Here is a 576,716-nt window from a genome sequence, read left to right on the forward strand (position 1 = left end):
CTCACTCCCAGTGAGACAAATTACTCTGTCCTGGAAAAGGAACTGTTAACCATCCGTCAAGCCTTCACCGAATGGCGACACCTACTCCGGGGAGCGAGACATTCAGTCCAGTTCCGCACAGACCATCGGAATCTTCAAGTTCTACAATCCTTGGAGTGTAGGAACAGTCGTCGGGCCCGTTGGGCCTTCTTCTTTGCCCAGTACCAGTTCCACAACCAACATGTCCCCGGATCACAAAACATAATTGCTGATGCCTTATCCCGACGCCTGACTACGAAACAATTGAAGACCGGACCTATCCCAAGATATTTCCCCACACGATTTTTGTAGCCCAAGCAGTCAGTCTCCTCGAAGAAATTCGGATACAAACCCAATGCTCTGAACTCTGGAAGGATATTTCAAGGAAGAATCAATGGAATCTAAGAATCAAGGAAGGATACTTGTTCAAGGATAATGCTCTAGTCATCCCGACACAGAAATGACAACAAAGGGTAATCAACCTCTGCCACAATACCCTTCATTCTGGACATTGTGGCATCACCAACACCCTCCGTCTTATACAAAGACAATTTTGGTGGCCTAGAATGAAGCCAGACGTACAACTGTACATCCAAGCCTGTTCTATTTGTAGTCAGAACAAACACGATAACAAGAGACCAGCAGGTCTCCTACTGCAACCTACTCTACCAACAAGACCATGGGAATTCATCGCACTTGCCACCAGCTGGCCCTTTTATTTATTATTTATTATTTATTATTTTATTACGCTACTTACCTTGTACTGCACTTTCCCCCCCACCTCCTCCCCCTGCACTTTCTCCTTTTTCCCCTTACCTCTGCACTTGCACGATCTGAATGACACCTGGCCTAGTAGGATCGTTTGTCTGTCTTCCCCTTGTTTCCCTCCCTCCCTGCCTCGTCGCGCCTTGAAACACTTGTGTATAGGCGCGACAAATACCATATCATATCATATCATATCATATCGCTACAGACTTCATTGTGGAATTGCCACCTTCCAGGGGATACACGACTATCATGGTTACCATTGACTTGTTCACTCACATGGCTCACTTTACACCCCTGCATAAACTACCATTCTCATCAGAGCTAGCTGGAATCTTCCTGGAACGCATTTTCCGCCTATATGGACTTCCTTCCAAGATCATATCAGACTGAGCACCTCAATACGTCTCACAATTCTGGAAACATCTCTGTCGCATTCTGGGAATCCAACGCGCTCTCTCATCAGGTTATCATCCACAAACCAATGGAGCTACGGAACGTGTAAACCAGACCCTGGAACAATACCTTCGCTGTTTCGCCACTAAGGTTCAGGACGACTGGTCGCTCCTAATACCCGTGGCTGAGTTTGTGTACAACAATTCCGATCATTCAGCAATCAACACCAGCCCCTTTTATTGCAGTCAAGGATTCCATCCATCAGTGTTACCCTCTGTTCTTCCACATCCCACACCTGTTCCTACCGTTGACTCCTGGATGGAAACACTCATCAATGTACACAAGGAAGCCAAGGAACACTTAGAGAAGGCCAGAATACGAACTAAACAAAATGCTGATTCTAAAAGAAGACCAGGGCCTTCATATGCAGTTGGTGATCAAGTCTGGTTGTCCTCAAAGCTACTACCCCGACACTTACGGCCAAACAAACTGGCCCCCCGGTACTATGGTCCATTTCCCGTCAAGGAAATCATAAATCCTGTCTCATACCGACTCAAGCTACCCAACTCCTGGAAGAAGATTCACCCAGTTTTTCACACTTCTTTATTAAAACCCTACATCCGATCTTCCCGGAAATCTTGCAGACCCCCTCCGGTGGTGGTGAACGACCAAGTGGAATATGAAGTGTCCCGAATATGCGATTCCAGGTATAAACGGGGTCAGCTTCAATACCTGGTTGAATGGAAAGGATATCCTCCAAGTGAAAAAACCTGGGAACCAGCTTCTAACCTGAATACCCCTCGATTGCTCAGAAGATACCATCTCATACACCTGGGCAAACCCGGTGGAACGAGTCTTCGGAGGGGGCATGCTGTCATGATCCGCAGAACACGCCCCTTTTGGACCTCATGGTCCTTGTCACAACAGGGCTTGCACACCTTGATACTCCCAAAATGGCCGTCTAACGTGCAACATCTTCCTTGTCCTTACGTCAGACGTAGCGTATTTACAAATAGGCAGCGCCCCCGCGGGCCCGCGCGTCTCAATGCTACTGCAAGCAGCGACTAGACGTGTGCTCCGTAGTTCGCTACACTGTTGTCCTTGTTCCTGGACCTCCTAATTCCATTCCCATCACCCTCTTCCTTCTTCCTTGTTTCCCGGACTCGTGTGCTGTGTGCTTAACTTCTTGGTTCCTGGATCCCAGAGTGTCTGAATCCTGGAGCTTTGAACGCACGCTGGAGCCAAAAGAGGCTCGCGCAGGCTTATACAAGACCAGGTCCGTGCGTAAGAAGACACCGCCCAAGAAATCCTACAAGGATCGCTCCCAGGTGAGAAAGGGGGAATTCCGTGACAATGGTGCAGGAGGAATGTCCAAAGGTTTCAGAAGGCCAGATGGTTTTGTTTTTGCAACTTGTTTTGTGTGCAGACTCCACAAGACTGAATGTATTGGATGACATCTCTACGCCAGGTAAGCCACCAGAAGTTCTGCTTTACCTTGGCTAAGGTCTTGGTAATTCCAGGGTGTCCTTCGATCAAATAATTGTGATAACCTGAAATGATTTGTTGTTGTAAGTCTTTGTTGGGTATGTACAGAAGACCCTTAAAAAAGGATAAGTGATCTTTGATGGAATATTGTTCCCCCTGCGCTTGCCATGTAAGGAGGGTATCCGGATTCATGGTTTGTTGAATTTCTTTTCCTAGTTCCATTTGGGTTAAGGCCGTAGTGAGGCTTAAGAGTTTGTCTTCGGTATGATGGGGACTGGGTATGGAGCCGTATAAACTATGTCATTAGTGCCAGTACGAGAGAGTGGTCGAAATGTAATGACATAATCATATTCGGCGAAGAAAAGAGCCTACCTCAACAGGCGTGAAGACTGGGCTTTAGCTGTTTTAAGATATGGCAGGTTTTGGTGGTCCGTGATAACTGTAATGGTGTGTCTGGCCCCCAGAAGGTAGTGTCGCCAAGCTTTAAAGGCAGATTTGATTGCCAAGAGTTCTTTGTCCGTGATGGCGTAATTTCCTTCTGGAGGTGAGAACTTCTTCGACCAGAAGGCCACTGGATGTAGCTGGCCGGTTTCGGGATCTCTTTGTGAGAGGACCGCTCCCATTGCTATACTGGAAGCGTCCGTTTCCACGATATAAGGAAGATCTGGACATGGATGTCGCAGGATTGGCACTGAGGCGAACCTTTTCTTAAGTTCCTGAAAAGCTTTTTCTGCTTCTTCGGTCCAGGCACATATTTTGTTATTTTTTCATAGCAATACGGTGATCGGGTGTACAACTTGGGAGAAGTCTGGTATGAACCGGCGATAGAAATTCGCAAAGCCCAACATACTTTGCACTCCTTTTACTGACGTTGGTGATGGCCACTTCAGAACGGCGTCAACTTTGTGCAGGTCCATCCTGATGCCTCCGAGAGTAAGGATAAAGCCTAGAAACTCTACTTTGGTTACGTGAAAGAAACACTTTTCAAGCTTTGCATATAAACGATGTTCACGGAGCTTGGCTAGGACTGAACGGACGTGCTTGATTTGATCCTGTTTTGAGGTTCAGTACACTAGGATATCATCTTTGTACACTAGGGCGCAGGCATCAATTAACTCTCTCAAGACGTCATTCATGAAATATTGGAATGGTGCCGGAACGTTGCATAACCCAAAGGGCATGACTTGATATTCGAATAAACCCTATTTGGTACAGAAAGCAGTTTTCTATTCGTCTCAGCTTCTGACCCGGACCAGGTTGTACGCTCCCCGAAGATCCAATTTGGTGTAAATCTGAGCATCGTTGACCTGGTCCAGCATTTCTGGGATAAGTGGCAAAGGATAACATTCTTTACAGTGATCTGGTTTAATGCGCGGTAGTCAATACAGGTCCTTAAGTCCCCTTTTTTTTTCGGCACGAAGAACAAAGGACTGGATGCAGGGGACTTCGATGGACGGATGAATCCGTTTGCAAGGTATTGGTCTAAGTAAGACTTCAGATGAAGATTTTCAGGTCCCGTAAGAGCATAGATTCTACCACAAGGGACTTGAGCACCAGGAATAAGGTCGATTTGACAGTCATAAGGCCTGTGCGGCGGCAGTGTGTTTGCTTGGTCCTTCTGGAATACATCCTGTAAATCGCGGTATTCCTCTGGAAAGGTATTAGTTACACCCAGGGTTGATGTTGTCGCTCTGGAAGTTGTAGAAATACTGGAAGCTGGTTTCTGTTCTTGATAATAACAGGCTGGATAGCAGTAACTGGGGAAGGTTAATTTCCTGGCCCGCCAGTCGATCAAAGGGTTGTGAGCGACTAACCATGGCATCCCTAGTATAAGCCGGAATTGAGGTGCCTTGATGAGATCGAACGAAATGAGTTCCCGATGCCCGTCCTGGCACAGCAAGGTTATCTCGGCTGTGCATTGGGTTACGGGTCCGGAAACGATTTCTGTCCCATCTACCGTAGTCACCTTGTCTGTAATCGGCTTAGAACATAAGGGAAGCCCCATCGCTGCAGCCAGGTCTTGATCTATATAATTTCCGACTGCCCCGCTGTCGATGTATGCCTCAATGGCATGCATTCTTGATGACCGTTGGTTATTGATTAAGATCACTGGTATTGCAAAGTGTGAGGTCGGTGGCTCTTTTCTCTCACTCGACAAACTGACCTCTACGTTTGCCGAGCTGGGTAGTTTTCCGATTTAGATTCCTTCTCTTCATCTTTTTCCGTGGCCCCGACGATCTTCCTTGGAGGTTTCACCTGGCAGTCCTTCAGGAAATGCCCAGGTTTTCCGCAATACAGACATAACTGTTGCTGCCTTCTTTTATCTCGCTCTTGTTTTGTTAATGGAGGTCACATCCCCCCAATTTGCATGGGCTCCACAGGGCTTTCTTCTGCTCGAGTTACAATGTCTCTAGACTGAACATACACAGCCAGAGGATCCATTTTGGAACAATCTGCTTTTCAGTCTTGCAACCGGTGGTCTAGTTGTACGACCAGATTTATGAACTCAGAACAGTCTCGAGGAGGATCAACTACTTGAGCTAGAACGTCTTTTAATTCGCCTCATAAGCCCCGATGAAACAACATGGTTCTTTTGTTTTCAGGTCACCTGGCTTCAGCAACCAATCTGTTGAAAGTAGCAATGTACGTTAACAAGTCCTGATTCCCCTGTCGGAGGGAAAGAAGTTCATTGTCCACTGCTTGTTCTCGGGTATGGCAGGCAAAAAGTTTCTCCATTTCCCTCTGAAATCCCCCAAAGTCATGTAATAAAGGATCATCATGGGTCACCAATGGTACAGACCAATCTGCTGTGCTACCGCTTAGGTATGATAAAACAAAGGCTACCCGAGCTTGGTCGTTTGGGAATGCTCCTGGCCTGCAAAGAAAGTGAAGGTGACACTGATTCAAGAAAGCTGCGTATTTCAGTGGATCACCTGTAAACCGCTCCGGCGGTGCCAAAGGAACTGTTCCTGGTAGCATAATTTGTACCGGAGTAGAGGAAGTGGATGGCAGGGTAGGAGTCTGCATCGTTGGGTTGCTTCCAGGCAGAGGTGTCTGCCCTGCTTGTGATTGGAAGTATTGTCTGCTAATGTCTTCAGTGCGCTCCTTAGTCACTATTAAATCTCTTCGGAGAGCGTTAGTCTCCTGTCGGGCAGAATGAACCTCGGCGCGCAGTTCTCCTATTAATTGGGCCAATTGGTCTAATTCCGAGGTCTCCATGGCGCCTAGGTGGATTTGTTTGGCAGGCTTCGCGTTCTGTTATGCTCACCTGTTTCCACGGGGACGCCACCCAGCAGTTGGGACTCAGGTATCCTTCTCTGCGGTTCCCAGGTGTGACCAGCGGGAGGGTTCTGCCTGGAATACAGGTGGGCAATGTTCAAGACTGGGCAACTGGGGTAAAAAGCCCCCCACCACCCTGTATACCCGTGGCCTCTCTGGACCTCTCCTCACCTTGTTTTTAATGCAGGTGTGTTCTCTGTCCTGCCTTCTGGGCAGGGGCGCGTTGTGCTTAGTGGGCGATTGTGATCGAGTTACTTCACTGATGCCGGCCTGCTTTGAGTCTTTCAGGTAGGTCTCATTGCTGTGGTATATTGTTGTCCTTGCATACCTTTTTGGTTTAACTAATGTCTTTTCTCTTCCTTACGTGTGCGGAAGTCCAATATGTGGCATAGGCTGAATTGGGTCTTGCCGGTAAGTAATGGCGTTTTAGAGCGCCTTGATGCGGTGAGTAGGCGCTAAGCGTAGCACTATGATGCCTTGCCTTTTGCTAACCCGTTGTCTTGTCTTCCCACAGGTCGCGGTGCTCACCCGGTGCATGGAATTCCTGAGGCGATGCTGGTCGAGGAGCGGCTTGCGAGGTAAGCTTTTCGGCACCCTTCATTAAATTGTAAAAATGTCTAATGCCTTATTTCTTCCTTTTTTGCAGATCCGTCGGTTCGGGAGGAGCGCTGGTTCCGGGATGCTGATCGCAAGAGCTGTGGACGGCTAACGATGAAATTACAGGTAAGCTGCTGCTGCTAACAATGTCCTTTTCCTCCTTAACAGATGCTGTTCTTCCGAGGTTCGCGGGTGCAGCTGAACACAGTGAGCGTCACGTTGCAGAATTGCAAAGTAACGCGAAGCGTGTTATCTCAGTCGGGTGTGGTTTAAATAGCTTCAAGAAAGTAGTCCAGGTAAAATAGTTCCTATGGTACCACACCCAAAAACACTATACCGCATGGCTTGGTTCCAAGGAGCCAAGCTATGTGGATGCCTCCATGTTGATTGGCACTGAAATAAAGTAGTTCCCGATACAAGCAGGGGTGGACTGGGAATCAAAAGAGGCCCTGGAAATAATTTTCAAAGTGGCCCCATATTACACATTTTCAGCAAGCCCAACCCTTTTCCTATGGGAGAATTCGAAAATGCCACACAAAAGAGGCCCAGGGTGCAGAGGCCAATGGGAAATCTCCAGAGTTCCCTATAGGCCAGTCCAGCCTTGTACTGTGCAACTCCATGCTGAGATTTTATTTGTCACCCGTTTTGGGTAACTGCCTGGCTCTCTGCCCCGTATAAAGTAAAGTTGGCCTAGGAAGGCCCAGAAAATTATTTGTGGTCAATGACAGTTTGTATTTTTATACTTATTAGCTGGCATAGGTGTTTGTAGCAGTTCTGAGCTGCATACCTTACTCAAAAACCCTTGTCCGCCCCTGACATGTGAGTTACTAATATCCTTACTGGTGTGATACTTGTGGGGCTTCAAGCATTTGTCTTTAGTTCATTCAAAATTGTATCGTATCATGCACAAATACATTGTATAATTAACAGTTTGCCTTGTAAGGTTGTTTATAGAATTTGCGGTATAAGCAGTTGGATTTAAACACCTGCAACATTAGCTAGCAGCAGGCGTTCGCGCAAGTTCTGCGGTTTGTACCATATTAACTATTATTTGCCCTTGCCATGCATATGCCTACCGTCCCCAGTGATGTGGGACTCTTAGATCTGCAATTATTTGTCATTTGCATTCGACATTACATTCCAACTATGCACGAGATGTCATTAGGACAAAACATGATTGCAAACGCGGTTTGTTAGCACAACGTTGTGTTTTAAAAGAAAGAACCCCGCGTTTGTTAACCTAGCAAATACATAAACTCTGCATGATATGTCTTTGTGTTGCCAAAAATGGGCTAAACATATTCCCAAATGCAGTGTGTTTTAAGGATGAAAAAGCTCGGGTTGGCCCTGCTGGGATTCGAACCTGCATTGGCAGGCTCCACGCAGATGTCAAACGCAAGTACTCTAATTGCTGTGCTATCCTATTAGCCCTGCCATTTAATGGCTTGTTAACTTTATTTGGCCAACCTGCCCGCATCGTGATATCACTGTGGCTTTCAATGACACGTGAGGCTGTGATGTGGTGCCTTCTTTCCCCGTTTCCTTGTCGCGGTATGCTGTGACCCATTTACTTATACTTATAAACACAAATGTCAAAGAGGGCTATCTATGTAGCCTTAACAACAGAGGGACTTATGCGTCGCTTAGGTTCTTTACGGAGTGTGCTGTAACCTTTCTCCCTTTGGGCTGTGCATGCCCGGCGCCGCGGCAGAAACTTACTTGAATGTAGTAAAATCGCTGCGGCGCCAGGTTTCTTCCTCCGAGTGCTGCTGGACTCCCCGGGGGCCTTCACACCTCCTCCCGCCAGCACACGCGCTCGTATGTCCTGTGAACCTCGGAAGGCAACGAAAACCCAAGCTTGTCCATGTCGAGATTCGAACCTGCGTCGGCAGGCCCTGTACAGATGTCAAAACGGGGCGGCTGTAGCCACTGTGCTACCTATGCCGCCTTACAAAATCAAGGGATTTACGCTTTGCTTCCCACCTTATGTTCTTCATAAAAGGACGTTCGTAGTGACTCTCAGTAATGAGTCAGAACACTGCTCAACTGTGCGAGCGAAACTGGCTCATGCAGTTCTGTACCCCTCTGCCGTGCACTATGCTGGCATCGCTATGGGGCCTGGGAAACATTGACACCGCTTCATAATAAATTGTAATCCCTGACGCGTCAATATCAGTTCGCGCTGAGGCTGCTTCATGGTTGTATGTGTATTTCAACCGAGTCAGTTTCATTGCCGGAAGCCCTTCTCTTGCAGAGCTTCGGGCTGTGCATGCCCGGTGCGCGGCAGACACACACTTGAAAAGCATGTAGCGAGTTGCTGCGGTGCTGGGTTTCTTCCTTAGAGCGCTGGACTCCCTGGGGGCCTTCACACCTCCTCCGGCCAGCACACGAAGCAGAGGGGGGCTGCAGTCCGCGCTCCCAAAGTCCTCAGCTGCTCGTTTCATACCGAGTTCCAGCTGTGACGCCCCGTACCAGGCGAACACTTTCCATGCCCAGCCCTGCTGAGAAGGAAAAAAAAATATGAAGCGCCTGCATCGGTTTGTGTTGGCAGCCGGCATTGCAGGCAGCCAATTCCGAGCAAACCACCCAGGCAGATGTGGCGCTCACGCAATGTGTGTCCTTCCGCTCCAAAGAGGCCCTACGGCCAGAGGCCCACCGGGGGATGTCCCGGTGGGACAGTCCAGCCCTGGATACAAGTCCTTTATCAAGTATGAGCCTGGCGCCAAAGGCGCCAGGACTGGCCCCAAGAAGGCCTAGGCCAAGGATGCCTGGGTTTAGTGGAGACTCGAGTCAAGACCCTTCCTGGCCCATGGGCTTGCCAGGGGGTCTTCTGGATGTGGGTTGTGACAGGCGCCTGGACCCGACGGCATCACCAACCTTGACCTGAAGTCCCATCCAGAGGAATGGGCAACATTCATAAGAGCGGTGTTTATCAGATGTGCAGTGTCCAAATCTATTCCAGCTTTGTGGACTTCGGCCATTGTAGTTACGATTTTTAAAATGGTGACCACAACGATCCAGTTAACCATCATCCAATTGCGTTGTTGGACCCATCGGGAAGATATTTGGTTCCCTTCTTTTGAAGAAATTTCAAACATGGGAATCGCACACACCCTGCAATGACCACTTCCAATCGGGACTCAAAAAGAACACAGGAACAGCTGTAAACATCCTCTTATTAAGCATCTTGAAGAGCAAAGTGATGGAAGGTGGTCCAAGACTGTTTGCAGCTTTCGTCGACCTTTCTCAGGCCTTTGACCGGGTTGACAGGGCTCACCTTTGGAAAAGGTTTCAGCAATGGGATTGTCCCGAAACAATTCTTGAGCCTATAAAAGCGCTCCACACAAATGCAACTATGTGGGTCTGCCTGAGCCAACAAGGCATTCTATCTACAGCCATCCCCACTCTAAGGGAAGTAAAGCAAGGGTGTCCCCTTGCACCAGCCCTATTCTTGGCTTATATAGGCGATTATAAGTCATCAGAGGAAGGGTTAGATCATTCCCGCCGAATCTGGCCCAGGTAAAAATCAGTAGATTGTTATATGCTGACGACCTGATTTTACTTGACCGGACTCCTGTTGGACTGCGGCAGCAGCTAGACAACCTTTTCAAGTACAAAACTACCAATAACCTAGTCATTAACATCGAAAAGACGAAAATCATGACAGTCGAGAAGTTTGTCAAGAAGGCAGAGAAACCAAAATGGACCCTTGACAAAAGGGCCATAGCCAAAGTCAAAAGCTTCAAATATTTTGGCATAATACTGGACAGCTCAAGAAGAGAAGCAGCAATGCAAGACAGCCTCCTACTCAAGATCAGAACCCTAGCCACTCAGAGCAAGGCCATCGTTAGGAAATTCGGCAAATTTTCCACCTTTAAAATTTTACAAAATGAAGGTTGTTCCTACAATCACCTACGGAGCCGCGGCAATGCCGACAATATGGGCAGCCATATGGGCCAGACTTGAAGCATACTATTGGTGGACAATGTTGTGTCTTCCTAAATCCACTCCGATAGCTGTAATCGGGCGTGAACTCAGCTTACTTTCATTGAAAGGCACCCTAAATTGTAACTCACTGATGCTTTATAGGAAATGTGTGATGCCTAACACCACCTTCTTATAGAGTTTAATCAACAAAGAAATAAGCAAATCAAACTGAGCAATGCTAAAAACCTGGAGAGCAAACAATATCGCACTCCTGGATACAACAGCGTGTGGTGAGGAGGAACTGATCAACAACCCAGGAAAAGTAGTAAAAAGACTAAAGGAACTTTATTTTATTAATTTCAACAATATAAAAAAAAGCCCTTATTTTTAGGGTGGGTCAATTCTGGGATAATGTAATGGGGTCTAGGCCAGAAAGGAGGCCAAGAGAAAAAGAAATTAGCTGCTAAAAAACATGGACTAGAAGGACACGTAAGAAATGAAAGGAAGGCTGTGAGGGTATTTTATTTTGATGAGGATTTCACAGCTTTGAGCTTGTTTTGAATAAGAAAAAGAGAAATGTAAAGTTTGAATGTGGATGTAATTATTAATCAGTATGTAAAATATTAGATGACCAATAATGGAAAAGTTTGTAATTAAACTTCGTTTGGTCTTGTGGAACACAAGATCCTCACATCTCATCTCATCCACGCAGCACAATTCTACAATGAGGCCTCCTTATAGATCACTTCTTTCCTAAATGGAAGAGACATGTAAGTCTTCTCCAACCAGGCAAATGCGGCTCCCACTACCATACACTGTGGAGTCCCACAGGGCTCTTGCACAGCCCCACACTGTACAATCTGTTCACCAAACCTCTCTTTGACAAACTGGACTCCCTCGGCATATCTTACACGAATTAAGCCAATGATATGCAGGTACTCCTGCCTCTCTCAGGTTCCTATGACCAAGACGCTGCAGCCCTCCATCTAATCTATAGTACCATCCAAGCTTGGGTGGCATCAAATGGACTATGTCTCAATGGCGACAAAACCGAGATCATCATCATCGGTCTCAAAGAGACACTAGCTAAACTTGATCATAAATACTGTAGTTTCACCATAGACAATTCGCTCATCCCTGTCTCTTCATCAGTTAAGACATTGGGTGTCTACCTAGATTCCACTCTATCCATGACACAACAGGTTAGCGCCATTGCTTCTGCCCATACCACTAAGCTTATCAAAGAAGTAAAACCTTTCCTTTCCAAGCCAAACCGCCTTCTATAGCCAGAGCTACCAATGGAGCCAAATTAGATTATTGTAACATCCTCTTAGTAGGGACCTCTGCAAAAAATCTAAACAAACTCCAGGTCATATAGAATAATGCCCTTAGAGCAGCCCTAGATATACCGAAAAGAGACCACATCACTCAAGCTAGGCGAGACGCACACTGACTCCTAGTGAAGGACCGGATCACATTTAAGACCCTCACCCTTACACACAATTGTCTTTCACTCGACGCTCCACCCTACCTCTCCGATACCATTGTTAAAGATATTTCCACACGCCCAAAAAGAACTTGACATGCCAACAAACTACGCATCCCCTCTATCAAAAGGGCCAAAGTACGGGGTAAGGTGGTATTGGTTTCCCTCACTTAGCACCAAAACTTTGGAACGCACTACCCAATAAACTTAGAGAAGAGCCCTTCCTCTCAGCGTACAGGAAAGCTCTAAAAACGACTCTATTCAACTAACTCCCTCCCCCTCTTGTCTCCCCGTCTCATCCTGAGTCAATCATTCAATGTGTATGTTGTAACTAAGAATGTATTTTTCCTGTCTATTGCTAAGACTGTACTATGTAACTAAGCCCACTGTCTTGAAACAGCGCCACGATGCCCACGGGCTGCTGTGCGCTTTACAAATGTACATAAATAACTATATCATTAAAAAAAAAAAATAAGTACTGCGACAAGGTGGAGGGTTGCGCCAGAGAGCCCGACCGTGATGGTGGCTCTTCTGTGAGCTCCGCATAGAGCTCCCTAAAAATCCTGAAAAACAACGCCTGCAGGTGTAGAAATGGCGCACTGAAGGTGCAGAAAGACTCCTGAAGTGCCCCAGACTCTCGGATGTCAAGTGGACCATTTGAGGGGCCTTCCTGACGCGGCAGAAGAAACGGCAGCGGCAACAACTGGTGGGAGAACAGCCGAGCCCATAGCAGGGAGCCAATGATCGGCATACGACAGATGGTGGCACAGGGGGCTCACACGTGGTTGATGAGGCGACCCCGACCCGGGATGGAACTGATGGAGTGAGGGGTTGATGAACCCGCCTGAACTCTGCGCAACCACTCGGCCCATGTGTGATCCGCTGGCGTGGCGTCCACAGCTCTGCCGCGGGACCGCAACAGAGACACCGAGACTCCGGTCTTTGATAGAGAGGCAGCCCAGAGGTGATCCGCGCAAAAAAGAGACGACAGCCCTCCAGACAGGACCAAAGCAGCGCTCACACTGCAGGCTGAAAGGAATGTCGCCAGCCGGAGCTCTTGGACCAAGGCAGACGGGTGGTAGGAGGAAGACCAGGACCGAGGAGACCTGACAGCAACACGCAGCTGGTGGTGGCCAGAGCTCTCATCAACAGCCTCCCGTGGGAGCTGGGGCCGGCGGGGCAACCGAGGGTGAGACTACACCCTCAGGGTGAGCTGCACAGCAAAAGGCACAAATAATGCACAATGGGCCCGACGGAGAACCCGAGCAGCCCGAGGTGTAGCAGAGTGTCCCCTCCCCCGCACCGTAACACCCAATTATAGATTATACCAGCAGCCAGGGAGGAGAGGGCTAAGCAACATCACTCCTGCAGAGGACCGAGCGGTGGCCTGTCCTTACAGGAGGACCACAGTCAACCATCCATAGCAGGAGCCCACAGGGAGAATTGGCGAGCAGGTGTAACCGGTGCCCCAAGGCAGCCCGCTACCTCTATAATACTAGACCTGGGATTGGAGGCAGTTTGGAGCCCAGACCCCTCCCCCCGTCCCCGTCCCCGTCTGAGGTCGGCAATCGGCCTCTCTACAAAAACAACCAGGCAGGGGAAGTAGTGCGCCCATCACCCACAACAAGGATGCAGCAGAGAACCAGAAAGGTTGACACAATGACACATACATATGAAATGCGGTCAGAAAATAGTGGTAGTCCGGTACACGCTCCCTTACTAAAGGTCTTAGCACCGTCCACCCAACGCACTACACGAGCGGCGAGAGAGCGGCCCAGTGTAAACCCCCACACACCTGCAAGGTGAGCCAGCTTATCACGGAGTAGGACAAGAGGGGAAAGCCAACAACCCAGCTATCCTGTCCAGCGGAAGTGCGCACTGGCTCTGTAACACACAGGGGCAACAGCAAGTCAGCGCAACCCAACCCCTGCACAAAACAATCTTCAAAAGGCCAACCGCTTGGTATCGACCAATGCTGCAGGGAGCGCGGGGAGTGGAGAATCCGGCATGAGGCAGTGACCCCCCGGGTTCATCCCCCTGGAGTGGAGACGGAGGGCCGCCCGGGCTGGGCCCAGGAGAAGGGAGTCAGAACACTGCCAACACTGCATCCCCATCAGTAGTGTATCCTGAGAGAGGGCCATAGATCTGCATTCAACACAAATCAACAAAAGAGGAGACATGCAACCGGACCCTTCAGTGGCAACCTACACCAGTTTAGACCGGCCAACAGTTAGGAGGCCCCAACAGGGGTCATTGTCAACCCCCAAGCTCCCCAAAAGAAGGCGCAGGACCACACGGGTGACTGCCCCAGCCGAAAACCGACAATGGGCAAGAATAAAGTGCTACTTCAGCGCTCATAGCGGGGAGATCCCCACTGGACACCCCCACCTCCTTTGGTCAGAATAATAGCACATTGAAATGAATACACAGACAACTTTTTAAAGTTCTTTGGAAAAACACAAGGTCACAGTTTATTTGGAGCAAGACAACTTGGGACGGTCCCAGCCACATCACAAAAAACAGTCAGATACGGGTGAACCATGTCACCTCTTTAGCCACTGGCCAAACTGACAAAAACTGCTGGTTATTTTCCAGCTACACTGGTACTACCAGCAGGACAATCGGGGGCACTGACCAGGAAGATTGTTGGCCTAAAGGCCTAAGTAAGGGAGTCAGTGCCCGTCGAGGGATCGGCTCGAGCCCCTGGCCAATCCCGAGCCGCTGCAGCTGCAGCGTGAAGTCCCTCATTGGCTAGGACCGCCCCGATACTCTGCCACGCTTTGATGGTGGCTCACGCTGCCATCAATGCCCCCAAACCCTAGGACCTTACTTCTCTTTAAAACTTTCCTAAACATCTACATTGTTACCATACTGACCATTGGTTTATCTGCAACCAGCTCTCCTTAGCTCACCCAGGCGGTTACTACCAGGTGAACACTGGATACTACCAGTAGGACACTGTCCCATATATGCCACTGGCACAAGCTGACACCGCTTCTGGTTACTACCAGGAGAACACTGGTTACTACCAGTAGGACACTGTCCCATATATGCCACTGGCACAACAACGCTTCTGGTTACTACCAGGATAACACTGGATACAACCAGTAGGACACTGTCCCATATATGCCACTGGCACAAGGTTACACTCAAAATCTTACCGACCTTCGACTTGTATGCCCCAAGACTTTACTTATCAGGCGTGGGTGGTTGGGGGTTCACACCAGGTAACTCGTGCGCCATGATGCGCAACGTCACCTGTATTTGTGCGGGAGCGTCCGCGACCTAGCTTGGCTAGATCGTTGACCCCCACATGAATCAATAACCGCCTTGATGCCCGCCTCCCCTGGAGTTGCCAGTGAATGGCAGGCAGCAAGGAATGCCACCCATTTCCAGGAGTGGCCGATCAACCACCCTTCATTGTCGGTAACGGGCCGACTCCCACCTCCCCACCTTCATGATCGCCCGGGGAGACATGCCCCGCTGAAAGGCTGTGGTCTAACCTAAAACTATGCATGGACCGTCCTTCACCCTGGATGCCCACGGCCCTCAAAGCCATTGCCAGCACTTTGCAGAATTGGAATCCAGAAAAAGGGGTTTGAATTGTCAGGTAACCCACACCACCATCAATCTTACATGGCATGTGCCTTGTGGGAGTGCCCCGCTGCTTACCAAGCCGCAGTCTCATTGTGTGGCGCTCCTGGCCCTCTTCGAGGGACCAGACATGGCGGTCCTTGACTTCCTCTATTATCTCAAATACCTGTATTAATACTCAAAACCTCGTACATGAAGGTCAAATGTTACACCAACCTCCCTAAATGCTGGGCTGGGACTCCGTGACCCCCCCCCCGTAACATAAATTAAGCAAATTACAACGCGGAAGTCCATTATCAGTGGCGCGTCGGCCGCGCAACTGTTTGAAATCTACCAAACCATCCGATAAACTGACAATATTAGCATATTATCGCAGAAGTCAAATGCCGGACCCGCTCATGAATCAAGGTATCAAATTAGCCTTACATCAACCTCTGAAAAATTCATCTTGCGTTAAGTTAGAAACAACGTTGCGACCCAAAGGCCCAATATACCGCATCGGCAGCGACCGAAGAGAAACGTTGCTTTCCAAGAAAGATCGTCTTCATGTAAAAACATGCATAATCAACTGCAGCGGCACGGCGGCCGTTTGACCTGGGGTCGTCCCAATTCTGGGACGCTGCGTGCCTAGTCACGGGTCACGGTACATTCTATGAACGCGACGGCATGGCGCCCCTCAAAAAATGCACACCACATGTGCAACAGTAATACTGTCGGCCGTCACCCGGGGGTAGGGACATTCTAAGCGCGTTCACAACATTGCGAACCTAAACCTTGCACCCCTCGCAATCCATATAAAACCAGGGGGGGGGCTGTTGCCGCAATTAACGACAGGACATCAACTGCACGTGTAAGCCATAAACTAACCCGACAATCAGTGTGAACCTGTGCTGCCGCTGAAACCAACTCGTGGTAAACCCAACTCGCGGCATTGCTGCACTACTGTTATTGCGGCCAGACAACCCGCATTACAGATGGCGCGGCGGCCCGGAAACCAATGTTAACATGTGCCGACGTAAGGGCAGCAATATATTTACTGGCTAGGCAACGAGGTCACTCCCATCAAACGGATTCTATGACAAGACAGGAGGCTCATATTATGCATTACAATCTTTACTCTGAAACCACAGCAGCAAAGAAAATACTTTTACAAACAAAAAAGTTTTCACAACAGAACTAGATAGAGTTCAATGTCAATGTATGGGGAACTCCCCAAACCATCATGGAGGACAGGTCATGCCCTGCAGGGGACCAATGAGCAGGGACCCTCCTCTACATATGTCCATTACTCTAACCCCAACCCCTCTTTCTTTGCTGCTGAAATCCACAAGCTAAGTCACTCCTCCTAGTTCTTGACTTCGTGTTGAATTTATGGAGTTTAGAGTGTTATTTTCTGTTATTTATGTATATTGAAAGTGATTTATTGCACTGTACCAGTGAAAGAGTGTTGTATTTTCTTGTACTATGAGTAATTGGCTGAGTGCAGTCAGCAGCGTTTTCGCCGTGTTCAGTGTAATCACAGTCACCTGCCTCATAAATCTCAGGCGGCGACACGTGGGATTCTTTTCCTTCAGGGGAGGTTTGTTTATTTTAGCACGGCTGCCTCCAGTCTCCGAAGCCAGCGCGCCCTGCCCACGTGTGTTTTAACATTCTTTCCCCTCAGGGGAAGTGTGGGTTCTCTCGCATAGCTCACTGCACTAGGATCCAGCTTGGGGTAATAACATGGCCTGTTACACAGGTTCGTATCCTACCTTCGGTGTTTAACTTGTGTGTAATAATAACATGGCAAGTCCAGTGCGCATTGCCCAGCATTGCCCATATGTTTGTCACGGTGGCAATACAGCTCCGTGTAGTTTCATTTCTCTTCACACGCGTCGCGTGTGTGTGTGTTTGTGTGTGGTTTTCTTTTATACGCTGCTCGCGTTTGAAACCAAATGCACACAGGTCAGGTATATTCTTAGGTTGCCGGTTTACCATACTGAGGGAGCTGGGTTCGCTGCCCGCCATTGCAAGTGTACACATATGGATGTGTATTTATATGTATATGTAGTTACATGTGTTTATATATATATATATATATATATATATTTAAAAGTGGATATTTTATGTCATGTTTTAATTTGATATTTTCAGTTTATATTTACACCAGTTCGCCTACGGAAGAGCCTCATACGCTGCCATTCTGCTGGTTTTATTTATTTATTTATTTAAGTGCGGCTCACGGCATGGGTGATTTGCCTTCACTGTAGGTGCCATACCCTGTTTCGGTTTCAGGTTCTGCCCGAGTTCTATTGCGAGGTTAACCCCTCGTCTGCTGCTGATTTCCACACCCTGCTGGGGTGAGCAGTTTCAGGTAAATTGGCTCAGTGTATTCCTCCCTTAAACTTGGCAGTTTTGTTTAAGGGCAGCTGGTGGCAGATGTCTTTTTCTCCCAGGTTAAGTACCGTCACCTGCTCGGGGGCGGGTCTTGCCTGTGTTTTTTGCTGCGAGGTGGCCCCTAGTATACGCCTGGTTCCACACCCTGCTAGGGTGAGCAGTTTGCGGTACACTTCTCAGTGTTTCCTCCCTTAAAGTTGGCAACTTTGATGATTACAGTAACTGGTATGTGCCATACCCTGCTCGAGTTCAGGTTTTGCCTGAGTTCTAATGCGAGGTTACCCCTCGTGTACTGCTGGTTATCACGCCCTGCTCGGGCGAGCAGTTGGAGGTGCACTTGTTCAGTGTTTTTCCTCCCTTAAGGTTGGCAACTTTGTTTAAGTGCTGCATATGGCGGATGTCATTGTTTTTTCTGTAAACATACCATAACCTGCTCGGTTTCAGGTTTTGCCTGAGTTTTACTGCGAGGTGCCCCCTTGTGTACTGCTCGTTGCCACACCCTGCTAGGGTGAGCAGTTGAGATGCACTAACTCAGTGTACTTTGATAATCAATATGTTTAAGTGATGACTGGAACACATTGGCATCTTCAGAAAGGTCTGTAGCCTGCATAGCTATAAAGGCCGGGGGTCTGGACCCCTGTGAGGGCATAACCCCTCTTCTTTGGATATCTTATATATATATTTTATATTATTTATTGAGTACTTTAAAGAAAAGAGTGTATAAAGGTTGTTGTACACAGACCCATAATGGGGGGTCTTACCTTCCTCTCTAGCCATCACTCTGGTGTTAACCTTCGTCTTTTAGTTAAAATTCTGTCGCCCTTTACCTTAGTTAGTTGCAGGACAACTCAGTCCTTTCCTTAGGTTTGCTTTCCCCGATATCAATTGCTCCACCCAATACCGGGGCTGGTTAAGCTGCAGTATTTTTCGCCCAACATAAGGATGAAAAGATGATGCGATTTGCCTCTATTGAGGTCTGCAGGGCTCGAGGCTCTCTTTAGTGGGGACGTGTTTCCCTTACTATGTGTCCCATGGACATTCATTATTCTATTGGACTATTGGTGGAGACAGGGTCAGCTCGAGGGTAACTGTTCAGTTTGTTGCATGGCAACTTGAGCAACCATGTTCTACTTGGAGGAAGTGTTTGGAAACACTTGATGGTTTTGGATAGCCGAATGGCCAAATAATAACTTTATGGCACCTGCCCATGTTTCCTCCCAAAGCTTGGCCTATGGTTCAGCTAACCGTCTAACAGTGTGTTGCAATTTCTCCTCTGCTCGAGGAGTTTAAGCAGGTTTCTGTACCCTCTAGAGCGTTGCTTGACCTCTTTCGGTGTATATATATATATATTTATATATATATAATTTTCTACAGTGCAGCGAATAGAGTGCTGTTTTTCATATTAGTGCTGACCCTACTGATACAGATTCCTAATTTTGGAAAGGTTTGAATAAGTCTTTATCCTGCTGAGATCGATAAGTGAACACCTCTCTCCACACCGTTCATAGTAGTGATAAGCACCACTCGTATACCTGTGGGTTCGTAGTACTATATATGTACTGTTTTGCTATGGACAATGTGTTTAATTTTTTCCTTCACCTGATTCCCTTAGTGGCCAGTCACCCTCACACGAATACAGCAACTCAGACCTCAGGGTTTGTGGGGACAGTGTCCCTGATTTTCTTTCACAGCCCTACATTTGCGGGGCATTAATAATTATACAGGAGTCTTTTTCCCCCTCATTCCCCTTCTCGCCATCCCTGGGGGAGATTGCATCATGATATACACCTCTTGATGCTCCCGATGGTTTCTGTTTCCTTTTTACAGGAGTTCTGGCTCGTGACCTGTGCAAACTCGCACTGTGCATTTCCCTCTCGCCAGTTCTTTTCCTTTGCGCAAATTCCTGGTATTTCAATAAGTTAAGCGGAGCCTGTCCACGGTCAGGGGATTGGTTAGAGGGGTTAGAATGTATTTATTTCTCTTAAGGATGTAAAGTGGGGCCTTAATGGTCCTCAGGATAGCCTTCTTCTAGGTTGCAAGGTTTTCCCTTGGATAGGTGAGTGGAGGGTTCTCCTCATTTGTGAAGGCTTAATATCCCTTGGTGGGATAGAGGGGTCTGGGAGTGATACTCATCTCCCATCCAAGTTATTAAGACCCTCTATCACGATGCGTTCCAGCGTCTCTACATTAACTATCAGAAGGTGTCTGCCAGTACGATTCTCAAAGGGCTGGGATATGTATGTTTACTTAGTGACTTGGTTCTCCTAGTCACCTGCTTTTTTCACAAGAGTTTGTTTTTGTAATAAGGTGCCAGCTCAGGGTGCTGTGAGCTTCATGGATCTTCAAAATTGGCTGATATAGAGGTTAGACTTCTTCTGGTGGGCAACTTCAGTTTAACTGTTTAGTGCTCAGAGCTTTACAGTTTAGAGTCTGGCTAAGACTTCGGCATTTAGGTATCCTCCTTCGGTTAGTTTTTGATCCTATGGGGATTTTTTCACCCAGGGAGGGAGAACAAGGTTCAAGCACCGGGTATATCTACAAAGGGGTTTAGATATCACTATAATGGTGGCGATTGGATGTAAGATACATTTTTTTTCTCCTTGCCAAGTTTGGCCTCTTAAGTATCAGGTTTGTAAATATTTGCCTTTTGTCATGCTAGCTAGGTCCTCCTTCAAGAGTTCGGGAGGTCGGTAGGTCTCCGTGTTGGCGTTTTGACAGCTTTAGCTTCCCAGGTGGGCCCCTCTCTTCCATTCTGCTCCAGGAGTCATCCCTCCTTAGTATACACATATGTCTGAAGACAATTGTGGGTTAAGTCTATTGCTTTTCAGCTCCGCTCAGGATGGGTTGACCTATTACAAGTTAACAAAATGTCTTTTTATTCTCATTTTACCTTTTGAAGATTTGTCTTTCCCACTTGGTTCCCCAGTGTAAGTGATGTGACATGCCCTGTTTCCAATGCGATATCTTCCTTTAATGCATGGGATGGATCCTACAAGTCTTTCACCCCTATGGGGTACTTTTCTTTATCTCTAGAAGTGTTAGGTGCTTATTATTTTTTCTTCGGTACACTATCCAGGTTCCCAAAGATGGTATGAATTTAAGTGTTTAAAATGTTTGACTGGACAAAGGAGGCGTTTATTTCAGATGAGTTTTGTCCTAACCTATTAGTATAGGAGAACTTTGTTCAATGTTTTTTTCCCCTCTTTTAACCAGTTGGTTTTGGTGCCCTGTAAGGAACGCTGGAATTGGCACTTTTCTTGTTTTCTTGCAGGATTTGACTGCCTTATAAGACAGTTTTTCGGGCAGCCTAGTCTTAGGCAATCCTCTTGCGGTCAGCTGATTAATTTAATAAAGGCTTTTCCTATTAGTTATTTTATTTATTATTGGCTCTATTGTATGGATCATGTTGTACTAATGAGATGCAAGGGCTTTGAACTTGCATAATATGAGCCTCCTGTCTTGTCATAGAATAACTAATCCCCCACACTAACGTGAGATGGGGGTTTAGATTCTATTAAAGACAAGGAGGCGATTATTATCCCACCCTGTATATGATATGATATATGTCAATTGTGATAGCATATACACAGGTGGTTCAAGTAAGAACATTCATTGGTTTGTTGTTCTTCCCAACCACCCACCCTTCTTGCTTGTTCTTACAGCTACGAGTTGAGGTTCTGATCAGCAGTGTGGCTCGCAGTTACAAGTTGTGGAGTGCGTGATTAAGTCCTCTCCAGAAGAACTTCGGCATAGATTCAGGCTGCGGGAAGGTGGAGATCTCCAGTTTCGATGGATCCTTTCTCCGCGCTATGCAGTTCAACCGTTTCATTGGACTTCTGGTGCAAGACAGCTGAAGAAAGAGGGGTTGGGGTTAGAGTAATGGACATATGTAGAGGAGGGTCCCTGCTCATTGGTCCCCTGCAGGGCATGACCTGTCCTCCATGATGGTTTGGGGAGTTCCCCATACATTGACATTGAACTCTATTTAGTTCTGTTGTGGAAACTTTTTTGTTTGTAAAAGTATTTTCTTTGCTGCTGTGGTTTCAGAGTAAAGATTGTAATGCATAATAATCGCCTCCTTGTCTTTAATAGAATCTAAACCCCCATCTCACGTTAGTGTGGGGGATTAGTTATTCTATAAGCCAATGGAAAGGCTCGCGGGATTTGTAAAGAACCCCATCATGGCGAAAACATTGGACCAGCACGGTCCGTCAACAAGGAAACGGTTGCAGGATTTGCCCCACCAGTGCACCTGCGGCGTGGCGGCAGTACCTGGAGCAATGTGAAACAAAGCGAGGGCACACCGTGGAAACCGCCCTTGCCCTACACAAGCCCTATCCCACTGCAGTATTGATGGGACTACCAGCTATAACGTTCATGACTTTAAAGGCACCCCCGTGGCAGACCCAGTAAGAGGAACAGTGTCACTAGCTGTGTGGCTCAAAGAACACAAATCCACCCATATACCTTAATTGCGCGACGAGCTTACCAACTTTTGTTAATAGTGAGGGCCTGTTCAACGGCCTGCCTTCTTTGGGGTACACAAATACCTGGTCGTAAACATAACAACTGCAACTTAACCCAGCAAACAGAAAATGTGATGCGCCAAGGGCACGAACGACCTATCCGTGATTCCCAGTATATGCTGAATTGAAGCCTGCGACGCACCTTATGAACATTATGGTTAAAGTGCAAGCGCTGCTGAGATCGAACTCAGGATCTCCTGTTCATTAGACAGGTGCTTTAACTAAGCAACAGCACCCCATAATAGTTCAACAGAAGAACACCTGTTCTGAACACACCGCCCCAAAATATGCACCTAAACCTGCTGGAATGGCCATGTTTCTTGAAAATGGTGCTAGTAATGGACAATAAAGAAAAACGTGAGTGGCAAGGGCCACAAAGCGAGCCCCGTGCAAAGACAATTTACAACCATACAAGTGTAAATCCCACCAACACCTCCCTCACAAGCTGTGGCCCCACACGTACCTCCCAGCTGCGGCACCACAAGCTGCGTGTGCGAGGGGAAAGGAACCCATGGAGCACCAACCAATCCTGACACTGAAAAACAAACGCGCGGGAGAAATTAACTGTGGGATGCCTGCAAGTTTGTTAAATCCAGACCTGATATTGCACTCCCCTTCTGTGGCGCTTGAACGATGTGTCTGTAATGAGCAGCTAAGACACGCTTCTCATGGAACTCAATGCAGGAACAGTGTCATCAGCCGATGTAGCATGTGGGCGAGAAAACAACCCTTCACCCTTATGGAATGGTTGACATATGCTGATGGAGTGCCTTTGCTTAATTCTAAAAATTGTTTCCAAGGAAACAAAACGTGGCGCAAACGTTGCGTGGAGGCCCTTTATCGTACATCATCAAGCACTTCTTACCGCCCAAATGTGTGCCCATCCCAAAACACAAAACCATACAAATCAGTACGTGCAATACTCTTCTAACCCGAACCCCAGCCTGACAAGCATGTTAACATCAGCATCCAAATAAATGTTTTCTTGAAAAGCACCGTGGTCCGGGGAGAATGACAAAGTGGCCAATCCAAGGGTCAAAACCACGACCTTGGTTTAAACAACAAATTCCTCCATCCTTCAGCAGTAATACAATCCTTACTTGCACCTGGACAAACGCCCCCAAATGCGAGTGAAATTAACATAGCGGACCAACCGAGCTGTAACCAGTGGAGCGCACACCTTGCACAAAGCAAAGGACATTGGATGACACTCTGTCCCTCGAAGGCCCCCGTATCGGCACCAAGGTCACCATAGGTATAAATAGTCTCACGCAGCGTCGGTTGCTCAGTTCCGTTTTTCCGCGCTTCGTGAGCCTCGGAGACGCAACACTCGGTTCCATTCTTCGAAAAAATCTTTGAAATTCATCGAAAATCTAAAGTTTCTAATCGAGATTTTCGTACGTACTCGGTACTCATCGACACCACAATCCGGCTTCAAAAAATGTTCAGATTGTGGAAAGAAGATGTCTTTAACGGATCCTCACAGGATCTGTTTGTGGTGCTTGGGATCAGAGCATCAGTGTTCAGAGTGTGAGGACTGCATGTCCATGACAGTGAAAGCCTTGAAGGAGCGAAAGGGGAAGTTCGAAAGAGGTAAGGGTGTTAAAACTTCTACCCCTTTAAAAGTATCCTCGGCTAAGTCGAGACATTCGTCTCTTCGCCGTCAAAAGAAACATTCCAGATCGAGATCTCGAAGCGGTTCCCATCACTCTTTGAGATCGAGACACTCTAAGAAGAGGCGTCATAAATCTCCCTCTTCCTCTTCCTCAAATTCCCCGGAAAGGTTCACCGGCCCCACAAAACACAGCTCTCCGGCTAAGTGGGAGGAATTTCGTAACAAAATGCTTAGGGTCTTCGAGAAAGTGGCCTTGACCCCCTCGGAGATTCCTAGAGGTGATACCGTGGGTGAAAGACCCAAAAAACAAAACCACCACGAGTCATTGAACCCGGCGAGCAAAAATCCTCGAGAGCGTCATGAACCCTCGAGTAAAGGAAAAACATCATCGGATAAGACTGCGTCATCGATGCCACCGTCGAAGGTACCTTCAACGCACAAATCTGTGTCATCGACGCCATCGTCAACGCCGTCGTCGACCCCGATTAAAGATACGCCTAAAACCTCTACTACGCCACGGGCACCAGAGGTGTTGAAAGTTCCGACCAAGGCTTCGAGAGTGGCGTCGAAAACTTCGATGACGCCGAGTAGGATTCCGGTACTCTCGAGTACATCGAGGCCCTTTTCGACATTCTCGACACCTTTTACGGGTTTGTCGAAACCTACAACCTCTACGTCGACAACCACAATGTTTTCACAAGCAGTAATCACCAATTTGGTTCCTTCCTCTCTGGAAATGAGTTTTACTCCCTATCCAAGATCTGATTACTTCAGAGCTTTATCCTCTATATATGAGGAAGGGGAGGACTCTGACAATGAAAGACCCTTTGGATTACAAAGAACAACAGTACCCATTCCAGAGGAACTCATTTCAGAAGAAAATAGATTGAAAGATCTACAAGAGTCTTTACAGTAGGCCAGTGGTATAGATACCTTTCCAGAGGCAGAATTTGCTACACCAGAACCTGGAGAACATGCAGAAATACCTTACAGGGCCCTTATGGCTAGAAATATGCAATTTATACGGTGGACTACACCTGCACCCTCTTTCCAGCAAGATGATCTTACTGATATCTTAGATAAAGGGCCCCAAGAGGATCCTATTGTCCCTTTTCATGCTGCACTGCAAATGAAAATATCTGCAAATAGGGAGACACCTGAAGTTATCCCTCCAGTAAATAAAAAACTCTCTGCTAAATACACAGTGTCAGCTTCAGACCCTGAATATCTAAGCAAGCACCCAACTCCAGAGAGTCTAGTTGTGCAGGCAGTGACGTCATCAAGTAGTAAGTCGACATACCCCACTATACCACAAGACACGGATGATAAAAGATGTGATGCCATGTCAAAAAAAGTATTTTCGGCATGCAGTATGGCGCTTAAATCTATCAACACCACTTGCACGCTAGCGAGATTCAGCCACACCTTTTGGAAGTGTGCTTCATCAGTGGCTGACTGTCTCCCAGAAGGGGAAGAACGAGAAGCATTCTTGAACATCATCAAGGATGGGAAGGATGCGATGTGCGAGTCCCTCCAAACAGGTATCGACTCTGCTGACAGTATCAGCAGCGCCATGGCGGCGAGTACCATAATCTGCAGATTTGCGTGGTTGCGGAATTCTGGTTTTGCTCCTGATGTGCAAGACACCTCTGAATATGCCCTTTGACAGCACTTCTCTATTTGGCAAAAAGGTTGATGACAGCCTGGAGAAATTGCAGACATCCAAAGCAGCAGCAAAATCACTTGGGGCTGCAATCCGGCAAACTCCAAATCGCCCCACAGATAAGGGGTAAGTCCTTTCGTTTTTACTCTGCATTCGGAAAAGACAGAGGACAGCCAGCGCAAAGAGGCCAGAGACGATTCACTGATGGTGGACGGGTCAAAGGTACCAAACCCGCATCAGCAGGTGCTATTTTACCCTCAGCATCTGCGTCAGCTGCTTCTAAACCCCTCTGAGGTCTCCCCTCACAAGACACCAGTAGGAGGCAGGTTAACTCAACATCTGGCAGAATGGCAGGCTATTACGTCAGATGCTTGGGCATTGGAGACAGTTGCCCAAGGTTACTGCCTGCCCTTCCTACAAACTCCTCAGGGCCATCCACCAGGGAACAACTCTTTGAAGTTTCCAGACCCGCTCCTTATGCAGGAGATTTTAGACCTGCTAGCGAAAGGTGTCATAGAACCGGTACCTGTAGTGGAGAGGAACAAGGGTTGGTATTCCTCCTACTTTCTAGTACCAAAGAAGGATGGAGGATTGAGACCCATCTTTGACTTGCGAGAATTGGACAAATTCCTCAGGAAAGACAAGTTCAAGATGGTAACCCTTTCTCAGATCCTTCAGGCCCTCCAGCTTCAGGACTGGTTGGTATCTCTAGACCTTCAGGATGCTTACTTCCATGTGCCAATCCATCTCAAACACAGGAAGTACCTGAGGTTCGCAATTGGCAACTCTCATCAATTTCGAGTTCTGCCATTTGGGCTGACCTATGCCCGAGGGTCTTTACCAAGCTAATGTCGGTTGTGGCTGCAAGTCTAAGGAGGGAAGGGATTCACGTCTACCCCTACCTGGACGACTGGTTGATCAGAGCAGTGTCCCCAGAACAAGCTCAGATTCATCTAGAGTATGTTTGACATTTCCTCCACAAGCTGGGCTTCTACCTCAACTTAAATAAATCACAGATGATACCATCGCAGAGACTCCAGTTCATTGGAGCAGTGCTGGACACATCCCTGGGAAAAGCCTCACCATCAGAGGTGAGGGCTCAAGATATTCTACAGATCTTCACCATGTTTCATGATGCCCAACGTCTACTAGCCTTTGACTTTTTGAGGTTGCTCGGTCTCATGGCATCCTGCATTTTCCTAGTGCCAGAGGCTCGCCTGAGGATGAGATCTCTCCAGTGGGCGTTAAGGACCCAGTGGTCACAATTCTCAGGAAAGATGTCAGATCTCCTACTAATCGCAGACAGAGTAGCTCGAGAGCTTCATTGGTGGGCCTGTCAGGAGAACATCTTGAAAGGAGAACAGTTTTGGCAACCAAGGCCGGAGATAACAGTAGTCACGGATGCCTCACTCACGGGGTGGGGAGCCCATGCCAACGACTTGACCATCAGCGATCGTTGGTCTCCATCGGAGTCCAGACTACACATCAACCTATTAGAGCTGAGAGCGATCAGACTAATGCTGAAGGCTTTCCTGCTATCAGTACAGGGAAAGAATGTCCTGATAATGACGGACAACACAGTGGCCATGCACTACCTCAACAAAAGAGGGGGCGTAGGGTCACTGCCACTGTGCAGAGAGGCAATGCAACTCTGGTTTTTGGCAATTCAAGACGGAATCTCTCTATCGGCAGTTCACCAGCCGGAGAGAAGAACTTGACGGCGGGCGCTCTGAGCAGGCAGAACACAGTATCCCACGAGTGGGAACTAGCTCAGGAAGTCCTTCAAGAGATCTTCGCCCTTTGGGGAACCCTTCAAGTGGATCTGTTCGCCACCATTATCAACCGGAAGTGCGATCAGTATTGCTCAAGGGAATTTCCCTCGAGAGGAGCTCTAGGTGACGTGTTCGTAGTGAATTGGGAGTTTCCACTTCTGTACGCGTTTCCTCCAGTCCCCATCATTCCTCAAATGATCAGGAGGTTGAGAAAATTTTTGGAAACCCATGATCCTAATTGCCCTGGATTGGGCCAGGAGAATGTGGTACCCGGATCTTCTAGACATGTCCATCTGTCCTCCGATTTGTCTTCCTCAAAGAGAGGATCTTCTCTTGCAGAAGGGAGGTAAGGTTCTCCATCTGGATATCAGGATCCTCAACCTTCACGCCTGGTTTCTGAAAGTCTGAGAGACAAGGATTGGGATCTCCCAGATGACGTAATGGAGGTGTTGCTTTCAGCCAGAAGGCCAGCAACAAAATCTTTATATTGCTGCCGTTGGAACAAGTTTTGCAGCTGGTGTAGAAAAAAGAATATTGAACCCTTTTCATGTGGTACACCAATGGTGTTATCTTTTTTGCTTTATTTGGCAAATTCAGGTCTTCAAGTTGGCACAATCAAGGGCTACCTTGCAGTACTGTCAATCTTCAAGCGCACTGCAGAGGAGCCTTCATGCTTCAAATTGCCCTTAGTGATTCAATTTCTGAAAGGGTTAACTAATGTTTTTCCCCCTACTCCTTTTCAAGTTCCAATGTGGGACCTAAACCTAGTCTTGAAATTTCTAATGGGTACTCCATTCAAACCCCTTCATTCCTGTTCATTAAGGTTTCTCACTCTTAAAACGGTCTTTCTAGTGGCTTTAACTTCTGCCAGAAGAGTGAGCGAATTACAAGCTTTATCTTGCAAACCTCTACATACAATCTTTCACAAAGATAAGGTTGTTCTACAAGTGAAGCCGAATGTTCTCCCAAAGGTGGTCCCAGAATTCCACATTACACAAAAAAAATAACCTTACCTTCGTTCTATCCTCCTCCCCATCCATGGAAAGAGGAAGAGAATTACACAGGCTGGATCCAAGGCATGCCTTAAGTTTTTACATTAGCAGACTAATTGTTTGTGGGATATGCAGGGCACAAATTAGGTTTGCCTATTACAAAACAAACCATTTCAAGATGGATTATATTCACCATTATAGAGTGCTATAAATTGGCAGGAAAAGAGCCCCCTCAACATCTCAGGACTCATTCAACCAGGGGTATCGCAGCCTCTTCAGCTCTCCAAAGAGGAGTTCCAATTAAGGGCATATGTGCGGCTGCCACATGGTCGTCCGCACACACTTTCACTAAATTCTACAATCTTGATTCCTCCTCTAGCCAGGAGACGAAATTTGGAAAAGCTGTGTTGCACTCTGTGCATCTTTAAAGGGAAACATTTCACTTTACTCCCGCCTCCTCTATATACTACTGCTATGGGAGTCTTATCAAAGATAAGGAATACGTCAGAGGCCACAATCCCTTCAAAGAACAAGTTACTTACCAAACTGGTAACATTCTTTCAATGGGATGTACCTTCGACGTATTCCTTATCGACCCTCACATCCTTCCTCGCAGTAAAACTTCCCTTGTATTTGCAGCCTACGCTCCTTCAAGGTTATTAACCAATTCATGCAAAGCAAAACAGCACCTCAAAACGGAACTGAGCAACGGACGCTGCGCGAGACTATTTATGCGCATGGTGACGTCGGCGCCGATACGGAGGCCTTCGAGGGACACTGACTCGAGGGACGTTGACGCGCAGCGCCCTCTACTGTGGACACATTTTTCCGAGGCCAGCAAGCTGGAAGTGGATATATCAAGGATAAGGAATACGTCGGAGGAACATCCCATCGAAAGAACATTACCAGTTTGGTAAGTAACTTGTTCATCTCTTTGCAAACGTTCCTCTGCTGTTGTCGGGACATTTTCTTCGACGCCTCCAGGGTGTTATCCTGGGTCTATTATGGGCTGGGAAACCAGCTAGGGTAGCCTACACATACACTCATACAACCTACGACAAAGGGAGGCCTGGCCCTACCAGACTTCTAATGCTACTACTGTGCAGCACAAGCACAATACCTGGGGCACTGGTACGCCACACACTTTGTCCGCCCACATGTCCAGATTGAACGAGCCCTGATGATCCCCAATCTGCTATGAGCGGTGATTATTGGGGAACTCCGAACTCCACCGCACACACAAAATGTGGTCCTGATCACGCACACAATATGGCAAAGAATGGCAGCGAAAGCTGTTATTTCCAGCCTATAATCACCTCTTCTACCAGCAAGACATATCCCTGGGCTGCCCATAACAGGTGAGAGGGTGTATTTGCAGGGGACGGACAAACTGAATATAAAAACACCACGGGATCTCTTCATGGACGGAGAGTTCATTACGATACAACAAACAAAAGCACGGGGTGCGGACTGTGCCCTAAATATATTCATGCATTTCAGACACCGCCACACCTTAAAGACCTTCTTTCCCTCATTTCCAACACAACCACAAACATGGCAATTGCTACACAGGGTTATACAGTCACAAGGGCAATGCCGGTTGACCTCTCAGATCTACAGAGACCGCCTGGTAGAGGACTTAGGTAGGATGGAAATCCAGAGGAAAAGGTGGGAGGCATCTCTAGGGGCACCAGACAAAGACAAAGACGTGTCATACATATTGAGGCAGACCCAGAAAGTTACTCTCAACTCCAGGTAAAAATGTATTTACTTTAACTTTGTACACCAAGTGTATCACACTCCAGCCAGACTACACAGACATTGCCAATAGCAGCAGCATGCTCCAGATGCGGTTACGCCCCAGCAGGCATCTTCCACCTTGCGTGGGAATGCCAGAGAGTTAACCAGTTCTGGTCAGAAGTGTTGTCCAAAATCTTGTTAATCGTGGGGGAACAGCTGGAATTAAATCCACGCATAGCACTGCTGGGATGCACAAGCCCTTCTGCAACCTGCCGTGAGACGGTTGGCAGGCTTGCTACTAGTTCTGGCACATAGGAGGGTAGCCATAACATGGGGAAGAGGCCACCCACCCAATGTAAGGTTGTGGCTCCAAGATGTTGCATACTGTCACGACATGGAAACAGCGTTCATCAGTTCCATGCCCCTACATGCATGTCCCCCTGAAGCCCTTATATTCACTATCTGATGGCAATTACATTTTGACAAAAGGTTTGTGAACTGATCCAACCAAGTGTCTAATTGCTCGAACTTCTGATTCAAATGTAAAGCTTGTATAAGATGTTCCTTTCTGCAAACACAAGTGGTGGGGGGAGAACCAGATGCCATTTTGTATATTTGAAAATATAAAAATAAAGTACTGCCACAAGGTGGCTCACCGGAGGCATGAGGCATGCCAAAGACACCTTACCTGTAGGTGTTGCAGTTTCTCCGTGGCAGAGTCCCAGAGAAGAAAAAAGAAAGAGAAGAAGGACTAAGAGAAGTCCGATCGTGGGGAAGCGAGAAGCCTGCAGGAGCCCGGGAGTTTCAAACTCTGAATGAGGGCTGGAAGCAAGGCTTTGCAGGGGACGCTGGCGGCAGGCTGTGAGAGTCCATTGTAGGTCTGAGAGGAGTAGGCCAAACTGCGAGACGGAAGGGAAGAACTAGTGGCGTGATCGCAACCACATAGACCGTCAGGTCCCAAAGCGGAGCCAAGACCGCAAGGAGGAGAGGACCGCGAAGGTGCACCGGGACCGCCGAAGCAGGCAAGAAGAGCAATGAAAGCTGCAGACAAGAAACCCCATTCCAGGAAGGACTGGTGATGTTCTGCATCCCACAATAAGGTAATGGTAGGTACAGGAGACCCGATAGGGATACAGGGAGATGGATAGAGGGACACAACGTAATGTTCCTCTCCCCAGTGGCAGCTATAGGGCTATTGGGGAACTGAAATGTGTAGAGTGCATCAGGGAGGATCTCCCTCGTACCAGTAGTAATGAAATAGCTTCTGGACACAGCAACAGTCTACCAGGCATCTGAGGAGAACTTCCTTGTTGTATTGGTAGCACAAAGCCCACTGACCACCAGCAGAGTGTCCGGGACCCTAATCACAGTGAAGCAAGCATCCGAGGAGAGATTCCTCATCGCAGTGACAGCAATAAGCCCACTGACCACCAGAGAAGGGTCTGGGACCCTAGCAACACTGAAGAAAGCATCCATGGAGAACCTCCTCATTGCAGTGGCAACCATAAACCCAATGACCACCTGAAAGGGTTCTGGTACTCCGATACAAAGGATTTTAGAACCAAGGAGAACTTCCTCGGCGGAGTGGCAAAGATAAAGCCATTTACCAGCAGAAAAGTGTTTGGGACTTTGCTGGTACCAAGAGAGTGGCGAAACATACAGCAAGTTGAAAATCAGAAAGAAATAACTTTTCAACTACCAGGAGAAGGGAGTCATTCTCCTGGGGAAGATACAAAAACCCTTGAGACGCATTCCAAAGAAGGCAGCTGAAGGGAGTCATTCCCCCTGCTCTTATTGTGAACTGTACAGACTAGTTCCAGGAGAAGGGAGTCACTCTCCTGGTTTAGAGCGTGGATTTTAGCAAAGATTGTGTGGTACCCCCAAGCCAGGGGAAGATAGTCATTCCCCTGGTTGGACCAGGAGAATGACTCCCTTCTCCTGGGACGGGTCTGTACAGTTCACAATAAACTGTACAGACCCGTCCCAGGAGAAGGGAGTCATTCTCCTGGTCCAGAACGTGGAGCTATGCAAAGACTATGTGGTACCCGAAAATCAGGGCAAGGGAGTTATTCCCCCATGTAACCTTTTTGCAAGAGAACATTCTTTTGACTAACACCCGAATACCAGGAGAATAGAGTCCTTCTCCTGGGGAAGGAACTTTCTGTTGGATTATATTAGGCTTTAGTTGTAGTGTGAGGCATAGAAGTAGGTTGTGACACAGGACGGTGGACTTTGAATTTGATGGACATTCTGACCAATCCTTTACTATTAGTTTGAGGCGGGGAAACCCCTCTTAGTTTACTTTGAAAATGTGTTGATTGGTAAATATGCACAAATCCAACATGAGCAGCATCAACCAATACAGCAACTCAAAAGTAATAATATAAAAAAAGATAACCACACACAGAGAAGCAAAAACAAGGCATCCAGCGTTGCATATCACACCACGTCAAACCAGGAGTCAGCACTAGGGAAACTCCTCTTAGATGCTAGAGATAGTGAGGGTCCTTATTCACAAATAAAAGGCTATAACCACCACCATGCCCTCCTTGTGCCAGCTTCCTCCTTCAACACCCTTTTAGTATCCATTGATAATGTTGCCTGGGAACAGGTGATCAGGAGGCGACATTTCCCCAGATTTGCTCTTCCACAGAAATCAAGCACTTTCCCCAAATATTATAGGACTGGAGTTAGAATAGAACATGTTACCTGTCCTAGAATATTTGGGGGAAGGCTTTTAGGGGTGCAGGGAAAGAAGTTGCCTACCTGGTGACTTTTTCCCAGGAGAAATTATCACATGGAACAGGGGCTTGTCTGTCTGGAACTTGACTCATGTCGTGCGCCACTGCTCACTGAACAGGTTCTTTTTTTTAATAGTTTTACCAAACCTGTGAATAGTAGGGAGTCATTTCACAGTATTATACATCAGTGTACCCCAACCATCCCTTGTCTTGGTGGGGCATTCCAATGACGTAGTAAAATATTTATGTTCTTCCTGTAACTGTTCTCTACCAGCATCAGTTTAGGGACAGCAGAACACACAGATTCCCATCCCACAGTCCTGGGTTTGGTAGAAAACTGTGAATAGTATTTGCCACGGAGATACCCATTTTCCCTAAGAAGGGTGTTTATTTGTAATTCTGAATTACCCTTATGGGTACTCGGCTGCACATAAATGGCTGATGTGTTCCAAGAGTCAGACTCTAATAGTGAATTCACAGAATGGGCGGAGGAAACAGCATCACTGAAGTGTGGGTAGTTCTTTTGTGGTTCTAATAATTGGCACAGGAAATCCTTCTCATCTTAAAGTTCATAGGCAGCCATCGATTGGGGATTGTGACAATCGCGGTATTCTGTCACTTCTCCCAGTGGGGAGCCTTTCCCTCTAGGGCTAGGGAGGTGAGCCTGCTACGCAATACCCTCCCTAGAGTTAGAGGCAAGCGGGACCTCACCGGAAGAGACTCCCCCTCTGGGGACACGGACTCCTGTCATTATGAGGAACTCCCTAAGCAACATATCACTAACCCTCCTTCACTAATATCCTGTGAAGAAAGAGATGAAGAGCAAAGTAGAATCTGTTATTGTCATTCAAATACACTATTAGTACCTGTGACGCAAACGTATATGGTACCGGGATGAAGAAAACCACTGGAAGAATACAGAGTATGAGTCAGACAGAGAAGAAGGACCTTCACAGTATGCAGGGGAATTACGATGGCAGTGTCATAAAACCTGAAGGCGGCGAACTTGAGAATGAGAGAGACCGGGAGTTTCAAATCACCTGACTGAGGTATGCTGAGAGGATCATTATTGGAACACTCATACTCGTCCCAGTCAGGATAAAGTGTTAAGATAGCGTTAAGAATACACAAAGAGAGTGTGAATTAGTATTGGAACGCTCATACTCGCCTCAGTTAGGACAAAGTGTTAAGAATACATGAAGAGAGTGGGAATCATCACTGGAACGTTCATACTCGTCCCAGTCAGGATAAAGTGTTAAGAATACATGAATAGAGTGAGATTTGTTACTGTAACGCTCATAATCGTCCCAGGCAAAACAAAGTATTAAGAGTTTTATGAGAAAAGTGAGAATCATTACTGAAACACTCCTACTCATTCCAGTCAAGATAAAGGCCCTCATTACAAGTTTGCAGCTAAAACGCCAGTAATTTGGCGTGCCGGTATTACCGTCTCTGGCAGGGTGACCACTTGAAATACTGGTGTACTACACGTCCTTGGGCGAACACACAACCCAAGTTGGAAACGGTAATACTGTCAAGCTGGAATTACCAGATTCGGCAGTAATACGCCCGTATTACCAGCAGAAATGTGCTGCTAATAGTGATACCGGCACCCAAACTGCCAGAATTACCGGCGCCAGAATTACCAGCGCCGGAATCAGCATCACCGCTGGAACGGGAAGTTTGCTGGTGGCCCCAACTCAAACCCCTTTAAATTCCCCACTTCCAGCTGCCATCCATTGCAACAGGGGTTTGCCAAAAATGTCTGGCAGCAAAAAGGCAAGAGCCCCTGACGTCCGCCTAAGGAAACCAACATTTTCAGGGGCCGAGCTGGCTGCACTGTCCGACACAGCGGTGCAGCATGCAAGGCCCTCTTTGGGGCTGGCCACAGGAAGATCAGCCAGAGGAGGAAGACGGCCATCTGGCAGGAAGTTGCAGAAAGGGTCACAATCATGAGGACTGTCGCCTGCATGCGGAGCGACTGCCATAAGCGGTGGAACAACTTGCGCCTCAGGGTCCTCAACCTCCTAGCAACACGCTGTCGCAGCAGGAGGGATGGTGGCACCCCTAAACCTCATGCCCTGGGAGGAGAGGTGCAGCTCCTTGATGCACATAGAGGATATAGCGGGAGTCGGGAGAGAAGAGGCAGGAGCTGGGATCCAAGGTGATGGTGTTAAGTACAACAAACCCCATGTAAATGTAAATGTTGAGTCTAAATACATACATCCTCAGAAAGAGAAACACCAAATGGGCAAGGGAACAGGTCCAACACGTGTCAATCACAGCAAATGGCTCATTCACACACACATGCCAAGGGATACGGGTAGACGTAGCTATGCACAAGCAATGTCGCCAAAATATACAGGTACACACATGGACACATGATGAGCACCCATGTGTGCCAACGGAGAACAGGACAGGAATCAAAGGCCCACCGCACACACAAGAAAAAGCCACCTTGCCAGACCAGCAATCACTGTGCACTCCCACCACCCACACAGTAGAAGCACACAACAGAGCAAACAGACCAGAGAAGCTGCATGACAAGAGCAGGACACACACAAACACTGTATAATGAGTGTAATGCAAACCCACAGATATGACTCCCAGAAGACTAACAGCATGCTCATCTCTCCCCAACAGGCACACAATCCTCTAATAGTGACGCGCCTGGACCGTCAACGTCAGGCCCAGCAACTGCAGGCAGACCTGCGAAGGCCACACCACCTCCAGCTGTGGCAGCCCCACCGCCTCCAGTTGTGGCAGCCCCACCACCTTCTGCTGCGGCAGCTACACCACCTCCAGCTGCGGCAGCCCCACCACCATCATCATCACCAACCACCACTGTAAGTGGCACAGCAGCGGTGCATGTGGCTGCTGCCATTACCACACCCTAGGTCAGTGGCCCCACTGTCCCTCCTCTGCCCTCAATGCCACCACGGGCCCAGCAACCACCAGGCCATTGGCTCAGGTATACCACGGATGAGGAGAAGGAGGAGGAGGACAACGACACCCCCGACCCGACACTGTATTTCAGCCCCACAACACCATACAGCCTCCCTCCACTGCCACTGCCCAGCCTCCATTCCCTTGATGCACGCCTGTGTGCAATTGAGCAGCTCCACGCAGAACTTGGACTTGCACGTCAGCAGCTGGACGTCATGCGACTCATGAGTGAATGCCTGCATGTCTCCAGCCACAAGAGTGCCCGGTGTAGAGGCCATGCCACTGCTGCCCTCCTCATCCATGCCCAAAGAGTGCGTGAGGGCAAGGAGATTGCTTTTGCCACAATTGACCATGGGACACATGCAGGGCAAGGGGTGTGACCCACCGTCATCTGGTCACAACCACTGAGAGCTCCCAGCATTGCAGCCCAAGGCGCTGCTTGCAGCAACTCCAGTCCCAATGGAAGTCTGCGAAGGGTCCCATGCCAAAGAGAGGCCACAAGTGAATGTACACTGACTGGGTGCTTCACTTGGTGTGCCTGGTGGGGGCATGGGGGTCTTTGGGGAGGGAGGTGTTTCGGGAGGTGGTTCTTGGAAAGGGGGTGGGGTGTTTAGGGAGTGGGGTGTAGGGCTTGTTTGCATTTACGTTGTTAGTTAATACATAGTTGGTGCCTGCATCATTGACTGGACATTCCTTTTTTTCAAAACAAGTGTTTACTGTGATGGTGCATGATGACTACAAAGGTGCAAGGGGTGTACATAGTGGAGTGGAAACTCAAAAACAATCCTCAGTCAGTTCCTGGTGGCCCATGCACCCATTCCTGGCCTCTATGTGCATGGGCCCGGCTGCCGCTGCATCATCATCATCCTCTGGTGGAGCAATGTCCAGATCTGGGGCAAGGGTATGTTGCGCCTGACGCAGATGTTGTGCAACATTGCACAGGCCAGGCCTATCTGCCCCACCTTCTCTGGCATGTACATGACCGCAACCCCAGAACAGTGTAGGCATCTGAAACGTGCGTTCAAGAGCCCGAAGGCCCGCTGGACGGTCACCCTGGTCCTCACATCGACCCTGTTGTATGCCACTTCCTGCAGTGTCTGGGGATTCCTCAAAGGGGTCATCAGCCACGGAAGCAGCGGGTATCCAGAGTCACCTACACGGGGCAAGGACACAGGTGTGACTAATGATGCTCGGCAGTGGTGTTGCCTGTGACGGCGGAATCTCAATGGTCAGTCTACGCATGCATGTACAATATCTCATTGTGCCACACTGTTTCACGATACAGTCCTTGTATACGTATTGCACTGCTCAGGGGGGTTTTGCATTCTGGTACCTGTAGTGCATTGCTTGGCGATGTCCTGGTGGTTTTGAAATGGCCTGGTCAGTGACTGCTACATCTCCAGTCATGTGATACTCCTGCATTTTGTGGCCTGTGAATTGAGGGGTGCGCTGGTGGGTCCTGCGTGTGACATTGTGTCGACCTCCCCATGTATGTCACTTATGCTATTAGGTAGATCGTAGTGTACATGCACTTACCTAACATCCAGGTCCTTCGACCTCTGTGACCCTCCATGTAGGCCATCAGTGTGCTGTTCTGAAGGACCATTGCGTCGTGAGTTATTCCTAGGAATTGGGCATAGTAGTGCGTGATGGTAAGGATGGTGTCACAGGTGACCTGGTGAACTGCCTACGGTTCCTGTAGACGTTCTCTGGGGGGCCACCAGCTCAATATGCGCGCAGTCCAATTCTGCCACCACATTGGGCATACCCGCAATTGCATAGAAGCAGGCCTTGGTGCTATAGAACTATGACTGGGTGTTGGGAAGGGCGATGTGCTGGCCCACACGGCGCAGGAGGGCCTCAAGCACCTGCCCCAGTACTCTGGAAAAGGCAGACTGCAAAATTCTGTGCAGCTGGCTCACAGAGTGCTGCAGCGGGCCACTGTCCAGGAAGTGCAGGACCGACACCAGCTTTAGCAGCAGTGGTATGGCTGACCTGATGCTGATCCTGCTCTCAATCTCCTGGATGTGGGTCAGGAAGTCAAGTATGGTCTCCCTCCACCTGCATCCACATCATCCTCCTCCTTCTCTTGTTGGACCACTTTTGCCTCTGCTTGTACTCCAGCCTCTGTAGCAGTAGCTTGGCATATAGCACCTCCAGCTCCATGTTTGCAGCAATGAGCGGCAGCATGGTTGTGTTGTGAAGTGTTTTGCGGGTACGTGTGGTCCTTTTGTACTCATCATGTGGATTGGGTATGGCCTTATTTCCTTCACCTGTGTCCATTAACCGGCTGATCTTAGGTGTTATTTCCAAATATCAGCCGGTATTACCAGCACATCCAATTGCGTAACATGCCAGTGATACCACTGTGCCGGTATTACTGGCACAGGTTTCCGGCGTTGCTGGTATTTTTGTTACCTGTATTACTGGCACCAGTAATTCTGGATGAGGTGATATCGGCGCTAGTAATTCCGGCAACTGTGTTCCGGCAAACTCGTACTTTGCAGGACCGGTAAAAGTGATGGTAAACAATATTACCAGTACTTTTACTGTGTACAGGGAAACTTGTAATGAGGGCCAAAGTGTCAAGAATACAGGAAAAGATTGAGAACAAATACTGGAACCCTCAAATTTGTACCAGTGAAGATAAAGGGGAAATTAAATAAAAGGAAGATCTTAAAGTCGAATATAGAGAAAGGAACAAACGTGTGCCATGAAAGGAGAGGAGCCAAGTTAACTAGAACAGAACAAGAAAAGAATAAGAAGGAAAGAAGGATTAATCAACTGAAAGAGTCGGTTGAGACCTTGAATAGCCCAGTATCAGAACTGAATGATATGATAAAATTCATTACGAAGAACTACTTACGAATAATTTATTGAACTGAACTTAGTCGAAATGACCTCACAGGAGAAAGGAGTCATTCTCCTGTACATTTGGTTGTTCTATTTATTGGCATGGTTAGGACTGGTTAGTTTGGACAGGTCTTCATTTTGATTCTCTTGACGACTGATAAGCATTTTAATTTGCTCTGATATGTAGTCCAGACTGCTGTAGCTTGCAGCAGTGGATTGTAATTAAGGACTCTACCTCTCTTGGTAGCCGAGCCTGCAGGAGCTTGTAACAGGTGAATGAAATCAGGGTGTCTCCAGCTTGTTGCAAGTGAATGTATTTAGTATGCCTCCCCAGCCCTCTGCCTCTTGGACAGCATACATCTACCAGAATACATCTGCTGGTTTAACCCAAAACCCGGAATGGATCCTGAAAGTAGTTAGGTCCAGAACTACAGCAATAAAACAGGTAAATGGATGCCACGGCCATTTGTGGATTTTAACATGGTAGCTATTCTAAGAACTAAGTCTATTAATGAGTACAGTGATGAATCTGATGGTGTCATCACTCCTTTCCTGGTGGTGAACTCTCCCCATGTGGTCAGGGGATGGCAGCCGCTACCTGATCCTGACCCTGGGAGTGGCTATATGAGGGAGGATCACATGGGGAGAGACAGCCTCTGGGAGAATATCAAGGCACCATCGGACGAGACATGGTATCCCCCGTCTTCTCTTTAGAATACCCCATCAATACCCAATGCATTAATGCAATATTGTTATACCTTCCCTCAACTTATGTAAACATCTCATAAACTTTGCCAATTTCTCCCCAGAAGCCACGGCCTGGAGCTCTTCATTCCTTAAGGGTAGATTTATGAGGGTCTTCTCGAACCAAGCATGCACAGCACCAACCACCATACACTGTGGTGTCCCAAAAGGATCCTGTACTACACCTACGCTTTACAATACCTTTACCCTTCCTCTTTTCAATGACTTGGATGATCTTGGCATAGCCTACATTAACTATGCCGATGACACCCAAGTCCTACTCCCATTCAACAGTTCTTATGAAAAGGATGCAGCAGCCCTAGCCAACATATACGCAGCCATTCAGACCTGGATGGCAGCGAATGGCTTATGTCTCAATGGAGATAAAACAGAAATACTCTTGGTAGGCTCTAAAGACACCCTCAACAAACCCGACCCTCAATACAAGAGTTTTAACATTGAAAATACACCAATTGCGGTGTCACCAGCAGTAAAAACTCCAGGGGTTTTTATCGACTCCTCTCTGTCCATGACGCGCCAAGTCAGCGCCATTGCCTCCTCTGCAGCGCTCACCACAAAAATCATTAATGCGGTCAAACCTTACCTGTCAACCACAAATTGGCTAGCAATAGCCAGAGCCACAGTTGGGGCTAAACTTAACTATTGTAATGCCCTTTTCCTTGGTACCTCCTCGAAAAACATTGAAAGGTTACAAGTTACTGAAAACAATGCCCTCAGAGCTGCTCTGAGCATCCCTAAAAGGGAACATCTGTCTCAGGCAAGGAGAGATGTACACTGGCTACCAGTGAAAGAGTGCATCCTGTTCAAGACCATGGCCATCACACACAAGTGCCTCTACAGCAAAGCCCCCCCTACCTATCAGAAAAAATCATTCCTGTCACATCTGTCAGACCCAGACACTCACACCACACCAACATGATGTATGTCCCCACTTTCAAAAGAGCTAAATCTGGAGAAGCCAGCTTTCAACATCTAGCACCCAAAAACTGGAACGCTCTGCCCATTGCACTCAGAAACGAAGCATCATACACAGTCTTCCGTAAAGCACTTAAAACCAAACTGTTTAAATAATCTGTAACTGTCATGTGACCATCTACACCGCAACCATGTTCCCCTGTAACCTAGGAACATATTGCCAACCCAACTTTTTAGCTTGTAATTTTACTGTATGTTTGTATCCATTATTGTCTAGTATTGTTCCTCCATGTTCATGTTCATTAATTCTAGCAACTTAGTAAGCCTTCTGTAACAGTGCCACAATGCCTAAGGGCCATTTGTGCGCTTCATAAATGTGATGAAATAAATAAATAAACCACCTAAGAAGGTTACATTAGACCTCATAAGATCTGTATGCGAGCTGTCAAAATCTGACATACCTTTTAAGACTCATGAAACACCTTCTCAGACTCTATCTACATGTCATCTAGAGCTGGCTTGCCCTTAAAGATCACTGAGAACACTTTTACCGAGACTTTACATGCAAATCATCAAGAATGGACTTCCATTCCCATAACTACAAGAATACTGGAATGAGGAAGCTGAGCCGAGTAATGCAGAGCAAAGAAGACCAAGAGCACAGGCTGCACTCTAGTTGTTCCGAGCGCATACCTGTGGCCGGGAAATATAAACAGCAGAAGTAGCTGACTGAGGCAAACTGTTGGAGGGAGAAAGCTGCTCCTCTTGCTACGGACCGAGAGACTGTGGGGCTGCAGAGAGTTCCATGGAGCCAACAGGCTCGAGGAAGAAGAAAAGGAAAGCTGACCGTGAGAGAGAGCACGCTTTAGGAATGCCAGAAGCCGACATAGGTTTCCTGGGCGTTTGCAGGTGTTGAGAGGCCGCGTTTGCTTTACCGAAGCCAAAACAAAGCATAAGTAAAGCTGAGGAACGGGTTGTGACTGTATGCAATAAACATATAAGAAAAGTCCTGGCCGGACATTATATCAGGCACATACAATATAAACAGAAGAAGAGAATATCAATTTTGGAAGTGTGTGAAGAGCCCACATGAGAAACACCAGGCAAATTAAAGCTGTAAGGAAAATGCACATATAAAAAAGCCCTGTCAGGAGAGTATACCAGGCAGTTACAAGTGTGTGCATATAGGAAAGTCCTGGCAGGAGACTATACCAGGCAATTGCAAGTGTGTTCATATAAGAACAGTGTATAAGAACCACATCACCTAAAGAGGTCCTGAGAAAGATATATCAGGACTAGCAAAAGGCTGGGTTGATCAAGAAAAGATGAGTGAAAACCTGTCTGAAGAGTACACCAGGTATCCTAACAAGATAAAGACAAAGAGCCAAGTTGTTCTATTTACTAGTTGTGCTGTTGATCAAGAGAAACTCAAGGAGCTGATATCTTTGAATATACAACAGAGTAAGAGAAATCCAGGGGAAGGGAACCACCTTCTGGAACAAGGAACTCTATCCTTCTGGAACTTTTGTGTTGAAGTTACTCATTTTTCTTTTTGAACATGTATGATATGACATGGTATTTATAACGCACCTATACATAAGTGTTTCAAGGTGCGACTAGGCAAGGGAGGGGAAACAGAGGGAAGACAAAGACAATGATCTGAGATCGCGCAAGTGCAGGGGAGGGGGAGAGGGTATGTGCGGAGGGAAGGCGGGAGGGGGCAGTGCAATACATAGGCTCAACAGTAAGAATAAATAAATAAAACAAATAACACAATAGGTAAAGTTCAGCCAGCTAGTGGCAAGTGTATGGGTAAGTGCAGACAAGTGTTGAGAGCTAGTGTGGGCTGTAGGGGTACAGAAACAGCCCCCACGTTCAGGAGTTGCCTGGAAGGCAGTGCAGGTGTGCAGCTGGTGGGGGTGGGGACCTGGGCCTGAGATCAGAGGGTAGTTTTAGTCAGGAGTTCATCAGGGGAGAGGAGGAGAGAAAGCAAAAGCAAAGAGGAAGGCCTTCAGGTGCTTCCTAAACCAGAGAAGGTTCTCCTCAAGTTTCTCCTCATTGTTATAAACCAAGGTCAAAGACATTACTCTTTTAACCTTAGAGTTTATTTTGTTAGAATGTGAGGGCCAGAATAGTACTTTGGACATGGGACGGTTTTGCTTTGGACATTCTGACATTGACAGACCCTTAGTTTTGGTTTTATGTAGGGAAACACCTCTTAGAGCAGGGACAGAGAGGCATTTCCACATCCCCTTTTATTTTAATAAAAGTCTTTGAGCAAAACCATGACTCCCTTGTGCCCCAGTCTCATTCCTGGCTCCTCACATTACACTGGGACTCGGATGTAAATGATGAATAGACCAAGATGTCATCTAAATGAACTATGACTGAATGAAAAATCAAATCCCTGAATATGTGATCCAAAAACTGCTGAAAAACCGCAGAGACATTTCCAAATCCGAAGGGCATTACCCAGTACTCATAATGTCCGTAAGGGGTCCTGAAGGATGTTTTCCACTTGTCCCTCTCTTTTATACAGAAGAGAGGAGGTGGTATGCTCTAAGTAAGTCGAGTTTGGAAAAAACAGTAACCCTCCCTTAGGGCATCTAGATAACCGGAATCAATGATAACAGGAATTTGCGCTTGATGGTTATATGATTTAGCCTCAGGTAGTCTAAGCATGGCCTGGATTCTGTTGTGTCCTTCTCACTAGTATGGTATGCTGTTGTGGTTCCTGTGTCAGCGTTCGCTTCCTTCAGCCATAGAATCTCTGTAGTTTTTCAGGGCCTCGTCTCCCCTGCCTCCGCTATCCTTCTGTCATGAGCCGAGTGGGTCGGCGCCTGTGGGACCGCTGCCGGACCCGCGGCCATTGAGTGTGCCGTTACGTTTCAGTTCCCCATTGGGCTGCGGTCTAGTGTTTGGCAACATGGCCGCTGCCGGGAGGTACTTGTTTCCCATACTCCCAGCGGTCTGCACGTTGCAACCCTTCTACTACGTGTCACGGCTCGCTCCCTTCGTTCCCGTCCCCGCCACTTGGGGGCATGTTCTGGGGTTTATTCCTTACTGGACATTTCCTTCGAACCCTATGCTACAGTGCTCTGATGAATTGGGAGCGTTTAAACCTGATTTTCCAAGTTACTTCCCTTCCGGATCCATTCCAGGTTTTTGGCAGCCAGCATGCTACTTAAATCAAATGACTATGTTTCCCAGAATGCCTTGGCTCACTGCTTCACCTCCTACTTTCCAGAATGCCTGGCTCACTGCTTCATCTCCTCCCTGGCAGCCAGCATGTTACTCAAATCAAAGGACTACGCTTCCCAGAATGCCTTGGCTCACTGCTTCACCTCTTGCTTCCCAGAATGCCTGGCTCACTGCTTCACCTCTTGCTTCCCAGAATGCCTGGCTCACTGCATCATCTCCTCCCTTGCAGCACAAGGCTGGGAGGAGGATAGGCAACACCTGTGGCTCCAGGTGCAGCAGGCAACACGCCTGGGGGTGTGCTCGTTAAGCAGCTTTAAAAACCTCAGTTTGCTTCAGTCCGGCGCTGGTCATTGTAGCAGTGTTCCTGTTGTGACTAGTCCCTGTTTCCTGTACTTAGTTTCTGTGCCTTGTACCTAGTTCCAGTACCCTGTTCATAGATTTTGAGCCAAGTATCTATTTCCAGTTCCTTGTTCCTAGTTTCTGTGCCTTGTATCTAGTTCCAGTTCCTTGTTCCTAGTTCCATGCCTTGTACCTATTCCTGTTCCTAGCTTTCTGCCCAGTTACTAGTTCCTGTATCTTGTTCCTCTGTCCTGGATTGCGGATTTATGCGCTTATTTGATTTATGCTTTCTGAATTTCCCTTTCTGTCTTTCTCTGTCTGCAGACAGCCTTTCTCTGTACTTTACTAATTGATGCAGCCCAGTTTGCCGGTGTTTTCTGTCCCTTTATGCTGCCCTGGTTACTGAAAAGCATGATGTATTATTATTTACTTTCGTAGAATTAGTTACTGCCTTTTCTCCTTGGATTGGGTGGGAAAGGTTTCCTTTTGTGATATCATTTTCCCTGCTCCTGATCCAATTTATTGAGATTCCACTCCATGTTTTCCATTGCACTTCTACATTCATTTTCCATTGATTATTAGGTGTGGGTTTGTTGTTACAAGTTCTAGAGTGTTCCCCTTTTAGTTTTCCTCACGATTTTTCCATTGCACTTCTGCATTCATTTTCCATTGATTATTAGGTGTGGGTTTGTTGTTACAAGTTCCAGAGTGTTCCCCTTTTAGTTTTCCTCACGATTTATCCCTTGCATTTCTGCATTCATTTTCCATTGATTATTAGGTGTGGGTTTGTTGTTACAAGTTCCAGAGTGTTCCCCTTTTGTTTTCCTCACGATTTATTATCACAATTCAGACTTGCCTTTTACTAGGGTTTATGTATTTTGTTATCTTTAACCCTTTGCTTTTACAGCCTTCTGGGTCCCTGTTTGATCTACAGGGTTCGTGTAATCACTGACATTCAAGTGGTCTTTCCGGTCCTCGTGAGTACTGTTTATAATTGCCTTATTCAGTATTCTACAGATTGTCAGTTCACAGAATCTGTCCTTGCTTGCCCGCTACGTGGGTTTAGCGCTGTCAGTATCTGTAAGAGCATAGTGGGTAAAGAGTTTGCCGACTTTTCCTTTCAACCATAAGGAGGTCCTAAGTGTTTACCCTACATCCCTTTTCCTAGATTGGTAATACTGTTTTACCTTATTGACATTCATGGGTTTACATATATACACAAGACTTGGGTATTATATACACGTTGTTAGATTCAGAGTTGTTCACAGTGCGACTGTGTGCATTTTCCCTTTTGCCATAGTATGCCTTCTTCCTTTCTTAACAGAATGACCAGCCCTTATTCCCGTTTGTATACGGCCAGATTAAGAAAGAAAGGCAGCAAGGCTACTAAAAAATGTGTACATAAAGCTTTGACTACGTTTGCCTGTGATAATCAAATCACTGATCCTGATTTAAAGGAACTCCTCGACACAAATGGGTATTTACGTGCAAAATATTTTTCCCACAGCCTGGCCCATCATACATTGCCTGATCCTAGTTCTGTCTTTAATTTTGATTCAGATATGTCCGCACAAGCCTTAGCAGCGGAAAATAAAACACTGTTAGATTTACTAAATACGAGTACATCTGTTGTTGAACCCCATGATTCCGGTTGTGCTTTACCTCAGATTGAACAGTTTCATGATTCAAACATAAAGAATGAAGGGGTTCATTACATAACTTCTGTTTTCAGCCCTCAGTCAACTGCTTACTCCTCTGCACAAGTACTTACTGTAGTCCCTAATGTCAAGAGGTCTGATGTCAGATTACTTAAGGGTAACACAGACCAAGTCGGTAAGCGAGAGTATAGATCGCAAGACCTGCAAGCAGTAAATGACGATGTACAATCAGTACACGTCCAGATGACTAGGGCAGGTTCCAGCCCCGATGCCACCATGCCTTCCCTTGTGACTACTGATAGGGATGTACAGTTAAGCCTGGGCATGTTAAGAGTTGAACTTGAGGAATTAAGACGAGAATACATCAGTTTACTAGAGGAGAATAAAACTTTACGATTGTTTCTGACTACACCTCAAACTTTATCCGTTGATGAAGTGAATACTGTTCAATCTCTGAGTGAGGAGGTTTTAGTAGGTCATGATACTTGTCAATATGAAAAACCTATTGGGAGTGAGAGTCCTCTTTCTTGCACAGCACTTATTCAGAGCACAGATTCTGACAATTGTTCTACCGTTTGTCAGGAATTGCTGTTAGTAGAAGATTTACAAGTCACTCCTTTGCCCAAGAATTCCTCTGTAGCAGTCAGTCATAATTCAGAGTTTGAACACATACATGCTTCTGTATTCCGAACACAATCCACAATGGATGCGTACACAGAATCAGTCATTACTGTAGGCTTAGGTTCAGCCCTTGATCCAGCTGCTGAGACTGAAGTAAACATTCAAGCTGATGTGGAAAACGATGCTACCTCTGTGTTCACTCCTCCTTCTGCCAAATATTGTCACAATGAACAATCAAAGACAGTACATATTTCTTGTTTTGATGGACTCATTCCACAGTATACTAAAACAAGGACCAGGCAAGCGATTCCTGAACTGTTGATAGATAATCTGCCACCTTCAGAAGTTAAGACAAAGGAATGGACACTTGACGGAATCCTGATTAACAGAGACTTTGGAAATGACTCTATGTCATCCACTAAGGAAAGGTGCGGCATGGGTCCAGCTCAGTCTTTGGTTAATGGTGTCATGGAGTCAACCGCCCTAAAGGTGCTTTCCATTCCTGATTCACAAATATGTCTGTCGACTTCTGGGACTTCAGTCTGTCCTTCTACAACTATTGACTCTTCGACTACCCAGTCCACGGCTCTGCAGTCATCATTGTCAAACGTGTTTTCAATCAATGAACAATTGCTATATCTGCCAGTCACTCAAGAGTCTTCACCATGTACGTGGTCAGAGCCAAAGACCTTGACAAGTTTGTCTTCTGCTAACGAGACGGCTCCAGCTTGCATGCCCTCAGCCTCTGAATCTCCTCTGGCATGCCTGTTTTCAGATACAGTGACTCATCCAGCAGTTTATCCTTCAACCATGAAGCCTCTGGTAGCACATCCTGAGTGCCTGTCTCCGGTCCCAGAGCCTACTGCTAGTTTGGCTTCAGTTCATGAAAGACCTGTATCCTGCTCAGCCTCCCTGCCAATATCGGAGGTGAACCTGTCTGCTCTGTTTGATCATGTTGCAGATTCATCTACTTCAGAGCTACCTCCTAAATCCCAGCCATTTATTACGGATGAACATCCAATCTGCCCATCCTATGCTTCAGGAGGATCACCAGAAGGCCTGCCTTTTACACAAGCTAATTCTCCCAACTGCTTGTCTGTAGAATTAGCACCTCTCGCATATGCTACATCTGAGTCTGAGACTTCTGCCAGCTCTCCCTTCAGAAACATCAAGCCGGCTCACGACTCGGGAGGGCCTTACATGCGAGGCCGCTGGACTTGCCTGGAGTATTACGAGAGAGAAACGGATGCCATCCACCACGGCCCAGTCACCGAACGAGTAGCCGACCAAGATAGCGGGCTGGACGGTCCGCGTTTGGAGTCCGGTTTTGATCAACCGCTTGACAACCCTTTTGTTGCCGGATCCCACATGAGCCTGAGGGAAGGGACGGGCACGGCCCTCCAGCTGCAGCGCCAGTTGGGTGCTAGTAGCCGAAGGAGGGGAAAGTCTGCTGCAGTTCAAGATGTGCCTGTTTTTGCTCCCGCTGCTAGTATGCCTGATGTTCCAAGTACTGTGTCTAACACTCCTATCAGTATGCCAAACGTTCCTGCGGTTGTATCCCACGTGCAACAAGGTGGCTACTTGACTGGCTACATGACTGTCAATGGGAGTGCCAGCCTCGTACAACCCATTGGATCTCCAGACCTCCAAGGCATGGAACTTATGCAGGCGAATCTTTGTCACTTTCAACCACAAACTTTTACCCAGATGGATGACAGAGTATCCGAACCTCTACCTCAGCCGCCAGCTTCCTCTTCCGAACATAAACATTTCCTGAAACCTGCTGTTTCCTCACCTCCTGTGTGTCCACTCTCGGCAGTGAGGCTAACAGAACTTCTACCGTTGTCTAAGGCATGTAGCACCAGCCTGCCTCTCTCCCCAAAGATGTATGCATATCCTCTTCCAGTGACTAAGCTTCCCGGACCTTCCGACTCTGCTTCGGGTCCTGCCAGTCCTTCATGCCTTTCTTCAACCCATGAGTCCTTTCCTTACCGAAAACCTGCCTATGACTCTTATAGACTGCAGCCTGATTCTATTCATTCCAGTCCTTCTGCTTCTGCCCTTGGATCATTGTTTTCGTCTGTGCCACCTCCGAAGACGAAGCGCTCCAGTCATGGAAGGAAGATGTTTTGTGCGAGTAACGGCCGCCTGGAGTCGGCCGTGGAAGGGGGTATAGTGTCACGGCTCGCTCCCTTCGTTCCCGTCCCCGCCACTTGGGGGCATGTTCTGGGGTTTATTCCTTACTGGACATTTCCTTCGAACCCTATGCTACAGTGCTCTGATGAATTGGGAGCGTTTAAACCTGATTTTCCAAGTTACTTCCCTTCCGGATCCATTCCAGGTTTTTGGCAGCCAGCATGCTACTTAAATCAAATGACTATGTTTCCCAGAATGCCTTGGCTCACTGCTTCACCTCCTACTTTCCAGAATGCCTGGCTCACTGCTTCATCTCCTCCCTGGCAGCCAGCATGTTACTCAAATCAAAGGACTACGCTTCCCAGAATGCCTTGGCTCACTGCTTCACCTCTTGCTTCCCAGAATGCCTGGCTCACTGCTTCACCTCTTGCTTCCCAGAATGCCTGGCTCACTGCATCATCTCCTCCCTTGCAGCACAAGGCTGGGAGGAGGATAGGCAACACCTGTGGCTCCAGGTGCAGCAGGCAACACGCCTGGGGGTGTGCTCGTTAAGCAGCTTTAAAAACCTCAGTTTGCTTCAGTCCGGCGCTGGTCATTGTAGCAGTGTTCCTGTTGTGACTAGTCCCTGTTTCCTGTACTTAGTTTCTGTGCCTTGTACCTAGTTCCAGTACCCTGTTCATAGATTTTGAGCCAAGTATCTATTTCCAGTTCCTTGTTCCTAGTTTCTGTGCCTTGTATCTAGTTCCAGTTCCTTGTTCCTAGTTCCATGCCTTGTACCTATTCCTGTTCCTAGCTTTCTGCCCAGTTACTAGTTCCTGTATCTTGTTCCTCTGTCCTGGATTGCGGATTTATGCGCTTATTTGATTTATGCTTTCTGAATTTCCCTTTCTGTCTTTCTCTGTCTGCAGACAGCCTTTCTCTGTACTTTACTAATTGATGCAGCCCAGTTTGCCGGTGTTTTCTGTCCCTTTATGCTGCCCTGGTTACTGAAAAGCATGATGTATTATTATTTACTTTCGTAGAATTAGTTACTGCCTTTTCTCCTTGGATTGGGTGGGAAAGGTTTCCTTTTGTGATATCATTTTCCCTGCTCCTGATCCAATTTATTGAGATTCCACTCCATGTTTTCCATTGCACTTCTACATTCATTTTCCATTGATTATTAGGTGTGGGTTTGTTGTTACAAGTTCTAGAGTGTTCCCCTTTTAGTTTTCCTCACGATTTTTCCATTGCACTTCTGCATTCATTTTCCATTGATTATTAGGTGTGGGTTTGTTGTTACAAGTTCCAGAGTGTTCCCCTTTTAGTTTTCCTCACGATTTATCCCTTGCATTTCTGCATTCATTTTCCATTGATTATTAGGTGTGGGTTTGTTGTTACAAGTTCCAGAGTGTTCCCCTTTTGTTTTCCTCACGATTTATTATCACAATTCAGACTTGCCTTTTACTAGGGTTTATGTATTTTGTTATCTTTAACCCTTTGCTTTTACAGCCTTCTGGGTCCCTGTTTGATCTACAGGGTTCGTGTAATCACTGACATTCAAGTGGTCTTTCCGGTCCTCGTGAGTACTGTTTATAATTGCCTTATTCAGTATTCTACAGATTGTCAGTTCACAGAATCTGTCCTTGCTTGCCCGCTACGTGGGTTTAGCGCTGTCAGTATCTGTAAGATCATAGTGGGTAAAGAGTTTGCCGACTTTTCCTTTCAACCATAAGGAGGTCCTAAGTGTTTACCCTACATCCCTTTTCCTAGATTGGTAATACTGTTTTACCTTATTGACATTCATGGGTTTACATATATACACAAGACTTGGGTATTATATACACGTTGTTAGATTCAGAGTTGTTCACAGTGCGACTGTGTGCATTTTCCCTTTTGCCATAGTATGCCTTCTTCCTTTCTTAACACTACGGTAGTGAGCTTTGGGTTTCTGCACTAGTATTCTTTCCTTTCATGCACACGGCACGGCGTTCGCCCTTGCTTACTCCTCTGGTTGCGTCTCGCTGCGGCTCTCCCTCCTCTTTTGGCCGTGACTTTCTGTGGCTTTCCTTCTGCTTCACCCCGCGTCTCGTGCGGTTCTCCCTGTTCTCCTGCCGCTCATCTCCTTACCTTTCTGGTCTGCTCTCGTTGTTCATTCCGCTCTCCCTGGTCCCACTTTCTACCTGTCTTCCTTCTTCTCTCTAGCTTCTCCTGTGGTACACTTCTTTCTCCCCTGAAATGCTGTTTTTGCCTCATTTTGCGGTGCTGTCCCTGGTCCTACTTCACAGTCTCCTCGGGACAGGCAGCCACTGCTGCACTCCGCCTGAGCCTGGTTTCTTCTAGGTATCCTAAGTCATTCTGTTCGCCTCCTTTACACCTAATACTTCTGTATGGAACGCCCAGAACGGAACCCATATCCCACCAGACCAGCCCTGCAGACAACCTGCTGGATACCTACAACCCATCTTCCATCTGAGGAGATTGGCTTCCAGCTTTTTCTCTTTGCTGGGCCGTCCCAGGAGGGGGCCAGCTGACTGCAACGTTCCTAGGTGGTCACGGAGGCTTCCTCTTGTGGCAGGTCATACTTACACAAAAAAAAGGAAGCTTGTGGAAGAAAAAGAAGAAGCAGCCAGAAGAAGACATCAGCTCAGTTGAGGAGGAGGGGGCTCTTGGGGAATCGGAGGAGAAAGACTACCCAAGTGACAGCTTTGTTCACTGTTCCTGCACCTGCAACTCTCCTCTCAGGGTCTGTATGCCGTTATTTTGCTGCAGGTGAACGTTTACCGCTCACTCTGTGGTTCCTCCCCTCTGGACTGCCTCTGCTCCCGCTTCCCGCAGCCTCTCGACTTGCATCATTCTTGCTCCCTCAGCTGCAAGCAACATTTGGTTTTAAATGGCCCACGCAGCTAATCTAGCATTGAACAACTAGACTGCACTTTACGTTCCAGGTCACATTTCTTCCACACTAACTCTCTGTTCTTCTTCTCCGTCTCAGTACCCCAGTGGTTATGCGACTTGGAGTCCATGTATTTTCTAGGCTTCTCCGGGTAATGTGGTTTTAAATATTTGTTGGAAGAGTGATTGGTAGAGTTAGGAGAAGTTATGTGAACATTATGTGTAGTAATGTTTGGTGCAGAACCCCTATTCCGATATAACTCTTTATAATCAAGGGATGTTGAATGAGACTTATGCATACCTGAGGGGTAACTGTTATTCTGCTGGGGAGGTTTTCTGTACAGAAGTGTTTGGGTTTTAACATGGGAAGGACTGGCAAAATGACAACATGCCATCAGGTATTTAGGGATTATGGGATCTTCCTCTTCACATAGAGAAGAATGCTGTGTCTCTCCTACAGAGGTCATCACATCTCCCCGACAGCTATCTCCTCCCATATGATCCTCCCTCATAACACTGCCCCCAGGATCAGGTAGCTTCTGCCTTCCCCTGGCCACATGGTAGAAGACTTAAGGCTGGGATCAGTGATGAATCCGTAGGATGGGCCGGGAGGATAGCTCAGGGGCAACAAGCTCGCCTTGAAAGCAAGACGACTTGAAGCAACACAGGTCCGATCCCCAGGTCCGTGCTTAGAAACCTCTGGGTATTAGGCACGTTAAAAATACCCAATTACAAATTACAAATAACAAATTCATCACAGTAGTGTCCAATAACCAGGATTTATTTGTTACCTAATTTTGAGAGTTCAAACAGTCTGACTGCATCCATGCCGATTTGGTGAAAGGGTACCTCTTTTATGGGTAGGGGCTGTAGAGGTCCCCCAGGTACATTATCCGGCAATGTCTTCTGGCAGATGGAGTGATAGGTACATACATGTTTTATTTCAGGGTACTTGACTGGCCAAAAACAACAACTGAGCAGGGTTATTTGTGTTCTTTTTAGGCCAAGGGTGTTGTGATGAATCAGAGCTGATCATCCCAGAAACCCTGATCTAGACCCCTTCTCATGTGGCCAGCAAAAGGCAGCAGCTACCTCACCCTGGGGGAGGTATTAGCTGGGAGGAACACATGGGAGGCGGTTCAGATCAGGAAGAATGGGAGAACACTCTGAATAATTTCCCTAATGATCATATTGTTTTGCTGGGTTATTGTGGAGTTGAAGATTCTGAGATTGAAACAACTAAGAACATTATGGACTTCAAGTCCCATAATGCTCTTAGTACTGAGACGAGGAAGAGGGATGCAGAGTTTCTAGACCGTAGTGAGCAGTCCAGTTGTTGTAACTACCCAAACCTGAGGGGACCTTTAAACATTTAAAGGCCCTTGATGTGCAGGTAAATAAGAAGAAGGGGAAGCAGTTGAAGCAGTGGGAGCAGGAGCTGTGTGAGCAGCATGAGCGAAAGAAGAAAGTAGAAGCTGGGACCAACACGTTACTAATAGCGGAACGCCACGCAGAGCCGTCAAAGTCGGTATCTCAGACTGATACAGAGGCTGTGCAGCAGGAGGCGGTGTGGAGGCCGGCTACTCCAGAGGAGAGAGAGGCTTTCTGGGTCCTGCATCTTGCTTCGGTGACAGCAAGCGTGAGCAGAGGAAGGTGAGCTAGAGCTGTCAAATCTCAGTGAGGGCACGATGTGCAAGGACACAGAAGCAGCAAGTCCACTGGAGCCGCCACGACAAACCAGTGAGTTGGTCTATGAGAGATAACCCCGGGTGCTCCAAATTAGACAGCTGTAAAATATTGATAGTACAAATGCAAATTTTGAATACCGAACTATTAAAGTGAAGCGAGCAGGAGAATATTATAACCAGTATTGCCAAGAGGGGGAAACAACTAAGCAAGTAAATGTGATTTTCCAAAGGGAGATGGCGAATGCGAGAACACTATAACCAATATTGCAAAAGCAAAAAGGGCATAATAAAGGGGCAACAGGGATATCACTTGAAACTGCAGGACAAAGGCCCTCCTTGTATAAAGGATCAAGGGGGAGAGGAGTACAACCTGCATTCCCCAAGGCAAACTGATGGATATGAGAACCATTGTCCTTTTGTTCTAGATAATGATAAAAGAAGTTGTGATCCAAGTGTGCTTAAAGTCAAGCGATTGAATCAAGAAGCAGTTTGAAGTTGTGAATCAAATGTGTTGAAAGCTAAGCAATTGAATCAAGCAGTAGTTGTTGAATTTTCTTTCCCCATTGAGGATTCCAATGTGGAAAGACTAGAACAGACCTCACCACAAAGTACAAATAGTAGTGGTAGGAGTTTTATACTGACAGGAGAGAACACCAGGAAAGGGACAATTAGAGTTAGTCCTGTCATACGAGTGGACCAGGAATAAGATGATTTAAACTATTATAATGTAGTAGAAGGGTGTGGTGGAAAAGTGACAATTTCACCAATGTGGTCTTGATGAACTGTTATGTACACCATCCTGGCAAAACGACTTTGCACAGGGAGAAATGTGAAATGATAATAAATGACTTGCTTTCAAAGTGGAGAATATTTACATTGACAATTGGTTTGACATCGGAAGAGAATCCTTTTTGGTTTACCAAGCAAGGATTGTGGAAGTTATGATAATTGTTTTCTAGATAAAACTTTGTTGGACCTGAATTCGTAAACCTAGCCGAGACAAAATAACTTTTGGAACTGTGCATTTTTACTTGGCTAATGAAACTGAACTTTGGGTTTGAAACATCCCGTATTAATCCAGGTAAAGGGGATCCAACCCGGATCACAATGATCCTTGTTTATTGTGTTTCTAAATTTATATTTATGAGTTATTGTGTAAAGACCACATTGCCAGAAATGTCCTGTTTGTTGTGTTGTGTGTGTATATTAGTGTGAGGGACAGATATTTTTGGACATTAGGTCATTTTTGTTTAGCCTTAGTTTGTTAGGTAGAGAAATCCTTATTAGGCTAGGGAAAGAGAGGCGTTCATCTCAACTTTTATTATTTAATAAAATGGCTTTCTGAAAACTCTACTTGTCTGTCTCGCATTTCTGACCCCTCACAGTATCCAGCTGTTAGATTCAAATGTGCTAATTCTAGCCCAGCATTCCCGAAAAGGCTTTGGCACCAACAGTTGGTGATAATTGATGCTGCCCCTCTGGGATTCAAACTTCTTGGGTACAGGGTCTCTCCTTTTTCAACAAAATCTGGGGCCTTCCAAGAGCGCCTCTCAGCCTCTGCAACAAGTTTCTTGGCCCTTTGTCCAGGATAGAATCTGCTCTCTGCACCTCCACAAATTCTACAAAAGATGAACCTGGTAGGTTCCCTGCTACTTGTGTCTCAGTCATTTCTCTGATCCCACTTCTGCTTGGCCAGTAGTATCCAATGCCTCTACCTCTTCCATAGTCAGAAGTATTTATTCAGATATGAGCTGAGCCACAGGTTGTCCTTACTACCGGATGAATGTTCTCTATGTTCAACAGGCGCCCCTGTCCTTTGTAATCTCAGTCAATCACTCCTGCTCCTACCTCTAAGGAATGTTTAAGGGCCAAACCGTGTTTTGGAACAACTCTCCTATAGGTTCCCACCAGTATCTCCATCTTCAGGCTGGTGCAAATAATGACTTAGCCTCAGAATGGGATTGTTACTTCCTCATCTGCAAAGAGGTCACATCCATCAGCTCATGGGGTGACCATGGTGGGTAGTCAGGCCACACTTGTCAATCTCACCACTCTTGGCATGTTGGGGGGCATTGGATGACCTCTGTATCAGGGTCTAATGAAATTCCACTTCTGACACCACGTATCACAGATGGCACAGACACTCTGATTTGTACAGAAAGTTCAAGGGTTTTTCTTTTTCTTTGTGGGGTCTAGTGCCATCACTCTCTCAGATACCCAGGCAGCCGCAACCTTTGGTTAGTGCAAGCTAACCCTTGGTTAGTTACAGTGAATGTTTACCCCCTACAGTCAAGAAACTCTCTTATTCTACAGATGTTATTCCTATTTATTTATTTAAGTTTAATGTGGTATAGTCCATCAGAACCTTTCACATATATAAAAGAAAAACATTATATTCATAACATATACAATTTCATTCAATGACGATGTTATTCTAAGCTGTTGGGTGTCTAATCTCCCTAAGGGATTTCCTTACTGTCCATACTCTATACAAAGGTTATCGTTGTAATGGGAATTTGGATACTCTGGTTTGGTCAGGTTGTCCTCGCATGCCCATTCTCACCCCTCCCTCTCCAATCTGAATACTTCCCAATTACTCCTCCCTGTTTTTTTCTGTTCCTTCAAGGATTCCTCTCCTCCTCCTACTACTCTCATCCTCCCACTATGACTCTCCTCACCGAGTAATCAACATCTTTTCACCCTGTATCATTCAATTCACAATCACTCCTTAACATCATCCTCTTTACTCACTCATCACACAAACATGCACACTTGCACAGCAGAACCACTTCCACTACTAAGCCAATATCTCACCTGATCCATGAATCTCCCCCACTAGCTGCTGCTCCCTCCTTCTGGTCTCTTGGTTGTCCTCCTCCGACCTTACCTAAAAAAATCCCCACTTCCTGTTTCCTGTTGTTCTTTTTATTGTCCCTCCTTTGTGGGGAGGGGACTCCCTTCCTTGCTCATTCCTGTCCTGTCTCCCCCGCCTGGGGCGTGTATGTGCATTGTAAGAGCATGGCTTCCTGTGCCCTCTTAACAAGGCCAGATTACTGGCCCAGTCACAACAGCCACAAGGATACAACACAACTAGGATTTAGACCAGGGCGCTTTGTTGAAATAGTTACCACACTATTTATGATCACTTGAGGGAGAGCCTGTTGGCTCTATCAGAAGCATTCATCACTGTTTACTACTCAGTCCTTCGAACGTCGAATGATGTTCAATATTATCTGTAAAGGCAATGAGGGGAAATTCTGGGATGTGGTCAACCAGAAGGTTGGAAATAGACATGCCCTGAAGGATGCCCCTATTCTGGAGTCAGAATGGGTGGATTTCTATGTAAACAAATATGCCCATAAGGCTCCCTTTAGTGATTTGATTGATCCAACCCTAGGGCCTATATGTGAGGGAGTCTGTCCATGGACAGATGAGGATATAGTGTGGGTCATTGAGAAATTAAAACCCTCCAGGGCTGCTGGCCCAGATGGAATTCCTCCTGTGGTCATAAAAAAAGATCCTCAACTTTGGGCTTGGGTATGAAAACCTCTGTTTGACTATATCTTCAAGAAGCATTTAATTCCCTGTACTTGGACTGAATCCATAACAATACCAATTTTCAAAAGGGCGATGTGCGCGATGCTAAAAATGATACACCAATTGCACTGACTGACGCCACAAGTAAGGTGTTTGTGCTTCTACTATTAAGAGATCAGAATCAGTGTCTGAATCGCACTAATGCCCTTTCCAAATTCCAGGTTGGGTTCAGGAAAGGAATGGGTACCACTCTTAATGCGACTCAAATTGCCCACCTACTTTATGGTACTAAATGCAAAAACAAGGCTAATGTATACATGGCTTCGTTGGACATGACAAGCGCATTTGATTGTGTGTTAAGATCTATCCTGTGGACAAAACTGTTAAAGCTGAATGTACCAATGAAATTGGTACAGCTGGTGATACTATTGCACAGAAATACCTCAGCCCAGATATGTCTAACTAGTGAGGGAGCACTGTTTAGAAAGATAACAACAAAAATAGGACTAAAACAGGGCTGTATTCTAGCTCCGATCCTATTTAATATATGTCAATGATGTAGAATTATTGTGGAATGTGTCTAATACATTTGCAGCCAGGCTAGGCCAACTGGGAAAACATTTGTCTACAAGAAAATTTAAATTTTTTGATTATTATGCAAGGGCAAACAAACTACATCCAAATGGATCCAAATCAAACATAGTTATTTTTACTAATTTGCCTAGGCCAAAGATCATGAGTTGGACATTGAACAATGAACAATTGGAACGAGTAGCTGCCATAAAATATTTGAGATATAATCTTTCTAATACAACATTAAGCGAGATGTGGAAGAAGACACTAGATGGAAAACTATGCATATTGTCTTTACAAATTAAATATCTTTTTAATCATATCTGTACATTTTCCATTTGACCTGTTCTCAAATTTTACTCTATGAAAATTGAACTGGTTCTTCTGTATGGCTTAGACATGTGTCTGATGGATTTGGGTACGCTGCTGAATACCATACATGGGAAACTCTGGAAAGAGTTGCTTGGTCTTTCATTGAGTATTCCGAATGCAATTATTTGTCATGAACTGTGTGTGGTATCTCTCGGAATTTGTTTTCTATGGAGACAACTGACAAACTATGCTAAGATCATCTCACCAATGGTAAATTCTCTGTATTGGGATATGAGCATAATTATGAGAGAGGGCACTTTGGAATCGGTTAAATCCTTTAAAGCTAGTATGCTGGATCTTCTGATGGCAACTGGAGCGTCAGAAGTAGAGCTTGTGCACCATCCAGGGTGTGTTAAGCGGAATCTTCTTAATTATGATTGGTCGATTACTATTGATAAGATTAGCACCTATTCCACTTATGTAGTGTATGCTAGTTTTCCCCAATAAAGGAACTCACTTCCGATGTATTTGAAACAATGCCCATGTAATAAGGTGCAGGCTTTATATATGCGCTTTAGATTAAACCAGGTACATATGGTTGAAAGAAAGAAACATTGTAAATCCCAACAGGCACTATGCACCCTTACACTATGCACCCTTACATGTAGATTTTGCACAATTAACATGCCACAAGAAACGTTAAAGCACTGGGTCACCATCTGCCCGTATTTTGATCTATCGAGATTATGATTTTTTAGAGTTCCTATTGAAGTAAAATCAGAGTAGGGGATTAATTTATTCTGGTCGAAATTAATGTGGGGTGAAAATGTGTCATTAATAATCGCACTGTATAATTTGATTAATGTAATAATGGATCAATTGTTATGAACTGTCAGAATGAAGGGTTTGGGCATGCAAAGGCGTGGAGCAGGCAGTAGGAGGCTGAAAACTACATTTCCCAGGAGACATGGGAACAGATAGTAGTTCAGCTTCCACGCCACACAGCTGTAAGTAATCTGGGCTCAGGCTTATAGCCGCCAACCGCCAGCGCTCCGGTGCAGTTTATTGCGGTAATGGAGCACGGGCAGAGGCGACGGCAGCGGCAGGTTCTCTAAATGTATGCAGCGAGAGCAAGGCGCAGTAAGAACGTCGCGGGTTCCACGGAGCTGATCGTAAGCCGTGCTTGAATTGCCTGGGCCGCGGCGGTGACACAGGGCGGTCAGGCAGCATCCCGCATTATTTCATCTGGCTCGGACTGCCTTCAGAGGCATCCGAGCATTAAGCTAAGTACACCACCCCGACTCCTTATGTACTGTTAAGTGTGGGGGTCTTCTATGGGCCGCGGCGGTGAACAAAGGACAGCAGGCGAATTCAGCCGTACACTTCAGGCTCGGACGTCCTCAGGAGGCATCCGAGCATTCAGTTAAGTGGGGGCTCTCCTATAACAGTGTGGCAAAACAAATGCTCTTGTTGGCTTTAGTGTAATTTAACTCAGCCTGTATAAAATAACATATGTTGATGTTACATGTGAATTAGGAGATATTTGTCATGACAGTATGTTCAAAGATTATTGTTCCCTCATCAGAATACACGAATGATGTACATTTAATTGGTTGCTGGAAAACTCAGAGGACCAATTATGGTCTGTAAGTCACGGGCAGTTTAGTGGAATTTCCTTATGTTCCCTATGCATATGTTGTTGTGCTTTCGCTTGCCCATACGGGCCATGTGTCTGTCTACTTCATAACAGGGAATTCCCTTGTGTGTGCAATCCTGCTAACGCCATGTTATGTTATGTGTAGGTCACGTGAGTCATTTTGTGTTCAGGGTATTAGTATGATCTTCCAGAAGCCCTCAGTAGGAATTTATGACATGTAGGATTTAGGAGCATACATCAGGGTGTTAGGATCGATGTTATTAGTTGCTATGTTATGTGTGCATGTCTCTTTTACCTACCTTTCCTTTGTCAATCCATCCCCTTTCCCTAACTCCTTCTTCCCCCCATTGGCTGCCACATGGTTTTCCTGTATTCATTGATATTCAGGTACCCGTGCCAACCACGGTGGGAGGGTCGATCCATTCGGGTTCTGTGGTTCGGGAGAGGGGATTGATCCCCTTGTCCCTTATGAGATTTTGACAGAATCAACTGCCCCTGATTTCGGGAATAGTGAACCACCCAGGCCAAATGGAGAACCCTCCCTCATTAGCGGATGTGGTCAAAGCTTTACAAGACATTCAGGTCGATTTAGTACAGGTTAGGCAGGAATCGGTTACTCTGAAGACACAAGTGCAGGGGTTAGTAGCGCAGGGGACCCCTTGGAGGAAGCAGGATCCTCTTCTGGAAGGGTGGTGGGTAGATCGCCAACAGTGATTGTCCAGCCTCCAAGTGGTGTGCCTCTAGCAGCACCTGAGAGATTTTCAGGGGACCCCAATAAGTTTATGATGTTTCTGACACAGTGTAGATTGCATTTTTTGTGCAACCCTACTGCGTTTGAGACCATTCAGGTTAGGACAGCATTTGTTATATCAGATTTAACAGGAGGTGCCGCAGCTTGGGCTATGCCATTGGTGCAGAAAGACGACCCGTTATTATATAATTCGGACACCTTTTTGGCTGACTTTGGTCGTTTGTTCGACCGTCGGGAAGTTTCATTAGCCCAAGATAAAGAATTATTGCCATTAAAACAGGGAACTCGTGATTTGGTGGCATATGTAACCCATTTTAATAGATTGGTTATTGAAACCGACTGGCCAGAAAATAAACAGACGGTGCTGTTTTATCAAGGATTAAGAGAAGAGTTAAAGGATGCCATGGCCCAGGTAGAGCCACAGCCTACTACTTGTACGGCCATGATTGACTTAGCATTAAGGTTGGACCATCGCATGAATGAACGCAAGGGAGACAGAAAGAGATCGGAGGTGGTACCATTTGTAAGATTGGATAGGGGAAAGCTAAACAGAAATATAGAAGGTGAACCCATGCAGATTGGATGAGTTAGAGGTCCTTTATCAGCAGCTGAGAAAGAGCAACAGAAAGCTAATAATTTGTGTCTATACTGTGGACAACCGGACATTATATTCGGACTTGTCTGAATACTCCATGAAAGGTTGCAGGTGGAGATAGGAGTAAAGGAGAGTCGGGAAAAGGATTGGGTCGGCCCTAGGGAGAACTCAGGTGTCAGACCTAGTGGAAGGAAGGTTCCCCACTTGGGTAGCAAATACTACACGCAAGGGTAATGCCCATTTGTACATTTTGGTGACACTATTCTTTGCCTGTGTTAAACAGATGGTGTCGGCTATGGTGGACTCAGGAGCAACGGGACATTTTATTGATATTGATTTGGCCAAACGATTAGGATTACCAGTGAGAGAGAAGAAACAGGTGGAAGGGGTTCAGTCGGTGGATGGTTCACCCTTGATTTCGGGTCCCATTTGTCAGCAAACCCAGCCAATAAGAATGAAGTGTGGACTAGGACATGTGGAAGAGATTGTACTAGATTTGATAGCAGCACCACAATTTGGGCTCATTTTAGGCATTCCTTGGTTAACGCAGCATAATCCGCGAATTAACTGGGTGTCGAGAGAAGTTTTCTTTGAAAGTAAAGAATGAATGGGTCATATGGAAGAAGAGTCGGCCCTGCGGGTTTTCTGGCGGATCAGACAGTCACATCTCAAGTAGTGGGGGCGGTGGGATTACAAGTTCCTGACCAGTATCATGATTTTGCGAGTGTATTTGATAAAGGAGGAGCAGACAGGTTGCCGCCCCACAGACCATATTATTGTATCATTGATTTGGAACCAGGGGCCAAGTTGCCTTGTAGCAGGATATATGCCTTGACAGAAGCTGAAAATACACATTTGCAAGAGTACTTAGATGACATGTTGAAAAAAGGTTTTATTAGACATTCCACGTCCCCAGTCTCATCTCCTTTATTTTTTGTTCCGAAGAAAGAAGGAACACTTAGAACATGCATTGATTATCGGGCCTTGAATAAGGTGACTGTAAAAAACAGATACCCATTGCCTTTAATTTCAGGACTATTGGATCAGGTAAAAACAGCAGTGGTGTACACCAAACTTGATTTACGTGGAGCATATCATTTGATTCGGGTAAAAGAAGGGGATGGGTGGAAGACTGCATTCCGGACTAAGTTTGGGTTGTTTGAGTATTTGGTTATGCCTTTTGGTTTGTGTAATGCTCCTGCGGCATTTCAGTATTTTATGCAGGAAGTTTTGAGTGAATTTTTGGATATTTTTGTTATTGTATATATTGATGACATTTTGATTTATTCCAATTCAGTGGACCAACATGTAGGCCATGTGCGAGCTGTGCTGAACAAATTACAACATTATCAGTTATATGTGAAAGTAGAAAAATGTGCCTTTCACGCAACTCAGGTAGAGTTTTTGGGGTTTATTCTGACTCCTAAAGGAATAATAATGGACAAAAGTAAAATACAAGCATTTCTGGATTGGCCCACACCCCAATGTGTTAAAGACATACAATCTTTTCTGGGTTTTGCGAACTTTTATAGGAGGTTTATTTCCAATTTTTCACAGACTGTTGCCCCTATAACTAAACTATTGGGAAAAGCCACATGTTCCTGTTGGAATCCTGAGGCGGAAAGAGCATTCCAGGAGTTAAAGAGGGCCTTTACATCAGCCCCAGTCTTAAAACACCCAGATCCAGAAAAAATGTTTCAATTAGAAACTGATGCATCCAATGTGGCGGTGGGGGCGATGTTGTCTCAGAAAGATGAGAATGAGGTGTGGCATCCTGTGGCTTACTATTCCTGGAAACTCACTAACTGTGAACAAAACTGTTCAATCACAGATAAAGAACTGTTAGCCATTCGGGTGGCCTTTCTGGAGTGTAGGCACTATTTATTGGGAGCCAAACACCAAGTAATGGTAATTACTGATCATAAGAACTTACAGTACTTCAAAACCGCCCATACATTAAGCCCCAGACAATTGCGTTGGTCACAATACTTCAATGAATTTAACTTTTTGGTGACGTTCAGGCCGGGGAAAAGAAATGGGAAGGCCGATGCTCTACCCCGTCAGCAAAATTTAGAGAATGTGATAACAGAAGTAAAGCCTATAATGCCAGCAGAAAAAATGGTGGGAGCTGTGGTGACCAAATTATTGGATCAAGTGAAACAAGAAATGAGAAAGCACAGAAATCGGGATTGGGGAGTGAATGACCCATTAGAAACTTTCAGAGATAAACTTCCTTATTATGATGGACGATTACATTTGCCCACATGTAAGTAACAAAGGAAAGCAATACATTGGTGTCATAACTCGCCCTTGGCAGGTCATGCGGGTAGTAAGAAGACACAGGAGATGCTAGAAAGGTATTTTTGGTGCCCGGCTCTGAAACAGGATGCCATTAAGTATGTACAGAGGTGTGAAACCTGTGTAAGAAGTAAAACTGATCCTACTAAGAAAGCAGGTTTGCTAAAACCGTTGCCTACTCCTGAGATGGTGTGGACACATTTATCTATGGACTTTATTACCGATTTACTGCCGGATGAACAGTAGGATACCATATGGGTGGTGGTAGACTACGTATCCAAACAAGCCCATTTTGTGCCTTGTAGAGGCATTCCAGGAGTTGGGAAGTTGGCAGAATTGTTCCTGCAACATGTGGTTAGGCTACATGGACTACCTCGCAGTATTGTCTCAGATAGAGGCCCTCAATTTACGCCCAAATTTTGGCGTGCCTTCTGTCAGATGTTAGGAATTAATTGTGACTTGTCCACAAGTTATCATCCTCAGACGGATGGACAAACAGAAAGACTCAATCAGACGCTTGAACAATACTTGCACTGTTACTTACATGATTGTATGGATTCGTGGGTACAGGCTTTATGGCTAGCCGAGTTCACTTATAACAATACGGAGCATGCATCTCTGGGTATGGCTCCAAATGAGTGTTATATGGACAAGTGCAAGAAATGTTGCCTGAACAGTTACCCGAGGTGGCCAATCTTCCAGTGCTTCAGGAAAGGAAACAATTACTCCTAAACATCAGACAGAAGGCTCGTGTCAAACTTATATGGAGTAGGGATCTCGATCCCCTCCTCCGAACCACAGAAGCCAAATAGATTGACCCCTCCCACCGTGGTTGGCACGGGCGCCTGAACGTATATCACAGGGAGCCACGTGGCAGCCAATGGGGGGAAGATGGAGTTAGGGAAAGGGGATGGAGTCACAAAGGAAAGGAGGGGAACATAACAAACCAATACATACAACAGCAAATCCTCCTGTACCTGAAACCGTAATTCTAAATCACCTAGCCTAATCTCTTATTCCTGAAGTAAACATGCTACATTATAATCATGGTGGCTTTACAAGTCTTCCTAGAACACAGACCTTGAACATAACATGGTTTAGACACAAATGGCACAAACATGGCCCGTTGGGCACAATGAACCACAAACAGAGTCTTGGGACCAAACATAACACATAACAGGCCCTTGTGATAAGTGAACTCCAAAGACTTATTCCAATTACATACACATTATGATAATCATGGTTTTATCAGTCCTGAGTTCTTATAACATGTTTCCTCTCACATGGCGTGTATCAAGTGGGACGTGTATCCTAGAGCGTGTTACCTCACACACTCACTGCGTATTGGATAATAAATCACTACATGAACATCAACATATTATAACCCCAGTATGTGAGCACCGAGGTCCAAAAACACTTAACTGATGGCCCGGATGCCTCACGAGGACATCCGGACCCTGAAGAGCGATGCCCAACACCAGGTAGTAAGAACAGCTTCACCGCCGCAGCACGCGACAGACTTTCTGGTGTTCTTCAGCGTTACCGTCGAGGCCCGGGGAGAAGGGAAGCTCAATAAGTCCTTCGGCGTCGGATATGCTCCCACATGCCTGCTCCTACACTGCTGCCGCCTATGCTGATAATCAGTAATTACCTGCACCGAGGCACGGGCGGCGGCGGGTTTTAACAGTTGCTGCTAATGAGCAGCTGGTGCCGCGCGCGATAGAGGAGAACTACACTCTTCCTAAAGCCTAATGGGAAATGTAGTTTATCTCCTCCTGCCAAGCACCAAGCGCCGTCCTCGGCCTTTCCACAGATTCCTGACAGTACCTCCTCTCTCAGGGCCTCTCCCAAGTTTTGTTTTCTTTGCCTGCTGCAAATGAAACTGTCGAACCAATCTAGGTGCATGCACCGCACTGGCCGGTTCCAATGAACAATCCTCAGGTCCATATCCTACCCACTGTATGAGATACCATAACTGCTTCTGTCTCCATCTTGAGTCCAGTATCTTCTTGACTTCATATTCTGTCTGCCCATCCTTAATAATTGCTGGTGGTCTCTGTACTCGTGTTCCCGGAGCTGCGGGTTTAAGCAGAGACACATGGAACACTGGATGTATCTTTAACATGTGAGGCAACTTTAGTTTACATGCCACTATAGAAATACATTTCACAATTTCGTAGGGGCCAATAAACCTGGGGGCAAATTTCCGGGGTCCCTTTAAAGGCAGATTGTGTGTCGAAAGTCATACCTTATCCCCCACTTTATACTGAGGAGCCTCCCGCCTTTTTCTGTCGCCATATTTCTTATACTGTTTCTTAGCCTGATCTAAATTGGCTCGTGCTTTCTGTCTGAGTTGTAATAGTAACTCTTTTCTATCCTGAAGCATAGGGATATTCTCCATGTCAGGTAGATGTTCTGGTAACATATTCTGTGTCTGACCATACAAACATACATGTGGAGACATTCCCAACGAGGCATGTTCAGTGTTATTATAAGTGAACTCAGCCAACCATAAAGATTGTACCCACGATTCACGACCATCACTTAAATAACATCGTAAATATTGTTCAAGCGTCTGATTGACTCTCTCAGTTTGTCTGTCTGTCTGTGGGTGATAACTGGTGGACAAAGCACACTCCATGCCTAACATTTTACAAAAAGCACGCCAAAATTTGGAAGTAAATTGTGGTCTTCTATCAGATACAATACTTTGAGGCAGACCATGTAATCTGACCACATGTTGTAAAAACAATTCTGCCAATCTGCCTGCTCCAGGAATACCTTTACAAGGTACGAAATGGGCTTGTTTAGAGAGATAATCCACCACCACCCAGATTGTGTCATACTGATTATCCGGAGGCAAATCAGTGATGAAATCCATGGATATATGTGTCCAAACCTTCTCCGGAGTGGGTAGCGGCTGAAGTAACCCTGATTTCTTTTGGTGATCTGACTTACTGCGTACACAGGTTTCGCATTCTTGAATATATTTAATAGAATCTTGTCTTAACTCTGGCCACCAGAAATATTTCTCCAGCAACCCTTGTGTCTTTTTGCTTCCTGAATGTCCTGCTAAAGGTGAATTATGACACCAATGCATCGCCTTCCTTTGTAAAGCGAGCGTCGGTAAAAACAATTTCCCTGCATAATATGGAAGTCCCTTGTGGAATTTTTCCGCGGGATTTTCTCCCCATTTCAATTTGACCTTTCCTTTAATTTCCTGTTTAACCTGTCTTAGTAACTGAGTCATTATTGCTCCTACTACCTTTTCCGCAGGAATGATAGTTTTAACTTCGGTTATCATGCTTTCCATATGTTGCTGCCGAGATAGAGCGTCAGCTTTTCCATTTTTTCTTCCTGGTCTAAACGTGACTAAAAAAGTACTGTGACCATCTTAACTGCCTTGGACTTAATGTATGCGCTGTCTTGAAATATTGCAAGTTCTTATGATCAGTGACCACTGTAACCTGATATTTGGCCCCCAGCAAATAATGTCGCCACTCCAAAAAAGCTGCTCTAATTGCCAATAACTCTTTATCGGTGATTGAATAATTTTGTTCACAGCTAGTGAGCTTGCGAGAGTAGATAGCTACAGGATGCCATACTCCTTCTTCATCCTTTTGAGACAATATAGCTCCCACAGCCACATTGGAAGCATCCGTTTCTACTTGGAAAGGTTTTTCCGGATTAGGGTGTCTCAATACCGGAGCTGATGTAAATGCTTTCTTTAACTCTTGAAAAGCTACTTCTGCCTCATAATTCCAATCAAATGTAGTGGCCTTCCTTAATAATTTGGTAATAGGTGTAACGATCTGTGAAAAGTTTGAAATAAAGCGCCTATAAAAATTTGCAAAACCCAAAAAGGATTGGATATCTTTGATGCATTGAGGCGCTGGCCATTCCGTAACTGCTTGTACTTTCCTTTTGTCCATCACAATACCAGAGGGAGTCAAAATAAAACCAAGGAATTCCACTTGAGTGGTATGAAAAGCACATTTTTCCAGTTTTACATACAACTGATGTCCTTGTAATCTTTTTAACACTGCTCTTACATGATCTCGATGCTGCTCTTCCGAAGATGAATAAATCAAAATGTCATCAATATAAACTATAACAAACTGATCTAGAAACTCACTCAACACTTCCTGCATAAAGTATTGAAATGCTGCAGGAGCATTACATAAACCAAAAGGCATCACAAGGTATTCAAACAAACAAAACTTAGTCCTGAAAGCTGTCTTCCACTCATCCCCTGCTTTCACACGGATCAAATGGTAAGCCCCTCTTAAATCCAATTTGGTGTAAACCACTGCTGTCTTTACTTGATCTAATAACACTGAAATCAAAGGCAAGGGGTACCTATTTTTCACTGTCACCTTATTCAATGCTCTATAGTCAATGCATGTCCTAAGTGTTCCTTCTTTCTTTGGAACAAAAAATAAGGGTGACGACACCGGTGAGGTAGAATGTCTAATAAATCCCTTATTTAACATGTCATCCAGATAGTCACGTAAATGCTGGTTTTCTTTTTCAGTCAACGCATAGATTCTACTGCAAGGTAACTTAGCCCCTGGTTCCAAATCAATTACACAATCATAAGATCTATGGGGTGGTAACTTGTCTGCTCCCCCTTTGTCGAATACCTTAGCTAAATCTTGGTACTGATTTGGGATACTCACGGCCATTGCTCCCACCCTCTGTGGTTCTGCCACTTGATCTGCTAAATACAATGCGGGTCTCACCTCTTCCTCAAGGTGACTCTCGCATTCCACTCCTGCAAAAACCACCTCCCGCTTAATCCAATCAATCCTGGGATTGTGCTTAAGCAACCATGGCATGCCCAAAATGAGCTCAAATTGAGGTGCCGCAATTAAATCAAAGACAATTTCCTCTGTATGTCCCGACTCACACCTCATTATAAGTGGCTCAGTTTGTTGACAAATAGGTCCTGACACCAGTGGTGAACCATCCACTGATTGTACTCCCTCAACCTGAGATTTTTCCTTCAATGGTAAACCCAATCTTTTCGCCAAACCAATGTCAATAAAATTACCAGTGGCGCCTGAATCCACCATTGCAGACACTAGCTGCTTAGTACAGGCAAACAGTAAAGTCACCAGTATGTACAAATGTGAATTTCTTTTCCCTGTCGTATTTGCACTCCAATTGGGGAACCTAGTTGTGTCTGGGCCTGTCGCCTGAGTTCCCCCTAAGGCCGGCCCAATCCTTTTCCCGACTCAACCTTGTTTCTATCCACCCCTGCTCCTTTCTTGGGAGTATTCGGGCAAGTTCTAATAAAATGTCCTGGTTGTCCACAATAGAGGCACAAATGATTAGCCCTTCGTTGCTCCTTCTCAGCAACAGACAAAGGCCCCCTTATTCCACCAATTTGCATGGGTTCTCCTTCTGTATTCCTGTTTCCCTTCCCCCGATCCAATCTAGCAAAAGGCAACACTTCTGGTCTCTTCTTCTCACCCCTGCGCTCTCCAATACGATGATCCAATCTTAGAGCTAAATCAATCATGGCGGTACATGTCATGGGCTGGGGTTCTACTTGAGCGATAGCATCCTTCAATTCCTCTTTGAGCCCTTGATAAAACAACACAGTCTGTTTCTTTTCAGGCCAATCTGTCTCAATAACCAACCTGTTAAATTGTGTAACATACGAAACCAAGTCGCGGGTTCCTTGTCTTAAAGCTAACAATTCTTTGTCTTGAGCCAAAGAAACCTCCCGGCGGTCAAATAACCTTCCAAATTCCCCTAGAAACCCATCCCAATCATATAATAAAGGATCATCCTTTTGCACCAAAGGCATTGCCCATGCTGCCGCATCTCCCGTTAAATAGGAAATAACAAATGCCGTTCTAGCTTGTACTGTCTCAAACGCCTTAGGTTTACACAAAAAATGAAGTCGGCACTGCGTTAAAAAGGTCATATATTTCTTAGGGTCTCCTGTGAATCTTTCAGGTGTGGCCAAGGGCACACTACTAGAGGGCTGCACAATCACAGTAGACGTGGCTCTACCAGTTTGCCCTCCAGTAGAGGTTCCAGCCCCATCAAGCGGGGTGCCTTGTGCGACCAAACCCTGTACCTGAGCTTTCAATATACTCGAATCCTGTCTAGTCTGTACCAATTCTACTTGTATGTCCTGTAGTGCCTTGAGCACATCCGCTAAAGAGGGAGGGTTTGTATCCATTTGGCCTGGGTGGTTCAATTACCCCGAAATCGGGGGCAGGTAATTCTGTCAAACTTATATGGAGTAGGGATCTCGATCCCCTCCTCCGAACCACAGAAGCCAAATAGATTGACCCCTCCCACCGTGGTTGGCACGGGCGCCTGAACGTATATCACAGGGAGCCACATGGCAGCCAATGGGGGGAAGATGGAGTTAGGGAAAGGGGATAGAGTCACAAAGGAAAGGAGGGGAACATAACAAACCAATACATACAACAGCAAATCCTCCTGTACCTGAAACCGTAATTCTAAATCACCTAGCCTAATCTCTTATTCCTGAAGTAAACATGCTACATTATAATCATGGTGGCTTTACAAGTCTTCCTAGAACACAGACCTTGAACATAACATGGTTTAGACACAAATGGCACAAACATGGCCCGTTGGGCACAATGAACCACAAACAGAGTCTTGGGACCAAACATAACACATAACAGGCCCTTGTGATAAGTGAACTCCAAAGACTTATTCCAATTACATACACATTAGGATAATCACGGTTTTATCAGTCCTGAGTTCTTATAACATGTTTCCTCTCACATGGCGTGTATCAAGTGGGACGTGTATCCTAGAGCGTGTTACCTCACACACTCACTGCATATTGGATAATAAATCACTACATGAACATCAACATATTATAACCCCAGTATGTGAGCACCGAGGTCCAAAAACACTTAACTGATGGCCCGGATGCCTCACGAGGACATCCGGACCCTGAAGAGCGATGCCCAACACCAGGTAGTAAGAACAGCTTCACCGCCGCAGCACGCGACAGACTTTCTGGTGTTCTTCAGCGTTACCGTCGAGGCCCGGGTAGAAGGGAAGCTCAATAAGTCCTTCGGCGTCGGATATGCTCCCACATGCCTGCTCCTACACTGCTGCCGCCTATGCTGATAATCAGTAATTACCTGCACCGAGGCACGGGCGGCGGCGGGTTTTAACAGTTGCTGCTAATGAGCAGCTGGTGCCGTGCGCGATAGAGGAGAACTACACTCTTCCTAAAGCCTAATGGGAAATGTAGTTTATCTCCTCCTGCCAAGCACCAAGCGCCGTCCTCGGCCTTTCCACAGATTCCTGACAGCTCGAGCTAATTTAGATCAGGCAAAGGCACAATACAAGGTTTATGCAGATAAGAAAAGACGGCAAGCCCCGCAATATCAGGTAGGGGATAACGTTTGGCTGTCTACACAAAATGTGCCTTTAGTGGGACCTCGCAAATTTGCACCTAAATTCATTGGACCGTATGAAGTGGTGAAATGTGTATCAGAAGTAGCTGTAAAATTAAAATTGCCTGCAACTTTACGGATACACCCAGTGTGCCGGGAGCACGTGTGCGGAGACCACCAGCTATTCACAAGGAAGGTCAAGTAGAATATGAGGTGAAGAAGATATTGGACTCAAGGAGAAGACGGCAAGGTTTGTGGTATCTGATTCAATGGGCTGGATATGGCCTTGAAGACTGCTCTTGGGAACCCGCCAGTTCAGTGAATGCTCCACGCCTGGTAAGACTGTTTCATTTACGCAATCCTGAAAAAGCAGGCCCTGGGAAGAGCCCTGGGAGAGGAGGTACTGTCAGAATGAAGGGTTTGGGCATGCAAAGGCATGTAGCAGGCAGTAGGAGGCTGAAAACTACATTTCCCAGGAGACATGGGAACAGATAGTAGTTCAGCTTCCACGCCACGCAGCTGTAAGTAATCTGGGCTCAGGCTTATAGCCGCCAACCGCCAGCGCTCCGGTGCAGTTGATTGCAGTAATGGAGCATGGATGGAGGCGGCGTCGTCAGGTTCTCTAAATGTATGCAGCGAGAGCAAGGCACGGTAAGAACGTTGCGGGTTCCACGGAGCTGATCGGAAGCCGTGCTTGAATTGCCTGGGCCGCGGCGGTGACACAGGGCGGTCAGGCAGCATCCCGCATTATTTCATCTGGCTCGGACTGCCTTCAGAGGCATCCGAGCATTAAGCTAAGTACACCACCCCGACTCCTTATGTACTGTTAAGTGTGGGGGTCTTCTATGGGCCGCGGCGGTGAACAAAGGACGGCAGGCGAATTCAGCCGTACACTTCAGGCTCGGACGTCGTCAGGAGGCATCCGAGCATTCAGTTAAGTGGGGGCTCTCCTATAACAGTGTGGCAAAACAAATGCTCTTGTTGGCTTTAGTGTAATTTAACTCAGCCTGTTTAAAATAACATATGTTGATGTTACATGTGAATTAGGAGATATTTGTCATGACAGTATGTTCAAAGATTATTGTTCCCTCATCAGAATACACGAATGATGTACATTTAATTGGTTGCTGGAAAACTCAGAGGACCAATTATGGTCTGTAAGTCGCGGGCAGTTTAGTGGAATTTCCTTATGTTCCCTATGCATATGTTGTTGTGCTTTCGCTTGCCCATTCGGGCCATGTGTCTGTCTACTTCATAACAGGGAATTCCCTTGTGTGTGCAATCCTGCTAACGCCATGTTATGTTATGTGTAGGTCACGTGAGTCATTTTGTGTTCAGGGTATTAGTATGATCTTCCAGAAGCCCTCAGTAGGAATTTATGAAATGTAGGATTTAGGAGCATACATCAGGGTGTTAGGATCGATGTTATTAGTTGCTATGTTATGTGTGCATGTCTCTTTTACCTACCTTTCCTTTGTCAATCCATCCCTTTCCCTAACTCCTTCTTCCCCCCATTGGCTGACACATGGTTTTCCTGTATTCATTGATATTCAGGTACCCGTGCCAACCACGGTGGGAGGGTCGATCCATTCGGCTTCTGTGGTTCGGGAGAGGGGATTGATCCCCTTGTCCCTTATGAGATTTTGACAGAATCAACTGCCCCTGATTTCGGGAATAGTGAACTACCCAGGCCAAATGAAGAACCCTCCCTCATTAGCGGATGTGGTCAAAGCTTTACAAGACATTCAGGTCGATTTAGTACAGGTTAGGCAGGAATCGGTTACTCTGAAGACACAAGTGCAGGGGTTAGTAGTGCAGGGGACCCCTTTGGAGGAAGCAGGATCATCTTCTGGAAGGGCGGTGGGTAGATCGCCAACAGTGATTGTCCAGCCTCCAAGTGGTGTGCCTCTAGCAGCACCTGAGACATTTTCAGGGGACCCCAATAAGTTTATGATGTTTTTGACACAGTGTAGATTGCATTTTTTGTGCAAACCTACTGCGTTTGAGACCATTCAGGCTAGGACAGCATTTGTTATATCAGATTTAACAGGAGGTGCCGCAGCTTGGGCTATGCCATTGGTGCAGAAAGACGACCCTGTATTATATAATTCAGACACCTTTTTGGCTGACTTTGGTCGTTTGTTCGACCGTCGGGAAGTTTCATTAGCCAAAGATAAAGAATTATTGCCATTAAAACAGGGAACTCGTGATTTGGTGGCATATGTAACCCATTTTAATAGATCGGTTATTGAAACCGACTGGCCATAAAATAAACAGACGGTGCTGTTTTATCAAGGATTAAGAGAAGAGTTAAAGGATGCCTTGGCCCAGGTAGAGCCACAGCCTACTACTTGTACGGCCATGATTGACTTAGCATTAAGGTTGGACCATCGCATGAATGAACGCAAGGGAGACAGAAAGAGATCGGAGGTGGTACCATTTGTAAGATTGGATAGGGGAAAGCTAAACAGAAATATAGAAGGTGAACCCATGCAGATTGGATGAGTTAGAGGTCCTTTATCAGCAGCTGAGAAAGAGCAACAGAAAGCTAATAATTTGTGTCTATACTGTGGACAACCGGGACATTATATTCGGACTTGTCTGAATACTCCATGAAAGGTTGCAGGTGGCGATAGGAGTAAAGGAGAGTCGGGAAAAGGATTGGGTCGGCCCTAGGGAGAACTCAGGTGTCAGACCTAGTGGAAGGAAGGTTCCCCACTTGGGTAGCAAATACTACACGCAAGGGTAATGCCCATTTGTACATTTTGGTGACACTATTCTTTGCCTGTGTTAAACAGATGGTGTCGGCTATGGTGGACTCAGGAGCAACAGGACATTTTATTGATATTGATTTGGCCAAACGATTAGGATTACCAGTGAGAGAGAAGAAACAGGTGGAAGGGGTTCAGTCGGTGGATGGTTCACCCTTGATTTCGGGTCCCATTTGTCAGCAAACCCAGCCGATAAGAATGAAGTGTGGACTAGGACATGTGGAAGAGATTGTACTAGATTTGATAGCAGCACCACAATTTGGGCTCATTTTAGGCATTCCTTGGTTAACGCAGCATAATCCGCGAATTAACTGGGTGTCGAGAGAAGTTTTCTTTGAAAGTAAAGAATGAATGGGTCATATGGAAGAAGAGTCGGCCCTGCGGGTTTTCTGGCGGATCAGACAGTCACATCTCAAGTAGTGGGGGCGGTGGGATTACAAGTTCCTGACCAGTATCATGATTTTGCGAGTGTATTTGATAAAGGAGGAGCAGACAGGTTGCCGCCCCACAGACCATATTATTGTATCATTGATTTGGAACCAGGGGCCAAGTTGCCTTGTAGCAGGATATATGCCTTGACAGAAGCTGAAAATACACATTTGCGAGAGTACTTAGATGACATGTTGAAAAAAGGTTTTATTAGACATTCCACGTCCCCAGTCTCATCTCCTTTATTTTTTGTTCCGAAGAAAGAAGGAACACTTAGAACATGCATTGATTATCGGGCCTTGAATAAGGTGACAGTAAAAAACAGATACCCATTGCCTTTAATTTCAGGACTATTGGATCAGGTAAAAACAGCAGTGGTGTACACCAAACTTGATTTACGTGGAGCATATCATTTGATGCGGGTAAAAGAAGGGGATGGGTGGAAGACTGCATTCCGGACTAAGTTTGGGTTGTTTGAGTATTTGGTTATGCCTTTTGGTTTGTGTAATGCTCCTGCGGCATTTCAGTATTTTATGCAGGAAGTTTTGAGTGAATTTTTGGATATTTTTGTTATTGTATATATTGATGACATTTTGATTTATTCCAATTCAGTGGATCAACATGTAGGCCATGTGCGAGCTGTGCTGAACAAATTACAACATTATCAGTTATATGTGAAAGTAGAAAAATGTGCCTTTCACGCAACTCAGGTAGAGTTTTTGGGGTTTATTCTGACTCCTAAAGGAATAATAATGGACAAAAGTAAAATACAAGCATTTCTGGATTGGCCCACACCCCAATGTGTTAAAGACATACAATCTTTTCTGGGTTTTGCGAACTTTTATAGGAGGTTTATTTCCAATTTTTCACAGACTGTTGCCCCTATAACTAAACTATTGGGAAAAGCCACATGTTCCTGTTGGAATCCTGAGGCGGAAAGAGCATTCCAGGAGTTAAAGAGGGCCTTTACATCAGCCCCAGTCTTAAGACACCCAGATCCAGAAAAAATGTTTCAAGTATAAACTGATGCATCCAATGTGGCGGTGGGAGCGATGTTGTCTCAGAAAGATGAGAATGAGGTGTGGCATCCTGTGGCTTACTATTCCTGGAAACTCACTAACTGTGAACAAAACTGTTCAATCACAGATAAAGAACTGTTAGCCATCCGGGTGGCCTTTCTGGAGTGTAGGCACTATTTATTGGGAGCCAAACACCAAGTAATGGTAATTACTGATCATAAGAACTTACAGTACTTCAAAACCGCCCATACATTAAGCCCCAGACAATTGCGTTGGTCACAATACTTCAATGAATTTAACTTTTTGGTGACGTTCAGGCCGGGGAAAAGAAATGGGAAGGCCGATGCTCTACCCCGTCAGCAAAATTTAGAGAATGTGATAACAGAAGTAAAGCCTATAATGCCAGCAGAAAAAATGGTGGGAGCTGTGGTGACCAAATTATTGGATCAAGTGAAACAAGAAATGAGAAAGCACAGAAATCGGGATTGGGGAGTGAATGACCCATTAGAAACTTTCAGAGATAAACTTCCTTATTATGATGGACGATTACATTTGCCCACATGTAAGTTACAAAGGAAAGCAATACATTGGTGTCATAACTCGCCCTTGGCAGGTCATGCGGGTAGTAAGAAGACACAGGAGATGCTAGAAAGGTATTTTTGGTGCCCGGCTCTGAAACAGGATGTCATTAAGTATGTACAGAGGTGTGAAACCTGTGTAAGAAGTAAAACTGATCCTACTAAGAAAGCAGGTTTGCTAAAACCGTTGCCTACTCCTGAGATGGTGTGGACACATTTATCTATGGACTTTATTACCGATTTACTGCCGGATGAACAGTAGGATACCATATGGGTGTTGGTAGACTACGTATCCAAACAAGCCCATTTTGTGCCTTGTAGAGGCATTCCAGGAGTTGGGAAGTTGGCAGAATTGTTCCTGCAACATGTGGTTAGGCTACATGGACTACCTCGCAGTATTGTCTCAGATAGAGGCCCTCAATTTACGCCCAAATTTTGGCGTGCCTTCTGTCAGATGTTAGGAATTAATTGTGACTTGTCCACAAGTTATCATCCTCAGACGGATGGACAAACAGAAAGACTCAATCAGACGCTTGAACAATACTTGCACTGTTACTTACATGATTGTATGGATTCGTGGGTACAGGCTTTATGGCTAGCCGAGTTCACTTATAACAATACGGAGCATGCATCTCTGGGTATGGCTCCAAATGAGTGTTATATGGACAAGTGCAAGAAATGTTGCCTGAACAGTTACCCGAGGTGGCCAATCTTCCAGTGCTTCAGGAAAGGAAACAATTACTCCTAAACATCAGACAGAAGGCTCGAGCTAATTTAGATCAGGCAAAGGCACAATACAAGGTTTATGCAGATAAGAAAAGACGGCAAGCCCCGCAATATCAGGTAGGGGATAACGTTTGGCTGTCTACACAAAATGTGCCTTTAGTGGGACCTTGCAAATTTGCACCTAAATTCATTGGACCGTATGAAGTGGTGAAATGTGTATCAGAAGTAGCTGTAAAATTAAAATTGCCTGCAACTTTACGGATACACCCAGTGTGCCGGGAGCACGTGTGCGGAGACCACCAGCTATTCACAAGGAAGGTCAAGTAGAATATGAGGTGAAGAAGATATTGGACTCAAGGAGAAGACGGCAAGGTTTGTGGTATCTGATTCAATGGGCTGGATATGGCCTTGAAGACTGCTCTTGGGAACCCGCCAGTTCAGTGAATGCTCCACGCCTGGTAAGACTGTTTCATTTACGCAATCCTGAAAAAGCAGGCCCTGGGAAGAGCCCTGGGAGAGGAGGTACTGTCAGAATGAAGGGTTTGGGCATGCAAAGGCATGGAGCAGGCAGTAGGAAGCTGAAAACTACATTTCCCAGGAGACATGGGAACAGATAGTAGTTCAGCTTCCACGCCACGCAGCTGTAAGTAATCTGGGCTCAGGCTTATAGCCGCCAACCGCCAGCGCTCCGGTGCAGTTGATTGCGGTAATGGAGCATGGATGGAGGCGGCGGCGTCAGGTTCTCTAAATGTATGCAGCGAGAGCAAGGCGCGGTAAGAACGTTGCGGGTTCCACGGAGCTGATCGGAAGCCGTGCTTGAATTGCCTGGGCCGCGGCGGTGACACAGGGCGGTCAGGCAGCATCCCGCATTATTTCATCTGGCTCGGACTGCCTTGAGAGGCATCCGAGCATTAAGCTAAGTACACCACCCCGACTCCTTATGTACTGTTAAGTGTGGGGGTCTTCTATGGGCCGCGGCGGTGAACAAAGGACGGCAGGCGAATTCAGCCGTACACTTCAAGCTCGGACGTCGTCAGGAGGCATCCGAGCATTCAGTTAAGTGGGGGCTCTCCTATAACAGTGTGGCAAAACAAATGCTCTTGTTGGCTTTAGTGTAATTTAACTCAGCCTGTATAAAATAACATATGTTGATGTTACATGTGAATTAGGAGATATTTGTCATGACAGTATGTTCAAAGATTATTGTTCCCTCATCAGAATACACGAATGATGTACATTTAATTGGTTGCTGGAAAACTCAGAGGACCAATTATGGTCTGTAAGTCACGGGCAGTTTAGTGGAATTTCCTTATGTTCCCTATGCATATGTTGTTGTGCTTTCGCTTGCCCATTCGGGCCATGTGTCTGTCTACTTCATAACAGGGAATTCCCTTGTGTGTGCAATCCTGCTAACGCCATGTTATGTTATGTGTAGGTCACGTGAGTCATTTTGTGTTCAGGGTATTAGTATGATCTTCCAGAAGCCCTCAGTAGGAATTTATGACATGTAGGATTTAGGAGCATACATCAGGGTGTTAGGAACGATGTTATTAGTTGCTATGTTATGTGTGCATGTCTCTTTTACCTACCTTTCCTTTGTCAATCCATCCCCTTTCCCTAACTCCTTCTTCCCCCCATTGGCTGCCACATGGTTTTCCTATATTCATTGATATTCAGGTACCCGTGCCATCCACGGTGGGAGGGTCGATCCATTCGGTTTCTGTGGTTCGGGAGAGGGGATTGATCCCCTTGTCCCTTATGAGATTTTGACAGAATCAACTGCCCCTGATTTCGGGAATAGTGAACCACCCAGGCCAAATGAAGAACCCTCCCTCATTAGCGGATGTGGTCAAAGCTTTACAAGACATTCAGGTCGATTTAGTACAGGTTAGGCAGGAATCGGTTACTCTGAAGACACAAGTGCAGGGGTTAGTAGCGCAGGGGACCCCTTTGGAGGAAGCAGGATCCTCTTCTGGAAGGGCGGTGGGTAGATCGCCAACAGTGATTGTCCAGCCTCCAAGTGGTGTGCCTCTAGCAGCACCTGAGAGATTTTCAGGGGACCCCAATAAGTTTATGATGTTTCTGACACAGTGTAGATTGCATTTTTTGTGCAAACCTACTGCGTTTGAGACCATTCAGGCTAGGACAGCATTTGTTATATCAGATTTAACAGGAGGTGCCGCAGCTTGGGCTATGCCATTGGTGCAGAAAGACGACACTGTATTATATAATTCGGACACCTTTTTGGCTGACTTTGGTCGCTTGTTCGACCGTCGGGAAGTTTCATTAGCCCAAGATAAAGAATTATTGCCATTAAAACAGGGAACTCGTGATTTGGTGGCATATGTAACCCATTTTAATAGATTGGTTATTGAAACCGACTGGCCAGAAAATAAACAGACGGTGCTGTTTTATCAAGGATTAAGAGAAGAGTTAAAGGATGCCATGGCCCAGGTAGAGCCACAGCCTACTACTTGTACGGCCATGATTGACTTAGCATTAAGGTTGGACCATCGCATGAATGAACGCAAGGGAGACAGAAAGAGATCGGAGGTGGTACCATTTGTAAGATTGGATAGGGGAAAGCTAAACAGAAATATAGAAGGTGAACCCATGCAGATTGGATGAGTTAGAGGTCCTTTATCAGCAGCTGAGAAAGAGCAACAGAAAGCTAATGATTTGTGTCTATACTGTGGACAACCGGGACATTATATTCGGACTTGTCTGAATACTCCATGAAAGGTTGCAGGTGGAGATAGGAGTAAAGGAGAGTCGGAAAAGGATTGGGTCGGCCCTAGGGAGAACTCAGGTGTCAGACCTAGTGGAAGGAAGGTTCCCCACTTGGGTAGCAAATACTACACGCAAGGGTAATGCCCATTTGTACATTTTGGTGACACTATTCTTTGCCTGTGTTAAACAGATGGTGTCGGCTATGGTGGACTCAGGAGCAACAGGACATTTTATTGATATTGATTTGGCCAAACAATTAGGATTACCAGTGAGAGAGAAGAAACAGGTGGAAGGGGTTCAGTCGGTGGATGGTTCACCCTTGATTTCGGGTCCCATTTGTCAGCAAACCCAGCCGATAAGAATGAAGTGTGGACTAGGACATGTGGAAGAGATTGTACTAGATTTGATAGCAGCACCACAATTTGGGCTCATTTTAGGCATTCCTTGGTTAACGCAGCATAATCCGCGAATTAACTGGGTGTCGAGAGAAGTTTTCTTTGAAAGTAAAGAATGAATGGGTCATATGGAAGAAGAGTCGGCCCTGCGGGTTTTCTGGCGGATCAGACAGTCACATCTCAAGTAGTGGGGGCGGTGGGATTACAAGTTCCTGACCAGTATCATGATTTTGCGAGTGTATTTGATAAAGGAGGAGCAGACAGGTTGCCGCCCCACAGACCATATGATTGTGTCATTGATTTGGAACCAGGGGCCAAGTTGCCTTGTAGCAGGATATATGCCTTGACAGAAGCTGAAAATACACATTTGCGAGAGTACTTAGATGACATGTTGAAAAAAGGTTTTATTAGACATTCCACGTCCCCAGTCTCATCTCCTTTATTTTTTGTTCCGAAGAAAGAAGGAACACTTAGAACATGCATTGATTATCGGGCCTTGAATAAGGTGACAGTAAAAAACAGATACCCATTGCCTTTAATTTCAGGACTATTGGATCAGGTAAAAACAGCAGTGGTGTACACCAAACTTGATTTACGTGGAGCATATCATTTGATTCGGGTAAAAGAAGGGGATGGGTGGAAGACTGCATTCCGGACTAAGTTTGGGTTGTTTGAGTATTTGGTTATGCCTTTTGGTTTGTGTAATGCTCCTGCGGCATTTCAGTTTTTTATGCAGGAAGTTTTGACTGAATTTTTGGATATTTTTGTTATTGTATATATTGATGACATTTTGATTTATTCCAATTCAGTGGATCAACATGTAGGCCATGTGCGAGCTGTGCTGAACAAATTACAACATTATCAGTTATATGTGAAATTAGAAAAATGTGCCTTTCACGCAACTCAGGTAGAGTTTTTGGTGTTTATTCTGACTCCTAAAGGAATAATAATGGACAAAAGTAAAATACAAGCATTTCTGGATTGGCCCACACCCCAATGTGTTAAAGACATACAATCTTTTCTGGGTTTTGCGAACTTTTATAGGAGGTTTATTTCCAATTTTTCACAGACTGTTGCCCCTATAACTAAACTATTGGGAAAAGCCACATGTTCCTGTTGGAATCCTGAGGTGGAAAGAGCATTCCAGGAGTTAAAGAGGGCCTTTACATCAGCCCCAGTCTTAAAACACCCAGATCCAGAAAAAATGTTTCAATTAGAAACTGATGCATCCAATGTGGCGGTGGGGGCGATGTTGTCTCAGAAAGATGAGAATGAGGTGTGGCATCCTGTGGCTTACTATTCCTGGAAACTCACTAACTGTGAACAAAACTGTTCAATCACAGATAAAGAACTGTTAGCCATTCGGGTGGCCTTTCTGGAGTGTAGGCACTATTTATTGGGAGCCAAACACCAAGTAATGGTAATTACTGATCATAAGAACTTACAGTACTTCAAAACCGCCCATACATTAAGCCCCAGACAATTGCGTTGGTCACAATACTTCAATGAATTTAACTTTTTGGTGACGTTCAGGCCGGGGAAAAGAAATGGGAAGGCCGATGCTCTACCCCGTCAGCAAAATTTAGAGAATGTGATAACAGAAGTAAAGCCTATAATGCCAGCAGAAAAAATGGTGGGAGCTGTGGTGACCAAATTATTGGATCAAGTGAAACAAGAAATGAGAAAGCACAGAAATCGGGATTGGGGAGTGAATGACCCATTAGAAACTTTCAGAGATAAACTTCCTTATTATGATGGACGATTACATTTGCCCACATGTAAGTTACAAAGGAAAGCAATACATTGGTGTCATAACTCGCCCTTGGCAGGTCATGCGGGTAGTAAGAAGACACAGGAGATGCTAGAAAGGTATTTTTGGTGCCCGGCTCTGAAACAGGATGTCATTAAGTATGTACAGAGGTGTGAAACCTGTGTAAGAAGTAAAACTGATCCTACTAAGAAAGCAGGTTTGCTAAAACCGTTGCCTACTCCTGAGATGGTGTGGACATATTTATCTATGAACTTTATTACCGATTTACTGCCGGATGAACAGTAGGATACCATATGGGTGGCGGTAGACTACGTATCCAAACAAGCCCATTTTGTGCCTTGTAGAGGCATTCCAGGAGTTGGGAAGTTGGCAGAATTGTTCCTGCAACATGTGGTTAGGCTACATGGACTACCTCGCAGTATTGTCTCAGATAGAGGCCCTCAATTTACGCCCAAATTTTGGCGTGCCTTCTGTCAGATGTTAGGAATTAATTGTGACTTGTCCACAAGTTATCATCCTCAGACGGATGGACAAACAGAAAGACTCAATCAGACGCTTGAACAATACTTGCACTGTTACTTACATGATTGTATGGATTCGTGGGTACAGGCTTTATGGCTAGCCGAGTTCACTTATAACAATACGGAGCATGCATCTCTGGGTATGGCTCCAAATGAGTGTTATATGGACAAGTGCAAGAAATGTTGCCTGAACAGTTACCCGAGGTGGCCAATCTTCCAGTGCTTCAGGAAAGGAAACAATTACTCCTAAACATCAGACAGAAGGCTCGAGCTAATTTAGATCAGGCAAAGGCACAATACAAGGTTTATGCAGATAAGAAAAGACGGCAAGCCCCGCAATATCAGGTAGGGGATAACGTTTGGCTGTCTACACAAAATGTGCCTTTAGTGGGACCTCGCAAATTTGCACCTAAATTCATTGGACCGTATGAAGTGGTGAAATGTGTATCAGAAGTAGCTGTAAAATTAAAATTGCCTGCAACTTTACGGATACACCCAGTGTGCCGGGAGCACGTGTGCGGAGACCACCAGCTATTCACAAGGAAGGTCAAGTAGAATATGAGGTGAAGAAGATATTGGACTCAAGGAGAAGACGGCAAGGTTTGTGGTATCTGATTCAATGGGCTGGATATGGCCTTGAAGACTGCTCTTGGGAACCCGCCAGTTCAGTGAATGCTCCACGCCTGGTAAGACTGTTTCATTTACGCAATCCTGAAAAAGCAGGCCCTCGGAAGAGCCCTGGGAGAGGAGGTACTGTCAGAATGAAGGGTTTGGGCATGCAAAGGCATGGAGCAGGCAGTAGGAGGCTGAAAACTACATTTCCCAGGAGACATGGGAACAGATAGTAGTTCAGCTTCCACGCCACGCAGCTGTAAGTAATCTGGGCTCAGGCTTATAGCCGCCAACCGCCAGCGCTCCGGTGCAGTTGATTGCGGTAATGGAGCATGGATGGAGGCGGCGGCGTCAGGTTCTCTAAATGTATGCAGCGAGAGCAAGGCGCGGTAAGAACGTTGCGGGTTCCACGGAGCTGATCGGAAGCCGTGCTTGAATTGCCTGGGCCGCGGCGGTGACACAGGGCGGTCAGGCAACATCCCGCATTATTTCATCTGGCTCGGACTGCCTTCGGAGGCGTCCGAGCATTAAGCTAAGTACATCCCCCCGACTCCCTATGTGCTGTTAAGCGTGGGGGACTTCTATGGGCCGCGGCGGTGAACAAAGGCCGGCAGGCGAATTTAGCCGTACACTTCAGGCTCGGACGTCCTCAGGAGGCGTCCGAGCATTCAGTTAAGTGGGGGCTCTCCTATAACAGTGTGGCAAGACAAATGCTCTTTGGCTTTAGTGTAATTTAACTCGGCCTGCATAAAATAACATATGTTGATGTTACATGTGAATTGGGAGATATTTGTCATGACAGTATGTTCAAAGATTATTGATCCCTCATCAGAATACACGAATGATGTACATTTAATTGGTTGCTGGAAAACTCAGAGGACCAATTATGGTCTGTAAGTCGCGGGCAGTTTAGTGGAATTTCCTTATGTTCCCTATGCATATGTTGTTGTGCTTTCGCTTGCCCATACGGGCCATGTGTCTGTCTACTTCATAACAGGGAATTCCCTTGTGTGTGCAATCCTGCTAACGCCATGTTATGTTATGTGTAGGTCACGTGAGTCATTTTGTGTTCAGGGTATTAGTATGATCTTCCACAAGCCCTCAGTAGGAATTTATGACATGTAGGATTTAGGAGGACACATCAGGGTGTTAGGATCGATGTTATTAGTTGCTATGTTATGTGTGTATGTCTCTTTTACCTACCTTTCCTTTGTCAATCCATCCCCTTTCCCTAACTCCTTCATCCCCCCATTGCTGCCACATGGTTTTCCTGTATTCATTGATATTCAGGTACCCGTGCCAACCACGGTGGGAGGGTCGATCCATTCGGCTTCTGTGGTTCAGGAGAGGGGATTGATACCCTCGTCCCTTATGAGATTTTGACATGAACATAAAAGGAATAATATGAATGAGACTGTTTTATGAGGGAGAGGTTGATGTAAGATTGATTTTTATCAATATTTGATGAATTAATTTTTGGAATGTATATTGTAAATACTGCTGTGAATATTTAGCATGTTTCATATTTTTCTAAATGTTAGTTCTGTGTATATGTGTAAAGGTTTAATTGAAACCAGCACACCATAAAAAAATACTCAGTCCTTCTGGACAGTTTGGAGACCATTTGAGTAGTTAGCATGGTGTTGGTTTAGATACATTATTTTCGGTCAAATAGATTGCAAACAGTGGAGCTGTGTCCCTTTCTTGCTATCATTACTGCTATATGTTGAGTGCCACTGGGATCAGTGCTGTCCCACACCATCTTTAGTTTATTTTTCTGTCCCCTATCTAGACTGAATCGGGAGAAACATGTTTTCTTCATGAACTACACTGATGACACACATTTTCATGAAACTGACAGGTAAGAGAGATGTCACATCAAGTCAACTGAGGGGCTGCCTCATGTCAATAGAATCTTGGATGGCCGACCATTGTTTATAGATTAATCCCAGTAAAACTGATGTTCCCACAGTTTTTTTTTTTTTTACATTTTTCATTTTATTCAAACAAAACAACAATACAACAAAACATAAATAAAAACTTTTAACAACATAACCACTGCACTCCCCCACCTTATGAGCCTATTTGTTCCTCGCCCTCTGTATCTGTTCCGTGTGTCAGGGCTTCGCTGCTTCCGGATTCTGCTGGGGCCAATACTGCTCCAAACATTTCAGCTATCAGCAGTTTCCATGCCGTGAGGGAGCCCATTTCCTCATCCCCCACCGTGCTACTAGCCTCTTGCCACACAACTGTTTCAGCCTTTGTAGGTCCTTCCACCACACCTCCACCCGCGGCCTGTGACACTCCTTCCATCCCATGGCGATCCTACGTTTCGCGAGAACGTATGCCAGATCTTTCAATTTCTCAACATGTTTGCGTTTCCGCGCTCTGGGATACCCCCCCCAGTGGGCAAGCCCAGGCCGAGTCTATTATGAGCGTGACCCCCTTCTCCGCTAGCTTCTGTGCAACCTCCCCCCAATAGACTTCAATTACCGGGCACGCCCAGAACATGTGTATCATGTCTGCGTTCTCTTCGTCACACTTGGGGCAAGCCTGGCGCCCAACATTTCTGAACCTTGATATTCTCCTAGGGGTCATGTACGCCCTGTGCGTTATGTACAGCTGCAGTTGTTTAAACCTGGCATTTCTCGACACCTTCTTGTGATATCCCAAAGCCCGTTCCCACATCCCATCCTCCATCGGGGCTCCCATCTCTGTTTCCCATTCTGATAGTCATCAACATCTCGTACAACCTGGACACCTCATGCCCACCCTCTGATGTATCGTATATCACCTCGACGGCAGTGTCTGGCTCCTCCGCCAAAATGGCTTCAGGCCACCTACTCAGAATCTCCTCTACTAGCCTGTGATAAGTGACATATTGGCCACTGTGCAGTCCTGACGTTGTCCCAAGTTCCCCAAACTCCACAATAGCCCCTTCCTTCCAGATGTCTCCCAAGGTGACTAGACCCACCGACTCCCAATGAGTCCTAATGATTACACTCAGTTGCCTGTCCCCCTTCGTCAGCGCGACCAGCGGTATCTGCGGGACACACGGGAAAGGGTCCCCCATCATGCGCAGGCTCGGCGCCACATGTTCCATCCCAACAACAGCATCTTAGGGCGCTCCCTCATATCCGAGCTAGCCACCCAGATCATTTCCCGCAAGTAAAAAGTCCCTCCCGAACAATCTGTGTTCAGGGGTCTCCTCATCAGAGAGCCACCTAGCCACATACTGCAGTTGTGCCGATACATAATACGACTCGAAATTAAGCAGTTTAATACCGCCTTTCTCATAGAAGTTCTGCAGCTTCCATAATGCAACTCTGTGTCGGGTACCATGCCACAAAAAGTCTCTGCACATACTGTGCAGCTTAACAAAAAACTTCCTAGGGATCATATAAGGGATATTGTTGAAATAATGCAAAAGTCGGGACAGGGCCACCATTTTAAGCATAGCCCCTCGACCCATCATCGCTAGGGGCAACCTTTCCCAAAACCTCATGCATTTCCCAATTTTTCGTATAGCGATTCCAGTGTTGTGCTTGTGTTCTTCTTCAATAGAGTGATACACGTCTATCCCCAAGTAGTGGAAGGAACCCGTCGCCCACGGAATCTGCAACACAGGTAACCTCTCTACAGGCTTTCCCACGTACCTCGGGAATAGACAAGATTTTTGAGGGTTCATCGCTATACCGGACAGCCTGGCATACCGCTCCATCACCTCCAACACATACTGAAGATTCTCTTCCGGGTACATTAGATTCAATAACAGATCATCTGCGTACCAGGATATGAGGTGCCTTTCCCCTCCTACCTTGATGCCGATCGGCTCATATTGTTGTCTGAGGTATATTGCTAGGGGCTCCAGGGCCAGAATATATAACATCGGGGACCATGGGCACCCCTGTCTAGTGCCTCTGCCCAGCTGCCATCTCTCCGACACCACTGCACCCGTACGGACCCTGGCTAGCGGTTCGCTATATAGCATTCCAGCCCATTTAACATAGCCTGGCCCTATGCCATACCCACGCAGGGCCGCCAGCAACCACGGCCATTTAACAGAATCAAACGCTTTGACTGCATCCAATGCCACAATCGCCATTTCACTGTCCTGACTACACCCCCATTCAACCACTCGGTGGAGTCGTCTATGGTTGTGAGTGATGTTCCTACTCGGGACATAGCCCGTCTGGTCTGCGTAAATCAGCTTACCTATCACTCTCCGCATTCTGTTGGCCAAAACAGCTGTCAGGATCTTACTGTCCTGATTCAACATTGACAGGGGCCTGTAGGAGCCACAGCTATGTCCCGGTTTATTGGGTTTGGGGAGCGGTATAATAATCGCCTCCCTAAGCGACTCCGGCAACCGTCCTACTTCAAACGCCTCGTTGAGCATTTCTAGCATGGGTGGGAGCACCTCCTCCTCATACATTTTATAGAATTCGCTAGAGAACCCATCCGCCCCCGGAGCCTTGCTGGTGGGAAACTGCCGCACCGTCTCTTTCAGTTCCTCAAGCGTGATCGGTGCATCAAGCTCCTCCCTCTCCTTGTCACTCACCTTGGGCAGGCCTATGTCCTCCAGTACCTCATCAATCTCCTCTTGGCTGCTCCCCCCATCATCCTCATATAAAGCAGTATAATATTCCGCAAATGCTCTGTTTACTCCTTCTTGAGTGTCCACCGTCTCGCCCTCCTCACTGGTTACAGTCCGAATCGGGGACCTAGGGGCTTCACTCTTGTATAGCCACGCTAGGAGCCGGCCTGTTTTATCTCCTCCCGCATGTTGCCTTTCTATGTATTTTTTGTAGTTTAAGTTACAGAGCCTGTCCCAGTGTTCCGCGCACTTCCGCTGTAATCTGAATGTCTCCTCCGTATCTGCCCCACCTCCCTCCAGCTCTTTCTCCAGTTCAATCTCAGCCGCCTGTAGTTCAGCCAGAACCCCACCCAGCAACCCCTTTGACTTCGCAATGGCAACCCCCCGCATCACCACCTTAAAGGCCTCCCATAAAGTGCCTGCCGACTGCACACTGCCAGTATTCACTTCGAAGTAAGCAATGATCTCATCACTTAGATCCTCCCTGAAAACGGGGTCTTTGAGCGCCTCTGCCCGGAGGCGCCACGTCGGTATTCACGCCCTGGGGGGCAATACTGCCACCCCAGGGGTGAGTGATCGAGAGAACCCTCGCTTTGTATTCTATATGAGTACTCTCAGCAACCACGTCCGGGGTGGCAACGATATAATCAAGCCTCGTGTGTAGCTTATGCGGGGCCGAGTAGTGCGAGTACTGCCTCCCCTCAGGGTGGTTCACTCTCCACACATCTGCCAAGCCAAAGTCTGCTAGCAACCTCTGCAACACCTTGGCTGCTGGGCTGGGCCTGGCCGCCCCCCCATCCGAACTGTCTACTCCTGGATTCAAGACACAATTAAAGTCCCCTCCCCAAATCACCCCAGCCCCCACACCCACACTCAGCTTGGTACACAGTGTCCTAAAGTATGCCACCGTGTTTTGGTTAGGAGCGTAGGTATTTACTATGCATACTTCTTTGTTCTCTAACAGCCCCCTAATTATCGCCAACCTCCCATCTGCATCCACAATTTCTTCTGTAAACTTAAATGGGACATGCGGCGCCACCCACATAAGCACTCCCCCTGCATAGGCAGAGTACGACAAACCCACCGCTATCCCTTTCCATTTCCTCCCCACCATCTCCATCCTCTCCCTCGTCAGATGTGTCTCCTGCAACAAGGCGATGTCTATCTTCTGTCGCCTCAAGTACAACATAACCTTATTACGCTTCAGGTAACTGTTGAGCCCTCTAACATTCCATGTTAATATCTTAAGGTCCCCCATGGTCTATCGATGGTTCCCCTCCCCACGCAGCCCTCCTCCCCACACCAAACAGACTCTCAATAATAGAACTTCCATAAAGGCTCATATATAAACTTAAACACCCCTACACCCCAACCCAACTAACTGCCCAGCTCCATCCCTGGATCTCAGGCATCCCCGCGTTTCGCTCTCTCTTGGCGACCCCAATTGAGAACCCGGCAGGGTGTCACCGCACTAACAGTGACCTAACTAAACTCTAAATGAGGGTATAAAGCTCGGCCCCGGGAGGCTCCTACCTCACGCAGCAATCTCCGTGCTCACAGCTCATGTTTCCCACCAGCCAGGGCGTTCCAGCCGTCTAGCTGCATCAATGACTATGATCAAGTCCCACATTCCTCAATCCCACCAGTTAACCATTTACTTGTCTTGTCCAGCTCCATCTTCCTTCTGAACATCTAGCTCTTGGGGGCAGCTCTGCATGTCTAGCCACCCCATGGAGTCTTCTGGAGTTTCGAAGAACAGCGTCTTGTTTTTATAAAACACCTTTAGCTTGGCCGGATAGAGCAGCATATATTTGTGGCCAGCTTCCCGCAATCTCCTCCTGACCGATCCAAAGTTCATGCGGCTTCGCTGTACCTGCAGGGTATAGTCCGGGTAGGCAGTTATATTCGTCGCGCCACGTTGTATAGTTCCTCCCTTACGGAAGTGTTCAAGAATTCGCTCGCAATCCCGATAATTGAGAATCTTGGTAATCATTGGCCTGGGCGGGTTACCTGGTGGTGGCTTCCTTGTCAAGGCTCTGTGCGCCCTTTCCACAGCAAATCCCTGAGAGAGGTTCCCCCCGGTGATTTCCTGCAGCAGCAGTTTTTCCACGTACTCTGTCGGGTTGTGGCCCTCAGCCCCTTCCGGCAGTCCGACGATACGAATGTTATTTTTTCGAGCGCGCCCTTCTGCCTCCTCCGCCCTACTCTCCAGATTTCCCACTCGTTGCACCAGGGCATGTAGCTCCCGTTTGTGTGCAGCACAGTCCGCAGCAGTTGGGCTCATCTCCTTCTCCAGGGTCTCCGTGCGCTCCGCCAAAGTCTTAACATCCTGCTGAGGAGGTTCACATCTTCCTGTACCGCCCCCACTTGAAGCTCCATCGCCGTTTTCAATTCCGTCACAGCCAATTGAAGCTTGGACTCCCAGGCCGCCTTAAAATCCGCGATTGCCTCCAAGACTTCCTGGTTAGTACTCACAGCGGCCATTCCCCCTGCTGAGGTCTTATCCTTGCTCCTGGCTCCCTCGGGGCTAGTCGGCGTTCTGGTATATTCGTCTAGCGTAGGCTGCTTAGCCTTCGCTCTCAGGGGCTTGCTGGACATTCCTTCTGTTAGGAAAAGCTTGTCGTCCACACTTGTAACTCCAGGGGCGGTCTGCCTTATGCGACCCGAGAGGACTGTGCACCACACCCCCGACAGCGCTGTTTCCCAGTGATGTGCCCAAGCGTGTCCCCGCTCACCGTGACCTGTTATCTTCTGTGGAGCTTGGCTCTTAACTGACCACACCGCAGTCCACTTCTGTGGTCTTCTCGGGCCGTGGCTTCCACTGCCTTCTTTCAACCCTCCTGGGGCGAGTGTCTTCCAGTGCCAACAGTTACCTCTCTTGATGGGTGCTATTATTCTGAGTTATTGCCCTGCTGCAGCTGCTTTAGGAGATGTGTCTCTGGGGGTGGCATGGCCCACTATGTTGTGGCATCTGCATGGCCTATCCTCTGGGCCCCTTTGCCTGTCCAAATGCGGCTATTCCTGTTGGGGGAACATAGGATTGTCAGCAGGCCAGTGCCCGATGTTTCAGATGGGCTCCGGTGTGGGGCCCCCGCTTTGGTGGCTTCAGGCAGATGGCTCAGAAGGGGCACAGGGCATCCCTCTGCTGTCACCTCTCTCAGTTCTCTGTTCACACGGCCCCCCCGCCTCTGCCACAACAGTGTTTCCCACCGTAGTGCGGGTGCACACAAAAGTCGTGTGTGCCCCGCTGAAAACCCTTCAGAACTCCTGGGGCACGGCCTCACCCCGCACTTCCTCGTTAGCTCGTGGCCACAATGTTGCTGCTCCCCGTAGATCTGGACGCGTAATGTGTCCTCCGGCTGAGACCCGCCGGCGCTTGCAAAAGTGTACCTATTTCAGCATACGCGATCTTCCTCGCGCCTTTCATTCAGGGCACCGGCAGTTCCACATGTACATAGCCCGCACCCGCTGCAAGCCGTCTTCACCCAGGGGGCACTTTTCGTTTGCGCGCGGCACTCCGTAGCAGGTCCCTTTGTTTGATCCTGGGTCCGCTCAGCATACCTTACGTGCCGGTCCTCTCGTCCATCTGCGCATCTATCCCTCAGCTTGTCAGGTCCTACTCAGCTGACGGCGTCGGCATCCGCATCAGTGGCGAGCGGGCAGCAGACCTCCGCGACGCCTACCCGTTCCTTTGTTCTGGGCGGACCGCCATGTTGATTCCCAATTCGGCGAGACACGGGCTGACGTTTTCCGCCCTTAACTCCTGCATGCCAGCTTCATTCCGTACGATTCGTTCCGTGTGTGTGCGGTGGGTCTTCACACAACTGCTCCTACTTTTCAAGCACCGTTTGCGGCATTTCTTGCCCGTAGGTCTACGTGGCATTCAGGATCATCAGGAGCTCTCTCGAAGACACGTCCCTTCACATGGCTCTGTAGCCACGCCCCCCCCCTGATGTTCCTACAGTTAACACCACAAAGAGCCTGTGGGATGGACTTTTCTGGCCTGCCTTTTTTGGCCCCTGTCCAACTCAAGTATCAGTGATTTGTAACTTGGGTATTCTAATGGATATCGATCTAACCTTAGGGGCTCATGTCTCATTGATGGTCAAATCCTTGGCCTCTTTACTAAGCTGATGTGCTGCCTGCATTGGGTCCAGAATGTGGTGGGCACACTTTTGCTGGGGCTTTTGAGATTCAAGCATTTTTCCCCCGGCTTCCCTACACTGGCTCGCTATCTCGTATATGTTATTAAAAAAAAATCTTTTATGCCTGGTACATAAATCTTCAGGTCGCGGTATACCATCTTCTCTCAGATGAAGGCTAAAACGCTATAGGGCATACAGACAACTCAGATGACCTCATCCTTCTCCATGGTCATGCTAAAGTTCAGGAATGGTAAACTGGGGGTGGGGGTATGTTTTGGTGTTGGCAGCCAAAAGGTGGAAGCAACTGCCAGAATCATTAAGATATTAAAGTTATCTATGCTTTGGGGGGAAACTTAAAACATGTCCTTTTCAAGAAATGTGAGCTCAACTCTGTTAGTTTCTATCTCTGAGGTACTGTTTTCTTCTCTCGCGCACCTTGATACCTTCAGGTGAAGTGTATGCACTTTTGAAACAAAATTAAACATGACAGAATTTTTATTGTCTCCAATATTGCATACCATGTGGGCTCTGCCACAACTCTTTAGGAGATGCTTTCCTGATAAATTGGTCAAACAAGGCCCTGTATGGCTTCCCTCTGGCTCCCCTGATTTGGAGAAGGTTTTGGACGTTCAGGTTCTCAGTCAACTGTTCTAAGAATCTGGTATTCTCATCCTGGCCTTGCTAGGTTTGGTATTCAGATCTCAGCCAGCATCAAAAAATCAGATTGCTGGAAAGCCCAGTGGGACTATCTCTTTTTTCAACACAAGGGGTGCATTTCCTCCTGCTCTGTACAGTAGCTGCACTTGAGATCCTACTATTGCAGTACTTGACAAGTTACCCTACTATCTGCCTGAGAATCTCTCAAGAGAACCTGCCTGTTATGATAGCGAGGAAGGAGTCCACTCGAACAGTACTTGACAAGTTACCCTACTCTCTGCCTGAGAATCTCTCGAGAGAACCTGCCTGTTATGATAGCGAGGAAGGAGTACAAAGGCAAGTGGCTTTGCTTTGGCTATTCTTCATATGAAAGCTAGTCTTTTTCTTGACCTATTTAGCTGGCATGTGAATTCTCATTGATTTCTGCCAACATTTACCTTTTTGTCCATTGCTGACTACTTCAACTCACTCAAGCATTCATTTTCGTTCCTGAATGATGCCCTGAAGTGCCACTTTGTTGGCCTTCTTCATCTTTACCCACCAATGAGAAAACAAACTCCTGAATGGAATTCACATTTTGTTCTAGAGTCACTATTTCACAAGCCATTTGAGCCTATGGTTTCCGGTGATCGGGTTATACTGTAGTGGAATACTGCCTTTCTTGTGACAATAAAACCTTTCAGACAAATGACCGAACTGTGTGCCTTTCTTCAAAGGAGCCCTACATTGTTTTCCACAGGAAGAGTGTACTGCATACAATCCCCTCTTTCATTCATAAAATCCAGTCTGACTTTCATCTCAACCAAGTGATCAGCCTTCCAGCCGAGACACCAAGCTTTGTCTGCCAAGGAGATACTGCACAACCTGGTGTGACAAATCCAGGCAGTTTGTCCCTTTTCCCCAAGGGGAGCCACCCTTTTGGTACTACGGCGGTGAGCAATATTCACCCCAGGGAAACAGGATCCCATTGGGGTGACCCTCTCTGGAGACAAGGAATGTCTGAGTCAGGATTCCATCCCACCTGCCCTTTCATATAAATACTCTATGTTTGTTGGTTACATGTGGGTTGAACAGGATAATCATATGGGCCACTTTAAAGTAGATGGCAGTTTCTGACATGTGTTCACCACCTCCATCTTGCAAAGACCTGGACCAATGGCATCCTCTCTGGTGGGAGCCCCTCCCTCACAGAGAGAAGGAGAATGAAGAGCCAAGTCACTAGCATGGTGAGCAGAGAGCCCAGGAAGCTTGCAGAATGTTGCTGCTTACTGTAAGGCAGAGAAACCGGAGAGCCTGGTCCCGCCGACATGGAAAACAGTAAAGCAGAGCCAGGAGCAGTTGGTCAGCATTCCGCCAAAACAGCAGCAATAGGAGAGCCCATCCACCCCACAAAGAAGAAGCCAGGTCTGAGATGAAGATCCATGCTTACCAGAGAAGCCGAAGCTGTGGAGAAGCACAAGAGGTACACAACCTCATAACAAAGCGGAGGAGGGAGGAAGGGCCACAGAAAAGCCCAAACTGGGCTAGGAATCTACATAACCCATGATGGGGAAGCCAGGCTAAACAAACTACACGCCTGCATAGGACTTTAAGTGCCAACCCAAGTCAAGCTGAGCACACGAGAACCGCAGTAGGGGTTGAGAGAAGTAAGAAAACCAACCAGGGTGATCGAGCCCATTGTCTTTGTTGGGCTGAGCAGACGAGAACCCCAAGAAGGGTTTAGAAAAGCCAGATACCAAACTGGGATGAGCAGGCCCATAGTCCTCATTGGGCTGAGCACTCAAATTACCCTGGGAGGGGTTGAGAGAAGCAAGAAAATCAATCAGGTTGATTGGACCCATTGCCCTTGTCAGGCTGAGCAGATGAGTACCCCAACAAGGGTTGAGAAAAGCCAAATATCAAACCCGGCTGAGGAGGCTATTAGCCCTCATCGGGCTGAGCACACAAGTACCCCAGGACAGGGTGAGAGATGCAAGATAACCAACCAGAATTACCAGGCCCACAGACCTTGTTGGGCTGAGCACATAAGTACCCCAGGAGAGGTTGAGTAAAGCCAGTTATCAAACCAGGCTGGACAGGCCAAAAGCCCACATCGGGCTGAACATATGAGTACCCCAGGAGAGGTTAAGGAAAGCAAGCTACTAAGTCGGGCTGAACAGACCCGTAACCCACCTGGGGATGAGAAACTTGTTATCCCACAACAGAGTATACCTTCCAGGACTGACCAAGTCCACAGCTTGCACAAGGCTGAGAAGGTGAACCATTTGAGAAGGACTAAGTGTGAACTTTGTTACCACAGTGAATACTTTCCTGGTTCATAGGAAATTTCCTAGGAGAAGGAATAACGCTAAAACTTTGTTGTTTTGAACACTTGACCAGGACTTTGTGGCAAATCTAAAAGGAAGACTAATAGGCATTTTGTGTTTTTGAAAGTTAGACAATCCATACATGATTGGTGGATATCAGGAGAACTCTTTAGTGGGGGCCAGAAAACCAGCCTCCACTAAGTTAACAAAAAGGGGTGGTAACCCTATCCTAAGCTCAAGCTTAGATTCTCTTTTCTTTCTTTTATAGTGGTAGGACAGAAATTAGGTTAGAGTAGATTTGGACCGATTTGGTTGTTTTGTGAGACGTCCTGATGAGCACCCGATGGCTGTTTTCTAAAATGCAGACACTTGCAGAGAAATAGGACTTAGAGAAGGTTTTCCTTTATTTCTGGAAAAAAAGAACATTGTAGAACTTCCTATGTCTGACTTACCACAAGTGGTGTTAGAGTGGGGTACGACTGACCCAAGATATAATCACGCCTACTAGATACTAACAGGTCTAAGTTTATAGACAATCTCATCCCATAGGCCAATTAGGGATTAACCCCTTGCTACGTACAGTCCAGAAACACTCTGTACTAGTAGAGGTTAGTCCATCACTGACCCACTTAGCCTCTCAGCTGACTATCCAACTCACTAGTTGCCCTGAAGAGGATGAGGAGTTTATCGCTGTAGGCCTCTACATTTTTTCAAATACCCAAATTAGTGATACTTGGGATATTGCTCCCTGGATCTCAGGTCCGAACATGGCATCTCCACCCTCTGTAGAGACTCTCCTAGAGAGGAGTATTGACAACCAGGCCAGGGCAGACCAGCAGGATCAAGAGAGCCTTGACTGGCAAAAAATAAGGTGTACCTGTAATAAATCCCTGGCCCTTCAGGTAATAACACAGAGAAATACCGAACAAAATGAACCAGTGAATGGAATGGAGGATGACAACACACTTTCAATTCTTAATTTTGTTCAAAACATTGTTTTTATCATATTTATTAGACAAATTCATATATATAAAATTACAATTAACTGTACAATTAACAACAATACAATTGTTACACAGTTATGCTCACACTTTTTTCTCGCACTCCTTCTCATTCATACTTTCCTTACAAAGCAATATGTCTTAGTTTTATACACTGAACGACGGTGAATCATCCGTCATATTTCTTTCTTATACATTAGCATAGTCTTTGGGTCCCTTTCCTCATTCTGGGTAACACAGTCTGTATAAGATTATTCCAACAGCTCTTTAAGTCGACATGTGTTTTCGGTTGTCAGAATAGAACATCAACAATAGTGTCCTCTTATTGTTGCAACCTTCTTTATGACAATAAACAAAATACCACATTTGTTTTGCTTCATATGTGCAGAGGTGAGCCACACCATCTAAAAAATGAATAACACTTGCGTCAAAACTAACGCTCCATGACATCCTCCCATTATTTCAAATCACATTTAATGTGTCTCAAAAACAAGCAATTCAATAATAATTGCCCCATTTGACTCACCTCTGTGTTTAGTTTATGGGGGAGATCCAGATGTGGTGGTCTAGTCACACTTTTGACTCTTCTAATTGCTTTGAGTCTTACCTAAAGAGCATGAAAGCTCAGTTAGCTAGTGCCCTGGGGATCAAGTTTATCAATCTCGATGACAATACATCCACTTTTGGTTATATAGCTTGCATACTTACTCCAAATTAAATTACGGTCATATACACTCCAGGTATACTTCTTGCTATGTGTTATAGTCTTAAGAGTCTTCCGTATGATACGGTACCAGTCACTTCCTTCACCTGTAGATGTAAATTACCACACCTTCCTATTTACTTTGTGCTTTTTTTGATACAGAGAGAATTCAACTTTAATTGCTTCATTTGGTTTTATGGCATTATATACTTACTGATGTTCATCAGTAGTAGCCCGTCATTGATTCTCAGTGTCTCGTCTTTTAAGTTTCTCGCCAGCATCATGGGTAATCTCCCAAAGTCAGAAAAGATCCTAGAAATGGCATCATCGATATCCACCCCTCCTGGTAAAGGGTCGAGACATTCCACCTCCCCTTATACAAAAAAACAAACAAGAGGCAGTCTGACGACCGCTGTACTTGCTCTCCGCGAAACCCTGTGTGCTCACCAAGGAAACTGTTAGCCGGGCAAGACCCATCTTTCCTACCATCCCCACCTGTTTTTCACTGCACATAATTACGCGCACTAAGCTAAGTTTTGTCACTACAATTCTTGCAAAAATATTATTGCATTTTGTCACAATTGTATGTTGATGTCTTGTCACAATTACTTATTTAGATATTCATTTATTACTCTCTGAAGAACAGAATAAACACATGTTTAAGAGCACCCGGAGTTGATTCCTGCCTCTGTCATTCCTATGCAGGCCCACTCCTCTTTCAAATGCCTTGTCTGCAGGCTCTCTCTCTCCTGGCCACTCTCTTATTACCGTGGCTACTATCTATCGGCCACCTGGTCATATCAACTCCTTCCTCTCTGAGTGGGCGGTCCTCTCCTCCTCCCTCCTTGCCTCGACCACTCAACTCCTCCTTCTTGGAGACTTTAACATCCAACTGGATGCTTCCTGTCCCACCTCTGGACTCTTTCGCGACCTCAGCGATTCTCTCTCTCTTGCTATTCTCGTCTCTGGCCCGACTCACTCTGCAGGGCACACTCTGGATGTTCTGATCTCCTCAGACCACCCGCTCTCTATCCCCATCACCACTCCTCTCTCCTGGAGTGATCACTTTCTCCTTTCCTCCCATCTCTCCCTCTCTACCCCTCAGGCCAAGCCAACTCCAGAACTGCCACCTACCTTTTCGGTTATTACCCATGAAGCGTGTGTCAGTTGAGGCTTTCGCGCCACTTTCTCTCCCCCTCCTCCTCCTTTGGCTGACTCATATCCTGACACAGCCCTTTCCATACTCCACTCTTCTATCTCTGATACTCTTAATGTTCTTGCCCCTGTCATGAGGATCTGCTAGAAGCCCAAAGCCATGTGCAACTCCTGGTATGACTCTGACCTCGTCACCCTTAAACGCAAGTGCAGGGTGGCTGAGAGGAAATGGCTAGCTTCTTGTGCATCCTCTGACAAACTGGCCTGCCGCCTGCTCAGAAGGAAATACCTGCTCACTGTCCACACTAAGAAGAGAGCCCCCATCCAAGCCTGCGTCTCTGCGGCATCTAACAACTCGACTGAACTCTTTAACATCGGCAAGGAGCTAGCCAATCCTGCTGCAGTCTCTACATCTCCTGTCCCCTCCCAGGCCCTCTGCACGGCTCTGGATTCTCATTTCATCTCTAAAACCCAGGACATCCTGTCTTCTCTCTCCTCTTCCTCCGGCCCCCCTGTGGCCACCTCTCCTCCCTCTTTCTCTTCCTTTCCTCTGTTCTCCCCGGATGAAGTTTCTAGACAAGTCTGATCTATGAAAGTCTCATCAAAACAGGTTCTTCCCTGTTCTTCCAAAACCATCAGGGACCATATTGACATCCTTGCTCCTGCCCTGGCTGACATGTGAAACCACTCCTACACCACTGGAGCCTAATCTACCCCCCTGAAATACTCTCTTGTGCACTCTCTTCTCAAGAAACCCTCAGCCAACCCCTCCTGCCCGGCTAACTATCGCCGATCTCTTCACTCCTTTCCTGGGCAAACTCCTGGAAAAGCTGGCCATCTCCCAGCTTAATCGTCACACTGAATCTGTTGGTTGTCTCCATGACCATCAGTCTGGCTTCAGAGCAGCAAGAAGCACGGAAACTGCTCTACTGAACATCCGTGAAGACCTGCTCTCTAACCTTGATTCTAATCTCCCCTCTGTCCTCATCTTACTCGATCTCTCTTCTGCCTTTGACACGGTCAACCATGCCATCCTGCTCAATTGTCTCAGTGATAACCTGGGTATCACCGATCAGGCACTGGCCTGGCTGACCTCGCTCCTCTCTGATCGATCCTCCCAGGTCCCAGAAGCCTACTGTCTCTAGAGCTCTGGTTAAGCTGGACTACTGCAACAGCCTCATCACGAACAGGATTGCGAGACTTGTCCTTGGCCTCAAGCCGAGGGATCATATCTCTCCTGCACTGAAATCTCTGCATTGGCTCCCAGTGGCTGCAAGGATTAAGTTCAAGACCCTCTGCATTGTCCACAAGGCCTTCTGGGGCCTGGGTCCTCAATACCTCCAACTCTCTCTTCCCAAATACCTTCCTACTCGAGCTCTTCACTCCTCCACCTCAAACTCTCTCAGGGTCTGTCGCTTCTCCAAGCAACAAGTTGGTGGTAGATCTCTTTCTTCAGCTGGGGCATCCCCCTGGAACAGCCTCCCTGAAACCTGAGGAGAACCATCTCCGGTTCCAGATGCACCTCAAGACCTTCCCCTTTGCTTCTGCCTTCTCTCTTCCTCTCCCCTGCTGATTTCTGATACTTACTGGTCACCTGGCTACCCTCTGATTCGGACCCAGTTCCCTGCCCGCACAGTTGCACACCCGCACTGCCTCCCGGCAACCCTTGCACTTGGGTCTGTATCTGAACCCTACAGTACCCCTACCTGTACCTTTGGACACCTGCTGTGTACACTTACCCTTGCACCTGCCGCCTGTTGGGCGCACTTCTCATTATCTTTTTGATCCCATGTACAGCACTTCCCCATCCCCTTTGCCCCAGCACTTTTCCCCTCCCCTGCACTTGCGCGATCTCAATTTCACTTGGCCTAGTAAGATTGTTGTCTCTGTCCTCCCTCTGTTCCCCCATTTCTTACCTTGTCATGCCTTGAAACACTTGTGTATAGACGCGTTACAAATTACATATATCATATGAACAGGCAAGGCACTCTTGAAAGGAAACTCAAGTAATAGGGCCTCCCTTCCCTTCTGTCCACTGTGACAGATGCCCTCAAGCACACACCAACTTGCAAGTATAGTTCAAGGGTTTTTATTAGGAATTTCAAGGGGGTAAAAGGAAGGGCCACCCCTCTCTCTCTTGTCTCCTTGTTGTCTCCCTCCACCCTAGCCCAGACTTCCCTATTCCACATGATGGTCACCATAGAGCGGTAACCTCTACTATATAAAATCTGACTGACTATAACTGACCATCTTATCTATCTTACTCTTTCTGCGGTCTTCTAGGTGGATCCTAGCCTGAGGTCCAACAGGAAGCATGACAGTTTTTGATACAGGAAAATGTGTTATTCGAACCACCCAGGTCTCACTTGCTCTTGCACCTCTCATGCTTTTATTCCTTACCTTGATGTTTTTCCTTCCTTTCACTTCCTTCTACTCTCTCCCCATCTCTGCACCTCCCTCTCTCTATTGTATCTCACTCTTGTCTGTCCTTCCTGTTATTCTTTCCCATGTCTACTCCTACTCTCCGCTCCCACTACTCTCCACTTCTACTACTCTCCACTCTTACTTCTTTCTTACTCACCCTCATTTTACTCTCCCAGCCACACTTCCCACTCAGTCCCACTAACTCTGCTACTCTTACTTAGTATCACTTATTGCCCTTACAATACACACCTTCTCACCCCCAAGTACTAGTTTGTCTCACCAACCAATACCTCACCTTGTGCATGCTTTCCATCAAGTCTCTTCCATGCTCAGCTCCACTGTCCTTCCTGGACCTGATCTCTTGGTCTGCCTTCTCCCTTGACCACAACCAAACAACCCACTTTTTCCTGTTCTGTTCATCCTGTTTTATCCTCCTCCATTGGCTCTCATGCATACCTGGTTCCTTTGGCCAATCCTTGCCTTCCACTGCACCAGGGGTCGGGTTACACAGGTTGGAGACCATAAAGCACCCTTTATGCCCTCTCCCTTTTCAGACATTGGTCATCTGGTACTTCGTGGTGGTGGCATGTGTCCGTTCCAGTTTTAATTTCCCATGGTATGGGAACAACCTGAACTCATGTCTGCAATGGATAATGCTTTGCCAGCTGTGTTTGTCGCTGTTTCTTTTGCCAGTGGGTTCAATACTCTCTTCTAAACTGCAAAGACCTCTGGGTTTGGAAGTTCTAAAATGGAACAGAAAGACTACTGGCCAGCATTGGATAGGTTAGTATGGGGTGCTTGTCAGTTGTTCTTTGCAATTGTAACCAGGGGGGAATAGAGACTGGTAGCCTCCAAGCTCCCTCACCCTTCCTCTGAGGCAAGAATGTCTCTGGAAAACACCCGGGTAGGCCTCCTTCCCCAGGATGAGTGGTCCCTACCCCTGTTGAACTTGTCAGGCCCCTGAACCTGTCACACTACGTTTACCAGAAAAGAAAACATTGATCCATAATCCTACAGCAAAGGGCGCAGAAGCGGTTAAGGAAATTCCTGTCGCTGTCATCATGCCTGCCGCCTGTTTCCAAGATGGTGCTTAACCGGCCAAACAGAAGCAAACCTGGAAGTAGATGTAACTCCTTTCAGGTCCGCAGATATTTAATGAACTGAGGCGCACAGCTAGACCAATCGATTCTGAACTAAGCCAGTTAGGAATAATCGGATTCGTAGTTGTTAATTTGTTGCAACCTGACCTCACTTATGAACACCCCTTAAGTGCACCAGTAATACCTATTGAGAAAGAGAATCCTTCCTGTGAATGAGCCTCGTGAGAGGTAGCCCAGCCCATTTATGTAGGGAGGACTAGAAGGCTACATCGGCAGAAAACCTCCTGGTTTGCTCTTGCCTGGTAAGATTTCCCTTCTTTACATTTGGGATACACAAAATGGGGGTTCAAACCTGTATGCATTGTTCGTCCCTCTCCAGCATGGTGCCCTGTATCCGGGCATCCTCCTGTGATAAGCCTCCTCTTGTACATTCATCAGCCTGAAGAGCCACTAACACCCTTTCACCAAGAACTGCACATCGATTCCGTTAAACAGCCCAGGGAAGAATCTCTCAACTTGCCCTGCCTTTATCGTTCAGGGTAAGTTCTGGGGTTTCCCAGGGCGGTTGACCACTCTCATCTGGCTGCGACCTGGAATCTTCTGTCTTCAGGCTTGACAGATCTCTAGATAGGAACTGACAGCTGCTTTGTAACTGGGAATTGGAAGTTATCACTACCCAACCCTGAACTGTAATCAAGCCTCTACCTCTTTTGGCAAACTCTTCCAAAAGGTTTCGAAGACTATATAAGGCTGAAAAGGCACTGGCCAGTGTTACCAGAAACCTGCAAAACATTCTTCTGTAGCACCCTAAGAACTACAATCCCCAGAGGCTACGTATTCCTACTCTCCAAGCTTTCCAAAATTAGAAGATGGAACACGGATGATCATTAACAGCTGGGAAACTTAAGGTTGAACCTCTGACCAAGGGAAGAATATAGTTTAGAAGGTCCTTGCTCTTGCATTGACCCTCCTACTGTGAACCACCTTTGCCTGCTAAGCTGTACCTCTCCTCTTCCAGGGATTTGCTTCCTGTCTTCGGTACCTCTTCTGCTGTATCCATTGTCCTGTGCTCCTGCATTCATGGTGCTGCTACTCTAACTCTATGGTGCTTGGGCCCCTGGTGTCCACTAGCTCTGTTCCTGCTTACAGTCTCCCATGCCCTGCTCCTAGACTTTGCTGTCCATGGTGCTGCGGCTTTCTCTCTGTGGTGCTTGGGGCCCTGTTGTCCACAAGCTCTGTTCTTGCTTCCAGTCTCCTATGCCCTGCTCCTATACTCTCTTATCCACAGTGCTGCTTTCTGTGCCTGTGGTGCTTGGGTCCCTGATGTCCACTAGCCCTGTTGCTACCTTTAATGCCCTGTGCTCCTGCTCCTAGACTATGCTGTCCATGGTGCTGCGGCTTTCTCTCTGTGGTGCTTGGGACCCTGGTTTCCACTAGCCCTGCTCCTGCTTCCAGTCTTCCGTGCCCTGCTCCTAGACTCTGTTATCCACAGTGCTGCTCCTCTATGTCTGTGGTGCTTGGGTGCCTGGTGTCCACTAGCCCTGTTGCTGCTTCCACCCTCCTGCTCCTAGACTCTGCTGTCCATGGTGCTGCTCCTCTATATCTGTGGTGCTTGGGTCCCCGGTTTCCACTAGCCATGTTGCTGCCTCTAGTCTCCTGGGCTGCTGCTGCTCCTAGACTCCATTACCCACAGTGCAGCTCCTCTATGCCTCTGGTGCTTAGGTGTGTGGTGTCCACTAGCCCCGTTCCTGCTTCCACCCTCCTGCTCCTAGTGTAGAGAAGGAGCTACGTACCCCCACCTCAATCACTTCGCACATGTTGGCCATCTGCTGGAAACCAGAATATGACATACATACAAGCCATTTGAATTACAGATACCAAGGAGAATCTTGTAAGCAAGGTTGCCATTGAGGCAACCATACCCACATATGAGACTGGCTGTCCGAGTGATACTCCGGAAGAAAACAGGACAATCGAATAAACAAAGAGAAATAATGGTGTCATACAATGCAAAACTGACGTATATAGAGAAGAGATGCAGAGACCAGAGAATGCAGGCAATTCTATAAGGCATCAAGAAAGTATTGAGATACATGACATCTTGGGATCAAGATGAAGAAAGTTATGCTACAGAAATAATGAAGATATCAAGTTATTTCACATGTGTAAATAAGCAAAGAAACACAAGCAGATGAAGTATTCTTAAGGCTAGCTTTATAGTGAATAGAGTGCGGCATTCGCCAACATGTACATATATATATATATATATTACATGGCCTGCGGTAGTGGCCATGTAGTTATGGTTAAGTTGCTAAACTCATAGGAAGAGCACTTTTTGAGTAGCTTATAACTTCGCTGTCCCTGGACAAATCCTGCCCAAACTTTGCAAAAGAAGTATATGGTCCACGCTGAATTGCAAAGTTTGGTGAGGTTTCATCAGTGGGGGGCAAGGTTATAGGGGGGGGCTCCCAAAATGTCTTTTTTTCCCATAGACATAATAGGAAAGAAATTCTGTTGTGCCTACATCCCAAACCGCTGGATGGATTTTCACCAAATTTGCGGCAGGAGAGGCAGCTTGGTCCCGAAAGCGTGCTTTTGTTAATTTGGTGTAAATCCATGCAGTAGTTTTTTTTAAACGAACAAAACATAAGACAACATAATTAGTGATATCTATGTCCGCTTCGCAGACACACTTCCCTGTTCGCTCCGCGGACATGTCAATGATTGGATAATTGGCTTGCGTCATGTCCGCGGATAGCGTAGCATAAATCCAATTTTGGGGAGCGTGTTGGTGTGTATGAGTGCTTGGAGAGGGTGGGAGAGTAAGAGATGGGTCAAATGCTGTATTTGTTTAGGTGGGAGAAGGCGGTGATGTGTTCGCGATGTTCATGGTCTCCGTGGTTGTCCGCGGACATACCAGACACTGGGCGCACTACTGGCTATTTTAGTTCAGTGTGATGTTGGTTTTGGGTCGTTAGAAGAGCAGAGCATTACAGAGAAGAGCATTGGGTGAAGAGGGTATGTATTGAAGAGTTTGTACGTTGGTTGTAATTATTTTTTAGAATGTTCATTGAAGTGTATAGTTTTGAGGTGGATGTATTATGTTTTTCGGTTCTGGTCATTTGGTAAGTGTTTGTTTCTATGGGTGTGTTATGCTGCTGTGGTTGTGGCCAGGGCCTAGAGTCTTGGGTACAATGCTACCAAATATTTTGATTGTTCTATGTGGGCTGCTTAGGGGATATGTTTTCAAAAATGTGAGTACTGATATTGGTAGTAGTGTAATAGTGTTTATAGGATAGTGAGATGATGTGTGTTTGTTTGTTTGTTAGATTGTGTTCAGATTGTTGGTATTGAAGGTGTCTTGATATTGGGCAAAATCTTCCTCGGGGCCAGCCCTTTGAGAGCAAAAATACCCAATTCAGCCCAAAATACAGGTTCTATTGTGCTGAGCAGTGATCTCATGCTAGTGACAAATGACACCCTCAAAGTTTTAGCATATTTATTCTAAGCAGTGAATTTCATATACATTTGGGATTCAAGTTAGAGAATATTACAAAGCATAAAACAAAGAGCAATGCAAAATATAGTGAAACATGGAACTTAGATAAACATAGAGAAACATAGAGAAATATAGAGAAACATAGAGAAACACAGTCTTACGTCCCTTAATCAGCCCTGGGAGACCTGGGTTTTTCATAAGCTAGCTGTAAAACAAGCCCCGCTCATAGAAAAACAAGGCTGGAGGACACCGTGAGAGCCAATTCCGGGCACCTGACTGTACACGAATCAAGTCCACAGGCGATCTCCCCCTGATCCCATGTGTGCATGGATATTTTATAATCTCTTGCTGTCAGTCACCATGACGCATAGTTCCAGAACTTTCCCTGTGAGGCTGGTTCATGGAAAAAACCCAGCTCTCTCTGAGATGCTCCCTGCTCGCTCCTACCCCCTCCCTTGGTTCCCATCTGCGCTGGCTGAGGAATGTCTTATCAGTACCTTCCCAGAGAAAAGGAAGATTAGCTTGGAGCCAGGGCTACCGTTAGTGAGGCTGAATATTCTAAAGGAAGCAGGGATGTATTAACCCCATCTGCAAGCTCTAAAAGGCATGCACTCATAGCTTAGTGTTTATAGCGCTTAAGACTGGCTATCTAAGCGCTATATAGGTGCCATGATGTTCCAAACACTCCAAAAACCTATTAGCTACATAGCTGGGGGCCCTCCCTGCCTGTCTATCAACAATGCTTAATGTGACCTATTTCATACTAGGCCTGCATATCCCTTGTAGCTCACTACTGCATAATGGAAGTGCTACAACAGACTACTGTCAGCATTTTTAGCACATACTTTGAATACACTATTGGCTTTCAGCGGCTAATGCTGTCATCTAAAGCCCTGATTGGCAAGGTTGCAATTTCGTGTATCACTACATTCCACCCCTATTCAACGTGTGTGCGACAAAATGCTGACTAATACCTATCAATATAGTATTTAGTGCAGTGATAAAGACCTTGGGGCTTTGCAAGAGGTTTAAGCAAACTATCTTCTAGCGGTTAGTTAGCGTGGCATGCAAGGTAAAACACTACCTAAACAAAAATGTACACAAAGTGAACAGTGACATATACCCTTGCCAAAACCTGGCCTACACAAAAATACCTACGCCAAGTGAACATGGACATTTACTCTAGCCAAAACCTGGCCTACACAAAAATACCTAAATCAATTTTGTATAACTGATTGTCAGTTAAAAAGCAGCATGCAGTTAAAATGTCAAGGCAATCCAGTGTAGTCTAATCTACAATGCACTATTGCATTTATGTATGGTTACCAATTCTAAAACCTGGCAGCCTTTCACCCTAAGGGCCTACCCTCCCCCTGATCCCAGGGCATTCAAGCGTGACTATGGGCTGTGTGACTAGACACTTCCCCCAGGTAGGTGGAACCCAACCAGAAACCATCTAATTTCGTGAACAAGGTGAACCCATGGGCACCAGGTTGTCTAAATAAAAACAATTCTACTAATTTACATCAAAGCATGGCATGTGTTATTCATGCAATCAAAAAGCAAGCAATTCAATCCATATGTATGCTGGTAACTGTAGCTCTGCGTGCCAGTGTGTGTGGAGGATGGTCGCCCCCACCCAGTAAAAAGCCAACACCTGCTGATCAAACAATGTTTGCCATACAATGCATTGTGTGTATTTAGCAGTCTTGTTGACCTGCCCTATGGCAGACAAAAATGTCTTCATGTCTAAAATTCTGTCATCTTCAATTGGCTGTCAATACTTGTAGCAGTGCTGGGCATATCAATGGGCCCCACTAGGCCAGAAGTTCTATAGCAGAGCTGGCATCAGAACCCATAGTGGCTAGCTTATTGTGCACAGTTTCTATGTCACAAGCATATAAAGCTCCTGCAATTAATGAATCTAGCTCCCTAGCTACGCGCACTCTAGTAATGGGCCATAGAAATGGACTCCATTTGTAGCAGCTTGGTAGTACTAAGGAAACATTGCCTCATGATAAATCTATGTCTAAGTGTAGCACTGTAATAATGAAGGTGTGCATTACCAGTCTACAATTTACATGTTGTCTTACTACTGGAAAATCTAACAGGTTCACAGTGTCTACCTTCTGTGACTTGGAGAATACCCTTCTTCAAGTGGGATATCTACCATATACAATATTAACTTTAGCCACAAACACCATACTACTATCCGGCAGTGGCTGTTTCATCACACCATGGAAAAAATTCATTTAGTCAAGTTATAGTTCATAAAATCTTGGCGAGAACACTCGCTGCAGTTCTTGGTCAGAAAAACATCACATTAGACAAATTAAACAAATGGTATCCATTCAGTGACAAAAGATGCCCGACAATGTGCCTGGCCAGTACACTAGCAATTCCATGTGGATACTCATTTGTAGCGCTTTTCCAAAGAATTATTCCAAATGTCTACAATCAAAAGGTGACTCTTTGCATTAGTGTGCTGGAGACAGCTGTCCCCACAAAAACTGGTTGGTTTAACAAAAACCGTGTCACACTCTGTGTCATAAAATCAAACATCAAGTCAGTCATGGTTTCATTTACCTGCCTTAAGCTGGCTGTAAAAGTATCCAGTGTTTCAAAGATTACCATTTCAAATTATAGCTCATACACTTGGCAGCATTACTTCAATTAAGAATCTTAACCTACGCACAGGTGACTTTGATGTGCGCACTCATCTTATCTCAAAATAAATTACGCTCCTGCTTGCATAATTCTGCTGCCCCAACAGTTCATAAATCATTCTCCTGCCTACGTGCAATGTAGAATATTTTTTTTTTCTTCAAAAAACAAAACATCTCTGGTTAAAGCCATTCAGTTGGAAGAGTAAAACCATTTGGTTTTTTCAGATTCATCTCAACAGTGCATTTAAAAACCATTTTTCAATGTGTTAGCATTCAATTGCTGTGTCACACAGCTGTATGTGGTGCCTGATGTTACAGTCCACAATTCATTGTCCATAGTCCTTTAAACAAGAAAGGGCAAAACATGTCATTTAAATGTGTAGCATCAAATACTTGATAATTAGCCAAGTCTGCATCGTGCCAGTTCAGCAAAAGTTATTACTCTGTTGGACACTATTCGCAGGTTACAGCATTGAGTGCGGTGCAGGGCACGTTAAAGTTGAAATAGCATGTCGCAGTGGCTCGCTTTCTCTGAGAATGCGTCTGACCCTTCTTTGATCAGTGTCACCCACAAACTGCATATTAATTTTTTGATATTGTAAAATGTCTTGTCGTGCTTTGCCTAGGCAAAATACAAACAGAAATGTTAGGATGTCATCAAAACTTCAATATCAGCGTTATCCACCCCTTCCCATAATACCACCCCCATCTTCAAAAAGTCTCATCAGGTAACTACACACTTTGTCATTGCTACTGCAATTATTTATCACCTTTCTGCATGTTTCTGGGGGCTTATTTACACTCAACCATACGGGGTGTAACTGCCTAATCACAAACTCATTTGTGCAATGCAATCATAGCTGGTCAATGGTACCTCAGACTGATCTGTGCTTTTACAAAGCCATATAGTAAGTACCCAGGTCGCACAATGCTTTTCTTTTTCACCAAAGCGATCACAAATGCCAGGCGCCAACTTGCTTCCAGTGTCTCATGATCTTGATTCAGTTTGCCCTGCTGGCATCACTCCATTTTTCAAAGGTCAAGTGGCACAGCGAGTAGAGCGCCCGCTTTGACACCCGTGCAGAGCCTGTTAACGCAGGTTCGAATCCCGGCGGGGCCAAACTCAGCCTTTCATCCTTCCGAGGTCGATAAATGAGCACCACACACCGTGGGTAATAATAAGCAGCGCTCAGATACCTGAGGGTTTGTAGCGCTATATAAAAGCCTAATTATTATTATTATTATTATTAAAGTCTTTCAGTCCAATACCGCTTACAGTTGTACAAGCAGCTTTGTTTATTTATCTTTCTTTTCTTAGCAGTGTCTTTTCAAGCCTCTGGTTTTTTCACTTGTCATTTTTTCAAAGGGCGTTTGCTGTTTTTGAACCACCCCTTTGAGTGCGATAGTCTAAGCCAGTTTCTTTTGTTGCTTCAACAAATCATTCATTCTTGCACTAAGCCGTGTGGCTTCTGGATCATGGCTAATGTGCAGTGTTCATGTTGTACTTCAAAGCCCCGCTCTGCATGTTGTCTCTTGCAAAACGGCTAAGCACTTTTTGTCAGTTTTGCTTCCATCTGGAATGCCATAATGTCTTTGTCAGTTACTCCATCCCCTGGCAATGTAGCTTGCAGTTTGCCAGATGTGTATTTTCTCTTCTCAAAGCGCCTAGAGGTTTCTTCTCCAGTGCACAGCGCTTTACTTCAATTCACATCACATGGAGCATTGGAATGCAGCTTGCACAGCAATAGCGTTTCACTTCACTTCACATCACATCACATGGGAATGCAGTTTGCACAGTAATGTCTGTTGGAATGGGCAGCTGTCTTTTCTTGGCCCATTCACAGATGCATAGGTAAATGTTCAGATGTGATGTGCCCGTCTGCCATCCTGCATGAAGCCTTTGCTCCGTACCACAGTTTACTGGGCAAATTCTTTACTTTTTGAACAGCTCTCTCTTTTTGCTCCCCCTTCCTCAGGAATGCAGGCATGTTTATCTTTCGTGTGCACCTGGCAGCGCCATGAGCACGCAGCTTATCTCTTTTGCCTATAACTCTTATACTGTGGCGGCTTCACTCGTTTCAGACAGTTCACCCAGATTAACTCTTTCTTGTACTGTTTCTGCTTTTGTTTGCCTTCCTGCACCTCGCCCAAGACAGCTTCAAGGCACAAGCTCTGCACACACAGCAAGACTCTTGTTTTCAAAAGCGGCACTTTTCTTGTCATTTTTCTACTCCATGTAATTTTGCAAAATGTCAAAGCGTCTTTTTTTTCTTGTAATGTGCGATCTTTCAAGAGAACTCACAACCCATTAAATCTTTGTGCTATCTTATCACACACAGATGTTTCATTCTGTTGTACCATTGCCAAACTATAACCACTCATTTCAGTGCATTTAAAAAATAAAAAATGCCATATTTAGTGCAGCTCCCTGCACGTTTTTTTTTCTGCAAGAACAACCCACACTCTATTGCTTGTGGGCTGTTTAATGTGTCAACAACATTTTTCCCCATGTATCACAGTCAACAGGTCACTATTTCCAAATCATACATCACTTATAAGGCAACAGCACAAATCCATGGCATAGCATGGGGACAGTCAAAAATACTCCAGGGGCAATTTAGAAAAATATAAATTGTTTTTCCCCCCAACCATTGCAAGCTGATTCTGCAATTTCAAATCAGTACACAAAAATCGAAAATCCAAATAACATTCACTCACTTTCCTTTTTAAGTGAGTCTCTCACCCAATATAAGCATGGCACAGCCTAAAATGCAATATAACCATTTTAGTGTGTTTCCTTTAAACAGAATTTGCCACCATTAGCACATGGAATTTTACAGTTGCCAAAAGAAAGAAAAAACTCTTTAGGCTCTCAGCACAGATGTTACTCATTCTCCTAAGCATGGCTCATTCCCCTTCAGGAATGCCAACACTCAAAAGCATACATCAAAAAAAACGAACCTTCGCCTCCGAACATTACAGCCCCCACTCGCTAGCACACTGGGGCTGAGTCAATGGTTAAATCACTATTCACAATTTGCATGTCAAATCCCTGCAATTATTTTTTTTTCCTGCCCTCATGACAGAATAGAGATGAGAACTCTGTCTCATTATGCATTCCAAATTACAACTTTAAACTTGGGAAACCACATGATAAAATTCTTTTTCTAATTGAGCATACATCTTTCTTAACCATTCATCGGAGTGCTTTAAACAAAGCCATTTCCCGCTCGTTTATTGCCTTGTACTCCCTGGCACCAATCCCATGCAATAAGTCAGTCACGACTGATTTACTGAAGGGAGTCTTAACCACACAAGCTATCGGCCACGGCAAGCCGACACAACATTGCTGCCTTTTGAAGTCTCAGAGCTGCAGTGAGACCATCAAGGAAATGCGACAGCCTGCTCCCCACTCTACACTGTGTTCTCTCACACCATTTGTCATGTCAGCATGGCACTGCTCTTCACAAATCCCACAAAGCTGCCACCAAATGTCTTGATATTGGGCAAAATCTTCCTCGGGGCCAGCCCTTTGAGAGCAAAAATACCCAATTCAGCCCAAAATACAGGTTCTATTGTGCTGAGCAGTGATCTCATGCTAGTGACAAATGACACCCTCAAAGTTTTAGCATATTTATTCTAAGCAGTGAATTTCATATACATTTGGGATTCAAGTTAGAGAATATTACAAAGCATAAAACAAAGAGCAATGCAAAATATAGTGAAACATGGAACTTAGATAAACATAGAGAAACATAGAGAAATATAGAGAAACATAGAGAAACACAGTCTTACGTCCCTTAATCAGCCCTGGGAGACCTGGGTTTTTCATAAGCTAGCTGTAAAACAAGCCCCGCTCATAGAAAAACAAGGCTGGAGGACACCGTGAGAGCCAATTCCGGGCACCTGACTGTACACGAATCAAGTCCACAGGCGATCTCCCCCTGATCCCATGTGTGCATGGATATTTTATAATCTCTTGCTGTCAGTCACCATGACGCATAGTTCCAGAACTTTCCCTGTGAGGCTGGTTCATGGAAAAAACCCAGCTCTCTCTGAGATGCTCCCTGCTCGCTCCTACCCCCTCCCTTGGTTCCCATCTGCGCTGGCTGAGGAATGTCTTATCAGTACCTTCCCAGAGAAAAGGAAGATTAGCTTGGAGCCAGGGCTACCGTTAGTGAGGCTGAATATTCTAAAGGAAGCAGGGATGTATTAACCCCATCTGCAAGCTCTAAAAGGCATGCACTCATAGCTTAGTGTTTATAGCGCTTAAGACTGGCTATCTAAGCGCTATATAGGTGCCATGATGTTCCAAACACTCCAAAAACCTATTAGCTACATAGCTGGGGGCCCTCCCTGCCTGTCTATCAACAATGCTTAATGTGACCTATTTCATACTAGGCCTGCATATCCCTTGTAGCTCACTACTGCATAATGGAAGTGCTACAACAGACTACTGTCAGCATTTTTAGCACATACTTTGAATACACTATTGGCTTTCAGCGGCTAATGCTGTCATCTAAAGCCCTGATTGGCAAGGTTGCAATTTCGTGTATCACTACAGAAGGCTCTAGACATTTTGGGTTGTATTTATTGGTGAGGTGTTCGTTTACATGGCTGTGTTATGTTGCAGTGTTTGTGAGTTTAATTATTATATACTTACTGTTTCCTTTGTTGAGGCTGTATGAAGAGTTTTGGCCAGGCCATGCAGTCAAGATTGTAGTGTTTGGCAACAAGCACTGCAGCTTAAGATACCCACGGAAGCAAACATTTTGGATTGTGGTTTATGGTCGGGTGTTTGCTTGTATGGGTGTGTTATGCTGCTGTGTTTGTGAGTTCAATCCTTATATACTTACTGTTTGACTTACTGTGGTTGTATGCAGTTTTTTCATGACATGGGTAGTTGGAGCACACATTATTTTTCAATACCTGTGATAAAAGAAAAAATCACATGTTAGTGTAGATAGTTTATAATGAGTATTGCATTGCATAGTAGACATTTCTGTATTTTGTTGACCCTCATAGTTCGTATTTTAGAAGTACTATAGTTCAAACCAGTTTACTGTGCAATTTGATCAGTTCCTGTGTTTGTTGATTAAATCATTGGGTCTGTGGGAAACAAATCCATGCTGGATTTAAAAAAAAAAACTTTCTACGTTATGGTACAATATATTTCGATCATTGATTTCAATAGGAGGAATTGAATAGGGTCTGTTTCATTTGGAAGTGGTGGTAGTATTGTTGCAATTAGATAGCAGTTGGTGTATTCTATTTGTTTATTTCTTTTTCCATTTTAGTGGTATTCATCTATCTGTTGGCTTGTTGCAGATTTTTGGGTCCGTTAGATACCTGTTGGCGTATTCTAACTGTTTATTTCTTGTTTAATTTTAGTGGTATTCATTTATCTTGTTTCTTTGTTGCAGATTCTTGGGGCAGTTAAATACCTGTTGGCGTATTCTAACTGGTATAGTTTTGAAGTTCAAGTTTTGTTTATGTTCATACACAGATTAGTTATTAAATTTTGGTTTTAAGAATATTAAGTAAGTGTTTACAAGATTTGCTGGTAATCTCTGCTTTAGAGTAATGGTACTATCATTACATTTGAACCATCCACAAATCTTTTTCATATATGCAGTGTAGTGACCTGCATTGGTTGTGGCTCCTGCGTGGTAGATTATACCTATTGTTGTGAAGGTTTTCTTACCAAGTGATACTTGACCATGTGTGAATCCAGTCAGCTTGCAGTTGTTTTTGGTACCATCTGCATTATAACATAAAAACATTACTATTACGTATTTAGTATGTGTCTGTATTTGTAAGGTGGAATGATTATCGGAATCGCAGGTAGTACATAATCTGCCATGGTTTGCATTTTGTACAAGTTGCTGAAATGGAATGGATTCACAGTTAGGTATGGATATGTACACGAAGCGTTCATTAGGAACCTCTTCTTGTATTACATGCCTGCAAAGAGTGCATGTATGTTTTCACATGTATGAAATCTGGAAGATTTCATTTATAGGTATTTTTTGTTTTCTAGTACTTGTAGCAAGTACATTAGAAATTCTTGTGGATCTTCTTGTGAGTTTATAGTGAATTTGACCATTCCAGCACAGTAGTCCAATTCCTGCCTTATTCCATGAACACTGTAAATGTTGTCAGGATTGTTGGTTGCATTTCTATGAAGGACGAACATTTGCAAACACAGTTGGTCTGTACCGTGTAAGTAAATGTTGTCAATAATTGGTGGCAATTGTAATAGAATATTTATTGCTACATTTGCATAGCAATTTACACCAGTTGTATTAGAAAATGTGAATGGACCTGACAGTTCTGTGTCCAGGTCATTTGTTGGGAGTGTGCGTTGCTTCTTTGAAGAGGTGCTTGAGTTACTTTGAGCAGTAGATTCTTCTTTGGTTGTGGTCCTTGATGAGGTATTACCTTCTTTTACTTTCTTTGTAGGAATTGCTGTGAGATCCTGCATAGATTGAGTCTGAAGTAGCTTTATTTTACAACATTTTGCTTTTTGTGGAACAGGATAGGTTTTTAGATGGGGTGTAGAGTCAACACAGTCTTTTGAATTCTAGAATGCAAGACATATCAGCATTTACTTTACTTGCATCAAAGTTGATTAGAAATTGTTCGTCAAGTGTAGGTAAGCGTGATAGTGCTACATAGCTCATGCCTTCTTTAAAGACTGTTCTACCAATATCTATCAATGCTTTATCTAGGGTAAGACCTTGTGATTTGTGAATGGTGACTGCGTATACTAGAGTTAGAGAAAATTGTTCTCTGCGTACATACATGTCTTTGAAAAGAAGGAAGCGGGCAGCTGAGCCTCCTATCCTTTTAACTTCGGATAGTTTGTCAAAGAGAATATTGACAAATTGAATATTGTTGTCACGTGGGTATGTCTGAAAGCCAACAACTGTACCAAGTGCTCCATTAACTAGTCTTTGGTCCACGTCAAGGTTACATTTAAGCATTACTCTACAGTTTAAAGATAATTTTCATATTTTCTCCAAACCAGCTGTGTTAGAGATAGAGTTTGACAAGGTGTTTAGCCTTGTTGTGGCTTGTTGATACATGGGTAGTGTCATACCATGTACGTCCAGTTTGTCTGTGGAGGCAATTTGAACTATTGGTTGCATTTCTTTTTTTAACATTGTTTCATTAAATTTAGAACAGCTTGCAAGTGTTGGCATCAAGGACAAACAATTGACATTTTTGTGTGCTAATTGTTCCATGACATCAGTAGCACATGAGTTATGGCCATAGAGTGCATGGATGTGCCTGGTTTTTAATATAGTTTGTGCTTCTTGAGATAGTACACCAACTCTAATACTTTTAAAAATGTTGGCTTATGTCAGGTCTGCAGACTGCCGCATATTTTCAGTTAATTATCTGTATTGGAAATGTTGCCAAAGGTTGACATGGCTATGGCTGTTGGGATAATTTTTAGCTATTGTTTCTATGTCCTCATATGATTTGAGAACTCTTTTTCTAGATTTAGCAGGACCAAGACTTAGGCATACTATAGTGTCAGATTTTCCATACAAGGCAGTACAGGTTAAACGGTATGTAGCTTCATAGCAGCCACATTCTCTATGAGAGAGCATTTTTATGCCAAAGCTGTACAATTTCTGTGATAGTGTTTTGTCAGATGATATATCATCCCAGAGGTCCTGAAGCTCTGTTTTCTCTTCTTTGCTTAAGTAGGCTGTGACATATCGTGCAACTGCAGTGGAATGGTCTGCAATGTACTGCACATCTATGTTTGCATTCCATAGGAGGGCAATGATTGCATTGTAATCATTGATGTATTTTGATACTTCTCTTCATTTTATGTAACATGTGTTATTAGGTGATTTACCTTTGACACTATGTCTAACTGAAGACATGAAGTTGTTTACTTGACCTGTTGTTGAAACTGGTTTAGGGAAACCAACGCGGCATTTGGTGTAGTATTTCCCTTTGTTTTTATATTTGCGACGACAATAGTTCCCACATTTGTGTCTTTGAAATTGAAATATTTGTGGATGAAGGTTACTATGTGTTGTTTGTGAAGGGATTTCACAAGTGACATATTTTTGGATGAACTGCAAAACAGTGGCATCACTAGCCTGACCAAATTTAGGAGCATCTTTAATCCACAAAAGCATGTGGATGTGTGGTGCTCCTCTGGCTTGGTATTCTTTTCTCCAAAAGAAATGCTGCACTTCTCCTAGGGGAGGAACAGTTTTATTACAAATGAAGTGTAGCATAGCAATGAAGCGATGGTGGAAATATCTTGATACATTCACAGGATCTAGAGAGCAGAGTTCTCCTGGTGTTTTTATATCTATGTTTTTTTCTTTTTTGCTATGCGTAGAAAATCGTGTAAATCTTTCCATGCATATTCTGCACAACTTAATGTCACAAACCAAGTGGGTGGGGCAAGGTTTCTTATCATACAGCTTACATCTCCGTGACGTCGCAACCAGTATTCTTTTGTACCATGCATGTTTGCTAAAAGATTTGTAATGCTTGACTGTAAAATCTCATCTTTTTCTTGCACTTTTTGTAGTAATTCCGTAGCTGACATATTTTGAAAATGGGTACCTGATTTCAATGTGTGTGCAACTCTGAAGCATAGAGTTGCTAGTTCACTTTTTGTACCTGATTTCAATGTGTGTGCAACTCTGAAGCATAGAGTTGCTAGTTCACTTTCAAAGAGAAGGTGGAATATGTATTCCACGTTTTGTCAGAATCTGGGATCTTCAGAATACATTCGTAAAGAGCGGTATTCGGATGCTGTTATTTGTGTGGGTCTATCATCGTACCTTCCTCCTCTTCCAGTAGGAAAGAGTAGAGGAAAGGCACGTGCTTCTATACTTTTTTCCCATATGCTGACTGATTGGAGATCCTTTGGCTTGTCGCATTTGGTACGCTTCCAGTGCCTCAGCTATGGTGTCTTTAGAATGTAATGGGTGAATTGTATAATGGTTTAAAATATTGGCTTCTGTAGCAGGATCTAGAAGTTGAAACCTAGGGTGACCAACCCCAAGTTCCTTTCAAAAATACAAAAAAGGTAGCAGGCGCCCCTCTCTCGAAAGAACACGGCATGATAACCTGTTCAGTGGTTATTAACCATATTGAGAGTTCGCAGCCATTGCTTTTTGCTCACTGTACCTTCACAGATGGGAAATATCCATTTGCATATCAGTCTTTGTCCCGCCCACAAGGGCAGTCCAGCACCGAAATGCTATGGCAATTCCTCTCTGAACAAGAGTACCATCAGCAACCCCATACACGTGTTTCAGCCTTGTTGGGCATCATCAGTGAGGTGAAGCTGAGCCTTTCTAAGCACAGTGAGCAGGGAGTCCACGTCTGGTTGCCCCAGGTAACCTAGGGTGACCAACCCCAAGTTCCTTTCAACAATACAAAAAAGGTGGCAGGCGCCCCGCTCTCGAAAGAACACGGCATGATAACCTGTTCAGTGGTTATTAACCACATTGAGAGTTCGCAGCCATTGCTTTTTGCTCACTGTACCTTCACAGATGGGAAATATCCATTTGCATATCAGTCTTTGTCCCGCCCACAAGGGCAGTCCAGCACCGAAATGCTATGGCAATTCCTCTCTGAACAAGAGTACCATCAGCAACCCCATACACGTGTTTCAGCCTTGTTGGGCATCATCAGTGAGGTGAAGCTGAGCCTTTCTAAGTACAGTGAGCAGGGAGTCCACGTCTGGTTGCCCCCAGGTAACCTAGGGTGACCAACCCCAAGTTCCTTTCAAAAATACAAAAAAGGTAGCAGGCGCCCCTCTCTCTTAAGAACACGGCATGATAACCTGTTCAGTGGTTATTAACCACATTGAGAGTTTGCAGCCATTGCTTTTTGCTCACTGTACCTTCACAGATGGGAAATATCCATTTGCATATCAGTCTGTGTCCCGCCCGCAAGGGCAGTCTAGCACCGAAATGCTATGGCAATTCCTCTCTGAACAAGAGTACCATCAGCAACCCCATACACGTGTTTCAGCCTTGTTGGGCATCATCAGTGAGGTGAAGCTGAGCCTTTCTAAGCACAGTGAGCAGGGAGTCCACGTCTGGTTGCCCCCAGGTAACCTAGGGTGACCAACCCCAAGTTCCTTTCAAAAATACAAAAAAGGTAGCAGGCGCCCCTCTCTCGAAAGAACACGGCATGATAACCTGTTCAGTGGTTATTAACCACATTGAGAGTTCGCAGCCATTGCTTTTTGCTCACTGTACCTTCACAGATGGGAAATATCCATTTGCATATCAGTCTTTGTCCCGCCCACAAGGGCAGTCCAGCACCGAAATGCTATGGCAATTCCTCTCTGAACAAGAGTACCATCAGCAACCCCATACACGTGTTTCAGCCTTGTTGGGCATCATCAGTGAGGTGAAGCTGAGCCTTTCTAAGCACAGTGAGCAGGGAGTCCACGTCTGGTTGCCCCCAGGTAACCTAGGGTGACCAACCCCAAGTTCCTTTCAAAAATACAAAAAAGGTAGCCGGCGCCCCTCTCTCGAAAGAACACGGCATGATAACCTGTTCAGTGGTTATTAACCACATTGAGAGTTCGCAGCCATTGCTTTTTGCTCACTGTACCTTCACAGATGGGAAATATCCATTTGCATATCAGTCTTTGTCCCGCCCACAAGGGCAGTCCAGCACCGAAATGCTATGGCAATTCCTCTCTGAACAAGAGTACCATCAGCAACCATAGCATTTCGGTGCTGGACTGCCCTTGTGGGCGGGACAAAGACTGATATGCAAATGGATATTTCCCATCTGTGAAGGTACGGTGAGCAAAAAGCAATGGCTGCGAACTCTCAATGTGGTTAATGACCACTGAACAGGTTATCATGCCTTGTTCTTTCGAGAGAGGGGCGCCTGCTACCTTTTTTGTATTTTTGAAAGGAACCTGGGGTTGGTCACCCTAGGTTACCTGGGGGCAACCAGACGTGGACTCCCTGCTCACTGTGCTTAGAGAGGCTCAGCTTCACCTCACTGATGATGCCCAACAAGGCTGAAACACGTGTATGGGGTTGCTGATGGTACTCTTGTTCTGAGAGGAATTGCCATAGCATTTCGGTGCTGGACTGCCCTTGTGGGCGGGACAAAGACTGATATGCAAATGGATATTTCCCATCTGTGAAGGTACGGTGAGCAAAAAGCAATGGCTGCGAACTCTCAATGTGGTTAATGACCACTGAACAGGTTATCATGCCTTGTTCTTTCGAGAGAGGGGCGCCTGCTACCTTTTTTGTATTTTTGAAAGGAACCTGGGGTTGGTCACCCTAGGTTACCTGGGGGCAACCAGACGTGGACTCCCTGCTCACTGTGCTTAGAGAGGCTCAGCTTCACCTCACTGATGATGCCCAACAAGGCTGAAACACGTGTATGGGGTTGCTGATGGTACTCTTGTTCAGAGAGGAATTGCCATAGCATTTCGGTGCTGGACTGCCCTTGTGGGCGGGACAAAGAGTGATATGCAAATGGATATTTCCCATCTGTGAAGGTACGGTGAGCAAAAAGCAATGGCTGCGAACTCTCAATGTGGTTAATGACCACTGAACAGGTTATCATGCCTTGTTCTTTCGAGAGAGGGGCGCCTGCTACCTTTTTTGTACTTTGTCCCAAATGCCTTTCACTAATTCAGAGGGAGGTAGTTTTGCTGTTTTTGGATGGAGGCGTATTATTGCTTGAAATGGGTGCACTGTTTGAATTATGATGCTCTCATATAAATTGAGTTGTGCAGGGGTTTTGGTAATGGGAATAATTCCAGGTTATGTGTGATAGCACATGAAGGTGTTTGGTTGTTGTCAGGTTTTGCAATGCAGTAATTGCAAAGTATTAAGGGGTCAGTCATTTCATATTTGTTTTCTGCTATAAGATAGAGAGCTAATTGGAACCATTTGGAATCTTCGTTGTCTTCTATTTTGTATGTTATGTCTACAGTTTTTGTGCTATTTTTATAAAAAGTCCTGCGGCAACACACACACAAATGGTTTGGTACTTCAGCAGATGTACTTTTCAACTTTAGTATTTCTTTTTTGTATGTGTGTAATATAAGGTTTCCATCTGTACAGTTGCTGGTAGTCTGTTGTAAATCTATTACATTTTGCAAGTGGCTTTCAATTCCAAAATATGTTCTCTGGATATGCTCTATTTCATTGAATAGTTGTTTGGCTGTACCATTTAGAAGATTGTTATTTAAGTTGGCTAGTGCTAAAGCAGGACTTTTGGCATAGTACAGTTTATGGACCCGATTTCTTATAGTTGAATGATATGTTGATATCATTTTGATATGATGGAAGGTTCTTTTGCAAGTAGGTCCAGAAATGCAGGCTAATGAATGTCTTTGTAGTCCTGTGTATTTGCGCACTGGACAGGGGTCCATATTTTGTAGTAGTTTAATTTTGAATTTGTCTTTGCCTTTCACATACTGATTGAGGAAGTGGCGTAAAGATTTGAAAGATTTTTTGGCAATGTTACACATTGATGTACAAAGCCATTTGCAGACTGGACGTATTGGTTGAGTGGAATGGACAGGTGATACTGAGTTTTCTGGGGATATTTTTGTGAGGAGCGTTTCTTGTTCCATAATGGTATTATTACGTTTTTCATACCCTAGTCCACTGGTATGTATGGAAATTGGGTTTATTTGCTTTTGTTTGCATGCTTCTTCATTGAAATATGGTTCTGTGCTCTTGGTGTGACTCCATTCACCTCCACAGATGTTTGTGAAGTTATCTTTGCTGATATTTCGTTTATTGAGAAGTCTTTTTTGTAGTTTGGTACTTAGTTTTGTTAGTGGTTTTATTCTGTTTAAAACTAAAATAAATAATGTCCATTTGAGAACGATTGCACTGTCTATGAGAGCTTATAGGATTAATTTTCTACGGTAGGTTTTAAGGGTTGTGCGGGATTTCTCGCCTGTTTTTACAAGGTTCTGAAGGACTCTGTGGCGGAACATTTTTTGTAAAAAATGTTTTTAGTATGCTTACTTGCTGCTACATCAAGATTTATAGGTGCAGTTTTAGCACTAGTGGTAGCTGTAGTTTTGTTAATTACTTTGTTTCGTTTTACATTTTAAAAGAGGCAAAGTTTATATACTGGAAGCTTGTTTTGTTTTGGTTAATCACTGTTTTGGCTGTTTTGTTTGAACTTTTTGTACAAATTCTGCTAGAGGTGGATGCTTATTTTAGAGAGTTTTAGTTTGATTTTTTTTACTTTTGCGTTGCTTTCTACAGAGTTGCTTTTTGGTAGGCATTCTTTGGGGTCTGTCGGAGAAAAAAGAAAGTGTGGGTTGGGATCTTGTGCAGTGTATGTGTGCTTTGTGCATGAGTGTCTGAGTATGATGGTAAGGATGTATGTAGAGGTGTGTGATTGTGCAATGGGCTGCTACATCAGGTTGGGAAGGCTATTCTTGTATTTGTGTGTCACTATACTGGTGTTGAGATTGCAATACAAAGTATGGAGCTGGTGAGGGGAAGCACTAATACTGAATCTAATGTTGCAGGGTAAATACAATTGTTTGTTCTAGAATACTAGAATTCTACAGTGTTTGAGTAACAGTTAGAACATTATGGCAGTATTGCACTTACTTTTTTGGATGGAAAGAGTAGCTTTCTTCTGAGTTCGTGTTCATACTTCAGACGCTGCTGCTTTTCAGGAGAGTGGTCTTCACTGCTATTGTGAAAGAAAGAAGTTAGTAAATATGTGTGTTAATAGCACTGTTGTTAATGTAGACATGGATTTGTTTGTTTTTTCAGTAGTAGTGCTATCTGATAACTGTGCATATCAGTGTATATGCACTTTTCTTTGCCTATGTGCATTCTGTATATTTTATTTAGAATCTGTTAGTTGAATGTGCTTTAGAAATGAGTACAATAGTAAGTGCACAGAGCACACTTGGCTTCGTAAGGCGGTGTTATTGGATGTTAGGAGATAGAAGAAATAATGGTATGCTTTGTTTGCTATTTTACAGGGTAAATGGCAGGAACTGTATGGAAAAGTATGCAATGTATGTGTTTGTGAAGGTCTGGGAAATAAATAAGAAGGATTTTATGGGGTCAGCAGGTTATTACTCAGTAGGTGATTAGTAAAGTACTGGGTGATTTTGTGGTGTTTGGAGATGGGAGGGTCTGAAATAAAGTAAAGGTTGCAAGGAAGGATCTGGTAAATTGTGTTGCAGACTGAAGGGAAGGGGGGATGTTGTATGTCTTGCTTTACAACACTGTACATAGTTGTAGATGATGTGATAGATATGACTGTACCTGTGGATAGTTGAATGCTATTGTGAAATCTAGAACGTAATGGGCAACCAGCTGGAATGAGAGAGCTGTCTAGATTGGAAGAGCAGTTGTATGGTTTCATCTGGGAGCCTTTCGAATGATGTTGACTATCTGTGTGCATAAATAAAGATGCATGTACACATCCAGGCTGCGTGTAATTTTATAACACACTAGAAAGCCTTTTTCCATAATTATACTTTTATTTCTCCCATCTTTTAACATGAAATGACACTTTGTTAGTGTCAGGACGAAGCCTGCCCTCCCCATCCTGCTCCTCACCTTGGCCTTCAGAATCACTGTCCTTGGTGTTGGATGATAACCTCTTCTGGGGTCTTTGAGTTTCCCTTATTTGTTTTTCTTTGGACCTTGTGTCGTGTAAATAGGGTCTGGCTCCCTCAGAGGCCACCTTGACAGGGATTGGGACCTGTCCCGGGGGACTCCGAGGAGCCAAACCCCAATAACCAAGGAAAAAGCCGAATTGTCACAAAAAACCCTGGTGTTCGATATTCCTGCTGATGTTAGAGGTCCGTGAAGAAATACACCCCAAAGGAGGAATATGCCAGAAGAAGAGCACAGTATTGGCTGTAGAACCTTGAGAGAATTCCAGATGTGAATTGGTGAAGTATCACAGAGGTGAAAGTCTTGCAAGATACTGACGAAGAAGGTACGGATCCGAAGATTGGATGGAGTAGACAACTGCAGCACTGGAGTCTGAAGTGCACGGTCTTTGGGGCAGAAAGACTGCCAGCCGACAGCTCAGAAGTCAGAATAGGCACTGAAGGAGAAGGCAAGAAAGCAAGGAAAAGTATAGTTACCACTTACCAAGAAAAGTCGATACCACGAAGAAAACAAGGAGGATCACGTGAGACCGTGAAGAGGAGCCGGTCCGGAAGAGCTGAACCAGGAAGCCAGAACGGCAGAAGGCGCCGATAGAGTTTAAGCAAAACTATAGAAAGAGTTGTGGCGAGCTGCCGAAAGGAGCGAGGGAGTACCGAAACTGAAGGGGAACGGCAGAGTAATGCCGACCGGGAGGGAGAGAGAGTCCACAGAAGAAAGCACAAAGGGTTCGGATAATACACAAGAAGGAATCTGCTCAGCGAGGTAAGCAACGGAGCGTAGGGTATCGAAAGACAGATTCAACACGCTGAGCAGTGGGCGGGGCTTGGTTTTAAACACACGGCGGCCATGTTACATGAGGACTAGACCGTCCACTGTTTCTATTGACAGCGCTAACATTTCCAGTAATGCCATAACTTCCAAGGGCGTGTTCTGACAGTTAGATAGCTGTGTGTGTTGTGTCTGATTACTAATATAGTCATTTGTAAAGGAAGTTGAAATGATAGAATGTATGTGAAACATGCAGCATGTATAGGAAGGAAATTGTATGTACATCTGATGAACTATAATGCATTAAATGCTATCATGGTTGAAATGTTGTTAAATACGTGGCAGTGGTTACATAAATGATAGAATGAATGAAGAAAATAACAGTTTGCACATTGCAGTGTAATATGGGTAAATAAAACTTTGGAGAGCAGACAACTTTGCAAGTGAGACTTGTTGATAGCAGATGGGAGAAATGACAGTACGCTTGTTTTACAGGTTGCACAGGGTAAGTGGCAGTTACTCTGTTTATATGCGTTTAAACAAGAGATGTACATGTACCATACATGCCAATCCTCCCGATTTCGGCAGGAGATTCCCGATTTTTCTGTGAATTTTTTTTTTCACGTTCTCCCACCGAAAATACATCTTTGCCCAATGCATTCTTATGACACAAATGTTGTCTCCCGATTTTTCGGAGGAAAGGTCCCTCCCAGGTGGGTCGGAATGTTGGAATGTATGATGTACTGTGCAAAAAATATTCATACTTGTACTTTGTGTTCATTCATGTGGATGTGCATGAATCTGGAAGTAGAAATGTTGGAGAGTTTAGTAGTAGTTGCTATAGGTGCTTTGCAGTCACAGCGCGATTGTACTCGGAGTGATCAACAGTACATCTAAAGTGCTGTATTTTAATGATGGAGTTAGATGTAGAGGTCTTGCATGTGATTGGTGGATGGTTGTGTGACTGCTTAACAGTATCCAATGAGGGAATGGTGTAGAGAGTGAAGTGGAAAGCGTAGAAGGGTTGCCCCAGTGTTTTTCATGCGCTCCGCAGACAGCGCGGCTGTTCGCAGACAGAATATGCCACATTCGGGGCTTCCCAGCTTGCAATGGGAGTGTATTTTGAGGATTAGCCAATCAGGTGTTGAGGTTATGCTTTGTATTGAGAGAGGCTGTGTGTAGTGAAGATGGCGGAGGTGGAGAAAGTCAGGGTGGTGGTGCTTGGAGATATGTTTGTGAATGGTTTGGAGCAGTATGCAAAATGTAGGAATGTGGGAAAGAATTTTGATGTAAAAGGAGTGGAGGTGGTGTGGAGCACTGTGCCTGGTTTCAATTTGCAGGCAATAGTAGAAGTTTGCCAAGATATGGCTAGGGTGAACAGTCCACATGTGGCTGTCCTGCACTGTGGTGCTTTGTATTTGGGCTATGTCAGTGCCCCTACTTTGTTAAAAGATCTAGAAAACTGGGTTCAGGCAGTAATGAAACTACTTCCAAATGCCAAGGTTCCAAATGCCAAGGTAATTTTTTCTGGTTTGGTACCTAGGGCAATGTGGGACAATAGTTCTGTTTTTTGTCCTCAGCAAAATATTGCTAGGTGTTTAATTAACCGAGGCATGTTAGCTTTTATGCTTAGAGCTGGTATGTTCTTTTGCAACAATGACAACATTGACTCTGGTATTCATGTTGATTACTTTAAAGAAGATGGCATGTCTTTACCTTTTATGGGCAATGCCATGCTGTTTTGGAACATAAGGGTTGCTTTGGAGAAGCTAATGTGAAGATATTTGGAGGCAAATATGAGAAACCCCCCCAAAAAATACAAAATAAAAGGTGTTTCTGAAGCATCTGCAAAAAACCATAAAAAAAGGCTCTTTTCAGAGCCAACTTCAAAGGGAAAATGGGGCACACTATTTCAATTTTAATTCCCCACGTTCAGATTTTACAATATGTCAGCGGAGACTGCGGTTGTCCACGGACTTCTAAGAATGCACAGGGCCCTGCGCATTTCATTGACACTCCTCTTTTTGAACTGTGAAAGGCGGCCCTGAAAAGAGCCTTTTTTAAATATATATATATTTTTAAACATGACACACAAGGGAAAGGAGGGTAAGGAAGGGACACCAACCTCAGGGATAAGAAAGGGCAGGTGGAGAGAGGAAGATGTAGGGTGTGCCTTATTCAGGTAGGTAGCAGTACTTCTCATGCTCCTTGACTCGAAAGCACTTTGAAGGTTCTCACCCCTGTCGAGTACTGCATCACAGTACATGCACAATACTGTGACCCTCGAAAGGTAAGGATCAACAGCATCATGTATGGCCTGCGAGGCAGCTGGAGGGATGTGCCGCCCCACAGGAATGTCTCTTGTGGTGGCAGGAGCAGAAGTGGAGGATGCTACAGGGGAATTCAACCTACTACGTTTATCGCAAGGTACAACCTTAAGAATGGCCCCACCGTGGGTGTCGCTTCATTGAGGGAGTACCATAGCTGTACAAACCTGGTTTCCCATGACTCAGCACCATCTTGTACTGTTTGCAGGTCACCTTGTGTGCACATTCTTTTGGTACTCCATCAATGGTGGTAAATAACTTCCACACCCAAGATTCACGGTGAGAAATAGTAGTAGGGACTTCCACTACCTCATCCTCTTCATCACTCTCCTCTGTATCCTGATGCCTGTTTCCCTCTGCAGGTCCTCGGGGAGGTGTTGGTGGTGGAGGGGATGGGGGTGCTGCTGAGACAGCAGTAGCACCAACAGCAGCCTCGGATGCAATCAGGACAGCTGTTTAACGAGCAAGAGCAATCCAATGGAACAAGGAGCAGCTCTGGGGTGTGGTCTTTTATAGGGGTGCTAGGGCGCGCTTCACGGACACCCATGCTGTTCTTGAACATTTCGAACACCAAGAAAGGGCTAAAAAAATTCTAAAAAGTATGTAGATCACCAGGGACATAGTGTGGGACATGTGCAAGGGTGCACTTTCGCAGGAAAATACTTTGGATTGCTGAAAGAAACACTTTTCATGTGTCCGCAGACCCAGACAGTGTTCGTTATGCTTAGCGCGGGTGCGGTCACATGATGACGTCGAGGACACATTGGCGAATGGGACGGCTGTCCGTAGGACACCAAATGCGCGGGATCGGGTCTATGCATGCGTGCGGTTGTTCTACGGACAGTGTTCTAGTCCTCGAACTAATTAAAAGTGCGACACACATGCAGCAGACAGTTGCGGACAGGCACAATGTCCGTAGGGGCAATGGTGTGGTACGCATGCGCGCAGGTGTATTACGGACAGTATTCAGGTCCGTGAACAAAACAAATGTGCGTCACAACTTTGCAGACAGGCGGACGGGCTATGTGTTCTACTGACATATTCTTTCTGGTTACGGACAATGCGAACAGGGGGAATGTTCTTAGGACACTTTATTTTGCATAGCTGCGAAAATGCGGACGTCTTTAGTGTTCTGCGGACACCCACATTTTGACTACGGGCAATTGGAACAGGTATAGTGTCCTTAGGACACCCCCATTTTGGTTAATTATGGACAGGCAGACATCTTGTGTGTCCTAAGGACACTTCCATCTTGATTGAGGACAGTGCGAACAGTTATAGTGTCCGTAGGACACCCCCATTTTGGTTTATTGCGGACAGGCGGAAATCTTGTGTGTCCTCAGGACACCTCCATTTTGATTGTCAACAATACGAACAGGCATAGTGTCCTTAGGACACCCCCGTTTTGGTTAATTGAGGATATCTCGGACAGCCGCGGACACACTAACTGCCTTTAAAAAATAAAATAAGACACAGAGGAATATACTAACAACACACTTAATATTTTATTATTGTATAACAGTATAAAAATTACGAAAGAGGGGGAAGCAGAAGGTGAAACAAATACATGGGAATTAGGGGTTTGGACATGATGGATGGAAGGGGAGGAAGGGATGGAAGTCTCATTGTAACGTTTTTCTTGCTGGGGAGGGTTTGGGGATAGTTGGCTGGGACAGTGATATTTAATGTTTTCTTTTATATGGTCCTCTACAGAGTGTTTTAAAAGAATTACATTTTTCATTAACAGATCCATTTTTAGCTCCATTCGCTGCAGAGAATTTTCTAATATCTCTCTTGGTATATTATTTTGAACATTTGTGATGTCATCTTTGATGTCCTGGGTGTTAATTTAGCAGTGCACGGTGGTGGCGCGAGTTATGGTTGCTTAGCTTATCATAACTGTCGAATTTCAGGGGTTTTCTGGTTTTACGTGTAACTATAACGTCCCTTTAACAAAGTTTTTTCACTGAATTTCATAGGTTTTTAGTAGCGCAACTTAACCATAACGTCCCTTTAACAACGTTTTTTTCACTGAATATATAAGTCAGTAAAAAAGATGGATGTTCCCACTACGTACAATAGCAGTGCTGAACAAAAGAGGAAGGCCACTTTTTCATTTTGTCACAGTCAGAAAATAAGTGAATTACAGGCGAAACTCAGAAAGACGAGGTTGGCTGAGCCAAGGCTATATCAGATTGGGGTGAGCTGACATTAGATACAAATCGTGTGAAAGAACGAAGTCCCTATTCAGAAGGCAAAATGGAGGATATTACTCCGCTTATACACCTTTGCAAGTAATTGCCAAAACGCGCACCCAAGCTTAGACAGTATAGTGCGGAATGAGTTAAAGGAACCGCGGACAAGATGTGCATGCCAGGGGGATCGCTATCGAAGGCAGTCCTGCAGCACATGACGACCTATTTGCATGCAGCATATACAGGGAAAAAGTTAGACAAACGACTAGCAATCTTAGAGCTCTGCAAAATGTACCAGGAGGAGAGAGAAGATCTGCCTCCTGTAGATTGGATACTTAATGTATGCACAGAGGGGGGTGAAGAGCCTTCTGCTCCACCCGCCGCTCCTGAAGCAGACAGCGATAGTAAGAAAGATGATGGGCTGTACTCACTAAGGGAGCTCAAGGCAACAACAGGGTGTAGCAATCCGGCATATGAGTCGCCTGTGCAAAGCAGCGACGAGGGCCCGGAGAAAAAATACTGAGAGTGATGTAATCTCTAATGTCCTGAGGGACAAGGAGAGATGCGATAAGGAGAAAAGTGATCGACCAAGTATATCTATAGATATAGGATGAGAAATAAAAAGATGGAAAGGAGAAAAGGATAAAACTGATGAGTTAGCGCTTATACAGAACGGATGGGTGGTCAGATTTTGCTCATACTTGATGGTAAGAGCATCGAGGACGTACGGCAAAGGGAAGATCAAGATGATCAGGACAAAAAGGATAAAGAAAGAGAGGAGAGATTGAACAAAAAGAAAGGATAGACAGAGACCGGAAGAGTTGTACCAAGAGGAGCAACTGAGAAAACAGGAAAGAGCAGAGGAGCAGAGAAAGTATGATAACAGGCAGAAGGTGATCGAAGAACAAGAAAAACTAGAAAGGAAAAAAAGAGAAGAGGAAGAACAGAAATTAAGGGATAAAAGAATGCGAAGACACAGAGATGAAGAAATACAAAGGGCAAATGAGAGAAAGGACATGAAAAGAAAAGAAGAAGACAGGGTAAGGGAGGAAGCAAGGAAGCGAAGAGAATTTGACGATGAAATGGAACGAAAGAGAAGGCAGAGAGCACACGATCTTGATCGCATGGAAAAGGAGGTAATGGATCCTAATCCAGTAGTGTCGTGGAAAGATTTAGAATAATTCTTCCCAACACATGAGCCGATAGCAGGGCCGTCCAGAGCAAATCTGGAGGATGAGTTTGACTCTAGAAGCACTGGAGATGCAATCAATAAAGTCTACCATGACATGAAGTCCAAGAAAGTATTGCAGGGGAAAGGTAAAAATGATCTACTTGAGAGTACGAAGCTGTACGATGTAGTTTTGAACCAAAGGATCTATCTTTAGATAGACTGACACCGAGCAAAGATGAAGAGCGAGGTCACACAAGCTGGGGACAAGAGATATCAGATGAAGACAGAGAACCCGCTTATGGGGAAGAAGGCAATATATGTGGGCCTGAAGGGGTATTGTCAATGAACAAGGAAGTAAGATGGTCAGATTTGGACCTCCTTATATCTCAGGCGTCAGATTCTGTAACGCGGCTAAATCGACCTAAAGAGAGATCCGATGGTCAGAGGGGGTACTCGCCACCATATGTGAACAGGCTAAGGCGGTGTGGAACTATTGTCCTGGCTATGGATAGGCAAACGATGGGTGACAAATGCAAGTTTGGGATTTCACAGTTTCCTTGTTGCAGAAGGGAGGAACGAGACCACAGCATTTACCTTGGCCGCAAATGGATAAAGATAATTTAAGGTGCAAACTCCTGAGTTTAACTTCCTGTGCTGGGAAATAGATACATGAGCTAGAGAAAATGACAGGAGGAAATACATTAGCTATAGGGGACATTAAGGGTCTCCTGATTGTCATTCTTGGGGTAAGTGCTGATGATGTCTGGTCATGAGCAGGATATTCTAGTGAGACCACGGTTAACACTGCTCATGATGGAGTACCATTCAGTAATTGCAGAGTGGCTGTTTGGAAAGCGCTTAGAGTGATATATCCGGATACATCAGATATGGGAGCTATAATGACATAAAGATGCAAGAAGGGGATGATCCGCTTGTTTTTATTCAGAATATTCAAGAGCAGTGGGCTTTGGAGAAACTCGAGGCTTGGGGGAAATATATACCTGTGTTCTATCACATATCATGCCAAGGGCTGCCAGACCCGGTACAAAAGCAGCTCAAGAAGTTGGTCGGCATGGAAGCAAGGCCATGATCAGAGATTCAGCTGACCATCGCGCATTATTGCAAGGCTTTTGTAAGAAAAGAATCGAAAGAAAGATGATACTAGGAAAGGCGAAGAGGCAAAGTTAGTGCAGAAAAATCTTTACAAATACGCCATTGGGGCAATGTTGACTAGTGGAGACAGATCTGGTTCACAGCAATCAGCAAACATGCTACAAGGGAATATTCAGACAGTTTGACCAAGGTAATAATGGGTTTATACCACGGGTAAGGGGAGGTTTTCGAGAAAGAGGCTTTCAGAATAATTAGGGAAGCTTCCAGCATAATCAGAGTGAGTTCCAGAACATGCAGAATGATAACCAAGGCATTCAATGAGGACAGACTAGGAGACCTCCTGTATGTTGGAAATGTGGAATGACACGGCATGTTGCACGTATGTGTGGAAGTCACGGATTCGTACAGAATAATCCATTTTTGAGAGGGGGGATGCCAAAGCCACCTGCATATTTGCAGCAGAATGGAGATGGGTTTGCTCAAAATCAGACAGTGCAGCAGACACAAGTACCGAGAGTACAGCAAGACTTTCAAGCACAGCAGTCACCAATGAATCCGCCACAAGGGCAGTCGCAGCAGTCACCTTTGCAGATACAGCAAAGCACGAGCACAGGACAGTTAATGACTCTTAGAACAGAGGGTGTCACTGTCGATGGAGGGAATCCTGTCACAGGTCAGGGAATGAGAATGTACCCTCAATAGGACAGCTCACTGGGAGACTTGATGTGTTCTATACTATCAATAACGTCTAATCCTCAAGAGGAACCGAGGGTTAATGTTGATATAGGAGGCACATCTTTTTTGTTTATGGTAGACACGGGTGCAACACGCTCATGTATACGAGAGGGGAAAGTTTTGATGTCTGGAAATGCCATGAATACTCAAGGTTTCACAGGAGCTACAAGTAGAGTTCCTTTTACTGACACACTACCAGTCTCTATAGGAGAGTGTGACATGTTTGTACCGTTACTATGTTCAAGACAGACACCTGTCAATATATTGGGTTGAGACTTAATGACCAAATTGAATATGACAATTTCATTTACTGATGAAGGCATAGTGTGTTCAACACCAGGAATGTATCATTTAAACGTAAGCGAGTTTGTTATGGCATTTGCAGAAAAGGTAGCCGTCCCATTAGAACCAGAGGTTTTTCATTATGGTCTGCACATTCTGTTGACATGGCTACCAGGCTTAGTGGGTTGTACTATGAGAATATCTGATGAATTTATATTTAGAACAAAGATACCTATGGAGGAAGAGGAAGTGCGAATCTTTCCTTTAGAATTACAAGCAGCCATATTGCGAGGAGATATGGCTTTGCTTGATGGGAATGACCATGAAGGTAGACGATGGAGAACAGTGATTGCCATTGGAGAGGGTTATAGATTGACTGACGTCACTGATGAGGAGATGTTTGGAGATTATCTATCTGATGATCTAGTGATTTTTGAGATGAGCATTACTTATTGGGTAAATAAGAGGTTCCTCAGAAAATTATGTTAGCACTAAAACTCCCAGAGTATTACGAGGAAGACATGGCGAAGATAGCAGTTTCCTTATGGACAAAAGGTCTATAAAAGGGGACTGAGGAAGTAAAGATTAAATTGAAACTAGGAGCAATTTTACCTCGAGCACAACAGTATCCCATGTCTCGAGAGGCAGATGAAGGTATTTTTAAGACAATATCTGCCATGATTGAACTTGGTATTTTTGTGCTGTCAGAATCACTGTGCAATATCACAATCTATCCGATCAAGAAAGGGAAAGGGAGTTTGTGGCATTTAAGACCGATTAACCAGATTGTAAAGGCTGAGTTTCCTCTAGTTCCTAATCCGGTGACAATGTTATGTAACATACCTGTTGAGGTATGATATTTCACTGTGATTGATTTGAAAAATGTGTTTTTCTCAATCCCATTGCACAAAGACTCACAAGATCTGACATCTTTACGTTCAGACAAACCCGCCAGAAAAGTACTTGATTACCACAGGGCTACTGTGAGTCCTCATCTATTTTCAATATGGCCCTTTAGATGAACTTAAGCAATATTGATTTGGAAAGTATTGTATTACAATATGTGGATGCCATATTGGTCTGTAGCACTACAGAGGAGAAGCGCAGATGCGATTCAGTTCAGCTGATGATTATTCTTGCAGATAAAGGATATAAAGTAGACAAGGAGAAGTTACAGTACTGTCAGGAAGAAGTGCTCTACACAGGACAGTTAATCTCACATGAAGAGGTTACTTCTAAAAGGACTGAGGCTATATTAAAGACAGTAAAGCCAGTCACGATAAAACACATGCAGAGATTTTTAGGACTATGTAATTATGTGAGAGCATGGGTCTTTGACTACACTTCATACTTAAGGCACTTGTGAAAGCTCTGAAAAAAGCACAGGTAAATCAGGAAAAAACTGTATGGAAGAAGGGTTTGATGAATTGAAGAAAGCGATTTGTACAGCTCCAGTTCTAGGGATTCCTAATTATGCAGAGGAATTTTTCCTGTTTTTACACACAAATGGCACTGTTATGACAGCTGTACTCATGCAGAGAACTACATTGGGGTACATGCCCCTTGCATATTACAGTGGGATTTTAGACCCAATAATGAGGGGTCACTTCCTGTGCGAACAATCTTTGGCAGCCGCCGCCTCTGACATTGAGAAGGCTGCCAGCATAGTGATGGGATGTTCTATGATGTTATTTGTTGAGCATGCATTGTTTGCCATTTTGGAAAAACCTAAAGGTACATTGACATCTCAAAGAGCTTCTGCCTACTAGGTGGTCATATCGAATCGGCGATCAAAATAGTTTGATGCAGAATAGTGAATCCTGCCATATTTGTAGTGGAACCACTGGCAGGGGGTGAGCTTGCGCATGATCGTTCGAACTATGAAGAGTTCTATGACGAGCTCCCAAGGGTGAAGGAAAATGCATTGGCCGCTGGGGAGATTCTCTTTATTGACGGTTCGTCTGGAATCGATCAAAATGATGGACAAAGATATACAGGTGCCACTGTCATAAAGCACATAGCCAATGGAGAGTTTGAAGTAGTGTCAAGTGCACGACTACTGCCTCACTTTTTGGCACAAGCTGCAGAATTAGTAGCGCTGATTGTCGCGCTTAAGAATCATGCAGACCAGGAAGTAACAGTGTACAGCGACTCCATCTATGTGACATCAATGGTGCATGCAAGATTGGCACGTTGGAAAGGGGGGGGCTACCTCAGAGCAGACTGCACTTTGGTGCAGCACAAAGCCTTATTGGACAGACGTATTAGAGCACTACAACTCCCAGTAGCCATTGCAGTCGTAAAATGCGCAGCTCACACTAAACGGGCAGATTTTATTTCATGTAGGAATCACAAAGCAGATGTGGATGCCAAACGCATTGCATGTACAGAAGTAATCATCTCTTTTGATACACCTGATGTGAAGGAAAGCATGGTGGTGTTGATGAGTGTGCCAAACTGTTATAACAACCTGTCTAGAACTCAATTGGGAGAAATCCAAGGTGAAGCACCCCAAGACGAAAAAGACTTGTGGACGAAGAGAGGGTGTTCTTTAAACCCCTCTGAGGCATTGTGGCAACATGACAGCACTGGTAAACTGGTGATGCCTGTAGCCTTATTTAGGGTGGCATTGGAACAGCTACACTACCCTGCACACGTTACTAGAGAGAGCCTTGCTGCAACAATAGCGGAGGATTGGTTTGTTCCAAATATAGTAGAACACGTTGCATTTTATGTAGTAAATTGTATCCTATGTCCAAAGTTTACTGCTGGGCACACATTGCACACAATTAGATGAGTAATTCTGAGACCTAATGGTCCCTTTCAGCATTTACACATTGACTATGTTGATATGCTGCAAGTCTGTAATGGATACAGATATATGATTGTAGTAGTATGTCCCTTTTCAAGGTGGATCGAAGCTGGTCCTTGTACACACCCAGACGCCACCTGTGCAGCTAAATTTTTAGTACCAGACGTTTTTCCTAGATGGGGAATATGTGAAGTATTGAGATCAGATAATGGCCATCATTTTGTCAATGAAGTCTTTCAACAAATAAGCTTGTTGCTTAGTATAAAGAACAAGTTTTCATCGGTGTATCAACCGCAAACAAATGGTGTCTGTGGGAGACTCAACTGCCTGCTTAAAGAGAGAATAGATAAATTGAAATTGACCCCGAGAAAAGGGTGGGTGCATTGTCTACCACTGGCATTGTATGCGTTGAGAAATTAGCCAGGTTCAGACCACCATCTTACCCCTCACGAGCTAGTGACAGGGAGGCAGATGAGGACACTCCTCACACCTCCATCTAGAACTAGAAGTGATGCCCAGTCAACAGCAGAATTGTTACGAAAGGAGATATGTGACTACCTTACATGCATGACTTCAAGTATCTCTGTCATTTCAGCTCAGCTCAAAACAAAGGGGTATAGGGCAACGCAGAACACAGAAGGAGATGCTACAGCAACAGGAGCTGATCAATTATGTCTTCCTAAACTGTTTCCTGGAGATGCAGTTCTAATTCGCAATTTCACTCGGAAGTGACATGAACCACGTTTCAACGGCCCTTTCATTGTGGAAGATGTCACGCCGTCTGCAGTCAAAGTGCAAGGCAGACGTGCATGGATTTTCCTTGGCGATGTAAAGATCTACACTGGAGAGCCCGCATCACCCTCACCCCCATCCGAAGAGAGCATCGGGGAAGAACCACAGCACGTGCAGAATAGGTCTATGATGAGAAAGAAGAACGCAGAAGCTGTTGCCGAATAAAACAAAGAGTTTTTATTGGACCATGGCTTATTTTGAGACACTCCTTTAAGTCGCTAAAAAGGTGTTAAGGGAAAATAATTGTTCTTGAGCCACAGAAACTTGTTGACATTGGACTGAGGCACACTTAAGCCTTGATTGAAATGAAGGATACGTCAAATTCTGAGTTCCTTTTTCATCATCGGGAAGAGGGAAAAGGTCCCCTATTCCTGTCGTATTGAATGTCCTTTTTAGGGTGCCTGTGGTGGTGCCTAACGACAACACTTTCTGGATCATTCTTGCAATCTTTGTGTTCATCTTACGAGCTTACCCTGAACTGGTAGGGAAAACTACTAATGTTCACTTGTTCTTGCAAGAGCCAACAAATTGCCCAATTGTGATAAGATTGCTCATAGCTATAAATGACCAGATCCTTCAGCTTCCTGAGTTCAGAGTGAAGAACACAAATGCCCCTGTCGTCGGATAATGCTCATAGACTGGCCAGCACAGTGTTTCTTTATCTGATAGAGGAATGCCCACATCTTGTTGGGAGACAAACCGACCCCCGCACTTTCCTGAGAGATCCAAGAAACGATGTAGCACTCAATGAAATATTGAGAGACATCATCAACAAAGTGAATGGATATTCCGAGAGAAACTTAAGGACGGAGTGAAACCTCCAAGGAAGAAGATCCAAAAAAAAAGGGTTTACCGAGTGAGGAACTTTTGTTTCATGCTGAAAGAAAATCTTCATTTTATCCGGTCGTAGGCCAATTCGTGGCATTCATTGGGATTTTGAGTACATTATTGTATAGTCAGCCTGCTAAAGCTGATCGAGGAACTTTTTGAGCCGATTCCACAGATTACAGAAAAGTGAATGATGTTGCCCCATTAAAAATACTTTTTCTTTCCTTAAATGTAATATGGTCAGCATCAGTAGCAACTTCATCATGGAAGATCATGACAGATGTCCACGATGTATTAAATGTTATTGCTTTAAGTGGTCATGTTTATGCACAATTTACACCTGTATTTTGTTCATAGTAATACTGCATTCACTCACAGTACGAACGTCTTATTATGTAGACATAAGTAAATTGAAAATTCCTGTGTAAGAAAAGAACGATACAGACGTGGCAACTAATAGGCAGCTGAGACCTTATGCGATTGTTCCTACTTTAGAGACACACACGAAAGCACCTGGTCCTGCGATAAATTAACCAAGGTTAGTTTCTAAAAAGAAGTCACACATGAAGATTTTGAAAGACACTTTTATGTCTAAAGATTATGTTGAGAGGATGAGACTCCTAGAACCTTCTCCTACTCAAGTAGCACATATAAATGCACCTAGTTCACTGACAAATGGTTCTATGATTGGTCCAGTAAGAACACACTATGCTGATGTATGTCTTAAAGGAAGAACGAGATCCAAGAGAAATGCTAGGGAGGATGATCATGAGCTAAATGATTACCTGCACAGTACAGCACACTTGGGGAACAACATTTGGTATCAGCATATGAAAGAAGTGGGCAGGAGCACCTCAAAGGAGGAGTGCTTTGTATGCATACTTCTGCCTTATAGCATGGGAAAGTCTAAAATCTCATAGCTATCGAAATAGACGTCCAGACAGCATATTGTCTATCACATATAACACTCTGCAGAACAAGAGGCCAGTTCATGGGTCGAGATGCCTATCTCAAATGGGCAACTGAAAAGACAGATCTAGATGAAGATGACTATGTACAAGATACAAAGACAAGAAACAGAGCTCACACCAAGAATCACGTGATCAGATATGAAAAACCTGGAGTGAAAGGAGCTGGAATCAGATGGGAAGTAAACTAACGACTTGAGAGTCCAGGAGAAACTGAAGAAAACATCTGACACTGGAAAAACAGAGGCCAGATGCAGATTTGGGGATCAGTGTTATCACCAGATGGATGGGAAGGAGTGGTTATCTGCACAGCATGGATGATATAGGATCACCCTGAATCAACTATTTGGCATGCCCAGATGGGGTACAAACTGTTGTGGCTGAAGCTTGCTAAACTATTGACCTGGGATGAAGACACGGGAGGACCCTTACAGATGATACCGTTGGAAAAATTGAAGTTGTGCTTCAGAAATAATGGCACAAGAAAAGTAGGAGAGAATGAGAACTAAGTCGAATCTTTGATGCACCAAAGATGAATCTTGGGACAGCAGTGATCATGGATCATTATTGGGCTTGTGGATCAGAAGCATATATGAGATTACCCAAAGATTGAGGAGGAATATGCACCTTGGAGAATGTTCATGTTCCTGTGTTGGTGATTCCTAAAAGTGGCCTGAATATTGACCGTTTCCTGCAAACAGATGCTCATCTGAGGAAGAAGAGATCTGTGGAGCTGGTTCATTGAATGAAGAACGAGAACTACTTTTCTACTGAATCGATAGAAGCTTTTGACTCTATCCTCTATGAACACAGACTGTTTAGCCAGACTTTGTCCGTATTTATATTAACCTTCATGCCGAGAATCCAGGTTGGAACAAATACTAAATGGTTGCAAATAACCAGATGGGAATTACTGCAGACGATCAATACAACCATAAAGGGATTCAATGCAATCAAGGAGGAGCTGAGAGCCATACGACTGATGACTCTTCAGAACAGATACGTGTTGGACATGATCACAGCTATGGATGGAGGTGTTTGTGCAAAAATCTGAGAATCATGTTGCACATTCATACCTTCTCACGATGACAAGAATGGCACCTTGACGGATGCCATAGAAATGCTAACAAAGCTACACGTCCAGATGACAGACGAAGTAGAAGACATTGTCGATGACAGCTGGTTTGGAGCATTTTTTTCTTGGGTTCCACAATGGATGGCAGTCATGTTCAAGCTCCTTGGAGCCCTGATCGTGCTAGTGTTGCTGGGATTCTGTGTGATCAAGATAATAATTACACACTGCAAGAAGACAGCAAAGAAAGCCATAAGGATGAAGATCATGATTGATGTTGAATCAGGATGCAAGGCCAGAGACTTAACAGATGATGAGATCAAAGACTTTGTGAAGGTCAGTATCCATGCACCTGAGGGAATGAAGTTCCTGTATCCAAAGAACCATAAGGAGTATGTGGGAAGATGGATCTATTGTAGTCCAAGTGGGCAGTGCATGCTCATGACTTGTAACAAGGATGAGCATGTCAAATCAGCTGGATGCCTAAAAGGAGTCAAAGATATGGATCCCAAAGAAACATTTCTTCAGGCAAGGATGTCTAGATGTCAAGGATGATGGGAGAGTGGTAGATGAATCGCCCAGAGGGGGGAGTGTAGAGAAGGAGGTAAGTACCCCCACCTCAATCACTTTGCCCATATTGCCTATCGGCTGGAAACCAGAATATGACACACATACAAAGCCATTTGAATTACAGATACCAAGGAGATTTTGGAGGGTGGAATCTTCAAGACCTGATAGGGTGCTGAACCGGGGTGACATATGCCCTGCTTTGGAGTGCCTCACTGCAGGCTACTCCCCCCCTTTCTCCACTGTGGGATTGGGCGTGAGCTTTTTCCTTGTTAAACCTGATGACTACATCTAACAGAAGCCCTTGCAGCAGAAATCATCATTGATTATCATCACCTGCACTTGCTGTGAGCTGCAAGTTAAGACTGGCCCCCTGATGACGTGTAAGAGCACAGAAACCGGTTGAGGAGTACACTAATGGCTGAGAAGTTTGTGCAGGGAACTGGAGTGCGCCCCTCTCCTTGTTTTACCATATGTATATATATATATATATAGGAGTCAGTAAAAAAGATGGATGTTCCCACTATGTACGGTAGCAGTGCTGAACAAAAGGGGGAAGGCCGCTTTTTCATTTTGTCGCAGTCAGCAGTCAGAAAATAAGTGAATTACAGGCGAAACTCAGAAAGGCGAGGTTGGATGAGCCAAGGTCATATCAGACTGGTTCCATGTCATTTCATCGAGGGATGTTTTTTGACTGGGTTTTTATCGCAATTTTTTTTTGTTGAAAAAATCCATCGAGTTTCCCCCCATTTTCTCCCAAAAATGAATGGGTTTTTTCGAAAAAAAAAAATTGGAGCAAAAAACCCAGTGAAAAAACATCCCGCGACGAAAGGACGTCGTACCATCAGACTGGGGTGAGCTGACATTAGATACAAATCGTGTGAAAGAACGAAGCTCCTGTTCATAAGGTATGGACAAAAACAAGAAGACATCAGAGATCTATTAGAAAATAGCATTTTAATACACTGAAAGCTCAATTTCGTGGTCTTTAGTCACGTGGGGAGAAGAAGCTGGACAAGCATGATGTTCACACCTGCGCACGAGGGCCGAGTGTGCCTTCACTCCCCTGAATTCTTCAGTAGCAAGGAACATTTCCAAGGACGAGTTCAAAGCTCTAATTGACGGCAGACAACTGAGGTGATGATGGATGGTCATAACTATTGGAAGGAAGCTAAGGTTAAGACGAGCTCTCCAGCACCTGGACGCTCATCCTGCGTGCTGTTTACATAGGTTGTGAAGGCACTGACAGAGGTTAAAAAGTAACCAATGATAGAGGACAGCATGATCAAGGATCCTATAGTTGTGTAGCCAATTAGACATTGTATATTTAGTGACGTTCATATTGACACATTTTTAGGGAAGGGCTTAGTTGCCCCACCTGATGTTGAGAAGCAAATCACTTTAGTTCACTGTCCAAACGAGTATGGATTGTATACCTAGATTATCCGTTTATACCCTATCACATTCCCTTGTAGGTTTTGAAGTTTTGCCACTTAGGATGACGTTAGTGATACGCAGGTTAACGTCATTAATGACGAATATGTACTATAAAAATGTAATTTTTTATTAAATGCTTTGGGAAGTCTCGAGAGAGTCATTACGCTGAGACGTCTGTTGATGTCCCTTTGTACTCCCTGTTTTAGATAATTGATATTAAAACAGTTATCCTTTTGCCAACTACCTGAATTGTTTCGATTATTGATGCGTGAATAATTTCTGCATCTGCATCCATCTCAAGGGTACTGCTATCTCATCTTAAAGGGCAGGTAGATCCAGTTCACTAGACTCTGCTGTCAATGGTGCTGCAGCTCTATTTCTGTGGTGCTTGGGTCCCTGGTGTCCACTAGCCCTGTTGCTGCCTTTAATCCCCTGTGCTCCTGGTCCTAGACTCTATTGTCCATGGTGCTGCGGCTCTATGTCTCCTGTGCGTGGGTCCCTATTGCCCACTAGTTCTGTTGCTGCCTCTAGTCTACTGTGCTGCTGCTGCTCCTAGACTCCATTACCCACAGTGCTGCTCCTCTAGGTCTGTGGTGCTTGGGCCGCTGGTATCCACTAGCTCTGTTGCTGCCTATAATTGTCTGTGCTCCTACTCCTAGACTCTGCTGTCCATGGTGCTGCTACTTTCTCTCTCTGTGGCATTTGGGTCCCTGGTGTCCAGTATAGTTGAGGGGCATTTGAAATTCGGCGGGATTCTGAATGAAGGGAAGTTATGAATACCGGGGGTGCATTGCAAATGAAGCATATAATCATGTATTACCAGGTGTTTTGTCTGGATTTGTGGCAGAGGGCCTGTGTGACATTCTTAATCCAAGATGACAACCACTACAATTTATGAATCTGAATTTGATCTACAACTCCTTTCAGAGTGATCCTATCAAATATTTTCTATGGACCCTTTGTATTCAACATAAAAACTGAATAAAGAAGGTCCTTAAAAGAATTTGATATCTCTTATTGTTTAGAAGTTTCTGTTCGCAGTTCGTTTTCCATTATTTCTAAAAAAAATGAATCCTGTTATGTCACAGGTTGTGGCAATTGGCAAGACAATTAGAACATTATTTAAGAGCAGTTGAAGTGTGAAATCTGATACTATCTTCCCGTAAAATAATTGTTTTCAAAATGTTGTTAGCTCCAGATATTGAAAGTCATTTAAAAGTAGAACTTCCACCATCAGCCCAAAAACGGATAACAGATTTTTCCTTGTGTATCTTATGTCAAGAAAGAAATCTCCCCTGATTAATCCAAAATGTTATGAAAAGGTTTTAGAGAGATGAATGGCACAATAACGAATTCTTGAGTCTTCGATCAGGCAACTTAACACCTGAAAAAGCATCATGGCATTTGGAATGCTACAAGCAATGTACTCATAAGGCAAACATGAATCGAAGCAAAAGATAGTATGAAGAGCACTGATGTGAGCCAAAGCCATCTTTCGCCAGCCAAGAAGCTGTGAACAAAGCTACACTACAAGTTCAAAAATACCTATGTACGACAGAAATAAATCCTTTTTTTGCAATTAAGAAGGAAAAAGATATCAATTATATTTGATAGCAACTGATTCAGTAGGTATCCGTTTGAAGAGAGCAGTAGAACTGTCTATTAATGACGCATTGAAGATTGGTATTTACAATTGTACAGATCCTGAAGACCCTCACGCAAGGAAACTGCATGTGTGAGTTGGTCAGAGGCAGATTTGTCTATTGTGCTGTAGACAACATTGACTTCCTTGAGGATACTCTGTATGGTAAAGGAACGTTGCAGAGTACTGTTATGGTGGTCTATCAGGAGAAGGAGGAGTCAGATGGCTTAAGCCCAATTGAAATATCAGTAACATCATCACTTTGATTGATCACTGAAGAATCCTCAGTCCCTGTCTGAGGTCATGTCTTGCAACATTCCCAAAGGGCGTAGACCACAGAATCCTGTAAGCAGACAAATCACTGATTACACAGAGAGGAATTAGGTTATTTTAGATTCCAACAGGCATGCAGACCTACTTTGGATGATGGCGGAAGTCTTGCCGTTGAGTGATTTTCAATAATGTTTCGACGAAGGGTTGCTGGATGCACATTGTAATCTCACTGAAGAAACTGAGACTGACGAATGTGAGACACAGTCAGAACCACTCAGTAAAGTTCGGACTTGGTCATCTTACAATTCCATTATAAGTGATCCTCCAGCCAAAGAAACTAGAGTCTGTGTACTGCCACTCATAGATACCAGCCCAACAAGCACACAAACGCAGCTCACATCCATGAAGAAATTGGAGAAAATAACATCTGTTGTCCCCCCAGAATCAAAAACAGTTGTAAGATTGGAAATTGGCCTTTACATGTCAGTTTTAAAATTAGTTCTGGCTAAAAAAGACTTGTAAAAGAACTGGATGATTAGACCAGATGAGCTACATATAATAATGGTGATGCTTCGAGTAATTGGTTCTTTCTTGAGTGGTACAAGCATTGAGGCCACCTTAACTATATTTTATGATGCAAATGTTGTGTCTGAGATTATATCAGGGAAATGCGTAAGGAGAGCAGTTGAAGCACACACGTCACTAAGGCTTCCACTTTTCGAATTCATAAGAGATTAATTCTCCAAAGAGCATGTTGAAATCAAGGAAAGGATGGAACCTGAGCTTAAGAATTTACTTAAAAGATTACAAGTGGATGATTCCTAAGTATCAAATTCAGTCCATAATTAATGTTCTGACAGTTCTGACATATTTGAATGTGATGGAAATCGGAATGGGATGGCCAAAAAGGAAGCATTTCAGGCTAAAGAATCTCAAGAAACACTCAGAGTTGCTTTTCAGTACATGGTGGACACAATGCTTTTATTTATCAGATCCGTCCAAACTGCAAACTGGGAGTTACACCTTGCATCACTTGAAGAGTTTGTTAGGCACTTATTCGCTCACAGTTTGATAAACTACGGAAGTATGATAGCATGGTAATTAGCAGAAATTAAATAGCTTGAAAGCAAACACCCGGACTTGTGGAGTGAGTTTAAGAGAGGCAATTGGGTAGTAAGCAAAATTACCCTTTTCTGCTCTCAGATGAAGCTCTGGAACATCAAAACAGAAGGTCTGAACCATCTAAACAGGGCAATGGAAGTACTTTCTGGTGTGGTTAATATTACTAAAAAGAAACAGGGTCTAGCACAATTCTTTTTAGCCTCTCCTGAGCTGTCAAGGCTGACTATAGAGGCAAAACAAATTGTAGGCACCACAGATTACGAATGGTCAAAACATCACCACCTAACAGCATCCAAAGCAACATGGCAAAAGAAAGATGTTCAACAGATCTCCAACTCGATCATGACATTGACTAATCCTGTGAATTATGATGGAAAAGAACACGTCAACATCTCGACAAAGGCAGTGTTTGATCAAAAATATCAGAGGGACACATCAAGAATGACAGGAAAGGGATGCCAAATGTACAACAGCATTACAGAAGACCGGATTGAATCAGACAGTTGTAGCCTGTGGGCACCAATGAAGAAAGAGAAACTTCAGATGTGTACAAGTACACGCAAAGTTGGCAAGACAAAAGTATCAGACACCATAGTGCAGTTGAAGGCAGATTGGCTTTTTTTCACACGTTTGCCGATTGCTTCATGAATTCGAACTGACATTGATATACAGGAATGTTTGAGTAAATATGAATTCTCTGCAGTACCTCTTGCAATGTTCAACTTAGATGGCACAATTATTTTGGCTGCAAACAAAAGCAGGCTGATGAAGATATTGGAAGAGGAACAACATACAGAGGTATCTTCATTTGTTACCAAGGACAGATTATCTCTACCAGAGAAAACATATTCAGCAGCTGTCTTTGACGGAATGGCAGAATTGCAAGCACCACAGAAGCGGTCATATGTGAAGACATGCTACAGTCTTGCAATTGAATTCAACAAGAAAATAGAAACATATCTGCTCAAGTATGATTAAACTCATTCAGTATTTGATACCAACCTAGTAAATTCACTCAAGAACTACATCCAAAGGAAAAGAGCAGGAAAAGCAACACCCGTTGAGTACAAAATCATGTATTCTACAAATATTGAATTTTTTTCCATGAGAACCCTCCTATTGCATACTAAAACTGTAGATGAGTTAACAGATTTCCTCTCAAATAAAGCAATTCTGCGCACACAGAGGATAAAAAGAAGCTTGGTAGCCAAGTGGAGAAATGAAGCCAAGTCATCATATTGAAATGATGTTGGAGAAATTGAAAGCACACACAAGGAGGCAGACATAAATATAATTCTTCGCTTCCTTTATGTATCATGTCGTTTTGCTACTACCCCCAAATGTTTTCACCTGATTCAGATGTTTTTGTCCTTTCGCTGTGGTGGTCACTGTTTTTCCCATCTGACAGCATGTTTGTTACAGGAGTTGGAACTAATAAAATATTGTTAGATCTCAAACGTGTGTGCTCCTGCTTAGGGGCTACAAAAGTGCTGGCATTACTAGGCCTTCATGCCCCTTCAGGGTATGATGTTACCGCTGCTTTATGAAGAAAGGAAAACTATCTTTCTGGAAAGTTTTCAAGACTTTAGAAAAAGAAATCCTCGAAGCTTTGGGAAGACTCGGATGTCTAGAAGAATTTAAGAAGGAAGATGAATGATTGATAGAACAATTCATTTGTCAGGTCTATTCGACATGAACAAACATTTCGGACATTGGCCAACTACGTTGGTGGATGCAAAGTGAAAATCTGCCATCATCAAGGTCCTCTCTAATACCAAACATCTTAAGCACTCATTACCAGGTGATGGAGTGGTGACACGTTGATCAACAATTCCTGAATCTCCCAGAGCCATCACAATTCGGGGGGGGGAGAAGGCAGATAATCATTATTGTCCTACTATGTGTACACTTCCATGTACACCACAATCAATCATACAGCGTGTACGGTGTGCATGCGTCAAGGGATGGTGTGCTGTGCATTGCAACAGCTGAGCTCAGTCACTAAGGTGCACAAAACTGTGTAAGTGTGGTGGCGATGAAGCGTTCTGTGATAATGATTTTGCAAATGATGAAAATGAACTCTGGGGCTCAGAAAATGACTACTAAATCCACAATATTTCTCTTCAAATGTAAATAGCTATTGTAATCTTAATAAATATATTTCAACAAGAAAGTTGGAAATTATTTCAAACTTTCTAATTTAATGAGCATACAGTCGATGATTTGCGATGAAGTATCAATCATTTACGAGGCTATATCTTGGAAATGGTAAAAGGTATAAAAAAAATCCTTATGACCTTTTCTATTCCTTTGATCATGTCTAACAAAAAACCTACGTAGCGCATTCTTCACCAGTCTGAAAGCAGTTATGCTCACAAACAATATTAGTATCCGTAACAGCAGGCATCTTGCATTACTGACATCACACAGGCAAAACACCTGCTAGAACATGATTGTATGTTTTATTATCAATGCATCACCCGTAGGCATACCTTCTCTTCATTCACAATCCCATGGATTAGGTTATTTGAACAGATGCCCCTCAACTACTAGGCCTGTTCCTGCTTCTAGCCTCCTGTGCTCCTGCTCCTAGAGTCTGCTGTCCACGCTGCTGCTACTCTGTGATGCTTGTGTCCCCACCGAACACTAGCCCTGTTCCTGCTCCTAGACTCCATTATCCACAGTGCTGCTACTCGTTCTCTGTGGTGCTTGGGTCCTTGGTGTCCACTAGCCCTTTTCTGCTTCTACCCTAGACTCTGTCCACGGTGCTTATACCCTGTGGTGCTTGTGTCCCCACTGTCCACTAGCCCTGTTCTGCTTATACCCTGCTGCTCCTAGACTCTGCTGTCCATGGTGCTGTGGCTCTATGTCCGTGGTTCTTGGATCCCTGGTGTCCACAAGCTCTGTTGCGGCCTCTAGCCCACAGTGGCAATGCTCTATGTCTGTGGTGCATGCATCCCCAGTGCCCACCAACCCTGCTGCTGATTCCAGCCTCTGCTCAAAGTCCCCACTGCTTCTGTTTCCAGCTACAATGCTTTGACTGTTGCTTCTTGTATACTTGTGTGCCTGCTTTTCCAGATTTGTAAATCTGGAGCTTGTTGCTGCTGCACATTGTGGCCTTTATTGCTTGTCCCATCTCTTTCAGTCACATATTGCCTTACTGATTCCATTTATACCAAAGCTCATTGTACACCAGCTGGTGCAATACTCTCCAATAGTAGTCCTCTTTGCTTTTTTCTACAATACTCTCTGTTTCATTTCTGTTCCTTCTAGTGTGTTTTTATTTATTTAAGCTCTTGCACTTGTTCTCTTCACATCAGCCATTTCTCCACCAAGCGGTGTTGCAGCTGGCCATCTTCGTTCTGTTGCATTTGCTTGAGAATTATCGTTTATATCAAGGTCTCACTCATGCTGATGTAAATCCTTTTATTCCCAAGCAAGCAGTGTCTGCACCTTTCCTGTCCCGTCCCTATGCATTGTCTTTTGTGCCATATTTCACAGTGGGCTTATTGTTGCATCAGGAAGCAGCCACTGTTCTAATCTGGTTGGATCCACTCAGGTCGGTGCCCCCTTAATATTGTTTTCCTTGTATTATTATTATAGTTAGTTATTTATATCAAGCATAATACCAAAGAGGTTTCTAAGCGCGGACCCGGGAGTCGAACCTGTGTTGCCCTGCGTCGTCTTGCTTCCAAGACGAGCAGGTTGCCAATTCAGCTATACTACCTGTGTATGTGCCTTCCAGTTCAAATGTTGTCTTTTTCTGAGAGCTGGCAGAGCAAGTCAGTCACAGAAAGCTGCTCCGAAGGCAGAAGATGTGTCCTTGGACCATTCTGTGTATGAATCTAGTGGACCTCTACATGCCTCATCTTTTTCTCTTCACTGCCTCTGTGACATGTACTCAGAACTTATCTGCTATCCTCCAGTGCAGGGTGTTATAATGGTTCTTGGGTGGAATTCGTAGAATTCCACCCATGCTATGATGTCATGTGGTTGGTGTTTACAGATGCTTATTGTTCTATATTCCAGGAATACAGTTGGAAGTCATCTGAATAACTGTACTGTAGGCTCAGCCCTGCTGGGCTGAGGCTGGTTGCCAATAAAGAAGTTCACTTACCTACTGTGTTGCATCTTTACTACACTGGCGACGAGGGCAACCAGCCTCTCAACCCACGGAGCCATATCTAGCTCAGTAGTAGTCAAGAATCCTAGGTTTGTGGCCAAAGGTCGCAGCTTGTCTGTGGGTCCATGGGGTGTGAGTGAGTACCTGGGGGGTGGTTGTTTTTGGGAATAAAGGGGGGAGAAGTGTTATAATGGTTCTTGGGTGGAATTCTACCTCGTAGAATTCCACCCATGCTATGATGTCATGTGGTTGGTGTTTAGAGATGCTTATTGTTCTACATTCCAGGAATACAGTTGGAAGTCATCTGAATAACTGTACTGTAGGCTCAGCCCTGCTGGGCTGAGGCTGGTTGCCAATAAAGAAGTTCACTTACCTACTGTGTTGCATCTTTACTACACTGGCAACGAGGGTAACCAGCCTCTCAACCCACGGAGCCATATCTAGCCCAGTAGTAGTCAAGAATCCTAGGTTTGTGGCCAAAGGTCGCAGCTTGTCTGTGGGTCCATGGGGTGTGAGTACCTGGGGGGTGGTTGTTTTTGGGAATAAAGGGGGGAGAAGTGTTATAATGGTTCTTGGATGGAATTCTACCTCGTAGAATTCCACCCATGCTATGATGTCATGTGGTTGGTGTTTACATATGCTTATTGTTCTACATTCCAGGAATACAGTTGGAAGTCATCTGAATAACTGTACTGTAGGCTCAGCCCTGCTGGGCTGAGGCTGGTTGCCAATAAAGAAGTTCACTTACCTACTGTGTTGCTTCTTTACTACACAGGGGTCTTCTCTTTTGCTCCCCAGAATTTTGGACTCCCAACTCCCATCAGCCCTGGCCAGCACAGTCAATGGTGGGGATCATGCAAGTCATATTTCAAAGCATCGGAAAAGTCAACGGTCACAGCCCCATGTATGAACATTTGACACCCCCTTCCAGTTCCATATTTCCACACCAAAAAAGGCGAAAACAAAAGCAAGCCTTCATATACACCATAAACCCTCCTTCTCTCCTCAAAGGACTAAAATTATTCTTCTTGAAGCCTCTTCTCTCCAAAAAGTCCCCAGAGGCACCAGCTCAGTAGTGCCCACTCAGTGCTACGCTCCATTCTCCACCTCTACTCTCCCAGATTTGCTGTAATGATGAAACATGCAAACAACAACTCACTCCTTGGCTTTGTCAATTAGAACAACAGCTGCACAATCATTAATCACATTTTATGTTTATGTTAGAAGGTTTTCGGTATAAAAAATGCTGCAGCACATAGAAATGTATACATTACATATGTAATGTAGAACAAACAATGTAGACAACACATCAGTAACTGTAGGAAACAACAGTCACATGAAAATGAGCACTTCACAGGTCAATTGTAAAGGTCTTCTGAAGAGAGCGGGCTGCTGTTGTAGCAATGGGCTGTGATCCGTGGAACATTGCCCCAGCTTTCCCAAGGAAGATCCACCGGAGGCCAGTAGACCAACACATGAGGGGTGCTAGAAGCTGGCTAACACCTCTTCCATGGATGTGGTCAGCTCGTAGTATGCAGCTGTGCTAGCAGCCCGTTAGGTCCAGGTGTGTCCTGGCACGCAGCACTCGCTTATCTTCACCTTTTCTTACACTCCGATATTGCACATCAAGCTGTCAGAGGTTTTGCAGATGCCCGTCTCTGTACAAGACATACATAAATACAAAGTCCATGCTTGCCGTTGCTATAGAAAGAAAACAGAACGTTTGGACCTGCAGAGGGACAGAATCCAAGAGAAACCAATTCCAAGATTAAAAGGATCCTGGATCATTTACATACATGTTGCTCCACAAGTTTAGTTTACTTTTAAGACATTTTCTAGAGTTAAACTCTATGGGCCTCATTACACGCTATGCAGTAAGGGATTACTGGCACTGGTAATCCCTTACCGCCCTACTACGAGGTCCCTCAGCGGGTCCCGTCCTTAACTTGTGGTCAGACCACACGTTAAGGACGGGACCCGCTGAGGGACTTCAGAGCAAATAACGGTACCGCTATTTGCTCCTTCCCCATTCCCATTGAGCCCTATGGGTGCTCAAATGGGAATGGGGAATGGTAATTGGCATGGGGACTTACCGGGTCCTCCAGGGTCGGAATGACCCGGTAAGTCCCCATGCCGCCTACCCGGAACCAGAATGCGGTAGGGGGTAGCCATGGCGCTAATAGCGCCATGGTTACCTCCTACCTTGTAATGAGGCCCTATGTGTATTACTTTTGGATTTGATTTGGACAACTCCTAATCCAAACCTCCAGTACAGCCCATTCAGTGAAAAGCAGTGAAAGTTCCACACCAATGAATCTTTAACCTCCTCCTTCCATCACCCCTCCGCCATGACCCTGTCCTTCAGGTGTACTCGCCATTGGTGACAAAGACAGCCAGTAACTCGTCTTCTGCAAAACCCTCAGGAGAAACCCAGAAACACATTCAATACACACAAAGAAGTCCTCCTTCAATTGCATTTGCAATTTCGTGGTTTTTGCGCATGTGCTATGTGTTAATCTAAGATTGGCCTTTCTCTTAATGCAGCTGTACTATTGCTGGGACAATGGCCACCCAGCCTTCAATAATACTGGAAACGATCGTCCGGGTCACAATACAAGGCCTCCAGGTGTCATTAGACAGTGAGTGCCTACACTTTTCTCTTAGTTTCAAAGACTAACTGCACTTACTGCACAGATGAGATACAGGCATAGTAAAACTCATAATAGAAATCCCTACTAATTTCAAATTTGAACAAGTATGTGTTAAAAGCCTTTTCAAAGCCGAATGGGAGATCAGAGGCGGCAGAGAGGGGGATCGGAGGCAGGAGAGAGGGAGATCAGAGGCGGGAGAGAGGGGGATCAGAGGCGGGAGAGAGTACTATTACGTGAGGCTAAAAATACAATCTTCTAAACATTTGGTTCTCTGGGATTTCAGTTGTAAACGTGGACCGTTTTCGTGGCAATTTTACTGTTGCCATGTAATCGTTTTCTTTCTTCTTATAAAGGGGGTGAGCCTTACACCCTTACCTGCTGAGCCCTTCAAGTCTTTGCCTCACTTTTGTAAAGCCTCTCGTCCTTATCTATATACCTGCTATGTTGTTGCGATCAAAAATCCCACGAGAAACATTTCACTATCAGAATTGCAGAGTGAGACCACTGGAGACTGTTGAGTGCAACAGAAAAGCTCCCATTAATGATATCAGATGGATCCTATGATTTCAAAAAGTGCTTGCTTAGTTTACCCTGCAAAGAACATTACGAATAGAAGTGTTTTGTACATTTAAGATCAGTTGTTCAAATGTTTAGTAAGAATTCTTTCATTTCAATTCTGCATAACTCTTGTAGATGTTCTACTATGTGCAGCACGGAAAGACTTTTGTTCTACCATACTTTTGAACCGTCGGGCGTGCCTCGTGTGTACTGAATGTGCTTCCTCGGACAGTGGCAGGACAAAGACTGATATGAAATGGAAATTTCTCTTCTGCGAAAGAATGGTGAGCTAAAGAATCTGGTTGAGATAGGCCAGTGGATAGAGAAACTCCCAGGTGGGATTTCCACATCATACATACCTTCATTATTCCCCCTCTTCTGAATTGCGTTGCCACGTTCCACGTGCGGTGGAAAGGATCCCAGCTACATCATGCATCTACACTGAGACTTGGACATCTTCAAAGGGGCTGCATGACTGGAATTCTGGACAACTAGTTGTTGGATCTGTATGTACATTGTTAAAATTGTGCAAGTAACCAACGCAAAATGGTCTCATCACAAAAGGTGTTTCAAGTTATACAAGCGCTGCGTAAAGTGACTGGCCATGCTCCCTGCTAGATCTTCCATATTTACTTGTATTGGCAGAAACGGCTTATTCCCACCTTAGCTTCAAATTCAACTATTGCCAGTATCTTACAGATTTAAAATCATCTGGATTAAAAAAGTGGGAAATCACATATACAAAAAGGTTTGTGGTCAAATACTCCTTTCCTGGGAAAGTAACATTTTACAGGGTTCAAAATAAAAACATTCCATCATTTACAAACCATGCGTGGTGCTGTTAGGACCTTTGAAATACACAGAGGGCCCATTCATAATAGTATTCATTTTTAGTCGAGATGGTAGTCTAAAAAATTGAAACTGGCTAAAAAAGTAAAGTTTCTTTCTCAGAGTATGCCAAATGGCTGGGCAAAAAGATAGGCTATGAAAAGGGAATGGAAATAAATAAAGGAATAAAGTGCTTACAGTTCTCTAAAATATATGTCGGGCATAAAGCCATAGCAGTAGAGTTTGGCGGTTTGAAAGTGGAGAAAAGAATGTGATTGTCAGCTCTCCTCTTCTTAGATTCTTAGTCCAACTTCTAAATGAGTCACAGACAGACCTTCACTTTAGAAACCTAGCCCTTTGTGTAGGCGTAAAATGGCCTACTGGTGTTTGATGAATGAGTCTGATCCCGGGCAAAATCATTCCACTACACTAGCCAGCACCAAGTCCCTGGGTTTACCCAGTGCCCTCTGGCAGACGTTAGTTCAAATTGACTTTTCTCTTTCTACTGATAAAGGAACAGGACTTTACAATTTAAATTATTGCAAGGTAACGCGTGAGCCCTGTGTCTACTGCACAAGTGTCAACTTCCTTCAGGGGTGCAAATATAATGTCAAAATATTTCCGGCAAAGAAATACCCCAAGAGTAGGCTTCAGGAGAAGGGCAGAAGCTCAAGAGGCCTTCCATGCTTGTCACCGCCAACCAGACTGAATTCCATTGGTGATTGTGCCACTGTGGGCAAAAGTGATAAACACCTCTATTTATAAATGGAAAATATTCTGATAACAAAGAGAGTGAATTTCTAATTTTACATCAACCCAGAACAGGGGCAAGGCAACCCAAAGTTCAAGGAGTTATTGTGCGGCAGAATACACTGCACTAAATTAGTAGGATGCAGGCCAGCCAGTGAATACATTCTTTAGATCAGCAGTTTGTCATCCTGCAATTTAAATTATGAAAGCATGCCATATTTCCCACCACCACCAGACCCTTCCTTCATTTGCTTTTCTTTTATGGGTTTTCTTGGTGGTCATAGCCTTATTTTCCCACTTATTTGTTTTCTTCAGCTTAGGGTCCATTGATCTCTTTGCATTCTGTGGCATAGGGACACAACCCCCCGCAAACCTAAAATGCCCTCAATCCCCACACCTACCCACGAATAATCATTGGCTGAGCACCCCTACTCTGGATCATTTATATAGTTGTTTTGTTGAGTAAAACAAAAGAGGTGACGGCTGGAAGGTTAAGAATTAATCTTCACCTCTGGCATAGCTGTGGACAACGCTCCAGGCTGTTGTTCTTCGCCTTCCAAGCCATTCCAGAAAATGGAAAAGACCATATGCAAATCAGGCCTGGTCCCACCCTGAAAGGGGCAGTACAGCCCGAAATGCTAGGCGTTTTGTTTAGCACCAATGGCCCTCTTGCAGTGCTCACAGCATTCGTCCACCTGGCAGAGGCACATGTTTGTTCTCTGGGGAATGTATATTGGATGGCGTTGCGTAGAAGTGTCATTCTTTTATGTTCTTATCTTGTGTTCGCAAGAGGAAGGAATACATAGAGTTTGGAGGGATCTTGAACGTCTCAAACCGACATCTAAGTTTACAGGGATAATCTGGAATGTAGACACGACAAACACTACTGTGGCAACTATCCCCTAACTACTCAACCGTCTCTGTTGGTCCAAATGAGAGAAAAAACAGAGTTGGAGCACATTTCTGTACAATGTGAGATCATACCACGAAATGTGACATGTTTAGGCTTGCCTGCACCAATGTCACTTGGTCACGTCCTCTCCTACTTAACGTCCAGGGATTTTCTTGCAACCTCACTACCACGTCTGGCAATGATTAAAGAAGGGCAGCACTCTTGTGTTTGGAAGTAAAATGTAGAGAACATTAGGGACTCAGTGACTGTAAACAGCCGTGAAATGTTCTTGTCCAGGGGCACGTAGGACAAGTCAACATGAAAAACACCATTGACCAAAATTCAGCTCTCGTTTCTGTACGTTGCGGGTCCCACAATATATCCTCTGTTGCTGCTCCCGGGTCTACATTAAGCAATATGAATTCTGAGGGATACAAAACAAGAATCAAAGATACACATTTGTACTAAAGGTTCGACATTTGCTCATTGCAGACGCCATCTTGTAATCTGCTGGACTAGATAGCCGTGTCACAGGGCTCCAGCTGAGGTCTCATTAGGAATCGTGCTTCAAAAAGAAAACAGGAAATAAACAACTGCCTCATTCAATCCATGTTTGTAGAGAGTGGAGATTCACTGAGCACCACAGGCACATAACCTCTTCTCCCCCAAGAGGAGCCACACTCTCCAACTCAGGCTAAAAGTGTGTTGAAGTTAGTAGACATTCAGTATTCATGCCAGCAGTCTTCAGAGTGATATGCAAGTCCTCTTTCACAATCTTCTCCCTTACTGGGCTTGGACCAGTGACGGGATGAGCTACTTGTACCCAACCATAAGAAAAACAAGCAAACATGACTACAGTGGTAGCATAGGAATAACACAATCCAAGTCTTCCTGATACTTACTGCCACAAAGGTGCCAATGGAAACAGAAGTACAGCAACAGACCACATGAGGACAGCTATGCAACTTGTAGCTGCAACTGGCAATCACTGGACAGATTAAGAACTGTGTCAGTCTTGCATTTTTTGTTTGACTAAATGAGTGTTTCTCTGTCAGACCCGACCTGGTGGATCTCTGGTTTGTCATCAGAATCATCTTCAATGGGATCATTGTCATCTTCGTCATCACCAGACTCCACGTAGATCGGCCAGTCATTGTCCATCTCCTCCTTATCTTGGCCCTCTGAGTTGGTCTCCATCTGGCTTAGATTTATTGGCATGGAATCGTCCTGTGTGGTCGTCACGCAGGTGCAACTGTCACACAGGCCGAATCGCCGCAGTCCTTGCGATAGGCTGCTGGTAAATGTTCTTCTGCACCCCTTGCAAATAATTGGCCGATTCGAGCGATGAACCTACAATGAGATTGGCAACTGATTAATAAAATGCTTTGTCTTTTGGTGCCTCAAACAATGCTCAATCATAAACAAGCTCCCTGCCCTTGGCATACAAATGAAAGGACACGCGTGATTTTCACCAGCCACTCTGGCCTGGAAGATTCTTACCCTGTCAAGCCTTATGCCTGATTCTACTTTTGGAGCCCAGCCACTGGCTCTCACCTTGCTAACACCGGTGCATCTCCAAGTTCAATCCCGCAATTGCCAATTTAGCCCCCATCTAATATTAAAATAAGTTCATGCAAGAAAGGGAAACACTATCCAGTATGAAGCACTTCCAATATTCAAAATGTAGCCAGTCGCCTCAGGGAAAGGGCAGTCGCTGACTGAGTTTAAGCAAAGGCGCTCCAAGCACACAGCCAGGGCATCAGCCAAGGGTCTGCCAAGCAATGACACAGCAATGACAGCTACAGCAGATGTCTCTTTTCCTCCAAATGTTTTGATTTTTATTTATTGCTGATTTATAATGTGCCAGCTGCAACACAAATGGGGGGAGGGGCAGGACGGTAGATTGAACAATGGGGGAAGGGGCACAGATCATTCACAGCCTTGGAACATTCACATCAGTAAGTGTGCTGCGGGAAAGAGGGGAACAGCTAAGGACACTCAGCTATGGAATGGAAGAACACATTACTCACCTCTAGGTGATGTTCTTTCTGATGGACGTTCCTCCCACGGGTTCCTCATCTTTGATATCCATCTCCCAGCGCAGATGCTCTTCGGAAACGTTTATGCTGCTAGGATGCAGCGCAGCCCCCGTGTCGGCTCAGCCTGTCACCTCTATGCGCCAGCGCTGGGCATGATGTTGGGGCAATATATATAGAGACGTCGTGCCTGTGACCTTAGTTCCACCCTTTTTCCCCTAGCACACTCACGCTGAGGGACCGCAGAACCAAGGTGTACTAGCTATACGCCAAGAAAGGCAGGTAAGGAGGGCGAGGGGGAAACTGTGGGAGGAGCGTCCATCAGAAAGAACATTACCGATAGGTAAGTCATTTGTTCTTCTAATGGACTCCTTCCTCCCACTGTTTCCTCATCTTTGATATACTCCCAGAGCAGTACAATGACCTGGAAGAGGGAGGACCGCAAGGACACTACCTTAACCAGAAAACTCTGAAGGACAGCTCTCTCCAAAACAAGCGTCCTGACCAGATATAGAATCCAAGCAGTAATGCTTAGCGCACATGGGCAATGAAGCTGCTTGGAAAATATCCAGAACAGGGACTCCTGCTACAGAGCCGAGGAGGTGCCAACCCTCTGGTTGAGTGGTCCGTGCCCCCTCAGACCCCTCCTTGCCAACCAAATCATAGCAGTCCAAGATGCAGAGAATGATCTGCCTTGACAGCGTCTGGTCAAAGCTCTGCCAGCCCGGGCACCAGCATAATCAATGAAAAGCTGGTCTTCATTCCTGGCCTCCTTTGGCTGAGAGACCTGGAACTTCAGGGGCTGCATCAGATCCAGCCGATGGAAACGCTCTTCTCCCTCGGATAGATGAGGCGGAGGATAAAATGACAGGAAGATCGATCTTTTGAGAGAGATGGAAGTCTGAGATCAGCTTCGGAAGGAAGGACAGCCTAAGTCTCAAAGTCGCCTTTTCCTTGTAGAAAACCAATTAGGGAGGCTCAACTGACAATGCCTGGAGCTCACTCACCCGTCTAGCGGAAGTGATAGCAACAAGGAAAATCACCTTAACAGTGAGCAATCTTAACGAACGAGAATAAAGAGGCTCAAACGGAACGCCCATTAAAAACATTAACACTAAATTTAAATCCCATGCCGGGATAGCAAACTGACTTTGGTCATGGGTGGGGGCATTAGAAAGACCCCTCAAGAACTGCATGACCGTGGAGATTATAAAAAAGGGCCTTGCTCCAGGGTCCTCTTGAAGACCGAAATGGCTGCAAAATACGCCTTTACTGTACTGCTCTGCAGGCCCGTCTGGGCCAAAGACAGGACAAAATCCAACAGAGAGGATGTGGAACTAGTAAAAGGACCCAGATTCCTTTTGGCACCAGGCCGAAAACCCATGCCATTTGCAGATATAGATGGAGTTGGTGGCTGGTCTTTTAGCAGAGTGGAGTATGTCCAGAACTTCCTCTGACAATCCCACTCCTTATACCTCAGCCTTTCAGCAGCCAGGAACGAAAGGTCAGGGTGTGGGCGCAGGGCCCTTCGCTCTTAGTGCGAGATAAAGCCCATCCTCTGCGGTAGGAAGGGCAGATGGCCAAGTCCAGCCTTTTCGGGTCCCACGTTCCTCGGGCCCAATCCAGAGCAATCAAGATCATACTGGACCCTAACGTGCATAGTCTCCTGAGATCTAGAGGTATGACAGGGATCGGGGAGAACGCATAGAGCAGGTCGAAGCCCACTCTGTCAAGGGTTCCCCCAGAACTCCCTGACGAGGAAATTCCCTGGGGCAGAAACACTTGCACTTCCTGTTCACACTGGAAGCAAAGAGATCAACTGGAGGATTACCCCAACTAGAGAAAACCTTCTCCAGAACCTCTTGGCTCATGGGAGGTTGAAGACTGCATGCTCAGTGCATCCGCCAGCACATTCTACTTGCCAGCCAGATTGGCCACAGTCAGAGACATGTTGTTATCCAGAGCCCACATCCACAATCACATTGCTTTTCTGCACAGAGGCAAGGAGCCCACACCAGCCCACCTCTTGAGGTAATGTATGGGTACAGTGTTGTCCGTCAAGGCCAACACTGTCTTGCCCTTCACAGCGGAGAGAAACGTGCCAGCCTGATTATTTGAATCTCCAGCTGGCTGATGTGCTCCTGGCACTCTGATGCACTCTGACACATGCAGCTCATCATAAAGCCTTGGAGGGGAGTGCACCAGCCCTTCAGGCACGCACTGTGCCCAAAGTCCCTTCTGCCAAGGTTGATGAAACAACAACCCTTCAGGAGGTTGTCCTTCACAGACCACGAAGTTGTTAGAAATGAATACAAGGTTTGATGTTCATCCTTGAAACTGAAGCGACCTCATTAGTAGCCAGGCCTTGGGCACTACAAGGATGCACAAGGCCATAAGACCCAGCAGGCACAAAAAAGCTGAGGCTGGAACTCTTGGCTGTGATTGGAAAACTGGGAAATGTTGGAGATGTTCACCACTCTGTCCTCGGCAGAAGCCCCGGCCCAGGACAGTGTGCAAAGTCTGCCCCAATAAATCGAAGGGACTGGAACAGCGAAATTATAGACATCTTGAAGTTCAGGGAGAAGCCTAAGCTGTTTAACAGGCTGCACGTCTGGCACAGATGTGCTGTCACTATGACTTGGGAGCGGGCTCAGACGAGCCAGTGATCCAGATAAGGAAAGACATGAATGCATTCCCATCTGAGGTAAGTCACCACTACTGCCAGCTGCTTTGTGAAGATCCTGGGTGTGGAAGAATGTCTGAATGGTAGGACCTTGAACTGGTAGTGGCCGTTCCCCAACATGAATCTCAGTTACGTCCTGTGCTTCCTGTGGTTGGCCACATGGAAGTAAGCATCCTGGATATCCAGAGAGACCAGCCAGTCGGTCATGTCCAGGGCCTGGAGGATCTGGGCCAGAGTGACCATCTTGAAATTGTCCTTGCATGAGCACAAGTTCAGAAGCCACAGATCCATGATGGGTCTTAGACCTCTGCCCTTTCTTTCAGCACCTGACAATATGTTGAATACTAACCTCTGCCTCGTTCCCAGAAGGGTATGGGTTCACTAGCACATTTTGCCAGAAGCTGACGAATCTCCTCTAGCAGGAGAGGTCCTGGAGGCAAGGATTGGTGGCTCAGGGGGTTGTGGGGATGCAAAAGGGCAAAAGGGAGACCTGTAAGGCGCAGGCATTGCAAGTTGTATTTTCCCATTCTTCGCCAAACAGGGATATTATGCCCCCCAATATGGACTGATGGCAGAGGTCAACTTCAGAGAGGCTTCTCACCAGTGGCTGCGGAGAGCAAATTGGAGGTGGAAGCCCACTCGCCCCTACGCCTGTAGGGACACCGCTGCCCTTCTTTGTTCTTTGGGGCTTGGCCTCTACCTCTATGGGCATAAGTAGCAATGGAGAGAAAACCCCTCCTCCTGCTCACCTGGCTAGCTAGCCCTAGCGATTTAGGGGTAACTTTGGAGGCTTGAAACTTCTGCATGGACTTATCGACCATGCCATCGAAGGCATGCCCAGCAGTTTCTCTTGGACATCTGCAGTAAACCCTGATGTCTGTGCAAGACCATGCTGGTGGCTATTGTCATTGCCACACAGTCTGCAGTTGTAGACCAGACTGCAGAATCTGTCGGCAGGCCTCCTTACCGTCCGTGATCAGAGCCTCAAAGCTGTCATGCATCTCCCCTTCAAGGATGTACTCCGACGCCTCCGCAATGAGCGACCACAGACCAAAGGAGAACTTGGCCAGAGCACAGGGGGAGTTTACAGACTGGAGACCCAGGCTTGAAGAGCCAGAAATCTTCACCCCACATGCATCAAGTCTCTTGCTTTCCCTGTAAGGGGGAAAAGACAGAAATTAAGTGGTCTAAAGGTTCGTCGTAGCGGCCTGGACCACCAGACTCTCTGGTGAAGCATGGGTGGAAAGGAACATGGGCTTCGAAGGTGCTGTCCTGTGCTTTTTTGCTCCACAGTGAGGACTCACGCCGGTTTTCCCAGAGTTTGATCATTAGCCCCTCTAGCACCTGATTGAAAGGCAATCGTGTCTCCTTCTTTGGACCCCCGTCAGGGATGTCAGCAAGCTTGCACTGAATCTGACAGACAGCCCCAGGGTGCCAACCACCTTCCTCATCAGATGCTGAAAAGCAGCCACTGGCTAGCCCGGGATGGCAGCAGGGAGCATGTTCATCTCCGGCGAGGTGTACAGGCCACTTGCAAGTCAGATGCAAGATCCATCGGATCCCTCTGTTCTCCATAAAAGTCCTCCTGAAAGTCTTTGACTTCCCTTGGAGGGAGGAGTCCAGTCCGAAAGGTACAGGGTCCTGCTCCCTCCTCATAAATGTCCTCCTAATGGGACAGGCTTGCTCTTATGAGGAGCGGGGCAAATTTCCTCATAACTCTGGTGTCATTGTTAGCACTGCAAGAGAGGGGCCTGGGGTTAGAGGAACAACATCTGAAGATGGAACGGTGTGACCCTTAGACGTGATCTTGTCGTGTCTAGTTACGTAATCACTGCCGGCTTGTCCGAGTGCAGTGGAATCCGTCGGCTTGGCCAAAGCTATTGGTGCCAAAGCAGAGGCCGCCAGCATCGGGGCTAAAGCTGACGGCGCCTTGTCGAACACGTCAGCCACCTTCTGCCGAAAGGTCTGCCATTCCTTTGAGGTAGAGGATTTTGTTAGGAAATGCATCTTTTGATCCTCCCCCTCCGCGGCTTCCCTGTAGTGGTGGCTTCTCCAATTTTATGAAGAAGAATGGTGCCCTGAAGAACTGCCTGGGCTCTCGACGTCTTGCAGTTTTTTCTTCTTTTTCTTGTCCTTCCAGACAGGAGAGTGTTCCATTGTGCTGCAGACCACGCCTAACAACCTCGAACAGGTCTGTTTGTCACCCCTCTCTATGGGAGGAAGGGGAACAACTTCACCTTACATTCACGAAGCAAGCGCCTTCGGGTGCATTGATTGACACGATGCGCAGTCCTGCGTGTTGTGGTCTTCACCAAGACAGTAAAAGGCAGATGCAGTGCAGGTCTGCAACAGACATTTGATGCTTCGTTGGATTCGGCATGTTGTTGAATAACAAAATGAGAAGCAAAAGATTTTAGAGCAAAATTGGAAAGAATTTAAAAGAACGGTGTTCCTAGTAGCGAGCAGAGTGCGAGGAAAAAAGGAACTAAGGTCACGGGGCACAGTGCCTCTACATATACTGGACATGGCATGATGTCCTGCGTGAGGTGCATAGATGCATGCGTAGAGGCATAGAGGCGGAGCTGATGCAGAGCCACTCTGAGCCCCCCGACGGCGAAAATGCTTCTGAAGAGCAGCTGCACTGGGAAATATGCATCAAAGATGAGGAATCCGTTGGAGGAAGCAGCCCATTTAAAACGCATCTACTTATATGTGCTACAGATTGTCAAACATGAGTATACACACGTTGTCCAGGATGTGGCGGCGAGTTAACATAGGTGAGTGCAGCATATATTCACAAGGTTCAAAATGTTCATATATGAGGTGAATCCCAACGGAGTCATGAAACCCTAACGTCACCATCCGGTGCATTGGCCTTGGATCAAAAAGCCATATGGGGAACCTCTTGTGGGGTGTCATGGATACACGTGCTAAAAATCCGGTATCAAAGCCTTTCTTGAAAAGCAAGGTTTTTAGCCGTCGCTGAAATTTCGGGCGAGACTCTTCCTTTCCTAGGCTAACACAACAAGGTAGAGCCATCTGCAGCAAATGATTTGCCTCTGTGCCTCTTTTTTCTTAGTTGTGACCAGCTTTAGAGTTATGGAGAAGCTGGAAGATCTGAGTACTATGGTGGGGGGTGGAGGGGACAGTATTTTTGTATTTGGTTTTGAACATAAGGCATATCTGTCCCCTGCAGGCGGGATCAGAGCATTGTGTGGAAATAAATATGATTGGTGAAGGTGGATTGCACACATTTGGCTACACCGACCTACGCTCTACCCCTTGTGCTTTTGGTGACTTCACTCCCCAATCATCATCTTCGCTTGGAGGGTGTCAGATATGTAGTGAAGAGTCTGCAAAGTCTCTATATATCTATTTAATTTTGCTGGTCATTTAGCCTTCTATATCCTGACTCTAATCCTTAGTCTCTTTGCATTCTGCAGCGTTGCGATGCACTTACTTTCAGCTATGCAAGCCAGGCTCAAGAGTTGGGAGAAATGTTTCCAGTAAACAAGACAACAGACATGGTAAACCCTCTTCTTTTCAGCCCAATACGTTTGCACACAAAACGTTTAATCTTTGGCCTATGCCTTCCTTCAGTGACCCGCTCCCGTCTCTCTCCAGTGCCGGTAGCCATTGTCATCCGAAATGTGCTTTGTCGCCAGGCTTAAGCGTCCTGAGGTCACTAAACAACTTAAGGCAATTTAATCCACCGTGCGTGTCACGTGGGGGGCATCCTCAGCCTCTTCTGGGTGTTTTCCAAAGTTTGGTGGTCTAAGGAACCTGGGTCACTGGTTATTGCTCATAGGGCTATACAAAGTCCACTGGACTTTGGCTCAAGACGTTTCACTCTCTGGTCACCACGATTTCACCTAAGGACAAAAGCTATCCTAGTCCATTAGCGGGCGCCAGGAGCATCACTGATCACCTGACTTTCCCACTCAAAACCACAGGCACGTAGCCCTTCTCAGAATGGCAGCCTCCATATGTTGTGAAGACCAGGGAATCTCAGGATGTGTGCCTTTGCACTGTATGCCACTGTTTCCGGTGAGCCTGATGACAAGCGTGAGGAACATTTGGATACATGATAGCTCTGGAGATTGTGAGTCCTCTTTCAGCACCTAGCAGAGAGAAGGAGGGTGCTCAATTATTGCACTGGATTACAAACAGACGCTCCAGGTGGGAAGGGAAGATTTAGGTGTTTCCCCTCCCAACTGTAAGAAGCCTTACGCCCTTGAACTAAGGCTTGATATTCAATGGGGCCTTCTCCAAACACCCAATCCCCTTTTAGTCTGGAGCATGGTGGCTTCCACCCAGACAGGGCTGGGTGGCGCACAGATTGGGACCAGCCACTCAAGAAAGTGCTCTACATTTGTAGGTTCTGTAACAAAGTCACTGTCACTGGTTATAGGTCAGCTCGATGAGTATACGTGGTGGTGCCGTTTGATATCTGGCGAAAAGTCCCGATGGGCGGTAGTCACGGCTAAAATATTGGAAGCAGCCTTCCTCAAACTTGGTGGCGTAACTTAAAGCGACCGGCCGGTCTTGGATGTTCAATGGCCATTTTTGTGAACATCTTTGAATTTGATACTTTGAGATTTTTCCTTGTGTACTCTTCTTTTTGATGTACATTAACTGCTATTAACAACTTCTTGTAAAAATCATTTTAATATTGATTATACACAAGTAAAAAAAAAAAAATAAAAAAAAAATAGGTCAGCATTGCCAGTTGGCCCTACAGCAAGTACATAAAGCTCCTTTTTGGTGAGTACACCGTAAATCAAGGGCCGAATATCAACTATTGATTATGTGAACGTGTTTGTCCTTTCTGCAATAGGACACATGAATAGATAACTGAGTGGCAAGTTGATAGTATCCTTCAGTAAAATAACAACACATCTTATTCGCTATCTGCATCAGACAATTTCAAATGTGTTTTAGAAAAGACATTAAGCACAAGTGCAACACTTTCCTTATTGTAAAATATTACACACCAGTTCATGTAGTTTCCTGAACATTGTGCTTGCAGCACATAAAAATAAACAATACAATCTAAAAGGTGTTTGTGTGTTTATATAAGGGGGCACAATTGCCAGCCCGGTCCCAGACCCAGTTTCTGAAACCACTTCACATGCCTTGAAGGTTAATGTGGGTACCACCCTCTGTCACATTATACCTTCGAGTATTTTTCTAGCCAGAGTTCTCTTTTGTCCCTTTCCCGACAGCAACTCCCAGAATGCACCTGGGCAGAACCAAGACAATCTGGAATGGAACAATGGGAATGGATTCAATGCCCTGGCTGCACGCCGACTCTGATGCAGTCCTGCGCATCCAGAGATCGCTGCAACATCCTCCCGACCCTCCGCACACTAGCTAAGCCCTGCTGGGCTCTAATGCAAATTTGTCCTGTATACGAAATTTAAAAAGGAGCGCTATGATATGGGGCACACCAAAACGCACCTAATTTGACCTGGGTTCTGCAGTGTTAATTTTGCCCTGTGTGCCTTTGCCTGTGATGTAGTGCTACATTTAAAGTTGGGCCTTTACCCAGTTGGGCTGTTTGTTCTTTGTTCTGGGCCCCATTCCATCATGGCCGTCGCCATGTTCAGCATCGTAATGCCTTGCCTGGCTCCACCAATGCTGCTCTGATTGGTTGTCCCTGTACATGAAAGCCAATCAGGAGAGCTGGGAGGCGGAGCCAGCCTCCCCACAAATGCCCACTACTAAAATCCCTGTCTGAGCCTGCCCGGGCCGTGGGGGCCTCGGAGGCCTCCGACCCTCATCTCTCTCCAGCGCAGCACATCGTGCTCCACCACCTACCAGGCTCACGAACAGCTGTTCAGCATGCCACCAGCTACCCCACAAACTTGTGCCTCTGGAGTTTTGTACTTCAAACAAGAATACCTGTGAGTCATGTCCTAGATATGGTATGCCTTTTTTAGTTACTCACACAACTATTGAACCAAGGTCTGCCTTTGCCATTCTGCCTTCTGTGCCCTACTGTTTCCCTTCTTCTTAATGCATTCTGTGCTTTATCATGGTGTGTTTTTAATAACTCTTCAATGCCATTGTTTGGGAAGTGTCTCTATGGCATCTATTTTCTAGCTTGTTTTGGCTACCAGACCGCCTGGTGAGTTTGTGTTCATGCTGTGTAGTCCCTCCTCCATCTTCCATGTTTAACTCGCCACCAACCCTTTGGGAGTCACCATCTTCCCTATGTACTCCAACTGCTATACTATCACCCATCCTCCTCCCTCCCTCTCTCTCTCAAGAAGTCTGGAAGGAAAGAGCATAAAAAAGATATCCTGACCACTAGCCCCGGTCTCCCCATTGCAGACACCTACGTCAGCGCAACCCCCAGACAGATTGCCACCGACATTCTCTTTTCTGTCCCCTCTCCAGATCCTCAGACTCCTCATCTTATCTCTACTCTCTCCATTCATAGTGGATAGGCAAGTTAAATATGTCATAAACAGCAAGGGGCAATGTTCCCGGTGGAGAGGCATAAGACATTCTTTTCCTCCTTTCTTTCTTCTTCTCATTTTTCCTTCCCCGTTTTCTTTTCTTTTTCCTTCCTTCCGTCATTACCAGCATGTCATATATCCCGGCGTACACTCACATAACCACATTTCATACATTCTTTCCTCATTCATTATATTTGAAACGTAATTCTACAAAAAGAGGCCCACTCAAACCATGAGGCAAGTGGAAATACGTATATTCCACTACCAAGGCCAAGCACAATTACTAATGCAGGTTTTCAGGTACTCTTTACCAGTGCATGTCATATAGGGACCCGAGCCAACAAGAGGAAAGGCTATTCTTCACGCCTCTGAGTCATATAACTGCCTCGCCCAAAAATAAACAATAAATAAAAAGGAAAAGAGAAGAAAAGTACATTAAATGCACAAGCAGCGTCATGCAGGAGAAGGACACAACACGCATTTAAAATGTGCACCTTAGTATCATTTGTGTTCAATTATTACGTGGCTGTAGTGCGCATTGCATACAATATGATAAGGCTCCTCACACATTAAAATCCCATGAGCCATCCTATTAAGTCTGGGATGTGCAGGCCTCGTTCTCTCGCTATTCCTCTGTTCCATGTATCTTTCCTTTCTCCCCCCTCCCCCTCCCCTTTATTCTACCCTTTCCCCCTCAAAACTCTCAATGGGTTGCATCTGCAAGCCGACCATGTGGGCGCAGACAATGAGGGGTGCCGAGTTGAGAACAGAGAGTGTCAGAAGTGGGCGCCATCCACGCCCACCGATCCGCCAGCCGTATACATGATCACAGTCTGGAACAGCATGTTAATATGAAACTTGAATCTCTGTGTGTGGTACGATAGCAGCCACTATCCCTTCAGCCCCCATAATGTCTGCGAGATATTTGATACACAATTGTGTCTAAGCATTGCATCAGGTCGCCAAACCGTGGTCAAGACATTTCTCTTGCCCAGATGATACTGACCAAAGCTTAGAGCCCAGGAATGGTCATGAAGGTTGGCCTTTATCTTCTTATGGACAGTTCCATCTTATTGTTTTTTGTACTGTTCAATGATGTTCTGTGCTCTTCTGCCCCCGGGCGAGGGCTGCTCATTATTAAATGCTTAAAATACAAATAAAAAGACCCTAATCTGCTATAGTGTGACGAAGAGATGTTAAGGACAGCAACTCTCCTACCACTGAAAGTGAGTGCAGGCGAGTGACAATGTGTTGACTGCGCTGAGCATTGCTCATTTCATTCTAGAAAAACCAATGTCGGATGGAAAAAATGAATCAAGCACAACAAGAATCACGCACCATTACCAATAAACCAATAAACCATCATGAACTGAGTGCCGGATGCACGTGCCAGGCCTGCAGACTTACACTCAGCGCGTGACTGCGAAGGTGCTCCTGCCGTGTAAACCTCTTGCCACATGTGTCACATGGGTATGGCCTCTCGCCCGTGTGGGAGCGGATGTGGCGCTTCAGGATGCCCTTCTGCTTGGCGGTGTATGGGCAGAACGGACACTTGTGCAGCTTTATAGGAACCACAAGAACTTCCCCTGTACAAATAAGAAAGAGATCAACACAAAGCGTTAAGATAATGTACTGGGAGAAGGACAAAGCATACAAAAGGAAAGCACCATCAGTAAATCCATAGCTGACAGTGGAGGAGTGGGGGAGGGAAAAGGGGTGAAGACAAGTGGCAGTGTTTCTGTCAAACCACAAAGACACAGGGTGGCCGCAGGAGCTCAGACTGCAGATCAAGCAGACCAAAAGTGAATTATTAGTATTTTCCCCTTCTGCCCCCTTATACATACTGAGGTGAAGTCGCAGCTAGCACAAGTCCTGACCAAGCCATCAATGATTTGTGGGAAGTGTTGCAGGTTGCCTGTCTATGTACTTTTTCAGAGGTAGAGTGGTTGCAGCAACAGGGAACTGAAAGCCAAATCTGGCCAACCTAAGAGCAAATCCTTACAGGGCCACCTTCCTGTGTGTGCACGCAGACACAGAGGCAACCCAAAGCCACATCTGGCAAGCATAAGAGCAAATCCTTATAGGGCCAGCTTCCTGTGCGTGCGCCCAGACTTAGAGGGAACCCAAAGCCAGATCTGGTCAACCCAAGAGCAAATCCTTACAGGGTCACCTTCCTGTGCCTGCACCCAGGCTCAGAGGCAACCCAAAGCCAGATCTGATCAACCCAAGAGCAAATCCTTACAGGGTCACCTTCCTGTGCATGCGCCCAGACGCAGAGGGAACCCAAAGCCAGATCTGGTCAACCCAAGAGCAAATCCTTACAGGGTCACCTTCCTGTGCCTGCACCCAGACGCAGAGGGAACCCAAAGCCAGATCTGGTCAACCTAAGAGCAAATCCTTATAGGGCCACCTTCCTGTGCGTGCGCCCAGATGCAGAGGGAACCCAAAGCCAGATCTGGTCAACCCAAGAACAAATACTTACAGGGCCACCTTCCTGTGCGTGCACCCAGACGCAGAGGCAACCCAAAGCCAGATCTGGTCAACCCAAGAGCAAATCCTTACAGGGTCACCTTCCTGAGCGTGCACCCAGACGCAGAGGCAACCCAAAGCCAGATCTGGCAAGCCTAAGAGCAAATCCTTACAGGGCCACCTTCCTGTGCATGCACCCAGACGCAGAGGGAACCCAAAGCCAGATCTGGTCAACCCCAGAGCAAATCCTTACAGGGCAATCTTCCTGTGCATGCACCCAGACACAGAGGCAACCCAAAGCCAGATCTGGCAAGCCTAAGAGCAAATCCTTACAGGGCCACCTTCCTGTGCGTGCACCCAGGCGCAGAGGCAACCCGAAGCCAGATCTGGTCAACCAAAGAGCAAATCCTTACAGGGCCACCTTCCTGTGCGTGCACCCAGATAAAGAGGGAGCCCAGAGAAGTACCCTTCCTGTTTCTGAACCAATTGTGATGAATCCTATGGATCCCTCCCAGAAACCCTGCCTAAAGTATCCTCGTGGGTGTTCAGGGAAAGGCAGATGCTTCCTGATCCTGACCTTAGGGGTGGTATAATGCAGGAGGATCACCGGGGAGGAGAAAAGGGTTAGGGGAGTGAGGGATGCTTGTGAGATGAGACACAGTATTTAACTTCTTGTAAAGAGGACATCCTACAAATACCACAGTATGTGATGGCTTGTTGCCATCATGACTCCATGGGTCCACAAGTGGACCATCTGAAAGTAACCAACAGGGAGCTGATTCCAGTCGCAAAGGAACTGTCCACCCCAGTGCAACATTTGCTTAAGACCTTACAGACACAAGCTCATTGCAACCACATTGCCTCTTTCTTTAGGGACAAAATCTGCAATATCCGGGATCTAATAGGCACAGGTAGGTCGGATCTTGTAGACCCTGATCCTTTAACTTTCGAAGTTGAGAAGACACTAGCTAGCACTTTTCAATTCAGCACAGTGACAGATAGTATTGTCTCTTCGTCATTGCTAAAACTCAGATCTGCTTCCCCTACTGACCCGATGCCCCTTTGTATCATTCAGGCAGCCTTAGGCCAGTCCATTTCTCTGTTCACTGCTGCGTTATAACACTCTTTCTCGACAGGGTTTATTGCAGAGCCCCTCAAGCACCCAGTGATTTCGCCACTACTAAATAAGGCACAAATAGACACACTGAGGGACAAAGGTAAGACAGCACTCCTACTACTCCTTGACCTTTCTGCCGCGTTCGATTTGGTAGACCACACTATACTTTGCAACCACCTGGCCTCCGGTGCCTGCCTCTCCCAGGAGGCAGTCGCCTGAATCCAGTCCTTCCTTGGTAACAGGACAATGCGAGTCTTCTCGCCCCTAGCAGCTGCGGACCCTGCACCTATATCATGCGGTGTACCCCACGGCTCCTGCGTATCACCCACTCTGTACAACATCTTCACAAAGCCCCTTTTCGATGATCTAGATGGTCCGGGTATCACCTACACTAATTATGCGGATGATACACAGATCCTCATCCCGTTGACGGGAGATTATGACAAGGATTTGGCCTTTGTGAATAGTGTGTACCTCATCATCCAGGCATGGATGGCCTCTCACGGTCTATGCCTGAATGATGACAAAACAGAACTACACATTCTAGGCACACCTTCCAACATCAAAAAACAAGGTCCTAAGTATGCATCCCTCACAATCGATAACAACAACATTACTGTAGCCAAGTTAGTTACAACACTTGGATTCTACATAGACTCCACGCTCACCTTCAGTAAACAAGTTAATGCTATGGCCTCAGCCACATCCTATACCTGCAAGCTAATCAGAGCAGCCAAGCCCTTCATCTCCCCAAACAACTGCATCACATTAGCACGAGCCCTAATATTATCCAAATTGGATTACTGTAACGCCTTATACCTAGGCAGTAACGAATACATCATATCCAAAATTCAGACTCTTCAGAACAATGCCTTGAAAGCTGCCTTAAGTTTCCCTAAAACTGCCCATATATCTGACCTTAGGAGATCCGGCAATTGGCTTTCCACAAAAGATAAAATTCTCCTTAAAACTGCATCCTTGACGCATAAATGCCTCAACCACGCAGCCCCACAATACCTCACAGATAGATTTACTAGACAAACAGCTTCTCGCCCACTAAGAAAAGCCAACTCTAACCTCCTTCTAGTACAGAGATTCAAGCTGACTAAGTCCGGTGGGAGCAGCTTCCCTGTTAAAGCAGCACAATATTGGAACTCCCTCCCTCCCTGCCTTAAGGGAAGACCTACCTTACCCACAATTTAGATCCACTCTCATCCATTGGCTAAAGGAACATGATGCCTGACCCCACCTTACCTGCATCCGCCCGCATACCTAGTGTATATATGAGCCCTCAATGCTTTGTTATTTTTATGCGCTCCACTTCTATATTCAAGGGATTTACTGTATATATTTATTTGCCTTACTGTTGTTTCATGCATACAGCATTGTAACCCCAGCTGTATTTATTTCTGTCCACTGTGTAACTAAGCTTAACAACCCTCTTAATGCTTTCGCGCCCGAATACCTCTGGGTCTGGTGCGCAATACAAATAAATAAACAAACAAATCTTGATCCAGCTGCAGTGGAGAACTACTGTCCTATGGAGTCAATTGTGACCCCTCAATTGTCAAACTTCCTGGAATCTAACCAACTACTTCATCCTTTTCAATCAGACTTCCGCCCCTGCATGCGCACAGAATCTGTGATGGTTGCTCTTATGGATGACATTGCTTTGCTTCAAGACTGCGTAGAGGTGGGAGCTGTGATTCTACTTGACCTCTTAGCGGCTTTCGACACTACTGACCATCAGAACTTGCTTCTATGTCTTCAGAAGGTGTAAATATCGGGGACCCTGCTCCAGTGGATTGCCTCCTTTTGGGCAGACCGGGAACAGGCGGTTTCACTTCCTCCTTTTACATCCTTTCCCACAGCAGTGAAGTGCGGGTTTCCCCAGTGCTCTGCCCCGCCTCCCCCTTTGTTCAACTTATATATGCAGGTCTCGGTCTACTTGATTACTGACCATGGGGTACACTTTTTCTCATATGCTGACGATACACAGATTCTTTTCTGTCTTAATGCCCCATCCTCTGACCTGCCTTCTAAACTGAAAGACTGCCTCTCTGCGGTCGCAGAGTGGATGGCCAAAATTGGCTTAAACGTAACAGATACAAACCAGAGGTCCTTCCGGTGGGATCAAACTCCATAGAAAACTCATGGACCTCTGACCACTGGCCTGCTTCCCTAGGCACCTGTCTTGAGCCGACCCTTACAGTGAAAAGTCTAGGTATTTAACTAATGGCCAGCAGCTCCAGAGAGGCTCATATCTCAGCTGTCTGCCAATCTGGCTACACTAAATTGAAGTTTTGAAAACCTTTCCTCCCATCTGATTTTAGTATTAAGATTGTTACTGCATTCATAATGGTCTCCGTAGACTACTGCAACAGCCTCTATCTTGGCCAACCTGAGGCTCTGCTTCAAAGCCTGCAGACTCTTCAGAATGCAGCTGCTCGTCTTGCATTGGGAGCCCCCAGACTGTCACATTTGTGGGACCTACTTCATGAATTGCACTGGCTTCCCTTTAGGAGCTGGGTCAAGTTTAAAATCCTAAGTCTTGTACACTGAGACACTCACAATGCTGGTGCAGAATTCCTACAGTCTAGGCTCATGCCCTACATCCCTGTTAGACTTCTTTGTTCCACCACTCAAGCTCTGCCGTGTATCCCTAGATTCTGCCGTGCCCAGGCTGGAGGAAGATCTTTTATGGTGCTGGTCTCTATACTTTGGAATGCTCTACCACCTGACCTCTGCAAGATTACTAAATATCTCTATTTCCGGAAGGCCTTAAAATCTCATATGTTCTAAAACTGTCCTCATCTGCTCCTCACTAGAGCCTTGATGCCTTTATGGTCTTTGTCTGCGCTCTATGAATCGTCATACAATACAATACAATATGAATAAAATACACTATAAGGTGGCAAACAGGTTGCCCTTCTGGAAGAAGCTAACCAGAGGGAGATGAGCATTGTTTGTGGAAAGGTCTTAGTATGGGCCAATGTGAATGTTCTATTCCCTGAATGCTGCTAACATATTGATACCAAAGAAGACTATTGAAGTTCATGTCATTCTAATCTGAAAGTTAACATTAAAGCACTGTTCTCTTTTGGAGTTGAAGTATACGGGCAGGCGAGTGCACCCGTAGGGCAAGAAGCGATTGCTCAGAAGAAACCTGGTGAAAGGATAAATCAGGTAGTAGAAGGTGCAAGTACTACACAGTGGCACTAACAAGAACAACATGTTGAGTGGTGACATTTGGGGAAGAATTGGGAAAGCCGGTTGAAGAAGAGTTACAATTCTTTCTGCATTTAAAATTGTGGTGAACCACCTGACCAAACTATTTGTTGTTGGCAAAATTGTGAACATTCTTATTCCAGGAGGAGTGAGAATGTATGACTTCTCTTTCAAGAGACTTTATTGAAGCAGCAGAACTTCGTATCTTTAAGTACAAAATCTTAAAACTTATACTGGAACTTTGTGTTAAACTGGATTTCCTTGTGTTTTTTTTTAACTGTGGAGAAAACCCTTGTTTGGTCTGGGAAAGGGAGTTTGCCGTGACCACGACAAGAGACATTTATCACTTTGTGAAGCAGGTCATATCTTATATATATATCTATATATATATACACATTTAACGATGAACTTTGACTATTTCGAGATTGAATGTTTTCGGTAAAGCAAATGTTGGTTCTACAGCGTGCGGAAGGGAGTGGTTGTGGACTCGCTGCATGTGGGGGACAAATACAACGTTGGTATTATCACTGATTCGCTTATTAAATACAATTCATGAGGAGATCTAGTCTAAATCCATGCTAGTCCACTAATGATACTGCCTGCTATCCAACAGCTTATTTGCCCATGACACTGATTAGGCTGGGCAGGCCTTAACAGCAAATTGATTTGTATCCTAAATTTGAACTTCTTGCCTTGAACATGTATCAATGTGGTTTAGGAACGTCCTCGACTATATATCCATCTTTGTACTCACATGGCAGATTATTTGTAGGAAGCATGGATTGTACTTGGAATCGAGATTTGGGCACTTCAAGTCCCTTATTATTATACAAAAATATTGTACATGAACCGACATGAGTATATATATTTATTATATATCTATGCGCTAGAAATAGTGATGCCTGTTTACCATATAAACTTACCAACATGGAATAGATTATAAGGAGAGAGCTTTGGATTTGCGGAGATCCACAGTTAGTAGAAGGGTAGATGTTATATGTGCTTCCTACAGGAATATTACGGTTTATGTTTGAAAAAGGAAAGTTCCTTACGTGGACTCAATGCATTGAAGTACCAACACATGACTAGAAAGAACTATTTTATTTATATTTTGTATACCACAGTTGCCTGCACAAAAAATTGCTTTAAGCAATAATTAGGGGAAAATGGAAAAAACAACTTGAACCCATAATGAATCCCCTCCTCTTTCCTTTAAACTCCAACTTCTGTGTTACGTAGCAATTTATTTTGATATATTGTATATGTGGAAGATTGTAATTTGGTTGTCTTTTGTCTGGTTTGATCTGTTTTGAATCCTTTTTGTAACCAATATGACTAAAAGTAATGTTGTAAAAGTTTGTTAATCGAACTAAAAACAACAATAATAAAAAAATATATATACATATATACACATATATTAGGTATGTTTCCATACTCAGCTGATGCAATTTATCAGTGTTAGGTTGCCCTCTGCTGTCCAAATGGAAAAGTGCACCCACTTCAACAACTGCTACCATTTCAACAAACAGAATGAGCACTGCTCTATACAGTCACCTTCACTTTTCACTATCTCAAACATTCGGAAGTTACTTCTTTCCACCCCCACTCCTCTTCACACAGGGCACGGCGGTTCCCGTGTCAATGAGCAGTTAATCACTGGCTCAACGTTTCAGTCTCTAAAGAGCAGAGCGCTGTAGCATGAATGCCTCCTCACGAGCTAAAACTGAAAGTAGGTGCTGTAATTATGCTACTAAGCAATCCTATGCCATCACTGGTACTGTGCAATGGAACAAGGTTGACAATTACGCGTCTACAAAGACACATCATACAGGCCTGTGTGATCGATGGAACTTAGATACTGTTCTTATTACCACTGATCGCTTCCAGGTCCATGTGACTTATCAATGGTAATTGAAAAGGCTGAACGTATCAGATGGAATGAAAGGTATACGCATACCTTTCATTCCATCTGATACGTTCAGCCTTTTCAATTACCATTGATAAGTCACATGGACCTGGAAGCGATCAGTGGTAATTCCGATACTTAAAAAAAGGGACAGAAGTGACCCTATGAATTATCAACCAATATCGATTTTTAAGATATGCTAGAACGGTGTATGTTACGCCGGGAACAGCTAGTTATATATATATATATGTGTTGAATTAAGTTGCCATACAATTCCTTTTTGCTTTGATTGTTGTGTAAGTGGGTTATATATCCCTTGGATAGAGTGTTCCCTTTAGTTTATGTTAGGCAGGGAAGTCCTTGTCAGGATAGGGACAGCAAGGCAGTTATTCAACCTGTTTTGTTTAATAAAATGGCAACAGATGAAAACTCTTTACAAAGTTGTCCGCCCTCACATTTCTGACCACTCACATAATATACAGAACGAAACAAAGGCCATGTTCAGGTTCTACACTATCCAAGAGTAAATACTTACAGGACCACCTTCCTGTGCCCACCCCCAGATACAGAGGGAACCCAGGGACGTCATTTGGGGGTCGCCAGAGGTTGCAACAGTGACCTCTGCTGATTCCCTTGCGACCTCTGTAATCTTTTTGCGACCTCTGATTAAGGCCTTGCTGCATAATTCTTTTTAAAATAATCAGAGGTCGCAAAAAAATTACAGAGGTCATGGAGCTTGCCTTGCAAGTTGCCGTGCACGCGAATCATCCTGCCAGTGCCTTCGACCTCTGATTATTTAAAAAAGAATTATGAGGCAAGTCACTGGCAGGCTGATTCGCGCGCATGCCAACTTGCAAGGCAAGCTCCATGATGCCTGCCTGGGGGCGGGCGCGGCTCCACTAGGTCTGGAGGCTGGCACTCGAGGTCATGGTTGCCAGGCAACCATGAACTTTGTCCGAACTCGCCTCCGCTATGTTTCCTGCATATTCTGTAAGCAGGGCACCCGCACCGGGACACAGAGCATTGCCCGGCTTTTGGTGACTGCAGCTGGCAGCAGAGCTTGAAGGCTGGTCTGCGCTGCTGAGTTCCACCGTCCTCGGGCTGTGTGTGGTGAGTAGCAACATAAATAATATTTATTTTAAAAAAGCAATGTATTCCTATACCTATACTTACAATGTACCCAGCATGCATTGCCTTGAACTTCTTTCTAGCAACTAATTTCCCATTAATAGTTTAAATAAGGAAGCTGCTGGGCCCAGAGGCCATATAACACCAAATATGGAAAGACCAGGGCCGAAAGGAGAACAAGTGTATAGATCGTGAGAAATCCCCAGTATGATATGATATGATATGGCATTTATAACGCGCCTATATACAAGTGTTTCAAGGCGCGAAGTGCACAACTATATACTGTCTGAAAATAAAAGCACACCTGGGGGTTTGTTATAAGTCAATGTGCTAAATGTCAGCACCTCATTGCTGTCCATGTTAAACCACACGTGAATTGTGTCACTGCGAGCCGAGTTTATGCACTGAAACGGTACCGTCTCTGCTCTTCCAGCACTCTAACCTGATGTTTACTTGTCCCTGTGGGTTAAGCGACTGGACTCTGGTTCAACTCAGCCTTTCATCTTGCTTCGGTTGATAAATGAATACCAACACAGGTTGTGTGATATAGTATGTATAGTAGTTTAAATGAAGTGCTTGTGCTTAAGTGCTATATATTAAAACATCATAATTGTTTGGCCTTGGACATCTGCTTGCATTCACGGTGATTTGGTAATATGGGCCAATACGTGCTGATATTAACGATACATAGTGTGATCCATTCTTGTATGAAATGCACATCAATTTACAGGGTTATCGTGACCATATTGTTCGTAGTGTACTTAGAAAGAAAGCTATGTGATGCCACTTCCTGTGATGTCATGCGGGGCATGGTCAAATGACATCACTTCCTGTGATGTTGCGTGGGGGCATTGTCAAATGACATCACTTCCTGTGATGTCGCGTGGGGGTGTGGTCAAATGACATCACTTCCTGTGATGTCACTTTTGGGTGTGTGACATTGTGATGTCACTTCCGCGACCCCTGGCATTTTGGTGAAATGACATCCCTGAGGGAACCCAAAGCCAAATCTGACCAAACCAAAAGTAAATCTTCATAGAGCTACCTTCCTGTCCCCGCATCCAGATGCAGAGGAAATCCAGACCAAGTTCTGACGAACTCAAGAGTAAATCCTTACAGGGCCACCTTCCAGTCCCTGCACCAACATGCAGAGATAACCCAAACCAGATCTGGGCAACCCAAGAGTAAATCCATAGAGGGCCACCTTACCATCCCTGCACCCAGAAACAGACGGGGGCCAGATCTAGCCAGCCTAAGAGTAAATCCTTATAGGGGCACCTTCCTGTGCCTGCACCAAAATGCAGAGATAACCCAAGGCCAGATCTGAGCAACCCAAGAGTAAATCCATAGAGGGTCCCCTTACCATCCCTGCACCCAGAAACAGATGGGGGCCAGATCTAGCCAGCCTAAGAGTAAATCCTTATAGGGGCACCTTCCTGTGCCTGCACCAAAATGCAGAGATAACCCAAGGCCAGATCTGAGCAACCCAAGAGTAAATCCATAGAGGGTCACCTTACCGTCCCTGCACCCAGAAACAGACGGGGGCCAGATCTAGCCAGCCTAAGAGTAAATCCTTATAGGGGCACCTTCCTGTGCCTGCACCAAAATGCAGAGATAACCCAAGGCCAGATCTGAGCAATCCAAGAGTAAATCCATAGAGGGTCACCTTACCATCCCTGCACCCAGAAACAGACGGGGCCAGATCTAGCCAGCCTAAGAGTAAATCCTTATAGGGGCACCTTCCTGTGCCTGCACCAAAATGCAGAGATAACCCAAGGCCAGGTCTGAGCAACCCAAGAGTAAATCCATAGAGGGTCACCTTACCGTCCCTGCACCCAGAAACAGACGGGGGCCAGATCTAGCCAGCCTAAGAGTAAATCCTTATAGGGGCACCTTCCTGTGCCTGCACCAAAATGCAGAGATAACCCAAGGCCAGATCTGAGCAATCCAAGAGTAAATCCATAGAGGGTCACCTTACCGTCCCTGCACCCAGAAACAGACGGGGGCCAGATCTAGCCAGCCTAAGAGTAAATCCTTTTAGGGGCACCTTCCTGTGCCTGAACCCAGATGCAGAGATAACCCAAGGCCAGATCTGAGCAATCCAAGAGTAAATCCATAGAGGGTCACCTTACCGTCCCTGCACCCAGAAACAGACGGGGGCCAGATCTAGCCAGCCTAAGAGTAAATCCTTATAGGGGCACCTTCCTGTGCCTGCACCAAAATGCAGAGATAACCCAAGGCCAGATCTGAGCAATCCAAGAGTAAATCCATAGAGGGTCACCTTACCGTCCCTGCACCCAGAAACAGACGGGGGCCAGATCTAGCCAGCCTAATAGTAAATCCTTATAGGGGCACCTTCCTGTGCCTGCACCAAAATGCAGAGATAACCCAAGGCCAGATCTGAGCAATCCAAGAGTAAATCCATAGAGGGTCACCTTACCGTCCCTGCACCCAGAAACAGACGGGGGCCAGATCTAGCCAGCCTAAGAGTAAATCCTTATAGGGGCACCTTCCTGTGCCTGCACCAAAATGCAGAGATAACCCAAGGCCAGGTCTGAGCAACCCAAGTGTAAATCCATAGAGGGTCACCTTACCATCCCTGCACCCAGAAACAGACGGGGGCCAGATCTAGCCAGCCTAAGAGTAAATCCTTATAGGGGCACCTTCCTGTGCCTGCACCAAAATGCAGAGATAACCCAAGGCCAGGTCTGAGCAACCCAAGAGTAAATCCATAGAGGGTCACCTTACCATCCCTGCACCCAGAAACAGACGGGGGCCAGATCTAGCCAGCCTAAGAGTAAATCCTTATAGGGGCACCTTCCTGTGCCTGCACCCAGATGCAGAGGGTGGCAGTATCTGGGCCTCAGAGCCAGATGTATCAAAAATCGACAAATAATTCTTAAGCGCACTCAATTCAAAGGAGCCCTCTATGGGTAGATATGAAACTCCAGTTGGAAATCGATACGGTATAGACCAATCTCTGTTTGATCAAACAAAATAATGTAGTCAGCATAAGCTAACCACGGTATAGGGAATCCATTGATTCCAGGAGGGAAATTAAGTATTTTCAAGAACTCTTGTTTTAAGTCCGCCGTATACAAATGATACAGTAGTGGAGCCAGTCCACACCCCTGTTTGAGACCCCTATTTGTTTGATAGCATTTAAAATATGTCCACGACATATTTAACCGTATCATAATGAAGGTGTGCATATACAATTGTTGGATAAAATACAATAAAGTCTTATCTATGTACATGGCGACCAGCTTTTTCCAAAGTTTAGGTTGTGAGACTAAATCAAAGGCCTTGCTAAAATATATGTAGCAGCAATATCGTTTTGACCTAAGTTTATGTTTTGTTTGGACAATGAGGTATTGCAAAATAGATATATTAGTAATGGTATTGTATCCTTTCCGGAATCCCATCTGCAGGGGACTCAATAGGTAATTTTCGTTTACCCATCCAGTTAGTTTTTTCAATATGGTCGCTGCAAAGATCATTTGGCTACAATCATTCATAGCCAGAAGCCAGTAATTACTCGGGTTTAACCTAACTCCCTTTTTAAAAATAGGGACCAAGACAGATCGACTCCAGTGGCTGGCAAAATGCCTGTGCTCAGTATTTGTACAAATAAGTTATTAAGTATTTTTGCCCAAAGGTGTTGGTCTGCCTTGAGTACAACATTCAGGATTCCATCGGGGCCTGGTGCTCTTGAGCTCTTCAAATTATATATAGTACTTTTCAAGCTATACACATCAATATCCCATTTAGTTATATCTAAGTCATGCTGTAGTTGGATACCATTTTCTTCCCTCCCCTATTCTTCATAATACACAGTCTCAATTAATTTACACCAATCAGTCTCCATTATAGGATTCATTTCCATTGGGAGTAAGCTTATCTTATATGCATTAAATTGAGACCAAAACTTTCTAGTATTATTTGCAGCAATCCAGTTGAATATTGAATAGGGCCCAATTGATGGTGTTCGTGGTTCTTTTATGACATTTCATACAATTTCTATACTCTGTGTTTGCACTCTTTATGATTGTCACTTTTCCCCCAGGCTTATGTTTTTATCATTCTTTGTTTTACTACAGATTTTACAGTGCAAGCTCTTTCGTTTGGCAATAACTGGATCACACAATATCCCCTTTCTCCTATCATTTCTAAATATCCTGTTTTTATAAGTAATTTTCCTAGGTTTCATTTTATTTTTAATCATAATATCTAGGGCCCAATTTGAGTGTTTCAATACTCCGACAATATAAGAGTTTGGCTGTTTTAGTTGGCCATTTATATCTTGAATGGACCTTTCTGTCCAAATAAGCCGATTACCTTTATTATTTGCTTTAATATAAATTTCATGATGCATGTTTATAAAGATGTCATCACAGTACAATTCCCAACTAAGGATAGCATGGTCACTCAAGGTGTTAAACTCTGTCTTAATGAATGCACACTTAATAGACAAAATCTGGGAACATAGAACATGATCTATGCATGATCTATGTAGTCCATTTGTCCAGCTCACAACATTTAGGCCCTTATTGGTAATGTGGAAATGCATAGCAACCAGATCCTGAGTCATCGCAAAGCTGGGCCAGGGCATGTTTGAGGCTCTTCCGTTGGTAGCCGCATTACTAAGGGTGGCAGTATTAAAATCGCTGGCTATCATTATGGGGCGGTTGTGCCATTTGAGAATCATGTCCTCAATCTCCGTTTGAATTGATTTTGTGAAGCTACCTCCTGTTGGACCATACACATTTATTATAAGGATCTGCGTGCCAGACTTATCTTTACTTCTCAATATTGCTGCAACAACATAAGTGGACAAGTTAATATATCCAAACTGGCATAAATCAAACATCAGTCTCGCCCCACTTACCAAGCCCCCACTAGCCCTCCCCCTAGCAGATGGTAAAGCCAGCTTGTGGATAATATAGAAACCATTGATGTAAAAGGGATCAGTACACCATGTCTCTTGAAGGAAGAAGACGTCCGATCTGTGAATGGATTTAACACCAATATGATGGACCAGAAAAGAACAATATCCTTTAGTAGTCCACGCTATTATATTTATCTTATCCTTTCTGGTCGACCATCAATTTGCTCCCTGTTTGATACATTTTGGTGAGTGGTCATCTTCAGCTTCAATATGTTTATCTTCACGAATGAAGGAGTGTAAAGCCTCTTTAGCAGTATTACAGACCAGGGATGTTACTATCGTCTTGTCGCGTGAGTGGTAAGACCCGAGTTTGTTAACTTTGTGGCATATGCTCAGCAAAAGACCCAGTTCTGGAAGCTTAGCCACGTTTGTCCTGAGTAATGCCACCGACAGAGATTATGAAAGTTCAATCAAGGCCCAGTTTGTCTAGCTTCCAACCCTAGGTAATTCAATACAAAGGATGTCCGAGGAATTTATAAGGCTCATATTCGGTAAAAGTCTTAATATATTCAGTAGATAGGAACAATTTAAGAATGGGCTATTTTCCTGAGGATTAGTTTCTGCCAGTATTACCCATCAACTTAATTAATCAGGGATCTTTTTAGACAAATCCTTGTCTAAAATTGCCCCAGCATTAGGTTGCGGTACATTTTGCTGAGGCTTTTTTTGGCGAGCTTCTCAAAGTGGGTTCCTCAGAATGTTTAGTAGCAATAGTTTTTTTTGCCCAAAAGCAGTCATCAGTATTTAGGCAGCAACCGGCTCTTGTTGAATTTGGCAGTGTACTCACTGTAGTTTGCCCGTTGGGCAGCTTCAATGGAGCTGCCTTATTTTTGTGGTTAATGCTTTGCAGGCCTTTAAGAAAGGCTTGCCGAATAGTCCCATCAGACCAGGGTTTTGTGACCAGTTTAGCTTTTACTCTCCCTTGTCCATTATTGGGAGGCTCCATTAACGATTTTGGCTCAGGCTTTATAGCCCTGTTGGCACACCTCAGGGAGCCTGGCGGCTTTGATCTAAATGGAAGCTGCGTCCTCCATTGCTGGTTCCTTCACGCACGGCGAAGCGCAGAGTACGGGTCTAGTCTTTTCTTCTACGCATTCCGACGCCGGTTCTTTAGCCTCTCACTTCCGGTGTCGGATGCGTTGCATCAAACAGTATCTCTGATCGCCTGCGCCGCCGTACTCCTTGTACTTCGCTCCTCAGAGTTTTTGTCTCCTTACTGTCTCTAGTCTCCCTGTTCTATTTTTCCTCCCTTTCTGATTTCCAGATTATCTTCTCGCCTCCGTATCCTTGCCCTTCTTCCTTCTACTTTTCCGCTCCCGTCTTTCGCCGGTCCCTTCCCCCCATCTTGTGTTGTTTTCCCTCAGGCTTGCCTTCTTTCATTCCTTTCTACTCCGCCCCCCCCTTTTCTTTCAGCCTTGCCATTCTGTGTATCGACCTCCTTCTGTACAACGGACTGCCTTGCCTCTTCCTCAATTGATTTGTTGCTACCGGAACTCTCTACCTGTGTTTCTCAGGCACTCAACTGCAGTTTATACGTCAAAGTTTACTACCCCTGGAGATTCCTGATCTACTCATCTCTTCAGCAGAGGAATACCTTATTGGGGTTTTTTATGCCACTGGCTTTTTCCCCACTGTCCAACGGCTGAGGAGGGTAGCCACAGTTCACCCATTGGGTGTCACTGTGGCGTCCTTTCACGGTCGTCCTTATCTACAAAAAAAAAAAGGTGAAGACTCGAACTCAGGATAACCCGAAGCTTGCATTACACCGGAAAATCAGAGGTGAGGAGGAAGGGGAGGACAGGGAATCAGACTCTTCACAAGTGGAAGAGGATATAACAGACATATCTGACACCTGTTCCCGCTTTCATAACTCTGGTTAGAGATAGCAGGTTTTACTTTTATTTGCTTTGTCCCCATTTTCGTAGGTATTTCCTTATTAATTGATGACAACGGAGGTGGGATAAATTCTTCCTCCTGATCTCATTTTTCTTGGTCAGCGGCTCTTCAGAGGCATGTATATATAAGGAGAGGGGGCCAGTCTAGGCAGATCCCTTTCCGAAATGGTGGGGATTAAAGATATTTTTTTGCCTTTATTAGAGATTATTTTATTTTGGTATCCGTAGCTATTATTTTCATTTCCATCGTCTTTCTTTCAGTGGCTTTCGCAGGCTTATTCAAAGTTGTCTAAATTAGCATTTGTTCCCTGGCTATATTGGCTGACAATAGAGCTAACGCATATATTTTGGCGACAAACCGGTCTAAATCGCTCTTGCTACAGGCTACATTATTTTTCTGTACGATTTCCTCTTTAATATCATCTTCATCCTCATCAGAGGAAGTCGAGATCGAGGTGTAGGGGTCATCAGATATAGAGACCAATGCAGTGAGATCCGGCGAGTAAGATAGGTGTAAATCCAAAATATCCGTGCCTACATCATTCAGCGGCAGCTCCCTCTCACCCCGAATGAAGCTCTCTGCAGTCCGACAACCAGTTTTAACAACAATTATTATTATCTATTGTGTCGGATGAAGAGTGATTCAGTAGTATTTGTTCATTACTCGCAGGTACATTCCGAGTAGGCATTGGTTTATAAAAAAATCTTGTAATGAGTGGTTGAGGCTTGTCACCTGAGTCTTGTGCTTTTGTGTCCTTAATAATGATGACTGCATTTTACAAAGCATCCGATTTATTCCCAGCATTTTCCCTTAAATAACTTTTCGCGCTACGCAGCGATGCTTTCCGTATTATCAAATGGTAGAGCAGTAAAGGCAGGCAATTTAACTATGCACTGTCTTGCCTGAATATCCTGTCCACCGTCACACCAGAGCACCAGACACAAGACACACCCGCACACTCCGGAGCACGGATGCGCGTGCTAACGTACTGTTTCCCGGTTCCTTTAGTTGCCAGGTAACATCAATAGAATGTCGATTCGCTGAGTAAGACCAGGCTTGGCAATCAATCCTATCAGGAGCATAGATCGCAAAGCTTCTGTTTGCCATGAAATCAAAGCCCCACAGGGACTCTGTGGAAGTATATCAGAACACCCGACACACAAGACACTCCCTCACACTCCGGAGCATGGACGCACACATTATATTCAAGTGAATTATACGAATTACATACATATGAGAATTACATTTAGTCTCAAAAAGTACACTTGTACCAGGTTAAATTGGCATGCCTATACTGAAATGAAACTGGGAAAAAAGTCTTGAACGGATATTTATTTTTTTATTTACAGTTGTTTACGTAGTACTGCACTACACTAATCTACCGCAAAGAAACTGTATGCAAGGCGGCTTAGAGGTGGCAATAATCCATAGAAGATCACCTTCCTCAGACCACACTTCGAGCGGGGTTGCTGTAGCAGGGACATCACTCTTTATTTGCAGATGCTGGAGGACAGACAAGTAAACCTGTAACCAACCAAGGTAACCTATTTTCGTAATCTTAGAAATTCCTTACTAAAAGTAGCATGTTATTCCTACATTGTGTCCCCTTTGCACCATACTGATGGGATATTATCCGGGAAAATGACTGAACTAGGGCATGATGCAGAGTGACACCAATTTAGGTACAAAACTGTGCAAAGCATAGCAGCCATGATCTGTACGTAGAACCTCCCTTACCTTGCCAATTCTCCTCCATGTCCATCCTCCCAGTTCATGGCTCTGTGCAGACATGGCTAGAGCAACTGGCAGCATCTGTGCTTTTGCATGCCAGTTTTTCTGTATTTTGATAAAAACCTCCCTGTGTCTATGCCCCGGAGCTTGAGATTCAGCTGCTGCATGTCCTGTGGCAAGCATCGTTCATGTCTGGACATGCATTCATTCTGGAGTGCTTTGTCCCAGACTGTCGTGGGAACTTGTGTGCTGTGTACAATGCTCAGCTCATTCTCTATCATGAGATCTCCATTGATATTCATAACCCTGAATATCACTGCCTGTGTGCAAGCACGCAGGAAAACTTTACAAAGACGTCAGTAAGTTCACTGGGATACTGCCTAACGCAATTAGCATTACCGCAACGTGGTCCGGCGCAGCGGTAAATCCCCATTTTCTCGAGTCCATGAGACTCAATAGGGCCTTTTTGGCACAATTACCACTCAGAGCTGGGGGTGAATCCTCTGAGTCTCCCAAAACTCAGGATTTGGTGGAGCGGTAATGCAGTGGTAATAGCGTTACTGCTGCATTATGACCACTCCGCCCAACCCCTGATGACCTATGCCGCTTACTTTTCACTTTTTCCCCAAACACAATTAAAAAAATTACCATAAGAAAGCAAAATTAATTTGCATTAACTGTCTGATTTCCATTCCATTAATGCAGAAAAAAAGGGAAGCGAAGGAGGCATATGAGCCAACACGAAAAAGAAAAAAAGAAGGCCACCATTTTAAGAAGGCAGCTCTGCCCTGGCATCCTACAATGCCTCACAGTGGCACTTACAATTGTGCGGCACCAGAAAACATTAATAGAGGGCGACCCAAGTGTTCAAGCTGTGTCAGGGTCCAATGGGTCTGCGATTGTTGTAGTTACGAAAGTAATCACAAAAGTAAGAACCCGAAATCAATCGACCTCAAATATAATACCATTAACAAAGAAAGTTAAAACATCTAAACATGCACCAAAGGTGAATTCAGTATAATTTACAGAAAGAAATTATGAGTATTTCATGAACAATTCTAGTGTTAACGAGTATTTTACCGCCATAAACAACGACATACCAAACATCACAAAACCACTTGTGAAACCTTCACCTTTTATACTGTCACATAAAAGCGTAATCCTACATTGGAGGGATTAATCAATAGCCTACATGTATCTGCACCATCAGGTAAAACAGACAACAAGAGTCAATGATTCCAAATGTACTCTCCTACTATAGGTAGATTAAGCAAAGTTAGCGGTCATTCTGGTCGCATGTATTTAAGAATACGGCTTGCTTCATATGCTTTTGTCTGAATATTGCCTACATACGTTTCAGCTGTTCTTGCCTTATAGTTTATGGCTCAGTCCTTCTTCAGGGCTTCTACCATATTATTGCAGGCATTATGTAGACTATCTGGTGGTTGAGGATCTAGAATTTAATTTAAAAGCCATAATATTACAATTTTGGATAGAGTTTTGTGATGAATCCCAGGGTATCGTCACTGCTTCCATGCGGGGAGCCCTTTCCCATGAGGCCAGTGAGGAGAGGCAGCTAGCCGATAGTCCCTTTGGGGGTGGTACTCAGTGGGTGGATCTCATGTGAGGAAGCTCTCCATGGATCAGTGAGGATTATCTTGGGAGAACGCGGTATACACCCCTTCCATTTCTGTCTCCTCTTGCCACCCATCCCACTCAGTCCACTGTGGTCCTGCACATGTCTGTATATCTCTATAGGGTAGAAGACCCCATCCATACAGGCCATACTGGGACAAGGAAGAGTGAGGTCTACCCAGATGGAGCTCATACAACCATTCACACGAAGAACAGGCAAGGAGGCAAAAGCCCAACGCGGAACCAACATATGCGGTTCAGTAAACTAGAGTCACCCCCAGCAATAAAAAGGGAAGAAAGACTGTACCTTGCTAGATCCTCCCTGGAGGAACCAAGAGCCAGCTGGAGGCCCGCGGAGAACAGGAAAGGATGACAGAGCCTCACCATACACACGCTGTGTTCCCTGTTGTCCAGGCTGGAGAATTGGAGGCCTTGGGGGATACCGGGATTTGGATTGCGTCTTTTGGCTGAGAAGGACAGGCTGAGAGGGACCAGACCTGGGAATGCTGCGAGGACAAGCAAAGATCATTGGAAGACGTGCGGAAGCCCGTGGAAGGAAGAAGCAGTTCAGTGAAGCCACCCGAGCAAGCTGATAATGCCACAAAAGGTACTTGGGTTACAGCAGCAGGTGGTGGAGATAGAAGAAAACAAAGGAGGCATTTGGGGAAGGCTGAATACCCCCATTTCCCTCATACCGTAAACTAAGACATTCACATGAAAAACAGTGCTTGGCAGGTTAGTGAACCAGGCAACATGTGATAAACCTGAGAGAGCGGTCTGGGACCCAAATGAAGTCGGGGAAGCCCAGCAAGCACCCCAGAGTCTGGGACCATACAAAGTCAGGCGAGACCTGCACAGGGGTCAAGGGCCCATACAAATCCAAAGAGGCACGCAATCAAGGGGCTTGGGCCCATCGCAAGTCAAGGAGGTCCAGAGAGAACAAAGGACTCTGGGACCCACACAAAAGAGAGACAAGCTACACATCAAGTCTGGGAGATCCCGAGACAACCCAGAGGGGTCTGGGACTCTCATAAGAGATAAAAAGAGATGTGAGAAATGAAGATAAGCGGTTGATTACCCATTGCCAAAATAAGGGCTATTTTTTGGAATACTAAGATCCACGGTCAAGTCTGGCAGGATAGTGGACAAGACTTGGTGCTACATTTGTGAGCTGGGGAAGAAACGCCCCTCGATACTTGGGAACTGTGCGTTTGTGAAATAAGAAGTCCTACAGTCTGAAAGAACAGGGGAAGAGATCCCCCCAGATACGTGGGATCTGTGTTTTTGTATATGTTTGGAAGAGCATCGAACAGCCAGAACTTTTAAGATAAATAACTACTCACTGTGTTTTTTCTTCAAGAACTGAACATTTGAATTTGTATCCAGAATGAGCAAACCCTCCTTCTCGATCAAGACGACACCCAGTTATTACTTAGTTAACCTAGAGTCTAGGGATGGAAATAGGTTTGGACACAGGACAGTGCACATTTCTTTACTTTATTTGACATCCTGACAGAGTCCTTGGTCTTTTTGTTCAGTAGGAAAACACCTTGTAGAAATAGGCCAAGATAGGTTCTCCATTTCTTTACTTATATATTTTAAAAAAGTATTTACCAACAAACATGTCACCACTGTGTCAGACGCGTACTTCTGCACCCTTATAGTGTACGTACATGAATCACTATTCATAAAAGGATATCCTTATTTTGTCATCTTAACACAAGAAAAAGGTATGTTTCAATTTGAAATTAGACACAGTATGGTCATTTTGTACCTACTTCCTTAGAGGTCTATGGAGAGCATGTTGACATCACCAGTTGCACTTGCCAATACATTTACTTTAGAAGTCTAAATGACAACTTTAAGGGAGGCATGGTATCACAAGTATGACACTGACACAAGAGTTGCAAGTTTCAAAACCTTTATTAGATTCTAGGGGTTTGGAGAAACTCTACTTTGCCCTATAGCTATGACGGGAGTAGTCTCTAATAAAGAAAACACAGTCCTAGTCAGTCTTTGTCAAATCAAAATGGCCTATACTAACAAAGCCTAATGTCTGCCCTATCTCTCATACAGGAAGTGTGTAAAGGGGAATATGTATGCAAAGGAAAACCAGTGTTATAACATAAAGGATCAAAGTGGCTGAGTCAGCTCTCCTCCCCACGTTAGACAGCACGGAGTAAGGCGGCCCCCGTAGACAGGATGACACACCATGGCTCAGGTTCTCAAAACAAAAGGCAGTTCAAAGCATGAGGGGCGCCTGGCCTTCCACATTGAAGTCATTTTTTCCAGCATTCCAAATGTTCTTTCACAGTTCAACAAAAAGTTCACGTAGGTCTCCCTCCATCAGGCTCGGACCCCTCAATCACAAAACTTGTAGGGGTTCCCTTCTCCAAGCTTAATTCACATTTGTTAGTGGTTCCCTTCCTCTAACTTATCACACTTCCGGTTTCCCTCAGTCGGGCTCAGACCTTTTTCCGATGGCGAAGACTTTCGAATGTGCGAGGCTTTTACCATAGACCTCCGCAGGACCACTTCGACTTTCTCTTAAGCTCACACTCTTATAATATTTGCCCCAGTGTCTCTTGGTCTTCGTAGTTCAGTACCACAAGCACAAACGTTCAAAGAAATCTTACTCTTCAAGCATTCACCATTTCACTTCCCCTTTTGCAGGGGTTATTCTTGACCATAACACATTTCAGAGTTCGTTCACTTTGCCGCTTTATAACAAAACTGTAAGGATGGATTCCAGCACACATATATCTTGGTTGAAGTGGTTTATTCAAGTTGAGATCAACAGACCCCCAGCACAGTATCCTTCCCTTTCTTCCAGGGACACCGGCCCACTTATATAATCCTTTCAATACATAACACTCCATTACTATTGTTTATTACATCACACTGACCTCACCCACAGTGTTCCTATATACAGTATTTTTATATATCTACACAAACCACATTATAACACACCTCCCGTCTTTATCTAACACAACCCCTCTTCACAATTGCAATCCGGTATTTGTTCCAAACCTGACCACCACTAACTCTCACAGCACCCTTCATAACCGCTATCCCCCGTACAGGATCTGAATACAAAACATCACCCTTCCTCGTCACTACTTCTTTCTTAATCCTCACCCAATCTCTACATTTCACTCTGAGTTCCTTCTTCCCTCTTCTCTTATTTTCTCTCATTATACTCTTCCCTTTCTTTTCTCTCAACATGCTCTTTAATTCATCAATTACACAATCAGATTCTCTTTCTGTTCCCAACCAGGGAGGACTCACTTCTGTATTCACCTTGCTTCCACTCATCAATTCAAATGTTGATACCTCTGTTATAGCATGTGGAGACATTCTCAAGGCGTACACTCTTTCCTAAGTCGCTACCTTTCTATCCACTCCACATGCACCTGGCATTCGTATAGCCTCCATGATACACCTGTTCATTCTTTCAACCATTCCATTCCCTTCTGGATGATATAATGCTGATTGTTTGTGTTTCATCCTGCACTTCTTCACATACTCTTCAAAACATTTACCAGTAAATTGCACCCCGTTGTCAGTCAGAATGCTATTGGGAAATCCTTCCCTTGCAAAAATATCTTGCAAGGACTCGACAATGTTTTCACCACATATTTCCTTGACAATCTTGAACTGGCACCACCTCAATAACAAATCAATCAACACTATAATATATTTTCCCCAGCCACCACCCATCTCCATGGGACCAAGTACATCCATTGCAACATCATCCCGAACTTTACGCAGCACATCAGACTCCATCATGGGTTGTCCTCTCGCCATCACTCCCTCAGCTCCTTTTATACATTGCACACACTCTGCCAATTTTCTTTCAACTTCCCAATCAAAACCTTGCCACCAATACTCACTCCTTAATATAGCCTTGGTCCTATTTACGCCAATGTGACCCTTGTGGGTCAAATCAATTATTCTTCCTTTAAGTGCTTCTGGAACAATCCCACGTTCCCATCGAACTACAATTTTATCCACAACACTTAAATCTTCCTGCACTTCCCAAAACGCTTTCTCACTTTGCAGTAACTCCCCTTTCCTGGGCTGTCCGGATTCAACATACATTCTTATCTTTGACAAAACTCCATCTTTCTCAGTGGCATCCATCCACTCTTCTTTGCTTAAAATGCCTCCATAATTCACAAAAACCAATTCCAAGTTATCCTCCACCTTGCCTTTATCCGTACCTCTACCTAACCTCGACAGACAGTCGGCCAATGCAATGTCCTTCCCAGATATTACACACATGTCAAACCTGTGACATTGCAAACATGTAACCCAACTGGCTTCTCATCTCGAAACCTTATCAAGTCCCTTGCACTCGATTATGGTTTTAACGGCTTATGATCCATCTTTATAATGAAATCTGTGACCCCTACAAAATTCTTACGTTTTTGCACAGCCCAATAACATCCCAAAGCCTCTTTCTCCAACACAAGTATCTCTTTTCTGCACCCCTTAGGTCTCTCAGCGCATGCGCAATTATCTCCTCCGCTCCTTCTTTGTTCACTTGGGATAACACAGCTCCTATGCCCACATCGCTCGTATCCACGATGATCACATTTCTCTTATCAAATTTTCCTGACGGGCATGCCAGATCAATTTCCTCTTTTATCATATCAAATTCCCGATTACACTCTTCATTCCACATAAACTCGTCACCCTTCCTCAACAATGTTCTGATCTCACACACTTTATCTGCATAATTCTTAACACATATTTGGTAGAATTCCAACATTTCTTAAAATGACCTTAGCTCTGGCTTCAATTTAGGTTTCTCGACTTCTTTTATAGCTCTGACCATAGCACTTTTGGGTTTTATCCCTTGCACAGACACTTCATGTCCCAAATACTCTACCTTGTTTACAGGAAAACCGCATTTCTGTTCCCTTAATGTAACTCCCCTTGATCCTAAAACTCTAAGAGATCTGCTGTCAGGCACCTTGTCTAGCTCCATTTCATCATCCCCACACACCGATATGTCGTCCTAAAAAGAGAACACTCCCTTCACTCCATGAAATAGCTTGTCCATCATTTTTTGGAATACAGACGACACCGAAACTAGCCCAAATGGCATCCTCCTAAATTGGAATACGCCTTCATGCGTCACAAATGCGGTCAACTTCCTCCAATTCTCCTCCAATTCCACCTGATGGTACGCAGAGGCCATGTCTAACTCGGAAAACATTCGTCCATGCCCTATTACAGCAAGCATCTCTCCCATATTGGGTAATGGATGGAGGTCTATTAATACCCACCTGTCCAACTCAAGCAAATCCACACATATGCGTAACTCCCCAGATGGCTGGCTACTTTACTACTACCAATAGAGACGCCCATTCCACACCACCCGCTCTCGATGATTCCCATGTATAATAAATCATTACATTCTTTCTTCACACCCTCTCTCAACCCCAATGGTACAGGCTGTAGGAATTCGATGCTGCATACCTTTCACTTTACCCACATTTCTTTCAAACAGATGTCTAGATCTATCCCCGACACTTGAACTAACATGCATTACTTGGCCTTCTTTATTAGGATCTAAACTAACTTTCAGTTTCTCTGATCATGCCATCCCAGGAAGGTCACTCCCTTCTTAGTTATATAGACCTTCCCATGGGCGCTTCTCTCTTTGAAATCAAATTACTCATCAAAATAACCCAGAAATTCTATTTTGTCTTGGTTATAACCTCTTGGATTTATGTCTGGTACCAGTAAATTTCGCACATCCCCCTCCATCTCCTGTTCGGACACCTCCCCTGACATCAAGGATATCTTAGATCCCCAATCAGCCATCATTGAGATCAGTTTTCCATTCACTCATACTTCAGCATATGGGTGTTTGCATTCATCCTCCTTTACATCTTGTACCACATTAACTGTAATGTTCTCAACATTGCACCCTTCCTCTTCTTCAGATGACCTATGACTATCTTCATCATTAACACGTAATACCCTTCTTTGACTGAACTGCGTATCCGTGCAACAGTTTGCATAATGACAGCGTCTATTGCACTTGGCGCATACTACTCTCCTTCCCGGGCACGACAGAGATGTGGCAAAATGTGTACTGCTGGCACATCTAAAACAAAGTCGCTCGCAATCATCTTTCTTTTCTCCCTTCCATTTATTGTTGTTGGATTTGAAGTCATGAAAACATTGATATGATATGATAAGGCATTTATAACGCATCTATACACAAGTGTTTCAAGATGCAACGAGGCAAGGGAGGGGAAACAGAGGGAAGACAGACAGCAATCCTATTAGGCCAGGTGACATTGAGATTGCATAAGTGCAGGGGGGGTAGGAGAAGGTGAAAAGTGCAGGAGGAAAGGGGAGGGGGCAGTGCAGTACATAGGATAACAGTAAAATAAATAAGACAATAAATAAAAGTGTGGCCAGCTGGTGGCAAGTGCAAGGGTAAGTGCAAGGGCCCGGTAATCCAGTCATTGCCATTATGTTGGGGTCACACTTTTTGTTTTGATGCTAGATTGCTAGGGTTGTTTTCCTTGTATCAAGATTGCACATGGTATCCACTATTGAAACAGTTATGCAACTATGTGTCCTGTATTCCGTTTGACAGCGCGTGTAGTTTATTAAAACACTCATTGAGTTATTTCATTTCATGCCCTGTATTCAGTTTATGGGACTAGTTGCTTCTTACCAGCACTCTTCCACTTATTACTGATATTCTACAGTCTTGCGCTCAGTCAGTGGTTGCTGTTTTACCCTTTTTGTTTGATACTATCTTGAATGCCCTTAATTCCGTGCTCGCGCGCATGCGCGATGTCACTTTGTCGACTCTTGGAGGTCAGGCATTTCAGTGCGCATGCGTGATGCTTAAAGTGCTACGATCAATGTATAATTACACCCCTCTCTGAGTTACAGATGCAAACTTTCTCGGGGTGGATCTACACCGTGGTTGAGGCGTTTATACCACGGATTGGGCATAGAAGTACTCCTTACTTACAACGGGCATGGCTAAGGGCTGCTTCCCGATCCGCTGTACCATACAAACTGCTTAATTGCTTTGTCCCACGTTGGCCGATGCCACGCGGGTGAGCGGAGCGGCCTCTCCATTGGCCGCTCCAACACCGGATGGTGGTGTGGCTAGGCCAGTGTGCAATCCAGTCTCAATCCAACACTAGTGGTGTGCCGGGGGTCTGGAGCATCCAGGTATCCTCGTCGCCAATGTAAGGATTGATGCCAGCACACATATATCTTGGTTGAAGGGGTTTATTCAAGTTGAGATTAACAGACCCCCAGAACAGCCTCCCTTATTTTCTTCCAGGAACAACGTCCCTCTGATGGAATCCTTTCAATAAATAACACTCCATTTGGATTGTTTATTACATCACGCTGACTTCACCCACAATGTTCCTAAATACAGTATTTACATATATCTACACAAGCCACATTATAACAAAAACATTTCACATTTCACGGAGACTCACGAGTGGGCTACTTCCTTTCACCGGACCACTCCCTGATACGGTTAGACCTATCAGCGGCCTTCGACACGGTCGACCACTCCATCCTGCTGTCCCGCCTTGCCCAGATGGGAATATCTGGGCAGTTACTAGCCTGGTTCACCTCATTCCTGGCGGATTGTACCCAGACCCTCTCTATGCCCCCTTTTCTTTCTGCTCCATGTCATCTCAATTGCGGAGTGCCGTAAGGCTCCTCCCTGTCTCCAATCTTATTCAATGGGCCTCATTATAACTCAGGCGGTTCAGAAATAACGGTGGCGGTAAACCCGCTGCCACTGTTGTTTCCGGACCGCCTGATCCCGACTCCTGCAGGCGGGAGGTGATGTTCTCGCCAGGTCTGACCTGGCGGGTTTAACACCGCCCGCCTGCAGGCAGACCAGGAAACACCGGCAGCATTACGAGATACTGCCGGTGTTTCCATGATCCCCATTCCCATCGAGTCCCATAGAACTCAATGGGAATGGGGATTAACACCATTCTGCCTCAGTGATTCCCTGAAAACCGGGGTTGTAATGACCCGGTAATTCCGGGAATCACGGAGGCAGAATGGTAAGACGAGTCCGGCGGTAACCAGGCGGTTTTACCGCCGCGGTTACCGCTGGACTCGTAATGAGGCCCAATATCTATATTTGGGCCTGTTGGGCACGACTGTATGCAGTGCCCTTTGGGTGCACTACAACAACCCATACCACCTGGCAATAGGAACCCAACCTTTGGTATGAGTCTGTACTACACAGGTTAGTAGTGTGGACGAGTAGCCAGGCTTATCTCAAGAGGGGTCAATGTAAGCTGTAGGGGAGTTACACAAAGATTCACATTGATTAGTATTCAAATAAACTCTTACACACAAGGTTTCTTGAATAAACAATTATTAATTTATTTATCAGTCAGTTAGAAAAAGCCTTCTTCAGAAGGGAACAACATAAAGCAACACACAAATATACTCCAAAAATACACACTCCTAAGTTTCTAAATCAGTAAGTACCCCTTTGGGGTGGCCCACAGACACAATCTACACCCTCAGTGACTGCAGTAGCTAAGGTCCTGGGGACATTAATATATCACTGTTGCATTTAGAATAGCTTAGGAATAGGTCAAAGGAAAAGGTTATTAGATGATACAAGAGATTGCAAATATTCCCCCAATAAGAGTTTGTTTTGTTTGTTTGTTTGTTTGTTTGTTTGTTTATTTATAGGGCGCCAGAAAACCCTTGGGTAGCGGGGCGCACAGAATAACAAGAATATTCAGAACTTGGTTACAGGTTACAGGTTACAGGTAGTTGGTATCATTTGTTATATACACTAATTACATTATATACATTCTTTACATGTAGGGATAGAGGGTAACATATTATAAACAGTAAATAAATTATGTACATTTACATGTGAGAGAGGAGGGGTACATATGGCAATAGATCACAATGCACATGGTCTCAGATTTCAAAGGTCATTGCGTCGGAGCCAGTTGCGGGTATGGTGCCTGAAGCTGTTGTAAGGCTGGTCCCTTCTTAGTTCAACTGGTAAGGCATTCCAGTACTGGGCTGCTTGCACAGGGAAGCTGTTGCCTCCTGTTTTATTTTGTCAGAATCTCGGGGTTTGGAGGCAGAAGGAGTTGGCTGTTCTGGTTGGTCGTGTAGAGGTTTTTCTTATTATTCCGTTCCTGAGGTATGGGGTGCTGCGTTGTTCAGGCATTTGAATGTTAGTGTGACAATTTTGAAGGTGATCCTATCGCTAATTTTTAGCCAGTTGTGATTTCTACGCACATCCGAGATGTGCTCTCTGACTGGGAGGTTCAGGGCCGTTCTGAGCGCGTTATTTAAGGTTTGAAGTTTATTGGTGATGTATTTGTTAGCGCCTGCATAAAGAGCATTGCAGTAATCTAATTTTGATAGGATCAGTGCATTGGCTAGGATAATGCAGCTAGCTGGTGAAAGGAAGGGTCTGCATGCTTTGATAAGTTTACCAGTATAGGCAGTAGACGAGGCCAGGGAGTTCACTTGTTTCCTTAGGGACAACGTGGAGTCCAAGTAGAAACCAAGGGTCTTCACCTCTTTGGCGACGGTGATTATATTGCCGTCGATAATGAAGGAACTGTAGTTGGTGTCTAGTTTTTTTAAGTTGTTAGGTGAGCCTAGAATAAGGATCTCTGTTTTTTCATCATTCAGGCAGAGGTCATGGGTTGCCATCCATGCCTGAATGAGGGTGTACATTTTGTTTAATAAAGCTGTATCCGTAATGAAATTACCCGAAAGGGGGATGAGTATCTGGGTGTCGTCTGCATAATTTGTGTAGGTGACACCCAGTCTGTCCAATTTGTCGAATAGAGGTTTAGTAAAGATATTGTACATTGTTGGCGAGACACAGGAGCCCTGTGGGACTCCACATGTTGTCTGGATAGGGTCTGCAGAGTCTAAAGTGGAGAAGACTTGCATACTTCTATTGTCGAGAAAGGATTGAACCCAGGCTATAGCTTCACTTGAGAAGTGGGCGGCTGACGCTAGGTGTTTGCAGAGTACTGCATGGTCCACTAGGTCAAAAGCCACCGAGAGATCAAGGAGGAGTAGCATAGCTGTGTTTCCTTTATCGTTGAGCTCGTCAATTTGGGCTTTGAGATCTATAAGGGCGGTCTCAGTGCCGTGTTGCGGTCTGAAGCCCGATTGACGAGTGCCGAGGAGTTGGTTGGTCTCTAGGTATTTTGGGATTTGGAGATAGGCCACTCTGTCAATTATCTTCAGGAGGAAAGGGACAGTAGTGATGGGCCTATAAGTGGTGGGGATGGAGGGGTCTAAGGTTTGTTTTTTTAGCAGGGGGAGAACCCAGGACTCTTTTGAGCTACTTGGGATGGTGCTAGATGAGAAGGAGGCGTTGACAAGTTTGGTGATGAAGGGGGCAAGGTCTCTTGCGGCATTCTTAATTATCTGGGCCGGGCAGTAATGGCCTTTGCAACTGGAAGGTTTTAGTGAGGCAATTATTTTTTCAGTTTCATGGGTGGAAACTTTAGTGAATTTGAAAGGTGTTAGGCTAGGTTTGGGCGTGGGCATACTAGGGGTTTCACTAAGAGGGAGCAAGGCTTTTTTATAGTAATTTTAGATTGGAGTGGTTTCACTTTATTTGCCATGGCATTTTGGATATTGGTACACCATTGCTTGTCTTTGGGTACGTTATCGGGTGGTGGTATGGGAGATTCAAGTTCTCGCAGGATTGCAAATAATTCCTTTGTATTTGAGCATGCGTTGGAGATTCTATCATTATAGACGTCTTTTTTAGCTTGGATGATTGCTTTCTTGTAGTTGGTAGCACATAGTTTGAGTTTAAGTTTGTTTTCAGCTGTAAGGACAGTTATTCAGTGGAACAGGCTAGCCAAAGTCAATGGGCAAAAGTCTATGTGAGCTGAAGCACTTTCTTTGCAGGTAAGGAAGAAAAGTATTTGCACAATGTTTCAGAAGTCTTTGAAGAAAAAGAAGAATCAGAGTAAGGCCACAAGCTGTTAGACTTGTGAGTAGTAGATGATGAAAGCAACTCTACAGTAAGAGGTAGGTTCTCTCAGACTTTATATTGAAGAAAGAATGCAGCAGATGACTCCTGTTCCTGTGCAGCTCTGCAGATCTCACTGTTCCTGGGCCTCGGTCGTGGGGACAAGAGGGAGGACTTCTGGGGACTCCTGCACTGCAATGGGATGGTCACCGCTTGCAACCGGCAATCTTCAAACTAGTGGCTGTTCGGTGTTTCCCCTCCTCGCGTCTACCGCAAATAGCAACACTGCGGGTACTGGCTGTCGAGGAGGACTTTCCTTGCTTCTAGGGTCCCGCACTCTGCTGAGGGGGCTCAGGCTCGGTCAGTCCTGCTTCCTGGGAGTCCAGAGGATCTTCCTGGAGCTCTTGGCCAGCTTAAAAGCAAAGCAAGAGAACTGGCGTTCCTCTCCCTGGCTATTTGGTTTCCAGCAGCAACTCTGTGGAAATTCAACCAGTTCCGAGAGGATGCCCAGTTGGCTTACTTTGGAGTTGATTGGTCCCACCAACTCAAAGGGAGAAGTCGTCCTTGCAGGACCTTCTCTGTCGATACGAAAATGAAGTTTCAGCACATCAGTTGGGCTTCAACGGGCAAATCAACGGTCCAGGAGTTGCAGCAGGCGTCCTCTTCAATTTCTCTTTGGATTCCTTTGTCCAGTGGTCGACTCTGCCTTCCAAGCCAAAAAGCCTTGCCTTTTATGCAGCTTGCTCCCATTCATTCCAGCCTAGCTGTCACTCACCCAGCAGGGTGGCTGTCCTTGCCAGACAGTCAGCCGGCCAATCACTGCAGAGTGCATTCCTGTCTCCTAGGATACTAAGCACATGGCGTTTCGGGTACTTCCCTCACTTCCTGCTCCCGCCAGACATGCTGGAGCCAGAGGCGGGTTTCACTCGTGAAGCCCGCCAAAGGCATAACGAACAAAGGGACCAAACCTGAGTAAATCTCAAGAAGAACCTTTCCACAAAGAAATGGCGAAAAAAGAAGACTGGGGCCATTTGACAAAAATGGCACCCTTGGGTGCTTTACTGCAGCTGCAAACGCAGCCCGCGGTAAATGCACACCACGGTAGTTAAAAGTAAACCACTGCCACCAGCCATTCAGTGAGGAAAGGGTAACATAAAAATGTTACATGAGAAGCTAGACACAGGCGATACTAGGTAACCCCTCCAGCACCTTATTGTAAGATAGTGTGGCGATACTAGGTAACCCCTCCAGCACCTTATTGTAAGATAGTGTGTGCTGGGTCTAGAAAGTAAACAAATGTAAGTAAAGTCAATTTCACTTTACTGCTCTGGAAAACAGTAGTTTATCCCAGAGAAGGTATTTAAACCTTTGGGAAATCTGAAAGACTTCCCTGTGTCACTGCACTAAAGGTGCTGTGTGACACAATGTAAATGATGATGCCTATGGAGTTTTACAGACTCCACAACCAAAAGAAACAGAGTACAAAATCACATCAAAATATATGCGAGAGTGGGAATAAGGGTCTTACTCTCTCCAGGTTAAAAGAATCAAGTTCTCAAATCCAGCAAATTTGATGGGGGTCTCTAAGGTAGAGGGAATTAGCACATTTTTGAGAATTCTCCCTTGTGTGTCTCATCCGCTCCTTTGGCGTCAGTTGCTACTCATATGCCGACGACACCCAGATCCTGATCCGATTAGATCTCGATCAGGCTGAGATGTCGTCATGCCTGCGGGGGTGTCTGGTGGACATTGGGGGTGGATGAACCGCAATTGGCTTAAAGTGAAAGGAGACCAAACTGATGTGCTGGTGGTGGGCTGTCCCCCTGATCCTACACTTTGGGTGTCCTCTTTCTGGCCTTCTTGTCTGGGTCCTCTCCCTGTGCCGGTGGGCAAGGTGAAAAACAAGGTCGTTTTGTCTGTGTCTCCATCTATGGATAAGCAAGTAACAGCTGTTTGTCAATCAGGCCACTTCCAGCTCAAAGTACTAAAGAAAGTGCTTCCCATGATTCCTGCCCCTCTCCATCCTCCAGTGGTGGCAGCCATGGTGTTATCCCAGCTAGATTATTGCAATTCTCTTTACTTGGCCCAACCAAAGGGTCTGATCCAGCGATTGCAGTGACTGCAGAATTTGGCAGCGTGTGTGGTGACGGGCACGCCCTATGGAGCTCACATATCTCCGGTTCTTCGAGCCCTGCATTGGCTCCCGGTGACCCACCGCGTCCAATTTAAAGCATTGTGCATTGTCCATCATGCCCTCCATGATCAGGGTGCAGAATACCTTCAGGCCAAGTTCAGTCGTACCATCCCAGTTGTAGGTTGCGCTCTGCTTCGGCTGACCTGCTGGTGGTTCCCACCCACTACCGGGTACGGACTGGAGAACGTGCCTTCTCATTAGCAGCTGCGGTGTTGTGGAATGAACTCCCACTGACTATTACGAAAATCTCGAACTCTTTGGCTTTTAGAAAAGCTGTCAAACATTCCTATTTTAGGCTGCGTCCTGCTGCGGTCCTGGCTGCTGATCTCTCCTTCCAGCGCCAAGATACCTCAGGGTGATCGTGCGCTCTAGAAATTGGCTTAACATAACATAACACAACACTGCTCCTCTGTATCACTGGCATCACAGTTATCAGCCCCTTAAAAGTTAATCACTGGTTAGCTTTATCTCGCATCTTATCAGCATTGCGCAACCTTCACTTCTGCGATACACTGTTGCGGCTTCAATCTTTCCTAGGCTGGTTTGTGTCATTCATGTCTTTCACTAACTCACTAGTTGTGTGTGTTCCTTTCTTGTCTCTGCGGCTTTGATTCTCGAGTCAAGGTTAATACCACAGGCTTAGCCTCGCCTGCCCAACTCTGTCGTTCACACGGGAGGGTCGCTGGCGTCTTTGAACCACAATGCAGGTTTCCTCTTGTCTGTGATTTGGCTTTCTCTGCATCTCTAACACTACCCTTTGCTCTAGGCCCTGGATCAGTCGTCCTGCTCCAGTAGGTTCTCCTTTGCACCAGAGGTACTGCTCCTTCTTGTGTTCCACCTTGCTCAAGAGTGTGTCTTTATGTTCCTCCTCTTATCCGTGTGGGGAGAGCCAGTGCTTAATTTGTAAAAATATAAGTACCAGGGTCGAAAAAATCTTCGCCCCCTAATGCCGAAGCTGGGACCGGTGGGCGCCGCCCGCTATGCGCGTGCCACGGCCCAGGCCGGTTCAGTGCTAGACCTAGATCGGCCCACCACCAGCCCATCACATTGCTGCTGCTGCTCCATGTCACATCTTTAGCGCTGCAGCAACTGCTGGCACAGGCTAGTAGTGGGATGGATGGAGAAGGAGCACACATGTCTATCTTTGTTTATTTCACAACTTATTTTATTACATGTTTTAATTCACTGAAGGTACTGTGGGATTAACTAGATTTTTCAGGTTGGCATTAACTTGCATTCTGGGAGTTATAGTTTACCATTAAAACCCCAACGATATTCTTTTGGCTTAAGATGTTGTAAGGAATTACATGCTGTCATGTGGCTTTAATTAGAAATGTCGTTTCTTTTGTAAGTAAACCTCTACAAGACATTATAACTGTAGACCTTGAAATCCAACTATTTTAGCCAAGGTTTGTGATCCTGGTCAGACCCCTTCACCCCTTGACATCCCCTGCCATGACCTAGGATATGGCCACTGGCCTCTACATGTATTTTCTATGAAGGTTTCCTATGCATATTGAAGTGGAGGTTATGTTCGGGATAGCCCTCTTATCTTCTGCCTCAGCACCCGTAGTGCTGCCTTACACATAAAAAGCAAGACAGGCACCATGCACACTTCACCGCCTGACGATATAAGTCCCGCTGCAACGCAGAAGTTAAAGGTGGACGTTATAAAGAAACTACAGCATCTGGGCATTTGATTGGCAGCTCCATAAGCAACCCAATGAAATCTATGCCTCCTAATTACCTACAATTATTGTAGCTGCCACAAATGTTGCAGTGTTTCCCCATGCTGACTAGTAGCTTGTGTAACATCTTTCTGCTTTGCACTCAGTTTCCATATGGACCCATCAAGTTACATGTTAGCATTGTCACAGAGAGCCAGTTTAGCTTCACCCTATGGGTAAAAATCATTGGCAACACCATCAGTTTGGGCTTTAGTGTAGGCCTGGGAAAGGCACTTGCCAGGCACTGCCGTAGTGGTATTACCTGGCTATAGATGGTAGCAGGTGAAACATGGTGCAAATACCTGGGCAGGGCATCTAAAAGTAGTGTCTGGCAAATGCCTAATACTTATACAAAAGCCAAAACTATTCGTTTTGCCATTACTTGTTTTTAACAGGACTTTAGTGAAGGGCAATCAAGTGGCTGAAGGCAACCCTGGTTAACACATTTTTATTACACCAGTAGCACTCCTACAGAGCCAATTAAGTCATTAACTCTAAGAAGAACTGGCAGGCGCTTCAAGTACAAAGTTTGATGGTGAGGCTCCATTAAAGCAAGCTCAAAGAGTTCCAATTAGGAGATGTTTTTGGACAGCAGGGGAAGGAACTGGATGGGAATGGCTTTAGGGATTAGAATGGATATCGGCACTGGGCAGTCAATGGGTGGGGAAGTAACAAAACAACACCTACAAGCTGTGTGTGCCTCCTCATATGCCAGTACTCCCTATCTGTACTCTAACACAATGGTTTCGCTTATAGGTGTACTACCTAATAGCCCACCCTAAAAATGGAGCACAATTTCAAACCGTTCATCAGGCAGACCTGTAATAATTCACATGAGTGTTAATGTGTCCTCTGTGGTGAGTCCAAAGGACTTGTGTTTAAAAAGAATGTGCAAATAACATGCGCATACATTGCATTAGGATGTTAAGCTGGGGACGGCCGTCAAATGATGTGCAATGAGCATGTTCTCTGACTGACCTGTGCTGTGCTGCTCGCTTGGCCACCCTCAGCCCCTTTTCAGGGTCTCCTCGCAGGTCACAGATGGCTCTCGTCTGGAGAAGAAATTAAAGGATGCCGGGCCCCTCTCGTTCATTCAGCAGCGGGTGGGGAGGCGGGGGATCTCCCCGGCTACTGCTGTGCTGTGTGTGATTTTTTTAGAGCGGATTCCGACCCAAGGGACGAAGGCAGCCCCGCTGTTACGCTCACCTGGCTCCCACAGAGGCGTCAATCTGAATTGGACAGCTGCGGTCTCCACCAATGTGACGCGTAGGGCCGAGATGGACTGGCCCACCTAGCTTTGTTTGCTTGGCCCGTAGGAATATTCTTCTGCAAATGGAGAAAGGGGATTAACCACCCGTGGAGTTGAGCGTAAATCCCCCACCCCTGCTGTTCTCCCCACAGATCACCTTTGATGTCCCCTCTTATAGTCTCACCTGATGGTTTGAAAAGATGAGCTCTCCATCCTGCATTGAGCGCAGGGGTGCGTTGATAACCAGTTGCTTCACTGGCTCGAAGGAATTGGTGATTTCCACAACAATATTGACTCCGAAAAGTATGTAGTTCATAAGAGTTCACATGTCTGACTTTCACTCTTGTCCGATTCCTTGCAATTTGCAGCTTGACCCCAGCGAAGAGTTCCTCGTGGTAGCTGACGAAGTTCAGGTAAGGATTTGGCTTATCCTACACAGTTCAATAAAATAAGGCAGAATGTAACCTGTTGCTTGTCCCTTATTCAGATGTGGAGAGAAAATATGAAGTTTGGGGAATAATGCCTTCGGCGGTAAAATTAGGTAAGTCTATTGTGGTGAGAAGAATTCCCCTTTTTTGTCCCATTGTCTCACCTTGTTGTCCTTTTGTTCCCCTTAGGGGCCGAGGTACGGCGAGGATGCAATGGAGACTGCGCCGACCCGTGAAGAGGAATAGTACCTCCGGCGGTAATCAGATAAGTCTATGGGGGAAGATACTATTGCCTCAGTTTATTCCCTTGGCTCACCTTTGCTGTTCTTGTGTTCCCCTTAGGTGCCAGAGTGCGGCGGGAACGTGCAGAAGGATGCAATGGATCGTGAGGATGCTGCGAAGGCCGGTGAGTTCAGCGCGGCGCTGCAGCAGGCGAGTTGGCGCGCGTAAAATTCTTCTTTCTTCCAGCTCGAAGGCGCGGTGGATCTGGAATTCAGGTAAGTATCGAAGGTTTTGCTCTTATTCTAACCTCTTCTCCTTCTGTTCCTCCCTTTTTCTAGGAGCTGCAGGCTCGAGGCTGGCGTGGCAGAAGACTGGATGCAGGCTTGCAGACACGGTGAGCATTACGCTGCTGGATGCAGAATAATGCAAAGTGTGTGCTGCTCTTCGGGCGTGGTTTAAATAGCCTCCAAAGTAGTCCCAGGTAAGTATTCCTGCCCAGCCCCACCCGTGTAAAAAATAGTCCCTAGGTAAAATAGTCCCTTCCAAGCCTCATTTGGCTTGGAGCTTGCAGCATGGTCTGCATCAGGTAAGTTCTACTCTATGAGCCTGGCGCCTATGGCGCCAGGACTGACTCTCCATATGAGCCTGGCGCCATAGGCACCAGGACCGCACCCAAACAGCCCCTGCAGGGGTTTTTTGGCTTGCTCAAAATAACTTGATGCCTGCTTCTGGGGTTGTTGGACCTGGTCTGGTTACCTGGGGGTAGGCATCATGACAGCACTCCCCCCAAGGCCCCTCCTAAAGTCGTTCATCCCCGTGGTTTTGGCTTGTCTGGGAAATTTCAGTGGAATCTTTTCACCAATCGAGGTGCATGCACATGGTCACTAGCTTCCCAAGACCTTTCCTGTGGTCCGTAACCTTTCCAGTCGATTAAATAAAAAAGTTTTGACTTCACCATTTTGGAGTCCAGGACGTTCTTAACTTCAAATTCGGGTTCCCTGTCTATAAGGATGGGGTCTGGTGGCTTGGTTAGTCTTGTCCCTGGTTGCACTGGCTTCAAAAGTGACACATGAAAGACGGGGTGAATTCGCATATTAGCAGGTAAATCCAACTTGACGGCCACCGGGTTGATAATGGCCTTAATAGAGTAAGGTCCCAAATATCTAGGGTTAAAGGTCCGCATTCCCTTGAGAGGTATGTGTTTAGTGGCCAACCATACTTGGTCCCCTATCTGGTACTGTGGAGTATCACTTCTATGCCGATCAGCATCTTTCTTATATTTTTCCTTCGCCTCTTTTAAATGTGCAGTTGCCATCTTAAAGGCTTGTGTAATCGTAGCGTGTAGATGGTCCACTGCGGGCATTTCTAAGTGTTGGGGTGAGTCAAGGTCTTAGGTTCGAGGGTGGTGCCCATATAGGGTATAAAAGGGGCTTTGTCCAGTTCCAGAATGTACTGAATTATTGTATGCATATTCGGCGATCCAAAGAATGTCCTTCCAATTACTCTCAGTCTGATGTAACATACAACGCAGGTATTGTTCAAGAGTCTGGTTGGTCCTCTCCGTTTGACCATCGGTCTGAGGGTGGTGACTGGTCGATAATCTCACGTCGATTTGCGCCAATTGACAACATTTCTTCCAAAAATGTGAAATGAATTGACTGCCCCGGTCAGAGACCAACACGGACGGAAATCCATGTATGCGAACAATGTTCTCGAGGAATTCTTTGGCCAGGATTGAGGCCAAAAGGTAGTCCTTTTAAAGGAATAAAGTGGGCCATCTTGGAAAAAAGATCCACAATAACTAGAATGGTGTTAAACCCATTACAAGGAGGTAGATTGGTAATAAAGTCTAACGATAAGGTGTGCCATGGTGTAGGCGGAATGTCTAAAGGTTGTAAGAGTCCAGCTGGTTTTTTCTTTTGACTTTTGTTTTGGGCGCAAATGCCACAAGACATCACAAATGATTTAATATTCTTTCGCCAGGTGGGCCAACAGAATTGTCTTTTAATTTTAGCTTCAGTTTTTGCAATACCTGGGTGCCCCTCCATCAGGGTATCATGATAACGGGAAATGGCTAGCTCTTGTAGTTCCTTGTGTGGCAGAAATAGCCGCCCTTGGTAATAAGGCAGATCATTGGTGACAGAGTAGTCTGGGCTTTCTTTACCCAGTCCTGCAGGGCTGTAGGATCAAAGAGTTGCTGGATCTTTACCTGAATGTCCTCTAGTGTCTGTAGAGTAGTCATGCCAAGAATCCTTTGTTCGGAAATTATAGGTACTGGTTCTGGGTTTACTTCTGCCTCTCCCATCCCTATTCGGGATAAGGCGTCTGCTTTACCATTCTTACAACCTGGTCGATAGGTTATCACGAAATCGAACTCGGCAAAGAACGCCCATCGGAGTTGACGTGACGATTGGGCCTTGGCTGTTTTTAAATACTATAAGTTCCAGTGATCACAGTAATGGTATGCCTGGCACCGAGAAGATAGTGCCGCCAAGCCTTGAAGGCGGATTTAATGGCTAATAACTCCTTGTCGGTAACCGCATAGTTTAACTCGGGTGCCGAGAACTTTCTGGACCAAAATGCTACTGGGTGAAGCTGGCCAGTTTCAGGGTCCTTTTGAGACAGGACAGCTCCCATGGCTAGACTGGATGCATCAGTATCCACTGTGTATGGAAGTTGAGGGCGCGGGTGCTTTAACATAGGTGCAGTCGTGAATTTCGCTTTCAGCTCTTGGAAGGCTTTTTCAGCTTCTTCAGTCCACATAAAGCGTTTATTTTTTCGCAAGAGTGCTGTGATGGGATGTACGACATGTGAAAAATCTGGGATGAATCTGCGGTAGAAATTGGCAAAGCCGAGCATGCTTTGACTCCTTTAACTGAATTTGGTGATGGCCACTTAAGGATTGCGTCCACCTTTCGTGAGTCCATTCGGACTCCCTTTGGGGTCAGGATAAACTCAAGGAATTCAACTTCTGTGGCATGAAAAATGCATTTTTCTAGTTTTGCATATAGTTTGTGCTGGCGCAATTTCTCAAGGGCTGCTCGGACGTGCTTCACATGGTCTGATTCCGAAGAGGAGTATACTAGAATATCATCGATATACACGACAACACAAACGTCAATGAGTTCACGAATGACATCGTTCATGAAGTATTGGAAGGTTGCTGGTGCATTGCACAACCCGAAAGGCATCACCTGGTATTGGAATAACCCATACTTCCATTTGTCGCCCTCTTTTACACATATCAGATGGTATGCCCCCCGGAGATCTAATTTAGTGTATATACAAGCGTCCTTCACTTGGTCTAGTAGTTCAGGGATCAGAGGCATTGGGTATCGGTTCTTAACAGTTATCTGGTTCAATGCACGGTAGTCTATGCACGTTCTGAGGTCACCTTCCTTTTTGGGCACGAAGAACAAAGCTGAAGATGCAGGGGACTTGGATGGGCGAATAAAGCCATTGGCAAGGTACTGGTCTAAGTATTGTCGTAGGTGAAGGTTCGCAGGTTCCGTAAGGGCATAGATCCTGCTACAAGGGGGTTGTGCACCGGGTATGAGGTCGATTTGACAATCGTACGATCTGTGAGGAGGTAAGGTGTTTGCCTGTTCCTTTTGGAAGACATCCTGGAATTCTTGGTATTCTGGAGGTAGTTGCATGACTGCTGTGGTTACTGTGGCCAGGCCTGCGTTCTGATTTTTCTTTGGGTAACAGGTTTGTGCACAATCCGGGAAGGTTATTCTCTTCTCTCGCCAATCAATACAAGGATTATGTGTTTCCAACCAAGGTATCCCCAGTATTATTTGGAACTGTGGGGCTTTGATTAGATCAAACACAATAGTCTCTCGATGCCCATCCTGACCCAATAGTGTAATCTCTGCGGTGGAATGAGTTACAGGCCCAAAGGCAATTTCTGTTCCATCGACTGTGGTGATGACATCTGAGGTGTTTTTTCAGCAGAGAGGTAGATTCATCCTGGAAGCCAATTCATAGTCCACATAGTTTCCTATGGCCCCGCTATCAATGTATGCCCTTACTGCGTGCATACACGATGGCTGGCCTGGATTTACAAGGACCATTGGTATGATGAAATGCGAGGTCTGAGTATCCTTTTTCAAGATTGGCAAGCGGACCTCTACGCTTGTCGGGCGTGGTCGTTTCCCCGAGTCTGACTCCATATGGCTTTTATCAGCAGCTCCTCCCACCTTCTTGGGTAGTTTTACAGGGTAATCCCGTAGAAAATGCCCAGAAGTTCCACAGTATAGAACAATTGCATTTGCCGTCTCCTTTCTCTTTCCTTCTGGGTTAAGGGTCCTTTAACCCCTCCGATTTGCATGGGTTCTGAAGCATCTGCTCCTTTGGGGTTAGCGTGGGTTTTGACCAACACCCGATTCTCAAACTTGGCTCGATCAGCCTTTCTGTTCTGAAGTCTGTGATCTAACTGGACCATTAAGTCTATATATTCAGTGCAGTCTTGAGGCGGGTTCACGACTTGAGCCAAGACATCCTGGAGTTCTCTTCGAAGCCCTCGATGAAATAACGTGATTCGTTTTACCTCAGGCCATCCAGTTTCCACTATCAACCTATTAAAGGTCGCGATGTAGGATAGAAGGTCCTGGTTACCCTGTCGTAGGGACAAAAGTTCGTTATCCAGGGCCTGTCCTGGGGAGTGCCGGGCAAATAGTCTTTCCATGCTAGTTTGAAAGCCCTGGAAATCCGGAAGAATTGGGTCATCCTGAGTAACTAGTGGAATTGACCAATCAGCTGCCCTGCCGCTGAGATATGACAATACAAAGGCTACCTTGGCTTGATCGTTTGGGAAGACTCCAGGTCTGCATAAAAAGTGCAAACGGCATTGGTTCATAAACATGGCGAACCTTTTGGGATCTCCGGCAAAGCGTTCGGGTGGAGCTAATGGAATATGTCCTGGTAGATTTATTTGCACAGGGTTACTCGATAATCTAGGAGCTGGATTTCCCCCGGAACCAGGTAGGAGTGCTTGTCCAGCCTGGCTTTGCAATAGTTGCCTAGCAAGGTCATCACTTCGCTCCTTTGACAAAATCAGTTCTCTCCTAAGAGCATTGGTTTCTTGACAGGCGGAATGCACTTCAGCCCTCAGTTCCCCTAGTAATTGGGCCAATTGGTCAGTCTCTGAGGTATCCATAACGCCCGGGTGGGAATTTGTGGGTAGGCTTCGCGTTCTGTTACGCTCACCTGGCTCCCACAGAGGCGTCGATCTGAACTGGACAGCTACGGTCTCCACCAATGTGATGTGTAAGGCCGAGATGAGGGACTGGACTGGCCCACCTAGCTTCGTTTGCTTGGCCCTGTAGGGGAGGATTGGTCCAAAAGAACCTCCTCGCCTACATCCCCTCCCCTGGTGAGGGTCATGGCTCATCAGGCGTCCCCTCCTTACCACCAGGGCCCAGGTGGTGGATGGCTCACCTGCTGAAGACATTGCCCACACATATTGAATTTAGCTAGGCCTCAGAAACCATTTTGTCTAATAACGATGGTGTGAGCTCGGCGCATTGCAGCGCGACCCCCACCTTTGGAGAGTTTCAATTATCCCTGTGGCCGCAGCTCCCTGGCAGATCCGCTGTGAGCCCGTTCCCACGAACAAGACGGACATGAGTTAGTGTAAGATACCAACACTGTAACATTTCACCTTCCGCAGTGTATCGCTGCTCCCAGCATGACCCGGCCAGCAGAGCCTGGGTAGGAAGAGAACTGTAAAATGGCCCTCAGATAAAAGCAAAAGTTCCCAAATACTAATGACAAAACTACCTGCAATGGGTGCATTTTCTCCACAAACCTCTTTGACTAAAAAACCTGTAAAATGTATAGATATGGCAGAATGCATGTTCATATGGCATTAGCAATGAAGCACCCACACCACGGCAGTTATGTACAAATAGTGAAAGCGTCTCGGGGGATTATTTGTGATGCGTATCATTGAAAAGTTTACACCCCACGGTCCCGCGCCATAACCGAACTAATGCTGCTAGAGTGCAGAGAAAGACAAATGCAACCATATTGAGGGCTCATGTAAAGGGCGCGCGAGAATGCACCCTTCATGTGTGTATGTCCAAGCCCCTTATGTGCCACTACCGTCACGTACGGTGGCGAGTCGTTTTCTATGCGCTCCACCAACCTCACTACTACCTCACTTACTGCAAATGTATATGCATATAACAAAATGTTGTAGTTGTTAAAACATAGTGTACAAATAATGTGCTCGGACTGGCTATATTTGAGAGGCATTAGCAAAGTTAAAATGTAAGCTTTGGAATGATTCAATGAGTATTGTATAGAATTCGAATGTTTATGATGCTTTCACCTAAAATCGGCAACACACGAGGAAGATACCTTTGTGAATATATGCAAGGCCATTCCCCCTCCCTCCCTGCGAAGCCTGCCAGACGAGAGAGCAGAGGCCCGCGCCGCGCTGCTCCACTAGGCTGGAGCCGCTTCAAAGATTTGTAGTTCCCTCTGCAGCACCCAAGGCCACGGCTCGCCACCTGCATTATTTACAGCCCAGCAGTAAACCTCCGCCTGAATACACAAATCCAGAGGTGCCCTCTATTAAACCCCACAACCCACCGGATCACCTTAGGTTAATGGCCCCTGTAAAATTAGGACACCCAATATTATGGCAACATTACAGCAACACATTCATAACGACCTCTAACAAGACAGGAGGACATGTACCGTCTGTCCCATGCCCTGAGACCCAGCCCCACGACCTATGGTACCCGGTCAACAGGACACTGGTAACCATGTACTGATGAATCGCCATCAAACCCCTCTCAAGGTGCATTCCTCCTGTGTTGCATTAACCTGTAGAATAACCTATTGGAAGATTTACTAAAGAAGATAATATTGCAAAAGACTGAATGACTGCGGTGTGCATGGCATAGGGCAGAGAAGTCAGGAAAAGCCATTCATCTCTGACACTGGCCACAGTGGCACAACGACACCGCCCAGATGAACCCAGCTGACCCGCCAGGCCCAGCCCATCCCACGAGGCTGACCAGTGACGTCCTCCAGCCAAGATCAACCACATCACAGCAGTACCTATAGCTAGTCATCGCCACCCAATCCCATTGAACTTGTGCCCCCTATAGTGTGTAGGGTTTTATGACGTTTTTTGCAAATATATACGCCTGTCTTTGCCATTGTCAGACAGAGCGCTCTCGGAGTTTGCAGAGTTCTTTGCATGCCCTATTCTGATTGATAAACTCCCATTTACGCTCACCCGCACTTTGTCTTGGCCTTATTCCCATTCTGGGAGAGTACATCATTGTCTCTCATTGCGGGGAGGATCGTGCTGGTTGGGGACGCTTGCCATCAGCCCGTAGGAATATTCTTCTTCAAATGGAGAAAAGGGATTAACCACCAGTGGAGTTGAGCGTAAATCCCTCCACCCCCGCTGTTCTCCCCACAGATCACCTTTGATGTCCCCTCTTATAGTCTCACCTGATGGTTTGAAAAGATGAGCTCTCCATCCTGCATTGAGCGCAGGGGTGCGTTGATAACCAGTTGCTTCACTGGCTCGAAGGAATTGGTGAGTTCCAGAACAATATTGACTCCGAAAAGTATGTAGTTCGTAAGAGTTCACATGTCTGACTTTCACTCTTGTCCGATTCCTTGCAATTTGCAGCTTGACCCAAGCGAAGAGTTCCTCGTGGTAGCTGATGAAGTTCAGGTAAGGATTTGGCTTATCCTACACAGTTCAATAAAATAAGGCCAGATTGTAACCTGTTGCTTGCTCCCTTATTCAGATGTGGGGAGAAAATATTGCCTTTGTTTATTCCCTTGGCTCAACTTTGCTGTTCTTGTGTTCCCCTTAGGTGCCAGAGTGCGACGGGAACGTGCAGAAGGATGCGGTGGATCGTGAGGATGCTGCGAAGGCCGGTGAGTTCAGCGCAGCGCTGCAGCAGGCGAGGCGGCACGCGTAAAATGCTTCTTTCTTCCAGCTCGAAGGCGTGGTGGATCTGGAATTCAGGTAAGGATCGAAGGTTTTGCTCTTATTCTAACCTCTTCTCCTTCTGTTCCTCCCTTTTTCTAGGAGCTGCAGACTCGAGGCGGGCGTGGCAGAAGACTGGATGCGGGCTTGCAGACACGGTGAGCGTTACGCTGCTGGATGCAGAATAACGCGAAGCGTGTGCTGCTCTTCGGGCGTGGTTTAAATAGCCTGCAAAGTAGTCCCAGGTAAGTATTCCTCCCCAGCCCCACCCGAGTAAAAAATAATCCCTAGGTAAAATAGTCCCTTCCAAGCCTCAATTGGCTTGGAACTTGCAGCATGGTCTGCATCAGGTAAGTTCTACTCTATGAGCTTGGTGTTGGTGCCTATGGCACCAGGACTGACTCTCCATATGAGCCTGGTGCAATAGGCGCCAGGACCGCACCCAAATAGTCCCTAGCAGGGGTTTTTGGGCTTGCTCAAAATAACTTGATGCCTGCTTCCGGGGTTGCTGGACCTGGTCTGGTTCCCCGGGGGTAGGCATCATGACACCTGCCTCCCAAAACATTTACACAAGCTCTATCCACTCACAAGAGTCCACCCACTCCCACCCATACCAATTTGTTATTGGAGCGAGCACGGCTGCCTCCTGGCTGGCGCCACGCTGGTGGGTAGCTGGGCCTCAGCGAGCAATTGCATTCATCAGAGAAAGTTAACCCTTTTGTGTTAACTTTATTTGATGAATGCCTTCATCCACTGGGCAGTATGAGTGCCAGTACTGAAATAACTGTGCTGCTGTTGGCCACCGCCAAACACCGGCACAAATTAAGCACTGGAGAGAGCCAATGGGTATCAGATGCATGTGATTAAAGTCAAGTGCCTGACTTTGCCTGTCTTTGACTGATTAGCGGGACATGTCCAATGAGATATGTAAGTGGTAGCCTTTTTATTTTCAGTCGCCCTCTTCCTCTGTGTTTGTGTAAAAGGGGGCGAGGGGAGTTGGGAAGTTGGAGGATCCTATAAAATAGGATGGGGCATTGGTATGGGAAAGGAGGAATATCGCGTCTTACCATCGATTGTCCCACCCTCACGCCCTGAAGACACCCCCCCCACCCAGGTGATCCTCCCACACTGGTCCACCCCCAGGGTCTGGATCCAAAGGCAATGGAAGTGCCCTGGCCAGCTGAGAGAGAGATCCCTGGGGACTAGAAAGTGAGACACCCTTGCACAACCTATAGGTTCCTCATGTAGCTTCCTAGCATCTCATAAAGAATGGATGTATTAGACACTTTGCAGATAATTCCTGTGAGAATAAACAGTGCTAAATGATAATGGTGCACTGGGGGCACGCAACGCCATTTCTACAGGAGGTCATTCTATATGAATCTGGATAAAGCAAATCCCGTACCGGATTAGAATAGATGTAAGGTAACACAACAGAGAGGGGAAAAACCACCTGCTCCGTATACTGAAAAACCTAGTCTAAATGTCCTTACTAAAGGTACTAACTGTCCCTGTGTGTGTCCATGAGCGGGGAAATACAATATCTTGTGTATATATATCTCCCTAGGCAGAGGTGATGTACGGCCTATCAAAGGAAGGACAGGGAGAACAACTTTAAAAAAAAACTTTTTAAATATTATGTGTGCTAAGAAAATGGTGGTATATACTATAGCTTTATTTCTCCCGCTTGTTACCCACACAAATGTAAAAAGAAAGGAGTGGGATGAGCGTCCAGTTTGCTCCCGTGTATTAAAATATGAAATGGCAAGGAATAATATTTATTTTATTCCTAAGGGCTTTCTCAGGTTATTTTCCACGTGGTTATTTTCCCAGGTCTATAGGGCATTGTTAATACATCAAGTTTAGTTGTCGTCTAGATGTTTCAGTGGAATTTTTCAGTTTTTGTACCACCTCAAGCCTAGGGATTGTATCTCTCCAGGACTGAAATCTCTGCACTGGCTCCCAGTGGCTGCGAGGATTAAGTTCAAAACCCTCTGCATCGTCCACAAGGCCTTCTGGGGCCTCAATACCTTCAACTCTCCTTCCTAAATATCTTCCTTCTCATGTTCTTCGCTCATCCGCCTCCAACTCCCTCAGGGTCAGTCGCTTCTCCAGGCAACGAGTTGGTGGTAGATCTCTTTCCTCGGCTGGTGCATCCCTCTGGAACAGCCTCCCTGCCTCCCTTAAACTTGAGGAGAACCATCTCCGGTTCCGGAAGCACCTCAAAACCTTTGTCTTTGCTTCTGCTTTTTCTCCTCCTCTCCTCTACTGACCTCCTGGCTGTATCCTGAACTGCCCTGGCTACCTGGACACCCTCTGATCTCGGGCCCAGCTAGCGTCTCACACCTGCACTGCCCACCTGGCAATCCCCACACTTGGGGACTGTTTCTGTATCCCTACAGTCCCCCACCAGCCCCCTGATGTCCGCACTTACCCATGCACTTGCCACATGCTGGCCGTCACTTACTTATTGCTATCATCTTGTACTGCACTATCCCTGCCCCCTTCCCAAGCACTTTCGCGATCTGAATGTCACCTGGCCTAGTAGGATCGCTGTCCGTCCTCCCTTTGTTTCCCCTCCCTTGCATCATCGCGCCTTGAAGCACTTGTGCATAGGTGCCTTATAAATGCCATATCATAATATCATATCATATCATATCATATCATATCACCATTTTCAGGACAGAATGTCACTGGTGATTACCGACCACATATAGTTCATCTGCCATTTTTATGACACAACATTAGCTTCATACAACACTGGGTACTAACCAGAGGGAGACATAAAAGTCAGAAAATGTGCTTTCTAAAGCTCTTCAGATACCTGGGGTCTTACAGAACTTCCTGAGTAGGGCTGCCTTCCTGCTCTCATAAATGGGCTATTCCTCAGGGGTTAACTGAAGAATTGCATCAGTGTCCTGGGTTAGTAAACGACTCATCAGGGCTGCACCCCGCAGAAATCCTCCACCTCCTGTACCTGAAAAGCAAGCTTGAGCGCTTCAAACCAATCCAAAGTATTCTTCTCCACTTCATAAGCCTGTACTAAATGTTTAGGGATGTGGCACTGGGGCTTAGTAAAATAGTCCAGGCAGCTTCGATTCTGAACGCATTGGAGTGGGATAGACTGTGCCATAGATCTCCAGGAAGCTAGCCCTCATCAAAGGTACCAAAGGCTCACAATGAATTTGTGTTGCTCGCACAAGTTCCCAAAAGTAATGTTTGCAGTGACAGCCTTACTGTGCCTGGAAAGGTTGAAATATATCCCAGAAAGAGCAGCATAGTCACTGAGATGAACAATGCACGTGTACTCAGCGACGAATCTGAGGAGTTCATCACGTCTCCCCAAAAGGGATCCACCCCCTTTGGGACTAGGGAGGTGAGTCTGCTATGCTTAACACCCCATAGGGTACAGGGTAAGGGGATCCCCCCTGGAAGTGACTCCTCCTTATGAGAAATGGAATGGCCAAAGAGAGACTTATGTCACCATCCCTTTTCGCCAGACACTAACTCTGTTATGGGGTATGCAGGAACTAAGATGAGAGAGAACTTTTTAACAATGGCTGGCTTGGCTTCTGACCCAAACTTGAATTTATCCTCTTTAGGTAAAACATAAAGGAAATAGTGCCCTGAAGTCACGTCAGGCAAGGAACCAATCAGGAAGGTGTTTCCATGCATGCAGCCAGCAGACTTTAATTAGGAATTTACGATTAAACCGAATAAAAAGGTCTGACCGTACAAAAAGCCCGAAAAATGCTACCACCAAAGGTTCGAACACCAAAAGTTCAAAGCTTTGGTGGTAGCGTTGTAGGTAAGTATAACAAAAAAAAGACTGCAGAGGCTGCGGGGGTGTCCCCTGCAACATCCTGCTCACTATACTATGTGGTATAGTGAGTGGGGTTTTAACACCTGAAAAAAAAAGAAAAATAAACAGGGGCTCTGGGAGTGTCCCCCGCAACACCCAGCTCACTATACTTTAGAGTATAGTGAGCTGGGAGTTGCGGGGGAAACCCCTGCAGCTCCTGGAAAAAAAACGAATAAGAAAAGGTCCCTGCGGCGCTGGTTCCCGATCACGGAAGTGAAAGGGAACTGGCGCTGCAGGGACTTGGCATTTGAAAAGGTAAGTAGGGTTTGGGTATTTTGGAGGCGTGGGTGGGTGTGTGTTAAGGGTGTGGGTGGGGGTGTGGGTCAGTGGGGGTTTCAATGCGTGTTCGCATGGGAAATGTGAGAACCTTTTGTGGTTCGCACATTTTTCATGCAAGCTTTTCATTCGCTGACTTTTCTGCGAGGGAAAATTTATGTAAATCTTTTAATTATGCCGCAGCACATATTGAGTGGAGAGACACTCAGAGAGACAGAACGCAGATGTAGATTTGCACCCAAATGTCCTCACTAGGAGAATGCAACGCGGCCCGGCACGTGAGAAACTAGAGCTGTTGGGTGTGGCAACCCAAACGAAAATGGAGTAACTCAGTGGGCATAGGCCGAAGGAGGAACACCCACAAACCCCTGCACAGCGCCAATGGGAACCAGGAGGAGACACCCACTGCCGGTGTCCAGTTGAGGAGCTGCGTAAGCGGCTGCTAGGTGAGAGGCAGCTACACAGAAACAGGTACGCAGTGGCTCCGAGACTCAGAGCGGGGAACAAACATGGATGCCGCAGAGAGAAAGGAACAAGCCCTGAAGTGGAGAGTGAAACAAGAAAGCCCAGAGTGAGGACATAGAAAGAGAGAAGCCCCAGAGTGGGGAGAGAGAAAGAAGCAAGCCCGAGAGCAGAGAGCGAACCAAGAAGCCCCAAAGTGGGGAGAAAGACTGAAAGGACCCTGGTCGGGGAACAAGACAGACGAAAGGAAGAGGACTGATTCTTATTCATTTATATTTTATGACATGCTTAATACCGGAGACCAGTCTCTAAGTGTGGGACTGGGATTCAAACCTGTGTTGCTCCGAGTTGTCCTGCTTCCAAGACAAACACGTTGCCCCTGAGCTATCCTCCTAGCCCTTATAACTGAAAAAAGAAGCAACTATAGATCTGGCTGGGACCCTGGGACGGCACTCCAGCCGTACATTAACTATATACTTGGAACTGTGAACCTAGGCCAAGGCCTATGGTAGACACAAGGAAGGACTTAATTTATGTTGCCAGCCTGGCACCCTTATGAGCACTCTATTGACTTTCTTTTGTGTACAGTAGGGTTTAGGACCATATATTTACGGAAACATTAGGATTTTTTACACTAAAACAAGAATAAAAACGTGTGTGAAATATGCCTCCTTGTCCGTATCCAAATTCTCACCTACCGCAGCTCCTTGGGCTTATCTGTCAAATGAAGGACTGTACCCCAGCAACCACACAGACCTTCAAATACATAGGGCTGGACTCCAGGCAAGGAAGAGCTATTTCCCAGGAAAGGAGGATCCAGAGCAATCTTTCGGCTGACACCCAAATGAACCAGGTCATGCCCTTCTGTTCCAAAAACTATTTGGACTCATGTCCTCCTGCTTGCAGAAGTTCCTATGCAGGTATTCTTATTAGCGACACTGAAAGACATCTGCTGGCAATTCCAGTACCAGATATAGTGAAGAGAGAGTTTCTGGTGGTTACACGTTCATCACTCCCAAAACATTTTTCTGGGATTTCCAATACAGAAGACTGCTCTCCGATGGTGGTCGGAAGATTTCTTTTGGCTGTATTTGTAGGGCACGGTGCTATCACTTTACTTGGTTTGCAGGGTGCATCCTTTGTATCCCTGGCTCCACAAATGGTACAGTGCCCAGAACAGTGAAGGCAACCTCCAAGAAGAAGTAAACCTTTAAAATGGTACATCATTTACTTTTAATTCTTACACAAAAAGGGATGGTCCTCTTGACATATCTAACACTTGTGATGAATCCAGGGATTTCGCCCGGTCTCCCCAAGGGGGAGCCACCCTCTTTGGGACTAGGGAGGTGAGCCGCTAAGCGTAACACCCCCTGGGGGTCAGGGCAAGCAGATTCCCACTGGGGGTGAACCCTCTTTGGGACTAGGGAGGTGAGCCGCTAAGCGTAACACCCACTGGGGGTCAGGGCAAGCAGATTCCCACTGGGGGTGAACCCTCTTTGGGACTAGGGAGGTGAGCCGCTAAGCTTAACACCCCCTGTGGGTCAGGGCAAGCAGATTCCCACTGGGGGTGAACCCTCTTTAGAGGACATGAAATGCCAAGAAATTGAGAGAAGTTATCCCCCCTTATCTCCAAATTTAAACATATATGGCTATATAGGAGGTAAACTGTATGAGAATGTGAAACTTCCTTTGCAAATAGCTGGTATGGTTTCCGACCGTCTGTATTCACTGTCCTTGCCTCAAATAAGAGAACAGTGGATAATCCCACCACTGGAGGAGCTGTAGATAAAGATCCAATCAGAACTGGAAAGGAAGAGAAGAGAGACGTGCAGAGCTGGAGAATTCTGGAGACCTCCCCTGGGAGGCGTGGCAGGACAGAGGGAGCGTTCGCTAAGTGTGGCAGATCCAGGCACAGCTGAGCTCATGGAATGCTCACAATCCGTGCTGGGCCAGGTGTTGGAAGCGCCCGGCTCAGAAGAACACAGAGCAACGAACACCTTCCGAAAAGCTAGTAACCGGCATACATGGAAGAAGTCGCTGAAGTACCACTGGAAGCCAGCCAGAGGAGAGAACAAGCTGCACCCGACATGGAGCACAGTGCAGACGCCAAAGAAGCAGCACTGCATCGGACAAACTCATTGACTCTCCTGAGGAGCACCGTTTGAAAAACAGAGGTATGCAGTGGCTCTGGGAAACCTGGAGGAGGGTGGCAAGACACAAAGAAACAACCAGGCGAGATGAGCGAAACAAGACCCGAAGGCGAGGAAAGAGCAAAGAGACCCCAGGGCAGGGTGACTGTGATGAAACCCCAAGGTGGGTTAAGAGCAGAGAGAGACCCCAAGGCAGGAATGAGATTCAAGAAGCCCCAAGGCGGGGTAAGCCAAAAGGAACGGCAAAGGGGTGTGAGCGGAAGGGGAGAGTAGAGAAACCCCAAGGTGCGTAAAGACTCAGATGTACCAAGTTGGAGAGAACACCATGAAGTCCCTCAGTGGGATGTGAATAATCTGGGCAATTTGTCCCTTCTACCCAGAGGGGAGCTACTCCCCCTTTCAGGTGAAGCCCTCTATGTAAGACCCTCCCTAGGTGTCTGGGGAAGTGGGCCCTCACTGGGAGCGACTCCTCTCTTGGGGACAAGGACTCCCATTACAATTAGGAATGCTCAGTCTGAAACACTACTTTCTGCCTATGTGGGTGTGGGAAAGACTTTTTTTATCTCCTCTTATACTATATTGGCTTAGGTAATGCTGAACATCGTCTGAGCACTATAACCAAAGAAGACAGACACAATTATTTTTGTTTTGAGGACGTGCATAAGAGCAGCGTGAACTGCGAATGGTGGAGCGACTCCTATGGAGGGAGGATATTTATCTCTACGCAGAGCCTCTGAGACGATGTCCTGGAGGGACGGAGCTACGCCAAGCTGCGGAGACAGCAGTGGCATGGGAGACACGAGGCCCGCTAACTGAAGGCTGAGAGGCGGGAACCCTGGCAGAGCAAGAGGCTCCAGTCAGGTGAGGAACAGAGATGGAAATAAAACCACCTTCCTTGGTGGGGCGACCACTGGAGAACAATGATGGGCCTGACGCTCGGCAACCGATGCTGAGACCAGAGAGGAGAAAGGAGTCAAGGTCCCCAAACTCCACACGGGAAATGCCTTTGCCGACGAGACGAATACCGACAGAGAAGCGAACGCTCCAAACACGGGGACGCCAGTGAGGGCTATGAATTTTGTGTCCCAAGATTGCTACAACCGACAAAGGTACGAAGGCCTGAGAAAACAGAGCGGGCACACAATCCAGTTAAAACAAGATTTAAAGAGCTATGAACACTGTATATCAGGGTGGGAGAAGACGGCAACAGTAAGAGAGCCTACGAGAACCGCAAGGGCACAGGCCCTATGTTAAAAAGAGTGAGACGGATACTTGTGCTTTATGTCAAGGCTGGGAATGCCGACGAACATGTGAGGAACTGATAAAGTTGGACGAACATACGTCCCAAGAGGAACAAAAAGAAAGGAATTTAAATACTGTGCAACAAGGCTAGCACAGCGAAGTAGGTAACGGGAACCTTTAATACTCGAGCGAGCATAAGCCCTATGTTTATTAACTGGACTGAGAACCAATACCCCTGCCAAAGAACCACAGTTCTTCGGAGAGTGCCAGTGCTACAAAGGTGGGATACAGAGAAGTGTGTTAAAAAGTGATCCTGGAGGGATTTGGCCACTAATAGAAGTCGGAGGACAAGTAATACAAGAAGAATTTGCCTTTCTTTTCCAAACGGGGGAAGAGAAAGCAATATAGAGGATATTTGTATTTTTAACCAACACTATAAGAAGATTGTGAAATGTGTCAATATATTCCAAAGGAACATTTGAGACTAACAACAACTTATCTACAATTTCGGCCAGGCAGAAGTCCATTTCGAGTCTATTTTGCAAGCCTCCCTTTTTTTCTTTAAGTTAGATTTTCAGAAGTGGTAGAGCCAGTTAGTTACTTAGAATTTGGACTCCAGACTTTTGGACTTCGTCATACACCCTTAGCTTTTGTTTTTGAAGGTAGGGAACTTCCCTCTTAGCAATAGAGCCTGATAGGCATTTTTCTTGCAGTCCTTCTTCTAGTTTGCCACAGTGGATAAAACCATGGGGTTCCCAAGTGGGAAAGAAGACAAGAGACTGAGATAAAAACCCTGGTAGAGAGGTGTAATGCTTATGCGAAATGCAAGCTAAAACAACATGGCGCCGGGGCGCTGCCATCTTGGACACTCATCTCCCATCACTGTAATGAAAGCCTATGTTTTTCGTGGACTCAGCGGAGTAAAAGTGCATCTTGGCAGCGAAAGCAAGGCAAGGTCACATAAATATTTTTGCTGAGTGGACTTACTGTGGAGAATAGTTATTGTATTGTCCGCTGAAGGGCGAGCCAGAGAGGGAGTCGGAGCGCTCTGCAGGTGCAGTGATAAGGGGTTCTGGGAATGAATGCGAGGAGAGGGAAGCTGGATTTTTCCACTTCTGACTGTTTTTTTTCACTCTTTACCCCTTCCACTTGTAATCTGGTCTTCGGCCAATGGCAATCATAACTGAAAAGGGCAGGGACATACCCCCATAAAGAGAGGAGGTTTTTCCTCTGTGGTTATGCAGTTAGAATCTGGACCCCGGGTGATGCAGTCTTGCCAAGAGGAAGGACACCCCGCTTCAGAAACCGTTATTGCGTGTGATCTCTTTGTCTACCTGATCTGGAACTAAGCAGTGTCGTAGTGGCTGAGATGAAGGTGTCTTCTGTCACATTGGTAACGGTGATGCTCTCTTTTTCTATGTTTCTGTATAACTGACTATATGTTTATTCTGTGTATGATGTGTCTATATATATATATATGTATATATATATATATATATATATACATGGAGTGAATAAAAGGCGTAGAACGAGCCATTTACATGTTTTACCACAACTACTGGTCTAAGTGTGATTTTTTCCTGTCTGAGTCCAATAACTTGTTTTGTCAGGGGCAGGGGAAGGGCAAGACTAAGGTTTTCCCGACGTGGCCCTGCACATAGGTCTGCACATAGGGCATGGAAGGCAATTCAGACCCAAATGAGGACCCAAGAAGAATCAGGAAATTGTCAGTCAGGCACAAGAGTTGAACTCGCCAAACCCCTGGACGGGAGCTTGCAGAGGTGTGGGATGATGTCTAAGCAAGGAAGGTTGCGATACAGCTCTGTATGGGCTACCTCAGAATAGGAGACCTAAAGCAACAGACAAACGTAGCCAACCTTCACAGATGATTTGATTACCCCTCCTTGGCCTCCCAGCAGAAGAACCTGAGGATGAAAAGCAGTCAGATGTTCCAGTGAAGAGCCTGGAGAGTAGAACCCTTGGACCAGTAACTGGGATGGTCCCGTCTTAACAGCCATGGAGTCCATCTCTTCAACAGATGATCTCGGAAGAACTGACCTGGATGCCCAACGGAGGTCAATGGGGCCCCTGAAGCAACGAAGGCAGTGAAACTGCTAGGTTGGAGATTCAGCAATAGTATAACATTGGATCAAAGAACACCAGCCGTTGTTCAGAAGAAGTGCAGCAGGCCGTGCCAATGGATGTCTATGGATGTCTCGACAGAAGGGGGCGAGCACCAGGGTCTCTTGACACAGATGTATCATTGAGTAAAAGGTCCAGCAGAGGCAACAGTCACAAAGGGGGAACAGTAGAATGCTATTGACAGTTCTAGAGGTCAAGCAGCACAGGAGATTCTGGAGAGGTGAAAAGCCACAAAAATGCCCCCCCCTCCAAAGAAAGGATTGAGTTGTCCACACTGGATCAGTGGACAGGCTTACTGGACACTGGGGCTCATTATAATTTGTGCGGTGTGGGTAAAATGCATCGTTATTACTGTATACTGCTGCATTACCGCATCGCCTAACTATACCTTTGGCAGAAAGTTGGAGGATTCACGTCCAGCTATGAGCTGGAGACAAATCCAACAGCTTTCCACCAAATCTCGCCAGAATTACTGCAGCAGAATTACAGGCATGGTCATTCTGGCAAAAATGCCCCATTTAGTCCTACTGACTAAAAACAAACTGGGGATTTACACTACCACAGCCACTTGTAATCCGGCGGAAATACCACCGGAACAAGTGGTGTAACGGTAATACAGCTTGGTGGCTTCTGGGTGGATTTACCAAAATGCGTAATAAGCTGCACTGTTCCTTCTGGTCATTAACCAAGCTTACCGTCAGAGTTTGAGTCTCAACAGATGCTAGTGCAGAGCATTGAGGATCATCCTCGGGTCAGGCAACTCTCTTTGATGCTTCAAGATCAAATCCCAGCAGTTGGCAAAGTTCCTCATGCAGAGTGTCAGCTTTTACGCTAAACTGAGGGTAGCAGGTGACCCACCTATAAAGCGTACCCGCATGCGCCATTTAAACTCTGGAGGTCCGCCAATGGCCAACACACACGTATTTGTATGTTAATTTTCTGTAGGGTCTATAAAGGTCCCCAAAGAACACATGCATATAAGAGTTGTTTGACAACAGAATGGGGTCCAATGGGTAAAAAAGTCAGAACACCATTAAAGATTAACAAAAAGTGATCAGAAATGACTTTCTGTGGGATGGGACAGGTCACAAAATGTGCACTCGTTATTAGCCATTAGATAGTGATCATTGCCTCTGGGTCTGTCAAGTTTCCTAAGCAGTGTTATGGGGGCTGCTCCGGGTCACCGGGCAGCCCCAGACACATGTCGGGATCACCCGACGGGTTGCGTTGGGTGGCGATCACGCAGCGGGCAGGGCAGTGGGGATCACCCCACTGCGCTACAGGTCACTGGAGCCCACACTGGGCTGGGGGCACCCAGCACACGTCGGCGCAGGCTCTGGGGGCACCCAGGGCGGGGTCGTCCCTAATTGCCATGATCACATGGCCCGCAGATGGTGGAGGTAGGCGTTGCCCAGGGGTGCCGGCCTCGTGGTGGGCCCGGTCCTTGGGCCTACACCACGCGGTGTTGCGCCAGGCAGGCGCATGAAAAAACCACACCGGAGTCAGAGTATGGTGTGACTGACAAGCCGGAAGCGGCTCGTTACTTTTATTGTGTTGTGTCACGTGGCTATGGCCACGTGATCCATTACAACATCCTGGGAGCTACCATTCTCCCAGGAGGGTTTACCATGCAACAAGCAGCATGGACCCCAGAGTCACATTGTGATTTAGTTTTATTAACATTTTAGTTTTTGCTCTAGGTTGGTTTGGGCCTTGACTAGAATCTTTCAGAATGCGAGGTCTTCCCAGTGCAAAATGGAGAGAAGGAAGTGGACTCCTGACTGGATGAACAAGGAACAAAGGGCAAGGCTGTTCATTCCAACTGCCTTTCATTTAGAATTCTCCATTGAGTTGGTCTTGTTTTGCTCGAGTTCTTAGGCCTAAATAATATTTCATTTGGAAAAGAAGAACTTCATTAGAAGCAAGAAGAAGGAGAACCAGACTTCATACAGAATTTACAGAAATGGCTGAAGACATCCTCTGTACCAAAAGCTAAGTTTGCACAATAGTGTTTTATGAAACCAGCTGCAAATAGAATGTAATGAGTGCAATAATAGTTAGTTTCTAGAGACCTCCCACTGGAGTGTTAATAATAATATTCTTCTGAAGTGCCAGTGGATTCCCGCCGTTGACACGTTCCTTCTGCGCATGCGTCACTTTCATCACGCGCCAGCCTTTGCTTCTACCCGTTATTTATTGAGCGCGAAATGCCTAGTAGGGAGGGACGCGTGGAGTGTCCGTTAGTTGCGCGGCGTTCTTCCCTTCATGCCTACCTGAGTGAGGAGGCTCTGCGGTGAAGCGGGGCTAGTCCAGACGTCGCGACTCGAGACAGGAGAAGGAAGAAGGGCTTCACGGTGAGCCGCCGAGAGGAGGACGGCGAGGCCGTTCAGGCAAATCCCGAACTGAGTGTGAGGTGAGGCGAGGCGAGGCACGCTGAGGCGAGGCACGCTGCGGCGAGGCACGCTGCACAGCCTGCACGGCCACAGCAACGAAGACACAATTACAGACTAGCGCAGATGCGCCGGACTGCTAGAAGTATTTTTTAAAAGGTTAGGTTTTGATTATATATTCTTTGAAATGCAAGTACATGTGAAAAACAGAGCATTGTTTGAAAGTACTAGCGGGTAAACTCTGAGGTAGGAGTTCTGGAAAGTTTTCCAAAGGATATTGTTGTGTCCTATTTCTATGGACGTGCATTGTCAGTATTTGTGTCCTTTCTCTTTGTTGATGCCAGGGTGGCGGGGCGACGCCACGGAAAGGGAAGAGGCGGGGTTACCGCCTCGGACGACAGTTCGGCGCAGATAATAAAGAAGAGTAGATCTCATTTACCCCGGCTCCCGCGTCTCATTTCATACGCCTGACTTATTTGCATGCTTTATCAATCACGGAGTTCCGATCCCGTCGGAACTCAACATTGGCGACGAGGACGACTGACCCAATCACGCAGGCAGCTCCTGGGCCGCGCGCGGATCACGGAGGAACGCCGCGGCCTCAGACACTGCAGTGCTTCACCGTGGCTCCGGTGCGGAGCGGGTCGCGGGGTCGAAGAAAGCCCCGACCCCAGCGTCACACCAAGTCAAAGAGGCGGCGGTGGAAAGGCGCCCGCCAACTCACACACGCTGCAAGAGAAAAGGCTGCCTGCTGTCCAGTGACGCCCCATGCAGACCAGATCACCGCTAGCCCCCACATTCAACCGGCTAGGCCGTGCTGAAGAAGGAAGCGGAGGTGGACCCGCAGTGCACACCAGTCCAGTGAGTAGAGTGCCACAGCAGCGCAGCTCAGACACACCTACTAACATGTCGGCAGACAACACTGACAGTGGCCTACAGAGCCCTCAAGTCAGCTCCACTCCGAGAGCAGCCAGTAACAGTGAGGACAATTCCTCTGAATCTTTGCAGCTACAAGCAGTCCCTCATTTTGATATGACTGATACCAATAGCCTGGCCCCCAGATGGGCTCGCTGGCTGAAAGAACTCCACATTTACATTGATGCATCTGGTGTGAGAGAAGAACGCCGGTTGAGAGGCATCCTGCTTCACTCATTGGGTCCCATGGTGCGGGACATTGTATTCGAAATGCCTGAAGCCAACACCAACTCATTTCAAGGTATAATTGACTCATTAAATGCATACTTCGCACCCCTAAGGAATGTCGACTATGAGAGACATGTCTTCCATACAACTACACAAGACAAAGAAGAGAGCATGGATAACTTCATCATGAGGCTAAGGAAGAGAGCCAAATACTGTGACTTTGACAAATATTCCACTGCAGAGGCCATAAAATCACAAGCCATCGCAGGGTGTGGTTCTCCTGACTTTCGCAAAAAATTACTGCAAAAGAGCAGGACATTGGAAGAGATTCTTCAAATTGGAAGAGCGGACGCTGCATTAACCCTGCAAACCGAGTCTCTGGGTAACATCTCCATCACACAAAATGCCAAGTCAGCGTCGCTCTGCCCCATCCACACACCTGCTGGCCCGTCAGAACAAAAGAAATGCTACCGATGTGGATTCCGCTTTCCCCATGTAGGCCCATGTCCCGCGATTGGACATCAGTGTGATAAATGCGGGGGGGAAAACCACTTCCAATCCGTCTGCAAGAACATTAAATTCCTCCAAGGCACAGGAAGCACGAGAGAAGGCGGGAGACATGAAGGTGGACGCTCCAGGCGGGAAAGCCCGCGCAAATATTCAAGTCGAGGCTCCACGTATGAAAGGAGGCGTTCTCACAGTTCACCCAAGGAACACGCGCCACCCTCGAGGAGGCGAGAAGAAAGGAGAGATACATCCAACCGCCGAGAGAGCAGACACCACTCCCCGCACCGCAGAACAAGACAAAGGATCAGATATTTGATTGATTCGCCTCAGGAGAGACAAACAACCAGGTCATCTTCATCCAGTGGGGAGAGAAAGCGAGCATACGTACACGCCATCGGAAATGCCACTGCGGCTGAATACAGTCTGACCTTGTTACTCCAATTGAATGGGCAAAACCTAGAATTTCTGATCGACACAGGCACCACTGTCAATGTTATAAATGACATGATATGCACATCTCTGCAAAGTAGGAAAGACTTACAGGAAGCTGACACGCTAATATACCCCTACGGGTCCAACAAACCGCTAGACTGTATAGGAATGTTTAATGCACACTGTCAATACAAAGAGCAGAGCCAGAAAATAAAAATATACGTAATTAAAGGAGACGTTCCGGGAGGAAGCATCCTAAGCTTCCGCACAGCCATACAAATGGGTCTAATTAATATCATGTATCAGATCATGTCTGCATACACCTCCAGCGCCAAAGACATGATTCAGAAGTTATTTCCTTCACTTTTCAAGGGACTGGGGCGCCTAAAGGATAGGCAAATCAAATTACACATCAACCAACAGGTGAAACCCATTGCTCAGCACTACCGGGGCATTCCCCTCAATATACAAAGGCAAGTAGAAGACGAGATATACTCACTACTCCAACAGGACATAATTGAACCAGCGTCGGGCCCAACCCCATGGGTGTCACCAATAGTCCCAGTACCCAAGAAAGATAGTACCTCCAAAATACGCATCTGTGTAGACATGCGTGCACCAAATGTAGCCACTGAAAGAGAACGACACTTGGCTCCACGCATGACTGACATGATACACCTTCTCCACGGAGCCACCACTTTCTCGAAACTTGACCTGAACAAAAGGTTATCATCAGCTCGAACTTCACCCTTCATCACGGTATATCACCACATTCTCAACTCATCTGGGACTCTTCAGATATAAAAGACTAAGCTTTGGAGTGTCGTCTGCGGCCGAAATCTTTCAGAATGAAATACATCAAATAATAAAACACATTCCACACTGCTTGAATTACAGTGATGACATTCTCATTTTCGGCAACTCCCAAGAAAGTCATGACGACACTCTAAGAAGGGTTTGCATGGCGTTAGAAAACGCTCATCTCACTCTCAACCCGGAAAAATGTGAGATTAGCAAAACCACGCTCAAATTCTTTGGACACATATTTTCAAACAAAGGCATGCGTCCAGATCCAGAGAAAGTACAAGCACTGGTGGATGCCCCCACTCCCACTTCATCATCGGCCATACGATCCTTTCTGGGCATGGCGAGCTATTGCACGAGATATATTCAAGACTTTGCATCAGTGAGCACCCCGTTAAGGGTCCTCACCGGAAAAGACCAGGAGTTTGAATGGACAACAGAATGCGAAAAAGCCTTCCAGGAAATCAAGCAACGCATATCATCAGCTTCATGTATGGCCTACTATGACCCTGATTACGACACGGAACTCACGGTAGATGCCAGCCCAGTAGGCCTGGGTGCCATTCTAGCTCAATCCAGACCGGGAGCCCCTCCCAATTCACCCAAGCGCATAGTAGCCTATGCCAGTCGGAGCTTGTCAAAGGCAGAATGTGCGTATTCGCAACCCGAAAAGGAAAGCCTCGCAGTTGTATGGGCGTGCGAACACTACCATCTCTTCCTATATGGCCGCCCATTCACTGTTGTTACAGATCACCAGGCGCTGACAACGATATATGGCAAACCCACTGCCAAAATGCCTCCCCAGATTGCCAGATGGGGTCTGCGTCTACAAGAATATTCCTTCAAGATTGTGCATCGACCAGGTAAAGAAAACAATCCCGCTGATTTTCTGTCAAGATACCCGTTACCTGCTCAAGTGGAACGCCAGTTCACAAAAGCAAACCAATACATCAACTTTTTGGTCAACAATGCACTTCCAAAGCATCTCTCCATCGCTCAACTTGTGGAAGCCACATCGGCAGACAAGCTCCTACCAATTGTAAAGGAGTGTCTGCGAACGGGCCGGTGGTACATCAAAGAACTGACGGAAGCAGAGAAAGTGCAACTTCGTGTTTTCAAGCTGATACAACACACATTGTCTGTGTCCCCTGAAGGTTTGCTCCTTAAAGAGAACAGAATTGTAATCCCCACTAGCCTGCAAAAACAAATACTGGACATAGCTCACGCTGGCCACCGTGGCATAGTGTCCACAAAGAGACAACTGAGAACAAAGGTCTGGTTCCCAAAACTGGATGAACAAGTGGAACAAATCCTAGGCAACTGCCTCACATGCCAGGTGGTGGGGCCCCGAACATTCCCAGCACCACTCCAGTCGTCAGAGATGCCTCTGCAAGTGTGGGACAGAGTGGCAGTAGACATGTTTGGACCTTTGGCAAATGGGAAATATGTGCTGGTAATTGTGGACGAAATGTCAAGATTCCCTGAGGTACATCTCATTCACTCAACAAGCGCACAAGCCGTGATACCTGCTCTGGACAAGACTTTTTCTGACTATGGCATACAATCAATAGTAAAGTCAGACAATGGCCCACCATTCAGTGGGCACGACTTCGCAATGTTCGCGGAACATCTCGGCTTTCAACATAGAACAATCACACCACTGTGGCCACAAGCAAATGGAATGGCCGAGAAGTTCATGAGCTCTCTCAAGAGAACCCTCCAAGTATGCTCCATCACAAATCGTTCATTCATGCAGGCCATCTGCACTCTCCTACGAGAATACAGGAATACTTCACATAGCACCACAGGGGTGTGTCCATCCACACTAATGTTTGGCCGTATCATACGAACACAACTGCCTCATAACCCCCGTGCCCTACCATCGCCAACCATAGTTGGTGACGCACTCAATCGCGACAAGCGAAGCAAAGAAAAAGCAAAGGCATACACTGACCAAAAGAGGCAAGCCAAGCCTTGTCACATTCAAGTGGGCGACGTGGTGTTAGTAAGACAAGAACAAAACACCAAGGACACCCCGGCGTTCAGACCTGAACCCTTAGAGGTGACACACGTCAACGGCTCTATGATAACAGCTGCCAGCCCACGGGGAACCATTACGAGAAACTCGTCATTCTTCAAAAACCTTGAGGGAAGCACTGAACAGGCCACTGATCGCTTGAGGATTGACTATGAATCCTCAGATGTGGAGTCCGAATACCGGATGGAAGAACGTGATGCGGATGACAGCGACAGTGACACACCTATGGACTGGGAGAAGACACCACGGAGGGGCCCGTCCAAAAGGAACATACGCCGACCCACTCGGTGGATAGAAGAAATGAAGTAACACGTACTCCTCATTTAAGTGAGGGGGAGATGTTGTGTCCTATTTCTATGGACGTGCATTGTCAGTATTTGTGTCCTTTCTCTTTGTTGATGCCAGGGTGGCGGGGCAACGCCACGGAAAGGGAAGAGGCGGGGTTACCGCCTCGGACGACAGTTCGGCGCAGATAATAAAGAAGAGTAGATCTCATTTACCCCGGCTCCCGCGTCTCATTTCATACGCCTGACTTATTTGCATGCTTTATCAATCACGGACTCAACAGATATGAAGCAATATAAAAGCCACTATAAATGACTATTTTAAAAAAAAGGGTTGATTCCAACTAAGAAGATTTTGCACTAAAGCCTCTGAATGCAGCTAATACCTTGTTAAGCAGAATAGGAAGAAAGGTTTATTAGCTGGAAGTTTGGTACCCAATGAGAAAGCAACTTCAGATCCATCAGCAGAAATCCTCCAGAAAGAAGAAAGGTACAAGATTCAATTTACCCAGTGGTCTAAGTGTAAGAAAAGAAGTAGTGGAACTATGTTCTCTGCTGGTCTGCCCCGCTCCCCACACATCCCATCCCTGCACGACCTCCCACACAGAATACAAACCCCTAAAACACACCTGCTATTTATGGGAATGTGCAGTGCAGTGCACTGAAGTGCACGCTTCAACTTCTTCCTACACTTTTACTTTAAAATGAAACCATCCTGGAACATATAGGAGCACCGCTCCCGCCCACTTCAACCTCTTAATTTACCACTGAAGGTTTCATAGTCACGAAAGAAGAGAGTTCTAGTTAGCTGATTTCGGCACTCTAAGACTTGTTATAAGAAAGACTTCCTCTAGGCAATCAGCAGAGGACCCTCCGGTATAGAGTAGTTTCAGAGGGATCAGGGGGCTAGTGGGCGAGGAAGGTTGACTTGTTTGTGCTTTCTCATCACCCCTTTTAAGTGGAAGATCCAGAATCCAAGATTTTTATTTTATCCACTTTCAATTTACCTCAGAGGTGTTTCGAACTCAGCAGAGTTTTCAGTTAAATTGGGTTCAGCAACTCCAGAGGAATTTCAAGGGCAGGACCGGACAAAGGCAAGAAAGAAATGCGTGCTGTGTGCATGTAGAGAACGAAGGGGCGAGAATAACGTCTCATGCCTGGCTAGTAGCTCGCATATGGACATATTTACCCCTGAGGAGAAACTGCGTACAACTATAAAGCCTGTCTTTGCTTCTAATATGAACATGAAGGCTATCCTTCCGTCACCAAAAGGAGCCATAGTGCTCCTACAAAGCATGACAGCCATGTTCTACCTTAAACAGAGAGGCACCAAATTGACACAGTTGTGGTCTCTGGCACTAGAGCTTTGGGCATAGATGATTCAGAATGGATATTTCTAGTGGCCATACATCGGATAGGCACAATCAATATGAGAGTAGGCACCTTGACACTGCTAGCACAAGATTCTCATGAAATGGAGGTCTCCCATTCAGTAATATCCACAATTTTCTCAGACGGGGCTGCCTTCCTTCCCCATCCTGTAATGGTTCTACACAGAAGAGATCTGCTGATGTCTTGTGGATGGGTCAGATGACAGACTCCCTAGGGCAAGGGACTGCAACTTGCAGCTTGCCACATGTTTTGGACTCCGACTCCCATGATCCCTCACCATTGACTACGCTGGTTCGGTCCAGTAGGAGTTGCATTCCAAAAGATCTAGATAGCCAAAGGCAAAGGATGCAGACCCCTGATCTAGGCAGTGCTTTTTGATCCCTTGGGAGGGTCAATTACTGTGCACGTTCCTTCCTCTACCAGCGACTGGAGATAAACCTCACGGTCCTGTAACTGAAGGAGGAATATAGTGGCTCCAATGTATCCCCAAAGGATAGGGTACTTCGATCTCATGGAACTGTCAAAATATAACTGCAAACTTCTACCTCCCACCAGGGATCCATTTTGAACATGACAGTGGTCTTGTTTATTTTTGACTATCCTGACAAACTCCTTCGAATTTTATTTCAAGGCATCCAACCCCCTTTTGGTATAGGGGCAGGAAGGTGTTTCCTCCACCTTTATATTTTTTCATAAAAGCCTTTGTCAACAATCATCCCACCTGTGTGTCAATCTCTTCCTTCCACCCCCTTATAATAGGCATCCGAGGACATCAAACTAGGGGTGATGCAGGTCTTCCGGCGTCCATAACCAAATGTAAACATTTCATGACACATTAGACCCAAGGGTCACTGCTATAAAATAGGTCAGTTTAGATCCCGAACTCCATCAATAAAACACCCTTCAGGAGGAAGTGATCACAACGCAATTCGCCCTAAGAGGTATCTGCCTGGAGTCAGAACTACCACTGAAGAGTCAACTTTGCCTCTTGTGGAACACATCTTTTCTTACAACTCACAAACTATGACCTGAGGAGTTTGCCCTGATCCTGCGCTGCTGCCTGTAAGGCGGAGCCGGTACAAAGATGCAGATCTGTTCTATGGACCCAAGCAGCCATGTTGGAGCTCAACCTTTTAATCCCTCGGACACTGCTGTGCATTATCTAATAGAGCAAAATTACCAGCAAGAAGTATGCATGGAACTCTTGCGGAAAGAGGCAAAACACCAGAGGAGAAATATGGAAGAAAGGGAAATAAACAATCCCATTCAGGGAAAGCAATAGGTCCCAGGACTAACCAATCGGAGCACTAAAGGAACGATCCGGACAATCAGCAATAGTGTGAAATGGCAGAGGGCACTGTAATAGCTGACAGGGTTGCAGACTTGAATGGAGAGAGACACAAGAAAGAGTCAGACACTAGTAGAAACTGCATTAGGAGAGAAACCTAAGAGCATGCTGAGGGCTATCAGACCCAGTGAGAGACCAGATGAAGAGACTGGTCTGAAGAGTACAAAGGCACCACCTACCACCTCCGGCTGCACGGTTACAATTACACAGCCAGATAAAAACTCTGAGCAAAGGACTAAGGGATGCTTGCTAGCAGAAATGTGGGAGATGTAGTGATCATCACTTGGGGGGAGCGAGGAGCAAGGTTACCAATGTCTATGCCTGACTAGTAGCCTAAACAGGAGGAGGGGACTACCTTTGTTAGTAGGAGATTGAGAAGAGGCGTGCCGGGAACTAGAACCCAGACACTGAGTGCACCAAGAAGCGCGCTGGTTGCTATATTCCTGCTAGATGATGGGACACAAGGACCACAAGTATTCCTATAGAAAGGACCCAGAGACACTGAGTTAACCAAACTGGGCCCTTATATGATACTACGGTTTACTTTTTGTAGTTTGTTGCCCTAGGATGTACAGGCCTCATAGGCACACGAGGGCCTATCTTTGCCAAAGCCAATGTAGTTTCCTTCTAAAAGTTTTTACAAATGAGTTCTTCAATCTTTTTTCTTTCAATACCAAGCCACAAATAACGCAGCTTACCCAAAAGTTGGGACCGCATGAGTCTTGTCTCACAGTTGAATATGCCAACTATATAATTAAGCCTCCTAGTTTTCAGGAATGTTTTTCCGTCAATAAAAACCAGACAGACATAAACCTATTTCCTTTCAGTATTTATTTGAAAAATGGAAAAGCAGACCTGTTGCTTGGGATCTCCCAGGCAGTTTGTTATGGCTTGCAGGCCACTGCTTGTGCATAATGACAGCATGGAAAGGGTGGTGAAAACCCAAAGTGATTTACATTTAAAGATGCTTAAATGCCTGCAATGCTTCGACGCAGGCCATCAGCATTCACAGGAGTAGCGGTTTGCTTTTAAGGGTTCAATAACAGTAGAATGCTTCTTTGGCTTGAATGTGCATTAAAAAGCATTGGACTCGAAGATTTCAATGGTGCCAGAAGGAATGTGGCAATGCAAGCAAGGGACACATGAAACCCATGCCTTTGCTTCCTGTACTAAGGGTGTAGAAAACACTGCAGCGTGGAGTCAAAGCCTAAGCACATGCTACATATTTTAACAAATAGTGATACATTTGTATACGTTTTTTTTTTTTTAAAAGCAGAATTTATCTGGAGCAAACTATGTTGGGTGAAAGATGGATTATTAAAAATCTCTTTCTGTCGACGCATGCAAGCCCGTTTTATGTCTACAGCTACTCCACAATAATGCTGCCTGAACGTCATTAATGCTGGTTCCAAAGCTCTGGATTCTTCCATCTGCAGGACCTTGTGCTGGCTTCCAATAGCAGCGTGCTTTACGTATAAGGCGGTCAGGTCACTCTGGATCAGAAATGCTTTTAGGACAATTGTCAGGAATATCTCAAAAGTCTTTAGCCAGTAATTTAAAATCGCTCCCTAAAGAGTCAAATAGCATCCTACACTGTTATCACCAACTTACCGCCGCCCCAGCAAAGGCATCATAGCACCACGGGCACACAAAGCTACCATCTGGTCACAAATGCCTCACTCTCCTCGACACAGACCACCTGGAAACGGACCCACTTACAGTACCTGGGTACTTCTTAACTACACAAATCAACACAATTATCTTGTGTTTTCCCTCTCTTCACACAAACTCATTTCAGCGCACCTGTACACCAGACAAAAGGCATGCAGTGGCATAGGATAACATCACTACAACTCCGCCCGGGACTCTTCAGTCGTCTACAACTGGTACTAGGACCTAGATGTAAGTTAAACCAGGCAAGTGAAAAAAATTACAGTACAGGGTGCAAATATCTGGTACAAATGCCCCTCACTCCCCCCCCTCCTAACAGTAACCTGGCCCATTTCAATTCAAGGTTTAACTCACTTGTTTCAACTCCTTTTTGGAAATTAACTTTACTGTTCTCTCATCCATTGTTCTATGTGGTAACTTGCTCTACGTTATGCAATAGCACTTGATACCTGTGGGTCCATCACACTAATATATACACCTATCTTGACCAAGTAAAACAATGTGTTGAAGGGTGATCAGTTGAAACTTTGTCACAAAAACTAAGGGCTTCTTCCCCGCCACCGAGGCTCTTCTTATAAGGCAAGGAAATTGACAAGGACAGCATCCAGGGAACATACAACCCTAGATGGGCTATCACTGAAGACCAGATTCGGTCAGTGGCAAGCAAGATATTCACCCTGACAACTTTCATCCAACTTCACCTCAGAAATCAACACGTTACTGCAAACGAGCAGGATTGAGGTAATTCCACTGATGTAGAGGAGGGCAGGTTTCTACTCAAGGAGAACCAGGCAGGTTTCAGCACCAACCTCATTCAAACATAGCACAAAGGACCAGGCAGAGCATGGGCCATGGAGGGTGCAATCTTAGCTCCCAATGAGTGGAGTGTAGCAAGGGCCACGGCTGGGCAAGCTTCCTTCACACTGAACGAGTACAGCCTGTGATCAGCAGGTCAAAGCTTGCTCTACGGCACCTAGACATGCTCACAGAATAGGTACAGCATTGACCACACAGTGTTACACATGGGCCACATAAGGGCAACGTCAGATTCTATCCATGCATCCACGTGTCTCCCCAGCAGATGACATTCTGACCACGTCCGAAGTCCAGAAAAGAGCTGCACTAAAGCTGAACATTCCAACGTGGTCTTCAAGGAAGAAGACGTCAATTCGTTTTTTACTAACTTCAACCAAGGGTGCCTAATAGGCTTCCAATTCCTCTGGTTCCATGCTTACTTGAACCAATGGCTCCGACTCAAGTGGTCTAGGAATACGTATGATAAAAAAAAATACAGGGCTCCAGACTCGGAGCAACTTGGCCTCAACAAGAACCTCCCGGCAGGTGTGCAGGTTGTCTCAGTCACCAGAAAGAAGAGCAGGTCACATAAAGCTGTGGGACTTGAGCCAAAAATGATGTCAGCCTTTATCCCCCTGAACTGTGAGACCCCAGCCCTTTTAAGACTAGGTAGCAATACCGTTGAGATGGATGGGGATTAAGAAGTTACTCAAACATCAATAATTGAAACGACTCAGGTAGTTGGCAAAAAGATAACTGTTTTAATATCAATTATCTAAAATGGGGAGTACAATGGACATAAACGGACGTCCCAACACATGGTCTCTCAATGCATCTTTAAAAAATCATTCTTTTATAGCAATCAATCGTCATTGATGACATCAACCTACGTATTTACTATCGTCATCCTATGTGGCAAACTATAAAAACCTAGTGGCTATTGTGATAGGTTTTAAGAGAACATCTAAGTATACGATCCATACTAGTCTGAGAGAGTGAAGAAAAGTGATCGGTTTCTTAACATCTGGTGGGGCAACGAAGCCCTCCCCTTAAACAGGTCACTATGAACGTCACTAAATACACGACGTCCCATTGGTTACACAAACTATAGGACCCCTAATCACGCGGCCCCCTACAATTGAGTGGCACTCTTACATCCGTCAGTACTTTTCCACCCACGTTAGCAGCACGCAGGCTGGTCTTCCAGGTGCTGGTGAGCTGGTCTAAACCATAGCTTCCCACCAATTAGCATAATCATCTATCATCACCTCAGTGGTCTGCTATCAATTAAGGCTTTGAACTTGTCCTGGGGAGTGTTCTTTTGCTCTGGAGAATTCAGCGAAGTGAAGCCAAGCTCTGCCCTCATGCGTAGGTGTGGTCGTCATGTTCGTCCAACTTCATCTTTTCACGTGACTGAAGACCACGAAATCGAGCTCTAGTGCATTTAAAATACTATTTTCTAATAGACCTATGACCTCTTCCTTGTTTTTGTCCATGTTTTCTGAACAGGAGTTTCATTCTTTCACACAATTTGTATCCAATGTCTGCCCACCCCAGCCTGATACAGCCTTGGCTTCTTGGGGCTTGTCCAGCCTTGCCTTTCTGAGTTTCACGCCTGTTAATTCGTTCACTTGTTTTTAACTGTGACACAATGGAACAGAGGCCTTCCTTTTTTAGTCCAGCTATGCTATAATACGTAGTGGAAACATCCATTCTCTATTCACTTCAATATATGTTTATGTTGGCGCATGCCGCAATCTGTTCACTAAAAAGCTTGCCTCATGAATACTTCGTCTGCTTGCATCTGTACACGTGTAAAATAACTTGATATCTTCATTGTTTCTGTAGCATAGGTTTCTTCATCTTGATCCCAATATGTCACTTATCTTTGATACTTTCTTGATGCCTTATAGACTATCTTCACTTCTCTTGTCTCTGCATCTCTTCTATGTACATCATCTTGCTTCATGTGGTGGTGGTAACGTCACCATTCTTCTCTTCCATTCAGCTGTCATGTTTCTTATGGGATTTCATTCAAATGGCCATCATACTGTCTCGTATGCATGTATGGTTTTCTCAATGGCAACCTTGCTTCCAGGATTCTCCTCGGTATCAGTATTTTCACTGGTACCGCATGTGTCTCACACTCTGGTTCCCAATATATAGACAATATGGCCGAAGTGGTTGAGGTTGGGGAACTTGGCTCCTTCTCTACACCCTGTGACAGGATGGCTTTTATGACATAAATGAGACTCAGAGCCAATACGTAGGTTGTGTGGATTACAACGAGAAACCACTTATTTTATTTTTCTAACAGATATTTTTCTTTTTCTTTCTTTTCTAGTTGTTTGGAAAAGGATACGTCTTTTCTTGAGTGGTTCGAACTTCAGCAGGAAGGCACAGCTTTGGTAAGTTCAGGTAAGAGTCTTTCAGTATTTCTCAAAAGTTTCTCCTTTCTTGTCTCTTTAAAAGATTATCTTTATTGTCTCTCCTTTCTTGTGTTTTCCTTTTTCTCCCTCCTTGTCTATTTCTCTCTCTCTTGCTTATCTTTCTTTTCTTCCTTTATTTCAGAATTCTGGTTTGGTTGTAGCTTTCAGCTAATGGGACGGATATGGTTACTGAACTGTCCTTTCATTTTACTTCTGTAATGGTTGTCAGTTTCCCATCCTCACATAACCAAACAATGCAGCAAGGAAGCAGTTCTCTGGCGCTTCCCGTTTGCTTCAACTCTCTGTTCTGATGAGAACGTTCTCTCACCCTCTCATAGTGATTCACTTCGCCTTTCTGTTACAATAGCATAGGTTTCCTTTCCCCTTTGCATGGCAACTCTTTACACTAACGTTGGAGGGCACAGGTATGTTTCTCAAGCGGTTATACATATATCACTTTCTCTCACGGACAACCTCCAAACAATGATGGCGCAACGGTGCTTAATTATTTAACTTTCATGAACCTTTACAGTTGGTTCATCATACGTGGGACCTTCAACAAAAGCGCAACGGCGCTAACTTCAATAGTCCCTTCAGCGACAACGGTCGCTTGAATTCCTCTCTTCAACCTGCATACGATTAAAGTGGGGCCTTCGCTCTTCCTCCCCGCTTTCACTTTATAGTCGCGTTCGTCGGACGCGGGCCCTTCAACAGAAGCGCAACGGCGCTAACTTCAATAGTCTTTTCCAGCAACAACGGTCGCGTACGATTAAAGCTGAGCCTTCGCTTTCCCTCTTTCACTCACCTCCGGCTTTGCAGCCCCTGCCAGGCTTGGAGGTGGAGGCTGACTGCAGGAAGGCACTTTGTATCAGTTTGGCGAAAATGTTCGCCTTGTCAGTTTCACTCTCTCGGCATCACAAGGGTTTGGGTGCCGGGAAGCAGCGGTTCGGCATCAATATTAACGTTTCACTTCAACACCTTCTCTCCCTCAGTTGTTTACTTCCCTCGTCGTCTTTTTTCTAATACGCCCAGCTGAGTCCGTTGGGCTCGACCTCCTCCTCGTCACACCCTGTTTCCTAGGATACGAAACAGAGAGTTGTTTAGAGGAAAGTCCCTACATAAATCACTTCCTGGTTCAGTATCTATGCCTCAGGACTGCACACAAAGAAAGTGGAGGCAAGAAAAAGACCTACACATTGCCACAGCAACCTTGCTTCCAGGATTCTCCTCGGTATCAGTATTTTCACTGGTACCGCACGTGTCTCACACTCTGGTTCCCAACATATAGACAATATGGCCGAAGTGGTTGAGGTTGGGGAACTTGGCTCGTTCTCTACACCCCCAAAAAGGTAGGCAAGTGGCAACCACCAGTGGCAGTGGTACAATGGCTCCTGCATAGAAAAAGCAACGAAAGCTTGCAGCAAGCCCTACGGGGAGCCACTGGTATGTGAAGAGGGATTCAAAGCCATTCATCGCCCTGGCGAATGACGAAAAGCCACTTGGGTATTCGATATGTTACAGAATGCTCTTCTTCTATAAAGCTTGTAATCTTTCACTTCCTCCAAAGCCACAAGCATCAGCATGTTGCCATGAAGATCCAGGTGAAAAGGTTATTCTTCAAAAAATTGGGAGGGCAGGGAAATTGAAACTGTGCAAAAGACACAAGAGTGAAAAGGGGTCTATTCCTGTTATTTTCTAGTGGAAACAAAAGGCACAAACTGTGATGGGATCAATCATGGATTTGCACATCGCAAACAAAATGTGCCTTGAAAGAGGAATTTGGCATGCTGCACATAGATCACATTTTTCCACATATTAGTAGGGGCAACTGGAAATGTTCTGTATATCTGCATGACACACATTTCCGCATGCCAGTGGCAATGAAACCCCAAAACCTTCATTACCTGCAGGCCTGAAAATGTGCACTAGCCAATGGTTAGCAATAACTGGCGTATGGCAAGTAAGGAATTGTTAGCTGTGTGCATTTGGAGGACTGCCAGGAGGTGAGTGATCTTTTTTGCTTTTTGCTCTGGCTAGTAGCCTTTCTCGCAACACATTTAATAGGAGTTTTTCAATACCTACAAGAATATGCCCCCAATTAACACTATCAGACCACAACCCCATGCAATAAAGAAGCAGAAAACTGTAGGAACACGGTAAATGAACAGCATGTCTGCAAAACAATCGAACGCCAGCTCTTTCTTCGGCGGAGGTCTCTCTCGGGAACAGCCTCCCTGCCTCTCTGAAACTTCAGGAGAACCATCTCCGGTTCCGGGCGCGCCTCAATACTTTCCTCTTTGCTTCTGCCTTCTCTATTCCTCTCCCCTGCTGATCTCTGTCTGTTTCTGCATTGGGCACCTGGCTACCCTCTGATTTCGGGCCCAGATCCTTTGCCTACCCTGTGACTTACCCGCACTGCCTCTGGCAACCTGTGCAATTGGGTCTGTATCTGCAACGCTACAATTCCCTCACCTGCACTTATTTGACACCCGTTGACTGTGCTTAAGTCATGCACTTGCCACCCGATGGCTGCACTACCTATTGTTGTTGATCCTGTGTTGTGCACTTTCCACTCCTCCCCTGCCCCTCGCACTTCCCCCTTCCCTCTCCCCTGCACTTGCACGTTCTCAATGTCACTGGGCCGAGTAAGATCGTTATTTTGTCCTCTCTTGTACCTTCTCCCTTGGCTCGTCGTGCCCTGAAACACTTGTGCATGGGCGCGATATAAATAAAATATATCAAAGGCAACAGGCCATAACACAAATAAATGAGGGTCTAATTCGATCGGCGGCAAGAACAAGGACAAAGGGGCAGGGAGGGACATGGAAACATAATACCAAGCATAGAACATCGATGGCAGCACAACAGCAGCAATAACAGTAACAGTGACAGAAACTTGTTTGGTTAATGGTTTGAGTATAGTGTTATTGCCTGTGGCTGCTCACTTGCCGGATACACATTTATTTCGTCTCCCTCTTTTTGCCTTGCTCTTTACCCTTTGTATATGGTGGGACTGCTATCTTATCCAGGGTTTTCGAATAGACCTGAACAACCCATGGTGGAGAATGAAAACGTACTTATTTGTAATGCTACCTATCCAGTCCTCCCCCTGATCAGGAGGGATGTAACAAGGCTGAGGGACTTGTGCCTCAGCTGTCAGTACAGTTATGTTAAGGGACTCTTGACACTGCACCAAATCCCCACTGTAGCAGTCTCAGAGCTCTCTTATGTGCGACTTTTCCCCGTTTGCAAAGCCTCCTATGTGGCCCTCTGTACTGTGGGGTCACTAATGTGCTTTTCTGAAGAAAGGTCGACAGGAAAAAACAAAGTCTCATAGGGAAAATGCAACTACCTTTTAATTATAATATTGTGCAGCGATTTCTCTCATAATATGTGTTGCGAGACCCTGCACACGGGCGCAGATAGTCAGGCTTTATGATTTCAATAAAGAGGTCTATGGTGGAGCACGAGGATTACACCTTTATGTACATCAGAGGTTACTCTACAAACGTTGTGTGTGCGAATGTTAGGGTTTAACACATTATCAACCACTAAACATTAAATAAAACAATGTTGGACCCATAACTCTGTCTCTTGTTTTGGATTGTTCTTAAGAGCGTTTTATGTTTTGCTGGTATTTTGCTGTTGTATGTGTGGGTTTGGACTTCGACTGTGAAATGTAGTAGGAAGGGAAATAGTCTTGGTGCATAAGTGGTGTATGTTTATCTAATGTTAAGCATAAATTATGCTCATATAAAATAATTTGTAATGTAATTTTTTTTTAGAACTTATTTGCTGGGTACCATAGTATGTTGTCAGAGCAAGGGGTACACAATATAAAAACAAGTTAAGATTCCATCAAGTTGGGTAACATGACACATTACACCTAAAATAATATGTTAACCTTGCTGCTGGCATTTACAACGTTTGTAGACTAACTTTTTATAGGAACCAACATTAAGTATTAAAATAAAAAATCGCTCGTATACTACTGGTTTCTTTGTGTTTAAGGAATTATTGTACGGGAGCTATGCTGACAGATTTGCTTTGGCTGTGTGGTTGGCCATCTTATGTTTTTGCAGAATACATTTTTTCCATTTCGTTTTGTCCCTCCATCCCTATTGCACATGCACAGTGACCCAGCTCCACGTTCGGTGCGGTAGATCACCTTATGGGTTTTGCATATATTTCATATTGTGCAACATATTTTCATTTAGCGTTCTCCCTCGGACCATACTGTGCTCTACACGTGTATTTGTGTACATTTTGCAGTTATTCTGTTTCTCCATACACACTTTGACTGTGCACGGATGGAAAGTTTGAAGCAATATTATTTACTTAATTAAAAGGGTGAATATCTTGAATGGACACAAATATCAAAAATTGAAGCCAGCCAGCTTGAGAGACAATGGCTTGTCTGCCACTTTGGAAAAATCAATGCAAAAAACTGGTTTCTTTTTTCACCAATCATTTTGTGCATAAAAAAGTTGATGAAAGATCTGGGATGAGTGTTTAGATTCGACCAGGTCAGTTTTGTGCCAAATTTGGTGAACTCTAATGGACAATCTGTTAGGGGAAGAACATTCTGGATGTCTACTTTTTTTTAAGTGTGAGGTAACCATTTAAATATCTATCATGATAAAATAAAAGTAGGCTTGGGTTTTCTGACACCTGTGGGATCGGCAAAAGTGAAGTCTTGTTTGTTACCTAGAACTGTCCCCATTGTTTTGTACGTTCCGGCCTCTCTTCCTGTGCAACATTTACAGCCCTCTATGCAGCTTGTGTTGCTCCACCCGAAGTCTTAACTAAGTCTGCTGTGGGAAAGGCAGCAGCAATGCTATGCGACACAAGGCAATCAGAGCTATTCTGTCTCAAATACAAGGTGTGCATACAATGGCTTCCAAACGTGTTGGTAGTGAACGCTAAGGCCCGAAGGGCCAGTGATCATGCGCAAGGACTTACAGGCCTTGCGGTTATATGGGACTGCTTCTCACCTGATTCATCTGCATACCATTCAGTCTGAATATCCATCACTGAACCCATTGGAGCCCCGCCATCATCGGACCGGCTCTCAAAGCCCCGCGAGAAGTGATGTGCATCGTCTTTCCTTTGCGCTGTGCTGTTTCGTAGGAGGGCTGCCAAAAACTGTTTCATGTGATAGTTATTGCAGGCCATGTCCAGAGCTTGGCCGCTGTGTAGTCCCTCCTCCATCTGCTCCAGGGTCAGGGGCATGGTGTACTGATGAAGCCGCTCACCAGCCTCCACATCGTCTGAGTCAAACTCCTCCTTAGGCTCCACCACCTTGGGCAGAGAGGAGTTTACGTCCTCGGTGGAGCTGCTTCTCAAGGATTCTTTCACAACAAGCTCCTCTGCATTGCAGCTGGTGCAATCGCCGCATGGAGGATCCTTCTGGCAGCCCTGGCTCCCTTCCTTCTCCTGTGAAGGGGAAACAGTGGATGCTGAAGAAAGACTCTTTGAACCACTTGAGGTCCCTTCTTGAGCAAAGCAGGAGCTGCCACTGTCCGCCGGGGTCAAAGAGGATTCCCTCTCGATCTTCCTGCAAATATCCAAAGAGGATCGGATGTAGGCTTTACAAAAGTTCACAACATCCGTCATCTGCAGGTAGCTGGCCGCCGACATGACTTCGATCACATTCTCCCCACAGAGCTCCAACTTTCCAGAATACAGAAAGTCCAGGATAGTTGAGAAGGCTTCCGATGTGACAATGTCCAACGAGGCAGTGCTGTGCCGCCCACTGTCCTGAATGTAGTGAATCAGGAGCGCTCGGAAGTAACCACTGTTTGCGAAGAGAACATTCCTGTGGGCCTTGAAGATCCGGCCCTCCACGATGATGCTGCAGTCGCAGAAGAAGTCCCTCTTACGCTGCTCATTCAGCTCCCCCAAAAGCTTGGCGTAGTAAGACGGCATTTCCATGTCTTCTCGTGCTTCGTGCAGAGTCGTCCAGGGTCGCTTAAAGGGGGAGGCATTAAAGAAAAAAAAGTATTATAACACCTACATCCACTGTAAAAGTGAAATTCAGTACCAACCAATCCCACTTCCAATGAAACTCTTGTCTGCGCTTGCAACCTTGCAGATCAAGAGACTTTGCTGGCGACACACTTATGTTAAACTGCACAGTGGACATTAAGGGGGTTTTGTTTCAGAAAAGTCATGGCAGCTTAACATTTGTAGAATGCAGGGAAAATATCAGATGCACGAGAGAGGTTAAGTGCAGAAATTGAGTGGGACACCAATTGTCAGTTTCAGCATTCCCAGCAGCAAATATTGCCAGCGTCCACTCGCTCATTAAGCAGCGTCCCTAGTTACAGGTTTTGCCAGGGGCACGTTGACCATAACAAATACTTACTGTTTCTAAATGCACAATTACAGAGAATTCCACTTTATACCTAGGCGGTAACATAATACAAGTGTTGACATGCTGTGTGTACAAATGTTGCCTGTTGCTAAATTCCATGTAACATTTATTGGCAACAGCTGCCCACAGTTAGGGCATAGGCACGGGGTTCAGGCCTGGCTGTGAATCATCTAACTCCTAGGATGCAGCCCAGCTGTCGAACTTCGCATTAGGGAGTCTCTGCATCCTGTCTGGAAGGGAAAGGGGGCGCTGGTGACCACTGCAAGGCCTGAAATCGGAGTATATTTCTCTCTCTCCTTTTAAAATACTAGAGATGCAAGACTATACCCACCTCCCATTAACAGACAAGGAACCAGTGGGCCAAGCCTAGAGCCAAGATGCCCCTCCATGTGGTCTGGTTATGTGACAGGGACATGACCCCGTCAAATGGGGGCGGGGAAGACAGGGACCCCCTCAATCTGAAGCCAAAGGCTCACTAATACAACAGCCAGAACCAGCCCTGCGCCAGATATGGAAAGTGGGATTTTGGTGGGGAGGTGGGGGGGGGTCGTATCCCCAAAAATCACTAAAGTGCCAACATTGTCAACACTGCTACCACTCTTTGGGACTCTGAATTCAGCAGTGTGGGCAAAAATGGTGGTAACACCAATAGGGGTGGTAATGCAGTGGTAACTACTGCACCGCCAAAGTATGGGTTTGGAGGTAAGGTGGAAGAAAAACCTACAGCAAAATGCTGGAAGTAATTACGCCACCTTACCTTCAAAAATTGCCAGATCTGCAGAATTATCATTAGCAGAATTACTGCTGGTGGGAATTGTGCCAAAATCCCCCATGGGGGACTAACACCACCATACTGCCACTTGTAATCCAGCAGTAATACCGCCATATGAAGTGGCAGTAACGGTTAATTTGTTTGGTGGTATCTCAGCGGGTTTACTGCAGAGATACCACTAAACTCATAATGATGCCCTTTGTCTCTCAATGCCACCCAATATAGTTGCTGGCCACTGTTCTTTGTTTTCTATTTCACAACCTCAACTCCCAGAATCTTCTTGGGAGCAGTTAAGAAAGCCTGGTCTGGATTCTAACAAAAGGGGAAATGGCAACACTGCCCAAAGCCTTCACCAGAACTCCACAGCATCCAGTACTGCAGACAAGCTTGGAAATCACCAAACCAGGAAATTAAACTTCCAAACCCAGAGTACAACAGAGCAGCAACTGGAGAAACATGAGACCTTTTGGAAAACTGTGCTGGAGAAGAGGAGGGGCTAGCAGGTGTTTTTAAATCTTCTCACCTGGGTCCTGGAGGAAAGACAGGCACCCATTGGCACAGTATGTCAGGTAACTGCTGCAGCCAATGGGAAGGGGAGGGAGGCACAGAACCACCAGCCTCGCATGATTAAAGCAGACAGCAGGAGAGGCAGAGTGTGGGTTGTTGGGGGTGAAGTTGTAGGAAGATACGAAGGTGGGCCGAGAGGCCAGGTGAAGGACGGTGGTAGAGCAGAGTGTTGGAAGCAGAGTTTATTAAGATGAGGTCTTTGTGAGAGAGAGTGGTACTAGTTGTGTGTAGGGTTTTGTAGGAAGTGGGGGTCAAGTGTATTGAGGGTGTGAGAAAGAGAGTTAAAGATATGTGAAAGATAGCAGCAGGGGAGTTGGATAGTAGTTAGCAAGGCATAAAATAAGCAGTGTCGCATAGCAATTTGCTATGCAATTCTGTCAGCTTGCTAATCGATTGGACACATGTGTAGCAAAGATAGCTATTTAAGTTGCCCTCGTCAATGAAAGCACAGCTCGCCCTGCATTCCTCTCTTGCCCTCTGTGCTCTCCTCCCCCTCTGTGCTCTCTTCCCCCTCTGTGCTCTCTTCCCCCTCTTTTCTCTGTTCACTTGAAGTCCTTATGGAGAGAAAGTGCAGCAATAATCATCTCCTCCCTTTTTAGTGACAAAGGCATGTGTGGGATTGCCAGGCAAGAATTTATTTTTCAAATAATTGCAAACCAGAAATAATCGGGATGTAATTTTTATTAAGCTTTCTATATATGCTGTCTGGCAAAGACCAGTATGTGTCAACTTTATATTTTATTTAAAAGACAGTCCTGCAATGCCATTCCTAAAATGTAGGTTGTTACATAATGCATGATTAAAGTATTGATACTGTAAAACATTGCATCATCGCCATGCTTTACAGTAAAATATAGGGTAGTGTATCTAAATTTCATTGTCAACTATATTTCATTTTGTTGGGGAAGATGCATCATATTGACAAGGGAACACTTTTGAAAATTTACATGATCACATGATCGAATGCTTTTGGGGGCAAACCTAGTTCTGTTACCTGCAGGTTGCATACATCTTGTAACTGGTGCTCAACCCATGTGTGAACCCATACTCCTTGACATACCGCTTGACATTCTATTTTGTCAAGCAGTTGCTTTATGCCAGGTACCCTGAAATTGAGATGACTACAAACTGCAATATTCGTCTAGTTTGCCCAGTTCTCTGCCTGATACGCAATCCACTCTAAGTCTTTCTTCCTCATACATAAATAAACAAAGCAAACTAAATGCTTACACAAAGTAGTGATCAATAGTCCCATCCAATCTGTGCATCTACAGATATACTGCAATACCAAACACTGTAGTTAGCCTCCAGAGCTCGCTTTGCTTTATGATTATAATTGCATTATATATTATAACCTGCAGGAGACAGCTGGCCAAACTGTTTTCAGAGCCTTTTTATCACACCTGTTTATTTGTGTCCATTCATGCAGCTAACCTTTTACATTTTATCTGTGGCTCACAAAGTCTTTTCACCCACTCGCATAGTAGAGTACATTTACATGACGGGCCAGTAGCATTTGCAAGAGATGTTTGTAACTTTTATTTAACATTTACTTTGTTTGCAGTAAATGTTAAACAAAAGTTTCACTGTGCATGGCTGGCCTATGGGTGGCATCACTGTGCTAAACAAAGTGGGTTTGTAGTGACATGCACCATTGTACACTAATCACATTTTAAATTTGTTGTCCTCCATTGCTATGGGTCAAGTGCATTTCTCTTAGGTTGAATAGGGAAACTAAGTTACCCGACCAGCAGGTCTAGCTGAATTTGAAAGAATTTGCAAGACCTGACACTTCTAGTTTATGTCTTATTTCAGCGGTATGCAAAACTGCTGTATTGTTGATCATTTCATGTCTTGGGTACTAATAGCTTCTGATGACATGAACAATATTAGTACAAAATTGCTAATCAAATGGGTCTGTTTGCTAATCAAAAAAATGTTAATTAGCAAACTCTGCTAATCAATTTTTGAAAACTCATTTATGCCTTGAGTTAGTGTGGGAGTGAGTGTTAGGAGAGAGTGGGGCTAGCAGAGAGGTGTAGATGTGGGGTACGAGGAGAGGAGTGTAGGAGAGAAGTGGGTAGGGGTAAAAGTAGTGAAAGGGTCAGCATGTCACATAGCCTTAGTTTGGACAAGAGAGGGTTGTAGTGCAAAGGAGAGGGTAGTAATGTGAAGAGCAGGAGTAGAGGGGAAGAAGTGGAAGTAGTAGTACAGACATGAGTAACAGGGTGGAGGTGAGGACTAGAAGTGCAGAAGTCATTGGACCGTAGTGCAGTGATATGAGAGTAGAAGCAGTGAGAGGAAGTGTGCTGGGAGAGTAGTAGTAGTAGTGCAGAAAAGGTAGAGTTGTAGTAGAGTGGAGAGGGAAGAGTGGTAGGAAAGAAGGTAGTAACATTAGAGTGCAGAAGTAGGTGGTAGAGCGATAAACATCGAAGAGAAAGAGGAAAGGGATGTCGGGAGGAGAGAAGGTGGGTAGAGGAGAGGAGTAAAGATGTGGACTGAAGATCGAAAGGTACACAACTGCACCACCCTTTTATAACTAACCATTGATAGTGTAGGGCCGAGTTCGAAAGTCCCTGAGGGAGTCTAGATAGCCGACCTATACAGTTACCATATTTAGCCGAAGCCAGCTATTAGGAAGTAGGGCTTACCAGTCGGTAGTACTAACCGTGGGTTATGGACGCCTGGGTTAGGGAGGGAATCCCATGGAGGGAGAGAAGGAGGGGGAGGGGCGAGAGAGAGCTAACGCCACTTTTCAAACACCTTCTCCAGACGGTACATTTTATTGAACCATCTACCTATTCACATACTTATGATCCTCGAAAGATTGCAGGATCTAATATATGTACCAATAGTGGCCAAGGAAAAATTAATCATCGTGGCAGGGGACTTTAACCTCCAGATGGAAGCCATAAGAGAGCTCGCAGGACTTTGGGATGCCCATGTTTTAGCCTGGGATATACCTTCACTGAAGACAGATTTACCCCCCTCCCATCAGAAGATATCATTTTGGTGTTGATTCTGCCTGAATTAGGTTAATGTTTATGTTGAAGGATATTTGTACCGCGCACTATCACCACTGGAGTTGTCCCCTGGTGCTCTGGCGGCTGTGAAAAAGGGAGGGTGGGGTGAGTTGGTGGGAATAAGCTGGAAATGTGCAAGAGAGCAGTGATGTGCTGTTGGCGGCCACAGCCCGGTGGGTCCGTTGGTTGGGCTTGTGGTGTTTTATGGTTGGTAGTCATTGTGTGCTGTTGTGCAAGTCTATGTGTGGTTTGTTTCGTTGTTGCAGTGTAGTGAAGTTAGTGCGGATTGTTGTGTAGTAGGCTTGTGGTTGTGTTTGGTTAGAGTTTGAGAGGTGTATGCAGAGGGGTGAAATGGTTAGTGGAATGGTTAGTTGGCATTGCTGTCAGGAGGTGAGGTGCTGAATTCCTGCATTCTCTCTAGGTGGGGTGCAGGAGCATCTCTGCGCCCCGATTCTGATCTTGGCCATCGCATGCTCAGTCCTTTTCACACATGGCATCTACTCACATTCTTCCCCAAGTTTGGCCTTTTCCATCTATGTGACAGTTGTCTGTATGTGGGGCAGGGAGGCGTTTGTGCGTCCCTTCAAGACTGGTCCAGGGAGCATTTCCAGTTGGTAAGCAGCAGTGACTAGCCAAGGTTACTTTGTCCATATGTGGCGAGTGGTTGGCATTCATCTTATTCAGTTGTTTATGCAGGCTATCGCTCCCCAGCCCCTTTGAAACGTGGTACATGCCAACACTTGCAATTACGTCCGGGGCGGCACCTCCCTTCATTCACAACTCCATACGGTTAATGCCCATGCCAATGTCCACAACTTAGTTCAAGTGTGGCAAGTGCTAACATTTACAACTCTATACACATATGGTACCTGGTAGCAATTATGGGGCGGGTGAGATTGTTGGCTGGAGTTAGCTAAGGATGCTGATTTCTTTCCTCATGGTGTTGCTTGTGTCCTATTGGACATTGTCTTTCTTGTTGCAGTAAGAGTTTCTCTGTTCGGTTCTGGGTGTTGTCAGTGTCATCTTGAATTTAGTCATCCGTTTCTTTGTGTTTCCTGTTCGGTTGTTTCGGTTTTTCAGTTTGAATCTGTGGTGTTGAAGAGCCAGGTTTTTAGTAATTTTCTGAATTGCAGGTGGTCTTTAGTATTTCGTATTTCTTTCGGAATGTAGTTCCATGTTTTTGCAGCTAAGTGGGAGAAGGAGGAGCCCCCAAGTTTTTTCTTAAGGTACGGTTTTTGTTCCAGGCGGATGTCGTTGCTTGATCTGAGGATTCGTGTTGGCTTGTATATAGTCATTTTCTTTTGTAGGAATTCAGCTAATTTGAACTTGAGGATCTGCAATGGGCGGTTCCCAAAAGAGCAGCCTGCAGGTTACACCTTCAATGGACACAGTAGCCGTTCGATCATTGATTATATTTTTATTTCCGCTAGAGATTGGGCCAGAGCCAGACATTTTGGGATAGTCCAGAGACCGGGAAAGTGACCACTTCCCCGTATCTCTCTGTATTTTAATGTTTAATGATCCATGTTTTGGGCCTCTCGCAGTTTCCTGTACCCGGCAGATTGGGGCAAAAGCAACGCAGAAAACCCTTGCAATGGGCTACGTTAATGGATCAAAATGTAAAACCTCAAATTTATGGTATAATCTTTCCTACTATGGAATTAATCATGGTGGTTAACATTGATAATGCAGTACTGGCTAGATTTGAGCTAATTATGGCTAAGATTCGCCCCCTGGTAACTGTTTGCGATTAAAGTGACAGCGAGAGGCTGGGTAGGAAAGATTGGCTGGTATGACGATGCCTGATGCATAGCGAAGAGAGAGATAGCAAAATGTATGGCCCTCTGTGCAGCGGTGGATAGGGATAGGTTACATGTATTAAGGGCTAACTATAAATCCCTGTTTGTGTCAAAAAAGAATTTGTGGCCAACCGCTGGAGGTACTGTACAATGCTTACAAAGCAGGGGATATAGACCGGTTTAAAAATGAAGCCGAATTTTGGGCCCCGGTCCTTTCAAAACTCTTTAATGTCATCTTAACCAGGGGAGACATTCCCGACTCCTGGCGTAAAGCAATAATTGTTGTTGCAAAAAAGGATCCCCGCAAATGATCGACCTCTTTCCCTACTCGATGGTGTGGGAAAGTTATTTAGCAAAGTCATTTTGAAGCACCTCCAGGATTGGGTGGATAGTAACAACATATCTGATTTGCAGGCAGGGTTTAGGAGAAATAGAGGCACCTTGGACCAAGGATTACTTCTATCCCTAGTGATCCAGAAGTATATTTTGAATGGATTGTCCTCCCACGTATTCCTCATCTTATGATAATTATCCTTCCAGCTTTAGCTGCTTCAGAATATTTGTTCGACACAGGGCACTGTGTGCCGTCTTGTCGTGTCGATGGCCCACAAGGACCTCCGTTCGACTGTCGACGTCGTCATCAGTACAAATGGTGCTTGCAGCGCCCGTTGGCTTCAGTTCCGTTTTTCCAAGCTAAGGCTTCAAAGAATTAGGTCTTCGATTCTTCACTGAACTTCATCACTATTTTTGGAAACTAAAATCTCTCCTCTGTTGGCTCCATTAACGCCTAAAACAGGCTTCAAGAAGTGCCAACACTGTGGATCGAAGATGTAGATCACCGACCCCCACTGCATATGTCTGTGGTGTCTTGGTACCAGTCACCGTACCTCCGACTGTAACTCCTATGAGGCGATGACCGAAAAGGCTTGAGGGAGCGTGAAGGTAAATTGGCGGTGGGGAGGTTGCCTTCAAAGTCTCCTTTGAAGAGTTCCAAAAGAAAATCTGATGAGTCGAGAGATTGGGCTCGACAGAAAAGATCTAAGAGATCTCTATCAAAAAGTTGATTGCGCCATTCATCGTCTTCTAAGAAGGCCAAGAAACGGCGTCACAGGTCACCTTCGACCTCTTCCTCAGCCGAGGTAATCCAATGTCCAACTAAGTTAGACTCCCCAGCTAAATGGAATGCATTTCGTGAAGAAATGCTTAAAATCTTTGAGAATGCGACCCGGCAGCCCGAGAGGGACAAGAAGAAAGCCCATGTCCCTGTCGATCGGCATTAAGACAGCAAACGGAAGTCGAAGACAAAACCATTATAATCTTCGAATCCGAACCATAAGCCACAACTACATCGTGAAAAATCTTGCTCCGATGAAAAATCATCGAGGACTTGGACATGCCAGGAATCCAGTCCATTGAGGGTTCCTTCGATAAATCATTAAACATCAGTAACTACGATGGCCTCGCTTACGTCTTCAGCGTCGGAATGGTTGACCCCAGTGTCGAAGTTGACTCCGACAAAATCGACTCCAACTTCGAAGTCGTCTAGAATTTTTTCGAGATGTCGAAACCAATAGTAACTCAGGAAAAGGTTTTCAAACCCATGCCAAAGAAAGACTTAACACTTTAACCTCAATCTATGAAGACAATGAGCCTTCAGACACCGCCTTCTTTCGAGCAGGATGACCTGACAAATATTTTGGATCAGGGTCCCCAAAGAGATCCAATTTTGCCTTATCACATTGCCCTGCAAAAAAAGGATCTCAACAAATTGGTAAATAACAGAGACTGCGGCTGCAGTAAATAAAAATGTTAGGAAAAGATATAGGGCATCCAGTAGGGACCCAGTGTACTTAACAAAGCACCCAACACCAGAAAATGTGGTGGTTCAAGCTGCTACATCTACCAAGCAATCAGCATACCCCTCTATCCCACCCAATAGAGATGATAAGAGAGTGGATGCCTGGGCAAGAAAAATGTTTACTGCTGGTGGTAGGGCTTTAAAATCAAACACAACCTGTGCCTTGTCAAAGTTTAAGTTTCCCCTGTGAGATTGCGTAGCTATGGCGGCTGACCAAATCTCTGAAGGAGAAGAAAGAGACAGCTTTCTGGCTATCATCAAGGATGGTAAGGAGGCAATGTGTGAATGTCAGGTCTGGATACTGGAGATGGCATTAGCAGATCCATGGCAACTAGCACTGTGCTGCGCAGATTTGCATGGTTGATATCCGGATTTGCACCAGATGTGCAATCTAGACTCCTCAATACGCCTTTTGACAGCCCAAGGCTGTTTAGCAGCAAGGCTGATGAAAGTTTGGAAAAGCTGCAGACCTCGTTAGCAACGGCTAAATCTCTCAGCGCCGCTATTAGACAGCCTCAACACTCCTACCCCGGTTCATCATCTCAGAGGGTTAAGTCCTTTCGATTCTACTCCTCAGTTGGAAGAGGAAGAGAACAAGCCAGTCATAGTGGACAGAGAAGATTCCCTCGCTGTGGACGAGGGAGCGGTGCTAACTCAGCCCAAGCAGCTGCAGTTTTACCCTCAGCCACCGCTAAACCACTCTGAGAGAATGGCGGGGCGTTACTTCAGATGCTTGGGCACTGGAAGCCATAGCCCAAAGTTACTGCCTTCCTTTTTTTAAAAAAAGGCCTCGGGATCATACACCGGGAAGCAACTCTTTCAAAGTTCCAGATTGTGCAGGAAATGTTGACCCTGCTAGAGAAAGGTGCTATAGACCCCGGTACCTGTGGGGTAGAGGAACAAGGGTTGGTACTTCCCCTATTTCTTCATTCCCAAAAAGGACGGAGGATTGAGAATCTTGAACAAGTTCCTCAGGAAGGGCAAGTTCAAGATGGTTACCCTTTCTCAGATCCTTCAAGCCCTCCAACTCCAAGATTGGATTGTGTCATTGGACCTTTAGGATCCTTTCATGTGTCTATCCATCAAAAGAACATTAAGTACCTGAGGTTGGCGGTTCTCATTATGGGTTTTGAGTTCTGCCATTCGGGCTGAACTCTGCCCCAAGGGTTTTGACCAAGTTAATGGCGGAGGTGGCAGCAAGTCTCTGGAGAGGGGGGATTCACGCCTACCACTATCTGGACGGTTGGCTAATCGGGCACGTTAATCCGAACAAGCCTGGGATCATCTCAGCGTAACTTTCCACTTTCTCCAGAGAGTGGGCTTCTCCCTCAGTTACAAGAAGTCCCACATGATACCATCTCAAAGGCTTCAATTTATTGGAGCAGTCCTGGATGCTTCCTCTGGGAAAACCTCGCCACCCGAGTTGAGGGCGCAACAAATTCTGCAGATGGTCACCAAATTCCAGAGTGTCCAGTGTCTTCCGGCCTTCGATTATTATTATTTTTTTTTTTAGGTTGCTCGGTCTCATGGCATCCTGCATTTTCCTGGTGTCAGTGGCTTGCCTGAGAATACGATCCCTGCAATGGGTTCTCAGGACCCAGTGGTCCCAATTCTCAGGCAGGATGTCAGACCAACTTCAAGTTCCGAGCAGAGTCGCACAGGGCCTTCTGTGGTGGGCTTGCAAGGACAATATTCTGAAGGGAGAATCTTTTTGGCAGTCTTGGCTGGAGAGAACACTAGTGATGGATCACTCATGGGGTGGGGAGCCCACACCAACGAGCTGACAATCAGTGGCCGTTGGTCTCCATCGGAGTCCAAACTACACATCAACCTTTTTGGAGCTGAGGCCAACCAGGCTAGCTCTGTAGGCCTTTCTGCCTTCTGTATGTGGAAAGAATGCCCTGATAATGACGGACAACACAGTGGCCATGTACTACCTCAACAAGAGAGGTGTAGGGTCACTACCACAGTTCAGAGAAGCAAGGCAGCTCTGGTTCTGGGCAATTCAAGAACGAATCTCTCTATCAGAAATTCACCTAGCCGGAGAGGAGAAAGTGATGGTGGACGCTATGAGCAGGCAGAGCATAGTCTCTCACGAGTGGGAACTAGCTCAGGAAGTCCTTCAAGAGATCCTCACCCTTTGGGGAACCCCTCAAGTAGACCTGTTCGTGATCAGTGTCAACCAGAAGTTCGATCTGTTCTGCTCAAGGGAATTTCCCTCAAGAAGCGCTGTAGGGGACGCGTTCGTAGTGGACTGGGAATTTGCTCATATATGCATTTCCTCCAATCCCTGTCATTCCTCAAAGTGATCAGGAGGTTGAGAACGTTTGGGAAATCCATGATCCCTATTGCCCCGGATTGGGCCAAGGAGGATGTGTCCATCTGCCCTCCAATACATCTTCCACAAAGAGAGGACCTACTGAGATATATATTGGGTTCTCCATCCAGAGGTCAAGACTCTCAACCTTTGTGCATGGTTACTGAGAGGCTGCGATGCCAGATGGGGACCTCTCAGATGATGTAATGCAATTCTTGCTTTCGGCCAGAAGGCTAGCAACAAAATCTTTGTACCGTTGCCGTTCAACAGTTGGTGCAGGGATAAGAACGTGGATCCTTTTCTTTGTGATCCACCTATGGTGCTTTCTTTTTTATTACATCTTGCGAATCTGGGGTTCCAGATTGGAACAATTAAAGGTTACCTGGCGGTGCTGTCTATTTTCAAGCGCTCTTCAGAAGAGGATTCATATTTTAAAATCCCTCTGATTGTTCAATTCCTAAAGGGTCTTACTAACGTATTCCCACCAGTCCCTTTCCAAGTCCCTATATGGGATCTTAACTTGGTGTTAACATTTCTAACATGAATCCCTTTTGAGCCAATACTTTCATGCCCACTAAGACTGTTTTACTAATAGCAATAATGTCAGCTCGCGGGGTAAGCGAGTTGCAGGCTCTTTCCTGTAAACTTCCACATGCTGTTTTCTATAAAAAACAAGGTTGATCTCAGGGTAAAACCTTCTTTTCTACCTAAGGTAGTTTTGGACTTCCATTTGTCGCAAAAGATAATTTTGGCAACTTTCTACCCACCTCCTCATCCTGGAAAGGAGGAGGAAAGATTACATAGGCTGGACTGAAAAAAGGCTCTAAGCTTTTTTATATCAAAAATGGCTGAAATTCGCCAAAATGACCAATTATTTACTGGCTATACAGGCGCTAAATTGGGTTTAGCTGTGACAAAACAGAACCTATCCAGATGGATCTGTCAATCTGGAAAAATGAATACCCTTCATTTGGTTGACGGACTTATCTTGATGGCCGAAGGCCAACCATTTTATGCACCGAATTATAGAAATACAGACTGCCATGCTTGACCAGCAAGCGGCCATTTTAAACGTAGCAAGAATCGCCATTTTGCTCGTTAACCATTGCTCATTGCTTTCTGTCTAAACTGCTTTGCAGCTTGCAATTCTTGCAAATTCTGCTTACTCTGCTCAACTGTTAACATTGTTGTCTGAATATGAAAAGGGCAAGGTCACGGGACTGAGGAGTTCGTTGAAACTCCTCATGAGTAGCCCAGAAAGGAATGCCCACGCTCCCTCTCTGTAGCCTTGAGGGAGAGCTGCAGGGCATTTAATCATTTCACAGCTGCCAGCCAGTCTCGTACTATGGTAGAATATGTTAGAATAAAACAGCTAAAGGCTTGAATTATGCTCTTCTTACGGCCCCCCTTTGCAAAACCCTTTAGAGCGTGTCCGCTCCCAAGACACGAATAGTACCTCATAGATAGCAAAGCTTGGAATGTGGCTCTTCCCCCGTGTGCAGCTTGCTTCCAAGAACAGAACCACCGTGTTCTGTTCAACAACTAAAAGATGCCTCCGCACTTTCTAAATTGCACATTGTTACTAGAATAGACATTGAAAGTGTCATAATTGTCATGCTCGTCGGAAATGTCCATCGTCATCCCGAGTTCAAATAAACTTAATAAAGGGGTGTGTTAAACATGACATAGCTGATTGTATGATATGCATTTTGTATATAAGTAACTGATGTACGTAATTCACTCTCTTGCGTCCCTCGAGGTCTAGAAAATACACGTCGCGGGGTGTGAGACCAGAATTGATCAATTGGGACTATTTTGCTTGCAATAAACCCTAGCATTGGGAATTTGAACCTTGTTCCTGGCGCATCTTTTCGTGTATGGTTATTGCCTTGTTTCCATATCGCGAGGGACCCCTAGGGGCCCCTTTCAAGATGGTGCCCCAATAGGGACCCTCCCCCACCTGCCCCATCGTATACGTTGTAACAGAGTAAAGGCGGAAGAACGGCGAGGACGGGACGATCAAGCCGGGATCAAGAGGTGTACGGGGCGCCCTGTAGATGTGAGGAGAGATTCCTTCCGCAGATCTGCACACATCTGATCCCTGATCGACGTACCGGGCCAGAGGGCAAAGGAGGCGAGGGTCCCGAAGCGAGGCAGAAGCTGGAGAAGCGCAGACACGACGTTGGGAGAGGTTGCGTCAGGACAGGCGACTTGTTTTATCAGGTGAGTCATTTCCCGATTCAAACAAAACCCTGATTCTTGGTAGAGTGTTGATTTTGCAAATTCAAACGTCCAGGTTAAGTATAATAACCAAGGGGAAGGTTAAAAACATGCCTGGAGTACTGTCCACTTTAGCGGGGCTTTTCAGCTGCGGTAGACAGTCCTTGGAAAATGGCCAAAGTGCACCGCCTGGGGGAACGCCGGCTTATGACATGTATGCTAAATATGGTGTGGGTGCGATATTTGTGAAATTTGGCATAGGCAAACTAGAAAGCAACATGACCATCATTGGCCGATTAATGGTAGTTTTGAGATTGCGAGGATAAATAACCTAGAAAGGGTGCTGATTAGGAAAAAAGTGCGACCCTGCAGCTTTTGAGACTGTCAAAGATTGGAGGAGGGAAGCAATGCTCCGACTTAGGAGTAGAGACAAGCATGCGCGTAGGCACAAATCAAAGCTTGAGGTAGCAGAAGAAAAGGAGGAGGAGGAGTGGACGGCAAGTCTAAGACGGGAAGGGAGACGTGACCAAATGAACATAGAAGGAATATACCCGCAGCGGGAACTACACATAGCAGACAAATTAATGGAACATTTGTTAACTAATATGGGGCGAGGCCCAAAACCAGGATCGAAACCAAACACGCCAGTAGTAACTGCGCAGGCCCAACCAATAGCTCTCAGACCCCCTCCCGTAGCCCAAGCACTTCCCCTCACGCAAGCATTAACCCAAGCCCCACCCACAGCTCGAGCCCTCCCTCAAGCACAGACGCACAATTTCCCAGCACCCAGCAAGGCCCTTCACAGATGCCACCTGTGTCACTTGTCCCATCCGCACCTCCCGCTCCAGAGACAGATTCAGCACCATCCGCCCCTCCCGAAGTCGAAATTGAGACCGGGGAGGCGAGAGGCGGGGCTGAAGGAACAGGATTCGGACAAGTAACTCGAAGCGCGATCAGCAAAGAAAGAAAGATTGAATTACAGCAAGAGGCAGAAATGTACATAGAAGGAAATGATGGGACGGCAGCATTGGCCTCATTGTATGGGTACCGAAGAAGCAACGAAAGACAGGTAGTGTTGGAATACATGGGGACATTTTTGGTGGGAGAATGGAAAAAGTTACTTGACAAATTACCGCCAAAACGATTGTTAGATTTGAACCAATTAGCATGTTGTAGAATAAAAGATGAAGAAGTAAAGGAACATGTGAATGGACGTTTTGATCTTAAAAATGAGTTGGATAATGATTATGCTGAAATGTTTGCTGCACCCGGGTACAGGGGTTGGGATATTAGAAGAGATGGGAGAGGGACGGTAGAACCATACATACAGCGGAGACATTCAATGTCATCTGTACAGAGGGGCGACAAGCTGAAAGTATGTATACGGGAAGCGATAAAGTGGGTGTCGAATCCTAGTATCCCAACAATGGTCATACATGACATATTTGACGAATAGTCCATGCAAATGAAAAGAAAGGCATTGCAATCGATGGCTGAACATTTGATAGAGAAGGATGTAAAAAACAATAAGGCTAGCCCAACTGAGATACTAGCGGTATACAAGAGAGCATTCGAGCGAAGTACAGGGGAAACGGGCCTATCACTGGACTTAGGAATACTATTGAACCTAAGAGAAGGGGGAGGGATCGTGAGTGGGGCATTTCCAATGAGAGAGGTTCCGCCCACGTTTGTACCAAAAGTAGAGATCCCTGCGACGGGAACAATAGGAGCGCAGGTAACACCAGCCCATTTCACCGCACAGTATGTGCATGTCCCCTTTTCCAGGCAAGAGGTGAATACTATAAAACAGACGATTCCCGATATAAGAAAGAATCCAGCAGGTTTCTACAAGGAAGTAGAGTCAACCCTGAGATCAGCAGTGCTTACTATGAGCGATATAGATTTGATTTTCCCAGTCATTTTGCCAGCAGATATATGGAAACAGATAAGGACGGTAGATGACGTGGGGGCTTTTGGCGCCACATGGGCGGAATTACTATTGGAGGACAAAAATAAAAAAGTATGGGAAAATCCGGGAACCCGCATGGCAGATCTACCAGAACGGATAATGCGGAGATTGAGGGAAATAATTCCAGAAAAAAGGATTGAGTGGGACAAATTAACTACATGTGTACAGGGCAAGGATGAGCCAGTAACGGATTATTTCAATAGATTTGAAGGTGTATTCATAGACTTCAGTGGGCAGGATGTGAGCACAGAGTCAGGGAAAAGGCTATTTGTTGATAAATATGTGAGGGGATTAATATCACCAATTCAAGATATGTTAATGACGTCGGAAAGTTCCTGGGCACCAAAACCGGTGAGTGAGATATTACACATAGCCCAATATTACGATAACAGGGTAAATGTGGCGAAAAAAGAGAGCTGAAGGATAGAGTAAATTTAAAAACGAGAGTGTTACTGCAGCAGGTAATTGGATACAATAGAGGTAGAGGGAACGCGCAAGGCAGAGGAAATTTGAATAATATGCACGGGGTGTCATTGGGATTAAATCAATGTGCGTACTGTAAGGAGGAAGGACACTGGCAAGCGCAATGCCCGCACCTACAGAATAGAGGTGGGTTTGGCCAGAGAAGGCCTCATAGAGGACATCAGGGGTCAAATGGCCCAAGCAGAAATAGCATGCAGCAGCAGCAGGGATATACCAATGGAGGTAATCAATGGAGGTAATCAAAACCAATCCTATGGTCAAAACCAAGCTCAACAGAACCAGGCATTTAACCAAAGTGTTCCGAACCAAAATCAGGGCGGGCAGGGCCAACAGAGAAATGATCAGAGTGGAGGACACCGAGGGGGAAATGGGAATATTTTTGATACACAGCCAAACACGTATTATAGCAGCAGCGGTGACTACACGTCGGACGATGTGTTATTTTTGCAATAGGACAGCCCACGGCAGGGGTCGGAACCAGTGTCTATTCCCGTGAATCATAGAGGACCCTACGTAGAAATGAGAGTCGGGAATAAGGAGCACCGTTTCCTTGTAGATACAGGGGCACAAAAGTGTTCGATAGACCACCACCTGGTTCCGGAGATCCCACTGTCGGGGCAAAAGAATGTTTCTTTAGGGTTCGCAGGTACACCAGTAATTAACCCCATTTCCGAAGCTGTCCCAATTACAATAGGACCATTTACGGAACAGTGTCCATTTCTTTTGACAGAAAATTGTGGGGAGAACTTGCTAGGATTGAATTTGTTGAGAAAATTGGGGGCAATTATACATTGTACGGCAGACGGGGTGTTCCTCACGATGTGGCCTCACGATGCACCGGTGACCGAATTTATGTCAAAAGCGTTACCAGAAGAGCTAAGTAGAGTACCAACCTGTCTGTGGGCAATGCATGATAACGATGTAGGATGCTTGAAAATAGAGCCAGCAAAAATAACTTTGAAAGAAGGTGTTACATTCCCACGAATTCCCCAGTATAAAATTTCTGTAGAAGGTGAGAAGGGATTAAAGAGTATTGTTACTGACTTGGTGAGATTGGGGGTGATTGAAGAAATTGCAGGTAGCACTTGCAACAGCCCGATTCTTCCAGTTTACAAGAAAGGAGGCAATGAAGTACCCTATCGTTTCATAATTGATCTGCGCGCATTAAACAAGGTGGTAGACCCACAATTCCCTTTGGTCCCAGATGTCACAACAATACTGACAATGATACCGGCCACTGCAGAATACTTTAGTGTAGTTGATTTGAAGAACGCGTTCTTTAGCATTCCAGTGGATAAAAGCAGTAGATATCTGTTCGCGTTCACTCTAGGAGGTCGATCATTCCCATTCACATGCATTTCACAAGGATACACAGAAAGCCTGAGTATTTACAGCAGAGCGCTAAAAGAGCAGCTAGACATGCTAGAATTACCCGAAGGTTGCATACTCTTGCAGTACATAGATGACTTGTTACTAGCTGCTGACACAAAAGAGATCTGCAAGGAAAGTACTATATTACTATTGACACACTTAGCGACCCATGGTCACAAGGCAAGTTTGAAGAAATTCCAGTATAATCAAAAGGAGGTGTCTTATTTGGGTTACCTACTTTCGAAAGAAGGGAGAAGATTAACACCAGGACGCATAGAAAGTATTTCTAGTATGCCTATTCCAAAAACTCAAGGAGTGAGAGCTGTAATAGGCATGGCCTCTTATTGTCGGCAGTGGATCAGTAATTTTGCGTTGATTGTGAAGCCGATGATAAAATTAACTAAAAAGGATGCAGTGATGCCTTTACAGTGGGATGAGGAATGTCAGAAAGCGTTTGAGCAATTGAAAGCTGCATTGTGTGCTGCGCCAGTTTTAGGCACTCCTAACTATAAGAAGATCTTTAGACTATTTCTGAGCGAGAGTGAAGGATGTGCATTGGCGGTTTTGACACAGGAACAAGGTGGAAGAAATAGGCCGTGCGGCTATTATTCTTCCGCGCTGGACCCAGTAGCGCGCGCACTACCACGATGTTTGCGATCCATCGCAGCGGCTGCTGCGTCATTGAAACAAACGGAAGGAATGGTATTGGGGCACACTTTAATTTAACACAGACGCAACACCTCACTTCTGCCAGACTAACAAGATATGAGCTCATCTTGTTTGCACCCCACATCCAAATTATGAGGTGTAGCGCATTGAATCCTGCAGAATTAATGCCACTGCCCATAGCAGAAATTGGTGACAACGAATCACCACCCCATGATTGTTTAATGGTCACTGAAGAAGAAACAAAGGGAAGAATTGACTTGAGCGACATCCCGCAGAAAGAGCCAGATGGGGAGTTGTTTTGTGACGGCTCTTGTTTTAAATTACCTGATGGCACATCAACGGCCGCATATGCAATTACTACCCTAGAGAGTGTTGTAGAAAGCAGAAGAATCCCCTACAATTCGGCACAAGCCGCAGAAATAATAGCACTGACCCGAGCTTGTGAACTCTCTGAGAATTTGAACGTGAATATTTATACTGACAGCCAGTACGCCTTTGGCGTGGTTCATAACTTTGGCCGACTCTGGGCTCAGAGGGGTTTCTTGACATCACATGGGGCCAGGATTCAGCATGGGCCTTTGATTGTGCGATTGCTGTCTGCAGTCACGTTTGCAAAGCGCTTAGCTATAGTGAAATGCGAGGCGCATAAAAAAGTAACATGCAAAGTGGGAGAGGGAAACGCATTTGCAGACAGGATTGCGAAACAAAGAGCTACAGATTTGGGAAATAAAATGATGACAGTACAGACTGAGGAAGTACCTTGTATGATAGAGAATGGAGTTGCCACAGTCAAAGAAATGCAGGCTGAGGCCACGACCGAAGAGATTCAGGGGTGGGCTGAGGGCTCTGCTGAGTTAGATTTGGAAGGATGTTGGGTGGACAAGGAAACAAAGAACTGGATGTTGCCAAACTGTTACGTGATGCAACGGTTACGATGGCGCATAGCCCTACCCACATTTGTGCGAAGAAAATGGTACAGCATTTATCCACAGTATGGAAAAATTAGCACATAAAAAAGAATGCAGAAAGGCTAGTGCAGAATTGTATTACGTGCCTGCAACACAATGTAGGGAAGGGAACCGTGACTCCAGCAGGTAGTTTTGGCCCACCCTCTATGCTATTTGAGGTGATCCATTTTGATTTCATAGAAATGGAAAGGTGCCAGAACTACAAATATGTGTTAGTGGTGATTTGTGCATTTAGCAAGTGGGTGGAAGCATATCCTTTAAAAGGCTGTACTGCCATGTCAACAGCAAAAGTAATGTTGAAGGAGTATTTCTCCCGGTTTGGGTTGCCCCGTGTCCTGTGGTCAGACAACGGCCCACACTTTGTGGGCGCAGTAGTACTACAGATCTGTGCAGGTCTACAGAGAGAGAAACGATTCCACAGTTCCAGGCATCCCAGTTCTGCCGGGCTTGTTGAGAGACATAACGGTATCTTAAAGTCAAAGATAGCTAAAATCTGTGCTGGGAGCAAGTTGAGTTGGGTGGATGCATTACCCCTAGCGCTGTTGTGCAGGCGCACGTCTGTACAGGCTAAAACTGGGCTCTCACCCTATGAAATTATAATGGGGAGACCGGCAAATGTATGGTGCGCACCGCAGCCCAAAAAAATATGTGAGGTCGAGCATCCTGTGTTAAGCACGTACTGTGACCTTTTAATACAGAAGTTGCGTTTGATTCATCAGCAGGTGCAGGAGGCGTTACCAGTGCGATACACTTGACCGGGGCACTCGCTGGAGCCTGGAAGTTGGGTCCCGATCAAGAACTTTGAGCGAAAGACAGCATTAGCACCTAGGTGGCACGGCCCCTACCAAGTACTTTTGGCGACGCAAACGGCTATTCGAGTGGACGGACGGAAGGCATGGATCCATGCTACACATGCCAAAAGATTCTCAGGATTGCTGACAACTTCAGACGACCAGAGAAAGGAGACGGTCTCGAAAACGAAAGAAACTGTTGCCAGTCCACTGCCACAGCATCAGCCTGAGCGAGAAGTGAAACTTGAAACAAAGCCTGAGCAAGAAGTGAAACTCGAAACAGAGCCTGAGGAGGCTGCCAGTGAGGGGAAAGGGCAAAAAGTGCCCAACGTTGCTCAGCAGAAACAACCTCTCTGCCGAGCGACACAAACTCTGTATCTCAAACACGAGCAGAAACAACGCGTGTACCCCTTTGGCGCCCGCCAGTCTCTGCAAACGCACCAGAGCCAAAGAAAGAAACGACATCATTGCCACGGCGCTCATCGCTACCCATCATTGTGCCACAGGCTGACAATGAGCCTGATACTGGAAGTGCAACGGCACTATTCACGGATCATACAATACCAGGAGTGAAACGGTATAATTTGCGGCCTCGACAGGCAAAGTGATCCACAGATCTTTGGTGCTTTTCTTTTGCCTTTGGTTCCACTCACGGACGGAGTAGGAACCAGGGACGCAGAGGAGAGAAGTGTGAGAGTTGTGCAAGTCAGACAATTCAAGACTCACGGCTCCTCGGTGCGCTTATAATAAAGTACATGTGTCCTAAGCCAGAGCAGGACAAGCTGGATGCACATAGTACTCTATCAATAAAGAACTGTTCAGAGATCGTCTGAGCAGTGGGAGAAAGAACTAATCTTGCTCGGAGTGGATAAGTGATCTAGGCTGTGAAAAGGCTGGCAGAATTGAACTGTGACATTTCGTTGAACTTTTCTGGCATCAAGAACGAGAGACATTTGCGACGAACTTTGCCAGCAAGAAGAAGGACGATGAAGAACAAATCAAGACCGGTTTCAGCCTCCTCCTGCACCCCTGCTGAAAAGATGATAGTTTTAGAGACTGTAAATTTAGGGAAAAAGCATGGTAAAAAGTATAAGGTACTGATTTGGACATTGGTCCTGTGTTTTCTAAGTATTGTAGTACCAACAATAACAGCTATTACACTATGGTTCCTGGAGTCCGCGCACCCATTAGAAACACTTTTGCCAAAAGCAGCTACTGAAAGCCCGGTTCATGTAATCACTGGTACTTTGTCCCCAATGGAAGAAAGACATAGAGAAGGATATGGCAACAATACATTGTTGCTCATCATGAACATGAACCATGAGGTTTTAAAGAAAAAAGATTGCTGGGTTTGTGCCCATTTACCACAGCACAGTGGGAAAGGGATAGGCTGGTATGTACAACCGTTACCATTGGTTTATTCATGTGGAGTATCGTTGAGTGCAATGTTCTTTGGGAAATGGAACAAGAGTAATACGGGTCAGCTAGACGAGACCAATATGAATGAATTTGAGGAAGTGATCATGAGACCTGTGGGCTGTTCCATATTCCACAAAGCTTGCGCGTTTTCACCAGATCCCATGAGGAAGAATACACGAAAGACAACAAGACTAGATAGATTACATAGGCAGAATAGACCAACCCCGCCAGCAGAAGAAACATCAGTAATGACATTTCGAATGAGGGATGAATGGAATAAAGATGCTGTGCCCCCTGCCTATACAATGGATCACAGCCCTGAAACTGCTCCCCTATGTTTCCAGAAAAATGGTTCCTATAAAGTAGGAACGTTTAGCAGCTGCCTGAACACAGTGGTTTTAAAGCACGAAATAGAACCCGTGTACGTAGGGGACCCTGTTTACTTTATACGTGGGGAAAAAGCATATCCATGGTTACCTAGGAACTGCGGAGGTACATGCTACCTAGGACCTTCATGCGGTGCTGTATGGGTCATTGCTCTCGGGGCATGCAAAGGTCACCCAACTGAATATAAAACAAAATACTCCCTAGGAGTGCCACTTCTGTATACTATGGGCACTCTGGCTTTGTTTAATCCTGCCCTCTTTTGGATAAGGGTCTGGTTCCAACCGGACCTGGAAAAGTGTAGGGAGGCGCTGGCACACCTCATGTCGCTGAGTGGAGGCAGAAGCCTCAAATGGTTTGTGCATATTAAGATGTTACATTGTGTTGGTGAACTTTGGAGTGACCCAAGAGGTAGTTGTTGCACAGTCCTGAATAAAGCAAAGGCTTTTGTCAAATAGATTGCAAGGGAATTGCTTCTTGTGGATGCCTCCTAGCGCAAGCTTGGTTGTTTCAATATTGCCCATATAACTGAGATAGGCTTTAAGCAGTATTTGGATGAAATTGCGCCTCGCTTGAGATTGGGCATTTTTCCAGTTGCTGTGTGGACACAGGTCTGTTGCATACAATGCCTTCCAATAGTTTGCACTGAGGGATGTACTAAGGGATGTATGCACATGGTGTCGAGAGAAAAACAAACGCATGGCCGAAATAACAGAGACACTGATGAAACAAAAACAGTAAAACAATTCATGGCTATAGACATTAATGATGAAGATGACAATAGCATGAAAGGTTCAGACATAGATACCCCAGACTTATCCTCATCAGAGGAGGATACAATGAATGAATAAGACGTTTGGCATACGGCCAAAAGGAGGGTTTGTCAATCTGGAAAAATGAATACCCTTCATTTGGTTGACGGACGTATCTTGATGGCCGAAGGCCAACCGTTTTATGCACGGAATTATAGAAATACAGACTGCCATGCTTGACCAGCAAGCGGCCATTTTAAACGTAGCAAGAATCGCCATTTTGCTTGTTAACCATTGCTCATTGCTTTCTGTCTAAACTGCTTTGCAACTTGTAATTCTTGCGAATTCTGCTTACTCTGCTCAACTGTTAACATTGTTGACTGAATATGAAAAGGGCAAGGTCGCGGGACTGAGGAGTTCGTTGAAACTCCTAATGAGTAGCCCAGAAAGGAATGCCCACGCTCCCTCTCTGTAGCCTTGAGGGAGAGCTGCAGGGCATTTAATCATTTCACAGCTGCCAGCCAGTCTCGTACTATGGTAGAATATGTTAGAATAAAACAGCTAAAGGCTTGAATTATGCTCTTCTTACGGCCCCCCTTTGCAAAACCCTTTCGAGCGTGTCGGCTCCCAAGACACGAATAGTACCTCATAGATAGCAAAGCTTGGAATGTGGCTCTTCCGCCGTGTGCAGCTTGCTTCCAAGAACAGAACCACCGTGTTCTGTTCAACAACTAAAAGATGCCTCAGCACTTTCTAAATTGCACATTGTTACTAGAATAGACATTGAAAGTGTCATAATTGTCATGCTCGTCGGAAATGTCCATCGTCATCCCGAGTTCAAAGAAACTTAATAAAGGGAGGTGTTAAACATGACATAGCTGATTGTATGATATGCATTTTGTATATATGTAACTGATGTACGTAATTCACTCTCTTGCGTCCCTCGAGGTCTAGAAAATACATGTCGCGGGGCGTGAGACCAGAATTGATCAATTGGGACTATTTTGCTTGCAATAAACCCTAGCATTGGGAATTTTAACCTCGTGTCTGGAGCATCTTTTCGTGTATGGTTATTGCCTTGTTTCCATATCGCGAGGGACCCCTAGGGGCCCCTTTCAGATCATCCTGCTTATTGGGGAATGTTACAGGTTAGCGGGCAAGGACCCGCCGGAAGGCTTGACTGCACATTCCACAAGGGGCATGGCAACCTCTGTTGCTATTCAGAGAGGTGTTCCACTTAAAGACATTTGTGCAGCTGCCACTTGGTTGTCTGTTAACACGTATGTGAAATATGACTGCCTGGATTCGTCTTCCAGTCAAGGAGGACAATTTGGAAAAGCAGTCCTTCGTTCAGTCCATGATAACAGTCAAGACAAAATATAATTCATACTCCCACCACTAAATTTCTACTGCTTTGGGAGGAGTCTATCATAAGATGAGGAATACGTGGGTGGACACAATCCATTTTAAGAACAAGTTACTTATCCCTGGTAACATTCTTTCGACCTGATGTTCCTCCCACGTATTCCTTATCGCCCACCCCAGCCTACCCTGTCGTAGAATTTACGTATCTACACTTTACGCTTTCTTGGAGTCTATGGACTATGGTACGCCTGGTAATTCCTCTAGAGGAGGGGGAAAAACAGAACTGAAACCAATAGGCGTTACGTGCGCTATTTGAACTGATGATGATGTCGACAGTCGAACGGAGGCCCTTGAGGGACATAGGGCCTCATTACGACTTTGGAGGTAGCAATGGCGCTATTGGCGCCATGGCTGCCTCCAAAATCGGGTCTGGGTTCCCTGAATGGGGAATTACTGGGCCATTCTGAGTTTGGAGGGCCCGGTAATTCCTCCTTCAGGGAACCCGGGCCCGGACCTTCCCCATTCCCATTTGAGCCCCCATAGGGTTCAATGGAAATGGGTGTGAGAGCTAACAACGGGCCGATTAGTAAAACCAGACATCCAGAGTGGGTCCCACGAGGGGACCTTGTAATCGTGCGGAGTGGGATTAACAACGTCGGCACCATTACCGGCGTTGTTAAACCCATTCCACACATCTTGTAATGAGGCCCAAAGACTCGACGAGACGGCACACAACAGCACCCCCTGTCGGGGGATGGGGAGAAATCCAAAGCAGCTAAAGCTGGAAGCATAATTATCATAAGATGAGGAACACGTGGGAGGACACAATCCATTCGGTAACTTTCTTTCGACTGGATGTTCCTCCCACTGTGGAATACGTTGGAGGCACATCCAGTTGAAAGAACATTCCCAGGGCTAAGTAACTTTTTCATCTCTTTGGGAAATTCATCTCTATGTTGCATTTCTTGATTTAGTACCGCTGTTGACTCTGTTTCTAGGTGAATGCTGTGGCAAATTCTTTTAACTCAGAGGGGTTCGGCCAAATTTGATTTTTGTGTTAATTCAATTGCACTCAAAAACAAATGCTTGTGTGCGCCATGGCCTGGGGGGGTGAGTCAACTCACCAGTTTGGAGTGTCCATGGGGGTAAGACATGGTTGTTTCCTGGCCCGCTCCTTTTTAACATCTACATACTAATAGACGCATTATTAAGCGGGTGCCAGTACCCTCCAAAACTGGCGTCGTGCAAATATCTGACGGTCTTCTATGCAGATGATACCGTTTTAATTTCAACCACTCCACAGGGTTTAGAAAAATCCTTATCTATCTTCCTGGCCAAGTGTTCCGAGCTCCATTTGAAACTGAATGTGGGCAAAACTAAATCCATGGTGTTTAGCCCCCATCCCTCGAAGCACAGGGTGATCAAACTGAAAGTGGGAGAGGGCCTGATTGAACAAGTGGCGTATTTTGATTATCTTGGTGTGAGGCTCCAAGAGCATCTGGGCTGGATTGCCCAGCTTGACAAAGTGGCGATCACCCTTGACAAATTAAGTGGCACTGTTGGGGAAGTCTTTGTAGCGATGGATGCAGCGCGGTGTCTCCGGCTCTGGACATAGGTAGCAAGCAGGTCCTTCATGCGGTGCTGTATGGGTCATTGCTCTCGGGGCATGCAAAGGTCACCCAACTGAATATAAAAGAAAATACTCCCTAGGAGTGCCACTTCTGTATACTATGGGCACTCTGGCTTTGTTTAATCCTGCCCTCTTTTGGATAAGGGTCTGGTTCCAACCGGACCTGGAAAAGTGTAGGGAGGCGCTGGCACACCTCATGTCGCTGAGTGGAGGCAGAAGCCTCAAATGGTTTGTGCATATTAAGATGTTACATTGTGTTGGTGAACTTTGGAGTGACCCAAGAGGTAGTTGTTGCACAGTCCTGAATAAAGCAAAGGCTTTTGTCAAATAGATTGCAAGGGAATTGCTTCTTGTGGATGCCTCCTAGCGCAAGCTTGGTTGTTTCAATATTGCCCATATAACTGAGATAGGCTTTAAGCAGTATTTGGATGAAATTGCACCTCGCTTGAGATTGGGCATTTTTCCAGTTGCTGTGTGGACACAGGTTTGGTGCTCCACAGCATCTGACATTTGCCTCATTGTGTGACAGCAGAAGAGAAACAGTGTCACACTTCTTCTTGCTCTGAAAAATCAAAGCGGCTGAGAGTTCTGTACCTAAAACCGGTTCTTAAAGACTCCGGAGTTCGCACAGTTAAATCCGGCCATGTTGTTTCTAACCTATTCCTCTTCCCTCACTGTGATATCTGCAACAGCCCGATACAGCCATGCGGTATAGCTTGGACTACTAAGTAGGATGTAGATCCTTTCTTTCCTTTTATTTGCATATATGTCCTAAGGCTCCGATCACTGCTCTCCTTGTTTTAATTTCCAAAAGGTAAGCCTGGACATTTGTAATGAACTGCTTGTAAAAGGTTTGTGTTGTTTTGCTAAATATTTTGTACGTTTTATGATACATGTTAAAACAGATTGTTTCGGGCTTTGAGTAAACGTGACCAGGTTGACAGGAATTGTACCTCCTTGTGTTATATTTGCCATCTCTAGATTTGTGATTTTAATCTTATTAGCTATGTAGGAAAGGTAGAAACTGAATTTATTATAGAAAATTATCAATGCTCAATTGGAATATCCATCGCACTTATCCATTCCTTGAATTAGCATTTCATACTGATATTGTATCTACATTTGTCAATGGTATACAAAATGATAAAAGGAGTTTTTCTTTCCTTAGGAAAGATGATTTCTAGGAAGTAAATTGACTTCTTTAATTGTCTGCATGATATATTGTTATTGATTCTATTTGTTATTGAGATTTTATACTTATTAGCCAATAATAGCCTTCCTTTTTACCATCTTTAAAAGTTTTAGGTACGCATATAAATTTATTTTTATGCTTTTATGGCTAATTTGCCGAATTAAAGCTTGACTTGAACTTATGATTTACACCCTCAGAACCATAAAATGAATACACCCTTTTGTTGAGACCTGAAATAAATTCCTTAAACCTTTCTGAAGACTGCCACAAATTCTTAAGGCAATCTGTGGCATGTGGTTTCCTCGTAGGATCTCCCAGATCCCTGAACAGAGGTTGACCTATGCCAAGAGAACATAGATGGACCTCTGGTAGATCATGACCTAACTCAGCTGAGACCACAGACAGGAAGATGTGGAAGGTAATCTGTACCACCACCACCACATATCTACCCACAAGAGTCAGGCCCAGAGCCGCAGGCTGCTTCCTGTACATAGATGAGGATACAGTGGAGACAAAAAGCGCTGGTTAGAACAGGTCCCATATAGCAGTTCCAAGAGGCCTGTAGAAATGGGTTTCCCTCGAGGCCCGGTCTAACAAAGCCACTACCTAGACGTGGGGTCTGGAATCATGAGTAGAGTTTATTAAAGGGAAGTGACCATTGCCCTCTTCAACGTGGGGAACCACACCCATAAAATCAGAACTGGTCAATCCATTGCGCAACTAGTGTGGAAAAGAATAGGAAGAGTAGGGGTTCGTCAAGGGACACCAGTGCGCTCGCGTTGCCACCTCAGGAAATAATTAGCAATTACTTAAATGAAACGGCCTGCTGCGATGGATACTTCCAGTGGGACACCCCTAACAGGCCAAGATTGATTACTGATTAGAAGTAATTGTTGGAAGTACAAGGCCACGTGCACTGCCTAAGATTATGCTGCGAATCAGTCTGTTTAGGAATTAAGCATACAATAGGATGTGCAAATACGTGATCACATTTAATCAGAAACAAAACAGCTGACACGTGTTTCGGCCAACATATCCACATACCAGACATTGTTCATGGGAAATGCTGCCGGTCAGGGATTGATCCCTTTGCTGTTCCAGCACTAATTCTTATAAGATTCTCCTGCACAATATCACACACCACAGCCAGTGATGTTGTCCCTTACTCATAATCCGTATCAGCAACTGCCCAGTCTGGCATACATTACGGCCAGTACTGAGTCTGGCATTATATTCATGACTGTGCTTTGTTCTTATCCCATATGGGACCACTATGGATTTGCCCATTACATGATGTTTATACCAAGACTTCCATAATCTCTTCAGTTTCTTTGGCATCTATCTAAACACCATCCAGGGTGAGTTTCTTCGTTTATCTGGTCAATTATAGAGTTTTGTATTTTCTAGCTAACTTACAGTCCTTACCAGCCTAGACCCATGCAGTCTATTACTCGTACTGTCTTAATATATATCCCCATTTCTACACAGGGATAATTTGAGAACATATCGGCCAAGCGGCTCATTTTACATTACGAGTGATACTTTGACTGAAACCACTAACCAGCAACCTTATACTTCTATCCGCATTGTTTGTTTATTATTTATTTATTTATTTATTCATTGATTGGTGAGCGATTATACCTCCTATTTTTACCTACACCTCCATGGAACCAATGATGGATGAGGTTGATGAACCCTGTAGTATAATGGTGCACTTCCATAATCCTACTTTCGCTTTTCGCAAGCCCACCTAGTCCAATTGGCATGGACAGACACCGGTTTTAGGATCCAATCAGCAGCTACCACCTTTATGCTGAATCGCTAGGTAGGTTATGGCTTTTCCATACCAAATCTCAGCTTTTAGACCTATTTCTCACTTACTCTATTGGTTTGGTCACTCATATCAGTTTTTGCTTGCATCAGGCACCTTCTGGCATTAATTGTCTCAAACCTTTTACCAACAAGCACGTTTCATATCAATCCCCCTCAACAATAGGTTGAGCACTCTTTTGCACCTCATTTGCTCTTTTCCTTGATGGCCTCCTTTCCTTCTTGGTTCACATCAGTAAGAGATCCTTCTTTACCACATTGAAGTGTTTTCCTTGGGCAAATGACCTTCATTCACGCTATGTATGAATAAATCTAGATTTCAGACAATTGAATACTATGATAACACAAGTTTTTGTTTTCTACATATTTTTCTCTCATGTCCACCTCTGCATACCCTCAATCCAACTCCTGTACTACGGTATGCTTTGACATTTCTTTACCAAATTATGTTTCAATATTATTTTGTAATGCTCATCTCTTGTGAAATCCTTTGGGATGCTGTTGTTGTATTACCATGTGCATTTACGCTATTTATTTTGTCACTTTTTTGTTTATCCTTATAATTTATTGTTTGAATGTGCTATTATAACATTGTTCATATGGATTTATTTTGCATATATATTTTTTGTTTTTTCACTTACTGTGCAGCCTTTTGTGGTCAAAACACGTGTCGGCTGTTTTGTTTCTGATTAAATTTGATCACATATTTGCACATCCTATTGTATGCTAAATTCCTAAACAGACCGATCCGCAGCATAATCTTAGGCAGTGCGTGTGGCCTTGTACCTCCAACAATAACTTCGAATTAGTGTGGAAAAGATTCTGGTCCCAGGGATGGAGGAATTCATGGCTCGAGAGAAGGCGCAGAAGGCCACTGTGAGGCCCAACACGTTGGAGGAGAAATCTAGAGGGAGCCAGAACCCATTGGGTTCCCCAGAACCCTCACTGCTGAAGATTACTTCCAAAATCCAAAGGGAGAGCCAACTCCAGTCGGAGTCTCTGACGCCCGCCACTTTGGAATACACAGAGGCCCAACGGATAGGCCCCTTGCTAAAGCAGACCCATAGACCGTTACCAACAGAGGAAGAGGACTTTCCACCCTGTGCAGGGAAACAAGGGGCCGGGCGATACCAACACCCACGGGTGATCTATAGCGAGCTCTGGTGGAAGGCCAAAGGGCCATAGAAAGTTAACATAGAGAGACCCTGGCCACCTTGAGAGGAAAGGTACCCAAGGCGGGGAGGGGGGCAAGAAGGTGTACTGGACCCAGGCTGACAGACCTTGACCTGGGCCAATGTGAAGCTGGGAGGGCGGACAAAAGGAGAGGATTCCATTCAACAAAGGTCGAGTCACACCAAGCTCAGCTAGTAGGTCAAGGTCCAGTCTCCCCTGACAATGGACCCAATAGACCACAGCCGAATCCAGGTTTGAAGGAGATACATCAGGATTTCAATTATTCGATGGTTGATCAAGGGAGATCCAGGAGCCAATAAAATAATTTCCTGGGAGTGAAAATAAGTTGGATAGAGGAGTCAGAAGAGGGGGACTTGGGAGCAAGGGTGTCGGTATGTGATAGGGTCATGACTGTCAAAGCGGGGGCATGGGGACCCTCCTCAATCTGGGACAGAAGGCTCACTAAGACAAAAAGGCAGAACCATGCCTTGCCCCGGACATGTGAAGTGGGAGTTGGGGGAGGCCCATCCCCAAAAATCCCATGTGCTGAAAATGTCAACCCTGGTACCACTCTTTGTCTCTGGATGTAGTTGCTGACCACCGTTCTTTCTTTTCTATATCAGAACCGCAACTCCCAGAATCTCCTCAGGATCAGCCAATACCACCTGGTCAGGATTCAATCAAAAGAGGAAACTGCAAAGGCGACCTTCGAGTTTAACCTAAACCCCAAATTCTTAGGGCTGTAGACAAGCTCAGAACAGCAATTCAACTTCCAGACGCACAGCATGACAGAGCAACAGCAGGAGAAATGCAGACTGTTTGGAAAACCATACTGGAGAAAGGGTGCAGGGATTGGAGGCTTTTGTAAAGCCTCTCACCTAGGACCTGGGGAAAAGACAGGTATCGATTGGTGCAGGACGTTAGGTGGGCGCTGCAGCCCATGGGAAGAGGCGGGAGGCACAGAACCACCAGTCTCACTGTTATTAGCAGGACGGATGGAGGAGTAACATCAAAGGGTATAGGTATGGTTTAGGTATGGGCTGGAAGTGCGAACGTCAACGGAGGGTAGCGTGGAGAAATGAAAGTAGCAGAAGCAAGAGCAGTGGTAGTGTGTGGAGAGTAGTAGTGTGGAGAATGTAGTGTACAAGCAGTGTGGGGGAGGGTGATAGGAAAGAAGATAGGAACATCAGAAGGTGGAAATAGGTGGGAGAAGACAGGCATTGGAGAGAAAGAGGAAAGAGACGTCTGTAGAAGAGAAGGTGTGTGGAGTTGGATAGAGGAAAGTAGGGGGAGAAGTTGAGTAGTAAAGAGAAGGGAGGCTGAAGATTGAAGGGCTCACACCTGCACCACCCTTTTATAAATAACCATTGCTAGTGTAGAGCCAAGATCGAAGATTCCTGAGGACTCTAGATAGCAGGCTTATTAGGGTACCATTGTTAGACGATGCCAGCTATTGGGCAGTAGGGGTTACCGGCCGGTAGTGCTAACCGAGGGTTATGGATGCCTGGGCTAGGTTATCCCACAGGAGACAAGAGCGAGGGACTGCCCTACTGGCACTTTCCAAACCCCTTCTCCAGCCAGAACATTTTATTTACCCATCTGTCTGTTCATAAACATAATGATCTACACACTCAGAACCAAACACTTTTTTGTTAATAAACTCCTTAAACCTTTCGGAAGACTCACGCAAATAAATTCTTTAAGCCATCTGTGACATCTATTGATGAACAATAAAATGTAAACTCTTCTGAAGGCTCCAGACAAGCATTGCGCAGCTGCACTGTTAAATATACACCTCCCCGCCAAAGCAGGCACAAGCCAACTAAGGAATCAGAATCTGGTCATCCAAAGGGCAATGCTGGTCTCCTCCTGGTGCTGGTTTTGGACAGTTGACTTAGATGATAAGGGTAATCCTTGGTATGCCAATTATATGAGGTCACTGACTCTGGCCCACTTCGATCTGATTTAAGCCTGTGATATCTCTCGCTTAACAATGTAAAACGCTGGTTATCTTACTATTGTATCAATTGGTTTCTTCTGCCATTATTGGCTAGACTACATTCTTGCACTTACCGATAGGCTCTGACAAGTCTCTTTTGGTAAAGTGGGCCATGGGCAGGCTATATTCTTCAGGGGGTGTGCGAGCCGGGACCGAAGCAATCCAAACAATAGTACTGCCGGGCCTAAAGAAAATAATGTCCAACCAGGCCTCTATACAAAAAGGATATTTAAACTAACAAAAATGTACACAACTAATACAAACACTACTGTCCCATCCCTGTATGGGAACGGAGAAATCAGACTTTAAGAATAAAGGGGCACTGTAGGTTTCTAGAGTTCAGCAGCAAAAAGTCAATGTTTAGGAATACGCCTTCCAAAAAGGTAGACAAAAGGGCTAATTGGTCACTAGGGTAATTTAAAATGGACCAGGTACACACGGCCACAACAAATACCATGTAGTTCTGGTCTTCAGGGTTTTTCAGCATTGAGCTATGTTTCTCCGCGCTTTTGGCTCTGAGCTGGCACACGGCTTTGATGGGATCCAACAATGCATTGCGGTTCAGAAACGGCATCACCGCGGTGGACGAGTGAGGACATGCCTTCAGCGGCGAGCAGGCTTGTCTAGCTCAAGATGGTGGCACTTTGGTACTGCAGCAGCGATGGTTTAGAGACTGAAGAAGCTGGCAACCAGGCAGTGGTGTCGGGCTGGCGGCGCTAAAAGACTTTGCAGATCTCAGATGCAGAGACGGCAGAGCTTCGGCATCGAGCAAAACTCTTGAGATGCAGAGGCAGTCGAGGTTAAAGTTCCCTTGTAGCAGTTTGGACTGCATTGATATTGCCCAACCCACTGTCAAGGTGTTTCAGAGATGCAGGAAGAGCCCAGGGTCCCTTCATCGGTCCTTAGGGTGCTAGGAGACCCAGCACAGTGTTTCAGGTGCAAGGTGCATCCTTTATTCTGCCTTTCCCAACCACAAAGGTTTGTAGAGAGCATTTCATTCATTCATTGTGTCATTTGTTAAAGTGCCTTTCACCATAATTATGCTCCCATGCGCTTTTGGTTGAACGCCTTCAGAGGGACCGAAAGTCAAAACATTTGGGAGGTGCTGTTATGTGTGTTTCAGTAGTTAGTTATGCAAGGGAGGCCAAAACCCTGCTAGTCATCCAAGCCTAAGTGGAGTGTGTGTGGGTGCAGCAGAGGTAGACTAAGGACTAAACTAAAGGTGGGGGGGTTGTGTTTAAGGAAATGGAGAGATATGTGGGAAGGATAGCATCTTGGGAGGATAGCTCAGGGCCAACGTGCTCGCCTTGGAAACAAGACGACACAGAGCAACACAGGTTCGATCCCTGGGTCCGCACTTAGAAACCTATGGGTATTAAGCGCGTTATAAATAACATATCATATCATACCAAAGCTACAGTTCAAAATGTATGTCGTTAAAGGTAGCTTCATTCTTATGGCAGATGTGATGTGCAATAGCGTTTGTGTTATATGTGAGTGCAGGGTGTGTGAAGCGAGACTGCGCCTTCAGCTAAATTGTGAAGGTGCAGTGTCCGAGCGGAAAAATTGGTGAGTTGTACTAACAACAACATCTACATTTTGGGTTCCATCTATGCACAAGGAGCATTGCTAGGTTTCACAGGTGATCCAAGTGCTCGATGAATACATATTACTTACCCTCTGAGAGGTTCTCAGAGTGAGAGATTGCCATCCCTAGTTCTCTCTAATGCGTAAACAAGTTCCCCATTTCATGATTGCATGCAGCGGCAAGGCATACCCGGCTGTGCTTTAGAGTTCCATGCAGTGCCAACTACGAGCCAGGGGTCCGAGGTGCTCGATTGTCCTACTACGGGATGATCAGCATGATTTTCCCAAGGTGCATTTTAAGTGCGATGCATTGCCCACCCGCCAAGCCCATATGAGTGCAATGCCTGGCCGACTGTCAGGATTCGTTTTAGGAGCGAGTTGCTGGAGTAACTACCAGAGTCCTGTGTGTCTTTGGCATCCCACAATGAAGGTTGGGTGGCAGAGAAAGAGGTGGAAAGGAAAGAAGAGGCCTATCCTTGGCCTCAAGCCCAGGGACCGCATCTCCCTGGTGCTGAAATCCCTCCACTGGCTCCCTGTGGCTGCTAGGATCAAGTTCAAGACCCTCTGCATAGTCCACAACCCCTTCTGAGGCTGGGGCCCGCACTATCTACAACACTCTCTCTTCCTAAATACTCTCCTTCTCGAGCCCTGCGCTCGTCCACCTCCAACTCTCTGTGGGTGAGTCGTTTTTCCAAGCAGAGATTTGTGGGTAGATCTTAATCCTCTGCAAGTGCCTCCCTCTGGAACAGCCTCCCTGCTTCTCTCCGCCTTGAGCCAGAGCTCCTTAAGTTCCGGAAACTCCTCAAGACCTTCCTCTTCTCTTCCTCTTTCTCTCTCCGTCTCCCCTACTAGCCTCTTCTCTCCTTCTCTCCTTCCTAATCCCTCCATCTCTCCCCTAACCCTGTTCAGCTTTTGCTGACTGGTCGCCTGGCTCACCGCCAGAGCATCACAGGTCGCAGGCTCCCTCACTAGTCTTTGCATTTGCCTCTGAGCCTCTGCCCTATGCTCAGCACCTGTTCCATGAGAGGGGTAACCTCTCTGCACTTAACCCAGGGCCCTGGTGGACGGGGCGCACTTGTTTCCCCCCAACCCCCTCCATAACACTTCCGTCTGTACACTTGCATGACCTGAATTTATGAGGCCTAGTAAGTTCTGTCTTGTCCCCTTTTGTCTCCCCTCCCTATTCTAGTTTAGCTGTAAACACTTCATTCACTTGCACTACGAGAAATGCCGTCAGGCCTAGTACGCTAGTTACTTTTTTGTTAGATCATTCCGAAACCTCAAGGCCTAAGTATGACTGCTGTTTTCCCTTGCTCCCTTCCCGCCTTTAAGCGCTTTGATGCACTTTACTTTTGTATAACCGCTGTACAAATAAACAATGACAATTACAAAATTACACTGCCTCTGCCACCCATGGCTGCCCCCAACCAGCCAACAGCAGGCTTCAGTAAGCCCTCTTGTTTTGAACAGCACAGGTCTGCATTGAGCGAGCACTCAATCACAGATTTATCCAATGGGGAGCCCCCTAAACAGGGATGAGGCGGGTGGTGCGTCTCCCTTTTGTAGCAACCTGATCCACATTGTCTACGTCTCGCCCACTACGGTGTGTGATCCACTTTGAATCGCTGTCAATCACCCTCTTAGCCGAAGTGAATTACCTATGTCGCACAGCGCCCCTATTGCCTGCTCCCAGGAGGTCCCCAGTGTCTCTCGGTTCTCCTTAGATGCCAAATGATGTGCCCTGCCCCCCATGTGCCGCCCCCCTCAATCTGTTGGTGCCTCTTCGCCCCAGGTCTGTACCCAGGTGTCACACTGGGTTTAGGTGACCCTGCCTCTCTTCCCCCTTGGTTCACCATGTGATTTCCCATCCCCAATGAGTTGGTGCCTCTCCATCCTTGAACTCCAGGTGATACCTGCCTGCCCACCCACCCCAGAGATGCCAATAGCTCTGTGCCCTTTTCCCCTGCACCAAATTAAACTCATCTCCCCCGGTTGCCAATGTGTATATCCCTACTGTTAATTAGTTCAGCCCCACTTACCCATCCATTCATCTTCCATGGTCTTTCTGCCACTTGCCCCCGCCCCAAACTCTTCTTCATTGCCTCCACCAACCCCAGGTTAGCTACATGGTCACCATGCACGCTCGCCCACCCACCCCCCTGCAGGTGAGGTGCTCTGTCTCTGTGCCCTTCACCTTCTGCCCCCTGGTGATCCCCTTACTGCCTTTGTGCCCCCCGGGTGATGCTCGTTGCCTCTCTGCTCCTAACCAAGATGACCGCCACCTTGTTGTTTCTTTCTCTGCCCCCAGCAGGTGATGTCTGTGATGCACTCCTGCCCCTCCCCCAAGGTACTTGCCCATTGTCTCTGCTCCCAGGTGATGATGTCCATGGTCTCCCTCTCCCCCTCCAGGCTCTCTGCCCCCCAGGTGATGTCTGTGATGCACTCCTACCCCTTCGCCAGGTACTGCCCCATTGCCACTGCTCCCAGGTGATGATGTCCATTGTCTCCCTCTCCCGCTTCAGGCTCCCTGCCACCCCCCCGCACCACCGCCCCCGTCCAGGTGATGTCTGTGATGCACTCCTGCCTCTTCCACCAGGTACTGCCCCATTGTCTCTGCTCCCAGGTGATGATGTCCATTGTCTCCCTCTCCCCCTCCAGACTCTCTGCCCCCACCCAGGTGATTTTTGTGATGCACTCCTCCCCCCCTCCAGGTACTGCCCCACTGTATCTGCTCCCAGGTGATGATGTTCATTGTCTCCCTCTCCCCCTCCAGGCTCTCTGCCCTGAGCAGGTGATGTCTGTGATGCACTCCTGCCCCTTCCCCAGGTACTGCCCCATTGTCTCTGCTCCCAGGTGATGGTGTCCATTGTCTCCCTAGCCCCCTCCAGGCTCTCTGCCCCCAGCAGGTGATGTCTGTGATGCACCCCTGCCCCTTCCAACAGGTACTGCCCCATTGTCTCTGCTCCCAGGTGATGATGTCCATTGTCTCCCTATCCCCCTCCAGGCTCTCTGCCCCCCAGGTGATGTCTGTGATGCACTCCAGCCCCTTCTCCCAGGTACTGCCCGATTGTCTCTGCTCCCAGGTGATGATGTCCATTGTCTCCCTCTCCAAGCTCTCAGCCCCCCCCCACCAGGTGATGTCTGTGATGCACTCCCCCCCCCCTCCAGGTACTGCCCATTGTCTCTGCTCCCAGGTGATGATGTCCATTGTCTCCCTCTCCCCCTCAAGGCTCTCTGCCCCCCCCCCAGGTGATGTCTGTGATGCACTCCTGCGCCTTCCCCCAGGTACTGCCCCATTGTCTCTGCTCCGAGGTGATGCTGTCCATTGTCTCCCTCTCCCCCTCCAAGCTCTCTGCCCCCCAGGTGATGTCTGTGATGCACTCCTGCCCCTTCTCCCAGGTACTGCCCGATTGTCTCTGCTCCCAGGTGATGATGTCCATTGTCTCCCTCTCCAGGCTCTCAGCCCCCCCCCCCGGGATTGTCTGTGATGCACTCCTGCCCCTTCCCCCAGGTACTGCCCCATTGTCTCTGCTCCCAGGTGATGATGTCCATTGTCTCCCTCTCCCCCTCCAGGCTCTCTGCCCCCCCCCACCAGGTGATGTCTGTGATGCACTCCTGCCCCCTCCAGGTACTTCCCCATTGTCTCTGCTCCCAGGTGATGGTGTCCATTGTCTCCCTCTCCCCCTCCAGGCTCTCTGCCCCCCCAGGTGATGTTTGTGATGCACCCCTCCCCCCCTACAGGTACTGCCCATTGTCTCTGCTCCCAGGTGATGATGTCCATTGTCTCCCTCTCCCCCTCCAGGCTCTCTGCCCCCCCCCCCCCCAGATGATGTCTGTGATGCACTCCTGCCCCTTCCCCCAGGTACTGCCCCATTGTCTCTGCTCCCAGGTGATGGTGTCCATTGTCTCCCTCTCCCGCTCCAGGCTCTCTGCCCCCCCAGGTGATGTTTGTGATGCACTCCTCCCCCCCTCCAGGTACTGCCCATTGTCTCTGCTCCCAGGTGATGATATCCATTGTCTCCCTCTCCCCCTCCAGGCTCTCTGCCCCCCCCAGGTGATGTCTGTGATGCACTCTTGCCCGTTCCCCCAGGTACTGCCCCATTGTCTCTGCTCCCAGGTGATGGTGTCCATTGTCTTCCTCTCCCCCTCCAGGCTCTCTGCCCCCAGCAGGTGATGTCTGTGATGCATTCCTGCCCTTTCCCCCAGGTACTGTTCCATTGTCTCTGCTCCCAGGTGATGATTCCATTGTCTCCCTCTCCCCCTCCAGGCTCTCTCCCCCGCCCCCCAGGTGATGTCTGTGATGCACTCCTGCCCCTTCCCCATGTACTGCCCCATTGTCTCTGCTCCCAGGTGATGCTGTCCATTGTCTCCATCTCCCCCTCCAGGCTCTCTGCCCCCCACCCCCCAGGTGATGTCTGTGATGCACTCCTGCCCCTTCCCCCAGGTACTGCCCCATTGTCTCTGCTCCCAGATGTCCATTGTCTCCCTCTCCCCCTCCAGGCTCTCTGTCCCCGCCTAACCTCCCGGTGATGTCTGTGATGCACTCCTGCCCCTTCCCCCAGGTACTGCCCCATTGTCTCTGCTCCCAGGTGATGGTGTCCATTGTCTCCCTCTCCCCCTCCAGGCTCTCTGCCCCCCCACCCCCAGGTGATGTCTGTGATGCACTCCTGACCCTTCCCCCAGGTACTGCCCCATTGTCTCTGCTCCCAGGTGATGGTGTCCATTGTCTCCCTCTCCAGGCTCTCTGCCCCCCCCCCCAGGTGATGTCTGTGATGCACTCCTGCCCCTTCCCCCAGGTACTGCCCCATTGTCTCTGCTCCCAGGTGATGGTGTCCATTGTCTCCTTTTCCCTCACCAGGCTCTCTGCCCCCCCCCCAGGTGATGTCTGTGATGCACTACTGCCCCTTCCCCCAAGTACTGCCCCATTGTCTCTGCTTCCAGGTGATGGTGTCCATTGTCTTCCTCTCCCCCTCCAGGCTCTCTGCCCCCAGCAGGTGATGTCTGTGATGCACGCCTGCCCTTTCCCCCAGGTACTGTTCCATTGTCTCTGCTCCCAGGTGATGATTCCATTGTCTCCCTCTCCCCTCCAGGCTCTCTCCCCCCGCCCCCCAGGTGATGTCTGTGATGCACTCCTGCCCCTTACCCCAGGTGCTGCCCCATTGTCTCTGCTCCCAGGTGATGATGTCCATTGTCTCCCTCTCCCCCTCCAGGCTCTCTGTCCCCCCCTAACCTCCCGGTGATGTCTGTGATGCACTCCTGCCCCTTCCCCCAGGTACTGCCCCATTGTCTCTGCTCCCAGGTGATGGTGTCCATTGTCTCCCTCTCCCTCACCAGGCTCTCTGCCCCCCCCAGGTGATGTCTGTGATGCACTCCTGCCCCTTCCCCCAGGTACTGCCCCATTGTCTCTGCTCCCAGGTGATGATGTCCATTGTCTCCCTCTCCCCCTCCAGGCTCTCTGCCCCCAGCAGGTGATGTCTGTGATGCACTCCTGCCCCTTCCCCCAGGTACTGTCCCATTGTCTCTGCTCCCAGGAGATGGTGTCCATTGTCTCCCTCTCCCTCACCAGGCTCTCTGCCGCCCCCATGGTGATGTCTGTGATGCACTCCTGCCCCTTCACCCAGGTACTGCCCCATTGTCTCTGCTCCCAGGTGATGGTGTCCATTGTCTCCCTCTCCCCCTCCAGGCTCTCTGCCCCCCCCCAGGTGATGTCTGTGATGCACTCCTGCCCCTTCCCCCAGGTACTGCCCCATTGTCTCTGCTCCCAGGTGATGATGTCCATTGTCTCCCTCTCCCCCTCCAGGCTCTCTGCCCCCCCAGGTGATGTCTGTGATGCACTCCTGCCCCTTCCCCCAGGTACTGCCCCATTGTCTCTGCTCCCAGGTGATGATGCCCATTGTCTCCCTCTCCCCCTCCAGACTCTCTCTGCCCCCCCCCAGGTTATGTCTGTGATGCACCCCTGCCCCTTCCCTCAGGTACTGCCCCATTGTCTCTGCTCCCAGGTGATGGTGTCCATTGTCTCCCTCTCCCCCTCCAGGCTCTCTGCCCCCCCCAGGTTATGTCTGTGATGCACCCCTGCCCCTTCCCTCAGGTACTGCCCCATTGTCTCTGCTCCCAGGTGATGCTGTCCATTGTCTTCCTCTCCCCCTCCAGGCTCTCTGCCCCCCCCCAGGTTATGTCTGTGATGCACCCCTGCCCCTTCCCTCAGGTACTGCCCCATTGTCTCTGCTCCCAGGTGATGCTGTCCATTGTCTCCCTCTCCCCCTCCAGGCTCTCTGCCCCCCCCCCATCCCCCAGGTACTGCCCATTGTCTCTGCTCCCAGGTGATGGTGTCCATTGTCTTCCTCTCCCCCTCCAGGCTCTGTGCCCCCCCAGGTGATGTTTGTGATGCACTCCTGCCCCTTCCCTCAGGTACTGCCCCATTGTCTCTGCTCCCAGGTGATGCTGTCCATTGTCTCCCTCTCCCCCTCCAGGCTCTCTGCCCTGAGCAGGTGATGTCTGTGATGCACTCCTGCCCCTTCCCCCAGGTACTGCCCCATTGTCTCTGCTCCCAGGTGATGCTGTCCATTGTCTCCCTCTCCCCCTCCAGGCTCTGTGCCCCCCCCAGGTGATGTCTGTGATGCACTCGTGCCCCTTCCCTCAGGTACTGCCCCATTGCCTCTGCTCCCAGGTGATGCTGTCCATTGTCTCCCTCTCCAGGCTCTGTGCCCCCCCCAGGTGATGTCTGTGATGCACTCCTGCCCCTTCCCTGAGGTACTGCCCCATTGTCTCTGCTCCCAGGTGATGGTGTCCATTGTCCTCCTCTCCCCCTCCAGGCTCTCTGCCCCCCCACCCCACCAGGTGATGTCTGTGATGCACTCCTGCCCCTTCCCTCAGGTACTGCCCCATTGTCTATGCTCCCAGGTGATGGTGTCCATTGTCTCCCTCTCCCCCTCCAGGCTCTCTGTCCCCCCACCCCCCCAGGTGATGTCTGTGATGCACTCCTGCCCCTTCCCTCAGGTACTGCCCCATTGTCTCTGCTCCCAGGTGATGCTGTCCATTGTCTCCCTCTCCCCCTCCAGGCTCTGTGCCCCCCCAGGTGATGTCTGTGATGCACTCCTGCCCCTTCCCTCAGGTACTGCCCCATTGTCTCTGCTCAAAGGTGATGCTGTCCATTGTCTCCCTCCCCCCTCCAGGCTCTCTGCCCTGAGCAGGTGATGTCTGTGATGCACTCCTGCCCCTTCCCCAGGTACTGCCCCATTGTCTCTGCTCCCAGGTGATGGTGTCCATTGTCTTCCTCTCCCCCTCCATGCTCTCTGCCCTGAGCAGGTGATGTCTGTGATGCACTCCTGCCCCTTCCCCAGGTACTGCCCCATTGTCTCTGCTCCCAGGTGATGCTGTCCATTGTCTCCCTCTCCCCCTCCAGACTCTCTCTGCCCCCCCAGGTGATGTCTGTGATGCACTCCTGCCCCTTCCCCCAGGTACTGCCCCATTGTCTCTGCTCCCAGGTGATGATGTCCATTGTCTCCCTCCCCCCTCCAGGCTCTCTGCCCTGAGCAGGTGATGTCTGTGATGCACTCCTGCCCCTTCCCCAGGTACTGCCCCATTGTCTCTGCTCCCAGGTGATGGTGTCCATTGTCCTCCTCTCCCCCTCCAGGCTCTCTGCCCCCCCCCCAGATGATGTCTGTGATGCACTCCTGCCCCTTCCCCCAGGTACTGCCCCATTGTCTCTGCTCCCAGGTGATGATGTCCATTGTCTCCCTCCCCCCTCCAGGCTCTCTGCCCTGAGCAGGTGATGTCTGTGATGCACTCCTGCCCCTTCCCCAGGTACTGCCCCATTGTCTCTGCTCCCAGGTGATGGTGTCCATTGTCTTCCTCTCCCCCTCCATGCTCTCTGCCCTGAGCAGGTGATGTCTGTGATGCACTCCTGCCCCTTCCCCAGGTACTGCCCCATTGTCTCTGCTCCCAGGTGATGCTGTCCATTGTCTCCCTCTCCCCCTCCATGCTCTCTGCCCTGAGCAGGTGATGTCTGTGATGCACTCCTGCCCCTTCCCCAGGTACTGCCCCATTGTCTCTGCTCCCAGGTGATGCTGTCCATTGTCTCCCTCTCCCCCTCCAGACTCTCTCTGCCCCCCCAGGTGATGTCTGTGATGCACTCCTGCCTCTTCCCCAGGTACTGCCCGATTGTCTCTGCTCCCAGGTGATGCTGTCCATTGTCTCCCTCCCCCCTCCAGACTCTCTCTGCCCCCCCAGGTGATGTCTGTGATGCACTCCTGCCCCTTCCCCCAGGTACTGCCCCATTGTCTCTGCTCCCAGGTGATGATGTCCATTGTCTCCCTCTCCCCCTCCATGCTCTCTGCCCTGAGCAGGTGATGTCTGTGATGCACTCCTGCCCCTTCCCCAGGTACTGCCCCATTGTCTCTGCTCCCAGGTGATGCTGTCCATTGTCTCCCTCTCCCCCTCCATGCTCTCTGCCCTGAGCAGGTGATGTCTGTGATGCACTCCTGCCCCTTCCCCAGGTACTGCCCCATTGTCTCTGCTCCCAGGTGATGCTGTCCATTGTCTCCCTCTCCCCCTCCATGCTCTCTGCCCTGAGCAGGTGATGTCTGTGATGCACTCCTGCCCCTTCCCCAGGTACTGCCCCATTGTCTCTGCTCCCAGGTGATGCTGTCCATTGTCTCCCTCTCCCCCTCCAGACTCTCTCTGCCCCCCCAGGTGATGTCTGTGATGCACTCCTGCCCCTTCCCCCAGGTACTGCCCCATTGTCTCTGCTCCCAGGTGATGATGTCCATTGTCTTCCTCTCCCCCTCCAGGCTCTGTGCCCCCCCCCCAGGTGATGTCTGTGATGCACTCCTGCCCCTTCCCTCAGGTACTGCCCCATTGTCTCTGCTCCCAGGTGATGCTGTCCATTGTCTCCCTCTCCCCCTCCAGACTCTCTCTGCCCCCCCAGGTGATGTCTGTGATGCACTCCTGCCCCTTCCCCCAGGTACTGCCCCATTGTCTCTGCTCCCAGGTGATGATGTCCATTGTCTCCCTCCCCCCCTCCAGGTACTGCCCGTTGTCATCCTGCCTCCAGCCCTTGAGGTCGCAGGCCCCTAGCCCGGAAGGGGGGGCAAAGGCCCCTGCAGACCCCCGCCCCTCCCCCATAAGGAAATAAACGCTTCTCCATCCTCACCTTTTAACTGGACCCTCTCCGCATCTCCACCAAGCCTAGCGCAGGGACGTACGGCCGGCCCCGCCCATGCATGATTGACGGCGTTCTGCCCCAATCGGAGAGGACTGTCTGGCGAGGAAGGCGGTGCACTAACAGCAGGTTTTTCCCTGTCAAGCCTGGAACATGCGCAGTGAGCACACCGCCTGGGGAGTGAGCGTAGACGCGGAACTACAACTCCCAGCATGCAATGGCCCGACTGACGGCGCCTACGGGTAACCCAACCGTATTATTGGTAAGGGGAACATGGGCCCCTGACTAGCAACATTCATCAGGACTCTTTTCTGTCAACGGGACGAATTACAAGAGAGCAGGAGCGACATGGGCAATTCATCCTTCGGGATTAATTATTTGGGAACTCACCTTTGAGAGGTTAAAAAAACGGCCAGCAGGTGGCGCTGTTCTCCTAAATAATGCAACGTTTAAACGTTTCCCGTGAGTGTGTCCATCACAGACCTGCCAACATTTGAAAATCAAAAGCCCCGAGACAGACGCACGCAGAGATAGATGTGTGTGTCGAAATAACCTGTTTTATGGGAGGTTTCCAAACGCAGGAGGCTCTACAACCACTTTTCAGATCACTGACCCTTTTACAGAGGAGAAATACTTTATCTCCCCGGTGGTGGAAATGGACACCTTGTATTGGGGGAACGCTCTCCCCGCCGGGGTAATGTCGGCGTGTCCCAAGGGGCAGAGCTAGGTAAAGCTTCATGGGAAGCGTGTGATGTACTCGGCCAAAAAGATTTGCCATTTTTGTTTTTAAGCAAGGAAATTGTACTACAGATGGTGTGTTAATGTCACCAGACAGCAGGTTATAGTAACACAGCATTATGTAAGAAACACTCACATAGAACTGCTCCAGTTGTGTTTTTGCACATAGATTTAATGTGAAGAAAAAGATCATATGGTTGCCCTTTTTTTTGATGACATGTGTTTCAGCATTGGCCGCCTTTTTCAAATCAGGGCATGTAATATATATGAATACAACACAAAGAAAACATTTGTCTTCTAGTGTTAGTCTAGTTCTGCATATATTTTTCGGGTTAGATCTCGCCTCTGTGCGTGCTGCATTCTCCCGCGTTGGCTGTTTTGTCATAATTAGTGTGGTGTAGCTTGTGTCTGTAGGCACAGCAGGCTCGGGACCCACACCTGGACATACCTGTCTCACTTGGGTTGACATTTGGAAAACAGATGAGGGCTGGAAGGTTGTACAGAGCAGTGCCAGTGCTTAAGATTGATTCATAACCTTCTACCCATCACTTTTTTTGGTTATTGTTTATCTTCAATGAACAAAGGACTCGTCCCCAATAAAATACATTTACTTGCCATTAATAAAGGACTCATCTTCTGACATCACTTGACGCCAGGCAGCTTGCCTCATCACAGCCATACCTGAGCAGGAGCTCAGGTCGCCAACACCGTTTCCAAAGCTGTGTAGAATTCTTTCTGTCAAGTCCCGTGCACGCGCTGCGGACCGGCAAAGGCAAGCTACAATTGTGCTGCCACATCGTTTTCACGCCACATCAGTCCTCCTGGAACTGACCTGCGGCGTACATGTTTCCTGTCTCCTACTGAGCACCGACTGTTACCGTGCTCCCAGTGTTTGACTGACAGAGCAAGCAGAAGCTCAGCAACCTACACCAGCAGTACCAGAGTCCCGACACCCCGGGACAGCAGCTGAACGACATTCCCCTGTCCTTTATAGATTCATAGGGGATTCACTTCTAGACTACATCAACTCTGCCCTGAGGAAGGCTTCTACCACACCAACCTATTTAGGCCCGCCGAAACGTGTTTTTCCCATTGCTGGGTCCCGCTCCCTCCTGGAAGCACCCCCGGAAACTACTCCATGATTTCTCATACACGTTGGCAGTCAATGATATGGCAAATAACTACATGTCATTAGTTGATTATGAATAATTCAATTCTGTACTAACCAGGGTAATTTTTTACACACCCTGGTTAAAACCCAACAGGCACAACTGCCTTTTTGTGGTTTTCTCTGTTCTTTTTACTAATTGTCTTATTGCATTATTTTCTATTCCAATTATTTGTTGAAATCATAATGTACATATGCTTTGTTGTATGTCTCCTTTTCATCTTTTGTTATGTTGTTTTTTTTAAAAACTTGTAAAAAACATTTTTGAAATACGTTAAAGAATATGTTTTTTTGTATAATAAATCTATTTTCATGTACTCCTTAGGTTTTTTTCTTTGGCTCTGTTGTCCCTGTGACTTTCCTTGAAAGCATATGCCTTATAAATAAGATGGAGATTCAACCATAAAATCATTGACATAATTTAGGACTGTCTTGTGCGTGGGTTCCTTTCTGAGGTTCCCTGTATTTAACACCAACACCGTTGCTGCAGGAGCAGCCATATCCACTCCCAGTCCACAAAGTAGGCCCATGGGACATTACCGGAGAGCCTGCATCACTGGACTCAAAGTACAGAAAAATCTGGGATCCCTCCACTTCGCTTGATGACCACTTCCAGCCATACAAGGCACACCTTTGCCGGGCTCACCCTACATCTGCCCCTCATTATTTTTGCGTGCTGTTTTCGATGCTAAATGCGCCTTTCAAAAACGGCAGACTGGCCCAATCTGGCTTTAAAGAGCCAATCCACGATGCCGGCAGGCGGAAGCAGGCCCTGCGTCTCTAAGGCCCGGTATCCATGGCCCCTGTCTGTGCCTGTCAGTGTTGCAAGGGTCTGCCTGCCTAGTCGAGTGTTCCCTGCACCCCTATTCGGCCCATCCACAGTAAGTCATTGCAAATATTATTCTATGCACACCCATTGCTACGCTCTGCTTACATCCTTCCTAACTACTGGCCTTGCACCTACCGGCTGCAAACAAGTACACCAGTGCTAGTTATGCGGTTTGACTTGCCGCGACGCCCTCGCCCCCCACATCTCATACCGACACCTATCTCCCACCCACCACTACTGGTTGCTACCATGTTGGAGCTTGCAGCCATCAAGGCCTCATAGCATAGAGCAACGTACCTGGGCCATTACTCAGGCCGCATACGCAACAACGGCATCTGAACAATCATTATCTGATTATTCACTCTCTAGGCCACTATATGCCCACCAACTACGCCACGCCTTTTGTTGCACCAGTTTACGGAGGAACATAAGTTTCTACTGCCACATGTTGTCAATTGTGCCCTACGCCACAGATATTGACGCACACACACATCAGTATGATATGATATGATATGATATGATATGATATGATTGGTTATTTATAATGCGCTTAATATCCAGAGGTTTCTAAGTGCGGTCCCAGGGATTGAACCTGTGTTGCTCCGTGTTGTCTTGCTTCCAAGGCAAGCACATTGCCCCTGAGCTATCCTCCCGAACTACAGTTTGCCTAACCAGTCCCTCATGCCAGAGTCCCTTTCTGCGCAATATTTCCATGCCTGCATGTCCCTATACTGTGCTAAATGCGCTATGATCTCTCTGCCAATCCTACTGAATTGTAACTTTGCTAGTTTGCTCCTTTATTGTGCTACATTGCGCCATGATATCTCTGATACCGCTCACAGCGAATCGTATACTTGCATGCATACCATTATATTATGTTAAACGTGAGATTACCACTCGCTGCAAAAGCCATCCTTATCTACTTGCCCCTATGATCTGCTATGTGACCCGACCACCACCCTGGTGTTGTTTACTTGTATGCCCTGGGTCTCCTATTAGCCAACTACATTGCATTATACGTATGGGCCTTAGACCCTAACTCTAGCAACTCCCCAGAATCTGTCACAATTGAGAGACCCGAACGCTGCATCAACCCACACACGGCTCCACTAGTGCCCAGTACCTTAGCGAAACCTACACACCACTAGCCAGTAGTACCCAACCCAGCTACACACCATACACACTTGCCTAAACCCTATTTGATACCCACATATATTCCTAACGACTATAGTCAGCAGCTACTAGACCTCACCAATCATTGCTCCCATGAATCGCTGCACATGAAGTATGTCGAGACGTATCAAGAACGACCTAGTCCGCGTGACACCCCTTACGAGCTCAGCCATATCCTGCCACCATAACAACCCCAATCCTACTTACATTATAACCCTATGGATGACACCTAACCTACCTGAATCTGACACCACTCCCCCGACCTCTTCCTACCACCTATACACATGACCATCCCTCCGGGCCTCCTAACTCCCAGCCACCAGAATCACAAACCCTGCCAACTCAAGCCTCTGACCCACCAGTACAGCACACTCAAGCCTTCGTCTAACATCCCAGGCCCTCCAAGCCCACTCCTGACAGGCAAATACAGCCCCCGTTGCACTCAGCTACAACCCCATCACCACCACAAACCACCACGATCCCTTCACTAACATGGAGAAAAACACACCTCAATTCGAGAACACCCCTCCCTACTAGCAGGAGAGCCCACCTACCCCATCCTATAGCTACACGTTGATACACAAAGCTTTCTACCAATGAAGTGATACCCACTACATCTAACCAGACTGACCCCATTCATCACACCATCAGCACCGACATCTCCTGCGCAACGGCCATCACCACAATGGCCACCACCACATAGACGTCAGTTATCCCGACTTGCATGCCTACAGTACCTGTTACTAATAACCCAGCAGATCTTACACTCAAAGGAACCCTCATTAACGCTAGATCACTCCCAGCTCATGCTTTAGACATCGCTGACCTCATCATGACAAACAACCTAGACCTCTTAGGCATAACCGAAACATGGCTCCATGCATCAGTGGGTTCCACACTATCCTTGGCCATCCCTGATAACTACACTATCTTCAGATCAGGCAGGGTGCCAAAGGTGGAGGAGTGGCATTCATTGGCAAAAACCACCTCATCTTAAGAGAAATTCCCTACCAATAGTTTCAGTCAGGTGAATTGCACTCCACTAAACTGTCCCTAACCCACTCCAGCACTGTGACTATCCATCACATACATAGGCCCCCCGCAGCAATCTTCTCATTTGAAGAAGACGTGGCTCAACTTCTCTCAGCAATCACAAAGCCCTCCTCTAAAATCATTCTTATTGACGACTTCAACCTGGGCCTCTATGATCTAAATGACGACACAGTCTCTACCATTGCCAACACCATTGAAGCACCTGGTTTCACCCACCGCATCACTAGCCCCACCCACATTAAAGATCGAACACTCGACTTGCTGCCAGACCATAACTGCCAGACCATCACCACATTATCTTGTTCACCATACCCAAAAACAACACCCAAGACATACCACACTCTCAAGAACCAGCCGCACCGTCCAGAAACTCTTGCAACATAACGTCAGAGAATATTCTACCATTAATGCACCACATCAGTGATTATCACCACCTTTTTAGTTTAAAACTTCTTAAATTAGAAAAGTGGCTGTCTTTTAAGACATGCTCACAATGGCACTGGAGCACATTTCCATCACGAGTGATTTTAGCAGCTTTTGCTGCTGGAAAGTATGACATCTGCCCTCCAGTACTTGCACCCACTTCAGAGGGGTGGTGCTGGAAACGGGAGGGGGGAATGTTGTATTTCCACACTCTTTGGTCATGAGCTCAGAATCGGTTCCAGAGACTTTAATTAAGAGGTGAAAATGGATTTTGACACCATTCTGCAACTTAGGGACTTGACCATGTATTTCCTTGGGACAAGTTGGGAGAGTGATTGCAAGCTGGAAGTGGCAGCTTGCAATCCAAGCACACAATAGTCTGTTGCAAAGAGATTACTTGAAAAGTAAACAAATCATAATAAACCAAACTGACAAATATATAAACATCTATGTTAAGCAAAAATTATAGCTTTCTTTCCTCACAATCTTGATGGGAGACTACATCTGGCAGAATGCAAAATAATATGCTCCAATCGCCCTATCACTGTAACAAAAGCTGCGAGGTCCGTGGACGGCACTGCCGCATTGTGGTGCCCCTTTCACGTCTGTGCACACAATTTCTCTACTTCCCTGAAGGTATATGGCAAGGCTTCAGGTCAGCGGACAAAAACACTGGTGCAACCCTTTACATGCAATGTACCTCAATGAGTTAAATACTCCTGACAACAACCTGCAGGGCACAGGTTCGAATCCTGTTAGGCAATGGAAGTCTCATCTTCAACAACTAGTCAAAGGAGCAACTCACTCAGCAGGGCATACACTTGACGCAATCTTCACGAACAGACAACTCCTTACCACGGCAGCCCCAATTCAAATACTCTGGAGCGACCACCTCATCATCCCCTTTGTAATCAAAATGAACACTCCAATAAACACTCAACCAGACGAAACACCCAACACCATGAAAAAGATACTGGAGAACCATCAAAAAATCCAACCTAATTGAACTCCTGGAGCTCAGCAAACCACACCCAACTTTTATGGAAGAAGATGACCTGGACAAAAAAGTAGCCCTGCTGCATTCCTGGGTTATAAGTACTATAGACAACATCGCCAAAGAAAAGCCTTTCACTCCCTCTCACATACGAGCAATGGCAAAATGGTTCACACCACTACTTAGCACCATGAAAAGGAAAAACCGAAGACTAGAACTTGATTGGAGAAAACAAAACGATGCTGCGAACAAGCTGAAATTCCTACAACACAACCACGCATACAAAAAAGAAATACAAAAAGTGAAGAGGAAACACTACGACAACCGAACCTTTGAAGCACCAAACATCCAAAAAGAGCTCTTCAAAATCATAAATGAAATTAAAAATTCCCCGGGATGTAACAACACACCAACTCCGTCCACGAAACGATGCAATGACCTTGCAGACCACTTCAAAAACAAAATCACCAGCATCCAACAAACGATACAAGGCAGACCTCCCGATCTAACCACGATCCCCCCTACATTCAGGAAGAACACCCAAACAAACTACGAAGCTTTCCAGAAATAACAGTGGAGACATTCGGCAAACTGGTGAATGAAAGCACTAAGTCAGGGTCTCCCGAAGGTATCAGGTAATATTATCCCCATATATATGGTCGCCGTAAATAATATTGCCGGGAAAAGGTTGTGGCAATATTATATGGGTGACCATATATATGGGGACAGGGGCAAAACATTTTTTTTTTAAAAAAAACAAAAAAAATACAAATTTGGGGGTTGCGGGGGTGTCCCCCGCATGTTCCATGCAATAATGTCGCCACAAAAAACGGCCTTTTTTCGGCGATATTTTTGCATGGCGAGATTTTTGTGGCGACATTATTACATGGAACCCTCCCAAAGACCCCTGCCCGCCAGACATATACAAATCAATTCTTAAACAAGGAGCGCCCATGGAATAACCCAGGAATGTCCTTAACCTTTCAATCGCAACTGGGAAAGTGCCACAAGCATTCAAAACTGCACTCATCAGGCCACTATTTAAGGATACAGCGGGAAACGTAGAGGACCTTTCCAACTACAGACCCATCTCCAACATCCCGTATACAGCCAAGCTGCTCGAAACGTACATATACAAAAAGACCCAAGAATTCATAGAAGAGCACTGCCTATTGGACCAGGCACAAGTTGGCTTCAGACCAATGAGAGGAGCAGAATCAGCTTTTCTCTCAATATGGGATGATATGAAAATGAACGCAGACTCGAACAACAGCACTGCCCTGATACTCCTAGACCTGTCAGCAGCATTCGACACAGTTAACCACAACACCCTCATAACAAGATTGGAAGGTCTTGGAATAACAGACACCGCCCTACTATGGATCAAATCTTTCCTAACAAACAGAACAGAAACCATGTGGATGAAACCCTTCAAATCCACCCCGAGAGACTCTCCCTGCGGAGTACCACAAGGATCATTCTTCTCCCCCCTACTATTCAAAATCTACCTATATCTACTTATCAGAATCATCAAAAACCACGTCCTCACCTTCTACAACTACGCCGATGATACACAAATAATCTTCAAAATACAAGACAACCTGGAAATAAACTCAATGCTAGAAAACTGCCTCTGCAATGTATTCCTCTGGATGAAATCCAACAGCCTCAAAATCAACCCAGACAAAACAGAAATAATGATCGCCACAAAAAGGGGAGCAGAAAACAACTTCATCTCTTGGCCAAGGGAACTTGGGACAACCCCAGCACCCTGGCCGATTGAAAAAAACCTGGGGGTCCTGATGGACAATAATCTCACACTAGAGCCACAAGTAAATGCTCTCCTCAAGAAATTCTTCTTCCTCCTGCGAGCGGCAAAGAGGATTTTACTGTTCCTATCGTTTGCCAACAAAACAACCACCATCATCGCCCTCATCATGTCCAGTGTAGACTACGCCAACAGCCTATACCTAGGCATGCCTGAACGACTTTAAACAAAACTACAACACATACAAAATGCAGCAGCCAGACTGCTTCTGAAACTACCCCGAAGAGAACACACTGCACCAGCGCTGAAAACACTACATTGGCTACCAATAAACCAACGAATAAAGTTCAAAACAATGTGCATCACGCATAGAGCAATACACAACCAAGGCGCTGAGTTTCTGAGAGACAAACTGTGTCTACACCAACCAACAAGAACGCTCATATCAAGCATTGACAATTGCCTGGATCCGAAACCCTACAACAAAAGAAAACCTGGAGGATCCTCCTTCTCTCACCAAGCCCCGAAAACCTAGAACGACCTCCCAAAGTACATATGTAACACAAAAAACCACCTACTATTCAGGAAACTACTGAAAACCTGGCTCTTCACGTCATAACTAGAAAGCCCGGCCACAGAGGCACACACACAACTAAAACATCGATGAACGAAGAGACAGGCCCTGATCCACACCAAACAACCAATGGAAAATCCTAAGGAAAATATCCCACGACATACCAAACAACTTACCGGGAGACAGCCGTAATAGGACCAAAAACCGACTACGCAGCAAGACAAAGGACCGAAACACCTGGACGACTCATCAATAGGACCATGACCCTAAACTATAACCACCCACAACAGACCTAATCACGGCAGATAGCAAGGGGACAGGAAACCCTGTAAAATTAGCACCAACCCAGAGGGTGAGAAACAGAATAAGCACCCACACCACATAATGTCCACCAAGATGCAGCGGGAAGCACAATGCGCTATCACACAATAACTACAACTAAATAATAGCCCAAGGAAGTCACCCCACGGAAACCAAAGAACCGACTTAAAGATAGTCATGGCAGGAGGAAACTAGCGACTGAATACACAAGCTGACCTAGACAGATACACTAGGACACCCCATCAACAGCACTCCGACCCTGAACCATTCAAAGCCTCAACCGACCAGGGTCACATTAGACAATAAGAGAATGGATATTACCAACCCAGTACCACACCCGAAGAAAAGGTTCAGACACACCTATCGCTCCATGGTAGGAAATGGTAGGCACTCCATACAATACTCACTACGATAAAGCTGGATCTACGCGCAGCACCACCACAGCGAGACGCCCACAAGGAACCAGAAACTACCCCACCCACAGGGATACAGCCTGAACGGAACCAGAAGTACCTGACAACAAACCCGGCATCAGGATACTGACTCCACTAACCCAACCCTCGACTTTCTGCATACTTAACCCACACAGCAAAAACACATAAACAGCACCCACAGCACGCGAGGTCTCGTCTGATCCGATACTTGCACCAAAGCCCGCCACCCGGTGTATACCGAGCTGAAGCTGCCAACAGCACACCACCTCTCCCACTCTCCTACTCCCCTCCTCCCGACTAACCCTACCCGCCCTCCTTTCTGTTTACAGATCCGCCAGAGCGCCTGGGGACCAATTCCGTTGGTGACGGTGCGCTATATAAGTACCGCTAACATAACATAACATCTTTCCTTCTCGCCCTCTCGGACAGCTGAGGCAACATTTCTGTCCCCCGGAGAAAACGCTTGAAAACCTGGTGCCTGCAGGGAAATCCCAGAGGCTACGCAGATCTGGTCACCCAGTCCTGTTTTTTCTTGGAATTCTGGGATTTGTATTCTTAAATTTATAATGGAAAAGAGAACAATCCAATTTCTAGAATTCGAAGAAAATGCACGGATCTGGACGGTTTTCTCCCGCATGAAGCTGGGAAACTTGAGAACTTTGGGATAACAGCGTATCCTCCCGCGTCCTGTTGGTTTCCTCCATACTTACGGGATGTCCCGTGCTTTAAGTGTGACAATAAGTCAAGCTGGGAGGATGGGGGCTAACGTGTTGCAAAGTCATATTTAGGGTGGGGGCCTAAGAAAGGTCGAGCACAGCCTGAGAATCGCAAGTTATGGAATTTGAGGAGGGGCTTTTTTGTGCTTGGTTGGAAGGGGTCTCACGTGGAACACGATACGTGCACTGAAAAATCAACGAAATAAAGATATCGAAGCATGAAATACAATTTGCTCCATAGATCTAAGCATTTTCAAGTAAAAAATGAAGTCTCTAAAAAAGAAATGTGTAGATATACTGTTGCTTCATCCTATCAGCCCCCTTAAGCCTTCCAGGCCCACCTGGTATTCTACGTATCCTCGCGTGCTTTCATGCCCGAGGCCTGCTCGTGCGGTATGAAAAACCAAAATGAAATCAAACCATGTCGTGCACGTTCCAATCAATGCCTCCCTCCTTTCAAGAACATCCATGTTTATTAGATCACTCCTATCGCTGGACTTCAAGGGACGTTGCAGAAATCACACGGTATTTTATTTATTCTACTTCTGTCCTAGATAATGGCTGATGTGATTGTGACATTGGCTTATAGTGACATCTACTGTGGAAAGGCAGTATTGTCACCTATCATCTTAGAATTTAACTTAGGGAATCGGGTTGGTGAGGTCCATTTGGGGAGCTCTGGCAGAGCCCCAATTTAGGGGCAATTTTCATAGACTTCCTGGACTGAGCCCCGGCTAGACCCAGCCCACTTACAGCCCTGGGGATATCACCTGCGGAAGCGGAAGCGGCACAATAGAAATAGGAAAAAATGAGAATATGCCCCGGCCAAGGACGGCCAACACGCAAGTTCCCAGCCCCAACTGGTAGACCATAGAGACTCCATCTTTGGTGGCCAGGCTCTATTTTTGAAAGAGCCACACAAAGCATATGGTCTCTGGATGCAGCTTGCTTTCTGGCCTACTTCTGCACGCGCTTACTAGAGCTCTATTGCACCCTCTGTTTCTGCATGAAATGCACTGGGTGACCTGGTGGAGATGAGGAACGAAGCACACCAGCAAAAAAGTACCTTTTGCACAGCAGTAATCAGCTCACCCCAAAAGCAAAAGATGTCATGCAGAAAAGAGGTTGCCCTTGAGCTTTTTACTCCAAATAAGCACCACTTCCAGCACGAACCATGTCCTCGGCCAAGGACCATACACTTTGTTTTTCAGAACAGCAAGATGGTTGGGCGGCATTTACAAGAGTACTGGCTTTGCCGCAGTGGTTAGTGTTCTACAGTGATAGGGAATTGTGCCTTTCAGACATCCTGCTTGAGTCAGTCTCCTAACACAATACTGATTTCCTCTCCCTCCTTTTCCCTTTCACTACACTTTCATCCAACTTCACCCACCTTTACTCTCTTCCCTCTCTACCTCCAAAGAGTCTCGCTCCTTCTAGCCCTTGCCTCAACTCCTCCCTCTTATTCACCACTACTCCCTCCTCTTCACTCCCACTCCTTCCTCTGCTCTAGTACTCCCTCCTCCACACCACCACTCCACCATACTCCAACTACTACCACTGCTCCCCTGCTACAGAGTCACACTTCCATTACTAGTGCATGAAACTATCTCACCTGTCACCACTCCTCACGCTATCACGCACACAGTACCAATTGCACTCACTAACCAATACCTCACCTTCTCTAGAGATCGCCTCTACACATCTCCCTCCCTCCCTCCCTTCCTTCCTTCCTTCCTTCCTTCCTCCCTCCCTCCCTCCCTCCCTCCCTCCCTTCCTTCCTTCCTTCCTTCCTTCCTCCCTCCCTCCCTCCCTCCCTCCCTCCCTCCCTCCCTTCCTTCCTTCCTTCCTCCCTCCCTCCCTCCCTCCCTCCCTTCCTTCCTTCCTTCCTTCCTCCCTCCCTCCCTCCCTTCCTTCCTTCCTTCTTTCCCTCCCTCCCTCCCTCCCTTCCTTCCTTCCTTCCTTCCTTCCTTCCTCCCTCCCTCCCTCCCTTCCTCCCTTCCTCCCTTCCTTCCTTCCTTCCTTCCTTCCTCCCTTCCTCCCTCCCTCCCTCCCTTCCTCCCTTCCTCCCTTCCTTCCTTCCTTCTTTCCCTCCCTCCCTCCCTCCCTCCCTTCCTCCCTTCCTTCCTTCCTCCCTCCCTCCCTCCCTCCCTCCCTTCCTTCCTTCTTTCCGTCCTTCCTTCCTTCCTTCCTCCCTTCCTCCCTCCCTCCCTCCCTCCCTTCCTTCCTTCCTTCCTTCCTCCCTCCCTCCCTCCCTCCCTCCCTTCCTCCCTCCCTTCCTTCCTTCCTTCCTTCCTTCCTTCCTTCCTTCCTTCCTTCCTTCCTTCCTTCTTTCCCTCCCTCCCTCCCTCCCTCCCTCCCTTCCTTCCTTCCTTCCTTCCTTCCCTCCCTCCCTCCCTCCCTTCCTTCCTTCCTCCCTCCCTCCCTCCCTCCCTCCCTTCCTTCCTTCCTTCCTATCCCTCCCTCCCTCCCTCCCTCCCTCCCTCCCTTCCTTCCTCCCTCCCTCCCTCCCTCCCTCCCTCCCTTCCTTCCTTCCTTCCTTCCTTCCTATCCCTCCCTCCCTCCCTCCCTCCCTTCCTTCCTTCCTTCCTTCCTCCCTCCCTCCCTCCCTTCCTTCCTTCCTTCCTTCCTTCCTTCCTTCCTTCCTCCCTCCCTTCCTTCCTTCCTTCCTCCCTCCCTCCCTCCCTCCCTCCCTCCCTCCCTCCCTCCCTCCCTCCCTCCCTTCCTTCCTTCCTTCCTATCCCTCCCTCCCTCCCTCCCTCCCTCCCTTCCTTCCTCCCTCCCTCCCTCCCTCCCTCCCTCCCTCCCTTCCTTCCTTCCTATCCCTCCCTCCCTCCCTCCCTCCCTCCCTCCCTTCCTTCCTTCCTTCCTTCCTTCCTTCCTTCCTTCCTTCCTTCCTTCCTTCCTTCCTTCCTTCCTTCCTTCCTTCCTTCCTTCCTTCCTTCCTTCCTTCCTTCCTTCCTTCCTTCCTTCCTTCCTTCCTTCCTTCCTTCCTTCCTTCCTTCCTTCCTTCCTTCCTTCCTTCCTTCCTTCCTTCCTTCCTTCCTTCCTTCCTTCCTCCCTCCCTTCCTTCCTTCCTTCCTTCCTGCCATTTTACCCGTATTCCTCATCAGTTTAGGCCTGCCTTTCCCACCTGGGGTGTGGCAAGATCAGCAAAACTGTGCCACGTGACTTTTTTCCCCAGGGGCATGTCGTTGATTTATGGGGGTGACCCATAGCATTTAGTGTCGGTGTTTGGGGGGCTAGGTGTGGACCCCCCTTTGGTATGTACAATCTCTTTGGGGCTTAAGAACCTATTGTAAAGCCCATGGTGTTCTAGGAAAGGCCTCGCCAGCAGCGATGCCTTGCTGCCAGTGCTAGAGGGTGTTGGGCAGCTTCTCCTGCAGCCAAGGCATGGCTGTTCCACCAGCTCTCTCTCTCTCTCTCTCTCTCGCCGCTGGTCTTCCTCTTGCAGCAGTGGGGTGTCGGCATCACTGCGTAGTGGAGGATTGGCCCAGGCCTCTTAGGATGGCTCACGGACAGCGCGGGGCCTTGGAAGGCTGTTCCCTCTTTGATTCTGTTGGCTTTGTCCCCTCTCTTGTATACTCGCTCTACAAGACATGGAAAGACTCTAGTAAGCATCTTGTATAGGAGCCATGGTGTGAGGCAAATCAATAGTGTATAATAATATGCTGGGGCAAGAGGGGCTTAGAACGGGGACCCTCTCAACTGCCACCACCCTCATTGCTTTGGGGTACAGATCTATGTCGTCATAAACACATATAAACTGAGACAAGGTTCCTGGGTATAGATCTTCCTGGGCGATCATGTCAGCTCGCTCGAGGGTTTTCTTACTCCCTGAGTCCAGGAGGGTCTTAGACGGGAGACCTTGTATTGTAACATGGATATGGAACATCTGGTTGGTCGCACCTGCGGTACACACTGCCCAGGCTCCTGGCTCAGGCCCATCCTCTTCCACAGGGAGTAGATTTGGCAGGTACTCTGGATCGTCTGTCCACACCACACGGCTGATCCTGTCTCATTGGAGAAACGCGGACTTGGGTGACGATATCCAATCTCCATGGATTATTCTTTTGGTTATTCTGGACAAAGTTGGGCCAAGTGTCCCAGCTTCCCACAAACATAACACCGTATGGTCTTGAGATGGTGGGAGATCTGGGAGTCTGCCCACCTGGGGTAGTAGGTGTCCTTGTCTTGTTTTCCTTATGCTCTTTAGATGGTGTGGAGGTCTGGGTCTTCGCCCACCTGGGGTAGTAGGTGTCCTTGTCTTGCTTTCAGAGTCAGTCGGGATTCTGGGGCCCAGCCTCCTAATGGTGGGACTCTTTTCCCTTTCTTGCCCCGTCGGCCTTGAGTCACCTGGCTTCTTCAGTCCCACACTGGTTTCCCGGGCACACATGGCCCTTTGGTTGGCATTAGCAGTTTTTATTTCCTCCTCCGAGGTGGTTTCAGGGAGCTGCGATATGACTTCTGTAGACAGGGAGGCAGAGAGTTTAAACTGCTCCAGAATCAACATGTCTTTCACCTCTTCATAAGTCATGTCTGACAGCAATTGCTGCGCAGGTCCTTCACTCGGTAGGAATTGCACCTTGATGTAGGTGTAAGGGAGTGACAGAGGCGAAATCTGTAATGCTCCCGGTCTTGTCCCAATCGCTCGAGGATGCCTCGAGGAAGCCTCTCTGTAAATCATCATCTGCAGTTCTTACATTGGGATTTAATGTCTGAAATGTTTGTTGGGCCCGCCTATAAAACAATGGAGCTATATGTGTGTCCCAGTGATCACTGGGCCACGCGGCTGTTTCAGCAACTCTCTCAAAATTGATAAGTAAAGCGGAGGGGTCCGGAGGGGTCTTCTCCAGTGCACAGCTTTTGTAGGATCATCATGGGGACTATTGGGTGTTCTCGTCTCTCAGGACTCTTGTAGAGCTGTTCAGGACTCTTGGTTTTGATGGCTGCTGGCAAGTTGGCCATCTACTAGGGCCCGGAGAAGAACCTCCATGTATGTTTAGGAGGGAACAAGGTCACGTTGAAGCGTTTCCTTTCTGGCTACTGGAGACCCTGCTATTTCTTCGTTCTTATCCGAGGAGCAGGGTTTTCTGCCGTGGTGGAACAGGAGGCTACTTCCCAGACTCGTCAATCTGCTGTCGTGAACCTGTTACTTCTTCTGCATAGGAATGTTACGGAGGCAACAGGACGCCTTTCAGGGAGACTTTTCTCCTGAGAGCGTGGTTCTCGTGATATAAGATAAACACAAAGGCCAGGGGCTCAAGTGAAAAGGCAGGCAGGAATCCACTCCCAAGTTAAAAGTGAGAGAACGACAAAACAAAATAGAACAAAGCAGTAGGTATAAGGCCCCGTGAGAAACAATCACCTCCCTCCAAATCCTGCATTGCTCTTCCTAACTTTAGACGGGATCAATAACACAGTTGAACCTAAGAAAAATCGAAGACCCCCTACCAGTGGAAAGATAGTACATAGGCCCGGAAAACCGCCCCTCACCCCTCGCCCCCCGTTAGTAGCCAACTGGCGCAAAAAGTCAAAGTACGTCGTGACCTAAACCCGGGCAGAAACTAAGGAAATAATACAACTTCACTTCAGGAAAAGCACACAAAAAAGTAGAGCCTGGAATCCAAAATCCAAGGAGTAAAAGCCAAACACAGTTCCCAAGAACGGTATCCAAAGGCAATCCAGCAGCAATCTAAATCAAGCAGAGTTAAAAAAAAAACCAAGGCATCCAATGTAGAAGGCAACCATTCCAAGAGGGAAATCCAGTCAGCCATCCAGGGTCCAAAGAAAACAGAGGGTCCAAAAGCCAGCAACAAGAACCAGAGACAAGAAACATCGAGGCTATTCACACAAAGAAAATCCGAACTTGAGGAGCGCTTGCTGGTCGTCGTCCCGTTCTCTTTAAAATGTGTCAGCGTGGGAAAACACTGGTTCCAGGTAGTACGTTGGGCGTCATGGCATAGGAACGTGATGACCTCACCCTGTTGCGTCCGCGGGCTGTTTTCACTTTGATGCTCTTGGCTACATCCCCTCTCTTGTGTGTTCACACTACTAGAAAAGGAAAGGGGCTGTCAAGCATCTTTATAGGAGTCATGGTGTGAGGCAAATCAGTTCTGCATAATAACATGCTGGGGCAAGGGGGGGTTGGGAACAGGGACCCTCTCAAATGCCACTGTCCTCCTCAGGGATAGGACTGGCTCTGGATTACTCCCTAGTAGGCCTTTCACCCCCGACTGAGGTTGGTTCCTATCCCCACTTGAGAAGGCCAGGTCACTTGCCTTGTCACCAAATACATTGCTTTTCCCTGTCACAGGTGCCAATACAACTAGTCTGCAAAAGGAGATGCAGGTTCAATTAATGACTCAAAACATTAGGGGGAGCTTTACGCTGTCGACTATCAATTATTTCCAACACTTTTTGTTTCAAATGAAATTGGTGCGGATCACCAGTCTTCATATACAACATTAAAAGATAAATGGGGGTGCGTTTTTAAATGTGGATTTAAAGTTATAGTTAAATGTAAGAATAAAAGTGGCTTGGAACACAGGTCGGTGCTTGAAAGTTTCTGAAGGATCCTGCCTGATTGTGCATGCTTAAGTCTCTGGGCCTCATTCCGAGGCTGGCGCAAAGGGATTACCGACACCGGTAAGGACTCCGGTTCCGGTAATCCCTTTGCGCCCTATTCCGAGGTCCCTTTGCTGGTCCCGCTAAGGCCGCCTGGTTTTTCCAGGCAGCCTTAGCGGGAGCCGCAAAGGGTCTAGGGAGAAAATAACGGCACCGTTATTAGCACCTTCCCCATTCCCATTGAGCCCTAGGGGGGCTCAAATGGGAATGGGGAATGGTATTTTCAATGGGGACTTACCGGTCCCGCAAAGGTCCGACTAGACCGGTAAGTCCCCATTGAATGAGGTCAGACTCGGTACCGTTATTGGAGGCAGCCATGGCGCCATTAGCGCCATGGCTACCTCCAATCTCGGAATGAGGCCCACTATGTCCCTAACTGTGGTATAACTGAACTTGAACTTTAGAAAGTGTGAATAATACCATCCTGTGGTATAGTTGAACTTGAAACTGTGAACAAAAGCATCCAATGCCAACCATAGAATAGTGCTATCCTAGCCACGCCATGAGTCCACCCGGCCCACCATGGTCCGCTGAAAGAGACACACTCACGCCCGCCTCCCTTCCCCCTCACCCCACTTCCCCTCCCCCTTCCCCAAACCGTCCCGCCCTCCACCACATCCCCAGCCCACTCCCAATCGAACACCCAAGACAGAAGAACCAACCCATCCTAAACCAGCCAACCCGCCACCACATTCTCAGCCCACTCGCTGTCCACCGCACCCCCAACCCCTATCCAAACACCAAGCCAGAGGAGCCCGATGGCAAACCAACCATCCTAAGACCCCTGCTCCTCCCATCCCCTCCAAGACCATGCCCGCACCCCCGGCTCCCCCAACAAACAACCCGCCCTGCCTCCAAAGCACACCCAGCCACGCCACCACCCCCCTCCCGCTTCCTCTCATCAACTCCCCTAAACATCCACCCCACTCCTTCCTCTCTCTAAAAACTGCACGTCTCGCCCTGGCAAGAACAGTAGCCGCATTCCTTTCACCCTCGACCCCCCCCTACCCTCTCTCACACTCCAGCTGCAACAAAAACCCTGAAAGGGAAACGCACCTGGTCTCCCTCAATCTCTCATTACTCCTCGCCACTCCTGTCTCGACCCACCACCTCAATCTCCCATTCTCGATCACCACCACCCTCCCCCTTCCTCACCCTGCATCAAACCCCTCTCCCTTGACTTCTCACCAAGCACAACTGAAACTCCCAAACGCCTACACCCAATTTTTGAATCACTTGACCCAATTCCAACCAACCTCACACACCCGTCCAACCCAACCCCCCCACAACCACCACTTCAACCACCCGCCTACTCTTCCCATCGATCACCGACCATCCCCCCTCTGCCACCCCCCAGTTTCCACCCCCTCCCTACACCCCCCTCCACCCACCACACATCCGGCCCACTCCCCCACCCCTCACAACCTCCACCTCTGCAACCTCCACATCATCCTCCTGTACCGAAGTAAGTTGCATTCTTTTTAATGCCCGATCTGTAGCAAGAAACAAACACAGCATCTTTGACCTCCTCACCTCAGACAAACCAGACCTAGTCTTTATCACAGAAACCTGGTTCTCCAACGACTTTGCCCCTATCTCCAATGAAGCCTTCCCCCAGACTATTCCCTCATACCACTTAACCGACCCTCTAGAGGAGGAGGAGTAGCAACCGCCTTCAAGTCACACTTCTCCGCCTCAATCACCGACAGCCAGCCAACCAGCCCTTCCTGCGAATCGCCTCTCCTCAAACTATCCCTCCCCTCAACGTTCTCCCACAGCTTCCTAATCATCTACAGAGCTCCTGGCTACGACAGACAATTCTCAAGCCATCTATGCGATTCGATAACCACCATCCAATTAAACCATCCCACCCTCACTCTTCTAGGAGATGTCAATATCTAGCTCGACATCCCGACCAACCCAATGACCCACTCTCTGGTCGACTGCCTAGACGCGATTAACCTCCGTACCCACATAAATGGGCCAACTCATTGTAAAGGACACACCCTTGATGCCATCTTCAGCTCCCACGACCAGATACATCTAAACCACCACCCCTGTCATCTGGTCCGATCACTTAATTGTCCCTTTCAGCATTCACCCACCCACCCCGTCCCCGTACCCGAATCAGAACCTCCAAATCTGCGCAAATGCTGAAAGAAACTAAAAATCCTTCACGACCTTGCTGACGCGCTCCTCCTGTCTCCCCCCCTACCCCTGCACGCAATGTAAGGTTAACCCCCGACACCTTTGACACATGGCTCAACATCTCACTAATCCCACTCACGCCCACTTACCAATCATCCGCTCGCCATGGCCCGTTTCCAAGATGGTTTACACCAGAACTGAAGACTGCAAAACAAATATGTACATCCCTCGAACGCAAATTGCGGAAAGATAAAACCACCCTGAGCAGATCCACCTTAGCACAGCACCACCGCTGCTACAAAGCCGAAATCCGGAAAGCAAAAAAAGCCCATTAAAACTCTCGAATCCTCAACTGTAGAAACCCCAGCAAAGAACTCCACAAAATCATCTTTGAATTCACCAAACCATCATGTACCACCACCCAATCAACCCCCTCTCAATCACTCTGCGACTCACTCTCTCTCCACTCCTACACCACTGCTCTTGAAAGAACAAACTCCCTAATCAACAAACTGGCCCTCCTGCCCCCACCGCACAATCCACCCACCCCACCTGCCAACCCTCCGTCTGCAACTACAACCTACCCGACTTTTGACTCGTTCACACCGATATCAACTGACCAATTTACCAAACTTCTTTCTGCCCAGAAACCATCCGGCTCCCCGCTAGACCCCTGCCCAGCCTCAACCCTCAAATATTCACATCCACCTGCGCAGGAGAATACGCAAGAACCATCATAAACGAGTCCCTCTCCTCAGGAATTTTTCCCGACGCGTTCAAAACTGCTAACGTCAAACCCCTCCTAAAAAAAAAAAAAAGTGCCTCGACCCTCTCGACTCCACAAACTACCGTCCCCATCTCAAACACCAGGTTCCTTGCTAAACTCATCGATCGAACTGCTTACTCCCAACTAAACACTTTTGTCGAAGCCAACAATCTCCTAGACCTCGCTCAGTCAGGGTTCAGACCCCGACACGGAACCAAAACCACCCTGACCTCTATTTGGGACCACATCCGACTCACCGAAGACCTCATGTCTTTCCGCAAATTACTGAAAACGTGGCTCTTCGCTTAAAATCGACTCTAAGCACAAACAGAACAAACAACCACAATAAACAGAAATCAAGGTTGTTGAATCAAAAATAACAATCCAGCATAGAGACCGATCGAACAAAAAGAAAACTAAATCAGCCAATGTAATTAAAACAGAGAAACCTAGTAGAACAGATGAAGTGGATGAAACGGATGAAGTGGATGAATCGAACGAAGTGGATGAAACGGATGAAGTGGATGAATCGAACAAAGTGGATGGAACGGGTGAAGTGGATGGAACGGTTAAAGTGGATAGAACGGATTTAGTGGATGGAACGGATGAAGTGGCTGTACGGATGAAGTGGATGAACGGATGAAGTGGATGTAACGGATGAAGTGGATGGAACGGATGAAGTGGATGGAACGTATGAAGTGGATGGAACGGGTGAAGTGGATGGAACGGGTGAAGTGGATGAACAGATGAAGTGGATGAACGGATGAAGTGAATGGAACGGACGAAGTGATGGAACGGACGGAGTGGATGGAACGGAAGGAGTGGTTGGAACGGATGAACTAGATGGAACGGATGAACTAGATGGAACGGATGGAGTGGATGGAACGGAAGGAGTGGTTGGAATGGAAGGAGTGGATAGAACGGAAAGAGTGGATGGAACGGACGAGGTGGATGGAACGGACGAGGTGGATGGAACGGACGGAGTGGATGGAACGGAAGGAGTGGATGGAACAAATGAAGCGGATTGAATGTAGCGGACGGAGCAAGCAGATGGAATGGATGAGGTAGATGGAACGGATGAGGTGGATGGGGCAGATGAAGTGGATGGGGCAGATGAAGTGGATGAACGGGCGAAGTGGATGAACAGATGAAGTGGATGATTGGATGAAGTAGATGAAATGGATGAAGTGGATGGAACGGACGAGGTGGATGGAACGGACAGAGTGGATGGAACGGAAAGAGTGGTTGGAACGGATGAACTTGATGGAACGGATGAACTAGATGGAACAGATGGAGTGGATGGAACAGAAGGAGTGGATGGAACGGAAGGAGTGGATAGAACGGAAAGAGTGGATGGAACGGACGAGGTGGATGGAACAGACGGAGAGGATGGAACGGAAGGAGTGGATATAACGGAAAGAGTGGATGGAACGGACGAGGTGGATGGAACGGACGGAGTGGATGGAACGGAAGGAGGGGATGGAATGAATGAAGCGGATTGAATGAATCGGACGGAACGGATCAAGCAGATGGAACGGATGAGGTGGATGGAACGGATGAGGTGGATGGAACGGATGAGGTGGATGAAACGGATGAAGTGGATGGAAAAGATGAAGTGGACGGAAGGGATGAAATGTATGGAACGGACAAGGTGGACGGAACGGACGAGGTGGATGGAACGGACGAGGTGGATGGAACGGACGAAGTTGATGGAATGGACGGAGTGGTTGAAACAGATGATCTAGATGGAACGGATGAACTGGATGGAAGGAATGGGGTGGATGGAACGGATGGAGTGGATGGAACGGATGAAGTGGAAGGAACGGACAATGTGGATGGAACGGACAATGTCGATGGAACGGACAAGATGGATGGAACGGACGAGGTGGATGAAACAGACGAGGTGGATGGAACCGACGAGGTGGATGGAATGGACGGAATGGATGGAACGGATGAAGTGGATGGAACGGATGGAGTGGATGGAACGGAAGAAGTGGATAGAAGGGAAAGAGTGGATGGAAGGGAAGGATGGATGGAACGGAAGGCGTGGATGGAACAGAAGGAGCGGATGGGAACAGAAGGAACAGATGGGAACGGAACGAGTGGATGGAACGTATGGAACCGATTGAGTGGATGGAGCGCATGGAACAGATGGAACGGATGGAACATATGGAACGGATGGAGTGGATGGAACCCATGGAACGGATGGAGTTGATGGAACGCATGGAGTTGATGGAACGCATGGAGTTGATGGAACTGATGGAGTCGATGGAACGGATATGACAAACTAGTAGAATAAACGAATGAAAAGGATGAGTAGTTTACAGAATGGAACAGATGGATTGAATCAAGTTGATGGAACAGATGCAGCAGATGAAACGGACACAGTAGACTGAACTGAAGGAGTGGATGAAACAAATGGAGTGGATGGAACAAATGAGGTGGATGGAACAGATGGAACAGGCAGAGTGTATGGAACAAGCAGAGTGGATGGAACGGATGGAGTGGACGGAACAGATGGAGTAGATAGAGTGGACGGAACGGATGGAGTGGACGGAACGGATGGAGTGGATGGAACGGATTGAGTGGACAGAACGGTTGGAGTGACGGAACGGATGGAGTGGACGGACCTGATGGACTGGACTGAACAGATGGAGTGTATAGAACAGATGGAGTGGATGGAACAGATCGAGTGGATGTAACTGATAACCACCATATTACACTACCACGCTTACTCTCTCCTATACACCAACACGCAACTAGAACACAGCGATACTATGACACATTCGGTATAGCTGTTCTCATACTAACACCAGCCCCGTACTCCTCATCATCCTAATTAAACATCAGCTAAGCACACCGCTAGCTTAAGCGTCTCCTCAGGCCTAACACAGCCACAAATCAGTCTTGGCGTCATCCCTCCAGAATAAACACATATACCTGACCTTCCAACCGCTACACCTACCGCTAAGAAGCAGCTATCATGCAATTACCACACCGGCTGCACACATATCCGGTGCACACATGCACCTTATGACTCTTTCTCTCTCTACTGACTTGAACTACAGTTCACGAGGGCGTTCAACCTACCAGCGCTTTGAGATCATACCAATTGTACATAACATAACATAACTATGTATCAAAGATTAAATCTTAGGTTTAATTCATTGACCCAGGCCTGAACCACCCAATTGTAACTCAGCAGATACTACTCTCCCTTTCTAGGTATCAGATGGAGGTGGCTTTCCTACAGGAGACGCACTTATGCACTTCACAGGAATCCAATTCTTCCAATTCATCTTATTCTGCTCCATCCATGGGAGTGGCCACATTGATGCACTCCTCTCTCAATTTAAGGCACAGCCAAACCATTGCTGACCTGATGGTTGAAGGCGCCTGGTCCCAACATGATACAAAATAAAACCAAGTAAAGGACGCACCCCAGTAGGGAATGATACCAGGAGTAAGATTGCAAGTTGTACGAAGTTTATATCAATATAGATGTGCACGCAGAGAACTCGGCTGCCCTGCGAGCGCTCTGCCAAACATTACATGAGCAGCACATTATAAAGGGAAAAATCGTCACAGGTGACATCATATTACGAATGCACATTTGAGAGAAACCATTGGGTTGAGTCATCATTACTATATAGATATGTAGGCGCTGACTGGGTAGGATTGGCCGTTGCTTGGGTGTCACTCCCGCAGCACGTGGGTCAGCTGGGCTCATCTTCACCGGGTGATGGTCAAACTTTGTTCACAAGATGTTACACTTCTAACTAATCTAAACTACAGAATGACATTTGACATGCAAAGAATAATGTTAGACATTATTTAATGGAGGAGGCTATAAAATGTGGATCGATATATGTACATTCTAACCCATGCTTTTATGGGGGCATGGGTACCTTTGGCCATCGTCCCAGATATCTTGTCTTTAAGACTTTTATTTGTGATTTGTTCCCCATGGTGCCTCACGATTCAAACGAGTAAATTGACGGGTGTTGGTTTTACAGAAGGATATATGGTCACACTGGATTAAGTATGTGGTGGGCAATTGAGGGAGGTCCAGAGGGGAAGGGTCGTCCAGCAGTTACTTCAAAGGGGGAGAGTGAGGTATGTGGGCAGAGGGTTTGTAAGCTGTAACTCCTGAAGGTGGGGGTCGCGATGGCACAGGCAGGTTTGTGGAGACAGATGGACGCGCAGGCCAGAGCTTGCTCCGGTCACACACAGGGTGATGAGCTCAGAGGAAAAAAGAAGGATACTGAGTATTTGCAACAATACATGGCCAAGCGCTTCCGTGAGAAATGGGTCTGAGCAGAGCTGCAAGGAGGAGGTGGAGGAGGGGGTTGGTGGGGCTCAATGTGCGCGGCGCTGGACAGAGGGAGAGAAGAGAAGGCAAAATCATAACGGGGCCTAGAAAAAGATGGTGTTTCTGGGTCACGCAAAATGGCGTCTGTAGGTCTGACCAAATAGCTTTGTTTATCGTCTTTTCTTTTGTGTGGTTACATTAGAGCCGAATTATTAGAATCGACAAACGTGGGACGTCTCCCTCCATCTGGGCAAACACGAGGTCCATTTCATGTGGGAATGTCAGGGGGGTCTGAACAGACCTTTCCTCCCTTACATGGTCCAGTACTTATTTTTTGTGGGTAGTATAGGCCACTGTAAAGTAACCTTCATTAACACCTACACGCCAAACACAGACACCCCTGAATTCTATGAATGGATATTGTGGTGAGTCAGAAGAAGGACGCAGACTCTGATTATCCATGTCACTGAAAAGTTTGTTAAACAAAAGGGCACATGCTCATCTTTCACTATACTATGGGGTTTCCCTCACTAACCAAATTACCTAAGGTGCTCGTCAGTCGTCAGTGAAAGTCTAAACAGAATCTGTCCGCCGTCTGAACAAACCCTTTCAGACCCTACCACTATTATAATAACTAAAGACTTGAGAATGTCTCCCTTCCCCTGAGGACTTGTTTCTCACAAAGTGCAGTTCAATAAACTATCTTAAGTAGTTCCTGGTATCTGTTTTTATCAACTCGTACAGTTCATTTAAAGGGTTATTTAACTTCTACGTCTTCACTCTTTGATAACAGTTTTCCGTTTCTTTCTTGTTCTTCTCTTGAACTATTTTACTTATAGTTCTTCTCCCCTCTTTCCAAGGGAACTTTGTCCAATACTTAGAACTCTCCCCTCGGACTCTCAGGTCTTTGGTGTGTAGTTCACAGTCTTTGGTTTCTCTCTGAAACTTATCTTTAGGCTCTTCTTTTCTGTTATGTCGCTCCTCTTTAATTAGGCTTTCTTTCTCTGGTCTGATACCAGTATGAACATTCCAGGACTGAGGCTCATTCCCTCCTTTTATTTGCAGGGTGCTACTTTGTTCTTCCTGACTGGGGCGAGAATGGGCACTCCAATAAGTATTTCCTTCAATTCTCCATGAGTCAATATTTTATCTTGACTTGGACAAGTATGAATACCGCAATAATGATTCTCATTCACTTCGCTATGAGTCAATATAACCCTTTAAATGTTAATCTTTTATCGTGACTGAGACAAGCATGAGCATTCCAAATATGATTCTCCACCCCCCTCCGGGTCTCCCATTTTCCCTATTACCTGCATTTGTTAGGGCTAACGTCACTGTGTTTGTTATTCGTGTGAGATCTTCTCTCCGGTTTGTCGGGTTGGCCTCTTGTGATCCTTCTGTTGCTTTTTCTACGTACCATTGCATAAGCTGGCTCTGGGGTACTTCCTCTACTGGTAGGTTCTGCGTTAGCCGTAGCAGAGTGCTATTGCCATTGTTCACACAACAGCTGGTCCACCACAAGTCTGTTGTGGACATGCTACCATTCTGCCTTCTCTCTCTGGGTTGGGATGCCACACGTCCAACTTGGTTTCTCTCCCCTCTTTGGTTTTCGATGTTGCACTTCTACTTCTGCAGTTTACACAGGACTCTGCACTTCCAGTCTCTCCTCCGTCTAAGCGAGCAAGACATTTCTTAACTCGCGGGCTTCCTTTCTCTGTCTCTAGTCTCCTCCCCTCTCATATATTACATAGCCGTGGGACTTCTCAGGTGCAGTTCTGTATTCCTTTCTCTGCGTTTATTTAGTCTTCTCTTCTCCTCCACATGTCATCCTCCTCGTCCCAGTAAAAGGAGATTTATTTTTTCTTCAAATACATTTTATTAGCATTTCTTAAACAACTTCTACTGAAAAAAGTGAACTTCCCCCCAACTCTTCCCCCTCATCCCTCACCCCCCCCTTTCAGAGGTCAGAGTTCTTCCCTTCTGTTTTCTCATACAGGTCGCGTTCGCCGCTGCATTCCCTTCTTGTCTCAAAGCTTCTACTGGTTGACCTCGTTCTGTACACGCGTTGTTTCCTCTCATCCTCACTCCTTGCTGGTGGCTTTGCCCTCTTTCTTTCCTTCTCTTTTTGTTTTTCTTTCATTCTCTCTCTAGCAGGAGCTGCTTCTATATAAGCCCCAGAAGCTTCATCCTCCTTGGGCGCCAGGCTCTTCTGGAGTTCTTTCTTAGAAATTGCAGGACCAAATCCCAGTCCAAGAGGAATTTCTGGTGTTCTCCCCTTATTGAGTATGTCACTTTTTCCATGGCTGCCAAGGTCCATATTTTGCCTACCCATTCGTGTTCCATGGGTGCCTCTTTAGCTTTCCATTTTCAGGCCACCAACAAGGCCCCTGCCATCACTAGGATTACATATAATTTCCGTTGGCCTTTCGTGGGCAATTTTTCTATATTCCCGTCCAGGCCCACTATAAACAGTCCTTTATTTGTCGTCTCTTCCAGTCCCAATATATCCTTCACTGCTTCTTGAATCATCCCCTGAAATAGTTACATTATTGGGCATTGCCAGCAAACATGACCCCAGGGTCCTTCCTCTCCACATCCCATCCAGCAAGCTTTGGATGTTTTCCAATATATTTTAGCCAGCTTATCTGGAGTGAGGTGCCATTGGTACATCATTTTCGTCCAGATTTCTTGAATTTGCAATGAGTTTGTCAGTTTGGGTATGTTCTCCCACAGGTTTTGCCATTGGTCGGTGTTAATCTCTTGGTTAACCTCCCTTTCCCAGTTGCACATGAACTTTCTTTCCCCCGAGTCTTCCCCTTCTTTGAGCAGTCTGTAAATCTCCCCCACAAAGTGTCTGTCCCCTGCGTTGGTGGAAATGTACTTCCCAAATGGGGTCAATTTCCTTGTCGCTGCTTCTGTTATGTTAGGATGCAGGGCCCAGTGTCTCAACTGGGCGTAATGGAATATTTCCCCTTCCCTAACTCCGAAGTCACTTTTACATTGGGGAAAAGATTTTATCTCCTTCCCTTCGTAGAGATCCTTTAGCATCCGACATCCCCCTTGCCATTTGTCGAAATCTGTCAAGGCCCACCCTGGCTTAAATTGTGGGTGCTTGAAAATCAGAGTAAGCGGAGATGGGAAAGTAGTAATTTTGGAACCCTTTACCGCCTCGTCCCATGTTTGCCCTACTAGGGCCTCAATGTCACTGCAGTACATGTTGTGGGGTCTATCTTCTCAGGGATGCCACAATACTTTTTCCAGATCCATATCCACCACCTCTCTGGCCATTTCCCTCAATTTTTCCCCCTGTCCTCCTTCTCCCATTCCCTTAATACCCTATTCTGTGCTGCGCTGTAATATGTCATCGGGTCGGGTTCCCCCATCCCTCCTTTGTTCCTAGGCTGCTGCATCAGCTTGTGTGCTATTCTTTGTTTCTTCTGATCCCAAATATAAACCTGTGTGTATTTGCATAGTTTTTTTAAGAAGAAGGTCGGGGCCTTAGCAGCGAGTGCCATGAACGCATACAGTAGTTTCGGCAAGATTACCATCTTTAAGGCATTAATCCTGCCCATCCATGATATGGTTAGGGGGCCCCAACCGTGAAGCAAGTTCTGAATGACCGCCATCAGAGGGGAATAGTTAGCCCTGAATAGTTGGTTGATGGTTTTTGTTATGTATATTCCCATATTTTAGTCTGGGCCCACAAGTATGCTGAGCCGACTTTCATCTCCCCTTCCTTTTCTGATGATATTTGTAGACTCAACACTTTGGATTTGTTCTTGTTTGTTTTCAGCCCGGCTACCTGCCTAAACTCTGCCATGGCCCTATCTACTGCTCTTAGGCAGTCTTGAGAATTTGTTAGCGTTACAGCATGTCGTCTGCGAATGCAGCCACTTTGTGAACCCTCCCGTCAAATGGGACTCCTTCAATTTCTTGGGTGGTTCTAATCATGCTCAGGAGTGGTTCTAGGTGGATGGCATATAATAACGCAGATAGGGGGCATTCCTGTTTCGTTCCTCTAGATACCTTCACCGGATCAGAGAGTTTCCCATTTATCAGTAGGCATAGAGACGGGTTTTGATAGTTGGCTTCTTCTTTGGATATGAACGCCTCCCTGAATCCCATTTTGTGCATGGTAGTGAAGAGGAACCGCCACTCCACCCTGTCGAAGGCCTTTTCTGCATCCAACGCGACCACTAGGGCCACGGTACGCGTTTTGATAATTTTCTCTGTGATATGGGCAATTGTCCTGGTGTTGTCGTGCGTTTGCCTTCCCTGTATAAATCCTGATTGATCAGTATCCACTAGTCCTGGGAATAGAGGCTCTAATCTGTTTGCTAGGATCTTAGTATACATTTTAGCAACCAGGTTAATAAGTGCGATCGACCTGTACGCGCTGCATGTTGTTAGGTCCTTTCCTGGCTTAGGCAATAGTACTACTGTTGCCTATTCCATCAACTGTCTTATCCCACCCCTTCCCAAGATGTCAATTATCTGGTTGACATGGGTGCCTCTGGGGTAGCCCCTCAGGTATTCCATGTTAACAGGCTCAAGCCTTTCCACAGGCGGGCCGAAGTCTCATGTCTCTTGCTAGCTTCAGTGAGCCCCTTCCTGATTTGCTACACAGCAACCCTCAGGATGGCTCAGTGGAGGGAGTACATCTCTCCCAATCTGACGACAGAGCAGCAGAAGGCCTGCAGGACTTTACTCCGGTAGTATGCCTCTCTGTTCTCGCTGACACCAGGCCTTACACCGTGGTGTAGGCACGAGATTGACACTGGTGACAGTGTGCCTGTCAAAAGTAGGTGCTACCATATGTCAGATACCGTCAAGAACCACATCCAGGCTGAGGTCACCAAGATGTTGGATCTGGGTGTTATTGACCCCTCAACCAGTCCCTGGTCCAGTCCCGTGGTCCTTGTCCCCAAGGCAGGTTCCAAGGCAGGTACCAAGGATTGGAGGTTCTGTGTGGACTACCGAGGAGTCAATGCCGTCACCAAAACTGACGCGCACCTACTACCCCGGGCTGATGAGCTTGTGGACACGATAGGTGCTGCCAAATTTGTGAGCACCTTCGACCTTACCTCAAGCTATTGGCAAATAGCTATGACGGACCATGCCAAGGAAAAGACGGCGTTCTCAACACCAGAGGGACACTATCAGTTTCGAGTCATGCCTTTCGGGTTGAAGAACACCCCTGCCACTTTCCAGAGATTAGTCAACCATGCGCTCAGTGGGCTGCAAGCCTTTTGTGTGGCTTACTTAGACAACATTGCCGTCTACAGTTCCTCCTGGGAAGCGCATTTGACTCATCTGGATAAAGTGTTGCAGGCGTTAAAAAGGGCTAACCTCACTATCAAGACCACCAAGTGCCAGATAGCTCAGGGGAAAGTCACCTATCTTGGTCATGAGGTAGGAGGGGGTCAAATCCAACCTCTCCCCAGTAAAGTACAGGATGTACATGATTGGGAGGACTCCCACTACTCAAACCCAGGTGAGAGCCTTTTTGGGCCACACTGGGTATTATCGCAATTTCATGGCAGACTATGGAACCATAGCTGCACCCCTTACAGCTCTGACTTTGCCCAAACAACTGAGGAAAGTTAATTGGACGGAAGACTGTCAGAGGGCCTTTGATGGCTTGAAAGGAAGTCTGTGTACGGCACCCGTGTTGTGTGCGCCTGATTACAGCAAACCCTTTATCGTTCAAACTGGCGCCTGCGACACCGGAATTGGAGCTGTCTTGTCCCAGTTAGATGACAAAGGAAGAGAACATCCAATCATCTTCATCAGTAGACAACTTAAGGGTAGGGAACTTAGGTGGGCTACTGTTGAAAAGGAATGTTTTAGTATTGTTTGGAGCCTTAGGCGTTTTAGACCCTACCTTACCGGGTCTACCTTGAAGATCCAAACAGATCATAAGCCCCTTAAGGGGCTTATGCAGATGAAGGGTAAAAACACAAAACTGCTCAGGTGGTCCATTAGTCTGCAAGGGCTAGACATTGAGCACAAAACAGGGAAGAGTCACGATAATGCAGATGGCCTTTCTAGAAGGTATGTTGGTTGACCGTCTGGATGAGGGTGTCTATCCCGTGGGATATTAGGCACCCTCCACCTCAGTCTGGGAGGGGGCGACTGTGATGCTGGAAATGCATCGGAGGGACAGGGCCTCCGTATCCTTGTCCTTTACTGCTTTTTATCGTGTGTTCTGTTGTGTTTTACACGCAGGAGTTCCGTGGGACTCCTGGCGGTGCAGCTCTCTCTCTTTTGGTTTGGTGAACCGACCCATGGGATACCCTTATGGCACCCATGGGTAGGGGTACAACCCTGTGCCCCTAGTGTATGTTTTTGGGCACCTGTGTGTGACCCACAGAGCAGGGTATGTGCTGGTGGCCGCTCCGTGCTGAAGTGACTGGTGCCCTGAGCGTCTTCCATTTTGGGATGCTCAGGCCCTGTCATTGGAATCGGTAGATTCCTGATGGAGACAAAATGGCCCCCATGGCCTCTTGCCTTCCATCACCTGTTACCTTGATCTTCCCGAAGTCCCGGGAAGCCCTGCCTCTGTCCCTTCCCCCTGACTGGCTGTTGGGTGGAAGTTCCGTATATGGTAGTGTGGGCAAATGCCGACCAGACTGGCTGGAGCCTTCTCAACGACCATATGTTGTGGGTATGCCTGTGGGTGGGACCTGGGTGAATGCAGTGTGTGACGAATATACATTCAATGTTGTGGCTAGTATCTGGTGGTTGACACAATGGTTGAGACAGCCCTGCCCGAAACCGCTATGAATGCAGCTTGGAGTGTTGAATGGCTCGGTACCTGTCCCAATACACATAACTTGTTGTGAGTGTCTGGAGAGAAGTGAATGGCCTGAATGCCTCGTGTGCCTGATTAGCTGCCTGCCTGCATGAATGCCCGTAGTCGTGATTGGATGCTTGAGTATGACCCAGCTGAATGAATGGGAGATCAACAGTATATCTGGGGACCTCTCACTGCTAGGAATCGTGTTCGGCAGCTGAAGTCCACTACTACGAGTAACTGGAGTAACTGAAGCTTAACCTTGAGCCCTGCTGGACGAGAAGAACTGCTGTTGCTCTCCTTCACAATCTGAAAGCTGCTGTGCCTCAAGAACCGACCCAGAGAGGACCTGGTAAGGCTCCCTCTTCCCGAGCTACGAGGGACCATCGTGCACAGCTGATCTTTGCCTAGGCTCCCTGGTAGACAGACCTTTGACAGGCTGCCGACCCGATATGGGGATTGCTGCGGAACTCCAAGGAGAAGCGCCCGGACTGTTGTCCACCACTGTCGCCGACCGCAGTCGCCGACTGGAGCCGCCACGCTCCCGTTGCCTAAGAACTTCATTGATCCAAGGACGCTCTCGTCCGCATCATCCCCGCTGTATCCTGCTGGAGAAGGCCTGACCGTCGACGCATTGAGGAGCATCCACCGGTGGGTTTCCCGCCACCCAAAGACCACAGAGATGCCGATGACTCGACGCCCTTGCTGGGCCCCAGTTCTTCAACTCTTTGCAGTCCAGACCTATTGACATCGAGGTGCCCTGCACGCCTCTTCCTTGCAGGACGTTTACGCTTCCCCGTCAATGAGCACCGCTAGGAACGACACGGCCACTTCACCGTCGTAGCTCGACCTGTTCTCCGTCAGACGTTCGACGACCCGTGACTCCTGCCTTAAAGGGAAGGCACTCAAGAAGGGTTGTCGATTTCCCCGACGAGGAATGCTACAACGCCAGGTACTTTGGGGTTGCAGAACTATTGGAAAGTCTAGTGGGAACCATATATGGACTGGGCTTGTATCTTTCTTCTACAGGTTGCCCAGGTGGGGGGATCTCCACACAGAACTGTGTTTAATGGTAGTTACCAATATTCTGCCTATTGCTCAACCATCTTGCTTTCCTTCCGCTCTCTATTGCTGGTTTCCTCTTTATTTTGATCTGTGTGTCATTCTGACCGTGTGCACTTTAATGAGATCTAATAACGTTAGTGGTAACACTTTAGAATTGTACATATTTACCATTGTTGATTTCCGAAGTACAAAATGAGTTATCGTGTATATGACTTTGAATATTAATTATATAAAGACTGTGTTTTAAACCAATACAGTGTGTGGACATTCCTTTGTGGGTGCTTGGGGACTACACTGTACTTAAGAACCAGCTTGCATCACCTCTTGAAAAGCTATGCCTTGATTGCTCGACTACGTCTACCAATACTAGAGAATCTTGGCAGGGGTCTCTGTGTCTCCCCTCTACAATATCGAGAGCGGATGTACAAACCTCCCCTCCGGTCTTCACACTTGCACAGTGACAAAATTAAGAAATATCAGTTAATGGGTGACAGGAACTAAAGGGGAGGGAATGCCCCACTCCTGGCCAGAGGGGGATCCTTTGATAAATGTGCATTAGATCATATGTCAACATACCTCTTCCCTCTCCATCTGTGCTTGCTGACACTCCTGTAGCCACCCTCCCACTATCCTTCTCGTCCTTTCCTCTTTTCACCACTGACGAGGTTGCTAGACAAGTCTGATCTATGAAAGCCTCTTCAAAACAGGTTCATCCCTGTTCCTCTAAAACCATCAAGGACCACATTGACACCCTCGCTCCGGCCCTTGCTGATTTTTGCAACCACTCCTTTGCCTCTGGATCCTTCCCCTCCCCTCTGAAGCACTCCTTTGTGCAACCTCTTCTCAAGAAAACCACAGTTGATCCTTCTTGTCCAGCTAACTATCGCCCAATTTCCATTACTCCCTTTCTGGGCAATCTCCTGGAAAAGTTGGACATCTCTCAGCGTAACCTTCATTCCAATTCTGTTGGCTGTCTCCATGACCACCAGTCTGGCTTCAGAGCTGCCAGAAGCACGGAAACTGCTCTCCTGAACATCCGTGAAGATCTGCTCTCCAACCTTGACTCTAACATTCCCTCTGTCCTCATCCTCCTCGATCTCTCTTCTGCCTTTGACACGGTCAACCATACCATCCTGCTCAACCGTCTCCGTGAAAACCTGGGTATCACTAATCAGGCTCTGGCCTGGCTGACTTCTTTCCTCTCAGATTGACCCTTGCAGGTTCAACTTGGGGCCTTCCTTTCATCTATCTTCCTCTCTACCTGTGGTGTTCCCCAGGGGTCTAACCTATCGCCCTGGCTTTTCAACCAATACCTGGCAACTCTCGCCACTGCATTGCCATTTTCTGCTCACATTTTCAGTGCTACGCTGACGACAGTCAACTCATTTTCAGCTGCCCTCTGCCACCTCCTCTCCCTCTCTCATCTCTGATTGCCTAACTGCCATATAAGATTGGTGTACCGCCAATGATCTTTGTCTGAATGCCAGCAAGACGGAGATCCTCCTCATTGGCACACCTTCTCCATCCTTTCCCCTCACTCTCTGGCCGGCCTCCCTTGGCCCTCCTCCTACCCCCACCGGCGAGGCTAAGAACCTTGGGGTCATCTTTGACTCCACCCTTTCCTTCTCTGCCCACATCTCTGAGGTCTCTAAAAAGTCAAATTTCTGACTGCACCTCCTCAGAGGTACTCTGCCTTTCCTCTCCTTCCCCCAGAAGCTCATGGTATCCCAAGCTCTGGTTCTCTCTAGCTTGGACTATTGTAACAGCCTCTTTCTAAATCTACCTGCCTCTACTCTCCGCCCTCTGCAACTAATCCAGAACAGGACTGCGAGACTTGTCCTTGGCCTCAAGCCCTGGTATCGTATCTCTCCACTGGCTCCCAGTGGATGCAAGGGTTAAATTCAAAACCCTCTGCCTTGTCCACAAGGCTTTTTGGGGCCTGGGTCCAAAATACCTTAAGATATCCCTCTGCAAATACCTCCCCTCTTGAGCTCTTCGCTCCTCTAACTCCAACTCACTCAGGGTCAGTCGTTTTTTAAGAAACAAGCTGGGGGTGGATCTCTGTCTTCGGCTGGGGCCTCCCTCTGGGACAGCCTGCCTGCCACTCTAAAACTTGAGGAGAACCATCTCCGGTTCCGGAAGCACCTCAAGACCTTCCTCTTTTCTTCTGCCTTCGCTCCCCCTCTCCCCTGCTGATCTGTTCTCTCTTGGCACTGTGCACCTGGCCACCCTCTGTCCTTCGGGCCCAGGTACCTGCTCATCCTGCCACCCACCCGCACTGCCTCTGGGCCACCCCTTGCACTGGGGTCTGTATCTGTACCCATACAGCTCCCCCTTTTTCTTCCTGCACTTATTCAGACCTACCCTGTCTGCTGCCTTAAACCTAGCACTTGCAAATTGCTGGCTGCATTACCACTGTTTGTTGCCTTTATTATTTATTTATTTTTATTTATCTGTTTCTTCTCTGCTTCGCACTTTCCACTTCTCCCCCCATCCATGCACTTTTCCCCTCCCCCCTCCCATACACTTGCGCGTTCTCAATGTCACTGGGCCTAGTAAGATCGCTGTTTTGTTCTCCCCTGTTCCCCTCCCTTGCCTTGTCATGCTCTGAAACACTTGTGTACGAGCGCGATACAACTAAAATATCATTCAATCAATCAATACTTGACGTCCAGCAATAAGGGAAGGCCATTATAGAACCGACGAGAGATATTTGACTTGTTGAGGATGTATGTGGAAACAGAGGCCCAAGAGATGGAAGGGGTGACGCTAGATAAGGAGATGATGACTGACACAGGGGAGGGTAAGAAGGGCCCATATGATCCCTGGCCCATATTGCACGGCACCCCTACAGCAGGGCATGCAACAACATCAGTGCCGCCCTAATGAACAGACAGAGGGGAGCCGACGCCCTTATGCCACTGCACCCAACGGTGCCACGGCCCCCTACCAAGGAACTACAGTTGTAGGAGGGAATCCCTTCTCGTTTCCAGGTACAGACACCTATACTGACTAGGACAGCCCACAGGGAGCACTTGCGTGTCCAGTACTATCAATGAACTTGCACCTTGCACCCAGAAGAGGAACCACTGGTGGGGGCAGAGATGGGAAATAAGCAATTCATCTTCATGGTGAACAAGGGGGTGGAAAAGTCATGCATAAACGAAGGGGATTTCTCGTATCAGGAAAGACTCTTGACACACAGGTATTCTCTGGGTCTGTATTAACTGTTCATTATACAGAAGATTTAGACGTCAAAATTGGAGGGAAAATTGTTCGGGCACCACTCCTTTAATACGACACCTCCCCTTTGTCAACTTACTGGGTCGGGACTTGCTCAGCAAACTGAACATGACAATGTCGTTCACCGACAGAGAAGTTGTCTGCGCAACTTTGCGCATGAGCTCCCTCCGCGCAATGCTAGTGATACACGCAGTGTCCAATAAGATGGTAGTCAGAAGGATACCTGTGAACCCAGATATGTTCATTTATGGCATTAGAGTACTTGCCAGAGCAGTGCCCTGGATTACCAGGAAAGAGTGGAGAGTACCTCTTGATTTTGTTTTCCGACCGGTAGCAGTACCTGAAGTGATTGCTGGTACCATCTTGTCCCTAGACTTTAGACTTGGAGGGGTTAAAGGTGTCTGCAAAGAGAATTGTGGTACTGAGAACAGATATCCATGGGCGCCAATGGCGTACAGTGTTGTATATTGACCCCAATATACCGTTCAGAGAACTCACAGATGAGGATCTCTTTGAGGACGGAACCAATGATGGAGAAATAATATTGGAGATGTGTATACCGTGTGAAATTATGGTGCAATATCAGAAGGTACAGAGCCCCCTTATGGCAATTGTTGGTGGTCCTCCCCCTTTCTGTGAAGTTGATTTACAACTGGTACCGCCACACTTATGGACCACAAACCCACATGATGTAGGGATTCTAAAAGAAGTGACCCCGGTAAGAATAACACTCAAACCAGGTGCAGTGTAACCAAGGGTACTACAGTATCCCCTGCCCAGAGAAGCAGAAGAAGGGATTCCGGAAATGTTACAGGCCCTGCTACAGCAAGGGAGTATAGGGCCCTCCACGTCATCATGCAATACTGCTATCTATCCGATCGAGAAAGCCAAAGGATGTAGTTGGAGGATGATCCAGGACCTGTGCCTGCTTAATGATATTGTACAGAAGGAGTTTCATCTTGTTCCTAACCCGGCCTCTATCCTGTGCAGCATCCCGAAACAGGCCACCCATTTTACTATAGTGGACCAGAAAAATGCATTTTTCTCAGTGCCACTGGCCTTGGAGTCGCAGTATCTTACAGTGTTTACCCTAGGAGGGAAGCGATATGAACACCATTGCTTGTCCCAGGGGTACTGTGAAAGCCCCAGTAACTTTAACAGAATCCTCCACGAAGACCGTGGCAACATGAGCCTATCTCACCCCCCCCCCAAGCGCTTCCACATAAGGCGAAACCCATATGAGGCAATGTAACGTACAGGGGGAACAGTCTACATCACTGGGCACCATATAGAGACCTCATAGCGCATAGAAGTGGATGCTTAACACTAGAAATGCCTGCACTCCTCGATGCCATTTTGTAACAGGCCCCAAACGAGACAGGCCACAGACCCACGCTGCTCTCGATTCGCAGAACCCAATTTCTACACAGCATGCTGGCTCCACGGGAGCCTTGTTCCCACAGAAGCTCATTTCCCTCTTGTCCCTCCAGTGTTACAAATACACAGTATCGCCTTCAAGAAAGTGCCCGACACATAGCTGAGACAGTACCAGTCCCCGGGATATGATATGATATGATATGGCATTTGTAACGCGCCTATACACAAGTGTTGCAAGGCGCGTACCAGGGCCTGGACTGCACCTCTGAAGCCTGGCTGGCGCATGTGAAGGTAAGCGTCCCCAGCCAGCACGATCCTCCCCGCAATGAGAGACAATGACGGACTGTCCCAAGTCGGGAATAAAGCCAAGACAGAGTGCGGGTGAGCTTAAATGGGAGTTTATCAATCAGAATAGGGCATGCAAAGAACTCTGCAAACTCCGAGAGCTCTCTGTCTGACAATAGCAAAGACAGGCGTATATATTTACAAAAAACGTCATAAGAACCTACATACTATAGGGGGCACAAGTTCGATGGGATTGGGTGGCGATGACTAACTATAGGTGCTGCTGCGATGCGGTTGGCTTTGGCTGGAAGACGTCACTGGTCAGCCTCGTGGGTTGGGCTGGGCCTGGCAGGTTGGCTGAGTTCATCCGGGCGGTGTTGTTGTGCCATCGCGGCCAGTGTCAGAGATGAATGTCTTTTCCTGACTTATTTGCCCTAGGCCATGCACACCGCAGTCATTCAGTCATTGCGATATTATCTTCTTTAGTAAATCTTCCAATAGGTTATTCTACAGGTTAATGCAACACAGGAGGAATGCACCTTGTGAGGGGTCTAATGGTAATACATCAGGACATGGTTACCAGTGTCCTGTTGACCGGGGCCATAGGTCGAGGTGCTAAGCTTCAGGGCCTGGGACGGGCGGTACAGGTCTTTCTGTCTTGTTAGAAGTTGTTATGGATGTGCCGCTGTGTGTTGTCAAAGTATTGGATGTCCTGATTGCACAGGGCCATAAGTCTAAGATGATCCGGTGGGTTGTGGGGTTTACGAGGGGGCGCCTTTGGAAGTGTGTGTTCAGGCAGAGGTTTACTGCTGTGCTGTAAATAATGCAGGTGGCGGGCTGTGGCCTTGGGTGCTGCAGAGGGGGCTACAAATCTTTGAAGCGGCTCCAGTCTGGTTGGGGGAGGTGGAGCAGTGCGGCGCGGGCCTCTGCTCCCTTGTTTGGCAGTCTTCGCAGGGCGGGAGGGGGAATGGCCTTGCACATATTCACAAAAGGTATCTTCCTCGTATGTTGCCGACTTTAGGTAAAAACATCACAAACATTTGAACACTCTATAATACTTATTCGAATCACTTTAAAACATACATTTCAACTTTGCTGGATGTGTCTCGATTATATCCAGTCTGAGCACCTTATTCGTACACTATGTTTTAACAACTACAGTATTTAGTTATATGCATATACATTTGCAGTAAGTGAGGTAGTAGTGAGGTTGGTGGAGTACATAGAAAATGACCCGCCACTGTACGTGACGGTGGTGGCACATAAGGGGCTTAGACATACACACATGACAAGTGCATTCTCGCGCATCCTTCACATGAGCCCTCTGTATGGTTACATTCGTCTTCTCGTGTACTCTAGCAGCATTAGTTCGGTTATGGCGCAAAACCATGGAGTGTAAGTTTCCCAGTGATACACGTAACAAATAGATCCCTGGAACGCTCCTTCATTATTAGTACTCAACTGCAGTGGTGTGGGCTCGCCATTGCTTATATCATGGAAGCATGCTTTCTATGTTTATACATTTTACAGGTTTTTGTAATATAAGAGATTTTGTGGAGAAAAGCATACTTTGCAATTGGTCTTGGCATTAATATGTAGAGACTTTCTGCCATCTGATGACCATTTTACCGTTCTTTTCATCGCCCAGGCCTGCTGGCCGGGTCATGCTGGGAGCGATGATACACTGCGGAAGGTGAACTGTTACAATGTTAGTATCTTATGCTAGCTCATGTCCGTCTTGTTCGTGGGAACGGGCTCACAGCGGATCTGCCAGGGTGCTGCTGCGACAGGGATAACTGAAACTTCTCCGAGGGTGGGGGCCGCGCTACAGTGCGCTGAGCTCACACCATCTTTAGTAGACAAAATGGTTTCTGAGGCCTAGCTGAATTCAATACGTGCGGGCAATGTGTTCAGCAGGTGAGCCATCCACCACCTGGGCCATGGTGGTAAGGAGGGGACGCCCGATGAGCCATGGCCCTCATCTGGGGTGGAGGTGTAGGCAAGGGGGGTCTTTTGGACCACTCCTCCCCTACATTTCCCCCCTTTCGTTACTTAAGTAACGAATACTTTAAGTCCTCCAGCCTTCTACATTCTGCGTCGTCCATCACTGCCTCGTCCCATGCAGGTGTGCCTTTTATGGGCATCCATGCTCTGCACACCCCCCCGTAAGCTTTCCCCTCTTCTGGCATATTCATCTGGGGTACAAGTCAGGTATATACATCCGCCATCTCCTGCCAAATCTACCCACACCTCCTGGTACCATTCTAGTACACGGGGCTCTCTAATGGTGGTGTGCCATGCTTTATCTATGATATCTTTGTCGTGATAGATAGGCACTAGCTGATATCTTGGTGTGTCATCTGTTCCTGTTTGTACCTGCACTTCCTGCATGTTTTGCATTGTCTCGCGGGTGTTGCCCATTGTCACCATCATCATTGCACCATTTGGTACTGCGTTAGCACAAACTCGAAGACCCACCTGGCACAGGCAAAAAATTAAAAGGAGGAACACCACAGCTGGCATCAAAAATTTCACAGTCGTTCCAAGCCATGAGGGGACCCAGGAGAAGATGTTATCGAACCACGTGCTGTCTTCTGCTCCACCTTCCATTTTCATTTTTTCTCCTAGGTTGTGGACTGCTTCGATCACATGGGACAGGGAGCCGTTCTCTGTGTCTTCAGAAGGTACGAAAGTGCAGCAGGCACTTCCTATTTTTCGGCAAACACCTCCATCCATCGCCGTCAACAGGTCCAGGACATACCTGTTTTGCATGGTCATCAGTCGTAAAGCCCTTAGTTCCACTTTTATTACGTTGAACCCTTCTTCAGTGTCGTTTGCCAGCTGAATCAATTCCCAGCGTGTTATCTGGAGCCATTTTGCGTTTGCTCTTGCTTGGACACTTGAGACGAGTGAGGCAAAGAATGTTTCTGCTGAGCTGAATAATCGATATCTGTCTGGGATCTGAGCCAACAGTTCTGATGATTCCTTTGATATGTAGTTTGATGCACGTCTGTTACGGGTCAGCACCTCTCCCTTGTTTCCGGAAGACAGGACATACATTTGTGACCCCGCAGTCGGCTGGGCTGCACTCTGTTGTATGCTTTCCTGTGTCTTTTTGCTTCCATCGATGTGGCTTTCTGGTATTACCATTAGGGCTGAGTGCAGAGTGGCCATTGAGCAGCTGCCACTCCATGACGGGGGAAGGTGCAGGTATGCCTGGTTGCCGCATACCCAGTACGTGTCCATCAGGGCCGCTGTCCCTTTTCTCAGATCTGGGATGGTGAGGGTCTTGTTACAGTTCTTGTTTGTTCCCATGGAGGTTTTCCCCTCTCCTTTAAAACATAGTTCATAGTCTATTTCGTTCTGTAGTTTGAAGGGTTTTTCAATGGCGGTTACCCAAGTTAGTTTTGAAATGTGTTCCTTCCACACTGGTGTGCATGTTTCTTCTATCCACTGCAATTTCTCTGGTGCCACACCTCTCAGTGCTTCAGCTTTGCACATTACTTCTTCATCCTTCCACTTGTTGTCCGAAAAAAGTGTCCCTTGTATTACAAAAAATGGTTCTTCCAGACATACCACCCCTGCCGTCTTTGGGTAGCAAGTTTTCTCGTTCTGCAGCATTCTAAAAGTAACTTCATGTGCCTGGAAGGTGTTCTTAATCCTGCATAACGTGAGATGAAGGAGACATTGGGCATCTATAATTGGCAACTCTTTGGGTAGCAATACTTTGGGTGTACCTGAAGCGTGAGGAATGAGGGAGCAGACATAACAGCTCTCGTTTGTTGTTCGTTTAGCTGTGGCACTCATATCCGCATACCATTTATTTGTCTGGTGGGGGTGTCGTGAGTCTTCCATTTTATCTAGTCCTAACCCATAGTACTCATCATACCTCCTTCCCCCCGCGTCCCTTTTTCGTCTGTTGTTCTTGTTCCTCATGTACTTCCCAACTTCCTGGGCGAGGGATAAAATAGACCCCCCTTTCTCATTCCCGCCCCCCTTGGCCCATGCATCATATAATATTTCGTGTATTGCTAGCAGCTTTTCCTTTTCGTCCCTGACTTTATCTTGCAGGTTGTTTTTTAATATGGGGGCAGGTTGGCTGGTGGGGGTATTACACAACCACGATATAGCAGACGGGTTTCGGTCATTTAAACTGCGAGCATTATAATTAGATATCTTTGGTGGAGACACTGTGTTGTTTTGCATTCCACCCTGTGGCTCTTTCTTTTGTAAGATGACAGCACTGAATGGTGTGGTATGATAACCCCATACAAGTTTAGTTCCGTCCCATACCAAAAAATCACCTTCCCTAGTATTGACACTTGCAGTTGTATTGGTCCCAGTAGTGCTGTTAATCCCAGTGCTGTTAATCCCTCCCCCCTCGTTCATCTCGATAGAGATGAACGCTACAAACCAATATGTAACCAGGCCAAACATTAGTATAAAAAACAACATAATGCACACAGATAATCCACACTCATACGAATATCTGCATCTCTCATGTAATAATTCTCTCATTCTACTAATTCTATCCGTTGCAGGCTGCCCGTTAGATGCCATGGTAGCTCCTGTTTGAGATATAAAAGTGCATTAAGTGCATGCATGTAAACATTTTGTTGGCACTATTAGTGCCAATATATATTGACGGGGAATGGAAGCGGGTAGGGTTGCAGGGAAGGGTATTCACAGACAAGGGTATAAACACGTCATAATTTGATCACTTTATTAATTACAATTACATATAAGTCCACAAGATAAAAAGAAAAAACGTTTTTTTTTTTTTTGTAACATCTTAAAAAAAAAAAGGAATGCAAGTATACTTATCAACCATATTCCCATTCAGGTCCATTACTGTCACACATACACAAGTTCATATTCAGACATCCTGCTCAGTTGCATTGTTTGCTGTTGTCTGTGCCTCCTCATCCACCTCCTCCTGCACGTTACTATATGCTTTTCGTACATCTGTCAAGTGCACCCAGTATCTCAAGCCCTTTACTTTCACTGCCGTGGGCGTGCAGAACACTACCTCGTATGGGCCATGGAACCGTGGTGCATTCCATCGACGCACAAAACTTCTGACATAAATTGAGTCGCCCGGCATCAGCTGTAGCTGTTGTTCAGGCTCCGTGACAGACCCTGTTATGTTTCCCTCCTCTCTAGTGAAGGGTGGAGAGAGCTGCTTTGATATCGCGCGCGCTGCCCTTGTCAATTTCTTCAAATAGTCTGTGAACTCATCTCCCAATATCGCGGCGCTTCTGTGTGCATCTGAGTGTTCACGCAGTGGAGAGTGTGCTGTGTTCATTCGTCTCCCAGTCACGATCTCGTGCGGGGACAAATGGTGGTCTTTGCTTGGCTGATTTATCAGCTCAAATAGCGCAAGGGGCAGACAGTAAATCCAATTCTTTTTCAATGAAAAGCATAGTTTTGATAACCTGCCTTTTAACAGTCCGTTCATCTTTTCCACTACGCCATTACTTTGAGGATGATAAATCGAACACAATTTATGTTTTATTCCCAATAATGTAGTAACTTCCTTGAAAAGCTCATTTACAAAGTGAGTGCCATTGTCTGAGCGAATCACGTCACAAATTCCCCAGCGCGGAAACACTTCCCTAACTAGGAACTTTGCAGCGCTTTTGGCATCAGGTCGTGCACATGGGCCTGCTTCTACCCACCTTGTGAATGGGCATACAACCACGATCATGTAACGTGCTCCATTACACCTTTCCCCCATGTCCGCGTAATCAATATGTAGCTCGCTGAATGGGCCAATGGGTTTTGGAATTGTTCCCCGGAGCGTGCATAATGTCATTCCTGAATTGTATATCTGACATGTTGTGCATTCCATCGCTAATCGAGATACGTGCTCCTGGAGACAGGGCACAAACCATTCTTCCTGTATTTCTGCTGCGATGTGCTGTCTGGTATTGTGTGCAGGGAAGTGTAGTTGTTGAAACGCAATTTCTAATAACTTGATTGGCATTACCACTTTCCCTGAGTTGTTTTGTCTCCACAGTAAGTCTGTTGCCGACTTGCTGCACCCTCGTTTTGTCCACATCAATTTTTCGTCTGCACTAGTTCCTTCCTGCAATTCTAGTATTTGTGATATAGGCATCATGCTGTAGCCTTCTGGGAGCTCTTCGTTTGTCTTGTGCTGCAACATGTACTCACCTGCTTCATATTTCTGAAAATAGGAAGCTTCCTTGGCGGCGGCGTCCGCTGCCGCGTTTCCCAAAGACACAACGTCTGTGTTGGATGTATGTCCTTGGCACTTCACTATTGCTACCGCAGTAGGGTTTTGTAGGGCCTCAATTAACTCTCTCAACAATTCTGCATGCTGTACTGGTGTTCCGTCTGCCCGTCGGAATCCCCTCCGCCCCCATCTTGCTAGACCTCCATGTACTGTCGTCGTCATGTAAGCTGAGTCTGTATATATTGTCACTGCGCAACCCTTTGCTGCATGTAGTGCTTCTATGAGAGCAATCAGTTCTGCTGCTTGTGCGGAGTAATGTGATGGGAGGCGGTGCTGTACTAGTGTTTCATACTCACCGTCTTCTAACCTCACTACTGCCATACCAACATGTTTTTCTCCCGTGTCCACGTCAATCGATGCAGACCCATCCACGAAGTACACTTCCCCCTCGCTCAGAGCGTTCTCACACACCACTGTGTCCTCCCCTCTTTCTCCTGTGTAAGTAGCACAATTGTGGTCCTGCATGTCCTCTCGTGTGCACGCTTCTGTAATGAATGTGGCGGGGTTCACTGTCTTGCATCTCACCACATGGATATTGGCGCTAGACAATATGATCTCATAGGCTGTTGCCCGCTGTGTTGTCAGTGTGCTTTTTGACCTCTCAAGTATTGCAAATAATGAATGTTCCACAAACAATGTCACAGGGCAACCCATTACTATGGTGGCACGTTTCTCAATCGCGAACGCGGCTGCAGCGAGTGATTGCTCGCACGCGAAATGGCCTTGCATCACGGCATCTAAAGTACCACTATAGTAAGCCAAAGGCTTGTGTCCTAGGGACGTCTTTTGTGTCAGAACAGCTGTCATGAGTGTTCCCTTGCAGTGTGAGAATAGGTAAAATTCGCGTCCATAATCAGGATTTGCTAGCACTGGAGCGCTTGAAATTAACTCTTTTAGTGATTTGAATGACGCGCTCATTTCTTCTGACCATTCTATTTTTTTGTTCTCCTGTTGTGCTTCCTTGAGTGCTTGTAGGAGGGGTCTCGTGTATGCTGCATAATCTAATATCCATGCTCGGCAATAGTTGCACATTCCCAAGAACTTCTGCATGTCTTTCACCGTCGTGGGTTCTCCTACTGATCTTATAGCTTCTACCCTATCGGGTATTATTCTTTTTCCATCTTTTGATATCAGCTGTCCCAAGTATAAGACCTCTGTCATGCAGTACTGTAGCTTTCCCTTGTCTACCTTGTACCCCTTGTTGGCCAATAGTGTTAGGAGTGTTGTTGAATCTTTTCTGCATGTTTCCTTGTCTTGTGCACACACTAGTAAATCATCTACGTACTGAATGATTGTACTCTCAACTGATAGGTTTCCCAAGTCTTCATGCAATATGCGGTTGAATATGCTTGGGCTCTCACAGTATCCCTGCGGTAATCTGCAGTGTTCATATCTTTTTCCCCCCAGTGTGAATGCTGTCAGGTATCTACTCTCTTCAGCCAGGGGGATTGAGAAAAATGTGTTTATCAAGTCCACTACTGTGAAATGTGATGACGTTTTTGGGATGCTGCATAATATTGATGCAGGGTTCGGGACCAAAGGGAACTCTTTCTGAATTACATCATTTAGGGGGCGTAAATCCTGTATCATCCTCCAAGACCCTCCCTTTGCTTTTTTGATTGGATAAATACATGTGTTACATGGGGAGTTTGAAGGCACTATTATCCCTTGTGCTAGTAGTGCATTTATTGTCTCTTTTATCCCTTCTTCAGCTTCACGGGACAATGGATACTGTTTCACTCTCGGTAAAATTGCTCCTTGCTTTAGTTTTATTACCACAGGTTGTACTCCGTGCAACAGCCCTACATCATGGGGGCCGGTTGTCCACAAATTATTTGGTACGAGTCTCATGTCATCATCAAAAAATGACGGCGGTGCTCCTACCACTGCCATCAGTTGAGCAGGGATTTCCCTAGCTTCAATCAAAATGTCACAGGGCATCGCTATTTCCATTATAATCTCACCATCCCCCTCTGCATCTGAAAAGAGATCCTCGTCTGTTAAGTCTCTTAGGGCGATGTTGGCATCCGTGCACAGTACTGTACGCCACTCACTCACATCCTTCCATATCTAATCCAATCACAGCAATCCTTTTCGCTGATACCTGTACAGCGTGCAGGTCTAATGATACCACTGACCCTGGTGGTGTGTCGGGGCACCCTATGGGGCGGAAGAGGAACTCTGCTGGAATCCTCCAGTCCATTTTTCTCAGCTCTGGAATTCTGAGGGCCAAAGTCTTTAGCCCTTCGATAAACATTTCCTCATTTTCCGGCAACCCCCGTACTTCTTGTGTGGTTGTGTGGGCTTGTACTAACAACATAGCACGCAATGGGCAGATTCCGGGTGTTGAACACACTATACCCCTCTCAGTGAATGATATGGTCATGTTGAGTTTACTCAGGATATCCCTCCCTAATAAATTTATTGGTGAGTGTTCATAATACAGTAAAGGTGTCTTTACAGTCTTACCCCCCCACTCTTACATCCAATGCTTCTGTGTAAGGAACTTCAATTACAGCCCCAGAGAACCCCTGCGTCTCTAACTTCCGGTTAGATAACGGGAACCGGCCCTCTCTGATACATGATTTCTCCGCTCCCGAATCAACCATGAATATGAACTGCTTGTCTCCTATCTGCGCCCCTACCAATGGTTCCTCTGCTGCATTGTAGGTGGTAGATAGAACTGGACACGCAAGTGTTCTCTGTGGGCTGTCCTATGCGGGGTGTCTCATCGCCCCCCCCTTCATTAAAGACACTCCCTGAAACCACTGATACGCCGCTATAAGGTGCGGGTGCGGGGGCCCCGTTTGCTGTTGTCGCAAAAGGGTTGCCTGGCGTATACTGCATATTGTCATTGTTTTGTAGGTGGCTCTGTGTTCTATACTGGTGTCTCTGTTGTTGCTCATTGTTTCCTTGGCCTGGGTTTATCGGTTGTTGTTGTTGTCCCATTGGGAGACCATATGGGCTCCCCGGGTGGGGATGGCCATAATGTTCTACCTCTTGGAACCCGTTGTTGGGTCTGCCTCTGCACTCCCTAGAGTAATGCCCCCATCTCCCGCAGTTCCAGCAACTTCCTTGTGCACCTCTAGGACCCTGCCATCCACTTCCTCCCATTCCCCCGTACCCTGGTCCACCTCCTCTTCGGCCCCTGTACCCACCTCGTCCCCCTCGAGGGATCCACTCTTGCCACTGCGGACCTCCGCCTTGCTCCTGCTCGTTCCACTGCCGCTGTCCTGTTCCCGCCCAATTAGTTGCCATCCTTCCTTGTATTGCTATCAGCCCCTCCTCCTCTCCCTCCCTGCTGTGTGGGAGCGCGGCTACTGCTGCTGCAACCTTCACCAACTTTGTCTGTACTAATTTCGCTTCGTCTGCCAATCTTTTCTGCACCACCTCCTTCTCCCTTTCCTTTATTTGTTTACAATGGTGTACTATTATGCTCTGAATCTCAGGCCATCCCTTTGCTTCAATACCTGCTATCTCGTTGAGCGCCTTTTGCACTTCCTTTGGGAGCCCTCTTTTTATAATGAAGTAAAATAAAGATGTCGATTGATACCAGGGCGTGCCCGTTTCTGCTCTCCACATCTCTTGGACCCGGAAAATATAATCCATAGCCTCCTCCCCGTCATTCATTGTACACTGCATTACTGACTGTAAGTCTGGCGTATCTGGGAATGTTTCGCGCAAGGCATCCCACACCCTGGCACGCACTGTGTTAAAGGAGGCCCCATCATGGCGGTCGCAGTCTAATGTTACTCCCGGGAAACCGGCCTTAACCCATACCCTCTCAGCCTGATCCCCCACTGCTGATACAAGCAAGCTCTTTACATCTCCTATTGCTAGGGGTACCCCGGCAGTGTGTTTCTCAAATGCGTATATCCACTTACTTGCCCCTCCCGATAACGGGGGCAATAGTTTTAATAAATTGGCTTTATCCATCTGAGCCCATGGGATATAATTCGGCCTCCCTCCTCCCCTATGTATCAATGGGAGCTGTAGCCTTCCTTTTGTCGTTGCATCTACACATGTTTTGGCTGCTGATGTTCCCAGTGATGCCATTTTCCCCACCCTGTTCCTTAATCGCCCCGTCCACTCATCATCCAGTGTCCTCATTGAGCATGCACCATCCACCCCTTCACTTCCCCCTCCCATTGCCATGCTCAACCTGTCGCTTTCTTCTACATCGTCCCTTATATCACATAGTAGTTCCTCTCTGTCCCCTATAGGCCTTTCTTCATTATCAATACCTCCCTCTCGTGCCCCTATTTCAATTATTCGTGTCGGTTCTTCCTCAATTCTGAACAGTATCTCACCTTTTTTCCACCCGTCTTCAAGTGTTCTATTCTCACTCGGCGCTCTAGACGTGCGCCCTGATCTTGCAGCATTAAGTGCTGTTTGTTCACATATGTCTTTTATCCTTGAGAGTTCATCTTTCGCTATTGAGAGCCTTGATTGTAAATCATCTGTTAGCTTTTCTATGTCCACCCTGTGTGTACTTGTCTGGCCTCGCTCCCTTGTACTTTCATATGGTGGGGGCGCTGTTGATCGGTGGGGTGTAGTAGTTGTCGGGGGAGGCACATAAGTGGGGTCACTGTACCCCTCTGCGGGTACAGGCTTGTTTAATATCGGGTACAAACTTATTACCTCTTTTGGTGGTTCTACATTTGACAATCCTTTAGCATCTTTCTGTATCATCAGTGGATTGTCTGTGGTGGATGGTAGGTCAGGGTTTATTGCTGGTGCTTTAGGAGGTGGTATCTCTTCAAATAACCTCCATAGATCCAATATTTCCCTCCTATTGTGCAACTGCTTCCCCTTGTATTTCAAACAAATGCAGGTGGCCACCATATCCAGAATGCTTTTATCAAATGACCCTCCCTCGGGCCATATCTGGGGTAACCCCTCTCCCTTCAGCTCTGTTGTCCATTGGTCATGATATTTCTTAATCCGCTCCGCGTACCCTGGTAGGTTCTTACAAATATGTGATAAGGGTGTTTCGGCCCCCATCTGTGTGCCCTCCTAGTACTTGTGTGTCTCTGTGTGTCCGCAACTATAAAGTAGATGTATTACCACTATTATTTTTTTGATTTCTACTTCACATTCAATAATGGGCTCCTTTGTGCTTTTCCCCCTGCCTGCACAATACAAAACTGGCTGTACACAGTCTCTATTCTATTCTCTTGGGGGGGGCACATACAAGGGCAAACCATCAGTGATTTTGACAATATCAACCCGGAAATCAAAAAGGTACACACTCACTCCACCTGGTCGTTTTTGTCTTCAAGAAGCTTTATCTGGCCACACTTACCATGACCATTCAATTACTATGCATTTATAGCCATTTTACACACTCACAGTACCAAATTGTCTTCTGACGCATACGAGGTGCACACACCTCTCTGTAACACTCTATTCACAATTTAGGCTGCCCTCCCTTTCCTCCCTAGCCGGCTGTCCCTGTCCGTCTTATTCAGATATATTGATGCGCATATATATATTTTGATCTACTCTTCCCTCTTCTAGTAGAACTCTCTGTCTCTTACTTTCTCCCTAACATTTTGTACTGATCTCACCTTTATTTTCCCCCCAACCTTAAAGAAAAGAATAGAAAAAAGAAATAGCTAGTCATTCAGTCATTGCGATATTATCTTCTTTAGTAAATCTTCCAATAGGTTATTCTACAGGTTAATGCAACACAGGAGGAATGCACCTTGTGAGGGGTCTGATGGTAATACATCAGGACATGGTTACCAGTGTCCTGTTGACCGGGGCCATAGGTCGAGGTGCTAAGCTTCAGGGCCTGGGACGGGCGGTACAGGTCTTTCTGTCTTGTTAGAAGTTGTTATGGATGTGCCGCTGTGTGTTGTCAAAGTATTGGGTGTCCTGATTGCACAGGGCCATAAGTCTAAGATGATCCGGTGGGTTGTGGGGTTTACGAGGGGGCGCCTTTGGAAGTGTGTGTTCAGGCAGAGGTTTACTGCTGTGCTGTAAATAATGCAGGTGGCGGGCCGTGGCCTTGGGTGCTGCAGAGGGGGCTCCAAATCTTTGAAGCGGCTCCAGTCTGGTTGGGGGAGGTGGAGCAGTGCGGCGCGGGCCTCTGCTCCCTTGTTTGGCAGTCTTCGCAGGGCGGGAGGGGGAATGGCCTTGCACATATTCACAAAAGGCATCTTCCTCGTATGTTGCCGACTTTAGGTAAAAACATCACAAACATTTGAACACTCTATAATACTTATTCGAATCACTTTAAAACATACATTTCAACTTTGCTGGATGTGTCTCGATTATATCCAGTCTGAGCACCTTATTCGTACACTATGTTTTAACAACTACAGTATTTAGTTATATGCATATACATTTGCAGTAAGTGAGGTAGTAGTGAAGTTGGTGGAGTACATAGAAAATGACCCGCCACTGTACGTGACGGTGGTGGCACATAAGGGGCTTAGACTTACACACATGACACGTGCATTCTCGCGCATCCTGCACATGAGCCCTCTGTATGGTTACATTCGTCTTCTCGTGTACTCTAGCAGCATTAGTTCGGTTATGGCGCAAAACCCTGGAGTGTAGGTTTCCCAGTGATACACGTAACAAATAGATCCCTGGAACGCTCCTTCATTATTAGTACCCAACTGCAGTGGTGTCGGCTCGCCATTGCTTATATCATGGAAGCATGCTTTCTATGTTTATACATTTTACAGGTTCTTGTAATATAAGAGATTTTGTGGAGAAAAGCATACTTTGCAAATGGTCTTGGTATTAACATGTAGAGACTTTCTGCCATCTGATGACCATTTTACAGTTCTCTTCATCGCCCAGGCCCGCTGGCCGGGTCATGCTGGGAGCGATGATACACTGCGGAAGGTGAACTGTTACAATGTTAGTATCTTATGCTAGCTCATGTCCGTCTTGTTCGTGGGAACGGGCTCACAGCGGATCTGCCAGGGTGCTGCGGCGACAGGGATAACTGAAACTTCTCCGAGGGTGGGGGCCGCGCTACAGTGCGCTGAGCTCACACCATCTTTAGTAGACAAAATGGTTTCTGAGGCCTAGCTGAATTCAATACGTGCGGGCAATGTGTTCAGCAGGTGAGCCATCCACCACCTGGGCCCTGGTGGTAAGGAGGGGACGCCCGATGAGCCATGGCCCTCACCTGGGGTGGAGGTGTAGGCAAGGGGGGTCTTTTGGACCACTCCTCCCCTACACATGCCATGGCCCCGGTTGCACCTCTGGGCCTTGGCTGTTGCATGCCAGGGCCCCTGTTGCATCTCTGGGCCCTGGCTGGTGCATTCCAGGGCCCAGGCTGCACCTCCGGGGCCTGGCATGGTTGGGAGCCCCTCTCAGCCAGGGCCTGGGCTGCACCTCTGGGTCCTGGCATGTTTGGGAGTCCCCTCTCAGCGAGGGCCTGGGCCCTGGCTAGTGCATGCCAGGACCCGGGTTGCACCTCTGGGCCCTGGCTAGTGCATGCCAGGGCCTGGGTTGTACCTCTGGGCCCTGGTGCATGCCAGGGCCCTTACTGCACCTCTGGGCCCTGGCTAGTGCATGCCAGGGCCTGGGTTGTACCTCTGGGCCCTGGTGCATGCCAGGGCCCTTACTGCACCTCTGGGCCCTGGCTGGTGCATGCCAGGGCCCAGGCTGCACCTCTGGGCACTGGCATGGTTGGGAGCCCCTCTCAGCCAGGGCCTGGGCTGCACCTTTGGGTCCTGGCATGTTTGGGAGTCCCCTCTCAGCCAGGGCCTGGGCCCTGGCTAGTGCATGCCAGGACCCGGGTTGCATCTCTGGGTCCTGGCATGTTTGGAGCCAGGGCCTGGGTTGTACCTCTGGGCCCTGGGGCATGCCAGAGCCCTTACTGCACCTCTGGGCCCTGGCTGGTGCAAGCCAGGGTCTGGGCTGCCGCTGCACCTCTGGGACCTGGCTGGTGCATGCCAGTCTCATAGACATCCATTGTAGATGCAGCCTGGCATGCTGGCATGTCCGGGCGTGCTTTATCATGCGTGCATGGTCAGCATTGTTAACAATGAAAATATTAAACGCTCTCTGACATGTCAGCATGGCAAGGTGTGTCCACAATCGAATGTAAACGCTGCTGGCATACTCGCAACCTTTTGCCTCGCACTGTGATGGGGAGCCGTGTATGTCAACATCGTCACCAAATTGCGTTATTAATGAACACGAGCTCCCTTGTGTTTTGGCACAGGTCTCCCCAGACACCCCACGCTCCTTGTCCAGGAAGGCTCATGCCCCCCAGCAGATCCATACGCGGAATTGCAGATGATGCCAGTTTATAGCGCTACCTCCTACATGAGCACGCCACGCCCGCGAGGTCTGGGCGCTACCATCCCCAGATATTGCCTAATGCACCCGAGCATCACCCGGCAGTGTGCGGCACGCCGTGCCTTGGGCATCACCCAGCACTGAAAGTCTCTCGGCGCACGCCTTGCCCTGGGCATCACCCAGCACTGTGCGTCTCTCTGCGCACGCCTTGCCCTGGGCATCACCCAGCACTGTGCGTCTCTCGACGCACACCTTGCCCTGGGCATCACCCAGCACTGTGCGTCTCTCTGCGCACGCCTTGCCCTGGGCATCACCCAGCACTGTGCGTCTCTCGGCGCACGCCTTGCCCTGGGCATCACCCAGCACTCTCTCTGCGCACGCCTTGCCCTGGGCATCACCCAGCACTGTGCGTCTCTCGGCGCACGCCTTGCCCTGGGCATCACCCAGCACAGTGCGTCTCTCGGCGCACGCCTTGGCCTGGGCATCACCCGGCACAGTGCGGCACACCTTGGCCTGGGCATCACCCGACACTATGCTGCACGCCTTGGCCTTGGTATCACCCGGCAGTGTGCGGCACACCTTGGCCTGGGCATCACCCGGCACTGTGCGCCACACCTTGGCCTGTGCATCACCCGACACTGTGCCGCACACCTTGGCCTGGGCATCACCCGGCACTGTGCCGCACACCTTGGCCTGTGCATCACCCGACACTGTGCTGCACACCTTGGCCTGGGCATCACCCGACACTGTGCCGCACACCTTGGCCTGTGCATCACCCGACACTGTGCTGCACGCCTTGCCCTGAGCGTCACCCAGCACTGTGCGTCTCTCGGCGCACGCCTTGCCCTGAGCATCACCCAGCACTGTCCGTCTCTCGGCGCACGCCTTGCCCTGGGCATCACCCAGCACAGTGCGTCTCTCGGCGCACGCCTTGCCCTGGGCATCACCCAGCACTGTAAGTCTCTCGGCGCACGCCTTGCCCTGGGCATCACCCAGCACAGTGCGTCTCTCGGCGCACGCCTTGCCCTGGGCATCACCCAGCACTGTAAGTCTCTCGGCGCACGCCTTGCCCTGGGCATCACCCAGCACAGTGCGTCTCTCGGCGCACGCCTTGGCCTGGGCATCACCCGGCACTGTGCTGCACTCCTTGGCGTGGGCATCGCCCGGCACTATGCTGCACGCCTTGGCCTTGGTATCACCCGGCACTGTGTGGCACACCTTGGCCTGGGCATCAACCGACACTATGCTGCACGCCTTGGCCTTGGTATCACCCGGCAGTGTGCGGCACACCTTGGCCTGGGCATCACCCGGCACTGTGCGCCACACCTTGGCCTGTGCATCACCCGACACTGTGCCGCACACCTTGGCCTGGGCATCACCCGGCACTGTGCCGCACACCTTGGCCTGTGCATCACCCGACACTGTGCTGCACACCTTGGCGTGGGCATCGCCCGGCACTGTGCTGCACGCCTTGGCCTTGGTATCACCCGGCACTGTGCGGCACACCTTGGCCTGGGCATCAACCGACACTATGCTGCACGCCTTGGCCTTGGTATCACCCGGCAGTGTGCGGCACACTTTGGCCTGGGGGTCACCCAGCACTGTGCGCCACACCTTGGCCTGTGCATCACCCGACACTGTGCCGCACACCTTGGCCTGGGCATCACCCGGCACTGTGCCGCACACCTTGGCCTGTGCATCACCCGACACTGTGCTGCACACCTTGGCCTGGGCATCACCCGGCACTGTGCGGTACACCTTGGCCTGAGCATCACCCAGCACTGCGGTCTCTCGACGCACACGTTGGCCTGGGCATCGCCCAGCACTGTACGACCTCTCAGCGGACACCTTGGCCTGGTAATCACCCAGCACTGTGCGGTACACCTTGGCATGGACATCACCCGGCGCAGTGCCGTCTCTCTGCGCCCACCTTGGACCGGGCATCACCCAGCACTGGGCAGTCTCTCGGCGTACACCTTGGCCTGGGCATCAGCCAGCATTGTGCGGCACACCTTGGCCTGGGCATCACCTGGCACTGTGCTGCACACCTTGACCTGGGCATCACCCGGCACTATGCTGCACGCCTTGGCCTGTGCATCACCCGGCACTGTGCTGCACACCTTGGCCTGGGCATCACCCGGCACTGTGCCGCACACCTTGGCCTGTGCATCACCCGGCACTGTGCCGCACACCTTGGCCTGTGCATCACCCGGCACTGTGCCGCACACCTTGGCCTGTGCATCACCCGACACTGTGCTGCACACCTTGGCCTGGGCATCAGCCAGCACTGTGCGGCACGGTTTGCCTTGGGCATCTCCCGGCACTGTGCGGTCTCCCGGCACTGTGCGGTCTCTCTGCACACACCTTGGCCTGGGCATCTCCCGGCACTGTGCGGTCTCTCTGCACACACCTTGGCCTGGGCATCACCCGGCACTGTGCTGTACACCTTGGCATGGGCATCTCCCGGCACTGTGCGGCACACCTTGGCCTGGGCATCACCCGGCACTGTACGGCACACCTTGGCCTGGGCATCACCCGGCACTGTACGGCACACCTTGGCCTGGGCATCACCCGGCACTGTGCTGCACACCTTGGCCTGGTCATCACCCGGCATTGTGCGGTACACCTGGACCCCCCCCCCCTGCACCCAGCAGCTTCAGCCGGGCTCTGGGGGTGGCCAGCCCCCGGCCTCCTGCTCAAGAAGGAACATGTTCCCTCAGGAACTGGGCAGTGGCCTTCTGCAAGGCGCTATTACTTAAGATGACCCCACTGCAGTTATGGGGGGCAGCGTGGAGGGGGCACACACTAGGCTTATCACACATGTAACAAATAATGGCATGAAAATGAGGCGACCGAATTATACATATTTGCCATTGGATGACTACCAACACTAACACGGCCACTGTTGCTAGGGAGGGTGGGGGGCTGAGGGGGCTATAGGCCCAGGTCTTTTGGTTGTAGCCCCGGATAGAAGCTTGTGGACTACAACCAAAAGGTTATAGCTAGCCCGGAATCCCGCCAGTCCCGACATTAGCTTAGCCCCTGATCTTCTCCAGACCTAGCAACACCCCGGGGGCAAGAGCTTCTGGAAGAGGCATGCGGAGCTGTCAATCAAGTGCCTTAGGTTAGCAATGGGTGATGGTGTTATATTCCGACTGGAGTCGGTGCATCAATGTTAAATGTTAAATGTTAAAGGTATTTGTACCGCGCACTGTCACCAACGGAATTGGTCCCCAGGCGCCCAGGCGGATCTGTAAACGGTAAAGGTGGGGTGGGTTAGTAAGGTGAAGAGGGAGTAGGATATTGAGAGGAGTGGTGTTCTGTTGGCAGCTTCAACTCGGTATACACCAGATGCTGAGCTTTGGTGCGGGTATCGGATCGGAGTGTGTGCTGTTGCTCTGGCTTATGTGTTGTTGCAGTGTTGTGAAGTGCGTGCGGCTTGTTGTGCGAAAGATGGTTGTGTGAGTTTTGAAAGATGGTTGTGTGAGTTTTTTGAGAGAGATAAGTATGCAGAGTTTGAGCTTATATTGGTTAGTGGGTTACCTGACCTTTACCATGCTAACATTCATGACTCTGTCCGAGTGTGACACCCACCGGCCCCCACACTCCCATCCAGACGCAGCGCCGGCCCCCACACTCCCATCCAGACGCAGCGCTGCCCAATGTTTAGGACTTCATCCAGGTGTGGTCGTGCCAACCCTCACACCCCCATCCAGATGCTGCGCAGGCTAGTGTCTAGAGACCTGTCCAGGTCTGGGCATGCTAGCATTCACAACTCCATCCCAGCGCCACGCAGGCCGGTGTTCACAATTCTAGGCATGGCACATGCTAGCATTCACGTTTTTCTGGGCGCGGGCATGGTATCCTTCAAACGATCCTATCCAGATGCGACGCAGGCCAACGTCTATCTAGATGCGTCTGTCAGGACTGACTAGTTTCATAACAGGAAGAGTAACAAGATTAACATTGTGCCTTTAGAGCTGGCTGGGTTAGTTGTGCTTTTAGAACTGGCTGGTTTAGTAACAGGAAGAGTTTGTTCATAGAATTAACATTGTGCTTGCCCAAGTCAAGATGGAGTGAAAGAAACTTACTCTGATTGGTTAAAGAAACAATGATATGTTTGGTTGCCTGATTGGTGGAGAGGACAATGGGTTTGATTCTTGGGAGATGAGCAAGATTCTAAACTGCCTTTCATGCAGAGAAATTCAGTGGCTGGTTGTGTATTAGTTAAGCTCCTTAAGTAAGGCCTTTCCAGAGCTCAGAAAATCTACCAAAGTAAGAATATCGTTTGCTGATCCAATTTGAACAAGAAGTCATCAGGTGGGATCGTTCTTTTAAAGATTTTGAGATTGTCACAGTGAACTTTCATTTTCTTTTATAAGAAAACTTAAAGAGTAAACAAGTTTCAAGTTCATTTGAGAAAAGAGACATTACAGTTAAAGTTATTATAAGGAAAACAAGCTTGAAGATTGTGCGTAGGATTTAAAGTTGATTAACTGTGTGAAATGTTCTTCAAGACTGTTTAATGTGTGCGCGAGCTCGCAAGTTGCCGTTTGCGTGTTCTTTTTAAAGCGCGTGTACATTTTTCACGTGAAAGTCGTTTCATGAGAAAGCGCGTGTGGTTTGCGATAGAGCGCGTGCCAAAAAGAATTGCGCGTGTGAATTTTAAAGCGCGTGTACATTTTTCACGTGAAAGTCGTTTCCTGAGAAAGCGCGTGTGGTTTGCGATAGAGCGCGTGACAAAAAGAATTGCGCGTGTGAATTTTAGCGCGTGTACATTTTTCACGTGAAAGTCGTTTCCTGAGAAAGCGCGTGTGGTTTGCGATAGAGCGCGTGCCAAAAAGAATTGCGCGTGTGAATTTTAGCGCGTGTACATTTTTTCACGTGAAAGTCGTTTCAAGAGAAAGCGCGTGTCGGGCTGCGATAGAGCGCGAGTCCATTTTTATCAGCGCGTGTTATTTTTATCGCGTTTACGTATTTTTTCACGCGCGCGGGTTTTTTTTAAGATAATCGCGTGTGTATTTTACACGCGAGGACAATTCTTCACGTCTTCTGATTTCACGTGTTTATCGCACACGCTAATAAAGGAAGAAACTATACGTTCTTTGTGTAAATGTGTAAATAAGGAAAACAATTCACACGCAGAAAGAAAGCAGTATTCCAGGAAGTTAAAGAATATAATTTAAAGTAATCTATGCAAATAGAACTCAATGTTTTCAGAGAAAGACTGCAATTTATGTAAGCATTGAAAACTACATAAGATCAGAAGAACTTTGAAGTAAGAAGAATATCTAATTCAGAAAAGATGTTGCAAAGACCATCACTTTAGGATTCTAAAGAGACTAGGTTGGCTTGAACTATTTGCACAATACAAGATATATTTACAAGATATTCCACAAAGGTTACTAACCTCTAAGTCTTTTACTGAGGTTTAAGAGGTAAAGAGTTTAGAATTTATTTAGCATAATTTAGAAAAGACATTTTCTTATTATATTAGTAACCAGGTGTATTTGTTTATCACAGATACCAGAGCCTACCAGACGGTTGAAGGGCAGCTGTGTCTCCGTTGTTATTTTCTCCAAATTCCCCTTTCCCTTTCTTGGGGTTTTCAGCTCAGCTTATGTTTAAGGGTTGAGAGGTGAACTCCTGGTGAGGGTCTGTGGGGCCAGCATCAGCTCCTGTGGAAGTCAGTCAAGCCGGACCCTGACAGCGTCTGCCGGTCTGGATGTGTTTGTCCGGTACGTATGAGTGGGGGAGTCACTTGGGGCCTTTGTCTGGGTCTAGGTATGTGGTCAGTCTCTGCAGCCTTCCTTTGTGGCTATTTTCCATGATGTCTTATGCTCTGTCGACTGGTTGGTTATTTGGTTTGAGTGTTTGTCCAATTTGAGAGTGGTCGAGGTTGGAGATATTTCGTCACTGTTTCAATGTCTGGGCATTCTGGTGCGTCTCCGCTGTGGTTACGCTTTGAAGAGCCATGATTTGAGGAGTTTCCTGAATGCTAGGTGGTTTGTTGTATTCCGCATATTCTTGGGTAGGTCATTCCATGTTTTGGGTGCCTGGTGAGAGAAAGACGATCCTCTGAGTTTTTTTCTGTTCTAGGGTTTTGGTTCCAGGCGTATGTCGGTGCTTGATCTTAGTGTTCTTGTCGGTTGGTGTAGGCGTAGTTTGTTGCTTAGGAATTCTGCGCCTTGTTTGTGTATTGCTCTGTGCGTGATGCACATGGCCTTGAACTTTATTCGCTGTTTTAGTGGTAGCCAGTGTAGTATTTTTAGCGCGGGTGTGATGTGTTCTCTTCGGGGTAGCTTGAGGAGGAGTATGGCTGCTGCATTTTGTATGTGTTGCAGTATTTTTAGAAGTCGTTTGGGCATGCTCAGGTATAGGCTGTTGGCATAGTCTACTCTGGACATGATCAGAGCGATGATGGTGTTTTGTTGGTGAATGACAGGAACAGTAGGATCCTTTTTGCTGCTCGCAGGAGGAAGAAACATTTCTTGATTACCGAGTTTACTTGAGGCTCCAGAGTGAGGTTGTTATCCATCAGGACCCCTAGGTTTTTTACAGTTGATGATGGTTCTGGTGTGGTGCCGAGCTCTCTTGGACAGGGGATGTAGTTGATGTCTCCTCCCTTTTTTGAGACAATCACTATCTCTGTCTCAATCACAATAATAACGCAAGGCAAATGAGACGAGACAATGATACACAGGAGTCGTGTCTGTGGCTTCTAGCTTTTTTAATGATCAGCGAAACTGGCACCTGAGGCGGTAACCCCGCCGCTACCCTTCTATGTGGGGCGCAGCCCACGCCAAAATAAACAACAGAAATGGGACTTAGTTCCCAATTAACAGTGATATGAAATGAAAAAGGGGACACAACAGATGGATGGGGGGGGTAATTGGCCCCTAGATGATGCCAGACTATGCCCCCCCACTCCCCCATCGTGAACTACCCCCGGGCAGCCTCTGGAACAGAAGCAGCTGCGCTGAAGCTGAGTCCCTAATGCGGGTCTAGCTCTTCTGATGGCGTCAACTAGACAGCTGAGAGCGCACCTTCGTGCAGATGGTTTACGCCACGCTGCTCAGCCTTTTATCATCTCTGGCACGAGGTGGAAATGCCACTAACCGCAGGACAGCGCCCCTAAGTGCAGATGGTTTATGCCATGCTGCTCGGTATTTTATCATCAATGGCACGTTGTGGCAATGCCACTGAACGTAGGACAGCGCTCCTTCGTGCAGACGGTTTACGCTACGCTGCTCAGCCTTTTAGCATCACTGGCACGAGGTGGCAATGCCACTGTACGGAGGACAGTGCTCCTTCTTGCAGATAGTTTACGCCACGCTGCTCAGCCTTTTATCATCACTGGCACGAGGTGGCAATGCCACTGAACGCAGGCCAGCGCACCTTCGTGCATATGGTTTACGTCACGCTGCTCTGCCTTTTATCATCGCTGGCACGCGGTGGCAATGCCACTGAACAGAGGACAGCGCTCCTTCATGCAGACGGTTTACGCTACGCTGCTTAGCCTTTTAGCATCACTGGCACGAGGTGGCAATGCCACTGTACAGAGGACAGTGCTCCTTCTTGCAGATGGTTTACGCCACGCTGCTCAGCCTTTTATCATCACTGGCACGAGGTGGCAATGCCACTGAACGCAGGACAGCTGCCCTTAGTGCAGATGGATTACGCAACGCTGCTCAGCCTTTTATCATCACTGGCACGAGGTGGCAATGCCACTGAACGCAGGACAGCGCTCCTTCGTGCAGATGGTTTACGCCACGCTGCTCAGCCTTTTATCATCACTGGCACGAGGTGGCAATGCCACTGAACGCAGGACAGCGCTCCTTTGTGCAGATGGTTTACGCCACGATGCTCTGCCTTTATCACCACTGGCACGAGGTGGCAATGCCACTGTACGGAGGACAGCGCTCGTTCATGCATATGGTTTACGCCACGCTGCTCAGCCTTTTATCATCACTGGCACGAGGTGGCAATGCCACTGAACGCAGGACAGCGCTCCTTTGTGCAGATGGTTTACGCCACGCTGCTCAGCCCTTTATCATCGCTGGCACGAGGTGGCAATGCCACTGAACGCAGGACAGTGCTCCTTTGTGCAGATGGTTTACGCCACGCTGCTCTGCCTTTTATCATCACTGGCGCGAGGTGGCAATGCCACTGTACGGAGGACAGCGCTCGTTCATGCATATGGTTTACGCCACGCTGCTCAGCCTTTCATCACTGGCACGAGGTGGCAATGCCACTGAACGCAGCACAGCGCCCCTTAGTGCATATGGTTTACACCACGCTGCTCAGCCTTTTATCACTGGCACGAGGTGGCAATGCCACTGAACGCAGCACAGCGCCCCTTAGTGCATATGGTTTACACCACGCTGCTCAGCCTTTTATCACTGGCACGAGGTGGCAATGCCACTGAACGCAGCACAGCGCCCCTTAGTGCATATGGTTTACGTCACGCTGCTCTGCCTTTTATCATCACTGGCACGAGGTGGCAATGCCACTGAACAGAGGACAGCGCTCCTTCGTGCAGACGGTTTACGCTACGCTGCTCAGCCTTTTAGCATCACTGGCACGAGGTGGCAATGCCACTGTACAGAGGACAGTGCTCCTTCTTGCAGATGGTTTACGCCACACTGCTTAGCCTTTTATCATCACTGGCACGAGGTGGCAATGTCACTGAACGCAGGACAGCTGCCCTTAGTGCAGATGGATTACGCAACGCTGCTCAGCCTTTTATCATCACTGGCATGAGGTGGCAATGCCACTGAACGCAGGACAGCGCTCCTTCGTGCAGATGGTTTACGCCACGCTGCTCAGCCTTTTATCATCACTGGCACGAGGTGGCAATGCCACTGAACGCAGGACAGCGCTCCTTTGTGCAGATGGTTTACGCCACGCTGCTCTGCCTTTTATCACCACTGGCACGAGGTGGCAATGCCACTGTACGGAGGACAGCGCTCGTTCATGCATATGGTTTACGCCACGCTGCTCAGCCTTTTATCATCACTGGCACGAGGTGGCAATGCCACTGAACGCAGGACAGCGCTCCTTTGTGCATATGGTTTACGCCACGCTGCTCAGCCCTTTATCATCGCTGGCACGAGGTGGCAATGCCACTGAACGCAGGACAGCGCTCCTTTGTGCAGATGGTTTACGCCACGCTGCTCTGCCTTTTATCACCACTGGCGCGAGGTGGCAATGCCACTGTACGGAGGACAGCGCTCGTTCATGCATATGGTTTACGCCACGCTGCTCAGCCTTTTATCACTGGCACGAGGTGGCAATGCCACTGAACGCAGCACAGCGCCCCTTAGTGCATATGGTTTACACCACGCTGCTCAGCCTTTTATCAGTGGCACGAGGTGGCAATGCCACTGAACGCAGCACAGCGCCCCTTAGTGCATATGGTTTACACCACGCTGCTCAGCCTTTTATCACTGGCACGAGGTGGCAATGCCACTGAACGCAGCACAGCGCCCCTTCGTGCATATGGTTTACACCACGCTGCTCAGCCTTTTATCACTGGCACGAGGTGGCAATGTTATGTTACGTTACCTGAACTTGTAAAGCGCACGGTCGCCCTAGGGCATCATGGCGCTGGTGAGGAAGCTATCAAACAGGAAGCACAGTAATAGTCGGAGAGCTAAAATAAAGTCGTTTTCAGGGCTTTCCTGAAAGCCAGATGGTTGGAGATAGACTTGAGTGGCAGTGGGAGGGTGTTCCAAAGCCTTGCCGCAGCAATGGAAAAGGCTCTGCCACCGAGTCTTTCCCGGTTATACTTAGGAACCACCAAGAGATTGGTGTTCAGGGAACGAAGGTTGCGTTCCGGGATATAACGGACAAATTTGGTTTGAAGAAACTCAGCACCTAGGCCCTGGATTGCTCGGTGGACAATACACAGTGACTTGAACTTAACTCGCTGGGCCACTGGGAGCAAGTGGAGTTGACGAAGCACTGGCGAGATATGAGCTCCATAGGGGGAACCTGTGGCTAGTCTAGCTGCCAGGTTCTGTATACGTTGGAGACGTTGGAGAAGGCCCGTCGGCTGAGCGAGGTATAAGGAATTACAATAGTCCAACCGTGAGAGGACTAATGCAGCTACCACAGGAGGGCGCATAGCCTCTGGGATCATAGGAAGGACCCTCTTAAGTACCCTAATCTGGTGGTGGGCGGATTGGCAGACCGTAGAGACCTGATTTGTCATGGACAGGGAGGTGGAAAGAATGACTCCTAAGTTTTTTACTTTGTCCACTGGACAGGGCAAGGGGCCCAGTGAGGTAGGCCAAAAAGCAGGGGTCCATAATGACGGGCAGGGAGGGCAACCCACCAACATCACCTCAGTCTTGTCGCCATTAAGCTTGAGCCAATTTTGGTCCATCCAGACACCGACTGATGTCAAGCAGTCATGAAGAGAAGCTGAGACCTTGATATGATCCTGATCCAAACGGATCAGGATTTGGGTATCATCCGCGTAGGAATAACAATTAAGTCCATACGAGCGGATAAGGCAGACCAGCGCCCATATGTAGATATTGAATAGGATAGGAGAGAGAGAGGATCCCTGGGGGACACCACAGGTGAGGGCACAAGGGACAGAGAGAAAAGGGGGCATAGCAAGGGTCTGAGTGCGGTCTGCAAGAAAAGAGGTGAACCAAGCCAGGACTGATCCAGAGATCCCGATGCCACTGAACGCAGCACAGCGCCCCTTAGTGCAGATGGTGTACGCCACGCTGCTCAGCCTTTTGCCCCAGGCCCTGTGCAGTACAAAGTACGGCACGATGGAGGGCCTGGGGGGTTAGGCGCAGGGTGGGGGAAACAGAACGGCGCAAAATACAAGGGGAGGGGCAGCCAAGCGGCGCCCCCACCCTCAGCGTTGCTAGGGAAACCCCACACGGATGGGGGAAAGGTGTGAGGAAAGCAACAGGGGGGCAGGAGGAAGTCCGGCCCCCCCAGAGGGACAACATAGGGCCAGGGGGTATAAGTACCCCAAGGAAATGCAGGATAGGCACAACCAGGCAAGGAGCTCACCTCACACGGGTAAGCTCCCAGGGCCTGGAAAAGGGGGAGAAGGAAACATTTTGTTTTGCCTCTACGGGCTTCTCATGTTTTCACTCCCTTACCTCGTATAAATGGTGCAGCGCTGGAAGGAACGTGATCTGGTCCAGGTCGGTGGAAGAAGAAATCCACAGTGGTGAAGGATCCAGGGAACGGCAGCGTCGGTAGAGGAAAGAGAGAGACAGTCGGAAAGGAGCCGGGAAGAGCATCAGGTGGCGCGACCGAGTCGGGAGGCGAGGAACAGAGAACAGAAGGAGATACGAAGTCAGTAGGAGCACGGAGAAGGTACGCCAGTCGGAGAGGCGAGGGAGGGAGCCACGAAGCCAGCAGGAGCGCGGAGAAGAAGGGACGGCAGTTCGGAGAGGCAAGGAAGGCAGCAGAGGAAGTCGGCGAAGCAGAAGACGGTGAGAAAGGAACTAAGTAATAGTTCAGGATTGGGTGGTAACGCCCGCAAAAAGTCGGAAGGAGCACGAAAACAAAGGGGCGTGGCTACCAGAGCACACGTGATAGGAAGCAGCAGCAAGTCTTAAAGGGACACCGCACGGCAAGAATTACTTATCAACAGGACCGGGAGAGAGACGGGGCATAGGCACCCGTGGCTCAACAAGCAGAGCGGAGGGTCACGGAACAGAAGGTGGCGAGTTCAAGGCGCACGGGGGATTGAAAAGAAAAGAAAAAAAAAAAATATATATATATATATATAATTTTTGTCGGATTGATCACGAGTGCGTAAAAACCAAAGACAGCGCTGGGGCAGATATAGCTCAGCCATTGATAAACATTTGAATTTTCTAAAAACAGAGCGCAATCTAAAGCGAATCAGCAAAGCATGGCAGATGAAAGGGCCACAAAAGCGCAAGAATTCAGCACATGGGCAGGGCACAATTAACGCTTCATGTGCCACAAGCACGTGAAGCAACCGCAAAAGCACGAAGCAGACCAGTGGGGCCACACATTGGCACAGGCTGCAAGGAGAGGCAAGAAAAGCAAACATTTGAAGGAGGAATCGGAGGAGTTAATTTTGCCAATCAGTTGCCCACACAATAGTCAAAGAAGAGGGGGCAAGGTTCACGAGATGGCAGAAGAAGGGGCAAGAGCCTGTGAGATAGCTCAGGCGGACGTTATACTGACTACATATCCCCAGGGCGCAGGTTCAAGGCGCAGGTGGGGGTGAAGATTAAAACAAAAAATTCTGTTGTTTGGAGCAGGCGACACGGCACACGAGGATTTTTGCGTGCCAACACATTATTCGAAGGAGAGGAGAAGAAATTAACAGTTCGAAGGCAAAAAATCAGAGCAAAGTCTGAGGCAATTCACACAGGATGACAGAAGAAAGGGCAGGAAGAGAACAGAATTTCAGCGAATGGGCCAAGAAAATTGAGAAAGAACATGGAGCACAATGGGTGCTTGATGTAATGAATAAGGATGAAAAGGTAAGGTCAATGTCGCCTTTGCTGCTGGAGGAGTCCAGCAGCAGCGAAGAAGAAGATGGAATACCACAAGGCCAAAGGAGGTCGAGAGAAGACCCAAGAGGGGCACAGGAGCAGCCGGAGGCGCCGTTGAGGAGGCAAAGGAAAGGTATTGTGAAAAGGGATAACATGTTGAAAAAAATAAAAAAATAAAATCAAAGGTAAAAAGGTTAAAGGCATGCAGCACGGCTCAGGGTAAGTCGCCCAGAACCTTGGAGCATGGAGCACAATGGGTGCTTGATGTAATGAATAAGGATGAAAAGGCAAGGGCAATGTCGCCTTTGCTGCTAGAGGAGTCCAGCAGCAGCGAAGAGGAAGATGGAATACCACAAGGCCAAAGGAGGTCGAGAGAAGACCCAAGAGGGGCACAGGAGCAGCCGGAGGCGCCGTTGAGGAAGCAAAGGAAAGGTACTGTGAAAAGGGATAACAGAGTTGGGGGGGAAAAATGGTAAAAAGGTTAAAGGCATGCAGCACGGCTCAGGGTAAGTCGCCCAGAACCCGTGGAGGGAAGGATAAGAAGCACAAGAGGCACAGGGAAAAGCAAGGGGTAACGTCTTCAGAGACGGAAAGTAGTAAAGGTAAAGAGGGGGGCCATTTAAAGGCATGAGTGAATAGGAAGGGAGTAGTGAGCAATAACGAACAGAAAAGGGCAAGGGTAGGAAGTGCAGGCGATGGGCAGGGGGGCCTGGACCAGCAGGCAACGGGGTTCCCATACCACAGGGGGTGGCACAAGGAAGTACGCCAGGGTCTATTCCCCAGGGAACGACCACCAGCTTACCGGTGACACGGGGAGGGGTCACTACTGTAGCAATACAAGGGGCAGAAGCAGTAATGACGAAATATGGCAGGCCCCTCAGTCGGTAAGGACGCCCAAGGCCGGTCCATGAAGACGCAAGCATGGTATATTGATGAGAAAGTGAAGGAGAAAACATGGAGAAAAGAATGCACTGATATTTTTTCATTTGTCAAAAGACAGGTCAAAACGTATCAGTAGAGGACATGAAGGAGGATGAGAAGGGATTATTAAAAGGGCACCAGTAGCAAGGACTTTTTTATAATGGGATGGCGGCTTGTCCATTGTTAGTTTGCAGAAATACCCAGAAGATGGGGTGTCATTTGTAACATACCAACAGAGAGTCTTAAAGGTCTACAAAGCAGTTGGGGGGGGGGATTCAACCTGTACATATCCAATGTTTTAAAATGGGACACCAGGGGGCAGAGTGCGGGAAGATATCATAGAAGGTAATACTGGCAAAACGATTACGGAAGTGATTAATAATAGAATAGCAGTAGAGACGAGAACAAGTATGGCAAAGCAAGGGAGCAGGTGAAGGTAATACTGGCAAAACGATTACGGAAGTGATTATTAATAGAATAGCAGTAGAGACGAGAAGAAGTATGGCAAAGCAAGGGAGCAGGTGGTGAGAGCAGGCAGTACAGTTCACAGAGCAACATACTACCAACAGCCCAAGGGGGTGTTAGGGGAAATAATGGGTCAACAAGGACGGTGGCAGCACAATGTCAAAATTTCAAGAATGGGATACCAGGCAGCTGGGGAAAAGAATGCAAACTCAGCCACGGATGCGAGAATTGTAGGGGAGATCGTAATACTGCAAAGTGCACCAGACCAACGACGCCACTCACAGGGGGAATGAAAAACGGAGCTAGGAGAGGAGATGAGTAGGGGGCCAAGGAGCTGGGGGGCAGGAAAATCAGGTAAGAGGTAGAACTGGGGAGGACAGGGGGGCACATACAAATCCCAGCCGTTGAACGAATAGACATGTTCAAATGGGTTTAACGGATTTAAAAGATAAAGGAGACCACAGGGTACACGGGTCAGGAGGGCAACAGGCATAATGGGAAAATAATGATAGAAGCAAAGACAGGTACAGCATCAGGATATGATAATAACGACAAGGAATCATTTGAGGTCAGGGGAAAAGAACCTGTGGGGCAGTCAATAGGGGACACAGAGAGAACGGCAGAGTAGCAAAGTAACAGACCACCAACGGTGCAAAAGGGGTGGCAGGGGAGATAGCGGGAAAGCATAGCTGGGAGCATGGAGCATAAAAAGAAGGGCAGGAAAGGGGTAATGCCAAAGTGTCCATTAAGCTTACACGAATAAGCATCGGGAAAAGGAGAATATGGCCACGTAGATGGCAGGAAAATAACGCCCACACCGGGAAAGGCGTGGGTTCCACGAATAAAGCTCCGGAAATAATGAAAAGGTTAGCCATAAGGCTGACTGGGAAAGGAAAAAATGGCCACGTGTATGGCCCCTACCGGGAAAAGCATGGGTTCCAAGAATAAGCACCGAAAATAATGAAAAGGTTAGCCATAAGGTTGACTGGAAAAGGAAAAGATGGCCACGTGTATGGCAGGAAAATAACGCCCATACCGGGAAAGGCATGGGTTCCCCGAAGAAACATCGGAAATAATGAAAATGTTAGCCACAAGGCTGACTGGAAAAGGAAAATATGTCCACGGGTTGGCAGGAAAATAACGCCCATACCGGGAAAGGCATGGGTTCCACGAATAAGCAGAGGAAAGAAGGAAAGGGTTAGCCATAGGATTGGCTGGAAAAGGTAAATATGGCCAAATGTATGGCAGGAAAGTAACGGCCACACCCGAAAAAGCATGGGTGCCACTGGAAGAGAAGGGAAAGTAGCAACAAAGATGTCCGAGAAACAGGTAAAACCAAAGGAACCAGGGCGAGTCAAAGAGAATCGGGACAGGAACGTACAAAACGGGTAAGCAGTACAAAAAGCATGTGAATAAGGTGATAGCAGAAACAGGACAAGACGTAGGTGAAATTACAATTGCCTAGGGTAAAAAGGAAAAATGGGCAGCAGCGCATTTGTCTGCGGTCGCATATACCACAAAGGTGGCCGGGGTGACGGACCCATCAAATAGCACACGGATAAAAAATGCAACGAAGGGTTGGGCGAGATTGCAAAACCAGGGTGGGATGCAGCGGAGTTTGGGTCCCACCCGTTCTGAACAGGGACAGCCACTTCAGCATGGGCAGGAGGCCTGGGAGCGAAAGGCGCAAAGAAAGTTGGCGGGTTGAGGTAATCCACCTTGGGGGTAGTGACCTGGCCAAAACAAATAGGGGCGAATTGATGAGCAACATGTGCGAGTCATTAAGGGCTATAGCTCATTGCTGGTGGGAAACCGAAATTTCTGAAATTACACGCAGAGTCTGGTACGGGGCGCACAGTATGCATGCCATTGAAACTACAAGGAAAAAGCTAAACAAGGCAGTGGAAAGTTACTGTAGGAGCACAGGGCCATTCCGGAGAGGCCCCACCAAGACGGCATACACCTATCCAGCAAAGAGTTGGGACATTTTTCAGATAATATTTTTAGAACCTTAGCAGCGCGAGGATGCAGTTAGGAGCGCGTTTTTGGGGGGACCCGAGCGGCCGAGGCGGCACCCACTCAGGTGTGGCGGCACGTGTCCAGGAACGGATGCCCCAGGGTAACTAAGACGAGCCGAGGAGAAGGCTGGGCATCTACAACCCTGGACTCGAAGTGCCCAAAAAGCGAGTTGGTGTTATTCTGTGTTTGTTATGATTATCATTTGGTGTTATTTTCTGTAGAAAATAAACAAGCCTACGGCCTATAATTTTTCCACAAACAAAAACCTGTCTGTACTATTCTTTCAGGGGAATAGGGTAATAGGAATAAGAGCGACGGGGAGCCCACACTACTCAGCCTATTTATAATCGCTGGCACGCGGTGGCATTGCCACTGAACGGGGGTGCTGCACGCACCGAATGAGGGTGAAGGGCCCGTGGCTGTGCGCTCTGCTGCCCCGCTGCAACACCTGCCTTGCTGGCCATTGCCCCGGGGCAGTAGCTTAGGCATCCATCGAGGGAGCCATTTTCTGACCCCGCCCCACAAGTGCTGACTTTCTCCGGCGAGGAAACTGGCTTTGTGTTCTATAAATGCGAGTTTTTATACATAGTGTGCATTACAGCATGGTTTCATCTTTTGAGTTGGGGGCCACGGCATTGCGATTAGAGTGGGGTTCCTGTGTGTTCCAGATGTTTTACGGCGTTGTATGGTTTGTGTAGACCCCCAGCATGGTAAATGACTGGGCCGGATCCTGTGAGAGCAAAGACGGGGCTAGAGACCGCGTAATACCGCGCGGTGTCCCAGCAGGCGGGAAGATGGGGTCTGACTGTGGCGCTCTCGTGGCTGCTGGTAAGAAAGCGGGCTCCTCATTTCCACGGCAGTCGCCAGAATGTTGAAAGGCCCTGCCCACAAAGGCGCCGCGGGGGGCTGCTTCTGATGTTGCACTCCTCCCTCTTAATGTGGGCTGACCCCTGCAGACCAGGGGCAGATTAGGGCCTGGAAGCCCCCCGTGAGCGCATTCACGGAGCCTGGCATCGGAATCCGTGTCGCCCCCGGGGGTCTTTGGAGAAGGGAAAGCAACACATGTTCTGTCTTCTTTGCCCGCCCCGAGAGTTAATGTGTGTCTGTCCCGCTTGCGAGCCCAAGCTGGCCAGCCCACCTTCCCAAGACCCCACGCTCCCCAGGAGCCCATTGCGGGCTCCTCGTGCCCCCCCCGGGGGCAGGTGCTGCATTAACCAGCTCCTAGGCATGATAAAGGACACATAGAGAGCTCAACCCGGTCAACCTGCCAGCAGAGCCGGACCTGTGACCTCTGCTGACCCCTCCCTGACCTTGGCCAATTAGCAGGCTCACGTGTGTGTGTGTGTATGATTTTATATGTTGAGCTATGACGACTTACGTTTAATTCCCCCCAAGGCTCCCCTGCTCCCGCGGTATGAGTAGGCGACCATGCTTGGAGCTCACCCCAACCCTGAAGGGTTTCGGGGGAGGGAGGGGTCTGCCTCCTCCGTTTTTAAAATAATGGATCGAAACCTGCAGACGACATTGAAAAAAATGTACGGGGTTTACAGGCAGAGCACGTGAGTTCTCAGCTACAGCCACTCAACCAGCTGAGCTGCATTGCCAGCTTTGCACCTCGGCACTCGTCCTTCAATGAAAGCACCGTCTTATGTGGACACCCGGATACTGGACCAGTTTCCACCCGCAACATGGCCACGCTCCCATATAAAGTTCACACCCAAAAAATGGGAACCGTTTCATTGAGGCCGCGTGAGGTGTGTTTAACCCTGCACGTGGCGATGACTAACATCTGTGGATCTAGGGGCTGGGGCAGAGTCAATCGGGTCTCAGAAAGCCCTTTGGGAATGTGGACCGCGCGCCTCCGCACCAAATGAATGAAAAGGATACGCCTGGGATTCCCCATTACTGAAGTGGGTGAGGATAGGCGCAATTCTGACCAGGTGTGGCAGGCGCACCACACATTAATGAAGTGCGAGAAATGTTAATAACTATTTGCCAATGTGCCGTTTTTCATTGGCTGGACTTTGAAATGATGAAATGCGGAGTCGACCGTGCTTGAAACCTGTGACCTTCAAGTCTTGACCAGCTCTCTGCAGCACGTGATCATTCCTGTGGGGTATCTTAGCCCGTAGAAGGGCTTACCCATCAGTGAGACAGCCAGGCGTTCTGAACACATTCTATAAAAGCGGGCCTAAAGCAGGGGGCCCCCACAAACTAAAAGAGATCGGTTTATTTTATTCGGGTCTTTAGAACGCCCCCATGCACCAGCCCCAAGTTTCAGCTTTATAGTCTATTGGTCGCTTAGAACCAAAATGTTAAAAGAAACAATACACCAGGCCCGCTTCCATTGTACCAGAATAGGAGGTGATTTGATTTGAGACCCCACCAAAAGACACTGTGAGATTAGGCACCTACTTCTAGTCAGCGGGGGCACTCCGGATCTGATCTCGGGTAATCACCTGTTGCTGATAGGACAAGAACACAACCTGTGGGTACGTCATCTGTGGTCAGTTTAAAGCAACACCCCGCGTTCTAACCTACGAGCCTTCCTGCCATATGCGACAAAGCTACTGTGATGTTCTACGCAGGGAGGGGTCACTTCTTGGTACTGTGGGAGTGGTAATCATGGTGCAGCATTCTACTGAAAGCCACCTATATTGCAGGAACCTCGAACTCTGAGTTTGGGGTAGAGGGGTGGGGGTTTGGGGGGTTTGGGAGTTGCTGGGCCACCCGTTACACAATCCAAACAAATGATTTGTGAACCAGGAGGATCGGTTTGAAATGTGCTTGATCAAGGGCATTCCCCAGAGTGTTGTGTTCCGAATGGATTTGAACCACAAATGTCCGCTTTACGCATACTGATGGGCAGGAGGTCGGCCTCCCAAGAGGAGTGCTCGATCGTCCTTGGAGCTAGGTGAGTGATCAGCATTCCTCTTCCTTCTTCCCAGAGTGATCACCTCCTCCTCCTTCCCAGAGTGATCACCACATTCAAGTTGAATCGCATTTGCTCCCAACACCTTTTAGCGCTTGGACCACCTTTGGCTTTTGCAACGTCCTCTCCTTCGTGTCACAGATGGCCTTAAGAATACCCGAACTACAGACCTGGGTTCAATGGGGTTCTATTATAAACTCTGCAAACAATATGACTATTTTATGGGAGAAGCTGGACTGTAGCACAAGAAGATTGGAGAAGTTGGAGATAAAACATCTAAAATATCCTATGGGCCAAAGAAGGCCCAGATTTTTTTCTTTGGTACGTGGCAAGGGATATTTTTAATGGCAATCTTACTATGATGCGGCAGCAGCAGACCATTTCCTACCTGGAACCCAAGGTACTTCACATATGTCTGTGCTAGGCAGCATTAGCTGTGAGGTTAGCCTTTCTAAGACCATCACAAATGATGGCCAGATGCTTTAGGTGGTCTGCCAAGTTTTGCTGTAGATAACGATGTCATCCTGGTATGCCTCCGTGTAGGTCTGAAGAGGAGCCAGGTTCCAGGCCGTTACTTGAAAAGTGGCAGGTGTCCCATTAAGGCCAAAGGGTAGGACCATAAACTGAAAGAAACCCTTCTGCATGGAAAAGTCTGTCTTCTTCTTGGCGTCTCCATCGAGTGCAACGTGCCAAAGGCCGTTTATCAAGTCCAACAGAAAGCCGTTTGTCAAATCCAACGTTGATATCAATTTGACATCTCTCAGGGTCTCCACCAGCTCATCGATGCATGGCACAGGATATGCATCAAAGTAGGAGATCTCATTTAGTTTCTGAACACCATACAGAAGTGCCAGGTATGGTCAGGTTTTGGCAGTAAACAGGATTGGGGAGAAGCATTTGCTCCCTAATGATCTTTTTTTGGCTTCTTGTAGTCGGTAAGGATTCAACTGGATCACTTGCACAGGTGGAGTCTGGATTTAATGAACAATGCCCTGCACTCTATTGAGAGAACACACTGGAATATTTCTCCAAAAACGTCATCAGATCTCGGTAGATGTGGCTTTAACGGTCACCCCTGGATGTTAGCTGGCAGAGTCATGAAGTGCTAGCAGAAGGTGGTTGCTATTTTTGTGGTAAGCCTTTAATTCGGTCATGTGATAGAAGTGTGGTGGCTGCCTTTGGTCGGCCTGCTGGACTTATACGTTCGGTTAGGCAAGACCTCTGTGATGATAATGTCTATGCCATCTCGCCAACAGCATGTTTTGGGTGGTGGGCATCAGGACCATCACTTTGTCGCAACATGAAAGGTTTGCAACTTCTCCTTTTGATTGTAGGCCTTCTCTTGGCAGGCTTGGGCAGCTTGGAGATGAGATCTTACCAAGGCTCATACTTTTGCCATATATTTCCATGTATTTCATATAATAGGATGGTCACTGGTCTGCTGGTTGTAGGGCTCCTTTCACTCACCGCCCATGATGTCTAATACATCTCTGGGATTTAGATCACATACCAGTAAGAACTGAACAAATCCTGTTGATGCCAGGGTGCCTTCCGGACTGCAAATAGGGCCCATGGGATCAGGCCATCCTAGGTCTTCCCATCTTCTCCCACCAGTTTTCTCAGTATTCTTTTCAATGTTTGGGTAAATCTTTCAACCAGCCCACCTGTCTGAGGATGATACACTGGGGTTCGTAGTGTTTAGATGTACATAAGGTCTTTCATGTCCCCCATCCGCTTGGACATGAAGCTACTGCCCTGGTCTTTTAGTATCTTCTTTGGAAAGCCCACTGAAATGAAAAATGGGATTAGTACTTTTTAAATGGCCTTCATAGTGTTGCTTTGTAAGGGAAAGGCTTCTAGATACCTGGTGGCTTAATCCATATTAACCCTTAATTACTTGTTCCTGGAATCAAGAGGGCTCCATAGATCCTACAATATCCACACCAATGCAATAGAAGGGTACCTCAATGATGGGTAGTGGTTGTAACGGTGCTCTTGGTACATCATCTTACTATCTTTTCTGAGAGATGAGACATACTGCACAGAATTGCTTGATATGTGCGTGTGCTCCCAGCGAGTACAATCTACTGAGCACATTCATTTGAGTTTTTCCTAGTCTCAAATGCCTGCAGAGAGGGTTGAATGCACTAGTTCCATCACCGCTTCTCAAAACTATTTGGGGGCCAATAGTTGACAATAACTGGTTGCCTCTCCCTTGGGATGAATGTCCACCCTATACAGGTGGCCTTTTCTTGCGATGAAATGGCAGGGTCTTCGAGTTTTGTCTCTCTTCTCCTGAGACCAGATGGCCCCAGGCTTGCTTCAGTAAAGGATACATTAGTTGGGTATCTGCGAATACCAACAATGGTGAAACTGGGACCCAAAATGAGTTTTTTCCCAAAGCTTCCGCCATTTCTCCATATCCCGATTCAGACCTTTTAGAGTTGTCAAGACCTTCAACCTCTGGAATTAAAATTCTCATGTGCACCAGCTGTGCAATGGGTTATCCTGATTTTATTACATAGGGGTGGTTCCCTAGGTTAAAAAGGACATCTTTTACTTCTCCTCGATAGTCCCCGTTCTTCATTTCTGCTCCTACATCTAAAGAGTGCTTGTGGGCGAGGCAAGACTTCAGGGGGATTTGTCCATATGTACTGTTAAAAAAAGTGACAGGGCCAACATTGCATTCAGTTCCTGATCCATCTGAGAGTAGGGTTGACAAGACCAGCCCAGAGTGATTCCCAAACCCCGTCAGCGAGCAACTTGTTAGGAACTACAATGTTCCAAACAGGGAATTCCCGGCTGCATCTCCCAAGGTGCACCAGGTTTAGAAATCCAAAACCGGCAGCAGATTAGAGGTGTTATTCTGGGACTCATGGAAAGATACGCTATGGGGAAACACTAGCAGAGAGACCGCTTAGTCAACAGGTGCAGATCCTTAGAGGGAAAATCCTAACTTATACCGACACCCCTCCAGCAGCAGCGCTTGTGAAGGAGAACGGTTTTCTCCGTCTCTTGAGCTGCATTTAAGAAGAGAAATACTACCTTCCCCTTTCCCACAGGGAAAATGCTTTTGGCACAGGTAGGAATTTACTAGAGGTTTCAAAGTCCCTTGGTGTGGTCTTTCAACCACCAGAAACCCACAAAAGGAACTTCTGTGACAGGAGCAGAGCAGCAGACAAACACCAGCTCCTCCCTCTTGTTCTGAGATGTACTTCCAACCATCTGCAATTTAGGCGTCTTTTGAAAACATTCCTCTTCAGATAAAAAACAGATCTAATCTGCTATGCTAGATGCCTGTGGGCCTACGAGCGCTTTATAAAACTGTTAACATAACATAACACCAACTGAAAAAAATCCAAAATGCCAACAAGCCTTTTAATGACTTCCTTCCCCTGGCTTGGAATAGGAAGCATTTAACCAATCAATTCATAAGTTTTCCTCAGCCAATGTGGCAATGGTGAGGGGTTTATAACTAAGGCTAAGAATCAGACCGTTTATTTTGAGTTGGGTGCTGAGGGGAGGAGTTTGCTGAAGATGCGGGAGAGCACCAGAGCATGGGAGCCCCTGGAGCTCAGAAGAGAGGTGTGGTGCAGTGAGGGAGGGACGAGACTCCTGAACCCCAGAAGATGTGTCTGCTCCATTGAGGGGAAGAGGATCCCCTTGGACCACAGAAGAGGGATACACTCCAGCAAGGGTGAGAAGAGCCCCCTGAACCCCAGAAGCGGCGTGTGCTCTGGTGAGAGGGAGAAGAGCCCCCTGAATTCTAAAAGAGGGCTGTGCTCCAAAGAGGGGGGAGGGGAGAGTCCCCTGATTGCCCAAAGGGCGGTCTGCTTCAGTGAGGGTGAGATGAGCCCCCGAACCCCAAAAGGAGAAAGAGTGACTTTGATCTCAGAAGACTAATGTGTAACAGAAGTGGAGACTCCATGAAACTCGGAAGAGGGGTGTGCTACAGTGAAGAGAAAGAGAGAGCAGTGCACTATATCCTTGGCAGAGTGAGCAGGGCACTATATCCCTGGGTGTGGGTTAGAGCAGCATGCTATATCCCTGGGAGAGTGAGCAGGGCACTATATGGGTGTGAGTTAGTGGGCAGGGCACTATATACCTGGATGTGGGTTAGTGAACAGGGTACTTTGTCCCTGGATGTGGGTTAGTGAGCAGGGGACTATGTCCCTGGATGTGGGTTAGTGAGCAGGGCACTATGTCCCTGGGTGTGGGTTAGTGAGCAGGGCACTATATCCCTGGGAGAGTGAACAGGGCCCGAAATCCCTGGCTGTGCGTTAGTGAGCAGGGCACTATATCCTTGGGAGAGTGAGCAGGGCACTATCAACCTGGGTGTGGGTTAGTGAGCAGGGCACTATATCCCTTGGTGTGGGTTAGTGAGCGGGACACTAAATCTCTTGGAGAGCGAGTAAGGCACTATATTCCTGGGTCTGGGGTAGTGAGCAGGGCGCTATATCCCTGGGAGAGTGAGCAGGGCAGTATATCCCTGGGTGTGGGTTAGTGAGCAGGGCACTATGTCCCTGGTGTGGGTTAGTGAGCAGGGAACTAAATCCCTGGGAGTGTTAGCACATTCCGGATTCTGTGATAGGACCATTGGCCAGGTTTTCTTTGAGGTATGTCCTTATTGCTTCCTTTTCCAAGGGGGAGATTATGAACCTGCGATTGAAAAGAACTTCAGAATTAGGTATCATATCAATCGCACAAACTTCGGGTCTGTGTGGTGATAAAGACTTGACCGCATCATTCATGAACACCAAAGCGTATTACTGATATTCAGACGGAATTAAACAGTGAATTGAAGAAGATGATGAAACTTCTGGAGATGGAAAGGAGAAATGGGCGGTTGAGGGACTGGATGACAAACAGGAAGTGACACAATGTTCTGAACCCAGGAACGCAGTATGTGCTTTACAATTGATATAAGGGTTGTGCTCTTCCAACCATGGCATTCCCAAGATAATAGGGTAGACAGTTGTCTGTATGAGATCAAATGACTTAACGTCTTGGTGATTGTGGCTGAAGAATTGCATAGGTACAGAACTGGTCCATATGAGACCACCTTCTAAAGGACAGCCACCAAGCCCCTTGCACAGGTACAGCAATCGGTTTAACCCAAATGGGAATGTTTCTGTCCTTCGCCCATGACTGATCCATAAAGATCCCAGCGGCTCCAGAATCCACCAAAGCAAGGGTATCGATTTTCTATGATGAAGGCAACATCACAGCAAGATGCAGCACCAATAGTGTGGAACTTTTGTTATCAGATAATCCAGTAGCATTGAAGGGATTTCTAACAGACTCCCCTACCAACATCCTTGCATAGTCGGAAGCTGGCATTTCCCGAACACCTTGCTGGAGCCACAGTACAAAGGCGTAACAGGTATTCTGCTGAACCACAATACATACAGAGGCCCCTCAATCTTCTGCATGTTCTTTCTTCATTGGGGAGGGGACCTCTTGCAGTTCCGATTTGCATAGGTTCCGAAGTCTCATTGTCTTTCTGGACCGACAACAGAATGTTTCTAGCTGCATCCTTATTCTTTATCTTTTCAGATTTCCGTTTCTGCATCCTAGAGTCGATCTGAAGCATACATTTCATAAGTTCTTTAAATTGTGGGGGAGGAACGCAAGCTATTTCATCTTTCAGTTCCTCATTTAGTCCTCTGTGGAGCGAAGTGAAGCACGCTTCTTTGGGCCATCTCGTGGTTTGTGAGATATTTTTGAACCTTGTGATATAAGTCAGGGTATCCATGGATTTTTGGATGAAATCCAACAAAGATTCCAGGCTGGTATATGTAAATTCTGGACAGTCAACCATCCCCCTGAAAGCTGCAATGGATCCTGCATAGTTGTCCAAAAGGGGGGTCCCCGGCCAAAACAAGGGGTGTAACCCAGGCGATCCAACTTTTGAGTGATCAGAAGGAAATGCATTTCGAAGGGAATGTGTCCTCCGACGTATTCCTTATCTATGATATTTGTATCTCCAGCTTGCTGGCCTCGGAACATTTTTTTCCCAGTAGAGGGCGCTGTGCGTCGACGTCCGTCGAGTAGGTGCTCCTCGACGGCCACCGTATCGACGCCGACGTCATCATGCCTATAAATGGCCACGCGCAGCGTCCGTTGCTCAGTTCCGTTTTTCCGCGCTTCGTGTGCCTCGGAATACCGTTGCTCAATTCGTCAGTCGATATATATTCATATTTCCTCGAGAAAACTGACTCGTACTCGATGGCTTCCTCCTCCGACCCGACGACTCCTCGGCCCGGTTTCAAAAAATGCCGAGACTGTGGGAAGAAAATGTCGTTGACGGATCCTCACAGGATCTGTTTGTGGTGTCTGGGAATCGAACACCAGTGTTCGGAGTGTGAGGAATGCCTATCCATGACGGCGAAAGCCTTGAAGGAGCGTAAGGGGAAGCTCGAGAGAGGTAAGTCAGTTTTAACTTCCTCGAAAGTTTCCGCGGTAGAGTCTAGACATTCGTCTCCTCACCGTTGAAAGCATTCTCGGTCTAGGTCTCGAAGTGGCTCCCACCACTCGTCGAGGTCTAGACACTCGAAAAAGAGACGAAGAAGATCCCCTTTATCCTCGTCTTCTAGTTCCCCTGAAAGAGTAAATTGCCCCACAAAACACAGCTCTCAAGCTGAGTGGGAGGAATTCAGAAAAAAGATGCTAAGTGTCTTCGAGAAAGCGGCCTCGACCCCCTCGAAGTCAGCTGAGGGTGATACCCCGGGTGAAAAGCCCAAAAAATCTAAACACCGCGAGTCGAAGCACCTGGTCGAAAGAATCGACCCGAAAGCGCCATGAGCCATCGGGAAGTAAAGCATCTTCGACGCCATCGTCGAAAGCCCCTTCGAAGCATAGATCGGCGCCATCGACGCCGTTATCGAAAGGTTCTCCAGCATGGGGTCTGGCATGGATTCACATGCTCATGAATATTCCCCGTCGTCAGGCTGGGAATCCTCGGTAAAGAAAAAACCAGTATCAGTTTCGTTTCTGATCTGTCTTTCGTAGCAATAACCAATCACTGGTCTCTGCGTCATACTGACCACAGCCAATGACTGCCCTCTACCTAAGCACCGCCTCTGGCAGCCATCTTCAGATTTTTACCGCACGTTCATGTGTTGGGATCCTCGTGCTATTGCTCTCGAGCGTTAGTGCTATTTTTTCGCGCTTTTCACAAAAAACTTCGATTCTTCGGTCAAAAGAGCCTCAAGCTCCACCGATCCTACATCCGATCAACGGGGACCCGTGTCGGATTCGTCTGTGCCCCTCAAGGGTGAAGATTTCGTCGAGCTACACTTCGGAGGACTCCAGAAGCTTCTCAGGCCCGGTCTCGGAGATGGCCCAGGAGAAGGGAAGCTCGACGCCCGGAAAGCTGTTCAGGGTCTGCCCTGGATGCCAGCTGCAGAACGTCTTTAAGGAGGACGAACACTCTTTCTGCCTTTACTGCCTTCATGAGGACAAAACGCACGTGGAAAAGGACTGTGCGTTTTGCGGCAACATGTCGGAACGGACCATGAAGGACCGTCATCAACGTCTCGCCAACTGGCTGGAGGGTAAGAGCCCGTCTGGCGAGAAGAAGAAGAAATCCGAGCGGTCTTCTAAGACCTTTGAGGGCGCCCCGGCGACGGGGGCCCAACATAAGGCCAAGCACCGCGAGTCCGCTGGCACCGGGAGCGCCGAACGGTCGGGCTCTACGGGCGCCAGGCAGGGAGCACCCTCCCCGGCGCCATCAACCACGAGCCAACGCTCTGGGTCGGGTAAGAGGAAGGCCGAGCACCCGGCGAAGCTCCTGGAGAGGCCCCGGTCGAGCTCTAAGGCAGAGGAGGAGCGTGGCAGTGCCCCCTCCCTCAAGGATAAGGCGGTGAGCGCACCTAAGGTGGTGAAGGCCTTGATCCATCCGACCAAGCCCTCTATCGAAACGGTCGCGGCGGCCCTGGCCCAGCCTGTGGAGGCTGCACCAGTGGTGGCGACCTCAGGGCCCAGAATCTCCCTGCCTCCTCGGAGGGAGTCTTCTTTTGTGCCCATCGATAGGACCCCCGTGAAACCCTCCGTGGGGAAGAAGGGGGGGCAGGGCGTCGTCGTAGATTCGGCCTCAACCTCAGAAGAGGAGCTGATCGAGGTCTTAAGCCACGGCCTTGGCGTGGAACAAGACCAGCCCGTCGGAATGGGCCCCGACGCAGGTGACGACGACGACATCGTCGAGGATACCGACGGGGCCCCTGCTCGCCCGTCGGATTCCCCTCTGCCAACGCCGCGAGACAACTCGGCGGCCATTTTGTTGGCCATACAGTCCTTATGCACTGAGATAAGGACGAGGCTACCGTTACCGACGGAGGAACCTCTCCCGTCGGGGGATCCAGAACCGGGACCTTCTGGTGTTCCCCCTACCAAGAAAAGAAGGATCCATCCTCCACCTCCTTTTCAACCGTCGCGCCCCGTCCAGCCCTCCTCCCCATCCACCCGAGGGGATGATACGGGGACTGACACGGCAGCGACGGGTACGGACGACGAGGCATACGACGAGGATTTTCCGTCGTCGCCTCCCACCAGGGCTTCTCCGCCCGACGAGATCGGATCTTTCCACTCCATGATCTCCAGGGCTTCCGAGCTTTTCCAACTCTGCCCTGAGGAGAAGAAGAAGGAAGGCTTCCTTTATCAGCGGCGCGAGGCCAAGAGGAAGACGGTCCTCGCAGTGCCTCTGTTGGACGACATTTGGGATGAGGGCCTTTCCCTCCTCAAGAACCCTTCCACGACGCCAGCTAGAAGAGACCGGTACGAGAAGAAGTACCGGGTCCCAGACACGGCCCCCCTATGCCTCCGGGCGCAGCCTACCCCGGACTCCGTCGTCTCCGCGGCAGCCAGGAAGAAAGCAGGGGGGGGTGCGGCCTCCACATCGACTTCCCCGCCGGACGGCGAGGGAAAGAAATTGGATACTATGGGACGTAGAGTCATCTCGTCGGCAGCGACGACGATTAAAGCGGCCAACGCCTTGGCTATCGTGGCCCGCTACGACAGGGAGCTCTGGTACAAGATGGCTCCCCTGCTGGATTTTCTGCCGGACGACAAGAGGGCGGAGGCCCTTGAGATCCTCCAGGAAGGTGAAGTGGCTTCGGACCACGCTATCACCGTGGCGACGGACATCGCCGACGCGGGGTTCCGCCAGCTGGGCAACAGCGTTTGCCTTCGACGTCGTGGATGGCTCAAAGCTACGGACTTTCGGCAGGACGTCCAGACCAGAGTCCTGGACATGCCCTTCGACGGGAACAACCTGTTTGGGAAGACGGTGGACGATTCCCTCCAGGCCATCAAGGCGGATACTGAGACGGCCCGGGCCCTTGGAGTCCTGCAGCAACGACGGACGCCCTTTCGGAGCGGCGGAGGCAAGGGCGCCTCCAAAGGTTCCGGCGGCGGTTTCTCTCCCTACCGTCAAGCGGCCCGCTCGTCATCGCAAGAGGCCTACAGAGGACGAGGCAAGTCTAGCGGACCCCGCCGTCGTCGCCAAGGAGGTCAAGGCGGCAAGGCCGCGTCCAAGCAGGATTGAACCGGCCGTGGGGTCGGGCCCCCACCGAAGCACCCCGGTGGGAGGCCGGCTGGCGGGCTTCGTCAGCGTGTGGGAGTCCATCTCCACCGACCGTTGGGTGCTGGACGCCCTGGCCCGGGGCCACGCGCTCGAGTTTCAAAGAAGGTGCCCGCGCGTCCCCCCCGCGGCCAGGAAAGAACTTCACGTCCCTCAACTTCTCCTGGAGGTAAAGGCGATGCTCAGGAAGGGCGCCATCGAACTCGTCCCAAAGAGGCTTCGGGGCTCCGGAGTCTACTCGCGATACTTCCTCGTGAAGAAGAAGACGGGAGGATGGCGCCCCATCCTAGACCTGCGACGGCTGAACAAGTTCATCAAGGCGCAGAAGTTCCGGATGGTCACCCTACAGCACGTCCTGGGTCAACTGGAGGAAGGAGACTTCCTATCGTCGTTGGATTTGGAGGATGCCTACTTCCACATTCCAATCCTAAAGGGGCACCGAAAATTCCTCAGGTTCGTGGTCCAAGGGCGTCATTACCAGTTCAAAGCCCTTCCTTTCGGACTACGGTCGGCACCCAGGGTATTCACCAAGTGCCTCGCACCGGTGGCGGCGCAGCTGCGCCGCGAGGGGATTCACGTCTACCCCTACCTGGACGACTGGCTCATCCGCGCCAAGACGAAGGAGCTCGCCGTGGTCCACACAGCAAGGACCGTCCAACTCCTCACGGACCTGGGATTCTCCGTGAACTACGCCAAATCCCACCTGGTGCCCGCGCAAGTCGCACTGTTTCTGGGAGCGAGGCTCGACACAGTGTCCCTTCTGGCCTCCCCGTCGGAGGAGAGGACCAGGACCATCTTGGGCAAAGTGCAACGGATGTTGGTGGCCGACGCGGCCAAAGTGAGATCCATCAAGTCCCTCCTCGGGATGATGTCTTCCTGCATCTACCTCATTCCCATGTGCAGGCTCCGGATGCGCCCGTTGCAAGAATTCCTGGATGCGCGCTGGATCCAGACGACGGGCAGCTTCGAAGAAAGGATCAAGCTCGACGAGAGTTTCCGACGAGCGATACGGTGGTGGGGCACCCGCGCGCATCTGACGGCGGGCATGGACTTCCAGACCCCAGCCCACCAGGAGACTGTGACCACGGATGCCTCCCTGGAAGGGTGGGGAGCGCACACCGAAAATCTGCACGCGAGGGGACTCTGGCTCCCGACGGAGAAGTCCCTGCATATCAACGTCCTGGAGCTCCGTGCAGTGTTTGGGCCCTCAGGTCCTTCCTTCCGTCCCTGAAGGGCAAGGTGGTGAGGATCTTCACCGACAACACCACCACCATGTTTTACATCAGGAAACAGGGCGGAACCAGGTCCCCAGCGCTGTCCAAGGAGGCGCAGGACCTGTGGCATTGGGCCGTCGCCCAAGGGATTTTTCTGGTGCCGTTTCATCTGGCAGGGATAAAAAACACCATCGCCGACTCACTCAGCAGGGAGCTGCGCTCGTGCCACGAGTGGGAACTACGGCAGGATCTGGTGGATCGCCTCTTCCGACGGTGGGGCACACCCCAGATCGACCTGTTCGCGACGGCTCGTCAACCAGCTCAAGAGGTCACGGTGCAGGATGATCCTCGTCGCACCTGCGTGGCCGAGGCAGATATGGTTCCCGGACCTTCTGGACTTGTCAGCGTCCCCGCCGATCAAGCTGCCGGCGGACGCGGATCTACTCTCCAGGGAAGGAGGCGCCATCCTCCACCACGACCCGAAGTCGCTGAACTTGCAGGCCTGGCTCCTGCAGCACTAGAGTTTGGAGGATACGACATACCGGCCGATTGCAGAGAGGTTCTTGCAAAGGCCAGGGCGTCCTCGACTCTTAAATGCTACGGACACAAATGGAAGAGGTTCTCTGTCTGGTGCCACGCACAGAAGATTAACCCTCTACGGATTACGGCTCCCCAAGTACTGCCGTACCTGCTGACGCTGGCCAAAGCTGGACTGGCACACGCGTCCATCAAGATTCATCTTGCTGCGATCTCCCGATACACCAGAACCACGGGGCGGACGTCCTTGTGGTCTCATCGTCTGGTGAAAGAGTTCATGATGGGACTATTCAGATCGTTCCCGCCGGTGAAGGCTCCGGCCCCGGCGTGGGAGCTCAACGTGGTGCTGACCAAGCTCATGGGACCTCCGTTCGAGCCTCTGCACTCGGCACCGTTGAAGTTTCTATCGTGGAAAACAGCTTTTCTTGTGGCCATCACCTCCGCACGACGAGTGGGAGAGATCCAGGCCCTTTCCTGCAAGGCCCCGTACTTGACTTTCCACGACACGAGGGTAGTGCTCAGGACGCACCCCTCCTTCATGCCCAAGGTACCGTCAGACTTCCATCTCAACGAACCCTTGGTGTTACCTGTGTTCTTCCCGTCGCCTTCGTCGCCGGCTGAGAGGACTTTGCACTCGCTGGATGTAGCTAGAGCGCTGAAGTTCTACGTGGACCGCACGAAGGGTTTTCGGAAGACGTCACAACTCTTTGTGAACTTTGGACCTGTCAATCAGGGGAAGGCTCTCTCGAAGGCTTCCATCTCCAGATGGCTCTCCGGCTGTATCATGTACTGTCACCGGTTGGCAAACCGACCGCTGCCTGGCCGTCCGAGAGCCCATTCCACCAGAGCGATCGCAGCTACCACGGCGTTCCTATCTGGTGTGCCCCTGCTGGACATATGCAGGGCTGCTACGTGGAGGTCGACGCACACCTTCACGAAATTCTACTGCGTCGACCGGGATTCCAGGGAGGAGTCCAGGGTCGGCCAAGCAGTGCTGCGCAACCTGTTCGCCTGAGGTGGGCCTGGTGAGGAGGTAAGATGCTTAATGTTGAGTTGATGTGATGCTTAATGTTGAGCCTTCGCCACCTCCCGTGGTTGTGCATGTGTGTACTGCTATGTATTCTTTATTCATGAGCATGTGAATCCATGCCAGACCCCATGCTGGAGAAGGAACAAGTTACTTACCTGTAACTGTTGTTCTCCAGCATGGGTCTGGCATGGATTCACATGCGAACCCTCCCGCCTACCCCTCTGCGGCTCTTCACTTGGTCATACTGCCACTTCACGTGCTTCCAAATCTGAAGATGGCTGCCAGAGGCGGTGCTTAGGTAGAGGGCAGTCATTGGCTGTGGTCAGTATGACGCAGAGACCAGTGATTGGTTATTGCTACGAAAGACAGATCAGAAACGAAACTGATACTGGTTTTTTCTTTACCGAGGATTCCCAGCCTGACGACGGGGAATATTCATGAGCATGTGAATCCATGCCAGACCCATGCTGGAGAACAACAGTTACAAGAAAGTAACTTGTTCCTTCTTCGACGCATCCGTCGATCGAGTCGACACCGACATCGACGCCGATAAAAGAAAAACCCACGGCTACTCCACAGCCAACGGTTACACCGAGAGCCTCCGACACGACGTCGAGAACGTCGTCGACATCCTCGAGCAGGATTCCGATCCTCTTGAGTTCTTCGAGGCCTCTTCCAGTTTTCTCGACGCCTTTGTCGGCGCCTTCGAGGATTTTTTACATCGGCGTCGACGACATCGACCTTTACAAGGCCACTGATGATGGCTCCCTCTGCCTTATAGATGGGTTTTATACCATTTCACAGACCAGAGCATCCCCCCTTAACTTCAATTTTTGAAGAAAGGGAAGATTCTGATCAAGAAAGGCCTTTTGGGCTGCAGAGGACCACATTACCTGAACCAGAGACTTTTGCCTCTGAGGAAAGAAGGTTGAAAGACCTTCAGGATGCATCACAGGAAGCAAGTGGCCTAGACACTTCCCCAGAAGTGGAATTTGTCAAACCAGACCCAGGGGAACATGCTGATACCCCTTATAGAACCCTAATGTCAAGAATTATGGAGTTCATGGGTTGGTCTGCGCCTTCACCTGTTTTTCAACAGGATGACCTCACAGATATTCTGGATGAAGGTCCACAGGAGGATCCTGTGGTTCCCTTTCATTCTGCTTTACAAAGAAAGATTTTAACTAACTGGGAAACTCCTGAAGTTGTCCCTGCGGTTAACAAGAAGTTGTCAGCGAAATATAGAGTATCTGCTGCTGACCCTGAATACCTATCTAAGCACCCTACTCCAGAGAGTCTTGTGGTCCAGGCGGCAACTTCATCAGGCAGTACATCTGCATACCCCACTGCTCCTCAGGATACGGATGATAAAAAATATGATGCCATGGGGGGGGCGCTGTTGAGCGCCGAACAAGATGGCCGCCTGAAACGTGAGCTCCGTGGCAGGCAGATCTCTTGATCCTGATCTTGGGCATGCATGATCTACAACTTGTACCAGACGACTACGATTCGTGAACTGCTGGTCCAGGGACCAACTGGTCCAAATCCCGAAGAAAATCGGTGCCGGGAACCCTGTAATCGGGAACTGGCGCGATCATCCCCCAGAGCCCGCGAGTTTGCGAGCCAAGACCTCGGCGCTCGTGGGCGCATGATGGTCCCGCCCTCGGAGCCGTAGCGACCTGCCGCCCGTGTGGGGTCACGAGTGGCGGCGGAACATTTCCGCGTTGGCGACCAGGAACGGGCCAGTGGATTGTTGGGGTCGTGCGGCTCTGGGGTGGAGCACCGCGACCACTGGACCTGAAGCCTTCCGCTTACCAGACCCGCACGCGGCATAGGCCTCATCGCCTCCCGTGTCGGCCCTCAATCTGCTGTCTACAAATCGAGGCATCGCCCCACGGGGGTCAGCAACCACCCGCACCTCGTAGAGGACGACCTGCTCTTGCCGGACGACGTGGTGGGACCCTCCCGCAGACCGGACTGCAACCTTACCGGCACCCGGAGGGACTCGGACCCCTGGCGGCCTAGCCGCGACCTGCTTGGATCCTCCTCGTGCTCGAGTTGCGTCGGCCGGCCTCTGCCTTCGATGCCTGGATCCCCTGGGGGCCGCACCTCGGGGACCCTGCCCGTGGAAGCGAGCGACACTATCGGCACCCCTTCCTCTCTCCGGGGCCACATCACCGCCACAATGACTAAAGGGACTGGCAAAAAACAGAGCTCCATAAACATGTTTACGAAGGCACCAGTCGCCCCCTGCTGAGGAGGCTGCCGAGCAGGCCCCCGCTACTACCTCATCCACTCCTGCCTTAGAATCTCAGAACATGATGGACTTTATCCGTGAGGGATTCACCACGCTTCACTCGAAGCTCGATGATATGAATGGCACCATCTCCTCTATCAGGGCCCACATGGAGAGGACCGACGGCCGAGTTCGGGAGGTTGAAGCCAGGATGGGCTTCGCCGAAGATGGCCTGGGGGCACTGCGGTCGGAGGTCATGGCTCTATCTAACCGCGTCCTTGAGGTGGAGAAGAAAAACGAAGACCTGGAATCGCGCTCGAGGCGCAACAACCTTCGTATCATTGGGGTCCCTGAGAGTGGCATTGGAGAACCGATGGAAGATTTTGTTGAACGTACGTTACTGTCGTTGCTGGACTCACCGAAGCTGTCCCCGCAGTTTGCCATAGAGCGGGCACACCGGGCTCTGACGCCTAAACCCAGGCCGGGCGCACCCCCGCGACCCATCATAGCCCGGGTCCTTAACTTCCGGGACCGTGATGCCCTCCTTAGAGCCGCAAGACTTAAAGGCGAACTTCTACTAGACGGAGCAAGGATACATCTATACCCGGACTTCTCGGTGGCTGTCCAGCGGGAGCGCAAGACTTTCCTGGCAGCGAAAAGGAGGCTCAGGGATCACGGAGTCAAATACTCCATGTTATACCCCGCTAAGCTACGAGTGGAACACAACAATCAGGTGTCGTTCTTCACGATCCCGGAGGAGGCTTCCAGATTTATTGACGATCATTTTCCAGGCTGACCCTCCCCCCCCGGTCATTCCGCTACAACCACTCGGAACGCCCGTTGGGGGGGCGCCGACACTGGCTCTCCCCCGACGCCAAGAATCTACTACATCTATACTTATCTGTCAGTTAGGTTAACCTGCATAACTGTGCCAAGGTAAATTGCGCCGATTACAGCTGTTCAAGTAACGTCCATAGCATCACTGTAGGCACCATGTTTTAGCTGGATCTGCCACAGGCCCGGAGCGGCGTCATCAGTCCGGCCCACAGCCCCCCAGGCGTTGATGCCACTGTTTTGGATTTGGTTAAGGGGTTTTGGGGTTGCCATTCCTCGTGTTCGGGGAGGGATGTGGGTGGGGGAGGGGGGTGATGGGGGTTTTATTATAAAAAAGTTTAGCTTTGGCAGCGTGGGTGGAGGGCAGAGCAATGCAATGTTGATGGGGCTACAGGGCTGCAGCATTGGCTCACTGGACATTATCCCGGCGATATGAGGGTTACCCCTCCCTTGGCGGAGGACAATCTAACCTTTATAAGCTGGAATGTGAGGGGACTGGGCAACTTAAAAAAAATGAGATACAACTGCACGTGGAGCGACATGGGTCCAAGATCCTGTTTTTACAAGAGACACATGCGCGATCCGAACATTGTTTGAGATTTGCTAGGACCTGGGGCCCCCAGAGATACTACACCAACTTCTCCACTCAAAGTCGGGGGGTCATGACTATCATTCATAAGAGCCTTAAATTTACACTCATCTCCTCACAAATAGACCCCCAAGGCAGATATGTGCTTCTCCATGCAATGCTCCAGAATAGGGAGGTGATCCTCCTTAACATCTATGGCCCTAACACGGATGACCCGGAGTTCTTCACACACCTCACATCTCTCCTGGACGGCTTCCCTTTGGTCCCTATCCTATGGGGGGGGGGACATCAACACCATCTTTGATATAGACCTTGACAGATCTGGGTCCAGGCCTCGCCAACTCACCAGGGCAGCCTATGCTGCACTATCATCCCTCCCCCGCATTGCGGCTGTAGATGCTTGGAGACTGATTTACCCTGATTCCAGTGTCTACTCCTTCTACTCTTCAGTCCACGATTCCTATTCTCAAATCGACAGGTGGGTGGTCTCTGATGTATTGATTAAAAATGTGGTACAACTAACGATCCTCCCTAGGACCCTATCTGACCACTCCCCGGTGACCATCACCATGGACTGGGGATCGGGCGGAGACCGTGCTAGACGATGGAGGATGAAACCTCATTCTCTTCTTGACCCTCTGTTTAGATCGGAACTCGAGGTAGCCATTGAGGAGTACTTCGAAATGAACAGGGACTCGGTGTCTTCCCAGGCCACCCTATGGGAGGCCTTTAAAGCATACATTAGGGGCATAGCACTGTCCAAAGAGAGTGGCATACTTAAAACAATTCGAAGGGATATCGAGGTCAGCAAAACTAAACTATCAACTCTGGAGGACCAGTGCTCGCGGTCCTCAACCCCTGCGACCCTTGCGGCCATGGGAGTAGAGCTGGACGTTTTTCGATCCCTAGCGGAACGGGAACAAAAATTCCTAGATAGCCCCGGCCTGGCAAGGAGATATGGAGAGGGCGGGCGCCCGGGCCGCTTCCTCACTAGACTCGTCCGACATGAACTGGGTGCCCCACATATACCTGGAATTGTCAGATCAGATGGCTCTCTGGCCACCACGTCACAGGACCTCAACTCGGAGTTCTTAGCTTTTTATGAAGCTCTATACTCCAATTCGGACGAGGCTACGGAGGCAGAGGTCGACTCCTATCTTACGGCTCTCCCCCTAACGGTCCTCTCTCCCGGGACCGCTGATTCCCTTGATTGTCCACTCACCTCTGAAGAGTTCGCGGAAGCCATTGACTCTCTCTCCTCGGGGAAGGCTCCCGGGTCTGATGGCATCCCGGTCGAATTCTATAAATGTTATAAGACCCTCTTACTCCCTCACTTACAGGCTCTTTGGGAGGAATCGGTGGAGGCAGGCACACTTCCCCCATCACTCCGGGAAGCCACAATTACAGTACTACTTAAACCTGGTAAACCTGCCACTCAGTGCAGCTCATATCGTCTACTCTCCCTCATAAACTGTGACACAAAAACTTTTGCCAAAATATTAGCGACCAGACTTGCTTCCTGTATGCCATCCATTATACACCCCGATCAGGCGGGGTTCATTCCAGGCCGATCCACCGCTATGAACATTAGACGGCTCTTTAATATAATCAGCAGAATCAGCCCCAGCGTCCAGGCGGTCGCCGCAACCCTCGACATGCAGAAGGCATTCGACTCAGTCTCTTGCAGGTACCTCTGGCGGGTGCTCGAACAATGCAAATTCGGGCCGGTGTTTCGTTCCTGGGTCAGGTTGCTTTACTCGGGACCGGTGGCCAGTGTCCGCACTGAGGACAGATGCTCCCCACTCTTCGACATGGCCAGAGGAACGAGGCAGGGCTGTCCGTTCTCCCCCCTGATCTTCGCTTTAGCGATAGAACACTTCGCCGACATGCTCCGACAACTTCACTCACACAGAGGGCTCCGCTCGGCAGGTCGAGCCGATATTATATCGCTCTACGCTGATGATGCACTTCATTTTGTGCGGTCCCCCTCCACTAACTTACCCCCGATACTGAAAGATGTGATCTACTTCGGGTACATCTAGGGCCTCAAGGTGAACTGCTCAAAATCTATGCTCTTTCCGCTCACGGAACGCATCCTCCCCCCTCCTGATACGATGGGATTCCTATGGGCGCCGTTGAAGTTCACGTACTTGGGGATTGAGATAACCCGTCAATCTGAGACTACCTTAAAGGAGAACTACCAAAACTACCTAGCGCAGCTGGCGACTAAGTTCCCGACATGGGGTAAATTGCCGATCTCTCTGGCGGGTAGAATAGGACTACTAAAAATGATAGTACTACCCCAACTACTATACAGGTTCATTAATGTCCCCCTGTGGCCAGGCGAGGGTTTCTTCCAAGCACTGACACGTAGTACCAACTCTTTCCTGTGGCATTCGGGTGCGGTCAGGTTTAAGCTCAGGACCCTATCCACCCCGATGCCTGATGGCGGTTTTGGGGCTCCCGATTTCCTTAAGTACTGGTTGGTCTCCCAAATTCAACACACATCTTACTGGTTTAACACAACTGACCCTCCTCCACATGTCAGACTTGAGAGACTCTCGGTCAGCGACCGAGATATCCGTTCCCTGGTGATACAACCCATTCCTTGCACGGGATTCGTTGGACCCTGTGGCCTGCACCTCCCTGGCGCTGTTGAAAATGTGGAAACTATTAGAAACTCCTCATCCATTTCATGGCAATCTCCCACTGTGGAACTTTCTCCCCGGGATCCCGCGAGTCCCGCCGCCGACTGTGCGCAGATGGGCTGAGGCGGGATACGAGCTGCTGCGCGACTTATTTGTGCAGGGTAGCTTTGTGGAATGGCCCGAACTACCGCTATCCTTGAGAAGTGGCCCAAGTGCGTGGCTTCAGTATTCAGCCTTACGTAAAACCCTTAAAAGAAACTACACCATGGTCCCGGCAATGCCACCAGAGGACCCTGCTATTGAGGAACTAACCTCCCCCACACCCACTAGAGGGAAAATATCTAGGTTATACACAATGATACAATCCAGAACCACTCCGAAATTTACTGGACTAAGGCGGGCGTGGGAGGGGGACCTCGGGCTGGAGGTGACGGATGAGCGCTGGACCCACATGTGCGTCCAAATACACCAGGTATCTTTCAATTCCCGGTTTAAATTGATTCAATTAAAGGTGCTACACAGGTTTCATTATACTCCGAGCAGGTTGCACCGTATGTTTAAGGATCACTCTCCGAGATGCCCCAGGTGTGGGCAAGATGGCACCGATTACATACACATGATCTGGGATTGCCCCCGCCTCTCCCAGTTTTGGGAGAGGGTATTCTCAACTGTATCTGCTATGCTCGACTGTCCCATCGACCCCTCCCCAGTGAAGGGCCTGTTTCATGACTTTCCAGAGCTACCCCGAAACTCCAGGAAACTAGCCGGCCTTTGCATGCTCCTTGCGGTGCGGGCCATTCTGCTTCGCTGGCTTCGCCCCGCACCCCCCACGCATGCGCAATGGCTCAACGCTCTCACATGGGCCTCAGACACTGAGGAGGCATGGTCCTGTCTACAACCAGTTCACTCGAGGCCTAGAAATGTCTGGACCCAGTTTCGTTCCTATATGTCAGATTTAAATGCGACACCTGATACAACTCCCCCAACTACTTCACCCACCCATGCGGGTGATTCACCCTGAGCCAAGGGATATCTTATGTTGTCCTCGCAATGCACGCATCCTTGGTGGAAAATGTTAATGTTAAATGCTCTGCTTGTATGCCTGCATTGATCCTACTGTACCCACCTTGTGCTTACCCCCTGTACTGTTCGTCTGTGTTCTGCTGCCAAGCTGTTTAATAAAAAAAGGTTTAAAAAAAATATATGATGCCATGGCTATGAAAGTCTTCTCGGCCTGTAGCATGGCTTTAAAATCTATTAATGCAACTTGTACGCTCGCTAGGTTCAGCCACACTCTTTGGGAGTGTGCTTCATCAGCGGCTGACTGCCTCCAGGAAGGAGAAGAAAGGGACGCATTTTTAAATATCATCAGAGATGGTAAAGATGCAATGTGTGAGTCCCTTCAAACTGGCATTGATTCCGCTGACAGTATCAGCAGGGCCATGGCGGCAAGTACCACAATCCGCAGGCATGCGTGGTTGAGAAAGTCCGGCTTTGCGTCTGACGTACAGGCCAGACTTTTAAATATGCCCTTTGACGGCTCTTCCCTATTTGGTAAAAAGGCGGATGACAGTTTGGAAAAACTACAAACATCTAAAGCAGCAGCCAAGTCACTAGGAGCTGCAATCCGCCAAACTAATTTTCGACCCTCAGGATCCTCTTGGAGAGAAAGGTCCTTTCGCTATTATTCCTCATATGGAAGAGGCAGAGGACGGCCGGCTCAAAGAGGCCAAGGAAAATTTACCCGTGGTGGACGGGGTAAAGGAAAGAAAGCCACATCAGCAGGAGCAGGAGCCGCTTTACCTTCGGCAACTGCATCAACGCTCCCAAACCACTCTGAGGTCTCCCATCACAAGACACCTGTAGGGGGCAGGTTAACTCACCATCTGACGGAATGGCAGGCTATTACATCAGATGCTTGGGCATTGGAGACAGTTGCCCAAGGTTACTGCCTGCCCTTTCTACGCATCCCTCAGAGCCATCCACCGGGGAACAGCTCTCTGAAAGTGCCGGATCCGCTCCTCTTGCAGGAAATTGTAGACCTGCTAGAGAAAGGTGCCATAGAACCGGTACCTGTAGCGGACAGGAACAAGGGCTGGTACTCCCCCTACTTTCTCATACCAAAGAAAGACGGAGGACTGAGACCCATCCTGGACTTACAAGAATTGAACAAGTTCCTCAGGAAGGACAAGTTCAAGATGGTAACTCTCTCTCAGATCCTCAGGCCCTCCAGCTTCAGGACTGGTTGGTATCTCTGGACCTTCAGGATGCTTATTTCCATGTGCCAATCCATCCCAGGCACAGGAAGTACCTGAGGTTCGCAATTGGCAACTCTCATTATCAATTTCACGTTCTGCCATTTGGGCTGACCTCCGCCCGAGGGTCTTCACCAAGCTAATGTCGGTTGTGGCTGCAAGTCTAAGGAGGGAAGGGATTCACGTCTACCCCTAGCTGGACGATTGGTTGATCAGAGCAGTTTCTTCGGAACAAGCTCGGATCCAACTAGATTATGTCTGCCACTCCCTTCACAGGCTGGGCTTCTCCCTCAATTTAAAGAAGTCACAGATGATACCATCACAGAGACTCCAGTTCATTGGAGCAGTCCTGGACACGTCCCTGGGAAAAGCCTCGCCACCAGAGGTGAGGGCTCAAGATATTCTGCAGATGGTCACCAGGTTTCAAAATGCCCAACGTCTCCCAGCCTACGACTTTTTGAGGTTGCTAGGCCTCATGGCATCCTGCATATCCCTTGTGCCAGAGGCTCGCCTGAGAATGAGATCCCTTCAGTGGGCACTGAGGACTCAGTAGTCACAATTCTCAGGGAGGATGACAGATCTCCTCCGGATTCCAGACAAGGTAGCCCACGACCTTCAATGGTGAGCCTCTCCAGAGAACATCTTGAAAGGAGAACTGTTTTGGCAACCATGGCCGGAGATAACAGTAGTCACAGACGCCTCACTCACGGGGTGGGGAGCCCATGCCAACGACTTGACCATCAGCGGTCGTTGGTCTCCATCGGAGCCCAGACTACACATCAACCTGTTGGAGCTGAGAGCCATCAGACTGGCACTGAAGGCTTTTCTGCCGTCTGTACGGGGGAGAAACGTCCTGATAATGACGGACAATACAGTGGCCATGCACTACCTCAACAAAAGAGGAGGCGTAGGGTCACTGCCACTGTGCAGAGAGGCGATGCAGCTCTGATTTTAGGCAATTCAGGAAGGAATCTCTCTATCGGCAATTCACCTAGCCGGAGAGAAGAACTTGACAGCGGACGCTCTGAGCAGGCAGAACACAGTCTCCCACGAATGGGAGATAGCTCAGGAAGTCCTTCAAGAGATCTTCGCCCTTTGGGGAACCCCTCAAGTGGATCTGTTCGCCACCAGTATAAACAGGAAGTGCGACAGATTTTGCTCAAGGGAATTTCCCCCGAGAGGAGCTCTAGGAGACGCGTTTGTAGTGGACTGGGAGTTCCCACTTCTGTACGCGTTTCCTCCGGTCCTGTCATTCCTCAAATGATCAGGAGGTTGAGAAGGTTTCGGAAGACCATGATCCTAATTGCCCCTGATTGGGCCAGGAGAACGTGGTACCCGGACCTTCTGGACATGTCCATCTGTCCTGCAATTCGTCTACCGTACAGAGAGGATCTTCTCTCGCAGAAGGGAGGTCAGGTTCTCCATCCAGCCATCAAGACCCTCAACCTTCACGCTTGGTATCTGAAAGGTTGAGGTACAAGGATTGGGACCTTCCAGATGACGTCATGGAGGTGTTGCTTTCGGCCAGAAGACCAGCAACTAAAACTCTATACCGCTGCCGTTGGAATATATTTTGCAGCTGGTGCAGAGAAAAGAATATCGAACCCTTTTCATGTGGTACACCTGCGGTGTTATCCTTCTTACTTTATTTGGCAAATTCAGGCCTTCAAGTTGGCACTATTAAGGGCTATCTCGCAGTGCTATCGATCTTTAAGCGCACTGCAGAGGAGCCATCGTATTTCAAAATTCCATTGGTAATACAATACCTGAAAGGTCTAACTAATGTTTACCCTCCAAGACCATTCCAAGTTCCCTTATGGGACTTAAATCTAGTTTTAAACTTCCTAAAGGGTGCTCCATTTGAACCACTCCACTCTTGTTCATTGAAGTTTCTCACCCTCAAAACTGTTTTATTGGTAGCATTAACATCTGCTAGAAGGGTTAGCGGGATACAAGCCCTATCTTGTAAACCTCCTCCTACAACTTTTCACAAGGACAAAGTAGTTCTACAGGTGAAGCCTAACTTCCTCCCAAAGGTAGTTTCGGAATTTCACATTACTCAGAAGATTACTTTACCTTCATTCTATCCTCCTCCCCATCCGGGGAAAGAGGAAGAGAGACTACACAGGCTGGACCCTAAGCGAGCCTTGAGTTTTTATATCAGTAGACTTGCTAAAATTAGACAAGCAGACCAACTCTTCGTAGGTTACGCAGGACATAAGTTGGGATTACCAATAACCAAACAAACCATCTCCAGATGGATTATTTTAGCCATTCTGGAATGCTACAAACTGGCAGGGAAAGAGCCCCCTCAAAATCTAAGGACTCATTCGACCAGGGGTATCGCAGCATCCTCAGCTCTTCAAAGAGGGGTACCAATTAGAGACATATGTGCGGCTGCCACATGGTCGTCCGCACATACCTTTACCAAATTTTATAGCCTGGATTTCTCCTCTAGTCAAAAGACTAGATTTGGCAACGCTGTATTACACTCTGTTCACTCTTAAAGGGAAATATGGCATCTCTTACTCCCACCTCCAATCACATACCACTGCTATGGGAGTCTATCATAGATAAGGAATACGTCGGAGGACACAATCCCTTCGAAGAACAAGTTACTTCTTACCTTGTAACGTTCTTTCGATGGGATGTTCCTCCGACGTATTCCTTATCGCCCCTCCCATCCATCCCTGCAGTAACATTTCCCTTGTGGTTGCAGCTTACGCTCCTTCAAGGGTAGTAACCGTTCATACAATAACTGCTTTACTCTACAAAACGGAACTGAGCAATGGACGCTGCGCGTGGCCATTTATAGGCATGATGACGTCGGCGTCGATACGGTGGCCGTCAAGGAGCACCTACTCGACGGACGTTGACGCACAGCGCCCTCTACTGGGAAAAAATGTTTCCGAGGCCAGCAAGCTGGAGATACAAATATCATAGATAAGGAATACGTCGGAGGAACATCCCATCGAAAGAACGTTACAAGGTAAGAAGTAACTTGTTCTTCTATCACAACGAGAAAACTAATAAACATGCGTCCAGGAACTCTTTGAGTTTATTACGATTTCCCTGGGATTTCTCAACCATGGACTGACTCAGTAAGGGTACAGAGAAGATTTCACAGCTTAAAGGGCTTGACACAGTTGTGCGGTTTCCGTTTTACGCTGCTGCATTTCATGGGTTAATCCCTGAACGGTGTTCAATAACTCCTGTAGTTGATCCATTCTTTCATTTTCTTCCAGGCGTTGCAATCTATCAAGATCACACCTTACCTTGTTGGTTAAAGGTGATTTTTTTGGCTGATTATGGCGTCTGGCTTTGTCCAGAGAATGCAGAGTCAGATAGCGGGGGAAAAACCCCAAACAAGGGTAAAAAACCTGCAGCAATGAAGCAAAAAAACAATCCTTGGAAATGATGGAGCAGAACAGCAGGAATCCAAGGCAGGAGGGGAGAGGAAACCACAGAGGAGGCAAAAAGCAGGAAACCGAGGCAGCAAGGAAGAGCAGGCGGTTAGGACTCAAGAAAAAGGCAAGAAGGGCTTCCCAAAGCAAAGCACTATTGTTTCAGCAATGGAAACTATTGCAATGCGAGGCGATGAAGCAGCATGTCGGCTGTTATGTAGAATGATGAGTGAGAGTGGGTTTCCGGGTGTGAGACGTGACAAGGCGTGCGCCTGCACGTCGCAGAGTTGATCCGCAATATTGGAATGGGAAAACATGGCGCCAACGCCAGTGTTCCCATAGCGACCCACTGACAGTCTCAGGTTTGCGGCAGTGAAACATGACAATCCCTGAGTAAAATAACAGAGGATCTGGGCTCCTTGGCCCGGAAGAGGGGAATAAGTAACAGTGAGACGGCGAGGCCCCAGTGAAAGGGAGGACTTTTGAGGCTCTTGGCGAAGAGAGGAAGTCCTAAATCCCGAGAGAGCAGGAGAGGCCTTGTGGTCCCAGAAGAAGTAACATTGACTGAATGCTAGAGCAACCAAAAAGGTGACTTTCCTGTTTCAAACATTCTGAATGCCTTTTTGTTTGTTATCCTTTGTTTGTAATCCTGAGTTCAAGCACTACGTTTGCCAAAACATTTTCATGTTACAGCCTCCCTGAACCAATTTGCGAGAGCCTTATGTTTTACTTTTATTTATTAAAACCATTTAACTTTATTCTGGTGTCAGTAGTTGTGTATTCCCTCAGCCATGTGACGGTACCCTCCGGTACTTGTATATCAGCCGTGATCAAAGCTTTCTTCTTGGAGGGACCACCGCCTCCTCAACTCCATACATATCACATCCCGCTGCCTTTTCGGTGGCCCTGGTATGCATGAGGAGGATCTTTGTGATCTGTACTACTCTTAACTTCTTTCTGGGCTGTGGGTGACCTCTGTATCAGGGTCTAAACGATTGCTCAATGACGCCACACGTCACAGATGGCCTTAAGAATACCCGAACTACAGGCAAAGGTTCAAGGGCTTTAATTTCAAACTCTGCAAACAGGATGATTATTTTATGGCAGCAGTCTGACCTTTGGCACACTAAAGGCTGCCCCTCCCTTTTATCCCATGGGCCTCCTGACCCACTATCCAAGGAGTCTGTAAACGCCAGGATGGGTATTAATGGTGGGTAACACCCACTATCTAATGTTATCGGTCTAGTGAGATGAGGGCCGAATGGCCATATCCTGTTCTATCTCTCGCCCTCTGGGATTGTTCTAGGTGATGTCCTGTCATGACCACCCCCCCCCCCCAGATAAGATTTTGGTCGTTTTATTTAAAGTTCTAGTACCTTTCCAATTCCCCAGTTCTGATCGCGCACTCACTCTCTTTCCTTTCCCTGAAGTTAGTATTTGTCTATTCTACTCTTACTCCCTCTCTCCAGACCTGCCTCGCTCCCTCTCTCTCACTCCTATCCCTCTGATGTCCCCACACTCTCTCGACCTTGTTCTTTCCTCGCCCTTTGACTCTCCCCATTCTTCACTATCCTCTCCACTCTACTCTCATCTCCCTCTAAACTCTACTCTCTTCACCCGTCTACACTCTCCACCCCCTTCTCCGCTGTCCTCTCCTCTTTCACTCACCCTTTTCATTCCCTCAATCCTCCTCCTTGCTCTCACTCACTTATTCTGCTACACTACACCTAGCGCCCTCTACATGCTCCAGGAACCATTCACTCACTTGCATCCACCCTCTCTCTCACAACCAACACTGCACCTGTAACATGCTCCGTCAAAATCTCAGAATCACTCTGCTCTACTTTCCTTCCTCAGCCTGGTCTCTCGTTCTACTTCCGCTCCACCTGGCCCCACCCAAACACCTCTCACCTTGTTTGATTCTCATGGCGTTTTTATACCCCTGACTGATTTTGTCTTCCGTGTACTTCTTTCCCCATTGGTTCCAGAGATCACCTGTTTTATTGGGCCAGTCCACCTGTCTGGATTCCCCCGGGGTAGTGTCACACCAGCCAGAAGTTTCAAAAACTCTTCTTAGTAATCCCACCCCTTCTCACACATATCTTTGAACGCCATCTATTTTGTTGCAAATTGCTGGATGTGCACTGCCAACAGGGACATATGGTGTGTCGAGAATAGGCCGGTTAATGCTTTGCTGGACCAGTGTAGATTCTTTTCTTTCCCCGGCAGAGCTTGTGGTTTCTTACTCCAGAGAGTGCCAAGTCCCCTCCTCTGCACCTTCTGGAACAAAAATAGAAACATAATTCTTGTCAGAATGGGTTGGCAATGGATGACAGATAGTGGTACCTGGTACCTGTATTATGGCACATTGAGGGGGAACAGGGCCCTCCGAACAACCTCATACCGCTTCTGCTGCAGGACTAGCTCTATTGAAAACTCTGGGGGGCTTCCTGCATCAGATTGAGAGGGGTCATGCCTCTGACCCTGTAACATTCAGCATTCCTCCCTCAGGGAGAAGTTTCTGATTCAACAGGGAAAACAAATGTCCTCACCACCCTGCAATTGCAGAATGTAGCAATCTTGTGTTTTACAATACGATAGTCGTTTGCACCTGTCCCAGCATAATTGGAACAATATCATGGCCACAATCAAGGACTACAAAAGGAAGCAAAATAAAAGCTAATGGACCAGATATGGTCACAGGTCTTTGGTTTGGGGGTTCAGCTTACTGAAAGTCCCCCAGCATGCCTTTCTTTTATCTCCAGTTTGGGCAGTTCGGGAATACACATTGAATCGTGCCGCTCATGTCTACCAGCTGTAGGAATCTATAGACACTCTGATTGTAACTCCTCATTGACCAATTCTGTTCTCTCCCATTAGGGATACTCGCCCCTTGGCGTGCAAGCAAACCTTCTGAGGCCATGGCTTCTATGGAATAGGAATGCGTCTTTGTGACATTCATCTCAGCTAGAAGGGTTCATGAGCTACACGCTCTCTGTGAGAAACCTGAAGGTGTTTTCCAAGCTAGACCCCGGTGATCTGTCATCCAGGTGGCCAGGACACGGCCATCGCTATTGTATCCAGTTCCTGGGGGTGGACCAGTGAGGGAGGATCACCTGGACAGGGGGTCCTTGTGGAGTGGAAGTGGGACACCATGGGTGAATTGCAGTATCCCCTTCCTTTGACACCTATTCCCCCTCCTCTGACGTAGGACATTCTAAACCACTGCCCGCCCCCCCAACCCTATTTTCCAACATGAACACTCTTGAACAACACAAAGGACAACGGACTAACACAAGAGCCGATATGTCCCAATACAAGGGTCAGGCAAAGTCAGGCAATTGATCAGAATCGCAAAGCCCTCTCTTAACCCCTCCATTCCCACAAACTACAGACCCATCATCACCATCCCCTTCCTGCTCAAGATACTAGACAAGACAGCCTACCAACAAATCCAAAAATTCCTTGAAATAAACCATCTCCTCGGTATGCGGCAATCATGTTTCAGACCCCAACACAGGACAGAAACAGCCCTTATCGACCTGAAGGCCCAAATCAACACTCTTAGAGACAATGGGAAAACTGCTTTATTGCTTCTCCTTGACCTCTCCGCGGCATTTGATCTAGTTGATCACAGAATCCTATGCAATCACCTTGATTCAGCCGCTCACTTCTCCCATGAAGCCATCGGCTGATTGAGTCATTCCTTAGCAACAGATCCATGCGCGTCTTCTCCACCACAGCCGCTGCCGACCCCATCCCCATCACATGCGGAGTCCCCCAGGGTTCATGCGTCTCCCCTACAATGTACAACGTATTCACAAAGCCCTTGTTTGATGATCTAGAAGGTCTGGGTATCATCTACACTAATTATGCTGATGATACCCAGATCCTCATCCCGTTGACGGGAGATTACAACCATGATTTGGCCTTGGTGAACAAGGTGTACCTCATCATCCAGGCATGGATGGCATCTCACAGTCTATGCCTGAATGATGACAAGACTGAATTCATCATTCTCGGTTCCACCGCAAACCTAACCAAATTGGACCACAACTACACCAGCTTCATTATAGACGGTAACCTGATCAAAGTAGCTAAGGAAGTGAAAACCTTAGGAATATACATTGACTCCTCCCTCTCCTTCCATAAACAGGTTAGCTCCATGGCCTCCTCCACGGCCTATACATGTAAGCCTATAAGAGCAGCCAAACCCTTCTTATCCACCCAGAGCTGCATTACTTTAGCCAGAGGCCTTGTTGTTACTCACCACTCCGAGTAGGCCGAAGATACAGAGATAATGACCTTGGAGATGTTGGTGGTATAAGATTCCAAACTCAGCCTTCCATCCCAGCTCCCCTGAGTACAAGACTCAGGCTTCCTCAAAGAGGGGCTCTTTTCCACAATGTACCTCTCTGCTGTTTTAGTTAGAACAGACAGAGATGTCAATTGAATAAAAGAGCGGGAGAACACACACCGCCAATACCAATGCTGCAAAAGAATACCAAGATATTAGACAGTGTTGATATTATGCAAATAGTTAGAACAGATGAAATGATGGGACAACTACCTATATAGATATTGGAGTGGAGTTGAATTTCCCCGGGAATGATCTAAATAAAGAATAACACAAATGAGTGGAATTGAACTAATTCAGTATCGGTTCCCACTATAGCTATAGGATTGATAACCACTGACCTGAAATAAGATAGTAGAGGAGTCCAGGATTCTGAAGACAACGACAGGAGAAAATAACAAACAGGGAGGTTAGTACAGGTAAGTAACCCCGAACGGCACGAGGGACGCACTAGTGCCGGGTTGGTGCAGTTCAGGAGGGCGTTCATGTGCACTTAAGAGCAATCACAAGAAAAGTCACTCAATGTCCCAGAATCCAACAGAAGACAATATCCAAGGAAGGCAATAGGTATGTACCTGAGTACACAAGTATAGCTGAGTAGCTGTTGAGATGATCCGGATAGAAGACGGCAATTGAAGAGCAGAGCGGCAGCTGGGAAGAACCACCAAAGAAGAGAGCCGTATCCAGTAGCTTTCCGAGTCCAGCAACCAGATGAGCACACAGGAATAAAGGATGAGAAGAGGCAATCCAAAAGTCAGGCAAAGGGTCAAAACCAGGAGTTCAGATAAGGATTCGTGTAAGGAAACACGAAGAGGAAACAGTACAAAAACCGTGTGTAGCTGGTAACGCTAATTAACAGCAACGGGCCCCTTGGAAGATGATGGTTTTATAGTCGTGAGAGGGGCGTGGCTTGCTGTACGTCTTCCACGTACAAGACGTGTCAGGTGACCTGGAGTGCGTCGACATTTGTACAGACGCCATGGTAGCTTGTACCTGGACCATAGAGGAGCCTGTAGAGAAGTTGTACTTTGCAAGGATGCCCGCGGGGAAGTCTGAAGTGTAACAGCATCCTCCCCCAAAGACACCGGCAACCCCCTGGCAGAATGGAAGCTCATCAGAAGAACCGGACAATGCAAATTGGAGAGTGGCTCCCAAGTACGATCCTCAGGCCCATACCCTTTCCAATCCATGAGGTAGAACAATGTACCCCTAGACGCCCTGCAGTCCAGGATACGTGAGACCTCATATTCCTCCTCACCATCCACCAAGATCGGCAAAGGATGAGTAGGCAGACGGGTCCCCGGGATGAAAGGCTTGATCAAGGAGACGTGAAAGACTGGATGTATGCGCCAAGATCGCGGCAGAGAAAGCTTAACTGCCACAGGATTGATGACGTCAGTAATGACATAGGGTCTCACAAATTTGGGCAGAAGCGAGCGTTTGCCTGCAATTCACAAATTGCGGGACGATAACCACACCTTCATGCCACTGCGATAGACTGGAGCAGGTGATGGATGTACATCGGCATACTTCTTGGCACGATCTTGAGCTCGGAGTAAATGACAGCGTACGTCCCGATGAATCTTATCGAGATCTCTGATGCAATCTTTTGCTGCAGGATTAATGGCCGGTAATACCGGATCAAGTGGAAGTGCCCTAGGATGACCACCATACAGGGCGAAAAAGGGAGAAACTCCAGTTGATGTATGCATAGAGTTGTTATATGCGAATTCTGCATAAGGTAAAGAAGTAAACCAAGACTGTTGATACTGAAGGCATAAACAGCGTAGATACTGTTCGATGGTAGCATTAGTTCTCTCAGTCTGCCCATCCGTTTGAGGATGGTAAGCCGAGGAATACCTGTCCTCAATACCCAAAGAAGCTGTAAGAGACTTCCAGAATCTTGACGTAAATTGCGTGTCACGATCGGAAACAATAATCGAGGGTAAGCCAAAGAAACGAAACACATTCGTCAAGAACAGTTTAGCCAATTCTGGAGCTGCAGGCAAACCCGAACAAGGTATGAACAATGCATATTTAGTAAAGTAGTCAACGATTACCCAAATAGTGTCATAGCCCTGAACGTCCGGAAGTTCCACAATGAAATCCATTGACAGCATCTGCCAAGGTTTGTACGGCACAGGAAGAAGTTGCAACAATCTAACTGGTTTGGCTCTAGAAGTTTTACACTGAGTGCATATGGAAGAAGTCAAAATGTAATCCTTTACTTCACGAACCATGGAAGGCCACCAAGCCCAACGCCGTAAGGCTTCAAGAGTTTTTTGACTTCCTGGATGTGCAGCAATCAAGGAATCGTGAGACCACTGAAGAGCTAATTCTCTAGCTTGACCTGAGGGTATATAGACGCGTCCTTGAATGAATGCCATACCTTGAATGATTTCTAGATTGAGGTCAATGATCTCTTTTGGATGTTTTGAAACCCAATCAAGGATGATTGAACGCAAAGAGGGTTGAACCGAACAACCACAAACAACCTTGTTTGGTAGAAGAGGAAGACCTTCGAGCTGTTGAGACTGACCATCCGCATGTAAGCGTGAGAGAGTATCAGCCGGAACTTGGGCTTTAGCAGGACGGTATGTGATAACGAATTGATATTGTGAAAAGAATAAATGCCACCGCGCCTGTCTAGCCGTAAGATATTTCATAGATTTGAAGGCTAACAGACTGCGGTGATCAGAGTATACAGTTACAAGGTGTTTGGCCCCCAAAAGATGATGCCTCCATTCCAAGAATGCGTCTCTGATGGCTAAAAGTTTGCGTTCTGTGATGGAGTAATTCTTTTCGTAAGCTGTCAATTTACGAGAGAAATAGGCAACAGGATGGATCTCTCCCGAATGCGGACAGGTTTGAGACAATACCGCCCCAATGGCATAACCTGAAGCATCAGCTTCAACAAAAAAAAGGAAGCTCAGGATCAGGATGTTTGAGGACAGGAGCGGAAGTAAATGCTGATTTTAGTTGATCAAAGGCTCTCTGAGCTTCTGAAGACCATACAAATGGTACTTTGGCACTTGTCAGAGAGGTAAGTGGTGCAGATAACTCAGAAAAGCCATTGATGAAGCGTCTATAGAAATTTGAAAATCCCAGGAATGATTGTAATGATTTGAGTGAATTAGGCACAGGCCATTCCAGGATCGCACTAATTTTGGATTGACTCATGCGCACACCATTGTTAGTAAGGTCATATCCCAGAAATTCCACCTCTGAGGCATGAAATATGCACTTTTTGGCTTTAACAAACAATCTATGTTCTCTCAGACGTTGGAGTACTGTCTTGACATGTTTTTCGTGGTCTTCCTGGTTTTGAGAGTAAATCAAAATATCATCCAGGTAGACAACCACACATAGATCAAGAATATCAAAAAACAGATCATTCATGAAAGCTTGAAAGGTGGCCGGGGCATTACATAACCCAAAAGGCATGACAAGATACTCAAATAGACCATAACGTGTTTTAAATGCGGTCTTCCATTCGTCCCCCTCTCTCATGCGGACGAGATTGTAAGCTCCTCTGAGATCAAGCTTAGTGAATATTTTGGAAGAACCCAATTGATCAAGAAGGACAGAAATCAGAGGAAGAGGATACTGTCTTTTTATGTTTGCTGCATTCAAAACACGATAATCAATACAAGGACGTAGATCCCCTTCATTCTTAGGAACAAAGAAAAGTGGTGATGAAATTGGTGATTTGGAAGGACGAATAAAGCCCATGGTCAAAGCCTTGTCTATGTAATCTTTAAGGACTTCGTCTTCTTTGAGAGTGAGGGAGTATACTCTGCCGGATGGTATTTTTACTCCCGGAATTAGGTCTATTGGGCAATCATAAGTTCTATGTGGGGGTAGAGTCTCTGCCATCCCTTTGTCAAAAACATCTGCGTAATCTGCATATTGAGAAGGTATCACAGGAGTAACGTTTTTAGAGACAGCTCCAATATGCATCGTAGGCGAAACTAGCGCCCTGACTGGACTATCATGTGTAATACCGAGTAATGTAGTACATCGAGTGTTGCACATATTGGAAGGAAACTGAATCTGGGATGTCGACCAGTCGATGGCAGGATTATGAAGTTTCAACCATGGAATGCCCAGAATAACCTTGTAAGCTGGTGCTTTAATGATATCAAATGATATGTCTTCAGTATGGCCTTCATCAGTACTCATATGTAGTGGAACTGTTTGGTGAGTAACCATTCCTGAGACAAGAAGTGAACCATCCACTGCATTCACTGTTTCAGGTGTAGTTTTGCGAACCAGTGGCATTCTTGACATGGCGGCAAAACATTGATCAAAATAATTACCTGTTGCTCCTGAATCGATCACAGCTGTTGTCTGGAATAACACCATGATCTAAGGAAAATGTAACTGGTAGGCGGACTAAATGACTCGAATTCTGTAATGTAGAGTCCAAGGGTGAGTTTCCCGACATAGGGACTCTGTCTACTGTCGGGATTTGGCGTTTCCCGCCTTTCTTTTAGGTTTTTTGGTACACTCAGGCAATAAGTGATCAGAGGCCCCACAATACATGCAGAGATTGTGTGATCGACGATATTCTCGTTGAGCAGGGGTAAGTGGCCACCTAACCGCCCCAATCTGCATGGGTTCAGGCGCAGGAGATGACAAAGACGAGGCCTCTGCTGAAACCGTGTTGAATAATGCTGTTTTCTTTTCACCGCGTCTTTCGGACTTGCGAGCATCAATCTGATGGACTAAGTCTAGCAGTTCCCCGAATGCCGCGGGAACTACAGGTACAGTGGAGAGTATGTTTTTTTAATTCATTTGAGAGACCTTGATAGAAGACAGCTGTCTTCTTTTCTTCAGGCCAGTCAGTTTCTGCTGCCAACTGATTGAATCGTGCCAAATAAACCAATAAAGAATTGTTTCCTTGTCGATGTTTTAAAAGTTCCAAATCAGTAGCTTGAGTAGTATAACGTGTATCAATTACTTTACTCATCATAGCAAGAAGGGCATCACAATTGTAAAGAACATGACTATTAGATTCCAACAACGGGTTAGCCCATGCTGCTGCGGTGCCTCCCAAATGAGACAAAACAAAAGCCGCTTTGGTTGTAGATGTGGGAAATGAGGCGGGGCGACACAGAAAATGCAATTTGCATTGATTAATGAAGGTTCGGTATTGTTTAGGGTCGCCTAGGAAGCGTTCAGGAGGAGCTAGAGGGAACTGGGTGGTAAGCATGATCGGGTTTGATTCCTGCTGTGGAGGTGGAAACCCTGAACCTGATGCTGTAGCTCCAGCAGCAGCCATCTGTGACGCTGGTGTGGTAACCAAAGACTGAATGGCGTCCATGCGTTGGCGCAGTGCTTCTTGTGCATTGGTCAAGTCGGTACGTAGATCCGTGACCATTTGCACGATTTGATTCAAAGCATCACTGGCCTCTGTGGACATTTTATGGCTGCTAATTCTGTTACTCACCATTCCGAGTAGGCCGAAGATACAGAGATAATGACCTTGGAGATGTTGGTGGTATAAGATTCCAAACTCAGCCTTCCATCCCAGCTCCCCTGAGTACAAAACTCAGGCTTCCTCAAAGAGGTGCTCTTTCCACAATGTACCACTCTGCTGTTTTAGTTAGAACAGACAGAGATGTCAATTGAATAAAAGAGCGGGGAGAACACACACCGCCAATACCAATGCTGCAAAAGAATACCAAGATATTAGACAGTGTTGATATTATGCAAATAGTTAGAACAGATGAAATGATGGGACAACTACCTATATAGATATTGGAGTGGAGTTGAATTTCCCCGGGAATGATCTAAATAAAGAATAACACAAATGAGTGGAATTGAACTAATTCAGTATTGGTTCCCACTATAGCTATAGGATTGATAACCACTGACCTGAAATAAGATAGTAAGTAGAGTAAGAGGAGTCCAGGATTCTGAAGACAACGACAGGAGAAAATAACAAACAGGGAGGTTAGTACAGGTAAGTAACCCCGAACGGCACGAGGGACGCACTGGTGCCGGGTTGGTGCAGTTCAGGAGGGCGTTCATGTGCACTTAAGAGCAATCACAAGAAAAGTCACTCAATGTCCCAGAATCCAACATAAGTCAATATCCAAGGAAGGCAATAGGTATGTACCTGAGTACACAAGTATAGCTGAGTAGCTGTTGAGATGATCCGGATAGAAGACGGCAATTGAAGAGCAGAGCGGCGGCTGGGAAGAACCACCAAAGAAGAGAGCCGTATCCAGTAGCGTTCCGAGTCCAGCAACCAGATGAGCACGACAGGAATAAAGGATGAGACGAGGCAATCCAAAAGTCAGGCAAAGGGCCAAAACCAGGAGTTCAGATAAGGATTTGTGTAAGGAAACACGAAGAGGAAACGGTACAAAAACCGCGTGTAGCTGGTAACGCTAATTAGCAGCAACGGGCCCCTTGGAAGACGGTGGTTTTATAGTCGTGAGAGGGGCGTGGCTTGCTGTACGTCTTCCACGTACAAGACCTGTCAGGTGACCTGGAGTGCGTCGACGTTTGTACAGACGCCATGGTAGCTTGTACCTGGACCATAGAGGAGCCTGTAAAGAAAATACAGACGCTACAAAACAACGCTCTCAGAGCAGCGCTTAACATCCCCAAGAGAGAACACATCTCCAACATTAGGAGAGCCCATAACTGGCTCAACACCACAGATAAAATCGTGCTCAAAGTAGCCTCACTAACACACAAATGTCTCAACAACGCAGCCCCCCGCTACTTAGTCGACAGAATAAGTAAACACACCTCCAATAGACCTACTAGAACCTCCAACGCCAACATGCTCACAGTTCCCAGGTTCAATCTCACCAAAATGGGTGGCAACAGCTTCCAGGTGAAAGCAGCCCAACATTGTAACTCCCTACTACCCTCTCTAAGGACACCCCAAACCTACACACATTTTAGACGCAACTACATACTCTGGATAAAGAACAACGACCGCTAAGTCCAGCCAACCCACCCGCTACACACTATGTAAATATGTATACCTGTAAATATGCAAACCTCTGTCTCCACCGTGACTGCTGTAACCACCTTTGATCCTATTGTAATTATTGTAATGCATTGTGACATGTAACTAAGTTGTGAACAACCTTGCTGCTCCTGCGCCCACATACCCTCGGGTTTGGTGCGCAATACAAATGAATAAAATAAAGTAAACACACTTGACAGCCCTTTCTCTTCTCCACAGGGATAAAAGGTGGAGCCAGAGAGCACAGTACGAGCACAGGAGACAGCACGAAGATTTGGCAAATCAGGCGCGGCAGTTCAAGAAAAGGAGAAAGGTGGCAGGAATCGAGAGGGTGGCAAAGAGAAAAGTGACCGTGCCCTTTTCGTCCCCGACCCACAGAACCTTTGTGGAACTGAGTCTAAGATCGCGAAAAATAGCATAAATGACTTGTGGCAGTTGTCAAAGGTACACCGTACAAGCCTATGCCGATAAGCAGGACCGAGGGAAGCTCCCCCGCCCGTGGTACTGGCCTCGACTCCAGAAAAGCCAAGCGGTTCATCACAGCCGGTGAGTCGAGGGGAGAATCGATAACAACCGGCTGTGTTATGATATGATATGGCATTTTTAACGTGCCTATACACAAGTGTTTCAAGGCGTGACGAGGCAGGGAAGGGGGAACACGGGGAGACAGACAACGATCCTACTAGGCCAGGTGTCATTCAGATCGCGCAAGTGCATGGGTAGGGGGGACGGGAAAAGTGCAAGGGGGAAAGGGAGAGGGGAAAGTGCAGTACAGGGTTAGTAATGAACAGGATAAATAATAAGGGCCAGCTGGTGGCAAGTGCAAGATAAGTGCAGACAAGTGCTGGGAAGGGGGGCTGTAGGGATACAGAGACAGTCCCGCAGTGCAGGGGTTGCCACGAAGGCAGTGCAGGGGAGAGTGGCTGGGCCATGGATCGAGATTGGTGAGTGGCCCAGTTGCTGATTCAGTACAGTTTCAGTGATTTAGCAGGGGAGAGGGAGAGAGAAAGCAGAAGCAAAGAGGAAGATTTTGAGGTGCTTCCGGAACCGGAGATCGTTCTCCTCAAGTTTCAGGGAGGCAGGAAGGCTGTTCCAGAGGGAGGCCCCTGCTGCGGAGAGAGATCTCCCCCCAACTTGTTGCTTGGAGAAGCGGCTGACCCTGAGCGAGTTGGAGGCGGAAGAGCGATGTGCTCGAGAAGGAAGATATTTAGGAAGGGAGAGTTGAAGGTAAATTGGCCCCAGGCCCCAGAAGGCCTTGTGGACAATAAAGAGGGTTTTGAACTTAATCCTCACAGCCACAGGGAGCCAGTGAAGCGATTTCAGTCCTGGAGAGATACGGTCCCTGGGCTTGAGGCCAAAGACAAGTCTCGCAGTCCTGTTCTGGATGAGTTGCAGAGGGCGAAGAGTAGAGGCAGGCAGATTTAGATAGAGGCTGTTACAGTAGTCCAGCTTCGAGAGAACCAGGGCTCTGGAGACAGTGAGCTTCTGGGGGAAGGAGAGGAAAGGAAGGATATCTCTGAGGAGGTGCAGCTGGTAGTGTGACTTCTTAGAAACGTCAGAAATGTGAGGAGAGAAGGAGAGTGTGGAGTCGAAGATGACCCCGAGGTTTTTTGCCTTGCAGGAAGAGGGCCAAGAGAGGCCGGCCAGAGAGCTGCAGGGAAGGAGGGAGTGGGTGTGCCGATGAGTAGAATCTCGGTCTTACTGGCATTAAGGCAGAGGTCGTTGGCGGCACACCATTCCTGGATAGCAGAAAGACAGTCAGAGATGAGGGAAGGAGAAGAGGAGGCAGATGGTAGCCTGAAAATGAGAAATGAGTTGAATGAGAAGCGCAAAGTGGCAAGTTTGAACCAAGTTTATTGAACTGTATAAAGAACTGTAAAAAGTGTTAAGGGGTGATCATCTTCAGAGGGAAAACCAGCACTACGTGGGTGCTAATTCAAGAGACTCTGGTCAATCCCCATCTGAGCGAAAATACGGGTACCAGAAGGCCGTAGGAGAGTCGCCGAAAGAGGTCAGAGTGGTCATACAGGAGGTCTAATTAAATCCCAGTACATTCGAAAGACTTTGATCTACAAACTAAGTGAAAGAAAGGGAAGTGAATCCCGCAGTGAGACGAAATAAGGGAAGCGAATCCCAAGAGGGGCAAAGTCTAAAGTCCCATTAAATAGTGTGTTTGGAACTGTTTAAAAAGACATTAAGATTTGTGGAATACGATACAAGAAGGGTCAGCACCCAGAAGAGGGGGACCCAGGGGTGAACCCATCACCCATTGGAAACAAACTTTTCATTTGTTAAAGGAACCTTTGTTTTGTTATTTGAACACGTCAGCTCCTCAAAGGCATGAGACTTTCAAGTGAAACGAGACTTGGCCATCGATGGCCCTGATTGCTGAAAGCTCGAGAGTGTGTCCTGAGAGCTGCCATTAAAACTGTCGTCTCATGCTGGAGAATTGTGTATTCTCTGAAAGACACAGGAAACCCCACGCTTTGGATTGGAGTATTAATTAAGATTTAGATAGCGGAAAGACATCCAAAGGAAACAATTCAAAAATAAAGGTATCAAGGATTTTATTAAACCTGATACTAATTTAATATATCAAACAAATCATGATTAAATCTGCACTTGTAATAACAATTTACATAGCAGGAAACAACTTTTATTAAAAAAGACACATCTATATAATAAAAATCATCTTATTCAATCATCCAAGCATACAACCTCATCCATCCATTTAGACAAACCATTCATACTAAACACCAATCAATATACGACATAAAATCTATAAGAAAATTCATCATAATTAATTTATCTGAAAGATTTATAGAAAGAACATGAAATCAATTTGACGGGCCACAGCAGATGACATCAGTGGCCTAGGCAATTAAGATGGGTCCCAGAGTTTTCTGACCACGACCTCATCTTAGTCCAAACTCGACCGGTTTCGACGTATATACTTTAGTGTAGTGACGTCTTCATCAGGAGTAACAAAAATATATTCTAACATCAAGAAAGAAAAGAAAATCACAGATAATACATATCAATGTGTGAAGCCCTTGTGCTTGGACAAAAAACATATAACATCCATAATAAAAATATCTATAGCGGAACAATAGGTAATAATATACAAAAGCCTGCTACCAACCCGGGAAAAGTTCCAGGATGGACCTGAGGTGTCTGGCAGAAAGTAGTGCTACCCTCTTGTATTGGTGTCTCCGAGAGGCAGATAAGAGCCAGGCCATAGACAGAATCAATGCTACAGATATACAAATGTACACATAAATATCACAAGGTCAATATGTCGATCCTCCACTACAGCGGCCCACGGACAGGACACGAGAGTCACATACTTAAGATAAAACTAAAGAATATTAACTAACCTTCATTCATGCAATGGAAGGCTGTGCGTCTCTTCCTTAAATTGTACGCTGTGTTCACTTATATTAAACAATAGCTTCTCCGTAGAGGTTCCTGCAGATAGCGAAGTGTGTGTTCGCCAACGTTCTTCTCGAGAATGTCCAAACGCTCGTTCAACCAGCGGTCATAAATTTGGAGGTGACTCCCCGAATCCAGGGTTGGCTGCACCTGATGTTATATGGGCCTAAACACAACACAAGAGTTTGAGTATGTGAGAGACCGATAGTTCTTACAATTATATTATTGGCTACACCCAAAGTGAATTACTTCCAATTGAAAATAAATTGATGAATTAATACCACAATTGTGACTAAACAAATACGGCTTACTGAAAAGCTTGCTATTTAGAGAATTTCAAAAAGGTGGGGGGGCGGGGGCGGGGGGGGGGGTTGTTGCATTTGAAAATTGCTCAATATTTCCGACTCCAGATTGCTTGACTCGGATGGGGTTTAACGGAAAGCCAAGGATGTAGGGCTCCCTTCTCTAAACAATAAAGGCAAGAAGCGATTTGAAAAACCGCCGTGATTCGAAAGGCCCCCACACGACAGAATGTTTACCTTAAGCGAAAGAACTCGCCAGTTCTCACAGTAGCTAGTCACCCGTATCCCAGCTGGGTCCGATTGGAAGTGGCGTGCAACACAGTATCACCGTTTCAAGGGTATTGATATATGCGTGAAAAACATCATGTGATCACGTAATTAACCACGTGACCACAAACTGAACTGGCCTACGTTCTAAATGGCCGTACCCTCTCAGAAGAAAAACGCACGTGAATAGGCAGTATACCAGTGTACTACCTGACATATATAAAATGTTATGACAGGTAGTATTTAGTTACTCGAATTCCATGGTTCCATGGTATTAAGGCCCAATGTTAATGTTTTTAGATTAAATATCCACATTTGTTCCTTGTAATCTAAATTTTTTAATAGTTGGGGTTGGTTTTGTGCATATACTTTTTCTATGCAAAACCATTCCATCTGATCAGCCGTATGGCCCATCTCGACAAAATGGATTACCATTGGGGCATTGAGGTTTCGAGTTCTGATCTTTGAACGATGTTCATTAATACGGGTACTCACTTCTCTGGTTGTTTTGCCTACATAAAACAACTGGCATGGGCAACGAATGGCATAAATGACATTCTTACTTTTACAAGTGGTAAAGGTACGAAGGGTCCACTTTCTGATCTGTGAAACAAATGACGTAGTTTTTTTGGAAAACTTACAAGCAACACATGAAGTGCAGGGATAGTGTCCCACCACTGGGTTAGAATTGGTATCGCGGATTGTATGCACTTTAGGAAAAGTTCTACTGGCACGAGTAATCTTTTGCTTCAAATTTTTACTTTTTTTGAAAGCAAATAGAGGTCTGGGTATAGATGTTCCTGATGTATTAAGAATTCGCCAGTTTTTTAAGATGATCCCTCTAATAGCATTACTGTGTTGATAAAAAGTTGAGACACATACTAATTCATCTTTCTTTTCAATGTCTCGCTTGGGTGTCAATAAGAGGTCTCTGTTGGTATATCGAGCTCTCTTTTTAGATTTTTTTATAAGTTTCTTTGGATATCCCCGTTCCAATAGTCTTTTTTCCAAAATTGCTGCATGTTTGACAAAATCTGCGATATCTGTGCAGTTACGGCGTAGCCGTAAGAACATCCCATATGGTAAGTTACAAAGTAAACTAGCTGGATGTTGGCTCTCATATTTCAACGTAGTATTTCTCTCTGTGGGTTTTCTATGTAATTCTGTGCAGAGATACCCTTCTTTGAAAAAAATAGACAAATCCAAGAAAGGAATTCTAGATACTGAATATTCAAAAGTGAAATGAATATCTAAGTCTACCGCATTAAGCCATTGAACAAATAAAGTCAATGATGTTGATGAGCCTTCCCAAATCATAAGTATATCGTCGATGTATCGACGGTACACCTTGATTTGGCCCCTAAATGGGTTAAATGCTGACAGGATTTTTTCTTCCTCCAAGAGTGCCATGAAAATAATGGCAAGATTTGGTGCAAAAGTGCACCCCATCGCTGTCCCTTTACATTGCAAAAAGAATTCCTCCTTGAATTTAAAAAAACTGTTCTTAAGGACTAGCTCTGCTGCTTTACATAGGAATTCTGTGGGAACCAAATGTGGTTGTATGCGCCGGTCTAGCATTATGCGCAGGCTCTCCACCGCTCTATCCTGAGGGATATTTGTATAAAGCGCTTCAATATCAAGCGTTACTAGAATTTGAGTACTGGGATCAAATGCTTTTGTTTCAACGAGGTTGATGACGTCTCTCGAGTCAAGAAGAAATGTGGGCGTGGCCATCGCCAGTGGTTTAATAAAGAAATCAATGTATTTCGAAAGGGGTTCCAGTAGTGAACCACAGCCCGAGACTATAGGTCGTCCTGGGGGGTTCTCAGTATCTTTATGTATTTTAGGCATAATGTAAAATAGAGGTATGCGATCTTCCGACAGGTTGATAAATTCAGCCTCTTTAGTGGAAAGGAAACCCGATTGGTTTCCTTCTTCAGTGAGTTTGAGTACCTTTAGCTTAATCATTTCTGATGGATCTTTCACCAATTTGGAATAGTGCCCAGGGATGTGTAGAAGTCTCAGAGCTTCTTGATCATAACGATCAGCATCCCAAACAACTATCCCACCACCCTTATCTGCAGCCTTAATAACTATTGATTGGTCCGAGGCTAATCTCTCGATAGCCTCGAACTCAGAAAGCGTCAGATTGGGTCCTTGTCGATTTCTTGGATGGCCAATAACTTTCTCTATTTCTTTGAGAACTAATTTTTCAAAGATCAAGACCTCTGGAGGCAAATCATTAGAGTTGGGGGTAAAGGTGGAAGGTTTAGAGAAGCCTGAGATGTTGGATTCCCTAGAGGTCACATTATTCGAAAAGAAAAGCTTTAGCCTTAATTTACGCAAAAAACCTTTTACTTCACTTATGATAGACATTGCACTTGGATTTTGAGTCGGAACAAAAGATAGACCACATTTAAGAATTGATGTTTCCGCAGATGTTAATATACGGGAGGATAAATTAAAAATTGGCATTGTTTCATTTACCACCTGTATGCTCGATTCCGGGTCTGAAAGTCCCGGTGCATCATCCCTTGTCCCGGGGCGTTCTGCATCGGCATATTGTGTGTCATTTGACCTTGGGGGATGTTTCTGCGGCCTCTTCGGCCGCCCCTTGCTCGAAAAGGGTGATTGCCCGAGGCATGATTGTTCAATTCCTCATTACCTGAATTACTAGAGGAAGTGTCTGAAAATGTCACCCATCTTTTTTTATTTGTATTATTGGGTCCCATATTCCAATTAGTGTTAGTTTTCCAAACCGTCTGAGGGTTAAAATCTTCCGCTAGATAGGGATACACCAATTCTTTCTTAAATAATGAAATGTCCTTTTTAAGTTTATTGGTCTTTTTTTCAATAGTAAGCTTCTTAAATTCCTGAAAAGATTTTTCTATCTGTTCAAGCTTTTGTTTAGATTCCACAATCAAAGTGTTGGTCAAAAAAGATTTTTCTTGTTCCGACAGCGTTTCTTGTATCTTCCCACTGACTCTTTGGGCCGTGGTTATGGTTAATACTAACAAATCACGGCTACATTTGGTAGCAACTTGACTAAAAGCCACTTTATAATCGTTGTCATCCAGGAAAAGACATGGGATAATTTTAACCTGCAGGCCTTGTGGAATAATACTAGATCTCAAATATTCCTTAAGTATATGACCGTGCATTTCTGTGCGGAATTGCTTCTTCTTTAAATTCAGAAGAGCATCTCCCGTGGCGCCTTGATTTGATGTTGGTAATTGTAAATTTTCAAAAAATGATGGACCTTGAATAAGTTCTGTTATTTGTGCCTCCGTGAAGGAGATGGTATCTGTTTCTGCCATGGCCTGGAAAGTACCACCAGTCCGGAGTACACCAAATTGACACACCCAGTGCAATAAATGTGAAAAAAGTTAAATTATCCTAGATAGGAAAAAACATTACAGTGTTAAAAAGTATATATATAACCTGTACAGCCAAGGGCTGGAAATATGTATTCTCTGAAAGACACAGGAAACCCCACGCTTTGGATTGGAGTATTAATTAAGATTTAGATAGCGGAAAGACATCCAAAGGAAACAATTCAAAAATAAAGGTATCAAGGATTTTATTAAACCTGATACTAATTTAATATATCAAACAAATCATGATTAAATCTGCACTTGTAATAACAATTTACATAGCAGGAAACAACTTTTATTAAAAAAGACACATCTATATAATAAAAATCATCTTATTCAATCATCCAAGCATACAACCTCATCCATCCATTTAGACAAACCATTCATAATAAACACCAATCAATATACGACATAAAATCTATAAGAAAATTCATCATAATTAATTTATCTGAAAGATTTATAGAAAGAACATGAAATCAATTTGACGGGCCACAGCAGATGACATCAGTGGCCTAGGCAATTAAGATGGGTCCCAGAGTTTTCTGACCACGACCTCATCTTAGTCCAAACTCGACCGGTTTCGACGTATATACTTTAGTGTAGTGACGTCTTCATCAGGAGTAACAAAAATATATTCTAACATCAAGAAAGAAAAGAAAATCACAGATAATACATATCAATGTGTGAAGCCCTTGTACTTGGACAAAAAACATATAACATCCATAATAAAAATATCTATAGCGGAACAATAGGTAATAATATACAAAAGCCTGCTACCAACCCGGGAAAAGTTCCAGGATGGACCTGAGGTGTCTGGCAGAAAGTAGTGCTACCCTCTTGTATTGGTGTCTCCGAGAGGCAGATAAGAGCCAGGCCATAGACAGAATCAATGCTACAGATATACAAATGTACACATAAATATCACAAGGTCAATATGTCGATCCTCCACTACAGCGGCCCACGGACAGGACACGAGAGTCACATACTTAAGATAAAACTAAAGAATATTAACTAACCTTCATTCATGCAATGGAAGGCTGTGCGTCTCTTCCTTAAATTGTACGCTGTGTTCACTTATATTAAACAATAGCTTCTCCGTAGAGGTTCCTGCAGATAGCGAAGTGTGTGGACGCCAACGTTCTTCTCGAGAATGTCCAAACGCTCGTTCAACCAGCGGTCATAAATTTGGAGGTGACTCACCGAATCCAGGGTTGGCTGCACCTGATGTTATATGGGCCTAAACACAACACAAGAGTTTGAGTATGTGAGAGACTGATAGTTCTTACAATTATATTATTGGCTACACCCAAAGTGAATTACTTCCAATTGAAAATAAATTGATGAATTAATACCACAATTGTGACTAAACAAATACGGCTTACTGAAAAGCTTGCTATTTAGAGAATTTCAAAAAGGTGGGGGGGCGGGAGCCAACATCCAGCTAGTTTACTTTGTAACTTACCATATGGGATGTTCTTACGGCTACGCCGTAACTGCACAGATATCGCAGATTTTGTCAAACATGCAGCAATTTTGGAAAAAAGACTATTGGAACGGGGATATCCAAAGAAACTTATAAAAAAATCTAAAAAGAGAGCTCGATATACCAACAGAGACCTCTTATTGACACCCAAGCGAGACATTGAAAAGAAAGATGAATTAGTATGTGTCTCAACTTTTTGTCAACACAGTAATGCTATTAGAGGGATCATCTTAAAAAACTGGCGAATTCTTAATACATCAGGAACATCTATACGCTGTAGTGGAGGATCGACATATTGACCTTGTGATATTTATGTGTACATTTGTATATCTGTAGCATTGATTCTGTCTATGGCCTGGCTCTTATCTGCCTCTCGGAGACACCAATACAAGAGGGTAGCACTACTTTCTGCCAGACACCTCAGGTCCATCCTGGAACTTTTCCCGGGTTGGTAGCAGGCTTTTGTATATTATTACCTATTGTTCCGCTATAGATATTTTTATTATGGATGTTATATGTTTTTTGTCCAAGTACAAGGGCTTCACACATTGATATGTATTATCTGTGATTTTCTTTTCTTTCTTGATGTTAGAATGTATTTTTGTTACTCCTGATGAAGACGTCACTACACTAAAGTATATACGTCGAAACCGGTCGAGTTTGGACTAAGATGAGGTCGTGGTCAGAAAACTCTGGGACCCATCTTAATTGCCTAGGCCACTGATGTCATCTGCTGTGGTCCGTCAAATTGATTTCATGTTCTTTCTATAAATCTTTCAGATAAATTAATTATGATGAATTTTCTTATAGATTTTATGTCGTATATTGATTGGTGTTTAGTATGAATGGTTTGTCTAAATGGATGGATGAGGTTGTATGCTTGGATGATTGAATAAGATGATTTTTATTATATAGATGTGTCTTTTTTAATAAAAGTTGTTTCCTGCTATGTAAATTGTTATTACAAGTGCAGATTTAATCATGATTTGTTTGATATATTAAATTAGTATCAGGTTTAATAAAATCCTTGATACCTTTATTTTTGTCTCATGCTGGAGAAGCCAGAGACTGTACTGTGCTCCAAGCTCCCATTTTAGCCCGTGTCCAAAACATGGGGAAGGGAGACCCAGGTTATTGCATCCTGATGTATTATTTGAGAACACGTCTTCCTTTTCTTGAGAACTATCCCACACCCCTTTTTGTATTAGTGGTGAGGTTTGGCAATAGGTTTCTTGGTATAGGCCCTTTTTATTTTGACACAACGCCACTAGGACTGCCTTATTTTTCATTTGATAGCTGACGCTTGCTCCCATCTTAGATATAGGTATAGATTTGGCACTTTTCCAACCTGCATACAGCATTCATTGTTCAATAAACACCCTTGAACTGTGATCACTTATGTCTGTCTTACTTGTTACCACCATGAGGTCCTCATATATGGTGTCAGGAGTGGGGTGTGACTCAATTGAAACAAATTCGGGAACCCTACAATTTCAAAAGCTTAGTCAGAAAGCTTCCAACCCTTCCATTGCCACCAAGCAATCAATAGGGGTTGATATCTGTAGCAGTAGGGAAGCTATTATTCCTCCTGGGAAAAGAGGAATAATTCCTACGGATTTAGTTTGGATTCCCTAAACCTAAGATTTCACGATTAGCCCCAAAATCTGGTTTAGCATGAAAGTTTGGGATAGACGTTTTAGCGGGCGTTATTGATCCTGACCTCCGAGGAGACATGAAGGTTCTCTTACAGAATCATGGCGAAGTCCCTTTTGAGGTACCTCGGGGAGACCAAATTGCACATGGAATTTTGGAGAGAGCTGTTCCCTCAATTCCAAGAAAGTGAACCAGATGAAACAGAGGTTACTTAGGCTTTGGAGAAGCTGATAAATCCCCTACCATTGAAGAAAGGAAAGTAGAGGAATCCACCGTCTATCCCGACCTAGCCTTTACCCAGCGAAATGATCCAGCCCTTGCTGAAACTTTATTACAAGCAATTCCTGAAGAAGAAGGCCTAGAGAAGGGAAGTCCCTTTTTCTTCTTAAAAATAGGGTTACTTTACAGAAAAAATGCCTCCCCTGAAGGGTTAATAAAAACTCAATTGGTAAAACCTAAAATCACCAAAAGGTTGTGCTAGAGATCGCACATTCCCATCTCACAGGAGGACATTTGGGCAAAGCTAAAACCCAGGTGCATATTAGTGGAAAGTTTTACTGGCCAGGTATCCACGCAGACATCAAAACATTCCTACAAACATGCGAGATATGTCAAAAGACCAACCCGCACGTTCCATAACCTGCCCCTCTGAACCCGTTGCCAATTATAGAAGTCCCCTTTTCACAAATTGACATGGACATAATAAAACCTCTGTAAACACCTAAATTGGGCAACAAGTATGTCCTGGTGATCGTAGATTATGTGACCCGATACCCCAAGGCATTCCCAATGCAAAATAATACCACTCAGCAAATCCTGAAAAATCTTCTACCGTATTTCTCTAGGGTTGGCTTTCCCAAAGAAATACTAACAGATCAGGGTTCAAATGTTATGAGTAAGCTTATGCCCGAAGTGAAAGAGCTACTCCATATTACCACTGTGCGACCTCCTGTGTACCATCGCCAAGCCGATGGTCTAGTTGAAAGATTCAATAAGATCTTGAAACTAATTCTACTAAAATTGGTAGACAATAACAGGAAAGCTGGGACCGAATGATCCCATGGGCACTATTGCAGTGAGACAAACCCCCCCCCCAAGCTTCCACAGGTTTCTCTCCCTTTGAGCTACTCTGTGGAAGAGATCTGAGAGATGTCATGGAAATGATCCGGGAAACCAGGGAAGAACGCAAGGAGGCCTCCATTCCAATATCCTAAACCGCCACTAGAATGCCAGAACACATGAAACTAGTCTGGGACGTAGTTTGCACTCACACGGAAAGGTCCAAAACCAGCAAAAGGCCTGTTACGACAAAAAAGTAAATTTAAGATCTTTTTCTATCTGACAGAAAGTACTAGTCCTCTTACCCACCTCAGAAAACAAACTTGTCTGCAAGTGGCACGGTCCTTATGAGATAATAGGAAGAACTGGAACGTGCACGTATAAAATAGCCCAGCCAGACCAAAAACAGAAAGTCCACTTATATCACATTAACCTCCTAAAAGAGTGGAAAGAAAACCTGTCAGTCACCCATGCCAAAGTTGTAGCCTACCTGGTTCCCGGAGACATAGATAACTTTGACTCCATTCCACCCGAGTTATCTAGCCAACAACGAGAAGATCTAAAGGACGTAATGGTCTCATTCCCTGATGAATTCTCGGAAAAATCAGGAAAAGTAAAAGGTACATATCATTATATTGGAACACCTAAATCCAAAGTAGTTCACCTAAAACCTTATCACTGTCTACAGAGGCGTGTAAACAGGAAGTGATTGAGGAAGTCAGCAAAATGTTGAAGGCTAGTATCATCGAACCTTCCTCAAGTCCATGGTCCTCTTGTATCGTGTTGGTCACTAAACCCGACTGGTCCTGGAGATTCTGCATTGACCTTCGTCAAGTTAATGCCATATCGGACTTCGATCCCTATTCCATGCCATGCATCGACGACCTAATTGATAAACTAGGAACAGCCACCTATCTTTTTACCCTAGATTTAACAAAGGGATACTGGCAAGTCCCTGTACATGGGCCAGATAAGGAAAAACAGTGTTTTCAACACCCGTAGGGTTATTCCAGTTTAAAGTCCTCCCTTTCGGCCTACACAGTGTACCAGCTACATTCCAACGTCTGATGGATAACCTCCTACAGCCCCACTCAGACTTTTGTTTAGCTTACATTGACAATATCGTCATTTAAAGTAAGACCTGGGAAGGCCATCTTTATACCATCATGAAAGTCCTTAGGAATGCTGGTCTAACTGCAAATCCAGCTAAATGCAGATTAGCCCAATCCACTGTGAAATAACTTGGCTTCTTCATAGGTAACGGAACTGTACAGCCCCAACATGAAAAAAGTAAAAGCTGTCTTGAATACTCCAACCCTCACGAGCTTTCCTTGGGTTAATAGGCTCCTTATGGGATTGGACAACCATGCTCAGAAAATGCAGTATTCCCTCGCATTAGTAGACTATAAATCAATCATCCTACATACTTCTTGTGGTTCCTCGGATACACAAACTTTGTTCCCTCAGGTGCTAGAATGCTTGCTTCTATATATTTTTTTGATTTCTTCATCTGTCAGCTCTTTGGGTCCAAACCCAGATTCAACATCGATCATGACCTTAATTCCTACTGATTTATTTGCTGTCTTCTTACACTGTCTGATTATTATCCCGATCACACAGAATCCAAACATGATCACCACCAATAGGGCTCCAAGAAACTTGAAGATATTTTCGCCATCCATTGTGAAACCCATGAGAAGATTGATGCAAACCAGCTGCCATATGCAATATCTTCTGTCTCGTCTTCCATTTTGATATGCAAGTTCATTAGCAACGTTATGGCCTCTGTCAAGGTCCCATTCTCGTCATTGTGAAAAGGTATGAATGTGCAACATGATTCCCGGATTTTGGCACAAACACCTCCTTCCATTGCTGTAATCATGTCCAGGACATACCTATTCTGGAGAGTCATCAGTCGTATGGCTCTCAAGTCTTCCTTGATAGCATTGAATCCCTTTATAGTAGTGTTGATCAGCTGCAGGCGCTCCCAGCAAGTGATTTGCAACCACTTTGCATTAGCCATCGTCCAGATCCCTGGAATAAAGATAGTCGTGAATACTGCAGCAGTCTGACTGAATAACCGGTGTTCCTACGGAATGGCATCAAAGGCTTCTATTGACTTAGCTGAAAAGTAATTCTCCCTTCTTGTCCGATTGAGAAATCCAAATGATCTCCTCTTCCTCATATGAGCATCTGCTTTTGGAAACTCTCCAATGTTCAGGTCACTCTTTGGGATCACTAATGCTGGAACATGAATAAGTACTATGGAACACAGCCCTCTACAATCTTTGGGCAACTTCAGATAAGTTCTGGATCCACAGGCCTAGTAGTGATCCAATAAAACAACTGTTCCATCCTTCATGACTGGTACATCGAAAATTCGGCCACACTGCTGATTCATCCCAACTTTTCTCGTGCGACTGTTTCTGAAACACAGGGATGCATTTGCTAAAGGTACTATCCTCAACGGCCCTCCTTTATCATCGACCCATGTCAGCAACTTCAAAATGTTTGGCCAATGATGCTTGCATTCATTCTCAGCATGCCACACAATTGCTTCAGGTCGTCCGGTTAGTGCTGGCACCTTGCACACAATCAGGCTTTTCACCCATCCTTCAGTGTCAGCACTGCTCCCTTGATTTGCACCTGACCTCTTTCCTTGCATCTTCATATTTCTTCATGGTTCTTTCCTTGATGATTTAGCATTTTGTTTTCTCCTCTTCTGATTCCTGCTTCATTTATTCTAGGCTGTTCATATCTTATCACTCGATTTCTTGTCTCTAATTTCTCTCTTGTCGTTAAATCTTGCACATAGTCATCTCCTCTTGGAGATGACTTCTTAATCACCCATACCAAGGATGCTGACGACCCTGCAACGGACCTCTTGTCTGGCAGAGTGCAAGGTGTGTCAGGCAATGCGCTTTCTGGACTGCTTCTTCTATAGCTATAAATATCTTGGAAGTCCCCATGGCATAATGTATAAGAGCACAAACATAGCAACTCTGGATGTTAATGCGTTGATACCACGTGTTATTACCCAAGTGTGCTGTGCTGTCTAGATAATTATTTAATTCATTATCATCTTCCCTTGTGCTTCTCTTGTGTCTCCCTCTCACAAGGTAAGTGCTTGCATAATAATCAAGAAGCATATCAGTAATAGTCCTCCCTTCAGGGTGTAACATAGGAACATTTGTCTCAGCAATAGGCAACTCTACACAAGCTACTGGAGTGGGGGAAATCATGGAAGTCTCTATCTCAACAGGAGCATCAAGATAATAAGGAAGGCTAAACAGGAGAAACAGAAAGACACACAGTATGGTGGCACATGCATATATCATGAACCAACATGCTAATCCCAGCCATTTACGCTATTTTGAACTTCGTTGGGCTCGCTCATTTTCCAAAACTGTCCCATTCTCAATATTCCTCATTTTGCCTATGTGTTGCTTTAAGGAAGGAAAAAACCTTTAACCATGCAAGGTTTTTAAGACTGGGAACCTTCTTCATCTTGCCACTCTCAACTGTCGCTCTGCTGTCAAACACTCCTCTGACATTTGCCACCACCTAGAAGAACTTGACCTTGATGTCCTCGGTCTTACCGAAACTTGGTTCATGGCCACCTCTGTCACACGTTTTTACACTTTCCTCCCTGACAGCTGCAAGATCCTCTCTGCCCCAAGATCCAACCGGCCTGGAGGGGGTGTAGCCATGATCTTCCCTGAGTGGACTACTGCCTCTCTCACTCCCACTCAGACCTTCTCCTCTTTCGAATGCCTTGTCTGCAGGCTCTCCCTCTCTCCTAGCCACTCTCTCACTGTTGCTACTCTCTACCGGCGCCCTGGTCAAATTACCTCTTTTCTCTCTGAGTAGGCAGACATCTCCTCCTCCCTCCTGGCCTCAACCCCTCAGCTCATCCTCCTTGGTGAGCTCAACATCCATCTTGATTCTCCCTTTTTCTCATCTGCGCTCTTTTGTGACCTCTGCGATTCACTCTCCCTCTCTATCTTCCCCTCTGGGCCTACTCATTCTGCCGGTCACACACTGGATGTCTTGATCTGTCCTGTCCTCCCCCTCTCTACTCCCCTCACCACTCCTCTCTCCTGGAGTGATCACTGCCTCCTCTCCTTTCATCTTTCCATCTCCTCCCCCCAAGCCGAGCCCACCCCAAGATTGCCACCCACTTTCTCGGAAATACGGCCCATGAAACACATGTCATTCGAGGCTGCCACCTTCTCCCCTCCTCCTACACCTCAGGCTGACTCGCACCCTGACACAGCCCTGTCCCTGCTCTATTCCTCTATTTCTGCTACTCTTGATGCTCTTGCCCCTGTCATCAGGATCCGTTTTAAGTCTAAACCAAGTGTAATTCCTGGTATGACTCTGACCTAGCTACTCTTAAACATAAGTGTAGGGCGGCTGAGAGGAAAGAGGGCTTCCTGCTCGTCCTCTGAAAACTGGCCTGCCGCCTACTCCAAAGGCAATACCGTCTCGCTGTCTGCTCTAAGAAGAGAGGCCACATTCAAGCCTGCGTCTCTGCGGTATCAAACAACTCGGCCAAACTCTTTAAAATCTGCAAGGAGCTGGCCAACCCTGCTGCAGTCTCCACTCCTCCTCTTGCCTCCCAGGCCCTTTGCAACTCCCTTGCCTCTCACTTTTATTCCAAAACTCAGGACATCCTGTCCTCCCTCTCCTCCACCCCTTCCTCTCCCCTCTCCTTCCCAGCCAACCGACCCTCCCTCAGATGCCCCACCCCCCTTCTTTCTCCTCATTTTCTTTTTTCTCCCCGGATGTGGTTGCTAGACAAGTCCGATCTATGAAAGCCTCGTCAAAACGGGTTCATCCCTGTTCTTCTAAAACTATTAAGGACCACAAGGGCGGGGAAGGCCCTTGTGGTCCTTAATAGGTCCTTGTGGTAATTTGCTCCGGCAAGGGCCGGTGCAAATTACCCTTGCTCCGGCCCTTGCCGATTTCTGTAACCATTCCTTTGCCTCTGGATCTTTCCCCTCCCCTCTCAAGCACTCCCCTGTGCATCCTCTCCTCAAGAAACATACAGCTGATCCCTCCTGTCCAGCTAACTAGCGCCCAATTTCCATTACTCCCTTTTTGGGGAAGCTCCTTGAGAAGTTGGCCATCTGACAGCTCAACCTTCATTCCGACTCTGTTGGCTCTCTCCATGACCACCAATCTGGTTTCAGAGCTTCCAGAAGCACGGTTATTGCTCTCCTGTACATCAGTGAAGACCTGCTCTCCAACCTTGACTCTAACATTCCCTCTGTCCTCATCCTACTCGATCTCTCCTCTGCTTTCGACACGGTCAAACATACCATTGTGCTCAATCATCTCTGTGACAACCTGGATATCACTGATCAGGCTCTGGCCTGGCTGAACTCTTTCCTTTCTGATCGACAAGCCTAGGTACAACTTGGGTCCTTCCTTTCCTCTATCTCCCTCTTTACTTGCGGTGTTCCCCAGGGGTCTAGCCTCTCGCCCTGGCTTTTCAACCAATACCTAGCTACTCTCGCCTAATTCATTTCCATTTTCTTCTCAAACTTCCAGTGCTATGCTGATGACACCCAACTCATTTTCAGGCTTCCCTCAGACACCTCCTCTCCTTCCCTCATCTCTGATTGCCTAATCGCCATTCAAAATTGGTGTACCGCCAACGATCTTTGTCTAAATGCCAACAAGACTGAAATCCTCCTCATTGGTACAACTGCACCATCCTTTCCCCTCACTCTCTGGCCGGCCTCCCTTGGCCCTCCTCCTACCCCTTCCTGCGAAGCTAAGAATCTCTGGGTCATCTTTGACTCCACACTTTCCTTCTCTGCACCGATCTCTGATGTCTCTAAAAAGTCAAACTTCCTACTGTACCTCCTTAGAGGTACTCTGCCTTTGCTCTCCTTCGCACAGAAGCTCACTGTCTCTCAAGCTCTGGTTGTCTCTTCACTCTCCACCGTTTACAACTAATCCAGAACAGGACTGCAAGTCTTGTCCTTGGCCTCAAGTCCTTGGATCGCTTCTCTCCAGCTCTGAAATCCCTTCATTGGCTCCTAGTGGACGCAAGGATTACATTTAAAACCCTCTGTATTGTCCACAAGGCTTTCAGCGGCCTGGGGCCAAAATACCTTCAACTATCCCTCCGTAAATACCTCCTCTCTCGAGCCCTTCGCTCCTCTACTTCTAACTCCCTCAGGGTCCGTCGTTTTTCAAAGAAATTAGCTTGGGACAGATCCTTGTCTTTGGCAGGGGCCTCCCTTTGGAACAGCCTCCCGGCCACTTTGAAACTTGAGGAGAACCAGCTCCAGTTCCGGAAGCACCTCAAGCATTCCTCTTCGTTTCTGCCTTTGCCCCCTTCTCCTCTGCTGATTCTGTTTTTTCTCTTGGCAACATTCTCCTGGCCACCCTCGGGCCCAGGTACCTGCTCTCCCTCCTGCACTGCCTCCGTGCCACCCCTTGCACTGGGATATGTATCTGTACCCATACAGTCCCCCATCTTTCTTCTGCACTTATCAGATATACCCTATCTGACAACACACACTTTCCTCTGCCTTTATTTATTTATTGCATTTATGTATTTATTGCACTTATTATTTCTGTTCTCTCCTCTTGTGCTGCACTTTTCCACTTCTCCCCCTTCATCGCACTTTCCCCCCTTTTCCATGCACTTGCACATTCTTAATGTCACGGGCCCTAGTAAGACCGTTGTTTTTATTCTCCCTTGTTCCCCTCCCTTTGCTTGGTCGCACTCTGACACACTTGTGTATTAGCGCTATATAAATAAAATATCATATCATATCAATTCTGGTAAATCAGGTAGCTGCAGGATCTGTTCAACTATCGTCACAAACAGTCTCCTTATCGCAAGGGCAGTTTTAGGATCATGCAGATAGGTAGGTATGTTGACACTACGCCCAACAAGAGCAGGATATTCTCGAAGAATAAATACAAAAACAGCGAGTAGGAGCCTATGGGCATCGTTGTTTGTCAGAAGCATAGACTCAACCAAACAATTGCATTTGTATGAAAAGAATCAGCGTATTGTTCACGCTTCCAATCTTTTATTAGATGTTGCCGCTCAAACATATCCGCAACATGTCAACTTCTTTCTTAAGTTTATTTTTCAAAGATTCCTGCAGCTCAAGAACTGAGTTTGCACTCCTGCTATTTATTTATTTTAACATCTTTTTATTGGCAATTAGTCATGTACAATGCATTCATAGCCGTCATCAATATCATATTGCGGCATTGCTACTCATTTTACTGTGCTTACATACCTGCTATAATATCTATAAAGAGTGTCCGGGGCGAGCCACAGTCCAAATGCACACTTGCATTTATTTAATCAGCAACCTTAGCGTGCTTCTTCCTCGTCATCGATTGGGTCTGCACGTTTTGAACTTCTTCTTCTTCTCTTGCTTCCAGATTGATTGTTAGGGGTGCAACAATCTCACCAGTGTGGAGTTTGACGTCGTTCAGATGGTTCCAAGCACGTCTCCCTTGGACTTTCACTGCTGAGGGAGTAACATTTTCTATGATATAAGGTCCGACAAAGCGTGGCCCGTGTCAATTTCTGGTGAAGTTCTGCATCAATATTGTGTCTTCAGCAAAACGTCTAGGTACAGGTAGTAGTTCAGAAATTCTGGTTGCTGAATGGTCTTCATCTGTGTTCTGAGGCCGACTCACCTGGCACTTGAGTTGATCCGAAATGACAGAGATACTAGCAGTCATACATGTCAAGTATGCACATGACTCATTTCCTAACATTTCCGCAGTTTTATGGCATCACTTCTGCTCCTCAATGGAGGAGGAGACAAAGGTGTTCTCATTTGCCTCCCTGTCGCTAACTCATGGGGTGTGAGGTGGTAGTCCGACCCAGGCTGATTCCTTAATGCATATAAGGCTAGGGGTAGGCAATATAGCCATCCCTTCTTCAGTGTCAATTTGAGCTTTGCGATCCTCTCTTTAAGGAAACCGTTGAGTCTCTCACATATTCAGTTCGCATCTGTTCAAATACTTTATTAACAAAATGGGGCCCATTATCGGATCTTAGCACCTCACACACTCCCCATCTTGGAAAGGCTTCTTGTACTTAAAACGTCTGCGCAAGTGGCATCAGGGTGTGTACAAGGACCTGCTTCGATCCACCTGGAGAAGGGACACACCACTACCATATACCGGTATACACTACATACTTGCAGCATATCGACATAGTCAATATGTAAATGCTAAAAAGGACCATTCTGTTGAGGAATCACTCCTCTAATCGTTAGCAGTGTATGCCCAGAGGTAAACTTTTGACATACGATGCAATTTACTACATAAAATGCAATGTGTTCTAACAGGTTCCGTACAAACCAGTCCTCCGCAATAGTTGCTGCAAGGCTTTCCCTAGTTACATGCACAGGATAGTGCAGCTGTTCAAGCACTATCCTTAACAATGCTTCTGGCATCACCATTTTCCAGTGCTGTTTTGTTGCCATAATGTTTCAGAGGGGGAGAAAGACCACCCACTTCGTTTCCATAATTCTTGCTCTTCCTGTGGTGCACTGCCCTGAATTTCCATCAAATGTGTTCTCAATAAATGATTAAACCCTTCATTTACTACCATAATCATGACTACTTTCTCCTTTACATCTGGAGTATCAAAACTTGAAATATCTGGCGAATATGCAACCCTTTTGGCCTCTATGTCCACGGCTTCATTCCCGTGAGAAATACAGTCAGTTCGCTTATTATGTGCCGAGTTGTAGTGCCTTAATAAGCCTGTCCAATAATGCTGCGTCTTGCACTGGAGTGCCATCCTCTAGGAGTTTGCCCCTCCTTTTTCAACATGCTAGCCCTGCGTATACGGTTGACGTCACATAGGCGGAGTCACTGTACACTGTCACTTCCTGCCCTGCATGATTTTCGAGCATGACAACAAGCGCTGTGAATTCTACCGCTTGCGCTACAAAGTGAGATGGTAGTCTTGCACTTGCTAAAACTATGAACTCGCCATTTGCTCTATGTCTAACCATAGCTGCACCAGAACGCATTCTCTTTCACGCATGGGATATCATTGTAAAAGTCCTCATAGTTTGCGTGATAATGCACATGCTCACCCTCTGCCACAGGCTCAGCTACAAATGTGGCAGGGTTCACTATTCAACATCTGACTATTTTAATTGCTGGATTCGATATGATCACCTCGTACACAGAAGCTCTCTGAGATGTCAATGTACCCTTAGGTTTCTCCAAAATATCAAACATAGCATGCTCTACAAAAAGCATCATAGAACACCCCATTACAATACTGGTAGATTTCTCCATTGCAAACTTGGCTGCCGCCATGACTGTTTGCAAGGAAAGTGTCCCTTCATAACTGGATCTAGAATCCAACTGTAATATGCCAGAGGTTTATACCCTAGTGTAGTCCTCTGTGTAAGTACTGCTGTCATGACTGTCCCATTTGTGTGTGAAAATAAAAAGAACTCCTCAGCATAATTGGGAATTCCTAAAACGGGAGATGTACAAATTGCTTTTCTTCAATTCTTCAAACCCTACCTTCATTTCCTCAGTCCATTCTATTTCCTCATTGTTTACATGTGCTTCCTTTAGAACTTGCAAAAGGGGTCTTGTGTATTAACTATAATCCAACACCCATGTTCTGACATAATTGCATAGTCCCAAAGACTGCTGCATTTGCTTCACTGTGTGTGGTTTTCATGATTGACTCAGCACTTTCAGGTGCGACCCTTTTCCCCTCATGTGAGATCAACTGGCCTATGTACAACACCTCTTCTTGACAGTACTGTAACTACTCTTGGTCTACCTTTTATCCCTTGTCTGCTAGGATAGTCATTAACTGGATCGAGTCTTGCCTGCACTCGTCTTCTGTAGTGCTACAAATCAGAATGTCATCTAAGTACCCGTGAGGCAAACAAGTGTGTTTCAGTTGGATTTGGCGGAACGAGAAGGAAGTCAAGTCTTGTGAGTCCTTGTGCAACGGGATTGAGAAAAAAAGCATTTTCAAGACAATTCACAGTGAAATATCATCCTTCTACTGGGATACTGCATACTATCGTCGCTGGATTAGGAACTAAAGGAAACTCTTCCTCTAAAATCTGGTTAATCGGTCTCAAAGCTTGTATGAATCTCCATGATCCCCTCTTAGATGTTTTGATCGCATACACCGTGGTGTTGCACAATGATTCTGATGGTATCATAATACCCTGTTCCATCAATGCTGAAATAGTCTTTAAAATCCCTTATTCTGCCTCTCGAGACATGGAGTACTGTCTTGCTTGAGGCAAAATTGCTCCTGGTTTCAACTTTATCTTAACCTCCCTTATCCCCTTCAATCGACCTACCTCATAGGGGCCTGTAGTCCATAAGGTGCTTGGCACTTTTTCCAAATCTTCATCAAAGAATGCTGGACGCTGCTGCACTATCACCATTCGCTGTGGAATCTCTCTTTAATCTATTCTAATCCAATATGTAATACTCATCTGAAATATTACTTCATCATCTGTAGATCATCTCTAAACATGTCATCAGTGACGTCAGTCAGTCTACACCCTTTCCCAATGGCAATCACTGTTCTCCATGGTCTGCCCTCGTCACCTGTTCCTTCGAGCATTGCTATTTCCCCTTGTACTATGGCTGCATTTAACTCTAGGGGAATAGTCTGTTGTAACGCTCACCTGATTCTCGCAGAGGCGCCGGTCTTGACTGGGCGACTACCGTATCTTCAAAGGTGATGTGTAGCACCCGGTTGGCTCTTTGGGCTGGACCTCTGTGCACTGTATGCCTGACGTGTAGAGTAAGATGTCTGCAGATAGAAAATATGGGGTTAATGAACTGGGGTTATTGGGGTGTCCCTATCTCTTTCCTCTTCTCCTCTCCTGTAGACCCCCAAAGGTTAGCGCTCTCACCTTAGGTAAGTGAATGCCGAGCTCTCCATCTGCCTCGGGGCAGGGTGCTGTAACCAGTTTCTTCACTGGATAGGTAGCGCAGGCCTCTTGACTTCAGAGGACTGCTGTCCGTCGTTTACTGCACGAACGGTAAGTTTCGAGTCATTCAAATGTCTTTAAAGTCTTTAGTAATGATGTCTCTTGTTTTGCAGGGTTCCGGCGATGGCGGATGACGGGCTGAAGTGAGTTGAAGATGGAGCCCGTGTGATGAATAGAAGCGCCTGGAAGCACGTAAGTAAGCGCTTGTTGCCTGCTTCACTATGCGCTCTAACTGTCTTTTTATTTTGCAGGTACGAGTTCGGAGCGGCTGCAGGGTGCCGGAATACCCACTGGATTAGATGTGGAAAGGAGTAATGGCACGTGAGTATTAAAGTTCCCCAATGTCTTTAAACGCACCTTGTTTTGTCTTTCAGATGCGGGATGCAGCGCCGAAGGCCTCCGGAGCGTGCAAAGAGTTGGTAAACTTTTGTCTTTCAGATGCCGGAATGCTAACCTGTTCTTTCTTGTCTTTATAGGTGTTGCTGAAGACTGGATTCAGGATGGTAAGCCTTTGCCTTTCAGATGCCGGAATGCTAACCTGTTCTTTCTTGTCTTTATAGGTGTTGCTGAAGACTGGATTCAGGATGGTAAGCCTTTTTCCTTAGGCCCAGGACCGGATGCAGAAGACACGATGAGCGTTCTGCTGCAGAGGTTGCAGAATAACGCAAAGCAAGATTCATCCACCGGGTGTGGTTTAAATAGCCTCCTGTAGTGCTTAGGTGTCTCCTTCCACAGCCACGCCTAAGTAAGAAAAGAGTTCCTGGTAAGAAAAGAGTTCCTGCCTTCCAGAAGAGTTCCAGTGTTCTGAATCTAGGGAGTGGCTCCAGCCCCACCCAACAGGAAAAGTAGTTCCAAACAGAAGAGGATCAGAGGCTCAACTGGCAGGCAAGTAAGCAGCATGGTCTGCTGAAGGTAAGTCCACCCAAGCATTATGAGCCCGGCGCTTCCAGCGCTGGGACTGGGCATATTTATGAGCCTGGTGCCACTGGCGCCAGGACTGGGTCCAAAAGGTCCCAATTGGGACTGGTTGGCACTCGGAACCTGGGTTATGGATCTGCTTCCAAGGGAGTTGGGAAAACCCTGACCTTTTGGAAGCAGAGATCATGACAGTACCCCCCCTCAAGGCCCCTCCCAAACCGGGCTTCTCCGGGGGTTTTGGCTTGTCAGGAAATGTTCGGTGAAATCTTTTGATTAGGCGAGGAGCGTGGACATATTCAGCAGGTTCCCAGGATCTCTCTTGGGGGCCGTAGCCTTTCCAGTCAATTAGGTAGAATAGTTTAGATTTGGAGATCTTGGAGTCCAGAATGCTTTTGACTTCAAACTCGAGTTCTCCATCCACTAGGATAGGTTTTGGAGATTTGGTTAGTCGGGTTTGAGGTTGCACGGGTTTTAATAGAGAGACGTGGAAGACCGGATGTATCTTCATGTGCGGGGGCAAGTCCAACTTGACCGCTACTGGGTTTACTATGGTAGTGATGGAATAGGGACCAAGGTATCTTGGGTTGAATGTGCGTGGCCCTTTTAGAGATAGATATTTGGTGGATAACCAGACTTGATCCCCTACTTGATAGTGAGGGGCTTCCTTCCGATGTTGATCTGCTCCTTTCTTGTATTGTTCTTTAGCCCTTTGAAGGTGAGAAACAGCTTCCTTAAAGGCTTGGGTGATTGTAGAATGCAGGTAGTCTACTGCTGGTGTTTCAAGATCTTGGAGGGGATCCAACTCCGAGGTTCGAGGGTGACTGCCGTACAAAAGAAAAAACGGGGTTTTCCCAGTTCCCGAATGGACAGAGTTATTGTAGGCATACTCGGCTATCCAAAGGATATCTTTCCAAGTTTTTTCAGTTTGTTGCAGCATGCAGGGTAAATACTGTTCCAGAGTTTGATTGGTCCTCTCGGTTTGTCCGTCGGTCTGAGGGTGGTGACTGGTCGATAGTCTCACATCAATTTGAGCCGACCGACAGCAACTTCGCCAAAAATGAGAAATAAATTGACTACCTCGATCCGAAATTAGAACCGAAGGAAAACCGTGCAGTCGGACGATGTTTTTCGAGAAATTCTCGGGCCAGAGTTGCTGCTGTTGGCAAGCCTTTGAGCGGAATGAAATGCGCCATCTTGGAGAATAAGTCCACGATTACTAGAATCGTATTGTATCCGGAGCATGGAGGTAGATCGGTGATGAAGTCCATAGAAAGCGTATGCCAAGGGCGAGGTGGGATGTCAATAGGGCGTAAGAGGCCTGCGGGTCTTTCCTTTTGACTCTTGTTTTGGGCGCATACTCCACAGGACATTATAAAGTCTCTGATATCTTTTTTCCAAGACGGCCACCAGAAGTAGCGCTTGATCTTTTCTGAGGTCTTGGCTATACCGGGATGACCTTCCATTAAAGAGTCGTGATAACAAGAGATTACTTTTTTCTGTAAATATGTGCTGGGTAGGTATAATCGTTCTTGGAAATACAATAAGTTGTCCTTTACTGCAAAGTCCTTTCCCTGCAGATGGCAATTCTGTATGTCTGCTGGAGTTACAAGTTGCCTGGCTTTATCCTTAACTTCCTCTATGGATTCTGTGGCGATTACACCCAGAATTCTTTGTTCGGGAATGATTGGTACAGGTTTAGGGTTGACCAAGTGTTCTTCCACTCCCATCCGAGAAAGGGCATCGGCTTTACCGTTCTTTGTACCAGGTCGATAGGTAATTATGAAGTCAAACTCGGCAAAGAATAATGCCCAACAGAGTTGTCTAGAGGATTGGGCTTTTGCGGTCTTCAAATATTGCAGGTTTTGGTGATCCGTAATCACAGTAACGGTGTGTCGGGCCCCCAGCAGATAATGCCGCCAAGCCTTAAAGGCAGACTTGATAGCCAGAAGTTCCTTGTCAGTAATCGTGTAATTGATTTCAGGAGGCGAGAATTTGTGGGACCAAAATGCCACGGGATGCAACTGATTGGTTACCGGGTCCTTTTGTGATAGAACTGCCCCCATGGCAAGGCTTGAAGCATCAGTTTCCACGATGTAGGGGAGTTCGGGGCGAGGGTGTTTTAAGATTGGTGCAGAGATAAATTTAGTCTTCAAATCCTGGAAAGCTTGTTCCGCCTTGGTAGACCATTCAAAACGTTTGTTTTTCTTTAACAAGGCAGTGATGGGCTGGACTATTCGAGAGAATTCGGGGATAAACCTGCGGTAAAAGTTAGCGAAGCCTAACATGCTTTGCACACCTTTTACGGAGGATGGTGATGGCCATTTGAGAACTGCATCGACCTTCTTTGAATCCATACGCACTCCGCCAGGTGATAATATGAATCCCAAGAATTCAACTTCAGTCACGTTGAAAACACATTTTTCCAACTTAGCGAAAAGTTTGTGTTGACGCAATCTTTCGAGGACCATTTTCACGTGTTTCCGATGTTCAGATTCCGATGAAGAATAAACGAGGATGTCGTCAATGTAAACAACAACACATACATCTATGAGCTCTCTGAGGACATCGTTCATAAAATATTGAAAGGCGGCCGGGGCATTGCAAAGTCCGAAGGGCATGACCTGATATTCAAATAGCCCATACTTGGTGCGGAAGGCCGTCTTCCATTCATCGCCCTCTTTTACTTGTACCAAGTGGTAAGCTCCTCTAAGATCCAGCTTTGTATATATGCATGCTTTTCTGACTTGGTCCAGGAGTTCAGGGATCAAAGGTAACGGATATCTATTCTTAACGGTGATCTGGTTCAGGGAGCGATAATCGATACAAGTTCTAAGGTCTCCTTCCTTTTTTGGAACGAAGAACAAAGCTGAAGAAGCAGGGGACTTGGAAGGACGAATAAACCCATTTGCCAGGTATTGATCCAGGTATTGTCGAAGGTGAAGGTTCTCAGGCTCGGTGAGGGCATAAATTCTACTACAAGGAGGAGTAGATCCAGGTATCAGGTCTATCTGGCAGTCATAAGACCTATGAGGAGGTAGAGAGTTAGCCTGATCCTTCCGGAAAACATCTTGGTATTCTAGGTATTCGGGAGGTAACTGGGGAGTCTCTGAAGAAATTGCGGCCAGTGCAACACCAGGTGGAGGTTGACAAGTAGAGACACATTCTGGAAACTGGACCGTTCTTGCTCGCCAATCGATCAGAGGATTGTGTTTCTCTAACCAAGGTATTCCTAGAATAATCTGAAACTGAGGGGCCTTGATCACATCGAACACGATGTTCTCATGGTGTCCATCTTGACTTACTAGCGTCACCTCTTGAGTGGTATGCGTTACTGGCCCGGAGGCTATCTCCGTACCATCCACCGTAGTAATGACGTCCTTTACAGCCTTGGGACAAAGAGTTAGATTCATCCTCAAAACCATTTCATGATCCACATAATTGCCGATGGCACCGCTGTCGACGTAAGCTTCAATTGCATGTAATCGATCCGGATTATCAGGGCTAATGAGGACCATAGGTATCACGAAATGCGAGGTCACGGAACTGGTTTTCACGCTCGGCAAGAGGACCTCTATTCTTGTCGGGCGAGGTCGTTTCCCTGCTCAGAGTTTGTAACTTTGGTAACTGCAGCTCCTACTGCCTTCCTGGCAGGTTTCACCGGACAGTCTCGAAGAAAGTGCCCTGAGTTTCCGCAATATAGGCATAATTGCAACTGTTTCCTCCTTTCCCGCTCCCTTTGTGTTAGAGGACCTTTCAGACCCCCTACTTGCATGGGTTCCCCGGAGTCTACTCCTTTGGAAGGAGTTGGCGGTTTGGAAAATACTCGAGCATCAAACTTGGAACGATCGGCCTTCCTGTTCTGCAGCCTGTGATCTATTTGAACGACCAAGTCTATATAATCCGAACAGTCTTGTGGGGGATTCACTACTTGGGCTAAAACGTCTTTGAGCTCTCCACGTAGACCTCTATAAAACAGCGTAATCCTTTTGTCCTCAGGCCATTGAGTTTCCACTATTAGTCTAGTGAAAGATGCAATATAAGCCAAAAGGTCTTGATTACCCTGTTGCAACGAAAGAAGCTCATTGTCCAAGGCCTGCCCCTGTGAATGTCTTGCGAACAGTTTTTCCATACTAAGCTGAAAGGCTTGAAAATCATGGAGAACCGGATCATCTTGATTAACTAGAGGGATCGACCAGTCTGCCGCATTGCCACTAAGGTACGAAAGTACAAAAGCTACTTTTGCTTGATCAGTTGGAAAGGCTGCTGGCCGGCATAAGAAGTGCAACCGGCACTGATTGATAAATACTGCAAACCTCTTTGGGTCACCAGAAAATCGTTCGGGCGGAGCCAGAGGTACATTCCCAGGTAGGTTGATCTGCACTGGATTCATAGAGGATGTTGAAGGAAGATTTGCCCCTGATGCGGGTAACGGGGTCTGTCCGGCTTGTGACTGTAGCACTTGTCTAGCAAGATTGTCTGTTCTCTCCTTGGAAATAATTAGTTCCCTTCTTAGAGCATTCGTTTCCTGACGAGCTGCATGCACTTCTGCCCTTAGTTCCCCAAGTAACCGGGCTAGGGGGTCAGTATCCGAGGTTTCCATAGCGCCTGGGCGAGAGTTTTGCGGTAGGCTTTGCGTTCTGTAACGCTCACCTGATTCTCGCAGAGGCGCCGGTCTTGAATGGGCGACTACCGTATCTTCAAAGGTGATGTGTAGCACCCGGTTGGCTCTTTGGGCTGGACCTCTGTGCACTGTATGCCTGACGTGTAGAGTAAGATGTCTGCAGATAGAAAATATGGGGTTAATGAACTGGGGTTATTGGGGTGTCCCTATCTCTTTCCTCTTCTCCTCTCCTGTAGACCCCCAAAGGTTAACGCTCTCACCTTAGGTAAGTGAATGCCGAGCTCTCCATCTGCCTCGGGGCAGGGTGCTGTAACCAGTTTCTTCACTGGATAGGTAGCGCAGGCCTCTTGACTTCAGAGGACTGCTGTCTGTCGTTTACTGCACGAACGGTAAGTTTCGAGTCATTCAAATGTCTTTAAAGTCTTTAGTAATGATGTCTCTTGTTTTGCAGGGTTCCGGCGATGGCGGATGACGGGCTGAAGTGAGTTGAAGATGGAGCCCGTGTGATGAATAGAAGCGCCTGGAAGCACGTAAGTAAGCGCTTGTTGCCTGCTTCACTATGGGCTCTAACTGTCTTTTTATTTTGCAGGTACGAGTTCGGAGCGGCTGCAGGGTGCCGGAATACCCACTGGATTAGATGTGGAAAGGAGTAATGGCACGTGAGTATTAAAGTTCCCCAATGTCTTTAAACGCACCTTGTTTTGTCTTTCAGATGCGGGATGCAGCGCCGAAGGCCTCCGGAGCGTGCAAAGAGTTGGTAAACTTTTGTCTTTCAGATGCCGGAATGCTAACCTGTTCTTTCTTGTCTTTATAGGTGTTGCTGAAGACTGGATTCAGGATGGTAAGCCTTTGCCTTTCAGATGCCGGAATGCTAACCTGTTCTTTCTTGTCTTTATAGGTGTTGCTGAAGACTGGATTCAGGATGGTAAGCCTTTTTCCTTAGGCCCAGGACCGGATGCAGAAGACACGATGAGCGTTCTGCTGCAGAGGTTGCAGAATAACGCAAAGCAAGATTCATCCACCGGGTGTGGTTTAAATAGCCTCCTGTAGTGCTTAGGTGTCTCCTTCCACAGCCACGCCTAAGTAAGAAAAGAGTTCCTGGTAAGAAAAGAGTTCCTGCCTTCCAGAAGAGTTCCAGTGTTCTGAATCTAGGGAGTGGCTCCAGCCCCACCCAACAGGAAAAGTAGTTCCAAACAGAAGAGGATCAGAGGCTCAACTGGCAGGCAAGTAAGCAGCATGGTCTGCTGAAGGTAAGTCCACCCAAGCATTATGAGCCCGGCGCTTCCAGCGCTGGGACTGGGCATATTTATGAGCCTGGTGCCACTGGCGCCAGGACTGGGTCCAAAAGGTCCCAATTGGGACTGGTTGGCACTCGGAACCTGGGTTATGGATCTGCTTCCAAGGGAGTTGGGAAAACCCTGACCTTTTGGAAGCAGAGATCATGACATCTCTCCCCCTTCTTTGTCCATAGGTATCTGTGTCCTGAACAAGAATTAATCAGGTATTCTCATAATCTTTCCCACTAAGCCGGGTAGCCATGTTAACAGAATGCATACCCCATAAAGAAAAACATCTGGTTCCAGTGGCATTCCTCGCAGAGCCATTTGCCCTGTAAATGGCAATATAGATTCACCCACATTCATATAATGTATCCCTGGGGTTGAGTACACTATGCCTTCATCAGTGAAAGAAATCGTCATGCTAAGCTTCGTCATTAAATCTTGTCATAGAATGATAAGCTGTCCCCCTCTTGAGAATTGCCCATTCTGTACATACCTTTGTCTCCCGCATACACATGCAATGTGCCCTGTCATCCCACATGTCCAACATACAGGAGGAGCCCTTCTGACTACTCCCCCTTGGTCAAATCCTCCTTGCATATTCTGAAAACTACCATGATTATTTTGAAAGCCACCCCTTCCTCTATTTCCCATTCCTCTGCCTCGTGGCACAAATCCATTCACTCCTTGGCCCATCTGGTGCTGATTATTCGCCTGTGATGCACCCACTGCTTGCTGCATTCCCAGTCCTTCTCCACTTGTCAGTACCGTCCCTTCTATGGCATACTTTGACAATTTCTTCTGAACTAACTTGGCTTCCTCAAGTCTTCTAGCATCTTCCTTCTTCCTATTTTTCTCCTGTAACAGCCAACAGTGATGTATTATAGTCAACTGTATTTCTGTCCATGGCTTCACTTCCATTCCCACTAGTTTCTTGAGTTGCCTTTGTACTTGTTCGGGCAACCCCTGACATAACATATGGTAAAATATTGCCACTGTTTTTCCCCACGGCTCGCAAGTTTCAAGAGTCCAGCATTCCTGAATGTCCTGAATGTAAGCAAGCGGATCCTCGTCTTCTTTCATCTTGCGTGTCATAATTGCACCCATATCTGACGTGTCAGGATAATGCACCCTGAGAGCTCTCCAGACATTTGCTCTACAATTATTAAGTGGCACTGCATTGTGCGGTGTTTTCTATGGTGTGACACTTGAATAGCCTGCTCTTGTCCAAATGTCATCAGCTCATTTCCCCAAAAAAGCTGCTAGGACGCCCTTAATGGCCCCTATTGCCAGAGTGTTTCCCCCTGTCATTTTCTCTAATTCATAAATCCATTTGCCTGCACCCGCCATTAAACTAGAGAGTTTGCATCTTAAATTATCTTTACCCATTTGTGGCCATGGAATATACTGTGGTCTGGCCCATCCTTTCTCCAATAAAGGGAACTGCGTGAATCCCAATCTGGAATCGGCTCCCATCGCCTGCCTATCCATAGTGGGGACAATGGTTCCTGATCATATGGCGGTGACTCTCCGTTCTTGCTATACGATCGTTCTCTAGGACGCTGTGAATACACCACAGGATCTGCCGTACTATCCTTAAGTTGTGCTAAATCACACCATCTTACCTCCTTGTCTGTTCGCAGACACCCCGGAGGGCTGCATGCACTTCCTCCTGCCTCCCCACGGAAGGTTTCTCTCTCTTCGTCTGACATATCTAGCCCCCAGCTGGAATGGCTCTCATCCCCTTCACCCTTATCTAAAGTCAGTCTGTCTAAGGACAAAGGTCTATGCTCAAGACTAAATGGGTCTATCTCTCTCTGCTTCATGATTGGAAGGCCAGGGACCGATCTCCCTTCCCTTGGCTTCCTGATTTGCTACCTTCTCTTGTCTCGATAGGCCTTATCAATCCTATCTCCAATGTTCCCTATGTAAACATTCTCTTCTAAGGCTACTCTAGATGGCGCTGGCATTGCCTCCTTTGATGGAAGAAACTGTCACAATTAGTCACCAGAGTATGATAAGGAAGGCAATAACTCACCAGAGATGCGGAAAACAGGGTGACGCTGACGCTCCCTATTGTGTGCCTTTGGAACCTTTAGAAGTCAAAAAGACCTTCCTAATGATGTACCTCAATAGCTGATATTGTACAAAAAGCTAGCAGAGTGAATAAATGGAAAGGGATGTGGAACCCACGATTTGCAGGAATTCACCAGGCTGTAATAAAAGGCACTATTCAGCATTTGTTCTAAACTGGACACAAATATAGATATCACCTGAAAAATACTAAACTAATCTGAGAGTAACAACTCCAGACTTCTGCGTAAACTTATATTCACCTCCTAGTCTTCTCAGCAAGAAATTGAGGAAGTCCAATTTGGTCCGAAGGAAAATAAAAAACAAGGAAGGGAATGTTAGTTAGTGTCAAGATCTCTGAACTTAAGGGAGAGTGGGTTTCAATCCTCTCTCCCGAACCACAGAAGCCGAATGGATCGACCCCTCCCACCGTGGTTGGCACGGGCGCCTGACTTTAGAATTACAGGTAGCCACGTGGCAGCCAATGGGGGGAAGACGGAGTTAGGGAAAGGGGATGGATAAATAAAGGAAAGGAAGGGAGAACAAGACATATACAAAATAAGAACACCTAGTTTAATTGAAGGAATTCTTCAATTATTACTCCTGCAACCTGACCTGACTCCTGAATTCACGTAACCTTACAAAACCTTGTGCGTATACAAAGAAAACCATTTGCATTAGAGAACATGCCTTGTCAATATTGTGTGCATAACCTTGTCCCACCCAGATACTTCATAATTCATGAAACAATGCACTGGGAAGGCACCTAGTATCCATGTAACAGGCTTACTAACAAAATATCTCTCTTGCATTCAGCAAAATTAGCTTCACAAAAATGGGGGCATCATTTGTATTTTACAAATCACTGTCACAGACCAGCGTAAACATAACTGCATTGAAAGTCAGAGATTCCCAAAATCCCCGCCGTATCTCTGCAAGTCACTAAACTTAACACAACTTAACTTTATGGCCCGGGGAGTCATCCGTGACTGACCCGGACCTGAAGAGAATGAGGCAATAAACAAGTTTTCACCGCCGCAGCCCAGCAAGTAAAATAAACATAGGCACCACTTAGCTTTATGGCCCGGGGAGTCATCCGTGACAGACCCGGACCTGCAGAGAATAAGGCAGTAATCAAGTCTTCATCGCCGTAGCCCAGGAATCAAGATTTCACACGGCATAGCAAGCGTGATTCCTTCACGCCTTCTCAGCCTTCTGCTTTGCTCCTGCCTGCTGCCGTCGCCGCCGCCGCCCGTGCTCTCCATTCATTAATCAACAGCACTGAAGCATGGGCGAGCGGCCGTTATGAAGACCCGCACTAATTGCAGATCACTAGCAGCTGTGACCTAACGGCCCCCTGAAACTACAATGCCTACTGGGAAGTGTAGTTTCTCCGTACCTGCTTTCGTTTACTCCACAATCCTTTATTTCTGACATTACCTCCCCTTCCAGGGCTCTTCCCAGGACCTGCCTTTTCTGGATACTTTGCATGAAACATTCTTACCAGACGAGGTGCATGTACTGCACTAGCAGGTTCCCAGGAACAATCTTCCAATCCATATCCAGTCCACTGGATGAGGTACCATAACACTTGTCTTCTTCTTTTTGAATCCAAAATCTTCTTTACTTCATATTCAACATGATCCTTTTTGTGAATGGCAGGTGGTCTCCTCATGCGTGTTCCAGGTGCTGCAGGTTTAAGGAGACACACATGGAATACCGGGTGAATTTTCAGAGACTTAGGTAAGTCTAATTTCACTGCAACCTCAGACACAATCTTTACTATTTCATAAGGTCCAATGTATTTAGGAGCAAATTTTCGAGATCCTACCAGCGACAAGTTGCGTGTGGATAGCCACACCTTATTTCCCACCTTGTACTGAGGAGCCCCCCTTCTCTTTTTGTCTGCATACATTTTATATTGATGTTTTGCATATTCAAGATTATCCTGCGCCTTTTGTCTGATGTTTAGAATTAATTGCCTTCTGTCTTGCAGTACTGGAAGGTTTTCAATCTCTGGTAACTGTTCTGGCAACATTTCCTGTATCTGCCCATATAAGCACTCATTGGGGGACATTCCCAAGGATGCATGTTCAGCATTGTTATATGTGAATTCAGCTAACCATAATGCCCGAACCCACGACTCCATACCATCATGTAAATAACAACGCAGGTATTGTTCAAGCGTCTGATTAACTCTTTCAGTTTGTCCATCCGTCTGAGGATGATAACTAGTGGACAAAGCACAATCAATTCCCAACATCTGACAGAAAGCGCGCCAAAACTTGGATGTGAATTGTGGTCCTCTATCAGAAACAATAGTACGTGGTAGCCCATGCAGGCGGACCACATGCTGTAAGAACAATTCCGCCAATTTCCCTGCTCCTGGAATTCCTTTACAGGGCACAAAGTGAGCTTGTTTAGACAAATAATCCACTATCACCCATATTGTGTCGTACTGATCATCTGGTGGTAAGTCTGTAATAAAGTCCATTGATATGTGTGTCCAGATTTTAGTGGGAGTGGGCAATGGTTTAAGTAACCCTGCCTTTTTTGTATGATCAGATTTACTTCGTACACATGTTTCACATTCCTGCACATATTTGATCACCTGTTGTCTCAAATTCGGCCACCAAAAGTATTTTTCCACTAGAGTCTGTGTCTTTTTACTCCCTGAATGACCAGCCAAAGGGGAGTTGTGGCACCAATGCAAAGCCTTCTTTTGGAGTTCCAAAGTGGGCAAATACAATCTTCCATCATAGTAAGGAAGATTCCCTTTAAATGTTTCCAAAGGGTTACTCATTCCCCAACTTAGATTCTTTTGATTCTGCATTGCTTGTTTCACTTGTGTCATCAATTTAGAAATTACTGCCCCTACCACTTTCTCTGCAGGGATTATGGACTTTGTTTCCGATACCGGGTTGTCCAGGTTTTGTTGACGGGATAAGGCATCTGCCTTACCATTTCTTTTTCCTGGCCGAAAAGTCACCACGAAATCAAACTCATTGAAAAATTGAGACCACCGTAATTGTCTTGGGCTCAATGTGTGGGCAGTTTTAAAGTACTGTAGATTCTTATGATCTGTCACAACCAACACCTGATGTTTAGCTCCCAGTAGATAATGTCTCCATTCCAGGAAAGCAGCTCTGATAGCTAATAGTTCTTTATCTGTAATGGAATAATTTTGTTCGCATGGAGTAAGTTTTCGTGAATAATACGCTACTGGGTGCCAACTTCCTTCTGAATCTTTCTGCGATAACACCGCCCCTATAGCCACATTGGACGCATCGGTTTCCACTTGAAACATCTTATCCGTGTCTGGGTGTCGCAACACTGGAGCTGATGTAAATGCCGTCTTTAATTCCTGAAAAGCCTTTTCTGCATCCTCATTCCAACAAAAACTGGTTGCCTTTCTTAATAGTCGTGTTATAGGGGCTACGACCTGAGAGAAATTAGAAATGAATCGTCTGTAAAAATTGGCGAAACCCAAAAAAGACTGAATATCTTTGACACACTGGGGTTTGGGCCAATCCAAAACTGCCTGTACTTTGTTTTTGTCCATAATTATACCCTCTGGGGTCAATATGAAGCCCAAAAACTCCACTCTTTTCACATGAAAGGCACATTTTTCCAATTTCACATATAACTGATGTTCTTGTAATTTCTTTAACACTGCCCGTACATGACTCACATGTTGCTCTTGTGAATTTGAGTAAATTAGAATGTCATCAATGTATACAATAACAAAAATGTCCAAAAACTCACTCAAAACTTCCTGCATAAAAAATTGAAATGCTGCAGGAGCGTTACACAAACCAAAAGGCATCACCAAATACTCAAACAATCCAAACTTAGTTCGAAATGCAGTTTTCCACTCATCCCCTGCTTTGACCCGAATCAAATGATATGCCCCACGTAAATCAAGCTTGGTGTAAATCACCGCTGTCTTCACTTGGTCCAACAATCCAGAAATTAAAGGGAGTGGGTATCTGTTTTTAACTGTCACCTTATTTAATGCACGATAATCAATGCATGTTCTCAAGGTACCCTCTTTTTTAGGCACAAAAAACAATGGGGATGAAACGGGTGATGTAGAATGTCTAATAAACCCTTTCTTTAACATATCATCCAGATACTCTCTCAAATGTTGATTTTCAGTTTCCGTTAATGCATATATTCTACTACATGGTAGCTTAGCCCCAGGTTCCAACTCTATGACACAGTCGTATGGTCTATGGGGGGGTAGTTGTTCCGCTCCTCCTTTATCAAACACATTCACATACTCTTGATATTGCCCTGGAACCTGTGCTCCCACCGCCCCCACTACTTGTGCTGCTGGTGGTTGATCTGCCAAAAACAATGCAGGGCTCACTTCTTCTTCAATGTGACCCATACATTCCGTACTTTCAAAAAATATCTCTCTAGCTACCCAATCAATTCTTGGATTATGCTGAGTTAACCAAGGAATTCCTAAAATAAGACCGAACTGGGGAGCTGCTATGAGATCTAGTATGATATCCTCCACATGGCCAGACTGACACCTCATTTCTAGGGTTTGAGTTTGCTGACAAATGGGTCCCGAAATTAAAGGTGACCCATCCACCGACTGTACCCCTTCCACTTGAGTCTTTTCTCTCAAAGGCAACCCTAGTCTTTTGGCCAAATCAATGTCAATAAAATTTCCAGTAGCCCCTGAATCTATCATGGCTGACACCATCTGTTTATTACAGGCAAAAATCAAAGTTACTAGTATATACAAGTGAGAATTACCTTTTCTTGAAGTATTTGCTACCCACGTGGGGAACTTTTCTACCACTGAGCCTGACACCTTTGTTCCCCCTAAGGCCGGCCCACTCCTTTTCCCGACTCGACCTTGCTCTTATCTCCATTCCCTACCTTCTTAGGAGTATTTGGACAAGTACGGATATAGTGTCCTGGCTGGCCACAATACAAGCATAAATTATTAGCCTTTCTCTGTTCCTTTTCTGTGGTCGATAATGGTCCCCTAACTCCTCCAATCTGCATAGGTTCCCCTTCACTGTTTCTGTTCACCCTACCTCTATCCAATCGTACAAAAGGTACCACCTCGGATTTTTTCCTATCTCCCTTTCGCTCATTCATTCTATGATCCAACCTTAATGCTAAATCAATCATAGCTGTACATGTGTTGGGTTGAGGCTCCACCTGTGCCATGGCGTCCTTTAGTTCTTCCTTCAATCCTTGATAGAATAGAACAGTTCGTTTATTCTCTGGCCAATCTGTTTCGATTATCAGTCTATTAAAGTGGGTCACATACGAAACTAGATCTCTGGTACCCTGTTTTAAAGCCAATAACTCCTTGTCTTGCGCCAATGACACTTCCCTTCGATCAAATAATCTACCGAATTCAGCCTGGAAATTATCCCAATTATACAATAATTGATCATCTTTTTGTACCAAAGGCATCGCCCAAGCAGCTGCATCTCCTGTTAGGTATGAAATCACAAAGGCAGTTCTTGCTTGAGTAGTCTCAAAGGCTGATGGTTTACACAAAAAATGTAATCTACACTGGGTCAAGAACGTCATGTATTTTTTTGGATCCCCAGAAAATCTTTCCGGTGGTGCTAACGGCACACTACTGGGTGCTTGAACCACCACAGTGGGCGTTCTACTTGTAGACGACCCTGCTTCCTCCAATGGTGTCCCTTGTGCTACTAATCCTTGCACTTGATTCTTCAACGTACTAGATTCCTGCCTTACATGTATCAATTCCACCTGAATATCTTGTAGTACCTTTAACACTTCTGCTAAAGAAGGAGGGTTATCCATTTGGCCTGGGTGGTTCAGTACTCCCGAATACGGGGTCTGTTGATTCTGTCAAGATCTCTGAACTTAAGGGAGAGTGGGTTTCAATCCTCTCTCCCGAACCACAGAAGCCGAATGGATCGACCCCTCCCACCGTGGTTGGCACGGGCGCCTGACTTTAGAATTACAGGTAGCCACGTGGCAGCCAATGGGGGGAAGACGGAGTTAGGGAAAGGGGATGGATAAATAAAGGAAAGGAAGGGAGAACAAGACATATACAAAATAAGAACACCTAGTTTAATTGAAGGAATTCTTCAATTATTACTCCTGCAACCTGACCTGACTCCTGAATTCACGTAACCTTACAAAACCTTGTGCGTATACAAAGAAAACCATTTGCATTAGAGAACATGCCTTGTCAATATTGTGTGCATAACCTTGTCCCACCCAGATACTTCATAATTCATGAAACAATGCACTGGGAAGGCACCTAGTATCCATGTAACAGGCTTACTAACAAAATATCTCTCTTGCATTCAGCAAAATTAGCTTCACAAAAATGGGGGCATCATTTGTATTTTACAAATCACTGTCACAGACCAGCGTAAACATAACTGCATTGAAAGTCAGAGATTCCCAAAATCCCCGCCGTATCTCTGCAAGTCACTAAACTTAACACAACTTAACTTTATGGCCCGGGGAGTCATCCGTGACTGACCCGGACCTGAAGAGAATGAGGCAATAAACAAGTTTTCACCGCCGCAGCCCAGCAAGTAAAATAAACATAGGCACCACTTAGCTTTATGGCCCGGGGAGTCATCCGTGACAGACCCGGACCTGCAGAGAATAAGGCAGTAATCAAGTCTTCATCGCCGTAGCCCAGGAATCAAGATTTCACACGGCATAGCAAGCGTGATTCCTTCACGCCTTCTCAGCCTTCTGCTTTGCTCCTGCCTGCTGCCGTCGCCGCCGCCGCCCGTGCTCTCCATTCATTAATCAACAGCACTGAAGCATGGGCGAGCGGCCGTTATGAAGACCCGCACTAATTGCAGATCACTAGCAGCTGTGACCTAACGGCCCCCTGAAACTACAATGCCTACTGGGAAGTGTAGTTTCTCCGTACCTGCTTTCGTTTACTCCACAATCCTTTATTTCTGACAGTTAGGGACTAGAACCCGAACGGCATGAGGGATACACTAGAGTCAGATTGGTGTACTTGAAACTCCTCTGGTTAGCGTCCATTAAAATCCTGTGCATGTATCTTTACTGATGTTTGTCAAGATGTGCGTCCCGTGGACGCTGCGTACCTGTACTTCCTGAAGGCTTGCGTGCCGGGGTCGCCAGGACGTTAATTGTAGAATGAAAGATGAAAGGGTAACGCCAAGAACCGGCCCAGGTCCCGTCCTGATTTGCAGGATTGAAAATAGGTCTGATTCCTGACACCACGGATGGACACTTCCCTGTATTTACGTGGCGCCAGAACAGTGCAAGCACTGGCAGGGAAGGTCGGTAGATGTTAACAGAAGGCTTGAGTGCGTTGCTTGCTGATTTTGCAGAAGACCCTCTCGTTGATGGTGGAAGAAGGCAGCCGAGACGGTAGTAATGGCAGCAACTGCAGGCAGCAGAGAAGGCAGAGTAGAGGCACCTTAGAGGCACTGGCACCCAAGCACAAGGCAGTGAAATAATTCGGGCAAGGAAAGGAGGGCAGGCAGGGAGAGAGGTAGGGCGGCAAGAAAGGGACAAGAGGAGCCCCGGACCAGGACCAGACTAAGCCCAACCCAGGGAAGCCAAACCCCCAACCAGAGGAACCAGACCAACAGGGCAGGACAGGGCAGGGCCAACAGGAAAGGGAACAATGGAAGGCAATCGGAGTCACCAAGAAAGGACAAGGAATTCCAGAGGCGAGCGGGAGGTCAGGACCAAACCGCGTTGAGACGCGGCGAGTACAAGACCAGGAAGCTCTTTATAGAGACTCGGCATGGAAGCGAGGCTTGACCCGCAATCTGAGTCGGCGCATGCGCGGAGTCAAGGCATTCATGGAAACGAGGCTTGAACCACAAGCCCGTTCCCTGCCGTTTCCGCGTATGAACGCATGCACCCCGACTCGCCCGGAGCTGGCACGCACCCCAAGTAAGTGAGGACCCGGGAGAATGCACCTTCGGCCAAGACGATACCGCGGGTACAGCCGCCAGGCATCTCCTTGCCCGGGAGGATACGGACGTCCTTGTTCCCGTGTGCGTGTCCTAACAATGTTGAAGAGACAGAGGTAAGTATTTCAATGATTGAATGAAAGGAGTAAATGTTACTTGGATGGTGGAGTATCCTTGAAGTGCAGAAGAAACAAACAAATCTGGAAAGATTCCTTAGTTCACAAGTTGCTTTGCGTGCAGGAGATAACACCAGGAAATAACACGTGCCGCTGAACTACTTTGCAGCAACACGTTAAGTAGTATGAAAAATGACGGACGTGATGATAGATTGTCCTTGCCATGGTCTGAGACAAGATAGCTACAAGCCTGCCATGAAGACTGATATCGGAAGGCGGAGTACACAAACAGTCGGTTAAACAGGCCAATGATGAGGTGCCGTGCAGATAGAAGCCGGGGGCGGAGACAGAAGCAATCCGTTAAAGAGGCTGAAGTGGAGGAACTGAGGAAACTGAATCCCGTGGGCGGAGACAAAAGCAATCCTTTAAACAAGACTCAAGTTGAGGTACTGAGGTAACTGAATGCTGTGGGCAGAGACAGAAGCTGGACTGAAGCCAAGAACGTCCACGGGATACAATATAACAAGAACAGATGTAGAAACAAATGGACGGAGCTTTGGGAGATAACACCAATCAGAAGCACTGAACACTTTTCTAACCAAGTTTAAATAACGTCAAGGAAGACGTAACCTGATCACGAGACGCCGTTCTCCTCATCACGTGGTGGCTTGAAGCAGCAATGTCTGGACGTAATGTGCTGTGTCCCTGAAACGCTCGCCGTCTCCACGGTAATCTCCCTGTGAGTTTCCAATGAAAATAGAACAGTCTGGCTACTGTTCTATAGGCAAACTGCCTGTCTTCACAACACGAAGCGGCAAACAACCTGGTTTTGACGCTGATATGTGTAGAAACGGAGGGAGGAGCAGGCGCAGGCATGTCAGAAACTCCCCTATATTGCCCCATGGTATTACTGGACTCAGTTCCATTAACCTCTTCTGAATGTGATCAATATCGCACTCCCTCTGTCTCCTTTTTCGCTCCAATTCTTTGTCTAATTCGCTTCACCTTCTCGTGTCCCATCTAACTCTTTCCTCTTCTTATCTTTTCTCCTCTCTTCTTTCGTTCACTCTTCGCTCTTCCTCTTCCCTTCGTCCCTGTATCCTTTTATTCCCTTAGTTTCTGCGCTTCCTCATCTTCTTTTCCTTTCTCACCTATCTCGTTCTTCGATTGCTCTCTGCCTGTTGTCATACTTTCTTAGCTCCTTCGCCCTTTCTTCCTTCTTTTGTTGCGCATCCTCATATATTTGTTCTCGCATCTTTCTACTGTTTCTCTCGTATTCATTCTCTTTCAATCTCTTTTCTCGTTCTGTCTTTTCTGTCCTGTTCGTCTTGATCTTCCCTTTACCTTACTTCCTCAATACCTTTCCCATCGAGCTTGAGTAATAGCTGTCCTCCCATCCATTTGTTCTGTACGAGAATTACCTTGTCAGTTTTATCCTTCTCTCCTTTCCACCTCTTGTTCTATGTTTATTGGCATATTTGATCGCTCACTTTTCCCCTCCTTGTTCTGCACAATCTTAAAGATCTCCTCCTTTCTTTTGGTCTCTTCTGGACTATCATCACTGCTATAAGCAGGCGGTTTGTATATTGGATTACTATACTCTGTCGCCGCTTTCAGTTCCTTTAACAAATACAATCCTACGTCTTCTGTACTTTCGCCATTCACTTCTGGCGAGGTAAGGGGAGCAGAAGGCACAGCACCTTCCTCCCTGCACTGAGCAAGCATCCACTCCTCAGGTGGCGGATCCTCTCTCTCCTCTTGGTACATCTTCCAAAGCTCTAAAATAGCTAACCTCTTCTCCAATTTCTTCCCTGTGTACGCAGTTTGCAAGTATGTGGTCATGTGTTGCAATACCGCTTTTGACAGCGATCCCCTTGTGGCCATGGCATAAACATTTTATCTGCTGTGCTTAGGCATGTGCTTTGGCATTGTTTTGCATAGGTGCATCAGAGGAGTAATATGTCCCATTGTGATGAGTCTCAATTGACTGTCAATACTTACCAGTGTTTTACACAGATACGTTTATAAAAACAACAAATATAAGCGCGCTCCAAAACTTGCCGCTCAAAACCTCTGTTTCTCAATGACCTCAACCTACTTCTTGGTCGGTGCCGACAATGACCAGTAACCTTTTATCTTTACTTCAACTTTACAGAACGTATTCTTGTTGCTCTTCAACACCTTTTTTCAATTACAAAACACACAGACAGACTAGTCGACTCTTTTACATTTAAACCATGGTACTCATCTTCATCATCTCGACCCTAAAATGCTCTGACTAGAGTTTAACTAATCTCCTAACATAAACCTGTTTATTCGCAGCCTATTTTTCACGGATAAGGGTGTGAGATGAGTTCTTCTAAATCTCCTTGAGCTAGGAAATCCCAGGCCTTATCTCTTTTCTCTTATTTACACTTAAAAACACTCTTTGTTTCTTTTATAATCAACCCTGTTAACTTTTCCTAACTACCACAATCCCACCCCCACATTTTGCCATACCCCTCAGTCTACTCACCATTCGCTCGTTCAGCTCGAGGCCTTTGGTATCGGCTCCCCTCTCCAATCAACCACTTTCGCCTTCTGTCCGTGAAGCGCTTGTGGAAACCAGGAGGGATTTCGTCAAAGAGGGACCCGTCCCACCTGTATCAATTTTTCTTGCAAGAATTGTATGTCGGCTGCTCTCCACAGAAAATCCCCTGCAATTTACGGGCTAGAGGGCAAAGGGTGCTTCATCATCCGAAATACTAGAGTTCTACTTAATCGATGGGTCTTAAACCATCCGACATGCAACCACGTGAACTGTCAGGCCCTTTAAAATGAGGTAGCGTGTCGATGGATGGGGATTCAGAATAACTCTTACACCAGTAATAAGACCGACTCAGGAAGTTGGCAAAAGTAAACTGTTTTATTCTCAATTGTCTAAAACAGTGAGTACAATGGACATCAACGGACATCTCACAGCATAATCTTAACGCATCACATAAAAAATAACACCTGTATAATAAAAACTCATCATACTTGACATCATACTACGTGGCAAACTAAGAAAACATATTTAGGATTGTGGTTGGTCTACAGGGAAAATCTAAATATACTTTCTGTGGGGGATTGGATTGTGATTGGGTCTCTATAGTCAGGTGGACAACTTATGCCCACTATTTGTGCAAGTCATCCTCAATATTTGTTAGATACACGCCACATAATTTTCTCTGAAACTATAGGGCTCGTCAATACACGGCCCTCTATAATTGATTGGTACGCTTGTACCATTCTGAAATATTCGACTCGCTAGCAGCATGCAAGCTGGTACCCCAGGTGCTGGTGGGTGGACTTGACCATGCCTCCCCACCCATTACCCTATCATCTATCATCACTCATGCCGTCTTCATTTGAATTGTCTTTGAACTTGGCCTTGCAAAATATCACTGCTCCTGAGAATAGAAGGGCGTGCGAGCACGTTCTAATCTTCACGTCTCAGTGCAGCTCGCCCATATTCTATTTCCATCTACCCCATGTGACAGGAGACCGTGCTTTAGCTCCTTCTTTGCATTTAATGAAATTAAATGAATAAAACTTGGCACTCATAGTGTATTTCCGATGCACCCTAACGAGAGATTGCCTCGCTTCTCACGTTCTTTGTATCTCCTTGAATAGATAACCAGTTTTTGGCTGCCCCAGCCCTTGACACTGGGCCAGACAGCCTTCTCAATCCTTCCTCGATTTTCAGCTGTTTTCTCTGCTGCGCCATATTTTTAGCCCTTCTCTTTCACAGGTCCTGGCTTACTAAAGTTGCAACATCAAATATCCATGTTATATATATGTATGTATATATATATATTGGCGGCACCACCTGCAGTCTATTCACTACATATAGCCAGCCTTCATGATTACTTAGTCTACTTGCGTTGCAGCATCTGTACAGTTATAAAACAGCTTATGTTTTTTTCAGTGCTCTTTGCACATGCAATCTTCATTCCCCACATGAAAGGTTACTCCGTTCTTTATTTCGTCATTAGATTCCATAAGGTCTATACATTCTCTTCTTTGACCATTCTTCTTAGTGCGTTGTCTTCACCTCATGTGATGCAACCCATCTTCTCTTTCGTGCATCTTTACACATCTTCAGGGATCTCTCTTAAGAGACTGTCATCTCTCTGCAGGTACATATTATAGGGCTTTCTCAATGGATACCTTGTTTCGAAGATCTTTCACAGTACAGGTATCATTATCGGCACTGTGCATGTTGCTTAAAAGGGTAGCAGTAAGATTTCAATAGGATTTCAATACTGTTAAAATTACGTATGGCAATTATCATTTCGCCCACACTTTTAGTTTAAAACAAACACAGGGTGATTTATCGCTTTGGTTTTCAGGGCCCTGCTGTTGTTGGTCTAGGTTGGAAAGTCAGACAGAAAAATTGGAATGCTTTGGGGAATTTTGGATTTCAGACCCCCCTTAATGAAAGGCCTTTGTTGGGGAAGCTGGATTAAAAGGTTGGACTGATTTAAGATCAAAGACACCCCTCTTCTTTAAAGATGTCGGGGTCAGCTGGACAACAAGGATTACTCAATTAAATTATAGGCTATAGTTTTCAGCGCACACTGGGAAGTGAGCTTTGTTCATTTCACATTTTAACAAAATTCACCCTGTAGTGTTCTGCCAAATGGGGAATTAAGTAAATTGATATTTTTGGTTACATGGGCTAAGGATCTACACAGTTCTGCCCCCCACACCTCCACTATAAAGGGAAAGGATTCAAGGCAAGCAGACCCCCACCTTTTTGGTTCCCCAGAGCTCAGTTCTACTTACATAGCAAGCCTCTGATTAAGGTTCAGAAAAGCCACCTGCATCTCAGGAAAGATAGGGCAGGGGTCTGGTCACTCCACTCTCAAAGATGGCCTCCGGCTCTCTACCATAGGACCCAGTCAGCTTTGAGGCCTTCCTAGAAATAGACAACTCCACCTAGATGCACTCTCAGCAATCTGCTCTGGTGTCTCCTTACAGCTGTCGGATGGTAAGTTTCAGCAGCCCTCTCTGTCTCCTGTCTGTCTCCTTTTTCTTTCTCCTTTTTCTGTCCCTCTGTCCTAGTGCAGTCCCCCTTATATAGCAGCGATGACACCACCAATTTTACAATCTTAGTACCCTGCAATAATCCCTGCCAGTAGGATTGGACAGTTACCGTTCTTTCGCCTCCCAAACCCAGCCTCCAAGTCAGGATTGGTTTAGGGGTTTGGAGCAACATATGGCAATTCCCATGTGCCATCATCCTTTGTTCTCCTATCAACATTTTTGCAAAAGCTAGTTATGTATCACAACTTCATAATTTTACTAGCAACTGCCAGACTAAACATATTTCTGTCTCCGCTAATCATGGGGAATTAGATAAACTGACAACAAAATCTGTATCATGTAGTATGGCCATGTGGCAACTTTCTGCCGTTTGTTTCACAGGTTTCACCCCTTCTCACCTGTCTTTCCTTTCTTGTGACACTCTTGGAGGTAGGTTCTTTATTCCTTACTGTCCGGGACTTGTACAAGCCTGGACGTGGGTCTTTGGAGTCCAGCGTGAAGTTGCAGCCTTCCGACGGAAGAATACCACTTCCGAGCGAGGAACCAGAAAGTAGACGAAGGACCCGAAGGAACGGGTAAATTCCAGGAATAGTCCACGAATTTGGGGCAAGAGTAGGGTGAATTGGATACCTGTCATGATTCCTGCCCCCCATGTCCCAGCCCTCCAAGATGTCAGGCTGGACAAAGGCCACAATCACCTACATGGCCCTCAAGGGCCTCTCCATCCCTCCAAAGACCCACTTGGAGTCAGACTTGGTGCTTGTGGCACCAGACTCACTCACTCCCATAGGATAACATTGGGGATTGGACTTGTAGTACATTGATGGGGACAAGATGGATGCCCCCACATATTTTGGTTCCCAGAACTGCATGCGCAGTCTAGTCTTTTGGGTGTGGTTCAGCCCAGAGACACCTGGGATACCCAGAGACTATTTAAGCCACGCCCAGGCTGAGAAACATGCTTTTGTTTTCTGCACCTGCAGCGTGACACTCCCCATGTTCGGATCGGTCTCCAGTAGGCCTGCATCTTTCTTCTGCGCTCAGCTCCTGCAAGAACAAGAACACCGTTAGGAACAGCCTTACCTTGCAGCGCTTCTGCCCATGATTCATTGCTCCTTCTGTTCTGCCGGCATCTTCGGTGGTGTCATTCCCATCCCGGCACGCCGCTTCCTAAGGAAAAGGGAAAAGAACATAAAAAAGGCATTAGTAAGCATTCAGCAAATCTTCGCTTATTTTTAAAGACTGTACAAGCTTCAAACGCTTACCTGAATGCCAGCCGCTCTGGGGGAACTCTGTCTCCGTAACTTCTCATCCATCTGCAAGAGGGAAAAGACACTCCAGGTTAGCGTGGAAACATCTAGAGGCGTTGCATACCGCGCTTACTCACCGCATTTCTTCTTCATAACCGGGATCCACGCTGAAGATGTTGCAGCACCTAAAAGACACAAAAAAGAACTCAGTTCAATACAAATACGAAAAGGGTTGCATCGTGCATTGCGCTCTCACTCTCCTTTAGTGCTACTCATCTCAGCAGCACGTTGCCATCCCCGGACGCCGGCCATCATCTAAGGAAGGAAAGGAACGAAGTTAGAGAACTGTTCAAAAGACTCATTATACTTACCTGTCGGACTCTTGCCAGTGAAGTAACTAGGCAACAACGAGCCTGCATCAATCACTGCGCCCCTGCGCTGAAAGCAGGACAGAGAGCACACTTTCCAAGAAAACAAGGCCCAGTCTCCAGTCGAGTAGAGTCCAGGGAAGGGTTCGAGGTTGTAAGAGGTCAGAACAGGCTGAGTGACGTCCCGTGGATACCAGGTGAGCGTTACAGAACACAAAGCCTCACATCAAAATCCACCTGGGCGTCATGGAAACATCAGAAACCGACCAGTTAGCCCACATGTTGGGGCAGCTAGGATCCGAAGTACATGCAGCCAGGCAGGAGACCAACACCCTGAGGAGAGAGCTGATAGTAGCCAAAGAACGCACTGATGATTTAAGCTGGCAACTTCTCCAGTCACAAGCAGGGCATGCACCATTGCCGGGAAGCGTGCCCTCGATGCCAGCACCATCAGCCATTCCAGTTCAGATAACCCTTCCTGGGGCAGTTCCCTTGGCACCCCCCGAACGATTTACGGGGGATCCCAAGAGGTTTGCAACGTTCATGAACCAGTGCCGCCTGCAATTCCTTTGTAGACCAGGGGACTTTCCGAATGACCAATCACGGGTCGCTTTTGTGCTATCCTACCTGAGTGGTAGTGCCGCGGACTGGTCTGTACCCTTTGTGGCCCAAGACGATCCTTTGCTGCATGACTTCAGGGGCTTTCAGCAGGAGATGGAAAAGCTGTTCGCCCGTCGTACTCATGGGCAGGCATTAGACAACAAACTTCTGTCCCTACGCCAAGGGAATCAAGACCTATTAACATACATAGCCACGTTCAATAGACTCGTAGTTGAAGCAAAATGGCCAGTGGAGAAGAGAACCACGTTATTTCATCGGGGGATGGGGGGGAGCTCAAGGATGTTCTCGCACAAGTAGTGAACCCCCCGAAAGACTGCTCAGAATTCATTGACCTTGTTGTTTAACTGGATCATAGGTTGCGGGACCGAAGAGCAGATCGAACCAGACTGGACCCTCGCCCTATGTATATGCATCCAAAGGACAATATTGCCTGCACAACGGAGGTTCAGGAGAACCAATGCAAATCGGGGGGGTCAGATCCCCCTTGTCTAAAGCGGAAAGGGATAAAAGGAGACAGCAGCAGTTATGTCTGTACTGTGGAAGGTCAGGTCATTTCCTTAAAGAGTGCCCTGTGAAGCCACCGAGGAGGACGGTAGGGGCCACGGACAAGGAAGATACCATCAAGGAATCGGAAAACTCCCCAGCCCGGCAAGTGTAGGGGTCCACTTGTCGAGCAAAGAAAGTGAACTACAGACCTCCCATTTTGCTCTGTGGTCTTGATCAATCACCAACAACCATCTCGGATGCACGCAGTAAGAGCGTACATTGACAGTGGAGCCATTGGGATTTACATCGACCAGGATCTTGCGGCAAAGATGGGGCTTCCGTTACGCCCTAAATCAACCACCGACACTGTTACCACTGTCGACGGCGCGGAAATAGCTCCTGGTCCAGTATCCCAATGCACTGCAGCTTTTTACCCTTCTGTGCCAGGCTGGACACCAAGAATCTATTGTTTTCGACCTCATTAAGGCACCACAGTTCCGGTTGATTTTGGGAATGCCATGGTTGGTAGCTCACAATCCTCGAATCGATTGGCAAGCAAAAGAATTGGCCTTTCCCGAGACTTGCGCCCACACATGTTATCACCAAAAGAAACAACCAATAGACACCAGAACCTCCATGCTTGCGACTGTGGCAATCGGCAGCCTACCAAGTGAATACCAGGACTTTCAAGATGTCTTTCAGAAAGAACAGGCTAATACCCTGCCACCGCATAGACCATACGATTGCCAAATCGAACTGATACCCGGCGCACAAATCCCTTGTGGGTGAATGTACGCACTCACAGAACCAGAAAACCAGTACCTGAATGCCTATCTTGACCAATACCTGGCCAACGGGTTCATCCGTCCTTCGAAGTCTCCAGCAGCCAGTCCTCTATTCTCCGTACCGAAAAAGGAGGGGGACTTGAGAACGTGCATCGACTATCGTGCACTGAACCAGATTACTGTAAAAAAAAGCTACCCCCTGCCACTGATCCCTGAATTGCTTGATCAAGTCAAAGATGCCCAAATCTACACAAAACTAGACCTGAGGGGGGCATATCACCTTGTTTGCGTAAAACAGGGGGACGAATGTAAAACCGCTTTTTGCACCAAATACGGCTTGTACGAATATCAAGTAATGCCCTTTGGCCTTTGCAACGCGCCTGCAGCATTTCAATACTTCATGAACGATGTCCTACGGGAATTGATTGATGTCTGTGCTCTAGTGCACATCGACGATATTCTAGTATATTCTGCACCAAAGCAGGACCACGTTAAAAACGTTCGATCCATATTGGAGAAACTCTGTCAACACCAGCTCTACACCAAGCTCGAAAAGTGCTTATTCCACGTCTCCGAGGTGGAATTCCTGGGCTTTATTCTCAGCCCGAATGTAATCCGAATGGATGTACACAAGGTAGATGCTATCCTGAACTGCCCATCCCCAAATTCATTCAAGGGGGTTCAAAGTATGCTGGGTGTTTGCAAATTTCTACCGCCGGTTCATCCCAGGATTTTCGCAAATCGTACATCCCATCACGTCATTGCTAAGGAAAAGCAACAAAAAGTTCCAGTGGACAACAGAAGCCGAGGAAGCTTTCCAGGAACTCAAAGCAAGATTCACATCTTCTCCAATCTTACGCCACCCTCGCCCTGATTTCCCATACCTGGTGGAAACGGACGCCTCAAGCATGGCTATGGGAGCCGTCCTCTCACAAAAGGTCCCCAAAACGGGCCAGTTACACCCTGTTGCCTTCTGGTCGCGTAAATTCACACCCCCTGAGCTCAATTACGCTATCACAGACAAAGAACTCCTGGCCATTAAGTCAGCCTTTAAGGCATGGCGGCAGTACCTCTTGGGCGCCAGACACACAATCACCATAATAACTGACCACCGGAACCTCCAGTACCTAAAAACGGCAAAGGCCCAATCCTCACGACAACTACATTGGGGTCTTTTTTTTGCTGACTATGACTACGTGATTACATTTCGACCAGACCCCTGACCCAATAGCAATTATCCCGAGTGACAAGCTCCTAGGAATCCCAGCAACCATAACGCAGAAAGAATTACATGAAGAAATCCAAAACCAATTACAAGCGTGGAGTGCACAAGGAGAACATTACATGATAAAAGTTCAGTTGCCCTACCTCAGGAATCGTTTATTCTTACCAAACCAAGAACTACGAGAACAAGTCATGTCCGGTTATCATGAATCCTTGATCGAGGGCCACCCCGGAATCGCTAAAACCTTAGCCAAGGTAAAACAAAATTATTGGTGGCCCACGTGGCGTAAAGACATTATCCAATTAATTCTATCTTGTGGAGTGTGTGCTCAAAATAAGTCATCCAAGCAGAAACCGGCTGGGCTATTACAACCATTGGAAATCCCACCAGCACCCTGGCACACGTTGTCCCCCGATTTTATTACTGACATTCCACCCAGTCAAGGGTTTAACAATATTCTTGTGGTCGTGGACCTATTTGTTACACATGGCCGTAGATGGTCACTATGGTCCTGTACCCGATTGTACGGTACACGTACCCGCTTGAGTGGTATCCTTTGGAGAAGCAGTTCCAAGATGGATGCCTTTAGAGATCTTTGAGTGGACAGCAGCGGTTCAGTCTTCCCACGTCCCTGCGAGACGCCGCAGACCGCTCACGTGACCCTATTTCCAGACTCGAAGCCTACGGATCTTCGCGTCACTTCTGCTACTGATGCTCCTCATTTCCTACAGTTGCTCTACTCAGTCCCCGTTCCTTGTGAGTGCAGACCAGCCCAGCTTATCCAACATTACCCAGCCAATTCGAGAGAAGTCTCTCCGGCTTTCATTTCCTCCCAGAAACCCGCGAGGAGTTCCTGTTGCTTACCTGCAAACCTTTGAGTACCCATCTTGTCAAGCCTAAGCCTTTCTAGACTCTATCAACGAAGAAGCCTCCCAGAGGACATCAGTTTTCTACCACACCTCAGGGACATCTTCACTTCCACACCTGCCTGAACCTCGAGCCTCTTCCAGGGTTTTCTTCCCATTAGAGGGTTTCCCTGGCGGTCTTGTCCTCTCCCCTGGTAATTCTATTTCTAGGCCGGGGGGGCCAGGGTTGCCTCAGGGGAACCTTCACAGACGCATTTGCCTCTTCCATATTGGATTCTTCGACTTGTCAAGGTGAGCGAGTTGAAACCTTTGGTAACAGCTGCTTATTCATACCGTAGTTTATAGAATTAACAGTAAGCGACGCCCTTTATTGACAGTCGGTATCCTCATGGAACAACAAATGCAGCAATTAATGGCGGCCATGCAAGCCATGTCGTTAGAGGTGCAATCTTTGAAACAAGATAAGGCTCAACTGCGACAGCAAGTCGCTAGAGCTTTTTCAGACACTCCCCCATCCTCCTTACACACAGTCATGTATGATGGTGATCCTTATAAACATAAGGAATTCCTCGACAGTTGTACAGTACAGTTTACCTTTAAATCATGTTTTTTCCCTACAGACAAAGACAAAGTGGGATATGTGATTTCTCATCTTTCGGGCCCTGCTTTAGCTTGGGCCACTCCTTTAGTCACCTCTAACAATGTGATTCTAGACTCTTACCAGCCTTCTCTAATAGCCTTAAGTCTATGTTTGGCAGAAAGGAAATAACAGTTGCTACACAAGAAAGGCTCCTTGATCTTAAACAGGGGAATAAGGATTTACTAGGGTACATCACCCAATTTAAACAATTGTCCTCGGAATTGGGTTGGCCGGATGACGGACTTCTTACCCTTTTTTTGTAGAGGCTTAACAAAAGAACTTAAAGATGATCTCTCTAAAGTGCCCCGCCCAGCCAACTTGGCTGATATGATCGCTCTAACTATGCAGATAGATTATAGGATGCATGAACGTTCCTACGAAAGAAGAAAGGGCAAAGGACTACGATCACATAGTGATTATTCTTCTACAGGGAATAAAACTCTCCCTCAAAATGAAGAACCTATGCAAATAGGGAACATAAGAGGACCGTTATCAACGACCGAGAGGGAAAGGAGAAAAACACTCGGATTATGTATGTACTTTGGGTCCTCCTCTCATGTGTTAAAGGGTTGTCATTTGGTGCCCCCACGTCGCAGTCCTAACACCAAGTCGGGAAACTCCAAGACCCTACCGTTAGGGGAAGAACGGTAGGGAAACAGAATCCTCCTTCCCCATGCCAAACCAATATGACTTTAGACAAAGCCACAAATGATCAGACGATGGTGGTAGTATCCTTGTCTATGATATTATCTGAACATTTACTACCCGGTATTCCTGCTTTGGTTGACTGCGGTGCAGCAGGTATTTTTTTGGATTACGATGGACAAAAAGACACAGTATTCCTCACATAACCAAGGCCTTTGTTACTCCCATCCAAGGAGTAGACAGGAGCCCGTTAAGCTCTGGTCCTATTAAAGAACAAACTTATCCAATTACCTGCATGATAGCTAACCATAAGGAAACCCTAGTTTTCGATCTGATCAAAACTGCCCATTTTCCTATCATCTTAGGGCTTCCGTGGTTGAGACTCCACAATCCATTCATTAACTGATCAGCGGGTACTCTTTTCCTAGGGTCAGAATATTGCATACACCATTGCCTTTCCCAGGAATCAGTAGGTTTACATATCCCCTCTTTAGAGGCTCCTAATCCTTCTGTAGCAACCATTAATCTACTAGAAACTGTCCCTAAATGTCATTGGAAATTCTGAGCTATCTTTGAAGATCCCGAGTTCCCTGCGTTACCTCCACATCGGAGAGATGATTGCCATATTGATCTGCTTCCAGAACAGCCCATTCCTTTTGGTAGGATGTATGTACTCTCCCAACGTGGGAAGAATGTTTTGAAAGAGTACCTTCAAACCAATTTACGAAATGGCCTTATAACCGAATCAGTGTCACCGGTGGGAGCTTCTCTGTTTTTCATCTCCAAAAATGACTCAGATGAACTCCGCCCTTGTATTGACTACCGGGGTCTAAACAAAATAACCATCGCTGACACATACCCCATGCCTCTCATAACGGATATTATCGAAGCGATTCGAGGGGCGACTCTCTACACAAAGCTTGATCTTAGAGGTGCTTATCATCTCATACGAATAGCTGCAGGTGATGAATGGAAAACTGCTTTTCGCACACCTTTTGGTCATTTTGAATATCACGTTATGCCGTTCGGTTTGGTTAATGCCCCGGCTATCTTTCAGCGGTTTATGGACCATCTATTTGCCGACATTTTATTTAATTTTGTCATCATCTACTTGGATGATATCCTGGTGTATTCCAACTACCCTGAGGATCATATCCAACATGTTAATACAGTTTTGGAACGGCTTCAATCGAATAAACTCTACTGTAATGCCACCAAATGTGAGTTCCATCTGGATCAAGTTAACTATCTAGACTTTGTACTGTCGTCTCAGGGAATTTCTATGGACCCAAAGAAAGTATCAGCAGTTTTGGATTGGCCATCTCCTGCAAGTGTAAAGGATGTGCAGCGGTTTTTAGGGTTCGCAAACTTCTACCGGAAGTTCATTCCCTGTTTTTCCAAAATCATTCTACCCATCACCAGACTTTTGAAAAAAGGTAACATGTTCTCTTGGAACGATTCGGCTCAGAAAGCCTTCCAAGCTTTAAAAGAAAAGTTTACTTCTGCTTCCATTCTTATCACACCCGATCAATCTAAGCAATTCATTGTGGAAACAGATGCATCGCAATATGCTTTAGGAGCCGTACTTTTACAAGAGTCGGAGCAGGGGGAAGAACGACCAGTAGCCTACTTATCTAAAACCTTCAATACAGCAGAACAGAACTACTCTGTACTAGAGAAAGAATTGTTGGCTATTAAACAGGCCTTCAAGGAATGGAGACATTTACTATTAGGATCTACCCATCCTATTAAGGTTCACACAGACCATCAGAATCTCAGGGTGCTCCAAAATGCTTACACTACTAACAGTCGACAAGCCCGCTGGGCTCATTTTTTTCTTCCCTTCCGGATCGAATTCACCTTTCTGCCAGGAAAACACAATGAAAGGGCAGACGCTATATCCCGCAAGGATTCCCCTACTTCCAAATTCTGTTCGGAGAAAATGTTTCCCAATGCTCAATTCCTCGCTGTCATAACAGACTTTCTGCAAAAGGTGCGAATTGCTACAGCTCAAAATCTATCATTGTGTGAGAGTATCGCTTCCTTCCATCATCTTACTAAAGAAACGGGTTATTCTTTCTTGGGACGCAGGTTCTGATTCCACTCCTTCATTACAACTGGAAGTGCTACAAATGTGTCATGATTCATGGGCTGCGGGTCATCGAGGGGTTCTTTCCACGTTGGAACTTATACTACGACATTTCTGGTGGCCAAATCTAAGATCTGATGTCCGTGATTATGTTGCAGCTTGCAGTATCTGTATCAAAGACTCCACGAACCCCACCTTTGGGATTACTAACAAGGATGCCTATCCCAGACCGACCTTGGCAAATTATATCCACTGATTTTGTGTCTGATTTACCTCTATCTGAGAACAAGACAACCATTATGGTGACTATAGATTATTTCACTAAATTGGCTCATTTCACCCCTTTAGAGAAATTACCTGGAGCAACATTAATGGCTAAAATCTTCCTCTCTGAAATTTTCTCTCGTCACGGTCTACCTGAAACTATCGTTTCAGATCGGGGTCCTCAATATACCTCCCTCTTTTGGCAAAAGACATGTCAAGTCTTAGGGGTCAAACGTGCCCTTACCTCAGGATACCATCCCCAAATCAATGGGCAAACGGAACGTTTGAACCAGACTCTAGAAGGATACCTACGATGCTTTGTATCAGCAGCTCAGGATAATTGGGTGGAATTCCTTCCATTTGCTGAATTCGCCTTCAATAATTCTTACCATTCTGCTCTCCAGACTAGTCCCTTTCATTGTTCTTATGGCTACCATCCCTCCTTTGTTCCTACTGTTTCGACTTCTACTTTGAGCTGCCCGGGAGTGGATAGCCTTATTGCCGTCATTCAGGAGGGTCAGAAACTGGCTAAACAATCTCTTCTGGCGGCTCAAGACCGTGCTAAACAATCTGCCGATCTTCATCGTCGTTTAGCCCCGACACTTACTATCGGTGACTCTGTTTGGTTGGCATCCCGCTTCCTTCCTCGCCGCCTTGTTCCGTCAAAACTCTCTCCAAAATACTTTGGACCGTTTAAGGTGTTGTCCATGGTGGGTGCAGCGGCGGTCAAACTGGCTTTGCCTGCCTCCTGGTCTTGTATACATCCTGTGTTTCATATGTCTCAGATCAAATTGTTTGTGCGAGATCGATTTCACTGGAGTGGAGGTGCTCCTCCACCTCCTGTCCTTACGGACTGTGGTCCAGAATTTGAGGTGGCCGATATATGTGACTCTCGTTATCGACGAGGCCGATTGCAGTTTTTGATTGACTGGAAGGCTATTCCCCAGCGGAAAGGACATGGGAACCAGCCTCTGGCGTTCATGCACCTCAGCTGGTGCGCAGGTTTTTTCGTCTTCACCTGGGTAAACCGGGGGCGACCCCCAGCAGAAGGGGGCATACTGTTACACATGGCCCTAGATGGTCACTATGGTCCCGTACCCGATTGTACAGTACACGTACCCGCTTGAGTGGTATCCTTTGGAGAAGCAGTTCCAAGATGGACGCCTTTAGAGACCTTCGAGCGGACAGCAGTGGTTCAGTCTTCCCACGTCCCGGTGAGACGCCGCAGACCGCTCACGTGACCCTATTTCTGGACTCGAAGCCTACGGATCTTCGCATCGCTTCTGCGACTGACGCTTCTCATTTCCTACTGTTGCTCTACTCAGTCCTTGTTCCTTGTGAGTGCAGACCAGCCCAGCTTATCCAACATTACCCAGCCAATTCGAGAGAAGTCTCTCCGGCTTGTATTTCCTCCCAGAAACCCGCGAGGAGTTCCTGTTGCTTACCTGCAAACCTTTCGAGTACCCATCTCGTCAAGTCTAAGCATTTGTAGACTCTATCAACGAAGAAGCCTCCCAGAGGACATCAGTTTTCTACCACACCTCAGGAACATCTTCACTTCCACACCTGCCTGAACCTCGAGACTCCAGCCTCGTCCAGGGTTTTCTTCCCATTAGAGGGTTTCCCTGGCGGTCCTGTCCTCTCCCCTCGTAATTCTATTTCTAGGCCGGGGGGGCCAGGGTTGCCTCAGGGGAACCTTCACAGCCGCATGTGCCTCTTCCATATTGGATTCTTCGACTTGTCAAGGTGAGCGAGTTGAAACCTTTGGTAACAGCTGCTTATTCATACCGTAGTTTATAGAATTAACACTATTTTCAAAAACGGCACATTTCATTCGTCTTAAGGGGCTCCCAAATGCTTCCACTCTGGCAAAGGTATTTCTTGAAGGCATCGTACGGCTCCATGGGTTTACTTCAGTTTTAGTCTCAGACCGAGGTACTCAATTCGTATCTAACTGCTGTAGAAAATGCTGCTCTATGGCCCAGATCGACATCCGGCTATCCACGAGTCACCATCCCCAAACGGGTGGTCAAACTGAGAGGACAAATCAGACGCTCGAGCAGTATCTGCGTTGCATGTTACACCAAGCTGAAGGAAGCTGGTTCGACCTATTATGGATAGCTGAATATGCTTATAATAATTCCCTACACACCAGCACTGGGCAGACACCCTTTTATACCATGTATGGCAGGCACCCACGTACTTCTGAGTTGGACGTTCCTACAACCCTGGAAATGCCAGCAGTCAAAACCTTGCACACGACCATTTCTCAAACCTTTCAAAGGGCAGCTGAACACCTACTTCAAGCTTAGAATCGCCAAAAGAAGTTTGCTGATCAACACCGAGCAAAGGCCCCCAACTACCAAGTGGGAGAAAAAGTCTGGCTGGCGTCTAAACATGTGTCCATTAAAGGAACCCGAACTTTCTGTCCAAGATACCTTGGTCCATTCACCGTCACCTCTGTGATAAATCCTGTGGCGGTCAGACTAACTATGCCGTCAAACATGCAGATTCATCCTGTTTTCCACGTGTCTCTCGTTAAACCTGTTCAACCTGGGACCCGGGTAGCAACGCCACCGCAGCCAGTGGTAGTCGACGGGGAGCCAGAATTCGAAGTCAAGGACATCCTGGATTCAAAGAATGTCAGATCCAAATTATACTACTTAGTAGACTGGAAGGGGTATGGTCCACAAGACAGGACATGGGAGCCTTGTGAGTACATCCTTGCACCTCGCTTGCTTAGAGGATTTCATCAAAACCATCCAAACAAACCAGGACCAGACAGAAGAGCCACCTTGAGAAGGGCCTTGGGGGGGAGTGATGTCATGATTCCTGCCCCTCATGTCCCCTACCCTCCAAGATGTCAGGCTGGAGCAAGGCCACAATCACCTACATGGCCCTCAAGGGCCTCTCCATCCCTCCAAAGACCTACTTGGAGTCAGACTTGGCGCTTGTGGCCCAGACTCACTCACTCCCATAGGATAACATTGGGGATTGGACTTGATGGGGACAAGATGGATGCCCCCACATATTTCGGTTCCCAGAACTGCATGTGCAGTCTGGTCTTTTGGGTGTGGTTCAGCCCAGAGACACCTGGGATACCCAGAGACTATTTAAGCCACGCCCAGGCTGAGAAACATGCTTTGTGTTTTCTGCACCTGCAGCGTGACACTCACGGTGTTCGGATCGGTCTCCAGTAGGCCTGCATCTTTCTTCTGTGCTCAGCTCCTGCAAGAACAAGAACACCGTTAGGAACACCCTTACCTTGCGGCGCTTCTGCACATCATTCATCGCTTCTTCTGTTCTACGGGCATCTTCGGCGGTGTCATTCCCATCCCGGCACGCCGCTTCCTAAGGAAAAGGGAAAAGAACAGTGTCGTGATAAGCTTCTAGGCGCTTGCAGTAACCTGCACTTGCACTTACCCACTGAGCTATCTTGTGTGTATTAGAGCCTATTCGAAGCGTGGAGGAAAATACTGACATCAACCAGGCCTCTCGAACTGGGTGAGCCTGCATGCTTGTAAGGGGTTAATTGCGAAGGCCTTTCCTGAAGACATAAAACATCTAGCGTTTGCAAGAGGCTCTACGCAGCCCTTGGGAGCCAGGCACAGCTTGGCACAGCTTTGCACAGCTTTGCACAGCTTTGCTCGTCTTCGCTCTGCGAGTCAGGTGCACTGATAAGGCAAGAATGTCAGATCTTCTCAAAACACAGTGCACGAAGCCTGGGAGCCAAGACTGACTGTTTCCAGTCTTGTAACTTTACAAGCGAAAACATGTTTACTGCCCGGAAGGGTGAGTCTAGAAGCTTCTCGAAGAGCTGATACGTCATGATAATTGACGTGCAGCCCCTAATAAGAGAACTATACTTGGACCAGTGAGGTAGGGACTCATCCTGGGCTGTTGGTGAGACGCGCGTACCAAGAGGAACAGTGCCTGGACGACCAGCTGTGCACTATCTGGGCCGAGACTCCTAGCAGCACACCCCCGCTCTGGTGTAGGACTGTGGGGGCTTGGCCAGTCCTCCCCTCTTCTCCCGATCAGTGCCGGGCACCTATAGCGGCGAGGGTCCCGGGTGTGATCTGATCATACCTTCATCTACATTTTATTAGGAGCGTAAGACAAAATAATTGCATATTCATCTGTGATTGACAATTGCCATTATGCAGCTTGCACTTTCTATTTCCATATTATTGTAAATTGCTGCTTAGTTCTCATTAGACACTGTAGATAATAAATGCAAGCATCATTTATTCTGTGTGATTGGCTTTCTTCCAGACTGAGTTCATCGTGTGTCATAAACCTTACTTGTGTGGGAAGGTAATTAGGAGTGATTTACTTTGCACAAAGGGCTGGATCCCAGGGGGTGCAGGTTCTCTTTATCACTACATTTGGCGCTGTGAGCAGGGTTTATGAGCACAATGCCTTTCTGGAAAAAACATGCAAAAGATGAATGCAATGGGGAAGATGGTGCACTCTGCCACATTCCAGGATGGCCGGCATCAATTGCTTGGTCGGGTGTGGCAGATATTTTGCATCGGTACTTGGCACCGAGGGCATGGGACATGCTTGAAAATGATGTTTCCCCGGAGGTAATTAGTGAGTGCTTGGAGAGTTTACAACTTGGGAAATGCATAAGGAAGCTAAAGGCAGCAGGAAACATAGGCTGGTTGTTCCTGCTGGCGCTCCGAAAGGTGCATGAGAATGAATTGCTTAAAGAGGCGCAGATTCGCAAACTAACAGATGAGATTTCCCTGCTCCAGGAGCAACAAATCATTATGAGAGAGACCCTTGAATCGTCCGTTAAGCAGGCTGATCAGATGGAGGACAGGTGTGCCTCTTTAGCTGTGCGTGTAGCCACGCACAAGCGCAGACAGCAGCGGGGCAATCTGTCAAAGATAAGGATTCGCGCGCTAATTAGGAAAGATAACTGGGACCCAAATTTATGGTCGGGTGAAGTCAGTGACAGGGAAACTGAGCAAGCATATGACTGGAATGAATCTGTTGAAGTCAGGCTTGCAGAGTTAGATTGTTCTGCCGAAGAGGAGCTGAAATGTGTTTATCCAGCGCAGCCGTTAATCACTAACAAGTCAAAAGGCCAAGCTGGCGGTGCAAATATTCAGAATACTAGGATTGTCCGCGATTATACACAGACAGAGCTTTTAGAGATTGCTAAGTTATTTAGACAGATGGCAGGTGAAGCACTTCTGAAGTGGTACCTTCGCCTCTGGGACACGGGTGCCGATAGCATCTTCTTAACCCCAGATGAACTGTTAAAGATAGGTTCACTCACTACTAATGTAATGTTGGGACAGATAGAGCGCGGTGCGCTCGGGCAGCAAGGCTCTCATTCCTTGTTTAATTGGCTCCAGACTGCCCTATTAAATTTGTATGGGAGTCCAATGGATATGGAAGAGAGTGGGGCGGTTGGCAGTCACTAACTGAAGCAACAGATCAGCTTAGAGAGATGGGATTTGTGCCGGTTTTTATGAAGATGATAGAATGTATACATCATGTTGTTAGAGCTCAGGTATTGGTCAATGGAGTTATTTTGGGTTCATTTCCATTGTTGAAAGGTACGCGGCAAGGGTGCCCGTTGTCTCCATTTTTGTTTGACTTGGCGCTGGAGCCTCTTGCTGCATATATTAGACAATGTAAATTGATCAAGGGAATTGTGTTTGGTGGGATGGAAGTTAAAATGTTATCATATGCGGATGATATGATGCTTTTGTTGTTCAATCCAGAAGTGTGTGGAGATGTAATTAAGGATATGTTTAAGGAGGTAGGTGACATTTCGGGTCATAAAGTAAATTGGGATAAAACTGAGATTTTTCCGTTGTCTAGAACATGTGATAGTAATATTTTAAGCTCATGGAATTGTAAGTGGTCGCTAGGGGGGGTCACATATTTAGGAATACATATTATTGGGGATTTGAACAAATTGTTACAATATAATTTGGATCAGGTAACTGCGAGCATATCATTACTAATAAAGAGATAGGAGAGATTGACATTGAATTTATGGGCAAAGATTAATGCAATCAAAATGGTTCTCTTACCCAAACTCTTATATGTTTTGCAATCCATTCCTTTCATGATTTATAAAAAACAATTGATAAAGGTTGATAGACTATTCCAATCCTTTTTGTGGGGTGCTGGGAAAAAGCCTGGGGTTCCAAAATATATATTGATGCAAAGTGTGGAGAAAGGGGGATTTGGTTATCCAGATTTACTGAAGTACTATAAAGCATTTTTACTTAAAAAGAGTTCATATTATTTTAGGGAAGTGAATGAAAAGGAGCCGATTTGGCTGAGTATGGAAAGGGGTATATGTGCACCATATGATCTGGGGAATATTTACAGTATGGGTAAATTGCCGAATAAACGATTGAAGCTAATTCCCGTGGTGGCAACTAGACAGGTGATAGGGTCATGGTTTAGAGAAAATGGGCAGGGCTATGGCTTCTGCCCGGATGCTTCTATTTGGTATAATGAAGCTCTGCAAATAAATAATAAATGTCTAAACTGGATTAGTTGGATTAATAAGGGAATTCTGAAGCTAGGGGATGTGATGGATGGGAGCCAATTGTTGGGATTTGAAGATCCACAGTGTAGATATGGTTTGAATCGAAGAGAATTGAATAGATACTTGGCTCTAGCTTCCATGATTAATTTAAGGATAGGTATGGCTGGGGGTTCTGTTGGGGGAAAACCAGTATTTAGCAAATTATTGGAAGGTCAGGAATATTGTGTACGGACTAATATACAATTTATGCCTATTGGTGAAAATATTCAATCTACATGGACTGGACTGAAGGAATGTTGGTCACATGATATTGGGAGGGTTATTACTGATGAGGACTGGAGTGACATACTGAGGGTGAATTTACATTTGGGAGCAGACATAGGTTTGCGTTTGATTCGACAGAAGATCATTGGAAGGCTATATTGGACACCGGTTAAGATGTTTTAATTGGGTCTTCAATCTTGTGATTTATGCTGGTGCTGTGGCATTGCTAGAGGCACCCGGTTACACTTACTGTGGGAATGTCCGAGAGTGCAATTGTATTGGCGGGATGTCATTGATAGGATTGGTCTGATTTATGGAATAAACTTACTAAGTTCTATTGTCACATAAAAATAGATATGTGCGTTCTAGAAAATGTACTTATTGGATTGATAGGGCAGTGATGGTAGCAATTAAATTAATTCTCAGAATTTGGAAAAAGAGGAAAATGCCTAATGTCGAGGAGTGGTTAACGGAGTTGCATATTCTATCACAGTATGATAAGGTTTCATTGGAAAATAAAGATAAAGGTGAGGAATACATAAAGTTATGGGGCCCATTTTTGGCTCTTTATGATTAATGTGACTCTGGTGGATATGTCATCTGAGGAGGAAAGGGGGATAAGGCAGAGGTGATGGTGTTTTTTTCTTCGCCCCACTTGTGTTGTCTCTTGTGTTGTTCTGTGTATATTTGTCAGTTTGCTGTTATGTTTCGCAGGATAAAGCTATTATGACAGATTGAAATGTATGATGCTTATATTGTTCTGTAAATTAAGTTGTGATGCTTTACTGTGAGACATTGTTTACTTTATTGGTAGTTGTTGTTGTTCATTGCAAACTTAATAAAGTGTTTAAAAAAAAAAAAAGATGGGTTTACAGTGTGCACTGTACAGTGCAAATTTTGCAGGGCCTGTCATGGAGTTGTTTACAGCTGGCATGCGCGCACGTTTGTTAAGAAATGCACCGAGTCACATGAAAGGCGCATTGCTTTCATTGCTAGGTCCAGCGCAAGGCAAAGCCATTGGTGAAGTGCCACTTCTGCTAGGGCAATTAGAAGGGCTGGATGTGCGTAAAGCAGCGCGCCTAGTGGCTGCAAGTAATGATTCAGAGAAAAAGCGTGGCAAAAATGTAAAGTCTAAAGAGAAAACTGACACTGTTGAGGTCACGCGCAGACAAATGTGGGTGGACCTGCTAAAAGCAGGAATTCCAGGGGGAAGACATAGACGGTAAACCCACACCTGTACTGCTAGAGAAATGGAAGAAATTGAGAAAACAGGGATTGGGAAAAACTAAGCCCTCTGCACCCTCTGAAGAAGAGGTGTTGAAGCGCAAAGTGCAAGCAAAAGGTTACCCTGATTTGGCAAAGAACTAGTGGGAGGTCCCAGACCCCATTTTTGATTGAAGGGCAGGCTCTGTCTTTGAGGTACGGTTAATAAAGAGAACTAGTCCCAGAGACAGACGGCCTTTTGTGCCACTTACATTGTATTTGGATGAGAAAGTAAAACATGTCTTGGCTCTATTAGACACAGGAGCTGAGGTAACCATTCTGAATGGCAATCCCAGTAAATTATCTGGTCCCAGAGTTTTGGTCAATGGTTATGGGGGAGCAGAAACTGTTGCAAAAGCCTTTAATGTAAAAATGTCAATTTGCGAGGGATTGCCTTTCACAGCAAATGTTTTGATCCAGATATACCGGAGTACATCCTTGGAATGGATGTATTGTTGGGCAAAAGTGTGACTACAGATTTAGGTGAATTTGTTTTTGGCAATCGAAAAATCCATGTTAGAGTTGTCAACCCCGTTGTGGTTGGGCATGCCAAATGGTCCCCCTTGCATTTACCTCCTCCTGCTGAGCCAGTGTGCGTGAAACAGTACTGGTTGCCAGGAGGACATAAAGATATTGGTGAAACTATTGAGTCATTGGTGAAAGCTGGCATAGTGAGGCCAGCAGTCAGCCCATTCAACTCGCCGATCTGGCCTGTCCGCCGCCCAGATGGGGCATGGCGTCTGACGATTGATTACCACATTTTGAACAAGAAGGTGCCGCCCTTAGCTGCGGCGGTGCCAGACATCATCACTCTGATTGAAAACCTTACGAAAGAAGTGGGTGAATGGCATGTGGTCCTTGACCTGGCCAATGCATTTTTCTCCATTGATATTGAATCACAAGACCAATTTGCTATCACTTGGGGAGACAGACAATTTACCTTTACTAAATTGCCCCAGGGGTATTTGCATAGTCCCACTCTGTATCATGGATTGATTGCCAGAGACTTAAAGATGGTGCAGTTGGATGATGTGTTTATTGCTCATTACATTGATGACATCATGCTGACCAGTGCTGAGAAAGAACATGTAGAAAAAGCTGCTGAAAAGTTGATCACACACATGCAAAATCGGGGGTGGGCCATGAATCCCAAAAAGGTACAGGGGCCTGCCCAAGAGGTGAAGTTTCTAGGTGCAATCTGGTCTGGGTCAGTTAAGAAAATTCCCGACCCGATAATTGATATGGTTCAGCAGATGGCTCCACCAGCAGATAAAAAAGAGGTGCAAAAATTCATTGGGTTAATGGGTTTTTGGAAAAATCACATACCTCATTTAGCCTGATACTGAAACCCATTTACAAAGTCACCAGAAAGAAACATGACTTTACATGGGGCCTAGAGCAACAGGCTTCCTTCCAACAGGCTAAGGACGCGTTGCAACATTACATCACGCTGGGGCCCATGACAAAAACTGATCCTTTTGAACTGGAAATTCTTGTCTACAATGCCGTGGCTGTGTGGAGCTTGTGGCAAAAGCAAGGACAGAAAAGAGTGCCGCAAGGGTTCTGGTCAAGGAAGCTCACAGATCCTATGACAAGATACACTCCGCTTGAGAAACAAGTTGCTGCAGTGTAATGGGCTCTAGTTGAGACTGAAAGAATCACAGGCGAGCAACCAGTGACAATTTGCACAGAAATTCCGATCATGGGCTGGGTGCGCGACACTGCTGCAAGCGGGAAAAGTGGCAGAGCACAAGACGCCACTCATGTCAAATGGAAATGGTATTTACAGCAACGTGCGAAAGCTGGCCGCACAGGGGTTTCCAGACTGCAAGAACAAATGCTGGAGGCAGTAGATTTGGAAGCGATGCCTGAACCAAACACCCTTGTGGTGTTGCCAGAATCTCCCTTCAAAGTCGCACCCGCCTATGATACATTGACAGAGGAAGAACAAAAGTCTGCATGGTTCACGGACGGCACCGCAAAGTATGATAAAGGGCAAAGACACTGGCAAGTTGTTGCATTCCAGCCCCGCCGAGAAACACTGCTAATGAGAGAAGGTGTGGGAGGATCTAGTCAATATGCTGAACTGCAGGCGGTGACCTCCGTGATTGAACAGGTGAAGGAAACAGAGACTGCATATATATACACGGACAGTTGGGCCACATATCAAGGCCTGACACATTGGGCACCGGCATGGAGAAGAGACGGCTGGCAGATCAAGAACACTCTGATCTGGGGAGGGCCGGACATCTGGGAAGAGATGTGGTGCAAAGGTGAGAGGTGCAAAATCTGCATTGGGCATGTCGATGCACACATGCCCCCCGACACCTCACTGGCTGCCCTGTTCAACAATGAAGTGGACCAAATGGCAAAGATTTGCCCAGTGACAACACCGCAAGAAGCTGAGGTGTTGCAAGGGATGGCGGATTGGGCACACCAAACCTCAGGGCATCTAGGACAAACAGGAACTTATCAATGGGCAAAAAGGAGACAATTGCCAGACAAGACAAGGATGGCAAGCCAGGCAAGTTGTCTCCCTATGTTGCGTGTGCTGCGAAGTGAAGCACTACCCTCTGGAGAGGAAGCCTCAAGGCCCTTTGAGAAGAGGTGAAAGAGCTGCTAGCGTATGGCAAGTTGACTACATTGGCCCTTTACCGCCCGAGAATGGAAAGCATTATGTGTTGACCATGGTAGACACATACTCTGGACTGTTATTAGTTTATCCAGTCGCCCATGCAGATCAACGGGCTACCTTGCAAGGCATGGAATACCTCCTCAGACACTATGGCATCCCGGATTAAATCCAATCAGACCAAGGCAGCCATTTTGCTGGACACAATGTGCAGGACTGGGCACTAGAGCAAGGCATAAAATGGACACTGCACATCAGCCGGTACCCAGAATCCTCTGCTCTGGTGGAACGTAGCAATGGGCTGCTCAAGCAACAAATAAAGAAGCTGACTAAGACTCACACTCTCAAGGGGTGGTCCAAACACCTGGCACAAGCGCTGTTTGAACTGAACAATCGTCCACTGGGAAATCGCCAGACACCCTTTGTGAGACTGACAAGTGAGAAAGTGGAATCCACAAAGACTCTTGTTGTGTGGAAAACCGACAAAGAAGCAAAGCTGCCTGTGCAAGCCACTGCAGGCAGCATTGGACTTGATCTATCTACCTGTGAAGATGATGTTATACCGGCGGGGCAAACCAAATCTATCTCGCTGGGTATTGGCATCAAATTGCCAGCTGGTACTTATGGACGCATTGCTGCACGATCCAGACTGGCGAAACAAGGCATTGACATATTGGGAGGTGTGATTGATCCTGATTATAGAGGGACTGTTTCGGTACTTTTACATAATGCTGGTGCATCTGCAGTACCATTAACCAAATATGACCGAATTGCACAATTGATTTGTGAGCAAGCAGTTGTTCCCCTAGTGGTAGAGAGCAAGCAACCCCCAGACACTACATTGAGGGGGGAAGGAGGCTTCGGTAGCATGGGGAAAAAGGTGTGGGTTCACCATCCTAACAAAAAGCCTGAGGCTGGGGAAGTGTTAAGTCAAGGTGTTTGAAGTACTTATGTTGTACTTTTGCATAATTCTGACATACCTGTTTATATTCCCGCTACTAGGCTCACACCACGAACGTAGAGCAGTATGAAGGGGAATGGGACTTACCTTGCTGTGGGTGCTCCTGGCCTGCCAAGCCAACGCTTTCTCTGTAAAGAATGGGTTGATGCAAGACGCTACATGGACTCTGAGAATCGCATGCACTACACCTGATGCTCCAGTCCTGCGTGATAACTACAACTGCACCGTAACCTGTGAGAAAAGCGTTACAAATGAGTATCCACATGGAACTGCAAGAGTTCTAGATTGGCACATTGTCGGACACCTTTTGTCACTAACTCATATGACTGGTGCTTATGAAATCTTAGGCCCAAACGTTTCAGTGAATGGATCAAATAATTTGTTTGATGTTTCATGTGTCTTCTGCCCCAAGAACTGCAGCGAGTGTACTCGCCAAGATTTTCTGGACTATAACTTGACCAAATGCCTTTCATACAATTGTACGTTGAAACAGCCTCTACCAGATGGTAGTATGGTGTTTGTATCAAAAACCAATATTGTATATGGTAGGCATCCCACTTGGGGGATGGTGTTTTTCAAATCACACAAAGTAGAAACTGTGAACATGCTAGATTTTCCAGTAGTAAGACAGCTTTTAAATTGCAGACATGTGATGCACGCATCTATCATTACAGAGGTACACTTAGACATAGATTTGTCACGAGGCAATGTTTCCTTAATGCTACCAAGCTGCTATAAATGGAGTCAATTTCTATGGCCCATCACCAAATTGCGCGTAGCTAGGGGGTTAGATTCATTGATTGCGGTGCAGCGGGAGTGGGAACTGGGGCTTTAAATGCTTTTGACATAGAAACTGTGCACAATAAGTTAGCCACTTTGGGTTCTGATGCCAGCGCCGCTATAGAGCTTCTGGCCCAGTGGGGCCCATTGATAAGCCCTATCCTGCGCAACACTGCTACACGTATTGGCAACCACTGGAAGTGGCAGAATTTCAGCTGTGAAGACATTTTCTCTGCCATAGGGCAGGTCAGCAAGACTGCTAAAGACACACAATGCAAACTTTGCTAAATCAGCAGGTGTTAGCTTTCCGCTCCGAATGGGGGCAACTATCTTCAACCCACTGGCACACAGAGCTACAGTTACCAGCAAACATATGGATTAAACCGCTTGCTTTTGATTGCATGAATAATACATGCCATGCGTTAATGCAAGTTAGTAGGACCGCTTATGCTTTAGAAATATGGTGTCCTTTTATAGTATTGCCTATGAAAATCAATGGTTCCTGGTGGGTTCCGCAAATACGAGGGGAATGGTTAGACAGCCAAAACTACACCATCCATAGTCACACCTGCATGCCCTGGGATCAGGGGTGGGTGTGTCCCCTAACTGGGAGGGTTCCGGACCCATGCATGCATCCCGTAGCGGGGGAGTGCACCTAGATGCAATATCACATTAATGGGACTGACATCTTCCAGATAGATCAGCATAAAGCCTGCGTAGTTACTAATCATTCCTTGCTTATTAACAATTATAGGCTATTAGGGAATCCTCAAGTATTTTGCGTAGAACAGGTTGTGACTATCTTAGACATTGTTACTCATACCTTATATTCTTTAACCCAGTGGTCTCACACTACTCTGCATGCTGAGCTCACGCATTTGCTTAACTGGACTCTACCCTATGGGGTGATTACTGCCCGGCTTCAAGCTATTAGACAATTTGCCCAAACTGCTTGGAAAGATTTCCAGACGCTAGCTACCTCAGTTATTTCTGCAGAGTGCAAGCTGATAATAGACAGGAACCAATTAATCAAAACTGCTGACCATCTGCAATCAGTTACTACTCACCACTGGTGGGATGTATTCACTGGATGGTCTCCCTCCTCCACTAAGCTGCTTAATATAATGCTGCATCCATTGCTGTGGTTGCTGATTCCCCTAATATTCATCCTTATCGTTTTCATTGGCCTCTTGCGCAGAATGTCTTTCCTTTATACTAGAATGACTGCGCTAGAGAAACGCTTAATCAGCCTACAGCACACCGTACATGCTTCCAAATCGTGGAACTGAGTCAGCATTTTCAGGCCTCACTTCAAAAGGGGTGGAATGTCGTGATAAGCTTCTAGGCGCTTGCAGTAACCTGCACTTGCACTAACCCACTCAGCTATTTTATGTGTATTAGAGCCTATTCGAAGCGTGGAGGAAAATGCTGACATCAACCAGGCCTCTCGAACTGGGTGAGCCTGCATGCTTGTAAGGGGTTAATTGCGAAGGCCTTTCCTGAAGACATGAAACATCATCTAGCATTTGCAAGAGGCTCTACGCAGCCCTTGGGAGCCAGGCACAGCTTGGCACAGCTTTGCACAGCTTTGCTCGTCTTCGCTCTGCGAGTCAGGTGCACTGATAAGGCAAGAATGTCAGATCTTCTCAAAACACAGTGCACGAAGCCTGGGAGCCAAGACTGGCTGTTTCCAGTCTTGTAACTTTCCAAGCGAAAACATGTTTACTGCCCGGAAGGGTGAGTCTAGAAGCTTCTCGAAGAGCTGATACATCATGATGATTGACGTGCAGCCCCTAATAAGAGAACTATACTTGGACCAGTGAGGTAGGGACTCATCCTGGGCTGTTGGTGAGACGCGTATGCCAAGAGGAACAGTGCCTGGACGACCAGCTGTGCACTATCTGGGCCGAGACTCCTAGCATCACACCCCATCTCTGGTGTAGGACTGTGGGGGCTTGGCCAGTCCTCCCCTCCTCTCCCGAGGAGTGCGGGGCACCTGTAGCAGTGAGGGTCCCGGGTGTGATCTGATCGTACCTTCATCTACATTTTATTAGGAGCGTAAGACAAAATAATTGCATATTCATCTGTGATTGACAATTGCCATTATACAGCTTGCACTTTCTATTTCCATATTATTGTAAATTGCTGCTTAGTTCTTATTAGAGACTGTAGATAATAAATGCAAGCATCATATATTCTGTGTGATTGGCTTTCTTCCAGACTGAGTTTATCGTGCGTCATAAACCTTACTTGTGTGGGAAGGTAATCAGGAGTGATTTACTTTGCACAAAGGGCTGGATCCCAGGGGGTGCGGGTTCTCTTTATCACTACAAACAGAAAAAAGGCATTAGTAAGCATTCAGCGAATCTTCGCTTATTTTTAAAGACTGTACAAGCTTCAAACGCTTACCTGAATCCCAGCCGCTCTGGGGGAACTCTGTCTCTGGAACTTCTCATCCATCTGCAAGAGGGACAAGACACTCCAGGTTAGTGTGAAAACATCTAGAGGTGCAACATACCACGCTTACTCACCGCATTTCTTCTTCATAACCGGGATCCACACTGAAAACGTTGCAGCACCTAAAAGACACAGAAAAAGAACTCAGTTCAATACAAATACGAAAGGGTCCCATCGTGCATCGCGCTCTCACTCACCTTCAGCGCTACACATCTCAGCAGCATGTCGCCATCCCCGGACGCCAGCCATCATCTAAGGAAGGGAAGGAACGAAGTTAGAGAACTGTTCAAAAGACTCATTATACTTACCTATCGGACTCTTGCCAGTGAAGTAACTAGTCAGCAACGAGCCCGCATCAATCAACGTGCCCCTGCGTTGAAAGCAGGACCGAGAGCACACTTTCCAAGAAAACAAGGCCCAGTCTCCAGTCGAGTAGACTCCAGGGAAGGATTCGAGGTCATAAGAGGTCAGAACAGGCTGAGTGACGTCCCCGTGGATACCAGGTGAGCGTTACAATACCAGGAAGGGAGGAGGAAAAAGGACTAACTGGGAGAGCGAAGCGAACTTCGGAATGCACGTCTAGCTACACCAAGCAGTAGCGTTGAGATGCGCGGCACCGGGTAGGCGTGGCCTTTTTCTGGGAAGCTGAACGTAGTAAGAGAGGAATTCCAAAGGCAGCGCGCTTTGGAAGCGTCGGCCATGTTGGTAGGACCGCAGAGTAGACACTGCGGCACATCATGGACCACGAAGTCCAAAAGGGGCGAGCACGCTGGTTCATGGCAGCATGCCTCCTCCCAAGCACGGCGCCTCTAGGTTTGCCTTGGTGGATCCGATGATATCTTCTTAGCAGGCGAGGGGCATTCATGTTTGAGACCGGTTCCCAGGTACGCTCACTGGGAGGGTACCCCTTCCATTCAACCAGGTACTGGAGTTGGCCGCGTCTGTATCTGGAATCACATATCCTGGAGACCTCAAACTCAAGTTGTTTATTGACGAGTACTGGAGAGGGTCTAGGAGCAGTTCGGGTGGAATGTATAAACGGTTTCAACAAAGACGTGTAGAAGACCGGATGAATCCTTTTCCAGAAATCTGGTAGCTGGAGTTGGTAAGCTACTGGATTGATGATTTCTTTTATAGAAAAGGGTCCATAATACTTAGGAGCCAATTTGTTTGGCCTTAGATGCTGTGGAAGAAGCTTTGAGGACAGCCAGACCTTATCTCCAACTGTATAAGGAGTACTTGGTCTCCTTTTGGTGTCTGCGTAACTTTTGACATCCTTCCTGGCCTCTTCCAATCGTTCCTTAGCGACTTTGTGGATATTGATTAAGGTTTCGATCCAGGAGTTGACTGTAGGGACTGGAGTTGGATGAGGTAGTATAGATGGTAGCACTGAAGGATGAAACCACTGACTACAGTAGAAGGGACTGGTCTTGATGGCTGAGTGGTCCGAGTTGTTGTATGCAAACTCTGCCACAGGAATCAGGAGCGACCAATCATCCTGGACTTTGGTAGAAAAACCACGAAGATACTGCTCTAAAGTCTGATTGACTCGTTCCGTAGCTTTGTTGGTTTGCGGGTGATAACCGGATAATAATACACGCTGAATTCCCAATATTTGACATAGGTGTTTCCAAAATTGGGATATGTATTGATGCCTATGTCTGAGATGATTTTGGAAGGTTGTCCATGAAGTCTGAATATGTGTTCCAGGAAGATTCCTGCCAGTTATGACGAAGATGGTAGCTTGAGCAGAGGTGTAAAATGAGCCATGTGAGTAAACAGATCAATTGTAACCATTATGGTTGTGTATCCTCTTTATGGAGGTAACTCTATGATGAAGTCTGTGGCGATGATTTCCCAAGGCCGTGTTGGCATCGCTAGTTGGTTTAAGAGACCTGCTGGTTTTCTGTTATCATGTTTATTCTGGTTACAGACTGCACAGGACTGAACGTAGGTTCTTACATCATCTTTCATCCGTGGTCACCAGAAGTGTCTCTGAATATGATGAAGGGTGGAAGTGATGCCTTGATGTCCGGAATGGAAAGTGTTATGACAAAGATGGATAATCTTGGTTCTCAAGTTGTCCGTGGGCACAGCCAGCTTGTTCTCTTTGAAGAGGTAACCATCCTTTGTGTCCAAAGACCATCGGTTCTTTCCAATGTAATCCTTCCAGAACTCAGAGGATGGGATTGCAGCTCAGATCTTTTCCAGCAGGGAGTCAGCTTGGGCCACGGACACTGTGTTCGGAAACATCTTGGGAAAGGAGTGTGCCTTGAGAGGCTCATAGTCAGGACGTCTGGACAGGGCGTCAGCAATGACATTATGTGTTCCAGGAAGATGAAGTATTTGGAACTGGTATTGAGCAAAAAAAAAAGCCCAACGGGCCTGTCGGCTGTTTCTACACTCCAGGGACTGTCGGATTTGCAAATTCCGATGGTCCGTACAAACTTGTACTGGGTGTTTGGTTCCCAGAAGGAGATGACGCCAGTCAGTGAAGGCTTGTCGAATGGCTAGCAACTCCTTTTCCAGGACGTAATGAGTTTCACTGGGAGTTAGAGTACGGGATAGGTAGGCTATGGGATGTTCCTTCTTGTCGGCAAGTTCTTGTTTCAAGACTGCTCTGATGGCGTAATCCGATGCATCAGTCTCAACTAGGAAGGGTCGGTCTGTATCCGGTTGGGCTAGAATGGGAGTGTCTTTCTTCAGAAGTGTTACAATAGGGTGTACAATGTCAGGAAATGTGGGTATGAATTTCCTGTAAAAGTTAGCAAGTCCCAGGAATGATTGGATGTGTTTCACAGTAGTAGGAACAGGCCAAGACAGGATGGAATCGACCTTGGAAGTATCCATTCCGATGCCCTTGGAGCTAAGAACAAACCCAAGGTAATGAACAATTGATACTTGGAATAGGCATTTTTCATGTTTAATGCTTATGTTCACGTAAACGCTGTAGAACTGCTTTCACATGTTCTTGATGTTTTCCAGGATCCTTGGAGTAAATTGATATGTCGTCTAGGTACACTATGACGAAAAGGAACAACATATCAGAAAAAACCTGATCCATGAAACGCTGAAACACGGCGGGAGCATTAGCAAGACCAAAGGGCATAACCAGGTACTCAAAGTGACCAAAGGGAATTCTGAATTCTGTTTTCCACTCATCGCTTTCCTTTATACGAATGAGATGGTAGGCGCCCCTGAGATCAAGTTTAGTGAGGATGACAGCTCCCCTCACAGCCTCCAAGATATCTGAGATAAGGGGGAGTGGGTAACGATCCTTGAGAGTGCACTGGTTGAGGCCACGGTAATCCGGACAGGGTCTAAGTTCCTTAGAGTCTTTTTTTGGAACAAAGAAGAAAGAAGCACCAGCTGGGGACTTGGATGGTCGAATCGTTCCATTTGTTAGATTAGTGTCCAAATATTCTCGGGGGGCCCTCTTTTCCGGTTCAGACAAAATGAACATTCTTCCAAAAGGAATTACCGCTGAAGGCTCAGTATCAATAGGACAATCCTCAGGTCTGTGAGGTGGGAGTGATTGAACAATGGCAGTTCAAAATACATCTGAGTATGATTGATAAGTTCGGGGAATCTGGATGATGTTGGAGACAGTTACTGAGGATTGCTGAGATCCGTGGAAATCTTTTGAAGGATGTGACAAGGTGGTAAGGGATAAACATTGAGACATACAATGTTCTGAACCGAGAATCAAGGACCCTGCTGCCCAATTGATGTAGGGATTGTGCTTTTGTAACCACGACATACCCAAATCCAAAGGATACTGAGCCGATTTTATAATGTCAAATTTGAGGATTTCCTGATGATTATTTATTGACAACAGTAGATGCTTTGTTTGATGGGTTATGGGTCCAGAAGACAAGGGTCTGCCATCAATGGCTTCGACTGGTTGAATAATTTCTTTAGATTCCCGGGGTATGTGATGTTCAACTACCCAATCATGGTCTATGAAGATGCCCATGGCGCCACAGTCCACTAATACCAGGATGGGGTAGGATTCATTCTTGGAAAAGGATAAGGTAGTCTGTAGGACCACAAGAGTATTCTGTCCAGGAGATCTCAAGGAGGTAATAGACAAGGAGCAATGGTCCTTCTCCCGAAGCTGTGCTCTGCCTAGGATCGGGAGCTGGCATTTCCCGAGCGCCGAGGTGGCGCTAAAGGACATTCTCTCACAAGATGTTTCTCTGAGGCGCAATACATACATAGCCCGGTGTTGATTCTGCGCATCCTTTCCTCAGGGGAAATAGGTCCTCGGAAGGCTCCTAATTGCATTGGCTCAGGTTCAGAGGCTTCAGTGTTTGTTGCTTCTCTAGGACCAGGATAGTTTGTGGCTGACTTAGGGGATGTCGATCTTGATTTCTTCTTCTCGGCCTTCCTTTCCTGGATCCTGAAGTCGATCTGTAGGGAGAGATCCAGGAGGGCTTGAAAGGAGCTGGGGCGAGCTACTCTTGCTAGTTTATCCTTTATCTCTTTGTTTAAACCTCTTTGAAAGAGGGTAAAGCTAGCTTCTGGGGACCAATCAGCTTCTTTGACTAGCTGCTTGAAACGTGTGACATACGTGAGCATGTCTTGGTTCCCTTGTTGGAATTTGAGTAGTCGTTCCTGCGCACTGTATACAAGCTCAGGATGATCAAACATGGCCTTAAGAGCTTCTACAAACCCATCGTAGTCATCCAGGAGAGCATCGCCAGCATTGACTAAAGGGGTGGCCCAGGATAAGGCATTGCCCGTGGGATGAGATATCATGAAGCCGACCTTAGCTCGTGGAGTGGAAAAATAGTATGGTTTGAAGGTGAAGTGTATCAAACAGGAATCTAGGAAGGCCCGTAGAGTTTTGGATGATCCATTGAATTTATCAACTACTCCGCCTAACAGAACGCTTTCCTTTGCAGCAGAATCTCTGGACAAAACCATCTGCTTTAATGCAGCATTCTCCGCCTTTAGATTCTGAACTTCAGTGGTTAATTCTTGCATGCCTTGCATAAGGTCCTGTACAGCGGCTTCCATTTCTGTCTTTGTTTCAGGTTTTAGGCGTCTCAATCTGTCACAGGTTTCACCCCTTCTCACCTGTCTTTCCTTTCGTGTGACGCTCTTGGAGGCAGGTTCTTTCTTCCTTACTGTCCGGGACTTGTACAAGCCTGGACGCGGGTCTTCAGAGTCCAGCGTGAAGTTGCAGCCTTGCGATGGAAGAGTACCGCTTCCGAGCGAGGAACCAAGAAGCAGACGAAGGACACGAAGGAACGGGTAAATTCCAGGAATAGTCCACGAATTTGGGGTAATGGTAGGGTGAATTCGATACCAGGAAGGGAGGACGAAAAAGGAATAACTGGGAGAGCGGAGCGAACTTCGGAACGCACGTCTAGCTACACCAAGCAGTAGTGTTGAGATGTGCGGCGCCGCGTAGGCGTGGCCTTTTTCTAGGAAGCTGAACGTAGGAAGAGAGGAATGGCGCGGCGCGCTTCGGAAGCGTCAGCCATGTTGTTAGGACCGCAGAGTAGACACTGCGGCGCCTCATGGACCATCATCAAGTCCGAAAGGGGCGAGCACGGTGGTTCATGACAGCATGCCTCCTCCTAAGCCCGGCGCCTCTGGGTTTGCCTGGGTGGATCCGATGATATCTTCTTAGCAGGCGAGGGGCATTCATGTTTGAGACCGGTTCCCAGGTACGCTCACTGGGAGGGTAACCCTTCCATTCTACCAGGTACTGGTGGTTCATGACAGTTTGCATAAAAAGCACAACCGTTATGAATATGTAAGTTATTAGGCATATTCCTAATTTCAATTTCCAGCCGCTCACCAACTTTCACATTTGATACATGTTCAGATCAGCCAGAAACCTAGTTTAACTGGCCCTTAAAGTTCCGAAGAATTTTATATCCCCAAAATCGCCTGGAAATTACATTAAAAATGGTACATAGATGACATTTATCTGCCTTATGATGGCTGATTAAAAGGCCTAAATGATAATAGTCCTTTTAAATAAATTGTGAATCTTCATGTGGGAGAAATGGTCCTGCTCCTGCTTCCTGCCATTTGTTTTCACTAGGTCAGCCTGTACCTTTATCAGTCTCCTTTGTGTTTGAAGCTTGTTCTTTGAAGTGGGTGCCCCCATTTTCACACATATTAGTTGTGCTCCAGGCAAGGGTGACTTTTCTTGAAGTCCATGCTTTCAGAGCCAGCAGGTCTGACGGGCACTGAATTTCGAAGGACGTTTTTATTGCGGTTGGTCATTAGATGGGAGATGTGACATACAGGCTGGGAGTGGGAGTTTTCCTTGTGAAATTTTGCTCACAACCAGCAAAAGGGTCTGCCTTAGGCTGACATTTTTTCATTAAGACAAAGTGGCTGTTCAAATGTCACTGGAGTTTTGTGGGTGAAACATAATATATATTGCTCTTAGTCAACCAGCACATCATATTTTTTTTCCTGAGATTTTTTTGTGAGCAGTGATATTTTTTTCACTTTAACTTTTTTAAAACCGTTTTTATTTGCACACACATCAGCCTTTTTTGTTTTCAATCTTTAAAAATCCTGTTTTCCATGTGACAGGGATCTTTGATTACTCCTTCGATTGTAAATTAAAATGCTGCTTATATATTGGTAATGACAGGTAGGCCCCTTTCCACATGGCTCTTTAAATTTTTCTTGAAAAACAAAACATAGTCCATGCCGTTTTTCTTTCAGTGTTTAAAATCCTGCCATTTAGGTTCAAGGGACTTCTATTCAGGGCCTTTAAATGCAACCCACACGCCCCCCTGTTCTTCCATGACTGTTTGTTGGGGAAGAGCAGGGCAGAGTGTGGTTTCATTAGGCGTAATTTCCTTCATCAGGGAGTGGGCACTCCAGTCTCTCCTTACACCTCTGGGTTAGGGGGTATGGCATGGCACCCCCCTTTTCTTCCTTCTTTTGGGAGTGGACACTCTAGCCTCCCCTTCCATCTTTGGGTTAGAGGGCATGGCACAGCACCCCCTTTCTTCCTTCCTTTCCAGGTCCCTGAGGTTCTCTCAGGTTTGGACTGTATGGTAACACCAGGTTTCCCGACCCCCTCCTCACCTGAGCCGGTATGAGTTGTAGAGGATTCTTCCGATTTGTCTGAGGATAGTCCTTTCCTTCTTTGTCGCCAGGTTTCGCTGATCTCCTTCGGGTAAATCCTTCCCTTCTGCTTGTAGTTGCAGGTATGGGCTCCACCGGAAGCCACTTTGCCAGAAACGTGGGTAATTCTGGCAGCGGGGACCCCAGGGAGCCCACCCCAAACCAGGGAAAAAGCTTGTGAAAAAACCCTGGCAAGTTGTAACGGTGTAACTAAGCTGAGGACTTCAGTTCCCAGGATGCACTGCGATGCAGAAGCGAGTAATAGCAAGAGTTCGGCGAAATGGAGCAGCAACTGTACAGCAAAGGTTGTCAGGCGGAGAATCCAGCAGAAGGAGAGGTCAGACGAAGGTAAGTAGACAGAAGGAGGGAAGGGCAGGGAAGCCGGAAAAGGAGTAGGAAGGGATCCCGTCTGAAAACGGGAAGAAAAACAAACGCACAGGAGCGATAAGGAAAAACTTTCCCGTAGCACTGGAAAGTTGCAACGCATGCGCGTTAGCTTCTTCCGGGTTTTTATAGGCTGGAAGACTAGAACGTGCCTGAAGTTTACAAGGGCGGTGTCCGTCTACCATTTCCACCTTCTCCATACCCGCCAGGGTCGGCTGCTCATGACAGTATGACCCCTCTTCAGTGCTCTCCCTCCCGGCTTTCCCGGATGGAGATAATGAAACTTCCGAAGCAATTTAGGAGCAGAAATGTTCCTAAGTGGTTCCCATGTGCATTCGGTCTTTGGATACCCTTTCCAAAAGACCAGGTACTGCAGAACTCCCTTCTTGTATCTGGAGTCGAGAATGCCGGATACTTCATATTCCTTAGTAGAATCCGGGGTCTTCTGCGGTGGTCTTTGTATCTTCCTAGAATGGGGATCTTCACGGTAGGCTTTAAGAAGCGATGTATGGAAGACTGGATGAACCCTCTTGAGACTTGATGGGAGATTTAGCTTGAATGCCACTGGATTGATCTTAGCTGTTATCCGGAAGGGGCCCAGAAATCTGGGTGCAAACTTTCCTGGACGAACCCATCTGGGTAAGTATTTAGTAGACAACCATACGCGGTCTCCTATATCCCACTGAGGGTTTGGGCTCCTTTTGGAATCCGCCCATCTCTTGCAGTCTTGTCGGGCCTTCATGAGATTAGATAACGTATCCCGATGCAATCTTTGTATCGTGTCCAGTAATTGATCCACTGAAGGTGTATTGGTAGGAGGCAAACCAGACAGTGGTATATGCTTGGGTTCGTAACCGTAAGTGCACTTAAAGGGACTCATTCCAATGGAGGTATGGATGGCATTGTTATATGAGAATTCAGCCAGCGGCAAAAGATGGAGCCAGTTGTCTTGTTCCTGATTACAAAAACATCTAACATACTGTTCTAGGGTGGCGTTTAGACGTTCTGTTTGCCCGTTGCTTTCTGGATGGAATCCTGAAGAAAGTGCTCTCTTTATTCCTAGCATGTTGCACAGAACGGTCCAGAACTTGGACGTAAATTGTGTCCCTCTGTCGGAGACGATAATGTTGGGGAGCCCATGCAGCCTCACTATGTCCTTCAAGAAAACTTCTGCGGTAACACTGGCAGTAGGGAGTCCTTTAAGTGGAGAAAAGTGAGCCAGTTTACTAAAGGAGTCCACTGTGACCATTATGGCGGTGTATCCACATGAGTCCGGTAAATCCACAATGAAATCCGTAGAAATGTGTTGCCATGGACCACCTGGAGGTGCTCCTTGTTGAAGGAGACCCAAAGGTTTATGGCAGGAGTATTTACTCTGAGCGCACACTGGACAAGTCGCTACATATTCCTTTACATCTTTGATCAGAGAAGGCCACCAAAAATGACGGGATGTAAGTTCTATCGTGGCTCTCTGTCCCTTATGTCCTGCTGACGGAATATCATGGCACCATGAAACCGCCTGTGTTTGTAGGTCTCGGCTAGGTAAAAACAAGGCATCGTTTTTGAAAAGAAAACCACCTTTCTGGTTAAGACTTGTTTCCGTGCTGGGGTTTCTTTGTTGTCCTGCCTGTACCTTCTGTAAAAAAGAGTTGATTGTGTTGATGAATGTCTTTCCTGCTAGTATGAGTTCCTGTTTGTGTGGCTCTTCTGCTTCTTCGCAAAAGCTGCGTGAAAGGGCATCTGCTAGAGTATTCTCTTTCCCTGGAAGATAGGTGATAGAAAAATCAAACTGTGAAAAGTAGTAGGCCCATCTGGCATGTCTTGAATTACGACACTCCATCTGTTGTAAGACCTTAAGGTTTCGATGATCGGTGCGAACTAGAAAGGGAACCACGGAACCCTGGAGAAGATGTCTCCATTCCTTGCAGGCCTGGCGAATAGCTAGAAGCTCCTTTTCTAGGACTGAATAGTTCCTTTCACTGGGACTTAACGTCCGTGAGTAATAGGAGACAGGGTGTTCCAAATCATCTTCTTCCTTCTGTAGAAGAGCAGCCCCAATCGCACCTTGGGAGGCATCGGTCTCCACGATAAACGGTCTGGTCTGGTCCGGTTGTCTCAAAATAGGAGCGCTTACGAATGTCTCTTTCAATACTTGGAAGGCTTGTTCGGTGCTTGTGTCCCAAATAAATTTGACTCCTTTTTTTAGCAAATTCGTTATGGGTAGAACAATCATTGAGAAGTTCGGTATGAATTTTCTATAGAAGTTCGCAAGGCCTAGGAATCTTTGTACTTCCTTCACGTTGGAGGGTACGGACCACTGGGTGATTGCTTTGGTCTTAGTTGGGTCCATCTGTACATTGTCAGCGGATAAAACAAAACCCAAATAAGGTACCGTGGTTGCTTCAAAGACGCACTTTTCGGGTTTAGCTAATAGACTGTGTCTTCTTAATCTGTGTAGAACCTCTATAACCAACGTGCGATGTTCGTCCAGGTTGGTAGAATACACTAATATATCGTCTAAGTAGACTACTACGGAAGAGAATAGCATATCTGCAAACACATTGTCCATGAAACGCTGGAATTGAGCAGGTGCATTGACTAAGCCAAATGGCATAACCCTATATTCATAATGACCTAGTGGTGTCCGGAAAGCGGTCTTCCACTCGTCCCCTTCACGGAGACGTAAGAGGTGGTAAGCCCCTCTCAGGTCCAGTTTAGTGAATATTCGAGCTCCCTGAACCGCTTCTAAGATGTCCTTAATTAGGGGCATAGGGTATCTGTCCCGCACCGTAAGACTGTTCAGGCCTCTGTAGTCTATACAGGGTCTTAACTCAGTCGTCCCTTTTTTGGACACAAAAAAAAGTGAAGCTCCAGCTGATGACGACGACTCTCTGATGAGACCATTCTTTAAATTGGTTGCAAGATACTCCTTTAGGGCTTCTTTCTCGGGTAAGGACAAAGGAAACATTCTTCCAAAGGGAACGACTGCGTCTGGAATCAGGTCGATCTTGCAATCTTCCTTGCGATGAGGAGGTAGTAGGCGGGGATGTGTGTCAGTGAACACATCTACAAACCCTTGATAGGGTGCTGGAATCATATGAATACCATTAGAAGGGTGTAGTGCTGCTTGTACGCACCTTGAACTTTCTGCAGTAAGACAATGTTGTTCACAATACTGAGATCTGAAGTCCACTGTGTTAAGACTCCAATCGATGTACGGGTTGTGTTTCCTCAACCAGGGTATGCCTAGTATCACTGGAAAATGTGCCGCCCTGATTAAGTCGAAAGTTAGATATTCTTGATGGGAAGCCATTGTGATCTTAAGATCTTGAGTTTCATGACTGATGGGACCGGAGGTTAACGGGCTACCATCTACCCCTTCTACGGTTATAGGTCGTATCTTGGGGTGTCTAGGAATCTGCTGGTCCAGAGCCCATTTATCATCCACGAAGTTGCCGGCAGCTCCGCAATCAACCATGGCTAGACATGTCACCGGTTCATGTTCGACCCACTCGATCTGAACCTTGATAACCAATAAACAGTTATTGTTCAAAACCGGAGGCTGTGCTGGGTGACAGGGATTTACGTTATTCACCCCTTCCCTTTCCCTGTTTAAGGTTGGGGTCTTTCGTTTCCCTGTCTTCTGAGAGGGATTTCCGTACAGTCCCGTAACAGATGACCATTTGAACCACAATACATGCATAACCCAAGGTCCTTCCGTCTCTTGCGTTCACTGGTGGAAAGCGGTCCTCTTGTGGTGGATCCAATTTGCATCGGCTCTTCCATGGATCCTTTTTCAGGCATTGAGGAGGGGTTTGGACCTGGAACGAAGGTTCTTGGTCTTCTTCTTTCTGCTTTCCTTTCGGACATGCGAAACTCTATTTGAAGAGCTAGTGAAATCAATTCTTGAAAGGTATTCGGTCTGGCTACTCTCGCCAGTTCATCCTTGATATCCTCACGGAGTCCCCTTCTGAAGATAGTTTGTTGAGCCGTCTCTGGCCATCCAGCTTCGGCAGCTATCCTTTGAAAACCCGTGACGTATGTCTGGACATCAAAAGAACCTTGGCGGATGTCCAACAGGTTTTCGTATGCCGAATACCCTACTTCGGGTCTTTCAAATCTGTCCCGGAATCTTTGGACAAAACCGGAATAATCAGTGAGAATCGGATCTGCACTTGTCACCAGAGGAGTGGCCCATGCAAGGGCATTTCCTGTCAAATTGGAAACCAGGAATCCCACCTTTGTTTTATCTAAATCATAAGTTCTAGGCCGAAAGGTAAACTGAATAATACAAGCGTCCAAGAATTCTTTGATCTTTTTAGGGTTTCCGTCGTATTTCCCACAAGGTAATGGAATGGGAGGCAATTCTCCACGATAGTTATCTTGTTGTGGGACATGCTGCCCTGCTTGTTGTATTTGTTGGACAGTTTGTCTGAGTGCGGAATTATCCGCTCTCAGAGACTGCACTTCTGAGGTCAGAGCCTGAATGGCATTTACCATTTCCTGAAACTGTTCAAGGGAGGCCATTTTTGGGCGTTGCAATTTCTCAGGTTTGGACTGTATGGTAACACCAGGTTTCCCGACCCCCTCCTCACCTGAGCCGGTATGAGTTGTAGAGGATTCTTCCGATTTGTCTGAGGATAGTCCTTTCCTTCTTTGTCGCCAGGTTTCGCTGATCTCCTTCGGGTAAATCCTTCCCTTCTGCTTGTAGTTGCAGGTATGGGCTCCACCGGAAGCCACTTTGCCAGAAACGTGGGTAATTCTGGCAGCGGGGACCCCAGGGAGCCCACCCCAAACCAGGGAAAAAGCTTGTGAAAAAACCCTGGCAAGTTGTAACGGTGTAACTAAGCTGAGGACTTCAGTTCCCAGGATGCACTGCGATGCAGAAGCGAGTAATAGCAAGAGTTCGGCGAAATGGAGCAGCAACTGTACAGCAAAGGTTGTCAGGCGGAGAATCCAGCAGAAGGAGAGGTCAGACGAAGGTAAGTAGACAGAAGGAGGGAAGGGCAGGGAAGCCGGAAAAGGAGTAGGAAGGGATCCCGTCTGAAAACGGGAAGAAAAACAAACGCACAGGAGCGATAAGGAAAAACTTTCCCGTAGCACTGGAAAGTTGCAACGCATGCGCGTTAGCTTCTTCCGGGTTTTTATAGGCTGGAAGACTAGAACGTGCCTGAAGTTTACAAGGGCGGTGTCCGTCTACCATTTCCACCTTCTCCATACCCGCCAGGGTCGGCTGCTCATGACAGGTTCTCACAGGACTCCACTCTCACCTCCAGGCTGGAAGTTAAGGAGGTTAGCTCTCTAATAAAAGATTGAAAAATAGTTTCATTACTTTTTACACACATTTTCCCCCGGAAAGATTTACATAGAATTTACAACAACAACATACAGTTATAACATGACATTTCCATTTCACAAAACACATTTTATTTATTTTCTTCTTTTGTACAATAACACCAAGTAAACTACTCTGTTATATTTCCACCTGATTTTTCATCCTGCCTTTTTATTCTTCAGACGGTTCCTCTGCCCGACTTTCATTTGGCTCATCAATCAGTCTTAAAGCGTGTCTGGGATGACAGCTTTTCAACTGGTTGATGTGGACCCATTTTTCTTCTGTCAGTTCTCCTTTTGGGTTGCGGATCTTGTAAGCAACAGGTGATCTTTTATCTACAATTTCAAAGGCACCACACTAAGATGGGAGTAATTTCCGCTCCTTGGCCTGATTCCTTTGAAAATTGTACAGGTAAACCTTGTCACCTATTTTATACTCTTTCTTGGTGGTCTTTAGATAATAGTAGATCTTCATTCCTTCCACCGACTTTTCTAAATTGCGCTGAGCATAAGCAAAAGCATGCTGGAGGTGCTCCTTACATTTTCAACATACTCATGAGTAGTGGACACATTTATCAGTGGCTGCTCCTGAGTCCTATTGTCACAAGGGTCAGCTATGCCCTCTTCCTCAAAGGAGGACTCCGTCTCAAATCCCTTCCCTTCCTCCTCACCTTTGTTTTTTCTCCTGGGTTTCCTTTTCTCCTTGTTACCGGGTCTCTCCTTTTTTTATGCAGATAAGGACGACCACGGAAGGACGCCACAGTGCCACTGTATAGGTGGGGCGGTGGACGATCCTCCGTGACCGTCAAATAAGGGGAGAAAGCCAACGCCACAAAAAAAACCTATGTGATTTCCTCTGGCTGAAGCAGAATGGTCTGGGGTCCTCGGAAATGCAGGACGATGTCAGATGAGATAGAAGGAGATCAAGAGGCTGGCAAGGGGACGGTTCGCAAGAGAGCAACCAAGAAGGAACAGTTTGAATGGCAGAGGCAGTCCAGTAAGCAAGCAGGGGTCCGGTACACAAGTAAGCAAGCGGGCACAGTTCGGGAGGCAGAGGCAGTCCTGTAAGCAAGCAGGGATCCGGTTCACAGGTAAGTAAGCAGGCACAGTTCGGGAGGCAGAGGCAGTCCAATAAGCAAGCCGGGGTCCGGTTCACAGGTAAGCAACTGGACAAAAGGTAAACCAGAATGGGAAGCAAGAGAGAGAGCAAGGAGTAGGAGGAGCCAAGAGCCAAGGAACGAAAGGAGATGGACAGAAGTCTGAAGTGAAAGTAAAAAGGGGAGAATGCCGAGCGAAAGGGGGAAGAAAGGAAAGAAAGAGCGAGAGGGCGGAAGGGAAGGCAGAACCCGAGAGGGGTTTAACTAAGTGAGAGAAAGCAGAGAAGCGGAAAACCGCACAGAAGGCTAGAACACAGAGCGATAGCAACCAAGGCGAAACCAAGGATACGTTGCAACGCGTCCATAAGCCGGAAGCAGTGGAATAAGTGCTACCGGTTACGTACGCGAAGCAAAAAGGCTAGACCCGCATAGGTCGTTCGTGGAAAAACGTGAAGGAACATTCAATGGCGGAACTCGCCATCTTCCCCAAGGTGTGACACCTATAGAGCAGATGCTATGGTAACACCATTTTCCGTCTGGTCATGAGCTCAAATGGAGACATCTTTGTTGCAGAGGATGGTGTAGACTTAATAACCATCAGGACAAGCGGCAATCAGATGTCCCAACTGGGTCCAGAGGCTGCCACAAACTTCTTTAAGATACTCACAATTGTTTTGTTGTATCTCTTCCACCTCCTGGCCCTCTCCTCATTGAGGCCGGGTGGTAAGCAATGTGGAGTTTTCTTTTTACTCCTAGAATCTCCCACATCTTCACCATCACCTCACTGGTAAAATGGCTTCCTCGGTCCGACTCAATCCTTTGAGAGAGGCCGAAAACAAGAGAAGATGTGGTTGATCATTAGTACAGGAGCCATCTCCGCCGTACATTTGGGGGCTGGAAGACATTCTACCCACTTTTTGAACAAGCATGTGTGAGTGAACTGGGTTGGAATTAAGCACACACAAGACACCCCTTAAGGTAAATGTTGAGGTCCTGGCCCATGTGTGGCCAGTGGGCAACCTCGTGCATGATTTCCAATGTTGTATGAAACCCCCTATAACCAGCAGTGGCCGAGTCATGGGTGTGGTTCAACATCAGGCTTCAGAATGAGGTAGGTACCACCCACCGGTCACAGCCGGATAGTGCTCTACTTACCAACAAACCGCCTTGAATCCGGGACATCTTGGAAAACGTCATCAACACCCAGAGATCCTCCTGACCAACATAATCCAACTCTGTTAGAGGAAGGATTACGGGGTCTTCAATGTGTTGATAACATTTCCCAATGATCGGGTCCCCTTTCTGTGCAGTGATCAAATCTACATCTGGGGTATCCTTACTCCACTGGGCTGTTGGGAGTTTGCTGTTAGCCTTAGTTTGTGACCTAATGACAGCTGCCATTTGGATTTCACCCAGCAGGGATTCCATTTCTGTGACATCCCCCTGCAGAACTCCGGTTTTAGCCAGTTGGTCAGCCAGGTCATTCCCAGTCTTATCTGGCCCCTCTATCTTGGAATGACCTCTTATCTTCTTCCAATAGATGGTCATCTCATTTGAGGTCACCAGATCGTCGATTGACTGGATCAGTTTGGCATGCTTTAGGGGTATGTTGTTGGCACACAGCATGCCTCGATTCTTCCTGTTAATCAGGTGCTCCACAAACCCATTCCTGACATACTCAGAGTCAGTGATTATGACCAGTTCATTGTGTTGGTGGTGCTCTGCAGTGTGGATGGCTTGATAAACAGCCATCAACCTTGCAACCTGACTACCTCAGGGTCGTATTTTATAGCCAGCAGAGGGTTCCGGGGTATCATTCACCCAGGCATTCCCAATGCCAGCCACCAGTTAGTTTTCCCCATTGCTATCAACATGGTAGGAGAACCCATCCACATAAACTGTGGTTATCCTCTGACACATGTCTTCTTCATAGACCTTGTGTGGGGAAGTTAAGTACGCCTCCATGTTGTTGTTGGTCATTAGACTTACGTCCTCAAAACAGTTTTCTTGTGCACACTCATGCAAGTCCCCAAACCCTTGCGCTGGGGGACTCTTCTTGTTTTGGCCATATCTGACCTCCACAGAAAAGCCTTGCATAGACAGGGAGTAATTCTGGAATTACTAACATTCCCCACCCGGATTCTGTCACTTTGTAGATATTGCAATGGTTGATGAGGAGTTTCAACAATGATGTGCTGCCCCTGTATGAATGGGCGGTAATTTTTCAGTGCCCACACCATTGTCAGGAGTGCCTTCTCGCAGTCATTGAACCTTTCCTCCACAGAGGACAAAGTCTTGCTCGCGTATGAGATGACCTTGTCATGCCTTTGGTACAATATCGGTGTTAGGCAAGTATCTGAGAACCCCGTCTCCAAGAAGAACTCCTTGTTATTTATGGGGTAAGCCAAACAAGGTGTCTGGGAAAGGCTTCTTTTCAATTGTTTAACTTCCTTGGAATGTTCTGGATCCCACTCCCACTTGACTCTGGCCTTTACTAAATGGACCAAGGGTCGAGTGACCTCTGCATAGTCTTCAATGAACTTTCAACTATAATTAGTAAGTCCAAGAAGGCTTCTTAATTCTTGCATAGTGGTAGAGTCTTTTAATTTCAATAAGGCTTCTACCTTCTTGGCCTGGGGATTAAGACCCTCAGGTGTGATCTCGTGCCCTAAGAAGTTCACTCGAGTCTTACACCACTGTGCCTTCTGAAAGGACTGTTTTGCTCCGGCCTTCTGCAACTGGATAAGAACATAGCAGATTTCTGCTATATGTTCCTCCACAGTTGAGCTCTTGATCAAAACATCATCCACGTAGCCAGGTTTCCCCTTTTTGCCCAAATCGGACATGGCTTTATGTGGGAAGATGTTGATCTCATTGCCAGAGTTTATGTATCCAAAGGGAGTTCAGGCCCATGTTTACTGCTGCCCCCAAAGGTAAAGGCAAGCTTGTACTGGTCTTCCCTACTCACGGGTACTGTCCAGTAACCGTTGGTCAGGTCAATGGCGGTGTACTACTTTGACCCCTGGATCTGGGCTAGTACCTGATCGATGTAGGGAAGGGTCCATCTTGACATGTGGACCCATTTGTTCAACTCCCTCAGGTCTGCACATAGTCTCCATTGGCCCTTTGGTTTGAGTATCCCCAGTACCGGGTTGTTGAAGGTACTGTGGATCGTATGAATTATCACATTGGATTCTAAATTCTTAATAATCTCTGTGAGTGACTCCATGGATGCAAGAGGTAACCAGTATTGTTTCACAAATACTGCAGCCATCGCGTGGTCCGTGGGAATGGTGGTTGACTAAATGGATGTGCATCCACAGTCATATGAGTCTACTGAAAAGATACCTTGGAATTAGGAAGGTCTGTTTTAGCTTTTGTCTTTGCTCCTCGGTCACACAGGCATCAGCAAGATTGATCCTTTCCTCGATCATCTGATTGAAACCTGGAAAGACCTCAGGTGTGGCAATTTCAGCAGTATCCTCCAGTTGGGTGGAGAGATCTCTTTGGATGGTGTTGACCTGGACAGGGGATTCAAGGTAGTGGTCCTTGACTACCTCCTCCCTCTTAATGTCACAGGTCACCTCTACCACACCGTAAGGGCAGGAAGAGTACACCAGGAAATTCCCCCAATGCCTAGTGAAAAACCTTTCCTGGAGGAATACCATCGCTGATGTTGAAACAGTTGTTTGGGATTGGTGCCATGATTTCATTACCTAAATCAATAGAATAATGCTGGGCATCAAAAGCCATTCCAATAAATGTGTCTGCGCCCAAAGTGATACTTTGAGAGTTGCTGTTATCTACCAATATTCGAATGGTGTTGTGTTCTAAGTCTACTAGAAGTGTCGGATTTAAATATAAACCTTTTTGTTGGAGGTGGGAATTTAGATTTATATATGCGTCTTGATGTTAGAGGTTCTGTACTCGCTTAATTTAGAGGGGAAGAGTAAATTGTCGCACCTGTCCTGGGATAGTAACCACTTCTTGCACGTGAACTTCAGCTACATAAGGCAGTAATTTAGCTAGCCCATGGGGTTACTCCCCAGTCGGGACCAGGCTTTATTGTTAATTAGGTCCAAATTGATTGCGAATCGGTTGAGAATGTCACTTCCCAGATAAAAGGCGGAAGGGACATCTCTCACGACCCAACAATTATGGTCTATACTTTTGTTGCCAATGGAAATTCTTTGCATATAACTGCTAGGCAGGAGATGTTTGGAATTTGGGATTTCCAGACCTACTTCCAATTGGTCAATCAATTTAAATGTGGTAATTGTCCGATCTTTTGGGAGTTTCCTGACTAATCCTTCACTGATGAAGCTCCTTCCATTATTCAGGCATACTCTGGCGAGTACTGGTTCCTCCCCACCATTTAACTGAATGTGGAATAACAACTGCTCACCCTTTTTCTGCCTGTCCGTCAGAATTTGAGCGGATTCTTCCTTGTCTGGTTTCACGGGACTAAAGGTTTCTTCTGATTTTGGACTTGTGTAAAAATTTAGGGTGTTCCCTTCCAGTGTGGATTGCTACTTAAAACTGGGAGGAAGGTTGATTTTCCAGAATGGAGAAAAGTTCCCATCACCAGTTTGTTTTCCTACAGAGATGACAGTGATGTCTGGGACTTGGTTATTTTTTAAATGGAATTCTACATTCTCAGAGCGTTGATCAATTACGTGACAGGTACCATTCAGGCTTACATAATTAGTACTCATTTTTAATGTGATGGGGCGGTTAGTCTGAGTCCAGTGGACCTTGTTTACACAGTCGATCAGAGGTGCTAACCTCTTCAGGAGATCGTTCCCTGGTAAACAAGATGTGCACTCTGGAGCCACAACGATCACCGGTTGTTTCTGCTGGTGCCGTCCAATTTTTATGTCCAGATTCACAGTCCCTTCGACGTAAATATCATTCCCGTTGAAATTTTGGAGTTGTCCTGGAAGTGGTGTGAGTGAAATTTGGTGGCCCTCGGTTACGCTCTCCTGGTCTCTGCGGAGGCGTTGGGGCACGGTTGCAGCCCTCCCGGGGTGAGGTCGCTCGAGTCCGACTTCGCCCTCTGCGCATATGTGGTGACTGGTGGTAAAAGGTGATGCTGCTCCGGACTGCTCTTACGTGGAGAATTGGGGGCGTGAGTATGCCAGCTTGTGCGCCTGATCCCCTTCCAGGCCCCTTCTCCCAAACCTTGGTACCCGTGGGATGCGCTGTTCCTGGAAAGCTCACCTGTTGATTAGTTTTGGCGAGCACTCCGTCCTGTGGCTTCTGGCAGTGGCGCTTGTATGATCTGGACAGAGATCCTTCACTGGTCCCTTGCACGTGGTAGGTAGTCCAGACCTGCTGCAACTGAGCCACTATACTTCAGGTAAGTGTTCCTGTTTGCCTTTGTCTTTCCTCGTCTGTTTTTGTTGTATTGTAAAGTTTGTTGTCTTGTATTGCTGTCCGTTCCACTTTTGATGTTTGCTCTTTTGCTTTCTTCCCTTGCAGGTGATGTTGCCGGCCCGGCAGAAGCGGCGAAGCTCGAGGCGGCAGCCGGAGGGAATGAGGAACGAAGCTGCATCGTTACTGTAGCTGGTAAATTGTTAACCAGGGGGCGTGCAGGGTTCAAATGCGGCGCGGCTCTAGGACAGATGTTCTAACCATGTCTTTCTTCTTCTTCACAGGGTCCGAGTTTGTGGATGCGGAGTGCAGTGCTGCGGCGTCGGGATCACGATCACTGGATGTCATGAGATGAGTCTGCAGATGAAGCGATGAAGCACCGGTTTCCTGGAGGTGAGTATGCAGGGGAATGCCTGGTTTCAAGGGTAAGTAAACTGGTTTAAGCGGCAGTGAGTGTCACGTTGCACGCGAGTGCACAGTAACGCGAAGCACAGGCCTTAAGGATAGAGCAGCTTATATAGCTTAGCTTCTGAAGCCACGCTCACCAGGTTCAGCCTGTGAAGAAGAAAGACAAGGTTAGAACATCCGTCCTAGGGCCGCGCCGCATTTGAACCCTGCGCGCCCCCTAGTTAACAACTTACCAGCTACTGTACCACTGCAGCTTCGTTCCTCACTCCCTCCAGCTGTCGCCTCGAGCTCCGCAGCTTCTGCCGGGCCGGCAACATCACCTGCAAGGGAAGAAAGCAAAAGAGTAAACATCAAAAGTGGAACGGACAGCAATACAAGACAATGAACTTTACAATACAACAAAAACAGATGAGGAAAGACAAAGCCAAACAGGAACACTTACCTGAAGTATAGTGGCTTAGTCGCAGCAAGACTGGACTACCACGTGCAAGGGACCATTGAAGGAACTTGGTCCAGGTCAAACAAGCGCCCGTGCCAGAAGCAGCAGGACGGAGTGCTTGCCAAAACTAATCAACAGGTGAGCTTTCCAGGGACAGCGCATCCCACGGGTACCACGGTTTGGGAGAAGTGGTCTGGAAGGGGATCAGGCACACAAGCTGGCATACTTACGCCCCTATTCTCCGAGCAGTCCCGAGAGGCATCACCTATTACCACCAGTCACCACATAAGCGCAGAGGGCAAAGTCAGACCCGAGCGACCTCACCCCCGGGAAGGCTGCAACCGTGCCCCCACACCTCCGCAGAGACCAAGTGAGTGTAACAGGTACCCGTGGGAGGCCCCCTCCTCCACAACCTGTGATTTGGGTTTCATCCCGTCATTTCCCTCCTGGGGCATCAGACCTGAGTGTTGGGGAATTATGGGAAGCAGGGTTAGGTTGGGAGTTGGACTGAGCCCTCAGCATGCGCCCCAGATCATTGGGCAGTTGCTGGACCTGTCGGCCTAGTTGCGAGACGTTGTCTGGGAGGTAGGGAGGTCTCAAGTCATACCTCTGCTGCTCATGAAAGGGGTAACTGTCTCTTCTCCCAGAGTAGCTCGGGTACTAGAAATTCCCCCCATAATTTTCCATCCTGACTCTTCCTTCTCCGGCGTTTAGAGATCTATTGTCCTGGAACTGGGGAGAGAGAAGGATTGTTTTAGAAGTTCTGATTTGGGGGATATCTGGGAAAAAGGTTCAGATTGGGAGGTGGAGTGATACTTCTCTCCTGAAGGAAGTCTGGAGGCAAGTTTCACGGTGCAGTACTTACTTGATTAGTCCCCCCACCCTTGGGCTGGGCGAGTATATACATACCCAAGAATTAGTTTAGTACCTTTCTACCTAGGACTTACATAGGTGGCAGGGTCAGAGCGATCATTGTTCTGGGCCCTACCTGACTACCCTTCAATTGGGCCAGGTTGAGGGGTCCCTTCTGCTTTCCATTTTGCTTGTTGGCAGGAGGGTTACTTTTAGGTCCCCCCGTCTCCAGATCCAATGGGGTGGGGTAGTTTTTACCTCTGCCACCTTTGCAGCAGCAGGGGTGTTAGATGGTGGAAGGGTTTTAACAGTATTTTTACTCTCAGCAGGCTTTTGGACCTCATAAATCCTGGTGGCCTGCTCAATCACCCAATCCAGGGTCCTATGCTCATGAAAGTCACGCACCAACTGAGTCATTATGTTTTTGGTGAGAGCATGGAAATATGTAGTTATGAACTCCCTAATATTGGTGTTCACCCGCCGGGAAGTTTGAGCAAATGCCCACTTTAATTCCTGCACAAACTCCCTAGGCGCCTGATCTTCCCCACACTACAAGTTATATGCAGCCTTACGGGCCTCTTGTGGGTTCCAATGGGTGGACATTTTTTTCTGAATGGCCGCCTTATAAGTGGACCATTTATGATGATCTTGATCCTTCAGTCCTGCAAAACAAACTGGAGTACTCAGGTGAGAACGTCAATTTAGCAAATGCTATACAATTCACATCATTCCTGATCTGGAATGATGCCATCATCTGCTCATAAAGTTCCAGGTGCTCCCATACCAGATACTTGGCATTCTTGTGGTATGGGGTCAGGAAGCTCTTTATGGCTTTGATTTGTCTTATTGGGTCTTTGACAAAACCCCTTCTTTGTTTTGCTGTGTTTTTCTTCCTATGCACCTGAGTCTATTCACCTTCTGATTCAGAACTGCTACTGGTACTCCCTTTCCTGTCTTCTAGGTGCTCCCTATCTCTAAGACTGAGAATATCTCCCAGAACCACGGGGTCTGGACTCCTCTTGCCTGGACCAAAGCTAACTCTCAGGGTCACTCAACCTGGAGTACGTTTCAGGCCCAGGATAGAACCCAGTTTCCTCATCCCTTCTACCAGGTAGTCTGGGGAATCCCAACCCCTCACCTTCCCCTGAATACACAGAGGTTTTTTTAAATGCCCTTCCGAGGCTGAGGGTCTGACTTTCCTTCTTCAGTGAAGTGGGCAAGGTGGTCTCTTTGTAATCGCATCTTCAGCCAATCTAACTCCCTGATTTTCCCCTTAAAGAGTTTTCATGGTCTGAAGTATTTACCGTATTATTCCTTACTTCCTAGGACACACTGGTCCGGCCACTTTCGCTTCTGTGTGTAAGAGATGAATACTCACTAATATGAGGCAGGGACTGGCCTTCTTGCTCAGTTGGGCTAGCACTGAGTAAATCTAACTGCCTCATGTCACCCTGCTCTTGATAGGTGGCATGCATGCAGTGGGTTCCCATTTGTGCATGAGAGGTTGTAAATGACTGGCATGAGTCCCCTGTTAGGAAGGGCGCTTTACCTTGATCAGTGGGCCTTGTCCCATATCCTGATTGGTCAGGGTGCCTCTGGTCCTGTTTATAATTTTCGATTTCCTTGGTGAGGCTTTCACACATGTGTCTCTCTTTATTTATTTGCTGTTGGTAGTCAGAGAGTTGGCTTTTTAATTCTGAAACTAAGGCCTGATTCATCTCATGCATCCTGCTCAGAGCTACCAACGGATCCTTTGTTTGCTGCACCTCGTGCTGAAGTGATTCATTTTCTCTCTGTGAGCCTTGTAAGCTGCGTGCATATTCAAGACGCTTTTCCTTCAGGAGACTAATCTCTTTCTCTTGTTCATCCCTACATTTTGCTGCCTCTAATAGTTAAGCGTCTATTTGCCTCACTCGCTCTACAAGCTCATTACTTTCTTCTCTAATAGTCTCGGGAGGATACCTCAGGGGCAATGTGCTCGCCTTGAAAGCAAGACAACACGGAGCACCACAGGTTCGATCCCGGGTCCGCGCTTAGAAACCTCTGGGTATTAAGCGCGTTAAAAATAACCTATCATATCGTATCATAATTCTGGTCATTTCCTGAGAACCTGACTGTTCCTTTTCTACCTCCATTTCCAACTGATTTATCCTCTGTAATAGGGCGCTGTTATCCTGATTCGAGAGGTCTTTTTCCTGAGCCAGCTGCATCCTCTGTTGTCTAAGAGTACGTACCTGCTGATGTATCTGATCAAAGTCATTTTGGAAATCAACCCCTTTGATAATTAATTGATTTTTTTTAGTTTCCAATTGTTTTATTTCAGATTGGAATGTGATAATTTCCTCCAAAAAGACTCTATTCAGAGCAGACTGGTCATTTAGCTTGTGTTGCAGTGCGCTCAGATTTTCTACACTCTTTTTGTGAATTTTTCAGTGCAAAAAACTGGGTTTCTTTCCCTGCACTCTCTTGCTGCAGTGTTTTTAACTCAGCTTTGAGTTGCTTGAACAAGATCCCAGGCCTTTGACAGTTCTCCAGCCTGATTTTTAATAGTAGCCTCACTATTTTGCCAATGCTCTTCTACTAACAGCAATTGAAAATATAACTGGGCAGTTAGGTGAGCCATTTGCATCTGTTCATCAGGAGCAGTTGTGGCCATATAAAATGCTTCAAGCGCTTTGTGCAATATTCCAGCTTCATGCCAAATATCATTGCTTACTGAGGTAACCTCCCGCACAATTCTGGTTTACCAGTTTCCTGCATCATCCTCAAACCATTCTCCTTTGAGAAATAATTTAGTTAGGAGATGCTCCCAGGCTTCCCCAATTTGTACTGTAGTCATTTTCACAATTGGATTTTTGCACTTTAATAAAACTTTTTTTATGCAAGGCCAAAGTCACCCGTCCCTGCTTGATTTTCTCACTCAAATAAATTCTCACAATTTTTTTACCTATCGTCCTCCCTGGAATTCATGAGTCAAGTCCTAGCGGCACTTTAACAAACCAAAGATGACTTTCCCTCCACCTTAATGCAATTGCATCACAACGAATAGACTGTTAAAATGTACTTGTCATGGGTCAGGAATAGGAAGCAAATTCCCGGCCCAAGCCCCTACTTTGTAACGGTTTATTGATAAGCCACCGTCAACACGGGGAGTTCCTTCCCTCCCCACTCAAGTGGTTATGCAACAAACTAACAGATTCTTTTTTTTAGCCCCATATCAGACACATATCATGCCCCTTGTATCCCTCTCCCCTGAGCTAACAATGAGCCAAGAACCAGGCCGGTGTACATGAAATATATTGGTATTTATTTAAATTAAAAGTAATAGAAATTAGCACCAAAAACCACTTTATCCAGTGCCCGACACAATCAACTTCTCTCAGCATAAATAAATCACAAAAGTGAGTTAAAAAGAACACAATCACAATTCTTACTTTCTGCAAATTTCACTTCACAAAATAATTACACTGATCAATACCAAAGGCACTTATGTAATGTCGTGCGATTTTGATTTTTCTGCAGGCTTAAGAGGGTAGCCGTAGGATTTCAAGATTGGTAAAAATACATACGGCACTTATAATTTCGCCCTTGCTTTTGGTCTAAAATAAACACAGGCTGATTTATGGCTTTGTGTTTCAGACTCCGGCTTGCTTTGGTATAGGTTGGGAAGTGAGACAGAAAAATTGGAATGCTTTGGGGAATTTTGGATTTCAGACCCCCCTTAATGAAAGGCCTGTGTTGGGGAAGCTGGCTAAAAAGGTTGGACTGATTTAAGATCAGAGACACCCCTCTTCCTTAAATAGGTCAGGGTCAGCAGGACAACAAGAATTACCCAATTAGACTATAGGCTATAGTTTTCAGCACACAAAATTCACCCCGTAGTGTTCAGCCAAATGGAGAATTAATTAAATTAATATGTTTGGTTACATAGGCTAAAGATCTACACTGTTTTGTCCCCAAACGCCCTGCCCACTATAAAGGAAAAGGATTCAAGGCAAGCAGACTCCCCCGCCTTTTCTGGTTCCCAGAGCTCAGTTCTACTCAAATAGCAAGCCTCTGTTTAAAGTTCAGGAAAGCCAGCAGCACCTCAAGACACTCTGGAAAGATAGGGCAGGGGTCTGGTCACTCCACTCTCAAAGACGGCCTCCCGCTCTCTACCTTAGGACCCAGTCAGCTTTGAGGCCTTCCTAGAAATAGACAGCTCCACCAAGATGCACTCTCGGCAATCTCCTCTGGTGTCTCCTTACAGCTGTCAGATTGTAAGTTTCAGCAGCCCTCTCTAACTCCTGTCTGTCTCCTTTTTCTTTCTCCTTTTTCTGTCTCTCTGTCCTAGTGCAGTCCCCCTTATATATAGCAGTTATGACCACTAATTGTTCAATCTTGGGGAAGTACCCTGCAATAATCCCTGCCACTAAGATTGGACAGTTACCCTTCTCTCTCCTCCCAAACCCATCCTCCAAGACAGGATTGGTTTAGGGGTTTGAAGCAACATATGGCAATTCCCATTTGTCATCATCCTTTGTTCTTCTTTCATCTTTTTGGCAAAAACTAGTTATGTATTACAACTTCATAATTTTACTAGCAACTGCCAGACTAAACATATTTTCTGTCTCTGCTAATCATTGGGAATTAGATAAGCAGACCACAAAATCTGTATCATGTAGCACGGTCATGTGGTGTAACGCTTACCTGGACTCTGCGGGGACACTCTGGAGATCCTAGTATCTTCTACCTTCCCTTTGTGAAGTGGTACAAAGATTCTGTGGAAAAAATAACAATATTTCCCTCCTTATTACGTTTTCCCTGGTTGAACTATAATTATGGAAAAAACTCTAGCAATTATAGCTCTCCTTTCTTAATTTTATGATCTATCCACCTTGTTCTTACAGGGGCGCTAGTCCTGAAGATGCTGGAACCCAGGTGGAAGGAAATTGTTCTAAGAGAAAATGGGTCCTTGCTTTAGTAGATAGGAAGGGCTATTATGGAAGTCTGAAGAGGGATGGAAGGAGCCTGATGTCTGAATTTCTAGAATATGCAAGCCTATGTGGAATGTAGAAAGGCACAAACAAAATATCAGACAGTAATAACAACAGGATGCTCTCTATCTCTAACTACAGTTAGGAGTGCTTCAGGAGGAACCCAACCCTGTACAACTGTAGAGAAAAAGAATTCCAAGGGAACAGGAAACTAAATGGTTAATTCATAAGAACTAACAGTGTGCAGAGGAATTCGGTGCAACGTCAATGAAATACATAACACCGATAGGGCACAAGAGCAACTACGTGTGTTTTTTCTCCTCATAACAGGTTCAAGGCAATAATCGGCAGTGTCCGTGTAACGTTTTATGACTACGTTATTCCGGCAAGGCACAATCACTAACTACGTGTGTTTCTCTCCTCAAAAACAGGTTCAAGCAATTATCAGCAGTGTTCGAGCAACGTTAAGGGAACGCGTACACTACACTGGGAGCGCACGCAACCCAACAGGTAACGAAATTCACCACAGGTGAATAGCAACACCTACCAAGGGAAAACACTACAGGCAAACATTAAACTGGAATACAGTTCAAATAAGAAACGGTTTACAATCAGCAGCGGTACTTGCGTGTAACTGAACTCTTCACACGCTCTGAGGAGAAAACGTCAGTGACTGAAAAGTTCACTATAAATAAATAGGGAAAGGGCTAAGGACAACCGAACTAGGGCGAGGGCTGTAAGGGGAAAGAACTAAATGAAAACGAAATAAGGGAACTGTGGAAATCACTAAGACAGGAATCAGCTGTTGTCTGAGGAATTTGCGGTAAGCGTTCTTCTTGCTGCAAGCAGTCTAAGACGCGAAGTGCAAGCCTCCAGATGGGTGGGGCTTAAATAACCAAACAAATACATCGACTAGACCAGTAAGGTTAGTTTCCTGAAAGGCACAAACAGGCGGCCATTAAGGAAACCCGGAAGCCTCTATTCTTCAATGGGGAATCTACAGTAACAGAATAAATGTAACACTCACCTGGTATCCACGGGGACGTCACTCAGCCTGTTCTGACCTCTTATGACCTGGAAACCTTCCCTGAAACACAGGATTGGTAGAGTTTGTATTGTCTGTGTGCTTGAACCCTTTCTTCCCCGGGTTCCAACCCTTCCCTTTGATCCACAGCTCACCTTGTTTTCTTGGAAAGTGTGCTCTGCGTCCTGCTTTCAGCGCAGGGGCACATTGATTGATGCAGGCTCGTTGCTGCCTAGTTACTTCACTGGCAAGAGTCCGACAGGTAAGTATAATGAGTCTTTTGAACAGTTCTCTAACTTCGTTCCTTTCCTTCCTCAGATGATGGCCGACGTCCGGGGATGGCGACGTGCTGCTGAGATGAGTAGCGCTGAAGGTGAGTGAGAGCGCGTTGTGCGATGCGACCCTTTTGTATTTGTATTGAACTGAGTTCTTTTTCTGTGTCTTTTAGGTGCTGCGACGTTTTCAGCGTGGATGCCGGTTATGAAGAAGAAATGCGGTGAGTAAGCGCGGTATGTGGTGCCTCTAGATGTTTCCACGCTAACCTGGAGTGTCTTTTCCCTCTTGCAGATGGATGAGAAGTTCCGGAGACAGAGTTCCCCCAGAGCGGCTGGGATTCAGGTAAGCGTTTGAAGCTTGTACAGACTTTAAAAATAAGCAAAGATCTGCTGAATGCTTACTAATGCCTTTTTTCTGTTCTTTTCCCTTTTCCTTAGGAAGCGGTGTGCCGGGATGGGAATGACACCGCCGAAGATACCCGCAGAACAGAAGAAGCGAAGAATGATGGGCAGAAGCGTCGCAAGGTAAGGCTGTTCCTAACGGTGTTCTTGTTCTTGCAGGAGCTGAGCGCAGAAGAAAGATGCAGGCCTACTGGAGACCGATCCGAATACGGTGAGTGTCACGCTGCAGGTGCAGAAAACACAAAGCATGTTTCTCAGCCTGGGCGTGGCTTAACTAGTCTTTGGGTAGCCCAGGTGTCTCTGGGCTGAACCACACCCAAAAGACTAGACTGCACATGCAGTTCTGGGAACCAAAATATGTGGGGGCATCCATCTTGTCCCCATCAATGCACTACAAGTCCAATCCCCAATGTTATCCTATGGGAGTGAGTGAGTCTGGTGCCACAAGCGCCAAGTCTGACTCCAAGTGGGTCTTAGGAGGGATGGAGAGGCCCTTGAGGGCCATGTAGGTGATTGTGGCCTGGCTCCAGCCTGACATCTTGGAGGGCTGGGGACATGGGGGCAGGAATCATGACAGCACTCCCCCCCCCAAGGCCCCTCTCAAGGTGGCTCTTAAGTCTGGTCATGGTTTGTTTGGATGGTTTTGATGGAATCATCTAAGCAAGCGAGGTGCATGGATGTATGATATGATATGATATGATAAGGCATTTCTAACGCGCCTATACACAAGTGTTTCAAGGCGAGACGAGGCGGGGGGGAACAAGGGGAGACAGACAACGGTCTTACTAGGCCAGTTGTCATTCAGATCGCGCAAGTGCAAGGGTAGAGGGGAAGGGAACAGTGCATGGGGGAAAGGGAGAGGGGAAAGTGCAGTACAGGGTTATTAGCATACAGCATACAGGATAAATAACAAGGGCCAGCTGGTGGCAAGTGCGAGGTAAGTGCAGACAAGTGCTGGGAAGGGGGGCTGTATGGATACAGACACAGTCCCGTAGTGCAGGGGTTGCCGTGGAGGCAGTGCAGGGGAGAGTGGCTGGGCCGAGAACGGTGAATGGCCCAGTTGCAGATTCAGTGCAGTTTCAGTAGTATTAGCAGGGGAGAGGGGGAGAGAAAGCGGAGGCAAAGAGGAAGGTTTTGAGGTGCTTCCGGAACCTGAGGTGGTTCTCCTCAAGGCTCCCATGTCCTGTCTTGTGGACCATACCCCTTCCAGTCTACTAAGTAGTTTAATTTGGATCTGACGTACTTTGAATCCAGGATGTCCTTGACTTCGAATTCTGGCTCCCCGGCGACTACTACTGACTGCGGTGGCGTTGCTACCCGGGTCCCAGGTTGAACAGGTTTAAGGAGAGACACGTGGAACACAGGATGAATCTGCATGTTTGACGGCAAAGCTAGTCTGACCGCCACAGGATTTATCACAGAGGTGACGGTGAATGGACCCAGGTATCTTGGACGGAAAGTTCGGGTTCCTTTAATGGACACGTGTTTAGACGCCAGCCAGACTTTGTCTCCCACTTGGTAGTTGGGGGCCTTTGCTCGGTGTTGATCAGCAATCTTCTTTTGGCGATTCCTAGCTTGAAGTAGGTGTTCAGCTGCCCTTTTAAAGGTTTGAGAAATGCTTGTGTGCAGGGTTTTGACTGCTGGCATTTCCAGGGTTGTAGGAACGTCCAACTCAGAAGTACGTGGGTGCCTGCCATACATGGTATAAAAGGGTGTCTGCCCAGTGCTGGTGTGTAGGGAATTATTATAAGCATATTCAGCTATCCATAATAGGTCGAACCATCTTCCTTCAGCTTGGTGTAACATGTTTATGTTTATTATTTGATAATGCGCTCACAAACCCAGGGGTAGCCGAGCGCAGCAGGTACAAGAATGCTTAGGCTTAAGTTACATTATACAAAGGAGACAATACATGTCATATACAAACAATACATGTAAAAATCAATACAAACAATACATGTAAATACAATGCAGTACATGTCGGTAATCCAGACATCAGAAGTATCAAAGCAGTACTATGCAGTGATACAAGGGCCTGGTGCAGGGCTCGGGTTAGTTGTCGTTGGTCCAGAGCCAGCTTTTCACCTTGCATCTAAATCTAGCATAGGGTAGATTAGCTCTCAATGCAATGGTCAGTGCATTCCAGGTTTGGGCAGCTCTAACAGAGAAACATACTCCACCCCCTTTTGTATGCCTAAATCTAGATGTTTCTAGAAGGAAATGGTTAGCAGCTCTGGTATGGTAACTAGAAGACTTTCTGGTAAGTCTGGCTTGAGATGTAGGGGGGAGCTGTATTGTTCAGTCCTTTGTGGATGAGAGATAGTGTCTTGAGGAGAACTCTGTCGCTAATTTCTAGCCAGTGGTGGTCTTTCCTTATATTAGAAATGTGCGCTCTACGGGGTATGTCCAAAGCTGCTCTAAGAGCATTGTTTTGCAGTATTTGCATTTTGTTTATGATGTTTTTATTGGCGCCCGCATAAAGGGCATTGCAGTAGTCCAGCTTTGACATTACTAAAGCGTTAGCTAGAGTGATACAGGGCCTCATTACACGTTGTGCAAACAGCGGTCACCGCTATTAGCGGTGACCGTTAAATAGCGGAACCGGAAATAGCGTCATCGCACAGGAACGGTAAAGAGCGCGGTGGCCATCTTTAAAAACACAATCCATTGCCATCCTCTGCCCCCTGGACCTGTTCTGAGTAGTGTGCAATAGGAAATCCACAGGGACACCCTCGACATGCCTAAGGCTGTAAAAAAAACTACCGACCGGCAGAGGAAGGAAAAATTCACCACGGAGGAGCTAATGATGCTAACCCAGACCCTTGCTGCCAATGCTGCCGTGGTCTTTGCCAGCGACATGCGTCGGGAGACACTAATCAGAAAGAAGGCAATCTGGGCTGATGTTGCCTTGAAAGTCAGTGCTGTGGGCACTACCACACGCAATGTGAGTGAGTGCAGAAAGCGGTGGGATGATCTCCGCCTACGTGTTAGAAGTATCCTATCAGCAAACCACGACATTGCCACATCAGGTGGATCTGATTCCCCTATTAAATTGAAGGAATGGGAAGAGACCTGTGCCAACCTCATTGGAGTGGAATCCATAGAGGGAGTCGGGACGATGGAGCATGGCGTGGCAACCACTTCAGATGGAGGTGAGTATACACATGAAAGTATGCAATGTGAATCTACTGGTCCCCCCATATGTGAGACCAGAATCACCTCATGAATGGCCAAACATCCACAGATGCATTCAACCCTGGCTATGTCAGTGTCAAACCCAAACACACACACATGCACACATCACCAGAGACAAGTGCCACACACAACCATGCATGGATGAGCCACTGAGCTGACACATCACCTGCATCCTTAACAATGAAGTCAAAATGCACACAACTGCATCATTGATGTATACTGCATTAAGTACATATAACCGTAACCAATGCCATCCCCCTGTTTGTCCCCGACAGGCTCACATACAGACAGTGAGGATGCTGACACTGCATCTCAGACACCCCCTATGAGTAAGAAATCAAGGGCACAGGACACAGAAGACACCCCCACAACATCAAGGGGCAAAGGTAGAAGGGTCCACATGCAGAGTGGCAAACATCGGTAGAGCGCCACTGCCAAGACGCAAGTGTCCACACCACCAACAACTGTCCCACCTCCGGAGGTGAACCCACCACCACCGATCCCAGCCACGGAGGGCCCACCCTCAGCTGCAGCTAGTTCCACAGGAGAGGCGGCAGCCACTTTACCACTCTCTGATGTGGAGGATACGACCACTTTCCACATGGAGATGCACACCCCAACCCCCCCTGGAATTCCCAAGGCATCACCACAGCAGACACCTGGGTCTAGTGTCACTGGCGAGGACAACATGGGAGGTTTTAGTAGCCCTCCGGTGGCTTCACCTGTTGACCTGGTTGCATCCGAGGGCACAGCAGCCACACCACCAGAACGCAACTCTCCCCTCGACCAGGCCAGCATCAGCCAGCGGCCACAAGAAAAAACTGTGCTGGTTGGGCAGCATGTGGAGGAGGCTGCCCGTCTCAGGGCTGAGATTGCGGAGACAGCAAGGCACTCCAGGGAGGGGATGGAGGCCTGTACCGACAGGCTGTGTGGGGAGATTATCCGATTTAGGGAGGTTCTCACACGGATAGCAGACGCAATGGACCGCCAGTTCCCACCACCACCACCACCTGGACAGTCAGCCACTTCCTCATCTGCCAGTTTGAGGCAGACAAGCCCCCTCCGCCGCTCCTCAGGCACCACCAGGCGCACGTCTAGGCAGCCTCCCAATGCTGGTGGTGGCAATGGCGAATAGGGAGTGCATGGTCAGGCTTCCGCGTGTATGGCTGGACGAAAACATTGTGGCAGACACATGAGGAACTGTTGTGGGGGGAAGGGTGTTTTTGGACTGTTGTGGGGGGTGGGCGGAAGGGTGTATTTGGACTGTTGTGGGGGGTGGGGGGAAGGGTGTTTTTGGACTGTTGTGGGGGGTGGGGGGAAGGGTGTTTTTGGACTGTTGTGGGGGGTGGGGGGAAGGGTGTTTTTGGACTGTTGTGGGGGGTGGGGGAAGGGTGTTTTGGGACTGTTGTGGGGGTAAGGGGAAGGGTGGTGGGATGTCTGGGGACATGCACCTTTACACCTTTACATTTCTCAATACACTGGTGTTTGATCCATACACAGGCTTGGACTTCTTCATTGTGTATGTGTGTTTTATTAGCGACAGGGTCCATTGTGCGCTTCCAAACAGACACCAGTACATAACTGCCCATATCCATTCCCACAAAAAGAAAAAATGTAACTCAGAATATTTGGTTGATCAGATGCTGTCTCAAAGCACGCCCCTCCTGGCCATCCCATCTTGCATGACCTGCATCCCCGTCAACTCCGTCATCATCACCATCATCATCCTCATCAGGTGCTTCTATTTCTACGTCCGGGGGCAGTGGCACATTCCGTCTGATACACATATTGTGCAGCATGATACATGCCATGGTGATCTTGGCCACCTTCTCATGGCCGTACTGGAGAGGGCCACCAGACCTGCTAATGCACCTAAATCGTGTCTTCAAATGGCCGAAAGTCTGCTCGATCACGATGCGGGTACGGGTATGTGTACATGGTAAATTCCATGGGTTTCCTTCAGTTTTAGTCTCAGGGCAACTGTCGCCTTGGCAGTTCGAGGGTTTCAAGGATAGTATGACCTTTTCAGTTTCCAGTATGGATATGTTGGTAAACCTGAAAGGTTTGCAATTTCTTTTCATTTCATTTCATGCAACACAGATACTGCTCGAGCGTCTGATTTGTCCTCTCAGTTTGACCATCCGTTTGGGGATGGTGACTGGTGGATAGCGGGATGTCGATCTGGGCCATAGAGCAGCATTTTCTCCAGAAGTTAGATACAAATTGAGCACCTCGGTCTGAGACTAAAACTGAAGGAAATCCATGGAGCCGTACGATGCCTTCAAGAAATACCTTTGCCAGAGTGGAAGCATTTGGAAACCCCTTAAGAGGAATGAAATGTGCCATTTTTGAAAAAAGGTCCACAACCACAAGAATAGTGTTAAACCCTTGACTAGGTGGTAGGTCAGTAATAAAATCGAGGGACAACGTGTGCCAGGGTGCTGGTGGGATTTCCAGTGGTTGTAATAGTCCAGCCGCTTTCTGCTTGGATGACTTGTTTTGAGCACACACTCCACAAGATAGGAGGAATTGGATAATGTCTTTACGCCACATGGGACACCAATAATTTTGTTTTACCTTTGCTAGGGTTTTAGCGATTCCGGGGTGGCCCTCGATCAAGGAATCATGATAGCCGGACATGACTTGTTCTCGTAGTTCTTGATTTGGTAAGAATAAACGATTCCTGAAGTAGGGCAACTGATCTTTTATCATGTAATGTTCTCCTTGTGCACTCCTCGCTTGTAATTGCTCCGGACTCATCAGGTTTTGGATTTCTTCGTGTAATTCATTCTGACTTATGGTTGCTGTGATTCCTAGGAGCTTGTCACTTGGGATGATTGCTATTGGGTCAGGGGTCTGATACCCTTGCTCTTCCACCCCCATACAGGAAAGGGCATCGGCCTTCCCGTTTTTCACCCCTGGTCGAAATGTAATCACGTAGTCATATTCAGCAAAAAAAAGAGCCCAACGTAGTTGTCGTGAGGATTGGATTGGAGGTTCCGGTGGTCAGTTATTACGGTGATTGTGTGCTGGCACCCAAGAGGTACTGCCGCCATGCCTTAAAGGCTGACTTAATGGCCAGGAGTTCTTTGTCTGTGATAGCGTAATTGAGTTCAGGGGGTGTGAATTTACGTGACCAGAAGGCAACAGGGTGTAACTGGCCCGTTTCGGGGTCCTTTTGTGAGAGGACGGCTCCCATAGCCATGTTTGAGAAGTCCGTTTCCACCAGGTATGGGACATCAGGGCGAGGGTGGCGTAAGATTGGGGCAGATGTGAATCTTGCTTTGAGTTCCTGGAAAGCTTCCTCGGCTTCTGTTGTCCACTGGAACTTTTTGTTGCTTTACCTTAGCAATGACGTGATGGGATGCACAATTCGCGAAAATCCTGGGATGAACCGGCTGTAGAAGTTTGCAAAACCCAGCATACTTTGAACCCCTTTGAATGAATTTGGGGATGGCCAGTTCAGGATAGCATCTACCTTGTGTATATCCATCCGGATTCCATTCGGGCTGAGAATAAAGCCCAGGAATTCCACCTCGGAGATGTGGAATGAGCACTTTCGAGCTTGGCGTAGAGCTGGTGTTGACAGAGTTTCTCCAATACGGATCGGACGTGTTTCACGTGGTCCTGCTTTGATGCGGAATATACTAGAATATCGTTGATGTACACTAGAGCACAGACATCAATCAATTCCCGTAGAACATTGTTCATGAAGTATTGAAATGCTGCAAGCGCGTTGCAAAGGCCAAAGGGCATTACTTGATATTCGTACAAGCCGTATTTGGTGCGAAAAGCGGTTTTCCATTCGTCCCCCTGTTTTACGAGAACAAGGAGATATGCCCCCCTCAGGTCTAGTTTTGTGTAGATTTGGGCATCTTTGACTTGATCAAGCAATTCAGGGATCAGTTGTTACGGCTGTCCATTGGGGTCTCGCTACTTCACTTTCCCGTGTGCCAATGCCTGCGGTTTTGCCCAGAATCGGCACTCGCAACATGGAGGAGCCCGAAACAGTAAACAGCACACTAGTGTTTCTCGCTCCTCAGACCGAGCGAGTAGCCCCGCCCCCGACTTCCGGAATTGTATATTCGGCTGCTGGAACTTCGGTACTACGTGTTGCTTCTCTCTTCAGAGTCGCGCTGCGCACCGTAAATTTGTTACTTTTTCTATTCAACAATTACTATCTAGAGTTGCTCTCTCCACTTCCGTCATTTATTCTCTTCCCATTTCTCGTCCTAAACATTAGAATTTTTGATCCTTCTCTACGCTCTGTGGATCATCAGGAAGTCATCTCCTAGTTTCAACAACCGCTCCTGCCACCATTGTTTTGTAGCTGACATCTGTTTAGCTAAATAGAGTTGTGGTTCTCACAGGGTTTTTTCCTCACGCCTAATCTTGTGGTTATTTACAATCTACATTAGAAACCAGCCTTAGACATCCTTTTCAGCCTTCTATTCCTTCGAGTTCAAGACCCGTAATCTGTTCTATGCTATTCATTCCTGGGTCTACTGTTTATGGGTAAGATCCAAATCTCTATTTGCATTTCCCTTTTCGCACATTGGATATATTCTTACTCTTTATCTGTTCTATTAGGCGCTTTGCCAACAACCATCAGACTGAGATATAAAGACTTAGTAGGGGGATAGGCTTGTCAGGGTAAGCTCCTTTCTATACCCTTTACTATTTCACTAGCCTTGGAAAACATATTCTTACTTACCCGCATTTCTACTCTTTTGAATTAGAATCCTTCCTGACAAGAATCCGGACCATATTAAAACTACCGTGAGTCTTCACCAGCTGCTTGCAGGATTCCACGCACCCCAGGAGCGCATCACAGGGTTTTTTCCCCTATTGGGGTTTTCCCTGGAGATTCCACTTGTACCTAGCCTTTTGGCTGGGTTTAAGAGGGGTTTTTAGGTAATTCTCTCTTTCATCTATTACGAGACTGTTGATCATCTCAGAGGTAAGTGTTATTTACGATTGCAGAGAGACATATTTGGTTTCAAGTACTTTATTATTATAAAGTTATTACAGTAAGCAACGCCAAATTGACCTAGGTATTTTCTGTCTTCCACCTTTGTAAAGAACTACTTTTGTTATGGATCAACAGATTCAGCAACTTAAAGCTGCTATGCAATCTCTGACTTCGGAGGTACAAAACCTGAAGCAAGAGAATGCTAATCTTCGACAGGCTCAACAGCAGTCTCAGCAACAGACTGCTCAGTTGGCTTCTCAACAGGCGACAGCTAGCAGAGTTCCACATTGCTCAGAGGTTCCTCCTGGGCCCCTACCAGGGGGTCAATTCGATGGCAATCCCCATAAGATAAAAGAATTTTTGGATGCCTGTGCTGTGCAATTTGCCTTTAAGGCAGCCTTTTTTCATACTGATCGAGACAGAGTAGGGTATATGATTTCACAGATGGTGGGACCTGCTCTAGCCTGGGCAACTCCTTTGGTCACAACCAATAATGCCATATTAGACTCGCATTCTGCCTTCTGTAATAGCATTAGATCCATGTTCGGAAGGCAGGAGATTTGGATAGCGGATCAGGAACAATTACTTGATCTCAGACAAGGCAATCAAGACATCTTAACCTATATTACTAGATTCAAACAGATTGCCAGCGAATCCACTTGGTCTGACGATGCACAAGTTACTCTATTCCGGAGAGGTTTGTCTGAGGATTTAAAAGATGACGTATCTAGAGTTCCACGTCCAACTTCATTGACAGAATTTATAGCACTAGTCATGCAGATTGACTATAGGATAAAAGAAAGAAGTAGTGAAAGACGCAAAGGGAAACTCACTACTCGTTCATTTGCTACTTCTCCTGCCACACAAAGAGGAAGTTCTACTGAGGAACCTATGCAATTGGGATCAACTAACCGAGGGCCTTTATCCCCTGAGGAAAGAGCATGCAGAAGGACTCAGGGATTGTGTATGTATTGTGGTTCAAATACCCACACGGTCCAGGAGTGCCCCATCACTCCCCCGAGACGGTCGGGAAACGCCAACTCCCGGTCGTAGGAGGAACCGCATTCCGGGATTCTAAAGTATCTTTAGGTTCCTCTTTGAAAATGCCTGTTTTACAAGGTAACCTTCATTCTCACACTTTAATGTTGGTGTTACACATCACTCTCACATTTGGTAACCAGAAGATGACCGAGATTCCAGCATTAGTGGACAGTAGTGCTGCTGGAAATTTTATTGATGAGGTGTGGTCCAGACAACACCATCGACCTCTGCTCTCCAAGGGTGAAGTCATCCCAGTAGAGAGTGTAGACGGAAGCCCTTTGATTTCAGGACCAATTGTGAATCAAACCTGCCCTTTATTCATGACAATAGCGACACATGAGGAAGTCATTACTATGGATGTGATACGAGCTGCCCATTACCCTGTTATTTTAGGACTGCCTTGGCTTCGAAGGCATAATCCTTATATTAATTGGGCAGCAGGTTCACTTTTCTTGGGATCAGAGTTTTGTCTCAATAATTGTCTAGGTAAGACTGACAGGATATGTTGTCCAAAACAAGAAGAGAGCAGAAGGGTTACAGTAATCGGCTCTGTCATCGGACTTCCATCTGAGTATCAAGAATTTGCTGAGGTCTTTTCCTCCTCGGAGTACTCCCTGCTTCCCCCTCATCGCAGGGATGATTGTGTAATCGATTTAATCCCAAACCAGCCATTACCTTTCGGAAGGATGTACATCCTTTCTTCTTCCGAGAAGGTTGCTCTTAGGGAATATCTAGATCTCAACTTACGAAACAGGCTTATTACTGAATCCACATCCCCGACTGCTGCGTCATTTTTCTTCGTCCCCAAGAAGAATTCTTCTGAACTTCGACCCTGTATAGATTTCAGGGGATTAAACAAGATTACCATTCCAGACAGGTACCCGATGCCTTTAATTCCAGATATCCTAGAAGCATAAAAGTGAGCTCTCATCTATACAAAGCTGGATCTAAAGGGCGCATACCACCAGGATCAGAAAGGTAGACGAATGGAAGACGGCCTTCAGGACACCGTTTGGCCACTTTCAATATCACGTTCTGCCATTTGGATTGTCCAATGCCTCGGCCGTTTTCCAGCGATTTATGGACCATCTATTTTCTGATTTATTGCTTCATACTGTCATTGTGTACCTGGATGACATTCTGATCTTCTCTAAAGACATCTCTGAGCATGAATCTCATGTCAGAGAGGTATTATACAGACTACAGAGCAATCATTTATTCTGCAATCTGAAGAAATGTTTTTTTCATCAGCCTCATGTGACATACCTGGGATATATTCTTTCGGCACAAGGCATCACGATGGATCCAGATAAGGTCACGGCTGTTCAGAACTGGGCTAATCCTCGATCAATCAAGGAAATTCAACGTTTTGTAGGATTTTCAAACTTCTATCGTCGGTTTATCCCCAACTTCTCGGCCCTTACTCAGCCTTTAACCAACCTTTTGAAAAAAGGAGTTCCTTATATCTGGAACTAGGAAACACAAAAGGCCTTTGATACTTTAAAGAAGAGATTCACGTCCGCACCCATACTAATGACTCCAGATCAGTCACGCCGTTTCATTCTTGAAACGGATGCCTCCCAGTACGCTTTGGGTGCAGTTCTTCTTCAAGAGGATGATCAAGGATTGGAACGTCCCATCCCTTACTTATCAAAGACTCGTTCATCGGCGGAGTTGAATTATACAGTTCTCGAGAAGGAGTTATTGGCAATCAAGAGGGCCTTTGAGGAGTGGATACACTTACTACTGGGAGCACAGTTTCCAGTAGAGGTCCGTACTGACCATCAAAACCTAAGGATCCTCCAATATGCCCAAACATGTAACAATCAATAGGCCAGATGGGCCCTTTTCTTTTCCCCCTTCAGGATTATATTTTCGTTCATACCTGGAAGATGTAATTTACAAGCAGATGCTTTATCACGTAAGGAAATCACTCATCAACTTCCAGTCAAACCAGAACCGATTTTTCCCCGTTGTATTCTGAGTATTGAGAAGAGCTACAAATCTACTGATTTTCTTAAACGTCTGGAACTAAGTTCAGTGCCCTCCGTTTTGAGGAGGCTAACCAGGAAGGAATTGAGCCTTTTGTCGCAAAGGGAAGGGTGTTATTTCCATGGTAAACAGGCCTATGTACCCACTAAATCCTTACAGAAGGAAATTCTAAGTATGTGCCACGACTCTGGAGCTGCAGGTCATAGAGGTAATGTTAACACCCAGGAATTGATCTCCTGATATTTTTGGTGGCCATCTATGCGGAATGATATTTTTTCATACGTTAAGTCCTGTCCGGTCTGTCTACAAAATAAAAGCCCTAGACATTCTCTCTTCGGAGCTCTGGTTAGAATGCCTTTACCGACACGACCTTGGCAGATTATTTCAACAGACTTTATTGTGGACCTTCCTATTTCCAAAGGATGCTCAACGATTATGGTAGTGATTGATTCCTTTACCAAACTGGCTCACTTTTTACCACTAGCCAATCTTCCATCAGCGGCTCAAATGGCATGAACTTTCATTTCCCGAATGTTTTCTCTTCACGGTCTACCAGAGACCATAATCTCTGATAGAGGCTCCCAATACACTTCAAGATACTGGAAACAAGTCTGCCAACTTCTGGGTATCACCCGGGATTTAAGTTCCGGGTTCCATCCGCAAACCAATGGTCAGACTGAGAGACTAAATCAGACGCTGGAAGGATATCTACGGAGTTACATCTCAGCAGCACAAGACAACTGGCTAGGTTTACTCCCTATCTCTGAATACGCTTATAACAATGCGTATCACTCAGCGATTAAGACTTCTCCTTTCTTTTGTTCCTATGTGTTTCACCCTGCCTCATTCCCAGACAAAAGACTTTTGGATGACAAATGTCCTGATGTAAAGTCCCTCCTGGAAAAGATACATTGGGGTCAACAAGCAGCCTCTCGGGCACTTAGGACTACTCAGGAAAGAACAAAGAAGATGGCTGACCGGGTGCCGATTACCACAGTCGCAAGTGTGGAGGTTCTGGTGTCTATTCGTTGTTTCTCTTGGCGATAACATGTATGGGTGCAAGTCTCGGGAAAGGCCAATTCTTTTGCTCGCCGATCGATTCGAGGATTGTGAGCTACCAACCATGGCATTCCCAAAATCAACCGGAACTGTGGTGCCTTAATGAGGTCGAAAACAATAGATTCTTGGTGTCCATCCTGGCACAGAAGGGTTAAAGCTGCAGTGCATTGGGATACTGGACCAGAAGCTATTTCCGTGCCGTCGACAGTGGTAACAGTGTCGGTGGTTGATTTAGGGCGTAACGGAAGCCCCATCTTTGCCGCAAGATCCTGGTCGATGTAATTCCCAACGGCTCCACTGTCAATGTATGCTCTTACTGCGTGCATCCGAGATGGTTGTTGGTGATTGATCAAGACCACAGAGTTTTCTGATTCCTTGATGGTATCTTCCTTGTCCGTGGCCCCTACCGTCCTCCTCGGTGGCTTCACAGGGCACTCTTTAAGGAAATGACCTGACCTTCCACAGTACAGACATAACTGCTGCTGTCTCCTTTTATCCCTTTCCGCTTTAGTCAAGGGGGATCTGGTTCTCCTGAACCTTCCGTTGTGCGGGTAATATTGTCCTTTGAACGCTCATACATAGGGCGAGGGTCCGGTCTGGTTTGATCTGCTCTTCGGTCCTGCAACCTATGATCCAGTTGAACAACAAGGTCAATGAATTCTGAGCAGTCTTTCGGAGGGTTCACTACTTGTGCAAGAACATCCTTGAGCTCCCCCCGCAACCCCTGATGAAATAACGTGGTTCTCTTCTCCACTGGCCGTCCTGCTTCAACTACGAGTCTATTGAACGTGGCTATGTATGTTAATAGGTCTTGATTCTTTTGGCGTAGGGACAGAAGTTCGCTGTCTAATGCCTGGCCAGGAGTACGACGGGTGAACAGCTTTTCCATCTCCTGCTGAAAGCCCCTGAAGTCATGCAGCAAAGGATCGTCTTGGGCCACAAAGGGTGCAGGCCAGTCTGCAGCGCTACCACTCAGGTAGGATAGCACAAAAGCGACCCGTGATTGGTCATTTTGAAAGGCCCCTGGTCTACAAAGGAAGTGCAGGCGGCACTGGTTCATGAACGTTGCAAACCTCTTGGGATCCCCCGTAAATCGTTTGGGCGAGGCCAAGGGAACTGCCCCAGGAAGGGTTATCTGAACGGGATTGGCTGATGGTGCTGCAATTGAGGGCACGCTTCCCGGCAATGGGGCATGCCCTGCTTGTGACTGGAGAAGTTGCTGGCTAAAATCATCAGTGCGTTCTTTGGCTACTATCAGCTCTCTCCTCAGGGTGTTGGTCTCCTGCCTGGCTGCATGTACTTCAGAACGTAGCTGCCCCAACATGTGGGCTAACTAGTCGGTTTCTGATGTTTCCATGATGCCCATGTGGATTTTGATGTGAGGCTTTGTGTTCTGTAATGCTCACCTGGTATCCACGGGGACATCACTCAGCCTGTTCTGACCTCTTACGACCTCGAACCCTTCCCTGGAGTCTACTCGACTGGAGACTGGGCCTGAAACACAGGATTGGTAGAGTTTAACTCCCTATTGTCTGTGTGCTTGAACCCCTTCTTCCCCGGGGTCCAACCCTTCCCTTTGATCCACAGTTCACCTTGTTTTCTTGGAAAGTGTGCTCTCCGCCCTGCTTTCAGCGCAGGGGTGCGTTGATTGATGCAGGCGCGTTGCTGCCTAGTTACTTCACTGGCAAGAGTCTGACAGGTAAGTATAATGAGTCTTTTAAACAGTTCTCTAACTTCGTTCCTTTTCTTCCTTAGATGATGGCCGGTGTCCGGGGATGGTGACGTGCTGCTGAGATGAGTAGCACTGAAGGTGAGTGAGAGCGCGATGCGCGATGCAACCCTTTTGTATTTGTATTGAACTGAGTTCTTTTTCTGTGTCTTTTAGGTGCTGCGACGTTTTCAGCGTGGATGCCAGTTATGAAGAAGAAATGCGGTAAGCGCGGTATGTTGCACCTCTAGATGTTTCCACGCTAACCTGGAGTGTCTTTTCCCTCTTGCAGATGGATGAGAAGTTCCGGAGACAGAGTTCCCTCAGAGCGGCTGGGATTCAGGTAAGCGTTTGAAGCTTGTACAGTCTTTAAAAATTAGCGATGATTTGCTGAATGCTTACTAATGCCTTTTTTCTGTTCTTTTCCCTTTTCCTTAGGAAACAGCATGCCGGGATGGGAATGACACCGCCGAAGATGCCCGCAGAACAGAAGAAGCGATGAATAATGGGCAGAAGCGCCGCAAGGTAAGGCTGTTCCTAACGATGTTCTTGTTCTTGCAGGAGCTGAGCGCAGAAGAAAGATGCAGGCCTACTGGAGACCGATCCGAACACGGTGAGTGTCACGCTGCAGGTGCAGAAAACACAAAGCATGTTTCTCAGCCTGGGCGTGGCTTAAATAGTCTTTGGGTATCCCAGGAGTCTCTGGGCTGAACCACACCCAAAAGACTAGACTCCACATGCAGTTCTGGGAACCGAAATATGTGGGGGCATCCATCTTGTCCCCATCAATGCACTACAAGTCCAATCCCCAATGTTATCCTATGGGAGTGAGTGAGTCTGGGGCCACAAGCGCCAAGTCTGACTCCAAGTGGGTCTTAGGAGGGATGGAGAGGCCCTTGAGGGCCATGTAGGTGATCGTGGCCTGGCTCCAGCCTGACATCTTGGAGGGCTGGGGACATGAAGGCAGGAATCATGACAATAACTAGGGCAATAACCAACTTTCACCTTAGGAAAAAAAACCCTAGCGGTCTTTTCCCTGGACCAGAATTATAACACTAGCCTGTGGTCATGACAGTACTCCCCCCCCCCCAAGGACTCTCTCCCAGGTTTGTGAGGGTGGTTTTGGTGAAACTTCTTTAACAGTCTAGGGGCATGGATGTTTTCTAGAGTTTCCCAGGACCGATCTAGTGGACCATAACCTTTCCAGTCAACCAGATAAAAAATGTTGTGCCTCACTACCTTGGAGTGGAAATGTTCTTTACTTCGAATTCTGGTTGATTGTCTTCAATTTCAACTGGAGTTGGAGCGGTAGTAAACAAGTATCTGGGTTTACTGGTTTTATTAAGGACACGTGAAAGACTGGGTGAATTCGCATTTTCCGAGAAAGGGTCAATTTCATCGCCACTGGGTTGATGACTGCTTCTATGGTGAATGGACTCAAATACCTGGGAAGAAATTTCTTTGAACCTTTCAAGGCCAGATTTCGGGAAGATATCCAGAGTCTCCCACTTGAAACATGGGAGCAACGCTTCGGTGGCGATTAGTGAACTTTTTTTGACATTCCTTGGCTGCTAATAAGCTAGTTTGAGCCTTAGTGGTGGCGGTTAAGATGTAGTCATGGAGAGTCTTCACAGCAGGCATCTCTAAAGGCTCCAGAGGATCAAAGGCAGAGCATCAAGGATGTCAACCATTTAAGGTGAAGAATGGATTAAGACAAGTGGAGGAATGAGTTGAATTGTTGTAAGCATATTCTTCCACCCACAAAATGTCCATCCAGGAATCCTCTGTCTGATGAAGCATACAGCGTAAATACTGCTCCAGAGTCTGATTAGTGCGCTCAGTTTGACCATCAGTCTGTGGATGGTGACTTGTGGATAATCGAACATCAATCTTGGCCAAGCCACAGCACTTCCACCAAAATTTTGATACAAATTGACTACCTCTGTCAGAAATTGCAATGGAGGGAAAACCATGTAGCTTAACAATGTTTTCCAAAAAGACCCTTGCTAAACTAGAGGCTGTTGGAAGTCCTTGTAATGCTATAAAATGTGCCATCTTAGAAAACAAATCAACAACCACCAATATGGTGTCATAGCCCTTACAAGGAGGGAGATCAGTAATGAAATCCATGGACAAGGTATGCCAAGGACTCGGCGGCACATCCAAAGGTTGAAGAAGACCGGCCGGTCTTTTCTTAGAGTTCTTATTTTGTGCACAATTTCCACAGGTCTGAATGAAGTGAATAACATCTTTGCGCCAAGTTGGCCACCAGTAGTATCTTTTGATTTTTTCCAAGGTCTTGGTCACCCCAGGGTGACCTTCAATCAAGGAGCCATGGTAGTTGGAAATTACTTGCTTTCTCAGATCTTCAGTAGGTAGATATTTTGATAATAAGGCATTTCCTCCTGCAGGTTAAAATGATTTCCTCCATTAACCCATGTTTGCAGTTCTTCCGGAATCAAATTTCTCTTAACTTCCTTCTGTAGTTCTTCAAGGAATGGATCTGAGATGTTCACTAGCTCCAAAACCCTTTCTCCTGCAATGATATTAGTTGGAATCTGAGGAACAAAAGTCTCCTTTCCCTTGCCAATATGAGACAAGGCATCCGCCTTTCCATTGCGTACACCAGGCCGAAAAGTAGTAACGAAGTCGTACTCCGTGAAGAATAGTGCCCATCATAGTTGTCGAGCAGATTGGGCCTTGACGGAGCGGAGATACTGCAGGTTTCTATGGTCCGTTAGAATAGTAACTGTGAGTTGAGCACCTAACAAATAATGTCTCCATTCTTTTAATGCACTCTTGATTGCCAACAACTCTTTGTCTGTAATCGTGTAATTGCGTTCTGCAGTTGAGAATTTCTTTGACCAGAACGCCACTGGGTGTAAAACGTGAGTCTGTGGATTGCGTTGCGATAAAACAGCACCCATGGCCACACTAGGGGGGATCAGTTTCCACATTGAAAGGCAAATCAGGCTGAGGATCTTGCAAGACCGGAGCCTCAGTGAACTTGGACTTTAAACTCTGAAATGCAACATCAGCCTCCTTGGACCATTCAAATTTCTTGTTCTTTCTAAGCAGTGACGTGATGGGATGTACCAACTGTCAACATTTTTCCACAAAACGTCGACAGAAATTTGCAAATCCTAAAAAACTTAGGACTCCCTTCACAGAAGTTGGAGCCGGCCAAGAAAGTATGGCCTCCACTTTTCGAATATCCATCTTGACTCCTTGAGAAAACAACACAAATCCCCAAAACTCGACTTCAGAAACATGAAATGAACACTTTTGCAATTTTACAAAAAGAGAGTTTTCTCGCAATTTCTTTAGAACAGCCGTATGTTCCAAGGGGGTTGTTGAAAAAATAATATATCATCAATGTAAAATACTGCACAGACATCTAGTAGATCTCTCAAAACATCATTCATAAAGCATTGAAAGGCTGCCGGTGCATTGCACAGCCCGAAGGGCATTACTTGGTATTCAAAAAGACCGTTTCTTGTGCGAAAGGCAGTCTTCCATTTGTTGCCTTTCTTTATTCGGATTAGGTGGTAAGCCCTTCTGAGATCCAGTTTGGTAAAAATCCGAGCTCCCTTAATTTGATCCAATAAATTGGAAATTAGAGGAATGGGGTATCGATTCTTGACAGTGATCTGATTTAGGGCACGCTAATCAATGCACGTTCTGAGATCTCCTTCCTTCTTGGGTACAAAAAAGAGAGGAGAAGCAGCATGAGATTTGGAGGGTCGAATGCGGTCGAATGAAACCGTTTGCTAAATATTGGTCTAAATATTTCTTCAAGTGCGAATCTTCCTTCTCCGTCAACGAATAAATCTGGCTACAGGGAATTTCCCCTCCTGGAAGAAGATCAATTTGGCAATCATAGGGTCGATGTGGAGGAAGAACTTCAGCCAATCTTTCTTCAAAGACGTCTTGAAATTCCATATACTCTTGAGGTAACGAACCAATTAATCCAAGTGTTGAATCAGTAATTTTCTTAGTTTAACAAGGTTTCTCCTGGTAGCTAATTTGACAGCAAGGGTCCCTACAATCCGCAGCAAAGGTCAGGGATCGAGTTCGCCAATCTATAATTGGGTTATGTTTTTCTAGCCAGGGCATGCCAAGTATAATCTGGAATTGGGGACCATTTATAAGGTCAAACGTAATCCTCTCTCTGTGTTTCTCCTGCCAAAGCATGGTAAGACTAGCCGTGAGTTGTGTGACAGGACCAGAAACTGCTGATACATTTTCAGCTTCGTACTTGTCCACACGAGGAAATCCTATCTTAGTTATCAGATTTATATCCATGTAGTTACCAACAGCTCCACAATCTATCTAGGCTTGTAAAGCATGCATTCTAGTGGGCTGTTCTTGACTGGATAAAATGATGGGAAAGACAAAGTGTGAGGTCACCCAACCTTTTTCCATGCTCGACAAGCTGACCTCTACACTTGTCGGGCGCTGGAGTTTTCTGAATTCTGGTCCTTCTTTTCCTGGTTAACACCTCCAATAGGTTTCCGCCAGGGTTTAACAGGACACTCTGTGAGGAAATGGCCAGCCTTCCCACAGTAAAAACACGATTGTTGTTGGCGTCTCTTGTCCCCTTCAGCCTGTGAGATGGGTCCTCTAACGACTCCTACTTGCATTGGTTCAACGTGACTCTCTGAACTAGCTCTCAACCAGTGGTCGAAGTGGGCAGGAGCAGTCGGGAGTGGTGCTCCTTTACTTCTTTAAATTAAGTTTTACCGTTCCTATACTTTTATTTTAAATAGAAACTGTTCCGGAATGGTTTCATTTTAAAATAAAAGGATAGGAAGAAGTTGAAACTTGCACGTTCAGTGCACTGCACTGAACATTCCCGTAAACAGCAGGCACATGTGTTTTGGGGTTTGTATTGTGCATGGCAGGGTCGTGGCGATTGGGTTTGTGGGGAGCGGTGCTGACCAGTAGGGAACATAGTTCCACTACTTCTTTTCGTACACTTCGACCACTGCTCTCAACTGATTTTCTTTAGGGCGAACAAAATAACTTCTGTGCTCCGAACGGGAGCAATCCACTCTTCTGTCTTGCAAACGTTGATCAAGTTGAACGGTTAAATCAATAAATTATACAATACCCTCTGGAGGATTCACTACCTGAGCCAATCATCCTTTAGTTCACTGCGTAACCCTCTTTGAAATAGGGTAGTTCTTTTCTCAGTGGGCCAATTAGTTTCTGCCACCAACCTATTAAAAGTTGCTACATAGGCCAACAATTCCTGGTTGCCCTGGTGAAGCGAAAGTAACTCATTATCTAGTGCCTGACCCTGGGTATGGCGCGCAAATAATTTCTCCATCTCCTTCTGAAATTCTGGTAGGCTCCTTAGAATCGGATCATCCCTATTAACTAACGGAATTGACCAATCTGCAGCATAACCGCCCAAATAGGATAGTATGAAAACCACCTTGGCCTGATCAGTGGGAAATACCCCTGGGCGACAGAGAAAATGGAGCCGGCATTGGTTAATGAAAACAGCAAACTTCTTCAGATCCCCTAAGAAGGGTTCGGGAGGAGCTAATGGAATATTGCCAGGAACGATTACTTGAATTGGAGTAGGGGGCGTTGCTGGAACTGGGGCTGAAGTACTGGCTGTAGGCAAGGGCTTGGGCTTGCAAAAGCTGGCATGCTAACTCATCAGTGCGGTCCCTGTTAACTATTAACTCCCTCCGCAGAGCACTAGTCTCAGAACGGGCCGCATGGACTTCAGCCCTTACCTCCCCTAATAACTGAGCCAACTGATCCACTTCAGGAGTCTCCATAACGTCCAGGCAGAGTAATTTTCAAATTTCAGCTGGCTTTGGGTTCTGTAAAGCTTACCTGGACTCTGCGGGGACACTCTGGAGCTCCTAGTATCTTCTACCTTCCCTTTCTGAAGTGGTACATAGATTCTGTGGAAAAAATAACAATATTTCCCTCCTCATTACGTTATCCCTGGTTGAACTATAATTATGGAAAAAACTCTAGCAATTATAGCTCACCTTTGATCTTTATTTTTTGAGCTATCCATCCTGTTCTTACAGTGGCGCTAGTCCTGAAGATGCTGGAACCCAGGTGGAAGGAAATTGTTCTAAGAGAAAATGGGTCCTTGCTTTAGTAGATAGGAAGGGCTATTATGGAAGTCTGAAGAAGGATGGAAAGAACCTGATGTCTGAATTTCTAGAATATGCAAGCCTATGTGGAATGTAGAAAGGCACAAACAAAATTTCAGACAGTAATAACAACAGGATGCTCTCTATCTCTAACTACAGTTAGGGGTGCTTCAGGAGGAACCCAACCCTGTACAACTGTAGAGAAAAAGAATTCCAATGGAACAGGGAACTAAATGGTTAATTCATAAGAACTAACAGTGTGCAGAGGAGTTAATGAAATACGTAACACCGATAGGGCACAAGATCAACTACGTGTGTTTTTTCTCTTCATAACAGGTTCAAGGCAATAATCGGCAGTGTCCGTGTAACGTTTTATGACTACGTTATTCCGGCAAGGCACAATAACTAACTACATGTGTTTCTCTCCTCAAAAAATAGGTTCAAGCAATTATCAGCAGTGTTCGAGCAACGTTAAGGGAACGCGTACAATGGGAGCGCACACGACCCAACAGGTAACGAAATTCACCACAGATGAATAGCAACACCTACCAAGGGAAAACACTTCAGGCAAACATTAAACTGGAATACAATTCAAATAAGAAACGGTTTACAATCAGCAGCGGTACTTGCGTGTAACTGAACTCTTCACACGCTCTGAGGAGAAAACGTCTGTGACTGAAAAGTTCACTATAAATAAATAGGGAAAGGGCTAAGGACAACTGAACTAGGGCGAGGGCTGTAAGGGGAAAGAACTAAATGAAAACGAAATAAGGGAACTGTGGAAATCACTAAAACAGGAATCAGCTGTTGTCTGAGGAATTCGCGGTAAGCTGCTGCAAGCAGTCTAAGACGCAAAGCGCGAGCCTCCAGATGGGCGGGGCTTAAATAACCAAACAAATACATCGACTAGACCAGTAAGGTTAGTTTCCTGAAAGGCATAAACAGGTGGCCATTAAGGAAACCCAGAAGCCTCTATTCTTCAATGGGGAATCTCCAGTAACAGAATAATTAGGGCAATAACCAACTTTCACCTTAAGGACCAGTTCCCAGAGTCACAAAAAGATGAATTTTATATCCCCAAAATCTCCTGGTAATTACATATAAATTGGTAAATAGATGAAATCCATCCGCCTTATGATGGCTGAGAAAAGGGCCTAAATGATAATAGTCTTTTTAAATAAATTGTGAATCTTCATGTGCGAGAAATGGTCCTGCTCCTGCTTCCAGCCATTTATTTTCCCTGTGTCAGCCTGTACCTTCATCAGTCTCCTTTGTATTGGAAGCTTGCTCTTTTAAGTGGGTGCCCCCATTTTCACACATATTAGTCGTGCTCCAGCCAAGGATGACTTTTCTTGAAGTCCATGCTTTCAGAGCCAGCATGTCTGGAGAACACTGAATTTTGACGGCTTTAGCAGGACATTTTTATTGCGGTTTGTCATTAGATGGGAGATGTGACTAATAATTCAAGACTGACCTGTCTCATGCAGCAATTAGCGAGGCAAGTGGGGAGTTCCCAGAAGCCCCTAACACCTCCCCTCCATTTCCAAAAGGAAGAAGGGGTTGTGCGAGGGTTCCCAGGGAAACCCTCTGGGGGAATAAAACCCTGCTGGAACGGAAGAGGAGCCGGATGGAACAAGTTGTCCTCTGGAAGCTCCTCCTCAGGATGAAAGGACTCACAGGTTCTCGTCACGGAATCCCGACGAAGTCTGGATACTAAATAAACAAACATGGAATGAGCAGTGGAAGGGAAATACAATGAGTATCAGAAGCAGATGGGTCGGAATGTACCTAGCGTGTCTGGACGGGAAGCCTAACGGAGCTTGTTGGAGGATCGTGGATAACTGGTGTAGGTGGCTGATCAGAAACGCAAGGCTGCGGGGAAGAAAAGAAGGAAAAGGGTAAGTACAGGAAACAATCTGGGATATCATGCACCCTAGCTGTGAACTCACGTAGCATCTGGGGAGAGAAACGACGCACAGGGCCTCGGATCTGCTGTGCCATATCCGGATTCCCTGGTACAACGTGATGACATCAGAGGACGTCTGACATCCAAACAAGAAAACACTGCACTGCGTCTTTGGAGAGGAGGAGCCATGTTGGGAGAAGGGAGAAGGGAAAACACTCGCAACCTCCAGCGTTGCCAGAGAGAACAGTGCCGCCAGCGAGTCGTGGCAGTGACATCCAGGCTGGGAGTGGGAGTTTTCCTTGTGAAGTTTTGCCCACAGCCAGCAAAAGGGTCTGCCTTAGGCTGACATTTTTTCATGAAGACAAAGTGGCTCTTCAAATGTCACTTTAGTTTTGTGAGTGAAACATAGTATACATTGCTCTTGGTCAACCCGCACATCATGTGTTGTTTTCCTGACATTTTTCTGTGAGTAGTGATCTTTTTTTCACTTTTACTTTTTTTTTAAACCGTTTTTATTTGCACACACATGTACATGCCGTTTTTGTTTTCAATGTTTAAAAATTCTGTTTTCCATGTGACAGGGATCTTTGATTCCTCCTTTGATTGTAAATTAAAATGCTGCTTATCCATTGCTAATGACAGGTAGGCCCCTTTTGACATGGCACTTTAATTCTACTTGAAAAACAAAGGCCAGGCCGTTTTTGTTTCAGTGTTTAAAATCCTGCCATTCATGTGCAAAGGACTTCTATTTGGGGCCCTTAAATCCACCCAGACTCTCCACATTACTACTATGCTTCTCTCTCCATACTACTACTACTCTCTCCCCTTCTCCTCACCACTTCCATGCTCCCCTCTCAACATACTACTCTCCCTTCTACACTATTACTGTTCTCCCCTCTACACACTAATCCACCCACCTTCTTCTCAGTCATCCCCATCTCACTCTCACATTCACTTTCCACCAAATCACTACACTTTCACGGCTACTCTCACTCACCTCACCTCGCATGCATACTCACCACACTCTATCACTTGCTCTCACCAACCAATACCTTGCCTTTTCTTCAAAATGCATTCACACTCCAGTCCACCAATCTTCCTCTTGCTGGGCTCTTGGTCTGCCTCCTCCTCCTCTGACCTCACCCGAATAACCCACACCTTTTTTATTTCCTGCCACCCTTCTTATTCTCCCTCTCCTTCTTTGATTAGACTTTTAGCCCTAACCAATCCCAGTAGTTAATGCTTCCCAAATTCGGATTTTGTTCCACCCCTTTCCTGCCCGAACGGGCTGGCGTGCTGCAACAATGGCAGTATGTAATGTTAAGTGTCCCAGTTCGTGTTAGGGGGCCATGTTGTGGGGAAGTCCAATGTAAGTAATGGGGAATTGTTAGGTCTTGTATGGAACAGTGGTAGGAGTCTCTCTGAGGGGGCTCTGTGGCTGTTGCCGGAGAGCAGCGTCTACTGCTGATGTTTGGCACTGCACTGTGTTCCTCGCAGCCATGCGGCTCCTCTGTCTCTCGGCTTGGTGGATCTCTTTCCTTCTGCGGCCCAGAGAGGTTTCTGGGTCTGCGGTTACCTGAAATGGCAGGTAAATGAATAGCAAGCATTTGTTTGCATAGCGATGGGGTGATACAAAGTGGTACCGTTCATATACATAAAGGCACTAGGGGAGGGAAATGGGGGCCCCCTCAGCTGCCACTGCCCCTCTCTGATTCTGGCATCCAGCCTGGTAGGCTTCCCACCCCAGGCCGAGAGGGGTTCTTATAACCTCATAACCAGGTCAGAATACTGACCGTGCTACACTAGGAGGCAAAGAGGACTGGTGAGCAAAGCCAGCAGGCGAGTGAGTGATGGAGCAGGTCACATGCATGGTCATGCATGTGCGAACCGGCTTTGTATGTTTTATAAAACGTTTATGCACAATGTTCCTGCCTGCACCTAGCGATGGCCAGCTCATGTGCATGGAGGAAAGGGACTATGGATTAGCAATACTAAGATCACTATAGTGAGTGACTTGGGTGGCACGGATAGGTTGTTCACTGTACCGGCTGGGACACTTGGCATACACCCACCGCTCTACATAGAGGATAAACCTGTGGGGCCAACATGATAGAACAGAACCTGCCCCCCGTTCCAAATGTATGCCGACTGCACTTGGCTGGAGGGCGGACCTTGACACCAAGACAATGGAGGGTTCACCACAGACTGTTCAATTGCACACAAAAAGCCTCCTATGAATAAAGTGATCTATAACGGAAGTGTTGGCGGGGTGAAAGGTCACAGAAAGTATCCTAACGTTGGCACGCTCAGCTCCTTGGGCTAAGCACCCGCCAGCCGCAGCTTTCTTCTGGTGTGCCTCACAATGGGTTCCCTGTTTCTGGTATCAGGGTCTTGCAGGTTTCCCTTTCACTTCACCAGCCCATGGATTCTCTTTTCCTCCTTTTCACCAGATCTCACTTTCACAAACTTTTTCAGATTCCTCAGGCCTCGTTCTCAATGGGTGTCAATGTCACAAGTCTTAGTATCCTTTTAAACATGGTTTTAAAAATGATTTCCAATAGATTGATTCCTGACTCAAAGTCCCAGAATGCACTGCTGTTAGAGCCTACCTTGCCGGCACCCAGGTGCTACGGTCTCTGCTTCATCAGCTATAGCAATATGTTCACCTTCTCACAGGTGGGGTCTTCCCCTTCTTGCATGGGCAAAGAGGAAGTTGCCCCCGCTTCCTCCGTTTTGCAAAGCTCCCAAGCCGTCCTCATATTGGACATCAGCCCCCCTTTCCCCTCTGTGCTCATGCCTAACCCCCATAGGCTGAGTAGTGTGGGCCTCCCGGGCTCCTGATTCTTACCTCCTATTTTGGAATGAGTGCAGACAGTTTTGTTTGTGGACAAAATATTGGCCGTAGGCATTTATTTGTTATTTACATAAATTACACAAAGCCAAACTTATAGAAAAACAGGTGTGCTATTGGGCACTCCATGTCCAGGGTTGCAGATGCCATGTTTCGTTTTGGCAAGTCTATGGTTCTCTTGGGCATCCGCTCCTGGACACGTGCCGCCACACCTGAGTGGGTGCTGCCTCGGCTGCTCAGGTACCCCCCAAAAGTACCCCTATTTTCATCCCCGTTCCTCCAGTGTCCTCAAGATGTTGTCTGTAAACCCCCTATCCCCTTATTGTACAGGTAAGCGCTGCAGCATAACGAGTAGAGGCCTCCTACTATCTGCCGTTTTCCCTTCCCACCTTGCCCCACCCTTCATTGCATTTTTTATTAAAGGGGCTGTCTGTTTGGTCTGTTACCCCTGCTATTTTTGCGGCATCTGCGACTGCAGCAAAAATGTGCCACCGCCCGGCTCTTCCTTTCCCCTTTTGTAAATGCCCCCTCCAAGAACTCGCACATTTCTGTTGTGGTAAGCTTCCCCACATCATGTTCTCCTGCTTCACCCAGCACATTCTGCAAGTGTTTTTCATATTGCTTACCCGTCTTGTAAGCCAAGGTGTTCTGGGCGAGGTTCTTTCCGACCCCTTCAGGTTCCCGTACTCTTTCCTGGTCTTTCCAGTCAGCCTCATGGCTAACCTTTCCTTCACCTCCAGCGCCATTAGTGGAAACCATGCCTTTCCTGGTGTGGGCGTCTTTTCCCCTCTGGCGTCTGACCATACTGCCACCTCCTTGTTGTACAGTTCAACCTCCCAAGCACATAATGCAATTTCTCTGGGCACCCCTCTTCGTCTAACATTTCCCCAAAGCAAAATGCTCCTGCTGTGTCCTGTGCTCTTTCCTGATCTTTCCAGTCAGCCTCATGGCTAACCTTTCCTTCTCCTCCAGTGCCATGCCTTTCCTGGTGTGGGCGTCTTTTCCCCTCTGGTGTCTGACCATACTGCCACCTCCTTGTTGTACAGTTCAATCTCCCAAGCACATAATGCCATTTCTCTGGGCACCTCTCTGCGCCTAACATTGCCCCAAGCCAAATGCTCCTGCTGTGTCCGTGAACAAAACTCTCCTTCCCTCAGGGTTGATAGGTGAGCGCCAGATAACCGATCCATTCAAAGACTTCAAGAATTCCCCCCAAACTTCCATGTCCTTCTTGACCCCCTCCCCATTTCAAGCTTCCCCGGTGAGACCCCCTTTGTGCCCCATCCCCTAGGTACGTTTCCCCTCACTGTTTCTATTGCCTGCTGTTGCTGCCCTTGTGCATTTGGTGCTGCTGTGATCCCCGCTACATTTCTTGCACTTGTGGTTGAATTTGCAATTTTTTCCCCAGCTGCATGGTACCCCGCTTTCAAATTTCCAGCACTGGGCGGGAGGGGCCAGTGGTGTCCAGGTATCTCCCCCGCCACCCTCCTGGGCCGTTGGAGGCATGCTACTCTGCCACCCTCTCTGTGCATCATCTGGTCTGCTCTGCCGATTCTGTTGCCCTGTCCTCCTATAGTTGTTGTTGCATCCCCTGTTGCTGTACCTGTCTTCGCTTCCATCATTATTCTGCCAGTATGGTTTTCTCTGCTGCCCTCCTGCACTCTGTTCCCATTTCTCTTTTAACACATTAAATATGTACAAGTTATAATTGTCCTCATCCCATTCTATATCGGGGTAACAATCCATTTCTTTCCTAAACTCATGATCATACTCCCTCCATGCACCCCCCTCAAATGCTTTGTACACTTTGAAAACCCTCTGTTCGTATGCTACCAGTGCCAATCCATTTTCTGGATATTTTTGTAATATAATGGTTGACAATATGTGGAATGCTGATACCCAATTCCCAAAGCTCCGCTCAACCGTCACCCTTCTTAATATTTCCTTCTCGTCCTCTTTCATGTCCTCCACTGACACGTTCAACCCTCTCTTTTGGCACTCCAGCAACGAAAAAATGTCTATAAAATCCTTTCTCCAAATGTTTTCCTTCACTTTATCATTAATGTACCAAGCCAATGTTTTCATAGACCTCCCTTGCGCATCCTTCCCCATTGTGGGCCTGCCGTATTTTGTCACAATTGGCCCTCCTTCCTTGGCTGCTGTGGCTGTGGTCCCCACCCTGGGTGCTTCTACTCCCTGGGGTGTGTTCCCTGCTTCCAATTGTTCCTGCGGCGCTCCCCCTGGAGCCCCCTGTGGCGTGGGCGTTGGCCCTGCTGCGCCATTGGTACGGTCGGTGTCACCCCTTGTGGACTGGGTATCGGTGGCACCCCCTGTGGGCTGGGTACCGGGTCCCCCGGGTGACCTTGTGGTAATGGCCGTGAACCCCCTGCTCCTTTACATGTTCCCTCCAGCCCAGAGCCCCTTTCTTTTTCCCTATTTACCACTCCTTCCATTTTACCCATGCTTTCAAGTGGTCTCTCTACTCATACTCGCTGCTCTCCGTGTCAGTGGTGGAGTTCCCCCATTCCTCCCTGTGCCTTTTGTGCTTTCTCCCCCTCCTGCCTTTGTCGCTGGTTCTGGGCGACTTACCCGTACCAGCGGTGCAGGTGTGTAACATGTTAACGATCTGTCTTTCAATTTTGCTGCCACTTTTTACAGTACCTTTTCTTTTCTTCTTCTTTGGGACCACCGTCTGATCTGCTGTTTTCCTGGGCTCTTCTCTCCCCCTCTTCTGACCTTGCGTAGTGCCTCCTTTCTTGCTGTCTCCGATTCGCTGCCACTGGTTTCCTCAATTAGCAAAGGTGACATTTCCTTTGCCCTCTCTTCCTTTTGTACGATATCCAGAACCCATTGGGCCCCAAATTCCTTCCCTGCTTTCTTGGCCCATTCGCTGAATTCTTTGGCCCTCTTTTCTCTGTTGTTTGCCATTCTTTCCCTTCCTTGTTGTTCCTTTATGCTTGTCTTTCGCTATTCTGTTTGCCCTCCACCCGGGTGTTTGGTTCTGCCTGGGCTTCTTTTTGAAGGTGCTGCTGTTTCTTTAACATGCGCTGTTACGTGCGTCTGTGTTTTCTCCCTCGTGGCCCCCCCATGCTCTTCCGAACTTTGTGTGAGCCTCAGTTGCGGCCCGGCCCCTCCTCGAGGTTTCACATCCTGGCGTTGACCTTTCCAAATAATTTGCGCCGCTCCTGGTCTCTGCAGTGGGCACCTGGCAAAGCCACGCGTTGGCCCCTCCCTCCGTGGTCCGGGTCCCGCTGGAGTTTGTTTCGGAGAGCCGCCTCGTTGTTTTCCAATTTATACTGCTTACCGCTTACGTGGCCTGGTCTCGCGGATCACCTCCTCTGTATGTAAACTGCGCCTCTCCAGACGTCACCGCAGCCCCCTGGATGCCTTCTGGTTTTTTGGTTTTCAGTGGATTGTCCTTTCCGCGGGCCCTCCTTCCGCACGCCGCCTCGACCCGATGGAACCTTCTTCAGCTGGCTACCAACTGGGTGGGTGTGTTCGTACACTGCTGTCTGCCCAGGAAAAAACCCTGCACACAGCTAACGCAAGTTTGGCTGTTTTATGCTTTCCCTGCAGGTCCTCCCTCAGCATGCCTCCTCGTCCTGACGGTTCCTTCTCCGGTAAAACGTCTCCACCTGCACAGCTAACGCAAGTTTGGCTGTTTTATGCTTTCCCTGCAGGGCCTCCCTCAGCATGCCTCCTCGTCCTGACGGTCTTCTCTGGTAAAACGTCTCCACCTGCACAGCTAACGCCAGTTTGGCTGTTTATGCTTTCCCTGCAGCGCCCCCCTCAGCATGCCTCCTCGCCCTGGCGGTTCCTTCTCTGGGAAAACGTCTCCACCTGCACAGCTAACGCAGGTTTGGCTGTTTTATGCTTTCCCTGCAGGGCCTCCCTCAGCATGCCTCCTCGTCCTGATGGTTCCTTCTCCGGAAAAACATCTCCACCTGCACAGCTAACGCCAGTTTGGCTGTTTTATGCTTTCCCTGCAGGGCCTCCCTCAGCATGCCTCCTCGCCCTGACGGTTCCTTCTCCGGGAAAACGTCTCCACCTGGTTACCATTGCACCTTTTCCTGTTTAGTTGCAGTTGCTAGGCCAACTGATTAGGGGGGCGCCACCTAGCTGCCTTCCCCTTGTGCTTTGCCCCTCCTTTGCCCCCACCTTGCACTAACACCCCTTGCACTCCATTGTGCTGTACTTTGTACGGCCCGGGGCTTGGGGCATTCTTGCGGTTTGCCACAGTGACACGGCCCCTGAATTGAGAGCCGGTGTAACGTCGAATTCTGCTCATCGTTGAAAAATGCTTACGCTGCTACTGCGCATGCGTGAATTTCAATGGCAAAGCAAAATCCGACGGTACTGTAACGTCGGATTTTGCTTACCCGTCAGAAAAAGCTTTCTGGTCTACGGGGCAGGGACAGGGGCAGCAGGGCCAGGGGCAGGGGCACGGGCAGGGGCAGGGACAGTGCTACATTAACCCTATGTTTCCACAGGGCATATTATTTATTTACAGGGCATATTATTTATTTTAACCCTATTATTTATTTTAACCCTATGTTGTGCAGGGCATTGCATTAACCCGTCAGAAAATGCTTTCTGCCGTCAGAACATGCTTTCTGGTCTACGGGGCAGGTGCTTTTATTCTGGTTCTGGGCCTCTCGGACCCCTCTAGCCTCATGGAGGGGGGGGGGGGTGGAAACCCCTTGATGTAATGTCTTTGAGGCCCGGTCTTGTGGTGATGAGGTGCTGGTGGGTCCCCCTCCTTCTCAACCGGTCCTCCTTTTGTGGGACCTATGTTCTGCAGCTACTTGGGGATTCTCTCCTCGTGGAGGTCATGGGGCTATACCTGGCGGGTTGTCTCTCTCTCCTGGACCAGGTCTGCGGGGCCCCTAGTCCTTTACATCCCCCGATTTTAGGGGGCAATGTCTCCCAGCGACTCCCCTGCCTGGGGTGTCCGCTTTGCCCCTCTTGATATTAGAGGCTTCATCTCCTGTGGTTGCCACCGTTTGTCTGGTTAGGCGTGCCTGCCCACCCTGGAAGCTCCACCTTAGCTCCTTTATCCTGCTCTGGGGAACCGTGGTGTCTGGCGTCACTTGTGGGCCCTTGATCAGATTTCGCCAGGGCCTCCACAGTGCGGTGCCTTGGCCCTTCCTGGCCTCAATCTTCTCCTGGATGGTTGGTGTGGTGGGGGTTGTGAGGTAGTCCTCTTTTAGTCAGTCATTTGTAATATAAGTGACAGAAAATGGGAATAGCTTAGAAATAAAAGCGCAAAACGTTCAAGTAATAACATTCAGACATAATGATGACTCTCATTCATTATGTTGTTTTAAATGCATTTTTCTTTTTCTCTGTGCATATTCTTTAGCCTTTACATCCTCCCCTTCACCCATCCCTTGTCTTCTCTGTCATTAACAAACCTGTGACATGTGTAATAATTATGTTGGCAAAATGTGGAAATCAATGTTCAATCTTTATTATTTACTGTTTTACTTTGGTTTGTGCACTTGACAATTTATTATGTCAAATTTGTCAACATGTTCCACAGCCCTGGTTGGAAAAAGGCACTCTTTTCTGTTGCCGAAACACGTGTTACCATGAAGGGCATTCCCAAATAAATCTCAATTTTGGAGATACTATTGGACATAGTCTGGCGCATTTGTACGAAGGAGAGCTCCTAGATTACATGACCTCCCCATGTGGGACTGACACTCCTCTCTATGCGGGACACTCACTCCTCTCTATGCGGGACAGCCACCTCTCTATGTGGGACTGCCCCTCCTGTCTATGTGGGACAGTCACAGGGCTCTATGTAGGACAGTCCCTCTTCTTTGCGGGGCAGTCACTCCTCTCTATGTGGCACAGTCACAGGGCTCTATGTAGGACAGTCCATCCTCTATGCAGGACACACTTCTATGGGAGACTTTCACTCCTCTCTATGCAGGACAGTGTAGGGGAGGACTGGTCCACAACGACCCCCCTCGCCTGCACTTTCTCCCCAGGTGAGGACTATGGCTCTCTTGGACGTCTCCTCATGCCACCCGGGCCCAGGTGGTGGAGGGCTCACCCACTGGAGACATTGCCCGCACGTATTAATTGCCCACACGTATTAAGATTTAGCTAGGCCTAGACACCATTTTTGTCTGGTAAAGGTGGTGTGAGCTCAGCGCGCTGTAGCGCGGCCCCCACCCTTGGAGGGTTTCAGTCATCCTTGTTGCCGCAGCACCCTGGTAGATCCGCTGCGAGCCCGTTCCCACGAACCAGAAGGACATGAGCCAGTGTAATGCACTAACATTGTAACAGTCACCTTCCGCAGTGTATCGTATCATCGCTCCCAGCATGACCCGGCCAGCAGGCCTAGGCAAAATAAAATGAACAGTAAAATGGTCGTCACAGGCCTGACAATCCTCGTATATTAATGTTTAAACTACTTGCAAAGGATGCTTTCCTCTCATAAAATCCCTTATATTATAAAAGCCTGTAAGATGTATAATTAAAAGAGATCATGCCCCCATGATATAAGCAATGATGAGCATATACCATTGCAGTTGGATGCTAATAATAAAGGAACGCACCAAGAATCTATTTGCTACGTGTATTACTGAGAAACTTACACCCCATGGGCTCGCGCCATAACTGAACTAATGCTGCTAGAATACACGAGAAAACGAATGTAACCAGACTGTGGAACTCATGTGAAGGATGCGCAAGAAATGCACTAGTTATGTGTGTATGTCTAAGCTTCTTATGTGCCACCACCGTCACGTACAGTGGCGAGTCATTTCCTATGTATTCCACCAACCCGACTACTACCTCACTTACTGCAAATATATATATGCATATAATTAAATACTGTAGTTGTTAAAACATAGTGTACGAATACGGTGTTCAGACTGGGTATAATCGAGACACATCCAGCAAAGTTGAAATGCATGTTTTAAAAGGATTTGAATAAGTATTATAGAATGTTCAAATGTTTGATGTTTTTACCTATCTCAGCAACACACAAGGGAGATACCTTTGTGAAATACGTGCAAGGCCATTCCCCCTCCCTCCCTATGAAGGCTGCCAAAGGCATGAGAGCAGAGGCCGCGCCGCGCTGCTTTACCTCCCCCAACCAGACTGGAGCCGCTTCAAAGATTTGTAACCCCCTCTGTAGCACCCAAGGCCACCACCCGCCACCTGCATTATTTACAGCACAGCAGTAAACCTCTGCCTGAACATACGCGCCCCCTCGTAAACCTCACAACCCACCGGACCACCTCAGACTTATGGCCCTGTGCAATAAAGACACCCAACACTTTGACAACACACAGCGGAACATCCATAACAACTTCTAACAAGGCAGAAAGACATGTACCGCCCGTGCCAGGCCCTGAAGCTTAGCCCCTCGACCTATGGCCCCGGTCAACAGGACACTGGTAACCATGCCCTGACGTATTACCTCCAGTCCCCTCACAAGGTGCATTCCTCCTGTGTTGCATTAACCTGTTGTATAACCTATTGTAAGATTTACTGAAGAAGATAATGCTAAAAATGCTCGAATGACTGCGGTGTGCATGGCATAGGGCTAATAAGTCAGGAAGAGACATTCATCTCTGCCACTGGCCACGATGGCCCCACAACACCGCCTGGATGAACTCCGCCACCCGGCCAGGCCCAGCCCAACCCACGAGGCTGCCCAATGACGTCTTCCAGCCAAAGCCAACCACATCACAGCAGCACCTATAGTTAGTCGTCGCCACCCAATCCCCATGAATTTGTGCCCCCTATAGTGTGTAGGTTCTTATGACGTTTTGTTGTAAATATATACGCCTGTCTTTGCTATTGTCAGACAGAGCACTCTCGGAGTTTGCAGAGTTCTTTGCATGCCCTATTCTGATTGATAAACTCCCATTTACGCTCACCCGCACTCTGTCTTGGCCTTATTCCCATTTTGGGAGAGTCTTTCATTGTCTCTCATTGCGGGGAGGATCGTGCTGTTTTGGGGACGCTTGCCTTCAGTGGTGACCCCGATAGCGTGATTTTATTTCTTCCTAAACCCATTATAACCGTCCCCTTTTGGCACGAGAATCTCCGGTCGGAAAGGGATACGCACGGTGAGCCGGCTCCGGGAGGCTGCCCGCCAACGGCGACCGGTACACTAAGAAGTGCGCACTCAATAGAGAAAGGGTACGGGATCCCGATTGGAAAAAAATCCCCTTTGAGTACCGCTCGCCGGAGCCGGGGCTGACTGTTGAGTTAACGGCGACACTGCCTGGACGGACCCAGTTTCGGAGACTATCGGTTCAAGACGGGCACGTGAGTACTGAGTGTGAGCGATTGTAAAGGGAGCGGGGAGAGAAGGGTAGGAAAGGGAACGAGAAGGGGGTACGAAGATATACTAAAGATTACTCTAAAATTTTCCTTTCTTTTTCTTTGCATATGGCCATTAGGATTACGAGGTGAATAAAGAGATAGAAGTGACGGGAACCTAGCTCCGAAAGGGGGTGGAAGGCGGCGCCGCATAGTGCTATATTGACTAGTGCTGGGAATATATGACGAAGTGAAATACAAGATAAAAGTGCTCAGCAAAAGGGGGCACTGAGAATATATTAGTGATCGCTACTACTTCTTTTTCTTTTTTCTTTAGGGGTAGGGGGAGAATAAAAACGGAATTAGCACAAACTTGGGAGAAAAGTAAGAGAACAAGGGTCCTACTAGAGGGGGGAGAGAAGGTTAAAACCTATAAATATATGCATATGCGCTAAGTAAGATAGAGAGGGACAGCCGGCTAGGGAGGAAAGGGAGGGCAGCGTGAATGGTGTACTGAGTGTTACCAAGAGGTGTGTGCACCTCGTATGTGTCAAGGGACGACTTTGATGTTGCGAATGTGTAAAACGGCTATAAATGTATAATTGTCAAATGGTCATGGTAAGTGTGACCGGATAAAAACTCTTTTGAAGCAACGCTGAGACAGTGACGTGAGTGGGTATCTTTTGATTTCCGGGTTGATAGTGTCAAAATAAATGATGGATTGCTCTTGTATGTGTCCCCCGAAGAGAACAAAGTAGAAATTGTGTACTGACAGTTTTTGTATTGGGCAATCAAGGGAGGGAGAGCCCAACCGAGCATAACACTGGATGTTAAGTAGAATACGAAAAAACAATATCGATACTACAGTAACATTGGAGTTGCAGACATACGGAGACACATAAGCACTAGGAGGGCACACAGAGATGGGGCCTGAAACACCATTATCACATATTTGTAAAAGCCTTCCAGGGCACGCGGAGCGGATTAAGAAATACCACGACCAATGGGTAACCGAGTTGAAAGGAGAGGGGCTACCCCAGATATGGCCAGAGGGAGGGTCATTTGACAAAAGCGTTCTAGATATGGTGATGACATGCATTTTCTTGAAGTACCGAGGGAAACAGCTGCAGAATAGGAGGGAAATATTAGATCTTTGGCGGTTATTCGAAGAGGTACCACCGCCTAAAGCGCCAGCACCAAATCCTGATCTCCCATCTACTACAGACAATCCACTGGTGTTACAGAAAGATATCAAAGAATTGCCAGGTGTAACACCACCAGTAGAGGTAATAAGTTTATACCCGATATTAAAGAAACCTGTACCCGCAGAAGGATACAGTGATCCAATGTATGTACCTCCCCCGACAACTACCACACCCCACCGGCCCACTGCACCCCCACCATATGAAAGTACAAGGGAGCGAGGCCAGGCGGGTACACAAAGGGTGGACATAGAGAAACTCACAGATGATCTAGAATCAAGACTGTCGATAGCAAAAGATGAGCTCTCGAGGATAAAAAACATATGCGAACGGACAGCACTGGATACAACTAGAGCTGGACGTACGTCTAGAGCATCGGATGAAAGCAGACGGCCCGAAGAGGGGTGGAAGAAGGGCGAGATCCTGTTTAGGATTGAGGAAGAACCAACGCGAATAATAGAAGTAGGGACCCGAGAGGAAGATGGTGGTAACGAAGAAAGGCTTGGGGGACTTAGAGAGGAATTACTATGTGATATTAGAGAAGAGCTAGACGAAAGCGACAGATTGAGTATGGCAATAGGAGGGGGAAGCGAGGGGGAGGAAGGTGCATGTTCTATGAGAACCATAGATGATGACTGGTCGGGACGACTAAGGAACAGAGTGGGGAAAATGGCATCAATGGGAACATCAGCAGCCAAAACGGGTCCGGATGCAACAACGAAAGGAAAGCTACAGCTCCCGTTGATACATAGGGGAGGAGGAAGGCCTAACTATATCCCATGGGCACAGATGGATAAAGCTAATTTATTAAAGCTATTGCCCCCGTTATCAGGAGGGGCTAGTAAGTGGATATACGCCTTCGAAAAACATACAGCTGGGGTACCCCTGGCTGTAGGAGATGTGAAAAGTCTGCTCGTATCAGCGGTGGGCGACCAGGCTGAAAGAGTATGGGTTAAAGCCGGTTTCCCGGGAGTAACATTAGACTGCGACCGCCATGATGGGGCCTCCTTTAACACAGTGCGCGCTAGGGTGTGGGACGCCTTACGCGAAACATTTCCAGACACGCCTGACTTACAGTCCGTAATGCAGTGTGCCATGAATGACGGGGAGGAGGCTATGGATTACATTTTTCGGGTCCAAGAGATGTGGAGAGCGGAAACGGGCACGCCCTGGTATCAATCGACATCTTTATTTTACTTCATTATAAAAAGGGGGCTCCCAAAGGAGGTGCAGAAGGCGCTTGACAAAATAGCAGGTATAGAAGCAAAGGGATGGCCGGAAATTCAGAGCATAATAGTACACCATTGTAAACGAATCAAGGAAAGGGAGAAGGAGGTGGCGCAGAAAAGATTGGCAGACGAGGCGAAGTTGGTGCAGACAAAGTTAGTGAAGGTTGCAGCAGCAGTAGCCGCGCTCCCACACAGCAGGGAGGGAGAAGATGAGGAGGAGGGGCTGATAGCAATACAAGGAAGGATGGCAACTAATTGGGCGGGAACCGGACAGCGGCAGTGGAACGAGCAGGAGCAGGGTGGAGGTCCGCAGTGGCAAGAGTGGACCCCTCGAGGGGGACGAGGTGGGTACAGGAGCCGAAGAGGAGGTGGACCGCAGGGGTACGGGGGAATGGGAGGAAGTGGATGGCAGGGTCCCAGGGGTCCTCAGGGGAGTTGCTGGAACTGTGGGCGATGGGGACACTACTCCAGGGAGTGCAGAAATAGACAAAACAACGGGTTCCAGGAGATGGAACAGTATGGCCATCCCCACCCGGGAAGCCCATATGGCCTTCCGATGGGACAACAGCAACTGAGAGATCCAAGCCAGGGTAACACGAGCCAGCAACAGGGACCCCAATATAGAACACAGAACCACCCACAAAACATGCCTAACAACGACAGCATGCAATATACACCAGGCAACCCTTTCGCGACAGCAGCTAACGGGGCCCCCGCACCAGCACCTTATAACGGCATGTCAGTGGTCTCAGGTAACGTATTTAATGAAGGGGGGGCCATGAGACACCCCGCATAGGACAGCCCACAGAGAACACTTGCGTGTCCAGTTCTATCTACCACCCACAGTGCAGCAGAGGAACCATTGGTGGGGGCGCAGATAGGAGACAGGCAATTTATATTCATGGTTGATTCGGGAGCGGAGAAATCATGTGTCAGAGAGGGCCGATTCCCGTTATCTAACAGGAAGTTAGAGACGCAGGGGTTCTCTGGGGCTGTAATTGAAGTTCCTTACACAGAAGCTTTGGAAGTAACAATAGGGGGCAAGACCGTAAAAGCACCCTTACTGTATTATGAACAGTCCCCGATAAATTTGCTGGGGAGGGATCTTATGAGTAAACTTAACATGACCATATCATTTACCGAAGGAGGAATAGTGTGTTCTACACCCGGGATATGCCCCTTGCGTGCAATGTTGGTAGTGCAAGCCTACACAACCACACAGGAAATACGAGGGCTGCCACAAAAGGAAGAGATGTTTATTGCAGGGCTAAAGACTTTGGCCCTTATAGTCCCAGAGCTAAAAAACATGGATTGGAGGATTCCAGCAGAATTCCTCTTCCGCCCCATAGTGTGTCCGAATGCAACACCAGGATCAGTGGTGTCGTTGGATTTGCACGCTGTGCAGGTATCAACGAAGCGGATCGCTGTGATTGGAATGGACAAAGAAGGATGTGAGTGGCGCACCGTACTGTGTACAAACGCCAACCTTGCCTTACGCGAGGTAACAGATGAGGATCTCTTTTCAGACACAGAAGTAGATGGTGAGATAGTAATGGAAATAGCGATGCCCTGTGACATTTTGATCCAAGCCAGAGAGATCCCCGTCCAATTGATGGCAGTGGTAGGAACACCACCGTCATTTTTTGATGACGACATGAGGCTAGTACCAAACAATTTATGGACAACAGGCCCACATGATGTAGGGCTGTTGCATGGAGTACAACCTGTGAGAATAAAACTAAAACAAGGAGCTATCTTACCAAGAGTTAAACAGTATCCATTGTCCCGTGAAGCTGAAGAAGGGATAAAAGAGACCATAAATGCACTACTAGTACAAGGAATAATAAGTGCCTTCAAACTCCCCATGTAACACATGTATTTATCCAATCAAAAAAGCAAAGGGGGGATCTTGGCGGATGATACAGGATTTACGCCCCCTCAATGATGTAATACAAAAAGAGTTCCCTCTAGTCCCGAACCCTGCATCCATACTATGCAGTATCCCAAAACCAGCATCACATTTTACAGTAGTGGACTTGAAAAACGCATTCTTCTCAACACCTCTGGCTGAAGAGAGTAGATACCTTACAGCGTTCACACTGGGGGGAAAAAGATATGAACACTGCAGACTGCCACAGGGATACTGTGAAAGCCCGAGCATATTCAACCGCATATTGCATGAAGACTTGGGGAACCTATCAGTAGAGAGTACGATTATTCAGTACGTAGACGATTTATTGGTGTGTGCACAAGACAAAGAAACGTGTAGAAAAGATTCAACAACGCTCCTGACTTTACTGGCCAACAAAGGATACAAGGTAGACAAGGAGAAGCTACAGTATTGTCTACCTGAGGTCCTATACCTGGGACAGCTCATATCGAAAGATGGAAAAAGAATAATTCCCGACAGGGTAGAGGCAATAAGATCGGTAGGAGAACCCACAACAGTGAAAGATATGCAGAAATTTTTGGGGATGTGCAATTATTGCCGAGCATGGATACTAGACTATGCAGCATACACCAGGCCCCTCCTACAAGCACTCAAAGGAGCACAACAGGAGAATGTAAATATAAAATGGTCAGATGAAATGAGCATATCGTTCAAATCACTGAAAGAGCTAATTTCAAGCGCTCCAGTACTAGCAAACCCTGATTATGGACACGAATTTTACCTATTTTCCCATTGCAAAGGAACACTTATGACAGCGGTGCTGACACAAAAGACATCCTTAGGACACAAGCCCCTAGCTTACTATAGTGGTACTTTAGATGCCGTAATGCAGGGTCATTTCGCGTGCGAACAATCGCTCGCAGCAGCCGCATTTGCGATTGAAAAAAGTGCCACAATAGTAATGGGATGCCCTGTGACATTGTTTGTGGAGCACTCATTATTTGCAATACTTGAAAGATCAAAAAGCACACTGACCACACAGCGGGCAACAGCATACGAGATTATATTGTCCAGCGCCAACATCCACATAGTGAGATGTAAAACAGTGAACCCCGCCACATTCATTACAGAAGCGTGCACAGTAGAAGACATGCAAAATCACGATTGCGCAACCCACACAGGAGAAGGAGGGGAGGGCACAGTGGTGTGTGAAAACGCTCTCAGCGAGGGGGAAGTGTACTTTGTGGATGGGTCCGCATCAATTGATATGGACACGGGAGAAAAACACGTTGGCATGGCGGTAGTGAGATTAGAGGAAGGTGAGTTCGAAACATTAGTACAGTACCGCCTCCCGTCGCATTACTCTGCACAGGCAGCAGAACTGGTTGCGCTCATAGAAGCACTACACGCAGCAAAGGGCTGTGCAGTTACAATATACACGGACTCAGCTTACATGACAACGACCGTACATGGAGGTCTAGCAAGATGGGGCCGTAGGGGTTTCAGAAGGGCAGATGGAACACCAGTGCAGCATGCAGAATTGTTAAAAGAATTAATTGAGGCCCTACAAAACCCCACTGCCGTAGCAATAGTGAAGTGCCAGGCCCATACCTCCAACTCAGACGTTGTGTCTTTAGGGAACGCGGCAGCAGATGCTGCCGCCAAGGAGGCTTCCTATTTTCAGAAATACGACACCGGTGAGTTCATGATCAAGAACACAACAACCAAAGAACTGTCAGAAGGGTATAACATGATGTCCTTATCACAAATACTAGAATTACAGGAAGGAGCTAATGCAGAAGAAAAACTAACATGGACGAAACGGGGATGCAGCCAATCAGGGACAGATCTACTATGGCGGCAAAATAACTCAGGGAAAGTGGTAATGCCACTACAGTTACTAGAGGTTGCATTTCAACAGTTACACTTCCCCGCACACAACACCAAGCAGCACATCGCAGCAGAGATACAGGAAGAATGGTTTGTGCCCTGTCTCCAGGAACATGTGTCTCGATTGACAATGGAATGTACAACATGCCAAATATACAACTCAGGAATGACATTACGCACACTCCGGGGAACAATTCCCAAACCCATTGGCCCATTCAGAGAACTGCATATAGATTATGCAGACATGGGGGAAAGGTGTAATGGCTCGCGGTACATGATCGTGGTGGTGTGCCCATTTTCAAGGTGGGTGGAAGCGGGACCATGTGCGCGACCTGATGCCAAAAGCGCCGCCAAGTTCCTAGTAAGGGAAGTGTTCCCGCGCTGGGGAATTTGTGACGTGATACGCTCAGACAACGGCTCTCACTTTGTGAATGAACTTTTCAAGGAAGTTACCACGTTATTGGGTATAAAACATAAATTATGTTCGATTTATCATCCACAAAGTAATGGCGTAGTGGAAAAGATGAACGGCCTGTTAAAGGGCAGATTATCAAAACTATGCTTCTCATTAAAGAAAAATTGGATTTACTGTCTACCCCTGGCTCTATTTGAGTTGAGAAATCAACCAAGTAAAGACCACCACTTGTCCCCACACGAGATCGTGACTGGGAGACGAATGAACACAGCACACTCTCCACTGCGTGAACACTCAGATGCTCACAGAAGCGCCGCAATATTGGGAGATGAGTTCACAGACTACCTAAGAAAATTAACAAGGGCAGCGCGCGCAATATCGAAGCAACTCTCCCCACCCTTCACTAGAGAAGAGGGAAATGTAACAGGATCTGTCACGGAGCCAGAGCAGCAGCTACAGTTAATGCCAGGCGACTCAATTTATGTCAGAAGTTTCGTGCGTCGGTGGAATGCTCCACGATTTCATGGCCCATACGAAGTAATATTTTGCACGCCCACGGCAGTAAAGGTGAAGGGTTTGAGATACTGGGTGCACTTAACCGACGTACGAAAAGCATACAGCAGTGTACACGAGGAGATAGACGAGGAGGCACAGACAACAGCAACCAATGCAAATGAGTAAGATGTCTAAATATCGACTTGCGTGAGTGTGTGTGTCAGCACTGAACCTGAATGGAATAATGTCAGCACTGGAATTGAATGAAATAATGCCTGACAACGATAGTACAAAAAAAAAAAAAAAAAAGGGTGTGTGTGTGGGATTTCTTTTCTCATCTAGGTGAGTGATATATAATTAATGAAATAATAATATTATATCTTTTATATACCCTTGTCTGTGAATACCCCTCCCCCGCACCCCCACCCGCTTCCATTCCCCGTCAAATGTATTGGCACAGATGGTGCCAGCAAAACGTTTACATGCATGCACTTAATGCACTTTTATATCTCAAACAGGAGCTTCCATGGCATCTAACGGGCAGCCTGCAACGGATAGAATTAGTAGAATGAGAGAATTAGTATATAAAAGATGTAGATATTCGTATGAGTGTGGATTATCAGTATGCATCACATTGTTTTTTATGATAATGTTTGGCTTGGTTACATATTGGTTTATAGCGTTCATCTCTATCGAGATGTACGAGGGGGGAGGGAGTAATAACACTACTAGACCAATTAACAGTACCACCGGGCCCAATACAACTGCAGATGTCAATACAAGGGAAGGTGATTTTTTGATATGGGACGGAACTAAACTTGTCTGGGGGTATCATACCACACCATCAAGTGTTGTGACCGCACAAAGAGAAAAGCCACATGGTGAAATGCAGAGCAACACAGTGTCTCCACCAGGGGTATCCAGTTACAATGCCCATAGTCTCAACGATCGAAACCCGTCTGCCATATCATGGTTGTATGACACCCCCACCAGCAAGCCTGCCCACATTCCAAAAAACAATCTGCCAGATAGCGTCAGGAAAGAAAACGAAAAACTACTAGAAATGCACAAAATACTATATGATGAATGGGCCAAGGGGGGCGGGAATGAGAAAGGGGGGTCTAGTTTGCCCACTGCTCAGGGGGTTGGGAAGTACATGAGTAACAAGAACACCAGACGAAAGAGAGAAACAGGGAGGAAGAAGTATGATGAGTACTATGGGCTAGGTCTAGATAAGATGGAAGACCCACGACACCCCCATCAAACAAATAAGTGGTATGCAGACATGAGTGCCACAGCTAAACAGACAACAAACGAAAGCTGTTATGTCTGTTCCCTCATCCCCCATGCATCAGGTACACCCAAAGTATTGTTACCCAAAGAGTTGCCTATTGTGGATGCCCAATGTCTTCTTCATCTCACGCTGTGCAGGATTAAGAACACCTTCCAGGCACACAAAGTGACTTTTCAAATGCTGCAGAACGAGAAAACCTGTTACCCAAAAACGACAGGAGTAGTATGTTTGAAAGAACCATTTTTTGTGATAGGAGGGACACTTTTTTCTGACAACAAGCGGAAGGATGAAGAAGTGATGTGCAAAGCGGAAGCACTAAGAGGTGTGGCGCCGGATAAATTACAGTGGATAGAGGAAACATGTACACCAGTATGGAGAGAACACATTTCAAAGCTAACTTGGGTAACTGCCATTGAAAAGCCGTTCAAACTACAGAGCGAAATGGACTATAAACTGTGCTTTAAAGGGGAAGGAAGAACCCCCATGGGAACAAACAAGAGCTGCAACAAGACCCTCACCATCCCAGACCTAAAGAAAGGGACTGCGGCCCTCATGGACACGTACTGGGTGTGCGGCAAACAGGCATACCTACACCTCCCCCAGTCATGGAGTGGCAGCTGCTCAATGGCCACTCTGCACTCGGCACTAATGGTGATACCAGAAAGCCACATCGATGGGAGCAAAAGGACACAGGAACGCATGCAGAATGTGGCTCAACCCACTGCAGAGTCACAAATATATGTCCTGTCTTCTGGAAGCAAGGGAGAAGTGCTGACCCGTAAAAGACGAGCATCAAATTACATATCAAAGGCATCATCAGAACTATTGGCCCAGATCCCAGACAAATATCGATTATTCAGCTCAGCAGAAACATTCTTTGCCTCACTAGTCTCAAGTGTCCAAGCAAGGGCAAATGCAAAATGGCTCCAGATAACACGCTGGGAACTGATTCAGCTGGCGAACGACACTGAAGAAGGATTCAATATCATCAGAGTCGAACTAAGAGCTTTACGACTAATGACCATGCAAAACAGGTATGTCCTGGACCTGTTGACAGCGATGGACGGTGGTGTTTGCCGAAAAATAGGAAGTGCCTGCTGCACTTTCGTACCTTCCGAGGACGCAGAGAATGGCTCCCTGTCCCATGTGATCGAAGCAGTCCACAACTTAGGAGTAAAAATGAAAATGGAAGGTGGAGCAGAAGCGAGTGCCTGGTTCGACAACATCTTCTCCTGGGTTCCCTCATGGCTTGGAACAACTGTGAAATTTTTAATACCAGCCGTTGTGTTCCTCCTTCTACTTTTTTGCCTGTGCCAGGTGGGTCTTCGAGTCTGTGCTAACGCAGTACCAAATGGTGCAATGATGATGGTGACAATGGGCAACTCACACGGGACAATAAAAACAATGCAAGAAGCACAAGTACAAACAGGGATAGATAATTCGCCCAGGTACCAACTGGTGCCCATATACCACGATAAAGATATTGTAGATAAGTTGTGGCACACCACCATCAAAGAGCCCCGTATACTAGAATGGTATGAGGAGGTTTGGGTAGATTTAGAAGCAGATGGTGGGTGCATATATCTAACGTGTACTCCAGATGAATATGCCCGGAGAGGTGAGAGCTTAAGAGCAGTGTGCAGGGCATGGATGCCCATCAAAGGAACTCCGGCATGGGATGAGGCAGTGATGGACGAGGCAGAATGTAGGAGGATAGAAGATTTAAAGAATTCGTTACTTTAGTAACGAAAGGGGGGAAATGTAGGGGAGGACTGGTCCACAACGACCCCCCTCGCCTGCACTTTCTCCCCAGGTGAGGACTATGGCTCTCTTGGACGTCTCCTCATGCCACCCGGGCCCAGGTGGTGGAGGGCTCACCCACTGGAGACATTGCCCGCACGTATTAATTGCCCACACGTATTAAGATTTAGCTAGGCCTAGACACCATTTTTGTCTGGTAAAGATGGTGTGAGCTCAGCGCGCTGTAGCGCGGCCCCCACCCTTGGAGGGTTTCAGTCATCCTTGTTGCCGCAGCACCCTGGTAGATCCGCTGCGAGCCCGTTCCCACGAACCAGAAGGACATGAGCCAGTGTAATGCACTAACATTGTAACAGTCACCTTCCGCAGTGTATCGTATCATCGCTCCCAGCATGACCCGGCCAGCAGGCCTAGGCAAAATAAAATGAACAGTAAAATGGTCGTCACAGGCCTGACAATCCTCGTATATTAATGTTTAAACTACTTGCAAAGGATGCTTTCCTCTCATAAAATCCCTTATATTATAAAAGCCTGTAAGATATATAATTAAAAGAGATCATGCCCCCATGATATAAGCAATGATGAGCATATACCATTGCAGTTGGGTACTAATAATAACGGCACGCACCAGGAATCTGTTTGTTACGTGTATGACTGGAAAACTTACACCCCATGGGCTCGCGCCATAACTGAACTAATGCTGCTAGAATACACGAGAAAACGAATGTAACCAGACTGTGGAACTCATGTGAAGGATGCGCAAGAAATGCACTAGTTACGTGTGTATGTCTAAGCTTCTTATGTGCCACCACCGTCACGTACAGTGGCGAGTCATTTCCTATGTATTCCACCAACCCGACTACTACCTCACTTACTGCAAATATATATATGCATATAATTAAATACTGTAGTTGTTAAAACATAGTGTACGAATACGGTGTTCAGACTGGGTATAATCGAGACACATCCAGCAAAGTTGAAATGCATGTTTTAAAAGGATTTGAATAAGTATTATAGAATGTTCAAATGTTTGATGTTTTTACCTATCTCAGCAGCACACAAGGGAGATACCTTTGTGAAATACGTGCAAGGCCATTCCCCCTCCCTCCCTATGAAGGCTGCCAAAGGCATGAGAGCAGAGACCGCGCCGCGCTGCTTTACCTCCCCCAACCAGACTGGAGCCGCTTCAAAGATTTGTAACCCCCTCTGTAGCACCCAAGGCCACCACCCGCCACCTGCATTATTTACAGCACAGCAGTAAACCTCTGCCTGAACATACGCGCCCCCTCGTAAACCTCACAACCCACCGTACCACCTCAGACTTATGGCCCTGTGCAATAAAGACACCCAACACTTTGACAACACACAGCGGAACATCCATAACAACTTCTAACAAGGCAGAAAGACATGTACCGCCCGTGCCAGGCCCTGAAGCTTAGCCCCTCGACCTATGGCCCCGGTCAACAGGACACTGGTAACCATGCCCTGACGTATTACCTCCAGTCCCCTCACAAGGTGCATTCCTCCTGTGTTGCATTAACCTGTTGTATAACCTATTGTAAGATTTACTGAAGAAGATAATGCTAAAAATGCTCGAATGACTGCGGTGTGCATGGCATAGGGCTAATAAGTCAGGAAGAGACATTCATCTCTGCCACTGGCCACGATGGCCCCACAACACCGCCTGGATGAACTCCGCCACCCGGCCAGGCCCAGCCCAACCCACGAGGCTGCCCAATGACGTCTTCCAGCCAAAGCCAACCACATCACAGCAGCACCTATAGTTAGTCGTCGCCACCCAATCCCCATGAATTTGTGCCCCCTATAGTGTGTAGGTTCTTATGACGTTTTTTGTAAATATATACGCCTGTCTTTGCTATTGTCAGACAGAGCGCTCTCGGAGTTTGCAGAGTTCTTTGCATGCCCTATTCTGATTGATAAACTCCCATTTACGCTCACCCGCACTCTGTCTTGGCCTTATTCCCATTTTGGGAGAGTCTTTCATTGTCTCTCATTGCGGGGAGGATCGTGCTGTTTTGGGGACGCTTGCCTTCAACAGCCATAGCTCTTTATGTAGGACTGCCGCTCCTCTCTATGTGGGACTGTCACAGCGATCTCTGTGGGAGAGTGAGTCACATCTTTCTATGCGGGACACACAATTCTCTCTATGTGGGACTGTCTCTGCGCTCTATGTACGACAGTCCCTCCTCTATGCAGGACAGTCACTCCTCTCTATGTGGTACAGTACAATCACTCCTCTCTATGTGAGGCAGTCACACCACCTCTGTATGCGGGACCGTCACTCCTCTCTGCGTGGTACTTTTACACCTCTCTATGTGGGATATCCCCACCTCCCTCTCTGGGATAGTCACACCCCTCTCTGTGGGAGTGGGAGTGGGAGTCACATCTTTATATGCGGGACAGTCACACCTCTATGTCTAGGATACTCACAACTCTCTTTGTGGGACAGTGAGTAACATCTCCCTGCGAGACAGACACTGCTCCCCATGTGGGATATTGAGTCACTCCTCTCCATGCGAGAAAGTCACTCACATCTCACTTCTCTTTACACCCTCGAAATTCCCATGCCTTAGGCCAACTTCTCTCCCTGTCCCTGTGTGCTCAGACCTCCCTTCTATGGCTGCACCCAGGTGGGTGTGTGGGCAAATGTATTCCAGCAGGTGATTGATTTTTAGATGGCAGGGTGACGCGTGTTCCACTCCCTTCCCCCTGCGGTCCGCAGGCCTGACGCCATCTTGGATTTCATGTTCGCCCATGCGCGCTGTCAGCAGCATGGAGCAGTGCTCTGCTCTTCTCGAATCTTCCTGGTTCACGAGTCCTTGCAATCGTGTGCAGGCGTTCCTGCCTGGGAGACTTGCAAACTCCAGTCCAGTAGCCTGAGTCTGGATTACTTTTCCCAGATAGGTGTCTTCAGGCTGAATATCTGAGGCTGCCCAGAGCGTGTTGGTGGTGTCCAGTGATACGCCTCTGCCATGCAACTAGGCAGGGATGGGTAGACTAGGGGTTACTCCCCACACTGCCTCGGGGTCCTTCATCACTTAGCAGGTGGTGATACCCAGCCCCCATCGTCACTCCACCCATTATCCTCAGAGCCAGACATGGAAGCATGTCTCAGGTGTCCCGCATGGAGAGGAGTGACTATCCCACATAGAGAGGTGTGACTGTCCCACATAGAGAGCAGGGACTGTCCCTCATAGAGAGGTGTGACTGTTCCACACAGAGAGGAGTGACTGTTCTGCATAAAGAGGTGTGACTGTCCCTCATAGAGAGGAGTGAATGCCCCACCTAAAGAGGTGTGGCTGGCCCACATAGATTGGAGTGACTTCCCCGCATAGAGAGGTGTGACTCTCCTGCATAGAGAATAGTGACTGTCCCGCATAGAGAGGAGTGACTGTCCCACATACAGATGGGTGACTGTCCTGCATAGAGATGAGTGACTGTTCTGCATAGAGAGGAGTGACTGTTCCACATAGAGAGGTGTAGCTGACCCACACAGAGAGAAGTCACTGTCCCTCATAGGTGTGACTTTCGCGTATAGAGAGTAGGGACTGTCCAGCATAGAGAGATTTGTCTGTTTCCCAGAGAGGAGTGACTGTCCTGAATAGAGATGAGTGACTGTTCTGCATAGAGAAGAGTGACTGTTCCACATAGAGAGGTGTGGCTGGCCCACACAGAGAGAAGTCACTGTCCCTCATAGGTGTGACTGTCGCTTATAGAGAGTAGGGACTGTACAGCATGTGTGACTGTCCCACACAGAGAGCAGTGACTGTTCCACATAAAGAGGTGTGACTGTCCCACCCAGAGAGGAGTGAATGTCCCACATAGAGAGGAGGGGCTGGCCGACATAGATAAGAGTCACTGTCCCACATAGAGAGGAGTGACTGTCCCGCATAGAGAGGAGTGACTGTCCCGTATAAAGAGGAGTGACTGTCCTGCATAGAGAAGAGTGACTGTCCCGCATAGAGAAGATTGACTTTCACACAGAGAGGAGTCGCTATCTCACATAGAGAGGCGTGACTGTCCCGCATAGAGAGGAGTGACTATCCCGCATAGAGAGGTGTGACTGTCCCGCATAGAGAAGAGTGACTGTTTCACACAGAGAGGAGTCACTGTCCTGCATAGAGAGGAGTGACTATCCCGCATAGAGAGGTGTGACTGTCCTGCATAGAGAGATGTGTCTGTTTCACAGAGAGGAGTCACTTTCCCGCATAGAGAGGTGTGACTGTCCTGCATAAAGAAGAGTGACTGTCCCGCATAGAGAGATCCGTCTGTTTCCATAAGTCGAGTGACTGCCCTGCATAGAGAGGAGTGACTGTCCCACAGAGAGACGAGTGTCTGTCCCGTCACTGTGGAGGCAAGAGAAGGGAGCTGATATGGAGGAAGCTAGGTGAGAGGAGAGAAGGTGACATGGAGAGAGGGAGAGATCCTGAAAACAGCAGTTGAAGGAGGAGATGGAAACAAGGGTGATGGAGACATCAGGAGGAGGTGAAGAGACATCAAGAGGAGGAGGTGGAAAGATATCAGGAGGCTGAAAGAGTCAGGAGGAGAAGGTGTTGAGGCAGCAGGAGGTGGTGGTGAGACAGCAGGAGGTGGTGGTGACGGGACATCAGGAGGTGCTGGTGAGACAGCAGGAGCTGGTGGTGACGGGACAGCAGGAGATGCTGGTGAGACAGCAGGAGGTGGTGGCGAGACAGCAAGGCGTGCTGGTGATCGACCTGGGAGAGGAGAAGATGGAGACAGTGGTGGGCCAGTTGGAGAGGAGGAAGAGCCAGAGAGGGACCCCAAGTATACTATACGCTTGGTGGATCAGAGGAGGCATGAGACCGCAGGGATGCTGAAAGGAGGGAGCATGGGCTCGGAGTGAGGCTCAGTGTAGCGGTGAGGGACGACAGGGGAATAGAGGCTGGTCCCCAAAGAAGAAATCATTGCCCGGGAGTGAGGATAGTCGCCAGAAGAGGAAGCCTGTAAGAGACGCCCTAGATCAGGGCTTGGAGAACCTCTCTCCACCCTGCCTACCCAGCCAAACCCTATTGAGAAGCCTTGAGGCCTTCGTGGGGACCCTACCCTCTCCCCAGTGGTCCCCATATCTGGATGACTTCCCCGTGGGGACCCTACCCTCTTCCCAGTGGTCCCCAGATCTGGATGGCCTCACCGTGGGGACCCTACACTCTTCCCAGTAGTCCCCAGATCTGGATGACCTCGCCATGGGGACCCTACCCTCTTCCCAGTAGTCCCCAGATCTGGCTGACCTCACCGTGGGGACCCTACCCTCTTCCCAGTGGTCCCCAGATCTGGATGACTTCACCGTGGGGACCCTACCCTCTTCCCCGTGGTTCCCAGATCTGGATGACCTCACCGTGGGGACCCTACCCTCTTCCCAGTGGTCCCTAGATCTGGATGACTTCACCGTGGGGACCCTACCCTCTTCCCCGTGGTCCCCAGATCTGGATGACCTCGCCGTGGGGACCCTACCCTCTTCCCAGTAGTCCCCAGATCTGGATGACCTCGCTGTGGGGACCCCACCCTCTTCCCAGTGGTCCCCAGATCTGGATGACTTTGCCGTGGGGACCCTACCCTCTTCCCAGTAGTCCCCAGATCTGGATGACTTCACTGTGGGGACCCTACCCTCTTCCCAGTAGTCTCCAGATCTGGATGACTTCACCGTGGGGACCCATGGTCCAGGATCCTACTGAGAACGTGAAGGAGAACCAATGGCTCTCTGACAACTGGGGTGAAGTGCAGAGTGCACCCAAGTTCCCAAGTTTTATATATTAAATGTGGAATTTTCACCAGATAACCTTCCAAGGATTGCTGGGAGGGAAGGCTGATGAAATCCCCAGGAACTTTCTTTGGAATCCAAGGAGAAGCCATCCTGCTTTGTGGTTCAAAGAGCATGCCTTTTCTTTACTGCTTGAAACCCTAAGCTCTGGTACATGTGGCTCAGAAATCTGCTTGGTGATATCCATCCCACCTCTCTATGCGGAACAAATACTCCTCCCTGCAATGGGGCACTCCCACCTCTATGTATGACACTCCCACCTCTCTATGTGGAACAAATACACCTCACTGTGAGGGAGCATTTCCACCTCTGTGTGTGACACTCCCACATCTCTATACAGAACAAATACGCCTCCCTGCAGAGGGGGCACTCCCACCTCTCTATGCACAACAAATGCACCTCCCTGCAATGGGGCACTCCCACCCCTATGTGTGACACTTCTGTGTGTGACACTCCCACCTCTCTATGTGCAACAAATACACCTCCCTGCAAGGGGGCACTCCCACCTCTATGTGTGACACTCCCACCTCTCTATGCAGAACAAATACACCTCCCTGCAGGGGGGGCACTCCCACCTCTGTGTGTGACACTCCCACCTCTCTATGCAGAACAAATACACCTCCCTGCAGAGGGCACTCCCACCTCTATGTGTGACACACCCACCTCTCTATGCAGAACAAATATACCTCACTGCGAGGGGGCACTCCCACCTCTGTGTGTGACACTCCCACCTCTCTATAAGGAACAAATGCACCTCCCTACGAGGGGCACTCCCACCTCTGTGTGTGACACTCCCACCTCTCTATGCATAACAAATACACCTCCCTGCAGGGGGGCACTCCCACCTCTGTGTGTGACACTCCCACCTCTCTATGCTGTACAAAAACACCTCCCTGCAGGGGGGCACTCCCACCTTTGTGTGTGACACCCCCACCTCTCTATGTGTAACAGATGCACCCGCCTGCAAGGGGGCACTCCCAGCTCTGTGTGTGAGGCTCCCACCTCTCTATGCAGAACACATACACCTCACTGCAAGGGGGCACTCCCACCTCTATGTGTGACACTCCCACCTCTCTATGCAGAACAAATACACCTCACTGCGAGGGGGCACTCCCACCTCTGTGTGTGACACTCCCACCTCTATATTCAGAACAAATGCACCTCCCTGCGAGGGGGCATTCCCATCTCTGTGTGTGACACCTCCACCTCTCTATGTGGAACACATACATCTCCCTGCAAGGGGGCACTCCCACCTCTATGTGTGACACTCCCACCTCTCTATGCAGAACAAATACACTTCACTGCGTGGGGGCACGCCCACCTCTGTGTGTGAGACTCCCACCACTATGCGGAACAAATGCACCTCCCTGTGAGAGGGTACTCCCACTTATGTGTGTGATCCTCCCACCTCTCTATGCGGAACAAATACACTTCCCTGCGAGAGGGGATTCCCACCTCTATGTGTGACAATCCCACCTCTCTATGCAGAACAAATACACTTCACTGCGAGGGGGCACGCCCACCTCTGTGTGTGACACTCCCACCTCTCTCTGCAGAACAAATACACCTCCCTGCAGAGGGGGCACTCCCACCTCTCTATGCACAACAAATGCACCTCCCTGCAATGGGGCACTCCCACCTTTATGTGTGACACTCCCACCTCTCTATGCGGAACAAATACACCTCACTGCGAGGGGGCACCCCCACCTCTGTGTGTGACACTCCCACCTCTCTATGTAGAACAAATACACCTCCCTGCAGAGGGGGCACTCCCACCTCTGTGTGTGACACTCCCACCTCTCTATGCGGAACAAATACACCTCCCTGCAGGGGGGCACTCCCACCTCTGTGTGTGACACTCCCACCTCTCTATGCTGTACAAAAACACCTCCCTGCAGGGAGGCACTTCCACCTTTGTGTGTGACACCCCCACCTCTCTATGTGTAACAGATGCACCTCCCTGCAAGGGGGCACTCCCAGCTCTGTGTGTGAGGCTCCCACCTCTCTATGCAGAACACATACACCTCACTGCAAGGGGGCACTCCCACCTCTATGTGTGACACTCCCACTTCTCTATGCAGAACAAATACACCTCACTGCGAGGGGGCACTCCCACCTCTGTGTGTGACACTCCCACCTCTATATTCAGAATAAATGCACCTCCCTGCGAGGGGGCATTCCCATCTCTGTGTGTGACACCTCTACCTCTCTATGTGGAACACATACATCTCCCTGCAAGGGGGCACTCCCACCTCTATGTGTGACACTCCCACCTCTTTATGCAGAACAAATACACTTCACTGCGTGGGGGCACGCCCACCTCTGTGTGTGACACTTCCACCTCTCTATGTAGAACAAATACACCTCCCTGCAGAGGGGGCACTCCCACCTCTGTGTGTGACACTCCCACCTCTCTATGCGGAACAAATACACCTCCCTGCAGGGGGCACTCCCACCTCTGTGTGTGACACTCCCACTTCTCTATGCTGTACAAAAACACCTCCCTGCAGGGAGGCACTCCCACCTTTGTGTGTGACACCCCCACCTCTCTATGTGTAACAGATGCACCTCCCTGCAAGGGGGCACTCCCAGCTCTGTGTGTGAGGCTCCCACCTCTCTATGCAGAACACATACACCTCACTGCAAGGGGGCACTCCCACCTCTATGTGTGACACTCCCACCTCTCTATGCAGAACAAATACACCTCACTGCGAGGGGGCACTCCCACCTCTGTGTGTGACACTCCCACCTCTATATTCAGAACAAATGCACCTCCCTGCGAGGGGGCATTCCCATCTCTGTGTGTGACACCTCCACCTCTCTATGTGGAACACATACATCTCCCTGCAAGGGGGCACTCCCACCTCTATGTGTGACACTCCCACCTCTCTATGCAGAACAAATACACTTCACTGCGTGGGGGCACGCCCACCTCTGTGTGTGAGACTCCCACCACTATGCGGAACAAATGCACCTCCCTGTGAGAGGGTACTCCCACGTATGTGTGTGACCCTCCCACCTCTCTATGCGGAACAAATACACTTCCCTGCGTGAGGGGATTCCCACCTCTATGTGTGACAATCCCACCTCTCTATGCAGAACAAATACACTTCACTGCGGGGGGCACTCCCACCTCTGTGTGTGACACTCCCACCTCTCTCTGCAGAACAAATACACCTCCCTGCAGAGGGGGCACTCCCACCTCTATGCACAACAAATGCACCTCCCTGCAATGGGGCACTCCCACCTCTATGTGTGACACTCCCACCTCTCTATGCGGAACAAATACACCTCACTGCGAGGGGGCACTCCCACCTCTGTGTGTGACACTCGCACCTCTCTATGTAGAACAAATACACCTCCCTGCAGAGGGGGCACTCCCACCTCTGTGTGTGACACTCCCACCTCTCTATGCGGAACAAATACACCTCCCTGCAATGGGGCACTTCCACCTCTGTGTGAGACACTCCCACCTCTCTATGTGGAACAAATACACCTCACTGCGAGGGGGCACTCCCGCCTCTGTATGTGACACTCCCACCACTCTATGTGGAACAAATGCACCTCCCTGCGAGAGGGCACACCCACCTATGTGTGGAACAATCCCACCTCTATGTGGAACAAATACACCTCCCTGCGAGGGGGGCACTCCCACCTCTGTGTGTGACACTCCCACCTCTCTATGCAGAACAAATACACCTCCCTGCAGGGGGACATTCCCACCTCTTGTGTGTGACTCTCCCACCTCTCTATGTGGAACAAATACATCACCCTGAGAGGGGGCACTCCCACCTCTGTGTGTGATACTCCCACCCCTCTATGCAGAACGAATACACCTCCCTCCGAGGGGGGCACTCCCACCTCTGTCTGTGACACTCCCACCTCTCTATGCGCAACAAATGCACCTCCCTGTAAGGGGGGCACTCCCCCCTCTATGTGTGACACTCCCACCTCTGTGTGCGGAGCAAATACACCTCCCTGCGAGGGGACACTCCCAGCTCGGTGTGTGACACTCCCAACTCTCTTACCGAGGACACACACCTCACTGAGTGGGACACTCCGTCCTCTATATGCGGGGGCACACCTCCCGGCATGTGATATTCACACCTCTATTTAAGACATTAAAACCTCTTTGTGGGGCACTCACACCTCTCTTGATGCGGGACACTCAAGCCTCTCTTTGTAGGGCACTCACACCTCTCTGTGTGGGACACTACCACTTCTATATGTTTGACACTTAACTTTCTGTGTGTGATTATCAATCCTCTATGTTAGACATGAACACCTCTATACGGGACTCTCCCCACACTGTATGGGATGCTGCCATCCCTCTATGTGGACCACTCACGCCCCTGAAAGTGATACTTCCATTCCTCTATGTGGGACGCTCACTCCTCTGTGTGATACTTCCATCCCTCTATGTAGGACGCTCACGCCTCTGTGTGTGATACTTCCATCCCTCTATGTGAGACGCTCACGCCTCTGTGTGTGATACTTCCATCCCTCTATGTGAGACACCCACCCCCCGCTGTGTGTGATACTTCCATCCCTGTATTTGAGATACCTACCCCCCTCTGTGTGTGATATTTCTATCCCTCTATGTGGGACGCTCACTCCTCTGTGTGTGATACTTCCATCCCTCTATGTGAGACACCAACCCCCCTCTGTGTGTGATACTTCCATCCGTCAATGTGGGACGTGCACCCCCCTCTGTGTGTGATACTTCCATCCCTCTACGTGGGATGCTCACTCCCCTGTATGTGATACTTCCATCCCTCTATGTGAGACACCAACCCCCCTCTGTGTGTGATACTTCCATCCCTCTATGTGGGACGTGCACCCCCCTCTGTGTGTGATACTTCCATCCCTCTATGTGGGACGCTCACGCCCCTGTGTGTGATACTTCCATCCCTCTATGTGAGACACCCAGCCCTCCTGTGTGTGATAATTCCATCCCTCTATGTGGGACGCTCACGCCTCTCTGTGTGTGATACTTCCATCCCTCTATGTGGGATGCTCACGCCTCTGTGTGATACTTCCATCCCTCTATGTGAGACACCCACCTCCCTCTGTGTGTGATACTTCCATCCCTCTATGTGGGACGTGCACCCCCCTCTGTGTGTGATATTTCCATCCCTCTATATGGGACGCTCTCGCCTCTGTGTGTGATACTTCCATCCCTGTATTTGAGACACCCACCCCCCTCTGTGTGTGATATTTCCATCCCTCTTTGTGGGATGCTCACGCCCCTGTGTGTGATACTTCCACCTCTCTGTGTGGGACACACACACCTCCCTGTGTTGAACAGCCACCCCCTCTGTGTGTGTTACTTCCATCCCTCTATGTGAGACACCCCCCTCTTCTGTGTGTGATACTTCCATCCCTCTATGTGGGACGTGCACCCCCCTCTGTGTGTGATACTTCCATCCCTCTATGTGGGACGCTCACGCCTCTGTGTGTGATACTTCCATCCCTCTATGTTAGACTCCCACCCCCCTCTGTGGGTGATACTTCCATGCGTCTATGTGGGACACTCACGCCTCAGTGTGATACTTCCATCCCTCTATGTGGGACGCTCACGCCTCTGTGTGTGATACTTCCATCCCTGTATGTGGGACGCTCACGCCCCTGTGTGTGATACTTCCATCCCTCTATGTGAGACACCCAGCCCTCCTGTGTGTGATACTTCCATCCCTCTATGTGGGATGCTCACTCCTCTCTGTGTGTGATACTTCCATCCCTCTATGTGGGATGCTCACGCCTCTGTGTGATACTTCCATCCCTCTATGTGGAACGCTCACACCTCTGTGTGATACTTCCATCCCTCTATGTCAGACACCCACCCCCCTCTGTGTGTGATACTTCCATCCCTCTATGTGGGACTTGCACCCCCCTCTGTGTGTGATATTTCCATCCCTCTATGTGGGACGCTCACGCTTCTGTGTGTGATACTTCCATCCCTGTATTTGAGACACCCACCCCCCTCTGTGTGTGATATTTCCATCCCTCTATGTGGGACGCTCACACCCCTGTGTGTGATACTTCCACCTCTCTGTGTGGGACACACACACCTCCCTGTGTTGAACAGCCACCCCCTCTGTGTGTGTGTGTTACTTCCATCCCTCTATGTGAGACACCCCCCTCTTATGTGTGTGATACTTCCATCCCTCTATGTGGGACGTGCACCCCCCTCTGTGTGTGATACTTCCATCCCTCTATGTGGGACGCTCACGCCTCTGTGTGTGATACTTCCATCCCTCTATGTTAGACACCCACCCCCCTCTGTGGGTGATACTTCCATGCGTCTATGTGGGACACTCACGCCTCAGTGTGATACTTCCATCCCTCTATGTGGGACGCTCACGCCTCTGTGTGTGATACTTCCATCCCTCTATGTGGGACGCTCACGCCTCTGTATGTGATACTTCCAACCCTCTATGTGGGACACTCACGCCTCAGTGTGATACTTCCATCCCTCTATGTAGGACGCTCACGCCTCTCTGTGTGTGATACTTCCATCCCTCTATGTGGGACACTCACGCCTCAGTGTGAAACTTCCATCCCTCTATGTAGGACGCTCACACCTCTCTGTGTGTGATACTTCCATCCCTCTATGTGGGACGCTCATGCCCCTGTGTGTGATACTTATATCCCTCTATGTGGGACACTCACGCCTCTGTATGTGATACTTCCATCCCTCTATGTGGGACGCTCACGCCTCTGTATGTGATACTTCCATCCCTCTATGTGGGACACTCACGCCTCAGTGTGATACTTCGATCCCTCTATGTAGGGCGCTCACACCTCTCTGTGTGTGATACTTCCATCCCTCTATGTGGGACGCTCACGCCCCTGTGTGTGATACTTATATCCCTCTATGTGGGACGCTCACGCCTCTGTGTGTGATACTTATATCCCTCTATGTGGGACGCTCACGCCTCTGTGTGTGTGATACTTCCATCCCTCTATGTGGGACGCTCACGCCTCTGTGTGATGCTTCCACCCCTCTATGTGGGAAGCTCACGCCTCTGTGTGATACGTACACCTCTCTATGCGGAGACACCCACCTCACCACGTGGGACAGTCGCACCTGTTTATGCACACTCCTCACACCTTTTACGGGAGACACCCAATCTCGTCTCTGCGTGACACTCACGCCTCTCGCCTCTCCATGCGGGACACTCTCACCGCGTGTTGAAATCTAATATTATAATTGGGCAGTCGTTAGTTGGATTCCAAATGCATAAATGGAAATAAAAGCAAACTCGAAATATTGTAGCTACTACAGAGAGAGGGGACAGCTCGTACTTCCCGGGTGGGGAAGGGGGGGGGGGGCAGTGTCCGCTGTGAGGGGGACAATACGCCGCGTCGCGAGACAAACGCTTTGAATGTATTACATTTTTTGTTTAAAAACAAAATGGGAAGGTTGACGGAGATTAATGGCGTTCCCCCAACATTAAAATACAATTGTGATGAGATGCGTTTTTGCTAAAAGCCCCATTTCCAGGACTGGGGGTGTCAAGCGAGGCAGCTGGACCCTATAACTGGCCATCCACGCCCCGAGCGCCTCATTAACCCCTCTGCACAATAGCCATCAATGGGGGGGTGGGCCCTGCGCCCCCATTCTGACCCAAACATGTCTCCCTATTCTGCGCTCTAATGCTGGGAGGGGCGGCCTCATTACGGGTGATTTAGAGCCTCGCTCAGCCCCCACCCCCGCGGGGGGGTGGGGGGAGAGGAGAAAGCGGCAGACTGAAAGGGGGGAAAGTGCAGCCCACAGAAATGCTAATGTTACCAGGCGTGATTAGAGGGCAGCTGCGCACGCGCAGACAGGCCGCGCCGCGGGCCCTTTGTGTGTGCCAGGTAGGCCTGGGGGTGGCATTGTGCCCAGGGCTGTAGGCCAGTTGCTTAAAGCAGTGTTGCGCCTTTGTCCTGCTCCGTGCGGGCAATAAAAATGACAACAGAGCCTGGTTAGCCATTGACGCCTCTGCTTTGCTGCTTGCCTCTGAGCACACAAGCTGTCCACGGTGGCCCTTTCACTGCTTCTTCGCTCTTTTGGGCCTTGTGTCTGGTAGCACACAATCTGTCCATGTTGGCCTTTTCACTGGCCATTCTCTGTTTCAGGCCTTGCTTTGGTTTAGGGCAATCTGGCTCGTGCTGGGCCTTCTCCCTCGTGTCCGCTTCGGATGTGGGTCTGCTGCCACAAAGAGGGAGGACGAAACACTTCCATCTACCCTCAACTACCCCAACCCATCTGTCTTTCCGGTCGTGCAGACCACTGGGAGACCATGCAAAGGGCAGAGCTGCACAGTATAAATCTCAACACCCTAACATAGCCCGAGTAAGATCAAAAGGATAGGCCTAGTCCTAACATAGCATGATTAAGATCTACAGGATGGGCCTAGTCCTAACATAGCATGATTAAGATCTACAGGATGGGCCTAGTCCTAACATAGCATGATTATAATCAACAGGGTGGGCCTAGTCCTAACACAGCATGATTATAATCAATAGGATGGGCCTAGTCCTAACACAGCATGATTAAGATCTACAGGATGGGCCTAGTCCTAACATAGCATGATTATAATCAATAGGGTGGGCCTAGTCCTAACACAGCATGATTAAGATCTACAGGATGGGCCTAGTCCTAATACAGCATGATTAAGATCTACAGGATGGGCCTAGTCCTAACATAGCGTGATTATAATCAATAGGATGGGCCTAGTCCTAACACAGCATGATTAAGATCTACAGGATGGGCCTAGTCCTAATACAGCATGATTAAGATCTAAAGGATGGGCCTAATCATAACATAGCATAATTAAGATCAACAGGATAGGCCTAGTCCTACCACAGCATGATTAAAATCAACAGGATGGGCCTAGTCCTAACACAGCATGATTAAGATATACAGGATGGGCCTAGTCCTAACATAGCATGATTATAATCAACAGGATGGGCCTAGTCCTAACACAGCATGATTAAGATCAACAAGATAGGCCTAGTCACAACATGATTAAGATCAACAGGATGGGCCTAGTCCTAACACATCATGATTGAGATCAACAGGATAGGCATAGTCCTAACACAGCGTGATTAAGATCAACAGGATGGGCCTAGTCCTAACATAGCATGATTAAGATCAACAGGATATGCCTAATCATAACACAGCATTATTAAGATCTACAGGATAGGCCTAGTCCTACCACAGCATGATTGAGATCATCGGGATGGGCCTAGTCCTAACACAGCATGATTAAGATCTACGGGATGGGCCTAGTCCTAACATAGCACGATTATAATCAACAGGATGGGCCTAGTCCTAACACAGCATGATTAAGATCAACAGGATAGGCCTAGTCCTACCACAGCATGATTGAGATCAACAGGATGGGCCTAGTCCTAACACAGCATGATTCAGATCTACTGGATGGGCCTAGTCCTAACAGCATGATTATAATCAACAGGATGGGCCTAGTCCTAACACAGCATGATTAAGATCAACAAGATAGGCATAGTCACAGCATGATTAAGATCAACAGAATGGGCCTAGTCCTAACACAGCATGATTAAGATCAACATAATGGCACTAGTCATAACACAGCATGATTACGATCTACAGGATGGGCCTAGTCCTAACATAGCATGATTATAATCAACAGGATGGGCCTAGTCCTAACACAGCATGATTAAGATCTACAAGATAGGCCTAATCATAACACAGCATTATTAAGATCTACAGGATAGGCCTAGTCCTAACACAGCATGATTAAGATCTACAGGATGGGACTAGTCCTAACACAACATGATTAAGATCTACAGGATAGGCCTAGTCCTAACATAGCAAAATTAAGATCAACAGGATGGGCCAAGTCACTCCCATTTTCTGTATTAACTTTTTTTTTTAAACTACAGAGCTGTACATACAAGGGTCTTCTCTGGTGAGTAGTGGAAGTGTCCATCCTGGAAACTAGTTCCCCTATCTCGACCTCTGCCCTCTCGAACTCAAGGAGAAGGTTGCAGTTTATGGGGTGGGTTCAACTCAAAAGGGAGAATGTATTAAAAATCAGTGCAGGCATGATAATCAAAATGCAGTGTAAGGGTCTGATCTAAAGGAAGAGAATTCCAGAGGACATTCGCTATTCTAGGAGTAGAAGCACCTGTGCAGTGTAAGGGTCTAATCTGAAGGAAGGGAGTTCCAGAGACCATTCCCAATTCTAGGTGTAGAAGCCCCTGTGCAGTGTAAGGGTCTAATCTGAAGGAAGGGAGTTCCAAAGACCATTCCCTATTCTAGGTGTAGAAGCGCCTATGCAGTGTAAGGGTCTAATCTGAAGTAACGGAGTTCCAGAGACCATTCCCTATTCTAGGTGGTAAAAGCGCCTATGCAGTGTAAGGGGCTAATCTAAAGGAAGGGAGTTCCAGAGACCATTCTCTATTCTCGGTGTAGAAGCGCCTGTGCAGTGTAAGGGTTTTATCTAAAGGAAGGGAGTTCCAGAGACCATTCCCTATTCTAGGCTTAGAAGCGCCTGTGCAGTGTAAGGGTCTAATCTGAAGGAAGGGAGTTCCAGAGACCATTCCCTATTCTAGGTGTAAAGCTGCCTGTGCAGTGTAAGGGTCTAATCTGAAAGAAGGGAGTTCCAGAGACCATTCCCTATTCTAGGCATAGAATCGCCCGTGCAGTGTAAGGGTCTAATCTGAAGGAAGGGATTTCCAGAGACCATTCCCTATTCTAGGTGTAGAAGCGCCTGTGCAGTGTAAGGGTCTAATCTGAAAGAAGGGAGTTCCAGAGACCATTCCCTATTCTAGGCGTAGAATCGCCCCTGCAGTGTAAGAGTCTAATCCAAAGGAAGGGAATTCCAGAGACCATTCCCTATTCTAGGCGTCGAGCTGCCTGTGCAGTGTAAGAGTCTAATCTAAAGGATGGGAGTTCCAGAGACCATTCCCTATTCTAGGCGTAAAAGTGCCTGTGCAGTGTAAGGGTCTAATCTGAAGAAAGGGTGTTCCAGAGACCATTCCCTATTCTAGGCGTAGACGCGCCCGTGCAGTGTAAGGGTCTAATCTGAAAGAAGGGAGTTTCAGAGACCATTCCCTATATTAGGCGTAGAAGCGCGCATGCAGTGTAAGGGTCTAATCTGAAGGAAGGGAGTTCCAGAGACCATTCCCTATTGTAGGTGTAAAGCTGCCTGTGCAGTGTAAAGGTCTAATCTGAAGGAAGGGAGTTCCAGAGACCATTCCCTATTCTAGGCATAGAATCGCCCGTGCAGTGTAAGAGTCTAATCCAAAGGAAGGGAATTCCAGAGACCATTCCCTATTCTAGGCGTCGAGCTGCCTGTGCAGTGTAAGAGTCTAATCTAAAGGAAGGGAGTTCCAGAGACCATTCCCTATTCTAGGCGTAAAAGTGCCCGTGCAGTGTAAGGGTCTAATCTGAAGAAAGGGTGTTCCAGAGACCATTCCCTATTCTAGGCGTAGAAGCGCCCGTGCAGTGTAAGGGTCTAATCTGAAAGAGGGGAGTTTCAGAGACCATTCCCTATATTAGGCGTAGAAGCGCGCATGCAGTGTAAGGGTCTAATCTGAAGGAAGGGAGTTCCAGAGACCATTCCCTATTGTAGGTGTAAAGCTGCCTGTGCAGTGTAAAGGTCTAATCTGAAGGAAGGGAGTTCCAGAGACCATTCCCTATGCTAGGCGTAGAAGCGCCTGTGCAGTGTAAGGGTCTAATCTGAAGGAAGGGATTTCCAGAGACCATTCCCTATTCTAGTTGTAAAGCTGCCCGTGCAGTGTAAGGGTCTAATCTGAAGGAAGGGAGTTCCAGAGACCATTCCCTATGCTAGGCGTAGAAGCGCCTGTGCAGTGTAAGGGTCTAATCTGAAGGAAGGGAGTTCCAGAGACCATTCCCTATTCTAGGTGTAAAGCTGCCTGTGCAGTGTAAGGGTCTAATCTGAAAGAAGGGAGTTCCAGAGACCATTCCCCATTCTAGGCGTAGAATCACCCGTGCAGTGTAAGGGTCTAATCTGAAGGAAGGGATTTCCAGAGACCATTCCCTATTCTAGGTGTAGAAGCGCCTGTGCAGTGTAAGGGTCTAATCTGAAAGAAGGGAGTTCCAGAGACCATTCCCTATTCTAGGCGTAGAATCGCCCATGCAGTGTAAGAGTCTAATCCAAAGGAAGGGAATTCCAGAGACCATTCCCTATTCTAGGCGTCGAGCTGCCTGTGCAGTGTAAGAGTCTAATCTAAAGGAAGGGAGTTCCAGAGACCATTCTCTATTCTAGGCGTAAAAGTGCCCGTGCAGTGTAAGGGTCTAATCTGAAGAAAGGGTGTTCCAGAGACCATTCCCTATTCTAGGTGTAGAAGCGCCCGTGCAGTGTAAGGGTCTAATCTGAAAGAAGGGAGTTTCAGAGACCATTACCTATATTAGGCGTAGAAGCGCGCATGCAGTGTAAGGGTCTAATCTGAAGGAAGGGAGTTCCAGAGACCATTCCCTATTCTAGGTGTAAAGCTGCCTGTGCAGTGTAAAGGTCTAATCTGAAGGAAGGGAGTTCCAGAGACCATTCCCTATGCTAGGCGTAGAAGCGCCTGTGCAGTGTAAGGGTCTAATCCGAAGGAAGGGAGTTCCAGAGAGCATTCCCTATTCTAGGCGTAGAAGTGCCCGTGCAGTGTAAGGGTCTAATCTGAAGGAAGGGAGTTCCAGCGATCATTCCCTATTTTAGGCGTAGAATCGCCGTGCAGTGTAAGGGTCTAATTTGAAGGAAGGGAGTTCCAGAGACCATTCGCTATTCTAGTTATAGAGGCAGTGTAAGGGTCTAATCTACAGGAAGGGACTTCCAGAGACCATTCCCTATTCTAGGCGTAGAAGCGCCCGTGCAGTGTAAGGGTCTAATCTAGAGGAAGGGAGTTCCAGAGACCATTCCCTATTCTAGGCGTAGAAGCGCCCATGCAGTGTAAGGGTCTAATCTAAAGGAAAGGAGTTCCAGGGACCATTCCCTATGCTCGGCATAGAAGCGCCCATGCAGTGTAAGGGTCTAATCTAAAGGAACAGAGCTCCAGAGACCATTCTCTTTGCTAGGTGTAGAAGCGCCCATGCAGTGTAAGGGTCTAATCTAAAGGAAGGGAGCTCCAGAGACCATTCCCTATTCTAGGCATAGAAGCGTCCATGCAGTGTAAGGGTCTAATCTAAAGCAAGGGTGCTCCAGAGACCATTCCCTATGGTAGGTGTAGAAGCGCATGTGCAGTGTAAGGGTCTAATCTAAAGGAAGGGAGCTCCAGAGACCATTCCCTATGCTAGGCGTAGAAGCACCCATGCAGTGTAAGGGTCTAATCTAAAGGAACAGAGCTCCAGAGACCACTCCCTATTCTAGGCTTAGAAGCACCTGTTCAGTGTAAGGGTCTAATCTAAAGGAAGGGAGCTCCAGAGATCATTCCCTATGCTAGGTGTAGAAGTGCCTGTGCAGTGTAACGGTCTAATCTGAAGAAAGGGTGTTCCAGAGACCATTCCCTATTCTAGGCGTAGACGCGCCCGTGCAGTGTAAGGGTCTAATCTGAAAGAAGGGAGTTTCAGAGACCATTCCCTATATTAGGCGTAGAAGCGCGCATGCAGTGTAAGGGTCTAATCTGAAGGAAGGGAGTTCCAGAGACCATTCCCTATTGTAGGTGTAAAGCTGCCTGTGCAGTGTAAAGGTCTAATCTGAAGGAAGGGAGTTCCAGAGACCATTCCCTATTCTAGGCATAGAATCGCCCGTGCAGTGTAAGAGTCTAATCCAAAGGAAGGGAATTCCAGAGACCATTCCCTATTCTAGGCGTCGAGCTGCCTGTGCAGTGTAAGAGTCTAATCTAAAGGAAGGGAGTTCCAGAGACCATTCCCTATTCTAGGCGTAAAAGTGCCCGTGCAGTGTAAGGGTCTAATCTGAAGAAAGGGTGTTCCAGAGACCATTCCCTATTCTAGGCGTAGAAGCGCCCGTGCAGTGTAAGGGTCTAATCTGAAAGAGGGGAGTTTCAGAGACCATTCCCTATATTAGGCGTAGAAGCGCGCATGCAGTGTAAGGGTCTAATCTGAAGGAAGGGAGTTCCAGAGACCATTCCCTATTGTAGGTGTAAAGCTGCCTGTGCAGTGTAAAGGTCTAATCTGAAGGAAGGGAGTTCCAGAGACCATTCCCTATGCTAGGCGTAGAAGCGCCTGTGCAGTGTAAGGGTCTAATCTGAAGGAAGGGATTTCCAGAGACCATTCCCTATTCTAGTTGTAAAGCTGCCCGTGCAGTGTAAGGGTCTAATCTGAAGGAAGGGAGTTCCAGAGACCATTCCCTATGCTAGGCGTAGAAGCGCCTGTGCAGTGTAAGGGTCTAATCTGAAGGAAGGGAGTTCCAGAGACCATTCCCTATTCTAGGTGTAAAGCTGCCTGTGCAGTGTAAGGGTCTAATCTGAAAGAAGGGAGTTCCAGAGACCATTCCCCATTCTAGGCGTAGAATCGCCCGTGCAGTGTAAGGGTCTAATCTGAAGGAAGGGATTTCCAGAGACCATTCCCTATTCTAGGTGTAGAAGCGCCTGTGCAGTGTAAGGGTCTAATCTGAAAGAAGGGAGTTCCAGAGACCATTCCCTATTCTAGGCGTAGAATCGCCCATGCAGTGTAAGAGTCTAATCCAAAGGAAGGGAATTCCAGAGACCATTCCCTATTCTAGGCGTCGAGCTGCCTGTGCAGTGTAAGAGTCTAATCTAAAGGAAGGGAGTTCCAGAGACCATTCTCTATTCTAGGCGTAAAAGTGCCCGTGCAGTGTAAGGGTCTAATCTGAAGAAAGGGTGTTCCAGAGACCATTCCCTATTCTAGGTGTAGAAGCGCCCGTGCAGTGTAAGGGTCTAATCTGAAAGAAGGGAGTTTCAGAGACCATTACCTATATTAGGCGTAGAAGCGCGCATGCAGTGTAAGGGTCTAATCTGAAGGAAGGGAGTTCCAGAGACCATTCCCTATTCTAGGTGTAAAGCTGCCTGTGCAGTGTAAAGGTCTAATCTGAAGGAAGGGAGTTCCAGAGACCATTCCCTATGCTAGGCGTAGAAGCGCCTGTGCAGTGTAAGGGTCTAATCCGAAGGAAGGGAGTTCCAGAGAGCATTCCCTATTCTAGGCGTAGAAGTGCCCGTGCAGTGTAAGGGTCTAATCTGAAGGAAGGGAGTTCCAGAGACCATTCCCTATTCTAGGTGTAAAGCTGCCTGTGCAGTGTAAAGGTCTAATCTGAAGGAAGGGAGTTCCAGAGACCATTCCCTATGCTAGGCGTAGAAGCGCCTGTGCAGTGTAAGGGTCTAATCCGAAGGAAGGGAGTTCCAGAGAGCATTCCCTATTCTAGGCGTAGAAGTGCCCGTGCAGTGTAAGGGTCTAATCTGAAGGAAGGGAGTTCCAGCGATCATTCCCTATTTTAGGCGTAGAATCGCCGTGCAGTGTAAGGGTCTAATTTGAAGGAAGGGAGTTCCAGAGACCATTCGCTATTCTAGTTATAGAGGCAGTGTAAGGGTCTAATCTACAGGAAGGGACTTCCAGAGACCATTCCCTATTCTAGGCGTAGAAGCGCCCGTGCAGTGTAAGGGTCTAATCTAGAGGAAGGGAGTTCCAGAGACCATTCCCTATTCTAGGCGTAGAAGCGCCCATGCAGTGTAAGGGTCTAATCTAAAGGAAAGGAGTTCCAGGGACCATTCCCTATGCTCGGCATAGAAGCGCCCATGCAGTGTAAGGGTCTAATCTAAAGGAACAGAGCTCCAGAGACCATTCTCTATGCTAGGTGTAGAAGCGCCCATGCAGTGTAAGGGTCTAATCTAAAGGAAGGGAGCTCCAGAGACCATTCCCTATTCTAGGCATAGAAGCGTCCATGCAGTGTAAGGGTCTAATCTAAAGCAAGGGTGCTCCAGAGACCATTCCCTATGGTAGGTGTAGAAGCGCATGTGCAGTGTAAGGGTCTAATCTAAAGGAAGGGAGCTCCAGAGACCATTCCCTATGCTAGGCGTAGAAGCACCCATGCAGTGTAAGGGTCTAATCTAAAGGAACAGAGCTCCAGAGACCACTCCCTATTCTAGGCTTAGAAGCACCTGTTCAGTGTAAGGGTCTAATCTAAAGGAAGGGAGCTCCAGAGATCATTCCCTATGCTAGGTGTAGAAGCGCCTGTGCAGTGTAACGGTCTAATCTAAAGGAAGGGAGTTCCAGAGACCATTCCCTATGCTAGGTGTAGAAGCGCCCATGCAGTGTAAGGGTCTAATCTAAAGGAACAGAGCTCCAGAGACCATTCCCTATTCTAGGCATAGAAGCGTCCATGCAGTGTAAGGGTCTAATCTAAAAGAACAGAGTTCCAGAGACCATTCACTATTCTAGGCTTAGAAGCACCTGTTCAGTGTAAGGGTCTAATCTAAAGGAAGGGAGCTCCAGAGACCATTCCCTATGCTAGGTGTAGAAGCGCCCATGCAGTGTAAGGGTCTAATCTAAAGGAACAGAGCTCCAGAGACCATTCCCTCTTCTAGGCATAGAAGCGTCCATGCAGTGTAAGGGTCTAATCTAAAGGAAGGGAGCTCCAGAGACCATTCCCTATGCTAGGTGTAGAAGCACCTGTTCAGTGTAAGGGTCTAAGCTAAAGAAAGGGAGTTCCAGAGGCCAATCCCTATGCTAGGTGTAGAAGCGCCAATGCAGTGTAAGGGTGTAATCTAAAGGAAGGTAGTTCCATGGACCATTCCCTATGCTAGGTGTAGAAGCACCTGTTCAGTGTAAGGGTCTAAGCTAAAGGAAGGGAGTTCCAGAGGCCATTCCCTATGCTAGGTGTAGAAGCCCCCATGCAGTGTAAGGGTCTAATCTAAAGGAAGGGAGTTCCAGAGACCATTCCCTATGCTAAGCGTAGAAGCGCCTGCATCTGTGTAGTGTAAGGGTGTAATCTAAAGGAAGGGAGTTCCAGAGACCATTCCCTATTCTAGGTGTAGAAGCGCCTGTGCAGTGTAAGGGTCTAATCTAAAGGGAGAGAGTTCCCAAGACCATTCCGTATTCTAGGTATTGAAGCACTTGTGCATTCGTCCAGGATAATTTCCTGAGAGTCACTTACTGTCACAGCGATTTTGAAGTCTCCCAACACACTTTTATGGTATCTCTGCCTTGGTTGCAGGTTATGGTCTTAGTTGTTGACTTTGGTTGTTGTAATCTGTGGCTTCTTCTTGGTCTTTGCTTTGACCTTGGCTGTGTCCTGGTCTGTGGTTTATTCTTGGTCTCTGTTCTAGCTTTGGTTGTATCCAGACCTGTGGCATCTTCTTGGCCTTTATATTGGCCTTAGTTGCGTCCTGATCGGTAGCTTCTTCTTTGCTTTGGCCTTGATTGCAGCCTGTGGCTGCCTCTGTCTGTGTCATCCTTGGTTGTGTCCAGATCTGTCGCATCATCTTGATCTTTGTTTTGGCTATGGTTGTATCTTGATCCGTGGCTTCATCTTGAACTTTGTGTTGTCCTTGTTTGTGTCCGGATCTCTGGCTTCTTCCTGGCCTTTGGTTTGGCCTTGGTTATACCCTGATCTGTGGTTTCTTCTCTGTCTTTGTTTTGGTCTTGGTTGCATTGTGAGCTCCAGATTCTTCTTGGCCTTTGTTTTGGCGTTGCTCGTGTTCCAATCTGCGGCTTCTTCTGGCTCTTTGTTTTGGCCTTGCTGTTTTCCTGATTTATAGTTTCATCTTGGCTTGTGTCCTGATCTGTGGCTTCTTCTTGGCATTGGTAATGTCCTGATCTGTTTCTTCTTCTTGACCTTGGTTCTGTCCTAACCTGTGGCTTCTTTTCTGGACTTGGTTCTGTTGTGATCTGATGTCTCTTCTAGGCCTTTGTCTTGATCTGTGTCTTGTTGCTAGATTTTGGGACAAGGTAATGGCCAACACAGGTTCTGCTCTCATAGCTCTGCTTCCCTATCTCTCTTTGCTATAACACCACTCTTTCTCTGGAATGCCACCGGATCACCCACAAGCCACTACGACATGAGGTTTGTGTCCCATTATTTTGTACACATACATATTTGTGTGTCCATTTCTCCATAAGCTTCTTAGTCTCTGTTTGACCCTGGCTTCGTACTCCGAACTCGTACTCTGTGATTGGTCCTGGCTTAAATATTCTTAAATATTCCACCTCCCTAGTGACCAGTGAATCGCTTTGTCGGCAGGTGTCTTTCTGTGCCCCGGCCCCTAAGGCCCTTGGTTATAAAAGCCCTTTTCACCATGTTGGGGTCAGACTGGGCCATCACGGCAGCCCACGGACCCAGCACTCTGATTTCCCGGTGACCTTGTGAATATTTCCTCTCATTTCGAGCGCCCCCACACTACATCATGCAAGTGTTCGGCATCTGCTCATTTTCTGACTGATGCATGTTTCTAGTGTCTCTAGCTCATGGTCCATGCAGAAAGTTGCTTACGCTCACTGCCTTTCATACTGATTCGCTCCTATTCCATGCATGAACACCGTGACAATATGACGACTGCTCTGCAGGAGCACATGGATGAGTAGTGGTTTCTAAACTCCCCCCCAGCCCCACACTACTATTAGAACAGCAGTGCTCATAGAGGTAAAGGCAAAACAGACACAACATGAATGGTATTCCTCCTTCACCCCATGAACGCAGCCCGGGCCAAGCTACGCTCTTTAAGAGGGGTGTGAACCAGCAAGGATGCTTCAACGACTCCAATAATACTGTGGTACCAAAATAAAAGAACTGGCCATTCAAGATTATATAACAAAAATAAAGTCTTCTAAAACTACAAACATACCATTAAAAAACACCAACAACCCACCCTTGCAACAGAATACAGAGAATATGCAGAGTTGTGGTTGAAAAGGGCGTTCCGGGTATGAAAGCAATTGCCTTTGAACCAAAGTTGAACCTCAAATATAAAAAGGCATGAGGTGGGGTCTTATTATGTCTGGAGCCCTTAAAGCCAGGCCAGCGAAACAGAACTATGTAGATCTGAAATGTTTCATCTTGGGGCTCGACAGTATCGAGTCAGTTAATAGGCTCTTTCTGCGGGGTTGAGTCGCTGTGAAGACGGCTGAGTCAATTAGACATAAGCCAAACATACTGCTCTTCAACAAGCAGCAATCGGTTGGAAACAGTAGCTATGCAGATCCTTGCCCTTTGACAGATCGAAGGTGTCTCGGTGCGTTGATTCAACAGCAACGGTGAGCCGGTCCGACTGGGTCCAACGCTGTGATGCGGTTCTGCAGTGGCAGTCGGCTTGATGAAGCTGGCGGATATGCAAGAAAGCCCAAAGTGGATGATCAAAAATGTGGAATGTTGGAGGCAGCTCTGTGGCTCTTGCAGCGGCACAAAATAACTCGAAAGTGGTCAGGTCAGCTCAAAAACGATTTGAGGTAGGAAACAAAGCTCAAAGGGCCTCACTCATTCTGACCCTGCCAGTATCCTGGCAGTACAGCCGCTAGGATGCCGGCAAATGTAGTTCCTGGTTCTGGCACCCGGTTCGGCGGTATTGCCGCCGGATTACGGGTGCCGGTCTAAATCCCCTTTCATGGAGTCCCATAGGACTCATGAGCGCATTTGCCGTCAACAGCTTTTTTTTGCCTGTAGGGCGCCTGGCTTACCTCTAGCCCAGGCGCCCCACTGGCAAACCCATAGTCGGTTGGTCCGGTAAAGTGCCAGTATTCACAGGATGAGGCCCAAAGTCTTTGATCTTGGATATGCTGCAGGACCATGTCCAGTGTCTCAGAGGATGAGGGGAGTCCTTCTTTCACCCATCCCAGCTAGGAATGTTGCCAGAGAGCACTTTCAGTGGGGAGAGTCCCAGATGCCAGTGTCTGGCCAGCAGGCAAGCTTTATCCACAAGCAGGTGAGACTTATAAGGTGCTTCCTCCTAAATAACATATGGTTGAATAATTAATCTCAAAGTTCCTGAATTCCTCACATTACCGGCTATTTTTTTTACTTCTGCGCTCACATATTTCATAGTATTTACCTTCCTTGCCTCTGCTGAGCTTAACACATGATTTGATTCTCAACTGAAAGAGATATACATGTCAGCAAACCATTGCGTTCATTTGCAGCTCTACACGTATTTAGCAGCTCAATTGTCAACCTATGGACGAGAACCATTATCCTATTCTAAAGCAAAGGCGATGCACAGACATGGGATAATGATATGATATGATATGATATGATATAGCATTTATAACGCGCCTATACACAAGTGTTTCAAGGCGCGACGAGGGAAGGGAGGGGAACAAGGGGGACATACAACGATCCTAAAGTGCAGTACTTGGGAATATATAATAACAATAAGTAAAATAGTGGCTAGCATGTGGCAAGTGCATGGGTAAGTGCGGACATAAGCTATCGAGGGCTGGTGGGGGACTGTAGGGATACAGGACAGTCTCCAAGTGCATGTGTTGCCAGGTGGGCAGTGCAGGTGTGTGACGCTGGCGAGAGAGGGACCTGGGCCCGGGATCAGAGGGTGTCCAGGTAGCCAGTGCAGTGCCAGTATCAGCCAGGAGGTCAGCAAAGGAGAGGAGGAGAGAAAGCAGAAGCAAAGAGAAAGGTTTGGAGGTGTTTCCGGAACCGGAGATGGTTCTCCTCAAGTTTAAGGGAGGCACGGAGGCTGTTCCAGAGGGAGACACCAGCCGAGGAGCGAGATCAACCACCAACTCGTTGCTTGGAGAAGCGACTGACCCTGAGGGAGTTGGAGGCAGAGGAGCGAAGAGCTCGGGAGGGAAGGTATTTACAGAGGGCGAGCTGAATGTATTTTGGGCCCAGGCCCCAGAAAGCCTTGTAGACAATGCAAAGGGTCTTGAAGTTAATCCTTGCAGTCACTGGGAGCCAATGAAGAGATTTCAGGGCTGGAGAGATACAATCCCAGGACTTGAGGCCAAGGACAAGTCTTGCAGTCCTGTTCTGGATAAGTTGCAAAGGGTGAAGAGTAGAAGCAGGTAGATTTAGAAAGAGGCTGTTGCAGTAGTCCAACCTAGAGAGAACCAGGGCTTGAGAGACAGTGAGCTTCTGGGGGAAGGAGAGGAAAGGTACAATACCTCTGAGGAGGTGCAGTAAGAAGCTTGATTTTTTTGAGACATCGGAGATGTGGGCAGAGAAGGAAAGCGTGGAGTCAAAGATGACCCGGAGGTTCTAAGTCTCACAAGTGGGTGTAGGAGGAGGGCCAAGGGAGGCCGGCCAAAGAGTGACGGGAAAGGAGGGTGAAGGTGTGCCGATGAGGAGGATCTACGTCTTGCTGGCATTCAGGCAGAGATCATTGACGGCAGGGCTTTAAGTGGACCGGGGCCTGCCGGGGCTGGGCCCCGGCAGGCTCCGAAATTTCGTTTTGAGGCGGGGCCCTGCCGGGGCCCAGTAATCTCCCCTGGCAGCCCAGGCCACTACACGAAAAGGCATTTTTTTCTACAGCCTGAAGCGCTCGCTCGTTTGCGAGAGCTTCAGGCTACAGAAAAAAATGCCTTTCAGCCATAATGGTGGCGCCGCACCTGCGAGTCTTCCCTTTAATCAAGAGATTCCCGTCGGCCGGCGCCACCATTATGGAAAAAACGTGAGGCCGCTGAAAGCAGAGGCCTTGCTTTCTAAATACTGGAGCTGCCGCGCATTCGCGGGAGTTTCAGTATTTAGGAAAAAGGCCTCTGCTTCCAGTGGCCTCACCCTTTCAGCCTTAATGGTGGTGCTGCCCCTCCCCAGCTGGCGAGGGGCAGCACCACCATTAAGGCTGAATAGGCAGGCGCTGTCCCCTGCCAGGCAAGCCTATACAAAATAAATGCAGAGATCAGCACCCTCTCCCCCATAGGGGAGAGGGTGCTAATCTCTACGAAAGGCTGCCTGGCAGGGGGGGCAGTAGCCCATTGAGCCCGGGCTCATCAAGGGGGCGTGGCCTAACGGGCCATCAAGACCCCCGCTGTTAGGCCACGCCCCCTCGATGAGCCCTGGCTCGATTTGTAGTGCCACTTAAGGCACTGATTGACGGCACACCAATCTTGAATGGCAGATGTGGAGTCGGAGATGAGAGAAGGAGAAGATGTGGCCGAGGGAAGCCTGGAAATGAGTTCAGTGTCATCCACATAATGCTGGAAATTGGAGCAGAAAATGGCAATGCGGTGGGCAAGAGTTGCCAGGCATTGGTTGAAATGCCAGAGTGAGAGGTTAGACCCCTGGGGAACACCGCAGGTAGAAAGGGAGATAGATGACAGGAAGGACCCAAGTTGGACCTGGGAGGGTCGATCAGAGAGGAAAGAGGTCAGCCAGGCTAGAGCCTGATCGGTGATACCCAGGTTGTCACAGAGACGGTTGAGCAAGATGGTATGGTTGACTGTGTCGAAGGCAGAGGAGAGATCGAGTAGGATGAGGATAGAGGGGATGTTAGAGTCAAGGTTGGAGAGCAGATCTTCACAGATGTTCAGGAGAGCAGTTTCCTTGATTCTGGCCGCTCTAAAGCCAGACTGATGGTCATGGAGACAACCAACAGAGTCAGAGTGAAGGTTAAGCTGCCAGATGGCCCTCTTTTCCAGGGGTTTTCCCAGAAAAGGAGTTATGGAGATTGGGTGATAGTTAGCCAGAAAAGAAGGGTCAGCCGTGGGGTTTTTGAAAAGAGGGTGAACAAGTGTGTGCTTCAGAGGGGAGGGGAAGGCTCCCGAGGTAAAGGAGTGGTTGCAGAAATCTGCAAGGCCAGGAGCAAGGGTGTCAATGTGGTCCTTGATGGTTTTGGAGGAACAGAGAAGAACCTGTTTTGACAAGACTTTCATAGATCGGACTTGTTTAGATACCTCGTCAGGGGAAAAAAAGAGAAAAGGACAAAAAAGTTGGAGGGCGGGTAGCTGTAGGATGGCCAGGGTTAACAGAAGGAAAGGGGAGGGAAGGGAGAGGAGACGAGAGGAGAGAGTGGACAGGATGTCATAGGTTTCTGAGATGAAGTGAGAGGGAAGGGCTGAGCAGAGAGCCTGGGAGGCGACAGGAGAGATGGAGACTGCAGCAGGATTGACCAGCTCCTTGCAGATTTTAAAGAGTTCGGCCGAGTTGTTAGATGCCGCAGAGGCACTGGCTTGGATGTGGGCTCTCTTCTTAGTGTGGACAGAGAGTCGGTATTGCCTTTGGAGCAGGCGACACGCAAGTTTGTCAGAGGATGAACAGGAAGCCCTCCATTTCCTCTCAGCCACCCTACACTTACGTTTAAGTGTAGCTAGGTCAGAGTCATACCTGGAATTGCACTTGACTTTGGGCTTCAGACGGATCCTCATGACAGGGGCAAGAGCATCAAGAATATCAGAAATAGAAGAGTAGAGCACAGACAGGGCTGTGTTGGGGTATGAGTCAGCCAAAGGTTGGGTGGGGGGGGGGGAAGGTGGCAGCGAAAGCCTCAACTGACACACGCTTCAGGGGTCGGATGTCTGAGAAGGTAGGTGGCAATGTTGGAGTTTGTTTGCCCGCGGAAGTAGAAAGGGAGAGATGGGAGGAGAGGAGGGAGTGATCAGTCCAGGAGAGAGGAGTGGTCAGAGGGATGGAGAGGGGGAGGTTAGAGGAGATTAAGACATCAAGAGTATGCCCTGCAGAGTGAGTCAGGCCAGAGGGGTGGATAGAATGGGAGAGGGAATCACAAAGGTCATGAAAGAGTACAGAAGAGGAGCAAGGAGTGTCTAAATGGATATTGAGGTCACCAAGAAGGAGGAGTTGAGTGGTAGAGGCCAGGAGGGAGGAGGAGAGGTCTGCCTACTCAGAGAGAAATTAGGTGAGATGAACAGGGGGCCAGTAGAGAGTAGCCACAGTAAGATAGTGACTGGGAGAGAGAAAAAGCCTGCAGACGAGGCATTCTAAAGAAGAGTAAGTCTGCGTGGGAAGGATAGAGGCAGGAATCCACTCAGGACAGATCAGGGCTACAGCTCCTCCAGACCGGGTAGATCTGGGTGCGGAGAGGATTGTGTAACCATCAGGGAGGAGAGTGTCAAAGCTTGTGACAGAGCTGGCCGGAAACCATGTCTCAGTAAGAACAAGGAACTCGAGGTCAAGTTCTTCCAGTAGGTGGCAGATGTCAGAGGAGTATTTGACAGCCAAGTGAGAGTTGAGAGTGGCAAGATGAAGAAGGTTGGGGAGGTACAGATCAGAGGTACGCCCTGCGGAGGTGAGGAAGGAGCCTAAGGTGGGGCAAGAGATGAGAGAGGAGAGGGCAAGGTAGCCAAGGAGGATGAGGGGGGGGCAGCAGGAGATTAAAGGAAATTGATGAGGCGAGGGGAACGCCTATCAAAGAGGAGGAGATTGGCCTGAGGGCCTTGGACCATGACGGTGCCACTTAGATAGACATTAATGATGACCTTAGAGAAGTCGAAGGGGGCCATAAGGGCTTCCCAGCGGGTGCCACCATTAATGGGAGAGGCAGAGAGAGGACAGAGAACAGAGATCATATGAAGAGTCCATAGATCTGGCGAAGGAACGACAAAGTTGATGTCGGTGAGTTTCTGTCTGGAGGAAGCTCTGGAATAGGTATCAGCGATGGGGAGAACAGGGTTGGTGGCTACGATATCCTTTTTAAAGTTCTTCCTACCAGACTTAGTGAGACAGGAAGGATAGTTGATGGAGAAACAGTTGGAGAAGATAGGAGAAATAGAAATTGCCATGGGTGCGTAGAGAAGGCAGGAAAGAGTAGAACAGGCACAGCGCTATGAAACAGTCACTGGGCCAGCAAGTTATAGAGTCGCAAGTAATTCAAGCTAAAAAGGGCACAACACAACAAGTCTACACAAGAAACCTGCTAGTTCAACCCAATGCAAAATGCACAAGCACAGCTACGTTTGACTTTCAACAGAATGCACAAGCTCAGCTAAGCTTGACTTTCAACAGAATGCACAAGCACAGCTAAGTTTGACTTTCCACAGAATGCAACAGCACAGCTAAGTTTGACTTTCAATAGAATGCACAAGCACAGCTACGTTTGACTTTCCACGGAATGCACAAGCACAGCTAAGTTTGACTTTCAATAGAATGCACAAGCACAGCTCTGTTTGGAAAGTGCAATTGGATTAGAATCTAGTGGTGGGTGCAGAAACATAATGCATTTGAGAGCCTTTACATGGCAGAATAAACAGGAAAGGAAAGTGAGGGCAAAGAGGGTGGGGATGGACAGAAAGGAAATAACCCATAGTACAAGAGGTGTAAATGTCAAGGCAGTCCAGGTTTCATTGAAGAGAGAGGTGGCAGCATCATGGAGGTTCAGGTGTAGGGGAGCTGAGAGGACACCCCAGTAGCATTCTGGTAGCGGGCAGGGAGCAGACAGCAGACAGGGGCCTTAGGAGTGGACCTTGGGTGTGGGGGCCGGTTAAAGCCTGCCGGTCCCCCGTTGGTTGTAATAGGCATTCAGGTAACCAATGGATAGGCAGGGCACAGCAAGGCACCAAGCACACATACTCTTACGGAGTAGAAATGGCGGCGGCCATCTCAGAAGTGCCGCAGGGATCCAAAACAATGCGGGCAGCTGAGATTAAGCACGTGTGAATGTCAGCAGCAAATCAGCATCAGGCCACAGAGAAAAAGATAGTCAGCGCTTTGGTAAAGCGTAAAAAGTCAGATGGAATCCGGCTTAAATAAATACATTTATTATTTCTTTGAAAAACGTATTTACGTTCACTTAATATTCCCTCTGTCATCCCCAGGAGGTGCAGTGGCAAGAAACCTGTGCACCTACCTCTATAGATGATTGATCGCTGCCCAGAGCGTCCTCCGGTCCGTGATCCAGGCAGAGCAGAAGAGGGACGCAGGACCTCGCGCTCTGCTTATCGGCTGATAGATAATGTAATCAGGACAGTGGGCCTTGGTGAGGGGGCCAGGTAAAGCCTGCCAGTCCCTAGTTGGTTGTAATAAATAGGCAGTCAGGCAACCAATGGGTAGGCAGGGCAAAGCAAGGCACCAAACACACAAACTCTTACTGAGTAGAAATGGTGGTGGCCATCTTGAAAGTACAGCAGGGATCCAAAACAATGCAGCAGCTGAGATTAAGCATGTGTGAATGTCAGCACCAAGCCAGCATCAGGCCACGGAGAGAAAGATAGTCAGCGCATTGGTAATACGCAAAAAGTTGGATGGAATCCGGCTTCAATAAATAAATGAAAAATGTCTTCCAAAAAAACTATTTACATTCATTATCCCCAGGAGGTGCAGTGGCAAGAAACACGTGCATAACCATTATTGCAAAACTGTTTAGTTATAGAGACAGAGACCTCATCCTGAAATTGCTGAGAGAACAGGGGACACTTCACTACGAGGCTATTAACATCCACATTCACCCAGACTTTGCAGCCGGGGTCCAGGCCATGAGAAGATCAAATGACCCAGTAAAGAGACTGCTCAGGACCAGACATGTCTGGTATTCTCTCATGTTCCCTGCAAAATTACGCATTCAACATGATGGCAGGGCACACCTTTTTGCAAATCCTGTTGATGCCTTTGCTTATGAGGAGGTGTCGATCCGCTCCCAGTGCTGGAACGCGGGCTTGTTCAGAATTGTGTCCCAATGAAAGAGGCCAGGTGAAATGGCATGGGGGAATGATGAGAAGTTTCAAAATTTGGATTTTGTTTTGCTGAATATAGTGCAGTATGCAGGCATGTGAAACTGTTAATTCAAAGTTGGGGTATGTGACCACTGGGCTGGCCGATCGAAGTTGCAGCTGCTCGCAGCGTGCCCCAGGAGAGTTCCATAGTTTCACAAGGGTTACATAATCAAGTTGGGGTGGATGGTGTGGGAGGGAGGATACGGTTTTGGAGACATGTTTGGGGTTTGATGCTGAGAGCTCAGTTGGGCAGTTAGGGGAGGTGGGTTGGGGAGGGGGATGAAGGGATGTTTAACTGCAGACGTGAACGGGCGGATTGTTGGACGTGGGATGACCACCATGATTATTGGTTTACATGGACACATGCACAGATATTGTATTTACTTGCAACGAAATGCCGGGTGATGTGGTAAGATTAATATTGTGGAATGTCCGGGGCCTCAACAACCCTATCAAAGCAAGGAAGATTCTGATACCTCTCGACCACCTCTCTCCCACGATTGTAATGTTACAAGAAACGCATGCACTGGGATCGACAGATACTATACTGCTTACTCCTCACAGGCTAGGGGTGGTCTTATTTTGGGGCATAGATCATTACCTTTTCGAGCTGAAGAGGCACAAGTGGACTCTGAAGGTAGATATGTCAGTGAGGTGGGACATTTCAGGGGAGAAGTTTCTATTAGTTAACTCTTATGGCCCTAACATAGACGACCCAGGATTTTATAGCCTGATATCCGGGATGCTGATAAAAATGGCAGACATCCCCATTGTATGGGGTGGTGACTTTAACACAATCCTGGATATCTTTAGGGATTGGTCAAGTACTACATAGAGCAGATTGTCCACTGCTGCTAATATGATCAGTCAGGCGATGGTGCAGCTGGGGTTGTTTGCTGTGTGGAGGGATTAGCACCCGGAGCAGCTGAATACACATAGTATTCGACAGTTCATGATGCTATGTCAAGAATTGACTTTTGGGTTCTCTTGGCTGTATGGGTGTCACGTTTACGGAGTAGCGGATTTCTGGCCTGCACACTGTAAGGTACCCGGCGAAAGCTCATGGCAGTTGAAGGTGACCTATGTAGACTAGAGAATGAATATTGCATAACCGCCGACAGGGCTCTCCTCGGGGTTATCAAGGGTAACATGTTTAGGTTTTGCGAGCTGGCGGACCAAGAGGTAAGATATATGACCAAACCCGCTCAGGCTTGTCGCTATGGAGAGTAAGACTGTCCAGGGTGGTCCCTGGTGGGAGTGGTTAAGGGTGAGAAGGTGGCACAGCCCATCATAGGAATTGAGGGGTCAGCGGAGAGGTTCCTGATGTCCACGGAGGCGATTAATGACAAATTGCTACATTTCTATGAAATGCTCTATGCAAACGCAGAAACCTGTACAGAGGAGGGTATGGAACTTTAGTTAGATGGGATTGCTCTCCTGGGCCTCCCGTTGGAGGCCCGTGAGGCACTGGATGATCCTGTTACAGTTGAAGAGATAGCAGAGGCCATTGCCTCGCTGTCTTCCGGTAAAGCCCCCGGCCCAGACGGACTGGGTATTGAGCTGTATAAGACCTATAAAGGGACACTGACGCCACGATTGCTTAAAGCATGGGGGGAATCGTTGAAAACCAGACAGCTGCCACCCACGCTCACAGAGGCCGTGATCTCGGTATTGCTGAAGCCTGGCAGACCGCCGGGCGAGGTTGCTTCCTATTGTCCATTGTCATTGATTAATGTAGATGCTAAAATGTTTGCTAAGGTACTAGCAAACAGGTTCCTTCCTTGCACAACATTTCTAGTTCACCCAGACCAGTCGGGCTTCATCCCTACCAGATCCACGGCCTCCAATTTAAAACATCTCTTCAGTATTATCTCACAAAACAACCCCCCAGGCCCAGGCGGTGGCAGCATCTCTTGATGCAGAAAAACCCTTTGATTCGGTGTCTTGGAATTTTTTATTTGGTATCCTCCTCTAATGTTTTGGGGTGGAGACCGTTTTCTTAACTTTGTGAGGTTGCTATACACTAGGCAGGGTTCGAACTAACAGGTTTTATCCAGGCCGCTTGCACTGGCGCGTGGAACACAAGGCTGCCCCTTTTCCCAGCTATTGTTTGCACTCATAATTGAACCCCTTGCCCGACTGATGAGGGACCGCCACGGGCATTTGGGGATGCATATAACAGGACCCCATCAGATAATTTCCTTATATGCTGATGATACGGTATTGTATATACGAAACCCTATGGTGAACCTAGGCCTGGTTATGGAGGAGGCAGTGCTCCAGATAAGATTTGGAAGTGGGAGTATTTTACTCCCCATTTTTTTAAAGTTGGGAGTAAAATGATTTTTTAGGGAGTAAAAATGTAAATCCAATTCCCAATGAGAGTATTTTATAAGCAAGTACAAATATGTTTTAACTGAAAAACTGAATATTTTTTGTAATATGTATTTCTTTGCCCTTTGTTATTCATACACATTAAAAGATACATGTTTACTTCTTCCAATTAGGCTGCTGAAATAGTAGTTTTACTATGTGCACTACTGGTGCAAACATATCCATGGAGCTGTATGGGTGAAAGCAGGAGCGCACGATTCTACATGTCTTTTTGCTATTTTTTGTTGGGAGTATTTTTACGCCCTATTTTTATTTTTTGGGAGTATTTGCCAATTTTTGGTGCGTAAAAGTGGCCGATACACACCTTATCTGTAGGGCCGGGAGGAGGTAGCAGTGTTTACAAGATAGTCAGGGTATAAGATTAACGCTACCAAGACCGAATTGTTTCCGCTCATCGGATGGGTTCCAGCTGGCCTTAAATATTTGGGAGTGGTGGTGTCTCGCACCCAATGGACATTCTATGAGGATATTCATGAGACATAACTGAACGCTTTGGCAGTTAAATTGGAGTTGTGGGCTAGATTCCCTATGTCCTTAGATGGTAGGCTGTCACTACTGAAAATGGTGGTGGTGCCCAAACTTTTATACTACTTTAATTCCATGCCGATTTGGCCAGGGCATAAGTTCTTTACAAAGCTCCAATCCATGGCAGTGCAATTTGTGTGGGGTGGGCGGGCGGGGTACCCCGAATATGTTGGGAAGGGCTGGCGGAACCATATGACTGAGGGGATAAGTGGCTCCAGACATCAAACTAGATTATTTATTTATTTGGCATTTATATAGCACACATAACCCAGAGGCATCTAGGCACTTTTTGCTTGAGAGACTGATTTCATTGAGATGAAGGAATTTACAGTCATAGAAAGATCCAACTCAATGGTAGCAGATTACCGGTTACAGCATTATCTTACATTATTTACAGATCTTCTGAAGCAGTGATTTGTTGCACATGTGACATGTGTTACTTGCAGCATAGTGCAGCAGGTGAGTAAGCTATGACATACAGGATATATAGACAATAATTCAGAGGTGTCATTGTTAGCTACCTGTGAGAACCCTAAGCTTAGGTTAGTAGCGATCTTGGTTGAAAAGCCAGGTTTTAAGGCCTTTGCGGAAAGACCATAATGATGTGTCTGTCCTCAGCAGTAGGGGCGTGGAGTTCAATAGATTGGCAGCTAACACTGGGAAGCTGGAGCTGCCAGCATTCTCTCGTCTAAATCTAGGTATAGGGACTAGGCCAGCGTAGGTGGATCAGGAGGACCTGTTGGATTGGGTTTTTGATATTTGGTTGTTTAGGTATGCTGGGGCACTGTTAGAGAGGCATTTGTGTGTCAGTGAGAGTATTTTGAATTTAATCCGATCTCATACCGGGAGCCAGTGGATGTTACGTCTAGTTGACGAGATGTGTTCCTGTTTGGGTATGTTTTGTGCTGCTCTGATAGCATTGTTTTGCACAACTTGTAATTTGCTAATGTTTCGGGCATTAGAACCTGCAATAAGGGAGTTGCAGTAATCTATCCTGGATAGGATAAGTTCTCTTGCCAGCCTAATGCAGTTGTCAGAAGCTCTGATTAGTTTGGAGGTGTAGGCTGCCGAGGAGACTATGGCATTAACTTGCCTTGTTACGGTAAGTGCAGAGCCAATGTAGACACCTAAAGTTTTTATCTCGTTGGCTACATTTATGATGTTGCCGTCAATGTTGAAAGATTTGTAGAGTTGGGGTAGTTTGTTCAGTTTGGGTTGGCTACCAATGATGAGTAATTCAGTTTTCTCATCATTGAGACATAACTCGTTTTGCGCCATCCATGCTTGCATGGTGAGGTACATTTTGTTTAGTATGTTAGAGTCGGTGTCATATGAGCCAGTGGTATGTAAGAGTATTTGGGAGTTGTCCGCGTAGTTTGTGTACGTGACACCCAATTTGTCTAGACGGTCAAAAAGAGGCTTGGTGAACACATTGTATAGTGTAGGCGAAACACGTGAGCTTTGGGACACCCCACAGGAGACCGGGGCTGGGTCGGCTGCTGAGGAGGAAGAGAAGACTCTCATTGTGCGGTTAGAGAGGATAGATTCAATCCTCTCTATGGCTCTAGGTGAGAATTCAGCATCTAGTGCCAAGTGTTGGCATAGGATTTTGTGGTTAACCAGGTCAAACGCTGCAGATAGCGTGAGTAGGAGAATCGCTAGGTCCCCTTTGGTAGTGGCCCAGGTGCAGTACGCATGACATTGGTATGCAGCCGACTCAGGCCCATTGCACAATGTGCTGGAACGATATGGGACAACCCTGACAGACTTTAGGGCAGTCATTTTGGTTGAGCGGTACATAGATTCATGTACATTTGACCCAGTGCCTACAACTGTAAATGGATGGGCCCGATTGTTTAAACGACTGGGAATAACGACTCCTCATAATAGCAATATGGGTCTTTGGAATTGTCCAGGTCTCCCTCCAACATACGACTCTGATATACAGGCATCCTGGGATAAAGGTAAAGTCGTGGTGCTGGGAGACCTATTCCATGGTGTGAGATTCGTGACCAGAGAGGAATTCTCAGCAAAACCTGGTAGCACCCCTATTACATTGCTACAGTACTTCGAATGAGGGCAGCCGCACGGTGTAGATGGCCGTTGATTCCCCAAGAACCAGAATCATGCGAATGTATAGATGCAATAGTGAAGGGTGACACATGAAGGGGGCATGTGTCGAGGTTGTATAAGATCCTACAGCCCGGTCAGATACAGCAGAATATAGCCAAATGGGAGGGAGATCTGACCGTGAGCATTGACGAGACTGAATGGCAGAATTATTGCCTTCTAACGAAAGATATCTCCCTCAATGAGCGCTTACGAATTGTTCAATTAAAATTTTTGAATCAACTACATTACACGCCAGCAAAGGTGTTGTGATTTTTTGCAGTGCAGGAAAAAAATGTATGAAATCTGGCATTGTGGGGCTGACTTGATTCACATGTACTGAAGAGGCCCAAGGTGGCACAGTTTTGGCAGGAGGTGGCTGGAGTGATACATCGGATAGTTGGGATATCCCCCAAGCTTCTCCCCGTCTAATACCTATTCACTAGCATAAGTAAGGTGTCCCCTGAAGTGCAGAGATTATTCAATATGTGTTGTACAATTGCCAAAAAATGTATGTTATTGAAATGGAAACCTAGAGCGGCGCCATCTTGGGAGGAATGGCTGAGAGACCTTACTTATGTAAACGAGAGGGAGGAGTGATACATTATGCGCATATCGGCAGTGAGTAGAACCAAGAACATATGGGGTCCTTTCCATGAATACCTGAGTACCGGACTGTCAGGGAGTGGGTGAAGTACTATCCTTAATGTGAAAGGTAAGGAACAAGTTACTTACCTGTAACTGTTGTTCTCCAGCATGGGTCTGGCATGGATTCACATGCTCATGAATATTCCCCGTCGTCAGGCTGGAAATCCTCGGTAAAGAAAAAACCAGTATCAGTTTCGTTTCTGATCTGTCTTTCGTAGTAATAACCAATCACTGGTCTCTGCGTCATACTGACCACAGCCAATGACTGCCCTCTACCTAAGCACCGCCTCTGGCAGCCATCTTCAGATTTGGAAGCACGTGAAGTGGCAGTATGACCAAGTGAAGAGCCGCAGAGGGGTAGGCGGGAGGGTTCGCATGTGAATCCATGCCAGACCCATGCTGGAGAACAACAGTTACAGGTAAGTAACTTGTTCCTTCTCCAGCATGGGGTCTGGCATGGATTCACATGCTCATGAATAAAGAATACATAGCAGTACACACATGCACAACCACGGGAGGTGGCAAAGGCTCAACATTAAGCATCACATAAACTCAACATTAAGCATCTTACCTCCTCACCAGGCTCACCTCAGGCGAACAGGTTGCGCAGCACTGCTTGGCCGACCCTGGACTCCTCCCTGGAATCCCGGTCGACGCAGTAGAATTTCGTGAAGGTGTGCGTCGACCTCCACGTAGCAGCCCTGCATATGTCCAGCAGGGGCACACCAGATAGGAACGCCGTGGTAGCTGCGATCGCTCTGGTGGAATGGGCTCTCGGACGGCCAGGCAGCGGTCGGTTTGCCAACCGGTGACAGCACATGATACAGCCGGAGAGCCATCTGGAGATGGAAGCCTTCGAGAGAGCCTTCCCCTGATTGACAGGTCCAAAGTTCACAAAGAGTTGTGACGTCTTCCGAAAACCCTTCGTGCGGTCCACGTAGAACTTCAGCGCTCTAGCTACATCCAGCGAGTGCAAAGTCCTCTCAGCCGGCGACGAAGGCGACGGGAAAAACACAGGTAACACCAAGGGTTCGTTGAGATGGAAGTCCGACGGTACCTTGGGCATGAAGGAGGGGTGCGTCCTGAGCACTACCCTCGTGTCGTGGAAAGTCAAGTACGGGGCCTTGCAGGAAAGGGCCTGGATCTCTCCCACTCGTCGTGCGGAGGTGATGGCCACAAGAAAAGCTGTTTTCCACGATAGAAACTTCAACGGGGCCGAGTGCAGAGGCTCGAACGGAGGTCCCATGAGCTTGGTCAGCACCACGTTGAGCTCCCACGCCGGGGCCGGAGCCTTCACCGGCGGGAACGATCTGAACAGTCCCTTCATGAACTCTTTCACCAGACGATGAGACCACAAGGACGTCCGGCCCGTGGTTCTGGTGTATCGGGAGATCGCAGCAAGATGAATCTTGATGGACGCGTGTGCCAGACCAGCTTTGGCCAGCGTCAGCAGGTACGGCAGTACTTGGGGAGCCGTAATCCGTAGAGGGTTAATCTTCTGTGCGTGGCACCAGACAGAGAACCTCTTCCATTTGTGTCCGTAGCATTTAAGAGTCGAGGACGCCCTGGCCTTTGCAAGAACCTCTCTGCAATCGGCCGGTATGTCGTATCCTCCAAACTCTAGCGCTGCAGGAGCCAGGCCTGCAAGTTCAGCGACTTCGGGTCGTGGTGGAGGATGGCGCCTCCTTCCCTGGAGAGTAGATCCGCGTCCGCCGGCAGCTTGATCGGCGGGGACGCTGACAAGTCCAGAAGGTCCGGGAACCATATCTGCCTCGGCCACGCAGGTGCGATGAGGATCATCCTGCACCGTGACCTCTTGAGCTGGTTGATGAGCCGGATTAGCAGAGGCAAGGGAGGGAACGCGTAGAGGAACAGGCCCTCCCAGGGGAACGAGAAAGCATCGCCCATGCTCCTCGTCTGGGGAAACCTGCTGGCGAACCTCCGGCACTTGGTGTTCGTCGCCGTCGCGAACAGGTCGATCTGGGGTGTGCCCCACCGTCGGAAGAGGCGATCCACCAGATCCTGCCGTAGCTCCCACTCGTGGCACGAGCGCAGCTCCCTGCTGAGTGAGTCGGCGATGGTGTTTTTTATCCCTGCCAGATGAAACGGCACCAGAAAAATCCCTTGGGCGACGGCCCAATGCCACAGGTCCTGCGCCTCCTTGGACAGCGCCGGGGACCTGGTTCCGCCCTGTTTCCTGATGTAAAACATGGTGGTGGTGTTGTCGGTGAAGATCCTCACCACCTTGCCCTTGAGGGACGGAAGGAAGGACCTGAGGGCCCAAAACACTGCACGGAGCTCCAGGACGTTGATATGTAGGGACTTCTCCGTCGGGAGCCAGAGTCCCCTTGCGTGCAGATTTTCGGTGTGCGCTCCCCACCCTTCCAGGGAGGCATCCGTGGTCACAGTCTCCTGGTGGGCTGGGGTCTGCAAGTCCATGCCCGCCGTCAGATGCGCGCGGGTGCCCCACCACCGTATCGCTCGTCGGAAACTCTCGTCGAGCTTGATCCTTTCCTCGAAGCTGCCCGTCGTCTGGATCCAGCGCGCATCCAGGAATTCTTGCAACGGGCGCATCCGGAGCCTGCACATGGGAATGAGGTAGATGCAGGAAGACATCATCCCGAGGAGGGACTTGATGGACCTCACTTTGGCCGCGTCGGCCACCAACATCCGTTGCACCTTGCCCAAGATGGTCCTGGTCCTCTCCTCCGACGGGGAGGCCAGAAGGGACACTGTGTCGAGCCTCGCTCCCAGAAACAGTGCGACTTGCGCGGGCACCAGGTGGGATTTGGCGTAGTTCACGGAGAATCCCAGGTCCGTGAGGAGTTGGACGGTCCTTGCCGTGTGGACCACGGCGAGCTCCCTCGTCTTGGCGCGGATGAGCCAGTCGTCCAGGTAGGGGTAGACGTGAATCCCCTCGCGGCGCAGCTGCGCCGCCACCGGTGCAAGGCACTTGGTGAATACCCTGGGTGCCGACCGTAGTCCGAAGGGAAGGGCTTTGAACTGGTAATGACGCCCTTGGACCACGAATCTGAGGAATTTGCGGTGCCCCTTTAGGATGGGAATGTGGAAGTAGGCATCCTCCAAATCCAACGACGATAGGAAGTCTCCTTCCTCCAGCTGACCCAGGACGTGCTGGAGGGTGACCATCCGGAACTTCTGCGCCTTGATGAACTTGTTCAGACGTCGCAGGTCTAGGATGGGGCGCCATCCTCCCGTCTTCTTCTTCACGAGGAAGTATCTCGAGTAGACTCCGGAGCCCCGAAGCCTCTTTGGGACGAGTTCGATGGCGCCCTTTCTGAGCATCGCCTTTACCTCCAGGAGAAGTTGAGGGACGTGAAGTTCTTTCCTGGCCACGGGGGGGGACGCGCGGGCACCTTCTTTGAAACTCGAGCGCGTGGCCCCGGGCCAGGGCGTCCAGCACCCAACGGTCGGTGGAGATGGACTCCCACACGCTGACGAAGCCCGCCAGCCGGCCTCCCACCGGGGTGCTTCGGTGGGGGCCCGACCCCACGGCCGGTTCAATCCTGCTTGGACGCGGCCTTGCCGCCATGACCTCCTTGGCGACGACGGCGGGGTCCGCTAGACTTGCCTCGTCCTCTGTAGGCCTCTTGCGACGACGAGCGGGCCGCTTGACGGTAGGAAGCGAAACCGCCGCCGGAACCTTTGGAGGCGCCCTTGCCTCCGCCGCTCCGAAAGGGCGTCCGTCGTTGCAGGACTCCAAGGGCCCGGGCCGTCTCCGTATCCGCCTTGATGGCCTGAAGGGAATCGTCCACTGTCTTCCCAAACAGGTTGTTCCCGTCGAAGGGCATGTCCAGGACTCTGGTCTGGACGTCCTGCCGGAAGTCCGTAGCTTTGAGCCATCCACGACGTCGAAGGCAAACGCCGTTGCCCAGCTGGCGGAACCCAGTGTCGGCGATGTCCGTCGCCACGGTGATGGCGTGGTCTGAGGCCACCTCACCTTCCTGCAGGATCTCAAGGGCCTCCGCCCTCTTGTCGTCCGGCAGAAAATCCAGCAGGGGAGCCATCTTGTACCAGAGCTCCCTGTCGTAGCGGGCCACGATAGCCAAGGCGTTGGCCACTTTAATCGTCGTCGCTGCCGACGAGATGACTCTACGCCCCATAGTATCCAATTTCTTTCCCTCGCCGTCCGGCGGGGAAGTCGATGTGGAGGCCGCACCCCCCCCCGCTTTCTTCCTGGCTGCCGCGGAGACGACGGAGTCCGGGGTAGGCTGCGCCCGGAGGCATAGGGGGGCCGTGTCCGGGACCCGGTACTTTTTCTCGTACCGGTCTCTTCTAGCTGGCGTCGTGGAAGGGTTCTTGAGGAGGGAAAGGCCCTCATCCCAAATGTCGTCCAACAGAGTCACTGCGAGGACCGTCTTCCTCTTGGCCTCGCGCCGCTGATAAAGGAAGCCTTCCTTTTTCTTCTCCTCAGGGCAGAGTTGGAAAAGCTCGGAAGCCCTGGAGATCATGGAGTGGAAAGATCCGATCTCGTCGGGCGGAGAGGCCCTGGTGGGAGGCGACGACGGAAAATCCTCGTCGTATGCCTCGTCGTCCGTACCCGTCGCTGCCGTGTCAGTCCCCGTATCATCCCCTCGGGTGGACGGGGAGGAGGGCTGGAAGGGGCGCGACGGTTGAAAAGGAGGTGGTGGATGGATCCTTCTTTTCTTGGTAGGGGGAACACCAGAAGGTCCCGGTTCTGGATCCCCCGACGGGAGAGGTTCCTCCGTCGGTAACGGTAGCCTCGTCCTTATCTCGGAGCATAAGGACTGTATGGCCAACAAAATGGCCGCCGAGTTGTCTTGCGGCGCTGGCAGAGGGGAATCTGACGGGCGAGCAGGGGCCCCGTCGGTATCCTCGACGATGTCGTCGTCGTCACCTGCGTCGGGGTCCATTCCGACGGGCTGGCCTTCTTCCACGCCTAGGCCGTGGCTTAAGACCTCGATCAGCTCCTCTTCTGAGGTTGAGGCCGACTCTACGACGACGCCCTGCCCCCCCTTCTTCTTCCCCACGGGGGGTTTCACGGGGGTCCTATCGATGGGCACAAAGGAAGACTCCCTCCGAGGAGGCAGGGAGATTCTGGGCCCTGAGGTCGCCACCACTGGTGCAGCCACCACAGGCTGAGCCAGGGCCGCCGCGACCGTTTCGATAGAGGGCTTGGTCGGATGGATCAAGGCCTTCACCACCTTAGGTGCGCTCACCGCCTTATCCTTGAGGGAGGGGGCACTGCCACGCTCCTCCTCTGCCTTAGAGCTCGACCGGGGCCTCTCCAGGAGCTTCGCCGGGTGCTCGGCCTTCCTCTTACCCGACCCAGAGCGTTGGCTCGTGGTTGATGGTGCCGGGGAGGGTGCGCCCTGCCTGGCGCCCGTAGAGCCCGACCGTTCGGCGCTCCCGGTGCCAGCGGACTCGCGGTGCTTGGCCTTATGTTGGGCCCCCGTCGCCGGGGCGCCCTCAAAGGTCTTAGAAGACCGCTCGGATTTCTTCTTCTTCTCGCCAGACGGGCTCTTACCCTCCAGCCAGTTGGCGAGACGTTGATGGCGGTCCTTCATGGTCCGTTCCGACATGTTGCCGCAAAACGCACAGTCCTTCTCCACGTGCGTCTTGTCCTCATGAAGGCAGTAAAGGCAGAAAGAGTGTTCGTCCTCCTTGAAGACGTTCTGCAGCTGGCATCCAGGGCAGACCCTGAACAGCTTTCCGGGCGTCGAGCTTCCCTTCTCCTGGGCCATCTCCGAGACCGGGCCTGAGAAGCTTTTGGAGTCCTCCGAAGTGTAGCTCGACGAAATCTTCACCCTTGAGGGGCACAGATGAATCCGACACGGGTCCCCGTTGATCGGATGTAGAATCGGTGGAGCTTGAGGCTCTTTTGACCGAAAGAATCGAAGTTTTTTGTAAAAAGCGCGAAAAAATAGCACTAACGCTCGAGAGCAATAGCACGAGGATCCCAACACATGAACGTGCGGTAAAAATCTGAAGATGGCTGCCAGAGGCGGTGCTTAGGTAGAGGGCAGTCATTGGCTGTGGTCAGTATGACGCAGAGACCAGTGATTGGTTATTACTACGAAAGACAGATCAGAAACGAAACTGATACTGGTTTTTTCTTTACCGAGGATTCCCAGCCTGACGACGGGGAATATTCATGAGCATGTGAATCCATGCCAGACCCCATGCTGGAGAAATGGGCAATGTGAACCAAAAATGTGTTAAATATTGTATGTGATGATGGTGGCGTACAGCCCATGTTCAAACTGTCTGCCCGTTTGCTTAAATAAAGATATTTAAAAAAAAAAAATACATTCTGTGACAAGACCTTGAAAACGAGAATTACGAATGTTTAACTTTATTCATCAGCGCAAGATCCCTGGGTTCCATTACTTACTAGTCTATACACAAGGTGTGGGCAACACCCCCCCTCCCGTGAGCTTGCTGCAGACCAAACTTCGACACATTATATATCACGCAACCAATCACTCAGTGCTGCGTGCGTTGATTCTTCCCTCGTCTACCAATCACATGATTTCTGTATGATACTGCCTGTAACATCCAGTGTAACTGTCAGAGACAAACCTTTTTCTTGGATTCCAGAGATCAATAGCACCAACTTGTATGCATGGATCTTGCACCGCATGGTCGACACCATTGCCCGGAATGTATATGCGTTGTGATCATTCATATTCCCGCAATGATGTAAAAACACATCTGTGAACAGGACAACGTCATCAAGCAGATGATGCGTCTTGAAATTACTAGCTTGAAAGGGCATATATACATTATCAGGCGACAAAGGCAGCCATGTTGCAATCACTCCAGGTGCACAATTCATACTGGTGATTGCTGGCCCACCTCTAGGTGATACCATGTAGACATTGTAGCATATAGAAAATAATCTGATCAATTAGAGTAAGTCTGGCCATGATGTGGCTAAGAAACAAGATTGAAATGTGCACCATTTAGATAATCTTTGTAGACTTCCATAAGTCTACTGTGAGAAACCTGCGGGTATTCTCACTCCTAAACCCCGTGGATCCTCTGCTCAGGTGGCCAGGGAAAGGCAAATCGCTCTTGGATCGCGCCTTGGCGGGTGAAGAAGCGAGGGAGGATCACCTGGGTGAAGGGGCCCTCGGAGAGTGGGATTGGGGTGCCCATGAGTGAGACATGGTATCCCCCTTTCCCTATTCATGACCAACCTAACCCTAAAAGCTTTTATTGCAACACCTCATTCCTCAATTTTCTACATCAAAACTTTGAAAGTACTGGGACGAAGAAGAGGAGACTTAGACGAATGAACACTACACTATAATTTTACCACTCTGGCACTGGAACGAGGAAGATGTCTGCAGAGTATGGTGAGAGTCAGGCATGTCCCCTTTGTGGTCAGGCAGACCTAGTTAAGGATCTACACCTGCAACCTGTTAGGAGGTTGCAGGTGTATAAAAAGAAAGCCAGAGAACACGGTAAAGGGGAGAAACAGGGAGGCCCCTGGGGAGAGGGCCAGCAGGGGACTTACTTTCCTTGCAAGCTGCCGTGGTGGGACATATGGAGGAGCCAGGAAGCCGGCCAGCAGTCCAAGGAGGGAGCCTCCATGACGAGAGAATGGCAGGCGGAGCTACAGAAATATATGAGAAAGCAGGACGCCATCTACATCGGCCCAGAGGCGGGAGAGCAGTCAGCGTATGCAAGGCAAGTCCTGTTTAGCGAACGGGACTTTCAGAAGCTGGCTCATCAACAGCCGAAGAAGACAGAAGCAACAGGAGCTGCTGACAAGCAATGCCAGAGACCCGTGAGTGTCAAGGAAAGGCACTTGGTGACTGGGGCGTTCTGAGCGGACTGTGAGTGAGGTAACATTTACTGAACTGAGCGAAAACATGAAATTGAGCAAAGTGAATGCAGAATATTTTCCAAATGAAATGGAAACCTGAAATTAAGTTTAGTGAAAATATATTGAATACCGAACAAAACCACTACAAAGTGAACATTAAGAGTAAATACAGTGCGGCAAGGCCCACGACTGGCAAGTGGTGTATGACACATTATGGCAGAGCCAAGAGGCTAACCAGGAGAAGCCAGAAAAGTGTTAACCTGCATGGAAAGCCAAGAAGCGAACAAGGAGCAGTTAAGCAAAAGTAACTCTGCACATAGGAGCAGGCATGGAAGAACCTGTGTGGGGCTGAAGAGCCTAGGGATCCTGGTTGCGCGACCTGTGATGGGTGGACCGTGCGGTTTGACAACTGGGCCTAGACTAGTGAGCCCTGAACTATAAGAATTAAAGAAATTGTGAAATCAACCAAGGACATATACTACAAGTGAACTGGTGAAGCAATCCAGAAAGAGGGTCGGGCTGACCTTACGTTGTGTTGAACCTTTTGAAAGACTGAAACAATTACAAGTGATTGGGTTAAAGTCTTGGGGAAGGTGACCTCAAGACTTGAGGAACTGCAAGTATTGTCTTGAGAACAGAGTCTCGAGACCTTTTCCCATGTGAATTGTGTTGCTTGGAACTTGGGGAAGGGAACCCATAGGATTATGATATGATATGATAGGTTATTTATAACGCACTTAATACCGAGAGGTTTCTAAGCGCGGAACCGGGGATCGCACCTGTGGTGCTCCATGTCAGCTTGCTTCCAAGGTGAACACGCTGCCCCGGAGCTATCCTCCAGAGATTGTGTTTGAATGCATTACTTTGAATGTGGAAAAGGTCATTTTGAGACTTTTGTGGAACTTTCTTGAACTCGGGGAAGAGGAGTTGAAAAGGAAGCTACGAGCTGTAAGTAGCTCAGAACTTTGTGTTGATCACCATTTCTTTCAATTTTGACTTCCCTACACATTGTTTAGTTCAGTTGTGAGGGCAAGCATAGGTTTTAGATGAAATCCCACCTTAGTTTAGGGCAAGTTAGGCCTTCTACCATCCTGACCTTTTAGTTAATAAATATCTTTTGTTTGAACTTTCAAGTCTGTTGTCTGTGTCTTACTTCATGATGCCATCACACTACTTCCACATGCATGCTCTCGTTACCTTGTGGGCATAGCCTCTCTTAAAATGGCTCCGGTCCAAGTCTTCTATATGCTATATGTAATCATTTACGCAGGCGAAATTACATCTGATTCTCAAGTATTATGGAAGATTGTCCCTTAGGGATGTGGGATGAAAACTTGTATACCATAAGTGTTCCTACCTGTCGCTTTTCTAGTATTCAAAGGTTTTATTTTCAAATAAACAAAAATATAACAACAATTGAATAGATGATATCGACAAGAAACCTAAAAGCATCTGATACATATTAACAAAAAGCGTGAACAAGTTAACCTGGCAGCACTATGATAGATACGTTGGTGCAAAAAGCCAATGCAACCCTGACTCACTAACGTAGTAAAGTGAATGTGCGGGCCAATGGTGTTAAACCAATCGAAAACCAACTTCATGGAGAGGCGACCCCCTCCAAATCATAATGATGTCATCAATGGATCTTTTCCTTTCAATGATTTGATACTAGAATGAATTGGTGAAACAGTGAATATGTTTCTATTAACATTCTGCCATATACAAAATGGCCATGCTGGAGCAAATGCCTCACCCATAGCAGTACCTTTGGTTTGTTCATAAAAGGTTCTGTCAAATTCAAAATAGTTTCATTCTAAGGCTTTAGCCATTAATTACACAAAGAAGGCAGGCGAAGCACCATATGGTATGACAGAGTAAAACAAGTCATTATCTTGCACATTTTGACATGAAAGCCTTGTATAGTAATAATCTCGAAGATGCTGTGCACAAGTCTGGAATAGCAGGGTTCACATCCCTTTGAGACAGGGCGAGGTTATGGAGGGGGTCAGTGCTCACAAGGTATGAGGCTGAGCCTTTCAGCATTCGAAGGTTCCTACGATACTGAATGAAGCGGGTGACGAATACTGAAGCCTCAAAGCAGGGAATGAGGTGAAATGGAGAGGGGTTAGGATTGGTTTGGTTGATGTCCCTACCCCAAGAATTACCATTAGGGAGGGGGCTGTAACTACGCTGATGTGTATAACCAATCATTGTAATAATTTGTATTTAAAACTACAAAGATGTCTTTGCCTAATCAGCTTAATCCAATATTTAATGCAGAGATACCATTTGAATATTTTAATAGTGAGACCAGAGGAGAGTTCAGGAAAAGCGAAGACGATTTGGGTGTCGTCCATAAAGAGTTGGTACGAGAACCCAAAGGAGGAAATTAGTGCCCCAAGAACAGAGGTGTAGAGTGTAAAGAGGAGAGGACCCAAGACAGAGCCTTGAGGAACACCAACAGAGGAGTGACTAGAGAGGTGTTGTTCCAAAAGACAGAGAATTGGTGAGTTGTTGGGTAGGATTAAATCCAGGCAAGGGCTCGATAGCAGATCCCAAAAAGAAAGAGACTATTAAGAAGATCAGAGTGATCAACAGTGTCAAATGCAGCAGACAGGTTTCTGATGAGAAGAATTGATGAGAGTAGTTTCTGTGGAGTGACAGGAACGGGAACCTGCTTGTCTCAAAGGTTGTGGATGTCTAAGAAATTGGTAAGACGTTTGAACACAACTTTTTCCAGCACTTTAGAGTAGTGTGGAAGGAGAGACAAAGGGCGAATGGTAGCTGGCCAGTTAGGGTCAGCCCCTTGCTTTTTTAGTTGAGGGATGACTATGGCTGTTTTGATAATAGAGGGAAAGCAAGCAGATTCGAAGGACAAAATGAAGAGTTCTGCGAGGTGAAAGTCCACTAAAGGGCCAATAGAGTTCTCGAGCTTAGGAGAAAGGGGGTCTGATGAGGCACAGGAGGGATTAGCCTTCATCAGTAGAGATAATACTTTGTCAGTATTAGTGTGACTAAAATGGGAGATAGAGGCAGAGGATGATGGTAGAGTAGGCAGGGTGTAGAAGGTAGGAGGAAGGTCAAGAGAGAATCTCACATTTTTGACATTTTTTAAGTGAAGTGATCAGCTAGGTGCTGTGAGAGCGGAGTCGATAGGTTTATGAGGAGTGAGAAGTGAGAAGTCGGTTTAGGGCGCCCTGCAGCCGGCGAGGATGGGTGAGTGCGAGTTGATGAGGGTGAGATAGAATTCCCTGTTTGATCTATCAAGAGAGGACTTGAGAGAGTTTGGTGCAGAGAGGTAGAGTTGCATGTCCTCATGCTAGTGGGTACACCTTCATTTGCGTAGTAGCTGACGCATGCCTGCATGAAGACAGCGTCTGACTGGGGTGATTGGTTAGCAGTGAGAAGTGAGGGGACAATGAGTCAAATAGTAGGGATTGGGAGTTGTAGAAGAAAGCAATAGCGGAAGAGGCACCTGGTCTGAAGGAGGAGAGTGAGATTACATCAGAAAGAAAGGGAGGAGTGTCAGAAGGTTTACATTTCCTTTAGTGATAGGTGAGGCAAGTGAGGAGAAGGTGGAAAGGAGATGGTGGTGAAACAATGGAGCGATTAGATATGGATAGTGTGACAGTAAAATAAGTGGCTGAGAGAGAGGCAGAGATGAATAAGAGATCTAAAGAGTTACCCCCTGTGTGGGTAGGTAGGTTATGGATAGAGTCATGGGTGGACTGGGAATCAAAAGAGGCCCTGAAAAATAATAGTGGCCCCCTATTACATAGTTTCAGCAAGCCAAACCCTTTTCCTATGAGAAAATTGGGAACTACCACACAAAAGAGGCCCATGGTGCTGAGACCTACCGGGAAATCTCCAGAGTTCCCTGTAGGCCAGTACACCCATCATAGAGTGGAGAGCGTGGTCACTAAGAATAGACTGAGGTTTAGGCTTCTGAGAAATGGTTGGCGAGGGATGGGTACAGTCCCCTAAGAGAATGAGGTGATGTTTAGTGGAAAGAGAATCAAGGAGTTGCCCAAGTACATCACAGAATTGCCCAGTGGGACAAGAAGGGTGATTGATGGAGATGATGTGACCCGAGTGAGGTGGAGCAATAGTAGACATGGAGGATTCAAAAGAAGTATGAGTGGATGTGGCATTGGAGATTTGTGAGCAATTGAGGCGGGAAGAAAGTAGGTGTCTGATGCCTCCACCTCTGCCAGTTAGATAAGGAGAGTGAATGGAGGATAATTTGGAGTCCTGTAGGGCTGCCAGGGTGGCAGTGTAAGATGGGGAAAAGGGGGTTCAGAGATAGTTCAGAGATGCATATAGACTGCGCATTCCAGAGTGCAATGTTCAGTTGATGCAGTAAGGAAGAGTAGAGAAGTTGAGTGTCAGAGAGTCTCATCCAACGCTGCCATCCTTTCCCCAACGCCAAAACATCAACAAACACTGTGCTTCACCTAATGCCAAAACAGCACAATGGACTTGGCGGAGTACTCTGCACCAAGTCAGGGACCCTATCAAGGGATGAGTAAAGATTCCTCTACCACGTCCAGTGTGGCAGGGGCTATCGGAGAAGGATCAGGAACAACCTCTGAAGGAATAGTCTGAGGATGGGGTTCAGGTTCACTAGGAGTGGGATCTGGCTCTGTGGGTGTAGGGACACACATGAGTGTCTGGTATAACCATTGGTCTGGGTAGATGCCAAACTGATCGCCGTCAGCGTCTTCACTGGCTTCCGGCTGACCTTCTGAAGATCTCTTGGCCTCGGTAGCTGGAGAAGCTTCCGGGGATTGAACTTTCGAAGGATCTTCTTTGGGTGATTCAGCGCAGAGTCACTGATGTCTCGTCACCGGCCCCTTGGCCGGTGCTTCATCAGTCACCACCGGTGTCAGCTCAACCTCATCCCCGAATGGGAACCAGTGATTATGGTGCAAGGTCTTGATATTCCTTGGCCGTCCTTCCTCTCGCAGTCAGTAGACAGGGAGCTCTCCCAGCTGAAGCTCTATGATGAAAAGCTGAGACACCCACTTGTTGCCTAGCTTGTTGTGTCCTCTCTTTCCCAGGCTGCGGATAAACACAAGATCGCCAGGTTGAAGAGCGTGAAACCTGACCTTGGCGTTGTAGCAGTGGTTGGTTCCCTTCTGCCGCCTTCTCCGCGGCAGCTTGAGTGAGCTGATATGATAGCTCCAGTTGATACTTGAGCTGTTTAACATATCTGGCCTAGTTCTCACTGCCTGTTCCATCTGCAGACACTCCAAAACACAGGTCTACAGGCAGCCGGGCGTCCCTTCCAAACATCAAGAAATATAGTGTGAACCCGGTAGCATCATTCTTCGCACAGTTGTACACATGGTTCAGGGTGGCCACATGCTGACTATATCTGTTCTTCTCCTCTGGCCTCAGCATGCCAAGCATGGCCAAGAGGGTACGATTAAACCTCTCCACTTGGGCATCCCCCTGAGCGTGATATGGAGTTGTACGGGTCTTCGTAATGCCAACCAGCTCCAGCATCTGCTTAATGAGTGTCTATTCAAAGTCTGGTCCTTGGTTGAAATGAATTCTGGTCGGCCAGCCATAGTGCACAGAGTATTTTTCCCACAACACAGTGTCAACGGTGGTGGCACGCTGATCTTTGGTAGGAAACGCAGGTGCGTTCCGAGTGGTCTGTGTGATGCTGGAAATGCATTGGAGGGACAGGGCCTCCATGTCCTTTTCTGTAGTCCTTTCATCATGTGTGTTCTGTGTTATTTTCTGCACATGAGTCCATGTAGGACTCCTGGCAGTGCAGCTCTTCCTCTTTTTGGTCGTGATGAACAGACCCTTGGGATACCCTTATGGCACCCATGGGTTGGGTACAAACCTGTACTCCTA

The 576,716-nt window shown here is 47.2% G+C and overlaps 1 protein-coding gene and 3 long non-coding RNA genes across 5 annotated transcripts; 1 reads left to right on the forward strand and 3 right to left on the reverse strand.

Annotated features, from left to right (window-relative positions):
- Positions 1-145,960: 145,960 nt before the first annotated feature.
- On the reverse strand, positions 145,961-279,607 carry ZBTB8B (zinc finger and BTB domain containing 8B). Its single transcript, XM_069622469.1, has 4 exons — positions 279,509-279,607; positions 236,838-237,813; positions 163,038-163,216; positions 145,961-151,797 (listed from the first exon to the last, which is right to left on the reverse strand). Exons 2-4 carry the CDS (start codon positions 237,775-237,777, stop codon positions 151,480-151,482), a joined length of 1,437 nt encoding a protein of 478 aa, XP_069478570.1. The 5' UTR covers positions 237,778-237,813; positions 279,509-279,607; the 3' UTR covers positions 145,961-151,479.
- On the forward strand, positions 171,349-453,793 carry LOC138503033 (uncharacterized). 2 transcript variants are annotated; one of them, XR_011279566.1, is made up of 4 exons: positions 171,382-171,460; positions 179,672-179,861; positions 231,759-231,832; positions 450,875-453,793. It is a non-coding gene; the product is annotated as an uncharacterized lncRNA (long non-coding RNA). The 2 variants fall into 2 exon arrangements; XR_011279565.1 differs by lacking the exon at positions 179,672-179,861 and having other exon boundaries at positions 171,349-171,460.
- LOC138504659 (uncharacterized) lies at positions 387,929-388,866 on the reverse strand. Its single transcript, XR_011279886.1, has 2 exons — positions 388,756-388,866; positions 387,929-388,375 (listed from the first exon to the last, which is right to left on the reverse strand). It is a non-coding gene; the product is annotated as an uncharacterized lncRNA (long non-coding RNA).
- Positions 393,193-393,941, reverse strand: LOC138504660 (uncharacterized). Its single transcript, XR_011279887.1, has 2 exons — positions 393,770-393,941; positions 393,193-393,389 (listed from the first exon to the last, which is right to left on the reverse strand). It is a non-coding gene; the product is annotated as an uncharacterized lncRNA (long non-coding RNA).
- Positions 453,794-576,716: the final 122,923 nt, after the last annotated feature.

This window comes from Ambystoma mexicanum, chromosome 11 (assembly GCF_040938575.1).
Source record: "Ambystoma mexicanum isolate Mex_15411 chromosome 11, UKY_AmexF1_1, whole genome shotgun sequence".
NCBI classification, from domain to species: Eukaryota; Metazoa; Chordata; class Amphibia; order Caudata; family Ambystomatidae; genus Ambystoma; species Ambystoma mexicanum.

What these genes read in the sequence shown, in the direction of transcription:
- ZBTB8B (XM_069622469.1), bottom strand. Translation starts at nt 237,777, where the DNA reads ATGGAAATGCCGTCTTACTACGCCAAGCTTTTGGGGGAGCTGAATGAG. An exon ending in ATGGTATGCAGATGAATCAG is followed by an intron (nt 163,217 to 236,837) that starts GTGAGAAGCAGT and finishes TTATTTGTACAG; the next exon opens with GGGAAGTTCTTGTGGTTCCT. An exon ending in TTCGCAGTCACGCGCTGAGT is followed by an intron (nt 151,798 to 163,037) that starts GTAAGTCTGCAG and finishes ATCTCATTGTAG; the next exon opens with GTTCATCGCTCGAATCGGCC.